Source organism: Drosophila mauritiana, chromosome 3R (assembly GCF_004382145.1).
Source record: "Drosophila mauritiana strain mau12 chromosome 3R, ASM438214v1, whole genome shotgun sequence".
Taxonomy (NCBI): Eukaryota; Metazoa; Arthropoda; class Insecta; order Diptera; family Drosophilidae; genus Drosophila; species Drosophila mauritiana.
The window spans coordinates 22,096,175-22,579,026 of record NC_046670.1 but is presented as its reverse complement, the minus strand read 5'-3'; the positions used below and the strand labels follow the sequence as shown (position 1 = coordinate 22,579,026).

Sequence of the window (482,852 nt, the reverse complement as noted above, 5' to 3'; positions counted from 1 at the left end):
TCTCGAAAAACAAAGGGTACCTCTATCTTTGTTCGCTCTCTGCGCCGAATCGCTTGATACTCTCCCAGAAAGGACCAAAGGTTTCCCGAGCAAGGCTTCTGGAATGTCGTAGAACAGGGGGATGTTATGTCATACAAGAAAAAGACTGTCTAAATAAGGATGCAGGCATTGATTTTTTTTTTAGGATATTTCTAGAATAATAAATAACATTTCTTTTAAATTTAAGAGACATATATTGATATGAAAGGTTCTGCCTAAAGGATATGCTTTACAACATTAAAAGTATATTTATGAAAGCGAATTCTTTGCTTATCCGCAAAGATCCAATAGATTATCCTAAGCATCGCCCATAGCTATCTCAACTTTGAATGCAAAAAAGATCCCCTAAAAGCCCGAAAAAGAAGTTTTAACTAAGACTTAAAACCCGAAAAATGTTGTCCGTCGAGTGAGGCCTTCTGCCAGCTAATGATCGCCCAGAGCAGGCTGGTAAAAGTTGCGAACCTTGGGCCCGGGGACAACTCCATTAGGGCGGCCCACATTCGGTGGCCAGTTGGGTTTTCTTTTGGTTGGCGAGCAGGTGCATCGGTGGCAAGAGCGCAACCGAGAGTCGCGAGGAAAGTTGCGGCGCGTGGCTAGAGATCGATGAAGAAACCAGAAGATGAAGACGAAGACCCGCGCTGCCCGCATATCGCGCATCAGGACAATCGCTGAGGCACGAGGCATGTCCGGACACATCTGGAGTGGCACCGAGTCTCATAGTCACACCTTGAGCAGAGCTGATCGCTTAGCTATTAAAAGAAAATACCAAGAAATTTATTACATTTCATTCAACCAGATCCTTTTCAGGCTTGATCAAAGAACTAAGAGCTATAAATCATTAAATGCCATTTAAGATCATTTGTAAGATCAAAAACATATTGAAACCAAAAAAGGATTTAAGCTTACTAACTTTTTATTCGTGTTGTATGTGTTGTATGTACTTACATAATAAGGACGGCTAATTTTTCAGCTTTTTTGCAGCGCAGCATAAAAAATTTAGCATAAATGAAAACTGAACTGAGATCGCCGATGGCCAGGGCATGATTAAACACATTAACAGACAACAGACGATGGCGATGGCAGGTGATGCCAAACAGAGACAGGTTGGCAAACTGACTGAGTGGCCAAATGACTGACTGTATGACTGGCTGACGCACTGAATGACTGACTGACTAATTGAAGGACCGACTAAGAGCGCGACTGAACGATCCCAATGGCAACTGTACACACAAACGGGCTCGAGTCGTTGGGGACTTTTAATGGGCTTAACCCGTGCCTGGAGGTCTCTTCTCTCCGCCGACTCCACCGCACTCCTTTGTTAATTACAAAGGATGCGCCACAGGACAACATCTGCCGAATGCCAATTGATTCCCCAGCCCCTGGCTTCTTAACCCTTTGTGAAATAAATGAGCCAGCTAAGTATAGTTATGAACATATATGTTTATAGTTACAATATGTACTTAATATCTAAAAGTACCAAAAAATATTATTGTTTATTAATACAACATCATAGGTTCCAAAAGTAGTGAATCATAAATTTTCAAGAGGTCAAAGTTTATTTGTTTAGAAACCCCTATCCTTAGTGGGTTAAGCTTTGGTTGTGTTCGGCGCAGCTGTACCACAGTTTCCAGATCCTTTTGATCCTTGCGGATCTCTCCTTCAGCTTCTTGTTCTACTTAGTCCCTTCCCACTTCTGCTCCTGTTTGCCTGAATTTTCCATTTCTATTGTCAGGACGAAGGTATCGCAGAACGCAGCCATCGAAGGCCAACTATCCAGCGGCGAAACTAGTTTGCCACCTTTTGAGTCTTTGAGAACCGGTAACGGTACAAAGGTGCTGCCCCTCCCACTTTCCTTTCGCCCATTTGCGAAGCCGTTGGAAATGATGTTTTGATATTTTCTTCGTTTTGGCCCCGAAATAAACCATACCAAATGGTCTAATCTCGCCCATTTTGACGAGTGCCTGCCAAAAGGGAAAATCGGGGACTCAGCCTTGGCATTTTCCCTCCCCATTACATTATCGTTTACAGGCCACCACCCCGATCAGGGGATATATGTATGTTCATGTGCCTGTTCCCGGCGATCCCCTCTTCGGTTTGCCCTCTGGCCCATTAAACAACCGTCGAACGGCTTTATTAATTCGCTGTAATTTGTTTATGTTTTCTAAGCAATTTGTTTTCCACATGCATGGCTGCCACAGTAGCACCCAAGGGGGAACAAGGGGTTAAGGTTAACTATTGGACACACGAAAACCATCGTTGCAACTTATCACCTAACGTTTTTGGATTGTTATTGTTGTCTATAGGACAACTAACTTAAGTCATGAGGTAAGCATATCCGAATAGATCATCTAACTAATACAAGTTAACTTAATAAGTTAAAGTCAGAGTAACAAGGAGCATTTCTTTAATATAACTAAAATAAATCACAAATACCGTGTTAGCTAAGTTGTTCGAAATAATTTATTCCAAACAATATACCACTTTATGGGCTATCGTTAATATAATTTGCATTTCATTTTATTTCCTGTGATTGTGAAATGTCCCTGGCAAACAGCGAAATGCGTAATTCAAAGTGTCAGGGAACATGGCCATAAATGTTGGTCCTCTTGTATGTTTTTAATAAAGTTATAAATCTGAAATCAAAACATAAATGTGACATTGATCTACAACTGCCGAAAGGGGCTGTGTGAACCAATTCTTGTTTCTCGCCAAAATCGGCGAACAGAAGGAGACTTTTTAGTAAATTTTTTTTTATTTTTTGGCAATCGTTTTCCACTGCGTTTCGTCCAGGGAGGCAGATAAACTTTATGACCACAAAAGAGCATCTAAAATAAAGCAAAGCAAATAAAATCGGACAAGAACAGCATGTGAACGATTGCAAATTACAAGCCCAAGCTCAATTCAGCTGGGAAGCATCTTTGCCTGCGTCTTCCGAAGACTGGAGACTGCAAAGTGCAGATACAGCCGAGTATCTGGGGATCAGGACCAGGCCATTTCGCTGCTGTTGTCTTGGCCATGTTTTGGGAACGGCAGCTGCTTCTTTCGGCTCTGTCGTCATTACCAAAAGGAAGCTAAAGACAAACGGATATGCGCTGCACATCAAGCAACTGCTTTTTGCTGCCCTGTTTTTTTTTTATTTCGTATTTTTTCGGTGGTTATTGCATTGCTTTTTGGGCTTTTTTGTATCTTGGGCGAAAAATAAATTGTGCGACAGGTGCGACAACGACAGCCGTCGAAGAAGAAGAAGAACGGGCTCAAACACAGAGATGCATCTTCGGGCCCGAAGAGAGTCTTTCACACTGCAAGAAGATTTTATACAATTTTCAAAACTGTATTCATTAAAAGGTATAAGTCTTGTCGTCGTGATAAATGTACTTAAATAAGGGGAAGAATCTTAAATTTTAGCTATTTGGTACTTTGAAAACAAAGGATACTTTCAAGATGCTCGACTTTTTGTAGCAGTGCACCGGAACGATCGTAGCCGCAGGAAGCTTTTTGTGTGGGAGCGAAGCTTTCGCATTGATTTCGTCTTTATGGGTCTGTTGTTTTTCGGCGTTTTTACAGCTGCAGCATCGATAATTGCCAACCCATCTTACATGGACCGAAAAGATGGTGATCAGGACGCAGGAATCAGCGGCAGCAGCTGTTACTTCCGCCCGAATGGATTGGAATGGACCGAGCCTGTAAGGGCTTCCACTTCACTTGGCGATCGGCGGCCAGATCCTTGGCGCATTCATCGATCCCTTTTCTAACGCTAATCCTGTAGACGAGCCGCAGACAGAGGATTTGGACTACCTGTACCTGTTTTGGTCCTCTGTTTGGTCCCGACTGTTTTCCAACTTCAGGCTTTCAGTCTGCATTTCGATCTTTATTTTGATCCGCTGCGGTGATCTACATGCATGAGCGAACCCACGATCCTCCTTCGTGGCCTATTGAATTAATGTGCGGCATTAGGCGGACCAACAGGTTTGGCCTAAGCCTTTTCGGCCTGCTCTTGGTAGACAGACATCCATGCATACGTTTGATCCTATGTGGTCTTGAGTTTTCTTGAGTGAAGATCGCGAGGCGCGCTCACGTAGCTAATAGTGTCCTAAATAACAGGTGTGGAGTGATCGGTTCCACTATGAGATCCTTGCACCGATTCCTGGTAGATCACGTAGCTAATTGATGAGGAATGAGTGCGAACGAAGATCTCGCCCAAATCCTCGGTACAGTTGTGTTCGGCGGTGCGGAGTGGTCGAATGGCAAGTAAACAGGGCCAATGGCAGATGTTTGCATATCGCCAAAAGATCGGTCAGCATTTCTTCTCCTCAGCCTCCTTTTCTTCTTGCTCAGATTTTGCATTTCGAAATGCAAACAGTAGAGGAAAGCAGAAATAAAAGCCGAAAGAAAAACAACATTTCGAGCACAATGGCAGGGCAAAGACAAAAGGACACTGGTCCTGCACATCCTGCCGTGATTTACGGTCCCAAAAATGATCGATCTCGAGCGGCAAACAAATTTGCTTGCGGCTTAGGCCCAAGAAAAGGACAATGGCAGCAGCATCAAATGGGATGGATCATCTCGTTACGTTGGAACCCCTCCTCTGTGGCAAATTGCATTTGCAGGATTCTTGCGCAACACCGAATTTCACGACTCATTTGAGCCAAGGTGAAAGTATTTTTGATCGATCTCTCGCAATTTGCAATCTTGTCCGTGCTCCGCAATGAAGTTGTTAGCGCGAATAACCCTCCTCGGGCAACTGGCCCATCCATCCGATCGATGGTGTGCAAATTTGGCATTATCACCCATATGGCTGCAAAGCGATCTAAGCGCACAATCTTCCAGTAGTGAGGCACTCGAGCATTAAATCTTGATGGATTTGCATTCTCAGCTGGGGGATAAGCCGCCAGATCAGCGGGAACATCAACTTAATAGCGGGATTTATTAGCAAGGCCACTAAACATAGGTTATTAAAAGGATTATAACATATAAGCCAGTGGATAATAAAACGTCTTTTAAGTATAGAAAATCTAAGTTACTAGTTTCACATACAGATTCGGTTACCAATGGCGATTAAGTAGCCCAACTGAGGCGTCAATGAACTTGACCCACGCCTGGAGGTGCAGCTATCCCCATCTCGCAGAGATCTCAGCCAATCTTCCACTGAACTCCAATGATCGCCGTTGTTTTACGAGTGCTGATTTATTTGTTTGCAGTGCGATCACCTCTGTTTGTTCAATACAAACAGATGCCAACTTAAACTCGTCGAAAAATGTAACAGAAATCGTATTTGCAGCGACTTGAAAGCAAATCAAAAGATCGAAAATCGAAATGGAACGCAAAGTTCAAGATCGCCGGAGTGGAGATCCTTTATTTCTTTATTTTATTTTTGCTCCCCTCAAGGGCGTCGCATGAGATGATCTGTCGAAATTTATGAGGATTTGCGTGTAAATTAAAATAATAATGAAAAGAAAATGCCGCCAATGAACTGGGCTTTTGTCTTTGGCGATTTAAAAGGCGAAAAAACTTCCGGTTTTTACAAAATTCGATCGTCGTAATTTGATATGTTTATGCGTTTCGGGCGATTCGCATAAACCTGGCGAAAATAAGAGACAACAGCTGCCGTGAGCTTTTCGAATGATCATCGCGATCATCTCGTCCTCGTCCCGCTTCCTTTCCATTATATGTATATTCCCATCCTTTATGGCCAGTTACAATCGCAGACAATTAAGCGGAAATGCGATCTGAGAAATGAGAAATGTTGCACTGCACCGGATTTGAATGTGAATGCAATCGGTGGTTCCAGAACGGAGGCATAATTATGCCCACAAAGGCGCAACCAACTGAGGCCTACCCAAATCAAAAACACAACAAGCCAACGAGGAAAAATGCAAAGAAAACAGAACGGGCATCAGGCAACAGGGATCAGGGACAAGGGCAAGGACATGAATAAGGACACGGATAAGGGCAGGGCCAAGGACAGAAACTGGGAAAATCCAGCGTGAGAATCCCTCGACGACGCAATTGAGCCAGGACTACGCAACAGACTTTTCTGGTATCCACCAGGAACGGCATCAGGAATGCACTGAGAAAAACTAAGCACTTAAAGTAAGGATCTTTAAGAGACCCGCGTTTTCCAAGTAAAATGTATAGAATAGTATCTACTTAAGTGATAAGATGCATGTATCGTAGGTCTCGGAATTTTCTTTTCTTATGCATACATCCTTTTTCTTTGTGTACCATCCTGCCACCGAACTACCCCATAGATGGAGATGCTGCCAGGGGGGAGGGTGGCGCAGCAGAGCCACCCCATTTCCGCCCTGCCAATGGCATTGTGCGTTGGGGTTGGGGTTGCATAAATTATACAAAACAATGCTAGCACACATGTATGTATGATTCATGCCAGGATCAAATCCCAATGCGTAGTTCGTTCGATTGCTTTTCAAACTAGGTTTTACGCGCTTTTAAGCGATTTTCGGTACAGTTTTTACAATCCTAGCAGTTGGTGAAGAGCTCATGTCTTCCATTCTACGCTGATGTGCTTTTACACTGCAAGAAAAATACATTGTTTTGCTAATAATGTAATGTAATGTCTTGCTTATATACATATATGGGTCTGCTTTAAGAAATTGTATTTAAAAATGTTTAAAAGTAAATAACCCTCTTCATTTGACACTTATATTTGACAGTTATGTTTGACATTTGACAGTTATGAACCAAAGAAACCAAATATAATTGCAGTGCATTTGTGCTTTTTTTCTAGTTCAAAATCAACCCCAAAATTTGGAGATCCAGGTTTCGCGATGGGTAAGTCGCAATAAATGTACCAAATTTGAACTTTGCCAACTTTTGGGGAAGGAGAAGCGAACGGAATGCGCAATTTAATATTTCCTATCCAGAGACAACAGAAGGACGAACCGAAGGATTATGCGCAGATAATTATGAATGGACGAAAGGAAGTTCGCAATTAAAATACCCTTAGATAATAAAATGTTACACAATGCTGTTTTGAAATTACAAATCAAATGGATTAATCCAACTTTAATATATTTACACTAGCAAAATACGAGTTTGAAACACAACACTCAACTCCTCTGCTCTGCAGGATACCATAATCCCGCCGAAATCAATCAAATTATTGGAAATAAGAAACTTTTTGACTTGAGAAATTTTCAAAAATTTCTTTCACATAACAATTTAATTTGATGCGGCTGAAAGAAAGGTATTTTCACAAAAGCACTCGTTAGGAAAGCAATTTTCACTTCATTTCGAAGGGTATTATGATACGCCTAGATTTCGGAATCTTTAATATTCGGGTGATCGCTTGTGTGAATTCTTTGGGGTTGGCGAGGCGTATTTTCGTACATCGAAGGACAACAATGGATACGGATAAGGGATCGTTTTGTGCGGCCCAAGGACAACGAGATCGAGTTCCAGTGCATGCCAGGACACGCCGGGGAAAGTGGAGAGGTACACAAAGGGCGGCGGAATTATGAAATAATAATCAAGTAGGGCATAATCATAATGCCGTAACCTTGATGCGAAGGTAAACAATAATTAAGCCAGGCTGCGGGGACCTTCTATACACAAAAAATAAATAACCAAAGAAGAAATAGGCTCGTCATAGGGGAATGGATAGGGTATCCTGCGCCGGGATCGCAATCACAAGCGCACACGTGTTGCTTCCACCCGGACAGAGCTAATCTGCTGACGCATTCAGGACGCCTCGTTCAGGTTCGGGATGGGACATTCGAAATTAAGGAATCCTGGCAGCTGCTCCGACCTCGTCCTCGTCTTCAGCTCCGTTTCCATCCGCGTCCGTCTTCTTGCCAGCAGCTGCAGATGCGATCGTTAAGCACACGTGCCAAGGTGAGTCAGCAGGATCTCCACCAGGATCCGAATCCGAACCGGCCAGAGGGATATGAAACAGGAGCGACAGAGCCCACATATATCTGAAAAGCTGTTATCCTGCAAGCCGCGTCCATTTTCGTAGATTAACCCTATAAAAGCTTAAGCTTTGTCCCCTATTATATTGCCAACTCCCAGGTAAATAAATATATCATACTAAAGATAATAAGTATTTATTCATAAAGAAGCAATGCTATATCATTTAGTCATCATATAGAACTTGAGATTATTGAATGGCATATTGGCTATTGGCTTGGGAACTATATTACCCGCCCTCCGTGTCCTCAATGGGTTAATTTGTAACCCATCCTCGGATGGCTGATTCCGAGGAGCAGCTGCTGCTGTTGCGTGAGGCGATCACGACACTTATCTGTTCGGCGGCTGTTTTGTTTTCGTGCCATCTTGCCACATTGCCACATTGCCAGGACAATTGGCAACCAGTTTGCGCCCTAAGCTTGCGAGTCCTTTGTCCTCGCAAGAAAGCTGCCAGGCAACCAGATCAGATCCCAAACCGACAACAACCGAACAACAGATGTTTTATTCTTATTCTCGCGTTAAGGAACGTGTTTCCAAACATGATTTATGGCTCGACTGCCTCGCGTTAGAGAGTGTACTGGAATCCTACCGAAATGGAAAGAGACGGGGCATCTTTGCAACGAAAGAGAGGGCCAATGCCACATCATTGTTCCCATTGACCAGCTGCCAGGGCGGCGTCTTGGGCTTCCACAGGGCCTCCGCCTCGAAAGACATAGAAAACAGCACAGAAGAACCGGTCCCAAGACCAAGATCCTATACTATACTATGCGATACGATCCCATCTTTGCAGCTTTGTGTCGTTTTTATGGCGTGTTATGATTTCGTATTACAATTAGCCGGCACAAAAGGCACACGGCTGCCTATTTCTGGGCTGTCAATTGTTTGCATTCTATAAAAACCAGGGGCCCCATAAATTCGCCGGCCATGGCAGCGCATTAAAACTGTCAAAATTGTGCAGTTAAGTAGACATTAGATTGGTTTCGAGTGCCAACGAACTGACTGACTGACTGACTGCTTCATTAGATGGGTTCCTGATGAGCCTTCGCTGAAAAGGTAACACTGACAAAATGTTCACCAAATAAGCAGCATTAACTTTTTGAAATATGCATGTATATCTTCTTAAAACATACAAGATGGGAAGGTTAGAAGACAGAAGAAACCTTCTTAAGGATTCTAATAGTATGTTGTACTATGCTAACTAGGTATACAGGGTATTTTCATATCAAGTAGATTTAGTGATTTTTTGCTGTGCATCCTGATCTCGATCAGTCTGGAATGGGACATGGAAACACACCTCCCGGCAGCACTTAAGACAAATAACTTAAACACCTATCGACAGGAGCCGGCAGTATTCACGATTGCTTCCGAGCTAGACGCATTTTCAATTAGTTTTAAATCACAACTAATTGAATTCATTCCGCAGCTCCAGTTCTGGTCCCTGGATGCGATCGCCATCTAGGCAATCTTATCTTAACAGTTATGATGTCCGTGTGGCGGCCGCCTGTTTTGGCATTCTTAGCCAAAATTTATTGACAAAATTTGCAACACAGATTGCGGGCTCGTGGGCGAAGGGAAGCCCCAACCAGGTGAGGCGCCGGAGGAGGAAGCTGCATGACCAGTAGCCCAGTAGGCAGAACCTGCCGCTGTCTAATGCTAAATGGCACTTAGCAAAAAGAGTATTAAGAATGAGATGCATGGAGCCTAAATTCTATTTGAAGTAGAATATAGAAAGTTGTTAAAAATATAAGATTTGTACAAAACATTTTCTGGTTTATTCTTTAAACTTAATGGAAAATATGGCTAAGGACAACTGATAGGTTGACTGCGTATGGGTCGAATTCTTATAATTTAAGCCCTAAGTGCACACATTTTTCTAAGTGCTTCGGATGGGCTAGGAGACCCACCTTCTGACAGAACCGCTGCCGGCATATGTGAAATCTATGGTCGTGATGCCTGGCTACAAAGTCATAATAAATGGAGCACAGTGCTCCACGTTGGCGGCGCATGCAAAAAAGATCGGGCAGATCGGGCGAAAGGCACCGATTGTCCGGAGATTGCTGGGACAAGTGGCGCTGCCTTAAAATCGCTGAACAGCAACGACTAAAAATGGGAATCAGGAAGCTTACTTCGAATCGACTTTCTTTTTCTTGTCGTTCCCTTTTTCTTTTTGAAAGTCAAACGGCTGCCGCCCAGTCGCCTGACATAAGGTGCTTGCTGCGTAACTGAAGATCGATAGATCGAAGACATATCGATAACAGTAGGGAAAATAATTATGGCAATTATGTATAGATATAAAGATTCTTATTTTTTGAGCTATGAATGTACGTCTATTAACTATAAAATTGTTTAAAAGCTGAAGATATGTTCTTAATATCCTTTGAGAGCAAATTAACAAGCAAATGTTAACAAGCATTTCTTTTTTTCAAATGGTACATTTTTCGCGGTTCACTTGTGGCTGCCAGTTGGCAACTCCTCAGTTCGCGAACAGCTGCCGTTGATAGTATAAAAACAAGTTGGCAGCTTCTAAGGCTCTGCTGGTTCGGAGCGTAAAAAATTAAAATCAATTAAATCCAATCAAAGCGCCCAATAGAAGCTAGATCTGCAGCTGTGGACAGCAGAGAGTCTTCCCGATAACGTCGCAGATAAGATAAGCGCGCCAAACCCCCCCACAGGTGATAAAAAGCTGTGAAGCGAGCGAACACTTACCGGTTAATCGATTAGTAGCCAATTGTTAATTGCAGTTCATTTGTTTATTTCTAGCAGCCGGCAGAATGTGGCGACAGCTCAGCGGAGTCGCACGAACAGGAAGCAGCCTAAGCCTCTGCAGGATGCGAGGATTCTCGGCACTGGTGCAGGACAAGGCCCTGGTGGATGGCGCCTGGGTGGATTCCAGCAATGCAAAGGCGACCTTCGAGGTGCGGAATCCTGCCAATGGTGCTGTCATCGGCAAAGTGCCCAACATGACGGTGGCGGATGCCCAGAAGGCCATAGACGCCGCCAAGCAGGCGTACGAGTCCAAGGAGTGGCGATCCCTGACCGCCAAGGATCGGTCCAACCTGCTCAAGGTGAGTGCCGGGATCACTCCTTATCAGGGGTTTAACAATCAGCACCTCTGATAAAGAAAAATACCATCATACATATAATATGATGGACTATAGAGTCCCAAAATTCTCAAGTTTTTCTTCTTAAAAGTAACTGACCTGAAGTTGGAAAGTTCGACTGTAGGTCATTGTCATAATTTCTCCCTCTGGTCTCCAACTTACCTCTGCTAATCTAATCTAATCTCGCTTTGCAGAAGTGGCACAAACTGATCGAGCAGCATTCGCAGGAGATAGCCGAGATAATGACGGCCGAGTCGGGCAAGCCGATCAACGAGTCCAAGGGGGAGGTGGCCTACGGAAACGCCTTCGTCGAATGGTTTGCGGAGGAGGCCCGTCGCATCTACGGCGAGATTGTGCCCAGTGCATCGCCCAATCGCGAGATCATTGTGATGAAGCAGCCCATCGGAGTGGCGGCTCTCATTACGCCCTGGAACTTCCCGATGGCCATGATCACAAGGAAAGCAGGAGCCGCCCTGGCTGCAGGATGTACGGTCGTAGTGAAGCCTTCAGAAGACACTCCTCTCACCGCCCTGGCTGTGGCCAAATTGGCAGTGGATGCTGGCATTCCAAAGGGTGTGATAAATGTGGTCACCACAAACAAGGCGGCTCCCATTGGCGATCTCTTCTGCAAGAGTCCCGATGTGAGGGGCATATCCTTCACGGGCTCCACTGAGGTGGGCAAACTGCTGTTCCGGAACTCTGCTGATGGCATCAAAAGGATTTGTCTCGAACTCGGCGGCAATGCTCCGTTCATTGTCTTCGATTCGGCGGACATTGAAAAAGCAGTGGATGGCGCCATGGCCTCGAAGTTCAGGAACTGTGGACAGACCTGCGTCTCCGCCAATAGATTCTTTGTCCAGGATGGCGTCTACGATAAGTTTGTTGGGCAGCTGAAAAAACGCGTGGAGGCTTTGAAGATCGGAGATGGTCAGGCCTGCGATGTGCAAATCGGACCACTGATCAACGAGATGCAGTTCAACAAAGTCAGTGGCTTTGTGGAGGACGCCAGGAGCAAGAAGGCGAACATTATCCTGGGTGGACAGCCGTTGCCCGACAAGGGATCCCTTTTCTACGCACCCACAATTGTCACAGATGTGCCGCCATCGGCGCAACTCTACTCGGAGGAGGTCTTCGGTCCAGTGGTTTCCATCATACGCTTCCGAGACGAAGAGGAAGCGGTGAAGAAGGCAAACGACACCAGGAGAGGTCTAGCCGGTTACTTCTACAGCGAGAATCTGCAGCAGGTGTTCCGGGTGGCCAAGCGACTGGAGGTTGGCATGGTCGGCGTCAACGAAGGCATCATCTCTGCAGCAGAGGCTCCGTTTGGCGGCGTCAAGGAGTCCGGTGTCGGACGGGAGGGTTCCAAACACGGCATCGACGACTATGTGGACATCAAGTACATTTGCATGGGCAACCTCAAGTACGACTGAAGTCCGATGGAGGGGTCCCTCCCACTGCTTTCATACGCTGTCTTCCACTAGAATGCGATTGGTTTATTGTTGTCTAATTGTAGAATAACACGCCGCTATTTTAATAAATGTGCACAAAGTCTACCTGAAGCAAATGGATAATTTCCCTTTTTTAAAATTGCCCGCCTCATCTTTTGATTAATTGGGACCTTTAAGCAATCGCCGTAAATTGACAAGAAACCGATCATAGAGACATCGATATCCGGGAGTAATCGGTTTTTCTCCATCTCTAGGCAGACTATCGCCATCCCCACAGCTGTGCGACAGAGACAGAGACAAAATTACAATGCCAAATGACAAAATTGTAAGTAAATTGTTGATAAAAAATTAAAAAGTGCATTTAGGGTGCAAACTAAGCGAATGGCTTGTTGGTGCAGTGTGTGTAGTGAAAGTGGTCAAGTGTTTCCCTCTATGTACCCACTAAAAAAGCCGGCAAACAATGTCGGTTTTCCAGTTCGCTGGCGTTTGTTGTTGTTGCCAAAATGTACGGAAAATATATTTAAAGTGCATTTCAGCCGGCAAAAGCGCAGCATATAATGCAAAATTCAGCCATTTGGAAGCACTCCCGAAAGTGCTCATCCACGGCAAGTCCCCTGAATCGCGGCCAAAAGTGCTGGCGGTGAAATTGAATGGATACCATGACTTGTAGATTTTCCACTGAAAGAGTGCAGTCTAGGCGGAAGGTGGACTGAGGGGAGTGCGCGGGAGTTTTGAGACCAAAAACCGATCCAAAACCCAAATAAATTATTAACAATTGTTGGCTGCAATCCGCTTGGGGAAATGCATTTGAGGACATGTCTGGCTAATTAAGCAATTTCTGGTTGAAAAAGGTGCTACACTCAGAGAAATGTCTCAACAAGTTTTATGTGTAAAAATCATTTTTGAAATTTATGTTTTTTAAAATTAGATAACTGCATTCACCAGTAAATAGCACAACTTTAAATTTTAAATAAAAATTTAATCTATTTTTTTATTTTGAAAGTGCATGCAGCTCTTGTCTTTCAAAGTACTGTTTTCTTTTTTTATTTAAATCTCATACAATAACAGATCAGAATTTACATATACGTACAGGCATTGGTTCTCTTTTTAACTATGCACTCATTTTGGCAACGAAATGCATTTGTTTTTAATTGCGATGCCAGCTAAATTTCCGCAGTCAAGTTTGCGCCTTCATGACGTACAGTTCAAAACACTAAGCAAAAAGCCCTACAGGCTTTGGTAGCTAATAGCTACACTTGACAACCCCCCTCACCCAATCTACCACCCACCACCGCCCACACAAGCGCCCACCCAACCGCCCACCACCCAGTGACCCGTCCAGAAAGTCCAGAAAATGGCCTGTGCACCACTGCTGCTCGAGCAATTCATCTACAAGAAGCGCAATTTCGCCTACGCCTTTGTGCGCCATCGTCTGTTTGTGTTATGCAAACAATCGGTTGGACCAGATATTGCCAAATTTACCTGTGCTAGTACTAATTAGAATCTGGTATTCATTTGTGTATTCCAGCTAATTCGCGTTCAGTCGGCGGAGGGCATCAAACGCATCGAGATCTCGCCCAAGTCGAATCTGAAGCATCTGTACGACAGCGTTCAGAATGCCCTGAAAGTGGATGGATTTGGTCTCTTCAAGGAGCGCAACTTTCTCACAGAGCTGCAGGCAAGTGGCTCCCAGCTGGTGGGGTCTTCCTTGAGGCATGGCGACATGGTATACTTAAAACAGATGGCTGGCACATCATCGCGCGTAAGTTGATCATATAGAGCAGAAAGATCCGGGACTAACCTGCATTTCTCACCCCTTCTCAGCGCACCAGCACCACTGTCCTGGACAGTCAGCCGTTCAAGACTAGCACCGTAAGCAATCCAAACAGCGCTCGGCCATCCTTCAATGTGGTCGAAGATGACGTGGACCAAGCTCTGAGCAAGGCTGATGGCACCATTAAGCGCGAACGTGATAGCAAGCTGTAGGCCTTGATTTCAATATAAAGTGTACAGTTAAACTGATCAACCTTTTTGTAGGTGCCACCATAATGCCAACGGACGTTGCGTGCACTGCTCCTCACTGGAGCCCTATGATGAGTCCTATCTGAAGGAGCACAATATCAAGCACTTGTCCTTCCACTCGTACATACGCAAGCAGACATCCGGCATGGATCAGGGCAAGTACTTTGTCTTCGACGACATCAACTGCCGCATCAAGCCGGGATGTCGCGAGCATCCACCATGGCCTAAGGGCATCTGCTCCAAGTGCCAGCCGTCGGCCATTACGCTGAATCGTCAGACATATCGCCACGTGGACAACGTCATGTTCGAGAACACCAAGATCGTGGAGCGCTTCCTCAACTACTGGCGCACCACAGGACACCAGCGCATGGGATATTTGTATGGGACGTACGAGCAGCACACTGATGTTCCTTTGGGCATCAGGGCCAAGGTGGCTGCCATTTATGAGCCACCACAAGAGTCTACCAGGGATTCGATCAACATCCAGCCGGATGAGTTCGCCGACGATGTGGATGCTGTGGCCAGTGCGCTGGGACTGAAGAAGGTTAGTTATAGACAGTACAAGAGTAGTGTTGCATTAGTATTGACTGTTGTGCCATTTATAGATTGGTTGGATTTTCACTGATCTCATCACGGAGGATGCGAGTATCGGCACTGTCAAACAGATCCGTGGCATCGAGTCGCACTTTATTACGGCCCAGGAGTGCATCACAGCCGGCGAGCTGCAGAATCGGCATCCAAATCCGTGTAAATATGCCTCCAATGGCGTCTTCGGCTCAAAGTTTGTGACCATTTGTGTAACAGGTAAGATTCACGATGATATTCTGTTTAACGAACTAGTACCAAATCATGTTTGAACATTTCAGGAGATAAAACCAAACAGGTGCACATGGAAGGCTATGCGGTTTCGGCTCAGTGCATGGCTCTGGTGCGAGATAATTGTCTGATACCCACTAAGGATGCGCCCGAGCTGGGCTACGTGCGTGAATCCACCGACAAGCAGTATGTTCCAGACGTTTTCTATAAGGTAAGTTACATATGTGGCGCCTTCCTCAATGAGCTGTAGAGTTCGAAGTTCGCAGGATGAGAAAGAGTCCCCCCAATACTAGTAAAATCAGTTATCGGGCAACCTTTATTGAATTACGTTCACACATTTACACAAACAACTTCCATATTTAGACATCAATTCGAATGGGATTTGGTTTTTCAGTTGTAGGATACATGCAAAGAAAATTTGGGTTTCAAGAGCAACGCCAATTCAATATTTGACATCTAGAGGCTTACATTATCTTGAATTACTTTGATTTATTTATGCAACTTCATTATTTTCCTTTATCCTTCTCGGTTTGTACTTCTCATCATTGCTCTGGGTTCTCCTTCAAAATTTCATTTTATTTTTCGTATACCTAGGACATTCATAACCGATGTTGTTATTCAATTGTTGAAATAACAACTTTCTGAGCAACTGCCAGCCAATCACAATTTTTCAGTTATTCCCCTTATTTATATATTTATTTTTATTTTGCCAAACTCTTTCGTTCTATCTAATGCTTAAATGTGATACGACTTTTTATTATTTTTTGAAAATATAAGATTTCGATTTGAGTTTTTACTTTTCGATTGAAGTTATACGTTTATATTGTTTACTTAGCATAATTTAAACTATAATGTGGCCATTTCCAATAGTTTAGTCTACAAATTTCGTAAAATTGAGTTCGATTTGTTCCTAAAGTGATTCTTTGCCTTCCTTTACATCGCTAAGGTCATATTATTACTTGATTCCCTTATTTTTATGGATGGCTATTCTTGGCGTTCAATTTTTCATCCATCACAAACATAGCCTTAGTTATGATCACATCAAATGCATATTTAGACACCGAAAATTATCTCGTTTATTTACTTATTGCTAATAGATTTATTTCGTATTAATTATTAACTGAATTGACCTTAATTACATGTCAGCTGTGTATTTGGATTTCACCTTACTCGTGGTTTAAAATTTTAAGTTTTTATTGTAACTAATTTACTATGTCCAGGTATCGTCGTAGCGCTTCAACGCACATTTAGTGCCGTTTTCCTTAGGCTAAACTTATTTAAATACTCAAGGTCTGTTACAATTTCCACCTTGTCCATGAATCTGAAATGTTTATAGATCATTGATAGTCTTTTTTTTATTTAAAATAGCATCCAAAACGTTTCTTTGAGTTGTAAATTGTTTATAAAAATTCTTTCTTTCTGTGTTAAAAAAATTGGCTTCTGTTGCTGACCTCAATTGTATGCGTTGCTAAAAATGTCGACTTTCAACTGTCTTACATTGATCGTTCCAAGTAGTGCGTTTATTATTACAAAATCATACCAAGATTTGCATTCCAAGAATAAAATAGATATTTGGTGGAGTTGTACATTCAAAGTGTGTGAGCTTTCGGTTTGATGTTGTTCGATAAGTAGGATTAGGTAATGGATCAGTCGGACTTATTATCGGCTTAAATGGTACTCCCCACAATTCCGGATGATGCTCCTAAGGGCCGGGCGACCCAAAGCATTGCCACTGGCCGCAATTCGGTCCACCAGCTCAATGCCCTGGACAATGAATCCAAAAATGGCGGTGAAGGATCGCATCTCGTTGAGCACCAGCCGGAATTGGCTGCCCACAAATCCACTCCTGTCCTGTCGCCGCTGTCCCCTGCGCATACCAACCGTTCCCCGATGTGCCGGCAATCCCGTTTCGTCTGGCAAAAAGTATCTGCTCTCGAAGGCCGAGTGCCCCCCGCGTCCGTTCTGCGACTCAAAGTCGCCGGTGATGATGCTCTCGCCTCCCCAGGCCTGAAATACGGTGCAGCCCCGATAGCCGTAGCCCCGTTCGTGCCGCACCAGCGCCCCAAAGTTGTCCGCCATCCGGGGAGCAGCATCAGATCGCACCTCAATTAGGACCCGCCCGGCCAGTTCTCCTGCTATTTCCATGTCCAGAAAGTAGATGGGGTAACAGTGAACGATGGGCTGGCGCACAATGCTTACCGATGAACTAGTACCGCCATCCTGCTGATAATGATCCTGGATTTGTTGACCCATTAGCTGCGGCTCCACCGAGTTGGCGAGGATCGCATCTGGCTGGTGAATTAGGTGGGTCAGCTGGTGCACTTGCTGCTGCTGCTGTTCCTGTTGCACTTGCTCCGGCTGCTGTTGCAGCTGGCGCACCAAATTTCGAAGTCCATATTCCATGTCCAGAGCAATATAATTGCTTTGGCTGTTTATACTGCTGCTGCTGTTCGGCGACGAGGAGGATTCGTGTGAACCATCATACGGAAGTTCACTGAGCGTTCGAAACTGCTGGTTTTCGATCTGCTGCACACAATCCAGAACCTCCACCTCCCGCAAGCTATTATTGAAATGCGGAGGCACCACAGCTCGTCGGGGTTGCGGCAGTAATTCTGGATTCGGTCTCAGATTTCTAAGGCTTGGAGTAATCATTTCGCGCTGCATCTCGCACCAGTAGGCGTACACACAGTAGTTGGTGAGGATGAGCGCCTGCGGTGGCTCCACATTGGCGGGAATAGCGCCGGGATGACGATTACTGCATAGCCATGCGATCCTGTTATTCAGAGTCTCAAAGTCCAGGACCTGCATCCCGTTCTCCTGGATTGCGGCTTGCATTCGACACTGAAAGTGCACTTGGTCCAATTGGCTCTCGTATCTGTGCCGCTGTGAGGCCAAGTGGGCGAGCACCTGCAGCATTTTTGTTCCCGTAAGTCTAACGGCTCGATGCAGATCCCGCTCAGCTAGTCGATGCCAACCCATCATCGAGGACGCAACCATGCTAGGATGGTGGTCCAGCATCTCACGCTTCACATGCAACTGAACGCGGTGGCACGCTTCGCACAGATCGAGTAGTAGATCCATTTCGCGGGTGGCCAACTCTTTGGCATGGACAGCCGTTCTCTTGATCTTCTCCATTTCGAAATTGAGCAGTTGGCGGATAAGGTCATGGTAATCAACCTTGCGCACCAGGACGTGGTGCTGATGAAATGGGACATCCGAGCAGGCGCGGCACAGCAGACGCTGGCAAGTGTGACACCACGTAGAGTTCGGCATGGCATGGATGAGACAGTGCTCCATACTGGTGGCCAGAAAGCTCTCCACGTTGATGTCTTCCACCCAGTTTTTCGACGGGCTGCTGGGTGCTTCTTCACTAGAAATTTCAATAGTGCTGTTCTTTTTGTACGAGAAATCCAACATGGCCCTGCCCAGAATCAAAGCTGGCAGCTCACGTAGCAGATACATGATGGCCACGGATTGCGGTAGCTGCTGGCCATGCAGCTGCGTGCGATATCCGCACAAATTGCAGATACACTCGGACGAGCTGTGGTCGGTGTTTCTCTGCACGCACTTCTTGCAGAAGCTGTGCTGGCAGACGAGCTCCTGGGGCAGAAGACCGGTGGCCAGGTCGTACGGGCGATGGCATTGACCGCAGCTCAGCAGCGATTTCAGCTCCTTTGGCACCTGGATGGACTCCATTTTTGTCAGTACTAAAAAGTATAAAATTTAAACAAAAATACGTAGGTGAAATTTACAAACTTATTAGGCCGTCGTACTCTGATTATGTTTTGTTGAACATTTTGAAAACGGAAAATCTGTTAAATCTATAAAGCTACAAATTAGGCAACCATAAGCAATTCCAGTTTAATTTGAGGTCTTGCACAAATCGCCAACAGATGTCTTCAACTTTGTTTGCACTTAACTTGAGCATCTTGAGCGCCATAAATAAATACGCAAACTAAACGTAATTGAAAAGTTCCTGTTTTGCCAAATAAATAAATAAGGCTTTTTCACCTACGTACACTCGTTAAAAGTTGAAAGAGACTTTAAATTTTTTGATTTGTATGTCTCATCATTGAGTCACATTTTCTTTCGGAATTTCCTACTTTGACTCTTGATTTTTAATCCGCAAAAAAACTTTGTAAATTTTCAAATTGTTTATACTTTGCTAATTGTGATTACCCTTCCGCTTATACCTTCCCTTCCGAACAAAAAAAAAAAAAATAAGAAATCAAAAGACTGGGGCCTAATTCTTTGCGCGACCCCTTGAGAAAGTTTTTGCCGTGTGGCAGCTATTGGGACTTTGTTCTAAGCTGTGTAATCAAACTTTGTTTGGCGTGGGACTTCCAACAGTAGAAACCCCAATTTAATAAGTAACAAGCGGTTCGGGGGTCACATCAATTTGGCCTTGGCAACACACAAAACTCTGGCCAGTTGCCAGAGGAAATGGCATCGCATTCGGACAAAGTGTTGACCAAAAGCCAAAACTTTGCTCTATTTATGTTGAATATGTTGGCTTGAACTGGGGCTAAACAAATTTAATTAATATTCCATAGAGGTAATTGCGACTGCTGCTTAGCCAGATTTTGAACAAATGAGTGCTTTTATTGGGTCAGTAAGGGAACTTTATTTTAGTCTGCATAAGCATTAAGCATATGTAAGAAGTGTGTGAAATATTACTTTAGCTACGTATCATATTTTATGAAAAATGTGAGCATATTAATATGGAGCGAGTACAAAATGTCAAATCACACGTTGAATTAAAGCCCACCTTTTTCTGTGCAATTTGTCCGGCTTACAAAACAAACAATAACCAACTGGCAAACATTTTTGAAAAATGAGTTCTGAAGTGACCTTCCGTGCTATTTTTTGTCCTCATTTTCCCTCATTGTGTTAGAATACACCTGCCCAAGGTGAAGGCTTCAAACGTTTAGGTTTCCTTGTCCAGCTGGAGTTCTATTTCATTCCGTGCCATTGGACGGCGAGGAACACGTTTCTGGCATTCCTTACGCTTATTTTGGTTTCTGTTTATTATTCACTCTTGGTTGTATGTTTGTCTTCCACTTTCACATTCGCCTGCCATTTACTTTCCCCCTTTCTCTCAAAATTATGCAAATTCCTTGAGCTGCCTGCCCCAGCAATTACAGCAGGAACTTCCTTATGCATTCACAAATAAAACATTGCCTACTTTTTGGGGTCGTCTGCCTTTTTTTCGCACTTTGCGCCAGCGAAGCGAATTTTGAACAGGAAAAATGAAATTCCTTGGCAGGCTTACGCACAAACTCATATTTATGTCTTGCTGGAGTGCTGTGTTTAGAATAAAAACGCACAAAATGAGCGCGAATTCGTTTCGGTAATTGTTTACTAGACGGGAAATTAAGTTGTCAATTTGGCGTAAAAATGGTTCGCACTGTATTCATGTGAATTGTTGATGTCGCAGTTGTGCGTTGCCTTCTTTGAACTGGGGAAAGTAGAGCCACTGGGAGCCACTGGGAGCCAGTGGAAGACAATGACAGATTTCAGTTGGCACCAAGTCCGCAATAAATTAACCCCGTCCCACGTCCGTCAGTATTATTCAGGCTTAGCTCACATTTAGCCACGTTTACACCCATCAAGCCGCAGTTGACACCTTGAATGAACTAATTAGGGCAACCGTGCGGCTGACAAATGTTGCTCCTGAATTCTATTTGCTGGGCTGAAGTCAGCAACCGCTGCAATTGTCCCTTTATTCTTTTCTTCATTTGTGTAAACGTGGCTTAATTGGATAACTTTTGCGCAAACCTATTAACTATCAAGGGTCAATGGTGGAAAATTGGACTAAATTGTTGATGAAGTGCAATTATATTGGGTATAAATGCTCAAAATTAATACAGGGGCTTAGAAAAGTTATTTATAATACTTCCGTGGGCGTCTGAACTTCATGTTTGTTAACTCTTTAGCTTTGAAACAAATCCAATTTATTTATTAAAATTGCCAGCCTGTGATCGCATACATTTTTAAAGAGGCCTCTTGAACAATTCGATGTGTTTCCGGGTTTTGCCTTGGGGATTTTTCTGAAATCGCCATTTGCCTGAGATTAAATATATGTACATACGTGGGAATACACTTATGTTTGCCACTTGTTGAAGCCTCTCGCGTAACACATGCAATTCCCCAACGAAATTAAAACTTTTCCACGGCAGATAAAGCACCTGGTTGATGTTTAATGCAACTGTAGCTACAGTTGGCTTAATGAATTCTCGGCGAGTTTAAACAACTGGCGGAGTGCCATTGAAATGGAAAAATGTTTCTTAGTCAAAGTTTGGCCCTTTGATGGTATTCCGGGAAAATCATTTGCAACGAATCATACATATGTGCAAAACGCACTGAATAACTGAGAATTTTCCATGGCCTATGCCTGTTCGTTTAATCAATTTCCACAACTGCGTCAGCGAATTCGGGCCAAGTATATTCGGCTTAAAATCATAAAAAGCGGCGAAGGCAAATCTGCGAATCGATAAGCAATTTGCGGCCTGGTTCGCCTCCGTTTGGCCCACGTCCTTCTCCTTGGTCTCATTGTCAGTGCCGCTGGGCGTTGGTCTGGCCCATTGGACGTTGGACATTGGACATTGTGCTGGCTTTTCGCTTTTATGCCGGGCAATAAAAATTTATTGCGTGCCTGTGTGTCACCTTCGATGTGCAGGCGGGTGGCAGGAGTAGGAGAATGGAGGACGAGCTCCTATTCCTGGACGGACTAAACCGCAAATTCCCCTTTGCTAATTGCCATAAGCGGACTAGGGCCTGGACGATAATTGGCTTCTCCACTTTAATGGCGGTGCAAACGTGCTGAGAATTTCCCAGCCATATGGTAAAGTGTGCAATTCATATTTTGCAGGCAAGTGGCAATAAGGGGCTGTCCGATTACTGGACTCTATTTAAATGACAGTCTTGCCTTGAAATCGTTTCCCATCGATTCAATGCCAACTTTTCACTTTCTTCATCTTCCTATCAATTCCTAATGCATTTTAACTTTAAGGGAGTTGAGTTACTTATCTCGCAGCACATTTCAAAGAAACCAATTATAATGATGTTAACAGCAAAAGTTGTAGAAAAACTAAAGAATGCGATAATCAACAGAGCAAGCAAATTGGTTTCCGGAAGTTCGTTTAAAGTGGAAAGGAAGGTACAGAAAGTTGGTATCTATCTCCTTCTTGGCTAGCAAAATATTAAATTAAATGTCTAGATTTATAGTAGATTTTCTTCAGTTTCCATACATATTACATACGAGTGTTGCGCGCATAGTTGACAAATAATTAACATATTTTGGGCGGAAATCGTCCTTTTTTGATTGATGGCCTTTGCCCCGCCGGCCAAAAAGCCTTTCTGGCCGACTTCAATCATGCAAATTAACCTTCAGCTTGTCAAATCATGTGCTAATCAAAGCAAAACTTTGATGGATGCGAAATGAAATGTGGCGAGTATCTGACAAATATGTGAGACTGAAGGACTGCTTCCGTTGAGATATGATAATGAATCTGCGGATTAAGGAAAACCGCAAAGGTCTGTGAGTAATCAAAGGCAACTTGGGGGCCATTTTTTACAAGCGAGTGATGAATATGCTTTCATATATTTGTTTTGAGAATAAATTTCAGACCCAAAATATGCAAATCTTACCATGAGAATTATGTTTTATTCCTTCAAACTTGCGCACATTACATGGATTTAATGTTACTTTGTTTCACTTAAAAATGCACAGGAACTTGAACGTTTTGACTTGTTATTGTAGTGCTTTTGGTTTGTATTTTCATCAACCATTCAATGTTTCTACCTTGAAAATGCATCAAAAAATATTTCATATCAGTTTCGATTTGTGGTTCGGTTGTTATTGTTGAGTCATTTGTACACTGGCACGTGATGCTACTCCTACTTTTGGGTGCACTTGCAGGAGGTGAAAGCTTTGAATATTTTACTCTCACTCTTGGGACTGATTTTCTTTTTGATATTTGCTGTCTGAAGTTTGGTCTTTTGCCCCACCAACCGTCTTTCCTCCCTATTCGCTTGCACTTCCTGTTGGGCTGCGTCCTCGTGCTGCTGCTGCTGCAGTTGCTGCTGCTGCTCCTGTTGCTGCTCCTCGTGCTGCTGCTGCTGTATCTGTTGCTGGTGCTGCTGCAGTAGCTGTTGCTGTTGCAGGCGCGACTTGAATGCTGCATTACTAAGCTGCCAACTGCTGGCGGAGGCTCTCAGCGGCGATGGCTTCGTGTGCTGCTGCTGGTAACTGGGCGCCGCACTGGCCAATCCCGCCGAGCTCTCGGCACTGTTGGACGAGAGTGTGGAGGAGGCTACCGCCGTCCAGAACATGGTGTGATAGCTGTCTAATGAGTCTACGCATCGAATGGGGCTGCTCCTTCAGGCCAGGCATGTTAGCCAACATGGGAAAAACTACATGGGTATATTCGGAACACAAATAACCGAGGATGAAACGCGTGCCGTTCGACTATCACCGCTACTCTTAGTTGGCCTCGTCCTGCCCCTTTCGCGATTTGTTGGCAAATGCAGCCTCGACTCGCCAGGATGTGGCTTTTATACCGCTGGGAGAGAGCTTGCAAAGCTCTCGATGTCCTGGCTGCGGTTCTCTCTCTTTTGGGCCCCTTCCAATGTCAATGTCAAGCTGTTTTTCCTCTCGTTTAGGTGTCTTTTCCTGCTCCACAGGGCATGCAAATATTTTTGCATACCATACTTTGTTACTTCTTACTACTCCAACATTGTTACACAAGCTTATAAATGGAAATGTGACCTATATACATGTGGTATTATATTTGGACAAGACAATTAAAGTCTTATCTTAGTAATAATATCGCAATTAGCTTGCGATATTGTTTTATATATTTTACGGGCATTTTAATTAAATTTCCACATATTGAGTGCAGTTTAAAGCACACAAGTCTTATGTGCCTTTTGTTATCCCTTCGCACAATAGATTCTATGTGATCAATTATTTTGTAATTGTTCGTATGACATCCTGCAAACAATCTGATGGCAAACTCCAGTGGCTTTGGCTTGCAGGTCGAGTAATTTGGCATTGTCTCAAAAAACCAATCCGATTTCAACCCACATTCAATTGTCCTGCCTTCGGGTTGTTAATTGGCAAAAGATTGACAAGCATGCCACTGCAGCATTTTGTCGAAAGAGGCACTTGGCTGTAACCCAACTTTAGCTGCAAACTTAATTTGCCACCGCTGACGCAAACGGAAGCGGAAATTCGTAATGCAACACATTTTGCTGCTTCGTTAAAGCAGCAGAAGGACCTCGTCCAACATCCTGCTCAACCTCTATTATGTACGTCCATTGATTTTGTTTGTCCAGTTTCTGCTCCATCAGATATTCCACCACTTGCAAACTGCGATAGGTGTGCGCTTTCTGGATACCGGAGCTAATTAACTTATGCATGTTCAGGATGTGTGAGCAATGTCATTCCAATTGGATGCACTGCTGCTGAGTGGGAATGAATTGTTGTCATGATGACGCCTCTACGCGTGAAACGCCCCCGTTCTCCCCTATTCGCCATCCCACGACATGCATAGTCAGTCAGCTTAATTGCGTTTGTCGCGGAACTAAAGCTATAAAGGCAATGGGGGCGTGGCACGTCCCGCGCCTCAACCTCAAAATCCGGCGGCCTTTTTTCGATTTCATCATCATTGCTCGCTACTAAAGAATTCCTTCATCATCCAAAAATAGACTGCAAAGGCGTAGAGATAATCACGCATGCATTTTGTTGAATTCGACATGCGGTTGCCAATTAAAATCGAAATAAACTCTCATAACTAACTAGCATAAACTATATAGACCTGTGACCTTTCAGAAGTCAGGGGAATCCCGGAACGAGTTTCCATTTTAACAGCATAGTTTCAGGGATGCAGTGGCTTTGCGAAAGCCATGCCGTCTCCTCTGGCGACCCTCTACTCTGCGTCCAAGACCAAAGACGAGCACCGTACTGCCGGCCTTGATGGTTGTGGGCAAGGTCATTGCCGAGCTAACAGGTTGCTCGCCAACAAGCTTTTATGCAGACAGAGAGAGAAAGAGAGAGAGGGAGAAATACAGAACAGAATGTGGGGTAAAAGGAGCAAAGAGCAAATCAGACGTCAGCAAACGTTTTTTGCCTTGCTTTGTGGCAAACATCTAATGTAGGTCACTGGGCCAAGTCTGACTGTGCTAATCTTGGTAAAACCACTTATAACCCGCCGTTCCCTCTGTATTTCTCGCCCCCTCCAGGAGAAGGATCAGTACGGCAACGAGGTGCAGCGGCTGGCTCGCCCCCTGCCCGTGGAGTATTTGCTGGTGGACGTGCCCGCATCCACACCGCTGCAACCCATTTACACCTTTACCGAGTACGACAAGCGCCAGCCATTCCCCATCGAGAACCGCTACATCGATGGCCACCTGCAGGATTTTAATGCACTCAGCTGCTATCTGTCCGCCTGGGGCGAGGAGGAGTTCCTGGAGGCCATCTCCGACTTCCACCTGCTGGTCTACCTTTACAAGATGGACATGCTGCCGCTGCGACAGCACATGGGTCCGCTGCTAGAGGCGGTGCGCACCAAGAACCCCAACCAGGCCGCCCAGTTCAAGGATGTGGATGTGTGGAAGCTGCTCGAGTCGCTTATCCAGGCCAGTTCCGGCGGCAGTGGGTGAGTAATCTTCCTACCACGAAACTTCATCTTACCGTGAAATGTTCCTAATTGCTGATTATTCCATTACAGTGGAACCACCAGCTATCCCAGTGGTGGAGCTTCGGCGAGTGCCGGAGCTTCTGGATCGGAGGCAATGGACCTGGACGCCAACACCTGGACGTGCAACCACTGCACCTTCATCAACCGCGGCGAGCTAACGTCCTGCGAGATCTGCTCGCTACCCAGATAAGAATCCCAGACACGAAAATTCCACAATTTGCAGCCTAGATGAACCATTCGAAATTCCGGTGTAAAACAAACTAAAGATTCAATCATACTTACTTATAGCAGCGACTGGAAAACATGGGTGTCCTGCGAACACACGTACACATGCACACTTAGAGGCGGTTCGTGCGAATGTCGCGCATTCTCTATATGTAATCCTTGTGTAAGAATTTTATAAAATAAAACGAAATGATGGAAGGAAAATTTAATTTATTTTTAAATAAATTTCAATTGTTGTGCACATGTTTCTATGATTTTAATTGTATGATATGTTGTCTCTGTTGGCTTGGTAAAGAATTTGTTGCATAAAAGTCGGTGGGTCGGTGGGTCAAATTCCATAATGGCATCACATTCCCTGGGAAAAAGTTAAACATTATTATTATGTGCAGAAAATCGGAATATTATGAAATGCGTATTTTTCGCAGGGGTTTTCATCATAATCTTTTTTGAATCGCGACACAATGACATACAAATTACCTATTTATGCAGCTAATGATACAAACTAACAAATTCTGCCACTTTCCTGCTGATTTGAACTTTTAAATTTTTATTCAAATTTTGCAATTTTGGTAAGGGGTAACATCATGATTTTTTGCGAAAAATGGCAAAAATTTAACATTATTAGCCTTGAATGCCATCCGATGGGGAATTTTATTACGAGTCCGACGAGGTATAACATTCTATGCTTAGATTATTTTTAAAATTTTTGTGAACAAAAAATTTATTGTTTTTAAGCAGAAAATTGAGATTTGCCAAAAATACGTATTTTTCGGAGGGGTTTTCATCATAACTTTCTTGAATCTCGACACAATGCCATAAAAATTACCTTTTTATGCAGCTAATGATACCAACTAACAAACCCTGCCACTTTCCTGCTGATTTGAAGTTATAAATTTTTTGGCGAATTTTGCATTTTTGGTAAGGGGTAACATCATGATTTTTTTCGAAAAATGGCAAAAATTTAACATTTCTATCCGAGAATGCCATCCGATGGAGAATTTTATTACGAGTCCAACGAGGTATGACATTCTACATTAAGATTATTTTTTCAATTTTTGTGAACAAAAAATTTATTGTTTTTAAGCAGAAAATTGAGATTTGCCAAAAATACGTATTTTTCGGAGGGGTTTTCATCATAACTTTCTTGAATCTCGACACAATGCCATAAAAATTACCTTTTTATGCAGCTAATGATACCAACTAACAAATCCTGTCACTTTTCTGCTGATTTGAACTTATACATTTTTTGGCGAATTTTCAATTTTGGTAAGGGTTTTTACGGTCATGATTTTTTACGAAAAAGTGCAAAAATTAAACATTTCTATCCGTGAATGCCATCCGATGGGGAATTTTATTACGAGTCCGACGAGGTATGACATTCTATGCTTAGATTATTTTTTAAATTTTTGTGAACAGAAAACTGATTGTTTTTAAGCAGAAAATTGAGAATGGGCTAAATTACTTATTTTTCGGAGGGGTTTTCATCATAACTTTCTTGAATCTCGACACAATGCCATAAAAATTACCTTTTTATGCAGCTAATGATACCAACTAACAAACCCTGCCACTTTCCTGCTGATTTGAAGTTATAAATTTTTTGGCGAATTTTGCAATTTTGGTAAGGGGTAACATCATGATTTTTTGCGAAAAATGGCAAAAATTAAACATTTCTATCCGTGAATGCCATCCAATGGGGAATTTTATTACGAGTCCGACGAGGTATGACATTCTATGCTTAGATTATTTTTTAAATTTTTGTGAACAGAAAACTGATTGTTTTTAAGCAGAAAATTGAGAATGGGCTAAATTACTTATTTTTCGGAGGGGTTTTCATCATAACTTTCTTGAATCTCGACACAATGCCATAAAAATTACCTTTTTATGCAGCTAATGATACCAACTAACAAACCCTGCCACTTTCCTGCTGATTTGAAGTTATAAATTTTTTGGCGAATTTTGCAATTTTGGTAAGGGGTAACATCATGATTTTTTGCGAAAAATCGCAAAAATTTAACATTTCTATCCGAGTATGCCATCCGATGCGGAATTTTATTACGAGTCCGTCGAGGTATGACATTCTATATTTAGATTATTTTTTCAATTTTTGTGAACAAAACGAGGTATAAAATTCAATAATTAGACGATCCTAACATTTTTGTGAACAAAAAACTGTATTCTTGGAGACATTCGAAAATTATGTCAATAGACTTCAGTGTCTTATTCTCGTTTGTATCAGAAACACAAATTCGGCAAACACCTTACAAAATTTAAAAAAAAATAAAAATTTAGTGTATTGGATTAGCCGATTTGATTAAAATGGCGCTTCGTCTTACGACCATTGCTCTTCTACACCGTGCTCCTTTATTAGTTGTGCCAAAGGTGAGGCTTAATCATAAGATCCTTTTTATATGGCAACTCATTCTTCTTAACAATCCGATTCGCAGTTAAAAGCAGCACCACCAACACGCACTCTATTGTTAAGAAGTAAGTAACGCGTTTGTGAAAATCCAAAACAGGATTGCTAATCTGAAAACCCATGTCCTTTTGCAGAGAATCTGGTACCGTTTTTAGATGATGATCCTTGTGTGTTCTCAAAGAAAGCCATCATGCATCATTGGGGGGTAAGTGAATACTATTAGCAAAGACTTACCACATTTGCCATAAACCTATAAACTGAATTCAAAAGTTGGGAATGGGTGTATATATAATGTTCTATGCTTTTAGTGCCTCTAACGGACTATTAGAGGAGTTCTTTGTAGGTTCTATAGAATATTCCAGTGGATAATGAGTGCCAAATGTATATAGAATTCATAATTTGTGTATTTGTTTGAAAAATATCGAAAAAAGTTCAATTTTACCATACTAACTACGCGCAAGATTCATAGATACAAAATTATAATGTTGTGTGTAGGGTGTGGAAAATGCACGGAAATTGAGCTGGTTGAAACTACAGAACAAATTATTTTATGTGAAACATTTATTGTGGTATATATGTATATAGTATATATATATATAATTAATTATATTAATACGCTGCAACATTTAAGATGAGTTTGGTTTGAGTTTCGTGTGGGTCAAACAGCAAATTTTTACGCAAATTCAAGTTTACACATTACCAACTGATGTCTGTCTTTTTGTGTGAATGAGTGTGCATGTATGTTCTATGGTCTAATCAAATCTATACTTTATCTATGAATACTTTATATAATATTTGACTTTCAATAATATATTTATACTGCATAAGAAGCGAAGGGCAACCAAGTTTGGAAACAGCAATTCGAAAACTTCTCGAAATCCGACTCGATGTTATTTTTATATAATTTTGTATTGCACAAACACTGGCAACGTAAAACATTAAATTTTTTTGAGATTAAATACTCTTCATATACTCTACTATTTTCTTTTCTTAAAACGACCAACACAACAACACAGTGTGCATCAGTGTATCTTTAAATTGGTTCATCTTTCAACTCAGCGCTTAGGGTTCTAATGTTAGCTTTTCGGGTCAAGATTGCGCTTAAGGTAGCACATCTTTAAAATACAAATATATATATATATATATATATGTATATATATTTATATGTATCTATTACTTGAGTTCGCCTCAACAGTAACACATCGGTATCAAAGTTATATATTTATGTATATATATTGCTTATATGTTGTCCTCGCTCCAACTAACTACCTACAATATCTGACTGTTAATTGTTGAATCATATGATTTACCTTCCGCTTAACCAACTTTTAGTTCACACAAATAGGGTATTGTCGCATATATATTTTCTTAAAAAGAGTTTTCTTAGCTTCTTGCTTGCTGTGCTCATTGGTTTCAATTCAGATGTTTTCGTTTATCAAAAACCATGCATTGCCTTCTGTGTGTCTAAGCCTAAAGTCTAAGATAAAGCAAAAAAGTTGAATCGAATGTAAGATACCACTTGTGTATGTACAACTTATAATGAAGGAAATCAAAAGCTGCCATTACTAAAAGCATCAATATTGTACACTAGAACTAAACTTAATTAGATATTAAATTAAATTAATAATAAATATAATAATAATAATAATAATATAATAATAATATTTATTAGAAAGCGGAAAAACTAGATGACTAATTCAAATTACTTTGAGCACCGGAGGTATTTAATAAAATCAAATTAAAGTTCAGAATCTACAAAGAATGGAGTAAATTGTATAATCAATATCGATATTGCTAAATATCAATTATTTACCATTACTTTTACGATTACGTGGTACCAAGTTCGAAACGGAGAGTACGTTTTACTAGTACATTTTACAAAGTCTAATATGACGGTGGTTTCTAAGTCAACTATGAACTAATTAGTACCATACGAATGTAGGAGTATTTATGTTTAATTACAGCTAATCTTACGCTAAACATTAACAATACAATATGTTGTACAAACATTTTTTTATTTTTCGTTTTTTGTGCATTGTACAAGAAAAAATTATTTCGTGCAAACTACTTTCAAATTACAGATATATGATACTTTTCCAGATGTTATTTTACTCATATGCCACATAGTTCAAATGAAGTACAAAGGTTCTATGTGTAAAATGTTTTTTTTTCACATTTCATTTATTCATTTCAATTCAATTCAAAAAGGGATTTATGCCAAGAAGTATTTCAATAGGAAAATTACACAAAGGGTTGTTCACATTACATTTTCGTCAGCAATTTGTTTGATTTTCGAATTTCTCGGTTTGGATTCTGGGGGTTTTTATAGGCTAAAAGAGTAAATACCGTTTACATGTCCTTTGTATATATCGAAAGAATTATATATGGTGTTTCAGTATATATGTTAGTGTCTAAACATCGCTACAAGTATAGAGCGAGAAGTAGAGCGACAGCAGTTACGTGTTACAGTTACAAGATACAGGTGTTGTATATAATATATCCGTTTCTTGTTACAGGCTAAACAAATAATAACCATTTCGGAAACAAATGTATACAAGGTTGGCTGTTATACTTTCTGAACTATGGATACGTTTCTCAGCCCAAGCCAAACTCAATTCAAAGGGTTTCATACTGGTTTGCTTATGGCCTAAAAGTTATATCGTTTATATATGTATATATATATTTATATGAAAACTTATGGCTAACCTTCGTGTTTACCAAATCGTTCAATATAATGCACTTGCTTATCGTTTATATAGTTTGTTTTTATCCTTTCTTGACCATAATTCCAATCTCTGGAGAAACAAATTTACAACAGTTAGTTAGAAGAGCTTTCCACCCGTCTGCGATTTTTTCTTATGAATAGGTCGAAACGATCTGTAGTTGGGGATCTTAAAAACCAAAAATGAAATCAAGGTTCTAAGCCATTTATTAATCAAATGGGCGATTTCGTTTAAAATTCCTCGTTGCAAAAATTGTACTGATTGATTACGTGTAACAAGTATAGCCAAAAGCTGAGCTCGGTCTGCCCAATGAAGTTGTTTGGAAATCATCGGGGGCTTTGGATTCAAACATAACCGAATTTTATTATCCCTAAAATTTCTGCCGTTGTCACTATTGGTGTAAGAACTTTTTCATGTCAATTAGTTGCTGGAAGACGAGTCTAAGTTATGTTTTCGTTTAGGAAAGTCTTAGCAAGGCTTTCTGCTAAAATTTCGTTAGCGAATTTACTCACCTCAGTATTGGAGTATTTACTTCACAATTTTTGTTATTGTATTTAGCGTTAATAAAAAACCACGTTTGTATCAATTGAACTTGGTGTTGAATTCGTTCGTTTCGATTTTCCTTTCTTTTCTTATCTTTTCAAAATACAGCTCAGTAGAATTGATATGTTACGAGCCAGTAGAAGTAATCATCCTTCCATGCTATATAAGAAAACATGTTCCTTTTTTAAATATATATGTATATATTTTTTGTTTTTTAGTATATTTGAATTTTACCTGCTTAACACTTAAATTAGTTTCGAATCTGACTTTTGTTGTCTTTGATCTTAGCATTTTGTTAAGCATTTGAAATGAGCAAAAGTAGCCATTCACTGTTTCTTAATAATATGTTATGCATTTAAATATAATTTTAGCAATTGATAAATATATATAGCTTGTTTGTCAAAGTATCTCTTGAATACTTGTACGCATTGCTTCGAAATTATGTAACACCTTGACTTAAGTTTAAGCTTAAATTAATGTTTTCTTAGAGCATTTTCAATGTGATTTATACGTTTTGTTGTTTTTATATTTCCCAGGATTAGTCATGGGAAATAATTGCTTTTAGATTTTATTGTGTACGTTCGATTTTTGGTTTGCATTTTCACTTAAACATTTATGGTTGGTTTTTCGCTTCGTACTTACCACCATTTTCATTTGTTTGTAAAGATTTAGTTTGTGCCTATGCACATCAATTGACTAGCTTGTTGAGAGTGTGTTGGTGTGTGTTTGGTTGTATTAGTGTCGGTGTTTTTTTTATTTTCATAGCGCTTGGTTGATAAGAAACAATATTGGAACGCCAAACAATAAGCAAGAAGCCAAAAAATGCCAGGTCTCGAAATAAAAATACTTTAAGTAAACTATTTAACTTTGGGTTACACTTTCGTTATGTTAGGATCTAATAACCTGATTTCTGAATTTTACTACAAATTTGGTCCTCATCAGTCACTCAAATCAACAATATTGGATGCACTCGTGCTCGGTTATCTAACACCATATCCAAAATGAAAACTACTTGCTTGCGCTGTTTTCAAGATTTCGTTGATCGTTTCAACATATTTTCTGGAGAATTCTTCAGCAAACCTCTTTTCGTAAATTCAGTTTGGTTTTCATGGGTAAATCTCGAAAACTTTTGGATCTGACACCATCAAAGTGATATGCGTTGTTTTGTAGCCTTCACAACAACAGTTGATGAAATGTTTACTTGTTTTTTTTTATTCCCTGGTTTTCTCTGGGTATACCAAAAATTCTACTCTAAGTATGCAATTTGACACATTTTGAGAGACGCCTCAATATACTCGTATAATTGATATATACATATAATATATAATTTTTTGTTTTGGTTTTACTAATTGAATATATCACGGTCTTGCTAAATATCATCGTTTATGTTCTATCTGTATATATGCATGTAAATATCTATAAAGTTTTCGCCACTATACATGTATGTAGTTCCGCGAGAGAACATGTTTCAAAGGCTATCTAATCCAACTATTTCAATTTCTAAAACGCTGCTCGATCCGAATCCAAATCCAAAAGGTTCCCTAGGATTGGTTTCCTTGTCGATTGCATAGTATAAGTACTTTTCTCAGTTTGTTAGGTAATTTGGTTTACGAATACTGACACTTGAATGTTGAAACACAGTTGATCTTATTGTCATATGATGTATGTGTGTATGATGTAGGTATGTAAGTAGTTAATGCTAATGTCTTCCTAATGGGGGACTTCAGGAATCTCGGCTGGGATTTCAACTGTGACAGATGATATGAGATTGCCGTTGTATATATAAAGGTTTTACTCAATTGACTACTGTACATGTTTCATCATGCGTTTTGTTTTATAAATGGGTGTATATATCTATTAAAAAGGTTTAATTAACTATGGTTATCTAAACATGTTGTATGTCAAAAAGTTGGTTGTAAACCTACAAGTAGAACGAAATGATAATGTCCAATTCGGAGTGTGTAATGTTGTTACTAAATTACAGCAAGTTCTTTTGTAGTTTTTGGCCCGATAAATAATGCTTGAAAACTATGTATATATTAAAACTCTTGGTGAGACTAACCACACGTAAACAAGTCAAAAATACAGATTATATTTTAAAATTCTATGGATGTTTAGGACTGGTCGATAATACGTTCATTTTTCCTTTAAAATTAAATTAATAATTCAATTCATATCAACCAGTCCTTCATTTTGAGCAAATTTGTTTGTATTAACATTGGTAACAAAAAAGTAGATATATGTATATGTATATATTTTATAGAGCTACGTATGTTCGATCTGTTTACTATATATCAAAATTAGCAAGCTACTACTTTGGGTATATATCTTTGGTACGAGAATGGGAAATAAAACATTTCATTGGATATAAGATATATCGAATTCAGACTGTTGAAACTGTTACGATTACAAATATCTAAGTAATTCGCCGACTTTTTGTCGCTCTGAATGAATATTGAAGCATACGGATAAGTAAACAAAATTCCAAAGGAACTACAATGAACATAGGCAACTATGGGAGCATTTTTTGACTTCTTGCTTAATCGGCTAATAGAAATAAATGGAAAATGCAGTAATCAAATATAAATATTTTTATTTGGTTTCTTTATAAATAATGTCAATAGAACAAAGTGTGTCTGTGTAGTCAACAAGAAAGGAATTCGTAAGATTCATCTTGGATTGGCAGGGTAAAATCAACCTTATGCTAAAAGCAATTGTTCTGAGATCGAGATCTGACAGACGAGTTACAAAAATTATAAATATTAATATGGATAAGTAAATGGCACCATAGCATGTCTGGAATGTGTTAGATTCTTAAGCGTAAACAATAAATAAATAAATTAGTTTCTGCAAATGGAGATGTGGGATTTGAGCCTCGACTTCGGCCCAGCAAATGTAAATGAATTTTGGTTAATATGCATTATCTTTGGTATAAGTACGAAACAATATTACATCATACTCACCCCCGAGTCGATATCGAAAATCTACAGGAATTATATTATAAACAATTTGCCACAATCGCACAATCGTTAACTTTTTGGTACTGGCAAATGCATCGAAATGTAATAAGTTCTACACATGGCTAAGAGGAGCAGATAACAGATAATAGAGAGAAAGACAGCACAGCACAACAACAGATACAATAGTGTGTGGATTACGAGATAAATCAAATCAAATCAAATAATACAGATAAATGTGGTCAAGTATATGTACAATCAAAGTAATCAAATCATAAGAAAACACAAATGTTTGCTCAACTCATGGCAAAGTTGTTTGTTGTTTTGTTCGTTGGTTTTTATTAAACACAAAAATTACTTCAAATGTTTCATTGTTTTCCATATAATGTGTGTGTGTGGGTGTATATAAACTAGATATTTACATACGCAAAATATTACTTTCCAAATGATAACTAGTAACTAAAATTAAACTTCAAGCATGCAAGCGATTCAAATGAGACAAATACATAACTATCCAGGAGCATCTGCCCCGGGTTTCTTCTTAATTCGCTCATTTTCTTGGTTTCAATGGGTGAAGTATTTGCCGAATGCAAAATCAAATGCAAATGCTACAGATAAGGGTAATTACAAAATAATATTAATAACTAAGATTGTGCCATTTAAAACAATAAGCTACAGTAAAGTTATGTTACCTGGTTCATGAGCTGTTTGGATGGTTATGCAAATGAAAGACTTGGTGATTCGGAAATGGGTCGAAGGATCTAAAATATTAGTAGTGCCCTAAGGACTCGTTCTCCGTTGAATATCTTAGGATCTATAAATGAAGCCGCTAGCCTTGAGAACTTTTCGTCACTCGAAAGTATAATAAGAATATGCAAATGCCAAAATGTTCAACAAATGGTTATTTAGTTACTTGCTACAAATGTTTGAGATTGAGTGCAGACTAAACTAGTTATAGAACTAAATCAAAAAAGAGTCGCACACATAAAACACAACGTTTTTATGGTTTGTTTGTTGTGGTATTTGTAATTGTTATATAATTAAGTACAAGAACAGATTGTGGTAGATAGAAGGTAGGAGGATATAGGAGTTTTCGTGTTGGTGAGTTGGTGATGTTCGTTAGTGATTGGTTAACTCTGTTGTTGTATTCTATGCTGGGTGAATTAAATTCGAACTCAACTAAATGTCTAAAATGATAGTCTAATTTAGGGTTTCATCGCTGATTTAAGCAATAATTAATAGTTCTTTGTCTTGAGCAAAACGTTTTCCTTCGCTGTTTCATTCAATTAATTAATACTGCCCTTGCAGGAGTTTCTCATTCATTTCAGCTGAGTTTAGGGCTCCAAAAAAAGAACAATTTTTCGATCTTTTTAATTAGTGAGCGCCATTCTTGGTTATACGAGCGTGAGTTAACTTATAAGATTCATTCCTTGCTCTTGCATTTTATAAATATGTATGTATATTTATATATACGTTTAGTTTTTATTTAGGTTTATTTTAATTTAGGTTTAATGGTTTTCTTTTATGCACTAAAAATTATATATTAACGGCTAAATTTAAACGCAATCACAATCGGTGGTTTTTTAATGTGTTTTCCTTCGTTCTTTTGCTTCTCTAACGCTCCGTAATTTTTGCTTTTTGGTTTTGAATTTTGTTTTTCCTTGATTTCGCTTTGCTTTGCTTCCGTTTTTGTTCTTGATTTCTCGCTTATATTGCTTATGATTTGTTATATATATATATTAGTTAGTATTTATCGAACTCGCCCGAGGGCGCCTTAAATATAATACTTAATTTGCCTTCCGTGTATCGGACTACTAACTTAGCCAAACTCAAAGGAAAACCAACTTCGTATGAGTGTTTGTGTGTGATTCTATGAATGTTAATGGATGGTGGGGGACATTGTGGGTTTCATATGGATCTATTACTAGGGCTGCTGTTCACATGTGGTAGTGGGTGTATGGGTGGTTGTGAATGGTGTATGCATTGTGAGAGTGTTTCATTCAAATTACCAAACAAAACCCGCGTCTTAGACGTACATGCCCATGCCGTACATGGTGCTCCAATCGACGCCCTGGAAGCTGGACATGTCCACGTTGGCCAGCGCATAGTTGGAGTAGGCAGCCGCCGGATTGGCAGCAGCGGCGGCGGCGGCAGCAGCGGCATTCAGGGGATTGCCGGCCATTAAGCCAGCTTGCTGAGCGGCAGCGGCCAGGCTGTGAGCTCCAGCAGCACCTGCCCCATTCGCGGCATTGGCCGCCAGGGCGGCAGCCGCTGCTGCCGAGTGAGCCTGCGAAGCGGGATTCGAGACAGCGTTGTGGTGGCTCTGCTGCTGCTGCTGGGCGGCGGCCACATGGGCATTGTGGGTCTGCTGCTGGTGATGATGCTGCTGCTGTTGCTGCTGCTGGTGATGATGGGCAGCGGCGGCCACGCTTTGCGCCTGATGAGCCTGCATCAAGGCGGCGTTGGCAGTGGCGGCGCTGGCGGGGATCGAGTAGGGTGCATATCTATAGTGGGGATTAATCAGATGTTAGTTCCGTCTAGATTATCTACCGCTTTTACTCACCTGACGCTGTGTAGCGCAGTCTGCGGATATGTGGTCAACAACTTGCCGAAGCCAGCCTGATTGGCAATCGAGGCTGCCGCAGCGGCGTTTTGTACTTGAAATGGGTTCTGTGATATGAGGGCGGCCTGCTGGGCGGCAGCGGCAGCTGCCGGGGATTGCAGTAGCTGTGTGGGATTTTGGAGCATGGCCAGTGGGTTCATGGTGGCCACGCCGGCACCACGGGCTCCAATTAGCTGGCCAGGAGCAGTTGGCAGCTGGACGCCCAGGGTGCCCAACATAATGCGCTTCTGAAGGAGCTGGGCAGCCGGGGTGACTGCTTCCTTTGGCTGTGCCTTCTTGCACTCGACCTTCTTGTTCTTGATGGTATGGAAGTGAATCTCACAGACACGATCGACCACATCCTCATTCTCAAAGGTGACAAATCCGAAGCCACGGTGGCGCTTCGTCTGCTGATCCATCAGCATAACCGTCTCCTCGACGGGCCCGAACTGGCTGAAGTATGCCTTGACCTCCTCGGCGGAAGTATCCTGCGAGACACCGCCCACGAAGATCTTCTTGGTCTTGTTGGCCTGGCGAGGTCGGTTCTTTGGGGTGGCATGCTTGGGATCGATCTTCTTGCCATCGAGTGTGTGAATGGGCACCTTGAGAACCTTCTCCACGGTGCAGGGTTCTTGGAATGTGATGAAACCAAATCCGCGACTGCGCTGTAGGTGTAAAGTTGAGGTTTGTGTTTTTGTGTGGATGGGAAAGATAAACAAATAGGGACGGATACATTAGTTATGTGAAGTAATTAGTTTCATAAGAGAGCTTCGGTTAGAGGAGACTAGGTCTAAGTTGCAAATGTTGTAGTTATATAACTAGGATTAATAATCGTAAAATGTCCTACGAAACGTTAGCAAAAGTCCAACAAAGTAAGAATCAATCAAGTCGATCGGAACTCGATCTTCCACAAGTATATAAAAATGATATATATAGATATATGTAAACACAGATACGGATACAGTTTATATGCATGTATGTAGATGGCTTTATTGACTGAATTGGGCGTGCCATTTTTACGCTTTTTGCTCATCAAATTTGCATCGTTTTCATTTTTTTGTTCTTTCGTGGAGTAAACACAAACAAGTTTTAATTAAAATCCAAACAACACAAAATATGTTTCAACTAAAAACTAAAATTCGTCTAAGGATACTTTTGCTGTGTTAACAGAATACCAATATTTATACGCAAGTAGATCGATCGTTATATGGTCATTTGCTAAACTGGAACATACATATATCATAGAAACATTACGAAATATATGCATTCAACGTGTTCTCCATACAGATGCGACACCCCTCTAGATCCAAGATATATATGTAGGTACGGGAGGCATAGATTATATATACACGATAACTGGAGGATACCAAAAACATTCGTTCACTTTGCTGTGAATGCGAACTCAAGGATACAAATGTGGCAATTACATATGGTGTATGTGATAGTAAGGCTTTAATAAATAGAGTAGTACGAGTAGTGCGTTTTAGAGCTATAATACAATTGTAGCAATTTTAAATCTACTTGGCACAATATTTGTTTAAAATACCATATTTACGTAAGCTATTAAATATTACTGCTAGTAGTTCTATTGTCAAATATAGCTATAAAACGCACTATTAGAAAAGTTGCGAATGCTTCAGATATGCGTTTTTAAGTGATTACACTTTCTTTCGATTGGTTTCCTTTCAAGTTAAGTTAAACCCCCTTTTACCATACAATTCGTTTTCATTGGTTAGTTTTGCTTAATAACTACTTAAGAGTTTTTACAAATAATGAGATTCGAATGTGTGACTTTTGTTGGCTTAGTCTAGTTAATTATTTCCGTACCGGTTACATATATTACAGTAATGGGGAATACAATTTTCTCTTAAGCCTAGGGCAAAGAAGAGTCAAATGACTCAAATACAATTTATTGTACATTATTCGAGATAGAAATATAGAGAAACTATGAGACTACCTACCTAAAGAGAAAAGTATATAGTTTCTAGTGTATGATTTAAACCTTTCGCATACGTTTCCTTTAAAAGACGAGCTCTTTTTATGGGCTGGGATTGGTGGGGAAACACAACTAGCTACTTACATATACGGGGCCTAGGATAATTCCTATGAGTTGAAATCTATAAAGTATGCCGATTTTTGGTAGATCTTCTAATGCGATTACAAAACAGGGTAAAAAAAAAAGAAAATTACAACGCAACACAACAGAAAAAACGTGTTTTCTTAACATATTTAAAAACTACTCAAATTAAAACATGGTTTACTTTGTGGTATGCGAAATAAAATTAAGAAGCATTAACTAAACACATATAAAAAAATGGCGCATAATGGTTATTTATAAGGACTAAAATTTACGGGGTCTCGTAATATGGTAATAAATACGCATGTATTGGGTAAATTATGCTAAGCTAGGGTTCTTATTTATGTTACACAATCAATTCAACAGTTGCCAAGGCGATTTTCGGATCCATATTACGCTAAAGTGGGAACATGGACATTTGGATAGTATTATTGGGGGTAAAGCACGCCTCTTTAGAATATAGTTTTAATTAAGTTCTAGATCTAACAAATGTGTGTAAGATATGGCAGGAAAACTCGTTAGTTTAATTTGCTTTTTTGAGGCTTGCTTGATATCAATGCGTGGAGTTATAAGTTCATTGAATACGTTTTTTGGTTTTTTGTTGGGTGAAAAACGCTAAAGTAAACCAAGTACACAATACGGAGTACGAGTACAAGAACGAGTACATTCAATTAGAGATACGAATACAGTTATGCAGCTGTTATTATTATTGCTCAGAGTTATACGATATACGAGAGTTACGAGGCGCCAGTGTTGAGTAAATCAAGTACGCTAAACGTTCTCTTTTTTATACAGTAGTTAAAGTACTTGGCGATTGCTCTTTTGGTTTTTGTTTATTTTGTTTTATTTTTTTATGAAATGTACCTAAGCCGTCGCTGGTTCGTCATCCTGTGGTTGCCATCGTGGTTGTGGTTACCTGGCCAGGTATCCGCTGCTTCCTTGATCGGCTTCCGGCCTTGTCCTTGACTCGAGATTCCTCACTTTTGGTCGTGGTTTTTTGTGTTCATTAAAATTATGTTATGTTTAGTAGTTGGTACATTTGGTTGACTACATATGACTAGCTATGTATATAATTGACTGATCCTAGTTGCTTATGGACTACAGTACCCCCGAGATCATCGCAAGGATCGTCTTCATAAGCGATCTGCGTACCGAAGACAGTTGGTAAACCAGTTTTCTTCTCGCTTCTGTTGTTTTTCTTCATTCTTTTGTTTGTTTCTTGTTTCTTGTGTACTCTTTTTTTTTGTTTTTTGAAGGGGGGACGGAACAAAGGTGTTTTGTGTGTGTATATCTTTCGGGGTCTCCTTAAGGGGCCAGGACACAACCCCGTTAGTCGATCGCCGCGAATATAACTGCCCTATCATGCAGTCGTAGCAGGCCGACTCATTCCGTAATTGCGCAATTGGCTCGGAAACAACCCCAGGTGCACATACAGCTATAGAATTTGTCCTGTGCCGCATTCATCCACAGCGAACCCTAGCTGCGGAGGTCGCAGGAACAGCTGCGCCGAGGGAACAGGACTCGGAACAATACGCCAGAGCCAGCAGCTGCTGTTTTATGGCCCGAAAGCGGCGCGCGCGCTCTTTTCCGCTGGGGAGCCAGCCACACATTGTATGTAGTCGAATTGAAAGAAGTATGTACATACATGTGTATATGTGCCCACTAAATACTATTACGTGTAGGATGTGTGCATAATGTTCGCTTATCAAGCGGACAAATTGCTCAAGGCATTAAGTCCATTTCCGTTGCAATAACTGCGTTTTCGAGGGAAAAACTCCTATCGATACGTATTGGTAATAATGTTCCAGTATATTGTCTTCTCTTAAAGGAAAGGTAATCTAAAAGGTGGTTTGGAAAGCCATTTGTCTTGTTATCAAGAGACGTACAAAAATATACTTATTTCCTAAACTCGAAAGTTCGAATCTAGTTGTTTTGGTAACATAAAAGAATGGCAATCCCCTATTGAAGTTCTTCAATAGAAGAACTCCTGATGGTAACTGAACTGTTGAGCCTCCAAATTCTGAGGAGAACGGTGGCCAATGTGGCCATCATGGCACATAAGAAAACTGATACAGCCTGCATACAAATTATGACAGGGAAATTGGTGCTCGAGTGCGTGTCTCAATAAACAGTTCTGAGTGGATCAACCCCGACAAGCTGATCTACATATTAAACCTGATTAAATTAAATTTGGGTTCGGTGGTCCCTCGTCCTCTTCCTTTTCCTCCTTCTTCGCCGCCTCCTTTCCGATTTTCTTACTCCGATTCTTTTGTTTTTGGCACGTAACGCCGAAAGAACTGTAATTCTAAACCTCGGCTGGAAGAAGAAGAGGATGCCAAAAGGGCGACAAAACCTGCAGTTCTGCAGCTGTGCAAAAGGTAAATCACAAAATGGTAGCTGTAAACCCGAAGGGCAGGGGGATTATGGAGGTACATCAGTGCGACAGATAGATAGATATACATAGTGGTGGTGAAAATGAAAATAGAGGATATTTCGGCTTACCTGGGTGACGGGATCCTTCATGATGAGCACATCGGTGACGGTGCCGAACATGTTGAAGTATTCCTTGAGCTTGTCGGACGACGTCTGCCAGCTGAGACCGCCGACAAAGAGTTTGCCGGGTGCCGGATCGGAGCCACTGCCTCCGCTCAGGCTGGGCGTGGATCTGCCGGAGGAGCCGCTCTTGTTGCTGCCCCCCATGGCCGCCTGACCGTTGTTCTGTCCCGCTCCGGCGGAGGCGTTTACATTCTCCTTGAGCAGCGCCAGTGCTGCCTGTTGGGCTGGTTCCTGTTTGGGCTGCTCCAGTCCGGGTGGCACCACCACCGCGTTCTGGTTCTGTTGCACCGCCTGCTGGGACTGCTGGGCGGCACTCTTCAAGACTGCCGCTGTGGTCAGGCCACCGCCGATGGCGGCCACACTATTATTGGCTATCGAGGCCACCAGCGCCTGGTGGAGATCGCGATTGTGGTGCGGATCAATCAAGCCCGCTGCTGCGGCGGCGGCTGCTGCGGCCGCGTTCTCCATGGGATTGCTGCGTGCGTAAAAGAAACTATCAGCGGTGAGCAGGTGATCCTCGCCAGAAGTGGGTGGCGGTGGCTGCTGGTGGTGCAGCACGGTGGCGCCTTCCTGAAGCGCGTGCATTTCCTGCTTTATCTGAATCTTGAAGGCTTTTTTCTCCGTTTATCAGAATTTGTATTTAGCTGTTTTCCTTTTGGTTTTCTCGTTTTTTTACTCTTGAATTGTTTGTGTTTGTATTTTTAAAGAAAAAATTGTGCAAAGGCAATTTTCGGACTGCCTTTCGTCTTTTTTTCGCCACTTGCTTTGACTACGGTTCCCTTTTTTCGGTTCTACTTTGTTGTTGCCAATGGCAATGATTTTCGTTTTCTGTGTCTTTTTTTTTTGCTGTTTAACAAGCTCGCGAGTTATTGCAAAGGTGCAAAGCCATAAATAAATGCCTAAAACGTTGACTCTAAAGTTATCCTATTTCGGTATGAATTTGCTCTTTATTAACTTGCGGTTGCGACTGCGCTCTTTGAAAACTGAAACTTAAATGTTGTGTTCGCTGCTCAGGCGCTGCGGACGTCAGGATTTCGGAAGCAGAGTGCGCAGAGAAATGAGAAAAAAGAGGGTTGCCAAGCAGCTGGCAAGTGACAGCTGATTCTTGCAGTTGCTCTGCGAAGTGTGCACGTTTGCCAACACTACAACTAGCTAACTAGCTCTAAAGCGCCAATTACTCCTTTTTCTCTACCATTTTAATAAATTTAGCTATTTTTCTAAGCCTACGTCCAAAAATAGTCAAAAAAAAAGAAATCCGTGGGAATGAGAGAGAGCCAATAAATAAGAGAGTGCAAAGTGATGTCGAGAATTGTAGCATCCACTTGAAAAGTGTTAAGATATTACAAATTTGAATGATTTACGATAGGGAAGACAAAGTACTTAAAAATCTATTCTTAACACCTGACATTAATATAATTTCTTGTTCATTATAAGCCATTATGCCTAATTATTCCCAGGCCACTATATCAAGCCCTAACCGCAAAAATACGATAATTATTATTAATTATTCTCATGGAAAATGGATACACAGCACATTTGCTAGTTTTCGTGTAAAATAATTTTTGCTAACGCATTTAGATGCGGTTAGGACTCGAAATGGTTGGTTTTCCAACGATCGCTTACGAAATATTGCGGGTATGGCTCAATATAGTGGTCTGCAAGGATATTTTAATATGTGAAATCCTGTGCAAGACTATTATTTGGGTTCCATTCCACAGGCGGTGCCCATTATTGCGATTTCATTGCTCTCGTTAACCGCCGAAGTGATAACCTGGTTAGTTGTCGCGTTAACCAGACATGATGTTTCCTACACTGCCAATTCGGCACACTACGAATGCCTCGAGACCCGCAGTAGTCTATATTACCCAGCGAAGTACCTCAAGGTGAGTCCAGTTCTTAACCCATTCGGAGCCACCTCAAACCATTCCTCCTAACAGTTCATGAGGTTCAATCAAAAGTGCGAGGTTCCGCAAGGTTTGATTCAAGCCTATCAAGGTGACACAGCCGGGCCATCATGTATGTAAAAGAATATGTAGCTAATTACCCTATTATTTGCATACCCCAAATTTGACCGCGTCCTGTCTTCCGCAGTTGATGATAAGAAAAAGAAGTAGTCTGAATATTCAATCCGATCTGGTGTAAGCTTACACCCTGGTTACTTGATATGGATTCATATCCGGAAGGAAATAAAAGCCCTGTGGCGACTTTAGGTAGGAGACCACAAAAATGCAATAGTCCAGTGAAAAGGAATTCTATGCTCTTCATGCAGGATCTTAATAGGTATTATGTTTGTACTATATATCGTTTTACAATCCAAATGAAACATCAATTGTCACAGGCGCCGTGGATCATCAACGACAAGGCTCAATGGATATCCAAGTTTCAGTTTTCTTTTCTTTGCAAATGGAGTTGACAACTGAATAAAAAACTAAAACAAAAAAGCTGTTTTTTTCTACACATTTCTTTTTAGTTTAATGACAATAAATGATGCAGCCCTAATGCGAAGTCACTCCTCTACTTTATCCGATAGGTCCTTCCGATTATTTTCATAACAGTCGTTGGAGGTATACTTAAGGTTGGCGCCATGATTCGCCTGGCATTGGTGAAGGACGATGTGTTCTTTACCAAGGATTCGGCGTACTATATGTACTTGGAGACGCGCAAAGGTCCCTGGTACAAGCAAATGAGTCGTAAGGTAAGTGACTCTATTAAAAGCCTACAATCGTCGATCTATAATTCCTACTTTCTTTTACTAAAGTGGGGTGGTCGGGATGAGTATGATATGCCACCAGGATTGTTATTGGCCAACCAGGGCGATGTTTCTGGTCCTTCATGTAAGTTCATAATCACAAGTTACGAAATGTATGTAATCTATCTTGGTCTCTAAGACAAAGGAAATTAACTAATTTATTAGCTTTTTATGGTGTACAAGTTTTTAGCGCTTCCCAGAAACTATTTTTTAAAAATGCGATAAAATGTTTTTGATTAAAAATACTATTTGGCCGGACCTTTGTTCGCTTTTCTCACTTGCCAATCGTGCAGTCTAGGAGGCGTTGAAAATAATGGTAATTACCACAATTTACGACAGATAAACCCAACTTAATGACAATTTTCCATTTGTTGCAGTTGACAATGCCGACGAGCATAAAAGTGACGAAGGTCCGGATTTCAAAATCATTGCAGGACACGCAGTGATCACAGGCGTAGCTTTGGGTTTGGCAACAATGTTGTAGGAAGTCGTAGGACGGAGCAGACTATCTCAGGATGGAGCTGTTCCATATTTATTGAAGGACTCATGTTTCAGTTTTACTATGATCTGTATTACACAGATGAAAAGGACGACGGCAAGAAAAAGGACAAATTCGCTTGGATTGGAGGAGGTGGTGCTGGTCAGATTAGCATTGAAACGATGTATTTTATAGACTTGACTCTACGTCTTCCCTCTGTTCGCTTGGCCTTGAGGTTTCGAATCCGCTGAGGACTTGCTACTAGACCGATGTAGTGAGTTCTTAGACAAGGTATTCCAACAGAGCCTTTGGAGTGCAGGATACGCGTCATTTAATCTGGCATAAAGGAGGTCGATCCTTGCTGTTTTTGTATTAATTGCGAAGAAACATACGTAAGTTATATCTAATTTGGTTAAATTCGTCATTTCATTTCATACTTTTGACAGCATTTTTCCAAGCAATTTTATAAGAGGCGCCACCAAGTGGCGAGTAGCAACTCCTTTCGTATGGAAAGTAAAGAGAGGTCCTCGATGTAAAATTTTCTACAGCTATGTAGAATGCAAATGGTGGATGTAAAATTGAGGCCTTTTTTCGCCACTCTCGGATTTGAACCAATTTTTACATCTTTAGCGCCCTAAATTCCCTTAGTTTATAAATTTGGCATTGATATTTTTACAATGAAGCAATACAATAAGGTTTCTATGAAATTAAATGCAATATCTTTTAATAAGCCGGAGGGCAAAAAACTGGGTAAAATACAGAACGTAAGTTATAAATAAAAGCAATTTGTGGACACAAAAATTGTCCTTCAGGCCAGCGATGACATACAGCAGGATGCTCGACGACAACCGGTTGTAACTAAGTAAAACAAAATAAATAACTCGCTTAAATGTGAATATGTTTTGATAATGCCCTTAGCAAATTGCTGTACCTTTTGTGTGGACATCCCCCCGAATGTCCTTTCCTCTCATTTTCCTTCCAGCTCATTTTCCATTGCGCCTGCGCCCGACGCCAAAAGCCCAAAAAAAAGGATAGTTCGGTTGCAAAGAAAAATCCCTAAATAAAAAAATTGTTCGCTGCTTGGGACAATTTTCAGTCTTAAATTGGGACCATGTTTTATTTTCCTCTTTTTTTTTTTGTGTGCCAAATGAAACGCATGTGTGTGCGTGTGGTGGGCAAATACAAGTCGTGGGTTGTTGCGTTATTGATTTTTGGCCCAGGAAGTGGGAAATAATGCCACAGGATATGAAATTTATTAAAATAGATTGCAAAATAATTCAATGATGATGTTGAAAGGCAAACTTTGACGGCAGGGGTTGGACTTTTGGGGTGGGTGGGCTTTTCTCCTGCACGTGTGTGTATTTGTGTGGCTTTTCCTCCGTCGGTTGTTGAACTTTCCGAAGCGACGTCGTCTGCAGGATTTTTTGCCGTGTGAAAGACGTCTGTCAATTTTATGGCTACTGACCCAGAAAAATGGAATGCTAAGGAAACCTTTTTGATGTGGCAGGGCGTCACAAATACAGCAAGGATTTGCTGAGCGCCGAAAGTCGTGCGGGAAAGCCCCGAATATGATGTTGGCGATGACATCAGCAGTCGTCGCCGCGATATGTAATTCGATTAGGCGCACTTAACATTCCCCCCTCCTCACATAGAGACCCCTCTACACTTCCCCTGCCGTGCCGCGCATTTTAATTGCGTCAAATAAACAGCAGGGAAGGTGCTTGGTCACGAGCCATCATCCAACTTTTTATGGCCTCCCTCGGACTGATGGCGCACACATTAAATTAAGCACTTGGAGGAGGTGACTTGATATATTTAGGGACGTTGTAGAGAGACGCAATACACTGGGGAAGCCAGCCAATCTTTAACTAGTTTGTCCAATAAGCACTAGAACTGAAAGTGATATATAAATAGAGCTAAGATGGGTTTAAATAAATCTGGTTTATCATGTCATCACTATGACATCTCTATGAAAATCTGCGTCTGTTGGTGAGTAAAATACTTAATTTATAACTAAGCATTCTACCAAATTAGCATAAAGGGAACACAACATCCACAATCATGCAATCTATTTCTCAATCGTCCTTTAGGACTCCCTAGCTCAAAGCAGCTTGTCAGGACAAAGTAATTTCTAATCCGCAACGGCCAACCGATGACAAACTGCAATCTGAAAACCGTGGTCGTCTGAGCGTTTTCCCCAGGGCCAAAAATTGCAATGCAATTTGCCGGATCCATTGCCAGGAACAACAATAACAATCGGATGAAAAAACATGAGAATGAACGAAAAACAAATTGCTCGGCTTTGCTCTTCAAAAACCGCCCAACCATTTCCCACTCTCTCACCTGTCGTTTGTCCTTTGCCCTGCATTTTCCACCCACACCCCCCACTCCCCACAAGTGCATCAAATTTATGTAGACACAAAACTGCAGTTCAGTGAAAAGCGTGAGAGAGCGAGCGGTATTTTCATTGAGAAAATGGCCACAAAATGAAAATGACGGCAACTCTTTTCGAGCTAAAAGCATATGGCGCAACTTTATTGTTTTTACATTTGATTTTTCCACAGCCATGGAAGAAGGGGCGAGCTGAGTGGCAGAGCTCGGGAAAATGAAAAGCACTTGCAACTGGGCAAAGTGCAGAGGGCCACGGAAAACGCCGCATAAGCTCGGCTCTGGGAAAAGTCTATATATCATATATGTGCGATTTACTGGGTGGGTGGCATTCGTTCATCGTTTCGGAGAACTGGAAGCAGCGAGCGCGTCAGCGACTGGAATGAAACCACCCTCGAATGTGTAGCGTCGACCAATACACCGAGCGAAAATGCCCAGCAGTAAGACGCATTTCCACCGGCGGCATATGCATAAATACCGCTGTGAGCAGCCGAAAAGAGATGGAGAGAGCCGAGTGAAAGGGACGGCTGGGAAGCAACCCCCTGAAATCGGGGGAGATATTTTGCAATTGGAATGCGCGCGCAACCCTCGGAAAGCCGACGAAAATCGAGACGATGGTGGCCGCTACCCTGGGCTGCCTTTCAGTCAACTTTGGGTTTCCGTACGTGCAATTTATCCCGGACCGATGACGGATCACACGTACCTCGAAAGCGGGCCACAAACTAACCCAAATCCCCGTTGGATAGTCCCCATCTACTGAGAACTAGACCCCCAATGTGTTTCAGCTAGTGAATAAAGTGCTGCGAAATAAATCACTCCAACTAACTAGGAGATCTGAAAACGATATATACATATATATACCATGAAATCGGACGCTTGCCATTGATATTGTCCTGTCACAGCAGTATTGTAACACTATATTATAGTTTACTGCTGGGTCGGGGCATTAACATTGTTGAGCGTCATTAGCAACGAGCGGCGGACAGGAAAACCTGAGAAAAACGCACCAAGCTTTATTTTCCGGCTTTGTGGAAAACACACACACACACATATGCACGCACGCAGGAGCTCGTCCATTGCGATTGTGTGTGTATATGAGCGACCGGAAAAATCAATTTTCCATTTTTAATTCAAAGCTCACACAGCAAAGGACACTCGCACACACACGCACACAACGCACGTGCATGTATATATGAAATGTACTTATATATACGTGTATGTGTGTGTATCGGGCCAAAAAGGGATAAGCAGGATGCTGCAAATTCTGCAGGACAAGCGAGAGGGACTGAGCGTGAGACAGGGACAGCAGCATCCAGAGAGAGAGAGATCTAAGAGAGAGATTCCGCATACAGGGATAAATCCCATTTTATGTAGACAAAAGCTGAGAAATTAATCAAAATGAGTTAAAAAATTACACACAATTATATTTAATAACCTTAAAAGTTTAGAGCTTGTTAGGACTTTTAGGGACTTCCGTCTACAAGAAATTTAGAATAGAAGGCCAAAAAGCAAGCATCGACCACTCCCTGATTTTTCGTGGGAGTTTCTGGGTGGGCTTAAGAAAGGCATTACAGGGGATGCAGAGGCGTAGCATCCGCTTTTTTCGCCCAAAAAATTGTTGCCAGCCCGAAAAGCCGGAAAAGTACAGAGAAATGCCCAAAAAGTTGCACCAGAATCAGCAGAGCAAAATTCGAGCATCCGAGCATCTTCATCAACAACCCCTAAATATAATCCCAATGCATTATCTGGGCAAAAGGGGCCTGCATAAGGATACCAAACCAAACAACAAAATCCAAAAGGATGACAAAGAACGATGATGAATTGGGAGATTGAGGGCAGGGCAGGGACAGCTGAAAAATGGCATTTAAATGCAGTTCGGTTCGAAAGGTCCTGGGGGGCACCTGGGAATCTCTCGCTAGGGGTGGCTCTCTCTCTTTCTCTCAAAAATCTCACGTTTCTGCAGTTTGCTGATGATGATGATGATGGCCTAGCTATATGGGATTTAATCCACCAAGAGGGGGGTGAGACTCGAAACTTGCCGGCGTGCTATGCACATGCTGTTGCTATTTCATCATTGCCGTTTTGGGCTTATGCCCCTGTCAGCGAGGATCAAAGCAGTTTTGGGCGTTTCTCGGCGTCTGTATGCGTGTGTATCTGTGTCCTGTGCCCTGTGTCCTTTGCCTAAATACTTCGAAATTGGCCAAGCGTTTGTTGTGCACATTCAATTGACAACGCTTAGCTGTGCTTGAGGTAGACAAACTGTTTCTACATGCGAAAAGGGTTCTCAAATCATCCTGTGCATCCTTGTGCCATGATTAAGGATTAAGGGTTGCTGCATTTAATATGCACCGACGGATGTGAAGTGCTTTCGTTTGAAGCGAAAATGTCACAGTGGACATGCAAGCCATGAGTTTGAATACTTATACATTTCACAGCATTTCGAAGGGATTATCTACATGTTGCATAATGGCTTCAGATTAAACATGTTTATTTTTATCCAAATAACCATAGTAATATAATGATTCTCATAGGAAGAGCACTTGATTAAGGACAATGTCATTTCACCTAAATAAACTTGTCAATGAGTTCATTTATTTTTAGTCATAAATCTTTTCCATGTTCTCTGACAAACTATATATTTAGAGAACCCTTCTTTAACCCTTTTAAATAATTAATTGCCAAAATAAAACAAAAAAGAAACGAGTTTCATACACAAAAAACAATAAACGGAATCTGGTGATAAAAGTGCGGAAATTACGTTGACCTAAAAATAAAATTGGCAACCAAGTTTGCCGGCATTGCCACCTAGACACACACATAGAAGGGTACAAGAGAAAAAGAGAGAGAAGGGTACAGAGAGAGAGACGGCTGGATACGCACTTGCACTCATGCACCTCAAAAAACATGAAAAGGTAAACGCTCAACTCACACAAACGCACATGACATCAAAAGACCCGGCGTAAATGGCAGTGGATTCGTCAGGGATAAGAAGGATATATATGTGGACAAGGGTCCTTGCGAGGATGGCTGTGCACGTAAATGCGTGGAAGAGCTGAAGAACTGAAGGGTTAAGGTAAGTGGTTCCCAGTAACCACCGACGACGCGTCCTCCACCCACAGCCATATGCAAATTGTCGGTGCTTTTGTGAGCTTATTAAGTGCTTGAAAGTGCATTACAAAAAATATACGCCCACACGCAGCGCAGAGGAGGGGATGCACGTTGGACGCGAGGAATGGGGGATCAAGGACCTGCAGCCGGAAAAATGCTTTCAAGTCAACCCACTCGGAAATGAGAACCCGGCGACGGCTGCTCCCTTTTCTCGCTCTCTTACGCCGAATGACAGCTTCGATATGAGCGGCTACATAGAGAGAAATTCAAGACAAAAAATAACTAAACTATTAACTAATAATATACGTATATTTGAAAAAAATTATGATTTACACCATAGAAGATATTTTAAATTTATGCCAACTAAGGGGTTTCCTTCCTTGAGCATAGCAAACACAATAGCTCCGCCCAACACACACATGTATTGCTTACAAAACTTGTCCCGCTTTGGGTGTAATTTGCTAATTAAAAGGTGTGACAAAAGTGGGGCCAGCGCCCCATAAAAAGTCTCAAATTACCGAAAGCATCCTTCAACAAGTAAGTGACAAGGACAGTTGGCCAGGAGTCATAGACCACAACCCAGATGCTTGCTCATTTGCATACAATATCGTCTCAGGTGAAACGGGGAGTCCTGCGTGAGGAGCGAGAGATGGGGGAAAGCGCCATTGAAGACGCCACTTGAGGTTGTCAGACAAGCCAGACATCGCTGGCAAGTGGCCACTTAGGCGTCTGAAGGACTCTGCAGAGCCGGAAATTCCTCTGGGCTCTCTGCTTCTCTCAGGGAAATTAACAAACAGGATGCTAGTACCTTCAACTGTTGAGTACTTCTATCATATACAAAAGGACCAATAATTGGCATTTCGGAGGAGAGCACTAGCTTAATTTAAAAGAAAAAATATTTAGTGCTTACAAAAATTTTTCGAAAAATAATAAGATTTGTTTAAAACTAACAGGAAATCCTATAGCTTTAAAAGTCTTGAAATAAGGACGTCTATAAAGCTTGTACAAAAGCACAAAACCTTTCGAGCTTATTCGAAAAGCTCTTTTCTGATGGGGAAGTTCACTTCAATTATGAATAACAGGAATCCAGGACACCTAACAAATCAAAGTCCATAAGCTTTTTGAAAAGCTTTTAGTAGAGCTGTGCTATCCATCGATGGATAAAGGATACAACTGTTAGCCTTAACAGATGCTGTGCAGAGTTGGTACTTTAGTTAACATTTGCATATTTAATTAAACTGAATAAATCAGAAATTTATTTTTAAATATTGTTAAGATCTTCAATTGTTAACTTTTGCGTCTCTGTCTTTTTAATACAGAATATCCAAATTATTTTTTTTTAAACATCATTGATTGGCATTTCTGCTCAAAAACTCTAATGATGAATTTAATTATACAAATTTTAATAGCCATTTTAATAGTTCACATTTTAATAAACAATTTGAAGAGGCACTTCCTTTGCTAGTCATCAAATTTGATGTCAAAAGCCTCACTCAGCCCTAACTGATGTAACAAATTCGTTTATGCCGCTCATTGTTTACCCACAACAGCAACAAAGCCACAAAGGACGTGCATGGGGAATATCAGGCTGAGTCAGCATCTTTGAGCCGACGCATCCTGCTTATGCTCGCAGGATGCAGTGCGACAAGTGCCATTTGAGAAAATGCTTCTTTTTTAGCGATGGGGCATACCCATCCGCCAGCATGAAGGGTGCACACTCGACTGGTAAATGCTGACACCAAAGACCGGCTCAAGTATTTTGCGGGCAAATAGTCCAGAGGACGGGACACTACACCCATCCACACATCCACACCCGGCATGTGCCCACATCCTTAACCAGTCTGAATATGCTCGTAATAAAAGTCACTCGAGTGACATTTTTGAGCTTGCGGCCATAAAGTAAAAGGCAAACAAAGCTCAGACTGCCGGAGTTCCTTTTCCAGTCGCTGTTTTTAATCGATTATTGTCGCGTTATTGTTTTTTATCCCCCATCTCTACGATGGCAAACAAATCCTGTCTGAGTGTCGCATTGCAACAACAATGGGCATGCTGCAAAAAATGCAAATGCAGAAGTCCCAGCACAAACGATTGTACATTGAACTTGTGCCGTATCATCATCATCTCTTCGGGGGCGGAAGTGATTTCACGGGGGGCGAATTGAAATGTCCTCGCATGCTCCGTGACATCATATTCAATATACTCGCACATAATCCCGATAAGAGCGGTGTCTGAGATATGGTTACCTTCGTTTATCTTTCCCTGCTCCTGAGGCTTTTATTTCTACCCTACATCACGCTGTTCTCGTTGTTTTCGTCACGTTTTGCGATCGGCGATAAACCCAATGGAAAACAGCTATGTCCTGCAGCAGGTCCTTCGTCGTCGTTCCTTATTTTCAGGCAAGAAATGCACGCGCCGGATGTCGTAAAAATGGCGACCGCCACTTCCGGTGGGCGGAATTCGCGGAAATATGTGAACTTACCTGGAAAGTAAACAAGAAGAAATGTGCAAATTTTCGATTAGTATGTTTATGCCGCAGGCTTAGGAAAATATTTTTTTTTGCGGGGAAAACACAATCACGAGATTGAGATACATAGTGGTTTAAATATAAAGAGAATGTTAAATCGAATCGTGGGTTGTTAATACATCAATGTTCTTTGTATTTAGCTCACTAGCGTTTCATAAAAGTTGGTAGCACGTGTTAAAACGATTTATTTTATTTTCAGTCAGTACGAAATGGTCTTTTAAATACTTTTGTTATTTCCGTCTGTAATAAACGAGTATTTGTGTTATTTAACCATACTTTCAGAAATATTTTAGGCCAGTATATTGACCTATCCCAAAAAAGATTGAACTCCCGTCATCGAGTGCTAAATGGTACAAAAACTTGGTCAGTGGCACAGATTCCTCCCTTACGCCCCCCCTTCCCATGTCCACTGACTACCAGAACTTTTGTTGACCCAACAGATTAGCAACTAATGGGAGGGCACTCTTCCAGTAATTCCCGTCAACTCAGGCATTAACAATTACCTCTCGTTAAGAGAAATCATCGAAGATGAGAGTGAGAAAAAGTGTGAAGTTCTGCATATTAATAAGCCGAAAAATGAAAATGGTCAAAATAAGCGTGGTAAATGGCTGGCTTTCGTTCAGTACAATTCAGTTCTGCATTACAGTTCGTCGAGGAAAGATCTGATTTTGAAAATATGGGAAACGTTGGACATTTGGCAGTCGTTTTGCAGGCAGGTGACTATCTTCATCTTCATGAACTGTTGGAGCATCAGTAATGTACACGGACAGAAAATATCAGAATCAAAAACTACTGGTTGTGTCACTTTTTTAAAAGTTTATGCAAAATATTTTTTAAGATTCTATTAAACAGTGCTGTGAAAATGTGGAAAATCATCAAAAACACCTATTTAAATATCAATGATTTCTGGTTTTTCTTTGTGTGCCTTACTCATTTGCGGATTGGTCTAGTTGCACAGTTTCGAGACTAATGCACTTTCATTTCGTTGACACCAGTTTGTTTGTGGCTCGCTGCAGCAAAGCTGAAAGCGTCTGATTACAGGCCTGGTTCTGAGGACTATAATGTCGCTGCAGACAACAATCAATTGCAGCAGGAGGAGAAGGTGATGACTATGGCGATGGCGATGACTCTGGCGAAGACGAATCCGAGCCCGAGACCCGCAGTGCAAGTAAAAGTGACAAATGAAGTGGAAAGTGCCCTCAGAATGGGAACAATGATGATGTGGATGAGAAATCGGGGCGGTGAGCGGTGGCAGACGAACTACTTTGACACACAAATGCCACTGCTGTCGTCTGGCCTAATGAGTCCCGGCCAGCTGCCAATATTGGATGATCAGCATGGGCGGCAGGAGCAGTTGGAGAGGCATTACTTGGCCCACGGGCCCAGTTCGGTTGAACAGCAATTACTCCGCCTGCAGCCGGACTACAAATTGCTGTACAGCGCCGAGCACCACACCTACTTCCACCTGCACACCCTGGTCCCGCAGGACAATGCCAACCGCCAGACAGGACCATCGAAATCCGAGAAGGCATTGCCACATCGCCGGCTATTCCAGCAGGTCGTGGGCAACACGCTGACCGCCGCCTTTGGTCTGAACGTGATGAACAAGGGGGACCAGGAACAGAACCGGCAGTTCACCAGCGAACCGGTGAATCTCTACGATGCCGCCTCGTTGCGACGGTCTCGCTTCAGTCCCTTCAATCCCACCAGGTGAGTGCAGCCGGATGAAAGCTACCCGACCATTATGTGCGAGTTTTGAGAGCCATTTCGATAGCCAATTACGGTTTTAAAAGCCCTACGGCCAATGGAAGCTTGGTTTACGGGATAAAAACGTATTAAGGTTGCACTGAAGAATTATATGATTGAGATATTTGATTAAAAATTCTAACTAATATCTTATACTTTTCAGAATCCTTATTCACGGCTGGTTGGGCAATGAAAATGCCAACATGTACAACGAGCTATTGCCAGCTTACTTTGATCTGAGAAATGGCAACTACAACATCTTCACCGTGGACTGGGGACGTGGAGCCATAGCGGACTATATAACGGCCAGCTATAGGGTCAAGCCGGTGGGTCAGGTTTTGGCCAAGTTCGTGGACTTCCTGCATCAGGAGGCGGGAATGCGTTTCGAGGATCTCCAGCTCGTCGGATTCAGCATGGGCGCACATGTGGCGGGACTGGCAGGCAAACATTTGCAGACCGGTCGCCTTCGGATGATCCGAGCTTTGGATCCGGCTCTACCCTTCTTCCGGTATGCCAAGCCAAAGGAGCGGCTGACCGCCGAGGATGCCGACTATGTGGAGGTGCTGCACACCAGTGTGGGCAGCTATGGATTTGATCGACCCGTGGGTCATGCGGATTTCTATGCCAACTGGGGCAGCCAGCAACCAGGTTGCTTTTGGCATGAATGCAGCCATTGGAGGGCATTTATGCTGTTCGCCGAGAGTCTGGCAAGGGATCAGGCAACGGGCTTCTTATCCCAGGGCTGTCCAGCTGCTGAATGGCAGCAGTTGACCCGATTCCAACGCTGCCCAAAGGACACCGGAGTTGTGCAGACCATGGGCGGGGATTTGGCCAACGTGTCGGCGGAGTTCTTGGCCCAAAGACAGGGTGTCTATTATTTCCAAACAAACGACCAGCCACCCTATGTTTTAGCACAAAACGCCAGCTCGAAAAGGGCGGCACACATACAAATAAATAGTGAAATGGCTGAGAGAACGTAATGAGCAAAATGCAAGTGCAGTTCGCGTTTTTATTTCTAATTAGTAAGTGCATGTGTACTATACACACTCACGTGTGTGTATTTGTGCTGTCCCATTTCTAAAAGCCGGCTGGCAAAATTAAAAAATGCTGCCATGTGTAAAATGCTTTTCATGCCAGTCGCAGGCAGTAAAAATAGCAAAAAAAGGGAGTAAAATTTATGAAAACATCCATGCAGGAAATAGAAGGAAGAACACAAAACCGAGTGTAGTTCAGTCTGGAAAATCAACTAGAAATATGTGCGCCAAAAAAAAAAAAAAATACGAACCGAAAAATCTTGTCTGCCAGACAGCTTGGAAAATTAAAAATTGCATTCCCTAAAACTTGTATTACACGTATTTTGTAACTACCACACATAATAAAATTTAACGAAAATATAGCAAATGTTGCGTTTTTTCACTGATAAAGCTGTATCTAAGTTAAGTTAGAAGTGATAAATAAAAAAGCCTCATAGAAAAGTTGCCCAACAACCCCAAGCCGAGTAAAAATGCTTGGAAAAACAAAGAAAAACTTCTCGTGAGTTCCCCATTAATGTTTCAGCCTGCATGCTGGCATTATAAATTCAAAACATTGGCTTAGCTGGCAAGTCAAGGCTTAAATGGCCAAGGTAACACGCTCCCACAAAATATATAGCACACTTTGGGGCATTGAGACCTTGGTTCTGGCCAAATTGTCGCACGGCTGCCGCTAATGTGATTTTTACGCATCATTTGAGTGAGCAGCAGTCCATTGGCCAAAGGGCACAAAAACGTAGAAAACTTGGCAGCTGCCGATGGATGCCATAGAAAATTACGAGAACAAATATTGGCAAAAGCAAGACAAATATGGCGCACAACATTCCCTTGGGTTGATAAAACGAATGCGAACCGCAAGAGTATTTATTTTGTACATTTTTGTAATATGTTAAGTGTATTTGTTTGCCAGGAAATTGCATATAAAATGTGCTCGCTGAAACTTCACTGTCTTTCTTCGACACAGAAAAGGCTATGAAAATATTTAAATAAATTGTTTAAAGCTGGCACAACTTCACAAATTGAAATATATGTGAAAACTTTGATGCATTTTCCAGGAGATTTCTTTCTTAACCGCATTTTTCCATTGTAAACGAAGTAAACATATTTTCAAACGATTTAACTGTACTAATTCTATACTTTCTTACCACAAAATAGTTTCTAAATAATTCATTTCAATTCAGATAGCACGGATTACTTTTAACTTAGTTGAGAATCTTTGCACTGAATTTAATATTTTCCCTTCCACTGGCTGCCCAAACCGAATTAGCAATCATTCGTTTAAACTTTATCTCTTTGGCAGCAGCACTAATAATTAAATTAGCTCGAGAGTAGCCAAGATATTCACTTTGAGACTGGAGAATTCAACTTTTTTCCTTGGTTAACTGCTCTTATTATTTCCTTGAGGGCAGACAAAAGAATCGAGTGCAAAACGAATCGAATAAAACCCGCCGACTGTTGCCAGTTGTGCACTGCAAAGCAAACTGAAAATGTTCTCAGCCAAATGGAAAAACTACAAAAAAAAAGACGGCAAAAAAGATGGCTAATTTGTGTCGCGTCTTCCAGCGAAGGGTTGCGAATCGGGGGGGAAGTGGTTGGATCGTGGGTGATTGGCGGTGGGGTGCTTGAGCAGGCGGAGGTTACTCTGGGAAGCCTATGAAATGTGGCCGCACTTGAGCCAAAGAGTTGACGCACAAACTGCAGCAACACTGAGCTGAAAACCCGAACGGAAAACTGAGCTGAGCGCTCAGACAATGCATTCCTAATTCCTGCCAGAGGGTGGGAAAAGGGGATGGGATTTGGGGTTGGGAGCCACGCCCACCAGTGCACAGAAAATAAAACTATATATATAAAAACTTATTGTATCTATAGTATGAATACAAACAATGTATGATGATTATCACACACATGCTTTACCATTTCATTTATATTGCAAATAATTTAATTTAAATTTTAAAATGTTTTCCGTGTAGTAACAGTTTTATGCTTGTTCCTTTTTTGGACTGGCAGCACATCAAACCGAACTGACTGCAGGTCCCCAAGAAGCAGTCATAAAGTGTCGCGTTCCGTGCTTCCGTTCCGCTTACCTCCCACTTACCTCCACCCATTTCCCCACCTGCCTGTTGGAGCTCACCCCTTAGCTTGCCTTGGCTTCCGGCGCACGCACCCAAACGGACGGATAAGTTTGCCAGCTGTTTGTCTCCGGCAGAAAGCGCATACTACTTTGCCCACAAGCAGCACTGCTCTCAGTAATAAGCAGGCGGATTAGCCGGGCTATTCATCTGCTCATCTCAGGGGGGTGTGGGAGTGAGCTAGGAGCTCCCGCGTCCTGGGAATCTGTCGTGTATTGGCAGCTTAGTACACAAAGCCACCGTCGGAACACTTGGGAAATCTCAAGTGTAGGCCTCTAATACGTCTGAGCCTAGTAATGCCCGCCATCCTCCAACTAAACTATTTAAATCACTTATTCTGCTTGGCATTGAACGCTCTCTTTAAGTAAAGTTGAAAAGTTTAAATACTCACAACCTTATATGCATAGCTCTTCTTCAAGTTATTAAATTGTGAACCATTTTTGTTATTGTTTTAACCCCAAGAGTTAACCTAGCAAAAACCAGCATTTGCTTTGTAACTCGCATCTGAAAAACTGCAAGTGAAACTAGGGAGAAACGTCCGGCTGAATGGGGCGCCACCAATGTTTGACAAGATTGTGGTAAAAAAAAGTGGAAAACCCCATGAAAATCCATGTGGGTGTGAAAAGATGCCCGACAACAGCAACAGCAGGTGGCCTTTAGTGGTGGAAAGGTGGGTGGGTGGAGCTCCGTTGTCAACACACACAGTTGGTGGTCCACTCGGCTAGGTGACCAACGGAACGTTTATTTAATTGAAAGGTCAGTCGGTAGGATACAGTTGCCTAAACCGTTTTGGGGTGGAGAACTCACAACGGCGAACGGAACAAAAGGTTGATTAAGGGCAAAATGAAGAGCACAATGGTAGGTGGAATAGGATTAGTTGCTGGAAAGGATTTCAATAGATGTGGAAATAGCTGAGCGCACTGAACTCAATGGTTTCAGATATGGCCAGCAGATGACAAAATACGTAGAAATGGTGTAAGCCAGCTAATGAAAATAGCTGCACTTATAAACTGGGTCAAAAAAAGGGGCTCATATCATAAATCTAAAAGCCCCTTTGAAAACAAGCTCTAACCACTTGGCGCCCAAATTGGGCTAACTATCAAATCAAAGTAGCTGGTAACAATTACATCACTTTGCAGACAATGCCGAAGGCAACAAGGACATTTGGATTTTCGTGGGGCCAGGACGCTGCACTTATATCCAAAACTCACTCAAGCAATTAGCTCAAAAGGTGAGGTTGAGGTCGATAGGTGGGGTGGGTTTTGGGTGTTTGTGACTCACAAAGCGGCGTCGTCAACTGAAGCCCTACGAAAAAGTTTCAGTTTTTGCGCAAACAAATTGGATTATTCGATTACGTGTTTGTACAAGCGCAGTGGAATAACGTTCACGGGGGTTGTTGGGGGAAGCCAAAGGGGCTGAGGTGCGGAAAACCAGGTGAGTTGCAGGTGGAAGGGGGCTGGGCACAAGGTGGGCTGAGGTTGGATTGTAAAGCGGCCAAGGGAACAAGTTTTTAAGGGCACCTTTGGGGTTCGGTTTCTTTTTTTTTTTTTTCAACGTAGGGGTTGCAGCTCTCTTGTTTGATTTTGATTTATTTGGCATTTGTTTGCCAATTGGCAAATGTTTGCCAGTCTATAGAGAGCAGAAATGTAATCTATTATGGATGGACTTCCTTTGCTGGCTGGAAAATCGAAATTTGTAATTGGATATATTATTGCAAAAACTTTTGAATCGATTTTTGAAGGTTTTAAAAGGGCAATACTAATTATTTCGATAACTGATGACAGATAAATTTAATAATACGTTTTATTATCAAAAATATTAGCAAAAACATCCGTTCTAACTGTCAGAACAATGGCAGATATCTATTTTTCCATACTGCATTGCTGCCCCACAAAGGGTGCCTAAAAATAAAGTCCAACCAACTGAGCGGCGCCCAAATTGAAAGTCAATATAGTGAACAGTTGGCAAACACCTCGTGCTGCCAGCAACTGAAATTTATTGTTACAAACTGGCTTAATTGCTGGCCAACTGGTGGAAGGGGCTTTTCAAATTCTGCCCAACTCTTTTCTAAGCTTTTATTGAACGTGGAACCTGGGTGAATTGAGTGTGTGTGGGATGTCTGGGCACTTTGATTGCTTGCTTTTAAAATGAATTTTATATAGTGGCTTTGGCCAGGTGTTTGACATTTGTGCAATATGTGGAGGACGGTGCTCTTATTTATTTTGCTTGTAATTTCTTGTTCGCCATTGAGCGGCCCGCAGCTGTCAGTGTGCCTGTCAGATGGTGCGTATGAGTGATTTTTAATTTAAATTTAAATCAAACAAAAGGCAAAAGGCGAAAGGCAGCGCGCAACTAACACACATCCTTGCTCTAATGAAACTCAAGGCAGCCCGCAGCTAAGAAGAACTCCAGAATCAACAAACTAGTGGCAAAATGGCGCAAAATGGGCGTCCGAGCAAAGTGTGAAGCACAAAAGTTTGGGCCACTGGGTGGCTGAGGAACAACATGTGCGAGTTATGTGCAATCGATAAGCTCGAGCGGAGCGTATTTTGCTGACGGCTGACAATTAACCCCTTACGTGCCAATTGGTAGCTAAATAAATTAACCCACACACACACACACACACAAACACAGGCGCATCGTTGCCAACAACAAAGTCAGCAAAAATCTTGGCATTTTAATTGGCCCTGCCGACGCCTTGAAGTTGGCCATAAAAAAGTTTACCAACAGTCAACTTCAAAGGCTTTAACGGAAACATAACCTTAATGCAAAGTGCCTTGAAAGTTGGGTAAACTTGAACAGTTCTGGAAAAGTAAGGTAATTAAATTGGGCCCATTGTTTACATTTTCCAGAGCACCCTTCTCATGCTTTTCCCGGTAATGAAAATTAATCAAGCATACGCCATGTGTGACATGGGTGAAGGGCTTTGAATGGTCAAGAGTAAGGAAACTTTTAAAATATCACAATTTAAATATTTATGGTTATTAAAGAAAATGTGTTAGTACTATTAAAAACGAATGTAAAAATATATAAGAACGAAAACTTCTGATATCCCAATAAAAGTATATAAATCGCTGCAGAAAAACCCACACAAAAGTCGGAAAAGTTACTTTACTTGCCATTAAGCTTGACAGTCAATTCAGGACACACTTACACTCACATATGCCAGACGTGCTCGCCTCTTTTCCTTTTGTGTTAAGCAAAGATCCTGGCTATCAGCCCACTGGATTTTCCGCCCATCGCCTGGCACAATACGGATTGAACGATTCTACATTATAATTCATTGAGCGAGCAACGCGATTTTTGGCATTCCTCAACTGAGCTACAATTCCCCGGAAAGTTGAGTAAAGTGATGTAAAAATGGAGGGAATGGCGGGAACCCCCATCACTTTTAACAATGACATTCGTTGACCCCACCATGCCCCCCATTTCCACCTGACCCCCCTCTGAGAGCAAACATTGTGCAAAATGTGCATATGCCAGAGGGCTGCTGTGAGTTTTCCCGAGCTCCACAAACTTTCCCCACCGCAATTTTTGTCGTTTGTTGGCATTTTACTTCCCCAGTCTCACTCACTGGCTTTCTCTGTCACTTTTTTATTTACTCTGATTTTTATACATGAGTTTGTATTTCATTTCGTGTCATACGCATACTACGGTAACGAACAAAGCACTTGGGGAAAAAATTAAGCAATTTAAAGCGGCAACGCTTTTCTTTATTGCTTGCAAAAAACATATGCGCGAAGTAAGCAAATAAACCCGTCGATTTACACTAATTGTTTGATTGTTTTCGCCATGAAATGGTAGTTTAATTGCTGGCACTTTAATCGTTGAAATATTTTAAATGTTCGATGCGTTTTTTAGCTTTCTTTCAGCTGATAAAATTGAGCGAGTTGGAAAAAAGTGTAGTAAGACTAGAAAAACTAACTTCTCAGCTGATAATTTAAGTAGAATTCATTAAAGCCACACATTTAAACATTAGAATAGTAATGGCCACTCGAATTTTAAACGAAGTTGGGCCCAACTTCAATGCTTCCACTTTCCCCGGGGGAGTTTGGCTAAACTTTTGTTTCGGTTTTTATTTTGTATGCCAATTATAAAGGACGGCCGAGCTGCCAAAGGCGAGAGTCAAGTTAAAGCGGGGTTTGGGATTTTTGGAAGCCACTCGGCGAAAGTTTGATTAAATTTGTATTTGAATTTTTGCTCGTAAAGGTTTGCTTTTAAAGTTTGCCCACAGCCCACATAATGAATCGATAATGAATTTAATCCGTGTGGGTGAAAGGATACATTATGGCAGTGAGTCAATCACAATGCAAGGATAATATGATCAGGACTTAAAGCCGCTGTGGCGGACCCTTTTCTTTCTACTATTATTAAATTATATATGGGCATAATTAAGCGTAAGTCCCACGGCTTACCCGGCATATAGAGAAGTGGCGTTCATCTCCGATACTGACCTGCAAAAGACAAAGAGCAGAGCGGGAAAGAAAACGTGATTATAGTACGGTCAATTATAAGTTTTCAGTTCATCGAGGGTCTAGTACGGGTAAAAGCTAAAGATAATGACGAAAAAACAGCAACACGAGCAACAACTTCAACTACGTTTAACTAGGAAATTAAGTTGTCTGTTTATTTATTTATTTTTTTTTTACTTTGCGAGTGAAAGCGAGTCCTGCAACAACAGCTTACGGGCTAAAGTCAATTTTTGCCGTAAATTGCATTTCCCTTCGAGGGTTAGACGATATCCCCGGGCCAAAGAAACAGGAGTGAGTGGAAAATCTGCACAGCTGATAGGTAAAGCGCAACAAAAGTGCGAAGCAAAAAGGACGAGTATAAAATGTAAAAGCGGAAGTTTAAGTTCTTCTTCCTTTTCAGCGACGGATAAAAGTTGATCAACATCAAGGGTCAGACGGCTGCCTGGCTGGTGTCCATCAAAAAACTCGGAGCGAAAGCTGCATAAAACCATATGAAATGCCAAGTTGAAGTGGTAGTTTTCACGGAAATATATCAATCAGTCAAGTCAACAAATGGGGGCAATTCATCAACAGGATGTGAATCGAATAATAAACATTACTTTGCTCAAAAATTTATCAAGAGAAACTTTACCGAACTAGCAAATGAATAATCACAACTTTCAATTGTGCCACTGGGTATAAACTTTATGAAAAGTACTTCGTAATTAGATAAATTAATTAGTCATACTCTAATTACTCGAATTAGATACCAAACTTTATACTTAAAGCTTTTCTCGTCGCCCAGATTTTCACGGCTAAGAGGTCACTAGTTTATGCTCCTATAAGGTTGTGAAATTGTGTTTGAGATAATCTCTGTACTCTGCTGTCCCTTTCCTTTTCTGCAAATCAATATCACACTTTGACACAAGTTTCATTAGAGAACATATTGATCCTGGGAAAGCAGAAGTTATCCTTCGGCCCGACGAGATGAACAAGAAGCTAAGGGGGCCAAGTGACGAGATGCACGTGCCAAAAGTCTCAAGTTTAGCTGTTGCTGTGGCTACTCACAAAAAATTCGCCCAAGGCGCTTGCAGGAAAAAAGGGCGGGCGGAAAATGGGCGAGGTGGTATGTGGAAAATTGAGGAAAAGCCGAGTGGGATGAGCAAAAAGATGACGACAGCTTGGGCTTGTCATGGTAAACGCGATGCGGGCGTTTGCTTGGCCTTTGGCAAAGTTTCTTATTGCATGCATGTGGTGCTGAAAAAACGGGAAAATGGGGAAAACTGGGTGGTGGCGAGAAATAGTGTTGCATATTTATGTGTGCACCGACCAACGGACTGTTTGAAGGCTTTTGTAATTAAAAAAAGCAAAATCTTCACCCCAACCAAGCACCTGGCCGTCTACAGTGGACATACAATAAGCTGAACTCCAAGCTGTTAATATTTTTATCAAAATTAAATCATTCTATTATAGCAAGAGGTTAAATCATTATCAATGATTTAAACTAAATAAAAATATTTATTTTATACTCATTTCAGTTTCTTGAATTCATACTCAAGACTTAGCTGGACTCTACTGTAAATCTTTTGCCTTTTATGTGGATGAGTTTCCATTTTGCAGCGGCGCTGGAAGGGGGCGGTGGGCGTGGGCTGAAGGATGGAAGAGTCGCAACGCTTAAGGATACTTGTGCAAGATTTATGATGTGTTAGTTTTTTTCGAGTGGAGTTCCTCGCCCAACATGCATATGCATATGCTCAAGCATGCAATTTCTGTTTCCCACTGTTTCACCCTCGGTTTTTTTTAGCCCCCACTCACTCACACGCTTTCCTCGCATTTGGCAAATGGCGCTCAATTTTTTAATGAGCGCGCCGGAAATGTGGAAAATGTCTGCGTGCCTGTGTGGGTAAGTATGTGAGTGTGTGCGTGTGTGTGTGTGTGTTCGGTTGTAAGCGTACGGGTGTCACTTTGATTTATGAACATCGGCCTGGCATCCGACAGATTTTGTCATTTTCAGCTGTCGCTCTTTGTGGTGGAAAGTGCGCTTTTAGCCGGGCGCAAAAGAAAATTATTTTTAATGGTCACATGAAGGCGTGAAGTGTCCTCCAACTCGTCCTGTTATTTTGGATATTGATACGTAAGCCCTTCGCCGCAGCACTTAAACTGTATTTACGCACATGCGTCCATTAATCAAACAATTTATCAAAACATGTCATTTGACGGCGCTCCGAGGAGTGTAATAATGTGCGAATACTCCTACTATTATCGCTCAACCTAACCGGAAGGAACCGACTTGTGGGCTCAGATTGCTGCCATCGTGTTGGGGCTGTCAATCATGATGGCGACAAGGATCGTTTATTGTCCTACTCCCCAAGGCCAATTATCGTTAGTCAGGGAAAAATATGTAATCAAATACATTGCAAAAAAGAAGTGCTTTCAATTCAAATAATATTATTGTTCAGTATGAATATATCCTTCAAGACTCTCAGACAGTTTTGCACATATAAGGAGCTGCACAACCGATGGGGCTAGAGTTTACCAGGATTCACCCAAGTCGGAAGGAGGTTAATAACAAGGCGTTCACACACGCAGGATGGGAAATGTGGAGAGATCTTTAGTGGGGCCACTCTTGTGTGCTCTCGCTTACAGCAGGATAATGCAAAGTTTGTGATAATGTTTGAACAAAAAGAGCACGCAAACAAGTCGAACGAAGGACTAGTCGCATAAAAGGATATGGCAGTGTAAGCAGGCATTTAACCTCTCACGAGTAGAGCCATCCATCAAAAGATTGGCTTTCACTCTATTGAGAGTGCGGCAAATATTTAAAGTGCACGTAAGTGTGTCAATTAGCTTAAGGGGCAATGGATCAAATGACTCACTAGCTTCACTGTTTGCTGTATTAACTTGGAATATATCAGAGCATTTATCACTTTAATTTGGATTTTTTAATTACATTTACAACCGTAAAAGATACACTTTATTTATCTTTAATTTGGAATGCTAAGCTGTGTTTTTTCAACCACGCATTTTTATGACATCTTAAGAACTGAGAACTTTTCGCTTTTAACCTAAACTTTGGCTTCATTTTCCTAAGAGTATTTGTGGAATGTTGCCAGTCTCTTCTCATTTCCCGCTTTCCTGGCTGCTTTTCAGTAAACCTTTTCCCGTCAGCTCCGCCGGATGATGCTTCGCATTTTCCTATTTTCCATCTCTCAGCATCCGTTTTGCATAGTGGGGGAAATTTAAAGCGCACTTCTTGGGTCTGCTCAAGAGTTTTCCTACATTTTGGCAATTCTTGTATCGCATTTGGCATGGCTAAGTGGGTGTGCGTGCTCCTTACTTATGCATGTGTGTCAAAGCCATGCAAAAAAATGAATAAAAAGTTGCGATGCCATACTTTTGGGATCGCACTCAGACACACTCCTTTTAAATCAGGATTCATTCGTTTTTACGGTCTCTCAGGTTTTTTTTTTTGGCTCCCTACTTCTTGTGCCAGCACGCCTGCTTCACATAATTGAATTTTTATGACCCGGGCGACAAGCCGAGGAACAAAGAGGTAAGAAAACGCCGGGAAAAAAGTATGAACAATAAACCGAACAGCCATAAAATAACCATAAATCCAAATTTTTGAAAGCGCCTAGGCCGCGTAGCACAATGTTTTTTTATTAGCTGCCATAATCGAAGTTCGGTGTGTTCGAGGCTCAAAGTTATCCATGTGTCGGCTTACTGCGACCAAACATGCGACATTTCCGATCCGCCATTGCAGCACAAATTGCAACTGCAATTGCAATTCGAGATTTCGATAGTTGCACACAGGAAGAAATGCCAGTATATCATGAATGAATATTTTATATTACTGAAATAAACATTTTTGAAAAAAATGGAAGTCGTATATAAAGGCTGTAACCAAATAAATTCCTTTTGAAGGAACTTTTATCAATGAAAGTATTACACAATTTTTCCTGTTTTTCTTGCGATTTTCGCTTGCTTTTTTTTCGTTACCAGAACTTTTACCGTCTAGCCCGAAAAAGGCATTTCCGGGCAATAAGAGAGCGGCGCGTTGCAATTTCCATTGCACAGCACACAGTGCAATGAACCGGAGACCCGGAGACAACAGTACGGCCAACTTTTTGAACATGGCGTGATTTGCGCCTAAAAGTATGCACCAAACTGCAAGAACAAAGCGGTCCGATAAGCAGGAAGACCAGACAGTCGGAGAGGATCGGAGGTAAAATGCTGGAAGGGTAATGGGCAGGGGACGCAGATGGTCGGAGGAGTACGGCCAGACAACGAGACAGATGCCCAACTGACAGCCGTTGGGAAAGAGGCTTTGTTTTGTCCAAAAATGCCCAACGAAATGTCTGGTTTATGTTTCAGATTGTTGCAGAAACAGCATTATGAATAGGCACAAATGCAAAAAAAAAACATAACTACAACATTTTAAATCATTATAAGTTTTAAGAATTTTTATATTTAAACTTAAACTGCACGTGCTAGCAAGCCTAGCAAAGTATCCTTTTATCTATTCCTTTAATTGCTCACAGTTTCTGCTTTTTCACAGCATCCTTCGTAATTTATGCTGCACCCCAACGCTGAGTTTCCGGTTTTAGTAAAAAATGTATTTTCATTTCTCTCAAAGTGGGAAAAATTTATCACGTTGAGTTTTTTGTAGCCTGTTGTTGCTTAATGTTCAAGTGGCGACTATCTCTTTCCCGCCAGCTTCCTGTCCCTTTTCCTCCCTGCGAAACATTTGCCAGTGTGTGCGTGTGCGAATATGTATGTGCATATTTGTCTGTTTTGTGCAGCTTGTTAAATATTTATCTGCCCTTTTTTTGGCTTCTCTAACACCAAGCAAGAGGGCAAAGGGAATGTCGAATTTTCCCAATTTTCATACTAGCAAAACATGTAAATTCGTTTTTTTTTAACGCGAATATATAATATATATATCTAGTGGGCTTGGCCTAAAATAAAAATGTTTTTAATTGTTCCCAACCCTGTTGCTATTTTGCCACTTTTGGTATGTTCACGCTATATATTACGTTTTGATGCGTTTTTTTAATTAGCTGCAATTAAAAATTTAAGTGGCCTTCTCAGACCCGCGAAAAAGCGCATGGTCAAGGAGCTTTAAGTGAGAGTTAAAGCCATGATAGACACATCTGCTGGTGTTTCAGTGAAATTTTATAACCTAATTAACTTGGAGGGCCGCCCGTGGTGAGCTTGTAACTTCTTCAATTTGGACAAAGAAATTTCCATTTCACCGGCGAACTGGAATGGGAGCTTGAAACTTTGGAAAGTTGTTCTCATTCGGACCCAGCTTCTCGCTGGACTCGGCTAATTGCACTTTCGAGTTTCCAATTATAGTAGGTTAAATATTTATTTAAAGCCAAATTGTGGAGTAAGCTGCAAATGTGAAACGTGGCCGGTGCTCCTCCCACAGAAAATGGAATAACGTGACTGGCTATTTGTGTAACCTGGCCAAGGATTGCGGTAGCTATACTCTCTACCATCGTCTATAGTGTTAAACAATGATGCGGGCGGATCGGGTGGTTTCTGGGGTTCGAATGCCTGGAACAAAAGTTTAATTGAATTTCCTTAACCTGGTCAACTGGGCTGACTGACGTCAAATGGTATATATGTATGTATCTATGTATTTGAGTTATATCGTGCTGAAATCGGGCTATACAAAAGACTGTTATCGCAACTTTAATTTAGGGTAGTTACAGCTCAAAATATTACGTGACAAATTAATATTAATTCATCCGTGAAGTTGAAGATGGCATTTTATGAAGTTTGCTGTTACAAAAGGATGCAAAAGTCAGTTAATATGGAAAGCACCGATCCGCTGCTCTTTTGCGGCATTAATGAAGATAAGTATAATCACATTAAGCGCAATCCTGCACATTACGTCCTCGATGTTAACGTTAAGTTAATTGAACCCATATTAGCTGCCCAGCCTATGCATAAAATTGCCCACAGCAAATGCAAATGGCAGCCTGCTTATAGCGTTTCCGTCAAATTACGCCGCCAATATGAAATGGTTATAGTTATCGTTTATCGTGCGTGTGCGCCTCTGGGTCATCGAATCTATCCGGCATGTCCTTGATCGCTCCACTCTGACCCACCCCGACTATCATCCGCCACCCAATACCGCCCACTTGCAACGTTGCCTGCATATTAAACGCTTGACTTGTGGATGCGCGTATCCGTATCTCGTATGTATGTATCTGGAGCTATGCATTTGTATCTGGCTGCGTGTTTTCTCGGTCCGTTTTTGCATCGCAAAATTTATTCATAGCTTCCGCTTTCTGACTCATTATCATTGACTTGCCATGGTTTCATGACTGTGTGTGGGCGTGCTTGACGTATCTGCAAGATACTCTTATAGCTTTAGCTATAGATTGTGGATTTTGGTGGTATAGTATGTATATATTTCATATTACATTTTTTTGAAAATCTTTTTCAAATCAAGGATTTTTGCTGAACTTTTTCACATTCATCCAACGTCACGTTGCCATTGATTTATCGATTGAAAAACGAATTAAATGCTTAAATCATGAAATTTGCTCATTCGTTATTGCGGAGCAGATTTATTTTGCAACTTGGGTCTGTTTGTCCACTTTCGAATAGATAAACGCATTTAAATTGCAAGGAAGTGCAAACTTTGCCACCGCTGCTAGTAGTTCATGGCTGCTGCCTCGAAAATTTATGTTGACAACGTGCTGGGCCACCACGTCACCACTGCACCACGGCATTACCCCACCCACCCAAATACCGCCCCATTTTCCCTCTATTTTCCACGACGCCCAGCTGTGAAAGTCGAATGAAATGACCAAGCCAAACCAGAAAGTGCCGTGCGCTTATTAATGGGTCATGTGTGCAGGGCAAAAGTTTTTCTTAGTCCCTTTAGACACTAGAAAATTAGTTCCATTATAAATAATATCATATATAAAATTTAGTTTTATATTTTCAAGCTCGAAAGTGGCTAGGTAAAATGTAAGTCAACCGTTACTTTTTCATATTAAAACATTTTTCTATAGCAATAAAATGATTTATTTGCTTCAGAAACTGAAAAACATCCATTTTGATTTTTGAGAATTGTTAAGTATTATATATTATTTAAAAAAGTTTATATGCATCTTAATTTTTTGAGTGTTCATAGAGCTGCATCGGGAGGAATCATAGGGCATGGAGCACCATAAAGTGGAAAGGGACGAGCATCCTATCTTTCACAACTTGGTCCGAAGAGCTTGCACTAAAAGTTTCACTGCTCTGTTGTGGAAAGTTTTTTTTTTTTTTTTTTTGGGTAGTAATCCCTTTGCACTCTCAGCCTCTTTCACATTCGCTCGCTATCCATTCTTCTGGTCGTAGTTCATTTTTGGTAATTTCCCGCCTTTGGCTAAAGCAAATTATGAGCTTCATTTGCATATTCGCATATCCAACAAAGGGCCGAAATTGAAAACGCGATTTGCACGAATTTACAATCCCAATTTACATAAGCCCTACCCGCGCTCCCTTTGTAAAAGGTGTTGCCGAATGCAAAAATCATCAGAGTAAGTACACACACACACAAGCACACACGAATCAAGGACAATTGTACAACGGTGCGTATTGTTGATTTGAATTCGAAATTCCATCGGCGAGTGGATCAAAAATGGAAAATGCCGATGTAATTCTAATGAAGACAGCCGTTGATGTTCCTGTCGATTCGCTGCAAACAATAAATTCTGTTTGCCATCGAAGGAGAGGAAATTAAGCCAATATTGCGTATACGCAATGTAGGAAATTAAGTGGTTTGACTTTGGCGAAGTTGAGTTTCAGAGGTACGGGTGTTTAAACAAGGACCAATCTCAGCTGTACAATAACTGTTCTTTATTTAGAGTTTTCATGGAATTTTCCGCGCAAGTGATAAAGTCAACAGAGTGGTAAATTCAGCCTCCGTCACAGTAATTCAATTCCGCGAAATCACCAATCCCGCGCAACTTGACCCAAAACGTAGTCAAGTGCAAACTGGCAATGCTGCAGAGAAGATTTTAGCCAACTGAGAAAAAAACCGCTCGGTCCCTGACGTAATTAAACCTTAGGTCCAGGCGGAAGTTGCTAAACAAAAAGAGGAGGATCTGACAAAAAATTTAGGATGCGTCGCTCTACCGTAACAATACACATCCTGTTGCAGGATGGCAACAGCTTCTCGCTGCTTGTTCGACTGGGAAATTAAAAGTACCACAGCAACACACAGTAACAGAGCTGAAAAACAAGCCAGAAAAAAAAAAAATGGGAAGCGAATCAGGTGAAAGGGCGACAATAATTGGAACAGTAGAACGAAGCCCTTCAAATGTTTTCGCATCTGTGCAATATCGCAGCAATGTGAGCTGCAACATGGCAGCAGCAACAACGCGGCAGCAACAACGATTGCAGCTGCTGCCGTGCCACAATAACCGACTCGCGATGGCGACAGCCGCAGAGCAATTTTAATTGATTGTGGTCTTGAATGGCGAAAGTGTGCTCCCAATCGAGCGGCCAAATTAAACGTCGAAATTGTGGTGTAAATAGCAGAAAATTTGGTTGGAAAGCCACCACCTACTTTGAATCCTAAAGCGTGCTTAAATTTCCTTTAATTTTAGTTTTGATTATGAGGCTAATAATAATATTTATTAATGCTGTTTCGAATTGATTTATTGAATTATTTTTTAAACATCGCTAGCAAGTAAAACAACAATTTAATCGATGGCAGTTACACAAAGTCGTGTCCAATTTCCATTTAATTAAGCCCGTAGTTTATGTAGCATACTTTTTCGCGCTGCGGTTGCAGTCGCAGCCAAAAAGGACACGAATGCCCACTGCCAGCTTCAATTTCTAAACATAAATTTCAGTGCAATTAATTTCCCGCAGCAGTTCTCATTGTTGTTGTTGCGTGTATAACGCCATTCTGTTTTTCCTTCTATTTGTGTGTTGAACAACTTTTTCCAGTGATGAAATTTTTAGCACCTTGCTTCACGATTTTCCGGCTTGTTTCGTATATCGCATTGCATATCGCGTATCGTTTGTCAGTTTTGGAATGTGGCAAATGTGCTGGACTCACGCATTCCGCCAACATTTTTGAAATCCCTATGCCACGCCCCCGCCTGCACTTTGAACAATTTTCCGGCGATTGTTATCGCAAGTCGTTTGTTAAAATTGCACCCGCACTACGCTAAAACACAATGGCTGAAATAATGCTTGCACAATTACATAGACAGACGGCTTAGTTTTCCCCGCTGCCATTTTCCATTTCATTTTTTTTTTCTGCTGCCCGCTGCGCTATTATAAATAACAAACTAGAAAATTGTTTATAATTACACATTAGCAGATAAAATATTGCATGTTGCCGATGTTGGCAGCCATTTGCAGTGAGCATGTATGTGTGTGTGTGTGACCAATTTGTTGGCCCGTCTTTCGAAACATGGTTCTGCCTTTTTTTCTGGCCGCCGGTAATTGTTTCAGTTCCTAGTCCACTCAATTTCTTTTTTATGATGTGTTATATGGCGCTAAAGTGTTGTCATTATCGTCGATTACGAATGCGATTATATAATAATCGCTTTGCTTTGCGCCCAGGAGGCGAAAACGACAAATTGCAGCCCTGAGGATTCAAAGAGTTTATCCTTGCATTGAAATGTTCACTTATGATTGAGAAATATGTGCAGTTAAGTTATGGCAATTAAATATTTCACAAACGGCAGATGATTCACTGCTGCCGAATGTTAAATACCTGCATGAATGATTTTCATGTGCAAATAATTGAAATGTGTACACTGTAAGTTTTAAGATGGAATGCACTTTTATTTTCATGATCAGGCATTTATGGAATGCAATATTTAAGCAGAATATTTTCTCTGCACATTGGAGACATTAAATGTTCCCTTTCTACCCATTTAATGTTTAGCAAATTGTGTAGCAAATTTATCCAAAATACAAACACGTCCATGTGTGTGTGGGGGCAATAAAATTATAACAAACAAGGACAAGAAAACAATATAATTGCAGACCAGAGCACAGCGGGCCCATTCAGGATCCCTCGGTTGGCGAAAGCAGCCAAATGCAACAGGATTATCCTTGGCAGCCAACTCTCTCGAACCCCAAAAACACCACAGGCCATTGTTTTGACCATAAATATGTTTCCGTAATATGTTTCTAATTGTGGCGTTCGACAAGAAACATGAGCTACCAGAGATTCTAGAGTAAGACGTAAATGCTTTGCTCCATCGCTTTAATAACATTTCATCACAATTATTTACTGTATAATATTTAACTGGTTAATGTACAAAATTATAATTACACATTTCTAGGGCTAAGTGTACAGCACATTTTACAAGTACTAAACAAACTAAAGTTTCTACGAGCTGACAGAAAGATAGATAATTTCATGAAATTATAACAACTTTAGCAGAATGCCATGTATACAATAAAAGCCAATTTAACAGATAATCACATGAAATACCAACTATAATATTTGCTAATTATAACGATTACAATTTGTTATTATTTTTAGACAATTAAATAGTTGTGGGTATTTAGCACATTTTTGTTTTTTTTTTTTTTTGGAAGAGCACACACCGAATGCAACAACAAACACAATTGAATTAGGCTTTGGGGTTTCATTGGGATTGATATGGGCAATTGCTGGGTATGGGTGGTTCGATCAGCTGGTTAGAGCTTACCTTGTGGCTGCTGTCAGGCAGGCAAACGCTTTAATGGGTGTCTGAAACCTGCAATGTAAAAGAAAACCGGAAAAGAAAAGAAGAAAAGTTCGCCACTGGTAAGCAAATGTTTCAAATCGATCTCGCTTAAGCTGCTCTCACATTATTTGGTATTTTTTATTTTCCTGGTTGGTTATTGAACACTGGTTATGGGTTTAGAGTTTGTTTGCTTTTCTGTTACTACGAATGGTTGCATCAAAACTAGGTATGTATATGGGAGTATAAACGAGTTGAAAACAGTAGTTGTAGTAATAGTAGTAGTTTGTTTTTTGATGGCCGACCACGTGTCAATTAAAATGCATGGGTCGTTATTTGGTGGTTTACTCAAGAGGGATGTGGGTCTGGTGTTTGTAAAATATTTACAAAATGCACAAAACGCTTTAATTGCCAGTCAGAGAAGCACGCAGATATTTATTTACATGGATTATCGCAAATACTTCTGCGACCTGTCAAGTGGATCATCATTGAATTTGATTCGATTAGGAGCTCATCGGGTTTCTGATTGCATATATAACATACGCATTCAATGTCCACTGTGACAGGTTGAGAAAAATATAAACAAATGCAACCTGAAAAGTGGTTTCATCTACGTTTCAAACTATAGGTAATTTACCGATGTCTATGATGTTCAATGCAATATTATTTCGTTTTTATAAATGCAAAAATTATTTCACTATCTTATTACACAATCCAAAACCATTTAATCGGGAGAGTTATGTACAGAACAACTGGGGACCATGTTAAAATGCATAAATGGAATAAAATACATACAATTAAATGCGCACGAAATTAATAAACCAATGTAAGCCACACTAACAACAAGGACAATGGGTGTTGAGGGGTATGGAGAGGTTTACACAGAAAATTCCGATGATGCCAACCAACTCGACTCGGATTTACGCAAAATTACCAACTTTGCTCGAATTATTTTTAATTATTAACGGTATGTTTTGGTTATTTATTTACGCTGCGACAGGAAAAATAATACATAAAATAAACAGCACACGACATAAATTACACAGCACTACGACACACCGGAAGATAAACAATAAATTAAAATACATCAACCAAAAATCATTTGTACACACATATGAATTGTTTATTATTTATTTGAAACTACGCTTTGCATGTTTGGGTGATAAAGTTTGGGAGCCGCGGGCGTTTGTGTAGTTTTTGCAAAAATCTAATTTGTATAATTGGAGCTGAGTCCTCTTAATCAATATATAAAATGGCATTATTTATTCATATAGTTCAACTCTATTTTGTTACTTTTACATATTAGCCCTTAAGCTTTTTTGCTGCTTATAAAGTCGTTTGTCTGAGTTTGTTTCTTGGAACCCTAGGGATTTTATTTGGTAACAGCAACGTTCCGACATTTTAAACTTTAAATTGAAATAAAGTATCCTTTAGCCCCTTTACTTCCCAGCGGGCTCTTCCTCCTTCACCTTTCTGTGTGTGTGTGTGCTGGCGTTTCTGTTTTCCGCCCACGAATCTAGGCCAAAATGCAAGTTTTGCTCCTCTAGATGTGACACCAAAATGTCAACAAGTCGACGAGGCGTGGAGGCTCGACTGAAAAGGCTAATGAGAGAACGCATCAGGCGGAATGGCCCGAGGGACGTACTCATTTGTAATTAAGAGCAGAGGCTTCCCTCACCCATATATACTATATAATATGTTGGATGGAAAAATATCCAGCGCTAAAATATATAGAGGGAAATGCAGATTTTTAGCCACTCCTAATTAAGCTTCTTTCGCCTGCCCATTCTAATTAAATACAATTCGGAGGCAAAGTTAAATGAATATTTGATAAGCCGCCAGAAGGCGAGATATTGTGTACACTGGCACCTAAAAGTCTACATCCAGTGTTCGCTTTGCCCCCAAATGGGGCATATTCAAAACAGACAGCGACAATCGGGCGGAAAGAATCTTTGGCAAATTGTCAAAACAACAGGAACGACAAGGAAAACATTTTTAATTTCCTGCTATAAATTGTATGCAAATGGAATAGATTTTCCACTGATAAAAACTTGCACACAAAATGCCACAAAATGCTGTTTTTCAATTTGGATTTTCAGATATGTTAATTTTTTTTTTGTAGGCGTGGTTGGATGGGGCTGATCGGGTTAAAATGGTTGTTAAAACTACTAAATGCGAACACAAAAATGAAGTAGTGAATCGATTACAACTTGGTAATGTGAAGAGAATTTGGTGGGTTAAGCTTACAGAGGTATATGCTAGTACATATGGATAGTATATAATTACGCAATTGGTGGATCTACATGGGTTAAGGCTTACACGCACACACAGACACTACGATGGTATCTACGACTATCCCTTAAACACGATGTTTTCGAGCTATTTGCCAGACGTCTAGCTTTGTTGCTTACCTGAAAGAAAGAAATTAAGTTAAATTAGTTAAAATATAGAGTGTTTAATGCTTAAATTAACTTAAAAGTCATATTCAAAACGCCTTTCTAGCCATATTTATTAACCTTTACGTTAGCACTGCTAAATCTAAGATATGCACTACCTTTTTTGCATATACCAACACTCTCTCAACATTTGCATATGAAGCACTCGCCCCACCCCGCAAATTGGCATTAAAAATGTACACGCAATCCTTTTAATCGATTTAAGCGGTAAGGTAGGGCAGGCAAAGTACTGCAAACCGGAGGCTCTGGGTTACCAGGTGCTTTATAAAAGGTTAGCTAAACGTTTTTGTCGGTTTGTGCATCAAATATGCATATGCAAGTAGCTGTATGTTGGGGGGCTTCCCCGAGATGTCGTGGTTAATTTCCCGGAGTTGCAACATTTTACTGTGGCAGGTGAACAAGTGACTTAATTGCCATGCTAAATTTACTCAAAACTTATTTCATTTACACGATTTATTACTTTTAGTTTAAGTAGCTAATCTAAGTAATAAGCAACTGTTTTAAGAATTGGATTATCATTATGCGATATATTTATGTCACACAGTAAAATACTTTCATATATAAATATCTTCCAATTAACAATGGCAGTTACCGCAATCTATTTAAGCCGTTTGGCATGCAGATTAAAACAAAAAGTTATCCCATTTTTTTTTGACCAACTTTTTTATGACACAAATCGGATTTAGTAGATTTTTGCGCACCGCATATGCGAGTTTGGGTATCCAGCATCTCACTCACATTCGTTTTGGCCCGTCGCTGAATTTGACAACTTTGGCTGGCCATATAAAAGCCGTTGCAAATGTCGCTCTATTACAATTTTTCGCTTTCAATTTTTGTGGCATGGCTCGCAGAGCTTAACTCATAAATCTGACACTCGGACAGGGAAAGAGCATGGCCCAAACAGATCTATAAAATTCGTCGATATATGACGAATTGTAACTGGCATGAGTTCCGCCCTCTCTTCACCCATTGCATTTTAATGACATTTTTTTATGTTTATTCTTCGTTAAACTACACCTCTCGGTCACCTTGGGGTTAAAATTCGAGGCGCAGCTCCACTGGAGGCTGGAAAAAAATTTGCATTTTAAATAATTCGCAGCCATCGGTCATATACAGTTTATAAATTATATAGTGTGTGTTTTTTTCCACTCTCGAAACGGAAACACATTTATAATTGCGCATAAAACCAAAGCCGTTTACAGAGCTTTTGGGCGTGGATGGGTGTTTCGCTTTTCCGCCTGACTTTAATGTTTTAATGATTCACTCACATCGAGCCCCGATATGCATACGTAATTTCCTGCTCGATTTTAACGCCAACTGAGGGACCGACCCGCGTCGACTGACTGTCCATTTTAATGGTGACATTTAATATGCGTTAATTATGCCATTTATGGCCCGTTTCGTTTGGCTTTCGAAGGCATATGCACTAAATGGTTTGTCGTTAAAAGGCCTCATCCATTTTTTATCACACGGCTACCCGAAGTTACACCCAAATCAAACGAAATTGTCTTCGACTGTTATTCATTCGTTTGCAATTTAGCTCAAAACATTTGAATAAACTTCGCTTGAGGAAGAGATTATGAAGTAAAAGTTTTTAGGTTGGCAGGGGGAATCCCTTTTCCACCAGGGCTTATGCAAATTGCTTGGCGCTTGTGACGTGTGTATCTCTTATTCAACTATGTCGTAAAAGAAGCCAAGCTCATAAAGATGAGAAATGTTGTGTCAATGGATCAAAGTGCTGTAATAACTTAGCCCTTAAAATCAAGTAAAAGTTTGAACTCTGATTAAGGATCTATAAAGTCCTTCTCTTATCCTACACAAATTACAAGAGCAATAGTGGCAGATAATCGAAGTCATGGTGGAAATTGAACATATCAGCCACACACAGAACATAAGACGACCCCTTGCACAAATAGGTATGGTATAGTCTACTTTTTGGGCAAAGCTCTCACGCTGTCGAAGCTCAGCAAATTTTTATCCAATGCTGAGATCTTACAAATACGAAAATAGTTTCATTTTCCCCAAGCATACACACAAATATTTTTATACACACTCATATATACGTATTTCGGGGGATAAGGGAACTGTGGGTCAGACGAAGCTTGGTTTTGGGGCGAAAAAAACCCAAAACGGAAACGGAGGGTGTTTGCCTGTGTGTATGTATCCGAGTATCTGTGTATCTGGGTATCCGTGTATCTGTGTGTTTGGGGCAGATATGCGAGGCGTTACGAATTGCCGCTGTGCTTTTCTGTTGTCGTTGCTCCCATTGCCATTATATTTGCGGCAGGAGAATAACTGAAACGGCAGTCCCAAGCACAAAAGTTGGCAACAACCGCAGGGGAAGTGCCGAAAACCAAATGTGAACTATAAGTAAAATAAAGCAAAAATCCAGCGGAATTCCCACGAACTGTTGATACTTTGTAGGATTTATATAAATATTTTTAGTGCGCATCAAGCTCATCGATTACGTTAAAATTGGTCTAGCACGGTTGATCATTATTAATTTCTGAAGAATAAATATTTTAATATTCTGAATGTACTCATACTACTAAACATATTCTATTCTCTTTTTCCCATTTATGTCTGTTGGGTAACCCATCAAAGAAAGGTTACATACACACGTATGTATGTGTGTTTTTGTCTCAACTTTCAGGACTAGACCCCTCATTAACCTTAACTACGAGGCATTTCTATATGCCACAAAATTCCTATCAAATGACAAACAGAGAACAGGCGCAAACTGTTCAGTGCCCGAAAGCACCGAAAAACGAAAACGAAAAGGGTTTTCCACACACATGGAAAGCGGGGCCGCATTTTGCTACACTGTAAATATAATATTTTATTGTGTAATAAATACAACAACAAAAACGACGCAAGAAACACACAAAAATACTAAGTAAAATGGCGCGCTACTTTGCCTTGGCCAAAAACGGATTCATAACATGAAATTGCTTTTCATGATGGGGTGAACACACAAAGAAAATCCGCAGCACATGAGTGCCAAAGGGGGGTTGTGTCTATGTTAATGGTTATATTTTTACTGCATCTACATTTCATAGCTATTACATTTCCTTTCCCTCTCAAAAGAAAAAAAAACGAAATTGGGTTTGCATCATTCCAACGCGTCATATTACAACAGAGGTCACGAAATTCTGCAAATGTGGATATGCGTGTTTCTATAAACAAAATATATTGCAAGTTGTTAGTTGCAGCCAACTTTGCTTATTAAATTTCTTTATTACAAAGTTTAGATTTGTTTTCAAATTGAAAAGCAGAACTTGTAAGACATGCAATCTGGTACTTGTACCGGAAATATTCAATTAAATGAAAATGCAGCAAAGCCTTATTTCTGCATATTATTGAAAATACTGGTTATGATTTACTGAAATTTTTTAAAAGTTGTTTTTCTAGTAACTATACCAAACAAACATAAAACACATCTAACCAAATATTTTTGTTTTGCAATGCCCTTGACTGCTGTCACATTCGTTTTGATCTGTAAACAAAACATGTGGGAAAATATATTTTCTATTTGCAAATATTTTGGTCAAGCATCGTCTAAATACTGGCAAATCTAAACTAAACAGGAAAGCCAAATAAATCGCAATATCCAGTAATAGATTTTTTAAACAGGATTTTATGAAAAACAGAAATACGAGCTGAATTACAAAACAAAAACTTCCCAAGCTAAAAATAGATAAAAAATATTCCTCCAATTAAAGTGCAAATCCAATTTTCTTGGCTCTTGTCGAGCGACTTTCATTTTCGTTGTAATCTGTAGCTGCATTATACGAATGACAGTGTTTATTTGTTTCGCATCGAGTTGACTGCACTGTGTCATGCGTTACGGTTGCTTTCATTATTGAGCAAGACAACGGGGCGAATGAGTAACGGCGATAAACACTGTTGCCTCGCTCAACTATGGGCAAACACTTTGCCCACTTAATTGACTATTTGCGGTGGTTTATGGCATCGCGCTCTCGCTTTAAACACTTTTAATTAATATTGTTACACACAACTGCACACCGATGCAGGGTGCTGTATGAAAAGTTTAATTGAAATTTAATTACACGTCGCATGTGTGAGGGAAATTGTATAGCATCTGCCACGACGAAACCCACTTCTTGCTTCTTGGGCCCCCAATCCGGATTCCCGATACCCGATTCCCATTGGGCGAAGGCGTCCATCCAGAGCATCGCCCATCGAACGTAAGCCAATTGAGCGTAAACAACAAATTGTTGATTTGTTTTGTTTGCCCCTTTCCGATTTGATTCGACTCAACTCGACTCGACTCTCGATTCAATTCGATCCGATGCGATACGGATTGTGTTGGTTTTTGGCCGTTGCCTCTTGAAATTGTATGCCATTATTTGGCTTTGCCACACGATTGATTGATTGATTTATATGAATGAAACAGACTCGCCGAGTGAAGACTAGATTGCCCTTTGATTGCCTTACTTTGCCATGGGCTTCGAATGCAAATTATAGATGCTGCGATAACTATAGTCCATAAATATTAAATATATATTGTTTTCACCCATTTAAACTCGAGCTCTTTTCCACGCACCTTTGTGACCTTCTTGTGTGCAAACATTTTTTATGTTAATACGCTTAGGTGAACAACACTCGCATCGCATCGCATCGCATCGCCTCACTGAACTCAACTTCAAACTTCAGCCAGTCTGCACACAAAATCGAGAGATGAGTCGAGGTGTGCGGAGTTGAACAAAAGGCTTCGCATTTAAACTTGTGATTTATGGAGCATAGTACCCTTGGGGCAAGCGAATGATCTCATATATCCATCGCAAACATTATGCGACCTATCATCTATGAAGTTCATTTCGAAATGTGTGTCTAATTCACATTTAGCATTTCGCAGAACTCAGCTAAACAACAGTGTGCATGATTTAATAGGTCTTTGTTTCTGAGAAACGCAATTGGTTGCAATTTGATGTCAGATGAGACACATCAAATGTGATTCATTTCGAGTAAATTATTTATTGCCACCTATAATGGAAATTAATTCTTTGGGTGCAACATTTAGAATTCCGCACTGATGATCCAAAACAGTAGCTTCAAATTACCCATGCTAATTGAATTTACTATTTAATGCGTACGAGATGGGTAATTTGTTTAATTTACTTATCTTATGCATTAACTTGCAGAAATGTGCCCCAAAATATCTCAGTCCTTCTGGCTAGAATACAGCATTAATTATCATGCATTATTTGTCTTCTGCTTGCAATCATTTTTCACTCCCCATCTCATTTGGGACTTCTTTTCCTTTCCTTGTTTTTTTTGAGGAAAGGAGAGTCGTGTAATTATGTGCCACTAAAGATGGCAACGAAGCAAATGGGGCCAGGCACATAAAGAATGAAATTAATATAAGGAAGCCACAGAGCCGAAGAAGAAGCAGGGCGAGTTAAAGGCAGTGACATACGAAAAAAAGGAATATATAAAGAATCTGGGGGAAATGCGACCAGAAGATGGAGCTCGCAAAGGAACTGGCTGTGGCCGATTCACCTTGAACTCGAAAAATGAACTTATCGAGACTGCTCTCCGTCGTGCTCCCCCCCAAAAAGGCCCCAACTCCAACTCCTTTTCCATTCTTTTTTTCAGTTCCGCCGTCTTACTCGCAGAGACTCCACTCGTTGGGGCGTTGGAGCGTTATAGCCGGGCGAGCGGAACGGGGGAGGAGCCTGAGGAGCAGGAACTGGTAACAGGTAACTGGTAAGGTAACCTGGTGCTCCACACCCGTACAATCGCATACACATGCCTTTGTGCGCCTCCCCGACTGACGGACGGACGTCGAATGGCAGCCAGTTCTGCCTTTTCAGCTGGCTTCCTTCCACTCGTTTGTGATACCCTTCTCGTGAAGGGTCCTCTCAGCTTCAGGGCGAGTTGGCAAAGTTCTTGAGAATATATATTCAAGGTAGCTTAGGAAAGTTAAACAGTGTGACCAGAATCGAAAAAATAGGAGGTGATTTTATCTTAAAAAGAACACTCTGTTAAGACATATAGATAAATCTATTTTAATGTTTGATTACTAAAAACAAAATAAATAGAAACTATACCGAATATCTTATTTTAAAAAATTTCTTGATTCTTTTAGTTTCTTTATTGTTGAAATTATTTTCAGAGTCTTTCAAGTTTCGGTCTGCACGACTTCCTTTGCAGTTTTTGTTAACATTTTTCAACTGGAAGTTTTGTGCGTGGTTCCTTCGGTTTTTTCGCCTCCACTTTTCCCTACCTAGCTGCTTCCTCTCGTCTTTTTTCGCTGCCTTTAACAGGTTTTCATTTAAAGTTGGCAAAAGCCACTTCTGCGGAAATTGTGTGTGCATGTGTGTGTGTGAGCCTTTAGATTTCACTTGTCAAGGTTAGTCCACTGAAAAAAAGGCGGCCAGGGGGCGGAGGCGACCCAGTTAACGGCCTTGGTTCCTTTTCAGAAAAGCTCTCATATTTGTGCCAGCGATTTCCGATTGACTTTATTTCACCTCGCAAGGTGAGAGCAAATTTTTAATTCAATTAACATTTATTCCACGCACCGAACTGCCATTGACTCGCCAATAATGAATAATGAAGCCGAAAAAAAAAACAATATATGTGTCTGTATATTGAAATAATATTTATTGTAGCAGGTTCCGCGAGGTGACGACATGTTAACAAGTTACCCAAGGGGAAAGTCTCCACAATGACAATTTAAATTTGCTTTTAAACGTTTTTATGGCTTCATCTGCACTTAATTGCAGTTTAATTCACCATAAAGCGATTGCCCAAAAGGGTTTCAGACAAATTGAAAACGTGCCAAGCATCCATAAGATGCGCTTCATGGCATTAAAAAAAAACCACAAAAATGTCATCCAGTCTGGCTCCTTGATCTATTCCCTGGATATCGAGCAGATGTTACTCCTGGGTTTTATTATTATTATTTTTTTTTTTTTTGCCAAAGTTTGTTGACCTGGATTAGGGGAAACGCATGCAAAATGAGTTTATTTGTTCAACTCAAAAAAATGCACGCAACTGCTGTTGCCTTTTGCACTTCGCTTTTTGAATATTTATTTGCGGAATTGGAGTATGAATAATATTTACGAGTTCATAATGAACGGCTTGAACCTGAAGTTCAACAGCCGAACGAGGCAAACTCAAACTGCAATCGCCGCCTGAATTCAAAAAGATGATAAATGGCGTTGACAGTATAGGTTTGCCTCTGCAATACCTGACTTGCCTTGAGTCGATGGAGCAAACTCAATCAAGGTTCTTGCAACGTGATTTACAGCTAAACAAAACCGAAAGCCAACAAGAGCAGTAATAATAATAATAACCATCATAGTCAATGTTGCTGGGGCAACTGCATGTTGTGAAGTTTTCGGTTCCCATCATCGCATATTTATGCCCACAAAAAATGCATTATTTATGAGCGAAAAATTGTAAGAAAAACGCCAGCACGTTTTGATCGATTGAAAATAAATATTCGAAGAACAAACAAGTGCAGCTTGAATAGAAAGACCATGCCCTTCTCTACAAGATTGTAATTATTTTCTGGGCAAAAAACAAAAGACAGAAATATATTAAACATTAGAAACCGAAAACTGCAGATCAATTTCTAGAGTATCAAAAATTTCGCTAGCGCAGCAAAAGAAAAACCCGTAAATATAGATTGCATAATGGCGAAAACACGATGATGATTGGCCATATAAGGCGGCTACTCCTCAAAACCTCTCCGCATTCAATTCATTTATACAGATATCAGATGTGCAACTGTGGCACGAATGAAAACGAGTGGTTCCGCCTTAAAGCAGACATTTTGCGATGTTTGCTGGCAAATCGTTTTTCGGCTTTTATGGAAATCCCATTGCACAATATGGAATATAGTATACCATACCATATCTGCCGTTTGTTATTGTGCAGCTGCGGCTAATAAACATTTGGCAACATATTAGCCGTGGCAATAAGTAGTCTTTGATTTGGTTTCTTTTTATTTTCTTTTTTTTTTGCATTTTATGCCGTTCTGTAACAACGGATAATAAAAGTGCTGGCCAATGGGTTTGGTTTGCTTTCAGCCTTTGTGTTGCTGTGTGCTGCTGAATGCTGATTTCTGCCTTGGCATTGTTTATTTTGCAATCATAATGCCGCAGAACAACAACCAAAGCCGCCCACTTCCCACCCAGCTACTTGTCTTGCGTACAATGGTATATGCATGTTTCAATTATGGCGCTCAGAAGCCAAAACACCCGCCAACCGATGAACAATAGACTTGGGGCGTGGGGCATGCTACATCTGCAGTGCAAATGGAAATTTATATACATACATCGAGATGGAAAGCACAAAAGGCGCTAGAAAAATGTTTTCCTAATGCATTTTCCACTTTTTTCTATTTATTTCATACACTTGCGCCCAAAAGAATAGCAAAATGGCAGCAGACTATGTTATATGTGCTTGTGCCAACAAACTAACCCCACATATTTCATTAAACTTAGTTTGAAAACAAAAGTTTAAAATTATTCAAGAAAATCTTTCGATAAATTTAACTTTACATATACTTTCTTTTTGCAAACCACTGTATATATATTTCAGCACTCTTGACATGGAAACAAGAACAAATGCGAATGCATTTGGCTGAAGATATTAATGTGTCTGCGCGAGTGTTGAAAAACAGCAATGACTTCACAAAGTATGTTATAAGAAATCGTTGCCCATCAAGCGAAAAATCGATTTCCAGCTCAATCGATGGGATTTACTTCCATCTTAAGCTGTTTTCGGCACACCTGGCCATGTCCACCCTCATATCCATTTACGCACGACCTACACAGAATGTCCGAAAGTAGGAAAGGGTCAGCCCATGCAAACGGAAGTCATTTATTTCGGCTCACGACATAACAATGAAATTGGCATAACAATTGTTTGGCCAAAGCGGGCGGAGTGAAAAGAAACCGAAGAAAGGCAAAGGAGCCGTTGCAGGAGCAACAAACTCGGCTAAAATCAGACATCATTATGTTGACGTGCACTAGAGAAAATATTTAGAAAGTTTAAAATATATTTATTAACATTATGTGACATCTTTTTTATAGATATAAGTATATGAACTCGTTTCACAACACTTTATTCGTTTTTAACTCATTTGAGTACCCTTTATTTCTGCCAGTACATTTACATTTATTTCTTTGGCTCACTTCCTGAGCTCCAGCTAGTTGTTATCTAATTTTGCTTAAAAGCCAAAGTCACTCAGAGCGGCCTGGTTTTCAGCATTCCCTTTTTTGTTTCCAGCTAAATATTTCCGACTGCTGCAACCGTCATTGTTTGGGCCACAAAAACATAATTGCAATGGGGTGGGGGGAGTGGAAACAGGATGGGTTGGGTCGAAATGAGTTTGGGCACAACAACTATTTCCAGTCATTAATTATGCAAATGTTTTTTAATATTGCTAAAAACCCGAAACAGTCAGAGCCAAAAGAACTGCAGACTGTCTATTTGTCTAATGGTTTTCCAGCAGTAATTTCGATATTGAGGCCATTCAAGGAAGCGACTTTCGGGATTTGATAAGATTAATAACACCAAAGCACTCAAAACATCAATTAGCCCACTTAATATCGATTAACTGGCATTCCTTTTGTTTTTGGTGGTACATTAACCTCTAAAGCCAGCGAATTCCGAAGCCAAAACAAAAGCGAAATCCGTAATATGATTCATGCGGACAATATTCGTAATATCTTTGAACAAACCGTGTCTTTGGTTTCATATTTATATGCATATATAATGAAATATGTTTTTTTTATTATTTCCCTTTTTTTGTTAATATTGTAATTTATTGCACTCGAAATGCGGGTTGAGGGGGAGTTATGCCCATTAATACAATTTTGGCCAAGTGAGCAAACCTGAAACTGAATGGTTCGAGTCACATCCGATTTTTTCTTTGACTTTTTATATAAACTTATTTTTGATTTACAAAGCATTGACAATGGCGAAAAAGACGACTTTGATGGCTCTGAACACGACGTCATTGTCGAATCATCATTGCCAGTTTTTTTACGAATCTTTTCGTTTGCAAAATATTTAAATTTGGCTTAACACGTTTTTTGTGGACTGCTGACAAGAGGAAATTAAGCGCATTGAATTTTAATTGGTGATTTCTTGATTTTGCAAAAAGAAAACATACAGAATGTGGGTGGAGTTAATAATAAAGTTTAAGAATATGTCTGGGTATAAAAAACAGCTTTCAAATGTCATTCCATAAAATAAAAACCATTAAAACGCAATAAAAAGTTTAAAACAATGTTGATTAAAGTTTACAACCATTATATCTATCCAACATACAAATAATCGCATTTTAAGCCATTTTCAGAGAAATTATTGCGTTCGACACACTTTTATGCAAGCCAAGATGAACTCTGAAAAGTGCATGAATGAATGGAGAGTTAAAAAAGCGATTTTCCTAGCTGTAAAACTGTTGGCACCATTTTCCTACCGTAATTTATGCAGCAAAGCGGGACTTCAATGCGGAAAACAAGAAAGTGCATTACCATTTGTAGAAAAAGTCGACAATAAATAACGTATTGCGTATATCTTATGACTTAATCTTAAAGACACCGTTTTATATAAAAAACTGTCCAGAAATGATAAATGGTGTGAACAAAACTTTGAGATGGGAAACTCTTGGCATTTATCAAAATGAACTCTCTTTGGACCCGATAGCTCAACTCAAACTTGTTGACCAAATACAAAAACGAATTATAACTAATAAGCGTGATTAATGCCATTGTTAGGCAAATCATCGGCCACAGGGCAGGCGAAGAAAAATATAGTTTTTATTCGATTTGCCTTCATTACGGGCTTTATGTATATTTTATCTTTCCACGGTTCGATATCGCATTGAGAAAATAAATATCATTGGCTACTTTATACGCCACAGAATGTGCAGACGAGTGAATGGAAAATAAATTTGAAAATTATGCAAATAAGCGCATTAATATTTGTGAGCCAGGCGTTTGTTTAATGCTGTCGCTTTTAGTTAATGATGATTCTCCTTTGGGATAAGCCAGCCCAAAACCAATTTAATAAGAAAGCCAAAATTGGCAAAAACTAAAGCTTGCTGAAAAGGAAAGTATTGAAATTTATAAGTTAAAAGTTGAGAAACACATGAACATTGTACATTTTTCATGAATTGGTTTTCAGCAAAAGTTCATTCAGTGAGAAAAATGAAAAATAACTTTGGCTGCATATGGCGTTGTCAATTAACCCAATTAACTTGATATATGCAAAGCATGCATATATAATTTGTTGTTCCAAAATGCCAACTCCATAACAACAATCAGAGCTGGCTCAAACTGAAATTACTTTAGGGTTTTTCTTCGACTTTTTGTTTTCCATCTCCCCAATCATTTGCATAAGATTATCATAAATTATGCTGTGATTTTGTTTATGACAGGTGCGCGTGTTTTGAACTTTGTTGCTACGATTTCGATTTTGATGATTCGGCCTCTGACAAATGTTTTTATTTGGTGTCTGATAGTTTACACTTCCCCGCCTAATTCGGCCTTTTCAGACATTGTGGTTTTGTGTTGGTGAGCCGCAAGATCTTGGATTGATTGAAAGATTACGCAAATGAATGTCAGGTTGCGAGATGATCTTGTTAGGTGTAATTGCCCTGGCCTTTGAAGTGTCATTAAACCGAAACTTGGTGGTAGAAAGTTGCCGTCAATCAAAACTAATTAACTTCGGGGCGGAAATGGGGCGGGAAAATCTATTTCCTAGCCGAATTGTAAACTGGTGGGGAGATGTCTAAATGTTGGTCGGTGGCAAATGGTTTTCGTTTCAGCTGTCGAAGTTGTCGTCAAAATATTTGAGTACGTCTTCTATTGACAGGGAGAGTTTAGGCTTCAAATGAATGACAATAGACTGCAATTTGTAGTAATAGTCGTAAAGCCATAAAGTAAAATGCACTGAATCTGTGCTTCTTGATATAATTTTTTAACAAATGGAAGGCAAAAACCAAGGCAGCTTTGGAACCCATTAAATCAGCTTTCAAGGCAGTTTACTTTCAGATCCAGAGCCATCTTTGACCCATAACTTTTTCAGGGCACCATCTCGGTTTCAGTCTCTCCGACGAGGATGATGAAAATGGGAATGATGTTGCTGCTGCTCCCTGGAGTATGTTTGGCATTCACTTTATTGCTTCCACTTCACTTTACCCGCACAGCCGCTTGACAACATTTTTCCACCCATCCTAAACTCACTTGGAAAAAAAAGAAGAAATCCAGGCTCTTGGCGGTACAAATATTTTATAGTTTTTTCCCTAGCTCAGTTGTGATGGAAGTTATGCGTGCCATAAGCGCCCCCGGCCCGCTCGGCAAGTTGCAACCGCGACAACGCACCATGCACCATGCACCATGCTCCATGCTTCATGCAACCTGCAACCGTTGACAAATGCATCCCCAGTGGGTGGAAAAGTCGGTGGCGAGTGGGTGGTGGCGCTGGAAGCCCGTTGGCAGTTGCGGTGGCTCTGACACCGTTGCAGCTTCACTGGTTTACTTTCCTTTTTTTTGGGTCAGAGATTGCAATATTTTTGTGTGTTTATTTGCCTTTGGCCGAGTCATTTTAATACAGGTGCTTGCCAGGGAAGTGTTGCCGCCCAGTTCAGTTGAACATTGTTCTGTTAAAAGCATAGATTATACAGTTATTTATTTCGGGAAACACCGATCATGGGAGGAAAGTGGGTGGCTTGGCGCCTGTGTGTGACGGTCAATTTGCTTCTAGCTGATTTATGCCACCTCAAGTGCGAGTCTTTGCCCATTTGCACTCTCAAATTTGTACTAACAAATTAAAATTCGTGCGTATTTTCAATATTTTTTCATAGTGAGGGCGGCAGAGGAGATGAAAAATTATTTTGCTCACACTTTTCCAAGATTTATCTCACTTGTCATTAGCCAAGAGGAAGGGGAAATCGAAGAAGCTTTGGTCGCTCGGTTAACCATGAAAATTGATTGCGACCAGCAGCTGTAGATGGCTCTTCCTCATTTTCCGCGTTTTTTTTTTCTTTTAGGTTTTTAATGCTTATTCCATTTTCCATTTTCATGTTTTGCCGGAAGCATTATGTGTATTAATATTTTTTTTTCCTTTGCGTTCAATAACGTTTTGCGTACATGCAGCTTAATATATCAAACGAAGAAAATACAAAAGCAGAAAAGTTGTTTTTTCCTTCGCTTCGCAGCAACAAAAGTGAGTTGATGTATGACACTCGGCTGCTTAAATTAGTTCATTGTTGTCCAAAAGCTGTCAACTGTCAGCTCCTCCACTTTTTTCCCTTCTCAGAACACGCATAGTGAAAATGTACTTATAAATAGCCATAGAGAATGTTTAAAAAGTCGAAAGACTTTAATGCCGATTGAGGATTTAATCTCTTCAAAGAACGCACTAAAATCAAGGTTCGTGGTTATGTCACTTCAATTTTTACAAATTCTTTAAAACACTTCTTGCCTTGCCCTTTAAATTTGGCAAGTAGCTCCAAGCGAATTCCCAGATTAATAGGCTAAAGGTCAAAGGAAAAAGATGGAGGCTAAATTAGTAATTGCATTTCTGCATTTTATCAATTAAGAGCTGTACAAAATGTTTCTTTCATACAATTATTCATAAGACCATAAGTGCTTTGAGTTAAAGATTTAAATGTGTTTGCGAACAAACAATTTAATGCACATTAAATACTTGATAAATGAAAGCAATGTTTGTCACAGGCATAGCAAAGCACTTCCTGAATTGAAAATGCGCCTTAATCACTTGTTTTCTTGATTGCAAAGATTGGTCGAGTTTATGAAAATAGCTTCCGCATAACGCCAACATTACGTGACCGCTCGAAAAATGCCAGTAATTAAAGTCGAGCATCTTGGGAGGCAAGCCAATTGAATGCAATCGAAATAAACAAATGGCATTGTGAGCAGAAAACTAGTGAAAAGTAAGGAAGAAATTCATATGAGGCTAGACACTCACTTCAATTTTCTTAGTGCTTATAACACTTCATGCTTTAAATCATCTAATTTTTAACTAAACAACATTAAATGATTAAGAAAGACATCGGAAGTAGAGCAAGTCCCCTAGCAATAAATCAAATTGTGTCGCATACAGATACCCTTCCTCCCCAATTAAAATGGGAAATTAATAGCAAATAAATGTGTTTTTGGGCTGAGCGCGGTCCCAATAAGAAAAGATTTTCCCAGCACTTTCCCCTCATTCGTGAATGCACTTTCAAGTGCACGAACTTATGGCCACTTGAATACTCAAAGAGTTCAAAATTGACACCGAGAGGGGTTCCCCGCACTCGAAATGAAACATGATAAACGACATTCACAGCAGCGCATATTTTTCAAGCCGAACGAGAATGGACGGCAAATTAATTTAAATGCGTTGAACAAATTGTTTTTGCTGGGCATTTCGTCTGAATTTGGTAACGATTTGTAGTAGCTGCGACGTCATTAACAGCCTTCGGAAATCACATTCCCAAATCGAATGGAATCCGCCTAGTGAAGACAGCGGCCCACACTTGCCACCAAAATCACAGACCCTCTATTTAGTCGGTCTGTGTGTTTGATTTCATTCGATTTGATTCGATTTCGTGCGGTTCGTTTGATTGAAAGTCTGTCAGTCAATTGGAAGGAAAGAAAATCTCAGCATCAGTCGCTAGAAGAGAAAAAAAAAATAGCCGGACAAATATTTAATTGCTCGCCAAGAAGTCAAAAAAATCATGCCCCTCTGGGGCGCAGAGGAAGCAGAAAAATTCAAAAATCGATATACATAAATCTAAGGCAAATAGCAAATATAAATAAGTTTTGAATATGCATGAGCTACTGGCCATATTTGGCCCATAAAAGCATGGCAACTGGTTTACCTTGGCTAAAACGTGGATTAGAGAAAACGGGAACCGAATTTGGTATCTGTTTCAATTTAAATGGTATTAAATTAATCCACACTTTTACTTTAACCTTTCATCAAATTCGGAATTCTGTGGGTCAAGGTTGTGTAGAAAATTAATCAAGAAGCATTTTGAAAGTTGATTGGAAAAATAGATTAATCTAGTTAAAATAAAATCACACCCTATAATTCGTATTATATTAAAACTCCTTAAAAACTTCTTATCATTTTTCCAGTTTATTTAAATTCCTAAATTCTTCATGGCTGTATTTAATTTATGTACTCATTCCAGTCAAACTCGATTCAAGATTTGATGAATTTAGATCGCTCACCTGAAAGAAATAAAAGTAGAAATGGCTTTATTAGTTAAACGCCCATTAAAACGCTATCAAAAATGCAAATAAAGTTATATAATAACAAAAAATAGTCTTAAAGGTGGAATACTGCTGATAATAGTTCATTAACTTGGTTTTTTTCTTGGTCAAAGCAAATTCAATTTATTCAAAATATTTTATTTCTATATAGATAAATTTGAACTTTTCAAAGCGATTCTCTATCAATAAAATCTGCCCTTGTTGAGCAAATATCTTAATTTCAATGTTTCGCCTTTCAGTTAACAACCAGTTCATCAAATTTCAGATCTGTGCTCTTAGATTAAAATTAAAGTGGCTTTGTTTTCGGGCATTCAAACTAGATTGCCCAACTCATCACTAGCCTCAATTTAATCCCAAACGGCAAACCAGTTAAATGAAAATTTAATACTATTTAGAAAAATAAGGGTTAGCTGGCCGAAACTCACGGCTCTAATTGCACATCAATAAATTGTACATTAATTTTCCTTTGTGGTATTTTCAATTAAAACGTCAACAGAGCAGCTCATTAATTACAAATTTATCGCTAATTTGGCCGTTTGTATAAAATATCTTTAACATAGGTTAACGTGTGTATGTATGTATATATGTATGTATGTATATATATATATATGTGTGTTTGTGCCAAACGATTGCGCAAATTCGCTCACATAACTCAGTGTCAATATTTATGTGAGGTTCAAACATGCGGTTCGCCTACACTCAGAACATAGCAATGGCACTTTAATTAATACATAAGGCTAGTGCTAGTTGTGGGCGTGACCGCTCTGAAAGAAAACGCTGAAGAACGTTCCTAGCCACTCAAAATCAATTAAAGATACATTAAAGATAAATATTTATAACCAGAGAACTGGGTTACGAAGTTGACGAACCACTTTTGGCATTGTTCAGCTTTTTGCTTTTGTCTTCGCACCGAGAACACATATAAAGGAACCTATTTTTCAAGAAATTGACTGAAGATTTAATACCCTGTTACCATAGTTATATTAAAATAAAAGCCTTAATAATTAAATAGTTTAGTTAAGAACAGATACTTAAATTTGCTGTATATTACTGATTTTAAACTTAAGTGAAGATCTCCATGATATGCATATCTACTTAAATGTAGCAGCATTATGTTTTATCCACAACAAGTTGATAAACTTTTCGCCTGCGCCATAAAAACTTTAGTGAGCAGGTATATAAATAATGCATAAACGAGACTAGACTCAATCGCTAATTTGACTTTTTGTGACGCAAAAAAAGAAGCTTATACAACAGCGGAATAAATTAAGCAATTTAGTTCGACGCTCAGATTTCAATGTTATTTAATTGAAATAACAAAATATTAATGACACTTAATCGAGAACGGATTAACATCTAGCGTTCGGACTCTTAACAGAGATACAATAGCACTTCATTCAGTCAAATTATGCGTATTTCAATTGTCCATTTCCCAGCTTCAAACAATTGCGATTCGAGTCGCTCAATAATTGGCATTTTATTGTTGAAACTATTCTTTTCCCGAAGCGTCGGTGAAATAAATGAGATAAAATGGATTTTCCCTTGCGACCGCATTTCAATTAAACTATCAAACTCAATCAACCGAATCAAAGTAGATTAAGTTTGCATTTATAGTTTCGACTCGATTGACAGTATTAAAAAAGTAATTTACTTAAAAGTCATCTAGTTGAAAAGAAATGACAGATTGGCATTCGGATTAGTTTCCGGTTTATCTGGTGTGAATTTTGAATTACAAATAAATTCGATTGTGGAGTTACATAAATTGTATCCTTTTAAAATGTAACATTGTGGCATTAGTTAATTCATTATATAAATAATATCTCTCTTCTTATCTTAATAGTCCCACGCACTATTATGCATTGCCTATAAATAGTTATAAACGTATCTCGTAATGCCTGTCTATTTTGCTACCAGTAACCTCACTAAAGTGATTGCATTATAGCCCCCTCAATAAAGATAAGCGCCCCAAAGGTGAGAGACAGTTGATTGACAAATAAAACTTCACACAAGGTGGCAGAAAACAATCCACACTTGGAGGTGTCGGTGATGGGCTTTAAATATTGAGTGCGTAAATAATAAATATTAATCATTAGAGCTCGCACTCATTGACTTTAATAATTGAATCGTGTCGACTTGAGTCCGGAATGGGCAAAGTAAAGCCCGGACCTGGCACGCAACTCAACTTTTTGTGGGCTTTAAAGCTGTCAAAAGTGGTGTCGGATACCTTATAATTTTCAAATTTATACTCGTTACCCTTTTCCACTGGCACACACACGCGTATTTTTGGCTAAATGGTTTGGTAATGTTCTAATTACGTGGGCGCGTGTCTGTTTTTTCCGTTTTATCGTGCCGCCGAATCAGTTGCTATTATTTATGGTACTGCCTAGGGTTCAGTTGGATGTCAGTTTTGGGACAGTTATTGTTGGGCATGACAATGGTTCATGTTCATATCGGGCATTAGTAGTTGGAACATGTTCTGTATTTGATTACCAGGTTGTGTGGGGCATTTATAATTGCTGTATGTTTTGGTACTTCACTCACTTTGGGTGATAAATGGTATACATATTGGGTGGAATGTTTTTTAACGATGGGTTACTCAACGAGATCAAAATAGAGGAAGTGAAAACAATATTCCAGGTAATTTTTTGCGTTACCTTCGTCACATAAACGTGATTTTTTGGGATTCTTCAACATTAGTAGGGCAGTTCTTTGAATTTAAACTGTGTCACTAAACTGGTTTAATTGCTATTTAAAAAAAACTACTTTTAAAATGGTTATAACCATTCATATATAAAAACTTAACGAGATACTTAAAAATCTTTAAAGGCTGAAATTCCGCTGTATTGTTTTGCCTAATAGCTTGCGATTTGTTCAACCCACTACCATTTCGTTTGTATCCGACAGATACATTATCCGACTCGGCAGCAAACAGCTCTCACGTGGCCAAATCCGCCGTCAAATGAAATGCGAGCCTTAAAGCGAAAAAAGGGGGGAAAATAGCACAAACCTCAGACTAAGTCTAGCAAATGTTCAATGACAATAGCACGCCATGTCACATATCATAAAAAAGTCGGGCCCAACTATTTCCATAAAAATAACAGACTGGGTGGAAAAAGGCACAGTGAAAAAACAAAAGTGAAATTTAATAGGCTGCCACAGTTTACACGCCACCAAAATGAGCTACTTTCGACTCGAATTACAAAACTAAGAGTGCAACATCTGCTGACGAGTGCTGAATTCCCCAAGCCATCCATCAAATGCGTGGCGAATGAATCCGAATTACAGGTTTCGTTGATAAATGTGCAAACAAACCGAATGCAAACTAAGATTTTCCACTCAATTGCCAGCCAAATGCCAAAGTGCCACGCCAAGCCTTGATTGCAGCATTCAAGCTTTTTGGCGGCTGCCAATCTGGACTCACAAAAAACTATCAAAGATAAACGAATACTTCAAACTGTCAACGCCGAAAGCGTGTCGAGTGCCATGGGAAATGAATGAATAAATAAATAAACTATGCTCCGTCCGAGCAGAAGATTATAATTGCTTATGAAAATATTTTTCTGCTTCAGCTGAATCCTCAGAAAATATTTTCCCTACTGCCTGCCCCTTGGCCAGCGGCTCGAATAACGCCGTCTCTGAAATTAGCATAACAAAGCTAACAAAAGTTGATTTATTAATTAGCTTCAAAGTCGCACACTTCTTGGCAAATTAAATTCAAATTAAAAGATACATCAAATGCTACAGAAGTAGAACAAACTGGCAGACAAACAATGATATCAATCAAGCTGAAATACATAAAAACAAAACTAAATAAACAACATTAACCAATGCTGAAGGCAAAATATCCAATTTTTTATGCGCAAGTTCAAATAAATAAAAATTAAAGGAAATGCCGACAAAATTGTTTTACACGCGGCCAAAGCACACAAAACATAAATTGTAAATAAAAAATACGTATAAAAAAACTAACAAGTTGTGTTGCACTAATTGATTGTTGAATTTTTGTTCAATTTCGGGTTGGCAAAGAAAAAAGCTACAAGCAAACCAATTAGTTGCTTTTATGGGGTCAAGGGTTAACATCGCCCACATACATACTTCTCCATTACAGCAAAGAGAAACAGTAGCCATTGAAATGTTTTCAAAACTATGTGGTCAATCAGGTGAAGTTAAATAAAAACCAGGTCAAACGAACATATTTTTTACGCAAACTTCATAAAACTGTACAACTCATTTGCAGTTCGTGTAAACTCATGAATGCTTAAAATCGATTACAAATACCTCGATTTTAATTAAAACACGTACGCATTGTTCTCATTTTGTTTAAACTTGAAGCTATCAAATTTCGTTATATATTTAACTAAACAGCTTGCATAAATTTGCATTAATTAACACGGCAAACTGTGTTGATCTTATCCAAATATTTACTTATCTCCATAAACCCTATTTGTTAGCAATTTATTGCAATTTAATAATGCACATATATCTCATAAAAATAAAGAAAACACAATTTGCATAAACAAATGCGAGACGAGCCGTTCGTCAAATAAAAAATGCCAAATTAAATCATATTAAACAAACCGACATGACGGAACCCATGTAAATATATGTATATGAAAATACGAAGAATTCTATAGGGGAATGGTAAGTGGGACTCAGATAAAGCCACCAAACTGAACAAAGTGTGTCAAAAAAAACAACCGACGGAATAAGAACAACAGTCGAATCCCCATAGAAGATAGGTGGATATGTCAGGATGATGGCGCCCCCTGAACTCCGCCCATTACGTGCCGACAGGGCAATAAATATTTATATATATGTATGTATATATATATATATATATATATATGTGGGCACATGTATATTCGTATATGAGGGTTTTTGAAAAGCCGTAAGGCATTGAAATTTAAATGCACAACGCATAGCTGCTAAAAGGAAAATGGATGGAGATATCGCAGTGGTATGGATTGAAAAACACATGAAAATGAGTGAGCACACGCAGGAAATGTTGCTACCGCCTGCCACCCCTTTTTTCCGCTCCACCCAAGCAGGAAAGGTAAGTCAACGCGGCGTATTAACAATGTAATTTAACCCAAGGGCAGCCATTTCCAGATATAAATGTTTCTCTTTTCCAAATGGCAAATGGCGAATGCAAATTGCGTACATTTTGTAAAATTTATGCCAACATTTGTATTTATTTTTAATTTTATAACCGAATCGATCAAGCGGATTGGTCGATGGCTCCCAAATGGGATTGCTTTCTGATCCTGAGATGTGGTGGCCCACATAATACCCCGCACGAATTATGTATCTTTATAGTACTAAGCCGTCTTGGGACCCGTACAAACACATAAGTTTTAATTATAAGCCTGCCAGGATGCATAAGAAATCCTGCTGGAAAAATAACAGAAACAAAACGAACGCGAAGGAAGATTGGCAGGCAGCTGAAGTCTTGGCTCAGGTAGCACTTGGCAAATCCCTCTAAGCACACCATAAGTACTACATAATACTCAATACATACAGGCATAAATATATATAGGCATTGGAAGAAAACAGATATTAATGTGGTCCAAAAACAAGGTATATGAAAAAACGAAGAGGTGTCAAATGTCCTGACAAAACTTCAATTTACAATTCTATTAAATACTTAAATTTAATATTTTCCCACCATATTTTTGCTAACCTTTTTGACAGTTACTCCCATTTTCTTTCAATTTATAGCGAAAATTTCCCCAAAGATTCGCTCCCAAGGATCAAAAAGGGACAGCTGACGTCAGAGCGGCAGACAAAACCCTCGCGGCTTAAGCAAAACTTTGTGTTTTGTTTGCTCGCCCAACCTGAAAGAAATAAAAACCCATAAAAAGAATGGATAAGCAATTCCGGGGATCAGAAATCTGAAAACTAGCAGAAGCCAAAAGACGAATCAACAAAAAGCTGAAACAAACTAAAAAAAGCAGCTGACAAACAACTGGAGTTCCACTTTACGACTTGTTATGATGCCTAAATATGGCCAACAACAGTGCCAGCAACTGTTACGTTGCGAAATTGCGTCGCCAATAAGTCTGGACACTTTCCCAGGCACTCGGATAGCTCCTCCTCATCCGAGTGGTCTGAAATTTATTTGGTTTCTGGCTTGTTCTTGCTGTTGGCCTTGTTGTCATCAAGTCTGAGCGCCTTGAAGTAGGCAAAGAAAAAGGTCCTTTCGAAACGGAAAACAAGTTCACCGGACAGGGGGAAATACACACGCACTTTATTCGGGTTAAGAAAACAGATTAATGAAAGTATGACTTTATTAAGCATGTAATCTAAACTAACTTAAAATTGACAAATGATTAAAAATAAATCAGAAATTAATTTTAAATAAATTTTGTTTGCTACGCCAACAAAAATGTTATGACGCATAAAATCTAGCAAAAAACAGCAAACATTGTTATGACAAGAGTCTAATTTCAACAAAACCGATGGGAATGGCGTGTTTCCCCAACGAAAAAGGACTGCGCGCAGTTTTTCCAGCACGAAAAAAAAAACGGAAAATCCCCCAAAAATCAACCCCCTAGCGACGATGCCGACGAAGACTACGACGCCACACGCAATCCCCCCACCAACTGGGAGTGCTCCGCCATCCCCAGTTGGGAGCCATCGCCAGCTCCACCGCCCATCCTTGTGCTGATTACCTTGGCGTTCGATGCCGACGCCGTAACAGTTGCCGCTTGGTATTTTCGTATTTTACGAGATTTACGGCGGCGGCGCTGCTCCCAAAATGTATGCTAGCTAATTTTTATTCAAATATACATATATATGAAAGTGCCGGAATGTGTGCTGGTGTGTGTGTGTGTATATCCTTCGCTTTTGGGAATATTTCGTGTGCGCAATAAAAATTAATGGGCTCGTCTGGCGCTTCTGTTATCCTTCCGTTTCGTTTCGGCTCGTTCTCTGCCGTTGACGTTGATTTTAGTTTCATTCCCCTGACTCCCTGACTTCAAATTGACTTTTATGACCAGCTCCTTGAGGTTTAAGTGCAGATAGATACGAATACATGGTTACCGATTTCCGAATGCTGAACGTTAATTGCTCTGGTTATGGCGATCCCTGGAGGTTTTGGCCAAATCACAGGACATGCAAACAGACAAAGCGAATTTCGGGTCTTTCGGTTTTCTGTGTTTTTCGAAATCAATCAATGCACCAGGGGCCTGGCTCCTGGAGCTCCAGGAAAGCCTTTTTGTGTGCCCGATTGACCATCAAATGGTTAACAAAGCCCTCGGGCAAGGACTTCTCCTCTGACCAAAAACCGAATATAGTTGAACCCTTTTCTTTTCGGTTTTTACGGCCACCTGAGCGTGGTGTGTAGGAAAGCATTTGAACCGGGTTATTATTGAATATTATCCGGTTGCCAACACAGGTTCGCCGCACGTGATACGGTTTTATGTGCCATAAGACATCTCCGCCATAAATTGTGGTTTGAGGTCGACTTCATATTTAGATTGCACATGCCTCTCCAGCAATGATATGGTTTTAGTTTACAAAGCCGTTGTAATGGGTAAAAGGGCTGGGTTTGTGAATATGATATTATATTTTAAGTATAGTATATTATTACATAATCTACACAAAACTGGATCATTTCTTAGTTAATAAACCGTGCGAAATCATTCAACTACAATTGGTCGGTTATACAATCAAAAAGCTTAATGCTTCCGAAATAGAGTATGTCGTAGTTGGCTAATAAAAATGCGTATTTATTTGACATATAAAAAGCTGCCATTGCCGCTTTCTAAGCCAAGTGCACACGGCAAACATTTTATGGCTTGTTTATTGTTTAGCAAAAGACCTTGGAGTGAGGCGGAGAAAAGGGGGTGGAAAGAAAAGCTCTGGAAAGGATCAGGCGACTTTTGTATTTATACGCATTTTCTATGCTAAACCAACATCCCCGTACTTATTTGTCGGCTTTTTATGCTTTTGTTGATTCTCTATATATATATATTTTTTTTTTATGTCAACGGAATTTGTTTATTGTTTATTTTTTGCCCTCACCCATAATCACATATGCTTGTTTTTTTTTGCCGGTTTCTAGGCAACCCCACTGGGCCAAGTCCTTGGAAGTGGAAATGGAAATCCTTTAAGTCGGACGTCAGCAAATGAAGCTAAAAACACGCCAGTCAGGCAAAAGTTTTGACCCGCCACTGCAGCGCAGATACGCGGAGTTGAAACTCATTAAAAAGAACTTAGACAAGGTCCAAGTGGAGAATAAAAAAATAAAATCCATTTAAAACCCACTCGCTGCAACAATAAAATATGGTTGCCAGCCAACTGAGGGCCTTGTAGGCGTGTTTCTTAGCGGGCCCGAAGTGCCTTAGGCCATCTAAACTGCGCCAAAAGCCACTCGAAGGCCCGACTTTGGGCCACTCGAGAGTTGCTGCTGTTTGCGGCTAACAAGTCCCACTGTAGTGGCCGCAAGATATGCTGCCAAGATATGTTTTTGGACCACGGCGTGGGAAACCATTCCAAACCACTGCACCACAAAACGATCGAAAAGCTCATGGAAATGTTAAAGGTAGCCAGAAATGGGTTGAACCAGCATTGATTTTAAAAATTTATACATGTAAAGCGTAAGTTTTAAGTTAGGAAGTATAGGTTCTACACATATCTAAATAATTTACGTTCAGGCCGAGAAACTTTTCACCACTGCAAGCTACTACTTAATCGAAATTATAAGCAAAAGTAACCTTTACATTCCCTTCCCTCCACTCATATTCAGCAAAACTTTATGTTTTATCCTGACAGCAACTTGGGCAAAGATTTTGTTTCAGTTTTAAAGCGTTTCTCATTACATGAATGGCAAAGAGCTAAAAGTTTACAAGATTTCAAGTGGTTGCCCCACCAAAAAAGGGGAAAAACTTGTCGCCGGTCAGGCAGATGTTCTATGTGAAAAATAATAAACTTGCTTGCTAATAAGAAAACTTCGAAGAGCAAAATCTTGCAGCAAACTTGCGAACAAAAGCAGCAGCCACAATTACATCAACCAATTTGAGATAGCGTACAAAAAAGTATTATCGATGCTGACAGTTCTGCAAATGGCTTAAAGCAAACTGACCTTTGTTAAGAGTGTCAACGCCCACACAATGCCACTCATTAGGGCTCTACTTCATTTGACTATCTACATATCCCGGAGACTACGTAAATATATGTTTGTTTTAGCCTCATTTTTTTTTGTCGACACTGTCTTATTTTTTGCTCCGTAGTTTCGGCTGCAATTACGCAGCTGGCAAATATTTAGGCAGACAGCAGCCAAAGCTGCTGACAGCTGATGGTCGCCGACGCCTTAATGTCTCCGCGGCAAACAGAAAGAAATAAATAAAAATAATAACTGAAAAATATCAGCCAGCTGACAAACAGTCGGAGGTGCAAACCCATCACGCTCCTCGGGCGATCATTAATGGCTGATAAAAGCGAAGAGACCCCCAGACCCGAACACAACCATATATCATTTAAAACGAGACAAGAAACCTTTTTGATATTTATGTTTGGGTTTGACAAAGTTAAATGTTGGGCATACAGTTGGCCATAACTCATTTGGAGAGGGTCAAGTAATGTAATGCAACGAATATATTAAAAAAGGTTATTATACTGACAAATATCCATAAGATGCATATAAATATGTAAGTGTTTATCTTGACTATTTACCCCAATTAACGTTTTACTATGCTAAATTTGGTTAACCCCTAAAGTAAATGAGTTCTCATATAAAGTACTGTAATTCCAAAAAATCGTAATTATAACTTAACACTTGAATAGCTTTAAATACATCCTATCTGTATGCACGCCAGCACAACACTGCGTATACGTAATGTGACCTTAATCGATAGTTCGCATTCGCTTTTGATTTATGTGAATTGCATACCTGCAAAGAGAGAGAAAGAAAAATGGTGGCATTAATTAAATGTTTCAAAGGGGTTTGAGTGTTTTCAAGAGTGCCACGCACTTTGCTAATTAACTAAATGCAGCTATCCTTATACAAGTCCATTACCCCAAAATAAACCTTTTTGGCCAATTCAGCTGCTCTCGTGCCCATTACGTCAAGCTGCCAAAATGCCAAAACTGTACACTTTGGAGAGTTTTGCAACATTCTTGGCCACCAATCCCAATGATATGCAAATGAAAATTGACCAATTGACCAGATGCCAGATGGCCAGCTCACCGCATTTCCATTTGGCTTGGTTTCGACATCAAAGATGCAAACTGCAGATGCGGCTACTTTGCACCGGCCTGCTGGACAGGATTAGGCCAAGTGTCCGAGCCTGAGTTGGCAAATCGTAATTGATTCGCTGCTCTCGAATCTGTCAAATCTGGGCTGTTTCGTCCTGCCTGCTCTTTTGCAGCCAGCTCGCTCTGGGACAATTCAATTAAGAATTTTGTGTCTCTGGCCCGCAAGTGTAATTAAATTTTTATATTTTTAAATGACCTGCCTAAGCGGCACTGGGGAGTGCTGCTCAAATAATTTTACGATGCCAACTCAACTCGAAAGATATTCTTTGCTCTGAATAATTAAAATGTGATCTCGTAACTTTAAGTCTTTGCATGCAACAAAACGTATTTAAAGCTATAAATATTTCATTTTTCATTACAGTACTAAGAAGAAAGAAAGATTAATTTGTAAATAAATTTGTGATATGTTACTGACTTATACTTATATCGCATAAATATATAAATGGCATTAATAACTATTTTTAAAACAATGTATAACCCGATTTATCTTGGAATGTAGTCCCTTTAAAGCTGAGATCTCGGAGAGCATTCAATTTTCGTTGGTTTATCCAAAATGCCATCCACATTTAAAAGCCCGCCTTACCCTTTTGTTCACCTGGGGGAATTTGCCAAGCAGGCGGGCCAGGTGGGCGGCTGATTGTTCGGCTGGGCGTGGCCGTGGCAGGACATTATGAAAAGACGTCACCTGCCTGGGGGACATTTTGCCTGATTGAGTTCCGTTCTCTCCATTCTGCGCTCCTTTCTCCGCCGGCTTTGAGAGGCTCTTTCTGATGGGGGCTTTGCATATTTAATTAAAATTGTAATTGATTTTGTGTTATGCACGAAATTGTGGGCCAAAATGCGTCTGTTTTTAATTTAATGCCAGCCAGCCCAATGTCCCAGTGTGCCTCATAATTTTTCAGCTAGCTGGCACAGAATTGAGCGCACTCTTATGCCCGCCATCGTTGTGGCTTTCCTAATTTGACTTTAGCTACAGAATTTCATGGCAATCTCAGGTGAGATTGGCCTCGTTGCGGTTGGCTAATGGTGGCCAAAAGGAAAACGGAAAAGGGGTGGAAAAATCGAGGGGTGTTATTACGTCAATGTTTTGCATATGGATGGAAAATGTATGTAATCGCTTGCCCTCTGCCGCTGGCTGCAGCTTAGACCGAATTTGATATTGATTTTGTCAGACTGTGAAATTTACTTTCATTCTCGGATATTACTCATCCGCCACCGAGGCCCACGCCACAAAACTCCTTTTTTTCCCGCAACAGCAGCCGAGGCTTTCGTTGGTGGAAATCAATTTTCATGTCGCCTGTCAAAAGCAGGTTTTCCTCTTTTGTGTTTTTGTTTGCGTGGGAAAAGTCGAGGGTTCGGAAATTCAAAGGTGTGTGTAAAAATAGCAGCCAAGTTGCTCTTTCTTTGGCCATTTTTTGGGTTTCATTTCTATCGCGTCACGATTTGTGAGTTTTCCACTCGAATCCATTTCGTTTATTAATAATTGAAAGAATAGATTTCGGACTACGCTGAGCTGACCTAGTGAGTAAGGCCCAAAAGAAACCCGAATCTAATTAGCTTCGCTATAAATTCTGTTAATTAAACCATTAAACCTTAATTACATATCATCTTCCAGCATCTAAACTCACAAATTAAACACGAAACAGCCAAAAATACGAATTCACATGACATGATTTGGGACACCATTGACCTTTCCCATAAAGTATGCAATGATGCATAAAAACAAATAGGTAAGAAAAGCAACTAAAATAAAATACAAGATAAATACTGCACAAACATATTTGTTTATATTTTACAAAACTAGAAAAGAAGCAACAATAGCAAAAATAACCACACACAAAAAGGCAAACATGGGTATTATCAACAGATTTGGGTTTGCGTTGTTCGCCATGATAAATTGAAAGCCGAAAAAGAGCAACCAACATGTTGATTTTCGGTTGATTTTTAGTACTTTTGGCAGAAAATTGTTTTTTACCGAAGGTTGACATTGTTTTTATATCAACACCGTGTGGCATTGCTTTTCTAAAATGGCTTATAAGTGCGGGTGTGCCAAATGCTTTTGTAAGTGGTTTTAAAAGAGGCTTAACCAGCAATCATGAAGGCTATCAGAGATACCACGAAATAATCCTTCACCTTTTATTAAATTAATGCTTGTCTAGAAAAGTGTTGAATAAATACATACATGCACAAAAGCAAATAAATTGTATTTTACTTAAAGGTTTTAAAAGCTTAAAACTGAGAGTAAAACATATCTTGCTCAACTTGATCATAATAAAAAGCAAACAGCTTGTGAAATTAAATTTCAATATGAATCACTGAAAGTAAAAACCAGAAACTCCAATCCCATATAAGTTTATTAAGCCATAAACAAATTCTTTCAACTCCCACACACACGAACCGAAAACGCCGAACATCAATGCATTTATTTTTTGCAGGAAATGAAAGTCACTTTATGTACGCACAGCGAAAAGAGCAACGATGTGAAATAATTTATTTAATGTGACATTATTTTTGCCACCAAATAAAGACAACGCCAAACGGCGGCCATAACAATAATAACAATAATAAACCGCCAACAGTTTCGGCCAGCTTCCATTTATATAACTCTGCGCGCAATTGGTCGTCGTTGTAATGCTTAGATTCGATCCGATATACCCTGGCATTTTTCATGATCCGAATGATTCAAGCGCAGGAAGAGATTTAGCCCCGGGCAGCGACCACATTTCAAGATCTCCGACTTAAAGCCGGGCCAAGAAACAATAACAACCAGGGCAGTTCGCTGCTCCACTCATTTAGTTTTAATTTTGCGCTCGTAAATCGAAATGAAAACGAAACGAAATGGAGAGCTCTGGCCTGCGAGCGGCTCAAACCGGTTGAGTCGTGGCCAACAGATCCAAAGAGTCAAGCCAACCCGGCCCAGGCCAACAACTCAACTGCTGCCAACCCACTACAGTGGTACTTCCCTAAGGCACACATTTCATTCTGTGTCGGTTTCAAGTTTTCTAAAATAATCAAACGATCTCTACACATATCTGTAATGTAAGTTCCCTATTTTCTTTAGATCCATGATTTTCTTTATATAAATATCTTAAACTATATAACATTTTAACAGGATCGTTTTCAAGATAATATATTTTTTAAAGGACTTTTTAGTTATGGCAACTATTATTTTATGAGCTCGAACATGTCGTTCAGCAAAGTAATAATTTAAAAGTATTACGAAACCACTAACAGAAAAGGAATAATAAAGAACAAATGAAGTTTGTTCAGCGGTTCAATATTTTTTCAAGGGTTTCCTATCAAAGAAAACTTTACTGTGGAAAAAATCTATAAAGCCTGAACCAGCGACCGGAGATACAGATAAAGATCAACTTCAACGTTGTGGCAGACAGCCAGCAACAACAACAACAATGGCAGCGGACACGTTTTGTGGCACAGCCGGTAAAACAAAAACAAAGCAAAAGTCTCAGCGGTAAAAAATACAAAAAAAAAAAAGAAAAAAAGAGGGAAAAAGTAGAAGTAGACTGGCAGCAAAAACTGAAACCAGAAACCTGAAATTGTAACGCAATCAATGCGAAAAGGGGGCGGCGCCACGCCCCCATCGCCCAGTCGTGCTGAAAATGAAAATCAACACAGCTGGCCGTCTGCAGATACACAGCAAAAAAAAAAGAGGTGTGCACAGTCATTAATAAAGATATTAACTTAAATAGCTGGCAATATTATTCAAAATGTTCCTTTCATTTTTAAGCGTGGTAATAATTAATAAGAATTTTTTTCTTGCCGTGCAGAGGCCTGCAAAATGGGGGCTATGAAGGGGCCCATGGGCTTGGTGTTCGGGGTCAGTTGGGGCCAGGCCAGCCAGTCGGTGGTTATAAGTTGCAGCGGTTTTTCGCTCATTTTATTTTACCCATTTTTCTGTGGCGTTTTGTTTTTTGTTAGATTACCACACGCAATCGGCGGATTACATTTTATTCACACTCCATGGCAGGGGGTGGAAAAAGTGTGAAGGGGTTGGTGAGATATGTGGGGAAAGGTGTGGAATGGGGATGCAACTGTCGATATGTCGGAAATTGTCAAAGCTCGTAAAAGCGACGAAGGCGACACGTAATTTTTGCTGCAAAACGATTTTTAGTACCTTCAACTAAGTGCAGTTTTATACAGGAGGTGGTATCAAGACTAAGCTTTGTGTATATCTTAAAGTTACTAAAAGATCAAATCATTTAACAACCTTTCGGCTTGAAATTTTCATAAATAATGGAACGTAATTCATGCAAGTTACCTGTATTTTTAATTACTTTATTATTAAGCCCTAAGGGCACTGCAATTATAATTAAATTCGTTGCGTTAGGCATTCCACTTTAATCGGTTTCTTGGGAATTTGTTGACTATAATTTGAGTAAAGAACTTGTTAATAGACAGCAAATTGTTTTTCGTCTTTTGTAAAAGCCCTGAAAAATATAAGAAATTCGCTTGCTTATGGTATGAATGCAATGAAAAATTTCAATGCTTATGGTTTTAGCAATTTAAATTTGCTATTTTGCTCTTACTATAAATGTGTTACTTTCCATAGAATTTTAAACTTTCAACATTATTTCATGACCTCATAAAAAGTCAGCTTCCCTGACCAACTTCAAAAGCGAACATTTCGTTGAAACACAATTTTCTGCCGCTTCAATTTGAAAACCCCACCTCACAAAAAAACAGAAAAAACGTATTAAAAGCCAACAGAAAATGGGATTTGACTTGGCGCAAGGAGCCACACCGAAAATATAAAAGCAAACAGCCCGGCATTGCCCACTTTTGGAGCGCCTTTGTCTACGTGTTTTCGAGTGCTCGTGTGTTTTTCACGCTAGGCCGACTTTTTTGGCAATTTTTCCAGCTCCCAGCCGCTTTGTTTTGCTTTTTCGTTTGCCATTTACCAATTTCTTTGTTTATGGCCGCAACACGTGTTTTCATTTCAATACACACGCAATGGGGCCGGGGAAAACCGGTGGGTGGAAATGGGCAAGTTTATGTCTATGTTAATGAAATGGTAATGGACCCTTTTTGCCCGCTGGGGGGCTCTCTTCCCAGGCTCCACATAATTAAAACTAAAGCCACCATGGCTTTCCAACTGGCCAACCATCGACCAGTCGAAGGTCGTTGACTGTTTACACTTGGAATTGTTTACAGATGCAAAAGGCGATCTCCACAACTCAGACTTCAGATCGTTCTCATGTCGCCACCAAAAGCCTATCGTCGTCGAGGCATCAAATGTTGATTACCACTGGGTAACATTATTCTCTTCCGCCGAAAAGACTTAACTGGTCGGAAATTAAATAAGCAAATAAAACTTGAGTGGAATATACGATTGCGATTGGAAAGGTTTTCTGTGCTCATAAGAAATCAGTTGATATGCCAGAGGAAATCGCAGTGTTGGATTCCTAGGATGCATTTCAGGGATACACAAAATTACTCTTCGAATCTAGTATTAATTGCAACCTATATTTTATTAGATTTCATCTCGTTACCAATTAGGAAAACAAGCAGCCTGCAGCCCGACCAAGTAATGCACTCAAGTCAATTGCGGCAAACTTTTCACTTTCACATGAAAAGCCTGAGCAACGGACATCAAAAACAAGTTATTCAGCAACTATCCCAACACGAGGCTGAAATTATGTGGCAATTATGTGAAAGTGATACCCATTGTTGGTTGCTGCTAGTAAAATACTTTGGGATAAGCAGTTTAATTGGCTTTAATCATGGCAGAGTGTAGGATATAAATTGCATTTTATAGATGCATCGATTCCCGTGCATCGAGTAGCGCAAGTAGCACTTAATATAAATTTCATCATATTGACCATTGCATTCCAGCACCTGCTGCAAAACATTCAAACGACTGCCAAAAGTCTGAATTGGACCCGAACTAATTGCATTTACCATTTGCCATTGCCTATTGACATCTTTTGGCCAGTTGTCAGTTGGCCATCGATTTCGTTCTCCTCGCGCCATTATACAAGTTCAATTTTGGCCACTATTCATGCCGTTTTGCCAATGGGCCGAGCATGCAAAATAATGTATTTCGCACTCGTTGGATGAGATGCCTGCAAGTCTCATAAATCCCAATCCGTTCAAGCGAAACGAATAAGATACAATCCGTAGAAAAGGAATACAAAATCACAATTCACCGATGCCAAGTAAGGCGCTCAGTCTGCGCTTGATTTTGCTATAGACCAAGTTCTTTGTTTTCGTTATTCTCGATTTTTTTTATCATTTTTTTTTTTTTTGTTTCTTCCACTTTTCAAGCGTGTGTTTCGATTCGAAGGGAAACTGAAAACTGGTTTTCACTGCTCCACTCTTTCTGCATTTTTCGATTTAACAGATCAGGGGAGGGCGGCGATTTGCTAAGCAGATATCTCCTATTTTTAAGCTCTTCGGTTTCTGAATCTGACACAGTTGAGTGGCGGCGATTGCATAATGGCCGAAAAGAAGATTTCAATTATGATTAGGCCATGGTTAAGTGACTCGATTGATTTCCCACGGAGCCGCAAAAAAGATTCGATTTTATGGCAAGTTCTTGATTATTCTCTGGTTTTGATGGATGTTCCGAGTGTCTTTTGATTGGCTTTCTATCATTTGTTACAGTCAACTTAATGATTTGGCACTAGAGAATATTGTTTAATTAAGGCTAAACCATTTGACAAATTTCCATAAATTAATTGAATTTCGAATGAGTAATACATATTTTTAATTCGTGTTACCTTATTTTAGCATAATTTAAATGGGTATTTCCACCGAAAATTTCCCACAGACATTTTCAATGTCAACTCGATTGAATTTACATAAAAACCCTGAAGAAAAAGCATTGCCCCATAAGATAAACATCTTCTTAGCGATAAGCAGACATCTCTGCACGTATTATTTTTCATAAACTGATGCCGGAAACTCAAAAAAAAACATATATATAAACAAAGCGCGAAAAAACACTAGCAGAAGCCCCGGGTTTTGTCACTTATTTATGCATCCGGTCGCCAGAGGAGTATATATACAAGAAAAACAAAAAAAAATAAGTAAGCATATGATGTATACCGGGTATGACATGATAATATGGCTGAGCTGCGATTTTCTCAGCATGAGCTGCACGAAAGTTTCGCGGAATGTCAAAGTTAAAGTGAATATTACAAAAAAAGTTTTACTGGAATTTTATTTGCGCTGCATATGATGAATATTTGCATATACTATGTGCGATCCAAGGATATCAGTGCAAGGATATTTGCTGCATGGAAATAGATAGATTCTCATGCCATTCGTTTCGTCTCATCCAAGCAACTTCTTCTTGACTTGTCGATTAAAACATTTTCCTGGTACTTTTCTCAGTACTTTGCAGACATAATTATCTGAGAATTCTCCCACAAAGACAGTCAGTCATCAACCGCAAAAAGGTGGAAAGCAAACGGAACATTTTCCAACTGTCATGCAAATCGGCACGACAAGCAGTTGGCCAAAAGTTGATCTATCCCACAGATACATTCCCATACTGACTTACACAGGATCCGGCATTTTTGTGGTGCTTTTGGGTATTGCATGTTTCACAATTTTACGGCTGTTTAGATACGCAAATTGTGCAAAAATTGTGCACAATGGCAAGTGGCTGACTTTCCGTTCCGTTCTTGTCTGGTCTGGTCTGGTCTGCATATTTGTTTGCCCAAGCGAAATTGAGCTCGTCTTTGATAGTCCCAATGGTATGAGAATGGACACCATCCTCGTTTGGGTTCGTGATATTTGATTACAAATTATCTATGAAATGGAGGAAAAATACTGCTCAATTCTTTGGTGGTTGGCTCGAGTTCATTGCATTTGACATGCCAAGCCAACTTATTTTTGTGGCAAAAAAAAAAAAAAATAAAAAAATATTAGGCCAACTTTTGGTTTGATAAATTCTATCTAAAATGTCTGCATTGTATTTTATTTTGTTGATTGATTTTGGGTTTTGGACAGAAATAAAATAAGTAGCAGTTCGATTTAAATATATGCTAGTCGCATATAGCATGCAATTTTCAGGAATAAAATACTTGCAGTACTTAAAATATATATACATATACCACTTAAAATTCATATCTTTAAGCTGCCTTGAACCAATCGAAACCTTTTCCATCCTTTTGATCCATTTTCAGCAGATATTTTTCATCCCCCGCAAATGGCGAATCCTAAATCCCAAGCCAACTGAATTGAGATTTATCATCATCAAAATAATTGCACACAGGCGGCGAGCATCAAAGAGTAGAGAAAAGATTTCAGGGCGCAGCAGCCTTGAAGCGATAGGTGTATACAGAGAAAAGGTTATTTACGAAAACTATATAAGCTCATGACAAAATAAATTGCCATAAAATTTGTGGCTATTGCAAAAACATTTTGCACAGCTTTTAGTGCGATCAACGCGAAAGCCAAAACAGAGATCCAAACAAAATGAAAGCGAAATATATATTCATACATAGTATTTCAGAAGGTGTAGGTGACAAATCGCATTGGCACCAATAAACTGTATAGAAATGGAAAACTATGTTGCCAAAAGCAACAAATTTGAAATTTAAATATGCATCATAAATAATGTTCAGCGATCGATAAAAGGGGGCGAAATAAATAGAATAGAAATCTAGTCATTCTTCGTGACAACCACAGAACGCTGGCATATCTTACATGATACAAAAAAAATAATAATAACAAATACACACACACCCCAATAACCGGTCTTGAAAATTGAGATATTTAAAGTGTAATTATAGGTTTTCTCCTGAGCGTCTAGAACCGAATCCCAGTGCAGTTCGAGTGCGCACACAAACGGGGTCAAAGTATTGCTGCAAATGCCTAACGAAGCACACCCAGATGCCATAATAATGCCCCCATCCCAACCCCTTCCATCACCATCATCCAACCCAGCCAGTCGCCTCCACAGACGTCTCAGAAATGCCAATCAATTGATTTCATTGTCTTCAATTTATAACCTATCGATAATATAAATTCCTTCAGTCAGCCAGAAAGCAGCAGTAGCAGCAGCCGTGACTTATGATAAATTCATATATCTACTATTCTACATATATATACACATATATATGTAGAAGTATATACAAATATGGGTACGTATCTGGGCAATATGCATATATAAACTTGAAATATATCTGTGCGCACTAATGTAACTGATAGATACGCATGCCAATAATCAGATACTGTCACAGCACATACATCAAACTCAGATATACTCGGTCATATCTGAACGATATGTATGTATGGTGTGTACGGTGTGTGTTGTGTGGTGTGTGCGCTTGCTCTTGACATTAATTATTTGGAATTGTTTTGTCACAGTCATTTGAATGGGTAGAAGGAAGTAGAGAAGCCACGGTTCCATGGGGAATAGTTTCTGATATTTCTGATACTTTAGTTTCGAATACATAAATAGCTAGTGCATAATATTTGCTTACAAAGAAGAAAGCAGTTAATTTTGGAATAAATGCCTTAATTAAGTGTACTTCACAACGCGGTAGCAAGAAACATTTTCCATTCAAGACGATAAACTTTTGTTACCGCCCCGGCAAAACTTCAGCCAAACTTGAGTTTTATCAGACAGATTTTTATGGCCGTTGCCCGGCTACTGGCAGCTAATTTTAAGTAATTGTTAGCCGTAACCTCTAACCAGGCTAACAATAAGCCAAGATCCACCAGCTGGGGGAAAGCACACGCCCCCACAAGAAAGAGAGGAGACGCCTTCGAGAGCCCAGAGCTTGGTCGCACTTTAATTGGCATATCAGGCCATGGGTAGCAAACAATTTTGTACTTTTTATAACCATTTTGTTAGGCCAACTTGCGGCCAGGCCAGACCAGGCCAGGCCAGCCAGTCAGCCAAGTCAGGCAGTCAGCTTTCTTGGGGCCCAACAATGAACTCCCCGAGCGAAAAATTTACAACAATTGTAGTTGGAGAGGTTAATGAACTAAATGCGCAATGGGCCAAACTTATTTACCAGCCAAACGGGCTACTACCAACTCGTCCAAAAATACAAAAGACCAAGCAAAAAATAGCCTCTAATGAGTCTCATTACCCGTTTCTTGAGAGTTTTATGCGGGGTTATATGGCCAGAAGATTGATAGAAAATCGGGGAGTAGCGGCGGAATTGATGGCTTTATTTACTTTGGCTTCGCAATTCAATTTGCTCGTTTATTTCTGTACTCTGCAGCATTCGCAATTGACACATTAATGGGAAAGTTTTATTGTCAGCTGGATAAAAACTGCAGGAATTTCACTGCCTCTTCGCCACAAATCAACATTATTAATTTTTACACTCGCCAAGTGTGAAAAAAAATTTACAACATTAACAAAACTATTTCATACATAAAAATTCTTGTTCAATTTGCTTTGGCACATCAGTAATAAAAAAAAAAAACAAAAATTGCAAATATCTTGTCGCTAAATTGCGTTATACAAATGCCTCACAAAACATTTAACAAATTGACAGCGACAAGCGGTCCGAAAAATGTTTTAAGATTGACCCAGTTGGAAACGAAATTATATCTTTCGGAGGGCGATTGGAAAAGGAAATTGATTCTAATTGATTATGAAAATGTAGGACAAGCCTTTGAGTTTAATTGCAATATGTTCTACTTTTTGCACTAATTAATGCAAGGTGAATTTAGGTGAGTCATGCTAGTTGATCTAAGGGATTGCAAATGTATCTGGCAAACGTTGAAATTAATCAATCTATTTTTGCTGAATGCGATTCAAAATGAAATCAGTTTGGTTTCCCGTTGCATTGCTGCATTTTTATGGCTTGGATGAGCATTTCGCATAATGTCGTATTTAAAACACTCACTTGATGTAAATTCATTTCGTTTTCACTTGGTGCCGCCTTTCTTCGCTCGGTGCTAGAAATCTTGAGAATTTCATGCTCCGAATTTTCTGAAATGTTCCATTTCAAAGGGAAAGGCGCCCTTCGTTTGTGCATAATTTAATCCGGCCCTGCACTTGAGAAAATGCAATTTTCCCCCATTCGTATGGCAAATAACAAACGAACGAGTTTTTCTCCGCATATATGTACATATTTACATGTTTGTACATACATATATTTACCCATATACATCCTGCATTACCACAAATGCATCGCTACTAAAAAAAAAAATCACCCACACGGGTATTTCAATAATTGTAATATTATGCTCTTCTAAAGTTAATCAGTCATGTGAAAAAATTGAGCCTTAAATTGTGACTATTCTGTTTTTGTGAAAATTTCAGTGTTAAAATCATCACTAGAAAACGTAGTGAATGCAACTGCAGGGCAGTACATACATATTTGTACGCATTTGTACATAAGCTGACTGCGTCTTGTACATACAACGAATTTACATATAAGCCTCTTGAAGCTGAATATGTACTTGCATGAAAGAAATTGAGTGAGGACTTGTGCTGCATAAGTCGAGAAATATATGTGCATTTACTGGGAAAAATTCTGAAGAAGTAAACACAAGAAATAAACAAATTGCCAAGCACCTAATGATATCATGCCACATAACGGTTGAGTAAAATCAAAATGTAGTTATACTAGATATGCAAAAGTAAAGATTTATTGGAATGTAAAAATAGTGGATGAAAGTTCACATATAACAGTTGTGTACTGCGTGGTGCGTAATCCGGTCATCAAATCACATGCAACTCATTAGGCATTAAACTGTTGATAACCAAAACAAATAATCTATCAAAATTCAAATTGAAATTGCAAATGTATTCGAATCTCTAATCTTGGGCAAAATATTTACGCGGCATTCGTTTCGAGTGCCTTCAACTTTCAAGTTGTGCGATGATGGCTTTTCAATTAAAGTGCATAAACACACGCAGTCTGAACCCGGGATTATTTCCCATCCTTCGGCGTGCAATTCGTGCAAATAATTGAAACACGCCCACAACGTGGAAAACCGAGATATCAGAGGGGTGCGGAAAATACTCAAAAGTTGCCGACTGCATAGGGGAAAATTCCATGCCGGCAGCTTGACAGTAAAAGCAAACTAGACAACTTTTACAATTTTATCTGCTGCGAGATAGAAAAAAACAATCTAGATAAAATCATGAGTGCATTCATTCATTCAGCACTATTCATTCGCAATTTTAAGTGGAATGCGAGCTGCGAGCAAATGCTTGCCACGTATATCATGTTGCATGCATGCAACTCAATCAAAAACAAATTTATCTAGGAATTTATACATCACTTTACAAATAAGTCAAGTTACATGAAGAACTACCAGCGAAATATTCACCAATATATAATACAATGTTTTCTTAATTGTTGTACATTTTTTCTCTGCAACCTAAATCGAGTTTATATGGCAGTGAAGTCAAGGAACTTTAAGCTGCTTTTTACCCGCACTTTTTTGTGCTGTCTATGTTTTCTTATTTCATTTCGGCTTGTCATGCCCAATCTAAATGAGAGATACATTTTCTGGCTGGTCAATTTGTTGCGGCCATTCAAAAAGCGAACATGTGAGAACAATTGAATCGAGACTTACAGTTATAACTGCCAACGCAGTGCGTGTGGGCAGATAAATTACGATGACCGGATAATGAGTTTGTTGGATACGTTTGTAGATACCCAGAAAAAATAGGAAACTAGCACACAAACTTGGTTTGCAAACCGACAAACTGTGGTGAAATTTATATTAAAATGTATCTGCTCCAGCATAGAGCTTGTTTCGTTTTAGAAGCATAGATTTTAAGAGCATAGATACTTAGATACAAAATCCAAAGTCTGTTTCAACTGCAAAACTGTTCGTAAATATAACAAGAAGATATTTTGCAAGGCCAGTGAAGAGACAAATGATATCCAAAAGAAACCCCGACGAGCAGTCGGATTGGAAAATTCCCGGCCAGAGAAACCCGCCAGATGTAATCAGCTTAAGTAAGTACCCAAAAGGAGAGCGCTTCGGATACGCAGTTAAATAAATCCAAGAAGTGGGTGGCTGGTGCCACTATCGTCAATGGTGGTGCTCCACTCGGTGGCACGGTGGTGCGGTGGTGCTACCTTAATAAGAACAGCCGTTGTAGCTGTCAGTCAAAACGCCCCGGCGCAAATCTCTCGGCGAAGTCTTATGAATATCACTCGGCGGCAGAGTAAAAACTTGGCAAAAGTGCGAGCGTACCAAATAAAACGAAACCAGCGAAGAAAAATGTATTTCAAATGCGCAAAACTAAAATAAATAAAAAAAATAAAAACCAAACAAATATAAGACCATGAGGAAAAGTGTCTTTCAGGCAACATCTTAATAATGCTGGGAAATCGAGGGAAGAAAGCGTGAAAGGGTTGCAGAGAGAGAGAGATAATACTGCTCACATGTCTTCTGCCCCAAAAGATTGGCATTTTTAATTTCTAATTCATGTGGCATTTCATTTTTACACGACGGAAAAAAGTGTGGCATTAAATTGTGATACCTCAAGCTGGGCACTTAACTAATTCTATTGAGTAGGCAGGAAGGTCACTTGCCGACCACGTATGCCAGCTTACTTCGAGATAAAGATACAAATTACAAGGGGGATTTCGAGGGGTTTGCCTCGATTAATATGCAAGCAGTGCAGCGAATAAAGTATATATAATTGCTGTCTGATTCTTATTTACCGGGCTGTCTGGTGCATAAAAAGCGAATGAAATGATCGACCTGGGCTTTGACTAATTACGGCGGAACTTGACAGTGGCTTAACTTCAATGACAGTTGAGAAATATTAAGTATACGTTAAGTTTTAACATTTATCCGTTTTTCAATTGTAGAGCCCACTGTGAGACCCTTAGATGTCTATAATTCACAGCCATTTGCGAAGCAAACTGTGCGTAAGAAGCCGAAAATAATTAAGTTAACAATTTGGCTAATTACGCCTGCACTAAATGCAGTTAAAACAACGCACAATTAAGCCGCCACAACGAGAAGACGAGAGCCAAGAATTTGTGCATTTTTCAATGCCTCATATTACAGTGGGCCCCGAATACGACGAAATCAATTTGCCTGCTCGAGCAAAATGAGCGGAGCATCTCGGATTCTAGTTTTCCCGGGTACGCTGTCATTTGTTTTTCCTGTCAGTGTGTCAAATCGAAAATGTGGCGACGATGTCTGTTTATTTAGCACGTTCTTTTGGCTTCTCGCTTCCCTCAGATTTCATCTGGTGCAAGTTCAGTCAGCCAGCCAAGTTCTTCTTTTATTTTTTTTCTTGCCACATTTTTTTTTTTCATTTTCATCATAGTACAAGTATTTATAAATGGAACTTGCCTTTCTTGTCATTTATTACTGTCACTTTAAATCCAATCAACGCTTTGTCTATGCTCTCTGAACATCGATGAGCGATTTTCGCTGACGTTTTTGTTTTTCTTTCGATTTTTGGCTCTAGTTTCCATTCTCTGTCAAGTGCCATGGGGATAATTTTAAATTTCATAATCTATTTTGGCATTGCTGCCGGTTGAAAATAGGTACACAATTGTTCTTCCAAGTAATTCAATATTGAAAAGTATTGCATAAGCTACAATATCGAAAACACTTAAAGAATGCATGATTTTGCTTGAATAATTTGAATAGTTTCCCCAAGCAAACGAAAAAAAATTGACACACGCCGAGCGAAATAATTATGAGATAATAAATAAAATGCTAATTGAAAAGCAAACACTGAGGAAGCGAAAATTAAAAACTTAAAATTCTTAATTGACTGGCGCCAGACGATCGTTTTTAATATCAAAAGTAAAGCAAGTTCCAGTGACGTTGACGAACTTGAATGTCGGCTTTAATTTTTATGCCAGTAAAGTGCGCTTTTGGCAGCAAGGCTCTTTTTAAAACCGTTTACTCTCACTTTTGTGCCACGAAATGGTTCATTAAAAACGTCACTTAGGGCAAAAACAGGGCATTAATAAAAAACGCCCAAGCCTACAATCATTTATTACCGGGCTCAGGAAAATTACGAAAAAAATACAAATTTACAAAACTTGACAGTGACTCATAATGGAAAAATATCGCGGACATTCGGGAGTGGAATGCAATTCATTAATTTTAATTTATTTGTGAAGGACTTGAAAGTAAGGACAATAAGTTCGCATAATGAGCCATAGGCTTAATAACTGTAACTAAGCTATTTATAATTTTTTCAGGTTTTTTAAAACTGTCCTGAAATAGTAATATGTAACACAGTACAGACGAAAATGTACGATTTTAACAATCCCAACGTAAATATTGCCCTCAATCTCGTATAATAAATGAATGCAATTTACGGACAGCAACTTAGTGAAATTATAGGTTGGAAAATTTACCCGCGTCGCAAACGGAGGCTGAGTGCCTGATGAAAAATTTAAAAACAAGCAAAGAGCAAAACAATTTTCATAAATATGCCACTGAGGCAAAAGTTGGGGAAAAACTGGGCGAAAAAAATAACGGAGAGTAAAAACCTCAAAGCGCATTAACGCCTTTAATGGCCTTGAGACGCGCAGAGTTCTTACTTTTCAGATGCACTTAGAAAAAATTGTAGTAGATTGTATCATTTTCTGGAAACTTACAATCTTTCACCAAAATATTGGAACAATTTAAAATATATCTTAATAATAATCCTAAGGGCTTTAAAAATATAACTGTTTTATATCCGTATTGTGGCGCCTATAAGTATACTACTTTTCAAGCTGACTTTAAGGACACCTGAATACATTTAAGTATGTATACAACCAATTTCGTCTAATCTCATATCTAAGATAAGTGACAAAGTAAATAACGCAGAAGTATTTCTCTTCCCAATTAGTTTTCACTGTAATATCTCAGGCTTTTCCGTCGTGGAAAGTGGAAAACTCACCTTAGATTTGGGACAGCCGCCGCTGCTGCCGCCGCCGCCTGCAGGGGCGGGGGCACGTTGTACGGAAAGGGCAACTTGGCCGCAACCGCCGGATTCTCGAACAGCATTCTCGCACTGTTTTGGGGGTGGTGCTGAGCCTGGTGGTGCTGAATCTGGAGGTGGGTGCTGCTGCCGCCGGGGGGGTTGATGGTGTTGTTGTTGGTGCTTATGTTGAGAGCGGAGTTTCCAAAGCAGTAAATTTTGCTGGTTTTTCGCTTATATCCCAAAGACACACGCTGAGAAAATCACTTTAGGTCGCACCAAATACTTTGTTTATCTCGGTTTTCTTGAGATTTATTTCTTTGCACTTTTCTGTTGACTTTTTGCAACTATTTTGTTAAATATTTCGTATTTTATAACCGCACTGAATTATTTTTGTTTTTCTTAGGTAATAGTCATTTTTTATACCACCAATATTAGATGGCAAGGTTTTAGATTTTCTAGAAAAAAAAATGAAGTATGATTGTTGTTATAACATGTTTTTTTTTTTATATACTAAGGATGTTATTTTATTAGTAAATGTATAAAGTTGAATTTTTTTTGTATGTTTACTGATTCATTAAGCTCGATTTTTGTCCTTAAGTTAAATGTATTTGTGAATGTTTGCGTTTTCAGTGTTTGAATCAATTTTTGAATCGCTTTTCCATTTCCCATAACATTGATTTTCATTATTATTTATTAATTTTTTCTCATTTTTTGCTTTCTGGGTTTTTCTTGGAATTTCTTTGTTTTTAGCTTTACGCTTTTACTTTCGCTGTTTGGCATTCGCTTTTGCTTTCTGCTTCTCGCCCCTTTCAATGCTGAATTCTGAATTCTCTTTTGCCATTGCCGGCTTTTTCGACACATACACACACGCCACTGCACACACACACACTAACACTCAAGCACTCACACACGTGCGTGCCGCTCTCGAAATTGTGATAAAATATTGTTGTTTTTGCCGTTGCGGTTTGATAATATTTCACACACGGCTTTTAATTAAAAACATTTGGGTCTTGGATCGCTTGCATAGTTTTTGTATAGTTCGCTGCCGGTTTTCGTATTAATTTTTCATAAAATAAATCGATTTGCTTGAACAAAAACACATGCACACGCATACAGAAACATAAATTCATGGCATAAAAACAAATTTCTGCGACGTCATTGAATTCGCCGCAAAAGAATATGCGAATATGTGAAAAAGAAATAAAAAAAACCAAAGAAGCGTCCCTCGACAAAAGAAACAAAAATGTCTTCGAGTTGAGTCACTTACACATACACACACACTAGTACGTAATACACACACTCACACCACTGGCTGGTGCAGATAAACGACGCGTGACGAAAATTACACGGGAAATGTTCGCAAAAATCCACGAAATTCGACAATCCGTCCGCTTCGAGCAAGGAATTTTTTTTAACTAACGGTGAAGGAACGGCTGCGAACTGTTTAAGGCGAGCTCAGCGAATTTCGCCGCTGCGCTGAAGCTCAGCCGCTCTCCCTCTCCGCTCACGCTCTCTCTCTCTCTCTCTGGAATTTGAGTCTCTCTTTGCAGGACGTGAATACTGAGCAGAAAAAGGAGCAACAAAAAAAGCTTGGATGCAACATGCGGCTGAGTCAGTTAATGACGTACCAACCTTTTTTCTCCCCCCTTTTGTGTGTCTTTTATCGCGCCTCTCCCTTCGTCAAGCTGGTACTCCCCCCATAATCATTTCCGATATGCAGTTCCATGCAGTTTCCCCAGACAATAGGCCTACAATATAGCCATATAGTCGCATATAGCCAGCAGCCTGAGTCGCCGAACGAGCGTCTTTATAGCCCGCTTTGTTCTCCCCCCAGTTTACAGTGGGCTCTGGAATAGTGGAACAGCATCAAGGATAACTCCACTATCTCTACTTCAAACGTGGGAATTTGAAAGGTGTTCTAAGCAACTTTGCAGATTTTCATAAAATACGTTATAAGAAATAACGTCGAAGTATAATTTAAAATAACAGATTTAAGAGCTTACTTGTAGCATGTATGTAACTAAATTCAGTATTTCCTAGTAATTGTTATTTACAGGCTCTAACTTACTGACATTAAAGTGTAAGGAACAGAAACTATTTTATTTATATTTCGAAAAAAATTCATGACTTATTTGTGAGCTGTCGTTTTAAACAATTTGCACTTTACTTTATTGGGAAAATCCTAAAATATATTTGTGGGTTACAAAATTGGAGCACTGACTGTACTTGACTTTCTGTGTTTATCTTATATTGTTTGCTCAGCTCGTATTTCTTTTAAAGCTCAGCTCGCAGCTGACGCATTTTGTTGATTTTGATTGCTTAAAGCTGAGAAACAAAGAGTAATTGTTTAATTCAGTTGAAGGGAAGGATTGCCAGCTATTTCGCTTTGATTTATGTGAAATTTACAAATCAAATTTATTTCGCTTGCAAAGTGTTCAGTAATCGTATCTGTTGTTTAAGCTTAATTAATTTAATTGTCACATATTCCATGGGATTTTGAACTGCACACAGGCTTTTTATTTCTTTTAAATAACGAAAATTTGTTAAATTTTAATAAAATATTTCATTATCGTTAGTTTCTAGAACTATTTCTGATTTTCTTGAAATGTTATGTCGCCTTTCAGCTCTTATCGTACACAAGTCGTTGAGAAATACACAAAACCAAGACGCAAAATTGTAGTTGTTGATAAAACTGAGCTAGTCACCGACAACAACCACAGTAAACATTAACCACAGCTTGTAGTTTGATAATGGATTTTTTTGCTTTAAAAATTCTGGGTTTTCTCCAGTGCACAAATGTTCACCAATCTCTAATCGAAATTTGATATACATTTATTTCATTTGAATTGAATGTTGTATCAATTTATTAGTAAAGCACTTATTTAATTACACGTGTTTTATTTAGTCAAATTACTGGGCTTTTTATCTTGAGCTGAGAGTTCATTGTTTTATTTTATTTATATACACATATCTTGAACTCGTCTTTTGTATGGTTTATCGGTCTCTTAGTCATAGCGAATTAAATTGCTTTATGTTGGGATTCATTAGTTAAACATATCATTAGTTAATAAACCATGAAAGTTGATATTAGATTTAATGATAAATTTTGTTTATAATCTTAATAGCCATGAAATACATATTTTATTTAGCCGCTCAAGTCATTGATTTGAATAAAGCTCGATGGGTTGTGCATGCATGTGTAGAGAGATTTCGAATCGTATTTTTAATTAATTTGCATGCACTCGCATCCGTTTTATGGATGCGGTTTGTTCATTTAGCTTAACAATTTAACACGTAATTTAATTCAGTCATGCAACATGTCAGAAACAGATTTTCTTATTATTTTCTAGGGGCGACAAATAGGAATTACTTTTAATGCGCGGCAAACAAAATTCGAGCTTTGTTTGTTTGTTTATTTTCCATTAGCCCACTTCGGTTTCGATTTCGATTTTGGGCCCAGTCCAGAATCAAGTTAAGACCTGGCTTTATCTGCATGCACAAACGGAAATCAACGACAAAACGACGACGACACGATGACAACGAATCCACGAATCGCTCCGCTTCGAATCAACTGGCTGTTGTAACGGTCGCAAGCAAACTGAATCCGAAAGATATGCCTGAACCGAACCGAAAGATAGAGATACAAGTACAAGCGGCCCCCGCGGAAAAGTTCTCTCGCCGCCTCTCGCTTTTTATACCTCTCCCTGTCTTCGTCGCTCTACCTCTCTCGGTTGTTTGTCGTTTGCGGCAAGCACAATAAAATAAAACAAGTGGTCGAGTTTTCCAACTTGAAGATACCCGGTTTTTAGATTCAATAAGTTTTAGATACACAAAGCATAACTTCCTAACGATGAATATAATTATAAAAATAATATAAGCTTTAGTAACTTATTTATAAAATATATAAAATAATATATAATTTAAAATAATACTCTACAAATGCAATATACTCTCGGAATTTTTGAAGTACAGGGTAATCCAAAAGGAGAGCGGAATCATTCTCTCTCTTGCGATGCGATGGCAACAACCACCCACAACATAAACGGTTCCCTCGCCCCACCACACCGCCAGCCGAGCAGCAAAAACAAACCTAAATGCTGCTCTCTCTCCCAAAAACTGAGAGAGCGGTGTTGTTTGCGGCGAAGTCGCTCAAAAAACGCCATTTGGGGAGACAGCAACAAATTTTTGGGCTCATACTGTTGTCCCGTTCGCACTCGAGCGCTCTCTTACTTCCGGTCTCGTATGTTGCGACGTAACGTTGTTGCTCTGGCTTTTTGCAGTGGGGAAATGGAAATGAGCATCATTTGGTATTTACTTGGTATTTTTCGGTACTTTCAAAATGTTGCTTAAGTAAGTGCAATAAAAAATTGTATTTAATTAACTTTGAATGAAAACTTATATACAACGCATGTAATATGGTAATTTTAATTTAACACACACTCTATTATTATTTTAGCAATTCTTATATGATTGTTAAACAACGACTTAATCCCAGTTTATACGTTATTTTATAGCATTTTTGTCGCCTGTTGCACCCACAGCAATTACCAAATGCCGGCACGCCCTCGCAAAATTCAAAATTTACACAAATTAATTTTTTGTTTGCAAAATCGCAGACTGGCACTCCCAAATCAGAAGAAAAAAAATCTAAATCAATAACTTCAGCGGCTTATTAGACGGCCTAAAAACATCAAAGGCCTACCCATTCCTAAGCAAGATTTCATGTAATTTGCTCCCCTTTTATTTTCTTTATAATTCACAACAAAACGCGCAACAAGCGCAACGAGTTTTCTGCAATCGAGCAGCTGACGGCGAAAAGAGTTTTTTTCTGTAATATATTTTCCCTTATTTTGTTTGGTCCATTTTTTCATGTTGGTTCCTTTTTTGTCGGGACACAAGAAACTTGTTTGCAGAGCTTCGGGCGATAAAGAAGGAGAAATATATAACAATAGCAACAGCAACAACAGTGACTGAGGCAGACAGGTCAAAGGAGCAGTTTTTGCCCCTGCCACGCCTCCTTTTCGTCTACATCTTAGCCGCCCACCGCCTGCCACGCCCCCGCCGAAGCAGCAATAAATTCTAGCAGAAAGCGTCTTCGATTAGTTCGGAAATGGCGAGAGAAGTGACTGAAACGAATAAAAAGAAAATGTTCTAAGAAAAAGTCGGCGTTCGTCTTCCCAGCCAAAAGATACCTATTATTTCATTATAAATGATTTTAAAAAAAGTTATTGAAATTTAAAATTAAAAACAAATATAAAAACTGAAATATTTTGGATCTCAATACCATACATTTTAGATTATTGACAGTTACCATTCTTTTCACCAGATGTAGATTGCCCAAATACCCTAAGATCCATCCAGGAATACAGGGTATTAACAAGACAAAATCTTTGACCAAGCCATTGATGGCAATATCTAGTCTGCAACTGATGTTCCCGGGGTTTATTACCGCTCAAAGGTAGAAATTTATAGCAAACTGCGCATTCAGCAAATTTGGGTCATAAAAGTAATTAGTGAAATCTGTTCCAGTACAGATTGGTATTGTGGGTGGATTTTAATTACCGGCCAGAAGTTCATGAAAGTGCCAAGAAGTTTCCCAGTCCCCCGCCATTGGCTAATTGATTTAGCTTCCATTTTATTGATCAGCAGAAAGGAGTGAAACCCTTGGCCGGCAGTAAAATCGAACACGTGGGGCCTTCTGGGGTTAAGGGCCAGAGGAGCAGGGTGTTAACCAGCAGCGGGCAACGTCGGTTATTGGCCTAATAATGAAGCAGCCATAAAATTAAACAGCGATTTCAGGGATTTAGGGCTCAATTGAAGAAATATGTGCAGCTTTTATGCAAGATTTATCAGTAATATATTGATGTATATAAGTTTTTAGGTAATTAATTATTTTACAAAAACCTATACTCATTGCTTAGCCATTAAATGTGCCTTTTTTAAATAATAGAATATTCCGTAATTTTATATAGTTATGAACACATTTTCTTCTTAAGTGCTTTGTCATACAAGGATCCCAACAATTTCATTAATGCTTACGCCAGCAAATTTCAGTGAGGACACTTTCTTCCTCATTCCTCGCCGAGATTAATGTCCTCGGTGAGCCCTTAAGTCCGATTTGAGTCGTTAAAACTACTGCCAGATGAAAATTTTATGACTCTGCCGTGGTCTTTGGTCCTATATGGTCCTTGGTGTCCTTGGTGTGCGTGGCATGTAGGCTTGTAGGTCTGCAAATCACAGTGCTGTTTATGCCCGTTGCTTGCGAATTGTGCACATAACAATTAGGCAGCTTAGGCTTCTCATGCTCCTTGCCACCGAGAAACTGAGACCCCGACTGCATGTATCCAATGCCATAAAAATATCAGGAACACATGTTGCCTGCCGCTGATTTTCTGCAGATTTAAGAGGGGGCAGTTGCCACATGATATGGGGGCGGACGGCATTATACGGAGGGGCAGGCGATACGCTGTCGTCTGCCAGGCATGCCACGTCTAGTTAATGAGCACGTTGCAGCCGTGGGAAAGAGGCGTACATGCAGGATTTTTGGAAATGGGTTGTTCGTTAGATGATTTCAGAGTGTTTCCGAAAATTTCTCTTTGCAATCCGATTACATTTGGAATTTTTTCCTCTCGAGAAAGATTAGCGGCATCGTGATCAAAAATTATAAGGAATGCATATACTTGATTTAATATTTCTTTGAATTCTTTCTAAATAAATTTTTAGTTTTTTAACTTTTATATCAAATGTAGAGCACTTAAAATGTCTTTCAAGCCACTTTCCGCCCGAAATGTAGCAGTACAAAAGTATCTTTTTCCCTACAGCCCCAAAGTATGCAACTTTTTTCATTGTCCTTTTATTCCCTGTCGCTTTGAAATTCATTTGCCATATGGGGAAAAGCCATGAAAAAGGAAGAAGTGCGAAAGTAGTTGGGGAACTTTGGCAAAGTGTGGGAGTTGACCTTAACAAGCGTAATATCATCAATCAGTGCACAAATTTGCATTTCATTTTAGCCTATTTCTGGCGGACATGGCTAACATACTTGCTGTCACCCCCTCCGAAGCTATCTATATCTATATCTGTATCTTGTCACCGATGTCCGCCTGGCGGTGACGCCGCATCAACGCGCTTCATCGGCCAGCGGACTGATATGTAAATCTCATAAATCATGCACACCTGTCGTCGATGGCAGCGACAGTTCAGCTCGGTTTTGCTCAGGTCACTCAGGACGACAAGGACATTGTCAGCAGACCAACGAAGGGTGGGCCAATTGTCCACCATGTCCAGTTTTTGCAGTGGTCAAGCCTTTCGAATGAGCAGATGCACCATAATTTAGGTGGTCTTCGTTATAAGAACTTAATCTACCTATATAAGTAGTGATTTAGTCATAAACAAATTGTGCACACATATATTCTACCAGATAGGGATTTAAAAAAACTCTGTTGTTTTTAGAAAATATATTACTTTAACAAAAGTATCGCCATAAGATTTATACAAACTTGAAATCGCGACAAATAGCTACACAGCCCCTAAGCTCCCATTCCCAAATCTTAAGTTGGCCATCGTAAAAGCGATTCTGGTCGGAACTCCCACTAATTGGTCGGCCACAACACCTGCTGCCGGCTGTTTTTAAGGTGGCCTTTTTTTAGCCGGGCTCTGAAGAGATGTTCAACTGGCAGTGGGTAAAAACCACAAATTTACATAAATATGCCACAAATCATAGAGCTGCGCCGTTACAGCAACTTGTGGTCCATGTGACAGTGTCTCTGGTTATTATGAATGCATAAAAAGCGCTCATAAGTTCATTTTTTTCAACCACACTTTCATTGCAATTAAAATACCGAAAATAAAAAGGGAACAGCTTAAAAATATATATACCTAGGCCATAAAAAATACCAAGGAAAATTTATGTGCTGCACATGCCACGCCTGAAACTAAAGGGTTTTCCTTAAATTTTGCATGATTTTTTTTTTGTGTTTTGCGGATTTTTGCGGTGCGAAACGCACGTTGCATAATAATAAAAGTTGGAGTGTGGCACTTTGGGACCTCATGCCACCGCCATCGTGGCAAACTGCTGCAATTGTTTGTCATTAGCAAATGTTGCCTTTTCCGGGGACTTTACGAGCTCATTCCCACACCCAAAATATCCTTGTAGGCCTTGTCCTACAGCAGACAAAATTTGTGACTGCGACAGTTTGTCCGGTTGCCCCATTGTCCTCCCACCATCCATTGAAATTTGATTCTGCCCCGAAACGAAGGTCTCCTCTCATTTTTAACGCATCATTTAGCCATTTTATGTAGGTGCAACATTGCAGCACAAAACACGACAAAACATAACCTCGGGCTGTTGCACGAATGAATGACTAAATGTGGGTGGATCCAAGTGAACAAAGCCGCAAAAAATCGCAAAACTACACGGAACACATGGAATCAGTAGAGCTCAGAAGCTATAAATTGAAATTATGAATATTCATAATATTTGCAAATATATGAAATTATATAAAAAAAAATAATATATTAGTAGTATTACCTTTAGTAATATAAAAGGTAGTTTAATCAAAAAAAAACCCTCTACAAATTTTGTTCACCTTAACTAACTTTCCATGGTCTCCGCTTGATGGAATTTCATTAAAAGTCCGTTTAACTTTTCACTTAAAACAATTTGTGAACAACACACATCAATTTGAGTGAACTCAAATCAGTTTGCCAAATAAAACCCCACCCCCAACACATCCATTTTCACACCCCCTTGGCCCAACCCCTTTAACGCCACCAGTTTTTTATTTGACAAAATAACGAACTCTGTGAATGAGCGTATACAACCACTGTATTTATTTTTTTGTCCTTTGGCGCCAAATTAATTTTAGTCGTCGGCGGGATAAGTACTTATTGCACCAGAGGCGACAAAATAAAAGGTACATGGTATGCAATGTCTATAAAGTAAGGCTCGCTTTTAATTTGTGCATTTTTTACACTTACTAAACTGTTCACATAATGAAATGGTAAATTACGGAAAGTTATGGACTCATTTTGGAGCTCCAATACGCGATGCGAATGGCGATGGAACTTGACTTTATGAGCACATAAAGTTCGCCTGTTGCCACATGAGACTTCGGTCTCATCTCATTAGGAAAACTTTTCCGAGGACCCAGTGAAACGTAAATAGATTTCAACTCAAATTGCATAGGCCTCAGTACAGCTGAGCATTATGGGATGGCATGGACTTTAATAAGAGAACAAAGGAAAACTGCCCTTGACTAGCAAATACTCTTTTATTAGTGGAATATAACCATATAGCTAAAAAATATATAAAATATTTGGGAAAGTTGGGAGATATATATATATATTTTGTTGTATAATATATCCCACTAAATAGCCTTTATTAAATGGAAAAAATAGCGAAAAATGCGAGGCAAGTATTTTTGGCAGCGATTATTTGTCGCTTGCTTATCAACGCACTTCCGCATCATTAAATAATTTTATCATTTGCATTATTTTCACTTTCCTAAGCACAGCAGATAATGTTGGCCATAATGATGAAGCTGCTGGGTGGTAGAAGGTTACAAAGTTCACTGGGAAAGTTGTGAGGGTTGGTTGTTCCCAGGCTGAATTAACTAATTTGTAATTTATGCGACACTTCTTGCGGTTAAGTTGATGAGCCATCTTTTTTTAATTAACTCAAGCAAAATGCTAAAAAATTTTGAGTTTGTCCAATTTGAAAACTTTTTGTTTTCGGTAGAAAAGAACTTGAGACATAACATTTAAATGTAGGCTTACATTTTAGTGCAGTTCTCAAGTCTTTTAAGATCCGAATCGGCGGCATATATCTTCCACAAAAGGACAGCAACTGAGTTGAGTTCACTTCAGCTACATTACAAACCCATTAAAGTTGCCCAGGGAACACGAAAAAAGTTTCTTATTATTATGGAAATGCAAATGCCAAAAGACATGAGAAGAGCATGGGACAAGCGATAATGAGGACAAACAGCAGTGGCAGCAGCAACAACTGCCACTTGCAGCTACAATGATAATGTTGCTGGCTGTTGATGACAACAACATCTAGCAACGCCAACAACAGCCAGCAACAAACGCCAAAGCAACTGCACTGAGAGAAAAACTCTTGACTTTCTTTGACTATAAAACACGAACAGAAAGTAGTAGTTTTGCTCCCAAAATACAATTATTACAATTATTATTATTATTATTTTTTTTACATTTTTACAAATACATAAGAGATAAATTATACTGATTTTTTCTTAGTGTAGCTGCAACCTCTACTAACAAACAGCGGAAATCAGCCAAAGAATGCGCGCCCCAGTGGAGCATTCCCCTGCCCCTTTTTTTCGTTTTTTCCCCAGCCCTTTGCACATTTTGAGTCCCTGGAAAAAAAGGAACAAAATCTAAACGGTGTCCTCCGTCTGCCAAACCCTCTTCTTTTTTTTTGCCAGCAAGGATATGCCTGCCGCTGCTCATTTTCGCTACTAAATAAGACAGGCCGCTGCGTCCTCGAACAATATTTTGACATTTTTTGCGATTTTTGCTTCACAATTTTTTGGCATTTTCGTGACACAACGCGAGGTCTTATTGAAACAAGGAACAAGGCGAACTCCTTAAACAAACTTATTATTTTAATGCATGCTGCAGATTAAAGAGCAGACCTAAGTACATGCCCTCGTACCTAAATATTATTATGTATTATTAAAAAAATTCATTACATAAATTAAATAAATAATATAAAAAGTTTGTTCGAAAGATTAATCCTTCCAGACAGCTGCTCACCTATAAAAGTAGAAAACAATCTGCAAAATGGCTTTTCGGTGCGGTTATATTTTTTGTGAAACCACTGAATGCTCGATTTAGCCGTGGAGAAGCGAAGGAAATCGCAGTCAAGTGAAAATGTCAGCCACTCAAAATGTGAGCGCCATTTCGCATATATAATAAATCAACGTAAACCGAAAAAAACACGAAATGAAGAAAGAAATGGAAGAGTGAAATAAGCTGAGCGGAGTTTATTTTAGGTTTAACGATTTGGAAATAACGCCACAAAACAGGACGACAAATTATTTGGGCATCATCTGCAGAACTTTCGCATGGCATTGGCAGATTGGCGAGGGTCTGAAAACTTATTAATTTTCACAAAGTCAGTCACACGCAAAGAGCACGCGCACACAACAACACACACACATACACAAAATTGTGAAAAACTGTGACGTTATGCACATGAGTGAGCAAATAGCAGCAACCACATCAGCAACCAAAATGCATAGCATACTTTGCTGGGCATTAAGTAGTTGAGATTTTGAAGGGATGCCCTATAGGGCTGAATGGCACCTTTTTGTGTCCAAAATTAATAACATCAAAACGGAGGGCGATATTTAGCTTCGGTTTTTACTCTGTTTTTATTGGGTTACACTAGGCCATATCTTATATGATACCAAAAATTGTGGGCGTGACACCGCCCCTTATATATTTTTTAGATGGTAACTCAGGAACGAAGGAAAATATTAAGAGTATTTTTTTTGTATTGGGTTACACTAGCCCATATCTTTTATGATACCAAAATCTAATTAAAATATTTAATTTAATATTTAATTTTGTTACCAAAATAAATATCTTTAAAATGCGTTCGGGACCAGTACGGTGTTTATATAATCTTACATAATGGCGTAATCAGATCTTAGTATTACGGACTTTTGAAAAATGGCTTTTTGGCCACAAAAAGGTACCATTCAGCCTATAGTGTGATGGCTGTGAAATGAAATGGTAACATGGTGAAAAAAGATATTAAAAATAGTACAAAGCAACAATAAATATTTGTACGTACTTATTTATTGGCTATTTTTGATTTACAAATATTTTTTAAAAATCATTTTTTTCTTATTAGCCCTCGAGCAGACGTTTATACTCGATCAGAATTTGCTCCTCCTGATCCAAGGGCAAGTTTAAGTAGTGGTTGCTGTTTTCGGCGAGGTTCTCGTTGAATCTCTTGAAGGCATTGTAAGACTCAATCTCCGACTTGGCCTCACTAAGAACAGTCTTGAGCATGTTCACCTTGCTGGTGGATAAGTCCACTTGTGAGGTGGTGCTATTTGCAGTTGCACTAGTTGAGCTCGAAGGTCCTTGAACGTCCAAAATCTTTGTCAGGGTTTCAATAACAGGAAGTAATTCCGATTCATTGGGGAAACTTTTCAATAGAAATTTCAGAGATTTTTGGAAACTGTTGCCCGTAGTTTCCAAAGCATCTCGAGCGGAAATTTCCGAAAATCCAAGGTGCTGAAGAGTGGTAAGTAGCGATTCGTCGACAGGAGGAATGGGGGGCAGACTGGCCCTAAGTTCATCTGAATGGCGCTGCAGTAGATCCAAACTGCGATCGAGATTATTTTTGGTCCTCTTCAAAGCCTCCACAACCAAACGCCTTTCGTAGCCCATTTCCATGAGCCTAATAATGCTGCGCGGATTAATCCAGTCTTGTCCCTGACCGGCAGAAATCATCTCTTGGTTGACTTTCCTCTCGGCAGCCGATTTCTGGCGCTCCTCACGGATTCTCTCGCTGCGTTCCTGGATAAATTGAATGGCCCTATCCACTTGACCCGCACAGGATCTCAAGGCCAACCTGGCATCCAATTCCTCATAGCCCATTTCAACGAGAGTGCTAAGCTCAGTGTCATTCATCTTGACCTCATTCAAGTCCATTGTCGCCACCTCCAGTTTTTCGTAGGCCTCATCCCGGCGATTTTGGTGAAAGAGGAGCACACCTTGGAGCAGGTGCAGTCTCATGATCAAAGCTCTTTCCGGGCTACTTGGACCCTTTATCGAGAACAATCGGATGAACTGCTCGCCGTAGCTCTTGACAAAGCCCCTCTCGCAGATATCCAAACGTCGCTGTGCATCTGGTAGTTGGGTGATGTTCTTCAGGCGCAGATAGCACCACACAATATCTAGATTGATTAAGGCATAGTTATCCACTCCTTCCAGGAGCTTCGAGTCACATTGGGAGAAGAGTTCATCGGCCTCGAGTAGGATAAGTAGAGCCTCATCGAAGTTCTCCTTACGCATGGCAACTCTGGCCACTTCGTACATGCTCAAGGCCATCAATAGGGATCGATTTTCCTCTCGTGGCAGGAAAATTGGGCGTCCATCCTGATCCTCCATTTCCATAAAGCGATCTGCATCCGCAACTATCTCCAAGTCCGCACGAATCCTTTGGATACGTTCGTGCAACTCCTGAACTCCATTAGTTCCACCCACAACCACCATGAGGTGCTGATTGGTTTTGAGCCCCTGCGAGGCCAGTGTCTTATGCCCATTGATGATGCGTCCTGCGGAGATGCACTTCACATGACTGGGATCATCGATATCCAGCTTCTTGGCCACCTCCGCTTGCAAATCCGAGCCCAGTCCACCCAGCGAACACTTGATCTCCAGCATCTGCACGGTGCCACCCGCGCTATCCACACACCGCACATTGAACGTGGCCAATCCGGTGTCATTGAACTCCTTGCGAGCCGCCAGCTTCCTCAAGGCACCATCCTGCAATTCGGTCAAGGCAATCCTGCAGTCCGACACGCTGATGCCCAGCTCGCCACTGATGTCCCTGGCCAGGCGGTCCATCTCCGACTCGATACTGCCCACCTCCTCGAAGTAGTACGGCTCCTCCCACAACTTGATATCACGCTCCCGCAGACGGGCTCGCAGCTTTATGAATATATTATTTATCTGGGACATGTTCCGTGCTGCCGTGCCCGAATCGAACTAAATAATTTCCAAATTTATGACGAACATTTTTGACTGCTCTTTCAGTGTTACCTTAAAATCTGTTTTTGCTAAATGCCAAAAAAGTATAAATTCAGAGACCTCGCCAAAAAGTAATTAGGATATACATGTCGTTAGTAAGATCCCTCTAATTGTAATTTATAATTAATAGCTACTTTTCCATATCAGTATTACAGGGTTCAAGAACCCCTTTCTAAATACCGATTGTATCGAAAGTATTAATTAACGAATCTTAATCGAATCGCTTCAGTTCGGCTCACAGTTGTAAATTGAAGTAATCTTATCTTAATGGAACGAAATCAAAATAATCAAAACACTATATTATTGTTCAGGAATTCAAATCTAATCTGCTGTAAACTTAAGGTTTTTATTTTTTTATAATATATTTACATAGACTCGATGCAGACATCAATGTTGGGCAGAAAAGAGTTGAAGGACGCCGTGACCTTATTGGTGGCATTTACGAAGCAGGAACTGGTATCAGCTGGCAATTTGGCAATCAGTTTTAAGGTCTTATTGATCTTTCGGGTCAGCTTCATGGATGCCTTGAACAATTTCCAGAAACATTTGGACGAGTTTTTGATGGTCGAACCCACGGATTTATCCGATTTACAAAGTTTCGAATGCAGATGTAAAATATCGTCGCAGATTTTGATAATCTGCTTAACGGAGTCCACAATCTTGGCCACATCCTTGGGAATGGCAGTGCCACAGGCATCAATAGCATCCACATAGCTGGTGCAGGAGCTCAGGATGTTTGTCACTTCCTTGATAATACAGTTGGTGCCTCGAACCGTTTTCAAAGCCTTGCGAAGGATTTTGCGGCAGGTTCTAATAAAGCCCTGTGCCTCCACATCCATGTAGTCAGTGTCATTGTCCAGTTCATCCAGCAACTGCTCCAGTTCCGATTCAAAGTCAAAATCATAGTCCAAGTTCTCGTCCAGCAGTTCTATGGAATTGGCCTGAAACAAAGAAATATTTAATATATATAAGGTAATTTTTTTAATTGGCAAATCTTACCCGAGTGGTCAGCAGACAGCTGGCCGAAACCAGAACCAGAAGGCAAACGGTGATGGCTTTCATTTTACTGTCCAATTAACAATATTTTCTGGGCCACTAGTGACGATCAGTTTATATACCCACGGTAAACTACGTCTTATCAGAAATTAATCGAATTGCCCACTCCAACTATCTAATACTTTTTTTATACGGTTAATCAAACTACCTACCTCAAAAGTACTTATATATATCTATCAATACGTATCAAGCCACTTAAGATACTTAATTTTCGATTTTCGATCGGTTAATTTTCATATTGCTCAACTGAAGTGTTTTAAATGAATACAAATCTGGAATGATTAATTAATTTTTCCATTTAAATGCAAACGAAATGTACGCTCGGAAAATGTCGAATATTTTTCCTGGCAATTATCACACAATATCCGTTGATGTCAGTGCGAAATCCACTTGGGCACCCTTAAGAATCGAGGCTCAGAACGAATTAAAAGCCATAAACCGCAGACAAAGAGGAAAAGAACCACAATTGAATGGTGGCTGCCACCAGATTCCGGGCACAATAGACGACAAAAAGGAAAAAATTTGTTGCCATTGTCAGCTTAACGCGCTCGGCTCACTTTGTCCGGGTTATAAATGGTAACGTGTGGTTAAGGGTTAATAACTCCCACTAGGGGTGTGTGGAAAATAAGACACTGCCACCAGGTCCAAGACATTTCCCAGATACAAAAGAAAGTTTCCGGCTACCCGCGACAACAACAAGTGCGGCTGCTAATGAAAAGTGTCGTAAAAGTCTGTAGTAATATCGTTTGTAAGGGTGTTCGGGTGGTCTGTCATTAGGTTAGCTGGGGTCTTTCCAATTTTCCCGGGATGGGGTGGCAATATCTCTCCGGGTGATAAAGTAGCTGACTGAGTTCTTTAGGGGTTTCATTTCGTGTCGATTGCGCATCCTTAATTTGTTTTTCCGGCGTAGCTTATTTGCTCGGAAAATGCGTTTGTTGAAGGAAGCATCTTTAATCCGCAGATGATTCATTTGAAAAATGGTAGCTGGTATAGTAAATAAAAAAGTAAGCGCGATAGTAGAAGAAAGCCTTAACTAGTTAGTCGTAATTTATTATTCTCAGAACCTCAGCCTTGCTCTTATAGAATTAGAACCGCCCGCCAGGAACTTCACATCCTTCCTTTCCGTTTTCCTGTTCGTGGCCGTCGTCTCCATCGCATCTGCACTTGGCATAAGTTAAATGTCGAGTAAATGTGGCTGACAACCATGATGATGCATCGTAGCCTGCATGCGGCACTTTTTAAGATCCTTGTCCTGTCCTTTTTGTGTCCTGTGTCCTGCGTCCTGAGTCCTGCGTCCTGGGCATGCAGCGTGTATGAAATCAATGACATGTTGTCGGCAAACTTTTCTCGGCACTAAGTGAGTTTTATCCCCCCCTCGGGGCATTAGACTAATATGAACTGATTTACCACCCCCGGCCAAGTTCCGACCAAAAAGTTGACAAGTGACAAGTCACATTGTTGTACATTAAATTAATGAAATCATTCCGCAAGTTTTACAGGTCATGGCCGTGCTCATTGCTCTTCTTCTTCGATTACGGGAAACTTGAAGTGTCTGTGCGGATCTGCGGCTCATAAATATTGAGCACATTATGTCAGGAGCAGGAGCAGGCAAAAAAAAAAAAAAAAAAAAAAAAAGCAACCGGGGGGCGGAAGGATGCGGGCCTGCAGTCAATTGTTGGTCATCAATCTTTTAAACAAATGCGGTTCAATGGCAGTGACAGCAGCCAAGAGGGTTGAAATGTAATGAAGAAAAGGGGGCGAAACACCGGTGCTGAAAAGCTGACAAAAGGCCAGCAGCCAGATAAAGATGAGTGGTAAAAATCGAGTGGAGCTCGACTGAAACATACACAATTTGTAAAAAAATTAAAATAAAAATGTTTTTAAGCGTTAAATAAAATTCTCCATGGTTCAGCTGGCGGATTACTGAACGAGGTCTCTGGAATTAAGTAAAATGTAATCTGTATAAAATTTTGTTATAAATTTTAAAAGTTTTGAAATGTTATTTCTGAAGTGGCAATTTACTATTGCTTTAATATTTCTACTTTGGTTGACACTCGACTTGGGAAATGCTGAGCATGTTGCAATTATTGGACATTTGAGGAAATCGGATATTCTTCTGCTCAATAAAAACATATTCGTTCCAGGCAGAAGAAGAGCCAAAGTCTCGCACAAGTTTCGTTATACACAAGAGGTTACCATAAGTAAATAGTAAATTTAACTTTTAATTAGCATGTTTTTTTTAGAGTGATCCGAGAGTTATTAGTGCCATTGTACTGACAAACTATGATAAATCCACGTTTGGAGCCGAGGGAAGTCTGCTCGAAGGTGGGCCAAATAATGTCTACTGCTCCATTCGATTGTCGGCAAGAAATAACCATAACATAAACTTTAATCTCAAAATTTATAGCAATAACAACATTTTAGAGTAAACACAAAAGTATCTTTCAACACTACTAAACAAAAAGTGTTGTTAATTTTAAAAGCATGCCCAAAAGTGTTGCTAACTTGATTAATGTTTGTATAATAAGCGATACTTTAGCCTTTACTAATTTTTCGATCGGTTTCTGAATAACCATGTTGCACATCATTATTATTGTGGCACTTGCAGTTGTGGTAGTGGTAAGTGTATTGTTTGTAAAGTAAAGTACAACCTTTGGGGGTTAAAAACAGGTGCCAAATTGATCCACAAGGAGCAAATTGTGGAGCCCAAAAAGTTTTTGCGCATCGTCACAAGAAAAGTGAACTTCAAGCCTCAGGTAACATTATGCAATAACTATTTAGGCAGTACCAAATATTAAGCGCAATTGTGATCACCGATAATAGTCAATCGAAGGGCGGAACAGCTTTTCTACTCAAAGGAGGACCACCTGCCAGATTTGCGATGATTGGTTTCCGATCCGATCGAAATCACGCTCTAAATTTCACACTGGAGATATATGCCTCTGATTTATGCGTTGCATGTAAAAATACAGGTTAATTTCCTAGAAAATTTATCAATAATTAGATTAAATATTTCTTACTGTGTACTTATTCCAAGCAAATTCCTGCAGCAGGACGAGTTCAGTGGAGGACAAACCCTCGTCTGGATTTGATGGCCATGGCGGCGACATATTACTTCCTTATTTGTGTGCCGCCCGTCGACCTTTCACCTTTCTCCGTCACGCTCCAAAAAGTGAAACATTAGGCGCAGAAATCGCATTGTGTGTGTGTGTGTGTGTGGCATAAGTGTGTGTGCGTGTGTTTCGCATTAAAACAATGACGAGGCGCAAACATTTTTAGCGCTGACAGCGAGCCAAACATCCGCCAGATAAAAATGCCCGCGAACAAGCACACAAATTTGATTGAATCAACGGCGGCGCATCGTCCTGTCCTGTACCGTCTATATCCCTCGTCCTGGCCATTGTTTCCCCCCGAACTGATGGTGTCCTGCCCTCTTGCTAGTCGTTCTGGGATGATAATGATAAGCGCATAAAACCATTAAGTGATTCCACTCAAATGAGCACGTTAGGAGGACTGCGTTGTTTGTTTGGACCGAATTATTCGCTTACTGGCTGATCTACCATCGCGTACACTTAGCAAAAATTATTGTGGAATATTCTAATTAATATTTTGAGTGTGTTTTATAAAAACGCACAATTGTACTAAGCTTGTAATTAAGGAATATTTTATTTAGATCACCTATAAGTCTATGCACACCAATGCTAAATTAAATGTATTCACTTGATTACATATGATAGATTTGGATTCACTGGATTCGCATCCACTAATTGAATAGCTCACAAAGGCAAAACCCTCGCTCTGAACCCACGGAAAGTGAATCTATCGAAAAAAAAACAGGATAATCGAGGTTTTTTCTTCTTCCAGCGCGAACAACACGACATGGGAGGTCGGAAAAATGGTGGGAGTGGTGGTCGTAACAGTAACGATGACAGCGATGTCCTTAAACCGCCGGTAAAGCGGAAGGGGACGGCGGGCAGAGGGTGGCCCAGGTGGATGGACACAGGAGCAGGGTAGCCAGGACTCGGAATTGGAAAGCACACGACGCCCCGTTCACGTTAAATGGCCAACAAGGTGACAATGCAGATATAATGCTCATAAGCAGCAGGCATAAAGCGACAAACGTGATGCCCACCAACGACCGTTATGCCGATGATTTCGCAGGACATTTCGCGATTGATAATGCTCACTTACTGGTGAAAAAAAAATACTTCGCTTATCGGTTGACTTTACGCACAATATAACAGACAGATGTCAGTGGATGTGCTGAATGATGTCGCGTAATGCGATTAAATGACAAATGAAGGACTTCGATGAAGGACTTCGATGAAGTGCTTCTATATTACCGAATAATAGAGAGTATAAGTTAATCAAAAATGGGCATTTGGTTCAATATGCTGCATTAAAAATTTGAAGCTGTGTACTAACAAATTGTGTGATCAATTTTATAAGTTAAAAACTCCACAATCAATAATATTTTTGATTTTATTCGAGTTGAGTTATATTTTATGCTGTTTTTTGTAATTTCCTAATGAAGTAACATAGAGTCATAAGTCCAAAGGCCACCCACATCTACAAACGAAACTTTGTGCGGCTGACATTAGTTAATTGTCAGCCGCTTCAGTTTGCAAACATGCATTTGGCCAAAAGCCAACAGGGCCAACAAAAAAAGGAGCACGCCGGCAGTGTGGAAATGCCATAAAACCAATAGTAGACTATCAGATACCCTTTATTCATCTCAGGGATACATTTTTCTTACCTAGTGAACGAGATATATGTATGTATTCGTAGTAAATACGATCGGAAACGCATCCTTTCAACTACAGGATACTTACTTTTCAACGAATCGAGTATACCCTTTATATCAGCGAGTAGAGGGTGTAAAAATAGTCAAATGGTTACAATTTAATTAAGTTCTTGGAAGGCAATTTGCGCCAACACTTAAAGTTGTTCCCTCGACTTGTTTTCATGGAGCTGCGTTGACTTTTTATGGGTCTATATGCTGTTGCACCTTCGGGCTGCAAGCAACCAGCCAGCGGGAAAGTCGGCTGCTAATTACGCAAATGTTTCAACTTTAAAACGGCGATGCCATTTCACGCGCCCTGCGTGTGAAATTTATAAATGTCAACTGCAGGAGCCACCCGCCATCACTTTGCACTTGGTTTTGTCTGTTTAACTTTTGTTCATAGCTGGCTGACTTTTGCTGATTGTGCAGAGGTTGCAAACTGGTGGTAAAATCCACTCGAACCAACATCTCTGTCCATTTTTTTTTCTTTTTCCTCCGCACTTGCAATTTGTTATATTTGCTAGTTTTAGAAATTAAAAAAAAAATCTCCTTATCCGGAAAAAAGCAAGTGAGTAGAGGGACTGAAGACATTATGCTCCATGCAAGTGCAACAGTGCGTATGCGTGATGCAAGAAAAGTACATTTATATGCATGGAACTTAAATTGCTGGTCCGCAGACATTTCCCTTTAAATTATTTTATACCATTTGCTAGCAATGTAGTTTTTTTAGCTAACCAACATTTTTACTATAATTTTATTATTAAATGGAATACAATTGCATTAAAGAGGTAAAAAAAATTAAAGTCGACTCGAGATCTTGCCAAAGTTTCCCAATTCAATTTGAAACGTCGGACATGTCAACAGACCGCTTTTCCAAGCAGTTATTTCCAAAGGAAAACACAACAGACTTAGATTTGCAAAAGAGTAAAGCCGACACACACACACACACACTAGCCAATATATAATACACGAGCACACATAAAATTGCATTACAAACACAAATACGGGTAGTACGCGTATAAAGCTCCGGAACACATTTGGCAGTTACTGTCAGTCAATCTCCATTAAGTCCATCCCCAACACCTTATTGAATTTTATTGTAAATTGGAAAGAAAAAAATTGCAGCGACTGCAAAAGGCCAAATGGGAGCTGGGAAAAACGAAAGGAACGTAGAGCAAAGATTTGAGAAAAAAAAGAAAAATGAAAATTGAAAAGAAAAATCAAATGACAGGAGTTCGAGAGCGTTGGGTAAGAAGTTTTCAATTAATTTGCATAAACGGCCAAACGATTATGTAATTTGTATTCGCCACATAAATTATCACGCAATGCAAATAGTTCGCAAATATGCAACCCCCCTGCACACAGAAAGGACTCAAATGGGTGGAGGTCCTGCGAGAAGGGTTCGGCTTATTAGAAGCGAATGAAACGGCCAACTATCAATAAATTACCAACTGGGGCGTGGTAACTCCAGTGTCGCAAAGCCACAAAAGGCGCTCGCATTAGAGTTGCAACTCAAATGAACTAGAGAAATAATAAAACCTGGCAATATTACTAATTTTACTTAACATATTTAGCGTTATATATTAACTATGTTTGTTATTTTAGCTTATAGAATTTGATTACTAATAAAAATATTTAAATATTTATATTTTTTAAATAAAAATTTAAATCATTTCAGACACATTCAAGTGGTTGCAAGCCAGATCTCGAGTATACATCCAACTAGCCATTAAAAGCTTCAAGAAACGAGTATGTTATATCCTATCCCGATTAGTTTATCAACCACGAACCGAACTAGCTCCTTTGGTGGCCTCAGCTCCATTCGTGATGCCCTTTGACAAATTTTTGGGGGCTCTGGCATTTCGGTTGGGTAGGTGCTTTGCCAGGGACCGCAAATTTTATGCACGTTATAAATCACGGCCAAACAACGACGACGACTGCAAAACTGTTCACATTAATTGTTGCAACGTCATTTTCGGGCCTATTGTGTTTTGGCCAGCACCACGCCCATCGCCGCCACCCAAGCCCAAACCCATCGCAGCCAAATCCCCAGCTCCAGCTCACATTCGGTGGAGCAGGCCAATAAAAGGCGCATTCTCTATGTGCTCCAGACGCCTTTGTGTCACGTGGCAATTTTCGCAAAAGGAATTCCAACAATGCAGACGTTTTCCCTACAGCAAATAATCATGGTGAAAAAAATAGAAAGTCCAACTACTTTATACTTTTTTTTTGTTATTGTGTTCGGCATAGGCAAATGTTACTTGCTGGGGTCCATAAAAAACTGCTGTTTAGTAGCTGGATTTGTGGATTTGTCAAAGGATCGGCGACGAAGCGCGGATACTGAAAATCTGCCACGTTTTTTCCTGCCCATATTCGTAATTTCACATTTGCGGCACAAAAGGCCAACGGATATAACTACCAGTTTTTGTCGACGACAAAGGAATGTCCGAATTTTTCTTCCGGCAATATAATATAAAAAAACACACATGAACTGAGGGGGGCCAGCAGGGCTCCAAAAAACAGCAAAAGGGCGTCGTTAATATTTCAAAAACAGAAACACAACCGAAACGAAATGAGAACACAACAAACAAATAGCAGCAGGAATTGGGGGATATAGTCTCGGAATACTTAGACAATTGCACGATGAGCCCACACTTGAGTTTTGGGGGCCATTCGGAATATTAAGGCATATTTGCCGCTTGGTCAGCGATTCCGGACGGAATGGTAAATGGTTAAGTGAGACAAAGCCAACAGACGAGACGGGGTAAAGGTCACCTTCGTGTGGCACTGAATTTATGGCCAGCAAGGACACCTTTGGATATTCCTTTCTGGCATACCCTCGGTAACTTCCAAGCTGCGGTCCAACCAGGTGTGCGGTTAGGTTTCGGTTAATCAAGGTTTTAGAATCATACTTTTATAAAGATTAAAAAATATTAGAAAATATCTATTTTGGATTAAAAACAAAGGCTGAATCTATTAGATCACAGAACATTCGCTTATATCTGACAGTGCGGTGCAAGCTTCTGATCAAAATGAAAATACCTTGTGGCAAGTAACATAGGAATGGGTGTTCAAGATTGGGGGCTGGATGCACATATTCCTCTCTTGCAACTCAGAGAAAATGATGCCCCAGTGTGAGTTGTGTGTGTGTGCGTGTGTGGGGACAAATTAATTGTTGACAGCGCGACATCTTCGAAGCCCCCAAGCCCCGAACTCCCTACAGGAAGTTTCGGGTTAAGTGTTTCCTGACACCGAATCCATTTATCACCGCCCGACGACAAGCAAAGTTCAAAGGTTCCACCAGAGCTACGAGGGTCTGACCATGAGGGTTCGAATTTGACAAGATTAAAGTTGCTTTTTTTATGCTCAAAAATCTATTTCATAATAAAAAAACAGATAATACGCTCATCGCAATGGAATTTCGCAATTGCTTCAAAACAATGAGTTGGGAAAGATGATTCAGGGATCTAATCTATTTCAAAACAGGAAACGCTCTTATCCGTTGAATATATTTATATTAAATTTATATATTTCACAAATCTGCCAGAGAATTCATTTTAGTCCATTAATTTTTCTCTCATTGTCACAGATAAGCTGCAAAAAAAAATTTCGCTCAGAATCATTTGGTTTTTCGCCCAGAATGCACGTATTGACGGCCGCTTCTATCGGGATCATTATCCTGCTGCTCCTTGGACATATTTCGGAAAACTTCGTCACTGGAAAACTGAACACCAATCAAAAAAGGGACACGGCTTATTCTGATTTAAACTTAAATTTTGGTTGGCACAATAATCCATTTTCAAAGAATATAGGTTGATGGAAATAGAGGTAAAGTATCTGTGATGTTTATAGTGTGTAAGATAACCGATTGAAGTTATTGAAATCAAAATCTTTACAAAATTCGGATTTGTCTTTCTTCTATGCTCAAAACTCTATTTTTCAAGTTTGCGTTCATAATAAAAAGACAGATAATACGCTCATCGCAATAAAATTTCGCAATTGCTTCAAAACAATGAGTTGGGGAAGATGATTCAGGGATATAATCCATTTTAAAACAAGAAACACTCATATCCGTTGAATATATTTATAATTTATATATTTCACAAATATGTTTGCCAGAGAATTCATTTTAGTCCATTAATTTTCTCTCATTGTCACAGATAAGCTGCAAAAATCAACTTCGCTCAGAATCATTTGGTTTTTCGCCCAGAATGCACGTATTGACTGCCGTTACAATCGGGATCATTATCCTGTTGCTCCTTGGACATATTTCGGAACAAGTTACCGTACCCCCATGGCAATTCAACCCTCAAACAGTAAACATTATCAAAGAAAATGGCACCCCTTATTCTGGTTTAACCTTCAATCCATTTGAAAAAAATATAGGTTATAGGAAATTGAGGTAAAGTATCTGTGATGTGTACAGTAATCGAAGTTATTGAAATCAAAATCGTTAGCAGGTTCCAGTTAGTGAAAGACTATTGGCATTAAACAGGAAGATAACATCGAGCGCAATTATTGGAGTTAAATAGACATCATCAAGTGTTAATGTCTGTTTAAATATTTATTAAACATCGTTTGTATAATGCTCAAAAAATATTAAATATTTATTATGTTACTTTTATCGTAAAACAAAATTAAATAAAATTAAATAAATAAATATTGGTCCCAAAGTAGTGGAGCAAAATTATATAACTTTAACTTAAACAGCGATAAGGAATATGTTGAAAATACAAAAGTCACACTTAAGCAGTTGGGTGTGTGTATGTTGAGATATGTTTAATATATGTATTTATTGAAAACAAGTGCAAATAAGTTATACGAAATACATATATAGTGACGTATTTGGGTGGTCCAAACCAGCCACTTCTATTATTTCAAAGAAAACAGTAATGCACTCTAGTAATTTTCCATAATGTATCCCAGCTGTGCAGCATTCGTTTATCTCTGGCAGCGCAGCCGTTCTTGTAAACATCATAAAGCCTGACCTAAGCAGATTTGACTGCCCTCTTTCAACACTTCCTAATCTTAAGAACCCAAGAGCGATGCTCTCCCGAAATACAAATATTGTTCAAATACTGAGGCTTCTCCTAAATCCAAGAGCGATGCTCTCCCGAAATACAAATATTGTTCAAATACTGAGGCTTCTCCTCAATCCAATTTGCATTCGATTTTTAGTCTTAAGCTGAGATCCAAAGAATAAGACGTGAAACTATTTCTCCTAAAACTATTTTTTATTTCTTGGCGTTGTCCTTAGTCAACTGACGGGACATTAGTTCGACTCTAAAATAAAACAACAATTTTACTGGCGCAGTCGGTAGGATACATTATGGAAAATTACTAGAGTGCATTACTGTTTTCTTTGAAATAATAGAAGTGGCTGGTTTGGACCACCCAAATACGTCACTATATATATGTATATGGCTCTCTTGAATTTTTGTTCAAGAGCAAGAGAGCGGATGCATACGGCGACAATAAAAAATATCGGAGTGTTGTGTCACCCTGGTGTTTTTGGTACGAGCAAAAAAACACCAGGGTGCCTGCTGCGCAATAACCAACACTAGAATATTCTAGTGTTTTTGCTTTATAAAAGCGGATTCAGATTTCATAAACAATCCGATTCAATTTCACAGAATCACTCAGTCAGAATGCACGCGACTGTCATTTCGGTTTTCGGGATAGTTTATCTGCTGTTCCTGTTCCTGGGACATCTTTCGGCCCAAATTACCGTGGGTTCAAGCACGTTCAATCCTGGTATGATCGATATCAATCCGGAAGCCGGCACAGAACATTCTTGGCATCCTAGTGGCAACTTTCGACGAGTCTGGATAGCAAGACAGCAAAAAAACAACCAAACTAGTTAGGTAATCACTTAAAATGAATGAACATTTTTCCATTTGTCGGTATATGGAAAGATCTTGGGAGGAGATGCTTCGTCTTATCGGAGAACAACAATTTTTATTATTATTATTATTTGTAATTTGTTTTCATTAAAGCAATTCATTTTTTTTTTTTCATTTTTGTTCAGATCAGATAACAAACCCAGACAATCCTACGATGGCCGCCCGCTGCACAATCGTCTCTTTGGGGAACCAGTTCCAAAGTCCACTTAGTCTTCACTCTCGATACCGTTATCTAGAAGCTGTAAAAAAACTAGGTTTAAAGTGCATTTACCAATCCTTTGAGATTGCATTTAAATATATGAGAATGAACGTAACGAGATATTTATACAGCTGTGTTCAAAAAAATAGCAGTGCGATGGAAACTAAGAAACACAAATGTATTTCTCCATGTCCCTTTTTGGAATCTACTTTTTATTCCACTTACAGCTGTGTTCAAAAAAATAGCAGTGCTTGGGACCTGCGAGTTTAAGTTAAAAAATTCCTATGATTTACAATTTTAATGGTCAAATTTTTTTTATAATATCGTTAGGTATTTAATTTCAAACAATTTAGCAAATGTTTCACTTTTATTTCTTCAATAGTTTCGAAAATATAGATAAAAACAACAAAAGAGGCAGAAATTCTGGTGTTCAATGAAATAGCAGTGCTATGAAAAAATAGTCACAAAATTCAATATGACTTAGAACTAACATAGTTTTTTTTTTTTATGTGTTAATTAGGGCCTAAAACTTGGTTGGATAGCCTTTGTTAGCCAGCACAGCCTTACACCCACGTGACATGGAGTCCACCAGGTCCTGCCAACGTTTGGGGGGAATTTTTGACTATGGATCCTGCACAACTTGCCAAATCTGAGCCTTAGACGTCGGGGAGTTTTTCGACACATATTGTTTAATGTCCCCCCACAGGTTTTCAATCTGGTTTAAATCGGAAGATGATGCTGGCCACTGCATTACATCTATTCTATTTCGGGTGAACCTATTCTTAGCCGATGAGCTTCTGCGTTTCGTATCATTATCCTGTTGGAATGTCTATTTTAAGGGTATATTATATTCAGAATATGACAGTAAGACATCCCTAAGTATATTTGCATATGCGTTTTGGTCTATAATACCATAAATCATATGTTATGGACTGATACCATTGTAAAAAAACAAACCCATACCATAATTTTCGGTCCACCATGGTTGAAAGTCATCAGTGGGTGTTTTGGGTGGTACTCCGTGTTTGGAGGTCATCAGATATACTGGAGTGAACCAGTTCCACCAAATAGAACTATTTTTGACCCATCAATCCAAAGGATATTACGCCATTTGGAGACTGGCCAGATTAGGTATGGTAGGTCTTACGGAAGCTTAACCTTGCCTTAATATGCCTAGGGCTAAGTAGGGGATCCTTTTGTGGACTCCTCTCACAAACATTTTGATTCAGTAGTCATCTCTGAATAGTAACGTCGCTTATTCCCAAGTTCAGCTCAGACTTTATGTCCCCAAAGGATGCAAAAGGATAGACTTTGCTGTAACAAACTATGCGCCGATCCTCTATATCTGTGGTTTTACGTATGGTACCACGGTTTTCGGGCTTCCGTTCATATTTAATGGCATTGGATACCATTTTGGCAGAACATTCAAGGGTTTTTTGAATGTCCTTATATGTTTTTCCTTCCTTTCTAAGCTTAAAAATTAACATTCTTTTCTCCTGGGAGCAGTGGTGTCCTCTACCCACTAAAATAAAATTTTTTGAATTTTTTTTAATTTATTGCCCTTTAAAATATACGAATTATCTTAACCAAACTCACTTTTTAGAAAATATTGATCATTTCGAGACTTTACGATGGACAAAACCAGAGACTGCTATTCTTATGAACAGCCTAAAAGTGGTGAATTTGCTCAAGAATGTAAATAAAAAAAGGATAACATGAAAAACTGACGGGATTTTCTTTTTTTCTATATCTATACATTCCATTTTACAAAAATAAGTGGAATAAAAAGTGGATTCCAAAAAGGGACATGGAGAAATACATTTGTGTTTCTTAGTTTCCATCGCACTGCTATTTTTTTGAACACAGCTGTATTTTTGTAAAATGGAATGTATAGATATAGAAAAAAAGAAAATCCCGTCAGTTTTTCATGTTATCCTTTTTTTATTTACATTCTTGAGCAAATTCACCACTTTTAGGCTGTTCATAAGAATAGCAGTCTCTGGTTTTGTCCATCGTAAAGTCTCGAAATGATCAATATTTTCTAAAAAGTGAGTTTGGTTAAGATAATTCGTATATTTTAAAGGGCAATAAATTAAAAAAAATTCAAAAAATTTTATTTTAGTGGGTAGAGGACACCACTGCTCCCAGGAGAAAAGAATGTTAATTTTTAAGCTTAGAAAGGAAGGAAAAACATATAAGGACATTCAAAAAACCCTTGAATGTTCTGCCAAAATGGTATCCAATGCCATTAAATATGAACGGAAGCCCGAAAACCGTGGTACCATACGTAAAACCACAGATATAGAGGATCGGCGCATAGTTTGTTACAGCAAAGTCTATCCTTTTGCATCCTTTGGGGACATAAAGTCTGAGCTGAACTTGGGAATAAGCGACGTTACTATTCAGAGATGACAACTGAATCAAAATGTTTGTGAGAGGAGTCCACAAAAGGATCCCCTACTTAGCCCTAGGCATATTAAGGCAAGGTTATGCTTCCGTAAGACCTACCTAATCTGGCCAGTCTCCAAATGGCGTAATATCCTTTGGATTGATGGGTCAAAAATAGTTCTATTTGGTGGAACTGGTTCACTCCAGTATATCTGATGACCTCCAAACACGGAGTACCACCCAAAACACCCACTGATGACTTTCAACCATGGTGGACCGAAAATTATGGTATGGGCTTGTTTTTTTACAATGGTATGAGTCCATAACATATGATTTATGGTATTATAGACCAAAACGCATATGCAAATATACTTAGTGATGTCTTACTGTCATATTCTGAATATAATATACCCTTAAAATAGACATTCCAACAGGATAATGATACGAAACGCAGAAGCTCATCGGCTAGGAATAGGTTCATCCGAAATAGAATAGATGTAATGCAGTGGCCAGCATCATCTTCCGATTTAAACCCGATTGAAAATCTGTGGGGGGACATTAAACAATATGTGTCGAAAAACTCCCCGACGTCTAAGGCTCAGATTTGGCAAGTTGTGCAGGATGCATAGTCAAAAATTCCCCCCAAACGTTGGCAGGACCTGGTGGACTCCATGTCACGTGGGTGTAAGGCTGTGCTGGCTAACAAAGGCTATCCAACCAAGTATTAGGCCCTAATTAACACATTAAAAAGAAAAACTAAGTTCGTTCTTTGTCAAGATGATTTTTTTTTAATATTTTTTCATAGCACTGCTATTTTAGTGAACACCTGAATTTCTACCTATTATGTTGTTTTAATCTATATTTTCGAAACTATTGAAGAAATAAAAGTGAAACATTTGCTAAATTGTTTGAAATTAAATACCTAACGATATTATAAAAAAAATTAGACCATTAAAATTGTAAATCATAGGAATTTTTTAACTTAAACTCGCAGGTCCCAAGCACTGCTATTTTTTTGAACACAGCTGTATGTGCAACAAGTTTGGGTTGTTAAAGCTACTCGATTCCAGTTTAAAATCAAGGTCAATGCACAACATATATAAATTACATATTTATATATAATTTACCATTTTAAATGAAACAATAATATGAAATGTAAGATGCCTTTTTGCTTTGAGTGCATTGTGTATATGTAAGGCGCCTTTAAAGTCGCGAGCCAACTGTTTGTTTACTGAGTCAGTTTCTCGGAGTCGCCATGATCACACGCATCGCCTTTTATATTCTCCCTGTCTTGGTTCTTTGGAGCCTGGTAGAGATTGAGGGTCTTCCTAGCGCAGGGGACGTGGAGCATTCCCGGAAGAACCAACTCCTCCAGGACGAACTGTTCATCAACTGCTGTCGCAGCCTCAGAAGGAGTGATCCCAGCGACAATTGCCAGTCTTGTGAGGAGCAATTCAGACCCATGGAACCAGTCACCGAGGCGTCGGGCGATGTGCCCAAAACACCACTGGGAGTTCCGTGTTCTCTGACCCATAGAGGATGCTATGCGGAACCAAATGGCTCCGGTGGCGGTAAAAAATAATCTTGAATCTAATTTTAACCATAACATATTTCGAATTGCGTCTTAATAAATATTTACTTCAATTTATACAAGGTCAATATTAAACAAAAATGAAATAAAGCACAAAAAATGTAGATTAATTACATTTGAATTCTATGTAATTCGAATTGTGTAGCGTAGATTTTTGGCGGCATAATTTGAATATATTTATGGATTAGGCAGCACTGTTCATTTCCAAAGAGCTGCCACATCAACGCACAGCTGATTTTTGTTATTGTTTGAAATGTGGCGAATTTTAATCAATTTCTTTTTAAAATTTGTTTCTAAAGCACACTCATAAAAATTGAGCTGATATTCACGGTATCCGTAAAACATGAAACAACGAAAGTTCATAAGCAATTTGATGTTAAGCACCCAAAAGTATGTAAGCAACCACAAATCATTAAACATTTATATAAGATAGCCAATTTATTTATTTCCTGTAATAAAGGCCACAAGCGACAGTCTTCAGCGTTACCCACACCCTAAGTTCTCTAACAATAAGTTGATCGATCAGACATCATAAACCTTCTAGTTCTTCAGCGGAAATGGAGGCACCCAGCCGCCAAAAGTGCGCTCCAGTTCCTCGGCAACCGCCAGGCAAAGGCGATCGTTGTTCGGATTGGCCACCACTTGGATGCCCAGCGGCATGCCCTTGGAGTCCAGACCCATAGGCACCTGGGTGGCCGGCAAGTGGAGCACATTGAAGAGGCTAAAGTACGCAAAGTCATTGAACTTGACCAGAGGATAGTAGTGGAATGGTGCTGTCCTGGGCGAACTGTGGTAGAACAGCACTCCATCGTCGCCGAGCAAGTCCTGGACGGACTTCCTGCACTTGGCCGTTGCTTCCCTCATCAGCTTCTCCTTTTCCTTGGGCAGCACACTGTCGATCAAACTATAAATGGCCGCCATGCTGTAGTCACTTTGCCCCAGGATCTTCTTGAAGAGCTCCACGAATGGATTGAGCTCGGCGCCATTGCCCAACAGCAGATTGAAGTTGGCCGGTTCCTGGGTCATCCAATAGCGCCACATCTTTCCGGTCAGCTTGGTATTGGGCAGGTCAGCGTGCCGCACGTCCTTTCCACTCACTCCCTCGAAATGTTTGCGAATCTTGTACATAACCCGTTCGGTTTCCCGGTTGATAGGATTGCACTGAGCCATGCCATTGGAGGACACATAAAAGTAGCGCAGCCGCTTCAGTTCCACCTTCTGATCCAGTTTTAGCTTGGCCTTCAGCGAGGGATCCACCAGAACCTGCATCATGGGCAGTAGATCCCGCGCGGAACGACTCATTGGACCGGCACATACCATCGTATCCTTTTCCTTGCCCGTTCTGAACGTACATCCGGCCATATTGACCGCACCGGAAGTGGGTTTGTGCCCGAAGATGCCGCAATTGAATGCCGGTATGCGTATGGAACCACCAATGTCTGTTCCCAAACCGAAACCAGTGCAGCAGGCGGCGATCAGAGCGGCTTCACCACCCGACGAACCGCCCACGGAACGCCGCAGATCGTAGGGATTGTTGGTGCAACCGATTAGCATGTTCCTGGACTCTATCCACTTGTTGACCTCCGGCACATTGCTGGTGGCGATGATAATGGCGCCACTTTCCTTCATCAGGCGCACGCATTCCGCATCCGTGGTCGAACGTTCCGATTTCCTTGCCAGCAGGCCCAGTGTGTGTAGCTTCCCAGCCACAGCGGTGCTGTCCTTGGTGGAGAAGGGTACGCCCAGGAAGGGCAGGCGACGCAGATCCTCATCGCTGTACTCCTTCTCGTCCAGCTTGCGATCGATTTCGCGTGCCTGGTCCAAGGCCTCCGGAAACGGGCCATCGACCACCGCATTGAGATCCCGATTAACGCTCTCGATTCGCTCACAGTAGGTCTTGACTATGTCGTAACTTCGCTGCCTGCGTTCCCGTATCTGTTGCGCCAACTCCACGGCGCTCTTCGTAATCGTCGTCTGCTGTTCCAGGCTCGGTGGACCCGGTACCCGCTTGTGCTCGCCCAGATACCAGCCCAGCACGAACTCCAGCAGGCGATCGCTCAGGATGTGGACCAGTGCCAGCAGGGCATCCAGTACGTGGCTCCAAAATGACATGATGACGCCGCTTGCAATTTCTGATGAGATTCGCACTTTGCGCAATGCATATGCAAACTGAAACCGAGCCAAAGACCACTGAGGTTGCGATAAACCCAAGACGTTGCCACCCGATATGGAAGAAAGCTGGCGCGGAGAGCTTTGCCTCAAACCAGTTTCAGTGGCTGGTACAGTGGGCAACGGGTAGGGTGGATTTTTTATCTAGCTTACGAAATGGGTTTGTGTAAATATCTGAAATATGAGTTTTCTTCAGCTTGTTTATATTGAAAATAAATAAACGGCACATTATCTTTATCCTTAAAATATTTAATATTATATTTTAAGCTATAAATATTACGAGCCTTAAGCCTTTTATACTAGAAACCAGAGCAGTTAATTTATAGATAAATATTAAATTCATTAAAAAAAACATAGTTACAACAATTTCATTAAATATATTAAAAAATAATTGTTACTTTTGCATCATACCAATATATAGTTTTAATAAAAAAAAAATTATTTTCTATTTCTGATCAAAAAACACAAACCGATAACAGTTTAATATCGGCGAGTGTATTTGCTGGAGTACCCCGCACATCAGCCCAACAAGCGCGCATGAACAGCTGTGCGCGGAGGCCCCCTAACGCGGCGGTCGCACCGTGCAGAGGTCGCCGCGCCTTCACCCAGCCGTCAAATCGCCGAATATCGATTCGCAGCTGCTGCAGATGTTTTTTGGTCAACAAAACAAAACAGCCGCCGCTGCGCCGCCGAGCAAGCAAATATACAAAAATACAAAAGTACGAAAATACCAAAATACGAGAAAGTCGGTCAGGGAGAACCGAAATAAGTCGCGAATCGTGAATTAAATGCGCTAAAATTGCGGCGGCCCAGTGCAGTGCGGAAAAAGAGGCATTCAACTTGCATCAAAAAACAGCTCATATTGGAAATATATATTGTTTTTTTGGAGACCAGTGTACGTAGACCGGCAACACGAATAGCGTATACCCTGCATAAGATCTCCGCGATAGGAAAAGCCGCCGTGGCTAATCAAAAGATTCGCTGTTATCTGCACAGTGAATCATTTTTTAATTGGCATTGCTCATAGCGAACGGCGGGCCTAGCTTGATAATTCGATAGTGTGTCACATACGTAACCTATTAGTCAGCATGCCCATGCTACCCCGCTGGCGTGTAAATAGAAAGTTAGCGAATTTAAAAGTGCATTTGCCCAGTTATTTGCCGTTTTTGCAGCACTTGCATTCGCTTACTTACAGTGAAAACCAAACAAAAAGCCCATTTACAAGCCGTGTAAAATTGCAATTACCGGTTAAAAGGCAAAACCAAGTGTTAAATGCTACCTGCAAAAATGGTGTAGTGTGCGTGTTTGTTTGTTTGTTTGGCTGGGAAACGGCACAACTGCACATTTTCCAACGCATTTCTTATTAATTCAAAGACACAGTTGCTAAGCACACATATGTACATATTTCTAGGTTTTGGCCGATTATTTTTCCTTGGCATTATCTTTGCCACTCGAATTTAGAGGGTGTGTGGTTTTATGGTTTAGCCAGTGCTTTCTCATACATTTTTATTATGCCCGGCCAGGTGTTTTTTCGGCTCACCTGATGAGTGACGTTATCAGCAGCACTGCGATCGTGTCGTGACACGAGTGTGCGTGTCTTTATTCGCGCAGTTTATCTTTGAGATAGGTCAGCAATCGTTGTAATCCCAAAAAAAATCAAGTGGAGCAAATGCAATTCAATTCTAACTTACTCTCAGCTGACATTTGCAACTGAATTAATTCAGAAGGCCAAAACAGCTATTAAATCTTTATAGCTCTTTTTTAACTTAACTTATCTGAGGGTAAATACGCGTTCACCTTTAACACGCAACATTCGCCACTCGCCGCTGATTGCCGTAACTGCTTATGAATCCGTCAGATAATCAACCTTTGGGATAGCAAGGCACACAGAAAAACTTAAAATATCCACACCAACGATCACTTGGAGCAATGAACCTATAATCCATCAGACACAAAACTCGATTTGCACTGCATATTTTAAAATTCAAACATAATTCTTATTCAAAAAATTGTAATTTATAAGTTAATTTAATTTTTAATAAGTTTATATATTTAAATGGCACATTTAACAAATTAAAAAAGTATTTTTTTTTTTGCTGTAACATTTCGTTGCACATATTTTCTCGCAGTGCCTGCGATATCTCAGCAAACAGCGAGTTTATGGCAGTGTGTTTGTGTGTCATGTCTGTTAAGTGGTGCCGCCTGCTTGACAGTTGATTCGTCAAATATTTTCAGTCAGCTACCTCCAGAGATTCTCATCGGACCGACGCACGTTGTTTTCCATTCCCACAGGTGAAGCGCAGCGCGATGGATAGAAATCCCGTGAGGCAGTCGTCATCTGGCGCCGGAGCAAGTGAATCCAGTGAACAGGAGGACCAGAAGACGCCCAGTGCGGCCGAGTATATGAGGAACTTCAAGAACATCATAGCGCCGGGCAACGAGGCCTCCATGACCAGGGAGTTCAATCCGCAGGTGGCATACGAATTCGAAAAGTATCTCAATCCGCAGAAGCTCAAGCAGCACGTCCTCAAAAGCGAGAAGCTGCGCTCCATTCTGGAGCACTATGCCCAGGAGTCGGGCACGCCGTTGAAACAGATGGAGCGCCAGGCCAGGGCGATCATTGATGAAATCGGCCTGGAGCGGAATATGGCCATCATTCGGTGGTGCGGCATTGCCATCACGGCGATCGGCAAGCGGATCTGCGACGGATTCTATGTCAATTCGGCCAGCATGGCCAATGTGCGCAAGGATATGGGCAAGTGCCCGGTGCTCTACCTGCCCAGTCATCGCAGCTACATGGACTTCATCCTGATGTCCTACATCTGCTACTACTACGACATCGAGATACCAGGAATAGCCGCCGGCATGGGTATGTATCGCAAAACCATAAAGATATTACAAATGTGGCGCAAAATGTGTTAAATACATTAAGCGGGCTTATATGTTCCGCTAATTTTACGCTACTTTTCAAATATGTTTGCCAAGTAATTAGCATGAATTAGCAATTGTGAGTGTCAACGGATTTGCTAATTTTTGTGCGCCGTTCCTAAAAAACAGTCGTTAAAATTCTTAATTGCCCAATAATATTAATTGTTGTTAACAAATTAAGTGCCTAATTGTGATGCCTACTTAACTTTTATAGATTTCCACTCCATGTTTGGCATGGGCACCATGTTGAGGAAAACAGGAGCGTTCTTCATGCGCCGCAGCTTCTCCAACGATGAGCTATACTGGGACATTTTCCGGGAGTACATGTACGCGCTGGTGGCCAACTATCACATCGGCGTGGAGTTCTTCATCGAGGGCACGCGCTCCAGAAATTTCAAAGCTCTGGTGCCCAAAATTGGACTCCTATCGATGGCTCTGTTGCCATATTTCACCGGCGAAGTGCCGGATGTGATGATTGTGCCAGTGAGTGTGGCCTACGAGCGCGTCCTGGAGGAGCAACTGTTCGTCTATGAGCTGCTGGGTGTGCCCAAGCCCAAGGAGTCGACAAAGGGCTTTTTCAAGGCGCTGAAAATCATCGACGAGCGATTTGGCAAGATGTTCCTCGACTTCGGAGAGCCCATCTCGGTCAAGGAGTTCTTCGGACACGACAGTGCGCAGCGAATGCAGCGGGCAGGCGTGGGTGGTCACTTGCAGAAGCTGAACCGCCAGGAGGTGGAACTAGTCAAACAGCTGGCCAATGAGATTATCTACCAGCAGCAGCGTCGCATTGTGATCTCCACGTTCAATCTGCTCAGCCTCTACTACGCCAGCCAGTTGTATGCCCAAAAGAGTGTCACTCTGGACGAGCTAGCACGGGGTGTTCTGCATCTGAAGCGAATCTTCGAGCAGCTGGGCGCCCATGTCAGCACGACTCCGAGCAGCATTAAAGCGGATGTAATTGATGCTGTGGAGATACACTCGAATATTTTACATTTCGCGACTGGCCGCCTGCAGTTTACGCCCATGGCAGCCAAGCAACTGGCGGAGCAGATCGATGTCAAGCGCCTGAAAGCCCATGCCCTGTGTCCACAGACCATGGCGGTGGCTGTGCCCATGCTGGCACTGCAGCTCTACATTAATCCCTGCATGTTCTGGCTGGCCAGACCCGCCTACCTGCTGCTGGCAGCGCTCAAGGAGCAGAGGAATCAGCAGAACCAATCGACGGACATCTCGTACGATGCCAGCTTGTGTGCCCTGCATGCGCACGTGACCACCATGGACGCGCTTTTCCAGCACGAGTTCATCATTGAATCGAATCGCGAGGCGGCTGAGTTTGAGACGCATCTGCAGCTGCTCCTGGACGAACGAGTTGTGGAGGTGGAGACCAGTGGCCGGATTAAGGTGCAGGACAATGAATGCTCGCATGTCATTCTGGCCGCACTGGCGCCATTCCTCTGCCTCTACTACCAACTGGTGGTCACGTTAAGAAAGGTGTGTAGCTAAGCATTTTGTGGATAAATCGGTATCTGAACTAAATTCCTTCTTGCAGATTCCTTTGGAGCTGGAGTTCAGTAACAAGGAGCTGCTCGTGCGTGTCCAGCAGCATGTGGAGCAGCTCCTGCAGCAGCCCGGAGCCTCCGCCTCTCATGTGCACCCATATTGCCTGGCCCTGGACAATCTGAACATTGCCATCTATGCTCTGATCCAGCGGGGCTACCTGGTGAAGAGCAGGGACTCGGGCCAGATGAAGATCGCGTCCACTCCGGGAAAGTGCCTGCGAGAACTGGAAACGCAGCTTCTCGAGTACTGTCAACTAATGCCATTTGCTCAATACTCGACGGCGGCCAACCAGCAGGCCCAGTTCCACATAGCCAAGTTATAACTGGCAAACGGAAAGAGGCCGGCGGGGGAGGCGACAAGGGAGAGGGACGCCGATTCGAGTACCGATACCCAGTCGGGTCCCAGACAGTGTAGTACAATTACCATTTCATTGCCCATGCAGTTCATCCAGTTTGTTGTCGGCCTGCTCAAGAATTGTCGCATCATCTGCATACTTTTCTTCATCGTGGTGGTGGCGCCGCTGTGGCAGCTGCTCCACTGGATCGTCGTATCCACCCACTCATTCACGTAGGTTTATGGGGTGTCTGGTTAGGATGGGTCGATTCTAATAGTATACCATTTATATTGGCATAATTTACATTCCCCATATTCCACCTGCTATTTAAGAGTTTTGGATAATGTACATAGCGATAGGCATTTGTTTAAAAGACAAAAGAACGCATCAAAATATAAAAAACAATTTTGTGACTAGCGAAATCGATCCATCCTTGAGTGTGAATGTATCCGAGTGCTTAGAGAATCTTAAAGCCTAACAACTGATATTTTATGTCCAGTTCGCCATGAAGCAAATGAAATTCAAAAATGTTGTTTAAACAAGCCGGTTAGTGTTAGATCCCATCGAAATATATATCCCATATATTTTTAGCCGAGGAATTCATAGAATGGTTGCCAATAAAAAACGCAACATTGAAAGCACATTCAATTTTTTAAACGAAAATAGTTTAGCACGATTTTTAAGTCACTTTTCACAGCTTAGTTGGGTAGTTTATATATAAATTGTCAATATAACTTCGCAGATCTTTACAATTCACAAGACATAAATGGGTTTTAAGTTTTAAATTTTTCCACTAGAGTGGTGAAAGCATTTTTGTTTAATTTTAAGTTATTTTAGTTTTAAGCTGGTGTTAAGTTTGTTTCAGTTTTTGTGTCTTAAGTTGTTTATGCTCATCAGCCCTGCATTATTTTTAAAAATTCCATTGTGCCAATAGAAAAGTCAGCACTACACAAAGAAAAATAAATGAAAAACTTGCCCTAGTTATATAAACAAAAACGGTTGATACGAAATCTGATCCCACAAGGGTTTAGTTGCGATTATTCCTAGACAAAAACCACAGCACAAAAATGTCAGAGAAGTGCAATACAAATATTACGTTAAAATATATTTTTAGAGATTGTTTCGTTTTAGTTTTCGATAGATACTTTTGTATTTGTATAGAATTTAAAACAAGAACAAAAAACCAGTCCTAACTACACCCGCTAATAAACCAACAAAAAACGAGAGCAATAATAAACAATTAGTCGGTGCCACTTGCGCCTCAGATATTTATCCATGGCACTTCAAACTCATCGGCAAAATTGTCGCTTGAACTGATCCAGTGTGCGTTGGCTGATGACCACGTGCATCATGAGACGTTCGGGATTCTCCGCATCCGCTGTCGTTTCCACCACAGCTGCGTTTTTGTACAGCCAGGCCATTTCTGGTCCGCCGCTGGGCACTCGCATCTGCAGTTTTCTTCGTCCGGTGGCGGTCAGTATCTGTTGCTCGATGTCATCTAGCAGGGGTTCCAGCCCAGTCTGTGCTCTAGCTGATATATGATGCACTGGGTCTGAAGACGACTGAGCCTCTTGGGAAACAAGATCACATTTGTTGTACACATTGATGATCGGCGGCAACTGACTGGCCGTTGAATCTCCGCCAGCCACGTTGAATGCCAAAGAACGAAGCGTGGCCTCCACATGGCTGCGTTGAGCAGCGTGACACGGGTGGGAAAGGTCCTGGACATGCACTATTACATCCTGTGAAGGAAAACGATTTTTATATATAAAACTTAAAGGCAGAAGATTTTTCCTAACCGCCAGCATGGCATCCTCCAATGTGGCCACAAAGCACTCGAACAATCCCGTTGGCAGATCGGACATAAAGCCCACCGTGTCCATGTAGATCACCTCCAGATTGCATGGCAAGCAACCAGCATGCGCAGTCACATCAAGCGTTGCGAACAACTGATTCCTTGGCTGCAGTGCATCCTCGACTGTGAGAGCTTTGATCAAGGAAGTCTTGCCGGCATTTGTATAACCCACAACTGCAACGATGGGATAATTTTGCTGTTTTCGTTTCTGGCGAAGCAACTGCCTCTGTCGCCGGACACGATCTAGTTCCGCTCGCAACTTTCGCTCCCTGCTGCGCAGAATCTCCTTCTGCAGATCGGTCAAGGCGTAGCCCTGACGACGCGTCTGTGTAACACTAGCATCCTTAGCCTGCGCCCATATGTAGGGAAGCTCAGCCATGGCTACCTACAAAATATGGTCAGTATTTAATTTATTCTAGTGCTTATTCAATGACTATAGTAACCTGCAGTTTTGCTTCGGCGCTGGTGGCATGCAATCTCAATATCTGTATAACAACGGAATAGCGATCCATTACTGGCAGGCGAAACTCCGCCTCCAGGAAACGTTTTTGGGCGAATGATAGTGTGCCCTTGCTGACAAACAGGCAAGTTAGATGCCGTTCCTGCCGCAATTCGGCGACCAGTTCCTTGAGTTCCACCAGCTTGCCGCTGCCGAAGAGTGTCTTCTTTTCGAGGCTTTCCAGGGGAACCTTTAGAGCCCTAGCCACCTGCCAGTTGGGCAGGGAGTGGATTAGAGCTGAGGCCTCCGCAAGTTGGTCCTCGGGCCGAACATCGACGGGTCCGCTCTGCCGTTTGGCTGCCCATTTTACATAGGGTTGGAGGATGAGCACCTGCTGGGAGCTGGCTATGTCACGGGTGATTCTCATGGCTCCTCCAGCCACCTCGTCGTAGGCCCTTAATTAAAACGTAGCTATTATTTCATAGTTTTCTTTGATTTGTGGACCTACCGATCATCCAAGAACCGCATATCCGCCAGATCGCTACTGGCTGTCCGCTCCAAGTCCTCATTCTCCTCACCTTGTTGACCTGCCTGTATTTGGGCTTCGTAGAAGCTCTTCCTATTGCGAATACCCTTAACTCCTTGATGTTGCGTGTACTTACAGCGTGCGGGAATCTCCAGAATCGGACAGATTCGCAGAGTCCTGGCACTGACCAATCGTGCAAATATTCGTAGAGCAGACATGACTAAAGCTAAATGGGATTTTGAAGGTGTTAAAAGGTTTCCTCTTTGAGCACGGAATGCTTGTCCTCAAAGGCCATCCACGCCGCTTGGCAGGCTTTGGTTCGTGTCGATGTGGTTTGGTAGGACACGCCGGTGGCCACCAGTGAGGAGATGAGTATGTTGTACTTGATTGGGTAGCGTATTTTTGATTGTACTATCTTCTGGGCGAAATAGGTGCCGGAAAAACCTGTAATTCTAGCAATTATTATGCAATTATCGAAAATCTAAAGCTAAGTACGCACTTAAACAAAATGTGGCGAGCCCCGTGAAAAGGGAGCGGGTCATGCAGTCCATGTAACCATCGAACCCGGGATGCTTCTCACGCTGCTGATCCTTCAATCGCTTAATATCGTTCATAATAAACGGCCGGTGAACTAATTAAGCTTTTATTTTCATTGGCCTTTAGCCGGTGCGCGGAATCAGCTGTTTGCCAGTGGTGGCAAAGCGATTACAAATAGTATCGATGGGGGAATATTTTATTTTATGTTTTAATAATATTACTGTTAAAGTTTGCAATAAATAGAATACGATTAAATAGAGTATTTTCTTTCTATATTTAGTTTTTATATAGGTAATATGATAGTGCGTATATTAAACAATTCGATTTCAACCGCCACGGCTCGTTACTATCGCATGAGTCGAGCCACCGATAACAGCTCGTCCGGTGGCCTGGCAACCCTAACGAATTTAGTATACCCAAGTTGCAATTGCGGCGTCTTCACGCTGAAAAATAACAATTAAAGGCTCGCGAAAAGGAGTAGATATCGAGTGGCAGGACGCGATGAAGTCACCACGCAGCCAGTAGCAGGTGAACATAGAACTAAAACAATTCGATCTAGTGTTCTTTTCGATGTGGAAACTGAAGTGTTGTCGGATAAATAATAAATTTAGCAGTAGTGTCCGAGCCACACACAAAAAAAGAGAGAGACAGACGCAGATTGCAAAAAAAAGGCGAAGAGAGCGAAAAGAGGAAGTGCGATAGGAGGAAAGAAGAAGAGAAAGCGAAGCGAAGAACGCGCGGCAAATGCTGACAATAAAAATATAATAACGAACGAAAAAAGAACATTACCTTTTGCAGGCTGCAAATAAAAAACCAGTAACGCAACAAAATCGCATTTCTTGCAGATCTTCGACGTGCTGGGCGGATAAACAGCCGGTTACCTATGGGAAAGAAAAACCCCAACGCCCGTCACACAGATGCCGCAACACCTTTGACCACAGAAGACTCCAACTGCTCATCCGTATCTCGGCGCGAATCCGCAACGGATTCCAAATCTGTATCCGAATCGGAGTCCTCGTCTCCAAGGTCGAACAACAAGCAGTCGCGAACGCATAAAAATGTTAAGGCATCCGGAAAGGCAACTGTCAGTAGCTCCAGTGATTCCGATCAGGCAGTAGCAAACAGCTCAGCCAACGAGGAGGAGAAGGAGCCCGTTTGCAAAATACGCATTGTGCCGCTGGAGAAACTGCTGGCCAGTCCCAAAACCAAGGAGCGACCTTCACGCGGCAGCCAACAAAAGAACATTACTATCAACGATTCCAGTGACGAAGAGCCGCTGAAAGCAAGTAAGCTCGTGTTGCCGCCTCGCAAAAGTCGCAACAAGAACGCTTCTATTATAGAACTCAGCGACAGCGAGGAAGGGGACGAAGAGGAGGAGTCATTACTGGTGGCCACTCCTTTGCCCAAAGAGGCACAGCAGACCAAGCCAGAGAAGAATAGTAGCAAGGCAAGCAAGGAATCGATCGAAAAGCTGCAGAAGGCGCAGAAAGAAGCTACCACATCATCCGCCAGGGCAATCAGAGGCGTCAACGGCACACGACGAGGATCCCTGTCCAGCGAAAGATCGTCCAGAGCCAGCTCCACTCGAGCAGCGTCACCGCCGAGGGCAAAACGCTGTGTCGTGCGCTTGAAGCGAGTCAGTCTGCCCAAAACAAAACCCGCCCAGAAGCCAAAAAAAATGAGTTCGGATTCAGAAGAGGCGGCCACCACCTCGAAGAAGAGTCGTCAGAGGCGCTCCAAAAGCGAAAGTGAGGCTGATTCAGACTATGAGGTACCAGCTGCAGAGGAGGAGGAGAGGAAGTCGTCCGGTGATGAGGAGGCGGCTAACAGCAGCGACAGCGAGGTGATGCCCCAAAGAAAGCGGCGTCGAAAGAAGAGCGAATCCGACAAGGGCTCCTCCGATTTTGAGCCCGAGGAGAAGCAGAAAAAGAAGGGTCGCAAGCGCATCAAGAAGACCTCCAGTGGCGAGAGCGATGCTGATGGCGATGATGACAAGCAGAAGAACAAGCGCAAGCACATACGCAAGATCATCAAGACGAAGGATCTGGATCTGACGACCAAGGAGGCGGCCAAAGAGGAGGATGACAGAAGGAAGCGTATCGAGGATCGTCAGAAGCTCTACAACCGCATCTTTGTGAAATCCGAGAGCGTCGAGATCAGTGAACTGGTGCTAGACTTTGACGAGGAGTCCAAAAAGGCCCTGTTGCAGGTGGACAAGGGACTGCTGAAGAAGCTGAAGCCCCATCAGGTGGCTGGCGTGAAGTTCATGTGGGACGCCTGCTTCGAGACGCTCAAGGAGAGCCAGGAGAAGCCCGGTTCCGGTTGCATTCTAGCCCATTGCATGGGTCTGGGCAAGACCCTGCAGGTTGTTACCTTGTCTCACACGCTGCTGGTCAACACGAGGCGAACCGGTGTGGAGCGCGTCCTGATCATCTCGCCACTCAGCACGGTCAACAACTGGGCTCGGGAGTTTACCAGCTGGATGAAGTTCGCCAACCGCAACGACATCGAGGTGTACGACATCTCGCGCTACAAGGACAAGCCCACGCGCATCTTTAAGCTCAACGAATGGTTTAACGAGGGCGGCGTCTGCATCCTCGGCTACGACATGTACCGCATTCTGGCCAACGAGAAGGCCAAGGGTCTGCGCAAGAAGCAGCGTGAGCAGCTGATGCAGGCCCTGGTTGATCCCGGCCCGGACCTGGTAGTCTGCGACGAGGGACATCTGCTCAAGAACGAGAAGACGTCCATCAGCAAGGCTGTCACCAGAATGCGCACCAAGCGTCGGATTGTCCTTACTGGTACACCACTTCAAAATAATCTCAGAGAATGTAAGTGTCGCGGGAAACCATAATAATAATACAACTTTTTGGCATAAATGGGCCACAAGAGGTTACTCTTATGAGTCAGTAGGGATTCTCCCCCAACAAACTTATCCGACATGCTATTAAATCGCTTTTTCCCTTTAGATTACTGCATGATCCAGTTTGTGAAGCCGAATCTGTTGGGTACCTACAAGGAGTACATGAACCGCTTCGTCAACCCGATCACCAATGGTCAGTACACCGACTCCACGGAACGGGATCTTCGCTTAATGAAGCACCGCTCACACATTCTGCACAAGCTGCTAGAGGGCTGCATCCAGCGTAGGGACTACTCGGTCCTGGCGCCTTATCTACCGCCAAAGCACGAGTACGTGGTCTACACGACGTTGTCGGAGCTGCAGCAGAAGCTTTATGGCTACTACATGACCACCCACCGGGAACAGAGCGGCGGTGATGTGGTCGGCAAGGGGGCCAGGCTGTTTCAGGACTTTCAGGATCTGCGGCGCATCTGGACGCATCCGATGAACCTGCGGGTTAACAGTGACAACGTGATTGCCAAACGGTTGCTCAGCAACGACGACTCCGACATGGAGGGCTTTATTTGCGACGAAACCGACGAGGATGAGGCTGCCTCCAACTCATCGGATAGCTGCGACACCTTCAAGTCGGACGCCAGTATGTCCGGACTGGCGGCCAGTTCGGGAAAGGTGAAAAAGCGCAAGACTCGTAATGGCAACGCTGGTGGCGGTGATAGCGATTCCGATCTGGAGATGCTGGGCGGATTGGGCGGAGGATCCAGTGCCCAGAAGGACGACCCTTCGGAGTGGTGGAAACCCTTTGTCGAAGAACGAGAATTGAACAATGTACACCATTCCCCAAAGCTACTCATCCTTTTGCGGCTACTGCAGCAGTGCGAGGCCATAGGCGACAAGCTGCTCGTGTTCTCACAGTCTCTGCAGTCCCTGGACGTCATTGAGCACTTTCTTTCACTGGTGGACAGCAACACCAAGAACTACGAGTTCGAAGGTAAAGTCGCCATAACATTTTGTTTTCATAGGAAGTTGTATAAATTTGCTTTTCCTTCGCAGGCGATGTGGGTGACTTCAAGGGCTGCTGGACGAGCGGAAAGGATTACTTCCGATTGGACGGCAGCTGCAGCGTGGAGCAGCGCGAGGCCATGTGCAAGCAGTTTAACAACGTAACCAACTTGCGCGCCCGCCTGTTTCTCATCTCCACACGGGCCGGTGGACTCGGCATCAATCTGGTGGCCGCCAACAGAGTGGTCATCTTCGATGTCTCCTGGAATCCCTCGCACGACACCCAGAGCATATTCCGAGTGTATCGCTTTGGCCAGATCAAGCCGTGCTATATTTATCGTCTGATTGCCATGGGCACCATGGAGCAGAAGGTGTACGAGCGCCAAGTGGCCAAGCAGGCTACGGCTAAGCGTGTGATCGACGAGCAGCAGATTTCACGGCACTACAATCAGACGGACCTTATGGAGCTGTACTCGTACGAGCTGAAACCCAGCAGCGAGCGTGAGATGCCTATTCTGCCCAAGGATCGTTTGTTTGCCGAGATTCTCACCGAGCACGAGAAACTGATCTTCAAGTACCACGAGCACGATTCACTGCTGGAACAGGAGGAGCACGAGAATCTGACGGAGGAGGAGCGCAAGTCGGCTTGGGCCGAGTACGAGGCGGAGAAGACGCGAACCGTGCAGGCGTCACAGTACATGAGCTACGATAGGAATGCCTTTGGCAACCAGGTGATGGGCCAGTTTGGCAATGCCTCCGGCAGCGTGACCTCCAACAAGATCTTCGGCTTCCGCTCGGATATACTGCTGCAGCTGCTGAACATGAAGATATCGAAGGATCATCAGGAGCTCAACCAGAACCAGGTCATTCAGTTGGTGCCTACCTATCTGCAGCAGCTGTACAATGAGATGAACAACGGCGATCCGACCATGTACAAGGATCTCCTCAACCTGCACTCAAATATTGTCCATCCCAGCGGGATGTACATGAATCCCCTGCTCTACGCCAACCAGAATCCCAACGCCGCTGGCTACAACCAGGGCACTGGCGGTGTTCCGCCAATGGCGGGCGGATCGGTGGCACATGGGCCACCGGCAGCACCTGCTCCGGGCTTTGAGCCGGATAAGGTATACGAGATCGACTAAAATACCCGAATCGAACCAATGCAGTGGTTACACTCTTTAATTTAATCGTAGGTAATTCGTCGACCTTGTCGATATTTCCTGTGGACTAAAGTTACAAATGTGGTTTATCCTATCTAATTACAATTACCAATTACCCATAACCGAGCGCATAAGATTATTTTTTCGTCAACTCAGTTAAGTTCGAAACGGTCCTAATTCATGTGTAGACTTACATTAGATACAAGTAAAAACAAAATATACAGCATATGATTTAAATACATATTTACACGATATAGATCACGGCTATATACAACAATTCTGCCTATCCGGCTAGGACGAGCAGAATTACAATTATTTAACACGCGACATAAAGATAACAAAAATAAATGGCACAGATATTATAATAAATGCGTAACGATATTTCTCCTCCAAAGTGAATGTTTTGCAGATATGGGAAGGATTAACTAAGAGTAAGAAACGAACCACAAGGCTTATAAGATCGTTCGTGATATAAAATCAAATCGGTTTATTTAACTAATCCATTTCTATACAAGATTACAAGCTAAAAGGAATGCATTCCCGGTTCATTTGGGTGGCATTTGTCTGCCCATCATGCGGAGCTGCTGCATCTGCTGTGCCTGCAGCATGTGCTGTGGACTGGGCTGCATGGGTCCGCCGGGCTGCATTGCACCCGGAGGCATTCCGGGCATCATTCCTGGTCGCGGCGGCGTACCGCCCATGGGCGGCATTCCGCCACCGGGACCTTGCAGCATTCCAGCGCCGATGGGCGGCGTGGGGCGACTGTGTACGCCCTGTTGGATGTCCGATAGGCAGGCCTTCCACTCCTCCAGACGATTGTAGTGCTTCTGCAGGAGCGCCTCCTTGCGCTGAATCTCGATGCTCAGGTCCTGATTCTCGTCCTTGATCAGCATGTAGGGCTTCAGCGTGGAGACGAGAAAGCGCTTCTGCAGGAAGAACGCCTCCATTTGGCGGGCCACGTCTATGAAGCGATTGGTGGTCTTCTGTACCTCCAGATCGATTTCCTCCTTGTTTGTCCCGGAATTCGGCTCCTGTTTGGTCAGCGTCAGCAGGCACGACTGGAAGGCCTCCTCGAACTCGTCCATCAGGTTACCGCCGCCGGACTCGTTGCTGGCCATGATTTCGTGAGCTTGGCTGTCAAATAAACAATTAAATACAAATAACTTCGCCGGTTCAGCGGGAACAACAAAAAAATCAGCAACACAATTTCGGCAGGGTTGCTACGTTTTGCAAAGTGCTATACTGACGACTTATCGATAATGAATTAGAAGACGATAAGCGCACATATATCGATATCTTTAGTCGCGGTTTGCATGCGGCTGTTTATGTAAACAAAAAGTTTAAATGACTTAAAATTGTCTACCAAGATGACTGCCCGCATGATCCAACGCGGCCTACACACTGCTCGCTCCTGTCTGTTTGCGAGAGCTCCTCGTCGCGCCAATCCTGGCCTGGGTTACCAGCTGGAACAGCTGCAGGAGCACCCGGCAAAGAGCAGCGAAGCTAGCGAAGATTACGCCGATCTGGAGTCGGATTTCATGGACGTGCAGAAGACCCATCGGCAGTACGAGAGGGAGCAGCAGCAGCACCGCGATCGCATCCGTCAGTTTATGATAAAGCACAAGTATTTCCGGGACGCTAAGCTACCCAATCTCTTGCTTCATGCCGAAAAGGAGCAGATGCGCCTGCTCCACGAGCGAGATCCCGAGGAATGGAGCGTTGAGCGATTGGCCGAAAGTTTTCCCGCCACTCCGGACATTGTGCAGAAAATTCTGCGGGCCAAGTGGCGGCCGAGAAGTGTGCAAAGGATACGCTCCCACGATGAAACCGTCATTAAAAATTGGCAGCTTTTAAGGACGGGAAAGGGTGACTTCAGTATCCCACCGGCTCTCCTGCAGCATCTGCAGAAATTCGCCGAGCGAAGGCGACAGGATCTGCGGGAGCTAAAAACCCAGGATTGGCCCACAAAATCACAACTACCCACTCCGCAAGGCAACGAATTCCGCAAGCTGCTGGGCAGCAGTAGCAAAATAACAGAGGAAATGCCTGCACCACAAATCCCATCCGGCTATGAAGCTCCACCCTCTGCTGCCGAAGATGAAACCTATTTGCTGGATAAAATCCGTAATAAAAAGAAGATGCGCCTGCAGGAGCTTAAGGAACTGCACCTCGTTGAGTCTGTGCCCACCGTGCCAGAGGAAATGAAGCGACCCATCGAGAATCCCAGTGGCACCGGATTCCTGCCCAGCTTCGTGCCCAAGTTTGCGAGCAGCGAGATCGTGATCAGTGCCGCGGATCAGCGCAAGTATGAAATAACCCAGGTGAAAACACGCATTGTTATTCCCCGGAAACTGCATCGCCAAGGAGCTACTTACCGGGTGGAGGATGCCTACTACGATGACGACGGTGAGCTGCTCTACAGAGTGCCTGGAATGACCAGAGCCAGTGGTGATAAGTAGCCAATGCCACTTTTAGGTAATATTTATTCAAAAAGAGCATTGTTTAAGTTGTAAACTTCGAAAATTGTTAATCACAAGCTTTGTCATCATTGTTTGTATAAAAATATATAAATCATTTGATACACAGATTCTTAGTTACTTCATGGTCAGCGGTTGAAGGCGGTGGCTATCAAATCACTGCCCGCCATTAGAGAGTCGGATGCCACGGTTATCTGGGCACCTGTTAGCTTTGCCACAAAATCGCAGGCGGCGATTTCCGCATAACTGGCTCCACCCACAATAAAAACAAAGAGATTCCTGAGACGCAAGGGGAACACATCCTGGTCTGCAACTCCGTTTACCTTCAGTTGACTGGCAAAGGCCTTGGGCGTGATTTTTCCGCTGTCCAGGTGAAGTTGCAGCCCTTCAATCATGCCCAGCTTCGAGGACAACTCCTCAGCACTATTGGTTTTCAGCAAAATGGAGCAGAGCTGCGCCACCAATGGTATGTAGGTGCCATTGAACACAAAACTGGGACAGGACTGCAAGCCACTAGCTTGGTTCCTGGAGGAGGAACCACCATCCTGACCATCTCCACTCGAAGTCAAAAGCTTTAGTCGGTTTGCATTGGCCTGGAACTCCGTTTGCTGGAACTTGGGCAGAGGTAGATTTGAAAGCAGTTTCGTTGGCGCCTTTTTCTCCACCACAAGTGGTGGCAACAAGGCCGCCTGCGACAACTGCTGGAACACACCCAACTCCTGGTGTCCAAACAGATTGCAATAGTTCCGCGCAAAGATCTGCAGCTCCTCGGACGCCACGCCAACGCAGTGATGCAAGAGGCACAGCAGTCGCAAGGTATTAAATCTCTGGCCATCTGTGGTCAACAGCTCGTCGATCTCGCTTAGCAATCGCTTTCTTGAATCATTGTTTAGTATGTCCTCCTCCAGCGTTTGCAGCTTCCTGAAGTTACCCATCATTTGGATCACAATCTCGCTGGCATTCAGATGCCTAAGGACTTTGCTTTTGAGCTCGGTTAGTTTGGGCAGCTTTCTGGCCACATAGTCGTGCATCTCGTCCAGCTGCATGTCATTGAGTTTCTGCAGTTCCAAGCCCAGGGCTTTTACTTGTGCGTGAATCAAACTGCTGACCTGTGCGAATCGCTTGTACCGATTATCGCCGTAGATCTCATCGGAGGTGGAGTTCAGACGAATGGAACATGGCTTGCTGGCTGAGTTCACGCCTGTCTTGGGTTTCTTTCCCTGGAGTAACTCCACACGCTGGCTGCTGATCTTGTTCTTGGAATTGTCTACCAGAATCTCGCCGGAACGTTGCTCGAAAACTTCCAAGAGAAGACCTGCATAGATGGCCGGAGTGAGCAAACTGGCGGGGTAATCCTTATCCCGATCGATAACCAGCCAGCCGCCATAGTCTGGAGGATTTGTGGGTGACGGAAGTTTGCCAAGAGTCTTCACCATCTGCATTAGCTGCGACGAGTGTTGGCCAAAGCTCAGAATCAAAGACGGTTGCCCGCAAATCATCTGAAGCAATCGCAAACTCTGAGCTACCGAAGGCAATGGAGATGTGTTTCTCTGGAGGTAGAGACACTTGTAGAGCTGAATAATAAGAATATCCAGTATAAAAGATTATTTTCGGAATGTTCTATGTACGTCTACTCACATTGGGCAGCTCCAAGCTGAGAACTCCCTGATCAAAGTAGATGAAGTCCCAGTTAAAGTGATGAAGTTGCACCAGTCCGTACAGACCAGCCTGTTCCAGCAGGGTTTGGAAATAGGAGTAGCAACTGGGCACACAGACTATGTGGTACATTTTCATGGAGATGTCCGGCATTTCCTCTGAGGCCACTGGTTGCAATTGCTTGAGTAGTGTCTGAAATGTGCCCAAAACACTGCGGATCATGTAGATGTGCACCTGATCGGCGGATCGGGGCAAAGATTGCGCCGCATCATGTTTGTAGATCCTTTGTATGCCCTTCAACCTGTTAAGGGGTATATATAAGTAGTATATATGTATAAAATATGTACTAAACACCTACTTCAGCCAGGAGGCAGTGACAACATGTTCCAGTGGCTTTATCAAGTCTGGCTCCAAAATTAACTCCTTCTTTCCAGGTATGCTACATAGTATGGAACAAAGCTGCAATTGAATTGCATGTGGTTAATCGTTTCACTCTTCCGACTCAATATTTTACCTTTTCTTGGGCCACCAACTGGAATCCCTGCAGCTTTTTGTCCAGCGTCAAATCCATTCTTCGCCGCACAACACAAACAGCTGATGCAGCAAGGTAGCAAAAAGTAAGGTGACGCACGAAACATAAAGTAAGGTTGTCACAAGGCAAATATATGCAGTTTTTAATATGTAAATGTTTTTTACAGTTCAATAAGCTGTATTACTAGTTATTCTATATAACTATAACTAATCAAATTCAATATTTTGAACATATCGTACGTTATACCACTGACGTCACAAAGTGTTGAGTTACTGTTAAAAGCATTAATTGTACAAAGTTTTAATTTCTGCCGATCCAAAACTTATTTTCAAAGTTCGAGCCATCCGACTTGTTAAAAAATAAATAATCTACTGCTCAGTTCGATTGCACACCTCCCACTCTTTTGCCACACTGTGCGCATGCTGGTCGCTGACGAACTATCGAACCGGTTCGCGATGCGCTCCCATCTCTAGTCGGGTATTTAAGCGCGTTTCGCTGAAAAAGTGGCAGTTTCGTTCCAAATTCCGAAGCGAGAGATTGTCGTGGGAGGTTGTTGCGCGCGCCCTGTTCGCATTTATGTGTTTTTATCGTGATTCCGTCAACCGAAATCATATGTTTTTAGCCAGGAGAGAGACGATTGCCAGAACAGCAGCAAAACGGGCGGAGTTCTGCGGTGGAAAATCGAAAATTAGCAAGCGCACGGCACACACTGTGATTGGGGCGAATTAAATGTGAATCAAAATATGGTTAGCCATTCGAAAAGCGTGTAATAAAATCGTGAAGAAAAACCAGAAAACAAATTTGTTATCGCTCTCTGTCTCTTTCTCTCTCCCATTCTCGCTGCGATTTGCTCTCCGTGTGTTTATGTCTCAGCTGTCCAAGTGTGTGTGCGGCCCGTGTGTGTGTGCGGGTGTGTGTGACGTATGTGCGTGCAAGTGTTTGTGATTTTATGTTGTTGTTTTGCCTGCTTTCGCGTGAAATTCAACAACAACAACAGCAGCGGCAGCAACAACAAGCAAAGCAACAGCCAACAACAAATTTAAATTGAGATTTTCCATATAATCCAAAGTTACAGGCGCCTAATTTGCAGTTATCAGGTGAGCTTCCACTTACTTTGTTTATAAATAATTTGGTTTTGGCGAATGTGGGTGAAACTGTGCGAAAATATCTGAAATATTTAATCTAACGACAAAAATAGCCGTGCGGTCTGGTTTGTTGTTCTTATTTTGGGCAATTGCAGCTTGTTGCATGTTCTCCTCTTCTCTTTTGTGCCGCAGATTCGTCTCTTTTTTACCGTACTCTCCTTTTCACTCTGTCCTGGTTGCAGTTTTACATTGCTGGCTTTGTCAATCATTATCTTTGTGTCTTCGTTTCGTTCTGTTTTTGTTTTAGTGGCTAACATTATTTTCTTATAGTCCGTGTGTGTGTCTTCTTCGCGTTTTCTTTGCGGTTCAATTGTTGTTGCGATACCGGTTTGAGCAGCTGTCTCGCTCGTTCACGCTGCACAGGTTGCCGTTTAGATTACTTTTAGTTTTTCTATTCTTTGCGCTCCCGTGCCTTCCAATCGCATCTTCTTCTTCGCGCTCATCTTCCTAATGTCCATTTCTTATTGTTGTTGTTCTTGTTGCCCCTCCCAATTATGCTTTATTTGTTTGTATTTCCCTCTCTCCCATTAAAAAAAATTAGTTTTTGCCATCGGTTTTATAATTTATTGGCCTTTCGATTTATTTAAAAGTTTAATTTTTGCCCAGACTGTTCAACTTTTGTTAATTGACTACAAGTTTTAAAAGGTTTTTAAGTAGTTTAGCTTAGAACAGGTTTTGCAAAAGTTTGTTTCGCTGGGCTAGTCACGTTAGAATGTTTCAACAAAATCTGATTTTTTTTAAATATATATTTTTTTTATAATTGAAAGCATAAATAATGTAAAATTTGCGTTCATATTACTTTATTTTTAAAAATGTAGATTTGTTGCCTAAAGTGCGAGAAATTTTAAAAATGAATCATCAATGCAGTAAGTTTTTTAGAACTAAACAAATCTGAAGAGATTTGTTTGTATTTCCCAGTATAAATTACCATAAAATACAAACAATAAGATTTCCTTGTGCTGAATTTAGTAGTACTGCTTAGTTTCACCGTTATATAATAGATATAAAAAAAAATCATTATCATCTAAAAGCTAGTTATGATTTTTTTTTGATAATACACTTCTATTCCGACTAATGCGACATTTTATTATTACTCACAAGAGTGGTTAATCCGTTAGTTGGTTTAAAAAAAATGTCGATTCCCGTTAATGGGAAATTCCGCTGAGTTTATCGAGGCCATCGGGGTTTCTCAATTCGATTTCCAGTCCGAGATGCGCTTCACTCGCTTACTAAAAACAATAATAAGCAGAAAGCAAAGCAAATCGAAATAATTCATTTGCATTTACATAGGTAAATAAACAACACCATCGCCCGAAGGTGATTCCAATCCCAATTCCAATCGCACCCCCATAAATTTCTCTTGCCCAAGTTCGACACTAATTAAAACCTGAAACAAATTACACATCTACGGGAGAAAAAACGAAACAAGAACTTGTGCAAACAGCAATGATTTTGAAAAAGAAAGCAGAGAGCATTTTTGCAACGTGCGTTGCTCTTGGATATTCTTTCTATTGTTATTCGTTAGCCCCCACCCCCCTCCAAATTTATCCAAAAAGATTCTCGTTTCGCTGTGTGGAGGCGTGTGAATTTTCGTCGGTTTGATGTCTGTTTTTGCTCTGCTCATTTCCACGCTCACACATCAAACCCAATTAGTATTGTTCTTCTGTTGGCGTATGGCAAATATTTCCATTTGTCTGTTTGTACACATATAAATTGCTTTGTATTAGCTTCGTTTCACTCCCTTTTTCGATCTCTGGTGTTTGGCGTAAGTCTGTTTCAAAATGTAATTATTCCCATACTTGGCGGTTCTATTTTTGGGCAGCAGTTTCGGTACGATTTGACACATGTGTTGGAAAAATGCGATTGAAGTTTATTTTCACATTTTTGAATATTTGTCAATACTGCGTCGCTTTTTAGCTGATTTGTGCGCTAGCTTGGTAACGAAATCCAACAAACGATTACTAACCATTTTATATGATTAGGTATTTATATTTTGAGTATTTCTTTTACAATATTTTTAGACCCAAAAAGTGACACATACACATAAGTATGTACATTTGTAGAAAGTGAGTGCTTTATTTTAGCACACTCATCAAAAAACCGCAAACAATCGCGGCGATTCGCACTCATGCGTTTCTTTACGTTAGGGTGACTCACTCGACTCACTCGAAGACAAGACAAGTAACAAAGAATTGTTCATTCTACGGCATTCTTCGCTCTACGGCTTTCATCATTTCTTTGGGGCGGACGCACTGAGCCATGTTTGTTTTTCTTGCGCCGAACCAGAATGGCGAAAGTGAACCCAACTCGAGTTGGAAGACACAATGGATATATGTTGGGGATGTAGAATCTGGGATGGATGACTTGCTCTGACGTACAGAAAGTGTGTGTGTGTGTCTTTGCTGGTGTGTTTGCCTGCCTTGAGCAAAGTATTTTGGCGCGTGTCCAAGTAGAAACAAAGAAAAGCAACGAAGGTGCGGCAGATATAGCAAATAAATCAGCATATCGTTACTTGGCCACTATATTCGTGGAACTGAGCCTATGAAATATACTTGAGAAGTATCTAAACGCTACAGATGAATTAATACATGCAAAACATTCTCTAGCACATTTGTATATTTTGGGAAAACGTATATTTTAATGGGGCAGATGTGTTTGAGAAACAAGTTTCAGAACAACTTTTATTTGTGCATAAAATTTCAATTTAAACTGATAGATGGCGATATATATTTGACTTTGGCTTGTGCCTATTCGCAATGCCCAAAATCAACTTTGCACTTATTTTTAGAATAATGTAAATACAAACAGTCGATAAGATAAACCACTTTGATCAGAGGTCATTGCAAAATATTCGACTTTGGCCGCTGGAAAATTTAATTGGAAATTCGGGGGAAAAATTTATGCAAAGCAGCTAGTCGGGCATTAGGTTAACTTGTTTCGACACGGCCAATTCATTTGGAGATCCTACCTGCCCACCATTTCATTTCACACCAGCGGCTTTCACAAGTCCGGGGTTTTCACATCCTCGTCTTAAGCGCGCTGCCTAGCCGAAAAATGACGGTACTCGAGCGCAGAAGAAAAATCATTTGGTTTGGTTTTTCTCGCCGGTCTGGATTGGCTTGGTCGTGCAATCTCCAGTTTAGTTCCCTCGAATTTTCTCACCTTTCTCAGCAATTTGAGCGCGAAGCAACGTGCCACGCATAGCTGAGAAGGCGGAAAAGCGTTTGACGCGACTCCGTCTCAGCGTTTTCCCACTTTCCCTTGATCTGCCTGCCACACGCCCCCACCGCCGTCCTTTGTTTATTCGGTTCAGTTTGAATTTCCCGCGATGTCGCCGGCCAAAAAAAAAAGAAGGAAAACAGAAACCCAACAAAAGCGGAACCAACTAGTTAAGTTAACTCTCTTAGAAACTGCCGACATACAAAGAAGACCAGAGATGTGGGAATTTTAAACCTCGCACCGTTCTCCGGACACAAAACTCCGGACAGAACGGACACCATACCACGGACTGACAGGAAATTTGAGCGTTTTTGGAGCTATTTAGTTTCAATCTTTAACAAAAAAGCATAATTATTAAGCTTCCTTATTACTGAAATCAAATTTCTAGATACTATAACAAAGAATCCCTAGTGTCAACACTATTTTCCAGAGTTTTTTTTGGTAAATGAACGAGTCGATGAAGACAAAAGGCTAAATTTGAGCAATTGAAACGAGCTGAACTCTTTATTTTGCACTTTGACTCAGCAGAAATTTCTTTTGTTTTTCGTTTGGCTAGTTCCTGGAGTAGACACCAAAAAAAAAGCTACAAAAACACTTGAAATCCACCGGATATTGCAAATGTTGCGTTCAATGGTCAGTCGTTAGCTTGTGCCTTCTTCTTGTGCAATTCTTTGTTGATTCTTTCTCTGATAATATTAGTTACGATTAGGATGGATTTATGTTTTCCACTTAACAGCTGAAAATAGAAAATATAGCAAAAAAAAAAAAATTTACTCGTATGATCCGAAAATACCAGTGTCTTCATTCGGGATAAAAACAAAAAACTCGAGAATCAAGAAAAACTATCGATGCATTCTGTGCAGTCAACCAAGTTGACATTTGCTAACAAAATACGCTGGAAAATATGAACAAGGAAAACTGTTTATATGTTTGTTTACCAACAGAACTAGTAGTGGCAACCCAACCCAACCCCCTTTCTCCGTCCACTTTCTTCAATGTCGAAGAAATGTTGCACACGAAAATATATTCAAAAAGCTTCTGCATTTTAACACATGATTTCATATGCAAATATGAACAATGCAAAGAATATAGGGAGAAGAAACGAGATGCTGAGACGAAAATTTATGGGAAATCACAAAATTTATGGCATTTCTTGGTGGCGGGAGAGAGCGGGACAGAGAATGGGGCAGAGAGAGGTGGATATATATCTGGGAAAACTCCGGGCCGAGTTGGCAAGAAGTTGATGTTGTCTAAGCTGTTTTCCCCGTTCATTTTCCGCTCTCTCGCTCGTTTTTCACTTACTTTTCTTGTTTGCCAAAGTTATACAATTTTTTGAGTGTATAAGTGTGTGTGTGTGTTTGTACTTTTTGGCACGTGACAATAAATTGTTGTTTGTTGTCTCCCACCGTGTATTTGTTGTTCGTTGTTCTTGCAAGAAAGCCAGCAGAAAAGTGTGTCATAAATGTCATAGTTAATATTTGCTGCTCTGTAAATTTTTTGGCACTTTTTGCCAACTCTGGAAGCTCACTGCTTTATAAATAAAAAGTACATCGCAGCGCTCTGTCAACCTTGACCCGGCAAAAAAAAAAAAAAAACAAAGGCGTTCGCGTCGAAGTGAGATGGGGATGTTCCATGCGAGGCGATATAAATTGCACAGCCAGCAAATTTATGGATTTAACTCAGTGCCCCAACCAATAACCCACAAAAGTTTCGGACGGGGTTACCCGTATTTTCAATTAGAGAAGCACTGCCAAAGACAGGAAATCAGAGCAAAAACAAAAAAAAATGGCAGTACTAATGAAACTTGACTTAAAATCGAGCGAACATTTGAAACCAAAAACCGAGACGAGGCAGAAAATGTAACTCACAAACTTAATATTATTTTTTAAACTAACTAGTTTTTATTTTACTCCTAAATTGATCTAATATGTGCCGTGAAAAACAATATTTATTTATAATTTAATAGAGCAATGGTTTAAAGTTTTTTGATTAAGCTGAAAAATTCATTTAACTGAAACTTTTCATAAATTTAAAATATCATTGTACTTCATTTTCGTTCTCTATTATTTATAGTGCAATTTTAGTACAGACTAAACTTCCATAAATAAAAATCGATTAAAAACTTGCCAAACCAAATTTGGCCATGAAACTTGTTTAATTTTTGAAATGCCGCATTTCGCACTTTGAAAGCAATGCCATGCTAAACTTGTAGATTTCTAATTTACTGAAGTACTTCAGAATTATTTTTTCCGGCTGCAATCATGCAATAAACTTAACCCTGAAACTTGTTGGCAACAATTTGCGTCGATAAAAACCACAAAGCTGAAATTCAATCGACATATTGGCGTGGCTTTCGGTTGCCTTGAACAAGCGGATTCAGAACGAACGAGCTGATAATACGCATTAATCTCTCACCTGGCGAGCACCTGAAGAGCAGCTAGAATCCACAAAACTATGAAAATGAAATGTGTTTGCCGGGCGGCGGAAAAGCGGGTGGAAAACTGTAAAATTGTTCACCTTGCAAGCTGGAAAATGCAGCAAAGCACTCACATAAAAAAGAAACAAAAAAATGTTGATTATTGTTTTTGTTTCTCCTGTTGCTTTTCCGATGGCTTTAGTTTTCTGATTGCAGCTCAGCTCAGTTCTTGTGCTCGTTGGCTGTATTTTATTGTTGGCTGGCTGCTCTTGGCCTAAAGTTGATTGCATGACATTGTTCTTAGCCAGCTCCCTTGTGTGTGTGTATGTTTTGTATTATTTTTTTCAGTGCGGTTTGTTTACATTTATTTTGTTGCTCACAATCAGAAGGCTTTGATGGAACCCACCGTCCGACCAAACCACTCACCATTTGCAATATTATCGAAAAACCACTTGAATCGACCACCTACCACCCTCTTTGTTTGCCGTTCAACTTTGATTTCTATTTCGTTTCGTTTCTTTTTTTTTGGTAGCTTTATTGTTAGGTCATTTTTTGGTTGAAAATACTTGAAGTGCATTTTCATTTCGTGTTGCAATTGATGAATGCCCGAGTAGTAAACTTGAAAAATGCCCATTTCGGTAGATTGTCGGCAGTTTCCAAGGAGCCAGATTTTTCCAACTCAGTCGGTTTTTCCTCACGTATTCAGGGGGTCGTTTGGGTGTAAACTTCTGGGAGCCGCGAGGCCTGATTGACAAGACAAATCGCTTTTTTTGGCGGCGTGGGCCGTTAAAAATAGTTGAAATATTGAATATAATTTGGGCCAGCGGAATATACATAGGAAATGGGAAACGGACTTGACACAGTAGTGATTGGCAGCCGCTTAACAGATGTTTTTCGCTCCGAAATTAGGTGATTTTGAATGTGTGGATGTCTGCGTTTTATTCGGGTTGGCATTTAAAAAAATTAACCTGTCAGTTGTAATTTAATAAATTAGACGTGTTTAACAACTCGTAATTTGAGTTACGCTTCATAAATTATTAGATGTGAATAAATAAATATTAACATTTATTTTCTGTGTAAGCTAGTATATAGTTTAAGCAAGTTATTTTCGAAAATGCATGCAGTAAATGTGCAACCTTCGTTGACTAATTAAAATCTTAAAAGACGTCAACAAAACCTAAATATTTCAACGCTAATTGGATTTTACGCCAAGAATGTTGAAGAATATAAACATTTTTATGTTGCGTCTTTGCATTTGGCACCCAATGGAGTGTCCATATTGCAGCAACCACTGAGATGCATTTTAACTACACTTTAATGCGGACATTGATAGGATCGTAAAAATCGAAGAGTGTTCGCAGCACATTGTGCGAATCGAAAGACGTACAAATGGGCCACATTATTGACAATAATGCGACAAGCCAGGACAAACATTTTCGAAAAGGCGTTTATAATAATAATAATCGTTATTATTCGCTGATGGAAGGCGATGAACATAAAGATGCCAGGAAATGAAATGAGGATATCATCATCGACGTCAGCACTCGACTTGCATTTTATGCTCAAATTATTATAAACGAAGTGGTTAAAGGAAGTCAAATTATGGAAAAAAAAACGCTTTTAAAAAAGAGTATCTTTTTGTTTAAGATACTTTCGAAGATACTCCTTTTTAACTTAAAGATACTGCTTTTTAATATGATTACTTCAATCTTTCATAGCAAAATTGTTCATTTTTAAATCGGAAAAAAAAAATATTTATTTTGCTGGACTGTTTAAAAATACATTAACCCTCTGGGCAAAGAACTTTTCGCAACTTTTCTGACATTTTGCCACGCCCCCGCCCACAGCGGTGTCAAAAGAGTTGTCAACTTCAACTCGGCAGACAGAGCACACGCTATTTTATAAATACACATGTATATAAACTATATGTATATACAACCGTTGGGTAAATCCTCTTTGCAGTTAAATGGCATCATTGTTGGCTTTTTGAGGCTGCCCTTTGACACTTTGTCGGCTCTCGTAATTATGATAAACAGTATGCACTCGATATGAAGTTCTTCAGTATACAAAAAATAAGTATATAAAAATATAAATTATTGGAAAAGACTTTCCGTTGGTAAGGTAACATGTCAAGTTATGTATTTCCAATAATAATTTAATAATTTAATAATTGTATTATTTTGTTAGTGTGCGAAAATGCTCGACTTAAACATTTCTACATAAGCTTTACTCATTGTTTCTTGAACATTATACATCACTTATATCGTTTTTGATGCTCCTGTTTTTAAAGCATTTCCTCTTTTCAGAAATTGCGTATGTCCGCTTTTAATGCGTAATTGTCGTGGCTTTTTCCGTTTTATTGAAGTGCCATTAATTTGTATGCATCATTATAATTAAGCATAATTACGATTAAAAAAAAGTCAGACAGCAATTTCAGACGATTCAAACTTGATGAGCATTTTCTTGGGCATCATGACATGACGAAAATGAAATGCAAGAGTTACCAAACCGAAAATGAACCGGTCCGTTGACCCTCGGTTTCATCTACTTAACTGAATGGAAAAATCACTCAGTTTTCCCGTTTGTTGCGCTTTGCTGACTAACATGGATTTTCACAGTTTTCGGTAGCTTTACCTTTAACCCCTTGCCATAATGAGAGTGACTTTCTGGTCAGCTGAGTGTTTGGATATTACCTTATCTTTCATTGAGCTTACCTCACCTTCGGCAATGACATAATGAGTTTTTTGGTTCAGTTTGTGTGTTGCTTTAATTTTATGATCATTTTCTGTTCTGTGTGTGTTTAAAAAAACATAATTTCGTTTGTTGAACTTCCTGTTTTTGGGGGGCTTCGTTCATGCATTGATTAAGCGGCCACGAACTTGGCTTTGGTGTTAAATAATGAGTTGAATTTGGGACTCCGAATTAAACTTTGTTGTACACCACATGTAAGGTTAATTGTTTTTAAAACGTAATGATGTTATTGAAATAAATTGTGCTCGCCTTATTTAAAAGCTATATTTATTCAAGCTGATTGTTTTATTTTCCCCCTGCTGGAAATTCGCGTACATCACAGCTCCTCCTTTAGTTTGCGTTATATTATACCAACTTCAGTTCGAAGTCACGTACACCAAATTTAAAAAAAAAAGAAGGAAGGCAACACAAATTGATTTTCGTGGCTGCTGTCTGTCGGCCAGCAAATAATCAAATCATACCAGCTAAATTCAACTCGGCCAAGAAGCATATATACATATGCCTACTACATATACATATGTATGCAAGTCATATAGCAAAAAATCAATCTTTCAGCGAAGAAGAACGCCCCGAAAATTGTGGTCATTAGTTTTTGGCAAAGGAATAAAATTGGAATTTTTGTGTATGGGGGGGCCAGCCCGAACGAAAAAGTTCATGACCAAAACGCCAGCGAACTACTTAGCCAAGTTGGCAGTGGCGGTTATTTTGGGGCCAGGGCTTTTGTTCAAACATCCAGAGCGCCACAATTCCGCTTGCTCTCGCGCCGACTTTTGATGCGCGGCATCAATCAGTTTGGCTCTCAACTACCCATTGTCTGAACTTGAAATCGACTTTTAAGCAGCCACAAAAGGCAGACAGGCCGGTCTGCAACAACAGCAACAAGAACAACAACAACAAACGACCGCAACATAAAAGCCTAATGATCTCGGCCAGCGATTGAGTTACATGCATCGAATCTCTGGCGATCTCTGGCTCCTCGGAGCCCCTTCGAAATCCCGATTGCCGATTGTTGGCTCTCCACCTCTCAACAGTTAATCACGAACTGGCCTAAAAGAATGCCGGATTAAGGCGGCGTCACTTATTTTTTTATTTTTTTCAAGGGGGCCACAGTGGAACCAGTTTTATGGAGCGCCGGCTTCAAAGTTGTCGATTGTTTGGCTTGTGGAAGTAGCTTCAAGCTAAAGGTACATGGATTTTATATTACAGGAATGATCATATTAAATTAAATTATTATCTTTATTTTATGTCGTAAAATAGTGAAGGTCTTTGTAAGCTATTGGTTTAATTATCAAAAATTAATTCAGAACATTATAGGATATATTTTTTAAATTTAATTGCTTAAGCAACTTGGGATGTTCTTGATCCTAGATTGTTCGCATCCTTTTCCTGTGTAATAACTTGTTTCCCAAAAATTACTTTATTAGCGGTTTGTTTCGGTTTATTTGCATTGTCTACCTCGTCGTAGAGCATCTGTAGTTTGTTTTTGTTGTTTAGCCACAGTAGAGCGTTCTTCTTGTTTTTGTAAATCAAGTTTTGCAGTTTTTAAGTCGGGGTCTGGCTTTTTGAAATGTTTGTTATTCCGCCAGCGCTGGGGAGCAACTCGTTTATGGCCAAAAGGGCGAAGGGTCTAAACGGCGGAGGAGTCCCTGCTGGATGAGCCCGGGCTCTGGATGATTGTGTCTGGGGCCGCTTTAACTTCTTCGCCTCGCGGGCTCTGGCTTTTGGCATATTTACTGTGCGGACTGCGAAGCGGCGAAAGCAACAGCAGCAGCAACAAGCAAAACGTGCAACGCCAAAATATGCAACTGCAACAAGATCTTGAGCTTGCAATGCTGCTGCAACATCGTCGTCATCCCGTCTAGCTTGGGTTATTTTCCTTGTTAGCTTCCTTGGCTCTGGTGGGTTTGACTTTTGGTCTCTCCGTTGGCCTGGCTATCTGCCAATTGTTTGGCAAATTAACAGCCCAAAAGGAGTTGCCCGCTTGCGAGCTAGTCGAGGTTGTTGCTGCATTGCTGCCGTTGCATTTGCTGTTGCTGTTGCAAGTGCCCCACTGGTTCTGCAGACTGGCAAGCTTCCTCTCCAAATGTTTGGCCAGAATAACATTTAAATATGCCTTTGTTTGGCCAAGTCTTTGGCCTTTCTTTCTCTGCCAAGTCCCCGCTTGCAGCCGTTTCTCGTATGATAATCTTCTCGCTTGTCCTCGTTTCATGTGCATTGCTTTATCTACTCTTACTTAAGGGGGATATGAGTAGCAAAATAAATTAGATTTACGGGGAAAAATTAAAAAAAATTAATTAAGCATTAACTACGAAATGTGTCTATTTCTACAATTGTGTTATTAATTTATAGGGTATTTGAACTTCGGCTTCGTTTGTTAGTTATGCTTGCATCGCCGACATTATCTGGCTTTTTGTAGCCATTGAATTTATTCATGCGTCTATATTTGGTTAAATTACATGTTCGCAAAACGCAAAAAGCCACAAGAAAAGCTACTTCGTCGAGATCGTATAATCCCTAAGTGCCCCCTTGCAACCTAATTAGAGGAGCGAGAGTGTGTGTGTGTGTGTGTGTGAGTTGGCTTTCTTTGCCGAGAAAAGTTTTTCTTGCATATCTGGGATACATAATTAGCCAACCAGTCAGTGCTTTTGCTGCGGTTTTTGCATTTGTTTTCGTTTCAGCAGCCTCATTTCTAAACTCTCTTTTACGCGACTGCTTTTTCTAATGCACTTTTCCACTCTATTTCATTGCAGGTGAGCTCATCATTTGCATCAAGAGATAAATTGCATCAGAATTGCAGCATTTGACGGTAAATATTTTAGGTCTTTGCTAGTTGAGCATTTGTGAGAGCTAGTTAGAGGATTAATTGGGATTATAAAGTAGTTTCCAAACTTATCACGAAAATTGCAGTTAAAGCTTACCAAGATGTTTTGCAATATGCAAATGAAATCTTATTAAAAAACAGGATTATAAAGTGCCGGAGGATGGATGCAAATGAGCTGTAAAATCGAGTTTTTACTGTGGGTATTATTATTTCAATGGGTTTACGACACTTATCGCAGTAAAATAGTTCAATTTAAGCGCTCCTTTCATTTGCCTCACATAAATAGCACACATTTTAATCATATGGAGCTGTTGCATTCCTTCCCCTTTTTCCGCACCAAAATTCTCGACTTGAAGTCATAAAACAAGACTCGAAAGCTATGGTCGCTGGTATAAATTACATAAATATAGAAGAGGAACGCCAACTGGCATTGCAAGTGCAACTGCCACCGCAACTTGCAGCGTCAACTGGGCCAAACTAAATGTCAGCAAGTTTAGCTCTTCTCGCCGAGCGTTTTTCTTTTATGACTCTGCCGTGTGCACTCGCATATCGGGCTATATATCTGCAATTGTACAGATAGCAGTCTACGTTTTATAGGCTAACTGCATTTCGCTCTGCGCCTTTGGCTGACTTCACCTTTTTACGCTCGATTCGGCCAAAGACCAAAAGATACAAAATTGGAAAAAATTGTACTAGCCGCTGGCAGGTGCAATGGTGCAAAGAAAAACGAAATATTATATATTTGAAAATAAAGTTTTAATAGAGAAATATAAAAACAATAAAATTAGTTCCCACAATTAAACATATTATGGATTTATTAGGTATTTAAGTTTTCTGTTTTCTTGATTAGTTTTTTTTTTGCACATAATAATTCTTACTCAACCAATCTAAACCGGAAGTCCGTTCGCAGTGAATGGCAATCGTTGGCCAGTTTGGCTGTGTTTTCTTCACTACACTTCTTGGCCGTTTTTGCAGCCGGCCAAAGTTTCGCAATTAAAATGCCATTGAAGTGTTTGAGTTCTGCCAGCCCTAAGCCGGTAATCAGTTAACGAGGAGACCCTTTCCTTTCCCTCTCCCTTTCCCTTGAGATTCTGACAACCGGAATCGGTTTGATGGATGCGTGCAGAAATCGTCGTCTGATTGGCCGCCACGCCCCTAATTGAACAGGTGTGTGCTCAGCGGATCTGATTCACTTAGACGATTAATTAATTCGCAACAACTGCTGTTGCACCTGGACTGGCTTTTTTTTTTTTTTGTCACAATCCCAAAGTGTTTTTGTGCCTCAATTTCAAATTAAATGAATTGCAATTGTCAAGCGGCGGACATCAATAAAAATTGCTCCATTTTCAGTTTCAGTTTCATTTTCATTCCAGTCCCCCATTTCCATTTCCATTTCCCATTCTCGTTGGCCGCTTTCCCATTGCCGTTTCCTTGGCGACTTCTGCGTGTGCGGTGTGTGAAAAATGTAACAATAATTGAAATTTAATAGCCACGCCGACAGCCCGCAACCAAATGTCGTCAGCAGCCAGCGGCAGGCAGCAAAAAACTGTTGTAAACCGCGTCGCAACGTCGTTCCCCCATCATCAGGACTTGGTTTCCTCCTCAGCATAAATGCATAAAGATCGCTGGTGAGGAGGGGAGCCCGGGGGACAAGGGGCGAAAAATCGCATTCACTTTTACTATTATATTCATAGGCGAGCAAAGTGGAGAAAAACATTCGAAAAAGTTCGGACTCGACGGTACCCTGTAGAAATAAATATTAAAAAGTTTAAAATTAACAAAATTAGACAACAACATTTAGAAACAACTTAATAGAATTTGAAACTTAAAATGTATATTTAAAATTTTTTTTAAACTTAAAATATTTTTTTTAATAAGTTTTTTATTGCAATTTTATATGGATATGTTTTGGAATAATATAATTCACCTAACTTATTACATTGATAAAATTTTAATACTTTATTAGTTTTAAGTAAACCGTTCACAAGCCCAAATGACCGTAAAAGAATATACCCCTCAAACACTGGGTATCGAAATGCATACGTTGCTGACGTTGTCGTCATCGCCGTTGGCGGTTCATAAAAAGGAGCTGAAATAAAAGTGGGTCAAAAACTGTAAATGATATTTGTTCTACTTGGTTTAAGATGTTGTTGGACAAACTCCCTGGCGTTGGCTCCCACTTTGCATCCCGCGATTTCGCTCACATATCGCATTATACTGGGAATGCATTTGGTAAAACGATTTGTTGGCCAAAGTTCATGGAAGCAGGCAACAGGAAAAGGGGACATTTGAACCATTAAAATGCTAAAATGATTCCCATAGCTGGCAGCGAGAATGAAGTGTAAAATTCAACACCAACCGAATCTCACACTCGACTGCCAGTGTCGTCACCGAATGATGTCGAAGTCGATGAACTTTGTTTGCTGTTGATGCGCAGATACAGATACAAATTCGAATACAGTGGCAGATTGAGATACGGAGGAAACGAAGCCTGAGAGAGCCGCAAATCTGTGAAGGGCGATAACGTTCACTGGTTGTCACTTGATCGTTTCGGGCACAGACTCCACTGGGAATTAGCATACATGCGCTAACTGGTGATCAGTTTCCAAGGTGCACAAAAAACCTGAACAGTGGCCCCAAAATACCGGAATTTCTATAGAATATTTACACGTTGGCTACCGAGAAAATTGCCGATAAATGACACAAATTAAAGCCATAAGAGTAAACAAATAAAGCAAGTTATTATAAAGATATGATTTATTTGGTGTCAACAAATAATCACCACATGAAAAAATATAAAGTGACAAAATTATACACAAGTTTTCATGAGAAGCTTGAATAAATAAACAAGATTATGAAAATATGTCTAGAAACTGGTTTTATTGGCCGGCCACTTTACCATTCCGAATAAATTTATTTGCGGTCTAACACAATCTTTTATTCTTATCAAAGACACTTTTTAATGGCGGCTTCTTTAAAATAATTTATCTAAATTTTTTAATAGCTTGGAGTGATTGTAAAAATTGGTTTTTATTCCTCTCAGAACCATAAGAACTTGCATATGAGAGAAAAATAAGCTTTTATCTTATTAAATTATTTTGCCGTGCCAATTATTGCTTCGAAAAATGGAAAAACGATACAAAATGTTCATCAAACGGAAAATTTGCCATCGAAAGTGCGAAAAGTAGAATTCAACTTTTTAAAGCAACGGAAAAGCTTCCGTCATAATTTGCCGGCATAAATTCAAAATTCAAAGTGAAGATTTCACAGAAAGCAGAAGCAAATAAAAACAAATTGGAATTTCCTGTTAGGGCCTTTGGCTCCTGGCCAAAATCATCATCATAATCATATTCATTAGGTTAATGATTATAACAGACATTAACATCATTATCAGTGGTTGTCTGGCATTTTCATATTGTGCGCAAAACCAAATAAAGTTAGAACTGAGAATTTGAATGGAGAGCCTAATTAGGGAGCACTACGTTGCCTTTGGCGGGTATTTTGGAACATCTGAATGGTTTGGATAACATTTAAAGGTGAAATAAATAAATTTATTATTTATTTATATTTATTTAAATGTATAGTGTGTTTACAAATTGTAAGCATAAAAGCTTTTTAATATGAAATCGAATATCAACTCTAAAGCTAAGAGAATATCAGTTTCATCATATCCTCAATTTATCCCATCTCGCCTCATCCCCAATGAAATCATTAGCTGGTCCACCTTAACCCCTTACCGCCGCAAGGCTTAGGCTCCTGCTAACTAATTCCTTTGTGGGTTGGGGACTTCCAAAAGGGGTCCACGGAGTGGGTCAGTCTGGTGCCCACGGGCATGTCTGTAAATCATATCAAAAGGGTTCGGGTTCACTTGCCGCTTAATTTATGTGGTTTCACATTGTTTGTTTTCCCGGTTATGTTTTTGTTTTTATTTTTTTTAACCGGAAGTTTTTCTTTGACTAAATTTAATTAATGAACTGATGAATTTTGTTGCATTCAACGATAAGCTTTTTAAGTTAAGCCCATGAGCGTTTTTTTCAACAGCTGACAGGAATAGTACTTCTTTAATTAATCAATTGAATTATTATACAAATTTATGGACAGTGAATAATGGGCTCTTCAATTCATTAATCGCATGTTTTCGTCTTCAATTTGCATAATTGATTAGAAATGCTACTTACTTCAGCATTTCTCAATGTTTAAATGTTTATTTGTGATTTCATCTCAGTTATGAGCAGTCTGATAAGTGTGTATATTTAGTAGACAACTAAGATGCCTTAATTATGAAAGAACGACAATAAACTCGGAAATAAGAAGGCATTTTGTATTTTGGAAAAGTACTCAGATAACAAAAAAACGCGGCCAACCACCAAATTTGTCTTCACTATTTCTCGGAAATGTTCCTGCCACCGCACCCTGTGCTCAAATTTCTAATTTTAATTAAAGGAACCTCGTTATCAGTATGCTGCATTAGGCGCACCGCGCCCCGTTTTCCCAAGAAAACCCATTAAATTTATGTTGAAATCCAATTAACTATCGATTTCTGATAAGAGTTTATGAAATGACACCGAAAGTTCATCAGCCTTCGCCGGGACTAATTTAGCAATAACGACGGTCCGCTGCAAATTAAGTAGTTTGATCATACAAAGTCAGTGGGGAGTATTTTGGAAAAGGGAAATCCCGCCGAGCAGCCACCCCTACGAAATTTACCCAAAATTTACCAGAAGGGACGATAACAGATGACCGGCGGTAAGGTGACAAAAACCGGGGGAAGTTACTCAAATAGTGGGCAGAGAGGGTGGGACGAATGAAACGCGCGTTGCTTTTGGACTCGGACAATACGTGCGAAAAATGTGGCGAAAAGAAAAGTGAGGAAAAACTGTGGACAGCTGGTTGACAACCGAAAGCAATTGTTCGTTCGTCCTGATGAAGAGGGTGCTGGCTGGCTGGTGTCCGTCTCCTTGCCATCGATGATGAGGAGCAGCGGCGAGTCAAGGTGGCGGAGAGGGGGCGGCACATACCCACATCACAGCACAACGTGACTGGAGAAGTTGCCGCCCGTGCACTGCGGTTCACTTGGCCAGATGTTTTTCCCTGCGGTTTTCCAACAGAACTATGGTCTATCCTCGAACTCTGTACTCTTAAACGTACGCGAAACCCCCGAAAGGACCGTGAAATCCCCGGCCTCAGCCGGATACACGCGCAGACAGAAAACGGATGTAATTAAGGATTTTGCGTGTGCCCATTGCAAAATTTTCCAAGTCTGTGTGTGGGTGTGGGTGTGTGTGTGAGTGTGGCTCGAGTTCCCCGGGGCGAGAGCATTTTCCACTAAAGAAGCACACTTCGAATAATCGTTTGCCATGTCCCTCTAACTCTCTGTCTCTCAGTGTTTGATTAGCCGCCATCACAAGAGTCGGTCTTAATTGCTTTTGTTCGGAGGGACAGGACTAGGGAGATGGAGATGGGCTTCTGATTTGCTTATCCTGGTAAATTACATGCATAGTTGCCTCCATCCATCGCAGGTAGAGCTAATTATGGAGCAGTAATGAGTTGTCTTCGCAAAAAGCAGTGCGAGCCACACGACTTAACTCCTTGACAAAAGCCTACGATGAACCCGAGTAGAGCGGGCTAAAACTAAATTAAAATTGCTAGCCCACAGACGAAACTCATTTCCTATGCGATCCCAAACTAACCCAAAGGAAAATCCTCGCCTAAATTAATTTCGCACATAAAACATGCCGAAACCCTAAGCATATTTTCCCTTTTATCCGGCTACGATGCCCATAAAGAATCACAAAATCAAGGCGAAACGAAACCAGAATTAATTTCCCAGTTTTGCAACCCATAAAAAAGGTTAGCCCTAAAATCCCGAAAATCCTTTGAGCGGATAGCTACGAAAATTTTCAATTTTTGTGCGAAACGACAGAAAATTGATATATGTATACGAGAGGAGAAAAGTAGGAACAACATGATGCCTATAAATATTATAAGAAATAAAACTAAATTCAGTGCTATCAATCATATCTGTTCGAAAACTTTTCGCACAGTAATTAGAGCACAATGTAATTTGAAATATAATGTAATTTCGACGAAATTCATTGACCACAATTTGGTTAAAATAACAAGCCGCAGGAACCCTCGGCAAAAAGCTAAAAAAAAGGGACAGATGACAAGAAGGTCTAATAAAATAAAAATCAACAACATGCACATCATAAAATAAATAAACTATGGAAAGGGGACTGCTCACCCGACGCGACTTGAATTTCTACGCAATTTAACTTTCTTATATAACAACGGCAAGGGGACTCTGTGCCAAAATTGGCATAATAAATGCGATAACAGCGACGGAGCATCAGCAAACCTAAGCGGACCGAAAGAAAAAAGTTTGGCTAACAAGCGCCTAACAAGTATATAAGTATGTACAATACACACACACATAAATATGAATGGATTCCCCAAGAAGTATATCTTTGATGACATATAGAGAGGAACTCCAGCGAATATATTGAACCAATAAAGGCCAAGATTTACTCTTCCTCTTCGTCGGCTGGCAATCTTTCAGCGGGTTCTTCTGGCCTTTACTCGTTGTGGCCGAAAACTCATTTATTTGGCCGTATGATAACAACAGCTGAAAAAAAGGAGCAGCAAACTGTCGGCAGCCATGACCAAGTCAAAATAATGCCGATTTGGCTATAGACGAGCTTGATACTTCTTAATACCAGTGATAGGTTCTATAATTTTCAACAACAATAATATTCTACAAAAACAGTTTCAAACATGCAGATCATAAAAGGAGCAGGCATAAAATGACTTTATATTTAATAGGTATACGATATTCGAGTCAGCTACTTAAATTATCAAGTTGCTCATTCCTACTTAATTTTGTTTTGGCATTTTTCTCAACATTTGGCACATCATATGGCACATAGTTAACGATTTTGTTGCTGCTTGTCGCCATTGTTATGGTCGCCAGCACATTTTATATGCATCGCATCGGTATAGAAATACAAATACATATATTGGCAGCCAAGTATGTACTGTAATCATGATTTTAAGCAGCTTTAATATTGTATGCCGCCCCACCAAGGGTGGTACCAACCGAGCCACAACCCCAAACAGTCTGGAAATGTTAAGAGGTTCGACATATAGGGGGTAGGAATATAAGAAGATATCCAGGGAGAAAGTGAAGAGGAGTGTCCAATGGGGTGAGAGAGTCAAGGGGCTTACAGGCATGAAATTTTTATTGTTATGTTGAAAGTTTTGCTTTTGGCATTGAGAAAAAAACAGCAAAAAAAAAAGAAGAAAACTTGGGCTCATGATGTTATTTTTGTGTTACTCGAGAAAGATGAACTGGTCAAACAGACGAGGGGAAAAAAAGTCGGAAAAAATAAAGCATATAGCTTCAAAAAATTGAACAATAATCTCCGACTTTTTTTCCAGCCACTTATCGTAATGTGCTGCATTTAATCTTTCGAATTGCGTGTCCTTAAGTTGCTGTGATTTTGATTCGCTTTCATTCGAGTCTGTTTTGTTTTGATTTCCTCTTTTATGCTCGTCAAAATGTGACAACAAATTGCCTTTTGACGTGCTTAATGAGCGGCATTTTCCCGGTTTACTTCCCGTGGCTCCCTTTCGTTTTTCCGGCTAAAGTTTTTACGAGAACATTTGGCTTCGTTATCGGATTTTTGCATGAAAATCGCTGGCGAAAATAGCCAAATAAAGTGACAGCATTCTGAAATGCTCGAGAAGATCAAAGTTATTTCGAGGAATTTAGGCATTTTCAGAGACCGGAAACGGAAGTGAAAAAATTTGATAATCAAGAGGCTTATAATTTTTGAAAAAATTAATATGCATAAAAAACTATATAACTTCAACTTCAAGTTAAACCATATAAAAGATGCTACAAAAAAGGGTTATACGTATATTTACATAACTTGTACCAATTTAAAAGCGATTTATTTTCAGTCAAGTTAGCAAGAACTTAAGTGACTTCCTTTTGAGTTCCCTTTTTTAGCACACCTGCGTGCGTTTTATTTACTAATGCTATATTTTGGTCACATCTTTGGCCTTTTAACAAGATTAAATATAATTCTAGCTCACCACCCCTCACCCCTCAATTTCCGCAGCGAACTTTCCTTTGATTGTGCGAAAAAGTGAGTTTTTAGGGCTTTCAATGAAAATGTACTTTCTTCCAACTGAACGCTTCGTTGAGCAGATCAGGTGCAATTGCAGTACAGTCAGTTGGTGCTCCACTTAGTTCGTTCATTTATTTATTTATGATTTATTACAAAATTCTCTCAGCGGCGACGTCATGTAAATGCCACAAAGTGCAAACAGCTAGATGGGTAAACAAGCGAAAACAGACAACACGAACTTATCGAAAATTCATTTCGTTCTCCTCTATCATTAATAATTATTCATTTGTTTTGGTCGCCACACTGGCGTTGGCCCAAAACGTAATTAAATGCCATCGCTTATCAAAAGCCAAATACAAACTGAACAAATGGTGGGGCAGCAGATACAGATACAGATAAGCGCCGTTTTGCGAGTGATGATCCGTAAGCCTTGACATTATTTCCGTGAACGTATTTGACCAATAAACATTTCTCATAAGTTGATTTCTATTCATCAAAATGTTGAATTCATTTTATTCAAGTCTTTGCCTCTTTCGTCGTATTTTTTTTTCTGTTTATTTAGCTCTGTTTGCGACCACCTGTTTGTTTGCTTTTTTATAATTTCTGTTGTCAGGGCGCCACAAACTTATTTTTTTTTTGGTTTTTCTTATTCGAAATTTTTTGTTTCGCATTGTTGTGTCAGTTTGTTGACAAACGATAAGAGGTCTAGATATTTTTTCAAGGGATTTAGGCAGAGCTCAACTCAAATAGAATATGCCTAGATTCACTATACTATATGTAAGTTTTTCCCATCTCTATCTTTTATAATGGCACTCCATTAAACACTCACCGTATTATTTCCACTAATTGAATGTAATGAAAAGTGTTTAAGCATTATTAAGTGGTCATTTCCTCTTTTTCTTCAATTTCCGCTCCCTTTCCCCAAAATCTTATTACGCAAAAATAAGTATTGATGATTGATGTGAAAAACTCATTAAAGCGAAATTCCTAATTTTGCTAATGGCCCGATCAATTAAACTTACATTCGCATATTGACGGAACACAATAAGCTAATTACCTGGCAATCATACAAATTGTGTTAAATAATTAGCAAAAATTGTGTACATGTGTATGCGTCTGTTTGCGTCCAAGGGAGATAAGATAACAATTGATTGGAAAATAAAAAAAGAGTGAGAAGGAAATTCATTTAGCAGCAAACAATGACTAAGAGTAAATAGAAACCAGGGAGTGGGCAGCCAGACACATAAAATAACATAAAAGTTGGCGTGACAGGAAAACACTCCAGGAATCACTCGAGACATGGTTCCTGTATGAGCAACCCCTTCAAGGTGAAATAGCCAGGATTAAATGCAGGGCCAACTTAATTAGAGTGGAAAAGCCTCGGGTGGAGTAAGAAAACTCTAGGAATGACAATGAATACATTCATAATGGCCAGGGAAAACCTCAAGTGGCAACAACACACGGACCTGGCCGCCACGTAAGGATCATTAATCAAATGTCCAGACAAGTGTAAAGTATGAAAGAAGCCCCCAGCCATCAACTGTTGGAAAATCTTGAAAATAAAATGAAGAGAGCTGCTCGAAGGCTATGCGGAAGTACAGTGGGTAATCGACAGGAAAACCTTCAGGGTGAAAAGGATAAATAATTAAAAAGGCTAACCTTTGATACAATAAAGTTGAATAATAAGATTAAGTGCAAGCTATTAGGTTTACCCTAAAGTATTTAAAGTTTTTGCTTTTTAAATTTCTTATGTTGATCTCTTTAACAAACTTGTTTTTTAATAACCCAATTTCTTTGTTCACTTTGTCAATGCCGCACTGTAAACTCCAATGCCTTTGGCTGGAGGAAACTGGTGAAGATGGCGCCTGGCGCTTCTGAACACGTACACTCCTGAAGAGCTTGCCCGGGCCGTAGGCCCAAGCAACGCGGCAGACGCCGCTCCCCTGGTGCCACCACAACTAACTGTCCTATTGCTTCCCCTGTGGAAAGTGCCACTTGAGGCACCTTTGGCTGTTGACAATAAACATTGCGATTTACCGACGACACCGAATAACGCAGAAAACACAGACAACGCACTTTGTCAACCTGCGCGCTGTGGAATATTATGGCTGGATGTTGGGTGTTATGGATGTTGGATGTTGGCGCAGCTAGAGGGCCAAAATGGGAGGGAAAATCTAATAAGCGGCTGTTGAAAACAATATTAAGCGTCTAGGGCGAGGGACCATTCTGCAGCTCTACTCCGTGGCGTTCTGAAAACAGGCGCAAACACACGCACTAGCAATCTAGAAATCCAGTCAGGGCCAGGAGGTTCAGAACCGCACCGCATTGTTGACACGGATGACATTTTAGTGTCCCAGGTGTGATTAATTCCCGTATTGTTTGTGGTCGCACGCAATTCTGTTTCGCACACTAGAAGAAACTAGTATTTTCTTGGAAGTTAGAGGGTATTCCCCTTACCACTTTATTTCATATATTGTTATAAAAAGAACAGAAAAAAAGGGTTTCCCACCAGTAAACCAATTAACTTAAATTGCACATTCAATTTATATTGATTTGTATTTTATTTTTTTAGTGTTGGTAATGTTATTTTCATTCCGCTTCTATGGTTTCCGAGATATAATCGCTTTCTGCACTAAATTATGTTGATAAATAGTAATAAAGTGCGATGAAAGCTTGAATTTCTTGCACATAATGCCAATGAATCTTACTATGGCAAATAACATGGTGGAATAATTTAATTTAATTTACATGAAACACGGACCCCTAAAAAACTAGTTTCTTACATTTTCATATAGAACACACGACCATTTTACTCCCTCATTGTATCGTTAAATATACGCTGATCACCGCTTGCAACCAACATATTTATACAAATCTCCCCTTGGTCAAAAGTTCAATTAAATGGTATTTTAAGCAGCGTTATTAGTTGTACTGCATGGCAGGCAATCATTATTTTGGCGCGTAATTACTAATTTCATGCAATTTTGCGAGAGAGTGGAATTGCAACCGAGAATCCCATGCACGTAATTCCCATGCCTACAAATTTCCGCTGCACTTGAACTGCACATTTATGCACACATTTATACGAAGATTAACTGTCGCTGTACTTTGTGAAAATGGAAAATAATTAAACTAGAAATTAGTAGAGCGTAACGCGGCTTGGCCCAAACTCAACGCAACTCAACTCAACTAAACTGGCTTTTGCACCTTTTTGTCCCGACTTTTCATTTATCTCGGCCCGCATTTCCATCATGGGTTGTGTGTGGGTGTAGTGTGTGGAAATGGGAGCAAGGTTGTTAGAGGTGTTGCCTTAATTAGATGGCCATGTTCCTCCTTTGTCTTTGGCAAAATTTTGTAGCTTGCGGTTTGCCCAGCTCGTCCCCTATTCACATTCATTATCTTTATCGCATTTCGCTTTAAAGTGCTGCAAATCCCCGGGGAACATCATAATGAATTGATTTCGAAGAAACTTTGACAACCTCATGAGCCGAAAGGATTAGCCTCATAAAAAACATTTATGTCCGAACTTTATTAGACCATGAAAACGCATTTGAGGCGCCATTAAGAATTGAATGCTGACAGCCTAAGTCGCTTTTGGGGTTTATTTTCAAGTGGTTTCGAGAGCGATTAAAATTTGCTGTTCTCCGCTAAGCGTTGTAGGTATTAGGTGTTAAACGTTTGAGAAAACATCTGTGCAATTTCCATTGGCCTGGGCAATAACAATTATGAGATTTTCATTAAAGAGAGACAGAAATAAATACCGAAATTTAATTTAATTTAAACCAAAGCAATGAAGATATGTACGGTATTTGGACTCATATTCATATAACCTGAAAAAGAACTTAATTAAAGCAAATTCAATTATTGATTTCTGCTTGTATATGTGCGTCCATTTTAATAACAATATTTGCAGTATTAGCAACATGTGCCGCTAATTGCCGTTTCCAGTGTTGCTGCCGGTTTTTATGATGTTGTCGCTAAATGTGCCATAGCATCATTCTACAAATGGTTACTGCCATATTGCTTTTGCTGTGCTATTGCTTTGCTTTTTCAATTGCTGTTGCTGGCACGTGTTGCTGCTACTGCTGCTGCCAGATGCGATTGCATGCGACATGCTTTCTGCTCGCCACGCGTTCTAATTTCCGAGCTGCGTCCGTCGCATTTAAGCTTATTGGGCCGCATTCATGGTTTTTGTTGCTGCACCCATTTTAATTGATTTTACCGTTCGGGAACACCTCTCAATCGGCCATCCGATTCGAATTGGGAATTGCAGTTAATGCCGCTGCAATAGGAACCTGATTAGTTGCCATCGTTTGACGCTGTTCCAGCCATGGCCTCTAAATTTGGCCAATTTCAGAGTAGTTGATTGGTTTTTGGGATTACCTTTGCATTACTTTCGCTTGTGAGTCTAAGTCCTTTGCTCACAGATTCAAATCCTTTAACTTTTAAGAGCACGAATTGAAATCTTTTCATACCACCAAAGGCAAACCGCAAATCATTAGGTTCTTGATTCGTGACCCCAACTTCTATGCCGAATTCCCTTTCCTTCAAAATAATTCAAGGCAAACAAAACTAAGTAAACACAACTCGGTTGACTTTCGATTATTTGCAATTAAATTAGGAAAACCTCTTTTTGTGCAAACATTTGCGCAGCAATTAAATATTATTTACTCACCATGCCATTCATTCTATTTACTTGCAGGTACGAGCGTTTCATTTTTGCCAGACGAATCTGACTAGCACTGCTTAAGCCGAACAATAGTTAACTACTGCCTGCCATTTGGGCAAATAAATAATAAAATTTTATATTTGACTTAAATTTAACTGGGAAGACAGCAACAAAAGACAGTGCTTGAATATGCAAACAAAAGTGTACAAAAATATTTCGCCCGCTTCGATATAAGTTTGTATGTGAATGGAAATGTGAATGCGAGTTGAATAAATAGCATTTGCTGTGTGTGCGCGAAGTGTGCTGGGTTGGGAAATATGCTTACACTCTGTGTATTTCGTATTTGACTTTTGATAGCCAGCCAATCGTCGCATTGTGAACTTGACACACAATCGAAAGCGCCACACTTGTTCATTATGAAATTGCAGCAGAATTTCTTACAAACACCCTTACGAAAAGGTATATTCACTTATGTATCTGTAGTAAGAAAATGAAACAGCTGGCTTGAATTGTGTTGCACAAAATTAGAAACTGTCAAAAACTGATTAATTCTGATTCAATGTAATTGACATATTGAGAATTTCCTCTGTAAGTGTATTCACAAATGTATTCACTTTGCGTCCAACTCCATTCCATTAACCCAATGTGCACTGGTCAAATTTCCAATTCAGAACGTGTGAAAAGGGTCCGTTGAGAATGCGGTGAATCAGCTGAGTTGAGCAGAGTTAGTTGATTTAGAGTCCAGCTGTTGGACACAAATGCGGAATGTTTTCTCGTTTGCATATCAAATGATGCAACAGATGTGTCATCGCAGGGAGTTGGACGGAATAAATGAAAAGCGAAAAGCACGTTTGATAAATACATGCTGATTGAGTGCACTTTAAAAGTGTTCTCTTGAAGCAATTTCAACCAGAGAGGGGTATTTAAACTAATTTGTTATAATTCAACCAACAAGTCAATCAGCCCACTAAATTGTGTTCTTCCCACGCAGTTCTGATACCAAATTATATGTGGAATACACCAGAGATTACATATTTATGACACCGCCTCGGGCTGCAAACAAAGCACACTTCACCCAAATCGATTATGAAGGTCTGGGATTTATGCGTTTTGAAAGTCTCAAGAATGAAGTGATTCCAACAGCTAAACGGTGGCTGGCTGCCTCTTGAAAGTCGAACAGCCTAACTAATTTCCATAACAAACACACAAAAGATATGTTTTGGTTGCTGGTCTCTCCGGAGGTGCTAAAAATATGTAGTTCAAGTCCGAAGAGTTGGACAATCTATTATGCATCAGCCATACACACTCGCCCATTTCTTGGTTGACAAAATTGAAAACAAATTTAAATGTTAATGTGTGCTCCCAATTTAATATATTCCACAATGCGACGCCGCCTTGGAGATTAATGAAAACCCATGCTGGTTCCCCAAGGAGCGCCTGTTTTGTTGTTTTGTTTGCGTTTTCCAGTCCGAAGGCGAGTGCTAAGCACTCGTGGCATTATACAGATATCTGACTTGCTGCATGCGATTTGCATATAATATTTCATATAAATATAAATTTCAAGTAGCTTCATGGCAGCTACACTCGTGACAGGAAAATTGATTACAAACGGAGTGCAGATAAAAAGATAATGAACTCATTTTAATACCACGTAATTTATTCATTTATTCAATAATTCATTTAAATTTATCTGATTTGGTTCACAAACGTAGAACAATAATATGCTTATAAAAATTTCAATTATAAGATCTTTAACTGTCAAAGTCAAAAGTAAAGCCCTTCATAGGAGTACTAACAATCCAGCAAAATGTTTTCAACTTCATGGTCAGATGTCAGATATGCAATATCAATTGACTGGCATCGTTTTTATGACCCACCACTGTATTTAATCGATGTTGTGTTCAATAAAACGCAGTGTGTGCATGTGTGGATGCACACTGTAAACAAATCAGCAGTTAGACTGCATCTTTCTGTGTGTAAAGGCATTTGTTTTTGTATTCTTTTTGGGTCATCCAACCAAAAAAAAGAGGTAAAATCAAATATAGTAGCACTGGCCCACGGCCAGCGCACAGGAGACCAGAAAGAGATGGCAGCTGGGAAGTTGAAAGAGATGGCTGTATGGGAACCCATTGAACTGTGCACCCAAGCGCCGGCATTGATGTGGAATTAATAAAGCATAGCCCCACGCTTAGAACAAACAAAAGGCAGGCAACTACAAGCGCACATATAGCAAACATGGCACAAAGGAGAGATTGTCGAATGGAGAAAGTGAAAAGAGTGAGAGAGAGACGGCAATAATTGCAGTTCGCGGCGCGACGGTTCAGCTGCAGTTTTGGTTCCGCCGCAGACAGCGCCTGAGCCTGGATGCTATAAAAGCGATTTATTAATGTCAGCCAGACAAGTGCCTGCTGGCGTCAGTGGGTGCGGAGCCGGAGCTCCGGGCGGCGGTGCGGATACGGAGCAGCGCATAGTAGCGGCAACTGCAGCCAGCACCACCAGACCCAGCTTCAGTATCAGCATCAGCTGCACCACTGCTGTGGTTACAGCCCCGCTCACAGTGACATTCATCACTTAAATTAGCCAGCGGGATGAGACTATGGGTCAGGAGTGTCTTTCAAGTATAGTCGTTTGTCTATCAATAAAAGTTAATCGTTAGGGCAATAAAAAATATTATGAAAGTTCATTTTATCCATTAACTGCTATAAAAAAGTTATTTATTTTTATAAGAAGTTGGGTAACTGCACACGCATTTAATTGATTACCTCCCTTTTATGGTAACTTGCCCCACTGTGCAATGCATCGAGCATGTTTGTAATAATGTTGCTAGTGATGAGCATCGGCTCATGTTGCTGCTGCTGCTGTTGATGTTGATGTTGATGTTGCTGTTGTGGCGGCGACGGCAGCTGCAGTTGCTTACCCCGTCTCCCTCGCCACCGCAGGCCGTCTCTTTCGCACTGCGTGTGTGGAAGTGCTGTGTGTTCGAGTCGTGGACAAAGTGATTCATTCATTCATTCGCCTGGCAACTGCTCGCTGGCAACATTAATGTTGATTACATGCCGACAGTATGTACATAGACTTGTCATTTGCACCATAAACGGCACCAAAGGCCCCAATTCACCTCTTCGACTTGCATATGCTACACACAGCAGCGATTCGGTTCGAAAATCTAGAATTTACTATCGAAGTTGTGAAAAAATCAAGCATTTTTTAAAATTGTTTAAAGTTTTAGCTGATTACTAACTTCTACCCATTTAACATAATTTTTTTTTTATAAAACTTGAAAGTTCTCTAAATTGGCTTGATTTTCTCTCAGTGTATCCAAGATACACAGACACAGCCAATTGTCAAGTTGTTTTAATTTGAATTTCTTTCTCGCTCCTCTTTTTTTTTTATTAAATTGTTGCATTGAGTGAGTTGCCGGATTTGGGGGAACTGGTAGTGGAATGCGGTAATTTCTTTCGTGCAATTATTTACTTAGCTCCCCCATCCGCTTGACACCCCTTCACAAATTTTGGGGTAGGTTCTACCCCTTTGGATCGTCTTGTAGGAGTTTTGTTTGTGTTATGTTTCGGTAATTACACTAATTATAATGGCAGCGTTATGGAAAGCAGTTGTGTGTCAATTGGGAACTTGATTTTACCCATTTCTGTGCGTTACGCTTGGTTAATCCTTTAGCAACGGCATCAAAGGCCGCCGAGATGTATCTCTCGGATACTTGAGAGTGCCTTTCAGCCGAGTTGAGTGCAATCGAAAAGTTTGCATCGCTTCAATTGCATAGTTTTGCGCCCCCAGCCCCTCCACTGGTATTAATTAACCAAAGCAGAACCAAGTTGATCCAGTTGCTGAGTGGCTAGTGGCGGCGCAATGCAGGTACTCCAGTGCTATTAACAGACCGAAAATAAAGTTTTAGCCAAAGTTGGGCTATGGCAAAATGCATTACCCAGCTCAAAGTTGAAGATGCATTCAATTCGCTGGTTAAATTTCACAACTTTCACTCGAAAAATATATTAGTTTTATTAAATTAGAAGAGCTGAAGAGCAGAACATACACGTAGTTTATGATCCTATGATTATGGTAATTTATTAATATCCTTAGTACATTTGCCATATTAATAATGGAAACAATAAGAAACATAAATCTTGCACCACAAACCCAAGGAACGAAATCACTGAAATGAAAAAACCATGATGTGGGTTAAACACAAGGAAAAACGAAATCAAATTAACAATGTTTTCGGGGACAAAGCCACAGAACGCATATTTCACGCCAAAACGGGTGAAACGACCCAAATTCTGCTGTTTAGTGTAACCGAAAAAGAAATCACGAAATTATGTGAAAAATGTGCAATTTCATGTTGAACCCGTTTGTTTTTTCCTTTTCGCCTAGTGGATTTAGCCCTTAAGCCCCCAGGATCCAATTCTCTGTGCTCCACTCGCCATTCTTTATACGCCTTTTTCGGGTTTCTGTTTCATATTTCTAGTCATACAGTTGAGTGAATTTGACAAATTATAAAATGGCCCACAACCCAAACCAAATCCAAAACCAAATCCGAATCCAAGGACTACAACGAAAACATCAAGGCGAATAACATGCAAGTTTTTGCCCATACATACATATTATGAAGGACATGTTATACAGTGTACACTAATGATTATTAATGTTCATAAGGATTTGGCCAAAAGTTCTCGTTTCGCATTTTCTTTGTTCGCCTCAAGGGTTTTTCCTTTTCCTCGTACGAGTTAAATTGCCTGAGAGATGAGCCCCCTGTTGCCCCTTTTTGTGTTTTCTCAACCGAAAAGTGCCATGTAATTGAATAGGAATTTTGAAATAGAAAAGGGTTTTGATTCGCTGGAAAAACAAAATATAAATAAAGTGAAAAGCGCAAAATATAAACAAACTGTATCCGATGGGGATACAATTTAGAAATTAAATTAATGCCGCCCCAAAAATACAATTTCCCTTTGCTGTTGGAAAATAATGCAAATAGGAAATGACTTTTTTTTCAATACAAATTACGCGCAACTGCACGCATAATTATTTGCTAATTAAATCACTTTCACAGTGTCGATTGCAGAACCGCAAAAACAATGCAATAAAAATTTGTTAAATTATACAGATAAACAAATATAATGTGTTTGCGCCACTATAGGATTAACCCGACTCATACACATTATGGAACAATTAAAAAGCCCACAAAATTTCACAATTAAGAATTCACAATTTTATGACGATCAATTTCTAATTGTCAACAGAGAATTGATAATTGCTGCACACTGAAAATCGACCCGAAATTAAATTATAAATGCAATTTGACTGGCTGACATTAAAATCCGCGTGTGAAGGCAAACGACAAATCTGATAGTCAAAATAATAATTTATGGCGCTTAAAAACGGAGTTGTAAATTAAAAAATCATGATAACAAAGTATTAATGAGAGCTTCTCACTGTTTAGGGTCTGAAGGTGAAGGTTATTAGGGAATGATAATTTGTTAAAAATTTGTACTTTGATTGAGGAAATAATTTGAAATGGTACAAAAACGCTTCTATAAACCCTAATATCAGATATTTAATTGGTTTTTCTTTTCAACTTGACAGAGAACTTAACTAGTTGCGCTTTTAAATTGATAAACTTTGGTCTGATGCCACTATGTCCTGTACAATTTCTGCACATCTCCCATCGAGGGGTGTAATTACTAACAAAATCAAGAAACTTTTCCTCTGCTTTTGGCCAGCTAATGATTGTTTGATAAGCTCTCCCCGGGCAACAGGGGATTGCAATGAAAGAATGGAGTGCTGCTCCAAGGAACAGAATGCGGCAGATTATATATATATGTAGGAGAAGGAAAATGGACTTGATGAAGGACCCTGAATGGCGGAGCAACGAGGCATAAATAAATAAAACAAAAAGCCGTGGAAAGTGCCGAACAAGTTGCACTTGTCGTCGACCATTGGCCATTGGCCATCCGTCTCATCCTTTTATCCTTGCGCGTTGCTAGTTTGCCATTATATATATACACCATTTTCTTTTTTTTTTTTTTGGGTTATCCTGCTGTGCAGATATGCAAGTTGCATGACAAAAGTTTCACAATTAAAACGGCAACAAGAGCTACATTTTAAAGAGAGACTTGTGGCTGCAACGTTAAATTTTATATGTACGTATGCGGGTCGAGTGAAATTCATAGCCAAAGTCTATTTTATAGCTGCAACACAAGTTTTTCCACCCATTCCGACTGCCCAGTGCCCTTTCCGGAAAAGTTTTCCATTTTTCTTGTTGGCTTTTTATATGTTTTTGTTTTACAGCCTTCTTTTTCATTTTCTGTTTTTTTTTTCGTTGTCTGTTGGCTAGCCGGAAGTTGTTAGCATGAAATCTGATTTGGGAAGGCAGCGACAGGGAATTTCTGGCTTTTTGGATTTTGTGCATTGTGTCGGCTTAGGGGACTCGGAAAGTTAAGGGCTGGCAGATAGTTGAATGAACTGTGAAAGGGTTAAGCATTAATATAGATTTGCTCGATGATTTGCTCAACAATAAGTTGGCCAACTTTATGATATCTAGATAAATGTGGTTTATTGCAAAAGTTTAAGTCAACATTTAAAAGTCGAATTTTATTTAATGTTGACATAAAACAGTAATTCCCGAACTATGAGTCATCACAAAACACACATTTGTAAATAACCCTTTTCTAAAGCTATTAAACTAGTTTTTATGGAATTCCAAAAGAACACTTATACTATTTCAATTCAACTTTTGACATCTTTTAAACTGCATCATAAGCATCAACATTTAGTGGTTTTGCCCACGAGACCCAAATATACAAAGTTATTAACACTTGGCACACACTTAACCCTTTGACTTCAGCATTGTAAAATCCTTGGAAATGCTTTTTAATGACCACAGGAACGTAACTTAACTTTCGTATATGTCGATTACACAAATTAGTAAAACGCAAAACACAACAAAGTCCGTTGGGGTAAAGGAGTTTGAAAGGGAGTTTTAATTAAAAGTTTTCCCTCTTGGGACTTCATAACTCTTTTCTCCTCCCCTTGTCAGCAGAATTCAAACTGCTCTCCCGAGTACGTAAAAATATTTTAAACAATATTACTATAATTTGGCCAATGGGAATTTGGGTTTTCGGAATGCCAAAAGATAAACATAACTTAAAGGAGCAATTTTAGGGACAAATTAAAATCATTATTTAAAAAGCGAAACTTAACTTTCTTGGAAAATTGACATTGAAATGTAGAAAAGTTAATTATAAATAGTAATAACCCAATACTTGTTTCATGCTTCAACAATTTGATTTATCCATTCCATATGACGTTAGTCTGTTAACGTAAACCGATTTTCATAGAGCTTTGCCACCTCAGTAGCCACAAATTAGAACTTAAATGAAATCGAAATGGTTTTGATGGAATCGCTATCCATGAAATATACGCACATAAATGCGGATGCAAATGCATAGATATGGATTTGGAATTTTAAGTCCTTTTTTCCAGGCCACAATAAAACTGGCCGCCATTTCGAAACTAATATGGAATGCAACAATTCAGTTGCCCAAAGCCCTGCCTTTGGGGGCGTGGCATTGATGGACTAAAAATTTCTCGGCTTATGATTTTTACATGTTGTAGTCTGAAGTGGAAATTGTGAGGGATTATACTCACTTTATTTTTACGTTCAAAAAGCGCAAAAAACGTTAAAATCAAATCAAATAAATCAATCAAAATATATATTTTCAATACTTTTCGATTTAGAATTGAATAGGTTTAGCTTTCAAAAAAAAAAAAAAAAAAAAAAAAAAAAAAAAAAAAAAAAAAAACTATGAATGCTAATAAGAACTTTTCTTTTATTTTAGTTTTCGTGTTCTGATTATTGACGCTATAAATGAGTAAACAAACTCATAAATAATAAGTATTTAAACACTACATATTCTTGAAATTCTTGGAAATTCAATTAATTAATTTTAAGGGTTTCGTTTTTCATGTGATTTAATTAGTAATTACACATGTCCGACAATTATTTGTAAGGCACGTTCTACTTGATTCTACTGTTCAGCCAATAAAAATGGATTGCTTTGTGTTGACCCACAAATAGAATAATAAGGCAATTACATGACGAGCCGGAACTTAGAGCAAAACAAATGCCAGAAAACTGCACAAATTGCATAATAAAATTAAATCCCAAGAAGAATTAAAAACAAAGTATGCTGTCAGTAAAAGCGCGAAAAAATCACAAAAAAAACTTCATTTCCATGCAAAAGTGCTCTAACTGAGTGGAAAGATTCAAATATTGAATGAAGAACTGTTCTATTTAATTTAAACTATACAAATGCGAAGTCTACAGGTCTCCATGTTTAAATCACTTACATTTATAACTGCGATAAGGACACACCGTAGGCGGGATCAGCACAATTATGTAAGCCAACACACAAACATTGCACATTTAGATAGAATTTGGTTGTTGCTGCTTCTGCCGGTTGTCAAGTCAATTGCGTAATTAACATTCGTAAGCAAGTTGCTGGCAATTTGGGTAAGGGCTCAAACTCCTCGAACCCCTGGCACTACTTAGCCTAATTGAAAATTTGGTCCGAAGCCAAACAGAAACAAGTAGCAGCCAAACTGTTTTGCCTTTCAATTGGCTGGCATCCCTGGCTGTATAGGGGAATCATAATTCTACAAGGGCTTACGTTGTTGCGTCCAGGTTACTTGACATTCGAATATGCTACTTATGTGGGTCCTCGATTTGGCCAGTTGGACAACAAAGCAACATCATCATCGTCTAAGACGTTGCACAGTTTCAATATGTGTTTAATGCCCTGCTGCAAGTGGAAGTGGGCCTAATGAGCATTCATAATACATGAAATGTTACATTCACAATTCATAGAGCATTGTATAAATTCATACTTACGTTGCCTCTAAATGAATAGATGGGAATTTTCTCAGCAATATGGAATAATTGCTTGTTAAAATTCAATTTGTCATTTTGTGACTGCTTATAACGCGTCTATTAGTTTAGATTATTTAAAATTACTTAACGCTCTACTTCTCTCTTTGCAGGTAAACCAAATTTAAGGGTAGACATCAATTATGAGAACTAAAGACCAATTTCCATTTTATTTTAATATGTGAGTACAAAAACTTGACATTCGATTGCGGACATTTTGTTTTCCATTTTGTTTGATAAAATCAAAAAACCAAAAAGGATAAAATCTTAGAAAAGTTATAAGTATGCTGCGACTGTATTTGTTGATAACAATTGATTGTTATTTGACTTTCCTAGAAATGCTGTTAATAAAAATAATATTTTATCAACATTTAATTCCCAAAAGGACGTCACTCGATTTGCCCTAGAGAGCACTTATATTATTTGTTAATTATTTTTATGGAGTTGAATTTGCAGTTGTAGCCAAATGTGTTGCTACAGTCACGCTCAAAAGTGCTTAGTGGCATCGTGATAATTTTTAGCCCAGCTCAACGACGCCCACTTAGTTTTCCCTGTGGTAATTACTAAAAAATCTAAACCGCACTTCGTGTTCGAGTGATTTTTTAGCAGGTATAAGGAGGGAAATGATAAACATTTCGATTAGCGTTCAATTGAGTGCACATAACTGTAGACGAACCAGCAAAACGGGCTACTGTCACAAGTGGGAAAACTGTTAATTGAATTGCCCTAGAAAATCGAAGCCTATCCAGGTTCATTAGGGAAGAAGTCGAGCATCGGTATTTGGGTAAACATCGTTTTCCATACAGCCATTACACCGAAAGAAATGTACGGAAGTACTATAAATATGAAACTTTAAGTGACATATTTTTAGACATCTATTTTTTTTCCAGTGTAATATTCCTTGGATGGAATTCGAATTTAGCTTTCAGATTGGTTTTCATTAGCACTCTGTAAATTCGTTGGGCAAAGCCCGTGAATCTGCGTAACTGTATCTCGTATCTTGTATCTGCTAATTGCTCCGATTACCGCATGCGCTGGCAAGTCAGTCAAAAGTTCAGTAAACTCATGCATGCCACAAGCGCAATTATATTATAATTTATTATATAATTTATAGTTTTCTGCATGTGGAGGCACTGATAGTACCGAATCCCTCGAGTCTTATCATTTCGACCTGTTCCACGTTAGCCCCTCAGCCTCTGGAAATCCCAAAAGCTAGCAGATAAGACATAGTATTTAAAATAATATATACATTTTTACCATTTTCAGCTGTTCTGTAGTTATAAAATACTGCATCTGTTTCGGCTTTTGTTTGCTCCGTAATTGCAATGCATTGTTTTCGTATTTTATAACCTGCTATTAGATGTAGATTTTAAATTTGAAAAAACATTTTTTTTTACATTTTTACACGAGCATTGCATTAATATCAGCCCCTCATCATCATTATAAGCCCGAAATTAATTATCAGTAATTATTTGAAATTCTGTGCTTATTCCAACCGCTCGCATTTCCCCTCGAAATCGCCGAGAGAATTTCCCCCGGCTAAGTGATAAGCCAAACACGTTCTCATGCGGTTCAGTTGTGTTTAGACCTTGTGCTTAGCCGGTTCAACTTTTAAGAGCGAGCGATAAGTTCAGTGCAATTGTTTGGGTATGTAAGCATTTTTTATTATCAGATTGTTTACAATTATTGTGAAATGATTTAGCAGTGCGTTAATACGTGAATAATTGCTATGCGGGCTGCAAGGGCTCTTTAAAAATGTTTACTTGCAAACAAACAAAGTGAATAAAATGTTTTCGCTGCCCAAAAGCCAATGAATCAAATAAATCAGAATAAGGCAAATAATATTGCGGAATTCCAAGAACTTAATTTTAAAACTATATATATTTTTCCTAAAATTTATTTATGGCCTTTGCCGACATTTTGATTCGCATAAAAATATTAAACTCATTTTAAAGCTGACACACTCAAGTGCAATACATTTATACTTTCGTCAACAAGCAATAAATCAAAGTTAATTCGATTAGCAGCCTTGAAGATGATCGCCCACTTGAGAGCCAAATAAATTCCGTAGCGTTTTGAGGCTACATAGCATTTATTAACTGTAGCTAAATCTTTAGCTTGATAATATCGTGTCATGGCAGAAAATCACTCAGCATTAAACAAAAAATTGGCTATAAATAAAGACGAGATGTGAACTTCCGCTTGAGACACGTGCCACTCGACATTCAATTGCAGAAATCTTCAAACCCATTTTCGAATACTCAAAGCCTGTTGCCAAGGTCAAGTTGGTGTTGTATATTTTTGGCAATTGAGATAGTTTTTGCTGTATATTTATATATAACTTCAATTTACATTCGATGCGCTTCAGAGAGATAGACAGACAAATAAACAGATAGACTCAAGACACCAATTAAGTGTCTCAAGAAGTGAACGGACCATGAAGCACTTTTCAATGTCAGCTCGCAGATAAAAATGTTCATAAACCTCCATCTTCAGCCATAACCAGCTCCACCGAAAGGTCAGCCAGTCAGAAGTCAGTTTGGGGGCTCACTCAATTGAATTGTGTAACTTGAAATGTTTAAGTATAATTAAAGCAGCTACAAGGCGGCGACCAGCGATGCCGAAGATTGAAGCTCCATCAGATCGCTTTTGAAGTTTGCATTTTGAGTGGAATGAGTGATGAGTGTGCGGAGTGGAGCCAGCTGCTCGTCAGTGAGCTTTGATCTCTTACTGGTCTGACTAATAACAGGCACTGCACTGAATTACACTCAAATGAAATAGTAAAAAAAGGGAACTAAAACTATCTTGTATAAACTGTATAATCTTAACCCCGCTGACGCATTTCTCGAAAAGTCTACAAGTTCTAAGGCATCAAAATTCCGCATTAATAAACATCACTTTAAACGAATTTCCATATGACCTGTTTTGCCTAGATTTTCACACATTTTTCCTAGTTTTTCCCCATTTTCTTCTTTTTTCTTGCCCTTCTTGTAAACGCCCTGCAAACGAGCATGTGAGACGGCAGCTTCTTCAACACTCTTGAGTTCCAAGTCCTGTTCAAGTTTTCCACAGCAGCATAATTTTCAATTGCTTTGGGGAAAGGCAGAGCCTTCGGTTCGGTTCAATTCGATTCGATTTTTTGCCCAATCCACCGCAAACTGTCAGGTGAGAAGGTGGGGTAAATGGGGAACAATTTCCATTGAAACGTATCCTGCACTGATTTTGCTGCACAAATGAGCAGACCTCGATGTGTCTGAGTTGTCATGTAGGATGGTTGGTTGTCAAATCGATGCCATGCAAAATTCCATTTTCGCAACGAAGGAGAAGGTGAAAAGCATTTCTACCTTTTCGGTTTTCGGTCAGAATATTTAATTAGGACAATTGACTTGACTCGGATTCCCATCCCCTTCATTTTGTGAGTCAAATTTTGATAAACTCGTTGATGTTTAATTGTTGGCAAATGGTTTTGAATACTAATTGAAGACGTCCTAGAAGTGAAAGAACTTCGTTTTTGACACAAAAGAATATCGATAGGTGTTTACATGTTGTCAAAGTCAATAGCATAGAATAAATAATCAAAACTTTAAAACATGCATGCTTTTTACTTATTTTGTTACATAGTTTAAAGGAGTTTTCCTACTTAATAGACGTTATAAAACAGAGCTCTTTACTCGAATGTTGTTATATACAAAACTTTTTTTAATGAAACCTTTTAATTATGGCAAATTTAAAGAAAACCCTGTATATCGCCGCAAAATAAATCATAATTGTGGTTAATTTTCTACCCACTTACAAACCAAAGGCACAGGCACAACACACAAGCCCTGTCACCCTCAAACGGGCAGAAAAAACCATTTCGCATAAAAGCCGCAAACAGATGAAACCAACAGGGAAAGCCAAAAATGAAAGCCAGAAATGGGAGGAGGAGGGCCAAAACCAGCCACAGATTCATTCCACAACAGGCAGGCATATGAAAAATAATGCGTGTCCTACCAATTTCATTGCAGTTTTCCAGACAGCCCTTAATCTGTGTCCTAAAAGTGCAGATAAAAATATACGTATTTATTTATATTTTAGATAAATTTTAGTTACATTTTAGATGCATTGTATCTGATGGCATTCATTTATATTTGTTAAATATAAATTCGGTTTTATTTTGAAATTTCTCGCAATATTTTAGTTTCGATAATTAATTGAATTTCTGAATAATATATTTTGCAGCAATTGAGTAAGAAGCTTAGGTGTGAGCATTGTTCTGTTTACCACGTAACAATAATTGTTTACTGTGTGACGCATTTGATGGACACAGGGCATTGCACAAAAATCTCATTCGGCATTGTAGACTCGACCAGAAACTGGGTTTTGTGACGGATTCCGGGCCAGTTGAAATTAGCATGCATGTGGATATGTGCGAGCGTAATTACCAAAGGCAACAGACACTCACTCACTTACTCACTCACACACTTGACAGACACCAACCACCCACCCAACCACCCATCCAACCACTGACATTTGACCCACCTAAATCAGTGCTGGCATTGCATTATCTTTTTGGGGCGTGGCGCCATCACTTGGCCTTAAATTGCCTTGCAGGCTTTCGGGCCAAAAGCTCAATCGCTTGTCAATCATATAATCATAACAAAAAGCGGGGCAAAAAATAAAAAATAAATAATACGAAAATTAAGATAAAAAAACAACAACCCGGGGCGAGTCGACTTAATTGTTTTTGCTTGTTTTGGCTTTTGTGGTTGTGCATTATTCATGAGAAGGAAGTGGAACAACCCTTTAATCCTCTTCACGGGGGAATTCGGTGGGTGCAATTTCCGACCCCCTTTCGCCTGTCAACTGCAGTCGGTTTAATGTTTAAGAATAATTCTCCACTTTTGTTGTCGCCCGGAATTAAGTGAATTGTCAATTTGCTTGTCAATTGCGCATTTACCCCTTGAGGTTGGTCTGGTGGTTTTGAATTGGCGGGCACCGCCGGCTTCGATGGGTCAGTGTCGGGGCGTAAGGATTGGCTTAAGGGTCGTTTACTTTCGGTTGAATTAGGTCAAAGTTGAGAGAACTTTTTACCGCATATTAGGGGTTGAATTTAAGGCTTAACAATAATGAGGCATAATCAAAATATTTCGAAGAATATTCAGTTTATTCAGAGCTGAGCTAGAAATTACTTAAATTTGTAAATTATTCGAATTGTATTGATTTCATTTGATAGGCGTCATGTTTCATAGCGTGCATTTAATTGGTTTTAATAATATATATATATACGAAACCCATGCTGCAATCTAATAACCCTTAAAATTATTTTCAACCGCAGACTGCAATTAGTTTGCACTTATATATGCATTATTATCTGCTGTCTCTCATCCAAAAATTCTCGAAAAAAGAAACACAATCAAACCGGTGAACGTAGACCGCAAAAATTCCAATTCGCATCCTGTGAACACTTTGCACTATAATCCGTTTAGCCCCGGTATTTGTTTATACAATGACATAGGTGAAAAATATAGGAAATATCCAGGCAAACTAAAGCCACACATACCGTCCAACCGCCTATGCCGATAACAAATCCCTGTCATATTTGCGTTAAGCGTGGAGGTCCTTGCTGACGGGAGTGAATCTAGTTGTTTGGGGCCAGTCCTTTGTCAAAATGCGGCTTAAAATATTTTGCGCAAATATTTTCATGACAGGTGCATGAAGCAAATACACCCACAAGCATGCAACCAGAACTGTATTAGTGTCAGGATTCGTGTGGGTATATATGCACATATATGTTTACCGATATACACTACCGCACATCCTGTTTTAGTTTCGTAAAATCCGTTAATGAAAGCCAGCTCAACCTAATGGAGATTTATTGTTTTTTGCACATTCTGCCATATAAACTGACTGTCACATTTATTAGATTACGTTACCTGTCTTCTCATGTCATCATTGTTGGGTTACTTTTCTGGGTTTTGCGTCCACGTTTTTTATCCGACAACATGTGCATGATGTTAATGCGCTAAGTGCAATGCGAAACAAGGGGAAAACCCAAATGATTTATGGCAAGCGGATCACGTGAGCCAAATTTTTGATAAAGGTAACCAAACTTATATTTTATATGGGATAAAGTTCACGAGTTGCTGTTTAGCTATTGATTTTTCTAGAAGGTGACTTAAGTAAATCTGTATTAACCAGGCTTGTTGTTAATTATCTGTGCAAACTAAGTGTAAATAAATGAGTGTTTGCAACTTACTAGCTACACTCCGAAATGTAATCACTCATGGGTGCGCATTACGTATTCAATTTACATTTCTCATTATTGATCGGAAAATCAGTGTAGACACAAGAAAGATGGAGTGTGCAAAGCCTTTCAAACTAATTAGTACAGCCAGCAATAAGCAGTAATTAAATCATATTCCAAAGACGGCAGCCAAACGCATCTCTACTTTTGCTTTAGTTTGTGCCTGTGTCATCTGCCTCTATCCTGTCATCCTTCGCTATCCTTTCTCTGTTTATTTAAGCCCATCGACAAGGACTTAACCACGCACAGAGACAGCTTCAACGATTTGCCTCTGACCTGCTGCAGGAAGAGCCAAATGAATGGATGGCTTCCACCAGGTGAAGAAAGTGGCGAAAGGGGCCGACCACTTGACACACATACACCTACACATACACCGACACACACTGATAAAGTTACACCAGCGGACAAGACGGCAAAGTCAACAATGCGCCAAAGTAGAAAAGAGGGTTTGGGGTTAATGGGTGCTCAGTGCTGTCAGCTTTAAGATAGCTATAAAACAAAGTCAAATGAAAAATATATAAATAACTAAGAATTTTAAAGGCTTTATAATTTATTTGATAAATATTCATGTGTCTTTTAGGATATACTACATTAGTTTTGTTGTAAAAGAGAATTATGTGCTAGTGTTTGCCTGAATGTCCTTTCTAGCTTTGTTTCTAAATTATTTGTTGCTTCCCTTTTTTTGTGGCCAACCCCATTGGCCAAAATGTTAAAATGGTATTTAGGAAAATATACTTAGTATGTACGTAATATTTTTGCATATTTTTTCGTTTTTAGTTATTTTGTTCAACTCGTAGAGCATGAAAAACTCTACCTAATACACTGACTTTAGTGACTTTTTTTTAAAGTAGATTTTCTTTGTAGCAAATGTTGTTGTTGTTGATGTTTGGCATTTAAATTCTAAGCGCCTGTCAGCTTATTGGGTGTGAAAAATCCGGCCAACGGAGCAGAGTTTCCCCCAGATATTGACAAAGGATGGCGAAAAGAGAGTGAAAACTGCAACTCTGGTATTTGATTTGCTTTTGGCTTTCGATTTCAGCTGTCACGTCTTGTCTCCGTGTGGACTTGACTTCCATCGACACCATTCCAATCTACATGAAAGAGCTGCAGTTCAGTTTATATCGATTGCAGTGGACTTTTTGAGTTTATTTTTTTTCCATGAACCTGTGCGTCATTTTTGGTTGGGTTGGTTTCACCTTTAAAGTTTTGTGCATTACCCCGAAACTTTTTCCCGCTCAGAAAGTTTTATGCAACCTGGCGATGAACAAGTAGAGAAGTAGGCAACATAATGTTCACATGAAATGATGTGCAAACCAGAGAACTGCAGCAAGACACTGGCACTCTAAGTGCACCCGCTAAACACTGGGTGTCCAGGCACCCGGGTGTATTTTGACACTCTACTTGCGGGAATAAAAAATATACGAGTGTTTAAACAGCAAATGTTAGCGTTCATTTCCAGCTAAATGTATCTGGCATATTACATTTTAAATAATCATTTCGAATCAGAATTTTCCCAATGCTCGACGTAGGGTACGAATGTATGCCTTTCCACAAGTAAAACTAATTGAGTCTGCCTTTTCTTTCCCCATCTCTCACTCCAATTGCCCACAGTTAATGCTCAAACTTTTTCTCATATACAAATTTCCTTTTCTGTATCATTTTCTAGTCTGAAGTCGGTGTGAAGTGCTATCCTGGACTTTTCGTTTTAGCCACCCCTTGGCCTCATCTAACGTAAGTCTTAATTTATGCTTAAGAGTGGCCCCATTTGGGCCAAAATGTCTGGGCTGAAATGAATGAATAACTTTTTAGTCAATGCCATCGAAAAGTTATTTGTTTAGGACAGACAGGCTGTGGCACTGGGGCGAAAAAGACGGCCCAAAAGAAAATCAAGAAAACAAAAGCCAAAACGATGACAAATGATAAATGATTTTATCACAGTCAAGTGCGAGTGCCTATGACAGGCTAAAAAAGAATGGAAGTATATTAAAACAAGAAAGAACTGTATAGTCAAGTTCCTCGACTATTGGATACCTGTTATCCCAGACACCACGGACATTACGGACACCGGATAATAGTTTAAATTTAAATTTACATTTTTGTAAACAGTGCTATGAGTTTGCAGCGACGTTATAAAAATGTGTAATTGTAAGAAAACAATTTAATTAAACAAAAATAATCCGAAGTGCCGGTATAAAACGAAGGAGTAGTAAAAGAAATATATATAAAAGGAAATAAAGTGAAAAAGGACAGTGGAAAATGTCAAAATATATTTTCTTGTTCTCGCCGCTGCCAAATTTCTACTCATTCAACATTGAAGGCAAATATTTGTAAAAAGACCATGAAGAAAAAAGCAAGAAAATTGTGGAGAATTAGATTTGTATTTTAAGCTTGCCGCAAGCAATGATGAACATTTTTGGCTTGCACAAATGCCTTGTTCAACTATCTTTGATGAGCTGCTACGATGGCTGTAGAGCAAAAATTATTTTTGTTATGCCACCAGAAAATGATGGCAAATGTAAACAAAGTTCCGGCAACGGAACAATAAGCGATGATACTTTGCATAATGAAATGGATTTTGAAATGGAATTGGGTACACAACAAATCCATTCAAAATAAATGTTGATTTAAAGTCACGAAATTTCTAAGAGTTTCTTTGAGCTCGGTCAATCTTGGTCAGAAATAAAATCATAGTGTGATCAACCTATTAAGGAACGCTTTTTTACGAAAAACGTAAATTGTATAACTCTGAAATCGATTGTTTGTTTCGTACTACCCTGCGTATGCGTAATATATGTGCTTGCGGCAGTTTTAAAAAGCATTAAACTAACATTACATAGCCCCAAGTACAGCGACTGAATTATGGCCAATGATTAGAAAGAAGGTTGCAAAAAAGTGTACAAAAATAAAAAGTAGGAAAGAGAAACCGGAAAATCCTAGCTCTTAGCCCGAAGTCATAAATTAGTTGTAACCGGAGAGCGAAAGGAATGGGCGAGGGGGGACTGTAACATAAAAACGTCTGCTTTTGCTATAATTGGCCACATATTTCGCCTGACCCGGCCCAAAACAAACCGAAAACCAAAGTCAGGTAACGTTAGTCCTGGCTTTTACCAGTGCCCGACAAACGGGGATTTGTTACCATTAACAAAGGGGAGGAGCGTGCGCGGCCCTTTTTGGGTTATGCATCCTGTAAACTAGTGCTCTGTTTTCGGCCATATCAATATATATTTTCCAGAGCATGGACATGCCAACGAGACCCAAACCAAAAATAGAATACAAGCAAATAAAATGGCTACAACTATCCCAGGTTGATGTTTGTTATGGAAATCCGGCCAGGATGGCTGAATGGTAATAATTTTGTAGATAGTTCCGTTGGGCTTCGCCTGTGAATGAAGATTTCGGGATATCACGTAAATGGAAATGAGCCCAAAAGAGATTTTCTGGATGGCGATGTGACCTGATGAATAAAGATGGCAGCGGTGGAAAACCTGTGATATTTCAGGCGGAAAAACTAGGGGAAATTCAATGTTTGTGTAAATATTAGAAATATGAGCCTTTCATTTTCCTTTTTAAAATTCTTTTGAAAATATTTTAATTAAAAATAAATGTTGAAAAGTCAACTTTATTTGTTATATTGCGTAATGCTCTTTTATAAATGTCTAGTGAAACACATTTGCCAACTGTGTTTTTCTTGTCCACAACTTCACGCTGAAAAAGCAAAAGTTATGGGAAAAGCAATCAAGGTATAACTTATTGGTTGCAATCCCATGCATAACCAAGTCAGCACTGAAACTCCTGCTGAAGCAATCAAAGAAAGGGCCTAGAGCAGATACAGTGAAAAAGTGACTGCAAGACACACAAATTGGCAAATGCCGATGAGTTTGTTGGTCCTGCAAAAGGACCTCGTAGCTGCAGAGAGCTGCCCCAACTAAAATGCCAATTCAATCGCCCGCAAAAGGAGACACACACACGAAAAACACATACAAATTGATGGAAGCAGTCGTCTAACGATCTCCAGCTTTTTTACCCCAATATCCGTCCTTCTCCATTTTCTTCAAAACATATTGGCAAATGTCATTCGGTAGTCGTTATAAAACAAACACAGACACACAAGTGCAGTTATAAAGACGCAGAGACGGCATACACAATGCTCTCTAGTATGCCATTCTAATAATATAAACTTTACATAAATGTTTTCCTTGCAAATAGAACCGAGCAGCGAAACAGAATGGCTTGAGTGGGTTGTCAGCAAGGGTGAGTGGGTGGTTATTTGGGGGAGCGGTTGGTCCTGTATGCGATTGCATGTGTGTGTGTGTGTTTGAGTGTGTTTGCACTGGACGCATCTGCTGAGCTGGCAATCGCATTGCAGTTTGTCAGGCGGCGAGACAGTCAGTCGACACAGTCAAAAAGGCTTTTTAGCTCAGAGATAGTTTTGCCATTTCCACGGTATCTACATGACAAAGGAAAGTATTAAAGACAAGCTAAAAAGGATTGGTTTTAAAATCATTATCAAGAAATAAAACCTAATGTTTTTAATAACTATTCGCCATTCTTCATAGAAACAAAGAAAATGGTAGTAAAATAAAGAATATCTTGTGTAGTTTGACAAAATATCTTTCATCTAAAACAACTTCGTAGATATTAAAAACCATCACCTAGTTTTATTTGTTATTTTTAACAAATCAATGAAATGGTAAAAGGTATCAATGCAAAATTCTGAATTTTCCTTTCCGAAAATTCGGCATAGGCAAATATTTGGTTCTATTTGCTTTCTGCTTGATGTGTCACACATGTCGTATGATTGATTTATATTACAAAGCTCACAGTCGAAATTTGTTTCAGTTTTGTGATTTGTGCCTGTGTCCTGTATCTATGCTTATTTCGGTTACCATTTATTTTTTGTTTAAAAAAAACATGGAACCACAAGTTTGTGACTTATCTTGCTGTCAGCTGTTGCGCTTTTTGTGGGTTCTTTTTGAAAAGTACCGAAATTGAATAATTAATCGGGATTGATTGGATGTTTGATTCGATGTGCAGGGATGTGCAGGCATTGAGAGCGGCCGAGCTCTGAAGTTAAGACCACACAATGCAAGTGTCCTTGTGATTGGCCCCCAACAGCCTTTCGCCCAACTAATTGAACAGGCTTGAGCTGCTGTCAGACACAGAGCACACACCCAGTCACATAAATAAACATGGCCCAAACAACTCGACCACACCTGACCAGTCCCGGCCAATCCTTTGCCTTCCGCTGCCACATCCACATCCTTGCAATCGCTTCATGTGGGTCATGCCGTATATTGACCACGAAATGGCAAACATTCCCGTGGTTATTTCATAGTTCAAATGTGTGTGGCTTGGGCAAATAAATAATATATAGTATTGTACTGGGACTCCTTCCATATAGATGTATGTATGTACATGTGTTGGACGTGGGGAATATGCGGTTTAAATGACAAACTAAATAAAATGAAATACAAAATGGCGCTTGGCCAAGTGAAGTCAATGATGCACGACCACATCTTCGAAAAAAAGTGTTGCAAAGGGTATATGTGCTAAAGGAATGAGTTGAATGCAAGTATCTTACGTCTGGATAATCTTTTTATGATTAAATATTTGCAGAAATATGAAAAAATAACATCAATATAAAGTTAGTTAGTGTATTTCAGTCAAGGTTTAGAATAATGAAAAAACCCCAAACACAACTTATACTTTTTTTTTTATTTTTTTTTAAAGAACTTTGAGTGCCTGCTACAAATTAAGGTTATTCGTGCTGGTTTTTTAGTGGTCAGCATTATTAGTTGGGTGTTGGTTTAAGGCGTCATAAAAGTCAAAGCAAAATATTTTTAAAAATGAAAATAGTAAAAAGTAGGTGAGATGGCTCAATTTATTTCACAAAATATAAAAAGCACATATCTCCAAAACGATTTATTTCCTTTGGTTACATAAATCGCAGTGTGAACCCCTTATTATCCCACAATCTGGGCATTACTTACACCCAACTTTTACTCTAATTGACCACGCCCTTTGCCATTTTTTGCTGTCAGTGGGTGGCGGTTTGTATTTAACTTCTCGGCTGAGTTATATTTCAACCATGCTTGAACTGCCCGGTTGATTTATGTCGTGTATGAAGTTGTGTTTTTATTGTTCGCCTTTATATATAGTAGCATTGGTATATATATTTTATTGCCAGAGGTAGGCGACGGCAGGTGGCGCCACCTAAAATGGAACATAAATCTACAGAGTTGAAAGGGTTATAAAAACGAAGCGGAAAGCAATTTGAGGAAAGATCGAGTTCATCTGGGGGGAAAAACTGCGTAATTTCTTTCCGTATGCAACTTAAACTGTTGTTCGAATAAAAAAGCATAATTCTGATAATAGTTGTGACTGGAAAGGGAAACCAATTAAATTTAAACCCGGCATGAATGGTGGATCACACGGTTTACTATATTGCAGCATACCGTGTGTGGAAAGTCCTATAAAAAGTGAGCACTTTTTCTATTTTTCTTCAATCAGTCCAATTGAGGAACAGATGTGTGAAATTGTCCCTATACAAGGATGGCGAAAAAATCGAGTAAATAAGACTGAAAGGTGGAAAAAATAAAGCAGAAAGTGCCGATGGCGCGAAAAATTCCTGTTCATTATTTATTTCATTTTTTCGCTGGGGGCTGGTTTTATTTATTTACCTGTGCATTGGTATTTATTTAGTTTTTCAATTCAATTGAATTTCCATTAACAAATTGCGCACTCTGCTCCTCGTCAGTTCCGCATCAACGTCACCGTCACCGCCATTGCCAAACGAAGTTTCCACATTTTTCTGCTTGTCCAATTTATGGTCAGGTTTTGTTTCCTCTTATTTATTCTGCCGTATGATACATATAATAAAGCTATAAAAGTAAATCAACACGATGTGAAATATCGTTGTGAGAGTGCAGTTGAATTTCAGATTTTTCCTCCGTCTAAATTATAAATTTAGAAAATAATTGAAAGCTCTTTGTCATGGTTGTATAACAAATTGATGTGAAATTAAGATAGATTTATTAGTGAGAAATTAAAACTTGCTGTCCCATGGGATATTTCATTATAACTAAATGTAGTCTTCGAAATAATTGATATATTTGAAATTTGCAATGTGATGAGTAAATATTTGCTCAGATTTCTACTAAACTTGGGCTGTTATGCTCCATTTTAGTTAGCTCCTAAGTGTTTGACACGTCTTTCATTTCGAAAATGAAATTCCATTAACAGCCAGGAAACCAAATTTCAACACTTTGTGGTGTGGCCAAAGTACTTCACTATCAGCCCTCAGATATCTGACACATACTTTGCCCCACCCCCGTCTGTAGTTCCAGACCCAACGAAACCACACCACATCCTCCCACTTTTGAGGACTCTTGAATTATAGATTGGCTTCATTACCCATCCAGCCTTGGCCTCATGACAAGCTGGGAAACATTGTGTTGAGTAGTGGGAATCTCCTGAGCCCAGTGGGGCGGACTCTTTGACATTCCCATTCGGGCCAGAAATCATCTTCGCTTCGTTCCATGGAGAGTGAAAATAAATTGCGTGCAACTTTCAAACCAATTAACCCACAAATTTTGCACTCAATTAGCTGTCCTCCTGCTTGGCGCATACATTACACAGTTGAAATAATTTATTTATTACCACGCCCTGACGTTTTATCAAGTTTTACTCGTGGCCAATGCACTTCCTCTTCTTCCGCCAATTAGCCTGGGCAAAAGCAAATTATTTTCCGCTCTGGCGGAGAAAAAATAATAAATAATTGAATAAGTTACTCATTAGTGTGCCGACTGGAAGTGACTTCTGCTGGTGGCTGCTTGGGGCAGCAAACAAAAGCGGGTGGAGGTGCAAAAGTAAATGAAAAAAAATGAAAGCAGGAAAATACTCACAATATCCTGTTAACTGTCTGCGTGGGTGTCTCTTATCTAACCTTAACATGCACATTTAGTTGCCTCATCCGCCTTTCCTACTTAACTTCCTTCACCACCCCATCCCTCCAAAACAACCAACTCTGGGTCTTCTAGTCTGTCTGTCTGTCTGTCTCGCTGCGTGAATTTGTCACCATTTTGCTGGCAACCTAAGTTGCACTAACTTGTCCCTGTCTCTTTGTATCTTTTTGCCCTGCCATGGGGTATTATAACTTTTTGTACAAAAGTAAGTAAGTAACCTCTTAAAAAGGTTATTACAATTAAAGTTTATAGTGTCTTACAATAAAGAGCCGCTGAAAATATATTCTTTTGATAGTTTCATAATGCTTCAAGTAGAAACTACTTATAGAGTGCCTGAAAAACCATCTACCTTTCTTGTGTTTCTCAGGTCCGATTTGTTCTCCTTTCTTTGTCCTCGTTTGCTCCGTCATTTATCAATCATAATGCTGAGTAGACTCATTACTGTTTTGCGCTTAGCACTTTGCCTTTGCCAGGCAACATAGCTGCTTTCCTTAGCCATTTCCCTTAATTTTTCGCTTAACATCTATCCATCTGCCTGCCCCCCTGCAGTTCCCTTGCCCACGCCTTTGCGTAATTGCGTTATGCCCTGATTTATGCTTATCTTTAGTCATATTTTTACATTTACCTTTATCACACCATCGTAGACGGTGCGCGGTAGAGGGGGTTGGGGGATGGAGCCTGCTTGGTTTAAACTGCAAAACGGAGGTTGACCTAATTTCATTGAACTTAATTTTTTCCGCTCATGTCTCTGTCAGCACGAAGCAGTCTGTATGAGGAATATATACAGGGTGCTTTTTAAGGTATAAACAATTTCTAAAGAGTATGACAGAACACCAATAACATATTATCTCTACCGCATTTAACATGCTTATTATATACTATTATCAGGATCTACACACATATCACATATAAAGTACACAAAAATAACAATATAAGATAGATTTTATACAACTAAAGACCATAATAGACACCTTACACTTAGCCTGAAACAATCATCATAAAACAGGCATTAGATAAACCTCAACGAGTCACATCTGTATCCTGTCTTCTACTCACGTTTTTGTGCGAGAACATTTTGCGAATGAAGAGATTTTTATCAATCAAAGTGACCATCAGGATGCTCATTTTTTTCCCGCCCAACTAAATGGGCTGTGTAAATTTCTCAAGATCTCGTTTTAATGCTGGAGCTGAAAAAAGAGTTTCCCATGCCCTGCACGTAATGAGGAAGTCACAGCGCAATTAATGTGGCTCATTATTCGTTTTGTTTTTGCCTCTCTGGCTCATTTCCGCTCTTATCAGTGGGGATACCATGGGAAATATATGCTCGCTAGGCGTGAGTAAAGGACATTAGATAAGAGTAGGAGTAGTTGAGTTAACATATAGGTTCGTCGCAAGTTGAATAAAAATACAATTAAGCCCTAAAACAAGTCTTCCCACTTTTTTTTCCCCTTTCTGATATCTATTTCAAAGACTGTTATTTGTTTTTGGATGCAGGTCTCAGCATTAATCTGCTGGAATTTAGCTGGAAATTTGTTTTGACCCAAACGATGTTCCTTTTTAGTTCCATTAAAGCGTGAACAAGCTAGGTAGAGCAGAGAATGCAATTGTAACTTACATAAACTTTTATGCTTCTTTTTATTTAAGCACATAAAATAAAACTTTGTAGTTCTTCAAGTGATTTTAAGACCAAGTGAATGTTTTTTCATCTCACTAAACCTACAAAAATCGTGTACATCTGTTCAATTTTTCAAAACCAGCCACTAAAATTTTGACTGCAGCTGTACGTGTGCAGCATGTTGTACACATGTGTGTGTGTGTGTGCAGGGTATTGCTGCATACGTGCCTGCAACACCTAAATACATCCAACAATGGCTTACAGTAGCGAAAGAGACAGGAAATGAGGATGAAAGAGCAGCACAGAGCGAGTCAGACAATGCACGAAGCTTAAATTGAAATTCTTTGTTTCTTTAAACGTCCCTGGCCCTGAGTATCCCCGAGTTTCTATAGCTAAATCTCCTGTCTGACTTGTGCGGCGTAACAAAAAGTTCTGCGCTGAGCCTTAAAGTATGCTCGGGATTTTTTATATTTAAATAGTTTTCCCCCTCATCACGAAGTTGGTTTGAGTGAATGTGCTGCAGACAAAACAGAAACTTGATGGGCATGTGAGCGTTTGTTTCCTCTGCTATGATGCTATGCAGAGGAATTAGAAATGTCGGAGGTAAAACAGAAAATGGAATTGCTGATGCACTTTTTCTGTTCTGTCAGTCTTTTTTTTATTAGAATTTTATGACTTTTTCTGAATATGAAAACATTTATTTTAAGGTATAAAAGCTAGCATATATTAAATAATACGAACTGTATTTAATAATAATCTTTTCCCAGTTTACTCAAGTTATGAAAGTGCAAGAATCCTACTGATTTTCATTAATTCTCCATAGCTGACAGCAACTGTCTGTCAATTGAAATTTGACTAGTGAAAATTGCACTCAACGCATACAAATTAAGTGACATGCCATGTTTTTGTAATTGGTGTTGTCATTGTCATTGAAATGCATTATTTTGCCATCGCCTGCATTTTAATGACCACATAGGTTTTTCCTGCACTCAAAAAACAATGACGGCACCCACTTTGATTGGCAGCTAACACGTCGGAGTATCTAACAAAAACGAATTGAAATTGCTTTGCATATGGTTAAAAATGCATTCAGCTTTGGTAATCATGCAGATTTCACATCGTGATGATCCATCCGACAGGAAAACAAAAACTTTTTAATTAAAAGGAATGGAGAGGCGGCCTCAAAGTTGAAAAAATGTTTTCAAAATTTGCATTTTGGATGGCATATAGTCAAAGGGTACCTGACACTTGTGTCGCTCGGCTGGAAAAACCCTTTCTCCCTCTCTTTCTGCTGCATATTAGTCTACTCACTCCGACAGTTTACAAACAAACACACACACACACACACACTGCTAGACATACTGCTGGCAATTCAATTAGATTCTAGAATCTAGGCAGAGTGCACGTCACATATACACACATTTTAATTAAATAAATTCAGTGTTTGCCCGATGCTTGGGCGCCATAAACATTTTGGCGAAGAAGCATGAAAATGAAAACATTTAACTGCCGGTTAGGTTAGTTTGTCCCTTGGGTGGAGGGGCGTATCCGGTATCCGGCTGTTGCTGCTCCGCTTGTGTTTGCATAAAAGCAAGAAAATTGCCCAGCCTGCAGTTTTCCCGAGACGAGAAAGCAGAAGAAGCTGAAAGAGCAACACATCGTTTTGCAAAACGTCAACAGATTTGCTTTTCAGCCTTCATGCAAGTTTTCCCTGCTCGCTACTCCACATAATCAAATTTAACCTGTCTGGCTGGAATGAAGGTGCTCCAAATGATGATGGTGTGGCTTTTGGAAAACTCATCCCACTGTAGTTGTCCGAATGCTGCAGTATTTAATTGAACTTCCTACTTCCTACTTGCACCCATGCATTCCGATCTGCAGAACATGCACATCGTAATGAACTGAACCAATTTGCATGTGCTATTCGGGTAATATGAAACCATGGTACAGCATAAATTTCCCCAGCCCTTGGGGTTAATACTCGGAGTTTGCTTGGGTATTTAGAAAACAATTTCCCTAGCAATGTGCATTTGCCTCAAGCATAATCAAGTTCCTCAGTTGCCAGAAGTATGCCAAAAAGTTGAAGCGAGGTACAACTTGCGGAGGCTACTTGATTTCACGATAATTCACTTCAAAATATTGCCATTTTATATTTCTCATTAAGTGTTCGCCGTATAGCATAATGGTTAAATAGCATTCGAATGCTCATCTAACTTTCTCCTAGAATTTTCGCACTTTACCCCATTCTCTTCCACCCAGATGACTGAATTCCAGTTCTCAAATATTTGCGAAACCCAACAACTTCAATATTTATCCTGCCATCCAGAAATGGCAACTAATTAAGCCATTTTTTATGGCCCACTCTATCGGTTAGCCAACTCAGTGCTGCAGCTGGTCAACACGCCATCATCCCAACTGTCTGAAACACCCAGAAGTCCACCGGAAAATCCACCCGCACCACCGCAGACTACAATGAACGCTAGAATGCGGGTTCGGGTCTTCATGTTATCCTGTGGCTTTCGGTTTCATAGTAAATTATTATTATTATTATTTTACGGGGTCGAGGGAGGAGTGCCAGTGCCAGCTGCAGTTTCAGTGTTGTGGTTGCGGACAGTGTTGAAATTAAACACTGTAAGCAGATTTCCTAAGCTCCTCCTTTTGCGAAGGAAATCAAGTTGCTGGCAAATGGTTTTGTGGCTTCGGTCTTTCGACAAAATTAGGCAACAGTAGATAATTATTTATATTTTGCAGCAAAGGAACTGAAACCCTGGCATAATTGCCCGTGGTTGAAGCGTCTAAATTTGTCAATGCTTTGGTCCAAACTTTTAGGAAATTCATGTGGCCTACAGGCCGAAATAGTGATGCTGTTCAGCACTTGCATTGCTGAAAATGATTCATTTGCATTAGTTTAAACTTCGTAGATTGGCTTTTTCGGCAAAATCCTGCTTAAACTTTTGGCTCATTTAAACTTTTGTTTCCACCTGTAGATCGTTTATAAAAATCCCGCCCGGTGCAAACAAAATAGTAATAACGCTTAGTGCTGGCCAAAGTTGAAGCAAATAAAATGCGAGAATCGCCTGGACTTCAGACCCAAAACGATGGTTTAGCCGACTTCCCTTAAATCCGAAAAAAAGAAACTTTGTTAAAGTCTTTAATTTAATGCTTGGTTACCTTTCCTTTTCTCCAGTTAGCTTTTTTTTTTGTTGTTAGGGCAACCAATCTCGAAATTGGTCGAGTGGCCCCACGGAACACTTGAGCAAAGGAACAAGTTTAAAGTGTGCTCACAGCACTGCCAAAATGAACGAAATTGAGACCCAACCGCTTACCTTTATTGTAAGGGATTTACGCCTGAAAGCATGTTATAAAACAATAACTAGAAGATTTATTGTGTGGGCTACCCGGCCGCCGTTGCTCCTGTTTTCATTAATATATGCCCAAAATGGTGGCTGCTCCTTTCATATTTTTCCGGAAGCAACTGTACCCTTGTGCATCCAAAATGTTTGCAGGGACCTCCTTAAACCGAATTTTCAGCACATTCCCTTACGCTTATGATTATTGTCAGTTAGTCGGGTGGCTAATTTGTATTTATAACTTAGCATCAAAAGATAAATATGGCCGTTTATCTGCGGCAATTGTTCTTGAGCCAAAATAAGTGGTGGAAAATTAAATGGCTTACTTTTTTAAGCAAGTAAGAAAACCTTTGCCAATACAGATATTTTTATAAGCGTTACTAGCACTGGTGGTAAAATAGCTTTTACCAACACTGAATGAATTCACTTTGCGCATATATATCTGTCTCTTAAATGATTATCCATATAAGGCAAAATGAGCAAAACCAACTGACTCCATACAGCTTAATTGAAGAGGTAGTAACTTTTCCGCAAGTCAACTTCGAGCTTAATCATCCGTGCTTACCATAAATGGGGGAGCTGCGTTCTATCAGCTAGACAAATCCCTGAGGCAAATATCATTTTAACAATGGCATTAAATGAATTTGCATAATTAGCTGCAGCTTAGTCAAGTGCTAGGACACCCCGCGACCAACTTCCATTTATCCACGCTTTTCGCTCCCCTTGTGGCCTTGGTTGGTCCTGTGGCTATGATGCATGTGTGACATTAGCTCAGATACGTTATGCCAAATGTGTTCACAGTGGGTGGGCCAAGACTTGGGGGAATCCCAGTAAAAGGGGATGCTTTAGTTGAATTGTGAGATTTATTTGGTCCAAGGGATCCACTTCAATGTGAAGGAAAAATAATTAAGCCCAAATGATTTGTGTGCTATCTATAATGCATAACTCGGCTTTGTTGCCAAGGATCGATTTTAGCAGTTTCCGATTATGTTTACAGCTAATTGCGCACTTTGCATCAATTGGGAATGCAATTAACCAGGAAAATCCATCTAAACCTGCATCTGAATTCATAATTCAAGCTTATGCGAATCAAGTGAACAACAATTTGCGAACTAATTAATTACGGAAAAGCAGCAAAACGCATGCAAATAGAATGCGCTTAAGATGAAATCGCCGGCGGCTAAGTGAGATTGCCATAAATCTCTCAATGGCTGTGGGGGAAGCGAAAGGACTTTGGACCAAGTTGGCCGAGTGAAAGTGAGATGTGAAAAGTTTAAAGGCCAAGTTAAGTCAACTCCTTGGCCAAGCATGTTTAGCAAAGTTCATTAAGCACTTAACAAACAGAGCGCACCAAGGGAACTTAATGTGCTTTGGCGTAATTCAACTAAACAAAGTACCAAAGTTCTTAGCCCAGTTTTCCGGGTTGGAGGGAAACGAGAAGGCCTGCTGCATAGATGAAAATCAAATGCGGTCATATCCCCACACACTCTCTCGCCGAAAAGGACACCCCCATACACGCACACACACACACTCTCACCTATGTGTGCACATTCCACCCATACATGCAGGCTGAATGTTTTGGTCATTCAGGAGCGTCCTGGCATTTTTGCATTTACCGTCATCGTCCTCCGTCAGTGGCTGTAAAACTGTGCCACAGGACAATGTTGTGGCTGCGGCGGGGGATCCCCTTAGTTTTCACACTAAAAAAAAATAATTTTAAAGATAATTATAGTGTTAATATTATTAGGATTTCGTAAAATATAAACTTAAAGGACATTGAGCAAACACTAGTTAGTACTGAAAAGCAAAATATTGCGGATTTTCAGATATTCTTTTATATGTAGTAATAGAAATATTTAAAAATACAATGATATCTTTGCTGGCTTACTGTATATGATTTAGATTCAATAAGTTTATTTGCGAGTGCACGAGTATGGCAGATTGTAGCCAGCGAGAAGGTTCAGGGGGCACAGTTTGTTCAAGCGAACATTGTTAGCCTGCGGCCAAAAGGCTTTCAAAGTTTTCGTGGTTTGGCTGCCAAAGGGTGGTAAAGGGTGGCCAGATGGGGCAAGGGGTAAGGGGTAAAGGGAGGCTGCGGAGGTTGCTCTGAATTATTGCCAAACATGGTGGGTGGGTTGGCCTGGTCCTGCAGAAAGGGCAACCAATCGGCCGATGGTATTTCGCCAAAGGATAAAAAAAAAGTTAATTGGCAAATGGCCAAATGAGTTCAAATTGAAGTTGGCTCAAAAGACAGGAAAAGCGGGTGAGCAAACTTAATTCATTCCAAATGGTTTCAGCTTGAATGTAAGAACTAGTTGAAACTGCTGAAACTTCTGAAGAGCCTGCACAAAGCCGTGCGTTCTTCAAAAGTTCGTTTTCGAAATTTTATTAAAATGTTTAAACAGTACTTACTAAATTTATGAATAGAGCAACCCAAATTGCAAATAAAAAAATCTATTTAAATACATCAGCAAAAATTTAACCGAAATATGGTACCAACATCAGCGTTTACATATAGAAAACCCCAAACCCGAAATTGTCATTGATAAATTTAGCCTGGCTGTCAACGCTGTTTTGTGGATTTCCCTGTTTGCTATTTTTAATATGCATCCCATTTGGATTTCCTTTACCCAGATACAGATACTCAGATACCTTTTGCCTACTTCTCTTTGTTACATTGAGCGACATATTTTACTGCTACGGTTTGCCCTCCTTTTTCTACCTTTTCATTCTGTTTTTTTCTCTGCCTTCTTGGCCATTACCATTAGCATAAAATGGCTGCTGTTTCGCTGTCCATTTTGGGTATCCTGCACTTGGAAAGCTTCTCTAATTACGCTCTTAAAACAAAAAAGTTAATGCATAAAAAATAGCTCGTTAAATGTTTCCCCCAGCAGCTCAATGACAACTTTCGGTCTTCGTTTTGTTATTGCTAAGCATTTTGCTCATGCAACAGACTAATAGCAAACGTATTCAAAAATCTTTAATAATTTGTATTTCTATTTCTTTGCAGATCCAATTAATTGAAATAGTACATTTGGTAAGTTTTGCAAGTCTGCTTCAATTGAATATGTATTTTTAATTTTTGCTATGGCTGTGTGCAAAAATATTTCTCTCAAAGATACAAATAACTAGATTGAGTTGGTATTTCTCACAAAGCTTTGGATTTAAATTCAAGTTTTACAAAGTATGAAAAAAAGCTTTTAAAGTGTGAATACAACTTGTTAAGAATTCAGCTGCTTCAACAAAATTCAGCAAATCGTTTGGCAAATGATTTGAACTTTTGCATCGTGCATTATGCTGACCTCAAAACTCATTAACTATGCCTTTTCGGGGGCGAATTCGAGCAATTTAGCGCCACAGAATATGCAATCCTTTTTGGCTCCTAATTGCTGGCATTTGGCATCCGAAAATTTGCCTGCCCAATGAAGCATGCCGCCCAAATCCCCATTCCACCTCGATTAAGCAAAAGATGAAGGAAAATGCAGCTGAAGCGCAGGAAGAAAATGTAATTTAAAACTTTGTGCGACGTTGGCGGGAAAATACTTTTCCGTTTGATTTCATTTTTTTTTTCAATGATTAAACGACATTAGGTGTGCTTATCTCAGCTCAAAATCAGCTGTACCCGCCAACCCGCATCTATGTGAAATGCTAAATTAGAGCGCCAACTTTTGATGCAACATTGGGTGGGATTGGGTGTTTGGCATTTGGGTTTGATTTGAACATTTACTCGCTTTGAAAATTGCATTCGGAAAATGCTTTTGGTTCGAAATTTCGAACCGTTTGCCTAATTAACTGCTCTTATTGATTCTGGACGTGGCTTGAACCACGCACACAAGCTGCCTAATTGGCATTTGGTTTGAACGATTTCGTAGCATACTTATGTGGGTCGCAACTATTTTTCTATCTTACCAACTTAATTTTATTAAATTTACTACTTTACTATATATTTTATTAACAAACAAATAATTATAAACCTATTTAAACACCTAAACACATAGTTAGACCGCAAAAAAAAGCTGCAACCAATTATTCATTCATATATGTGTATGTGGCCACAGCTTAATCACCATTTAGTTATGACTGTTTCGCCGTAAACAGGAAATCAAATTAACCACTCCTTGCCAAAGCACTCAATACTAATTTAATTAATGGGCGCCAATGTTATATCGGACCGTAACCCCTTCTCCAATTACGCTACCATCCAAACGTGGTGAACAAAACCGCACGAATATTGCTGATGAAAGCGTTGGTAAGTGGGCAAATGGCTCGATTGTCCAAGGTACCGGCCACTCAAATTCGTCCGGCTTCGGATATTGAGCCACCTAAACAATTGTCAATTAAATTTTGCTCCTGCAGCCAGCCGGGTGGTGGTAGTTATAAATGCCAAGACACGTTCGATGCGGTGGTGGAATTTTCAATCGGTTAACACCCCCAGCCCACGCGACACGACCTTCCCCCCACCGGAGGTCTGCAGACGCGTCCCTAATTTGCATTAAAAGGTGCGCCAGCTGGTTGCACCCCTTTTGGCCAACGGCAACTGGAAGCTGGCAAACCAACTGTTGCTCAACCAGTGGTAATCAGTGGCGAGGAGGGGGTTGTGGCACGCATAACAGGCATTCTGGCATTGCAACCCTTCAGCAGTTGTTGATTCAATTTTATAATTTTAACGCACAATTTCCCCAATAAATTTCCATTGTGGGGAGCCATGATTTGTGGGTAAATGCCTGTTGTCCGGGGAAATCATTTCGCAAATGGAATAAATTACTCATTGATCGGTGCTTGCAGCTAGAAAATAGTTTTTGGCAAAATGAATTTATTATATGACACGATTTCCAATTAACATGAACGGTCATAAAATTGGGTAATTAAAGATGTGCGGTAACCACTTTACCATTTATTCTTGTTATAATTATATATTTTTAAGTTGCCTTTGGCTAAAAGTTCCAAAGCCTCTACCTATGTAGATTTTCACATGTGGTTGCATCAAAAAAATATTTAGTCAAGTGTTCGATTCCGAATTGAATGGCAAAAATTGTGAGTCACTTGAGGTCTGAGCACAGTAACCATTGGAACCCTTGTTTTTTTTCCTTTTATTTGGATCAAAATTGAAATTTAATTTCCTAATTGAATGGTTTTGCCATGTGCTTGCTTCACCTCCCTCGCCCTCCACTGGCAATTCCAAATTAATTGAAAATTTATCGGTTGCATTTGCATATGCTACGTTCGCTCTCTCTGAAATTGACATTCCCAACATGCATTTGTGGACCTTTTAAATCCAAAGAATTGCTACGAATTGGTTTGCTTCTTTTTTCAGAGCATCTTGTGCTGAAGAAAAGAATGTTCTTTCTTCTAATCCCAAATATTCAAGATATATTGTACATGAAAGCAAAGCTAAAGTATCTAAATCATAATAAGCGGGCTTTTGAAAGGAATATTGGTTTGTAGAAAATGAATACAAAAGTAAAATGCACTTTTCAATCTATATAAAAATGTCTGAGGAACATTTAACTGAATGGCCCCTGCCTTTTAATTTCTGACTGCAGCTGCATATGCTGGTCTTAATGATACATTCGGCTTATGGGTGCTTCCTTTTTTTCTCCCCCTCCCCCTGCGCATTTAATTTGCCATTGACAACGTGAAAAACTTCACATGACATCGCTGAAATTTTTGCGTGGCTCTCACCCTGCCATTTCCTTCGCCGCTTCCATCAGCATTAAATGACTGCGGCGCTTAATTGAGATTGTCGGGGTTGTGGGTGTGTGGCTCGCTTATTAATTTATTTTTATGTTTAATAACAGGCGCTGGGCAGTGGCGCCATTGCACAGAGTGTGACGCAAAAAAAAAAGGGGAAAGGACTCGCACAAAAACAAGCAAAAAAATGCGGTTCGATAAAGCAGCAAGCCCCATAACAATGACTTTCTGAAGAGCAGGTTGTAAATTAATACACCAACAGCAAACCGAGCTGGCATGCGCCACCCACCAGGTCATCATTATCTATCGCGTTGTTTATCGTTGTTTATGTCCGGAGAGCCGAGTAATAGGTTCATAAATTTCACCCGTTTTCACGGAATAATTTCCAAATTGCGGCGTCGCAGGTTTCCTGTTTTAAATGCAAGGCGGCAATTAAAGCCCTTCGTCTGCAAAGAGCCACTTCTGTGTGGATTATGGATATCGTTAGCCCGCCTGGGTTCCCTCGCCTCATTTGGCGGTCGTTTAATTAATAGCAAGCTGATTAATTAGTGTTTGTGTGCGATATCCTTGCCCGCTGGGGAGGGGGGGTGGCAGTGGTGGGATCACTTCTGAGTTGCTGGGGAATGCATTTCCGGGCTTAAACTGCACGAAATTGCATTATTTGCATCTACTGCCATGTAAAAGCTTATACTGCCAATGCAAATTGCCATTAATTTCATTAGCTGATTGTCGTCATGGCATTTCCCTTTGTGGATTTTATAATTGCCCGAACCGCAACGAAACGATGGTGGAAAAATTGTAAAGGATGGGAACATGAACATGGACTAAGTGGAAATATGCATATGGTGCCGGCTAATAAATTAATTGGAGTGGGTGTGAAAATGGCGAAATTCTGTTTGTTTTGCGGTGGCAGACAAGTGCATATTCCCTTTGCACTTCCGCCCAATGATTGCTTTTAATTAAATAACGTTAGTTGTACACTTTACTGAGCAAGTTATAGAATAAAATAAATAAACAAGTTTTTGAAATCGATTAAAACTGGTTTACTACTTTAAAAATGTATTATTCATAACTTTGATATGTGGGATTATACAAAATAATTTATGGTTATGAATATTTCATTAACAAATTCATCAAATAAATTCAATTTGTTTCAAGCTCTTCAGAGACTGTTAAACTTTTGGCTTGCCTTACGTTTTTCTCGTTATTTTTCTTCCTTTTCTTATATCATTATCCTTCAGCAATCGCTTTGCTGCAATCGAAACTTTTCAGATTACCCTAGACCAAAGCAAAAGGAGCAAACAAATTTTTATATGGAATTATATTGCATTTTTATTACCTACCGCACATAAATTTTGTTTGTCACAGCAGCCGCCGGGCACGTAACATTTTAAAAAACAATTTTGTCTTGATACAATTTCTTGTATTATCACCGAAAATGTATGCAAACACACGAACTTGGCCAAAAGCAGGCGGCAGCGCAAAAGGAGACCGTTCAAAGGGGCGTATGGGCAATTTTATTTGCATGCGTGCGTTTCAACCGTTGCCCTGCGGCTCCTTATCACTTTATATACGAATGGGTGTGAGTGTGTGTGTGACGCTGAAGAGAGCCTCGATGGTGTGTGTAAGATATGGATTTGGTGGAAACGGGGACTCCCAGTCGCGCAGGCAATCAAATTCGTTGTTCCGGAACACGTATACGCCACCGTTAACACAAATGTAATGAAAAGAACGCAGAGTGTGTCACAAATGTGGTACATCAATTGATATGCTATTGGTTACATCACAAATAAATAAATTCAATTCCAAAACAGATTCACTTTAATTATAATATTAAAATTGCAATTTTGATTGAAATTCTCAATTAAAATAGCTAATATGAAAAGCTCTAAACATTGCGCATAATTTACATTCCTTAACATTTTTGCTTGCACATAAAATCCACAAACAGACAGGAACGTAAATAATGTCAGACCTTTTTTTTTTATCGGATATCAGCGTAAAATGGAGGGAAAACGGAAGTGAGTGTGTGTGCGTTTAAAATTATATACATATTATACAGCCTGGGGGAAAGTTGTTGTTTATTGTCTGAAAAGGTGGCGCCGCTTTAATGCGTTTTCATGCCTTATTTAAAATGATTTTCCGTTTACCACTCATGAAATTACTTTCATTTATTACTTTTCTTTATTTTTTCGTATATGAAATTCCATGTCGCAGGGAATTTCTCTATCTTCCCACCTGTTGCCAAGTTAAACCATTTTTAAGTCGACTTTATTAAATTTTCCGCAAAAGGCGATGTGGGAGACGTTAACCACAAAATTAAAACTCAATATGTGCGAAAGGGCGGAACATTCAATTAATGGACTGGAATGCCTCACACACACACAGAAACCAAGTTGAATTAGTGGCGAACGCCAAAAGACAAACATCAATGTGTGAGTGTGGTGAGCGACGGCGGGAGGGCGATAGGCGATGGTAGATGGGTGGAGTGAGCGAGATGGCCATGGCCAATTCCCAGGACTCAAAGGAAGCCAAAGCCCCAGAAAAACGCCCTCGAGGCTCTTGAAGACAAAAGCGTAAAAGGAAAAACTCCAACATCTCAAAAGGAAGGCGAGAGCTATAGGGAGTGGCAGGAAAAGCATGACAGCTCAGCATATTCTGAAATGGGTAGAGTCGTTAGGTTGATTCTTGGCAGGACTAAGAAATGGACACACACTAAAGAGCGATACATATGCAGATTCGGTGAAAATAATAGATATATACAGCATGAAACAAACTTTTACTTTACCTTATAAAATTTTTAAAAATGTTAAAGATATAAAAGATGCTAATATGTTTATATAAAGAACATTTTCATATTCTTAAAGTTCATGTGTACACATCTATGAACATTTCCATAATATAGTCCTTCAAGTGCACTGGTATTGCATAGGCAAACGATTAAGGATAAGACAATGCTGATATCACAGACAAATACAGTTGCTTCAATAGCCGGAGAGAGAAATCAATGTCAGTATGACGCCCTTTGATGTTGTGGGCGTGCCCGAGGCGAAAGTAAACTGAATCTTATGTGTAATTGAATGTGTGCCTGTGTTTGCTGCGGGTTTTCCACTAAGCTGCCTAAACCGCCCTCGACTGTGTCTCGGATTGTTTGGCATAAGTTTCTTACATCCCATTTCCGGCCCCGCCCCCCATCTCTTTATGCAAATGCGTTGGCACTTTATTGCTTTTATTTATGTAATTTGTAGCATCTTCTTGTCATTTACGAAGACAAACATTTGCATTTTCCAACTTAGTTCGAGTGGGAATTCCGCAAAATAGCAAAAAGTTTGCGCTTGGTTCTTAATGACATTTTGCGGGCAACTTAGAGAGATCTTCGGAATTCATTATTGCAGCCAGAAAGCCGCGGAAAGTATTTGGAATATTTTTAAGATGTCAATTTATTGACATTAAATGCAGTTGGATATATTTCCTGTTAATAGTATCAAGTATCTGAAGTACTAATATTTAAATCTACAAAAGAAGCTTTCTTCAGAATGCAATAGTAAGCCAATTAGACTCCACTTTTTTTATTTTCCACACACTGAAAATGTCTGCCACAAACATATTTATGCTAGTCAGCAAACTGTTTAAAATGGAGCAAAGGAAAACTGGGAAAAGGAAAACATACTGCTGGAAAGAAGAGGGCGAGACACTAAGAAAGAAACGGAAGAGAACAGATGGCAGTCAGACAAGAAGGCAGGCAGGACCTCCCTATGTTTTATTGTTATGGCGATGTGTGTTATCCTTTTTTGTCGCCAAGCCTTTTCCTCGTTCGTCTGGCTTCCAATCGAGTTGCGGATCCGGATTCTCAGACACAATCTGAAACAGAATCAACGCCAGAATCTGAAACTGAACCTGAGCCTCCGGCATCCTCACTCCAGAGGCATCAATCACATTTTTTCACGGACTTTTGGGGGCCCAGCACTTTTGTATTTCCACTTCATTTTTGTCGATTTCGTGGGCAATCAGGCGCAAATGCCCACGGTAAGCTTGATTCTACGGCGCGAGAACTTGGGTGAATCGCGTATTTATTAAGTTTATGAAAGGGCGTGAAATCAATTCCCAACCTCCGGTCATCATCATCATGACGTTGGCAATTTTGTAGTATTTTTCAGCCATTTTTTTGAGTAAAAGATCCCTCTGGCCATTTTTATTTCCTTCCCTTTCCATTGACAACATAACTTTCGACATTTGATGTTCTACTTATGCTTCATTGGAGACGTTTTAACCGCGCCTGTTCATATTGTAGAGTGCTATGAGTTCCTGGGAAATCAGAGTTCACTTAGACTCAAAAGTCTTGTGGTAATAAATGTCTCAATATTTAAACCAATATACTAGATTGATTTGTTTGGCGGATGTGTTATAAACAGTAGATATCCTGGAAGATAGACATTCCCATATAACATTACGAATTTCCATAAACTTCTTTTTTTCAATAAGCTTTCTAAGGCCATCACGTTTGCGTTGAAGTTTAAATTTAGAAAGTTTTTAAATTTAGCTTGATATATATTTCGTCTAATGATTCGTTTATAAACTTTATGTTGAAGCAAATTTACAACGTCGGAATGCTGAGTGAAAAGGTCCATTTGGTGGACGCGAAAATTTCCGCCACATTTGCCCCCATGATAAAGGAACATTTTGCCAACTGACCGAAGGCATTTAAAGTTTTCGTTTGCATTTTCCAGTTCTTTCCCTGCCTTTTTTTATGACTGTCACGACTTTTGCCAGGCTCATCTGGCTTGTCCATCAGAATGAAGACCGGAGGCAAAGCTGCGACTCTCATTAGTTGAACAACTGAATTTGCCAAAGGCCAACTTTTCGGAGATCGGGGGCGGTATACAGATATATATACGGATGGATACATGCCTTAGCATTTCAATCGATGAGGCTGAGGGGGAGAAGTTGTTCCTGCACCCGAACGCATACTAAAAAGGCCGCCAGCTGATGATGGGGAAAAAGATGATGGTGGAAAAAAATTAGAAAGGGAGAAAGTTGGGGAAAATTCAATTTTGTGCAAAAAAAAGTTGGTCGTTTCAGCAACGCAAGAAAATCTTTTAATTCAATCGGCGCCGCGTTGAGAACTCTAGACTTGTGTTAAGTTATTGACGTCTTGTTGTACTAGGCGTATACTTGATATTTCCCATAATTTTCATTTCACCATTTCGTTGTATTAGGCGTATACTTAACATTTTTCCGTATATTTTTTTTTCGGTCTTTTCTCATCTTTCTTGTTGGACCGGAAGACGCAGATTTGCCTGCCAGATGCAGCTGCTGCTGCTTCTGGCGAAACGGAAATGAGAAGTCATGGAGCATTTATCCAAGGATCTAACCGCCATGGAAACCCCTTTGCACCCCTCATCGCAGTGCTTTGGGTTCTACTTTATTTTATTATTACGTTTTTTGGGTCTGGGTCTGCTACTCACATTTGCATATCAATTTGTTCGCATTCGTTCGTGCTGCCTCCCACAATTTCGCCATTTTCCTTTCTCGGCCCGCCCCATTTCATTGCATACTTTTGGGAGTCACTACCGAAGTGCATTTCCCATTGTTGTGTTGGGGGAAATGGGAGTGAATGCTGCGCGTAATCAGGCAAAAATCTGTCTAGCTTTTAGTTTTGTTTTCGCTTGGGGAGTGTCCCTACGGTTTTCTTCGGCTTTGAAATCGGGATTTGGCATTGGGTTTCTTCGGTCCGCATTCTAATAATTTAGTGCCTTGTTTATTTGCCATTTGCTGCTATGTTTGCTTATCGCTTCTGACAAATGGCATCTGGTTAGAGGATTTCTGCTGCTTGGTTTTTATGGAGATTCTTGCGCTGAATGATTCTCATCTAAAATTTGTCTAGTATCTATGATGAATAAATCTTCAGGGACTTAGCTTGATTAAATGTGACTGTCGAGCCACGATTAATGTCGCCAAAGATTCTCGACAAATGTTGCTTGCCCATTTTCCCCTTATGTAAGTCTCAACTTATTTCGGAGCTTTTATTTTTAAATAAAAGTTCAAGGACTAATTTGTATTTTGAGTAGTTTTTTAATCAATTTGAGTGTCATGTTATGACCTCAATTCAGTGAAAAACTTCGTCGTTATATTACCAATTTACCAGTCCAAATTGTTACACAATATATATGATTGTCATCTAGAAGAAAAAAAAACCCGCTGGGAAATTCCGCAACTGCTAAATGGAAGCTGTCGTTTGTTTTGACATTTCGCTAATAACTGAAAATTAGTGTTTTTGCAGTCAGTGGAATTGCAGTTCGTAACAAAAAAAGTAGAGTACCAAAATGTGTTAAATGGAAAATGGTAGTTAAAAATGGGCACGTTTAAATGCAGGTAAATTAAGAGTCAACGCAAGCCAATTAAGGGAAAAAGGAATTGTGTAGCTAATTTAATTTTGAAATTGGTTTGTCCTTAAAAAACTGATTGTAATTCCTATATTTTCAGAACACATCTTTTTATAGCACATACTTTTTTGCAAGTGTCGAACTGACAGCGCTCTTTTTTTCATTTTGTGACTTAAACCGGAACAAAGCTGCATCAAAAAATTGTTTACTTGTGCAATTTAACCACTTATAGTGGGTTTTACCACTGGATATTTGCATATGCATGAGTAGGGATCCATGTAGTAGAAGTCCTTGGCTGCGAATCCCGCGTGGCTCGACAATATGGCGACACTAAGCTCTGCACTCGAGCAACACAATTGGCGCATTGAAAAGGAATTTGCGCGTTCGCGGTTTTTGCTGCATAAGCGTATAAAGGGAGGAAAAGGCGCAATCCAGCCGCTGATTATGAAGTATTGTGCCAATATTAAACTGAGCTAAGCCCCTTCGTAGCTTTAGACTTTGGTTGGTGCAACTGAGACCGATGAGGCAGGCGGCTGCTAACGAGCAATACCAGAATATATGGTCGACTTTCGGCACCCCCATTTGTCATGCAAATAACAAGGACAAAAACAAGCGAAAAAGTTTCGACCAACAACAAGATGTTGGAAATGGTTACTGTTGCAAACTTTCTAATTGTCTAAATTACATAGACACCGCACAAAACTACACCTACTATGACCTAATGAAATGGGCTGCTGGGACTGCTTTTGGCCGGGTTGGTATGGCCCACAGTGGGTGGCATAGTGCGGCGATGTCTGTTTGATGTTGCGGCCAGCGGTGGGCTTTGGCGCAGCTTTTCAGCTTTTCGCAGTTAATTTTTATTGGCTATGCGCGCTTCGTTTGCTTTGGCCAAGTCCTTGTTTGCTCTACGTTTGTTTAGCGTCATTTGGGGATTGCCTTTTGCTGATGTGGTCTATATTTTTAAATATTTCCTACAAATTCTCAAAATGTAAAGTTAATAATTTATGGGAATTTAAAGTGACTTCTTATAAATAATAATTTTTGGACAGTGTGCTTTCTTTAAATTTGGATTATAAGAAGAACCACTAAATTTGATTGTGGGCCTTACATGTGACCACTGTTAAAGCAAAAATGCTCCATATGAACTTGGGCAATTCACCCATTTGACTTTACCCAATTTCCATGAAATTCTCGTAATATAGAATCGTTTGTTTGGCAGGCACCGCAAACAAATGTTCTGCATATTTTTTGGAGCGTAAAAAAATTATTAGCGCATTGAGTGCCAATGCCAATGTGTGAGAAAGGCTGTGTATATCTGTATTGTGGGCCTGTCATTTGCCACTTTTGGCACATTTGTTGTGCGTGAATTGTGCTGTCTCACTCTTTGGCCTTTCGGCGATATCCCCCTCTCGCTTACCCTCCTACCGCATAGCATGCCATCTCCCCTGCGAGCACTTGGCATAATAATGAAAAATTAATCGGTAAAAATCCGCAGGAAAAGCATCCATCGCATACATTTCGGCGCCGGGCTTAATTGAAATGACGACAATCGGCAAACGGGCGCCATGCCGCCAAAAAAACAGCTATAAGTGAGAAAGAGAGGGGTGTCGGTAAAAGGAAAGAGAAAGAAAGTTGTTGGGCGGAAAGAGTAAGAGGGAGCCACCAGCATGAGCGAATAGACACGCATAAATTTTGCACAAACAGGCGAACAAGGTCCCTGAAAGTATGCAGCAAGCTGTGCATACTAATAACCTGCATTTCGGTGGTTGGCTCCGGATTTTTCGGTGGTGCCACCGAAACCATTACATTGCCTGCACCCCCCTTCCCCGCGGGTAACTGATGCCAGTGCCATCAGCACCACTAGGTCCCCAATTCCCGATTCACAATCCCTGATCCCCCATACCCAACCACCGTCACCAGACTCCATGCGGATTACACGCCGTTTTCTTGTTGCTTTTGCTGTTTGCGTTTTTGTGTTTGGCGGTCCTGCACAACTGCAGTTGGCATCAAAATTGCGCGCATATTAAGTTGTTGATTTGTTGATTTACACTTGGCCTCGCCGCTTTCCAACTCCACGAAAATCCCACAGAAATGCAACCACAAAAACGCCGATTTAGCCAGAGATGGATATCAGATGTGCAAAGAACTCCCTCAAAGCAGAAACAGGATTTTCAAATTGTTCTCATTAATTTCGGGGGTTTCAAAGGTTTTCTATTTTGGTTTTGTTCGTATGCCTGTCTGTATTTATGCTTTTACTAGTTGATTTACTGCCTATGAAACAATTTCATTATCATTGTCAACGCTAATGCAGTCCATCAAGGGATACAAGGCAACAAGAAGTGCACTTTGCCCACCTTAGCTTCTGTTTTTTTTTTTTGTTTTTGCCCCCTTTTTACCCGCAACGAGTCGCATCTTCATCAGCCATTGGATCATCTTCACCTCCTTTGACAATATCATCGTCATCGTAGTCGTCGGGCTGCTCACCTTTCTCGCTGTTGCATCACCCATCTGCATTTCCGCCATGAGCGTTGCAACTGTTACAAGAAATGGCTGCTGCCACATCCTGAATTAGAGCCCGACTTTTCTGGATGGCTTAATAGCCTTTTCCTGGGTACAAAGGGCTTCTTTTGCGACTTGTTGAGTGTAGGGGAAATATGAAATTTTCTAAATTCCGGTAGTGCAGCATAAGTTTGTGGCAGCTTGAAGTTTTGCTACCAGATCTTTTACACTATATAAAGTGAAGTTTTGCTACCAGATCTTTTACACTATATAAAGTGTTGAACGCAGTGAAAAACGTAGTTCTTTAGGCTGTTAGTATGAAATAATTAAGCCTTTTGTTCGTTTCCATATTAGAATAATTATATCCTACATTCATTAAGAGTATGCAAGCTTTCGTGCATTGAAATTGTTTAAGAAAAATAAGTCATAATTGTGCTTTATGTTAGATGAGCAGCAAAGTGATGTTGAAAATTCAGTTGAGTTGGGGGAGTCATTGAGTGGATGGAGGGCCGTCAGAAAGGGTCCTTTCTACTCCTTTTTTGTTTGTCCAAACCCTTCTACTGTCGGATTGCACTTCAGGTAGGTGCTGTTGTTGTTCGCTCTTGCCCTGAGGCGTCTTTTGTTTTGAATGAAATTTGTATGGACTTTTTTACATTCGCACACTTTTAGGAGCTCCTCTTTTCCGCCTCCCAGATGGTACTTACATTAAGCGTTATTCAGGGCCCGCTGAATGGAGTGCGCCCAGCCACGATTTGCACCTGGAGAGTTAATTTCGCAAATGCAACGACGAAGAAATGCAGGTGAAACAAAAGCCGGAGCAAAATCCCCTCCATCGCCATGACACATGTTGGTATTGGCGGCATTCTTGCCTGCGCTCCTTATTTTTCCCACTTTTCGCCATCCTTGGTCATTTATCTTACGCCTCGGCCGCTGCAAGTGACCATGCAAAATCAATTAATGCCGGCGAGGCACTCAAATTGCATTGCATACCGCAGGGTTTTTTCACCGGCTATTTCCCACCCAGCACACCCAGTTTCCAGGGCCTCACTTAATACGCATCGTTGTTTGCACATTAAGAAGCAATCCGATACTCAAGCCGACTCGAAATGGAAAATACCGCGAGGTGGAAATATATACATACATATATATTCGTACGCTTCACAAACAATGCGAAATAATTAAGAATTCGTTGGTCCGAAAAGCACACGATACCATTATCCTTTAAATCGAACGTTCGGGGATTTCATTACCGCATGGATGTCGGTATTAACATAACTTTAATTTTATTGTAGCTCAGGTAAATTTGTTCGCCAGAGAAATGATTGATTAACGCCTGCGATTTTATCGAAATGGTTGATTTTACATTCCATTTTCCGTTTGACTTTCAAATTAATGCGGGCTTATCTTTAAACACTTTTGAGAAGGAGAAGAACCTTTTAATATAATTCTTTAAAATTTCCCTTCAATTCTTCATATCCTTTGTATACCAACGAGTAATTTTTGATGCAACTGTACGTTTTCGACATTCCTTGACATCATAGGAAGCCCTCGAAAGTCCTGTTGATTTGGTCAAAACTAACATGACCTCGTTGCCTCTGCCAGGTTACCGATGGAAATTCTCACACCGTCATCTGTCAAAGCCATTTGGTTTGACATTCTTCGACTAACTTGGTACAGTCACCACATTCGGCATTCGTGCACTGTAGCAGGTGCAAATGGCAAATGGCGTTTCCATGCATTTAGCTGGCCGCAAAAACTCGTGCAACACCTTTTGTTTGGCGATCGTGTGCTAATACGCTGTGAAAAAATGGTTCACCTATGCGCACCCCCCATGTCTCCTTACCTGACACTTTGGCGTGGCTTTTTGTTTGGCATTTTGTTTGGCCGGGCTCTTTCCTTTCTAGCCTTCTTTTGGGCTTCAGCCGCTTTTCTGCGGGCGTTAACCGAGGCTGTTTGGTTGTTGACTTTGCGCTCCAGTTGCTGGTCGCGGAAAAAAAAGGATGCTGTGGGCTTGGGCTAAGGGGTTGAGTGGGCTGGTGGCCGGAGTAAAAGCCAAGCGAGTGTTAGAGAGTGCATATTTGCCTTTGTGGAACTATCATTAAACAAGTGAAGCCACCAGCAGAAACTGCGGGAAACTACTATACACCAGACACCACACAAGCAGCTCACCTCAATCCACCACACGAAACACATTAAAAGCGAGGCCAAAAGACAAATGCACCAACATAAACAAAGCAACAAAGGAGCCAGACTGCACTGAAACAAAAACTATTTCGAAATATTTAGCTTAATGATTACACAGCGTGGTCATCAAGGCGAATAAATCGGCATAGGCGCACATGTTGGTAACAAAATAGGGTTCAAAATAAATAGAATTTTTTCCTTTCTGTCAGTGTATATGCTGCTTTTTGACTTCACGACTGCAGTTTTGTAACCCTTTTAAGCTTCTAACTGCCGCTGCTTCAACTGCATCTCCATTTTTGCCACCGACGCCGCAGAAGCCTCTTTCTTGGCCTAATGTGCTTTGCTTCGGCTTCCCCCACAGCCGAGCAAGTCGGTATACTGGTATCCTGCTATCCATGATATCGCTGTAAGCCCTTTCAGTCCTGTTTTTGACACGGACATTTTGCATAGAACGGCGATCCAGAGGAACTACAACACTCGCAGTGCAGGAGCCACCACAAAGGATACCAAAGGAGCAGCCAAGTGTCGGTCTGTTTGCCCAAAAAATGCCTCGAGGATTGTTAAACCGATGCCTGGCATTGTCATCTCTCTATGATGTGCTCTTTTATTCTCTGGCGTCTGTTTTTCTTGTGGTTTAAGCAATTTAAGGATTTCTGTTGGGCATTTGAGTGATTTCTGATTGGACGCTTTTCATACGGAATACCCAAGTCGTGTTTGCTGAGTGAAAATAGATCAGTTTATGATGCGAAAACCATAGGGATGTTAGCAGGGCTTAGGTAAATGGCTTGAAATGCAAAAGAAAGGCAACAGAGTATGAAGAGTCGTTAGCTTCGGGATGAAAAAGTTGGAACCACAACAAAGCGAAGTATAATTGAAACATAAGAAAACATAATTTCCATAATTAAATTCTGCTTTAAGGGCCATATATTTACTTAAAATATAAGACACATCCGCTAGTAGTAGCTGCATCTGTTTTGTTTGCGAATTCATGAACTGAAAACGAACTAGTTTAAGCACTTTATTGGTTGTCAAGCGCTTTCGACCCAAAGGCCACTGCATGGGTCCTTCCTGCCACACTCTCCTTATAAAGAGAAACAACGCTTCAATTTGTCTCAAGTTGTCAGGTCGCGTTGTTGGTGTTGTTCCACCGTACACTTTCAACACATCGCTGCCACTTTTCGCGCCCTGCAACTTTCATCAGCCAGCTAGTGCTGCTCTTGTCGGTGACTTTGACACCGTTTTCCACTTTTCGTTAGCATGTGAGCGCGCCGAAGAAGCCAACCAGTCCCTTCTGCCACGCCTACGTTGACATGGCACTTATTTTCTTATTATTAAGTATACGCTTAGTGGGCCGACGAGGAGATGCCAAAGCTGCAGCTGCGGAAGTGCGCCAAGTAATGATTACTTTGTGTCTGCCACTGACAAATGCCGTCAGTCAAAGTCAAAGTTGGAGATGAAGGACGAAGGACGCGGGACGGAGGACGCAGGACGCAGGACGCTCCTAAGGAACAGGGTGCTGGGGATGATGGTGTCGACAACGACTCAATGCGGAAGGAAGTTCAAGCACAAAAGGTGCACAGTCAATGTAACGGAGTCCTTTGGCCTGTGCATTCATGTGCATCGGCTTTCGATGAGATCAGGGAGGTGGAGCAGTATGTTGACAGTCCATTTCAATGCCCAGAAAGTAAGCTGTAACACGGCAACGGGTAAAAATGCACATCTTCATTTTTGAAATTCTAATAAGAGTTTCACTTTTTCATACCCCGGAATTCATTGTTGCAATTCCGATAAGGGACTCGAGAAAATGGAAATAACTTTTTTACATCTTAAGTAAGTTTAACGGAAACAGATAACTCTTAAGATAAAGTGGTGAAATATATCTTGAAGTTAATTTTGATAAGATAAGTGAATGTGAAATTAGAAATAAAAGGGCGCCAAGCCGAAAGAACTTCGCTATCAGCTATGCGTCTGGAGTTAAAAATTTTGCAACATTTGGAGGTGCAAAAAATTATTATAACAGTGATAAATTCGATTTGGAATGCCAGCAACTAGGTTTAAAAGTATTGAGAGAGATCTTGTGCAGATAACGAAAAATCGTTTCGCTTTAGGCCACTGCCGATTCAAAGCCATCCCCTCACAAAATTCAATTTCCTATCCACTTAGCCAATGATTACCATGGCCCGAACACTGCACACCAACCGCTTCCGTCGCCATCCGTCAAATCCGTCCAAACAACACATCGCCATCGCCGTCTCCACTTCAGGGCTCCCCCCAAAAACGATCCATCTCCTTGTGCTTGGCATTTCCGCTGTCACTCGCTTTAATTACGCCCCCACTTCAGTCGACTTTCTGGCCGAGTGACTGGCCAAATCCAGAAATCCTCTATCAATAGATGAAATATGCCCGTCAATGCACTGGCCTCTGGCCATCATCAGTCATGGGCATATTTTGACAGTGGCATTAGTCGGAAGCTCCGAATCCTCCATCGGGTCTAGTTAGTCCGCGCTGATTCTCATTTGCAATCGAAACTTGTCCACGGGTGACAATCAATGTGATACTGGCTTTTGGCCAGCAGTTCCCCTTTAGGCCATAATCCATTCTGGACACTGGCCTCGCTCTGGGCTTCCTCACTAACGATGCAAAGTGGCAATCAATATTTCTTTTGTTGCCCTCCCCAATTAATGGCTGCTAAAAGTTCTTGTGAGCATATTTTCCCTTCTATACTTTACTTATACCCTCCTATTTGGACTTCTTGGAATAAGCCAAAAGTTTTATAGGGCCAACTGAAATTGGATGTGTCAGATGCAGGCATTTGTAAGCGTGATTAGAGCAAAAAAAATAACTTGGCTTGCAAACGTTTGGTAATTATTGGGTGATATGTTCATTTATTGTAATAAAACAGCTTATTCTTCCTATAGTGTTATGTAAATTTTGATTACAATGAGAAACCACTATTTTTGAGAATTTAAAATTACTTTTGTGACCTTTATCAATTATCATTTCGCTTAATATCAGCTGTCTGGCGGGTATCAAAGCACGAAGTGACAAAAAAAGAAACACAACCAAAATTTTATAGATAACAAGAAGTGTGTGCGGAAGCTGTGGTGAAAGCTATAAATAGCTTACAATTGTAAGTTGTACAGTAAATGAAAGATTTCACTTTCCGGTAGTATTTGATCAAACATACAAATAGATCTTCTTCTCTTCTTCTATGCAATTAATTTTCATATAATTTTAAAAAGTTGTCAATCAATCACGTTTACAAAAATAACCACTAAGTAATAAGATACATATAATTAACTGGAAAATACATATTTTTTTTTTTTTATTTATTTTCGCACGGGTCCCACGGCCACACCTCCCGCCCAACCGACCGAGGGGCGCTGCCGTGTATCGTACGGCTCGATTCGCGAGAAAATATAGACGCGATATAAAAAATAGAATAGGAACGAGGAAATGAATATAATGAGGAATAACTATGTTAAATATTAGTGTTAGTAGGATCTAATTATGTAATAGAAAAGATAAAATCGATTGTTTTAATAGCGGCAGAGAGTCAAGATTACAGATAATAGGATAAAGTCTATTATAGTCAGAACATAAAACTCTGTAAGGGTCATGCAACTCATAATTAGATCTACAATGATTTAAGATAAGGGGTATATAGTTTCTAGTGAATCTACTTGGAACCGAGAAGTTAAGCCGACTAATCAAGTCGGGACTCTCAACATCCCCACGAATAAGTTTACAAATAAAAACTGTTCCAAGCATAGTTCTACGGTTAGCTAGGGATGGTAAATTAATTAAAAGTAGTCTACTGGAATAAGGGGGTAATATATGGTTTGCATCCCAATTTAGGCGCCGCAAGGCAAAAAGTAAGAAGTTTTTTTGGACCGATTCAATGCGGTCCGAGTGGACTGCGTATTGTGGACTCCAAACAGGTGATCCGTACTCGAGAATCGGACGGACTAACGAAATAAATAAGGTCTTAGTCGAGTAAGGGTCATCAAATTCCTTAGACCACCTTTTTATAAAACCAAGCACACCCCTGGCCTTATTGACAATAGACGAAATATGGTCTAAAAATTTTAGTTTTGGGTCCAGAAGAACACCAAGATCATCAACTCGTGTTATTCTGTCCAGAGAGCACCCACTTAGAGTGTAAGTCGTGCGTATTGGGTTGGCACGACAAAAGGTCATAACTTTACACTTGGAGCCATTTAAGTTTAATATGTTATCACGGCACCATATTTGAAAACGGTCTAGATCGGATTGTAAGTCCAAATGGCAAGAAGTGTCCTTGTACTGGAGGCATAATTTAACATCGTCTGCGTACATAAGTACACGCGAATGTTTTATTATTGAGGGGAGGTCGTTAATGAATAATGTAAAAAGAAGCGGACCAAGATGGCTCCCTTGTGGGACACCGGATGTGACTCGGAGAATAGAAGATAACGAATTATTAAAGAGGACTTGTTGTGTCCTGCCATTCAGATAGCTTGAAATCCAATTTAGAAGATAAACAGGGAACCCTATAAGATCAAGTTTTTTTATTAGAAGGTAATGATTAACAGAGTCAAATGCTTTACTAAAATCAGTGTAGATGACATCTGTTTGAAGATTATTTTTGAAACCCTGTATTACAAAAGAAGTTAGCTCCAAGAGGTTAGTGGTTGTAGATCTGCGTTTCATAAAACCGTGTTGACACGGTGATATGATTGATCTACAAAGGTGCTGCAAATGAGGAGTGATAACATTTTCGAAAAGTTTTGGGATAGCCGACAATTTAGAGATTCCTCTGTAATTGCTTGCATCCAGTTTGCTACCTTTTTTATGAAGAGGAATCACAAAGGACTCCTTCCATATATGAGGGAATTGTGAAGATTCCAAAGATAAGGTAAACAGTTTCAGTAGAGGCTTGCACAAGGCTTCCGCACAGAATCTGAGCACACACCCAGGGATTCCATCGGGACCTGGCGAATAGACCGGTTTAACACGCTGAAGATCGTTAAGCAGTGAGCTTTCGTTTATAGTGGGGCAAAATATTAAATTCGACTTAGATACCGCATAAGAGTATGGCTGTTCGGAATGAGGTAAAGTTGAGTATGTTGTTTGAAAAAACTTGGCGAATAGATCGGCTATTGCCTGATCCGATGTAACCGTAGTGTTTTCAAAAAATAGCGAGGAAGGGTAAGAACTTGTTTTTCGCTTAGTGCTAACGAAATTATAAAACTGTTTCGGATCCTGTGCAAACTGGAACTTACAACGGTTTAAATAATTTTTGTAGCACTGAGCATTAAGCACGGTAAAGTTTAACCGAGCGCTTAAATATTTACAAAGGATGGACTGAGAACCGGTATTTTTAAATTTCATATAGAGTCTGGACTTTACATTTCTTAGGTGTGTCAATTCTTTATAAAACCAAGGAGGTTTAGAGGTTGACGGATAGTACATCGGAACACAAGAGTCAAAAAATGATTTAATTGCGGTATAAAACATATTAATCGCATCCGCCATTATGTTGCAGGAGTAAAGATCGGACCAATTAAAGCCAGCTATAAAATTGTTTAGCCTCCGAAAATTTGCCTTGCGAAAACAGGGAATTCGCTTTGTAGATTTCTCTGAATTTACTTTTAATACCGTACCTAAGTCGATTTCCACCTCGAAAGTAGGATGATATTGATCTTCAGGTTGAGTAAGAGGTACTACCCTGGACAGAAACACACTTTCAGGACTTGTTACAAAACATAGATCCAAAAGTCGACCAAGAGAATTTTGAATATAATTAACTTGCGACAGTGATAAGTCGAGCAAGCCGTCAATAAAGTCATGTTGTGCTAAAGGGAGAAGGATATTCGATTGTTTTTCTGGGGACCATATTGTGCCAGGTATATTAAAATCACCTAGAACTACCAATTGGTCCCTGTCAGAAAGTTTATTCAAGATGGACTGGATAGCGGACAGATGATTCTGATATTCCAGGAATTCAGAAGATGGCGGAATGTTTGATAACAAATTCGGCTTTCCATTTTTAGTTTTAATTTGTATTCGTTTAAAAATATTACTATACAAAATTGTACGATAAACATTGTATCTTAAAAATTTACTGGGTATAATATTTAAATTTGTAAATATACCAAAAAATAAATAAGACTGGAAAATACGAGAAATAAGCAAATAGAGAAGAACCTTGATGGTAAAAGCTTGTGTTGATTGTGATAACAGTGAATGTGATACAGATCTTGCTAATAATGCAGTCTTCGGAAAATTTCATTAACCAATTTGTTAATGAGAATTTGTGCGAATTGAAATTTTTTGGCAGTATAAATAGTGGGGCCATCAGCGCTAAATGGCCACAGTACCTTCTCAGTCTGAGGAACGTAAACTTGAACCAACTACAGACATGAGGAATATATACGGTAAACGGATCCACGAAGTATCCAAATGGTTCAGTAAAGCAGCCTTTTTTTGCTCCCACAGCTTTTGCTCTGCTGCTTATTGTAGTTTTTGCAAGCACCTCCAGTGGTGCCAGCGTTTCTGACCTTCTGTGTCGCAACAAAGCCAACGGCATTCGTGCTCTGGTACCCGGCAGTTGCTCCAGGTTCTATGAGTGCCAAAATGGTGTTGCCAAGGAATACACATGTCCCAAATTCTACGACTTCAAGATCCGCAGCTGTGTAACCTATAATCCTGGTTGCGTTGAGGGTGTTGTCGTTGAACACGTGGCCCAGCAATCCGTCCGTGACACTGCCCAACCATGTAATGGAGCGACAACCACCCCACCACCTTGCGTTACCACCACACCGCCTTGTACTAAGACCACAACGCAAACTCCTTGCTCAGGAATAATTACAACGACAACACCATCATCAACAACAACTTCTACTCCAACAACTACGCCAACCACGACTACAACCACAACCACTACTACAACCACTACAACTACAACAACTTGTACCCCAACAACTTCAACAACCACGACTACCACAACCACCACAACTACAACAACTTGTTCCCCAACAACTACGACAACCACGACTACCACAACCACCACAACCACCACAACCACCACAACCACCACAACCACCACGACTACAACCACAACCACTACAACTACTTGTACCCCAACCACTACGACTACAACCACAACGACTACAACCACAACGACTACAACCACAACGACTACAACCACCACAACTACAACTACTTGTACCCCAACAACTACGACAACCACGACTACCACAACCACCACCACTACTACAACCACCACAACGACTAAAACCACTACAACTACAACAACTTGTACCCCAACAACTACGACAACCACGACTACCACAACAACCACCACGACTACAACCACCACAACGACTACAACTACTACAACGACAACAACTTGTACCCCAACAACCACGACTACCACAACAACAACTACAACAACCACAACCACTACAACTACTTGTACCCCAACCACTACGACTACAACCACAACGACTACAACCACAACGACTACAACCACAACGACTACAACCACTACAACTACAACAACTTGTAGCCCAACAACTACGACAACCACAACGACTACAACCACTACAACGACAACAACCACGACTACCACAACCACAACTACAACAACCACTACAACTACTTGTACCCCAACCACTACGACTACAACCACAACGACTACAACCACAACGACTACAACCACAACGACTACAGCCACCACAACTACAACTACTTGTACCCCAACTACTACGACAACCACGACTACCACAACCACCACCACTACTACAACCACCACAACGACTACTACCACTACAACTACAACAACTTGTACCCCAACAACTACGACAACCACGACTACCACAACCACCACCACGACTACAACCACCACAACGACTACAACCACTACAACAACAACAACTTGTACCCCAACAACCACGACTACCACAACCACCACCACGACTACGACCACAACAACGACTACAACCACTACAACGACAACAACTTGTACCCCAACAACCACGACTACCACAACAACAACTACAACAACCACTACAACTACTTGTACCCCAACCACTACGACTACAACCACAACGACTACAACTACAACAACTTGTAGCCCAACAACTACGACAACTACAACGACTACAACCACAACGACTACAACCACAACGACTACAACTACAACAACTTGTAGCCCAACAACTACGACAACCACAACGACTACAACCACTACTACTACAACAACTTGTACACCAACAACCACAACTACAACAACCACAACCACTACAACAACTTGTACCCCAACAACTACGACAACCACAACGACTACAACCACTACAACGACAACAACTTGTACCACAACAACTACAACAACCACAACCACTACAACAACTTGTACCCCAACAACTACGACAACCACAACGACTACAACCACTACAACGACAACAACTTGTACCACAACAACTACAACAACCACAACCACTACAACAACTTGTAGCCCAACAACTACGACAACCACAACGACTACAACCACTACAACGACAACAACTTGTACCACAACAACTACGACAACCACAACCTGTACGCCAACAACTACGAGCACAACAACTTGTACCACCACAACAACATGTACCCCAAAAACGATCTCGACCACTACATGCCCAGAAACCGCTCCGACAACCACCGCTTGTCCTGACGTGACAACAACTGTTTGCCCCACTGCATCAAAGGCCGTGGCTGCCACCCAATCGAAGCGTAATCCCGTCCGCCGAAACCCCGTCAACCGCCTGCTCTGGGAAGTAGCCGAATGGGCCGGTCTGTCGTCCTCTAGTTCGGAGGCTCAGCTTAAGGTTTCGTGCTTGGGCAAACCTGACGGATTCCTGATGGCATCTCCCGAACGGTGCAACGACTACTATATCTGTCGTCGCCAGCGCGCCCTCAAGGTCAGCTGTGGTGATAGGTACTTCAACGGACTGAAGGGAATCTGCGATCTCCCCGAAAATACCAGCTGTGTTCAGTCTTAAGTAGAAACTCCGCTGTTGAGACCAACATCATTTTGAAAATGTAACACGAAATTATGGATCGAAACCTTAATTAATTATAAATATTAATTATATAATTATGCAAAGGCTTATAAAAGGCAATTGAAAAAATTATTTAAATGTTGTTTTCTTGGGCGTAAAACTACAATTCGGGACTTTTCGAAATTGTCTTAATTCGAAACCTAGCCACAACCCGTTATGGTAGCCTTTCCTTGTTATAAGTTTGATTAAAAACCTTTTCATAAGTTGTGATTCAACAAAATTAACTAAAAATAATTAACTTAGAAACCTTGTTATATTGATATTTTTAATTGCAGCATCTTAGCCGCACGTTGAGCCCCTCACAGCCAGTATCCCGAGCAACGCGCACAAAAACTATTGGAAAAATCCTAACCCACAATGAAAAACGACGTCGTGCGATGGAGCAGGCAGCCAACTAGCAACACCACCAACAGCAGCAGCAGCAGTAGAAGCGATAGCAACAGCAGTAGCACTCACAAGCACAGAAGCAAATGCAACAAATTAAATGCTCGACAATTAGGGTCACATGCTGCCAGAAGTTGTCAGCAAAGATCCTCTGCGGCAACAGCACTAGAAGATGAACAACAAACAATCATTGAATGTGATATAGGAAATTTCAATTTCGATTGCAATTTATTCAAAACTAGTTTTTTAACGCAACACAAACAGAAACTTAGTGGCAAGAGCAGCAGCAAAAGCAAGAGCAACAGAAGTAGACCCCTGGCGAAAACGAAAGCGGTGTTGCTGTTAGCTCTGCAATTTAGTGCCGTAGTTTTTTTATGTAATATTAATGTCGGTTTCGTGGCCGGAAGTGTGGCAACGGCGGCATCATCGGTAGGCGGCTCATCGCCGGCAGCTCCATCATCTGCGCCCTCATCCCCGCCCACAGTTGCTTCACCACCGCCGCCGCCACCTTCGTCGCCACTCAAAGTGGATCCAAATGGTCAGTCGCCAGTGCTGCCGCCCTACGTTCTCGATTATGAGACGGGGGGCAGGGCCAAGCTAACGCCAAACAATGGCAAATTCGGCCAGTCGAGCAGTTCCGGTAGCAATAACAACCACATCGTCGGACACTATACCCACACCTGGGCGGTGCACATACCGAACGGCGATAATGGCATGGCCGATGCGGTTGCCAAGGATCACGGATTCGTCAATTTGGGCAAGGTAAGAATCATTTAAATCGCATATAACTCTCAATGGTGTTACTTTGTACACAATAGAGAATAAATAAGATAATCCAAACCAGGTCTCATTTTAATCAGCCGCTTCATTTGTCAAAGGAGTTCTGGCCAAACACCTAAAGCAATACCCAGTGAGACTCGTTAGCCAGTTTAGCATATGATTAGAACGCTCAAATGTGAGACTATTAAAAGTTTGTGCCGCCAGAGAGAAGTTTTTCGTTATGGAAAGAAGCACTTGGCATATCAGTTGATATGGTGCAGCACTGCTGGACAAAGTTTCTACTGCTGAAATCTGTGCTTTCTCCCTTTTGCATTCTGTGCACCCGTGCTTTCCAGCTTAGCTTGCTTCCCCGTCAGTCACTGGGAAAACATCGAGGATGGGGTGGTGATGGTATGGGGGGAAATGTGGGTTTGAAATGCGGGCACAGGTGTTGCCACCGGACAAGTTTAATCTGAAAGCATTTCGACCATGTACTTTCAACTGCTACTTTGATACACACACCTCCGGCTTCTCCGATTTCCACACTCCACTACTTGCCGGCACAGACGCGATCCCGCTAAGTGACTGTCAAGTAATCCTGGCAATGGGAATGGCCAGCACAAATGGAGCTCAAATCGCCTTGTAATGGCATCGTTTGCGATAAAACAAGGCAGTTGGTGGATAGATGTTGGTGCGGGAGTATAAGTGCCTCTAAGTATGGATTTACAGTTGCTTGCTGTAAACTGCACAGGCAAAAATCATTCTTCTTATTTAGGGAGTCTTATAATTCATTATGACACAATGGAAATATTAACCAAAGATTTGGTTAATGAGTAATTCCCAAACATTCGTTCTAAATGTTGGCGTTCATATTTGATTGGATTCTTTTTTTTTAAGTCGGAGAGGTGAGCCATGTGGTTTTTTCTGAATTAATTGTATTCATCGCTCTCTTTTTTATAAGTGTATAGCACAAGCATCGGGAACATCTACCATCGGTTGGGGCATTTGAAAGTAAAATGCATGCCAAACAGTTATTTTTGCGGCTGCCAAGGGTTAAGTCCTGCTCCCGCTGTTTGAGCCCCAAATGGATCCCGGCTTTTGTGTTTTCAATTGAGGAACAGAGACCGACACGCAGGTGGCCGACGTAAAAAGAGTCCGTGCCACGAAAAGCTCAACTGTGGCGATTTCCATTGTACGACTCCCTTTGGCAGATCGAACGAAAGACCGGGAGAAATCGGGGATTGGGCGGATGGCGACTTAAGTAGCATCCGCCATCGGGTCGGTGGAAATTAGTATCACTCACAATGGCGCCCGTACTCTTTCGACCATCGCCTTAATTGGCAGAAACAAAAAGCGGAAAATTCAATTTATGAAGGCGGGCACACAAAACTTTTGTTAGCACTCCCAACTAGCTGAAACGGACGATCCCGAAAGTCTCCGTTCCGGCGAAATGCGGCAGATGGCCGGCCAGCTGGACTGGGGGCTCCGCGAAAGTTAATTGAAAATTAATTTTAAATGGCATTGTTAAAATGAATCCAACTTAAGGCCAACCTGAATGCGAACAGACACCGCCGAGTCTCTGCAAATGAAATGTGCCGTTTTGCATAATTAGATGACGCCCGAAACGGCTGTAAAACTGTAATGAGATGAGCGCCAAGCGGAAGTGGAAATGAATTCTAGACATTCTGCCTTACTTACCTTTATTAATTGCCAACTTGATTGCTGGGAAATGAAAAATGAATAAGTAGTTTGGCAAAGGATCTGCTCTTGGGAGGGAAATGGCAACATCAATTAAAACGGCTTCTATTGGGCGTAGTAGAGAAACTTCCAACTGTATTATAACAATAATCTTATGTTGCTGGGCAACTGCACTTTGTGAACAAACAATCTTGAGCTGATTCCCATTACATCATTCTGTATTGGCATTTTTGAGACCCTGAATTGGTTCATATATCAAACGCATAACGCGCCAAGTGAAATTGTTGGTCGCACTTCCCACCTATACAATTGAAATGAAATGCCTTGGTAACCCTTCAACCTGAACCTTGTTACGCTTTGGTTCATCCAACACGAACTTTCAACCCCACGAACTTTCGGTCCGCCTCCAAACATTTGAAACATAACTCGTCGAGAGTGTTGCCAAACATTTCGCACTTGTTCGTGTTGCTTGCTGCTTTTGCTTTCTGTTTCTCGTGTTGTAATTTTTTGTGGGGGCGTGCCAGCTAGCGTTATAAACTAAAAACTAAATTCGCAGCACAAACAAGTTACAAGTGCCAAACAGCAGTAGTAGCAGCAGCAGCAGCAGCAACCTAGAGCAAAAACAATTAATAAAACCATAAAGATGAAGTAGTGGGACGCGAGACTTTTTGCCATTTGCTGTAACAATTCTGGCTGTTGCGATGCGATTTCAAATTGCAGCTTCCAGGGTCGTGATGTTTGTTTTCCTGAAGGAGGAGCTACCGAATGCGGGGCACATCAACAAATTCGGTGTGTCAGAAGTTTTAATGAAAACGATGCTCTATATATATATATATACATTCATATACCTCTCTTGTTTCAGCCAGTTCCTTGGCTTTCGCCCATCAAGTTTTCAGCGCAGAAAACTTTTTGGCACCGAAATTATGATGATAAAATAGAGAAATAAAGTTTTCTGGACAACGAGAGTTGGTCGGAGATATTCGGAGACAAGAATGGTAGGAAATTGCAAAGGAATGCTCATTAAGTGCACTTCTAATTTCGTTCTTCTGTTCGCTAAGCAGCACGGAATTTCATGTAGATAAATACGGGAAAGTACAAATTAAAAAATTTGCATAAAAAGCTGCAGTCTCATTTTACCGCTTTGATATATTTGAATTAGGTTTCACACTTTCTGGGATTGAATTGCATTTTTGATGAGGGACCGCTTCAAAAACCTTTACCCAAACATTTAGGAAATTCGTGGAATTTATATAAAATGAACCCTGATAAGAACGAGTCCTGCATGTTGGTCCTTTAACTTCCTTTTCCAGCTGTTTGTCTTTGCTTATCTGACTTTAGTCTTCCGGTCCCGCCCTTTTTTCTCCATTTCTCCCGCCATTGTTCTTCTTTTCTATAGCGTCATTTACATAACACTCACTCTTTGTCCGTCTGCTGCAGTCCTTTGGAATCCTTGGTCCTTCTTAAGCTCCTATTGTCTGTCTTTCTGGACTGGCGCTGATAAATGTTATCCCTCGGCCTTGGCCACTCATCAATTTAATAGGAAAGCAAGAGCCGCCAAAAGCTTCAGCCGAAATTATTTGCCTTTTTGGACTGATTTTTGCTTTTTTTTAATTAATTTGCCCCTTTCTTGAGCCAGCCGGGTCAATTGAATTATTGATCGACCGTCCGATTGATTGATTTTGTGGCTGCCCCTGGCACACGATTGCATCGCACGCTTATTGCATTCGCGTAATTAAAATCACTGCCAGTCTGTCGTCCTTTGAGGACATTCGTTTTCCACCTGGAAGCCATATTACCCTTAATACTCCACTGTGGGCCATTCAAGATAAAGGTCAACGGCTTTTTAATAAGGGTCCGCCGGGCATCAGAATCCGGGTTCAAAGAAGCTGCCAGGGGCGTACCTTCGCAACCTTAAGCCAAACAGGAGATTGTCCTTTTTATCATTATATTCTTTTTTGTCTCAAGGGAAACGTCATCATGGAAAAGTAAACTTTTCAATAAGGCTTAATTGGTTAACAATTTGACAAGTTGTCAGGCACAAAGGTGACACATTCGGGTCTAAGCTCTTTTTAAGATGCAGCCCCAACAAAAAGGGCACATTTTATTAATTAGTTCTTAGAAATGTGTACAATTTAACAACCTTTGCTTTTATTTTCTCCAAAATTGAAACAAGAAGCTAACAACTCATTTCATCTAAACTTAATAGCCTAGAGGAAATTCTTATACTATGACCAACATTTTACAATTTAAACCATACAGGGTTAAGTAGTTTGAGCAGCACTGGATCAACCTTAACCCCAGCTGACAAATTTTTGAAATATATTTTTGCACTTTAGCATGTCGCAAAGTTTGCCAACCAAAGTTAAATATTGTAGGTGTTCCTGTGACTGTGTGTTGTCTGTGTACACATTTGTACTTATGTCTGTGTGCTGGCGTGTCCTTTGTTCGGATTTCGCGTGGCTGCAAGGCGGATATCGTTGATAAATTTTAAGTCAAAAACTCGGAAAATATTTATGACTTAACTTTTGTTTAGTAACAAAGCAACACGCCAGCACTCGTATCTAGGATTGCGCCCTGTGTCCCTTGGCAGGATTTCACAATTGTCACAGAACTTGGATCCCTATGCAAATAGCAAAAAAAAAAAACGGGGACGGGGGATATGCCTTCAGCTTGTTTTTGAGAACTTGTACAACTTTAATCACATGACATGGGAAATACCAGAAGTTTACATAATTTTCTGCTTTTTCGCCATTGATCCTTGGAACTTGGGGAAACTTTTTGGTACAATTTGCCTGCAGCAGACAGCGGCAGGGATATCGAAACGCAGTGCTGTTCCTAATTGAATATGTAAAACCGAAATGCGATTGAGTGTGAAATGAGTGAGCCAACCGACTGCCAATCGAAGTAACTGCCTCTATTGCTCGTACATCCTCGCAAAGTTTCTGCAACGCAATTGAACAGACAACTTTTGGGGCAGCATATTTTATTCCACTTCTCGCTTTTTTTTCCCCCATGCGTCGAGTAAAATTAAGTTTACTACTTTTGTGCCGCAAATGAATCAATGATTGAAATAGTGTGGAATGAGCGTGTGTGTGTGAAAACTTTTTGTGCATTTGCCAATACTGCAGAATAAGTTCAAATGAAGCTAATAAATATTTCGCAATTCGTTGCAAACTTTTACGCCGAAAATTTGCATCGGGGCCGATTCAATTGGCCTGAAAATTGGGCCAAGGAATTTAGCTCCTGCCATTGTTGGTTCTTTTTCTTCTTCGACACTCTTCTTTTCATTGGCAGTTCAGTGCTTCACTTGTCTAGCAGACAGACACCAACAAAAGTGACGACTTTAAGGACCTCAATCAAGTTGGCCATGCTCCTTTTGATGACCAATCCGTAATTTCCCAATCCTGTAGCAGTAGGAATAAAATTTAACAACCACCTGACCTGCCACAATGTTCAGTGGTTGGCCGATGAGCAACTTTGTGCGTAATGGTGATGAAGCTGATGTTTATGCTTAACGACAGGTAGTTAAATTAATTAGGTAAATTTATGGGACAGACGCGTGGGAGCTTTTCAGAAAACAGATCTTAAAATGGAGATAATTTTTCACTTTTAACTAATTGAAAAGTATGTTCTTACCTAGCCCGTCACAAAAAATAAACAGATAGCGTTTTTATCGTGCGCCATAGATAACATTTTTCAACGAATTTGCCAATTTTGCATCTATTTTTTTTTTGACACTTATCAGCTCTCTCAAGTATGGGGCTTTCCATCAAAATATTCCTTATCCTTTGGCTATGCACGGACTGCATAAATATTATAGATATTCTCTCCATCAAAAGTTCAATCATCTGCTCCATCATCAAGTTTGAAGGGAGCACTTCACTTGACTGAGCTGAACTGACCCGCCTCAAAAGGAAAGTTTACTCTTTCGCACTTCATCCTCCATCCATTGCAAATGATTCTCGCATATTTTAATGCATATTTTGGGTCGTCCTTTGCGTTTTTCCCATTCTATGTTGGTATTAACAAGAAATCGCTAGCAAAACATGAATAACGAGACGAAGACGTTGGAAAACCTTGCGTAAAAGTTTTCCCAACCTCGACCGCTGCTGTTGTTGTTAACGCCCAATCGCGTCGTGTTTGCTTAGCTTATCTTTTTGGGCTGTCGACGGTTTTTGTTCTCGCAGCTCCTGAGGAAAAGCTGGTTGAAAATGTGAAAATAAAAATATTTGTAAATAGGCATCCTTCGGAGCGGAGACAGGCCAAAGTAAACGGGCGTTTTTAGCCTCGGCTTTGCCACTCCTCTAACTCCGAAAATGCTTTCAGCATGGGGTGTGCCATTCTTTTTGGCATCTTCAGTATCTGCCATCCATTGTCGTTTATATGCAGGCTGAAAAATCATTAGAGAGTCGCGTTTTCCCTTTGTCCGGTTGTGGATCTCTTTTCTTTTTTTTCTTTTTTTCGCCGTCTGGACACGCCCTGGCTTTTGGCGATGATCTCCTCCCTTTTGCTGTACGGCCATTGGCGTTTGGGCCTCAGTCGAGTGGAAAATTGCTAATGGCCAAGCGGGACCCTAAGCAATACAAAAAAAAATTGAAAAGAAGAATAAAAAACCAAACTGTGACTCCTTGCAAATGGCCGCTGTGATTTTAATTAAAAGTCCTGGGGGAAGTAACAGTCACAGGGGACAATCGACGTTGGCCAAAAGTCAAAGTTGACTTGATTTTAGGGTCCTTTTAATTGCCCTCGAAAACGGGCAATGAAAAATGCGAAAATAAAACGAGACTCGTAAATTTATACATTGCTCAATCAAGTGTAACGATTGTATTGCAAGTGCAAAAGGGAGAGTGTAGCCAAGTGGCGTGGGTGGAAAAGTTGGGGAAAATCACGGTAAATATTTCCGCAGCATAAATATTGAAATTTTCCCGGTCGGTATATTGAATTTTTAGCCCTCATCCCACACAGAGAGCTTGGTCAAATAAATCGTTAACAATTGCAGGTCATGGGGTGATGGTGGATTGGAATCAAATCAACACTTTCCGCTTGATTAGGCCAATATGGAAATTTGATATTTGACCGATGTCAGTTCGGGGCCAATTAGAAAATATTGCTCAAATATCTGGAAAGCTTTTGTTTTAATTTGTTTTATCATGTTTTAAGCCCATCGGGATTTGCATAGAACAATATACGTTTGTCCTATCGCCACACTATGCGTATACTTTATGTGAAATCACTAATACGCCTAGTGGTCGCGTGGAAATTAACTACGTGTTTTTTTCTTTTCTAAGATTAAAGCGGTAGTTAATAAAGCGGAAAATGCCATTAGAAAGCACAGATGAATTACGTTTTCCTCTGTGTGTTTAATTAATGCTTACCCCCTTCCCATGTCGCAATAAATTATTGATCGCCTTCTTGACCTGACCCACCTATCCTATTCACTTCCCCCCCTCCTCTCCACTTGGCCCGCATCCCAAATGACAATTTGAGTTATTAGTGCCACATTCATATATCACGATTGTGTCTGTGGGAATAGATTGGCATTTTAATTGCCACCGACACATTCAAGTGCCATTTAACATTGATCCCAGCTAAATGGTTTCATGATTTAGATGGATTCTTATGGAAGTCTATTGTAAAACTGCAATACAAACTAGCACAAGGCCATGTCACTATATTTTTGGCTTGCAGTAAATCTTGCTTGTCTGTATTTCCCTTTTTTTTTGTTGGCACTGACAGGACCCAAAATTAAATATGAAAACTTTGAATTTACGTTTCGTTGTCATTGATCCGGAATTGATGGCTTCCGTTCGCATTTTTAATTAACTTGACGACGCCACTTGCAAGTTGACACACTGGCTATAAAACTGGCAACGATTATTCCTTTGTGCCATCCAAAAAATTACCAAGCCATTCCCCTCCCCTCTGTCGACCAACGAACTGTGTCCTCGTTGTGATTTGGCATGCATTCAAAAAGTTTTACACGATACAAAAGCATTTTGTTCTGCCTGCCAACTGACATTGAAAAAAGACGCATATAACGAATGGCAATCAACGCTGCAATTATGTAAGTGTATGTGTTTGTGCTGGGACATCATGTATGTGTGTGTGTGTGTGTGTGTGTTGATTGTGTGTATGTGGGCTGTCGCCTGTATATTGAACTTGCATGCTGACCTTAGCCTGCTTTTCAGCCACATTTCAGTTGCTTAGTCATTTTGGTACTAGAAGTACAGGATGCACATGCTTAAAAAAAATGAAATACTATATAATATATATATTTACAAAAAAAAAAACATTTCATATATGCTTCTAATATAAGCTCCTAAAAAGATTACCAAATTGGTGGTTTATCATGCTACTTCAGTTCAACTTACAAAGGTTCTACTGTAGCTGGAAAATACTGCCGGGCAAATGTGTTGCATACTTTTAGGCAGCCACCGCACATTCAATCCCCTCCATGAATCCCCACCATTTCACCGCCTCCACTTCCGTCGACCGATGCAGCCCTCGTTCATGGCCACATCAGCATGGGCTTGAGCCTTAGCTCTGGCCATAGCTTTTGGTATAGCTTCACCATCGGCAGCGGCTTCAAAGTCGCGTTCAACGTCAAGTGGCCCACTCGGCATTCCACTTGAAGCGTAATGAAAGCATTTTTGCCACTAACACATGTGAAGAGGCTGTTGGCCAGAGAGGGAAAGGGATACGTTGAGTGAATGAGGCAGAAATGCAGATATAGAGAGAGACAGACACTAGCACTTGCTTAGCATTAGTGTGTGCGACATCAGATTGACACTTGTCAGAATCATTTCTGTCTACACCACAGCAAATTGTGGCCCAAAGGCGACGAAAAAGCACAGAAAATTAGCCAAAGGAGCAAAATAAGAGAAAATTACCCTGCCCTTTCTTCTCTTTTCGTGCTGGCCCAACTCGATTACAGCAAGTTCGAGATCTGTAATTCCATTAAGATTTCTGTCTCATTGCACAGCGGTGTCAAGTTCATTTGTTTCCACAGACTCGGCAGGTTGTGTGCCACCTGGCTGCCCAAGAACAATAAAACACATTAACACCTATTAGAGCGCTGTGTGGGGGTGAGATTGGGGCGAAAGGGGAGTGAAAGGGTGGGTCCTGGCCATTGTGCAAATGGGAGCATAAATAAAAGCGATTGTCTGCCAAGTTATGAATAATAATGACAACAACAATGAAGCGACGGCGAGAGAACAGGAAAGCCAGGCTAAACTGATTTAACTACGCACAGATGTGGTCATCAGAATAGGTTTTTTTAATTAAGCAATTAACTAGCTCTTAAGACATTATATCATGACTTTAATTTTCTTAAGTTTAGATAGTTTGAATGGCTATAATTGCTAGTATTGCACATCACCCCACTATCTTGACCTGCACTGTACATGTACATGAGTGTGTGGAATGGTAATTAAGGATTTGGCCTTTGCCAAGGCAGTCCGGTTAAAATGCCCTGCCGCTTTGGGCCATTTTTATGGTCATTGTGCAATGGAATGGAAGGACTAAAGAGAAAAAAATAGAATCGTGCCGAGACAAAACCACACCTGGCTTTGTACCTGGCTCTGAGTCGGGGGAATAGCAAACAGGACATGGCCACAGATAAGGCCAAGTCCAGTATGTATGTGTGTATGTGTGTGTGTGCTTACAAATCTCTGCGCTAATTAAAAGTCATTAGAGTGTGGTATAATTGCATCTAAATGAAATGGCCGGGGAAAGCCGTTTTCCCTCACAGTTTAACCCTCAGATAAATCTGTTGGAACTTTTAGTTGATCCAAGGCGATAGTACAACCTTATCTAATTGTGTTTTCTCTCTTATTTTTCAGGTAAGCAACCAGTGAAACATGAAAGGGAATTGCCAAAAAAAAAGGTGTAAGTAAAAAACTGTCGGACTGTAGCAATTTGAATGCAATGCTGACTAATGAACACGGACGTAAAGTTCAAAAAGGACATTTTGTTGGCACATGAATATTTTACGAGCCAGTTTCATTAGCACTTAAGCCGCTCGAGTTGTGACCTGTGTCTCCGCGCTGCGGTTGCCATAAAATATTAATCTGTTCGAGCCGCATTACAGATGCAAATGCAAAGCGAATGAATAAATAATAGTCGAGTGTGCGAATTATTAGAGGGAATTCGGCGCACTAAGTGTTGGCCCGAAAGTTGAAAGTTGCCGGCGTAAGCTCGATCGAATGCGCTGTTCTGTTCGCTTCTTCATAAATTTCTGGCTCATGAAATATGCAAGTGCCAAGCTGGCATGAAAATGGCGGAGCTTCCGCTGCAGCCGCTCATCCTGTCCCGCCCAGAGAGTCCTGCCTTATCCTATTATCTCTGGCCAAGTACTTTTTTAAAATCTACTTTCAGCAGGAGCCCTCTGTCCTGTTCGTTTCTGTTCTGTACTATGCTCTCTGTTCACTGTCGTCCTCCTGCTGTTTTGTTTAAATTGTCAGTTTGCACGCAAAACGGCGCACTTCCGGCCAGCGTTCATTTCGCTGACTTGGCCTGCAAATTACAGCCAACTTTTGTTGCCGGCATTTCCACGCATTTCCCTTGGCTATTTAGTTTCGCTAAAAATATCTATGAATTCATAGCAAATATTTTGCAGCAATTTTTTAATAAACTTGCGTTGTTGGCGCGCTGATTTGATGATGTTGGATGATTGAAATACTTGCTTATTTTAGATTTTTCCCACGCCCTTCTCCTACTATGGAATTTTATTGACTGCTTTTTGATCGCGTCAAGTTTATATTAGTTTTTACGAAAGACGAATATTGAAACACGATGATTTTATGAGTGTTGTGTATGCTGATTGGACAATAACAATTGGCTGCAAAAAAATGCACTAATTGCTTTCACTTGCTGACTTTTACTTGCTAAAAAACAGAAATTATTTTTTAAAGTCAACCATTTTTAATAAGAGTATAAATATAATTGGCTTTGATAGGGGAATCCGATCTTTTTTTTGTAATTAAGTAATTTAACTTTTTAATTCAAAAATGTCCGGTTATAATGTTACATATAAACCACGTGTATTCCGATTTATGGTCCGCATTAAAGTCTTATACATTTGGCCACATTTCTTCTGCCACTGGGACACGCAATGGCCCCCACAACACTTTATTATTTACTGCCATAATCATTTTAATGGCAAAAAGCCAAGCAACGGTTATAACGACCGCAGCAGGATAATCATATTTATTAACATTTTAACTTAATCAGCTTGGTGTCTTTTGATGTATGCGCAATGGGGAGGAAAATATGACTTCGGGAAGGCATCCTAATCAGTCAGGTGTTGTCAGGCTCCCAAGTAGCAAACAAACATTTTAATTCAAATTTTATTCAGCTTCCACTCAGTTAAGTGCAATATTTCCACCCAAACATGTGTTGGCAATTTTCTTTTTCCCTTCTCAACCGCCACAATCTTGTTTGTCATGCCGTCTTGACATTAGCTTTGTCTGGGGTTTTCTTTGAAATTTACAGATAAGAAAGTTTGTCAAACGTTATGAGAATTTTTCAGGGAACGAAAATGAAGCTTTCTGCGAAGGCATCCATCATTTTGTGGCCCTCAGTAAACTGCAGCTGTTGTTAGTGAGACAAACACTAAACGTATAAAACATTTTCATTTAATTGAAACAAATGCGTGCGGCGTATCAATTGAAGCAAATGTGTTGGTTTTTGGGATAGGACAACTAGAGAGCAATAAAAACTAAATGTCAGTGTGGGTTGTTGGGTGGTGTTCCTGGCATAATTTGCCAAATGAGCAACAGAGATGGCAATCGCTTCAGGTGGCGACACGTCGATGGGGCCACAAAAAAAAGCGAAATACAAATAACAGAAAACGAGCGGGGTGAGCGTATAAAAAACGCTCCATATTCCACCCCTAGGTTTCGGTGCCAAGTGATATTAAAATCCATGTAAATTACACACAATCATCGTCGTGCTTACGTCTGCATGTGTGCTGGCGTGCCATAAACTGACACCAAACACGAGCATTCCGCCAGACCTTTTATGGTCTGACCGCAACACCAGCGTTTGACACACTCGTTACAATAGATACGTAGATATCATATATATCATATACTGCAGATAATGCCAGCGACGTGCTCTCCGGAGTACAAGTGTACCGGCCACATGGATACTACACACTGTAATCAGAGATAAGAGGATGCCGTAATGGAGCATAAAGTAAAACCGAATGGCATACATGCGATTAGACCACACGCACCATCATAGATACACATAATCGCAGACTACATCCTGTGGAACTCTTACTATTGCTTATATCGCCTAAAATATAAATCCTTTAAAGGGAAATTGCCTCTAATTAAAAAACGTTTGTATTTTTCAAAATAGAGTATCATTTATTTATATTTCTGTTTATCTTTAGCTTTGATAACCACCGGAAAATGGCTGGTTGTACTGGGGCTTGCTATTAAAGTTATTATTGCTGCTACCCGCTTGGGTGTACCAAATGCTCTGAGGTTTCTGAGCTGAAATAACGCCAGACTCACCGGCAGGACCTCGGGGACCCCGTGGACCTGGTGGTCCTGCAGGTCCCCGCTGCCCTGGTGGACCGGGTGGGCCCGGCGGGCCAGGAGGACCGGGCACAGGAATCGGAATGTATGCAGTGGGTGGATGAGGCTCTTCCTTCTCAGTAGCGGTGGATTCGCCGGCCAGATTCGATGGCAGCAGATTCAGACTAGGCCAATTGAAACCCGATTGTCCTTGAACATTGAAACCCAATTGGACGCGGGGCACCACGACATATGAAAGGCCATTTCCTTGATTCGGGCTAATGGCATTCTTGTTTGATATTAATTGAGGGCCATAGGCCACGGGAAAGGCGGCCACTTGTGGAACCACATACTTCACATTCTGATCATTAACCATGGGAATGGCATTCGAGTAGAGGTAATCTGGAACTTTGCGACTGTCCTTATCCGGTTCGGTGTCCGCCACTTCCTCCCTGATTTGTGGTTCATGGAAGGTGGACTCCTGGTCATCGGATCGTGCCATGGCATCGCCGGGGGAATAAATGAGAATTTGTGGACCACTCGGTTCCTCGACATCTATATCCAAGCTACTACGGCCCGATCCAAATACTCGCCGCAGGTTGGGAATACGCGCTTGACTGCCAAAAACCAGGCCCAAGATCACTAAAAAGTAAAGGATAAGCATAGGATTTTCTTAGTCTGGAAAAAATTTGAGGAGTTCTTCTTTTCTTACCCAATATTTGCACTCTGCGATTCATTTTGATGAACTGTTGATTCTTCGATTTTCGCTGCCTCTTTTATACCCGAGTCTTTGACTAAGATAAGATCTGCAGAAAGATTCTCGGTAATGGGCAAGTTCAGTCAACTTGTCGGCATCTCGGTGGTAATCAATTTTAACTGCCCATTTTAACTGGGTCAACGTGCTAAACTGGTTCGCTTAATCTGGGGATCTTCGCCATTGAGTCATTGGGTGCGGTTTGGCACAGCGAACTCTAATAGAAGGGCAGACCAGAACTCTTTGTGGTTTTGATATATTACAATTACTCTTTAACGTGCTGGTTTTTAGGGTAACTTTTTATAAAGAAAGAAATATATGCTTATAAGTTGACCAGTTTTTATTTTATGAAATATATTAGACAGAGAGAAGAACTCTTAGAAGACACATAATACTAGAACTTTTAACCAATAGTTGTGGAATTCAAGATAATTATTCAACCCTTGATGCATTCCCACTCGTTTTTGTTTGTTTTCCATTTCCTACTTTAAAAAACATTCATTTTCATCAGTCAGATGTGGGTAGCCCAGATACAGAGACCTGCTTTAAAACCCAAATAATGGAATGCAATAAAACAAGAGTGCAGAAAAGCGTACGAGTAATGTGTATATATAGATATATATATATATATATATATATGTAATGAAATGGAATGTCGCCCGAGAACGAAATTGAAAGTTCAGCATGAAACATTTTTGGAATAGAAACCTGGCAGGGGTTTAATTGAATTAAATCAAAAACAACTGCCATGCGACCCCTTCGGCGTTGCTATGTTTCTGCTTAGCTGGCTGCGCAGATCGGATTGAATTGAAGCACCCGCATCCGCATTTGGGGTCGCTTGGAACATCTGAATTCGGATTTCAGATTTTAGATCTGCGGATAGTTGGATCGAATGGTCAAAGTAGTTGAGCCAGTTGCGCCGTGGCAAGCGCTTCGTTGGCGGCTCCCGAGCGAAAGGATCGCCACTCGGGGGTCCTGAGAAATCGGTTTCGCGTAATCCGTATACTATGGCGGTACTCTGGTGGTTGCTCTCGCTGCAGGTGGTGCTGATCTTACCGCCCAGCTACCACCTGGCCACGCCCTCCTCCGGGAGCGGTCAGTTGCGTCGTCTTTGGCTGCAGGATCATTGCAGTGCGGGAATTTGCACGAATGTCGTGATAGGTCGCAGTGATTACGTGATCCTATCGCAGGCCCCTATTGGGGGCACCACCATGCTCACCTTTCTGAACTCGACCATTTCCAAGATACCGCATTTGTTGTTCGACACCTTTCCGGATCTGCAGGTTCTGCGCATGGAAAACTGTTCGTTGGAAACGTTCGAGAAACCGCAGTTCGAAGGTGCCAGCAATCTGATGAGCTTGTTCTTGGGACACAATCGCTTGAAGGATATACCTAAGAATATATTCTTGGGCGCAGACAATTTGGCCACATTGCATCTGCAAGGAAATCAGTTGAAACAGCTGGGAAATCATAGTTTCCATGCCTTGAAAGAAGTGAAGGAACTTTCGCTGGCGGAAAATCAACTGGAGCAAATTTCTCTTGGAGTTTTTAGCGGCATGAGGAAACTAATGGACCTAAATCTGGCTGGCAATCGATTGGATGCCCTACCAAGAGGCGTCTTCGATCGGAATTTGAACCTTACCAAACTAAATCTGGCCAGAAACCGATTCACCGCCTTCGAATCGGAACTGTTGAAGCTGCAGCCGGTATTCACACAGTTGGATATTTCTGGAAATATCTTCCAGGAGTTAACACTCAACTTTACCGTGCTGGATGTGGCTATAGCTCATAGTTGCGATTTGAGGAGGTTGACCGTTTATGGAGTAATCCATGAACTTGATTTGCACAACAACTCGCTGAGGGAAATGCCACACATTCCACTGGCCGCCAATGTGAGCAGTCTGGATTTGTCGCACAATCCATTTGGAAACCTACAGGGTAATCCGTTGCGTAGATTCACATCGCTGTTGCGGTTGAATCTTTCCGCCACCGGTGCCCACGAGCTGCCAGAGGGATTGTTCAAGAAACAGAGCCATCTGCAAATGCTGGATATATCAGGAAACTCCATATACTCGTTGAAGATCACAATCTTCGACAGTTTGAAGGCGCTGCAGTATTTCTACTTTCAGCAGAACAACTGGAACTGCGATTTCCTGCAACTTCTAATGAGTTCGTTTGTGAAACGCAAGGACATTTCCTTCATGGAGGATATAACAGCACCCGAATTGGTGGACGATTATGTGGATGGCATTGCCTGTTGGTATGAGAGCGACAAGCAGTCCAAGAAGTGTGAGTCTGGTGGCTCGGATGCTGCCATGGAACTCTCGGTGGTGCGAAATGAGATCAAGACATTCACTGAGTTGGTGGAGAAGAAGTTCGTCAAGGTCTATCGCATGTTGGAGGAGCTGAAGATGAAGCTATAGTCGGAATTGGATTAAATTCCTTCCCATATTATTCAAATCATATTTAATCCCCTTATTTAATCAACTATTTAATCAAATATCAAGCAATGTTAATCGTATTTTAAGGAATTTGACACACAAAAGCAACATATTGATATTTTAAGACAAATTACTAGAACCAATAAAGCACTTTTTGGAACTCTAGGGAAAACTAAGTGTTTGACTTCTTATGAGTTTTTTATCAGTGCAATGGACTCAGAAAGTTTAACTACATTAAATCATATTATTTAATTAACTTTAGTCTCTTCAAAAGACTATTAAAATTTATTGCCATCTAATATTTCATAATCACTTCGCCAGAAACATTTTCTGCTGCACATATTTAAAATTCTTTTGTGCATAAACGTGAAAACAGTTTATCAGGCGATAAATCGCAGACTTCACAGACAGCTCAAACCTCGCATTTAAAAAATCGCTAACGCTCAATATAATGCCATAAATATTTTATGCAAAACACGAGCGGGCCAGAAAAAAATATTTATGGCATAAACACAATTTTTTTATAAAATGAAACTTATCGGCGTAATCGCGCACAGAGGAGACAGACACACTTAAAAACCGACAAAACTTAATTAAATGCAGGCGCACAGAAATATCCACAAATAAACACACGCGAATGGAATTTTTTATGCGGTCTGGCAACGTCAACGGAACATTGCAATGATAAAAATAAATGCATTTCGTAAACGTTTTTTCATTTCGGTATATTTATAAGTGTGCGCTGTGGCACTGAGGCAAATAAACAAAAGCAGTCGCACGTGGAAATATCATTAAAATATGGCTTACAGTTGATTGGGCTTAAAAATATAAAACGATGGTTTTCCCAATGCCAAATATAAATAATTTCGGGTATATTTTTGTGGATACAACTGTTGGTCGCACTTTTGGCTAACAATGCTAACCCGATAGCGCTGGGTTTATGATGATTTATAGATGGCGTAACCTTAACGTTATCGAACCTATTCCGATTCGTGACCGGAAGAGCGAAATTCCAATAAGCATCATTTGCATTTTCAATGCTTTCCGCCTGCCATTTTCTTTTTTGGCCCATTCGCAGAGATAGCTTCTATGCAAAAATGCTGGGAAAGATGAAAGACGGAATAAAGTATGCATCACATCTTAAAGCCAGCGCCATTAAGACACACTCGCATCATCCTATCTCCCTCTATTGTGCGGCACTTCCTCTTGCCCTCTCTGTCGCTCTTGGAATCTTACTACGCCTGTAAGCAACTTCCGTTTCCGTTATCCGAGGCGCCATTTGTTCTGCCATTGTTGCCATTGAAGCTGCTGCTGTTGCTGCCTTTCATCTTGCCCCTGGATTCCTGTACTGTAGCTGTGCACTGAAAGAAATGTTCATTGATATAATATTCATAAAGAAACATATTAAAGGATTCTAAAAGTCAGAACTTTAAATAAAAAGTATTGGAACTGTTGCTTTTATAAACCATAAATCTAATTTTTCTCTGTGTAACAACGTTAACGCACTAACTATGTGCAACATATGCAGTACACTCTTAATAGTCCTCCACTTCGGTTCGCCTGACTTTGTCCTGTCTTGGGCTCAAATGCTTTTTGGCCAAGTTTATGAAATTGTTGTTGGCAGCTTGTTGCTAATGTTGTTGCTGTTCCAATGCCGCAACTCATTAAGAAAACAAAAGCAAAGTACGAAAGTTGCTCGTTACCTAAGCGCCTCCACCAGCGGCTTACCACTTTGTTGTAATTAAGTTGACTTTATTACCCAACAATGTTGTACAAATGCATTTAGCCTTAGTTTTTAGTGCTTTCGAGGTTACCCGCTGTAACCTTAATCGAACTTTTGAGCCCGGAATATTCATTATTTTATGGTGCAATTTTCTTATTTCCTTTATTGCAAGGTGGCCAGCTGTCGAAGAAAAGTTTTCGTCCAAACTTTGGTTAATGGGTCAAGGTTTCTGGAGGCGGCGAGCAAATCAAATGGGCGGAGCGATTTCCTACCGAATTTCCTGTCCATCATTCCTGTGTATCATTTTCCACTCTGCCCATATAGTATGTGCTCTTTTTTCGCCCACCTCATTTACTTAATTTCCTGGCTATGCTCACGTACCTTCACTCAAATTCCCTTTACGTGCCACAAGTGAAATGCGTGCTTATTTGATTTGCGCAAGTGGCTGCCTCAAACAAAAAAAAAAAAAAATGAGGAGATAAACATACGTGTGCTCTAGGGACTCGTTATATTTGCATGCTCCACTCTCAATTTAATTTCACCAGCTTTATTTCGTATTATAAGCCAACAAATCATTCAATTGCTTATTTGCCATTAGCCATAAACAATGCACACGCTCCACTGCAATTATGTGCGCAATTAGGCGTTGAGGCTAATTTTTATCAAATTTTTTGCTGTCCGCTCGCGAAAAACACACATATTTATTTGCTGGGAGAGATGGCCGGCAGCAGGCTCATAAATAAAGCTTAATGGCAAAAACAGTTGGTCAGCCTCCTGGCGGCAAGAAGTGGGGTATTGTGCTGTTGGGGGTGGCATTAAATTAAAAATGCGGAGGAGCGAAAGGAGGGAGCGAAAAATATGTTGCCTACTTTTGTGGGCTGTGCATAATTGGGCAGCATGAATAATATACGGAGCGAGCGGTTGGCAGTGTGTGTGGGTGTGTGTGTGTGTGTGTGTGTGTGTGTGTGTATGGGTAAGTTGCTAGTTTGGCAAACGAGGCGTATGCACAACATGCGTTTGCATAAATTCACGCTTAATTAGCTCTCGCTTCCTCACGCCTCGCTCTCTCACTCACACGGCCAACAAATCAGGCGGCCAAGCAAGTTGTAACGCTTCTAATTAGCGGTTGCCAAACGGGCTTAAATTTATTTTAATAGAATATGTTCAAGCTTTAGCTTTAGCTGCTAAATCTGCTGGTCCAGCTGCAATAAATTTTTAGAAATCGGATTATTGAAATTGCCATAGAACATGCACAACAAAACCGAAATGGTTTTAATATTTTTTCATTTAATCATTGCCAAAAACATTTATTTGCCAGCCTGAGCTATGCTCCTTTCCGAAATGAAAGAAACCGAAATATAATCCCAGCCAAATTCAATTTCATTTGCCATCCATTGTTCGTGCGTTGTTTGCGTTTTGCTACCATTATTAACTGCCTTTTTGGCGCAATTAAGCTGCCACGCCCCCTTCTCCAGCACACCTGGCCGGCAAGGCGTACGTGTCTTTGGCGCAGTTACGTTTAATTTGCAGCAGTTGTTGCGGGAGGTGCGGGGGATGGCAGGAGTTGCAGGAAAAGCGGCAGGAAGGCTGGCGCAACAGGAACAGAAGCGGAAAGTTGGCAAGTATTTGACTGCTAATGCACGCACGTTTTATCCTCGCCGGAGCACCGAGTGGTTTCCTGTTTGTGTGTGTGTACACCCGTTGTGTTTTACAACTTTTAACCAAATTGTTTAACTAAGTAGTAAAAGCGCATAAAAGCACGTAAGACAAATGTACACAAAACGGCGAAAAGAAACATAAATTCAGGAAGAAAGTAGTTAAAATGAGTTGATACAAAGAGGCAAAGTTTTCGCAGTGAATTAAAATTGGTTTGTAAAGGCAAAACATTTTCTCTTTAATTTATGTTAAGAAAAATATTGGTTACAAGTTCTTTGGTTCGTTAATTAGTTAATTTAATTGCAGCCACTTGATTTTAACGCGTTGTCAGCATCAGTGAATCTTTTTTCAATTGATAAATCATGAGCGTGTTTAGGAGGAGTGTTCGATGCTTCCGTTGAGCACAAAGTTCCAATTGAATGATTCAAACAAATAAACCCAGTAATTGAGTACTAAACAAGGTACGAAGGGACGCCAAGAGAAATGACATGAATTCTGGAATCCCAACCAGCTATTTGAATCTCCATTTACCAATGCATTTAGTTTCCCCCGGTCGAACAAGTGCATTTTGCCATGGCCATGGCCAACTTCCGAGGAGCATTTGTCATTGCAAATTGAATTCAGCAAAAGAGGAGACGGAGCTAACATGACAAATCATTTGCTTATTATTCCCAGGTCGCTACAGCCGTCTAAAGAGGAAAATGTTATGCATCTGACAAGGAAATAGCTGGGATAGCCCAGGGAAAACAGAGGAAAAATCAGGAGAAGGGAAAGAGATTAGATAATGGTTCGGTTCTGTTCGGTTTGGATTTCAGATTTAGCAGCAACTTTGCTTAAAGCCACGTAACATGATATTGGCAGTTGACCAAGAGGTGGCTTTTTAGGTGGCTCTGCGGTGCTGCTCGCCGCTCTCAGTTGCCAGTACATGCATTCCACTTCAGTGGACAATGTGCCACCTCCACCAGCACCTCAACCACCGTCTCCATTTCCATCTCCGCCACACCCACACCCACCATCCATCCATCCGTCCATTGCATTGAGCGTTACTCGCATGGAATGCGCAGCTGCACAATTTATAGGATATCTGTAGGAGGCCAACTTAACTGGGTGTTAAGGGGTGTAAAAGGGGTCCGGCCCGATAACAAGCTTACTCTCGCTGGCTACTCCCCCGCCACTCTTCGCTTCTGTTCTCCTTCGATTGCGTATAAAATCTTATAAATTGCAAATTGAATTTAACGATAAACATCGTTGGGGGCAGCCAGAGGCAGCAGAACAGCAGAGAACTGCATTGGGCATATTGGAAGGACGACTCGGTACCGGAATCGGTTCATTGTTGGCTCACTTACCCCACTTGTTCGACTGCTGGGATGGACATGCAATTGATCCTGATTCGGATTGTCTTGTGCCGTTTGTGCAGATACACAAAGCACTTAGGATAATGCAGGATTGGCCATCGACTTGATTTCGATTGATATTAACCCTTTATTGGGGCAACAATCTACATATCTAGTTAGCTTAACAATTGATTTTGACATAGTGCATAATTTAAGCAGTCCCTAAAATACCCAATAATTCTTTTAAAACAACTCACTAATTCATGGTTTTCTTCTCATTTTAGGTAAGCTTAACCTCAATCGAAAGAATTTAAGTTCTTAAACACACGTAAGAAACGGACAACTATATATTTTCCATTCAATCATCATCTGTCTGCCAGACTTCATCATCTGAGCCCGTGTCTAGACTCTCTTAACTCATTTGCCACTGAAAGTGTGGTGCGTGGATTCCCCAGCTACGCATTATGTGTTCAACTTTTACAGCTCCCACATGAAACTTCCTCTTTTTGCTTCCTCTGCCCACTCTGTCGCTTCCACTTTGCAATTATGTAGCCGGAAACACAGCTCACAGCCCAAACCCCACAAAACTTGCTTCATAATTTATAAGTCAGTCGAAAAAATACAAGAACACAACACAAAGGTCCAAAGACCAGACAGCGTGGCGACGACAATGACGACGGCAAACGATTTCCAACAGCTGGAAAAAAGGGGTAACAGCTAGAGTAAAACGAGGATCACGAGAGGGGAAAACTAAACTAAGGACTTGTTGATACCTTAGGGCACACATTTTGATAATAAAATTAATATATGTTTCAGCTATTTAACAGGAAACACGTGGTATACATACTATTTAAGAAGAAAAGTAGTTGTACATATACGCATGCCTGCATTTTTTATTCAAAATATTGCAATGAACATTAGGCTAAATTATATAATTAAATTATATGAAATATTTTTGCAATTTAATTAAAAACATTGCCGAAAATACTTTATTTTACCCTTTAGCTACATGTTTAAGGGAAAAACGCTTTCTGGCTGCGAAAAGCCAAAAACTAACTGCCTTTTGTTTGACTCCAATGCGCCATGTGTCCTTTACGGTTAGGAGTTTGTTGCTCTGTGCCCGCCTGAGTGTGTGTGTGTGTGTCTGCCTGAGTGTGTAACGATCTGTCGGTGTGTGCGTGACTCCTGCTCTCGTCCTCTCGGTTTTTGTCTCAGTGCACGCTCTACGATTTAACCTTTTTTTCTCCCCCTTGGCAATATTGTTGCTGGCCATTTTCTTGTTCCCGTTGCGATAGCTGTTGTTATTGTTACGACGATTGTTGTTGTCGTGCGGGCATAAATAATTCAGCACACAGAAAGACGCACATAGCCACACAGACAGAGGAAGTTTTGGACACCGATACAGTTGGCCTTTCATTGTTGCTTCTGGCTTTTTTCATGCCTACTTTTATGGCGCTTTTGTTAAACAAAAGAAAAGGGCAATTGTTGACAGTGAAGGAAGTCGGTTAAGTGATTTGTAGACTGCTTCGATTTTTGCCTTTTATTCAGATTCATGTTTTTAATCACTGCAATCAACTTTCATCTTCAACCAGCATTTTAAAACTCTGTAGAACACTACCAACACTTTAAATCTGGTCTTAAACAAACAACAGAGCAACTTTCAATCTCTTCTTAACTAAGTATCTTAAATTTGTTATGTACATGAAAACATGTTTTTTGATTCTTGGAAACTCTTTAAGCTGCTTGTGCATTTTTTCTGAGATATGCAAAAAAAAGAAAGAAAATTCATTTTCACATTTTTGAAATACTTGGTGAAATTCATCCGAAGTTGCTCAACCAACTTGGCTGCCACATAAATTTTCGCCATATGATTTATGCACTCTAACATGGGAGCACCTTCCCCTTCGCCAAACCTCTTGTTCTACACAGCAATTATTTGGAAGGCAGTTTTTGGCACTCGCACACTCAGACCACCACCACCCACACATGCTTGCCTAAGCGATTTCTCAATTTGCATATGTTTCACACACACGCCAGCACGCTGAAGGACTCTCTCGCTCTCTCGTGGGATCCTTGAGTTGGCCAGGCTGTGGCAGTCAATTTGTTAAATAAATTGAATTATGTTACAGTTTCGCCATATTTTTTTGTTCTTTTGGGTTTTGGGTCTCGTGTTTCGGCCCTCGAGTTGACCTTTTTTGGGAGCTCTAATAGAATTACATATGCGACAAGTTTGACGACCAAACTCGAAACGATATCTCCTGGGCATCATGGGGCTGCTGTAAGTTTATAACTAATTAAAGAGCTACCAATGGTTAATTTCTACTTTCATTTCAAACCCGTCAACCGGAAACAAATAAATAAAAGAGCAGAGGCAACAGAATGCGGAAATTCTTATCGTTCAAATAATTCATTTAGCAAGAAAAAATAATTTTGGAAAAACATAAAAACGGAAACTGCGGGACGACCCAAAATAAATAACCAGAGATATTAAAATTCGGGCAAACCATTTTTGTGTGGAAGCGCTTTTCCTTCGTAAGCCAACACATGCAGAGCATAATTAATAATGAGAGCGTAGTAGCAACGCGAAGCAGAAAGCGGAAATCCAATTAACATTTTTTCGGTTACTTCCGTTTCCTGTCCAAATTTAATTCTGGGAATTTCGCCAAACACAACAGAGTAACAAAATTAATTAAATTGTATTTTTTCCTGCGGCACAACGTGTGGTATACTTAATGGGCCTTCGTGCAACTCATTTCCCTAGGATTTTAGTGCCATAGGTAGATCGTAAAAATCTATCCCATTCTCTCGCTCAGCGACAAAGCCAATTGACAAAGTTTGTGTCGTCTTCTATTTTTTATTACCACTTCAGGACGATTAACGCTTCATGGGCCGCTTACAGTAAGGTTTGACTAATTAGATTTGTGAGCGAGTATATAGTATATATTTTCTTATATGTGCGTAGTCAAGTGGCCTTCCATTTTCTGGGTACCCAGTTGTGTTCATAAAATGTAAGCATAATAAACCCTTATTTGATCTTTGCGTCCCTTCAGTTTGGCTGACTTTGGGGAAAGTGAAGGCATCGCTAATGGAAATTTATGTAGTAAAAAGGAAGAGACTGTGGAAGTCCTTGCTAGTCGCATAGTTAGAAGTTGGCTAGGCAAGGCGGTAAATGTTGGACAGTTGAGTTAACTTGGCCTATTCGTAAGTTACTTAATTAGCATCAGGTGGAAATGCCTGGTACCTGCCTAATTAGTATTTTTATGGAAAACATTATACTGACAGTTCCATTAAGAGCATGTTCCAAAAAACTGTCAGAATACAAATTGAACTGAACTCAAAAATATTTTTTTACTCGTGTTATCTTTAAAAATGTTGAACAATGCAAAGATTCGGCTTGATACAACATTGATGCAGAAACAAAACAATATTTGTTCTCTTGAGAGCGGTCTTCATTCACTTATAATACCAGGCAAAGCTAGCTACACAATTCCGCTTGATATGTTTGCCTTTCATCGAATACACCATGAATTCAACCAGACCCCCCCAAAAAAAAATATCCGATGAAAAAATACACCACAGACCGGAACAGAAAAGAGGGAGCAGGATTGTTAAAACCGCTGCTGAAAAGCGACTTTCAATTAATATACAGTCCAGGGGGAGGGAAAAATTCGCAGACATTTTCCCGCTCTCACATTCCGCCGCTTTTGGCGGCTCAATTCGGTGAACCTTAACGGGCAATAACGAGCAAAAGCCACAGGGCCAACACGCACTTGGATATGGTCGTGCACTACAAGAAAAGTTTTGAAAAATATGAAAAAAATGCTTAATTTGTGTAAAGGAAAAATCCTGTTAGGAAATTTAATAATGTTAGAATTGTTAGTTTTTTTCAAGTGCATAGTTCCCATTCTAAAGTTTTTGCTTCTCTTTGTTTAATACCCAGCAGACATTTTTAAAAACACAATCCACGAAGAATGTAAAAATACTTTGTCTCGCCCTCACACGCACTCTTGACCCGTGGGACTCGTAAATTGTGCAATTTCTTCATTGTTGCTAATTTATATGACACGTCCGAGAGCCGGCGAGCATTAAATAGAGAGAGGGGCCAGTTGAGGGGGCGATTGGGCCAGGACGAGAAGAGAGTTCGGCAGGACGAGCGCTAATTTAAGGCAAATAATGCGTTGCAGGCGTCAGCCGTCGGGCCAAAATGGTTTCATGGCCAAAAGTCAGTCGGAGCGGGAAGAACGAAACAGGAAAAATACAAGTGTGAGTGGTTGGGCGAAAAAAGTAGAAAAGCCCAACAGGAAAAAAAAGAAAGCCGAGCAAACAAAAGGAAATAAACCGAAGCACGTAACTTTTGGTTAACCAAATGGAATATGACGGCTTTGGTAGCTCTGACCCACTCAGAGCACATCCTGCGCGGGACGAGGAGTGTGGGGGCAGTGAGGATACATCCTTATCCCCAGACACAGAGACAGACCCTCGACCTGCCCCATCCACCACCATCCCTGCCCCAGCAAACCCCACTGGCCTTTTGTGTTAGTTCAAATTACCTGAAAGTCCTTTTGGGCTTTTGAGTTGCTACACCCCAGCTGCATGGCCAAATGGAATGCGCAGGATGAGCCAAGTAGACCACTGCAATTTGCTGATTTTTGCCAGGAATATGAGATTCATACATATAGATGGTCTTAAATGGAATTAAAGATATCAAGGTGGTGCTATAATTGGCTTTGTTTCTTTAACAAATAATACCGCACTCGGAATTAAAAATTTAGTTGCACTACCGCAATTAAAGGGAATATTTGTGCACTTGACACTCTGTTTTCAGTTAATGGCAAAATGTTGTACAATTTCGTAGCATGGCCAACTAGGAGATAAATATACATTTTAGGCAATGTTTTGATGTCCTATTAAATTACAGCTTTTAATTGGGAATTGTAGTTTTGTAATTTCGCAATTTCGACGCAACATAAAAATGTGCAAAAAGGTAATCAAGTTTCATAAGCCAACTTAATTATCTAACAGCTGGTGCGAGTCGCTTAACCGCAATTATCCTGACCACTGAAACGCAGCCACGTATGAGAAACTAATTACTAAGTAGGAGCATCTAATAACTTTATGGCATTCGCTGGCTACTCACTTTTTCCAAGTCAGTTGGTCGGACAATCCGCTTAGGTCCAGTGAAATTTAGTGTGAATTAAGACATTTTTTATGCTGCTTGTGTGTCTGATAAGAGGCAGCTAAAAAAAAGAAAAGAAAACCTAAAACTCATTTGGCCATTACATCCGGTGGGTGCATCGCTCCTGCTAATCCTTGCCCAACTTTGTTGCATTATTTCAAGCCGAGTTTGGAAACAAAACGTTGTGGAAATAGCCAAGTTTTTTGCAGCCAGCTAGATGGATTTAGGGGGATGTGGGTAGAAGAAGGCTGCTGGCACATTGTATGCGAAATATATTTTGCATGGGCCCCATTTCTGCTCTTTCACAGCCGAAAGTTGAAAGAATATTTAGTGCCTGGCTATAAACTGAACAATTTGCTGTCAAATTATGCCTTTGAAAGGAACAAGTTGGGCATGGCTGCGTTGGCAGGAGGTACAAAGTGTCGTAAAAAGCGCATGAAACTGTGGCAAACACTTGAGGCAGCACACAGGAGCTCCCCAGAAAGTATGCAACATTTTCGGGCGTTTTTATGGCTGACAAAGGAAACTGCTGAGCGAGCAATGGGGTGGGGGGAGTGGGGAAGGGGGTGGTAGAAGACAGGCGGAAATAAGATGAAAACTGGACACCATGTTGCAAGCTATTTATTGAACAACAGAGAGGCGGGCAGGGGGCAGGGCACAAATGCATCCGAAGAGGGGCGGAGATGCACTTAACATGTGTGAAAAATGCGTTCAAGGCGAAAGCAACCAGAGAAGCTAGCTCGACCAGGTATTAGTGTGTGTGCTCCTTATTCAGCCTTTGCACTGAAAGAAATTTTACGTTTTATGACTATAAACCTAACATCATAATAGAACAGCTTGTTTAATGAATTTAAGTTTAAACACTAGCAGTTTTTTTTAACATGTTGGTTAATTAAGGACCAAGGAAACAGTTTAAATGATACGACCATAAAATTTGGTTCAGTGCACTTTCTTGCCTCCTTGTTTTACCGCAACAATGCGTTTATGTGTACGTTCAGGGTATTTCGGTTCTGTTGTGTTTCCTCGGGCTTCGTTCGCCTGGCAAATTGCCATAAAAAAATGTTTTCAAGCGCCACAAAATATGCAACACTCACTCTGCACATGCACATGCACTTGAGAATGTGTGTGTTGCCATTCCATGTGTGTGTGTGTGCCCCATAAACTATGTTAAAATGTTGCGCATTGCATTTTCTTCGCGAATGGAACTTTTCGGTTTTGAATTAAACAACGCACGTATTTCACACCTGCCAAGCAGCAGCGTCATTCGCTCAGGTGAGGCGATATGATGGAAATGTGGAAGGCTGGATCAAACGCATTTGCCTTGGGGGCTGGCAAAACGCGTTTATCCATATGAGTGACTGACAATCGGGAATGCCAGAGTGATAAATGAGCGATAATTTGGCGTTGCGAGAAATGCGGGCAATGAATTTAAAATGAAAAACTTTAATCTTAACTGAAATTCAACCCAATTGTGCAATTGGCTATTTAATGATTTAAGATTTGAACTGTTTAACAGTTGCGTGCTGTGTTTACCAAACACTTCAAACTGGAAGTTTTCAAGCGCCGCGTCTTCAGGCTATTAACTGCCATCCAGCAAATTGAAATCCTTGTTAACACACACAAACGCACATGTTGAATTCACCTAACTGCAGCAGTGCTTGTGGGGATTTATTTCCAGTTTTTGTTGCCTCCGATGGAATGGAGTGAAGTGAAGTGCTATGAAATTGAAGCAAGGAACACAAGTCCCTGCACCCAACGCCTGCATTTTTCCTCCTGTTTTGCCCCGCATCTGGTTTTTCCACTTTTCACCCAACACACGCACAACTTTCACTGATTGTTTAGACTGCCAACGCGTCGCCTCTAACTATGCAACAAATTGTTGATGCAGTTGGTAGAAAGGGGTAGGAATCCCATCCGGGTTTACTCACTTTTTTGGCACTTGACTTGACAGTTCACCCCTGCACTTTCCTGTTCACCTTATGCAGCTTTACTTGTGTTTTAGTTTCGCAACTAGGGCTGCTGCTGCATCGAGGGCAAAACACTGGGGAGATGGGCCCATGAAGTGGGCGGTTGGCTGAGGAGTTTGTTTAGAGAGCAACCGCCGAAACCGAAAGCCGTTAACTCGAAGAGACTGCGATGGTGTTGACAATGTTTTAAGTGCTTGTGTGGCAGCCTCGCTCGATTTTTTCTTCATTAAGTTCGCCCCTCTTCGCCCAGGCTTACCACACTCACTTGGTCTATCTATTTTCCAGACATTTGGAGCCCTCTTCTTCCTAAGTTTTCCACATTGCTGCGCCGCGTCTGTGCTTATTTACGCAAACATAAATTTCCGGCTTGATACCGGAAAACTTTGCTCATCTTTCATATTCTCCAATTTTTTCCGCATTCTCAGCTATTCAAGAAGTTTGCTTTTAGCTCAGTTTTATTTCCGTTTATTTTAACTGTGTTATTTTCGAGGCAGATTTTCGTCTAGACGATAGAAGAGATAAGTGTGTAAAATACTGGCAATAAAGGGTATTATTTGCACTTAAAAGAAATATATACTTTACATCCAAATATTTGGAAATTACTTTTCTCCATCATTAGCAATATTAACTCCTATCTTCATATTGCACTTGTTCTGTGGTCAAAGTTTTTGTACACCCTTATGATTTTGTTTCAGTGTAATGCTCACATAGCTCGTATGCAATGTACAGAGTGTGACTTACCCACTTTTTTGGCTACATACCTACAACCTAAACCTTTCTTTTGTTGCATCAGTATCTGATTTTTGCTGTTGTTTAAAAGGACCAGCAACGAAGGACATCCGGCAGGATTATGATAGTGGGGGTGGTCTTTGTTTGGCCAAAATTTAATTAGTGTCTAAAAAGTAATGTATCTGGATAAGCCGTGCATTGTATTTTACCTATAAATTGTGATGTCTCACTCCATAAATACTCTCATATTCCCTTAAAAGCATAGAATAGACAAAATTATGGTTCCCCAATGGGTTCATAAGGGAAAAGTAAACATTTTCACTAGCTCGCATTTCTCCATTAGAAGAAGGCCACCCCCTGCAGAGAAAATTGATATCCATACCTCACCACCGCCGTACAAAAAATAAAATAGAAAAGAAAAACAATTTTCAACATTTTTCCTTGGCGTTGCATTATTGGAAACAGTTCCACCACGACTGCAGAAACTACCCCGAAATATGAAAACTGAAACAAAGATGCGAAGCACCTCAACAAATTTTGATTAATGCATTTCAAAAATAATAGTACCCCCCAGCCTTCGCCACCCATCCATTTTCATCTCCCAGCTGCCAATTTGCAATTTGTTTCGCATTTGCACTTTGATGGTTTCATTTTATGGTACCCGGGGTGTGCCACCGATGATTTGCAATATGCCACAGACTCGGTGGCGAATAAAAGGGGAGTGCAATTGCTGAAATTTGTTACGCAGTTACTTGCGATTTCTGGCAGAAAAAAGTTTTTCAATCATGACACGAGATTGAATCAGGCATTTTCATTTTCTACGACTACAAAACTCTTTAACGCTTTGCAGCATATTTTCTTTCGATCTGCATCCGCATCCCTCATTTTTCCCATCATTAATTGTTCCTTTGTTGGCAAAGTTTTTGGCTTTTCCTTCACTAACAATTACATTCTTTGCCATGCATAAGTTTAAAGTAATTTAACTTCTGACGAGCTTTTCCCTTTCACTGAAACAAGTTGAAAAAAAGAAAAGAACGCGAACTTGGCGAACTCTTTTCTTTGTTCTTTTGGCTCTTAAGCGTTTTAAAATTGCAGGCCAACTAAAAAAAAGAAAAATTGAAAAGTTCGGTGAAGTGTGAATTGATTTTCAAGAAATGGGTTTTTAAGCAAAAGGAAAAATGATTAAATATATATAAACTCTCCTCTATAAAGATAGTGTAATATTTTCAAAGTAGGCTAAAAACTTTCCGCTCATAAAATTCTTAAAAAATTAATTAAGTTCTTGTACTTATGGCTAAAACAAATTGCTTTGTACTCTCGTTTTGGACCACTTGGCGGGCTCTTAAGAGCGAAACTTATCATCCCTCTTTGCCTCCGAAAAACCCCTTAAAACCCCATTAGCCATCGTAGAGACGCGCAGAAAGCACAGAATTCCCATGGGCGGCAATTGAAGTTGAGAAAACATCAGAGCCAAAAGCCCACTCAGACCGAAGTGCCGAGTGGGGGAGTCGAGTGGATACCTCAGATCTGAACATGCGTTATGCCATATAAATATGGGGGACCTATGACCTGCATTGACACGTGCTGGCATCCCAGCCAACCCACTCCGCATTGTGTATTTATGATTATTGTTATTGCGCCGGTGTGTGTTGGCAATACATATACGTATATATTATTCGCCACCCGGAATTACCGCCCCACCACCCACTTTGTTCCCCTTTTTTGCGCACCTGATGTTGTTTTTCCTGCTGTCGAAGTCAATTTGTGTCACGGCCCCATCGAAGGCGGCTACGAAAATAGTTTAAGTCGGAAGCGGGGAAAATCCAAGAAAAACCAGGAAAAAAGAGTGGGAAAAATAATAGGCAAGTACGAGAGAGTAGAACATTAAAATAATAATAACTTAGCCCAGAATGCTAATCTTAGTTCATAGGAACTTTGTTATAACTCCGTACGAAGTTTGAGGCATCCCAATGCTAGTAAGAGATATCATTTTTCTTGTGGGAATTATATGGTAAATTTCTCAACTGGCATTCGAGTTGTTTATTCTGCACTCTTGTTCTTTCATTTGCACACTTTGGTGTGCCTCGTTCATTGCCAGGCATTTCTGGCTTCAAGGCGCAATAATAGCTCACATCTGCCCCGATTCCTCCTGTAAATTTGCCACCAAGGAGCCCAGAAGTCATGTGGAGGACGAGCTTTTGAGGTATTTTCGAGCATTTCTCGAATATGTTTCCCATATTGCATAGCTCCGTTTTGTGGTGTGGTCAGGGGTATAGATTGCGTTCCTTTTGAGCGCCTTTAATGAGAGCAAACTGCAGGAAAAAGCGATGCGAAACCAATTACCAGGCTACGAATTCAAGACAAAAACCCCATGGAATCGGCATTCAGGAGTAGGAGCCGAAACCTAATTTCAATCAATTTGGCCTAACAAGCGACAGATTGCCAACCTAACGAATCAATTTGATTTCCCAAAGAGACAAAAGAACTCGATGTCGTCGTACGGCAAACGGCAACAAATTCCGCATTTCATTACAAAACTAAAAGGCTGCGCAAGGATACGGGCACCAAAGGATTAAGGGGGCAGCTTCCTAAATGCTCGGCATTGGAGTTCCTCCGATTCGGGACTCGAAAATAAAGCAGCAGTGGCAAGTGGCATCATTACTCAAGCAAATGGGAGCATCATCAGTCGATGGCCGGCGAAGTTCCACCCAGACAACAAGTGCAATCAATTTTCAACAAAGGGCGATGCGATGCAATGCAATGCAACTACATCCATTTACCCCCTCCCCCTTTATTTTCCCACCCAACTACCCTTAATCCATTCGCTCATCTGCATACAACTGCCTTGTGCCACAAATGCTGATGCTGCCACTTGAAATGCAAAAATATTTGGAAATTCCCCGATTGCATTTGGGGCGCACTGCCTCGACTCCATGCGAACAACAGAAGCAGATATCTTGATGGAGCTGTGAATGGAATCCGAGTGCGGTTAATGAGCCACTGCTGAGTCTCAAAAATGAAACCCCTAAACAGAAAGAAGCCGGTGGTGCATTATACCCTTTCAATGGGCCTTAGTCTGGTTCACTAATCCAAGTGCTGGAATCCTGGCTTGTGGTTTTTGGTTCGAACAACTCGATAATTTCATAGTTTAAGTGCATAGCTCAGCAGGTTGAGCATACACACTCATTAAGTGGATTTCAATCGCTGAATCTATCAAAAAGATGTTGTAGTTGGTGCCTTTTCTGTAGAACAAGTAATAAAGTAACAGATTGTAATTATAACATTTTTTTTTACCATTTTTGGTCAGAAGCGCGACCCAAAAAGGCGCAAATGAAACCCGTTCCTCTTTACTCTCCTTCGAAAGCCAATAAATTTCGTTTGCTGTGCGCCGACTGTTTGCCAAAGGACATGCAGGTTTATCCAAGACTGCGAATGACCAAAGGCCCCCCTTTTTTTATTAAACAGCCAGCTCACGTCGCTCCCCCATCCGCCAATGCAAATGAGAAGGCCTTTTATTTGTCCTTGCTCCTTGGCCAAACAAGGTATCCGCTTTAAAACTGAAACTCTTTTTCGGATCAGTGCAGCGGCCTTGGAAGTGATTCGTCAAATTCCGCACTGCCATATATAACGAAAAAACATTTTTGGGGAAAAAAAACACCGAAAGGATGTCGTTTGTTTACAGCACTGCCAGCTGAGCTTGCCCTCGTGTTTTGTTCAACAACTTTTCAAGCGAAGTGGCCCCTCGGTGGCCATCCATCTGGAGAGATGCGTCTTTTATTGGACATCGGTTGGGCAATCGGATTTAAGGGCTGCGATGAACGATTTAATCCACCTTTCAGCACTTAACAGCTGCAATGAATAGTAATGCCTGGTTGTTGTCAATTCAATTTGAATATTAATTTTCACCTGCGCAAGCGGTAAATAGCAAAGTGATTCGATCCCATTGGAGACTACTGAATGGCATCAATTAAAATAAAACACACTTTTCACCACTGGGTGCTGTTCTGGCAATGTCATTAATATTCCGCAGCCAGGCTATGCCGCAAATTTTTTAAAACCAAAATGATTTTTATATTTTCAATTAATTTCGAAAAATAATTCGAGGTACGAAGAGGCTTACCTATGAAAATGCATACAATTAAATCGCCGCATTAATTTGAGAAAGGTTTCATATGCAACTGAATCGTTAATCATGGATATGATTAATCAAATAAATTGCATTTCGTATGCAGTGACTGCTAAAACTTAAAGTGCACAGTTTAACAATAATTACTATGAATTATAGATACACGAAATATATTTGATATGAAGGGTATTTTAAATTTGCATTGACAGCTTGAGTACGATTTTGAAACCCAAAACTGTCTCATCATTTGCAATCGAATATTCTGTCATCTCCATTAAGACATCTGTAGTTTGAGGCTATGCTCAAAGATTCTACAAAGGGTAAGACTCCTGGATCAACCCCCGTAAGATACAGATTTGCGAAAAGATATGTATTGCTCCCCCAATTGCCATAAAAACCCAGAAATTGTGAGGGCAAGTTCATGCCAGGAATTTACAACAGCTGATCTCCTGCTTTATTCAATTTTTTCCTTTGCCACCCTGACGGCCAGATTCGGTTTTGTATCTTACATTTAGCTACCCACAGGGGACAGTTTCGGCAGTCCGAAGGGTTGGCTGGCCCACCTGATTGGAAGTGCAAAAATAAGAGAAAAAACCAGCGAGGGAAACCATGTCATAGTATATAGTAGTAACAATCTCTCCCATGGAAACAATTATGTATTTTCGGGGTCCACGAGATTGCCGAACGGGGGTAGATTTTCCTTGGCCAGCCCTTGGGGTATCACCTTGTGGAAAGCTGGCATATGCGAGGCGTGGGAGTAGATTCGACTTTTTGTTTATCCACCCATAAGTGTAGCCCGTAGCTACTACCCATTTCAGTCTTAATGCATGGAAGATCATAATGAGGTTTGACCTATGGATAAAATGGTTTCGCCACTCCAAACAAGGCAAATACACAGAGAGGCAAAAAAAAAACCCATAAACATGGCTTGTAAAGTGCGTGCAGCCTGACCCGCAATTGTTTGTCGCAAATTGTCGCCATTTTCTATAAATATTTTAACAAAAGGCTGGGCTGGCAAGGAAAACTTACAGCCGCCACCCGGAAAAACATATACGTTTTTATGGCATCGTTGTGCTGATGAGGGAAACAAAAGCCAGCCAGGTATCCAATGTACATATGCAAATGGCAACGTTGGTGCCCAAATGATTGGCAAACAACTCGACATGGTTGTGGGATTTCAGACGAGAGTGTTTTGTACCGAAAACCAGGTATGCACTCAAGAACCGAACATAAAAGGTCTATAAAACGATTCTATTTGTTATAGCCACTTTTTTGGGCCAAATATTGCTGTTAAAATCTGTTGTTGAATTTGCAAAAAAAACTTAAACAAGTTCAATCACAAAAGGTGCCCCTCTTTGATTACCTGTATTGTTTTAACTCCACCTTTTTTAATATTACTTATTAAATTTTCCTTTTAATAACACATGCCGAGGGCGTGCAAGAAGATTTACGTAATGGACAATGAGTGCACATACTACATATATGCATCGCGTTGGAAAAAAAAGCCCACAATAAAATGGTTAAGTCCCCATTTTTTCTGGGAATGATGTTTAACCTTTTCGGAGGGGGATGGCCTGCAGGGAGGTCTTCTGCCCCCACTAACAGCCCACACCCATCAACATCCACCCACCGACAACCGCCTACTCTCGCTGCTTTTGACATCTTTCACAGCTCCTGTGTGACAGTTTACAGCTCTCGTAGTTTGTACCTCAGCCCATGAGCTTGGGGCACCATACCCTGCACCTGTCATCGCTTTTAACACTGTGTAATATTTTCCAGCATGCAAGCGGGGAAATCGCACATCCCCAGCTTGCACACTTCCGACTTCCTTGGTCCGCCCACTTAATTGAAAATCCAAACTGCATTTCCTTCTTGACGCGATGGGGCGGTGGATTGGTGGTCTGGGTGGTTTGTTGGCGGGTGACTGCTTGTGTGCGAGCTAAATTAATTAGTAGCTAATGAAACGGGGCACATATTTATACAGGGCTGCTTCCTGTCTGGCTGTCACCAGGTGCTGTTCCTGTTCCACTTCCTGCTCCCGATTCTGGCATTCCATCGATGACCCCAGGCCTCCACTGGCGACGACGGAAAATTAACCATTTTCAATGGCAATTGAACACATTGCGGTTATTGTGCTCTTTAAGTACAGTGAGGAGAAAGACATGGTGAAATTGTTAAGTATTATTTAGCTGTTTCTCTTTATCATAACATTTTTCTCAGTGTACGTATTAATTTAAAACCACACTTAGCTCACATTGCTGCCAATGGCTAAGCCAATATCCTTGGTCCTCCTACGCTCGCCTTTTTTCTTCGCTCGGAACAGCCATTTATCAGGGAGTTCCCCGAGGTGGCCTGCACCAGCGAGCTAGTTGATTAATTAAATTGTTGACAATTTTAAAAGCTGCCATGGAGTGGGCATTATTCACAGCTTAACATATCCCTCTTTGGCTCTAAACGATTTGTTGCTGGCAATGTTTGCCATGGTTTTATTGCCTCTTCTGTGTTATCGTCTGCTGTGTTGTTGCAGACAATCCACTAGAAAATTAGTTTCTTGCGGTTAAGATCGCTTAACTTGGCCAATGTGATTTACTACAATAAATGTATTTGGTATATTGAAGGTTGGAAATATTCTTTGAGATTATTTATTTATTTAAATCCATTCCATCATTCGCAAACTCACGAACTTATCCAATATCCTCATTTGCCTAATATAATATTTATTTATGGCTCCTGAAAGTAGTATCCTGCTCAGAGTCCTTGATTAAAGCGTGGGCAGATTGACTTTCATAAGTCACTTTTAATTGAAACCGCATCAAAACAATTAAAACTAAGCCAATTGCCAGTCTAGCCCTAGGAGCACTCAAAAAACTGATCCTATGTATATGTATATCCTTTTTTTTTGGCGCAAAAATGTAGATAACCAGTAGACTGCGTGTTTGTGAGCGTGTGCGAGGTATTAACTTAACTTTTCCACCAAACTCAATTAAAATGTTAGACAAAATTGCATATGCACAAGAGCAGGCAGCAAGTAAACAAATCCAAGTGTACATATGTGTGCGAATGTGTGTGTGCCGCATAAATTAATAAACTTGATAGTGGGCGCACGAGCTGGGGGCGTGGCACCACTCGTCGGACATAAAAACTAAACGAGCTTTGAGCGCTGGGCGACACGTACGCAGAGAGTAGCAGCAATTAAAATTTTAGTAGTCGCCCAGCCGTGCCAACAGGGGGTTAAGGGTGGCGAGTAGTTGGGGGTTAAGGGTGGGCACTAGTTGGGGCTTGGGGTGTCCGTCTGCTGCTGTCGGCGCATATGTATGCCTCGCCTATCATCCTGTGCCATTCAACAGCTCCAATTTTTCAACAAACAATTTTTCAACAGACATGGGGAAAGTCTGCCAACATCCTTGATTCTGCTTCTATGTAGCTTAAAGCTTGGCTATTTCAAAGTAAGCTGCCCAAATTTATAGATATGGCTTTTAGTCCTATTTTATTATTTACATCAATTTTATATCTGGCATTAAATATAAAGAGGTTTTTAATACATGAGCGAAACTTTTAACCATACCATATAAAATGAAATGTGGAACGTGTTTGCAAGGTGGTGGAGGGTGAGAAAGTGGCAACCGGAAGGAGAACGCCACTTCCGCTGTTTGCCAAATCGACGGCGACATCCTGCTGTGGGCTTAAATAAATTGTGTTGGTACCAAACTTAGTGATGGTTTTGGCATGGCCCTTAATGATGTATGAGTAAGTTTTGGTTGGATGTAGGTTCCTTGAAATTCGCTTACAATTAGGACCAACACTTATTTACACAGCTATGACATATGTGCCTGGCCAAACCTCAGTTAGGCGACAAGAATGGCGGCAGGAATGTATCACATTCACCTCCCAAATTGGTCGAGTTCCTGTGGCTGGCCAAAACAATGTGGCCGAACTTTATGGCCCAGTAGGTACCATAACTAATTCTGTCAACGCTTCTGCACAACTAATTGTAATTGTAATTGCAAAATAGTTTGACTCACAGTCGGCTTCGTGTGCAGCCTTTACCATAAATTGCAATTTGCCAAAGAATTTAGCACAATGAAATTCAATTAACAACAAAGCACACACATACACACACACAGCTTTCAAAACTGCGGCAAAATGCCTGCTACTATTTTATCTCACTTGCACAGGAACCGAGAGAAAGAGGGATGGCAGATAGCGCGGGAAAGGGACGCAGGAGCTTATGTCATGCGTCACTAAATCAGAACAATTTTGCACAAATTTCCAAAATAATAAAAGCCCATTTTAATTACACTCATGCTCTGGACAGAAATTGTGTGTGTGCTCTAAATTTGTACACTTGCCGAAATAAATTGTTTTCCATAATGATAAATCAGTGGGATTTTTCAATAAAAAATTAATAATTTATATTTTATGTATAGTTTTATTTATTAGAATTAAGGTTTGAAATTTGTTGGTCAAAAAATGTTTCTATAAATTAGATACTTTCTCCGAGTGTTATTTAAATTACATGCTGCATAAATAGGCTTCCGTTTTATTTAGGTTTCGGGCATTTGACGTTCATACACAAAATGGGGTCTATAATAAATGTAATTGAAGTTACCAAACCCTGACTAACGGTCGATTTCGCCAAAAACGATGTCCAGCGATCCAATAATGGCCACAACATCGGCCAGAAGGTGTGCGGGTGCCATTTTGGCCATGAGGGCTAGATGAGCATAGGAAGCTGGACGAATCTTGCAGCGATAGGGACGCGAGGAACCATCGGAGATGAGGAATGCTCCGAATTCCCCCTTGGGCGATTCAACGGCACAGTACGTTTGTCCCGGAGGCACACGGAATCCCTGCGAGAAGTGCTTGAAATGGTGGATCAGATCCTCCATGCCCTCCTTCATCTTGCTTCGCTGTGGAGGGCAGATCTTCAGATCATCCACCTTGATCTCACCCGGTGGCATGGAGTCGATGCACTGCTTGATGATATTCACCGACTCGCGCATTTCACGCATGCGCACCAAGTAGCGATCGTAGCAGTCTCCATTCGATCCCACAACCACGTCAAAATCAATCTCATCGTAGGCATCGTATGGCTGTTGCTTACGCAAGTCCCACTTTACTCCAGTGGCCCTCAAAACGGGTCCAGTGCATCCATAATTCAAGGCATCGTGTGCGGATATAACGCCAATGCCAATATTACGCATACGCCAGATGCGATTGTCGGTCACGACGTCCTCCACCTCATCCAATCGTTCGTTGAATAGATTGATAAACTGATAAAGATCGTGGAGAAACCCTAGAGGTATATCACTGGCCACGCCCCCCGGTCGAATGTAGGCGGCATGCAGGCGAGCTCCCGAAGCGCGTTCCGAAAACTCATACAACTTCTCACGTTCCTCGAACAACCAAAAGAGTGGAGTTATGGCTCCACAGTCCAGTACCGACGAACCAATGGCCATTGTGTGATTCGTGAGCCTCATTATCTCCGAAAACATGGTGCGTATGTACTTGGCCCGACGTGGAACCTCCACATTCAGCAACTTCTCCACCGCCAGGCAGTAGGCCAACTCGTTGGCCATGCAGGACACATAGTCCAGGCGATCGAAATAGGGCAGTGCTTGAGTGTATGTCTTGTACTCGATTAGTTTCTCGGTTCCGCGATGCAGTAGTCCAATGTGCGGATCGGCATTCAGCACCGTTTCGTTGTCCAACTCGAGGATCATACGGAGTACTCCGTGTGCCGCCGGATGGGCGGGTCCAAAGTTTATGAGCTTGGTGCGAAAAGTACGATCAACGGGAGGAATCTGTTTTCCCTTATAATTGGGACGCTTTTTCCACTCGTCACCCTCGGGATACCTTACAATATACGGATGTTTATTCATGAACTCGGGATCTGGATACCAGTAGTGTGTATCATAAGGCTCGTATGGCGGGCCTGGAGGATACAGTTCATCCCAGCTGGGGTCACATTCCTTAACTTTTGGCTCTTCGGGGCAATCTTAAAAATGCTCCTTATAATGAGTATACCAGAGTTTTGGGAATCAACGTAGCTTACCTTCCTTGTTCGATGAAAACACGCGACGGTTGAATAGTTTTCCGAAATCCGGTCTCTTGAAGGTGGACTTTAAGCCCTCCACGGTCAAAAACTTCTCACTGAGCCGGTTCTTGTACGCCTGGAAGCGTCTAATTTCGTTGGGTGTGAAGAGCTTGTCGGCCAGCTTGCGAATCCCTTGCGTTCCGCCAGACATGATTACCGGAGTATCAAAAAAATATTAGTTCTATACTAACTCCTTTGAAAAATTAAAAATTTAAACAAATGTTTCTACCCTTAGCTTACTGAGATGTTAAGAGCAACGACTGCTGTCTCCAGTTTATTATTAGATTTAAATGTTATTTTGTAAACTGCCTATTAATCCATTAAACCATCATTCTTTGCAGATCTTCGATGATCACTATCACTTCGCACATCACAAGGTCTCGAAGCGGTCGCTCTCCCCCGCCACGCATCACCAGACTCGCCTGGATGACGACGATCGCGTCCACTGGGCGAAGCAGCAGCGGGCCAAGTCGCGATCCAAGCGGGACTTTATCCGCATGCGACCCTCAAGGACCTCCTCGCGAGCCATGTCGATGGTGGACGCCATGTCCTTTAACGACTCCAAGTGGCCGCAGATGTGGTATCTGGTAAGTGATCGAAAATGCAAACAAACTCAATACCATTCTTAGAAAATACAATGATCATATCAATTTTTTGTTGTTTCAAGAGCACAAGCATAAGTATTAAGATATAATATTTAAACAAATATTCTTTTATACCTACAAGTTGTTATAACGTTACATTATTCTCAGAATCGTGGTGGTGGTCTGGACATGAATGTGATACCCGCCTGGAAGATGGGCATTACCGGCAAGGGCGTGGTGGTGACAATTCTGGACGATGGTCTGGAATCCGATCATCCGGACATACAGGATAACTACGTAAGTAGTGAGATTAGCTTGTCATGAAACCCATACTAATTCAGCATATGATAATCTAAACAGGATCCCAAAGCCTCGTATGATGTGAATAGCCACGACGACGATCCGATGCCGCATTACGATATGACGGACTCGAACCGCCATGGAACTCGCTGTGCCGGCGAGGTGGCAGCCACTGCCAACAATTCGTTCTGCGCGGTGGGTATTGCCTACGGCGCCAGTGTGGGCGGAGTCAGGATGCTGGACGGAGACGTCACGGATGCCGTTGAGGCACGGTCGCTGTCGCTGAATCCGCAGCACATTGACATATACAGTGCCTCCTGGGGACCCGATGACGATGGCAAGACGGTGGACGGACCCGGGGAGCTGGCATCGCGCGCTTTCATCGAGGGCACAACTAAGGGACGCGGCGGCAAGGGCAGCATCTTCATCTGGGCATCGGGCAATGGTGGGCGGGAGCAGGATAACTGCAACTGCGACGGCTACACGAACTCCATCTGGACGCTGTCCATCTCCAGTGCCACGGAGGAGGGCCATGTGCCCTGGTACTCGGAGAAGTGCAGCTCCACGCTGGCCACCACCTACAGCAGCGGCGGGCAGGGCGAGAAGCAGGTGGTCACCACGGACCTGCACCACTCGTGCACTGTCTCCCACACGGGCACCTCGGCGTCGGCCCCGCTCGCCGCTGGCATAGCCGCCCTGGTGCTGCAGTCCAATCAGAACCTCACCTGGCGCGATCTGCAGCACATTGTTGTGCGCACCGCCAAGCCGGCGAACCTCAAAGACCCCAGCTGGTCACGCAACGGGGTGGGGCGGCGGGTGAGCCACTCCTTTGGCTACGGATTGATGGACGCCGCCGAGATGGTGCGCGTGGCCCGCAACTGGAAGGCGGTGCCGGAGCAGCAGCGGTGCGAGATCAACGCCCCCCATGTCGACAAGTAGGAGAAGCAAATAGATTGACCCCTTCGTTGTGGTACTAATTTAAATTCTTTACCTTCCAGGGTCATTCCACCTCGTACCCACATCACCCTGCAACTGACGGTTAACCACTGTCGATCGGTCAATTACCTGGAGCACGTCCAGGCCAAGATTACGCTTACGTCGCAGAGACGAGGAGACATTCAGCTCTATTTAAGGTCTCCCGCAAACACCAGTGTCACGCTCCTAACGCCTAGGTAAGTGGGGCAGATAGTAACCACCGAACTCCTGCTAAATCCCTCCTTCAACAGGATACATGACAACTCTCGTTCCGGATTCAACCAGTGGCCCTTCATGTCTGTGCACACCTGGGGAGAGTCGCCGCAAGGAAACTGGCAGCTGGAGATCCACAACGAGGGTCGCTATATGGGTAAGTCTGAAAACTTTTTCCAAGATACCAAACATTGTGCCGTCAGATAGATGCTTTAAACCTGTACCGTTTTACATGCTGCGCTTTTGTGGATCTCACCCACTAAACACCCCATGAACCCACCCATTAACCCACCGGCTTGTAGGCCATGCTCTGCTCAGGGAATGGTCGCTGATCTTTTATGGCACCACTCAGAGCATCGGTCCCAACGATCCGATCTCGGTGCCCAAGCCAAGTGGTTCGGAGGCAACCACCCCGAATAGCAGCAGCACCACCAGCAATCTGCATCAAGCCTATTCACCCCAGTATCCCCGCATTCCACCCAATAACTTTGGTAGCTCACCCTCTGGCGGTTCCAAGTTGCCCCTGGGCAAAGTGCCTCCACCCAATAAATCCAGCTATGTGACCAACAATCCGTTGCTGAACTCCGCACCACCCAAACAGGGTTACCAACAGATTTCGGCCACCTACGGCGTGATTTTGGGCAAAACCAATGGAAAGTCTAACAATAACAGCAAGGAGAAGACCAACAACAAGGGAAACAAGGGCAATAATGGTAACAAGGGAAAATCAGGCGGATCGGGCGGTAACCGCAAGGAGCAAACCACCCAGAGCTCCATCATTCAGACAAGCACCAGCAAGAATAAGTACTACCGCATCTCGCAGCAACAGCAGCAAAAGAACAACAAGCAGGACAGGAATGGAGTGCAGACACAAAGACCCAAGGCAAACTCCGGCGAGAAATCCTATGACGAAAAGAGTCGCAAGGTGGTGGGTGAGATCACCACGAATTCCGGCAACGGATCCATCAAAGCAGCCAAGCAGGTGAAGGAGAGTACCACTTCCTCGTCGAGTTCACGGATACCCAAGCTATTCGAGCGCTACGAGAAGATCCAGGCCATTTTTCCCGAACTAGAACCCTACGAAAACAGTTCTCCCAAAGGAAAACCCAAGCAGGCCAAGCAGGGAAAACAATTCGAGGTGGATCTGTTCAAGCCCACCAATGGTGGAAATAGTCGCCAGGGCAATACGAAGAAGTCACCATCGGTGCCGCCGCCCTCGCAAACGATGGCTACCCTCTCCATTTTGCCCATATTACCCGCCGGCGGTAGTAGCTTCCTGCCCGATCAGAAGATTCTCAAGAAACAGCAACTGCTGATGGCCGCCGCCGGAGTCATGGCTCCCGCTCAGGTGGAGGTGGAAATGGAGGAGATTCCCGCGACTCCGGATTACGAGGCCCGGAAAGACCACCGAAAGGAGGTCAACGGACCAAATGGTAGCCAATCAATTTTCGGAACCACATCTTTTGCTTTTTAGTTTCAAATAAAAGCATTATTTGTAGTATTTTCACTACGCCACCTTTATCATTTATTAGTATCAATTAATACTTGTTGAATAGATTTCTATGGAACTATCATTCCGTGTCAAAAGTACCAATATTTTGCTTTCTATTTTATGATTTTCGACCCGTGGCCGTCAATGAAAGTTTGACAGCCAATGAGTGGCACTTTCTTGTTACTTTCATCAATCAAAGTGCAACTTTAAAATGTTTTTTTTTTTCGGTTTGTTGGCCATTGGGCTGACGTTGCCATGGCTGCTGTCAGTGGAGCAAGTTTTCATTTTTATCCTTTTTGCCGGATTGTGATGAAAGTTGCGATTAGCTTTCGGCACTTGATCTGCGCCATATATAGTACGTATTTCGTTCATATGGTAGATTTATTGGCCCTTCACTTGACTTGTTTGCCCGCCTGCAATCTGCAATATATCATACATTTTATAACATTTTGCGTTTGTCGTTCGCTGTTGATTTTGTATAGATGTTTCGATTTTATTTGGATTATTGAGCCCTTGGCTAGTCAGCAATAACTAAAAGCATTTGATTTCTCTACTCTGCGTTGCAGCACAAATCACACAATGGGATATGATATTCTACGGCACCGAAACGCCCGCCCAACCCGAGGACGTGGCCAATCCCAGCCAGTCGAACCAGTTCAATCTGTACGGCAACGATATGGCCCACAACGACGTCGAATACGATTCTACCGGCCAGTGGAGGAATATGCAGCAGGTGAGTTCCGCATCCATTGTCTACCTGTGAAAATCCCCCAAGTGCATGAATAGCTTAATCGCCACATCGATTTTGAATACAGTGAATGTTTGCATACTAGAAGAAATAACAAGGCAAGGATTTCTATTTTAATATATTGCTTATAGCTTTATTAATAAATTTAGATAAACGTATAGGTTTTAATTGGATATTACATAATTTTAAAGAGTAATATATATAAGTGCATATATGCTTTCAGTCCAGCCTTGCGAACCTTTACTGTATTCATACGCCCCGTTGCCCTTCGAGTTCTGTTTATTTCTTGGTCTTGCAGTGCCTTGTAGATGCTTTCTCTGGGAGCGAGGAGATAGGTAGTGATCCGAACCCGCATCAGAATCGCGGCACAATGCTGCGTGCTTGCATGTGGCTAGCTTGATAAAACCTTCAGTCAGTCATTCAGTCGGGACAGTTGGACAATCGCAGTGGCTTGCAAACTGTGCTGCCTTGCAGGACTCTGGTCCTTTGGCAGGTAGCCTGTTTCTCTCGAGTTTGCTCGAGTTCCAGTTTGTTTATTTTGATTTTTCTACCCCCAGCCCAGCATGCCTTTTGTTGTTAATGTACGAAGTTCCCCAGCACGCGCCAATGCACAGGAGCCAAAGTATGCAAAGTACTCGCCCAATAGCGCTCATAAATTTGCAAATACTTAGGCATACACTGTCAGCAGCTATCTTTGGGCCTGTTTGCTGCACTCCTCCTGCCTCCAGCCACCTCCACCTCCCCCCTAACCAAGTCACCATCCGCCAGCATCTTAATTCCACTTTTGGCAGCCGTTTTTAAGCCTCGTTTTTGGCGGTGGGCCAAGAGGCAGTGCCTCTGTCAGGGACACCAGGGCAAGGGTGGGCACAGCGATAAACTAGCGCCAGCAATTATTAGAAAACCCCTATGTATAAAATCCCTTTAACTACAGCTGACCAAACCTCACAATTAAGAACGCATAACCTTCTTTTCGATGGTAGTATATGTATATAATATGTATATTTTGTATGTATCATTGCTCTGGCATTTTTCTCCGTGTGCGGAATCAGCATTTTTCTAAACTTTGCCTACGTTTGGCCAGCCCATGGCAGCCCGGGCTTTATTCAAGTGCACTTTTGCCCCGGGCAGGCAGCAATTTTTAACCTTTTGGCACCTATTGTGCTTTAAAAGCGTTGCTGCTTTCCGCCACTGCCACTGGCCGGGCAGCAAGGGATGTGCGGTAATAAAGGCGAGTGCAGTGACCTTAGTTTTTTGCTCCTCACCGCTCGGGCTGGCTGGCAAAAAACTTTTTGCATAACAAACACTTTTCCACGCCGATGAAGGGGGCCCTCCCTCTCCACGCCTTTGGAAGTCCCTCGTCCCTACCATTTTCCTGCGCCAAACTAGCACGCGACGTCATTGCATGTGAACTTAGATAGACTTGGACAGACCTTTTTCGGATGGGGCAGCTATAAATAAGGCCAGACGGAGCCACATACATAAGTGCTTAAAATGCCAGACAGAGCGGCAACATGCAATGAACTACAACAACTGGAATTCGAATCGGAGGGGCCAAACTTTCAGACACTTCTGACTGGCCAAATAAAACCAAAGGCACCGACTTTCGACTTTAAACTTTAAACACAGCAGTAATGGCCATAAATGTACTTCAATCCTCGACTTTTATGCACTTTTGATGGCACTAATTTTGTGAATTTCTTACCTCTTTTCAAACTAATCTACTGTTTAATAATAAATCGTATTAGATTTATACTTGCTTTAAATTTGATTTAATCCAGATATAACCACAACTGTCATATGGATCTGTGTTAAGCTGGATTACCCTTATCCTTGCAATCCTATTTGTTATTTATAGTTATTTTCGAATGGTAACCTAAGCCTTTTAGGTCCTTAAAGAACTGAGAGTAATCTTTTTAAAAAGGACTAACTACGACTAAAGGTATCCTAACCGCTTGTACCATTAGGCCCCGACTTATCTATACTATGTATCTTTTAGAATATAATTCCCTATCTTAACCCAGCAATATCCTTTTCCTTTCCAGGTGGGCGAGGTGGGCATGACCCGAGATCACAGCAACACCGCCGCGTGCCTTAAGTGGAGCGATCGCAAGTGCTTAGGTTTGTCCTTACTCTTTTTTATGATCATGCAAGTCTTCTTTCTAAACTTTAAACATGCCAACGACAACAACAACAAGAACAAGAACAACATTATCAAATGCATTAGATAATTTAGTAACAAATGACGGTAAAAAAAGAAAAGAAAATTGGCAACAGCAAAGAAACAAAATTGAACTGTGTAAAGAACGAAAAACCGAAATGAGATGAAAAGCGAACAAAGAATTTCCATTTAAAAATTTGATGGCAACAGTGCGAAAAAAAATACAAGTAAAAATAAACAAAAATACAAGTAATTTAGAGTAGGCGAGCTGAGGAGAAGGAATCACTACAAGTCCAAAAAAATATACATACTATAAATTTTGTAGTTAAATTTAAATGTAAGCCTAGTTGTACACAACGACACAAGCAACACACACACGCACACGTATTAGGGGGCGTGGCAGGGCAAAAACCAAGGTTGTTTTCCATTGGGTATCCTTTACTTTTTGTTTGTCGAGAAATGGGACGCACAAAGCAAACTTTTGTATTATTTTAGTCGAAATGCAATTTAACGCAACTATATACAAACGTATCCTAAAATATATATATATTATTATACACATTATGTTTAAGAGTTTAGTTGAAATTTATTTGTACGATTCGTTTTTATTGTTTTCGTTTAGTCTGTTTGTGTTTGTTTTAAGCCTGTTTAGTTTGATTTGTTTTTCCCATGTTTTTTTTCCAAATGCCTGCTTCCCATGTACACAGGAAAAAAATAAGATCACTTTTGATCACTCAAACTTCTTAATGTCAAGTCAAATTGTTCATGTCATTCTAATCCTTTTACTTATACAAATTTACATTGTTTTGTTATAATTATTAATAGCAGGTTTTAACAAATCTATCGAATTGATCTTTAAAAATTTGCATATATTTTCCTGTGTAACAATCTGTATGTATATATATGTGTACATGTAAACTAAATGCATTATTTCAGATATTGCCAAGCCAGCCAAGTAGTCGCGCTACAGTTTGAAAGGCACTGTACGCAAGCTTAAGCTTTTTAATTATATTTTTTGCCTATAATTTGAGTTCCCTTCTTGACTTTTGATTTTGTATAAGAAATATTGTTTAATGCCATGCAGCCAAACGAAAGGAATGTTCAACAGACACAACAACAACCACTGCAGTTTAGAGTTCATAGTAAAAGACTGTTTCTTAAAATTAAAACTTAATCTTGGACAGTGGTAAATGATTAAAATGGGTCGACGGAGTGAAAGGATGCGAAAAATGAAAACCAAATCTAAGTAATTAATGGAAATATTTCTAGAGTTAAGGCGCTAAACAAAGCAAACCACTTTTGTATCAAAAATAAACGAAAAGAAATGGTCATGAACATAAACGTGACCAAGTAAATAATATATCCTAAGGTGTAGGGGTGAAGCATAGCGTAATAATTGAAAAGTAGGCAGCAACCACTAAACAATTAAATCGTATTTACATTAAACAATTTATAAAAAGTTCCTGCAGTTTTCAACAAAGTTTCAACATAAATCTAAAGCGTGAAACACACATAATTATTGCAAATTAACACTGAATTGCCGGTTTATTTTGTCCACAATGCAAAGAAACACATACAAAACATATCTTTGTTAAAAAAATTGTTGCTTACTTAAATCATTATTATTAAACACAAATCAAAAGCAAATTGAGTGCAATAATTATTATTAAATCTTTAAATCTGCATTAAGCAGCAGCTAAAACTTAAAAGGGTTTTCGTTTCTTATCAAACCGACAAACAAAAACATATCGTTTTATATTTGTTTGATTTCGGAACTAAGTACAAACTATTAGTTTACTTAACAAATTCTATACAAAATTACTTATCTCCTTTGTGATTTATATTTCTATTTTATTGGTTTTGACTTAGAGAAATGATCCGATATCTATGCATTTTCGTTGTATGAATAATCATATCGTAACTGCACAATAAACAATACAAATATAAATGTTAATTTAATAAACAAGTTAATAGCGATGTAACGAACAAGAGGTGGAGTATCTTTTTGTTGTTGTTGTAATTACCAAACACACACACACACCCACATACACTTAGCCAGAGCATAAGATATAAACAAACTAAAGCTAACATTTCTCTATCTGCATTGACAAGCAATCGAAAATAGTTGAATTAACCCCCAATTCCTCAGTATACACGAATAATATGCTATACGCACTAGCAGCGAACCGAAATGCCGAAAATATTAACCAAGCCAATATACACAACACAAAAACTTACAAGTATTTGCCGAAAACTTCGGCAAGTGCCCACATAAATTATGTTGAACAAATTTCCAAGTGAGTTTGGTTAGGAACACAACAAAATTCTGCTCCGTTTCCAAGTATTCTGTTGTTCTTAAACGCACACGCAGTTTTGGTACTTATTTAACTTCGAGAGCCAGAATACACAGGAAACTAAACTCTGAAGCATATTTACTCTAACAACTAATTAGAGAGAAAGCCAAATTAATATGTAAGCTTATACTAAACAACAAAAATTTGAAAAGATAAAAACGAACAAAAACTAAAAAAAAAAACGAAAAAAAAAGTAAACAAAAACTGGTACTAGGGCATGGGGTAGAAACTAGAATTAAAACGTATTAACTTTAAAGCCACGAAATTGTAAAATAACATTGGAACAAAAACAGTAAATTAATGCTTGCAATTAGTGAGAGGAAGCGAAATAAAATTAAACTTTTTTAAATGTAAAGAAAGCGAAACTGAAATTAAACACTTAAATTTAGTGACACAACCTCGTAGGGATGGTGGAAATTGAGAATGACGCAATTCGAAGCTCAATACAATTTTTTATGTATGTTTGTGTATATATCTATCTATATAATATCTATATGAGTAATAAATAAATGCATTGACAACGTAAAAACCAAAACTCCTTGAAGCCAATTTATTTCCAACAAAAAACTCAAAGCCGCAAGCGAAACATGCTCAAAAAATTAATTATACATATATGATGAAAGGAGCGCTCACAATTTACCATTGAGGTTTTCAGATTGCAGACAAGGTGAGTGTGGCTTCATCCTAAGTATTGTTTTGTTCTACTTTTTGGTTTAAACGGACAGTTTAACTACTCCCCACTGCTGTGTGACATTAACCACTTTCTAATTCGTTTAATTCGTTACGTTGCCTTTTTAACACAATAGAAACCTACATTTTCATGCCCATAATTGGTGTTTTTTCCTGGTGGAGGTAAAGCAAATATGCCTACACTTGCCATCTTCAATCGCACACTGGCTTCTATGATTTTTCCTATTTATTTTTTGAGCATGTTTTTCCTGCTGAGCTTGCTTTAAACAAAACCCTCACATTTTTGGTTGCAAACGGTTGTGTTTCAGTTAAGAGTTTGTTTGAAAAATATAAAAAATATATAATACAAAACTAATGAATGTGAACCTGACATAAACCAATATAATTCATATTAAAACACTACAGTATTAGTAGTAATAGTTTGCAGTAGCGGATTTAAAAATAGCCAATAATTATAAAACAGATTACCCATTTAATCGCTTGTGTGTTTTCATTGCGTTTTATTCCAATCTCAACACGCACAAACATTGCTCAATTTTATTTCGTTTGAGTTTCTCACTAAGCTTTTGTAACAACTTTCTAACCAACTATTTTCCAAACTTTCCTTTTCGCAAAATCTGTCGCTGAGGTAAATCGCTTCCTTGCCACTTTGGATTATAAGTAAATATTTAACTTCAACCTTCTCTAAATTTCCACAGAGTGCAATGACTCCGCCTATATGTTCGAGGACCAGTGCTACGATATCTGCCCGGTGCACACATATCCATTGGACAAGTTTAAAGCGGAGGAGGATGAGCAGGATGACGAGGTGACGAGGGGTCCTGTTAATCCCTACAGCAGCTCCCCCACGGATCATTCCTCGTTGATGTCCAACAGCTTGGATGACAAGCAGGATCCTCTGCAGGCGGAGGATCGACGTCGTCGTACTCCACTCACCCAGCTGGTGGAGGTGCCTTCTCGGGTCTGTGCCGCCTGCGATCGGAGCTGCTTGGAGTGCTACGGTGCCCTGGCCTCCCAGTGCAGCACCTGCTCCCCGGGCAGCCAGCTGCGTAAGATCCTGAACGAGACCTTCTGCTATGCCTATGTGGTGCGTAGCACGGGAATGGCCAGTGTGGTGGACATATCAAAAATGGACGATAGGGATACCCAGCAATATATGACTGGCACAACTGTGCTCCTTCTGGTTTCGGTGATTTTCACCCTGATGGGCGTAGCAGTGGCCGGTGGCATCGTGTATCACCGAAGGGCAATGGCTCGATCCAACGAACTCTACTCCCGAGTTTCCCTAATCCCCGGTGACGAAAGTGACTCTGGCGAGGACGAACTGTTCACGGCCCACTTTCCAGCGAGAAAGAGTGGTGTTAATATATATCACGACGAAGAGCCAAGCAAAAAGATCTTTGGGGAAGAAGAGATCAGCCACTTGGAACCCTAAATAATCAAAACAAGTTATTAGTTAGGTCATGTATTTAGCCATCCTCATAACCACCAGACAAACGCATTTTTGGTCTATATTTTGTTACATTCGACGGCATTACAGCTCCTTTATTTCAAGCCAAAATAGATTAAAGTATTAAAAGTAAAAGAAAAAAAATTCAAAACTAATTAGTTGTAATATTTATGCCTTAATAAAATGATTTTAACTTAGCTAAAAATGTTTAATCACTTAATGAAATACAGGTGAGTCACTATAATATGATCACGCCTTCATTATTTAACGACTACTGCTCGAAACTTCTTGAAGAGGTATAGTTCAATGATTTAGCGATATAACACTTCAGGAAATGCTCAAAATGTTCATGTAATGATAAGAAACTGTTGCATTTGATATCAGGATTTTTCAGATTGCTTCTGAAGTCGTCCTTGACTTTTAGAAGTCACTTGTTGAGATAGGCTTATATAGTTTTTATTGATGACTGTGTATGTAGGTGAACTGCAATCTCAGCGGTGACAACAATCAATTAGCTAATGGAAAATAAAGGAATTCAGGTGGGACCCCGCTTATCAGACAGGTTATCACGGAGCTGTCTGAAGTGTTCTCCCCAGGTGAGAATTGTGTTGACATCGCTCAAGAGTTTTATTTGTATAATACGCTGACCGAAGCCCCAACGAAGTTCCATCGATTTTCTTATCGCGACTATATTAGGTAGATCAGCCAGTGCATGACCGGCAGTCGTGTTTTGAGAAAGGCACGAAAATGAGGTTTATTTTACTATCCCTGCTGCTGGCATCCTGCTGCCTCTGGGAGGCGGTTCACACTTGTGCCAGCATCGAGCAGCGCTACAAGTTCCCCAACAGCAATGTCTACGTGCGACTTAGGAGAGGTGATAAGTTGCAGTATGAGCTGATGAAGGGCGAGAAGTCCCTGCAGACGGTGACCTTCGACAACTTTGACAGCAGCGCCAATCTGGTGGAGACTAGCAGTGGAAGCTACCAGCTCACCGATGGCCAATCCACCGTGGAGTTCACCCTGGTCAGAAGCGGAGTGGTTGCGGGCACTGGCAGCGAGATAACCCATGTGAAAGTATCCCGAGATCAGGTGCTGCAAGGCAGCCAACCTAGGGATTGTTTCCCCTTGAAGACCGGATCGACGCACTGGTTCAGTGGTCCGGAGAAGAAGCAACATTACTGGCCTGTGGAGCGACAGAGGCATAGTAACTATTCTTACCTGCCAAAGGAGCTGGACAACTTTGGTGTGGGTGAGCGATATTGGTTGAACGGCGACGGAGTCTTTTTGTATGTGGAGAGCAACACTCCGCTGTTTATTGATCAGAATAGTGCTGCCTATCCTGACCAGCTGTGTCTGAGTGCCATCAGTGCTCTGCCCTATGATCCCCGAGTGACCTCCGCCAAATTCGTTTACCACGTAGCTGTGGGCAAGGATGCCAAGGCAGCCCACAGGTATGCCGTTAAAACGTTCCTCGGCCAACCCACAGGCTATCCCGATGAGCGAATGGTCATGCATCCTGTGTGGTCCACTTGGGCTCTCTACAAGGCCGAGGTATCCGACGATGTGGTTCGTGACTTCGCCAAGCAGATCCTGGATAATGGGTTCAACAACAGCCAGCTGGAAATCGACGACGATTGGGAGGATTGCTATGGAGCCATGACCTTCAGGAAGAACAAGTTCCCCGATAGCAAGACCCTGACTGATGACCTCAAGGCCTTGGGTTTCCGTGTGACCCTGTGGATTCATCCATTCATTAACAACAATTGCACAGCCATTTACGATGAAGCTAAGTCTAAGGGTTACCTCGTTCTCGATCACGAGGGAAGCTCCGACACGCAATGGTGGAACAGCAAGCCTAAGGATGCAGCCATTCTGGACTTTACCAAAACTGAGGTTCAGGAGTGGTTCAGCAAGCGTTTGAAGCGTCTGCAGGATGAGGATGGCATTGATAGCTTCAAGTTTGATGCCGGAGAGACCAGTTGGCTACCCAGTGATCCAGTGCTCCAAGCCAGCAATTCCATGGTGACTCCACTGCAGGCGGTGGGAGACTACGTGCGTACTGTAGCGGCATTCGGAGACATGGTAGAGGTTCGATCAGCCCAGAACACTCAAGATCAGCCAATCTTCGTGCGTATCGTGGACAAGGACTCCGAATGGGGATGGAACAACGGACTGCTCACACTGATCTCTTCGATGCTGCAAATGAACCTCAACGGTTATCCTTTCGTCCTTCCCGATATGATTGGTGGTAATGGCTACTACGAAAAGCCACCAACCAAGGAGCTTTTCCTCCGTTGGCTGCAGGCCAACGTCTTTATGCCCGCCCTGCAGTTCTCCTTCGTTCCGTGGAACTTTGACGACGAGGCCATCGCGATCAGCAAGAACTTCACCGCCCTCCACGCCACCTACACGCCTTACATCATGAAGCTCTTTAAGCGGGCTGTGGATTCTGGTGAACCTGTGAATGTTCCCCTCTGGTGGATCGCCCCCACTGATGAGGTGGCGCAGTCTATCTATGATGGTAATCCTTTCACTTAACGTGAAGTTTTAGCTGCTATAACTTGTTTGTACCTCGCAGAGTTCCTTTTGGGCGAAGACATCATCGCTGCTCCCGTTGTGGTCGAGGGCGCCACCAAGCGAGACATTTACCTGCCGGAGGGCGAGTGGAAGGATGGCAACAGCGACCAGGTGTACACTGGACCCACCTGGGTGATGGACTACGCCGCTCCCTTGGACACCCTTCCCTACTTTTTGCGCGTGGGATTCACGCTGGAGTAGAGCGGAAACCAGTTTTTATTTCTAAACCTTCTAGCGTGTATATTTAAAAAACATAAAACGAACAAACTTAATAAAGTTAAATAATTAAAACAATGTTGACACAGATAATTTGGTAAAATCGAATGGATCGTATCTTCAAATCTTATGAGCCGCCATTTGCTTTCTGTTTGGAGGCGCAAAGTCACCCGATCCGGACAGCGAGTTGAGGGTATATCTTGGAGACATGCCATTCTGGCGAAACTGTCCGTACTCCCGCTCGAATTCCACAGCATCCTTGGTCAGGATCTTTCGCAGGTCAATGGGTCTGCAAACGAAATGGACTTACGTAAGTTAAATTAAAGGTTGTAGTAAAAAAGCAGAAACTTACTTGTTATGCTCCCTTTCCAAGCTCCTTTCGTACATGGCCAGTTTGAGGGCGTGCACCCGTTTGGCCGATCTGCGCCAACGCTTCCTAAAGTGTTCCTTTTCGCGGGCCAGATTATTATACCGGTAATGTTGCGATCTTAGTTCCTCGAGTACTTCCTTGAGGTCTCCTTCGTCGGAGCCCTGTGCCTTGAGATCCCCAATCTGTTGTTCCATGGCCGCGATGCGCACCTTCAGTTCCGTTTTTTCGCTGTACAGCTGAAGGTTCTCCTGACGCAACTCTCTACTCCGATTCTCGAAAAGCTTAACCTGCTCCTCCATTTCCGATTTCAGCAGGGCTATGTGCTCTTCGAGTTCTGTAAACTTCGCCTCATAGTCAACTTCAGATACATTAGGTTTTTTGCTTTTAAAGGTCTCATCCAGATTCGTCTCCTCCTTGTGCAGATGATGTAATCTGGCCTCTTGGCTTTCCATCTGCTCCAACTGTTTGATGTAATGCATCTCTTTGCGTGCCAGCTCCTGCTCAAAGAGGTCTATTTGCTGCCTCCGCCAGGACTTGATTTTCTGTCCTATTGAGTCAATAGTACTTGAAGGCTGTTCCATGGTAAAATCCTCCTCAGAGGTTCTTAACTTTCGGGATTCGCCTTTTTTCGTTTTCGGATATTCCTCAACTGTTGGATTATCACACGCAGGCTTGGCCTTTTTTTTAATAATTTTTTTAGCCTGAATAGAAACAACTTCATCGGCTGGTCTTCTAATATCGGTGTCTTCGTTGTTTTCCAGAACAACCGATGATTTCTTCCTGATTATTTTCTTTTTGACGGGCTTTACTGCTTCCGCTTCTAAAGTTTCGTAGTCTTGAGGGACAGTATCATTCGTAACCAAAGTCTTCTTAAGCTTCTTCTTTTTCAAGACTTGAACATTCGTCTGTACATCAGGATCTATTAACTCTTTGCATTTTACATTACCCTCCGTCTTGGAGATACTTTTTTGGGAACTGGTGTACTCAACGTGGATCAACTGCTGGTCTCCTGACGTAGCCCTCTTCTTTTTTTTTACACGATCTACTTGAGGCTGATCCGCTATAGGATTTGCATTATCGATCCCTCGAGATTCCGACTGCGAAGAAGGTTCCTCGAAGGGTGTAAGCTCCGCCTGGTATACCTGATCATCGTGTATCGGTTTTTTTTTATTTTTTCTAACACAATCTGTCTTAGAACGAGCAGATCTTAGATTACCCTTAGACATACTAATATATTCTTCGGACCTGACTTCAACCAAAAGATCGTCCTTTGATAAAGAGCTCATTTTTTTCTTTTCACGATCTCGTTTGGGATTGACAAGAGTGACCCGCTGTTCTGTTTCTGTGTAAACAATTTCAGCAGGTCTTAAATTGCCTTCCGACAGAGAGATATACTCTTCAGAGCTCGCCAAATCGTTCAGGTTTATCGGATTTTCACCTATCATTGTCATAGGATCCCTTTCAGGCTGACGGAAAGTGACTTCCTCCTCAAAGGAGGTTTCATGATCGATTCTTTTGCCCTTATCCTCTTCGGGTTTTTTAACTTTCCTTTTTGGTTTGCAAGCTTTTGCCTGACCGAGCGCCACCTGATCCTCGTAGAGGACCTTGTCGAGCTCAGCGGGGCAAGTCTCCTGAAGAAACTTTTCCGTTTCAACCAAGGCTTGAGTCTGCACTTTATTAACCTCCACCCATCGGGCCCGAAGGTTTAGATCGCCTTTAGAGGGGTTAGGTCTTCCTTTTTCCACAGTACTGGTGGATGAATCTTCAAAGTTATCCAATTCATCAGATATAACTATTTTTGATTTAGATTTCCGTTTCTTTTGGATACTAAATAAACTTATGTCTGTCTCTAAATCAGTGTCCATGGGCTCTGGTGGTTTCAAAGTTTTGGAAGCTCTTGGTTTTTTGCCTAACTTTTCCTTGGAGGAACTCTGTTTTTCAGGAAGAGCATGATCGTATCTTAAGTCCTTTTTATTCTCTTCGTGGCTGTCCTTCTGTAAGCCTCTTATTTCCGATTGATTAGTTAAAATAGGCAGATGTTCCTGGATTCGTGGCACATTATTTAGTTCACTTTGGTGAACCGGCTTAGATTTTCTTGAAGATTTTGGTGAGACCTCATTAATTGTTTCTAGATGGTTTTTTTCCCCTTGCAATTCCAGGTCTGCCTTTTTGTGTTTTCTTACTTTGAGCTCCGTTCGCACTAAGGTCTCGCTTTGACCTGCTTTTATCCTTTCCAACTCAATTATCTTCTCTAGTCTTTTTTCCTCCAGCTCGAACAAGTCTAAAGAAGTGAGTTCATCAACATTCTCGAGATTCTCCACAGAGTTTCTGGTATTTCTTGAAGATGTAGTTGTTAAATGATTGTTTAAGGATTCCCTGATTGATTTCTTTGATTCCTCGATTGAATTCGGTGACTTTCTTTGTGGAGATGTATTGTGTTTTGACTTTTTGGCATTAGATTTCATTTCGATTTCTTCTGTTTCTGAATCATCCAATTGTTTCATTGCATTAGATTTAATTTCAGCTGTCTCTTCAATTTCAGTCAAATTCAAACTCGAACGAACTACCGAGGCGCAAAACGTCTCTCCCAAATACTGCTCATCCTCGCTATCCAAGTTAACCTCTTCACTGTTCAGCCGTGTGAATTTCTTCCTCCTGTTCTGAGACTGTCGCAAATGCGACGGTCCATCCGAGTCGTGGGCTTCTTCGGGAGGTAAAGATCGATAGGATCCATCCGAGGCTGACAACTCAGCACCTACATTCAGACTTTCCAAGGATGCGTTATTTTGTGAGTGCAAGGTCACTTCGGGGTCCTTGCGACCCTTTGGCTCATCTCGAATGACGCCGCTGGCAATCGAAGGTGTTCGTTCGGGCTCCTCCTGCTCCTGCCGTGAAAATATCGTCTTCAGATCCACACTAAAAGTGTACTCCATTAGTGGCGGCTTGGGTTCCCTACCGCTGTCCGTCCGGCCAAATCGGTTAAAGGAGAAGGAGCCGTTGGCGGTGTACTTTCGGTTGTCGGAGAAGAAGTCATCCGTAGGTAGTAGATTAGTGAAGTCCATGCGGTAATGCGCTATAAAGTAAATTTCATAATGTATTGTATTAAAAATCTGTAAAAAGGCCAACCTCACCTATAGCCGTTCCATTCATGTACATGTTAATGGGCAGATAGAAGATGCGCTGAAAATAGAGCCTCATGCTGCGCAAGGATGTCTTGAAACGCAGTCCAAGGACATCGTTGAGAGTGTAGGTGTCGGATTCGTTTAACTTTAACTCGATGTTGGTTACATTGCCCACGAAGTCGAACACCAGGATCACGGAGCTAGGTGGTTTGCCCTGGTTAAGCGACTTCACCAGCCCGGTCACGTTCCTCAGCTCCTTCAGCTGCAGCACCACCTCGATAATGTCACAGTCGACCAGCGGATCATTGCCCACCTGCAGCAGGCCCAGTTGCACCAACGATTGTACATAGACGTTGGCCTGGCATAATCAGAAAAATACGATTAGTTGTGTGGCACTGATATTCCCAAATCCACCTTCTTACCTGCGACTGGAGCATGCTGGCAGTTATCGAGTGTCCGGGCGACTGCATCGGTGGTGTGGGTGGTGCTTTGACCTAATGCAATATACATTAATATACGCTATGCACCACTTTCTCAGCCACTTACTTCGGTAAACTGCATGAAGTTTTCAAAGTCCTTGGTGTGGAGGATGGACTTCTTGATAATGGTAAGCATGAGCAGCACCTCTGGCTTGTGGGAGCGGAACTCACTGCTGGTGCAGATGAGCTTGTGCCAGAACTTCTTCAAGTGCGGACTATTGTGGCTGCCCACCGTGCCGAGCACTGGCAGTCCTCGGACAGGCAGGAGCAGCGTACCAATGGTCTTTCGTTCCGCTCCGCCGCCACGACAGGCATAAAAGGTCATTTTGACGGGACGGTGATCGGTTTTGAGCCGCTTAATCCCAGCCAGGTCACACTCCCAGATGCAGTTGCTGTTAAAGATGATGGTCTCCTCCGACTGGGTGCCCTCCACTTCAAAGTCCACACTGTTCAGAGCGGCGTTCATCACTATCTGCTGACGATCAGTGGCATCGCGTCCAATGAAGTTTATCGCTGGACAGAGAGTAAGCTATTAGCTTTAGGAATGCCAGGTACAATATAATAACCCACCCTCGACCACGTGGAGCAGCACGCAATAGACCTGGTCGGAATCCTTGGAGCTGACACTTCCGTTTCGGCCCCCGCTGCGGCCACCGCTTCGGCCACCGCTGGCTGTCATCGAACGAGGTGCCTTAAATGGCTTGACCATCTTTGTGTATGGGTATCAAATGTTGATTTGGAGAGTGTTAAACTTTCAAAGCAAAATTTTAACGTGGATCCTCGTAAGCTAGTGCATCGAGTTCCGCTGCGATCCTCCTGTTCCGTAGTTACCTCTGCTTTTATATAGTTTTGTATGTGACTGCTTACCCACTCTGAACGGAGAGGCAAAAGCCACTTCGATTGGTATCCAAGGTTACGCCTGGCGATTACTATCGAGTGTGTGGAAAGCAGGTGGAACTGGCGCACTCAAAACAACCCCCGAGGAGTTTAAACGATCGGGGTGGCTAGAGGGATCATTAATTTTTGATCATTTTATCAATTATCGTTTATTTGTAACCCTTGTAATTTTATTTTTATCTTTACATTAACGAAATAAATGTATATGGTTAAAAACCCAATGAAAAGTATAATGTATATATTAATACCGTGCTGTCTTATTTTACCGCTGACGATAACCGAACTTAACAAAATAGGTAGTTCTGTTGCCTGTTTCATAGGGTAAACTGCTCTAGAACCGTGCGCCTTGTTGGCTCAACCGATTCCTGTCCCTCCTCGTAATGGCTCTGCTGCATGCGATGGTTCTTTAAAGCAGTGCCCTGGATAAAGCGCTCTCCACAGACGCCACATTGGTATGGACGCTCGCCAGTGTGCCGCCGGATGTGCAGGGTTAGGTCGTTGGATTGCGTGAAGCTCTTCTCACAGTAGGTGCACTTGTAGGGCCGCTCCCCGCTGTGGATTCTCATGTGCTGCTGCAGTTTATACGAGCGGGCGAATCCCTTCTGGCACACTGTGCATACATGTGGACGTTCGCCGGTGTGCGTACGTCGGTGGCACTGGAGATCAGAGGATCGTGGGAAGGCCATAGTGCAGTACTCGCACTTGAAGGGCTTCTCACCGGTATGACGACGCATGTGGATGATTAAGTTGGAGGAAGAACTGACCGCCTTGCCGCAGAAAGCACACAGGAACCGCTTTGGTTCCTTAGGTGATATGGGTCTATTCGGAGTCTTCGCTGTATTCGGTTTGCAGTCGGGCCCATGGAACTTTTTTAAGTGAGCCGTCAGCCGATCTTTCCGGTTGTATTTCCTTGTACAAAGTCCACACTGAAAGACCTGGCCTTCAGCTTTTGGCTCGTCACCTGACGCTTCTTTTGACTCATCCAGCTCCTGATCTTCTGTTTTTACATGTTGCAAATCCATGTGTAGCAAAAGGTTTGATTCCCACATAAACTTGTATCCGCAGCGTGTGCATTTGAACTGCTTTTCCCGGTTTTCGCACTGAGTTCTTTTGTGGTGCGATATAATTTCCGGGCAGACGCTCTTGAAAATGCAACTATCACAGCCGTCGGAGATCTTCTCCATCCGGTGCATAGCCTGCTGGTGCTGATATAGCTCGAATTTCCGTAAACATCTTAGTTGGCACATATTGCACGTATAAGAGGAAGGCGCTCCTGGTGGTTTGATGTGTGTCCTAGAGTCTTCATCATCAGTCTCAGAATCATACAAATCCATCTCGAAACCCATTTGGTTAGTAATTGAGTAGTTTTGAAGTGAGGAGTAGTCGTGGTGACTACCGGCGGGCATAGTTTCCAGATGAAGTCGCAAAGCGGCGATAGTGGGAAAGCTTACGTTGCACACTCGGCATTCCACCTTTTTTCGGCCTCCAGGATTCACATATGAGTCCAGTATGGCCTCAGCATAAGGCAACTGGCTAACACTTATCCCGTGACGAGCGATATGCTGTAAAAGATTGGCCCTACGATAAAAGCGGCGTGCGCACCAACGGCATCGGAAGATGTTTGATTCCTGACCGTGCATTAGTGTATGGCGCGTGAGATCCTTTTGCATCCTAAAACTGCGATTGCACTTTTCGCACTGCAGATCGCCGTCTGCTTTAGGCGAATCATCCTGTATTGAAAGTTCATCTACCATATGGAATACTTCCATATGGAGCTTCAGATTCTCCCGCCAGCGGAAACGAAGCGGACACTTTCGGCACTGAAAGAGTTTTTGCGGATTGTGGCAAAGGGTTCTGGAGTGGTGATCGAGCAAAGATTCATTGACAAATCTTGTCTGGCAGTTGGAACATACGAGGACTGCCTCCTCCGACTTGTGCTCCTCCAGTTGGTGGGCATACAGCTGATGCTTCCTCTTCACAACCGTCGTACAGAGGTTGCATGGATAGTTTAAAGATGACTGATTCTCCTCCTGCTCGGACTCAGTATCAGTTTCGCTGCTTTCTAGATTCAGCTCCAGGCCGGCCTCGTTTGTGATAGAAATAAAGCGGTCTAAGTCGAATTCCCTTTGCACATCAGCCATTATCATTTCGGCCAGTTCATCTTTTTCTAGGGTATTTTCCAGATCTGGGTAAAAAGCTTTTGAGGCACTCGGAATATCTCTGTCTTCGGTAAAATTCAGTTCGTATTGATGAGAACTCAAGTGAGACCTTAGATCACTGATCTTTGAGTGGCGTGAAAGGCAGATCATGCACTGAATCAGCTTGCAACCATGAGGACGACTTAGCCGGGCCAGAATCATTTCCTGGTTAACGTCAGGTACGACAGGCTGATTATTTATGTAGTCTGAATTTCCAGCGTGCACTTTAAGGTGGGACTTTAGGCCATCCTTGCGGTGGAACCTACGATGGCAATGGGGACAGTCGAACTGGGCAGCAGACTGAGGTTGATGCAGGCGTTTGTGCCGATTGAGATCCTTGTGCCAAATGAATACCTACAAAGTAAAGTGTCAGGATTATTATTGCTAATTAAAAAATATCGTTTACCTTTTCGCACTGGTCGCACTTCAACTTTGTGGGCTGTTCCTCTCCATCTTTCGTTTTGTTATGGTAAGTCTTCTGGTGTTTCTCATAGTTCGACTCCCATATGAACCGGATATTACATACTCGGCAGTGAAATCGGGAGTGTTTCTTTTCGCAACGGTGCCTACGATGTTGTTGAAGGAGGGCTTTGCTTACGAAGCCAGATCCACAGTACTCGCAGCGGCAGGGAAGCTCAGTCACCCCATCAGAATGTAAGCTTATTTGGTGCTGCATCAGGATCATCAGTGAATTCGAAGTTTCTCCACACAAAAGACAGACGTGCGATGTTTTAGATGTCTCCTCGTCGCTCAACTCTGTTTCAGATTCAAAAAGATCAAGCTCCTGCCCACTTTCGGTACTGGCGTTATAGTAGCGATCAAAGTCCTGAACCTCAAAATCCTCAGCTATACGAACAGCGAGATCTGAGATACTGCAATTCAATCCGTCAGGATAAAACGACCGAAAGAACAAAGAATTGTACTCCGGACTAATGCCATTTAAGTCATGTTGATGTGTGATTAAGTGAAGGCGAAGTTGCGATAAGCTAGATAGCGAGGTATCGCACAGACAGCACAATATTTGGTTGGCAATCGTTTTCTCCTCGCGGTGCGAGCACGCGTGTCTTTGGAGGTTTTCCGGCCACATAAACCTCCCGGAACATTTACGGCAGCGATATCTTCGGATTTTGCTCTGGCAATGCGTGTTTAAATGTTTGTTGTACATCGTTAGGCACAGGAAACCAACTTTACAGGAACTGCATCTCTCCCAAGGCAGCGTTGTAGCAGATTGGGAGTGATCCTCTAGGGTGTGTTTCATCAGGCGATGTTTGCGATTAAAAGACATATTGCACACGAAGCAATGATATTTAGACTCTTTGCTGTCACACTCTTCGTCGGAATCGCTGAGTCCCAGCTCGTATCCGTGGAAATTCACTACACAGGCATACTTCTCCAAATTGCCTTCTGCTATGTCAACGCAAATCTGTTGCTTAATATTGTCCAAGTCACATGGCAAGCCAGGAAAATGCTCCCTTACCACGTCACTATCCGTTCTCAAGTTGACTAAGGTTTCTGCATCTGCGTGACCCCATAGATGAGATCTAAGCTCCTCCATTCGCTGGCAGCTCAACCCGCATAGCTTGCACTCGATTCTTTTCAACCTGCCTGAGCTATAGAGGCGCTCAGCAAAACGCCACTCTTTCCCGAGCTGGAGAGCCTTCCATTTGGCCTCTCGCTTCTTGTGGCATCGGAGATGGAATATGTACTTGTCCTTGCGCAGAAATCCCTTGCCACAGGTATCGCACACGTATGAAGCGTTCTCGAAGTGGATCCTGGCGTGGCGCTGCATGTCGCGGTACCAGGAGAATGTTTTTTCGCAAACCTCACATGCGTGCCGGCCATCCGTGGTCATCGCCTGGCTTTTCGCTGGACCAGGTGGGCGTCCTCGACGGCGCTTCACCGGCGTTGGTTCAGATGGCTTACATCTAGGAAGGACAACAAAATTAGGGCTTAGAATGATATTATATTAGACTTACTCCTCGTTTTCGCTTTCAACTGGCTGCTTTACTTTTCGGGAGCTTCGACGTAGATGATACGACTTCTTTTCCACTTGATCTCTTTAAGGAAATTAATGTTATATTGAAAAGGCGTTAAGTTTGAAGTACACTTACTCATCACTTTCCGGACCAGAACAAAATTCCCGTTCGCTGCCACTCTCCGGTTGCCACTTGAGTTCCAAAGCCCTCGTTTCGGTGTCGTCCACTTCCACTTCGGACTTGTTGCCGCCATCATCGAGGTCTACTTCCGTTTTTATGTTCTGCTCTGCGGGAATATCTATGGGCATTTCGTCTAGACATTCCCTTAACCGAGCCAGCAGCTCTCCATTGACTTTTCTGGCCTGTTGCACAAAGGCGTAGGCACTTTCCATTCGTGTCCAGCACTCGGTGCATAGATGTTGCGGCAGGTTATCATCGGTGCTCTCCAGCTGGGTTTAAGGATCAGGATTTTTACAAGGTTAAGAAGGTATGTCCTAAGACCAAGTTGTGTTAACAAACTCACATCGATTTGCGTCAATTCCCGGAGCACCGCATAGTAGCTTTTGGAGGCGTCTCTGTCCAAGCATGTGGACAAGGGCAGCAATTGGCTGTTCTGCACCGCACAGGTGCGGCACATATCCGACGGAAGCATTTTTTCCGTGGTGAGCTCGCTTAGCTCATGATTTTCAACCAGGATGTTTATGAAAATCACTGAAAAACAAATTAAACTTATAAATGCAACAAGAGCCCTTTTGAGTGTGACCGTTGTTTGTGCGAACAGCTGTTTCACAATGCCATCCGCGTTTTTCAGCACTACTCACTCAGCTGTTTTTTTCAGTTGGCAAAACAGACACTTTTTGCTATTTAACTTGGTGCCAAAAAAGTTAAATAAATGCGTTAGGAGATGACCAGGACGTGCAGAGTATGTGGCTGCGACGACGGACGCTACTGGATTGAAACGCCCGTGGAGAAGTACGCGGAGAAGACCTTCGTCCAGCTGCTGGTCGAGATAACGCGAATCGAGGTGGGTGAATTGTCCTTTTGTCATTCAATTGGAGCCCTCATCTATATTAATTTACTTTAAATGATATTAAAAGGTGGTCATGGCGCAAGCTGAGAAGTTCCCACAGTGGCTGTGCAAAGCGTGTGCCGATAAGCTGGAGAGCACCTACGAATTTGTGCTGCAGGCACGTCAAACACACGAGCTGTGGCTGCAGAAAATCGGGGATTCTTTGAATGGGGATGACGAAATGGAGGGCACTAGGGCCTTGGAGTGCCTGCGTGAGACACCCATCCATCTGTTCGAAATAGAGGGCGTGACCATCAAGACGGAGGAACTGGCTTCAACGCAAAAGGCGCCCAAGGTAGATCCTTTAGTGCGCCCGCGCATTGTCAAACGGAGTATTGTACACTTTAGCGATTCAGATGAAGACCTGGATGATGTGCCGCTGCGCCAACGTAAGATAGCAGCCTCGGTCTGCGGCTCTGACAAGGCGAAGCAAAATGTTTGCGAGCTGTGCAACAAGGTCTTCAGATATGTCACCAATCTATATCGTCACAAGCAGAGGGACCACGGCATTCTGGGCAAGAACGGAGAAGAGTATGATACAACTTTATGCTAGCTAGATAGCCATCTAAAAGTTTTCTATTTTTAGTTATGAAGAAGACTATTACAAGTGCGATCTGTGCGATAAAACCTACAAGTACGTGATGGCGCTGGTTAAGCACAAACACAAAGAGCACGGATCCAGTCTCCTGCCCACCAAGTCCGGGCGAAAGATGCCCGGAAGGCCGCCAACTTTGCCCGAGGATGCCAATCCATACAGTCCAGCATCCACCTCTGAAACATCCACTCATCGAAGCAGAACCAACAACGACACCCTGGTACACAGCATCATCAAGACAGTGGAGTAAGATTAATGTCATTATTCATTATGCGGGTGCCAAAAATATCCAATCGATTGCATAGTGAAGTCCGAGACGGAAATCTTTTGTATCGCAAAATGTGTCCAAAAATTACCTTCTTCCCGCTTGATTGCTAGTCCATTTACTTAATTGGTATTTGTACTATTCTTTGTTGCAGACTCTCAGATGAGGATGGCCACAGTGGTGAAGATAGCTACTACAATTGCGATCAGTGTAGTAAATCCTATAAGTACATAGTCAGCTTGATCAAGCACAAGCACAAAGAGCACCTAGACAAGCAGTCGGATGACGAGGACGATCGGCCTCTGGCCTCCACATCCGCCTCGGCAAATGCACCAGCTGCGAAGCCGTCTAGGATCAACCGAAGAGTCGACGGGTTCGACTTTCATCGCAGCGAGCCTAATGGAGCCAAGGAAATCAAGTGCATGATATGCTTGCGACGGTTTACAAAACTGCGAGAGCTTAGGAATCATCTGCAGAACCATCCCACTGATTTCGACTTTGAGGCGCATGGGGAGCCTATCGAGCGCATTGCGGAAGGATTTTTCAAGACAGCCGTTGAGTCCACGGCAGAGGGCTTAAAGCGGCGAATCTTTAGAGATCTCAGAATGGGCGTCTATGGACGATACTACTCCATCACAAATCAAGCGCGTTATGAAATGACCCTAGATAGTTCGGATACGGACAGTGATGGCGATGGCGACGACGATGTCGTCATCCGACGAAGTTACTCCTGCGAACTGTGCGACTCTCCGGAGGCTAGGTGGCCGCGCAAGTACCTGCTACACCAGCACCATCAGAAGGAGCACACCTGGCTAGACGCCCCTCATGTCTGCCAGCGCTGCGACTCGCGGTTCCTCAATATCCAGCTTCTCGAGCACCACACCAGCCAGTTGTGCCAAAACACTTTGAAGCGCTTTATGTGCGACAAGTGCCCTCAGCGATTCTTTTGGCGTCGCAATCTGCGCGCACATCTTGTCGAGCACAAGAGCAAGGTGAGGACATCCCGATCTACTGTGATAAATTTAAATAATTAGATAATTTTAATTAATTTTAGTTTGTTCTTTATTATTAAATTTAAATTATAATGTTCCATCTAAAGCCTATGAGTTTATGACTTAATTTATCTGATTAAACGCTTTTGGAATTGTTTAAACCAAACTTTTTTTACTTTTCTTACAGCAAGAATCTTATCCATGTGACCAGTGCTCTCGTAGCTTTCAAGACAAGAGCGCCGTGACCAAACATAAGCTAATGATGCATCGGGATAGTAACATGCAGCTCCTTCCCTGCCGCTGGTGCACCCGTACCTTCTACCGTCCTGCCCTGCTGTACAAACACTTACAAAGACACGGATTCACTGGTCAGGACCTACCGCTGGCTGAAACCTTGCTAGCGGATGCCTCAAAGCCGGCGGGCCCCAAAAGCGTCCAGTGCAAGATTTGTGACATCCAGTTTGTCAGCGTGGCGGACCTACGAAGGCACATATCTATGCAGGGCCACAGCGATCAACCCTCGGCGTACATGATTAGCACAGCAACTGGCTTTGAGCTACTGCTGGATGACACAGACGACAGTGATGAGGAAACATCGGGCAGGACGTACTCTTGCGACCTTTGTGTTCTGAACTTTCGACGGCGACGAGAGATGAGTGAGCACCAGTACTCCCTCCACAGCTTTGACAAACTGCCACATAACTGCGAGCACTGCATTTTTAAGACGGTGGATAAGGTAATTTTCATATTAATTGCATTTCGGAGTAGGTGTTTAATTTGATTGCCTGAATCTCTTCTCAGAACATGCTGCATCAGCATCTGCGCACGCAGTGTATGAACACCGAAAAGAAGTTTGTCTGCATGCGTTGCGGCTACAAGTTCATGTGGGAGGAGAACTTGGCCCAGCACCTTGCCACCCAGCATTCCAAGCAACCCGCCGTTCCAGAACAGCAGCCACCGCTGAGGAGAAAGAGGCGCTTCCGCTACCAGTGCCCCCATTGCTGGCGTTCCTTTGTCGTTCAGCCCAGCCTGGATAAGCACATTCGGGACATGCATGTGGCCAAGAAAAATCCAGGAAAAAAGTATCTCTGCTCGCTGTGCGGCCTGGAGTCGCTGACCCCCAACAAGCTGAACATCCATATGCGGCGCCACATGGGCGAGAAGCCCTTCAAGTGTGATCTCTGCGACATGCGCTTCACGGTCCACTACGAGTTGAAGGTGCACCGCCGGAAGCACACTGGCGAGCGACCCTACCAATGCACCTTTTGCGCCAAAGACTTCGCACGACCAGACAAACTGAGGCGGCACGTCTTCATGCACAACGTCAAGTCGTAGAGTCATGATTTTGAGACTAACCTAATAAAGGGCCATTTGTAGATTGATTTTATTAATATATAATACTTTTAACTACGAATTTTCTATTCATCAGCCAAAAATTTTAATATAATGTAAATAGGTTTTGTTAATTCAACTAATCAAACACCTAAATGCCAAATTCTACATTTAATTGAGTTTGGTGCAGCCTACGCTGAAATTACTTTATAAAAGATTTATCAATAATTTAAAAATAAAAAAACCGTCCGAATAACAGTTTTTTACACTAACTTATAGAAATAATACAAATTAATAAAAAAAAACCTGTATGAGGTGTGAACCAAAAACCATCTTCTTAGCCAGATGATAAGAAATTCGAGTTCCAAATGCAATTCCCTCTCTTAAAAGTTCAGTATCTATTAAACAGAGTATGATGTCACGGAATTTAAGAGAACACAATATATCGAGCTTTTATTCAGCGACGTATTTTGTGGTCCAGTAACTACTTGGAAGGCAATAATATCGGACGTTAGCGCATCTAAACAAAGCTAAAATGACTGACCAACCAACTCCAAAGTGGGTGACCAAGGAGCTTTTCAGCAGCTTGTTGGAACAGAGTAACCCGAATTTCAAGGCGATCGTTAAATTTGTTCCAACATCGGCGATTAGCAAAGGGGAAAACTATTTGACGATCGTGCTGCGCATACAAATTGAAATGCAGCTGAAAGGTGAGCTAGAACGACAAAAATATCTGGTCAAATATTTAATGATAACATTCAGATAACAGCATAGAAGATGTCAGCTACATACTGAAGATTCCTTTGGTGCCGGAAGGTGAGAAGAACGACTTCCACGAGATGTTCGATGCCGAGTTGGACATGTACGATCACCTGATACCAGAATTGGAGGATCTCTATACGGAAAACACTTCCATCTCACCGAAATTCAAGCCTGTGCATCTGAAGTTTCCAGGAGAGCCGGTAAAAAGCGACTACATTCTGTTGGAGGATCTGCGGAAGAGGGGATATAGGAATGCCGACAGAACCCAGGGATTGGAGCAGTTTGAAGTGGAGGCGGTCCTCAAGAAGTTGGCCCAGTGGCATGCAGCTTCTGCAAAAAGAGTAGTCGAGCTGGGGGAATACGAGAAGGATATCCGGGAGAGTTACTTTACTACTGAGCACCAGAAATTACTCGATGAATTCAACATTAATTTTTGTATGCCCTTCCTGGAGTGTATGCAGCAATATAATCTGGAGCCAGGACAGCTCGTCCTCATAGTGAGACTATTTTATATTCATTTATATACATTGTAATAATTTTTATGCAGAGCGACTATACATCTCAACTGACGGATCTGAACATTGAGTTTGGTAAGAACGATCCTCTGGAGTTATGTGTGTTAAACCACGGAGATTTTTGGTGCAATAACTTTATGTTCAAGTATAAGAACGCCTCAGAGGTGGAGGACGTTTGCTTTGTTGACTTCCAGCTCCCAAAATATGGTAAGCTAAAAGAAAACTCCAAAAGATGTCATTTTACCATAATAATAATACCTATTACCAGGCACACCCGCCCAAGATCTACTGTGCATGTTGATGACCTCCCCTAAGTTTTCGATCAAGCTGGAAATGTTTGACTATTTCATAGAGTATTATCACCAGCAGCTAGTCGAACACCTCACCATGCTCAATTACAATCGGAATGCACCCACACTATCCCAGTTTCACGCCCACCTACACCGATATAGTCTCTGGGGTAAGATCGTTGTCAGAAGCTTCTTTCAGAGGAATTTTAAGCTGAAACCTCACCCACTTGTTTGTAGCTTTCATATGCGCCCAGCGAATGCTTCCCATAGTTCTGCTCCCACCCGATGTTGGTTCACATATAGGCAATATAATGGGTAACTCGGAGGAGGCGATAGCGTTCAAGCGGAAGATGTTCCTGTTGCCGGCTTACGTGGATCAGATAAAAGTCATATTGCCATGGCTCATTAACCGGGGTTACATAAGATAGACGGTGTATGCAATGATAAACAAGTTTCCAGAGAACGAATAGTGTAATAATAATATTGTATTCAATTAATACAAACAAATTGTTCACAAAATATCTCAAAATGCTAATCACTTTAAAGTGTTAGTATATAAGCTTATACGAGAGCTTTTTATTAATAAATGTGCATAGTTTTACAAATAATTATTTTCAATTTGTATGCAGGCTCAATTTGAAGAATTACAGTGAAATCGCTCGTCGTGAAATAAACAAAGGCAAGCGACGCTCTTTCAGCTGCCGAAATATTTAGAATGCTAGTAACGGAGCTTTTGAGAGAAGATCGAGAGAAATCGGCCGTGCACTACGAAATTAGAAAGCTCCACAGATATATAGAGTCTAATACTCGGTTTTCATCAGTCTACACAAGACCGTCATACTGGACGTATACGTGTTCTGTTCGATTTCAAAATAGTAATCCCGATTATCTACTATGGCGTCTGGCAAAATACCCGATTGGGTCACCGCTGAACTGTTTGAAGATGTTCTCAAATCGAGTGTGGACGGGTATTCGAAAGTGCGAAATTTTAAAGCGGAAATGGGATCTGCGGCAGGTGACAACTACGCCACCATTATGTTGCGAGTTAACATCGAAGTGGAGCTGCAGGGTGAGTTGGGACGTGGACTGGGTGGGAGCTCTGTTGACCTCGAATTCCTGCCTTCCAGATGGCACCACCAAAGAGGTGTCATACATGGTCAAGCTGCCACATCAGATGGAAATCTACAAGGAAATGATGAAGCACACCAACATCTTCGAAATCGAACGCACCATGTACAATCTGGTGGTTCCCGAGATGGAGGCTCTTTATAAGGCAGCCGGTGTGAAGGTCACGTTTGGAGCCCAGAGCTATGAGCTAAAGAATGCCCAGACCGAGTACATAGCTCTGGAGGACCTGTGCATCAAAGGATTTAAGAACGCCAATCGCCTCGAGGGTCTCGACCAAGCGCACACGGAGCGGGTTCTCCGGAAGTTGGCGCAGTGGCATGCTGCAACGGCCGTAAGGGTGGCCACCAAGGGGCAGTATCCGGAAATCGTGCTGAGGGGATTCTTCAAGGAGGAAAACAGGCCGATGATGAACGATATGATGAACGGCATGGGACAGGTTTTTGTCAAATGCTGTAGCACCTACGAAGGTAACGAGGCGTATATAGAACAAGTCGTAAGTTTTATACCGAAGTTTGTTATAAAAATGTATTTTTACTTTATTATATCAACTTTATTATATCATATCTCACTAGAAAGCTCTTAAGTCCGTGATGATAGACGAGTTATTTAAGATGTGCGTAGTCGATCCCACGGAGTTCAACGCCCTGAACCACGGCGATTCGTGGTCCAATAACATAATGTTCCAGTACGATGAGTCTGGCAAAATCAAGGAGGTGTATATGGTTGACTTTCAGGTCTCGAAGTACGGCACTGTTGCTCAGGACTTGCTCTACTTCCTGATTTCTTCCACAAGGCTGGAGGACAAGCTAAGCAAATTCGATTACTACATTAAGGTGTACCATGATAACCTGGTGGAGCATTTGAAAATCCTTAAATATTCCAAGCCATTGCCAAGCCTGCGAGATATCCATAAGTCTCTGTACAAATACGGAACTTTTGGTAAGAATAACTAAGAACAACTGTAGAATGTATTTAATACTTGTATCCATAATTCTTCAGCATACTCTGTGGCCACAGGTGTAATGGCAGCCGTTCTCGTAGATCCAACGGAGAACGCCAATTTTGAGAACTTTGTTGGCGATACCGCCGAGGGAGTGGACTTCCAGATGAAAATGTACAATAATCCCCGCTATCGGAAGCACATGCAGGCGATCCTGCCCTGGCTGCTCAATCGCGGTGCCCTGGACATAAATTAGGAAATTATTGATTCCATCATAGGACAACACACTCCGACTTAGGTTAAAAAAAAACACTTTATACAACTAACTGAGCTTGGTGCAGCCTACGCATAAAGTATTGTAAATGTATTAAAATAAGGAAATAAAAGTTTTTTAAAAACATTAAACTGCTTTTAAAATGTGTATTGAAGAGCTTATCTTAAAAGCAGTAATTGTTAACAGGCATACGTGATTACTGATATATTTCTGCGATAAGATCTATTTGTACCGAGCGGGAGCGGGAATTTGGTCAATCGTGGATACAGGGATCTTTTGTGATATGATTTTAGCTCTGCCTCTGAAAGATGTGTCACTGACTAGACCAGTTATACTGCTCATCGCCCCGGAACATTGTTATATTAGTGTAATATAGTTTGAGCGATGTACACATATGTATTATGTTTAATTTACTCAAAACGACAAAACGTGAAATAGACAAAAACTTGCTCGATAGATAATTAATTAAAGTTTACTCAGAAAAGCTTGTACGGGAGGCAGTGAAAAGCTCACATGTTCTATAAAATGAATTAGGAAAGCTCCCCCAACGATATAAAACTATTGATCCTCCCTGCCTGGCCTCAGTCCACTAACTGTAGAACAACGGGGCGTATACGTATTTTCTACTTCTGAGAACAAAGCAACTATTATCTACAATGGCGGCCAGTAAAATTCCCGATTGGTTAACTGCTGAAATATTTGAAGATTTGCTCAAGGCAAATGTGAACGGATACTCAAAGGTCAAGAACTTTAAGGCGGACATTGGATCTGCTGCAGGTGAAAATTATGCCACCATTATGGTTCGTGTCAAAATCGAAGTTGAGCTGCAAGGTAAGTTACTGCGGTTTGTTTACAAGAAAACTCTCTCATTTGCAAACCTTAGATGGCAAATCGAAATCGGTATCCTACATGGTTAAGTTGCCCCACCAACTGGAGGTTATTCGGGAGATGATGAAACGAACCAACATCTTCGAAATCGAGCGTACCATGTATAACGAGGTTGTTCCTGAACTAGAGGACCTTTACAAAGCAGTGGGATTGGACATCACTTTCGGCGCCAAAAGCTATGATCTCAAGAATGCTAAGACAGAGTACGTGGCCCTGGAGGATTTGGGACTGAAAGGGTTCAAGAATGCCAACCGCCTCGAAGGACTGGATCAAACGCACACGGAGCGAGTTCTGCGAAAGCTATCCCAATGGCATGCAGCATCCGCCGTGCGAGTGGCCACCAAAGGACCCTATCCCAAAATCCTACTTAGAGGCATGTTTAAGGAGGAAAGCAAGCCCGTTATGTCTGAAATGTTGAATGGAATGGGCGCGAATTTCGTTAAAAGCTGCGCCACCTACGAAGGTCACGAGGCTTATTTGGACAAAGTCGTAAGTAGTAAATACTTCAAACGCCCCATTAGTCGCGTAAAATATTTAATTGTTCCTTCCTATATCAGAAAGCGTTGCAGCCTGTTACTATAGATAAGCTTTTTGAGTTCGCCAAGGTCGAGCCAACGGAGTTCAACGTTCTGAACCACGGCGATTCGTGGTCGAACAACATAATGTTCCAGTATGATGCCTTCGGAAAGATCAAGGAGGTGTATTTGGTCGACTACCAGCTGCCCAAATACGGAACCGTGGCACAGGATCTGCTCTACTTCTTGCTCTCATCCACAAAGCTGGAGGATAAACTGGCCAAATTCGATTATTATATTAAGATTTATCACGATAATCTGGTTGAGCACCTGAAGATTCTGAAATACTCGAAACCCATTCCTACTCTGCGAGATATTCATTTGGCACTTTTCAAATATGGCTACTTCGGTATGGAATCTTATGGGTCCTTTTGGGAAATAGATAATAATTATATTACATTCCCCAGGCTACTCGGTCGCTACTGGTGTAATGTCCGCTGTTCTCTTGGATCCCACGGACAGTGCCAGTTTGGAGAACTTCATGGGTGGCAATGACTTCCAGATGCAGCTCTACAACAGTCCCCGTTACCGCAAACACATCCAAGCCGTCATGCCCTGGCTGTTGAATCGTGGCGCCTTGGAGCTCTAGAGCCGCCAACACAGTGATTTCAATTTTTCACAATAAACAATCGAAATTGAGTCAGAACAATGTGGGGCACTATGATAGTGCTATCAGTATCTGTGCGCGATAATGGCAATGAGTATAAATAAACTTAGAACTTTTAACGATAAAGGACTTCAATCATTTGACCAAACTCATCATGAATTTGGCATTTTGGGAGGGAATGTGGTTATGATAATGGGAACCAATGTTTAAAATTAACTTAATGACTAAGTCATTCAAGCCAAGCCATGCAATAGCTCAATTATTATCAGATCTAGAGATACTACACAAAATATGAGAACTAGACTTCCACTAAGAAGTTCATTGCCATTCAGTTGGTAAAATGTATACTGGGTAGTACAATACACCATATATGGTCACAACAAACCAGCGTAGCAAAACATAACTTAAAAAACCGGCTTTATAAGCTTTTGTGGCTATAACTTCTTAGTACTTAGGGAACACCTTTTTGGGCATCAACAAATAAGCGTATCAAAACAAAACAAAATGAAGATAACCGCCTCATTATAACAGAAAAGCTATCTGCAAAGTTCGGAAGAGCAAACTACACAACCATATGCCATATAAGGCATGCGAACAGGGTAGCAAAACAAAACTTAAATAAAAGCTATAGAGCGTACCTCTTTAAATTGTTCTATCTACTTACGTACATACAGCTGCGGTTAAAATAATAGCACTACTGCAGGTGGAAAGTTGATTTCCTAAAAAAAGGTATTGAATGTTTATTTTTTTTAAAGTCTGATTGCATGAATAATAAGTACCATATGTTGTCTCTCTAAGCAAGAAATTTTGACTCTCTCAATGTAACGGTTCTTTTTGTTTTTGGGCACTTTCTGCAAAAGGGCGCTAAATGAGGCGGTAACAAAAATAGCACTGACCACGTTTTTGCTGAATAAAATTAATAGGAGTGATTGCTTTGGGTTTTTTTTCGACATATTTTGAAAAAAGGAGTTGCATTAAAGGTTTTAATTGAATTTTTTTCAAAAGAAGACCAAAAATTCTCTAGTTATGGGTCGGGGAAAGCATTCTACCGTCGAAAAAAGGAATTTGATTAAAAACATGATCTCTGAAGGTAAAACCTACGCTAAAATGGGACGGTTTGTTGGTTTTTCAAACAAAATGATCCGCAACGCACTTCTGTTTGTCGAAAATAACGAAAAACGTGGAAGAAAGCCCTCTATGTCCAACGTGGAGATCAAGCGCTTGGTTCGGCAAAGCAAGAAGGAGCCTTTTAAGCCGGCGACGGAACTGAAGAAGGAGCTCCAGATAGCTGCAAGCGTGGAAACAGTTCGCAAACACTTAAGACAAAACAACCTTAATGTGTGCAGTCCCAGAAAAGTCCCGCTTCTGACTGCGAAGCATGTGGCAAAGCGAATTTTATATGCCAAGATACGCAAGGACTGGCCTGTGGAGAAGGGGCGCCACATTTTGTGGTCAGATGAGAGCAAAATTGTTTTTTTTTGGTGGGAAAGGCTCTCGGTCTTATGTTCGGCGTCCACCCTGAGCTGAATATAATCCTCGCTTCACCTTTAAGACGGTAAAGCACGGGGGATCACACATCATGGTATGGGCGTGCTTTTCATACTATGGAGTAGATCCGATTCATATGATTCAAGGCATCATGGATCGGCACATTTACACAGATATCCTGGAAAATGTGATGGCGCTATATGCCGAGGATGAAATGCCGTTTTTTTGGACATTTCAACAGGATAACGACCCAAAACACACGAGCAAGAGAGCTCGAAAGTGGTTTGAGCAGAAATCGATCCGAGTAATTAAATGGCCTGCTCAGTCACCCGACTTGAATCCAATCGAAAAACTTTGTGCGGACGTGAAAAAAAGGTTTCTGAAGCCAAACCCAACAATAACGAGGAACATTGGATTCATGGGAGATCGAGGATCAAGGATTCATGGAGCAAAATTCCTCAACAACGGTACCAGGACTTGGTGGACTCCATGCCAAGAGGATGCGCAGCTGTCATTGCCTACAATGGTCACGCAACCAAATATTAAGATTCTTTAAACATAGTTCTTAAGATATAATCCATTTGTTGAACTCCTATTTTATTTTTTTATTTAGTTTTAGCAAAATACGAGAAACAGTGCTATTTTTGTTACCGCCTAAATTTGGAGGTTTTTTTTTGTTTTACCAATTATTTTTAAAATATCCATTAGATCTGTTACCAATTTTATTATTTCGATTGAAAATCATTGTAGTATTTAAGATTAGTTAAAAAAATTATGAAAAAATGTCAGAAAATAGAGAAACGATGGGGCAAACACAAAATGTGCTTATGGTGCTATTATTGTTACCGCAACTGTATATTACTTGATTTTATGGCGTACTACACAGGGTAATAAGTTTGCAAGTTGTAGTTTTTATATCACCAAGCTTTTTTACAATTAACTATTATGAGTTTGCCCGAGTATGACACCCAATTCGTACTATTTGTCGTTGATTATCGCATCGGAACACGGATGGATTGCGGAACTCGCCGTTCGCACTTCCACTAGCTAAGTAATGGGTATCAGATAGTCAACGAAATCGACAAATGCGGTATCTCATGTTCTTAATATAACCTTTAATTTGTTTTCGAAAATTTTTAGAATATTTTTTAATTTTGTAATGTCACGCTCAAAACGACTTTATGGCATGGTTTACGCAAACTTATACGTACGTGGATAAACTTGCAATGTCATATTCTAATTAAAGCTGTCTGTGGCGATTGAGATAAGGTTTATCTCGCCCATCTTATATCAATGCCAAACCTATTTAATGAAGAGACTTGCATAGCAAGTGCTCAGTTGCTGCGATCAAGTCTAGTAGAACAATTAAAAATGCCACCCCAGACAAAGGATGAAAATGTTTGCGAGCGAGAGGTTCCGATTCCGGGCTGGGTGAAACCAGAAGCCTTTGAGGACCTGCTCAAGGATAATGTCAAGGATTATAAGAAGACCAAGGCCTTAAGGGCCAAAGCAGGAGTAGCTCCTGGCGAGAACTATGCCACTATAATGCTGAGACTGGAACTGGATGTGGAAACGAAGGGTAAGTTAAATTTGTTTAAAAAAAAACGAAAAATAATGCCAAAGGATCTATATTTTAGACAAATCGGAAGTAACGAAAGCATTCATGCTAAAAACTCCACACGACACTGACGCATATCGCAAGCTTCTTCAAGAAACGAACATTTTCGATGTGGAGCGCGGAATGTATGTGGTAGTGGTTCCCGAGCTGGAGCAAATGTACCGGGATGTGGGCTTGGAGGTAAAGTTTGGGGCTGAGGCCTACGAAATAAAGGTGAGCGAGCACTATGTTCTACTGGAGGATCTCAGGCCTCGAGGATTCAAAAACGTAGATCGCCTGCAGGGCTTGGACCAGGCTCACACCGAAAGTGTCCTGAGAAAGTTCGCCCAATGGCATGCGGCTTCTGCAGTTCGCGTGGACCGCAAGGGCCCCTACGAAAACAAGTATACCAATGGTTTTTTCAAATCGGAAGAAATCATGAACTTTTTCTGCGATCGCAGCGCTAAAATTTTGCTAAATAATATCGATCAGTACGAAGGACACGCAGCTTACATAAAGGATTTGGTAAGTTAATTTGTATTTCTTTATAGGTGCGTTTCTAATCTCAACATTTCCCTGCTACAGCAAAGTGTTTCAGAAAAGTTATTCGATATATTTAATGATATTAAGGAACCGAAAGCCGACGAGTTCAATGCCCTCAACCATGGCGATGGTTGGTCTAACAACATTATGTTCCAGTACAACGACAAAAACGAGATATCGAATACATATTTTGTTGATCTTCAATTGCCCAAGTGGGGATCAGTTGCGCAGGATTTGTACTATTTCTTGATTTCATCGACCAGCCTGGACATTAAAACGGAGAAATTCGACTATTTCGTTTGGTTCTACCACTCGGAGTTGGTGAAACACCTCAAACTTCTAAACTATTCAAAGAAACCGCCAACTTTAAGAAGCATTCGCAATGATCTTAACAAGTACAGTGGATGGGGTAAGTTAGGGTAGTTAACTATTATTAAATCTTATAAATATAATCTTATTGTAGCCTTCATTTGCTCTATATCCGTAATGGGAGTCGTTCTGCTGGACCCCACAGATGAAGCTGATTTCGATAAATTCATATCGAAGGATCATTCCAACTTTACGAATTCCATCTACACCAATCCCAGATACCGCAAGCATATGGAAGTTGTCTTACCTTGGCTGCAGCATCGAGGGGCCCTGGAGTAAAATATCAAATGGTCTCTTAAAATCTCTTAAAAACTTAGAAATAAATTATACGATACAATACATTGATGTTGAATTTCGGATTATAATAAATAAGGTGATGTTGGAATAATCTTTCCAAATACTTGATTCAATCCCAACGCAATCCTTGTGGTAACATCATCTGAATCTGAACACTTTAATGATATTTTGGATTAAGTTATACTATATTGCGCCAATATCGCTGAAACTGCGAAGTCACTATGATAATCTACTCTTTGGGGTGGGGGATTGTTTTAAAATTTCCGGACGCACCTTTCGAGCACAGTCACTTCTCTCAAACTAAATTAATATAAAACAGTTGACTGCTTGTTGGGTAAGAGGTAATGCTTATCGCTCACATAAGATTAATTTCTCCCTAGAGTATTTAAGAGATTCGCTGAGTGCTCTAAGCTCGCAGTAAGTGCGCTGATCTCGAACAGATTGTTACAAAATGCCTCCCCAGACAAAGGATGAGGATGTTAGCCAAAAACAGGTCGCCATTCCCGATTGGGTTAAGCCAAAAGTCTTTGAGGAGCTGCTTAAAAGGATTGTCAAGGATTACAGAGCAACAAAATCCATGAGGGCAAGTGCAGGAGTCGCTGCTGGCGAGAACTATGCCACCGTAATGCTTAGAATTGAACTGGATGTTGAAAAAGAAGGTTCATATAATTTTATTCCATAGAACTAGTAAATGAGGGTGAAATAATCTTTAAAATATTGTAAACTTTCCAGATAACACTCAAACCACTAAGGCATTTATGCTCAAGACTCCCCATCAGTCAGAGCAGTATCGTAAAATAATCGAGAAGACAGATATCTTCGATGTGGAGCGAGGAATGTATGTGGAAGTAGTGCCCGAACTGGAGCAACTGTATCGCGATGTGGGATTGGAGGTCAAGTTTGGAGCTGAACTCTACGAAATGGAGGCCAGCGACTACTACGTCCTGCTGGAGGATCTCCGGCCACGTGGTTTCGGGAACATAGATCGCCTCGAAGGCATGGACCAGGCTCACACCGAAAGTGTCCTCAAGAAATTTGCCCAGTGGCATGCGGCCTCTGCCGTTAGAGTGGAAACAAAGGGTCCTTATCAGGAGAAGTACACACAGGGATTTTTAAAGAACGAGGAAATCATAGATGCCTTTATTAATCGGAGTATGAAAGTTTTTCTGGATAACGTCCATCTGTGCAAGGGTTTCGAGACTTATCTTAATGATCTGGTGGGTAACTTATCTTTTGATATCCTTATCTTCAAATCTTATATCTTATCATTAATTGCAGCGCATTGCCTCCGGCAAGACATTCGAAATTGTGGAGAAACTAAACAATCCGAGTCCTGATGAATTTATTGCGTTAAACCATGGCGATGGTTGGGCCAACAACATTATGTTCCAGTACAATAAGAAAGGCGAGATACAGGATACGTACTTTGTCGATCTGCAGGTCCCCAAGTGGGGATCAGTGACCCAGGATCTGTACTACTTCCTTTTGTCTTCTACAAGCTTGGACATAAAAACATCAAAGTTTGATTACTTCATCTGGTTTTACCACTCCGAATTGGTAAAGCATCTCAAACTGCTTGGATATTCGAAAACTCTTCCCACTTTAAGAAGTATTCACGACGCTCTCAACAAATACAGTGGATGGTGTAAGTTTTCAATCGTTGCCCAATCATTAGTTCAGATTTTAAAAAATGAAAAATTTTTAGCGTTCATCTGCGCCTCAACCATATTGGCATATGTACTCCTGGATCCTGTAGACGGAGCCGATTTTGATAGAGTTCTTGGTGATGACGACTGCAGTTTTAAAAAATCGTTATACATTAATCCCAGATTTCGCAAACATATGGAGGTTCTATTGCCATGGCTTCAGCATCGAGGAGCTATGGAATAGACACTTAGAATGCACAATATTATATTGTTTATATATATTAAAAGTATGTAGGGTGTATAACGAAAAAATGAAACTAAAGTTTGCTATACAGTAACGTGTTGTGCAATATCTAATAAAGACCTAACTAGTGATTAGCAAGCGTTGTGGTCAATAATAAAAAAACTTTTTCCCGGAGTCTACATATACGAAAATATAACTTTAACTAAAGGTTTGAGCAATTTTTTTTGTATATGGTCGTACAATTATATTAATTATCTTTTACACTTTTGTATATGACAGACAAGCCTCTAAATGGGTATAAATCTATTTGTGTATGCGATACATACCCCCAAGTTTGTTTTGGTCTGTATGTATGTATTCCTCGCGAGACTTTGAAAACAAGTTGTTTTGAGAACTCTCCATAACCGGCACTCTCTTTGTTTTCCAAAAAGCTTTTGGAGCTTTCGGATTGGCATTTGTTTTGGTAGCAAACAAAGATACAAAGGGAAAAAGTTTTGCTCCCACGTTTGTTCGGCACCAGCCGGCAAATAAACTTTTATTTTGCTCAGAATGACGGAGGAGACAGGAACAGTGCCTATGCCCACCTGGCTGAAAGCAGATCTTTTTGAAGAATTGCTGAGTACGCGTTACGGCGGCAATTATGCCGGAATCAAGAGCTTCAAGCCGGAAGCCGGTCTCAAGCCGGGAGAAAACTACTCTACAATTATGCTGCGCCTCAAGTTTGAAGTTGAACTGAAGGGTGAGTGTGAGTCACAGATGCGGCGAACAATGGAAAGTCAAGCAGACATATTCATCATCAGATCACACCATCGAAAATGTGAGCTATATGCTGAAGACTCCACATGATTTCGAGATGTACCGCGAGATTCTGAAGAAGAACAACATGTTTGCCGTGGAGAGGGATGTGTTCATTCAGGTGGTTCCCGAGCTGGAACAGATGTACAAGGATGTGGGCTTGGAGGTCAAGTTTGGGGCCAAGGCTTATGAAATCGACGCGCCCGATGATTACGTACTTCTGCAAGATCTGGGTCCTTTGGGTTTCAGGAACGTCGATCGCCTGGAGGGTCTAGACATGGTTCACACCAAGAGTGTTCTGAAGAAGATGGCCCAGTGGCATGCGGTCTCGGCCACCAGGATCCATCTGAAGGGTCCGTACGCCCAGAACTACTTGCAACCCACCTACGCCGATACCATGAAGGAGAACATCGAACAGGTGGCTGAAACTTTGGGCAAGTATTTCCTCAAGTGCCTGCCACTCTACGAGGGTTACGAGGAGTACAGCGAGGCGGTTGTAAGTTTGTTAAGCTGTATGCACCAATTGTTTGCACGGGTAATCGCAAAATAATCTATCTGTGCAGCACCAGATGCAACCCAAAATCGTCGACCTTATGTATGCCATGAACACGCCCGATCCGCAGGACTTCAATGCTCTGAATCACGGAGATTGCTGGACCAACAACATCATGTTTAAGTACGAGGACGAGTCCCCCGAACCGATCGAGACCTATTTCGTGGATCTCCAACTGCCCAAGGTCACGAGCGTGGCATATGATCTTATCTATTTCCTCCTGGGCTCGACGAAATTCGAAATCCAATTGAGTCAGTTCGATTACTTTATCAAGTACTACCACGATCAGCTGGTCGAGCACTTGAGATTGCTGAACTACCCCGAAGCGAAGACCCCCACGTTGAGGTTCCTCCACACTCAGCTATTGAAATATGGACGAGTTGGTAGGTGCAAAGCTCACTCTGCAAAGCTGTAGATAACCAAGTTCTGATTTCTTTTCCAATCGTAGGGTATCACATTGCCTTCATTCTCTGCCCACCAGTGCTGCTCGATCGGACTGAAGACGCAAATCTGACCGACTTCGTCACCGAGACGGATAATGGAGATGGTCTCAAGATGGCAATGTACTCCAATGCCCGATATAAGAAGCACGTTAGCGCCATCCTGAAATGGTTAAACAATCGAGGGGCCTTCCAGTGCTAGTTCACAGCACTTCTTTGATTCAGATTTTTATACATAAATATATAAAGTATAATACTTATTGCTAAAGTGATTCCTAATGCTCTCTGGGAAAAAAAATTTGTAACAACATACCATATAAAATGTTCTGCTTGTAATAAAATACTAATACATGACTTAAAAATAAAATATTTTTGTAACTGATCAACCATTATTCAGTGAAGGCAGATGGTATTTAACATGGCTTTGGTCTAAACCAGGGCTAAAAATAAAACAAAACTTAAGTGCCCCAATAAACCACAATTAAAGATAATCAAAAGGCCGTATGGTGCCCATATAGACCAGCATTTTGTAGGATTACTAATATTCTAATAATTGTTTATTGAGTGCGTGGTGCTTGTGCGGAAACCGAAGGTGAACTGTCTATCTACCCATCACATGTCACGCCCGCAAACAGCAATTAATGAGGAATCACGAAATAATTAGAGCGAATGGCGAGCACAAAGAGGAACTCGGGTGCCCGATCCCGATAAGGAAGTCGAATCAGGAGCGGGAACAAGAAACCGTTTTCGTTATCAATCAAACAATTGACGGTGTTTGCGTCTCTATATCATATATCACACACCTCTCGCTCTGGCACGCTATCGCGCACCCACTCTCGCCACTGCCAATTGCCACTCTTTTGCCGGTTTTGGCGAACTGAATTACAAAATAAACTTCAATCGAATGCATGCGATAAGGAATTTCTTGGCCCATACCCAAATCGGGGCAATACCGCTGTTCCCGAGCACAACGACTCGTATTTCCCATTCGACAGTTGGCCGGATTGCAGTCGATCTATCAGTACGCTCCGTTTACCAATTAAGGAAAAAGGTTTGCTACCGCTGTGTGTGTTTTCGCAGTGGGCCATTCCCCGAATCTAGGGATCCAACCCGCCAGTTTTGACCAACCCCCAATAGTGCTATAAAAACATCTAGTATTCAGACTTTTCTGGTGTTGGAAAGAGCGACTAAGAGTGAAATTAGCTTATAAGCAAAGAAAGTGCATTGGAAATTGTTCAAAAATCAATACTAGCATTTTAGTTCGATTAGGTAGGATTCCCCAAATAGTGTTTCGTAATGCACTCTAAACTCATAGCAGGTGTTTCATTCGGTGGCATGTGACCTGATTTACGATTTTTGCTCATTAATTTGCGATAATTCTGATAATTGCCTAATCAATAAAAGCCCCACAAAAGTTCGGTAATTACCCGTATTGGAATGACCACAAATCGCCAAATCACGTTTCTCCAACTACTTTGATAAATTATCTTCAAAATGATGCATTTCCCACGCAATTCTTAGTAATACAAGTTTTCTAGTCTTGTGCACTTAAAAAAATATAAAAACATCAGGTAGTGCAGCAACTCTTCTCAAGTATCGAAGAAAAAACACTTGAGAGGGGCATTAGCAGTTTTAAGTATTAGCTTGAGTCATACGCTAACTGACTTTTTTAAGTGTGAAATAAAAGTAGTGCCACATATTGAGGTAATAATGACTTTTGCAGAGATAACATCATGGAAAAGCATTCAAAAGTTATTGCACTTAACGTTCTTTCACAATTTTTATTTTACTGTACCAATTAGTGTCCGTTATGATAATTTTCCGCCAACGCATTAGACCTCAATTTGTCGGCCCATTTGATATAATTCTCTAAAAATACACAAATCTTGAGACGTTCTTTATTGAATGGGCTGGGCCAAAAGCAGAACGCATTTTATTATTCAAATATTCCGCGCCTTTGGCAGAAACGGAAGAGTGGCGCCACCTATGCTTGATGTTGTCGAACAATCTGTTAGCCATGCTAACAGTGAAGTTGAAGCATTTGATTCGTTGTTATCAGCACGCCACTAATGCTATTTTGGATTCATTTTATGGCAGATTCATCATGTCTGAGGCCACCAATGGACATAGTGAGGTGCCAGCCAATAATCTTCCATCTTGGCTGTCGAAAATCACTCTGGAGAAGGCTGTTCAGGCCCAGATCGGAGACTTTGAGAAGATCATCTCGATAAGCCCACAAAAGGGCAGCAGCGATGGCGATAACTATTCTACACAGTTCCTTCGTTTGCTGGTGGAAGTGGAGCTGATTGGTAAGTGCGGATCTATAAAATAGATAATCCTCTAGATAAATAAATAATAATATAAATAAATATTGTTCGCAGACCACAGCACTAAGGATCTTTCCTTCGTTCTGAAGGCGCAGAACAGCAACGAAATGATGGCCGCCATCCTGGCCAGGTTGAAGCTCTTCCAAAAAGAGGAACAGATGTACCATAGCATTCTGCCCAAATTCGAGAAGCTCTACGCGGATGCCGGCAAACCCATTCAGTTCGCCCCCAAGGCCTTCAAGTTGGATCGTGATCTCGGAGTGGACTACATTCTGCTGGAGGACCTGCATCGCAAGAACTTCAAGAACGCCAATCGCCTGACCGGTCTGGATCTCGATCACATGCACAAGGTTCTAGAGAAACTGGCCGCCTTCCATGCGGCATCCGCCTGCTACGTGGAGCATCACGGTCTCTTTGGCGAGGAGTTCACCGTGGGCGTTTTCAGCGAGGCCAATCGCCAGCTTCTTCAGGAGTTCAATGCATCTGGTGCATTTCTGGCTCAGCTCAAGAAGTGGAAGAATGCGCAGAAAATTTATGAGAAGCTGGTGGGTAACTGGTGTACCAATGAGTTTAAAGGTGATCCGGCTATAAATCTGTTTCATTTAGGCTGACAGCGATGACTACTTGGTGGATCGTCTGCTGCAGGATCAGCAATACAATAGCAGAGAATTCAACGTGCTCAACCACGGAGACTGCTGGGCCAATAATGTGATGTACCAACATGATGCATTTGGAGCTATTAAGGAGACCCTTTTCGTTGACTTTCAAGTGGGAAAATACGGAAGTCCGGTAGGTTCCTTAGATAAAGGTTCAATCCGAATATAAATAATCTTAACTTTCTATCTGCAGGCCAATGATCTGTACTACTTGATATTGTCATCGGCTGCTCCAGAGCTGAAGACTGCCAAGTTTGACGACTTGGTGCGCTACTATTTTGATAATCTTATTGAGAATCTGAAGCTTCTGCAATACCACCGACCGTTGCCCAAGTTGAAGAACCTGCATGCTTCCCTTTTCCGCAACGGATTGGCTGGTGAGTAATCCAGTCCAGTATCGACATTACGATATCACATTTATAATGCTTTATCGACAGCTTATATGGTGGTCTCCAAGGTGTTGCCCGTCGTCATGCTGGACAAGACAGCCGATGCTAATCTGGAAAGCTATATAAGTGACGAGTCCAAAATGAAGAACGCCATGTTCACCAACCCGAAATACGTCCAGGTGATGACGGAGGTGCTGCCATGGTTGGACAACCGCGGCCTGCTCGACTGGAAGTGATTATCGTCCCAAGTATTGTGGAGTAATGAAGGATTCGTACTTTAATAATGACTTTTTAATTGTGTCATCTACAAATTGCGTTTAAAGTCAAATAAAAAGATAATTATGTTCTAAAGGCCCGTTGACTGACATTTAAAAATAGAATTGATACATCATGCTAGTATAAAAACTTGAGTTTTAAACTTGGTTAATATTGCAATAATGAATTAATCTTTTAGGCTCTTTTCATAGAAATTTCAATCAATAGTTACACTTCCAAACAAAATTGTTTTGTATATTAAAATAGCAATGAAAGTACCGAAAATTCCCGATTGGGTTTCCTCTCTGTCCTTGAACCAGGCCGTCCAATCCGTCCTGGAAGATGGGGTGATTACGTCCGTCATGCCAAGCGTTCATCTTATCCAGTTTCGCAACTGCACTGTGCTCCTGCCAATCCAGGTGAAAGTCCAACTACCGGACTACACGATGAAGAAATTGTTCTTTCTACTGAAGGCACAACATGGCAGCGACATTCAAGCCATGGTGATGAACCAGTTGAAGATGTTCCAACGGGAACATCAGGTTTACCACAATGTCCTGCCCAAGCTCGAGGAACTCTACAGAGAGGTGGGCAAGAAGGTGTCCTTTGGTCCGAGGGCCTTTAGGCTGGACTACAGCATCGGTGTCCAGTACGTCCTGCTGGAGGATCTCAAGTCCAAGGCCTACAAAAACGTTGAACGGCAGGCTGGCTTCAACAAATTGTGCCTGAAGCAGGTGCTCAAGAAACTGGCCCAGTTCCATGCCGCCTCCGCCGTGTGTGTGGAAAAGCATGGCCCGTTTAGCAATCTTCTGGTCAACGGAGTCTACACAAAGGCCAACGAATCTGTGCTCCAGGAGCTGAACGATCCGGAGATCTTCCTTTCTCAGTTGCGTCGCTGGCGTTTGGGCGATCATTTCCACAAACGGTTCGTGGAAAAGGAGAAGGACCTCGTCGATGGGCTGTTAAAGCTCCATTCACCCGACTCCAATGAATTTAATGTCCTGAATCATAGCGACTGCTGGGTGAACAACGTTATGTTCAAGTTTGATGACTCCGGCCATGTGGAGGACACCGCCCTGCTCGATTACCAGTTGGTCAAATATGGATCTCCTGTAGGTTTTCTGGTTTCTAAGCCTCCGCGTAAAAGTCATCTTCAATCGTTTACCTTTTTCAGGTCATTGATTTGTACTACACCATCTTGTCGTCCGCTGAAAAGGACATTAAACTAGCTCAGTTTGACAATATGGTTCAGTACTACTTCTACCATTTGCTGGATAACCTCAAAGCTCTTCATTTCCGAGGCAGTCTACCGCAGTTGCAGCATATTCGAGATGCCCTAAACAAGAACGGACTGGCTGGTGGGTATTAGATATTAACTAAATTAAATATAATCGGTGAATGGATTTCAGCCTATGTGGTGGTCACTCGAGCCCTGCCCATAACCATGATGAATCAGTTCGAGGACGAGGTAAACGAACGATATGCCTCCAAAATGAAGTGCGCCATGTTCACCAGCCGGAAATACATCCAGGCGATGAAGGATATCCTGCCCTGGATGGAGGAGCGCTCCCTGCTGAATTAGGCATGAATTAATGTTTCGCATGATGAAATCTCAACCATTTAATGAATGAAGGAGTTATTCATAGACTGCCAATTGATTCAGGTACAATGTTAATAAACTTGATTAGGCGCCTTATCAATTTTGTTTGGGTTGATTTCAGCTTTAAATGCCAGTCATGTTGGTACGCCTTTTTAACACATTATTTCGTGTGTTTCGCATGGGCTCACGCCTGCTCTTAATAAAGGCGTAATCGCAAACTAACTTTAATTGAGCTTCAATCTAAATTGATAATATTCGATATCAGGCCACCACGAGCGCGAGCCAATGACACACATCCCGAAATCGGACAATCCTCAATTATTTCGATTCGGGATGACGAAGCTGGTTCAATTAACGAATTTCAGCTGGTCAATAGACCACAATGCATTTGTATAAGTATTGAAACACGAGTAGTGACAATGAAGTGAACAATTTGTGTGGAATTTAAATGAATTTGTTGGAGAACAATTAAGTTCTATGTCAACATTACTTTTACAGATATAACGAGAGATGTATCTACAAAATTTCAACAACACGTTGTTTCATCAATTGCAGTATTCAAACTTATCGATTGTTTAGATCAGCGAGTTTGGTTAATTGTTTTTTCCAATATAGCTTCCTGTAATTGCTAGCCCATCAATTTATGAAATACAGTGTGGTCACAATTTATTCAAAACTCAGTAAGGAATAATTCCGTTGCATTCTGGAAAAAACGTAATCTTCATATGCCAAAAATTAGGACTTTGGTTGGATATGTATGATAATATGTGACAAACAAACTTCAAAGAACATAGTTCTTATGGATTATTTTGTGATTACCGATAATTTACATACGTAGTGATAAGATATCTCAGAAATTTAGACGCTAGAATTCCTCAAACAAATTCGAACCTTACCAATACCATTCAAAATGCATTTGTGCAGGTCAATGATGATTTCTTTCAGGACTTTGGTTATCCAAAAATATGGGAACCCATTACTTGGCTTTATTGTAACCTTTGTTCTGCATCATATCTAGTATATCGGTGCTATGGGTACGCCTAAACAAAAACCCGTTTACGCTATCAGTTCGGCCCAAACACAGATACGTGTGCACACACACTAGTGCACTTGCCATGGGCGACTATTAGTATAAAAGTATGCGAACCGGACGGAGAATTCAGTATTTGCTTGTCGTTAGAAATCGTCGGACACAAAAGCAGCGTTTTCTCCGAGCGGGAATTTAAATTGGAATTAGAAATCCGCAAAGTCGGTCAGTAATAAATAACAATTGTATCAAATGTGATGGGCAGTTCGCAGCTATTCATATGAGGCGGAAACAATCTTTGCCTTGCTGCTTTACTAGTACTAAAATTATATAAATAATAAATTACGGGAATTTGATAAGTGCATTTTCGAAAAAAAATAGCAGACTGAAATACTAAATAAATTGTGCAAACCAGAAATGCAAAAGTTTTGGACTTTGAACACACTTACATCTGATGCTTTTGCTTTCGTTAACTGTTATTAAACTGAATGGGAATTACAATGTAACTCTTCTAATTGCTTTGATCTTGAACCGCTGTTCGTTTCCGCCGCGAAAGTCAATTAATTGATCTACCGTTTTCAGTATCAGCATCAAAATGTCGCCAAACAACAGCGCGGAAAAGCCCGTTAATCCCAACGAGCACCTGCACATACCGAAGTGGGTAAATGAGGACTACTTCCAGCCGATCATCGAGAAGGATGTGGAAAACTTTGACAAGATCATTAACCTTGTGCCCATTGCGGCCACTGCGCCCGGCGAGAACTACACATCCATTATGATCCGCGTCATTGTGGACATACTGCTGAAGGGTCAGTAGCTTAACAAGGATGATTTTCCAGACTTATTCAAGCTTACTCCATTTTTCAGATGGCAGCGAGCAGAAGGTGTCGTACATTTTGAAGACAATGCTGGAGGCGGACAGTGGAGCGGATGTGGTCAATGGCATGGGACTGTTCCCCAAGGAGCGAAAAATGTACGAGGTGCACATCCCGCAGTTCGTAAAGCTTTACAAGGAGGCTGGCGTGGAGATCGAGTTGGCGCCCAAGTGCCTTCATGTCGAGGCCACCGCCGAATTGATTACCATGGTCTTCGAGGATCTGAGCCGGCAGAATTTCAAGAACTTCGATCGACTAAAAGGATTCGATCTGCCGCACATGCGCCAAGTGCTCCGGAAACTGGCCGAACTGCATGCTGCATCCGTGGTGGCCAAGGAAATAAATGGTCCCTACGATACCATGTACCTGATATCCATGTACAACGAGCAGAGTCGGGACCTCTTTGAGTCTCTGGGTAAGATGCGACAGGAGCAGTACCTCAAGGCCATGCGCAACTGGGATCTCGAGAATGCCGAAAGCTACATCGCCCGGATGTGGGACCCCTTGGAGGTGTTCGAGGAAGCACTGCAAATCAACCAGGTGGACGAGAATGAGTTCAATGTGCTGAACCACGGCGACTGTTGGTCCAACAACATCATGTTCAACTACAAGGATAACGGCGAGATCGATAGAACCATATTCGTTGACCTGCAGATTGGCAAGTGGGGCACTCCGGCCCAAGACCTTTGGTACCTGATCACAACATCGGCATCGCTGGATATCAAGGTCAAGGAATTCGATCACTTTATTCAGATCTATCACCAGCGCCTGGCCGAATGCCTCAAGCTACTGAACTACTCGAAACCCATTCCCACACTCAGGGATCTGCACATCATGATGCTGAAGTACGGATTCTGGGGTTAGTATAATTTAGGATTTATATTTTGAATAAGCTGGAATGAATATTTCAATTGGTAGGACCTCTCACCTCGATGGGCGTGATGGTGGCCACACTTATGCCCACGGACAAGGATGCCAATATAAAAATGATGCTGACCCCAGGACCCGAGGCCGATGCCCTACGATACAGGACCTTCATCAATCCCTACTATGCCAAAGCTATGAAGGTGCTTCTACCGTTCTTCGATAACAAGGGACTTTTGAAGTCGAATTAGCTTTAATCCCGGATTCCAATTGTGGTGTAGCCAATTTGCTGTGATATCATATATCATAGGCGCAAGCAATAAATAAGAATTTTATTTAATTTACACATACTTCGTTTGGTTTCACTATTAAGTCGCTTCGCTTAGACTTAGCCCAGTAACAAAACCCCAAACAAAACGTTGAAATGGGCCCAAATGACGTCGTCTTCAAACTTTGGCTTGGTATGAAAAATCTTTAAATCTTTCTGCGAGCTTGTGAGCTTCAGATTTATCAACTAGTGACGTATGTGCCAACAGCAAAATAAACAGGTGTTCATTCGCTTCTGCACTTCAATGATTATCAATCAATTAACAAAAATAGGCACTGGCGATAACTAATTATTACTTGATAATAAGTTAGCTAAAGAATTTGAATCGACCTTAGACTTTTCTGTAATCGTGTTTTTAATCTATTGGCTTCTTCCAACCAAAAACCGCACTTGTTTGCCACACTCGATAAAATCGTAATTCTATTTAATCAGCCGGAAACATTCTATAAAATAATTGCACACCCAGCCGTTGGCATTGATGGCAAAAACTGAGTCACAATGGGGTTTTAATTGACCGAGGCATTCTATATATGTAATTAGGAACACGCAAATAGTTCCCATTCATTGGGCCTCCAGATGAGCAGCCATAGGGAGATGCAAATTAGCGATTCAAATGAGGCAAACATTTAAATTGTTTGTTTTTCTAATTTTAGCTTGGGTTGACATGTGTTTTTGCAAAAACGTGCTTAGCATAGTGAAGAAAATGATTGATAGAATTGATATTAATTATGAATCTGTTGAGTAAGAAAGTTGGAAGATGGTGAAAGTGCTGGGCTTAACTTAGGATTGATTTATTAAACCTTACTGGAAATTATAGCTAATATTTTTCGAAAACTTTTATTCTTGGAGTAAGCCCAACTGATCCAATCGAGCCAGCAATATTGTGACTTCTTTAATGTAACCTTCAGAAAAAGAGCATTTCCTTCGCTTTTCCTCATTTTGAAGCAGATCGCCAAAGTCAACGGACTTATCCCTCAATGCCCACATCAGCGGTAGGAAGGTGCTAATGAGGAAGAACTCTGTTGGGAAAATATTTAAATTAGATTAGATTAAGATTAAATTACACTTAGATAAAACTGCTAACTCACCATAGTACTTGTGCTGATGCAGGCGCTGCCAAAGACCTGATTGTGTTGGCATTACCCCTTTATAGCCGATCTTCTTTAGAACATCCTGCAGAACGGAGAAGTAATAGTTGATGAGTTCATCCCAGTTCTTCCATCGGTGCTCCGGCTCCAAAAGCATGTAAATCGAATAGACCAGATCGAATGTCAAGGGAAAGAGATTGCTGATTTGAAAGTCCAGCAGCATGCAGTCCTCGAAGGATCCAGTATCCTTATACTTGAACATAATGTTTCGAAGGTGTAGGTCTCCGTGGCAAAGTACCCAGTACTCGCCTATTTTCTGGCTCCTTCGAATGTCCTTCCACTCTTCAACAAGTCGCTCTAGGAAGTCGCCCTTGATGCTTTCGAAGTACGGCTTGTACTTATTCAGCTCCGGCTCCTTAGCCAAAAGTTCAACGAAGAATTCCATTCCAGTTCTCATAAAGGGATCATTCAGGAGATGTGGCATCTCAAACAGTCCGTGGGTGTACGACTCTAGGAACTCCGGTTGCTGATAAAAATTCATATTAGAAGAAGATTAACAATTACCTTTAACAGCTTACCTCATTCTGCACTTTCAAGCTGGCTGCATGCCACTTGGCCAGTTTAAAGTAGACGCTGCGTATCTCATCTAAGGTGGCGTCCCGATCCCGTAGCACAATGTAACCCATCTCGACCAGATCCTCAAAGATCAGTACCTGATGCGGCTCCAAACTGTGGTATATGCAATTCACATACAGCTTGGTGTGATCGCCGACCTCTCGAAGGATCCTCTCAAACTCGGGCAGCACCTTTGTGTACAATCCCATCTCCGTTTCGAATATGGGAGATCCTCCGAGCATATCCTTTTTGTGTCCCTCTGCCTCTGGCATTGTCTTGATGATCAGCGACTTCTGGAACTCCCCCTTCCGGTTGGTATACTTCACCCTTGCCCGGAACATGATGCTGGCATAGTGATCTCCCTTCGCACTCGCCGGGGAGAAGGTCAAATCGAGAACCTTGACCACGGGCTCCAGCTCATGGCCTTCCAAAACGCGGGCTATGAACTCGGAGTTGAGCCACTCAGGTGGCACCAATTCGTCATCGTTAAACTGGTTGTTTTCGGGGTTCCCGGACATATTATTTACTAACTTCTATTGCGATGTCCAAAGAAGAGCGAACTGAAGAAAGCTCCATTTCACTGGCACCTAAATTGAATTTCAGAGAGAATTTTGTTTTCGAATGGAATTGTAGTAGTGTGGGATTTATAAAGCTTTTACGCAGAGATAATGAAGTGCTTTTCGGTTTGTTTTGAAATTTGTGCACACAACTCTCTCATTTCGTGTAACTCAAGAGAAGAGAAAAACGTGATTTTTCGAGCGATATCAAAACAATAGCCTTTATTTATTAAATACATATAATATTTTATTTATTAAATACATAATGTATTTAATATTATTAAATACATATAATGCAACGCTCATTTAAGCAGGGTATCAGCTCTAGTTTTTGGTTTATATTTAAAAACCATATTGCAAGTTCTTTGATTAATACTGTTCCTATAAAACCACGTTTTCTAATTATTGTTTTATAAGTTCTCAAAATATCCAGATCTTTCAAATCGGGCCAGTATTGATTTACACTCTTCAATAAAATCCTGTAATTTATCATCAGTTTCTTCGTTAGTCGCGCTTGCAAGGCTAAGACCTGCCGACATGGGCAAGTAGGTGCTGAGAAATAGGAACTCTGCAATCAAAATGTATATTATTAAAAATCCAATTGATAAACAGATATAAACCCACCATAATCTTTAAGGCGATTCATTTCCTTCCAGAACGCAAGAGGATCGGGCAATTCGCCCTGGTAGCCAATCTTTCTGAGGGTTTCCCGCAGAACTGAGAAGTAGTAGTTTAGTAAGGTCTCGATTTCCCCAATCCGCTGTTCTCGGCTCATTAGCATATAAATGGAATACATCAGGTCCACGGCAAGAGGAGCAACATAGCAGCCTTGGTAGTCAAGCAGCATGCAATCCTCGAAGCCTCCGGATTTCTTGTTATGTTTAACCATTATGTTCCGTGTGTGGTAGTCCCCATGGCAGAGAACGTAATAACCGGGTTGTGGGTTGGTTTGGTACTCCTTCATGATATCGCGCAGTCGTTCTATGAAATGGACTTCTATCTTTTCAAAGTGCGGCTTGTATCTGTCCAACCCAGGAGTGCGGCCCAAGAAATCCTTAAAGGGACCCATGCCTGAGCTCATATAGGGAATATCAACTAGACATATGCCATCTTTGAATTCGTTAAAGAATTCTGGTCGCTAAATAAGAAATAATTTGTTTTACAGTTCTAATATATGATATTTTTCCGATTTTGGCTTACCTCGTTAATAATCTTCATGCTAAGTGCGTGAAATTTGGCCAACTTTGAGTAGGCACCACAGATCTCCTCATGCGTGAGCACACGATTTCGCACCATAGCATAATCCAGCTCGCCAAGATCCTCAAAGATCATAACTTGATGCGGTTCCAGACTATAATATATACATTCTGCGTAAAGCCTGGATGTATCATTGTTTTCTCGCAGTATTCTCGCAAACTCTGGCAGGACCTTACTATACATGCCTATTTCAGTTTTAAAGAGAGCTGAACCGGCAAACATTTCCAAAACCGTCTTAATAATGAGAGACTTGGAGAAGGATCCCTTATGGGTTGTATATTCTACTCGAACACGAATTATAACACTGGCATAGTTATCTCCTTTGGCACTTCCTGGAGTAAATTCCAATTTGGTAACCTTGAGGTCCGGTTCTTTTTCGTGTGATTTCAGAACATCTGTAACAAACTGCTCATGTAACCATTCTGGGACACTCAGCTGATCAGCTAAGCTATCTTCAGCCATTTTCTAGTCAGCAAGGGACAGTTACTAATACTTATATTAACCGGTTCAGGTAATTTCGTATAAATTTTATATAATAATGCGTATGGCTACTGAGAAGCGTGATGACTAAACGCCCGATGGAAACTGAAAACATTCACGCTCGCTTGGCTCTTCTGTTTATTTTTTCATTGAGCTTTTAAGCTTTTTGAAACTCACTGAAATTCACAGATGGCCTTGTTGACTATTGTTTTAACGACGAAAAGCTTGCAAATTATTTATATATTTAAATGGGCAATTTTATTACAAGTCGTCAAAATATCCCGATTTCTGGAATCTGGCCAATATTGATTTGGTTTCATCTATAAAGTCCTCTAGCTGATACAGTGTTTTCCGGGTTTTTTCCTTGTGCATCATATCACCTAAATCCAACTTATGGGTTCGCAAGCCAATCGAAACTGGCAAGAATGTGCTCAGCAGTAGAAACTCTGGAAGTAATAGAATATCATTAATAGGTGCTTTAGGCCGAAGACGATTTCAAATTACCGTAATATCTATGGCGTTTCATTTCCGCCCAAAATCCTTGTGGCGTCGGCATTGATCCTTGGTAGCCAATATTCTTGAGAGTCTCTAGCAGGATGGATAGATAGTAGTTCAGCAAAGTTTCCAGCTCCTCCCTTCGCTGTTCCGGCCCCATCAACATGTAAATGGAGTACATAAGATCAACGGCCATTGGAGCCACATTACAGGCCTGATAATCCAGCAGCATGCAGTCCTCGAAGCATCCTGTTTCCTTATTGTGCTTGAACATCATGTTGCGGGAATGGAAGTCTGCGTGGCAGAGAACGTTGTATCCTGGCTGGGGATTGTTTCGATACTCCTGCATAGTCTCCCGCAATCGGTCCTTAAAGTGCAGACTTATCTTCTTAAAATGCGGCTGATATTTACTGAGTTCAGGATAACATCCCAACATTTCTATAAAGGGATCCATGCCTCCGGTTATAATGGAACTGTCCATCAGCCCGGGCATTTCACACAGTCCGTTTTTAAATTCCTTCAAATACTCAGGTTGCTGAAAATAGACAGTATAATATAATAAATTTGAAATGTGCATTATTATAGTTTGTTTGCTGCTTACCTCGTGAATAAACTTCATACTGATTGCATGGATCTTGGCCAACTTGGAGTAGGCACTGCAGATTTCTTCCCGTGTGAGGAAACGATCACGCACAACTGCATATCCCATCTCGACGAGATCGTCGAAAATGATAATCTGATGTGGCTGTAGACTGTGGTAGATGCATTCCACATACAGCTTGGCTGGATCCTTTGCTCTTCGCAGAATCCTCTCCCACTCGGGCAGGACCTTAGTGTACATTCCGATCTCAGTGGTGAATAGTGGGGAATCTTTAAACATATCCTTTTTGACACCCTCCTCCACGATCATCGTTTTTATGATAAGCGACTTGGTGAAGTTACCCTTCTGGGCCGTATATTCCACCTTAGCGCGAAACATAATGCTGGCATAGTGATCGCCCTTGGCACTGGCCGGAGTGAAACTCAAGTTGGTGACCTTCAGATTCGAATCCTTTTCGTAACCACTCAACACCCGAGTCATGAACTGAACGTTCAGCCACTCCGGAGGAGTCAACTCGTCGTCATTGAAACTTTCCTCAGTCATATTGACGCACCTTTGGGTATACAGAGGTGGTCAAAAGTATTTACACAACGAGCTTTTTTTTCAATTGTCAACTAATTGAAAAAAAAGCTCGTTGTGTAAATACTTTTGACCACCTCTGTATTTCTATTACTGTTTTCAAACTGTTAGTGAGAGAGCCCTATATACGTGTGTATCCGATTTGTTAGAGCTTTTTGTGTTAATGTAATGAACGATTCCCTGGCGAAATCGTTATCAGTTTGAATTCGGCTCTCAAGTTACCTCAAGTTACCAAATGCCCCCCCGGTAACCAAATTCGTAAGTTTGCTCTGTTTGTTTGGAGCTTTGAAGCTTTTCAAGATAACCATAAGTAAGAAACATGTTTAGCATACTCTTATAATAAGCTTCACAAACCATTTCAAAATGTCTTTAAATAATTTAGCAATGTTTGAGACTAACTGACTGCATACGGATCAGGGGGAGATCACTTTTAGTTTATGTTCAATGATTACATTTTTAAACATAAATGAAGGATTTATAAAGTAGGCTTTTTAGTGAGGATACAATCATATCACAAGGCCATGGCCCTTTCGAGCTGAGAAGATCCTGTATGAGCATAATCCTCGGATAACAACTTGAGTACTACTTAAATAGACTCTGAAGTTATGGCCTGTCTACTTCCAGTTTACAGTAACCATCAAAACTAATCTCGCAACTCACAAGTGACGTCTTAAACAATATAAAACTTCACGATGACTAGCTGGTATACGAAAAAAAAGCAAGAAAATAATTACTGTCGCAAACTATTTTTGTATGCCTATAATAATGAGTTTGCAAAAAAGATGGCTGAGTATTAATTATACAAGCACGCGTGTTACAAATTATTTTACTACAATCGGTGCCGCAAAAACAAACAAACTATCTATATGTATACGGTTGTTGTTAAATAATTAGAGCAACAAATACTTTTTTTGTGTCGGAAAACTCATTAATCGGCTGGCTATCAACAAACCATGTGTCAATAGATTGTCAAGGCCTTATAAATTTTGTTAACCGTGCCAATTTTTAAAATATATGAAAGAAAGAAAACATTTAAAAAATAATAAAATAAAAATAAAATTTAAATATGTACAAAAATTTAAAAATTGATACGACTGTGTCTATTGAAGTGGCTATGACAATCAATAGGATTCACATAGGTAATACCAATTTCGTATTGCCCCACAACACGAAATGGGCTTAATGATAAGGGAATGTTAGAGAGACCCGATTTAAAGCTCTACTGGAAGAGTCTACAGTTTCAGTTCCCAACTAGCAGTTGGCGGAAGAGGTTGTGCTCGCCAAATAAAAAAGACAGTATCATTATGACCGACAACGATGATATCGTAAACCCCAATGAACACCTGATCATTCCCGATTGGATCAATGAAAAGTATTTCGAGAGTGTACTGGCCAAGGACGAACCAGATCATGTCAAGGTCTTGAAGTTCACGGTAGTGGCGGCGATTCCGCCTGGCGAGAATTTCACTTCGACCATGCTAAGGGTTTATATCAAACTGGAAATGAAAGGTGAGTTGGCGAAAAGCGTTCGCCAATTAGCATGTATGGTAAGCTGGCGTAAGAAACTGGAAACATAATTTGACCCATACTTTGCAGATGGTAGCGTCAAGACCAAAACATATATCTTCAAGACGATGCTGCCCGAGGAGCGAGGAGGGAGCGATATCAACGAGTTTGGCCTCTTCCCCAAGGAAGCCATGATGTACAAGACGTACCTTCCCGCATTCGAGGCCCTCTACAAGGATGTCGGTTGGGACATTCAGTTGGCGCCCAAGTGCCTGCACACCGAGGAGCGGGAGGGTGACATCCATTTCATCTTCGAGGACCTGTGCGTTAAGAGGTATACGAACATGGATCGCACGAAAGGCCTGGACATGGAGCACATGACCAAGTGCCTGCAAAAGCTGGCGGAGTTTCATGCGGCCAGTGCGGTTTACGAGGAGCTGCATGGTCCCTATCCCAGCGAGTTCAGTGAGGGATTCGTTAAGAGGGATGTAAAAAAATTTCACGTCGAAGGGTTCCAGCTGAAGGAGAAGGCCTACAAGAAGGCAATGCTCTCGTGGGGTTTGAAGGACGCCGATAAATATATAAAGGCATTTGTAAGTTGAAGATAATCAAAATTCCAGGGTCTGCTGCAACTAACAACTATATATTTCTTTTAGCCCACTGTTGAGCAATATTGGGCCCAATGCCTTAGTACTTTGGAATTGAATCCCGATGAATTCCATGTACTAAACCACGGCGACTTTTGGTCAAGCAATCTGATGAGCAGCTATCTGCCGGACGGAACTCTCGAGAAGCTGATACTAATCGACTTCCAGATTGTCATGTGGGGCAGTCCGGCCATGGACCTGCTTTTCTTTCTCACCCTCTCGCCCACCAACGATTTGCGCATCAAGGAGTTCGAGCATTTTGTAAGGATATACTGGGAACGTCTGGTCGAGTGCTTGAAGGTCTTGAAGCTGAAAAAGCCGCTGCCAAAACTTCGTGATCTTCAAAACTCCATGAACAACAAAAACCACTCCTTTTACGGTACGTTTCTAATGCAATCATTTTTGTTATAGATTCCTACAACATGTAATTGCAATTCTTCTGCAGCTTTCTTCAGCATCCTGAATCACCTGCCCATTATTCTCTTCCCCACCGACAAGGACAGCAACATACACAACATGTCCGCTCAAACGGAGGAAGGAGAAAAGTATAGATTACGTTTGCTCTCAAATCCCGCCTTTGGAAACGTTATGAAGGATCTGTACCCCTACTTGTATAACCGCGGGATTCTCAACTTTGAGGACTACGATGTGTGATTTATTGCCCGGCAATAAAATAATAGGAAGTATAACGAAATCTCGTTTATCTGGGGGTATCGCATAAGTGTGCAGCTTATCATTATAAATTGACGGTCATCTAGGTAATCGTTGGTTACCTCTGATAAAAAATTATCTCCGGAGACGATAACATTTTGTGATAAGTTCAACATAATGTCGTTACGAATTTGAATCAGTTGTAATCATGTCGCGTTCCATGAAGATCGAAAATCCCAACGAAAGTCTCGTTGCTCCCAAATGGTTGAATAAGTCAAGGTTTGAGTCCTTAATCGCGAAGGATGAGCCTGATTGCACTAAGATAGACCAGTTGACCACTGTGGCCGCTGTGCCGCCAGGTGGTAATTTTGCATCAGTCATGCTGCGAGCTTACTTGGATATAGTAATGAAAGGTAGGCTGATAGAGATCCTATTTATAAGAACCATGTGGTAAATCCAACTTCGCCCAGATGGAACTCAGAAAAGAAAGTCGTATGTGGTCAAGACTATGCTGGACTCGGATAAAGGTGGCAAGGCGGTGAATGAAATGAGGTACTTCCACAAGGAGCAGCAGATGTACTCCACCTATTTGCCGCAGTTTGAGAAAATCTATCGTGAGGCAGGACATCCCGTGCAGCTGATGCCGAAATGCCTAGAAGTCGGAGAGATAGATGGAAATATATATTTTATTTTTGAGGATCTTTCGACTCGAAATTTCGTGGCTGCAGATCGAACGAAAGGAGTCAATATGGAGCACATGCGACTCTCACTTCGAAAATTGGCCGAGCTGCATGCCGCCAGTGTGATATACAGGGAGAGGTATGGACCATATCACGCTGATTTTGATAATGGATTTGCCAGAAAGGACAAAATCGAGCATAGTATGAAAAGATTCGAAGTAAAAGCTCCAGAATACAAGGCAGCCATGAAAAAATGGGGAATAGATGAGTGCTACCTTAAGAATTTCGTAAGTCTCCAAGTGAAATCATGAATAGCACATTAATAATAACTTTAATTACAGCCCACTGCTGAGCAGTACGGCAAGCTCTGTTTGGAGTCCCTCAATGTAGATCCCCTGGACTTTAATGTCCTCACACATGGGGACTTTTCTCCATCCAACATTCTCTTCAAGTACGATAAAAATGGAGCACCAAGTGAGGCACTTATACTGGACTTTCAAATTTGCAAATGGGCCAGTCCGACACAGGATGTGCTTATGCTGATAATCCTTTCGGCGGAAAAGGATTTGGGCTATAGCGAATTCGATAATTTTGTGAGAATCTACTGGGAATATCTCACCGACTGCTTGAGAGTCTTGAAGTACGAGAAGCCGCTTCCGCAACTGAGGGAACTGCAATCTGCTATCTACAAGAAAAACAACACTTTCTCTGGTAACAAACCATTATACATATTTTATTTTCGTATCTTATACTGAAATACATCTCTTCTTCTCAGCATTCTTTGCCGTGATGAATCATTTGCCGGGGTTTTTGTTGCCAGTTTGCAAGGAAAATAACCTGCATACTTTTAATTTAGAGGACGAAGTGGGCAAGAGTTTCCGTACCAAGGTGTACACCAATCCCATCTTTGTGGAAGTCGTCAAGGAGCTGTATCCCATTTGCTGCAACCGCGGACTCTTCAACTTCGAAGACTTCGAGTGATCGCCAGTTTATGCATCTGCCAGTGAAGCTTTCATTCGAACCTATTAAGCAAATTGTGTGCGAATATTGATTCTGGATTTATCAAGTTTTCCACGGCGAATGTCGGGGCCGCAACGCAATTGAAGGTCGGGGACCATGAAATAGTTTTCCAACTAGTACGCCTGTAAATAGAAATATGATTCCAAAAAATATTATCTTTCAACAATTAACGCATTGCATTACTTGTTTTAGTATATTCATATGTACATACATATGTGCATATTTTAATCTTGAACAAAAATGTTTGTCTACTTATCACGTACTCACCGTATCTACATCAAAATGCTGATAAAAGCTATTAAGCGATAGTCTAGTAAAATAATCTAGTCTTGAAGAGATAATAATTAATTTCTCAAGGTAACATCAAAAATAATTGTAAATATTATTAATAATTATTTGCTTACAGCTTTCAAACCAAAATCAAAAATTTTTTCAAAATATTCTTTTGGCGGTTTTACCGCTCTCTGAATTTCCAAATTGTTTGAGTTCACATTTACATACATACGTACTCATGAGTGCACCTACATATGTACGTATGTTAGGTTATCAGGTATTCCCATCACCACACTTCTACCACCACCGTTGATAAGCCCGGCGCCCAGTGCACCCAGTGCCTGGCTACTGGGAGAATGGGAAAGCTCTGGCAATTATCACCCACTGCCTCCACGGGAGAGTCTTTGGGCCAACGTGCACGGCGGACGATGCTCAGTGTCCGTACTGATGACGAACCAGTTAGACGGGCAGTTGGCATTGCTTTTGGGGCGTTGATAAGTGCGCACCTCAAGTCACCCACCTCGACGAATGGTTGTTGTTGCTGTGCGTGCAGTGAAATAAAAATAACATCGCGGGTCTGAAATAAGAAAAACACTCTCGATAAGGCAAGGCAACGCAAAACAGTTGCGCCGCACACTTCGGACGGGCACAACGCAAATTCACAGCCAATCCGATTCGAGCCAATCGCCGCAGTGAGCTCACTCCGGCGGAATCCCAGCGCCATGCCCGATAACAGCAATAAATTTAGCGCCTCCAGCGATGTCCGCATTCCGGCCTGGATCAATGAGGCCTACTTCAAGCGACTGCTCAAGCGGGAGTTTCGGGAGTTCCGGCGCATCCTCAACCTCTCGATCATCCCAGCCACGCCGCCCGGAGAAACCTACACATCGCTGCTGATGCGCATCGTCATCGACATCGAGTTGAAAGGTGAGAAGAAAAGGGCGCAGTTCGGTACACAATCGTTAAGATCCATTACGCATACGCACTGTTGCCGGCCTCATATTTTTTTAAATCAGAAAAACCATAGACAAATTAAGAAAAGTAATTCCTATTTAGTAATTAAACCAAATTTTATTCAAATCAACTTGAATGCATTCTATATATAATACTATTTATATAAAACAATACAACAACTATTCGATCACTCTACAGATGGATTCTCACAGCAAAAGTCGTACATAGTAAAGACCATGCTGGACGACGCCCAGGGAAATGGTGGATTCGTGAACACACTCAACATCTTTCCAAAGGAGAAGATGATGTACGAAACGATTATACCTAATTTGGAACAGCTCTACGAGGAAGCTGGGCTGAGTGTAAAGTTTGCACCAAAGTGCCACCATGCGGAGGATGTCAAAGGAAGGATCTGCCTGGTTCAGGAGGATTTGCAAACGAAAAAGTACCGAAATATAAATCGCCTCAAGGGCTTCGACATGGCCCACATGCATCGAGTGCTGGAAAAGCTGGCGGAATTCCATGCCGCAAGTGCCGTTTGGCGTCAGCGAAAAGGACCATTTCCCGATGATTTTCAGAGGATTTACCTACCCGCCAACTACCAGAAATCGAAATCGTATCAGGCGAGGCTCCAGAGCTATAAAACTGCAATAGCCAGTTGGGGTCTGGCCGATCACGAACAGTATGTGAGTCGCATTGTAAGTAAAACAATCTAATAAATATCTTGACATTCAATAACATTGATTTGATGATGTATTTAAGCCCACGGCCGACCAATTTGTGCAATCTTACGCCCGCTGCTTTAACAACAATCCGCAGGAGTTTAAAGTTCTAAATCACGGTGATTTTTGGTCCAGCAACATAATGCTAAGCTATACTCAAACTGGTGATATCAACCAGGTGCGTTTCGTGGACTTTCAACTGTGCAAGTGGGGTAGTCCGGCTCAGGATCTTTGGGAACTCATCATATGTTCGGCACGGCATAGTATACGAATACAATACTTTGACTACTTCATCAGGATATACCACACACACCTAGTGCGCTGCCTAAAGATCCTGAAATACGGCGGACGAATGCCAATGCTAAGGGAGCTGCATATGAGCATGATCAAGTATGGATTTTGGGGTAATAATTTCTCACTTGAGAATCACAAAATATAAATGATATAAAACTCTTTTATCAGGTTACTTTACCACCTTCACGCACCTTGTGTTCATTCTGCTGCCGCCGGATACGGAAGCTAGCTTGGTGAAGCTCACGCAGCCGGGAGAGGAAGGAGATCGCTTCCGGTCCAAGGTGTACACAAATCCACTGTACGTCCGCTCTGCGCTCAGCATATTCCCCTTTCTAATTAGGCGTGGTATTCTAGATTTTTGAAGCTGTTCAAGTCATTAACTATTAAATCCGAAATTAAGTATATGAACTTTTATTAAAGACTAAAAATGTAATTATGCATGTAGATTTATATATATATTTTTTACATACTTAATCTCGTTTGGACTGTAACTTCTTTTACATCATAAATAAAGATGTTTTTAACTATTAAAAAAATTAATGAATAAAGCATAATACAAAACTTTTTTTTTATACATATAATTATCTGAATTTGATATCTTAAAGAAAATGTGCTAATGCATTTAAGGAAATCCTCTAAATGGCATAGAATATGTATATATCTTCTGAGGAGTGGTCTCTTAACCTATAGAATAAATACATTAGATAAATGCCAAGTCAGGAAAGCTTATCACAACAGTTGCCTGTTTTCAGATCACGTTTTATTTGTTCCACACGGGAAAACAGTAAAACATCACTAACAAGAACGTTAAATATAAATTTATCTCTGTTTTTCCCACTTAAGGCTATTGACAAAAATGATTTTTTTTTGTTGTTATCAGGCACAAGTTCCACACTTCTCAATAAACCGGTTTCAGTGTCGCCATAGATTCCACATGTATAAATAATATTATGTATACATAAATCAGCTGATAAGCCAGCGAAAGCTAACAACAGAGAGAGCTTTACAGAAGCTTTATCTTTCTCCCAGCCCGTCACATGTTCTGCCCCACATTCTTGATTCGATAGCCCTCAGCGTAAGTTGCTGCTCAGCTCTCTGTTATTTATTCGGTGCGGTCAGGTGACTTGGAAAAAAAGAAGAAAACACAATGGGAACCGGCAGCAAGAACTACCAGGCCCCGGAATGGCTCACCGCCGAATTCCTGCAGGATGTGCTTAAGGAACACTTCAAGGAGGAGCAGCTGGCGGTCACCGAGTTGATAGTGAAGAGCGCCCAAGTGGGCGACCAGGCGGCGGGGTTTGCCAGCGAAATGCATCGGGCCAGTTTCAATCTACAGAGGGGCACTGCACCCAAAGGCAAGTTTTCAGTGATTGTAAAAGACCATCCCAAGGGACAAACAGGTGCGGTGGCTCACAGGAGTAAGCTCTTCAAGCGTGAGATTCTGGCTTACAAGGAGGTGCTTCCACGTATTCAAGCCCTGCTCCAATCCATTGGAGATCAAACGAAAATTGCACCTACGTGCTACTACACAACGGAATCGCCGGAGCCATTCCTGATTCTGGAGGACATGCAGCTGTCCGGCTTCGAGAACTTCGAACGCGGTCGGCTGCTGAATCTGGACTACGTACTGCCCACCATCGAGAAGGTCGCCAAGCTTCACGCCTGCAGCGCCCTCATCGCCCAGCAGAGTCCCGAGGTGCTGGAGTTCTTCGACGAGGCGCCCATTTCAAGGAATCCGGACCGCCGTGACTTCCTCACCTTCTTCCCCGTCAACATTCGCTGCGTGGCCGAGGAAGTGGCTCACTGGAAGGGCTACGAGGAGATCACCGAGAAGATGTTCAAGCTGGCCGAGAATGTTCTGCAAAGAGCGCTGACCATGTTCGAGAGCACTGGCAAGGATTTCCGCGTGTTCAACCTAACTGATCTGTGGATCAACAATCTCTTGTTCCACATCAACAACGAGACCAAAGAGCCAGACGATGTGGTCACGGTATGTCATTTATATAAGAGAATCCATTTGAAATCCACGTTAATTTATCTCTTCGTTTACCAGTTGGACTTTCAGTTGGCCTATGTGGGATCCCCAACCATTGATCTCAATTACTTCCTCTACGGATCGTTGAACGAGAATGTTCGTAAGGTCCACTATAAGTATATCGTGAGGGAATACCAGAGAGTGCTTCAGCAGACCTTGGAGAAGCTAAACTACCAGGGACACATTCCAACTCTTAAGGAAATCCACATCGAGTTGATCAAGACCAGTCTTATGGGTAATGATTATCATCATCATTTATCTATATGGATTTTAATAATGACTTTACCATTTTAGGTGTCATTGGCGCCACTTGCCTGACTCCACTGATCTTCAGGGAAGGAGCTGGCTTCGAGAACCTCGAAGATCTGAACTCGCGCACTGAGAGCGGTGATCGTTTCCGCCGGGAAAATGTTGAAAACCCCAAGTATCGCGCTTTCCTCCAGCGAACTATTAAAGAATTCGAGCTATCTGGATTCTTGGATGAATAAGTGACAAAGGGCTAAAGAAGATTGCGTTCCATTCGATCAAAAGTATTCGGGCTTCCACATAGAGTAAGCTTTCCAGACAAATATTCCATGAGTATTTTTACACCCAAATTAAAGAAAAAGAAATAATGAAATTTGATTATACGTTTTGTTATTTGATTTAAAGCAAAAAGAAATCCTAAAAAACGACATGGTACATGGTTCATAAGGGACATCAATTTGTTATTACATATAGTTGCAATTAATTAGCTATACAATATATACAAATTTTGAACTGATAGGTTTAAAAATTCAAAGATCGTTAAAGTATCCTATTTCTTCATACTTAGCCAACAGCTTTTTGACATCTTGAACATAAGGGTCATAGAGGTAAGATTTTTGTCTGATTTCCGGATCTTGAATTAACTCATTTATTTTAAACGTTTTCGCTTTAACGGCCACCATCATTGGCAAGAAAGTGGTTAAAAGAAAGAAGTCTGTAAAAATAATTAAATGGTTAGTCTTCTTGAAACTATGTGATAAATAAAATAGGTACTTACCATAAAACTTGTGTCGGTGAATTTGCTTCCAGAGACCATCATTGGTCGGCATCTTGCCCTTGTAGCCCACTTTTTTTAACGTGTCCTCCAAAACCGAGAAATAAAAGTTAATAAGATCCTTTCCGAGATCCCATCGCTGCTCCGGCTCCATGAGCATGTACACAGAATAACTCAAATCGATTGTAATGGGACACAGGTTACAGATTTGGAAATCAACAAACATGACCTCCTCATTTTCCTTGAACATCAAATTTCGGGCATGAAAATCTCCGTGACACATCACGTAGTATCCGTCGGATTGAAAGCTCTTGCGATATTCCTGCATTACGTCACCCATGCGCTGCATGTAGTTATCTTTTATTTTCTCAAAGTGTGGCTTGTACTTTGTAAGTTCAGGAATCTGGTCCATCATTTTCAAAAAGTTTTCCATTCCAGTAGTAACCATTGGATCCGACATAATGGTAGGCATTTCCATTAGGCCATACTTGAAGTCTTTCAAGATTTCAGGTTGCTCATCCAAGACTTTCATGCTAACAGCGTGCCATTTGGCCAGTTTGGAGAAAACATTTTTGTATTCGTTCAGCTTCATTGGACGATCTCGGATCACGAAGTATCCCTGTGGCACCAAATCCTCGAATATTAACACCTGCCGCGGCTCCAGACTGTGGTAGACGCAGGGCACAAATAGCTTTGTATCGTCCCCTGCCTCCCGGAGAATTCTCTCAAACTCGGGCAGAGCCGTAGTGTAGGCTTTAATCTCGGTGGAGAATAAATGTGAGTCGCTGAGCATATCCTTCTTGTGTCCTTCTTGTTCCGGCATCGTCTTAATGATTAGCGGCTTACAGAACTTTCCCTTCGAAGTGGTGTACTCAGCAGTAGTACGGAACATCACGCTTGCGTAGTGATCTCCCTGGGCACTCGCCGGTGTAATTTTAAGATCGGTTACCTGCAGATCCGGACACTTTTCGTAGGTTCTCAGAACGTCAGTAATGAACTGGGCATTCAGCCATGCAGGAGCCTCCAGCTCATCGGCATTGAATTGCTCGGTATCTGCGTTATCTGGCATTTTTAGTTCGCGCTCTCAACAATCAACAACTATTCGGAATACTGTGTGATCTGGTTATACTTAACCCCCCTATGTGGCCACTCATTATAAAGGCTGGCTAAGTGAGCTTTCGAAAGCGGCTTGAAGCTTTTAAAACGAAACTTTTCGATTTTGTGTGAAATACGTCTACCCATTTATCTTATCAATATGCATTGAAATCTGTTCTACAGGATAAATACCAATTGATCAATAGCAACTTACAAATAAAAAAGATATTTATTCTGGTTTATGCCAATACATTTAGGACAGGAGTAACCGGTATAAAACGATAAAAATGTTTAATGTTGGTTCAGCATAACGGACTTTCAAGTGTTCGAAGACGGATTAAATTTAATTTTGCACGATTAACACAATCGTGATATACAGAGGTGGTCAAAAGTATTTACACAACGAGCTTTTTTTTCAATTAGTTGACAATTGAAAAAAAAGCTCGTTGTGTAAATACTTTTGACCACCTCTGTATATCCCCTACCGTAATTCTTATGGCCACGGATATGCTCATAGATTCCTGCCAGGGAATCTTCCTGAAGCCATTTTTCAGTTTGAAGTCAGAGTAAATTAGGCCAATGTTGTATAATCACTTATAATCACTATTGCCACAAGGACTTCTGTTTCCTTGTTTTATTCTTTAACATCGTGTTGGGAACATGATTAGGATAATGACTATTTTGATGACTGCCAACTTTAAGTTTAAAATTTAACAGCCCTTTCAGTTATAACAATCCATCATGATGTGAAGTCATGATGATGTCAGCATAATTAATAAAACAAATTCCAACATTTTATTTAGGAAATTCGGTTTCTGATGAAAAAATAGATAATATTCTTAAAATTAAACATACTATATTACAGTGAATCTTACCTCATTGATGACTTTCATGCTGGCTGCATGCCATTTGGCCAACTTGTCAAAAGCTAATTTCAAATCTCCCAGAGAGGGAGGACTATTGCGAATGACGGAATAGTGTGGGATCTGGTTATACTGAGCCCCACTAGGTGGTCGGTCGCTTATTATAAAGCTTGGTTGAGTGAGCTTTCGAAAGCGTTTTGAAGCTTATTTAAGACAAATTTTCTAATTTATGTGAAATACACCTACACATTTATCTTATCAATATGCATCAAAATCTGTTGTACACGATAAATACCTATTGATCAATAATGCTTAGCAATAAAGCAGATACAATAAAGACGACAGGCAAGAGGAAGAATGTATACACTATATAGAATCGGAAACACTTCTACATGTTATATACATTTCCACAAATCTGGTATACCCTATTTACTCTACGAGTAACAGGTACCTCAATTTTTGAGAACACACCAGGTGTGTGTTACTACTACTTATCGCAAATGTGCCAGTAATACACAGAACAATAATTGTTGCTCAGTAAGCATGACTGTCACGTGTGTGAGAGCGACAACTATTTACGCTCAAAACTTTCAACTCCAATTAAAAGTTTCTGTAGCTGTTTGATAATAATGACAATGTCTTTATTTAACTATAAAAAATCGGATTAAAGATCTTTAAAATATCCCAGTTCTTCGAATTTAGGCAACAGCATCTTGACATCCGCAAGGTATTCATCCAGAAAGTAAGCCTTTTGTTTTATTTGCGGATCCAAAAATAAATCTACCATTTTAAAGGTATTCGTTTTCATGGCAGCCACCAGGGGCAGCAAGCTAGTCATCAGGAAGAATTCTATAACGAAGTAACAAGGAATAAGCATACGAGTCAACAGCTTTGTTTGTATTTTAGTTCCTTACCATAATCCTTATGGCCATGGATATGCTCCCAGATTCCTGTCTGGGTTGGCATTTCACCTTTGAAGCCTATTTTTTTCAGAGTCTCCACCAGAACAGAGAAATAATAATCGATATATTCCTTTCCAAGATCCCAACGATCCTCTGTATCCATTAGCATGAATATGGAGTAAATTAGGTCAATGGTAATGGGGCAAACATTACTGATCTGGAAATCCACCAGCATTACGTCCTCGAAAGACCCTGTTTCCTTGCTATACCTAAACATCATGTTGCGCCCATGAAAATCCCCGTGACACAGCACGTAGTACCTATTTGGCTTCGGATTAGTGCGGTATTCTTCCATGACTACACTCATCCGCTGAATGTAGTTATCCTTTATTTTTTCGAAATACGGCTTATATTTCGTGAGTTCCGGTACCTTGTCTAGCATTTCCAAAAAGCAGGGTACACCAGTGGTCACCATGGGATCGTTCAGAAAGGCGGGCATGCCCCACATACCATACTTAAATTCCTTAAGGAAGTCAGGTTTCTGCAAAAGGAAACGGCTCGCAAAGTTGTCTTTTATTTCGTGAATGGTGCCATAGCTTACCTCATATAAAACTTTCATGCTGGCTGCATGCCACTTTGCCAACTTGAAGTAGGCATTCTTAAGTTCCTCTTTGTTGACAAAGCGATCTCGGATGACAGTGTACCCCTGTGGCACCAGATCCTCGAATACCATCACCTGATGAGGCTCCAAGCTGTGATAGATGCAAGGCACATAGAGCTTGGTAGTATCCCCTGCCTCCCGGAGGATTCTCTCGAGCTCTGGAAGAGCTTTGCTGTACATTAGGATCTCCGTTTTGAAGATCGGCGAATTTGACAGCATATCCTTTTTGTGACCTTCCTGTTCCGGCATTGTTTTAACTATCAGTGCCTTGGAGAAATTCCCCTTGGCGGTGGAGTACTGGGAAACAGCTCGGAACATGATGCTGGCATAATGATCTCCCTGCAGAGTCGCAGGACTAATTTTCAAATCAGTTACATGCAATTCAGGATCCTTTTCATAAGCTCTTAGAGCGCCCTCGATAAACTCCGCATTTAGCCAAGCTGGGGGATCCACCTCATCCGCATTAAATTGTGTTGAATCTACGTTTTCCGTCATACTACCACCAGCTTTGCAAGCTTTAACTAAACTGACTACTGATCGTTTGAGTTTTCGGGAGCGTAATTGAGGGTAATTATAGATAACAATTTGCAAAAGCTTTTTTTGTCTTTGTACGGAGCAAATGTATTTTGAGTAGGAGAGACAAGTTAATATGCGGAAGCTTCATCGGGGTAATCATAACAGTATTGTTCTTGAAATATCTGAATCTTAAAAATAATAAGACAACTGAGCGTTTATAAATAACTATAGACGATAATTTAACTAATAAAAAGAAATACATTAATTAACAATTGTCTACAAACAAATGGTACTTTCACAGAAATGTAAAGCAAAAATGAAACTATTGTTTTCGGTTCCCCTTTCTTTCACAATTTATACCAAAATTGCGTAAGTTGCCTATTGAATTGACTCTTAAGGACCACTTTACAATAAGTACTTCAAAACTATCACAGATAGTGATAAGTTTCGTGCAAACATCGGAATCAAATCCAAGTTAAATATTGATTAAATATCAAAGCCGAAAAATATTCATTGATCAGGTCCTCTCCCATTTCCCAGCGCTGTTCCGGCTCCATCAGCATATATACGGAGTATGTCAAGTCCTCTGTAATGGGGCACAGATTGTGGGCATTTCGAATATGCCATACTGAAATTCCTTCAGGAAGTATGGTTGCTAACGGAAAAGAAGAATTTAAAAAGATATTTGTCATGTAACCAATGAATCGTACCTCATTGATGACTTTCATGCTGACTGCATGCCACTTGGCCAGCTTGTTAAAGGCCAATTTCAAATCCCCCAGTGAGGGCGGACTATCGCGGATGACGGTGTACCCCTGCGGAACCAGATCCTCGAATATCATCACTTGCCGCGGCTTCAAGCTGTGATAAATGCACGGCACAAATAGTTTGGTATTGTCCCCTGCTTCTCGGAGGATCCTTTCACTCTGAAAGGGCATGGCAGTACATTCCGATTTCCGTTTCGAATAAATGCGATTCGGACAGCATGTCCTTTTTATGTCCTTCCTGCTCCGGCATTGTTTTGATGATCAGTGGCTTGGAGAACTTTCCATTCGAAGTTGTGTACTCCACTTTGGTGCGGAACATAACGCTGGCATAGTGATCTCCCTGGGCAGTGGCGGGTGATACCTGCAGATCGGTTACTTTAAGATCCGGGATTTGCTCGTACTCTCTCAGAATTTCACCGATAAACTGAGCATTTAGCCAAGCTGGCGCCTGAAGTTCGTCCGCATTATATTCAATATGTTTGCCTTCCATTTTAAAAATTGTGTTGGGTTTTATTAGAAGCAGTAGTATAACCGTTTCGAGAGCTGTGCAAACTACCAATAAAATAAGTCTGTCAAGTGACGATCATTTATAAGAAAACCTGAGGAGCTAATTATTAAGGTATATTTTAACATATTTCAATTGCTCGTCAAACTGCTTAATCTTATCATTCCTTCCAATAAACTTTGCAAAACATTGTGTAGGCATTCAACTAGGGGGGGTAGGGGTCACAAAAGTTGAGGTGATAACCAAAGAGGTTGTATCCTTGCTGGAAAAAGCATTTCCGTTTCCTGTTTTAGTAATAATCTTTTATTGAAATAAATGTACCCTTCGTAAGTACCTTCATATGTATTTAAACCGAAAAACAAAATAATAGAATAAAAAAATTAAGGAAACATACTATTTATGTATTTAGATCAGAGCTATAGACATTTAAAGTAACCAAGTTGCTCGAATTTCGGCAATAGTGTGGAAACATCTTTTACATATGTATCCAAAAAGTAGGTTTTCTGGCGCGTTTCCGGATCCTGTATAAGGTCGTTCATTTTGAAACTATTCGATTTGATGGCCAAAATCAAGGGCAGAAAAGTGCTCAGCAAAAAGAAATCTAAAAGTAAATTAAATTATTATTATAGCATTATTATAGTCTTTCACAATTCATTTTTTGATGACTTACCATAATACTTGTTCCGATGGATTTGCTCCCAGAGTTTCGCTTGGGTTGGCAGTTCACCTTTGTATCCAATGCTCTTGAGGGTGGCTACCAAAACTGTTAAATAGTGATTAATCAAGTCCTTTCCCATTTCCCTGCGTTGTTCCGCCTCCATCAGCATATATATGGAATATGTAAGATCAATTGTGATGGGACAAAGGTTGCTAATCTGGAAATCCACCAGCATGGTATCCTCGTGGCCTCCCGTCTCCTTGTTGTTCTTGAACATCATATTGCGAAGATGGAAGTCACCATGACAGAGGACATAGAAGGCATCACTCCTTCGATTTTCACGGTATTCCTGCATCACAGATTGTACTCGTTGCATGTACTTATCCTTTATCTTTTCGAAATGAGGCTTATACTTTCTAAGCTCTGGTAATCTGTCCAGCATTTCAATAAAGCTCTGCATGCCAGTTGTAATGAAAGGGTCATTCTTTACAGTGGGCATATCGAAAAGGCCATACTTAAACTCCTTTAGGAAGTCAGGTTGCTGTTGCAATCAAAAACATATTAGGAATATAGAACTCCCATAAATACCTAAATTAAACCTACCTCCTTAATGAATTTCATGCTAATTGCATGACATTTGGCCAGTTTGGCAAAGGCTGTTTTGAGTTCCTCCTGAGCAACCGGACGGTCTCGAATGACATAATACCCCTGGGGCACCAGGTCCTCAAATATCATCACCTTTCGCGGCTCCAGGCTGTGGTAAATGCAGGGCACAAATAGCTTTGTATCGTCCCCTGATTCGCGCAGAATTCTCTGGAATTCCGGAAGAACCTGGCAGTACATTCCGATCTCGGTTTCGAACAGATGTGATTCGCTGAGCATATCCTTCTTGTGTCCTTCCTGCTCGGGCATCGTCTTGATGATTAGTGCCCTACTGAACTTTCCCTTCGCGGTGGTACACTCCGCAGTTGTTCGGAACATAACGCTGGCATAGTGATCTCCCTGGGCACTCGCCGGCGTGATTTTAAGATCGACAACTTTCAGTTCCGGCGCATCTTCGTACGCGATCAGAATCTCCTCTATAAATTGAGGATTCAGCCAAGCCGGTGCCTCCAGTTCGTCGTCATTGAATTGTTCCGCATCTACCTTGTCAGTCATTTTGCTCGCTGTTGCACAATCTAGTAGATAAGTGCCACGACTATTCTGAGTGGCGTTGAAGTTTATTATGGAAAACCCGATCACGGGCTTGTGCCATTTTAAGCAAAATGCTTGAGCTTTCAAAATGTTTTGCTCAAGCTTTGCGTATACACCACCACCCACTGTTCGATAATCAGGTGCAACTTATAAGGTGGGGCTGATCCAATGTCAAGGAATAAATATCAAAAGTTATCAATTAGTATTCTTTTATAAGCAATTGCACCTAAACCGGTATCTTTCATTAGAGATCTTTACTTCGTCTCTTCATTTCACTAAGCACTTAGTAAAAAAATCAAACCAAATTAAAGTTCTGTAAGCAGTACGTATACTTAATGAATCTTTTTGATTACTATAGTTTCTACTGATTAGATCGCTGTCGGAATGACCCATCCAATGAAGTGACGAAAGGTAAACAATACGCTTGATATGATATACGGTTATTTGTATTACAAGTGGTATATAGAATGTGCTTTAGATTACTTTACTAAAATATCTTAACTTAATACATATACAATTGTTCTATTTTCTTTGGATACATTTTGTCTAACTAATACTACATAACACAGGTATATTGTGAAGCTTTCTTACTGGTCGGCATCAAGAAGACCCTCTGCCTCGAAATCGGGCAGAAGTTCCCGCAAGATCCTTTGAGCAATCGGATTCCTATAGCAGGCATCCTTGAAATTCATGGCCCGCTGGTTGGTCTCCATCAGGGCATTAAAATCGGCATCTGCGGTTTCCACATTGCGCTGAACTGGAAACACCGAAATGGATGTGTGGGCAGCTGGAAATCAGGAGAGGAATTTGCTAATTAGCAACAGAGGGTTTAAACTGGTTACATTTTAACTCACCGTAGAATTTCTTCTGCTGCAATTGCTGGTGGAACTGATGCAAGCTTGGAATTGTAGATCGGTACTGCAGTTTTTTCAATGTATCAGCGAAATGGCTGAAGTAGTAGGCAATCAGCTGCTCCTGATGGTTCTGATGAAGATCGAACTCTAGCGAGGAGTTCATGAAGTAAAACAGATCAAGTGCCGGCGATCCCCAGGCCGTGTATTGGAAATCAATAATAACCACGTCAATTGGCTCCCCGGTCTGCTTGTCGTACTTAACGAGCACATTATTGGTCCAAAGATCTCCGTGGGCCAGGACATTAATGTGCCCGGGACTAATGTCGAAGATTCTTTTGCCCAGTTCCATGTAGATGGGCACCAGAGCCTTTAACTTCTCCGCGTACTTTTCGTATCCTGGCCACTGAGCCACACGGCGAGTGGCCGCCTGGAGCATGCCCACAAATGCTGGTTCGTAGTTATCGGTGTAGCGGTTGAAGAACCCCCGATCGTAGCTCTCGAGGATGTGGTTCTCGCGTTCGTTTAGGACTGCCGAAGTGGCATGCATCTTGGCCAGCTTACGGAGCACAATTCGAGCTAGTTTCTGGTCCAATCCGACCAAACGATCCGGCATTACGAAGCCACGAGCATTAAGATCTTCGAAAATCAGCGCCGAGTTATCTATGTCCACCGCCATGGTTTCGGCAAAGATCTGCTCCGCATCGCCGATCTCCCGGAGGAGGGCCTTCTGCTTGGGCAGGACCTGCTCGTAGATGATCATCTCCCGATTGAAGATGTCGTACGGCTTCATAGCATTCTGGGCGAACTCATTCCCCTCAAAAGTCGACTTTACAATGTAGTGACCCAGTTGGGAGCTACCATCGCTCCGAGTGAACTGCGCCTTCACACGAGTGAGGACTCCACCGTAGTTTTCACCCTTGCCCAAGGCAGGATTCACCTTGACCCAGTTGATCCTGATGTGTTGGTCGTTGTAGTATTTGCGCAAGGCATCCTGGAGATAGCTCTCGGTTAGCCATTCAGGAGCATCCAGGAAAACCGAAGTTTCTTCTGGCACAAGAGACTCGGGAACGGTGAGCTTGGGAATGGCATCAAGGGCACCAATCAGATCCGAAACCGACATATTGAAAGTGATCTTTAACTGTAAGACTTGTGAATGAGATTGTGCCTAAAACTCAGAGCACCTGCGCTTTTATGGCAAAATTTCAGACGCTGTAAACTGTTCCCACAGCTCCTAGATATGAAACCGTATATATCCGAGGGCCCTCCGTCACAACTGTGATTAATATAACCATAAAATCCCAGATTTTGTAGCTGTGAACGTATGCACACAACGGGCGTACCGAACGAACAGATTACACTTTTTATTGGACACCCCACCCCCAGAACCCATTTGGGAATCCGTCCCGTGCCTCCAGTCCGGCAATCTGAATACCCAGATTCATCTCTCGCGCCGTGGCTACCGCCTAATTGTGAATTGTTTGAGTTTGCCAAAGGCAAGCCAGTTAATCTTTATAGCACCTGCTGTGGGTTTAGGGATGCAGCAGTGTGTGCCTTCTAGCAATTAACCTGGCTCGCAAATGCTAAACGATTCCCAGCTATATCATTCCAAAAGCGAGTGATTTGTTTGAATGCTAACGTCAAACGCTGGGAGAAATCTTAGGGATATACGCAAAAAAGGTACTATATCTAAGTGATAGGCTGGCATTCATAATCTCTTAAAAAAGTTTAATACACTCAGGGCTTAAGGGACATACATTCTTATTATATCTATACTGTCTATTCAAATCATTACTTTTATCTATTATTTCCAATCATACCTTATCATAAGAACATATTCAAAATGAAAAGGTTTAAATATTTAACATTCTGTCTGTAAAATCAGTTTATATATGCATTTCCCACAAGTAACTTATTAAACATTATTACAGTCTGCTTATCTTAATTTAGCTTGATAAACTTTGTTGGCCTTATACTGACTGATAAACTTCGTTTACTTTGTCTAGGTACATATAAGTGAGTTTGTAAACTATTTCTCAATGGTTTATAGCTTCCTTAAGAAAATTCGTTTATTACTTAAATGAGCCGAAAATTTAAAGCATAAGAGCTTTAAACAAAAATGTACATTTTTTTAAATGTTTATTTCAAACCACGCTTTTTAAAATTGTAACACTTCTTTAATCAGGCGTGTACTAAAATATTCGGTATGTAAATGTGACAATTTGCTTCGCTCGTCTGGACAAATAGTTACTAAGTGAGTCTGGACATATAGTAAGAGGAATTAGTAGTTGAATCCACAATGTAAGACGTAAGCTCTGCGATAAATATCATCTAATGTAGAACGTGTGGAAATGGCCCATTAAAATGTCTTACATAAGTCAATGAATTCTGTCGATTGCTAAATTATGAAGATGAATGGGCTTACGTGCGATAAGGCGAGCGCAAAAATTAAAACGGAATAAAAAGATGACCCCTAATCTCTTGAGTTTCTTTGCCTCAAGCCTCAAGTGAAGTGGGAACTTTCCTGGGATTTGGAGTATCTTAATGATGCGAACGCGGGCGTCTGTTCCCCGTACATAAATCCTGAGATACTATATCTTCACCAGGCGCAGTGTTGAGCAATGGCACGATTCTTGGCACACGATACACATATTTGAGACCTGTTGCCAAACGGAGGTAATCCCCAAGGCAAACATCCCAGGCTTGTTTGTCCATAAAAGCCCAGAGCGTCAACCAAAGTCAGATGAAGTGGGATGCAGATAGGAGCAGTGTCAAATACACTTGGAGAAAAAAATTAAAATACGTGGAGACAAAGCTTACACTTCATCATAGTAATTAAGCACAAGCCATCAACCTCCAAAGATATATTGATGTTTAAAGTGTGCTAAAGATATGTTTATTATTTGAAGCGTATAATTTTGAAAGAAGAATTTCTTCAAGTGCAGCACAAGATCACACACATGGGCTAAGTAAAGTGCACCGTGACAAGTGTGCGTCATTTGGGGGTACTATATAAGCAGTCAGTCTAAGGTCGGTCATCACGGTTCAGTCGGAAAAATTGAAGCAACTACACGAGATGGCAGCGGCACCCGAGTGGCTTACCCACGACTACATCGAGCATGCACTTCGCTGCCACTACAAGGATGAAGGACTAACCATAACTCAGCTGCAGATTAATCCCGCCCTGGGTCCTGGTGAAAACTACGGCGGAGTTCTGACCCGTGCTCGAGTGGAGTTCACACTGTCCAACCAGGAGAAAAATGTGCAGAACCTGATTGTAAAGACGGAAATCGATGATGATGAGCTGACCCAGGAACTGATGGCCCCATATGACATTTACAACCGCGAGATGACCATCTACCAGGAAGTGCTGCCCAAATGCAGGGAGCTGCTTAATGAAATCGGAGATACTGAAAGAATATTTCCCACTGCCATCTATGTGGATCGCGAGCGTATGGCCATTATCTTCGAAGATCTTTCCGTGGTGGGTTACGTCATGGCCGATCGAGTGCGTCGCCTTAACGAAGAGCACACCCACCTCATCCTGCGCAAGTTGGCCAAATTCCATGCCGCCACAGCGGTCTTAAACGAGCGGCAAAATGGATGCCTCGAAAGCTACGATCGTGGTTTCTTTAATCGCTATACAAACGCCTACAGTGGCTACTTTGTGGGTGGTCTGCTGGCCGCAGCTCGCTGGATGAGCAAGGTGCCCACGTTGGCCCACTACGGAGAGAAGCTATTCGCTTTGGCTCCACACTACATGGACATCGGTAGGGAGTGCTTTGCACCCACTCCGGGTCAAGTAAATGTTCTGGCCCATGGCGATGTGTGGACCAACAATGTGATGTTCAAGTACGATCCGAGTACGGGACGACCCGTCGACGTGCTGCTCATTGACTTCCAGTACTCCTTCTGGGGTTCCCCATGCATCGATCTCCATCACCTGTTCAATACTTCTCTGAAGGAGCCACTGCGTAGAGATCAGCAGAATGGGCTCTTCCAGTTCTACCACAAGATATTCACTGAGACGTTGGAAAAGCTTAACTATCGTCAAAATCAGATTCCCAGCTTGCATCAATTTAAGCTGGAGGTGGAGCAAAAGAGATTCTTTGGTAGGTGCTATATTTAATAACAAAATTTAATTACTTTTTTAATAATTGTATATTCTTTATAGCTTTGCATTCTACGGTAGTGGTGCAGCCAGTTATGATCAGCCAGGATCCCACGGATGCCTGTTTCAATGCCTTGATGAACGACGATGAGCGTGGCATTCGGTTTAAGAACCGATTATATAACAATCCTACAGTTCAACAAAATTTACATTCCCTGGTTCCCTTCTTCGATAGAAAGGGACTGCTGGAAGTTAAAAAGACCTGTTAAGAGATAATTAGGATATATTTTATTGGGCTTCCACGTTTTATGTCTATAAGGTTTAATAATAATAAACAATCTCATTTTAAATTAAATGTTTATCTCTATTATGGGATGTTTGACTTGTTCATGGGACTGGTGCAATACGGTTGGGACATTTTTGATCTGAGACATAAAATGGCCAACATGTCGTATAAGTTATTTTTAAAACATTGAGATAAGATAAACAATTGTGTACTCATAACTAGGTCTTAATAATTTTTGGTACAAAGCAAAAATAAAACAAATAGTGGATCGTGCCTAAAAAAATTAAAGATAATTTTTTAAATAAGTATTGACACACAATTTATGATTTTTAATAAAAAGAAAACGGATATGTACATATATGCGTACCTAATAAGTTTCTCAAGTTGAGAGGTATGTTACAGAATACATTCAGGAATACAGAGAAGGTATTCGCCCAAAAGTAGGCAGTACCACATTCGGCATTCCTTGTGAAAATAAACAGATCATAAATCCTCGATCTTCAATATACATTCTGTTGGTAGATAAAGGAAGACTCGACATATATACAAATGTACATTCAAGATTGTTATCGGCTACACCTGAAAGTATGCAGGGGAAATCTTATCTCCTCTACCCATTATCTTGGCACTTGATAACTTGTTTATTGGGCTATTCTGTTGTGAAAATCCTTGTGAAATTCGAAGATTCCGACTGATTATTATAAATACGTAGAATATTTACTACCAGGAAATAAAAAACGAAACTATTTTAGGTCTGTAAATAGCTTAACTATCCGGCTCAACTATGCAAATGGTTGGACGGCAGATGTATTTATGGGCTGTGAAGTAGATTAGTTTGACGCGAGCACGAGAGCAATCTTTTAACGCCACGTCAGCACCATTCGGCATGAATTACGCCGGGCACACTTACATCATATATAGGAACGTGCAGCGATTTGCGAGATGTGGGGGTGTTATCTCACCCTGTCAAGTGTCGCGCTCCGAGCTCTGCTCCTACCTAGTCAGCTTTAGATACTCACGAATCTCTGGCGTATGAATCGAAATCCACGGGCAGCAGCTACGTAATTGTCTAAGCCGGCTTGCTTTACGGCTACCATAATGTGGGATCTGTTGTCGGCGAGATTGCGTCTTTCGGCTGCCTATAAATGGGGCCTTCGACTGGACCAAGCGATCCAGAACACGAGTCGAGCATCATCATGGTGGAGCAGGGCAAGGAAGACGCTACCGAATTTCATCCGGCGCCAGTGTGGCTAGATGAACCCTACTTGGAGCGCCTGCTCCGGGATCTGAAGAATGATCCGGGACTGAGGATCACCGATTTGTTTATCAAACCCGCCACTGCCAAGGGTGACAATTATGCCAGTGTGATGACACGTGTGCGGATTTTGTTTTTGAAAAGTGGCGCCAAAAACCCCGAGACTGAATACTATATTGTGAAGACCACCTATGAGAATGATGCCTTTGCGTCTGGAATATTCTCCCAGTACCAGGTCAGCACCACGGAAATGCGTATGTACGAGAAGATCCTGCCCCAGTTGAGTTCGCTCATCGAGAAGACTCGCCAGCCGGAAAAGGTCTTCGCCAAGACGTTGCATGTGGACTACGAGCACGAGGCCATCATCTTTGAGGACCTAGCGGTGACGAAATATGTCCTGGCCGATCGTCTGGTTGGTTTCGACCTGGAGCACACCCGCTTGGGACTCCGAAAGCTGGCGAAGATGCATGCGGCCGCTGCTGTTCTGAACGAACGTCAGCCCGGATTGCTGACCAAGTTCGATCACGGCATCTTCAATCGCCACACCCAGGCCTTTGCGCCCTTCTTTGTGAATACGGTGGGCGTGGCGGCTGACTTTGCCAGGGAGTGTCCCGAATTGGGTGAGCGGTATGCAAACAAATTGAAGAAGCTGCAGGAGCGTGTAATGGAGTACTCCACAAGAGTTTACGATCCCCAACCGGGAGATTTTAACACATTGGTGCACGGTGACTACTGGGTGAACAATGTGATGTTGCGCTACGGCGAGAATAAGGAGCCACTGGACATGACCCTCATCGACTTCCAGTTCTGCAGTTGGTCCTCGCCAGCGGTGGATCTGCACTACTTCTTCAACACATCGGTGCAGTATGATATTCGCTACGAACAGCAGGATGCCCTGTTTCAGTATTATCACACGGTGCTTGTGGAAACGCTCAAGGATCTCAATTTTGGTGGCTACATTCCCACATTGAGGCAGTTCGTCCTGCAGCTCGAAAGGGGCAGATTCTTTGGTGAGTCCCATTTTGATTGAGTTTCAAAAACCCATTATGATTGTTTATATTATTGTGTCTAACAGCTGTCACAGTCGCTCTGGTCTGCCAGGCCATATTGACCAATGACCAAAACGCCGATGCCGACTTTCATGCTATGATGAAGGATGACGAACGGGGACGCAACTTCCGGAAGGTATTGTACACCAATAAGAGGTTGCAGGACAATCTCAAACGAGAGCTGCCACGTTTCGATCGGATTGGTCTACTTGACATAATTGACTGAATGGAAGCCATTATAAACTTTTTGATTACAAATAAAAAAATGTAATTTTGTAGTGGAAACGGTATGAAAAGCAGCTTATTGTACAACAAGTTGAGTATGGTAAAAAATAAGATTAAAAATAGTACACACAATGGGTCTATTGTAAAAGTTTGTATTCATAAAACTATATGAAATGTGACGTTTTAAAGCAAAAGATAAGCAGGCCAACGGTGCGTATGAGTTATAAATGCGGCGCAGCATTTTACTTAAAAGTTTTTTCCTCAGTTGTACACCTTGACTTGTTAAGTACATATACTTGTATTTATTTGTTGTATGTATATATTAGTTTCTTTTATTAGCTAAAACATCTGCGGTTTATCTTTTGGCGTATCGCGATTGTTTCTATTTCACCACGATTCAAGGGCTTGTAATTGTTATCTTCTGAGATTTTTACTATTGTGTGCACCTTTTGTTTGTCAAGAGTTTAGCACTATCTTGCCGAAATAAACTCGAAAGCGCTATTATCAGTCATGAACACTGTATTTCATATAAAAAGGTCAGTTATGGCCGAATTACATGCATAAAGTGCAATTAAGCGTGTTGATAAGTGTTTTCCCAGGAAATTAATAGCAACGACGTAGTTCGGCCAATACGTACTAGTACTTAAACTTTTATTTATTTTAACTATTTACACATGTTCAAGATTATCATTATATGTCATCCAGCAATCCAAACTGATCCAGAAAAGGCAGTGTTACACTCAATTTTTTTTTTATGTTTTCCGATTCATAAACGGAGTTCTTGAAGCGCATTCCACTCTCGGAACTGGATAGAACCTGCTCAATAGAAGCATCCTCCTTGCCCTCGTACTGCATGACGGGCTCAAAAATCAGGGAACAGAATACGGCTGCAAATAAAATAATTAAAAACTATTTGAAAAGAGAGTTAAGTAGTGTACCCACCATAGAATCCTCTCGAGCGGAACTGCAGTTGGAAGTCGAACAAACTGGGTATCCGACCAGCATATTTTAACTTCCTTAGGGCCTCCGTCAGCCTATAGTAATAAAACTGAACCAATTCTGTTTGATGTTCCAAGCGAAGATTATCCTGCAACGAGGTGGAGAAGAAGTAGTGAAGATCAATGGCCGGCGAGTTCCACACGCTGAACTGAAAGTCGATGAAGATGGCATTCGTGGGATGCTCTTTTGCATCATACTGGAACATAAAGTTGGTGGTCCAAAGATCTCCATGGGCCAGAGTTAAAAAGTCGCCAGGACTACTTGTTGTCGATCTTTCGCCATAGTCCATCAAACGTTCCACAAGCCTGTCGATCTTGGTCTTGTACCGCTGACCCAACTCCTCATCCGTAGCAAGGGAGCGGGACAGAGCCTCCAGAAGATTGGTCATGATTGGGGCGTATGCCCGGGTGTGTTTGTTGAAAAAGCCACGATCATAGTTCTTTTCGAAGATACCCGGCTGCCGCTCGGCGAGCACTGATGAAGCTGCATGAAAGAGGGCTAGTTTCTCCAGTACCAGGTGGGTGTGTTCTAGGTCCAACTTCTTCCGTCGGCAAGCAACCTTGTAGTGATCCAGTGACATGTCCTCAAAAATGATCGAGTCCCTCTCCCGGTCCACATTCATGGTTGCCGCAAAGAGCTTCCTGGGGTCCTTGAGCTCCTTCCTGACCATATCCGACAGCTGGGGCAGGATGTGCTCGTATATATCCATCTCACGGGTGTAGACACCATAGTGGATGAGCACATCGCCGGCTGGATCCCGGTCAGCGAATGTGGTCTTGACCAGGAATGTGGTGGACTGTTTCCCTTTCGATGCCTTAGTCGTGTACTCCACATTGATGCGGGTCATCACGCTGCCGTAGTTTCCTCCATTGGCCACGGCTGGCTTTGTATCCAAGGTCGCCAGCTTCAGTGAGCTATCCTTGAAGTAGGTGCGCAACTTATCCTGCACATATTCCGAGGTGAGCCAAACTGGTGCTGGGTGAACTTTGTGGGTTGATTTCTCGGTCATGATGCTATCCGTAACTCAGGGCTTTCGCTTCTGCGACATTGCGGGCGCAGTCCGGCCACTTTTATAGCCAAGTGTAGTATATATGATAAGTTTAGTGCAAGTATCTCGTGGCAACTAGCTTCGTCATGGTCAAACAACACTTGAACAATTTCGAGTCTAGTCGAACGCTCACGTTTTTTGCAATGCACTTTTTATTAAGTATTCCTGGTAACCCAAATTTCGCAACTTATCGGTACATATATATATATTATATATATATATTCGATTCATCGAAACCATTAATAATTAATTCATTTTGTTTTACATTTTTCAAGGAAGTGAAATACAGCTTAAGATTTTTTATTATCTGTTATCGAATATCGTAAAGGGGAAGTGAATTAATTTAGTGGGTTGTCTTGATAGTTATTCCAAGAATTCCTCCTTATCGTCGTCTGCAGCTAATTTCAAAGTCAATATCAACAAAAGCAATTAGAAAACTTTATAATACGGATTTTGTCCCGTTTTCATGGTTTTTACACATTTACAAATACCTACAATTAGCACCTGAGAATTGTCATTCATAAGTGCATACACAATTAATAAAAGTTAGCAATAGCAGGTGAAGTAATCGAAATTACTTTGTATTTAAATACAAATACATACATTTTAATATATAAATTTATTTAAGCCAGTATAAAACGCAGCTTCTGCTCCACATAGTCGCGAGTGAGCCAGGCGGCACCACTTGTGTGTTTCTATTGTTTTCCTGGGACATGATACTGACCGAATCGCGGGTTGATCGACACTGCGGATTTTTCATCGGTGGGGTTTATTTATTATTCAAGTCTTATCTATCATTCTATCTGACTTATCTGACATTCCTGTTATCTTTCAATTCAACCATTTGAATTAGTTATTAGAAATCGTCATTGAGCTTATTACATATCAATTTGATGCCAGCGAGCTACTAGATATTTCTAAACAATGAATTGCTAAAAATAACGAAACTATTTTTAAGCTCAATTTCTCGGTAGATAGCAGCTGACAATTTGATTAATTGACTTTAACTGATAAGGAGCATTTATTTATTGGGTGGAGCATTTTCTTACATTTCGTCTAGTAAGCCCAGTTGATCAAGGAACGGCAGAGTCAGTTGCAACTTCTTTAGGTTCTCCTCCGTCTGATACAGTGCATCCCTTATTCGCACTCCCTTCTCATCGCTGGTCATGAACTGCTCAATTGACGGCTCCTCCTTACCATTGTAGACCATGATGGGCTCAAAAATCAACGACGCAAACACAGCTGAGTATAATAATGAATTAAATATTGTACAAAATTTTATATTTACTGCGGAAACTCACCATAAAAACCTTTGGCCCGAAACTGTTGTTGGAACTCAAATAAACTGGGAACGTTACCCGAATATTTAACCCTTCCTAGAGCCTCCACTAGCTTATTGAAGTAGAACTGGACCAGCTCGGTCTGACGCTCCAGACGAATATTTTCGTGGATCGAGGTTGAGAAAAAGTAGTGCAGATCGATGGCCGGAGAATTCCAAACGCTGAACTGGAAATCAATGAAGATGGCATTAACTGGATGACCTTCGTCATCGTACTGGAACATGAAATTGGTTGTCCAAATATCTCCATGGGCCAGAGTCACAAAATCGACGGGAGCGACAGATACCGATCTCTCGCCGTAGTCCATTACATTATCAATTAACTTGTCGATCTTCGCCTGGTATCGCTCCTTTAGATCCGGACTCAACTCGAGGGCGCGCGACAAGGCTTGAAGGATATTTTTCATGATTGGCTCGTAGCCTCGTATATGTTTGTTAAAGAATCCACGGTCGTAGTTCTTTTCAAAGATTCCGGGTTGCCGCTGAGCCAGCGCTGCCCCCGCTGCATGGAAGTCCGCCAGTTTCTCGAGAACCAGATAGGTGTGCTCCAGATCCAGTTTCTTCACCCTGCACGCAACCTTATATCTCTCCAGCGAAAGGTCCTCGAACATAATCGTGTCCCGCTCACGATCTACACCCACAGTAGCTGCAAACAACTTCCGAGAATCGTGGAGCTCATTCTTCACTATATCCGCCAATCGGGGCAGTATCTGCTCGTACATGTCGATCTCCCTGGTGTAGATGCCATAGTTAATGAGCAAATGGGCCGCCGGGTCTTTGTCGGCGAAGGTCGTCTTAAGCAGAAAGGTTACGGACTGGTTATCCTTTGAATCCTTCGTAGTGTACTCCACATTGATGCGGGTCATTACGCTGGCGTAGTTCTCTCCATTCGCTATTGCCGGCTTGATCGTCAGTTTCTTCAGATTCAGGGTGTCATTCTTAAAGTAAACTCTTAACTTTTTCTCCACGTACTCCTCAGTCAGCCAAGCTGGCGCCTTGTGGGTCGTTTTCTCCGGCATAATGTGGAAATTCTACTAGCTTTTGTCAAAGGTGCATGGCTTTTATACACGAGATGCTCATGATTAGATGAGATGACACTGGGCGTATCTCATGAGTCGTAAGCTCCTTTATTGCTGGCAATTGAAAAGATAGGCGACAGCACATTTGAGTAAATTTATTAAGATAGGGCTTTGCTCTGTGTGAATGATCATAGAAAAGCGTCTGTTGTTCAGCTAGGCTAACTAGCTAGACTAACTTATAAGTAAAAAATAAAACTTCACATATCGTCTAGCAGCCCCTGCTGATCCAGAAACGGCAGAGTGAGTACCATTTTTTCTCGGATGTGGTCAGCATGATACACAGAATCTCTGAATCGGACTCCACTGGCGGCAGTGGACAATCCTTGAGCAATGGACGCTTCCTCAGTTCCGGTGTAAAGCATGCAGGGCTCGGAAATCAGCGAGCAGAAAACAGCTAAAAGAATTTCATTAATTAATATTTATTTTTACTATAACTTGCATACACTTACAATAGAAAGATCTAGCCCTAAACTGCAGTTGAAATTCAAATAAACTCGGAATACGACGCGAATACTGTAGCTTCTTCAGGGATTCCACCAGCCGGTAGTAATAAAACTGAACCAACTCAGGCTGATGTTTCCAGCGAAGATGGTCCTGGATCGAAGTAGAAAAGAAGTAGTGCAGATCGATGGCCGGAGAGCTCCACACACTGAACTGAAAATCAATTAGGACGGCATTGATGGGATGACGCTGTTCGTCGTACTGAAACATCACATTTGTTGTCCAAAGATCCCCATGGGCTAGAGTTAGGAAATCTCCTGGATTGGTCGACGTCGATCGATCGCCGTAATCCATTATAGTATCCACTAGCCGGTCTATCTTTCTCTGATAACGATTTTTTAGATCCAAATTCAGCTCTAGGGAGCGAGATAGAGCCTGTAGTAGGTTCCTAAAGATTGGCTGAAAGCCTCGAAAATGTTTGTTAAAGAATCCTCGATCGTAGTTTTTCTCAAAGATTCCTGGCTTTCGCTCGGCAAGAACTGCCGCAGCTGCATGGAATTCAGCCAGTTTCTCCAGGACCAGATGTGTGTGCTCCAAATCCAGTTTTTTTAGACGGCAAGCGACTTTGTAATCCTCCAACGTCAGGTCCTCAAAAATGATTGAGTCACGCTCGCGATCCACATCGACGGTAGCAGCAAACATCTTCCGGGAATCCTCGAGCTCACCCCTCACCATTCTGGCCAGGTGGGGCAGAATCTGTTGGTACATGTCCATTTCTCTGATGGAAACCCCGTAGCCGGCCAGTATATTGGCTGCCGGATCCTTGGAGGCAAAGGTTGTTTTCAATAGGAAAGTAGCGCTCTGAGTGTCCTTTGAATCCTTTGTGGTATACTTCAGATTAATGCGGGTCATTACACTCGCGTAGTTGTCCCCTTTGGCTGTCGCCGGCTGAGTCTCTATTTTCTTCAACTGTAGAGAGTTGTCTTCAAAATATCTGCATAACTTATACTCCACATATTCCTTTAGGAGCCATTCAGGATCGGTATGGGTATTTTTTTCAGACATTATGGATCAGAACGTTAGCGCTATAGTTTGAGCAGTGAAGACAGTTTGCGATAATTTCCCCAGTTTTATCATCTTAATTACGACTAACTACACTAATCCCTCTGGCTAAGGGCCCCCAATAAAATCGTAAAGTGCATTTTATTCAGAGTCCTAAGCTTACTTATGTAACGTAATCGTTTGTTTTTTACATATCATCCAGCAATCCCCACCGATCAAGATACGGAAGTGTATGGTGAAGCTTTAGCCTGACGGACTGCTGCTGAAACACATCGTCTTTGAATCTCATACCACCTTTGCCCTCCGAAATGATGTGGTCCAGGGAAACCTTCTCTTTTCCATCATACACCATAAAGGGTTCAAAAATTAAAGAAGCAAACACAGCTGTAAAACAGAGTAGATTTGAATGGGATCTTAAATATATATAATGGCAATCTACACACCATAGAAAGCTCTAGCTCGGAACTGTTGTTGAAATTCGAACAAAGTCGGAATGCAGCCGGCATACTTCACATTTTTCAGTGCATCCTCTAGTTTGTAGTAGTAGAACTGAACCAGCTCTGGTTGATTGTTTAGGCGGAGCTCGTCATGGATGGAAGTGGAGAAGAAGTAGTGAAGATCGAGGGCTGGTGAGTTCCATACGCTGAACTGGAAATCGATGAAGGCAGCATTGATGGGATGAACCTTTGCATCGTACTGGAACATAATATTAGTGGTCCACAGATCTCCGTGATTGAGGGTCAGAAAATCGCCAGGATTATTGGTGGTCGACCGCTCACCGTAGACCATTATGCGATCAACAAGTCGGTCAATCTTCGCCTGGTATCGTTGACGCAGTTGCTCATCTAAGTTAAGGGAACGGGACAGGGTCTTAAGTAAATTCTTCATAATCGGCTCGTAGCCCCGGGTATGCCTGTTATAGAATCCACGATCATAGTTATCCTTAAAGATGCCAAGTTCTCTCTCGGCCAGAGCTGCTCCAGCGGCATGAAAGTTGGCCAGCTTTTCCAGCACGAGATGTGTGTGTGCCAGATCCAATTTTTGTAGCCTGCAGGCCACTTTGTAATGCTCTAACGCGAGGTCCTCAATAATAATAGAGTCCGTATCCTTGTCGACGTATACAGTGCCGGCAGATATTCGCCGAGGATCTTGGATCTCCCTCTTCACCAGATTCGCTATCTTGGGCAGAATCCGCTGGTACATGTCCATCTCGCGAGTGTAAATGCCGTATCTGATGAAAACATGGGAAACTGGATTCCTTTCGGCGAAGATGGTCTTTATCAGGAATTTGGTGGCCTGTTTTTCCTCCGATTCTTCCGTGGTGTACTCCACACTGATGCGAGTCATCATGCTGGCATAGTTTTCTCCTTTGAGAAGGGCATGCTTAATATCCAATTTCTCCAGCTTCAAGGAATCCGATTTGAAGTAGCCCCGCAGCTTATCCTGGACATAGGCCTCGGTGAGGCAAAGCGGTTTCGGATGAGACTTCTCCTTATGCATTTTGCGATCTGAACTGTTACTCGAACAACCCGTTTGTGTAATCATTTCGTTAGAGATTAGCTTTTATATGTTGAACAGCTGTGTTTATTTACCTAGGGATTACACTAGATAAGTCTAGTCTTGCGTATAAAAACTGGGTAATTGGGAAAAGTCCGGATGATGACAAAATTACCTAGTTAGAACACAATTTGCGATGTTTTGATGAAATGTTTTAATTTTAAATATACATATCACTATTTTTATTTAATAGATTAACATGATCTAGAAGTCCCAGCCAGCATATTCCTTAACCACATCCTTGTTCTCCTTGCGATGACGATGCACAGCACTAGCCTCTCCCTTGGCCACACACTTCTTTCGCTGCTCCCGCTTTTCCTTAATGTCCATGTTCCGTCGTATCCTGTCGGTAATCACAGACGGAGCTATTGTGCTGGTTGTGGTCGAATAGGAGCGTTGACTTCTCGCATCATTTAGCATTTGCTCGACCATTTTGAGACGATACATGCGCGAGTTAGGATCCAGGCCAACTAGCTCGGGAACTTCATCCGTATCTAAATCATTGGAACTGATGGACTTGACGTCTTCTTCAACGGTATTTCCTGCCGGAGTTCCAGCTTCGAATGGAATAACGTCTGGAGTTTTAACCGGTAGGGCAATGTCCAACTTTTTGGGCATTGTTTGATCGGGAACTTCCGGACCTACGCTGAGATTACCCAGATATTGCGTACACGATTCAATGTACCGACGCACTGCGTCATCCGACTTCTGAGTGGGCTTGGCTTCGCTATAAATGACCTCGTTCTCCACCTGGCGTCGGCACTCATCAATCTCTACAGCTGCTGCGGTTACCAAGGTGGGAGGCTCTTCCTCCTCTTCCAAATCCTCTCCCTCATCCTCCTCATCTGCTTGCTCCACCATGCCGTACTCCTCAAGAAGATCCTGCTCCATCTCCTTAGTAAAGCCATAGCCTGTGCAGTGTACCTCGGCATCCAAATCATCCTCACGCACCAGGTCGCTGAACTTGGGGTAGTCTTCGCTTTCGTAACCAAATTTGCGACGGAACATTTCACGCACGCAGTTAACATCGCGTTCGAAGAAACTAAAAAATATTTTTCTATTAATGCTTGAATGCTATAAAAACTGAGAAAGCTTACAATTCTGCATTTTCATGAGAGGTGGACATCATCTGAGGGAAATCAATCAGTATGGGCTTGCCGGCGTCTGTCACCATTAAATTAAACTCATTAAAATCGCCATGAATAACTCCAGAATTTCCCAGACGCACAATTAGGTTCATAAGATCATCGTAAACTTGTGGAGCGTCTAGAAGTTCGTGAACTTGGGTCCTATAAAAATTATATTTAAAAATATGAATAATGATAAAAGTAACTAGCTTACATGGGCCAGCCCTGGACGAGGTCCATTAAGACGCAGTGGCGGTTGAAATCGATGGGTTTTGGCACTGGAAATCCACGATCATAGAGTGCCGACATGTAGGCAAACTCGCGGGTGGCCGAGATGCGAGATAAGTACAACCAGGAGGCCTTGTGCCGGCGACCGTGGTAGTCTCTTTTGGCTTTCACATTCCTGAAACAAGTTCGACCCAATCGGTGTAGTTTGAGGCAAATTGGAGTGCCCTCCTCATCAGCCACCACGTAGATGTTGGACTCCTTGCCAATTCCAATCTGGTTGCCAAAGGAACTGACCGATCCGCGCAGTGTGAGAGACTTCAGAGCCAGGTAGTCGTAGCCCGTGTTTGTCAAGCGGTAGCCATCATCTGTAGGCCAATAATTATTAATGACTAAAATTACTTAAATCTGCAGCCATACATACATTTCTTTCCCCGTTCGTAGGCCAACAGCTTGTGCTTGCACAGCTCCTTGAGCAGCTTGTGGACTCCACCCGACTTCAGATTCGCAATGGCAGCAGCTAGGGGACCGGGAACCAGCTCGTGGTTCTTCATGCCCATCTCGATGGCGGTGAGGACGCGGAAGTCCTCCTTAGTGAGATATCGCAGCACTGTCACGTTTAATTTACCCATTTTCGTTCTATTTTGGCAGTTTAACAACGCATTTAGCAATGTTTTCGTTTCACACGTGCAGGCACGATAGGTAGGGAGAAATCGATATGCATCGATTGTAGCAGAAGTATCGCTTATAATTTTATCATTTTCCAACTACCGAACACTGTAATGCAACTGGTGTTTTACATCCCGGTCCCGAACGGTCACACTGACCTGCACATCGTCATCAGGAAGAGACAAAAACGGGGAAATGGCTGGAGATGATCTGATTGCGAAATTCCAGGTGCTCGGCATGAGCGAGCAAAAGGCGAAGGAAACTTTGAAGAATGCCAACGTGACAAAGAATCTCCAGCTGGCGCTGGCGGCGGCGGGAGGCGCCACCCTATCCGACGGCACTGGTATGCTGATCTACCACATGGCTACCAAGCTGAAGCCGCAGACTGCGGACCATCTGCCTCTTCTGGTGCGCTACATAGTGGAGCACAAGCTGGACAACACTCAGCGCGTTGATGCCGCCCTGGAGTACCTGCTCAAATGCGGTCAGAGCCTTAATGCCAACATAGATGTGCAGGCGCTTGAGAAGGAGTGCGGCGTTGGAGTGGTGGTCACTCCGGAGCAAATCGAGCGCACTGTGCAGGCCAAGATCAAGGCCAGCTACAAGGAGGCCTTGTTGGAGCAACGCTACCATTTTAACTCATTCAAAATCCTGCAGGATGTCCGGGGAGACCTGAAGTGGGCGGATGCCAAGTCCGTGAAGGCGGCCATCGATGTGGAGATCTTCGATCTGTTGGGTCCTAAAACAGAAGCAGACTTAAAACCTCCGACAAAAGCAAACGATAAGCCGAAGGCTGCAAAACCGAAAGCTGAAGTAACTCCTGCCGCTCAAACGGCTGAAGCTGCATCTGATGGAGCCACCACCATTTCGGAACTCATGAAAACCAAGGTACACTTCCATGCTCCCGGCGAGAACTTCAAGGCAGATGGCTACGTGGTCACCGAGCACACGGAGCGGCTACTGAAGGAGCACCTGGCGAGGACTGGAGGCAAAGTGCACACGCGATTCCCGCCAGAGCCGAATGGGATCCTGCACATCGGCCACGCAAAGGCTATTAACATTAACTTTGGATACGCGGCTGCCCACGATGGAGTCTGTTACTTGCGCTACGACGACACCAATCCCGAGAAGGAGGAGGAGAAGTTCTTTTTGGCCATTAAGGAGATGGTGGAATGGCTGGGCTACAAACCTTTCAAGATCACCTACTCCTCGGACAACTTTCAGCAGCTGTACGAGTGGGCTGTTGTGCTGATTAAGAAAGGATTGGCCTACGTGTGTCACCAGAAGGCGGAGGAACTGAAGGGCTTCAATCCGAAGCCCAGTCCTTGGAGGGAGCGTCCCATTGAGGAGTCACTGCGTTTGTTTGAAGACATGAAGCGTGGGAAGATCGACGAGGGAGCGGCCACACTGCGCATGAAGGTCACCTTAGAGGAGGGCAAGATGGACCCTGTGGCGTATCGCATTAAGTTTATCTCTCACCACCGTACGGGCTCTGACTGGTGCATTTACCCCACTTACGATTACACTCATTGCCTTTGCGACTCTCTCGAGGATATCACCCACTCACTGTGCACCAAGGAGTTCCAGTCGAGACGATCTTCCTACTACTGGCTGTGCAACGCTCTGGGTATCTACTGCCCGGTGCAGTGGGAGTACGGCAGACTAAACATGAACTACGCACTTGTGTCAAAACGCAAGATTGCAAAGCTGATCACGGAGCAGATTGTCCACGACTGGGACGATCCCAGGCTGTTTACTCTGACGGCTCTGAGACGTAGAGGCTTCCCAGCAGAGGCCATCAACAACTTCTGCGCCCAGATGGGCGTAACGGGTGCCCAGATCGCCGTCGACCCCGCCATGTTGGAAGCAGCCGTGCGGGATGTGCTTAATGTTACAGCTCCCCGTCGGTTGGTTGTCCTGGAACCTCTCAAAGTTACCATAAAGAACTTCCCTCATGACGCGCCCGTGCAGCTAGAAGTGCCTGATTTCCCGCAGAACCCGCAGCAAGGGACTCATAAGATCACCCTAGACAAGGTGATCTATATTGAGCAGGGAGACTTCAAGTTGGAGCCCGAAAAGGGATACCGTCGTCTGGCACCTAAGCAATCTGTGGGTCTCCGACACGCGGGTCTCGTAATCAGCGTGGATGAGATAGTAAAGGATCCGGCGACTGGACAGGTGGTGGAACTCATCTGCACCAGCCAACCTGCCGAGCAGGCCGAGAAGCCAAAGGCTTTTGTCCAGTGGGTATCGCAGCCGATACAGCTGGAAGTGCGTCTGTACGAGCAGCTCTTCAAGCACAAGAATCCCGAGGATCCCAACGAGGTTCCCGGCGGCTTCCTAAGCGACATCAGTGAGCAGTCCATATCGGTAGTGGTGGCATTCGCGGATCGGGCCCTAAACCAGGCCAAGGTCTACAACAAGTTCCAGTTCGAGAGGATTGGCTTCTTCTCCGTAGATCCAGATACCAGCGCGAACCACCTAGTGTTCAACCGCACCGTGGGATTGAAGGAGGATGCGGGCAAGAAGTGATTAGCGCACGATTTCGGGAACCCACAAATGAAAAGAGACACAAAGTAGCACATTAAAATTCGATTTATAAAATCAACGTTCATTTCTTTCCCTCCACCATGATGATGTGGTAGCCAAACTTGGTCTTGATCGGGGGATCTGTGTACACGGGATTGTTAACAGTGGAGATGGGCAACGCGAAGGCGGCGTCCTGGAATGGACCCACCATCGCTCCTCGGATCTGCCATCCGAGATCGCCGCCTTGTCGCGCCTTGTCCTCGCTGTAAGCAGCCGCTACCTCGGGGAACTTTTGGCCCGCCTTCAGCTTCTCCATCGCCTCGGTGATCTTGCCCTGCTTCTCGCACAAGATGTGACGAACCTTCACGGCATTGCCTCCCTTTTTCTCCTTACCGGCAGCTGCAGGTGGCAAAATTAATTAGAGGGGTAGGATTCTTGCGTTAGTCGTGAGCACTTACACTTGTCTTCGGCGGCTGGCTTTTTGCCCCCTTTCCCTGCTTCCTTTCCACCCTTCGCGTCCTTTTTTGGTGGCATTTTCCTTAAATGTTTCTAAATGGCAAATTACAAACAAGTAAACAGTTCGGTTGGAGCAGACACATGGGGTCAGTGCTGCGCGGTAGGATCTAACCTTTTTTATCAAACCTCTTTATTTCAAGATGTAGTGAATATTTTTGTTGTTAATACATATGGGTAGCCATTGCAAATTTTAATTATTATGAAAACCAAACTGTATAAATTGAAACTAAAATGTTTGAAGAACAAAATATTTGTTTTGCCGCTTATAGCCACATTCGCATCTCTAGTGTGCATCGAAAGCTATCGATAGAAATCCAGTCCCACCTGTTTGCGTCAACGGTCACACTTCGATGCACTTTCTAATCAGAAACTTTGCGGTGCAGATAAACCAGCATAACAGATTAGAGAATCCGGGAATTATCGCACCCTCTTGAAATTGTCACCATGGAACTGAGCTGGGAGATGGTGCTCTGCGTGGGCATTGCGGTGCTGGTTCACGTTCTAGTCTACCTGTTCGTCATGGCCAAGAAACCGAGGAGCATTGTGGGTCGTCATGTGGTGGTCACCGGCGGCTCCAAGGGAATCGGACTCTGTCTGGCGGTAGAGTGCGCCATGAAGGGCGCCAATGTGACGGTGATAGCGCGCGACGAGAAAATGCTGAGTGAGTAATGTTCTGCCGAGGAAACCCCACCCAAAATACTCTTATCTTTGATAAACGATCTTTTTTGCAGGCGGAGCAGTGGCTTTGATGGAAGTGATTCGCCAGCGGCCAGATCAAAAGTTCCAGTACAGAAGTCTGGACATTGGCGGCGATTATGACCAGGTGGCCAAAGTGCTTGGCGAGATCGAAGATAACTTCGGCCCCATTTACACCTTAATCAACTGTGCCGGAATGGCCATTTGCGGTGTGTTCGAGGAGGTCTCAGTCCAGGATGTCCACAAGCTGATGAACGTAAACTTCTTTGGAACCTATAACTGCACACGTTATGTCCTGCCCAAAATGAAGAAAGCGGGTGACGGCATTATTGTAATCACTGCCTCGCAGGCGGCTATGTTTGGCATCTATGGATACGGTCCTTACTCAGCCACCAAGTACGCCCTGAGAGCGATGGCGGAAACAATTGCAATGGAGTCTCGGGAGCACGGGGTCAGTGTCACTTTGGCCATGCCCTGCGATACGAATACACCCGGATTCGAGGAGGAGGAGAAGTCCAAGCCCAGGGAAACCAAAATAATCTCTGGTGGAGGAGGTCTCATAGAGCCGGAAGTTATGGCGAAAGCTATACTCAAGGATGCCCTGGTGAGTCTGTTATCCATAGTTGATATTCACGCTATCTAACTAGAGTACTTTTTCATTTTTGTAGAAGGGCAAGTTCACCTCAACTGTTGGAGCAGAAAGCTGGCTGATCACCACTTTGGGTGGAGCATTGCTTCCTTGGGATGGTTTCTTTACCAATCTTCTGCACGCCATTGTTTTGGGACCGCTGCGACTAGTTAGCTACGCCCTGCACAAGTACTTCAATAGTGTTATACGCAAATGCGCTCGAGAGGATAAGGCCAAGGCCGCATCGGAAGTGGAGTCCAAGTGAAATCTCTCTTGTCTTGCTGCCTTAAAGTATTCCCAAGTGCCCATGATTAAATCACATTTTTATGATAAATCAAAATGTTCGTTTGTATTCAAATATTACGATTCCCGTATTATTAATCATTTTTATATATATTTGTATGTGCATTTTAACTTTTTATTATTGCCGTGCTAGAGTCTTAACTATTTGTATCGTGTTTTCTAGACTAGATGACGTGTGCTCGATTTGTTGGTGTGTGCTTCATTTAAATAAAAACAAAATGTATTCACTCTTCAGAGAATGAGTCGTTTTTAAATTACCACTTAGTGATTGTGCTAATCGCCAAAGCAATTTCACGCATTGGCCTAATCAAAATTGGTTTTGTATCTTAAAATCGAACAGCAAACTACATGTAGAACACGGTGGCAGCGATTAGATAAACACAAAAACCACGCCACGAAAGCCATCACCCTTTTTCCAAATGGTTCAAAATGAAACGATAAATTATTTGGTTTTCTTTTGTCTTTCTTTATTCATAAGACGCACCCAGTGTACACTTCCTATAGTTTCAGTTTTCAATTCGCCTTTTTTTTAACATTTTGTATAGTTAAGGCTAACAAAAATTGTATAATCATAATGCAAAATATATATATATATATGTTTGTATATATATTTAGGCATATTTTTATAGCATCTAAGCATGATAATCAAAAATAATTGGATTCAAATACAGTAAGTCTACTTTTTGGATAGAAGAGTTATTAAATTATCGTTAGGTTTAGGATGAATAACTAAATTAGAGCTGATCTGCAGTATTTCGGTATCGTTTGGGATTTACAATAGATTGAAAGCGTTGTAAATAAATATAAATTTAAACAAGCAGTTAGATTAAACAATAAACAAGGTATTTTGCACAAGACGCCGTACGACAACTCAACAGTGAAACGAAAAATGCTACACAAACCGAAAAGGAAAATCATATTATAAGCTTGGTTCTGGTTGATGTTATGCTGCTGGTTCCCTGTCCGGGCTGCTTTCGGTAGCTTTCTCTAGTAGTCCTCAATGGCAATGATCTGCGGTGGTTTGATGGACGATGCTGTTGGCGACCCCACATCCTTGGTCGCTGCGCTGTCGCTAGTTGGTAATGGTGGCGTTGCAGCTGCAGAAGAGGCGTTTGAAGGATCACCCGTTCCCGCTGCCGTCGCCCGCGTGTCTGACGTCTGTGCGGCTAATTGTCACTTTGAGTTGCCCGCCACGGAGCCGGGTCCGGAACCCGCCAGGTCGTTGACCCGCTGGTAGCGCGGCTTATTGCGGGTAAACGGCAAGTACTTGTACTTGATCATATGCTTGATCTGGCGCTTCATCGTGATGCAGAAGAGCGTGATGAAGTACATAACCAGGATGGGCCAGAACACCGGCACGTTGAAGAAATCGAAGAACGTACATATCAGACCGATGAGCGTGCTTTTCGCCACCGACAGCCAGAACTTGAACTCCGGCAGGCGGCGAATGAATGGCCGGAACTCTTCGTTGCTGCGCGTTGGCAGATTGGGTCCCTCGTCCTCGTCGTCCTGCGAATACGGATCGAACTCCGGGTCGATCTTGGGCGTTAAAAAAGCGATAAACAGGTTCAAGTGGTAAATGCCAAGCGCATAGCACACGATGTACCAGCCTTGATAGATGAAGATGCGCAGCACAAAGAGCAGGAGCAGAAAGCCGGCGAACACCCAGCGCATTCGTGTGTGCGGTGTGCTACGGTCTAAGGTGGATTGGTAGGTCTGTGGAAGCAAAGGATGCGGGTTAGTTCCCGGCAAGTACGGGCATTCCACAATCACTTACCTGTGAGAGGCGCTGAAAGAACTTCTTAACCCCGCCGCCGCCGGCAGCACTGCTGTCCTCGTTCATCATGGTCGTCGTCGGTAGTCTCTCATTAATCTCCGGCCCTGGACTTTTATTGTTGACTTTGACGCTATCGTCGTTCTCGCTGCACACGTGTATCGATTCGGGATTTGGGTAATTTTCCGGGACGGGGACAGGGGCTGCCGGAAAGGGGCTAACAAAACACGAAATGGGCCAACTGGCAAACTAGGCGCGCTTCAATCGCTAATTATTCTCTAATTCATATTCTGCACCGCCCGTCGTCGCCTTCTTCTTCTTCCTTCTTGTTGTAGGGCTGGTTCGACTGTCAGTTTACTGAGATTGCTATTTGCAGAGCCTGCTTGCCAGTATTCGATATTCGTGAAGTTCTGACCACAGTGTAGTGCGTTTTTATGCTGTAACTAATTTAATTACACTAGAGATTTGTCGGCAATTTATTGTTCTTTTTTCACACAGAGTTCACCACGTCATTATGCTCTCTCAGTGGCAGGGCTGTCAAACTATCGGCTGGGGATGGAAATATCGGGAGTTAGGCGATTATCGCGAAAGGTAATTGTTTGTTTTAGATTTTTAATGTTCTTAGTTAATCCGCTGTCAATATTTTAAAAATAAGTAAAGGTACATTTAATTTATAAAAACTTCGCCAGTTTCCTTGGTTGTACTTCCGAATTTGTCTCCTCTCTAATATATCGATTGCTTTATCGGATTTAATAGTCAAATTTATTTAAAATATTGTATTAATGTTTATCGAAATTTTATTAGGAAAATGTGAAATAGCCATTGTCGCTACTGTTTTGGATGAATATTCTAACACAATCCTAGACATGCTACATATATTTAGATCCGGTTTGCTTATGAGCTCGCCTGCTCCTCCAGCGCGTCGTCATTCTTGTCCTCCTCATCACCTTGTAAGGCCTTTGCTCGTTCTATGCACGAATTGACCGTGTTGAGGAACTCTTCGGCGATCTCCTCCTTGGCGAATCGACAGGCAAGGCGTTCCAGGACGCCCTCGGTGTCCACTTTACCCTCTGCGTCCACCGCGTAGTTGTAGCCGGCCCACAGGAAGCTCTTCTTCTGATCTATCATGTAATCCATTTGCAGGGAGGCGGAGATATTCATGTTAAGAATCAGCTTGTGGATCTGCTCCTGCCGCATGATCAGTCGGAATGTCTGCAGCTCCGGGTGCTCCAGCACCTTTATCTCACCGACACCTTTATTTTTTATTATGTATTTATAAACTTTTAGTGATTAAAAAAGCGACTATTACTAAAGCTTACCTCGCTCCTTCCATTGTTTCGATTCGGCGTCATAGCGATAAAGCTTCGCCCGCTCGCCATACAGCTTAGTCTCGTTCTCCTCTCCCGTGGTGACAACTATCTCATCCGGCAGCTCAACAATGGCATCATAGTGCGGATCGTAGTTGTCATCAGTGGTGGCGTCGCCTTCATCATCGCAGTCTTCTTTGGCTTGCGGCGAAGATTGGAAGTTTTTGAAAGCGTTCTGATGCGTGAGGTTATAAAAGCCGCCCCCGGCGGACTTGTTGAATCCCACGACACTGCCCTGGCTATTGGCCGACAGGTTGGCAAAGTCATTGCCAGTCTTGTTCGCTAAATCAGCAAAAGTGCCGCCCGGATTGCTTGCCAAATCGGCAAACGTACTGCCTGTCTTGTTGGCCAAATCGGCAAACGTGCTGGTAGTCTCCGGCACCACTTCCTTCTTGTCCTTGCCTCCCGCTTCAAGATCAGTGGTTTTATTCGAGGTAATGTCCTCTTGTTTTTCATTTTTTACGGCTGCTTGTTTGGCCACGTCTGTAAATGAGACGGTTGGCTTTTGTCCAAAAGCGGGTGCACTGCCAAACACGAAGTCTCTAGCAGGTGACTGGGTTTCAGTTTTGGGCATTCCAAAGATGTTGGACCCGCCAAAAATAGATTTCGGTGCTTCCTTGCCATCTGATTTTTGCAAATTAACCTTGAGACCTCCAAAGGGATTGGCGTCTCCGAACACTGGTGTGGCCTTTCCACCGAAGGCCAACTTCGGTGCTTCTTGGGTCGCTGGTGATTGGGAATCCGCTTTAGTGCCTCCAAAGGCAAACTCTGATGAATCTTTCTTCTGTTGCTCAGCCGCTTTATTTCCACCTCCGAAAACGAACTTGACAGAATCGTCAGTCGATTTTTCGTTTGACAAGCCGCTACAGAATATAGATCCCAGAACGTTTCCTTGTCCTTCGCCTGATGCTAGTTTTTGAAGATTAGCCAATGGGCTGGCATCCTTTCCAGGCTCCGATTTTTCTGAAGTGAACATAACAAGCGGTAAGATCCTTTCATCTAGAGATCAACGTCGATTTATACATACCCGTGCTACCGAAAATGAATGCCGAACTAGGCGTTTTGCTTGCCTCAGAAGACGAAGAGGTACTTTTGCTCAGCGAACTGCCTTTGAACAATATGGTGGCAGGTGTTTGGTAATCGTTAGGCTTGGCCAATGGCTGGGGGAGTGTCAGTAGGGGAAGGGTCATGGGAAGTGGAGGGATTACTTCGTGTGTGGTTGGCCTTACAGAAGAGGGTTTGCCAACAACAAGTACATCCGGTTCGCCTCCTCTGCTCTTAGCCGCCCCATCATTTTCTTGGGACGGTTCATTTGGTGTACTTATTGTTTTAGTCGCTTCCGTCGATTGGGAAGCGGAGCCGACTATTGAATATGGGATATCTTCTATCGCCTTTGCGGTTCCATTAAGGGCATTTTTGATCGCTTTGTTAAATCCTTGTGCCACCTCCTTGTTTTTGAAACGCAAAGTAAATCGCTCAAGGACACTCTCACCCTCGCTAAAATCGTATACAGCAAACATCCACGACGTCTCAGTCTTTTCCCTGTACACCACATTCTCGTTGAGCACATGGTTAAGACAGATCTTGAACACCTGCTCTCGACGCATGACCACGCGCAGCTTTTTGGTCTGCCTATGGCGCAGGATCTTCACATCCCCCAAGCCGCGCTCCTTCCAATCGGCCCCGTCTAGGCGGTACAACTTGGCCTTATGCACATACAATAGCTCCTCGTCCTCCTCACCTGTTTTCACATCGATCTGAAATACACATTTGTTAAATAACAAAACAAATATGGTTTTTTGGCATTAAATAATTGTACCTTATCGGGCAATGGGATTACTGGTGAAAAGTATGTGTTGTTCTCCTCCTCCTCCACCTCGTGCGAATCGTTATCTTCATCCTCCTTAGCTGCTGGACTCTTTGGCTGCTGGTGGTCGGGCTTGGAGGTCATGGAGAAGCTGAAGCTGCTGGATCCAATTGAGGTAGTCGGAGCAACAGCTGCGGGCATTGCAGGAGCCGCGAACTTGAAGGTTGCGCCATCGGCAGTCTGATCTTTGTTACTAGCCGCTGCGGCTCCGAAACCAAAGCTAAACTTGGAGGTAGCTGGCAGATTAAGTCCCGATCCTAGTGAGTTCTCCTTCTTTGGTACCGTGTCGTCCTTGGGCGCTTCACAGGCGCTGCAGTAAAGAGACTTTCCGGGATTGCTCACATAGCATGCGCTACATGACCAACTACCGACTGCAGGTTTGAAGGCGTCCCCGAACCCAGAAGTCATTGAAGCCTTTCCAAAGCCAAGGGCTGCCGTTTGAACAGGCGCAACTGACGTAGGTGCCGAAACCGAGGCTGTCACAACCGCTGCTGCTGGCTTCTCCTTTGACTGCGTGGCGCCACCGAAACTAAATCCACCTGTGGCGGGAAGAGCTGCTGAGGGGGCAAAGCCAAACGAAAACTTGTTTGAGGAGCTAGTGGTAAGATTTAACGCGTTCCCTTGGTCCAACCCCGATTGCTTGGGGGGAACAGTGGCATCTTTGGGCTCCTGACAGGCCAGGCAGTAGAGCTGATCCTGGCCATTGCTGGTATAGCAGGCTTGGCAGTTCCAACTGCCTGCCTTAGGCTTAAAGGCGTCTCCAAAGCCCTTTATTGGCTTCTCCTTTTCTCCAGCGGCAGAAGAGACCTCCTTTTTAGGTTCCTTTCCAATACTTTGTTGAGCCTTTTGCACAGCCTCGAAGAATTGCTGACAAACGTCTTGCGTCTTAAATCGCACAGCGAGCAATGCGGTGGTTAACTCCTCATCGGAATAATCCTGAGCACCCCATGTGACGGCCGCCTTACAGTTCGTTGCATAAGTGAACTTGGTCTCGGGCAACAGTCGCTGATTGCAGCACAGCTTATGGACCTGCTCGCGCCTCATAAGCAGGCGAACCTTGTTGGGATCAGTGCGATCCCGAAGGAGCTTCATATTACCAAGACCGCGCTCCTTCCACTCATTCGCTTCCTTATCCCAACGCAGAAGCTTGGCACGATGCTCGAAGAGCACATCCTCATTCTCTTCGCCGGTGACCACTTCCACTATATCGGGCAGAGCAATAACAGGCACGAACTGAGCCGTGGGCACATACTCCTCCTCAGCATCCGAGGAGTTTGACTTGTTTAATTGTGGCTCCTGCTGAGGCGTCTCGCCTTGAACTGTATTGTCCTTGATTAAAGCCGTGGTAAAGAGGGTAGTGTTGTTGCCGCTGCCCACCGCAGAAGCGGTACCAAAGGAAAGGTTTCCGAACGGAGAGGCGGTGGAAGTTCCAAATCCTGATGTTCCATTCGGCGTGAAGCTAAAGCTGGCAAATGGTGTGGCAGAGGATGGCGCAGATTTTGCAGGAGCAGCACTGACCCCTGACAAGGTTCCAAACAGTGACTTAGCTGCTGTTGCTGGTGGGTCCGGTATAGGCTGAGTTTTCGTTTGCTCCTGAGGCTTACTGGTTAGCGAATTGGCTGCGGGGGTGCTTGTTACAAAGTTCTTGGATAAACTAAATGACGCTGGAGCAGTCGCAGTTGATCCTTTCTCGCTCTTTGGAAGTTCCGCTGTGTTTACCGTCGGTTTCACGGTTTCCTTCGACTTGGCGGCCTCGCTTGCGTCTGTAAAAGCCACCCTGAACTCTTCAGCCAACTCCCCTGTTTTGAAACGCACCAGGAATCTCTCCAATGTAACTTGCTCATCCGCAAAGTCATTTGCCGCCCACAGAAGGGATTTCTTATCCTTGTCCTGGCTAGAAACATTTATCGTAATGTCTGCAGTGATTGTGTGATTAGCACACACTTTGTGAGTTTGATCACGACGCATCAAGACTCGAGAAACGCCGGTGGTTTTGTCGCATAAAATTTTGATCACCCCTGTACCGCGCTCCTTCCACTCCTTGTCAACATATCGAAAGAGTTTGGCTCGGCTGGTAAACTTGATGTCCTCGCCCTCCTCGCCGGTTCGAACCACCACTTCATCGGGCAGTGGGATAATGGGCTTGAAATCGGGACGAGGATCGTAATCATCTGCTGAAGTATCTTGTGGCAGAGTTTTGTTGAGATCAGTTTGATCACTTTGGTTTTGCTCAGCTTCCTCCTGTTCCTTTTGTTTTTCGGCTGCTGCTTTAGCCACCTGTGTCTTGAACGAAAAAGGACTTTCAGAGGACTTACTGCCAAAGTTAAAGCTGAACGATCCTACTGCTGACACCGATGGCTGCGCCGGTTGTGCCGGCTGTTCCGGTGCCTGAACCAAACTTGGCTTGATATGCTGTGCTGGGATGGTCACACTTAAAGTGGGCTGGACACTGGCAGTCGTGGGTTTCGGCAACGGATCTGAACTGGTTATGACCACATTGGCTGGCGGCTCCTTTTCCACGGGCTGATTGTTCAACGCACGGTTGAACAAAGACGGCACACTAACAGGGACGGGTGCAGGTGGCTGTGCAGGAACAGAAGGAGCCACTTGAGGTATATGAACAGGAGGCGGAGCAGCAGTTGTTGCCGCTGGATTCACAGTTGCAGCACTTGGTGGAGCAGGAGCAGTACTAGGTACTGGCACCGTTGGAACAGTTAATGGTTTCGACTGCGGAACTTGAATGGGCGAAGCTCCAAAGACCGGCGTTGTCGTATTGAAGAATCCTGGAGTTGGCAGTGCAACCACAGGCTTAGACTCAAGAATATTCAAGGGAGCTGGAGGCGCTGCTGGCTGAGCGGGAGGAGGTATCAGACTTGGCGGAGGCTGGGTAAAGTTGCCCATGGCGTCAATGTAAGGTGCTACCGAAGGCACGGTCGGCGGGGGAAACATACTGGGCAAGCCAAAGTTTGGATTTCGAGGACCTACGTAAAATTAAACATTAGTAATTCATTCAAATCAAATTTAAAACGTGTGCTTACCAAACATATTGGGGGGTGGAATTGATCCTGGAGCTGGAGGAGTCCGCAAGAACTGCGCTTGGGCTTGAGCCTGAGCTTGAGCAGCGTAGTAATTGTACATCTGGTTTTGGTTAAACATGGGACTTCCGTATGGTCCCTGCAGAAAGCGCTCTTGGGCGGATGGCGTGTTTGGCACCCCGTTGTAGAAGCCACAAGCATATGGATTTGGAACGACTGGGTGGACTGCACCTTGGTTGTTGCTCTGCTGCTGCTGATGTTGTTGCTGCTGATGCTCAGCTAGTGCATCCTCAATTATGAAGAGGTCGTCCAGACCTAAGGCAGCCGCGGGATCAACGTCCCGTGTAGGCGTTTCTCGACTGCTGATCTTGATCTTCTTAAGCAAATCCTCCAGCCCAGTTAACTTCTCAGTAAGAACTTTGATATCCTGTCGCATGGCTTCCATTCCCACACTCACATCGTCCTTGAGCACACACAGTGACTTGTTGATCTGCTTCACAGCCTGCTCCATCTCCTGATTCGGTTGTGCAACAACAATGGGAGTGACTGGGGTGACTTCTATATGACGACGTGATCGATTGGCAGGGAAGGCTGCATGGGAATAGAAGTCATCTTCCGCATCCTCGTAGGCGGATGAATTGTTATGCACATCCGGACTACCGAAGCTATTATCGATACCCCGACTATTGCGGTCCTGTTGATGTCTATGCATGGCCGCTATGAGTGGGTGCTTATCATCATTTTTGATTAACTTTTGCGTTTTCTGCAGAAATTCACGTCTCCGCTCAGAGTAACGATCTCGGGCAGTTCGAGGCAGCTTGGAAGATTCCTCAAGATGATGACACGCCTCCGATTGCAAAAAGTAGGCCATGGGCAGATTAAGTCCCCGGACCTCGTCCAAAAACTGCTCATACTCTCCTATCCTAAACATTTTCTCGCTAAAATAGGTGACGGCTTCCTCAGCCAACGACTGAAGATCTTGCCATGCTGCCGTTGAGCCGGCGGATCCGTACTTAAAGACGCGGACATAGGATTCCATCTGCTGAGTGTGCTGGTGGCGTAAAATTGAAAATCCTTGCCTGTACAGGGTATCGATACGTGTTTCTAGAGAAGAACGATCCGATCGGGAATTCAAAATCTTTCCCAACTGAAAAATGATGATGGCATCTGCTTTGGGGCCATTCACGCCGCGCACCGCTTCCAATCCATGTTGTAGTTGAGCTCGTTGCTCGACGCGATTACCTTCAGTGATAAGCTGGTTTGAGTTAAGTCGCACCACCAGATCCCACCAGTTACTTTGCTCCGGTGCGCTTAGTTGACCCACCAGATTGGCAAATGGCATCATATGCGGCCGGGCGGCAGCATTTCGATTTCCCAAATTGGAGGAGTCATACACTTCACGCTGGATTTGCAATTTCCGTCTGGTCTGAATGGTTGTGGCATAGAGGTAGAGGTCCACATCTACCTGGCTGATTGAATCTTGCCCACAGTAGTTTAGATTCTGCTTAACATCCCGTTGGAAACCCTCATAAAAGACCACGCGTTGCGCATCTCCAAGTTTGTTCGGGTCGGTGCCCAGCGCCAGGTAGACATGTTGGGCTAAGGAGTGTGGCGGCAGCACCAACGCTTGCAGTTCGTAGTCCTCGATATGCGCCAGATTGGGCCACTCAAAAAGAGGCAGCTGCAGACGCTGGTTCCGCACCAGATGCGAAGACGTATCCTTTAGTTTGTGTTCGGCGTGGGTAAAGAGCTGTTGGTAAAGTTGACTCCGCCAGCTCTTGTCCAAGCATTGTTGATGAGCGCTGGCCAACAGCTCTTCAGAGTCGCTAAATAATCCAGGCATAGAGTTTCCCGAATTTTTATTCTCATCAAAGTCGGCATTTTCCCTATCGTTTTTAATTTCCATTTGTGACCGGTCCAAGCAGCCCAAAATGGTTCGTCCAAGCTGGGCACATCGAAAAGAGCCCTGCGGGCGCCACATCTGTATCAACTGCTTCTGTTCCGCGTCGCAGTGCTTTATCCATTGTTTGGTACTCAAATCTTCGATCGGTCGCACCTGGTAACCAAGCAGCATAAGTGGCAATGCGGAGCGAAGCGTGCTCATCCATTTGTTTTTATTTGTCAGCACCTCACGTTTGAAAATCAGTGTCACCGCGTGAAGCAGAAGCTGGCCGGTAAAGTGGTCAACACAGGCCTGGTGGAGATCCCGCTGCGGATCGTCGCCTGACCTCTCTATCGAAGTGCTAAACTTGAATAGATATTGGTCAAGTCTAAACAACTGCTTGCTGCTGTCTGCCAGTCCACTGCCCTCCAGGCTTAGCTGCACGAGACGATCGAGAGTGTGCAAGGCGAAGTGCCAAAATCGCCAGTTCTTCTTCACATCCTTGGCCACTTCTATCTTGAAAAGGACCATCCAGATCTGCTCGTACCATTCGGTCGACTGGCTCGTGCAGTTTTTGGACTCCAGTTCCGTTTTGAGAGCATAGTTGAAGGCCTGGTCTATTTTCATTTTTTCAACATAGCTGCGCAGCAGTTGTATGCGTATATTAACATCCTGGGGACGTGCCTGCAGTTCCTTGTACATAAGAATCTCGAGGGTATTGTGCTCGCCGTCTTCGCGACTGCTCTCATCCCCGCCGTTACTATCCACGAGATTTACACGCATTCGCAGATTGAAGACTTGCTTGTTGCCGCTTAAATCAAGGCTATTTGCCTGATCCAACCAGTACCTGGCGCCCTCCGTGTTTGATGCGTTGTTCTCCTTCAACAGAAGTTCGCAGGCGTCAATGACAACCTCTGACTGACGCGGATCCATTTGAATGGAACGTTGGTAATGCTGCAGTGCCTCTGTCACATTGGGCGGGTTCAGCCTACTGTAGCAAGTGCCAATCATGTTATGGCCTACTGCGTCGTCCCTCACCCGGAGATAGCCGTTCAAATACTCGATGGCTTTTGGGTATTCCTGCACTTTCATGTACATTCGAGCTACAGCCAAGCCTTTGATATCGCGCTACAATATAAATTTTATTGATTAGTTCGTTTGATAATTGTTCACTTATACCTGGATTTGAATAACTTTATAAGATTTGACTTATTGCGTGCTTAAACTTTATTATTTAGAAAGAGCTACGTTAGACCGCCAAAAATAATTGAAATCCACAATGGAAACTCGAATTATTTTTGGCGGTCTAACATATTCAGCGCTCACTGTAGCAGATTGATATGATAGACATAACCTCAAATATCTAATTTGATTTACAAAGAGAAGGGGAAAGCCATGCAGCTGCGAGAAAAGCGTTGTATTTGGCAGGTATACGAAATTCAGCAGTCGAAAGAAAAGCGCGCAATTTCCTATTCAATCACAAAAAACGACGGCCAAGTGACGCCGACTCACACACACAAGCCCATGCAGACGCCGCACGCACACAAAGGTGCGCTTTCAATGGCGGCGCCTGAAGATTTCGCAATGATTTCCTTTTTGGAAATTCCGATGCACACTTTGGCTGTTTATTTACCTCTCGTCCCGGCTGAAGTTTTCCCAACATTTTGTGGACGTGTGCGTCCACTTCTTTTCGCGTTGTAAACATATCTGTACTCTTTTAAACACGTCCAATTCGCAGTGGACGAGAACTCGCAAAAATGTGCTTCGCGTTAGATTCTTCTTCACTCGTCATCCGATCGACGCGGAATCCTCGAACGGTTAAGTGCCCCGTCCGGAAAATCACGCAGATTCGGATGGGCAATTCCAGTCGCAACAAACTGCACTCGTTTGCGGTGCAGATTAGAACGTAAATATCACTAAATTCCAATTAAAACTTAAGCTGAACAGCACGGAAACCAATAAAATATGTGCAAACTTAGTGCTGGAACAAAAAACGATGACTACGCGTTGACATCGATGGGCGCCAATATATCGCGTCACCGATGTTTTTACAGCAACTATCAATTGCTACGATTTTTTATCGAACTAACAAATAATTAGAATGGATTTAAATAACAAATTAAAGACTGTCGAAGAATAATATAAAACCCATGATAGTTTAACGAAATAATGTAATATAAATATAGAAATAGTGTATTCCTATAAATATTTTTTTATATTCATATTCTTTTGTTTATTATTCATAGAATTTTATATAAATTACTTCATTTGCACTTTCCAGAAGAGGAGTTTCCTATCGGAGACCGCACTAATGTACGGCAATCGCTGGTGCCAGGCCATTCCACCATAGGATTTCAGGGAGGCCTCCAGCAGAGGAACGGTCGACTTGGCCGCGAACACCTTGAGAGTCAGCCCCATGACCATGGCGATGACCATCTCGGAGCTGCCTGGAGCGAAGCGTACCACTCGGCCGCAATCCTCGTGGACCTGCTTGACGTCCGCGGGCACATAGGGTCGGTTCAGGTCCCAGGTGACCACATCCCCGCCGGCCAGCGAGGTGATGAAGAGCCTGTTGCTGTGGGCCCAGTCTGCCGACATCAGGGGGAATTTGGGCGACTCCACGGAGATGACTGTCTGCTTGAGCGTCACATTGTATAGATGAATGATGCCTGCAAGGAGTTTCCTTAGTTACACCGTGGGCTAAACACTGATAGTAGCAAGCACACCCTTCTTTTCCGCCACAAGAACCTTGTTGGGATCCTCGGGGTGACTCTTGACGGACATTCCAGCGGAGGACAGGCCAAAGGTTATGACATTCTCCCCGGCGCCTGTCGTCGTCCAGAATCTGCAGGTGAAGTCATCGCTAACGGATGCCAGCAGTTCGCCCTCGCAAACCCAGGACACATCGTTGACGTAGTCCCCATGCCCGCGGAGCACCTGGAGAGTGGTGAACTGGCCCAGATCGGTGCGGTATAGTTTGAGCTGGCTGCCGTTAGCCGCGCACAAAGTTACATTGTTGGGCGTGCAGTTGAGCGAAGTGTCCGGCGAGAAGGCCAGTGCGCTCACGCTCCGCGGTTCCTTTTCGCCCAGGTCCATGTCCTGCAGGTGTGTGTACCCGAACTCGCCGCTCTCCTCCTGCGGATTAAGATTTAACCATTCAAAATCATTCAACCTTCACTGGTCTTATGCTTGGAAACCCACCGGCAGTCCAACGAGCAGCAGACTCAAGTGCTTCCTGAAGGCCACTGCGATTAGGTTGTAGGCAAAGTCATTGGTGCATATATCGTAGCAGTAGATGGCTTCATTAAGCGGGATGCTGTGGTCGGGCTCGGTGACAGATCGCATCTTTTTATATATATTGTTTGTTATTCACGGGATAAATAAATGCAACAATTAGCCGGCGCCAAAAAAATGTTTATTTTAGTATGACCAAAAATCAGTGGATGAATTTTCCAAGATCTTACGCTTTTGAAAAGCAGAATATACAAAGAAATGTTATATATTCGATATTATGTTTAATGCTTACATTATTGTGCCTCAAGTTTTAATAAAAATGGCTAGTCTTATATATAAACTTAACAATATTTAAATGAAGAGTTCAAGTGAGCGAACTTTTTAATAATAAAAATCGTATTAATGCCTAGTATCGAAGCGTTTGTTTTTTATAAAATTTGTTGTTCCTATTATACGAATAAAAACAGGAATAAATTTTGAAGGCGAACAGCACACACTCCAGTATTGGAAAGCGTGCGCAGCAGAGTTGCCATCGCTCAGCTGTTCAGCATTATTTAGTGCATTCTCGGGCAAGTTAAGTTGGCTGCGATTTACCCCACTTCCTTTTCCGTGTTAGCTGTGAAAGAAAAAACATGCCGGTGGGTTCCGAATTGCGTTAAAATTGAATTTAAACACAGAAAACTCAACCGAATGATAACCAAAAGCGGGCGCTAATCACCGCCAAAGTGTCCAGTGTGAATGGAGCGAGGGTGGGCCGATAATAAGGGCCCGGAAAGGCCGTAAAACAAATGTCTGGCCCGCTTCCTTTGAATGTGTGCGATACAAGCCACGCATGGCGTGCGCCAGTGAAATTGCAAACAGTTGTGAAATGGCCAAATGAAACTGAATGGAATCTTGTTACTTACACAAGGAACTGATTGCACTGCCATGTGAAATCGACGGATATCCTTGCACATAACCTAGAACACGCATTGGCGAATTTATGTTGTTGTTGCCTGGAGTCTGTGCTCTGCATTTGTTGATACACCGAGAGAAAATGTGCCAATTGGCTGGCTTAAAATCGTCAAGTAGCCTGATAACATTGTATTCGGTTCTTTTGTTATCTATTTCTCAAATGAATTGTCTTGATGATCAAAGTAGCTCTGATTTAAATTGGTAGAAAGCCACTTCTTAGTTAATTATTAAAGAATTGGTGTTCCAATTGGATGAAAGTTGGACCAACACATTTGGCGCCAAAGAAATTTCGACTTATAACTAAGATTTCAAAAGGCTTGGCTTGAAGTAATCCATCGCACTGGGCCGTAATCATATAGTATATGTACATGAAATAAATGTATACTAATTTTCAAACTATTTTCGCCTTGCAGCTAGCAAAAGATCTTCTGCACCCTCTGCCCGCCGAGGAGAAGCGCAAGCACAAGCTGAAGCGCCTGGTCCAGCACCCTAACTCGTACTTCATGGACGTGAAGTGCCCCGGCTGCTACAGGATCACCACCGTCTTCAGCCACGCCCAGGGCGTCGTGGTCTGCGCCGGATGCGCAACCATTCTGTGCCAGCCGACTGGTGGACGCGCCAAGCTGACAGAAGGTATGCTCCAAACGCTCACTGTCCAATGTTCCTTCGCAATTAACTAAAACCATGTCTTTCTTGCAGGCTGCTCCTTCCGCAGGAAGCCACAGTAAAATGGGACTCGCGATGAACCACAAATTATTAATTTTTTAATAAAAACTCTAAAACGTAAAGAAACCACAGAACCCATACGAGAGAAAGCTTGTAATTCAATTGCTGCGGTCCTTTGGTTCATTGTGCTTTGTGAATTAAAGAATTAACGATGTTGTGGTCGGCTAAGTGAAAAAAAAACAGCTCTTGTCGTATTTGTTTATAGAAAGTGGATAATTGCCAACAGGATAGATAGTGGAACTCAATCGCTGGGGTTCCCCGATAGCAACCGCCCATAATGGAAGCTCTTGTGTTTGCAAATACCCTTTGTGCGGCAAAACTTCAGGAATTTTTCACTAGTTATGCTTAGATCTAACGATTGATTGACTTCACAACAATAAAGAATGTTTCATAGGCTCTAAATAGAGACTTTGTGAGGCTTCTAAAGATTGGGCATTCAGCATTTTATCAAGAAATTTGTACCAGGCCTACAAACCCATTAGAATGAATCGGTTATTTGGATCTCATATTTGACTTGTTTGACTTATCTTGATTTGGATGAGCGTCCAAATTTTGTTGTAACTGCACCCAGTCTGGAACAAAATGAATCAATGAATCGTCAAATAGTTGAAGCTGGGAAGCTAAATTTTTATTAACATATATTTATAATTAAAAAAATGCAAATAGTCACGTTGTTGTTTAATTAGTCAGTATACGAACCAACAAATGTAAAATGTATACTGGTTTGTGTCGGCGCTAAGCATGTCACATGAACGGAGATGCCAGATTTTTGGCAGTGGGGATGCCAACTTCATTCTAAAGATGCGCGCAAATTCAGAAGCTTATCGTCGTCAGAATTACAAAATCAAATTGAAAATGAAAATGGGTTATTGCTACTTCATTATTTTTGCCAAGATATATGATAATTGAAGCAAAATGCGAAAAATCCCAAATTGTTAAATAATGCTTTAGCTTGCTTTATACAAAACCACTAGATAATTAAAAATAGGTGGCCTAAATTGTTGCAAGTTGTTATATAATTAAGTCATGCAATTTGATTTGATTGTGATCCACCACATCAGTGCGTGTAATTGGAGTTAAAAATGTAAAGTTCGTAGGGGATTGTTGAATCGCATTTCAAATTTCTGTAAATACGCCCGGTTCAATGACCTTTTGAGGTGACCATAAATTGAAAACTTCTTTGTGTGATCGATATGTTATCGATACAACAAAGCGTCTGGACGCGATCATTCTTCCTCTTTCTGAATTCGCAGACAGCGTGGCGTCAGGCATTTCAAACGGTAAAAAGAACCAGGCGAAAAATAAAGTTTTAAAAGGCAAAAATCGAGTGATTTGTGTGATTTAACTTGGGAATAATGCTTAATGCACGTGACGTGGGTCCTAAGGACAACGAGGACCAGCAGTTGGACCACAATTTCAAGCTGATGGAGGAGCATTTGGCCTCCATGGTGATAGGCAATGAAAATGAAGATCCAATTCAAGCCACTTGTCAGCACGAGGATTCGAACGAAGATGGTGCCACCTGCACATCGGGTGTTTTATTTGAAATCCAGGAGAACTTCGGTAGACTCCGGCTATGTGACGTGGCAGCACCACTCCTCGAATTCCACGGTTTGGATTGCTTGCAACAGCTTCAGAAGCGATCGCGCCAGCTTGCATTCGAAGGTTCTCCGGCCAAGAAGTCGCGATCCGGAGACGCAGACTTTTTGTTGGTCACCGGGCCAAAGCAGAAGCAACTGCAGAAGGAAAATGTGTGGAACCGACAGTGTAAAGACTCTGCGTCCGCGGAGCAGCCTACAACTATTGAGAAACTGCGTATGATTGGTATTCACGGCGATTGGTGAGTCTTCTGGAGTATATCCCATATATACGTAATAAACAGCTCCTTTTGTTAACAATAGCTTGGAGCACAACGCCACGCTTCGTTTGATGAATCTGTTCAGATCCCTGCATGATCACCTGACCGCCGATTTGGGCTTCTCGCGCCAAAACTCAATGCCCTCGGACTATCTGTTCGATTTGCCGGTCAAGAGCATGATGCCAAAGAGCATAAATGTGCGCTACCAACTGCAGGTGCTGTGCACCAAAGTAGAGCGCTTCCTTGTCCAGCAGCGCCGCACCTTGGAGGCGAATCGCCACTTCGATTTCGAGAAGTATGACGAGTGTGACAAGTTGCTTAAGGGTTCCGCATCCTATTTGGAGAACTTCAAACTGCTTCTAAAGCCCGAAATGCGCAATCGAAACGGAAACTCGGGGAGCAATGCGGACAAGTGTAAGCTGTAGATTTTCAAGCAACCATTCAGTTATTCCTGCAACGATTTTATTCTTTACAGTCCATGCTCAGCGCATGGAGAGATTGCTGATTGGTCTGCGCGATTGGATCAAGGCTGCGCATCTCAGTGTGCACGTGTTTAACTGGGAAATGGATCTGGAGCACCGCTACTCGGGGGCCATGACCGAAAGCCACAAGTCGTTGACCGAGCGGGCGATCCTTTTGTCTGGTGCCGAGCTAAAGGCGGCCAATGTGCGTGATATCAGTTTTGAGGAGCTGTTGATCGCCAAGAGATTTGACTTGGAAGGTCCGATCTGTTGTGCCCAGGAGCAGCATGAGTTCCTTACCGCTCTGATCGCCAATCCAGAGACCTATTTCCCACCCAGTGTTGTCGCCATTTGCGGGCCACAGACGCTTGGCGGAGTGAATATGCAGGAGCAGTCAGCGTCGGAGGCGGAGTTTGAGGAGATCGAGGAAGTGCCATCATCGCCGCCTCGTCACACCATACGTGTACCTCGCTTCAGAAGCTAAACTAATGCTGTGGACACAGAGAAAAAAAATGACAGCAAATGGGCAATTTAAAAAAGCTACTCTCATGGTAAGCTATATTTTCTATTATGTAAGATAAATTTGTCCATTAATGCGGACTCCATATTTGTATTCGTGAATATAATCAAAAGCTTTTTAAAAATATTTGTCAAATCGATCAAAACCAAATTGATTTATTATCCCTGTTTTAAGATTGAAAACAAATTTATGTAAGTTTAAATGTGTTCACATTTATTTGGCAAAGCTACAAATGAGTTTGCTTTTCTCTTTTATAAATCTATATTTTACTTCAACTTTAGTAATAAGAATTATTTAGTGCCTGAATTTATTTTGCAACTACTTTTTATTTGTATGAGGAACTTACCAGTATTTCCTATTTGCTTTGCATTTGTATTTTGAAAGTCAAATAAATATTTACGACTTGTGCTTCGACTAATTGAAGTGTTTGTACTAAAGTCTTAGACTACAAAGAGCTGTTCCAGTGGCAGTTTGCCGAATATCCTGTCCAGCACCGACTTGGCTATCAGTCCGAAGGCCTCGCCAATGCCCGGCTTCAGTTCATTGAAGATGTCCTTCCAGTTCTCGTTGATGAGCGCGTGCATGTTCTCGCTCAGATCCTTCTGGCCGTTGAACAGATTCTCCAGATGGTAGGTCACATGGGAGGGATCCAGCTCAACCTTGATGTCCACCACCTCGGCGTAGGTTTGATGATCGCCCTTGGAGACGCGCTTGAATTTGATCAGTGCACGTACCTTTGTTCTAGCTGTGGATTCGAGAAACACATTAAAGATTTTAGATTTCAGAGCAGTGGGGGGCATATCTTACTGAGGCGGATGTCGGCATTGCCCTTTCCGGTGATGGGCAGAATGAGTATTCTTCCGTCCACCGAGTAGGGTCCTCTGACTCCTATTTCTGGAACATCCATGACCAGCTCGATGGAGCGGCTGAGATCATTTGTGAATCCGCTAAAAACGAAACAGAAAAATATAGTAAGCACAGAGATCATGGAATGAAATGAGGATCCACTCACCTCACTCGCTTTGCAACTCCCTGATGTAGACCCAAGATGTCCATCTCGTGGAAGCTGAGATCGATGTTGACCGGACTGTGCGGATTGCGTCCGATTTTGAACTTCTTGACGTGCAGCGGATCGAGGGGGATCAAGCCCAGCTCCTTGATGCCGCTCTTGGCGAAGTTCCTCAGCACGAAGTTCACTCCGTTCTCCAGGCACTGCTCGTCCATGATGGCGCACCTCTCGATGCCTGAGGCTGTAAATTGGATTGAGAAGTATACGTAAGCATTATACATATATTACGGAAAGGGGTGTGTGCAACTCACGTAAATCGGAGGCGTGTCCGTAGGTGGACGCACATCCGAGCAGCAGGACGAGGGCGAGTGTTAGCTCCATAATTGCTGGCGGCGAACGCAATCCGGTACTGATCCATTAGCCGCGGACGTTGCCACTTATATAGTCACTTTCGTCAATTGAAATGTATCATGTTTTTGTTGCCGTAAACCGCTTTTGCGTTTCAGCCGCACAGAATTTGACTTTAGACCGTTGGCAGTTGAGTCAGTTAAATGGATTATAAACCAAAACCGGCAGGCTGCCTGTCCGGCAAAGTGGCTGGTTATAGCCGGCGAATTTATTTTACGATTCCCTTTAATGAACTCCCATTTTGAACTTGAACCCGTTGGGCCCACCAGTCCCACCAGCCAGCCATCGACCCCGTCCATCATCCCATCGCTCCTAATCGCGTTTTGGGTGCAATTTGCTCGATGTATGCAAATTGGATCGGCCTTCCCCAAAACGCACATTAATTCCCGTTTCACCATCTAATTAATGGCTAAGTAAACAAAGATGGTTTATCAAGCTTTTTTAATGTAACTGCCTTTTCCAGATACAGATATTCCCTGCCTTTCGGAATCTCAGCGCGCGAATAACACATACTTTTAGGCGGCTCTTTATCTTTTGGATCAACCTGATCTATTAAGTTCCACGCACTGTAACCTAATTAATAATGGCTCATAGTTTTAAATGGATCTATGATTTTATGGGGTTTTACAGAATTCCTTGAATCACTTATAAATAATTTACAATGTGTTACCTATATATAACTTTTATTGCCACACAACACTTACAGATTATTAAGCTTGGATGGTTTAATAGTAGTTACTTGTGTTCTCACTTTCGAACGCGAATCACGATCTCCATTAAACCGAATGATGATTGCTAGCCTCAAAACTTAGATCTGTCAGTACGCTAACAACTTGATCTAGTATCTTTATGTGGACTATGCCCACTTTGAAGAGTTGACTCATGATTCATCGGCGAAAAACTTGGCATACGGCAGTTTGGAGAACACACCTTTGACGACGCCCAGGTAAAGTTTGCCAAAGGATCGGTCGATTGCTTTGGCCGTCTCTTTGTAAATGGCCTCCGAGTTTTCGTTGAGGAAGACGTTCATGTTGTCGCCCAGCGCCTTGTCCCCATTGAAGAGATTACTGAAATGGTAGTGGCTGGACTCCGGCTTCATCGTTATTGTCAGATCGGTAACGTCCAGGTAGGTCTCCCCATTCTTCACCAGCGGCTTGCCCGAGAAGCTGACGATTGCCCTGACGTTAACTGGACAGGATTCTTAGTTCCTCGAAGCCTAGGAACTCCATTTGCATAGCTCACCCATAGTCATGTTGCTCTGGCCAGTTCCGCTGATCGGTAGAATCAGTACCTTGCCCTGGATGTTATATGGTCCAACGAGTGAGAAGGTTTTCGCGACAATTTTCACTTCGTGCTTGGCGGTGAGATCCCTTCCGAAACCCCTGCAAAGATCAAGGCAAGTTTCATCACATCCTTCACATCCAAACAAGGTGTTGTTCCTGCACCCACTTCACTTTCACGATCCTTTGGTCCTTGATCCCATACAGCAGATTGTCGGTGAAGGTTAGCGTTATGCCCACGGGACTGGAGCTCTCACCCTGGCTAATAACCATTCGGTCCACCTTCAACGGATCCAGCTGCATCAGGTTCAGACCGGGATCCCCCTCCGCCGAGTTTTCGCTGAACAGGGTGTTGCACAGCTTCATGATGCATTCGCCATCGCCGTACTTACAAGGTTTTGGATCGTCGGCTGTGAGGAACACAAAGGATTATCTAGGTTTCCCGGATTATAACTTCATTGGAAAGGCCTTGTTTTAAAGGACTTTTTCTTACGGAATTTGGCTTCCACCGAGACCAAAAGGCACAAAACCACTGCGAAAGCAATTGCGAACATGCTAACACGTCTATAACTTTAAGTTACTGAATACGAACGGGATTTTCACCTAGTATTTATAGTGGTCCACTAAGTGCAACTCAAATAACGTCTAATGGCAACCTTTGATATTGCTTTTATCTGTGGCGTAACCGTCTGTCTGTTAATTCTAGAGCACGTTTCAGAATCATCAACTAATAACGAAAAGCAACTGAATCATCTGATTGTATTAGGTAAGAAAGCTTTGTTATAATTTTAATAGAAGCCTTAGTTTATCACCTCAGTTAGCTCAGTTAGCAATTCAGACAGCAAGTAGTCCATCTAGCAAATCTTCTTATTCACTTTAAATCTTCATCAATCAGTTACATCGAAAATCCGCTCAATGAATTGAAGTATCAGACAGATTATGTCCAATTAAAAGACGCGGTATTAAGTTCTCCCTTAACAAAGTTAACTGGCAAGTGTGCAACTTACAAAAGGGCCAGTTCCAAATATAGCCGAATTAAGATGCGAAAACAACGCAGTCATCGTGACCACCAGTTCTTTAGTTAGCTTTAGTTCTTCGGAAGCGAAGTGAAGGGCAGTGGAGGAGTAGCGGTGGTGGAGTAGCTCGGAACAGGTCCTAGACTTTGGGTTCACTTAATGACCAAGTGTCCCGCTTTAAAGTCCAGCCCCCGTGGAGAACAAAAGCAACTTGTTTCGCTCGGAATCGCTGCAGTTGATTGCTCGCTCGTGGAAGATTTTCACTGACCCAAGGCCAACTGGGTGTCCGATTGCCTGGGATCGGGATGGCAGCTATACCGTTGGCTACCCTTGATCTTGGCCAGTGAAACGGCAATGAGTTCGCACTGTTGTGTTCAGATTAATAGCACTCCCTTTTAATAAGTTCTTGATTGTTAGCCAAATAGATTATAGTCATATATACTAAGCCTAGTGCACTTTGGGGTAAATTAGTTGCATAGGATATAGGATCCATCTTACCACAAAGTATTTGCTCATAATATTAAAGGAGTGTATTTGAATATGTCCCAACGCTTAGATGTTTTAATACTTTTAGCGTCTTTATAACTACACTTCTATCCACAAGTATAGTCACTTTAGCAATAATGCCTTTGTCATGCAAATTCCGAATCAATCGTTCAATCACGTGAGCTGCCTGTTGATTGCTGATTGCTGGCCAAAAAATGGAAAAAAAAGTGTATGCGACACTTGTGCGGAAATAGTGAGATCCACGCTTTAGCTAACAATGGCCCCCCGCAGAAGCAGAACCAGTTTTTTTCGAATGTTTTTGTTTATTCTACAAGTTAAAGCTTAGCTTAGCAGATACGATGATGATGTGTCAATGGCCGGAATGCAACGCCCCATGTGTGTGAGAATAGCTTGGATAGGTGAGGAAATACTCGTACACTTAGCCTAAAGCCTAAAGCCTAAAGCCCTAGAGCGCCTGATGGCGACTAGGACGACTAGTGCTCAGTTCTCGAGGAACAGATCCTCGTAGGCGAACCGCTTGAAGAGCTGCGAGAGGACGCTCTTCATGATCTCGGCGATGGCCACGTGAATGGAGGGATGCAGCTCGTTCCACACCTCCGTCCAGTTGTCGTTGAGGAACTGATTCAGATTGGTGCCCAATGCCTGGTCGCCATTGAAGAGGTTCTCCAGCCGAATGTTCATCCTGTGGGAACGCAGATATGTTAGTAATGAGTCAGCTAAAATCCGAACTGCACCCACTTTTGTGGCTCCACCAGCACCTTGAGCTTATCCACGCTCAGGTAGGTGCGTCCATTGCGCTGCTGTGTGCCCGGCTTGAACTTCACCGAGAACTTGGGATTGTGCAGCACGATCTCGGCATCGCCATCGCCGCGAATCGGAAGGATCAGGATGCGTCCATCCGCCACGTACTTGCCTTTCAGCACGATCTTGGGAAAGGATCCGTACATCTCAAACTTGCTGGTTGCAGGATCAGCGCCAAAGCCACTGGAAAATATGGGTGTGATGGATAAGTGTAATCAACTTAATATATCTTATTCTGTACACTAACTATTCTGTACACTAATTCTGTACTAACTACACTAATTAACGAACGTGTGGTAGCAACTTTATCACTTTTGCTTAAGAAGGGAATCACTTTTCATTTCACTTGATACTTACACAGCTCTATCGAACTTCACGCTGGACAGGCCCTCCACATTCACGTCCTTGAAGTTGAGCTTGAGATTGAGGGAGCCAGTGCGTCCGTCGGAGATGTCGAAGCGCTTGATCAGGAAGGGCTCCACCTGGGGGAATCCAGCGGACGGGTAGCCGGTCCTCGCGTGCTGTCGGATCAGCATGTGCGACACGTTGATGATGCAGCTGGTGTCGCCCATGTGGCAGCGCGGCAGTTCGGGAGCTGCAAGGATAAGCCGTCGATTAGCCTGAAGCTCTGGGATTGTTGGCCAAAGGACTCACGGAAGTTGGAGGCACCGCTGGCCAGGCAGCAGAAGAGGGCCACGCAGCCCAGCTGGATCAGCATCATTCTGGATATGGATCTAGTTGGGTACGAAATTCAATCGCCACGAAATTCAACCGCTCGACGATTTGGCGAATGCCCGACCAGGTTCAATGGCAAACTGTAAATCGGCTCTGGACAGACGGCGGCATTTATAAAATTTCTGATCGGCCAGAACGGTGGAGCGGCTACAAATGTGGCCAACAACAACCAGTACACTTCATAGTTTATTCATTCCTGACTTGTCGCGTCTTGGCCCTTGTTGTTGTGGTAGCTGTTGTTGTCTGCCTGATTGCTGGCTATTTTTATTTTTATTTTTGTATTTATTCGTATGTGTATATTTTTTCGCTTCGTGTTATGGATTCTCCTCATCATCATAGACATCGCGATCATTATTAATATCATTATCACAGTCTTTATCTTTATCGCAGCTAGCCCTAGCCAGAATTGGCAGCAGCATTATTATTAATTAATATTATTAGCATGTGCCTTCTGTGCTGCAACAAATAACAATAAACAATAACAATGGCAGCGCGCAGAAAAGGCAGCGAAAAATCAAAAGTGATTCCATCACTTTTAGTGCTCAATCCAGTCAGTTTTCAAGCAAATCCCCCATATATTTCCACTTCTCCTGCAATGCAATATATATGTATATAATTTGCACTATATTTCGGCATCTTGTGTACTTTTTATAGATTCAAACTCCGTGAAATGGAATCCGCGCTTTGTTCGCACTTTTAATGAAGTGCAAATATCAATTCGTACTTATTGGCTTATGTATATTATTCATCCCATATTTGCTTTGAGATCAGCACTTGGAATTGGGAGCCAACCTCTGGGGGAATTCCTAAGTGTGCTAAATGGACAGGCAGTCTGCACGGGAATGATAACGAATATGTCATGGTTAAGGATCCTCGATCCTCACTACTACAGTATTTTAAATATATTTTTAAGGGAGAATGCATCCCAAGGCTCCCAACTATGAAATTTCCGTTCTGGCCGAACGAAGATAAATCTTTTTGTGGCCAACACAACTCAATTCCGACCATAAACCAATTAGACATCGTCGGGCATTTTGGACGACAGCAAACAGGTTCCAACGGCATCGATAATGGATGGATCGACGGATAAAAGTTGCCCGGCGAGGTGGCTTCACTTTCAAAACTATTGGACAGGCGACGTTCGGAACGGGCCGAGTGAATTTAATTTGGCAAATTCTAGTTAAAGACTCCTGGCGTTCGTCATCGGCAATTAGCATATACTACATATACACATATGTATATTTGGTGTGCGATTGGCATGAAACCGGCATTCTGTTTATTTACCCATCCAATTGGCGCCAGGTGAGTCCACATATTTCACTTTTGTCCACTTTGATGTGTTTGCGCAGTCAATTCCTAGACGCTGTCGTAGACATCGAGATTACAACCGATTTTCGGGGGCGCCCGGGAATGGGAGATATGGTAATATATGCAAACACGCTTCTATTTTATTACGTCGGGGTGCCCTGCGAATAATTTGGCGTTTCAGTTTTGAGTTGGTTGATTCATCTGGGCGTAAACATGATTTGGTTTTTTTATGTAAACTCAGTAAATACGTTTAGTTTATAACTAGTTTTGCTGCTTTGTAACGAAGTGGAAAGCTTATGAATGACGGTTACTTTTCAATTTTAAGGAATTCACGATGAGTTTGGGAATTTTTGGTGGCGTTCTGGTTTAATGTGGATCGTTCTGAATGGCATTAACTTTTTCTGGTTCTCAAATATTAATTTCAAAGTGGAAATTTCTAGCAATGCTTGTTTTTCAAAACAAACAAAGGTTTATAAATATTAATATTTACGTTCGTTAGTTATAAAAAGTAATTTGTTAGTGAATTTATGTTTGAAAACACTTATAGTTCAAGATTATTCGGGACTATGATCAATAGAAAATCAACAATATATTTATAAATAAACTGTATAGATTATAACTTAATTTTTGTTTTATTTCTTTATATTAAAATTGACATGTGTTCAACAGCGCAATCTATTAAATATAGTTCACAATTTTAGATTTGAATATATGTTAATGTCAATAACGAATTTCTTGATTGCAAATATTTTCAAATTTGAAATTGAATCGTAACCGCCATCGACTGGTTCCGAATCACTGGTTCCCCACGGAACTTATCGTCACACGTGGTAATATCAATGCAGCTGCCTACGGGCACACTATTAACCACATCCACATCAGAAGTCTGAAGTTTGATTTAAAAACTCTCACGAAACTTATTTAAAACCAGGTGAAATAGATTCTACATACATTCTGGAGGAGAGGCAAGCTGAAGCAGTATGAGTGGCAAGCAGGTGGTCGTCTTTCTGGGCAGTGTCCTGATCCTGGGATGCCTGCAAGTGGCAGCGGCCACGGAAACGGATAACAAAACCAGCGATTTCGTGGCCACAGACGAATGGCAGACGATTGCGGAAGGTAAATAGCTAGCCGGGCTAACTCTTGGATGACGTGTACTAAGTGAGCACTCTCTATTTCCAGGTCAAGCTATTCCCAGGGGTCTGCACGTGCGCATCAACCTACAAACGGGGCTCAAGGAAGCCAAACTCTTGGACGAAAGCGAACGTGGCACGTCGCTGCAGAGTCAACCGGATGATCAGAATGCTCGGGAAGCTCGCGATGACAACGAACCCCTGGCTCTGGACTACAAGCCGGACATTATCGAGGAGTCCATACGTCGGGTCAAGGAGCAGAAGAAGAGCTATGCCGAGCTACGCAAAGCGTACAAAGAGTTCCAAAAGAACTTTCGCACGGACGGAGAGCTGATCGTCCAGTTGATCGACCAGTTCCGAAACTTCAGCAGGACGCCGCTGGAGTCGGAGATGCGCTCCAAGCTGGACTGCCTGGAGAATCTGGAGTATTTGCTCCATCAGATAGACAATGCCCTGATGTTCGTTGATAATGGGGGATTGGATGATGTCCTACTACCCATTGTTGTGAACGATACCAATCCATCCCTGAGGGTGTCGGCCATGCGTGTGTTGGGCTCGCTGGCGAGCAACAATCCCAAGGCCCAGATCAAGGTGTTCGAGAAGAACTTCGGTTCTCATCTCGCTCAGATTCTGACCAGTTCCGGAAATGTTGGTGAGATCTCCGCCGCGTTGCACGCCTTTGGAGCCCTGTTGCGGAAATTTCCGCTAGCCCAGCAGCGAGTGCTTTCCACCTCGGGTACACAGGCTCTGATCAAGGTGCTCCAGAGTCCGGATGTGGAGCTGCGTAGCAAGGCGAAGGTAGTGACCCTCATAAGCGACCTGGTGCTGGAGAAGCGGTCAGTGCTGGAGGCCAGCAAAGATGATCCCGAAGCCTCATCCACAATGGCGCAATATGTGCTCTTAGACTTCGAGTCCTGGCTGAAAACGCCGGGCTACTGCGCGGCGCTGGACACTGTGCTGACCAAGGATTTCCTGCTCCTCCTGGATCAACCGGAGGTGGTGGAACAGTTTGCCACCGCATTGGAGACCACTGAGGATATGTGCACCAGCACGTGGTCGCAAAGTTCCGGTCTCAGGCATGCCCTGTTAACCGTACGCAATCGGTATGCCAACAGCACGGACGAGTACCGACTGGAGGTGTCCCAGATCCTGGCCAAACTGTGCGAGAGATTGTTCAACAAGCCCAAGCACACCGAACTGTAATCCTAGCCAATTTACCATGTTAATTATGTTAGTTTCATTTAATTGAAAGCTGAGTTGGAATGAAATTCACAGCCAAACCATAGAATACGATAGCTAAGATGCCAAGTACTTGTGATGCAAAAATAATGCTCTTTGTCATTAACTTAGGATAGCAATCAAAACTTTGACTTTCCTATGAAGATTTCTCAACCAGACTGGAGAATAGTCATACCAAACTAGGAGCCCATCTACAGGATTTTCGTTATTAAATACAGTCTCTTAATTAAGATTATTTTTAGGTTGATTTTTTTTAATAGGCAGACGCTTGACCATCGAGCAGACCAAAATAATTATGTTGTTCCACGTCATTAAACTAGGAAATCTTTTCTTTTTCTATGTTACAGAATGGATCCCCAAACAGATTATGTTCTGAATCCTTAAAGCCTTAAGTTCTTGTTTATTGTAGCTACAATAATAAAGCAATGACCTAATGTTTAATTTTAAAATGTTCAGTGGCATATTCTTAAGATGTTGTGCTAAATCATGAAAGGAAATGTATTTTCAATCAAGAAATCGCATTAGGAGATTGGAGATTCCACCCCTACAGAACTACAGTCCCATTTCCAGCGATAAGGCGAGCATAATCGACCGGGCCATAAAGTAAGTCAAAAGCGTCGGAAGGAAAGCAAAAACGCCGAGGAAAGCATGTCCCAAAAAACCACTCGAAGTTTGAATGTAAGCCAAAGGAAGCCACAAGAACAAGGAAAACCTGGCACGGAACTGTACAGGAGGAGAAAGGACATCGGAGCAGGAGAGTGCAATTATGTGCCGGCGAAGTTGGAGTCGAAGTCCAGCGCGGGAATTACAGCAATTAGCGGCAGTCACATGCAAATGCAATGTCACTGGGGCTGAGTCACGAAGGTGGATGGTCGGATAGTTGGACAGGTGGAGTGGTGAAGGTGGAGCAGCGCCTGAAACGGAGCCGGCTAGGACGCCGCCTTGGTTCCCATGGCTACTCTACGCAATGTAAACAGAGAAAAGGGGTTGCAAAGCCGGCTCAGCGGAGCACAACGCAGAGAGGCAGGAGAGGATTCCTGCCCTGGAATCCGAATCCACTCATCAATTCCAATTCCAGCTGGGGCGCGTGCGCAGTGGCGGCGAGCTGTTGTTGTTGTCATGGCACTGCCCCGCCCCACCGCCGCGCCGCTTCCCCCTGCTTCTTGCCGCTTTCCAGCCGAAACGCTTACGCTTGACGAGTGATGTGGAAACATTTTCGACACAAGCGAAAGAGAGGCTTCCACCGTTTATCCACAGCAGCGGTCAGAATAATAGGAGCTTGACTGGGACAGCCTGCTTCCCTATCTGCAATTGCAGTTGCACTTAATATTTTCATTTAGAACAAATTCGCTCTTTTTGAAATTCTGGGCTGTGGTTTCAGTTTGTATACAATAATTTAAAAGTTTTTTTTTTAAGATTCCTTGCGACTGTTTTAAAAGTTAAGTGAACAAAAAGTTCAATTTTTGCATCTTTAACAAGTGTCTGCGATATCAAAATGCTTAAATGTAGCAAAAATGGCAGATCTGAAGGTTTCCCATTTTGAAGCTTTCTTCCGAAGGTTTCTTCTAAAAGCGTATGAAAGATCACTATTTTTGTGACCCCGACTGTCGCATGTGTGCATACATGTTGATAGTGAGCGCACACCGGCTTCACAGGCTGTTGCTGCTTCTTTTATTGCCGTCGGTTGTTAGGGGGCGCGACTTTGGCTACATTATGGAAGGAAAATCAGTTTGTGTTTGGATCGCGAGGCGAGGAGCTCGTTCAGCGCTGCGGAGTACTAACTGAAAGCGTTTCGGCCAACTTTGTTCTTTGTCCGTTGCAATCGCGGTCATAACAATGAAATAACCAACATTTAGTGCAACTGGAAGATAAAGCCCGAAAGGATTAAGTGCGTGTTTGCAAAACATAAAGTACAGTGAAGCATATATGCAGTTCGAAGTATGAAAATCATGAGTCATGTGAAAAAGGGTTTGCATTTTAAAGAAAGTAACAGGAAACGCAGTTAAATATACTGAGCAGCTCAGTTGGTGATTAGTTTTTTTAAACCTTTGACTAGCTAAGCTAGAGTTGTTCATATTACTTTTGTATTAAATGAAGTACTTTCCTTTTCATCTTATTTTATTAGCCCAACTTGAAGTTATTACCGGAATACATAAATTGTCCCCAATTAAATCTCCCATATGCCGTAAATCAGTTAACAGTGTATCCGAATGAAAAGCCCCTGGGGAAAACAAGTTCGTAGTTTGCGCCACAGGCGAATATCGGAAAATGTAACCGTTTTTACACAGGTGAATGACTTTTTTGTGCGCTTCCGCGGGCTTCCGGTCAAAAAAGCGTTTTCATTTTCGCCATCGGCCAACGGCCAGCTATGCGATTTGTATGCAAATGTTTGTCTGTCCCCCAAACCTCCGGATTCAGCCATCAAACGATGCAGCACGCCTCCCACTCCCCACACTGTCCTCCCTCATCCTCAAAACACCCGCCCACCAGCTGTGGTATGCCATAAATCCTGGCCAGGAGGGGGAAGCTCCTTTGGCCCGTGTAAACGGGCGTTTCGAATTCTTCCACTGGCTCAAAAATACCGGAACCAAGGAAACAACAACAAAAACATTGCCACCGTGTTCAGTGGCTGCTGTTGTCTATATACTCTTTAAGTCCATGAGGGTATAACAGACTGATCTGCGTACCTATTTCATATGGATGAACTTGATCTACATATCAGTCTGGGTAGATAGGATATAATAAAGATTTCAATGTTGCTAAAGTTCGGATAGCTGCAAGGTGTCATAGAAAGAGTATTCCTTGCTTCGGTTTGCAAAAGAATCCTCCCCTTTTCGCTTGTGTTATTCTTGTTGTTCCTGGCGGAATAGAATGCCGCCAATTCCGTTGGTGACAACAATGTGGCAACCAAGCCAGCGACCCCACTCCCGCCATCCAACTCCAAACGCGCAACTTGGAGGTGACATGTGTGCGACATTTGCCCCACAACCAGAAGACAATGGGTCAAAGGAGGGGCGGTGGGGTAGGAGGGCGTTTATGCTAAAGATGAAGAACAACTTTCAGTTGCTAGAAGGTTGGGCGGTGGGGAGTGCTAATGTTCCAGTTGCTTTGGTTTCTGTGCCAGAGTGTTTTGTCTATCTAATAATCTTGTAATAATCTAGAAGACTCCAATTGCCCCCGTGAAGCCCCCAGCATTATCCATTTCAAATTGCCATTTTGCCAATTACAGGGCTAAACAAAGGAAAAGTTGCACATAAATTCAATTCGTTTATGGCACATCGCAGATAGACGCAGAGTTATTGCTTAAATATAAAAAACCTGCCGGTTAAACAAGAGCATTACAAATGGAGTATGGAAAGTGCTAAAGAACATCAAGTGAAGTGACTGAGCTAAATCTTATTTTCATGATTTGTGTGGAAGTGTTATGTGGCTCTGAAAAGCTGAGGAACTATCAACTAACCTAATTGCTAATATAATATCGTTGTACAAAATGCGGATAAATCAACAATGGATATACTATGCGATCTTGGCTCTCTGCTGGTTTAATAAAGGTGAGTCCTTTAAACGTATTTATGGGGTAGCTATAGCTATTAAATCGGAATGTTGGAATGTTTGGTAACTCCGGATCCAAGTGTCGTCTTTGATAATCGAAAACAAACAAAGCAATTAACCGCATGTAACCCTCGAAAAGTAAAAACTGAAAAATAGTGAAATTCCTAGCGAGACTCGATAAACCAAAGAGGAAAGTCGGCGGCGAAGAAAACAAACGGAGACGTCAACGTCGTTCTGGTCCAACGATTTATGACGGATAAAAGTTTTTACCTGACTTACTGGGGTTTTGCCCACCCCCAAATGCCCAAGTCCACAAGCTCCATGCCCCCCATCGCAATCCCGACCCATGGGGCAGCTGTCAAAGGGTTTTACCTTTTCTGGATATGGATACGCAGGCCGATTGTGGTCATGAAGTTGCTCCAGTTTCGAGTTCCATTCAGTGCATTAATCTCGGTTCATTACGTTGTCATACTCGAGTGGTATCGTTACTCCACTTGGGGCATAGAACACATGTGTGTCTTAATGGCTCTGTCACAGTTCAAGTTCTTCCTTAACGGGTTTGCCATATAGCTGGCATAGCTTGACCTGTGCCACAAAGATTGATTGCGAAATACTTATGTCGATGCTTACGATGTTTAACCAGACAGAACTCGCATCTGGCGAGGAGCCACAAGTTGCCGTTTGGAATACCAAAAATAAAAGCCCTATACCTATATGACTATAGTGTATACCTTTGGCCAAAGTCAGTGGCCCAGACCGAGGAGTTTGTCGTTTCGTTGGCGTTTTCATGAAAATCACCAAGCTGAACGGACACTTTTTCTCTTTTTGGGCTTTCATGCTGTTGTTTTATCAAAAGCAACCAAAACAAACCGAATGAAAATTTGTTTTCTGAACTTTTTGATTGTTGAAACTTTTCTCCAACTCCACCACATCCATATGCACATTCACGTAGTTTTGGCCAAATTTGTTCAGCCGCCAACTCACTTTCATTTGTCTTACACTCACCCACTTGGCAAAAAATAAAAATAAAAGTAGAACTTATGTAATCTTTAGGTGGGTATTTGGTTCGCTATTTATCTCCACTCCATTTGGGTAAAGCTTCGCGGATTTACGCTTCAGATATTTGCGGCTTATGGATGAGTTTTGGAATCCAGTGACTCTAATTAGTCTTGGTTTTTAAATAAAGCGGATTGCATACATGCATTCGTTACTAATTAGTAGGAAAGTTGGGTAATTTCTGTGCGGGATGGATTCCAGTGCGTAGTCCCGATTTCAGATTACGATTATAAAACTTTCCATTTTCTGCAGAAAGTAGTGCATGTACACATACGTGAGCTATCAGCACACATCTGAGAGATTTTGTAATAAATCCGCAGCAATTAGACTAATTTTCAAAACACTTTTAACTGTCGAAGAAAGTCCGCGAGCGCAGATCTTCATTACCATATGCATTGCCCAATGTCACAACAATTAACCTACAACGAAGATCTTGAAGACACAGCTAGAAGATTTCACTCTGCCTCATCGCAGATGTATCTGTATCTCGCATGGAAATGAAATCCCGCCGGAGATGACGGGCGACCCCCAGCCAGGGTCATTCTAAGTCGTTTGTAAACCGACAACCGTTTACCAGAACAAAATTAAAAGAAGAAACAAACTGAAATTATACTGTTAGCACATAATAAGAACTTGTTTTTGAGGTGGTCAAGGAATTGGAGGTATAAACCGGAACATTTCAGGGGAGATACTTGCAAGAGTTTATAATTGCACTGCCCAAAAAATAAGGTGTTATGTCATGCTCCCATGGGAGTTAAGTAATTGGTCATAGCTTGGAAGCATTACATCCACATAAATATGTCATTTAAGATATCAAGTTGTGTAGTTAGGAAAATAGACTTTCTTCTAGTTTTCTCCAAATAAACTTGTAGCAATTTGCATCCGAGGAGCGCAAGTGTTTGCATCCATTTGCATGACCATCCCAAGTTTACCCATTGCACACTAACACAATTAGATATCAGAGCTTGTCCGGAAACGCAAATCGGCTGCGAAGCGGCCAGAGAGCTGTTCCATGTGGCCAGTTACCCACATGGATATCCACTGGGACCCACGGTGGTTGGTCTTCGCCTTTGCAGCGCGGGCCCAAAATTGCAGCACTCGAAATGAAAGAAAACGGAAGCTTAGTAGAGCGTATCCGAGGTACGAGCAAACATGTCTGGCGATTCGGACAGGTGGCTCACTGGAACACAAACACTGGACCGTCCGGTCCATCAATGTGGTGGCTTCCTCTGCCTGTCGCTGCAATTTACTCTTAATTCGCAATTATCAGGACGGACCGAAAGTAAGCCTGAAAGGGAGAGAGTCCAATTTGTAGTCCGATACTCGAACATGGTGTTCTTTTTTAGGTCAGCGACACTGGTTGATACTTTACTAACATATACAATTTTCCTCACTTTGTAGCTACTTTGGGCGCCATTCTGGACTCACGTTGTTACCTGGAGGGCGGAGGTTCCGCGGAAAGTTTTCTTGCCACCGAGGATCTGGCGGTGGGCTCCATAATCGGCAAGCTGCGGATCAATGGGGATGCCAATGCCGAAACAGGCGACATCAATCTTTCATTGAGGGAAAAGAATGCGCCAGTTGAGATTCATCCCGGCACCAAGGAGCTAGCCCTGTCAGTGGAACTGGACAAGGAGGGCGTGAGAGGTCCTTCGTCCATCTACGTGAATGTGATCTGCATACGACGGCATTCAACGGATCCGGTAAGAACTTTATACCTCTGATATATACTAATGGTCTTTCCTTGAGTGAAGCCCCAAGAAGCTAGGGTGCTTAGGAATTAGTTAGTGCTACCATAATGGGAAACCATATAGCCAGCATGTCGAATTAAACTAACGAAAGTGGTGGCTAAGAACTTGCCGATCAGGCTAACGCCGCAATTAATCAGTCGTCCTGGTCGTTGACCCACATCGTGCACATTTCCTTGGAGCTCTTCCTGTCGGCCACTTCGGAACCGCATTCCGCACCTGCGAAGGACCCGTTCGTGCAATTCAATGGGCAACCAATTAACCTATATACAGCAAGTGGCCACCTTCTTGAACCCATGCCTCCTCCTCCGCCCCCACCTCCACCTCCACCTCCTTCAGGTAGTGCGTGTTCCCTTGAGCTAGCTAAGCTTTGTTAAATTTAGGTAAACACGGTTCCCGGCGTTGCGGCTATTCGAGGCACTCTATAAACAATTGAAAACTTGCCAGACACAACGCCCATTTCAATTTTAGAATCAACAAAGCGCTAGTTCCTACTTCAACAGCAACGACTGCTGCAAGTCCATTTAAACGCGAAGGAGCCATCGAAGGTGGAATCAAGATCTGAAATAGATTGACAATGCATTCATTTCTAAGGAATATCCGTTGGAGCTATTATTTGTCATCATAGTAAACACCTTTTGCCACTCAAACGATCATCTCAAGATCGCAGACTTGGGTCTAGTCACCACTGGTTTCCTGGTCCTACAGGACAACGGGAACGCTTCTGGCAGCCAACCCCTTTGGCGCCTGCGGTTAGCCCCAACTTCGTGGCCATAAATTAGCCATTAAGGCTTCCGTTTGCGGGTAGAAATCTAGCTGGGTGGTTGAAGGTAGCGGGGATGTCCTGGTTTGGGGAGCGAGGTCCGCTAAACATGCAAATGTATGCAGGACATTCGGCGGCGTGGTTGGGCTTTGAACTCCTGCGAGGTCAGTGACCAGCATACGTGTGCTAAAAAGAAGGTGTTTGTCTTGAAGTGCACACACTCGAAAATGGGTTGTTCTACACAGGCAGAAAAGGGGTATAAGTTCGTTAAAATGTCGAGTAATATACAAAATAACAAAGTAATAGCTAAATTGCATAGTATAAGTAGTCAGTTATGGTTTTGAATTTTTTTTTTGAGTGTATACCTTCCTTGCTCAATTTCCACCTCAATCAATTTCTCCACAGAGCTTCGTCATTCCCGTGAACGTGCGAGTAACTGATGTGAATGACAATGCCCCCCAGTGGATCGGAACGCCCTACACTCTAACCCTTTCGGAGGTGACCGTTCCGGGCACTAGAATCCTGCAGGGCGCCCGTGCCGAGGATGCCGACCAACCGGGTCCCTTCTCTACGGTGGAGTACCAGGTGCTGCCAGGACCGTACTCGGAGTATGTGCAGTTCCTCAATCCTCTGGAAGGTACGCTGGTGCTCAAGAAAGCGCTTGACTACGAGCAACTGCAGAATTTTACTGTGAAGCTGAGGGCTCAGGATCAGGGCACACCGCCACGTCACTCGGACACGCTGCTGCGGGTGGTCATCACGGATGCGGATGACCAGAACCCAAAATTCCAGCGAGAGTCCTACAGCGCTGAGATACCAGCGGATGGTAGGCCAGGAGAGCTTCGCATGCGGCCGGAGCCACTGAAGGCGGTGGATCAGGACGAGGGTATATGTGCGCCCATTCAGTACACGATAGTCCAGTCGCAGGATGCCAAGTACTTCCGCATCCATCCACACAATGGAGCAATTAGCCTGCTGACACCCATCGGATATGCGGATGTAGCGAATGGAGCAACGTTGGTGGTGAAGGCCACGCAAATTGACAATCCAGATCGTTATGCCTTGACCACTGTCCAGTTGACGCGACCTGGGAGTCACAGTGATTTAAGCACTCTGGCCTTTGTCCAAAAGCGATTCGTTATGCGCATTCGCGAGGATACGGCCGTTGGAAATCGGATTCTAGCACTGCCCACCAATAAGCCCGGCAAACACCTCAAGTACGTCATTCCCGATCCCGTGAATTCGCAGTTCTTTAGCGTAGGATCGCTGGGAGAACTTGTGCTAGCCAAGCCACTCGACTACGAGAAGATGACCAAGCACGAGTTCCAGGTCCTAGCCACCGATGGCATGACTAACAGCACCGCGGAACTTACCCTGGAGGTGATTGACGTGAATGACTGGGAACCTCGGTTCCGGGAAACCCACTACGAGTTTATGGTGCCCAAAAGCGTAAGTCTTTGAAAAGTCTTATCTTACTTCTTAATCTTACCTTCAACATTCCTCACCTCCAGCAGTCCCTGCAATCCCGCGCGGATTCCTTCGAGGGCGTGCTCATCGGCAAGGTGGAGGCTGCTGATGGGGATCGCAATGACAAACTGGAACTCTCGCTTCGTGGTCAGCACGCCGGACTGTTCGAAATTGATTCCACTGGAAACATCTACATGCGGCCGGAGCAGTTACAGAGTCTCAACGAGTCCACGGTCCATCTGATAGCCATCGCCACGGACACGGGCGTACCACCCAGGAGCACTTCCGTACCTGTCAGTGTCACCATGGAAGGTCTGACGCTGGCTCGATCCGGATGGAACAGCAACATGTTGGGCATGTTCGGCATGATAATGGGTCTCTTTCTGATGATCATAGTGGCACTAAGCTGCTACATAGTGCGATCGAAGAAGCAAGGCAAGAGTGCATCCAGCGGATTGGGACTCGGTCGGAATCGGGTGCACAGCCAGGCGCACAGCAGCGTGTCGTCTGCCAATCTGGTTACCCACGAAAAGCTGGCGGGGAATGGCAACGGCAACGGAGCCAGTGTAACGAGCGGCGGAGTCTCCGTGCTGCACATGAAGCACGGCGGTAACATCACCATGGCCAATCCGATGAACAATGGCTTGCATCACGTGGCCAGTGGAGCCAGTAGTAGCATGGCCCTCGGTAGTTCCGCCGCCCTGATGGAGCGGGAACGAGAGAGGGAGCGGGACCGGGAGCGCCAGCGGGAGAGCTATGCGGCCACAGTGCGCAGTAAGTGAAAGTCAATCATTATCGTTGCCAAGGGTGCCAGTCAACAACTTAGTTCATCCAACTTCAAAATTAATAACGTACAAAAACAAGAAATTAATAAGATTTGCATCTTTGATCCTTTCCAACATTCCGTTCCCCCATTCTCACCCGAAACATTCACTATTAAAAGTCTTCTTGCCAGGCATAGTTTCGCGCGCCTCCGCCAATGGCCAGCTCTTCGAGGAGGATGAGATCGAGCACGACTCCCTGCAAACGGAGAACAACAACCGAAAAGTGGCTGCCACGGGAGTGGCAAGCGGTGGGGTCACCACCATCAGTACCACACCCGCCAATGCGGGCTCCAATCTTCTATCCGCCACCGATGCCATGGGTTCCTCCGAGAACAACTTGACGGTCTACTTCTAGAGCGCAGAAGGGGAGCCAGCTACCCACGGAGAGCTTGTAAATATCGCTGCTAAGTCAGTTTAGGATTAGGTTTAGGCCCCACACACGTGTATGTACATTGAGTAGACCAAATATAGCATTGTAAACAGACCCAGCACCAGATCTAGGCTAAGTCCAAGCGATTTCCATTGTAAAGTTTTGCTTCCCAGATTGTAAACGGATCCGTCCAATAAAGTTTTCGACTATTCAAGCATGTTGGCCCCTTCCATGCAAACAGTTTACCTTACGAATCTCGTTGTTTATATTCTTGACGCTTATGTTCTACTTCGATTCTGGTGATCTTCACAACTTTGGCATGGACAAAACGAAAATAACTAGAATTAAAAACGCTTCACTGACATAGAACAGATATAAGGATATTACAAATTCAATGCTGGGTACGAAAGATTATTTGAAATACAGATAGAGGCTCTCAGGGGTGTAAAGATACTTGGAAATCACTATAAATTCAATATGAATTGAAGCTATAGTTTCTTAAGCATATTTGCTTGGAATTATTTTAAGATTAATGCGTTTTTTGTTTCAAAAGAATAAGAGAGCCAACCCATATGCTAAGGATACATTGGAGTTTTTGTGGCATGACTCCAGACTCCTTCTATCTGGGCCTGCCTTTACCTGCCATTTCGTTTCGTCTTTCTCTTGAGCAGATTAAAGTCTCCGTACTGAATGTGATTGTCGGTCAGGAATGGCACATAGAAGGCACGTAACACCTTGTGCGACTTCTCCGGAATGAGGAAGGGCAGGCTTTTCATCACAGACCAGTCTTTGGATCGCTTCGAATAGTTGGGTTCCAGAGCCGTATACTTGCCTTCATCAAAGTCGACGAGGAAATCGCAACGGTCGTAGTCAAAGTACATGTGCTCATTTTCCTGGTTGAGATCGTTAAAATACGGTTGCACTACCTTAGTAGCATTTTGGCCTTCGTCATAGTACGCGGGCAGCATGCCTCGGAATTCGGATTTCAAAAAACGCAGCCGGAAGTTTTTGGCGGGAAAGAAGAAGCTGCCCGGATATCGATGCCAATCTTTGCCAATGCACACGTTGTATATCACATCCGGGTCGTACTGCGGTGTCGCCTTAAACTGGTTCAGTTCCAACATCAAATCCATCGGAGCATGGTAGTTCCTGTACAGGGCAAACACCCTGGAAAGTCCCAACAATGTGCTGGTCACCATTACCAGGATGGCAATGAACATGCTGTGGTCCAGATAATGAACTCCCGCCTTAATTTTGAAGATCACCGATTTCATGCGGAAGAATATGCGCTGATATACATCCACAGTGATGGCTCCACAAAGCGAGATTAAGGGATATATGGGAAACAAAAAGCGCTCTTCCTTGTGCGGTTGGGCAAAGAAGACGAGAAGCCACAGGTACAGGGGAGCCAGCGATATGTAGTGGGGGAAATTCAACGTCGACTTTGATTTGGCTGGCACAATCAAATAGTCCATGACCAGCATTATGGGTAGTTGAAGGGCCAGGAGCTATAAGGGAAAAAGTTTTCATAAATTTAAAAAAATAATATATACAATAGCTTACCCAAATAATATTAAAGTTAAGGAAACCATTGATAATGTAGTAACTGAGTGGTTCCGTGCCAAATATGTTTGGTCCGTGGCTGGTGAACACATTGTACCAAACTATATTTAAAGGCGCAAATGTCAGTTTGCCAAAGTAGCTGGTATCAATGGCAATCATGGGAATGGCAACCGTTGCGCCCGATATCAGTGTCCACTGAACAAAGGTCTTCCAATCCCGCTGCCTTAGAAGCATCTCCAGCACCAGCGGAATGCCAATAAGCGCAGCAAATGGCCAACCAAGCAAAGCGGATATTGCTGTCAGGAATATGGCAAAACAGTAATTTTGTTGCCACCAGGCGGCCAGGGCAGCACAGCCAAAGTACATGGAAAAGGAGGATGGCAGTAGAGCGGTGCTGGACACAAACATGCCCACACTGAAGAGCTGGAATATCAGCCACAGACGACCGATGTGAATTCCAAACTCTTGACAAATGGACCTAAATAAAGTTTAGTTAGTTTTGAACAGGATTTAATACCAATGACATGCTTACTTGTACATATATCGCTCCATTACGGCACAACCGAAACCCAACATACATCGCACCATGTAGAAGATGAGTATGGGACTGGGATTGAACAGCTTTTGGTAAAAGTATCCGGGTACGCCCTGTAGCAATAGGTATGTGTATGATCGGAGTCCAAACTGGGGGCTGTACTCCCACGTCTGGAGTCCGTGGCCATTGATGATGTAGTGCAGCGGCTCCCAGTAGTTGAACGTCTCGTCGCAGTCGGCTATGTACGCCCAAATGGCGCTGCACAACCGGGCACTTACGAAGGTCTTGAAGGCGGTCTGAACACTGGGCATTATTGGGTTCGGAAGCCCCTTCTCTTGGGCTCCACTTGTAGGTTGGTTGCTGCGGGTGAGAAGTAACCGCGTTTAGTGGGAATCAGGATACGCAGACCAATACTTACCGCTTTTTAGCATCCTTATCCTTCTTTTTGCCGGCCGGTGCGGCTTCCTTGGCCTTGTTGTTCCCATTTAGGCCCGGTCTTTTTGGCGGCTTTTTTGAGAGAATCTGATTGTCCGCCTTGTTGGCTATGTAGCGAGCGCGCGCAGCCGGCGGCGCCATAATCCGGACTTTCTGGGAAAATTGCCGGCGGAAAAGTTGCGAAGTATTGTATATTATCAATATTATGTGGCGCAGGTTATCGATTGCATCAAAGTTATCGTGAGAACCTGGATTTCAGTTGAGGTATTCTTGTTCACTAGTTATGTGCCCTACACATCAACTCAAATTTGTTATCGATATATGAGCTGACGTGACTATTGTAACGGCTTTTTGAACTGGAAGTGATGTCACCATTTTAATTTAAAAAGACAACCGTTTAAATATTGAAGTAAAAATTTAATAAAAAACATTAAGAAGAAAAATATACAAATACAAAAATGAACAATTCATTAAGCTGAGTTCCGAATTGGTAGGTAATGAACGATAACAATGCAAACTGAAATAAAAGAATATTGAGTTAGTTAAAATTCATCCATTGGTCGAATTACTTACCAATTAGCGTGCACGTAAACATGGCAAAAGTGGTGTTGCAATAAGGCTGCAGCATAACTCCCATCAAGTTCGTAGCTGCAATGATCCCAAGTCTTCCCAGTGACATGCAGAAGCTGACTGCCTTGGATCTGATCGGAAAAGTGAATAATTAATTCAACTTTAATAAAAAAAATAGATAATTTACCTCAAATGTGTAGGAACCAAATCAACAATGGCGCCAATCATAATTGAAATCGAAAGCCCAGGCAAAAGAATGTAAAGGCAGAAGAGAACAAGGACTCCTGTTGGACTTTCCATAAAATGTAAAAGGACTCCACTTAATGTCGCAACTGCCAGAGCAGCTAAAAGTACGTTTTTACGGCCCAAAGGATTAAGTATTAGTCCTTGAATCGAAAATCCAATCAAAAATGCGAAACCTACAACGAGGTTGTCTATATAGGTTTTGCTACTAATAGGATCGGTGCAATCCTAAAATGATAATTAAGTATTAGAATTGGTTACCTAATTTTAGAATATGTTCATAATTACCAAAGTTTCTGTAACATTAACGTGTTCTACAGGTACGCTGAGAATTTCGCAAACTGTTGAAGAGTTATTTTCGGCACCTGATGACCGATTAACAATTTCGGGAAACCAAAGCTGCATGCCGTTTGAACTATAAAAAAATTATTTATAATCCTAAGGACTTATTATAGTCTATCGCCATTAGGGATTACCTGAAAAACATTCCAAATAATGCCAAATTGCAAAGAATAAAATTAAATCCATGTGGCTTGTGGAAAAGTGGTATGGTGGCCCTGCAAATTTTGGATAATATACCACATCCTTGGCTTTCGGCCAACAAGTTTTCGCCCACTGGATCCTCGGACTTCAGGGTAAATTCATCGCAGTTCAGAACTTGATGTATGGATTTTCCCCTGTTAAATTTACTGATCCAAGCCACAGCTTCAATGGCTTCTTTGTTCTTTTCTTGCGAAAGCAGGAGCTTGGGGCTTTCAGGATAATAGAGTAATATCAAGCCGCCAATAAATCCTGGCAGCAGACTAACTAGCAACAGCAAACGCCATGGCCTAAACACAAAATCTCCAATGCTGATGGCCCAGTTCGATGAGAGTACCAACCAAGCAGTTGCTGTAATTTCAAATAATTTAGTTAATAAATCTATTATATCCGTGAGCAATAATGCATACCTGGAACATATATGGCCGTAACACTAACAAACATAGTCGAATAGTTAATCGCCACGGCGCGATGTCGTGGTATATTGAATTCACTCAGATATGCATAGAGTGCTGCTGACACCGCGCCAACACTGTATTCATATGACAATCGAATGTGAGAATTCATTCCAGCATGGTAGAGTCAAAGATTTTTGCAATAAATTACGTTTTAGCGCTCGTACTCACCTAATTCCAACGAGAAGGTTTATAATATTAAATAGCCAGACGCTGGTAACGAACATCAAAATGAACTGCAGGGCATTGCTGGCGAAATTACCATAGAGCAGGACCTTTCGACGATAGGAAGATACCTGTGCACACCACACGAATTTCCATTGTGATCGCCGTGTATACCAACCCACTCACATAACAACTGACCTGTAACACTAGCCGCCATCATCACGCCCTTCTCGGCCTGTGTGGTTTCAAACTCGCACTGCGAGGCGATCACAATGATGCTCATGGCTTGTTGGGCTGCAACGGATGTGATGGTCAGCAGTCCGCTGACGAGCAGGAGCAGCCACTGCGTCTTGCCATAGCCTGTTTTTTTTTTTTTGTTTTTTTGGCCAAAACCCAGTTAAAAGCAGCAGATCAAAATACGTCATCCGAGTTAGTTACCTATCTTCTCCAGCACCATGTCGTAGTCCCACACATTGGGCCCGAGGGTATTGCTCTCCAGTGAGCTGTGCATGTTGACATACCTGAGATAACTGGCGACTGGTCAGTAAGTTAGTGCAACACTTGCTTTTAAGCATTGTATTCTAAGAACCCCCCTGTAGAACAAATGAGCGACATGTGAACCGCAAACCAGTTTTGAGATTAAGGCATTTGAATTTGATTCAAATTAAACATTTTGCTGAGAGATCTCAGGCACATCAATGAATTCGATCTTATATGCAAGCTGGTTGAGAATGTGTGTATGATGCCAGTGGGGGTAGTTGTCTCATCTTGCTATCTAAGCATAAAAACACTCATTAAAATTGCATAAATCAGTTACTGTACAGAAGGTTTTAAAATTCGTTGGACATTTTAGATATAAAATGGAAAAGTTAAGAATATATATATATGTATACTCTCTCAGCACAACAAAACCTGAGCGAATTTGCATTGTAAAATTTGGTTTGGATTTTGGCCCGGTTTTGTAGAGGGAGTGTCAGTCTCTTTTTTATTGTTTTTCTTAGAGAACAAGGTCATAGAATAAATTGGCTAAATAGCCTAAAGAATTGTAGCAACTAATTTAAGTTTAGGCAATATAAGATGGTGACCATACTTACTTTACTATTTTATATGCCGGGCTAATAGGCTCAGTAAAAATATTGTTTTTCTTAAACATTCTAATTTATTTTTGCGCTTAAATTAAACTTAGCTACTTAAACTATAATGGCATATCTTAAATAGGCAACAGCAACGTCAGACTTGCACATACTGGAAAGGGAAATGGAAATCTTTAGCTATATATGTACATTTATTAAGTAATAGGCTTCTTACCCAGCACAAATCCAGAGAAGACCCCGAAAGTAAGAGAGCAATAGGATTCCAGGAGCACTCCGATGATGTTACTACCAAAAACACTTCCCGTGCGACCCAACATCAGGCAAATGCACACCGCTTTTCCGCGCAGGTGGGTGGGCACCAGATCGACGACTGCTCCACTCAGAATGGAGACACAAAGTCCGGGCAGTACCAGATACAAGCAGAAGCAAACCACTATAGCCACCTCGTCCTTTATAAAAATCAATGCAATTGCACAAGCTCCAGCTAGCGTTAATCCAATTGAAATGGAGGCCTTGCGACCGATCGTGTTTATAACGAGACCCATCAAGATATAGCCAACGATTAGGGCCGATCCATAGGTGATGGTGTCTATATAGCTCTTGGTGTTTATGTGGTCGTCGCAGATCTGCAATGTGAATTCAAGAGGAAATATATGACCTACTTATGAGCTTATAAGTTTACTTACCTTATTGGTTGCATTCGCTTGCATTTGATCTATTGACGCATCAATAACTTGACAAACAGTCATTGAGTCGTCCGCCGTATTTGAGCCCAATCGATTTTGAATTTCTGGATACCAGAGACCCATGCCCGAAGAACTATTTTTGAAAGTTAAATCTTATCATTGAAAGCCAACTGCAATTTGCGTGATTATCACTCACCTGAAAAATAGACCACACATAATCGTACAGCTGATCACGAAGTTCAGCAAGTGAGGTCTTCTTAGCAGCGGCATGGTTTCCTTCCACATTTTCTTGATTGTGGTAAACCTTAAAGTTAGTTAAATTGTTAGTTTTTCAACTCACTATTTGATTAGCAATAAAAACTCACGCTGACTTGGATATGAGCAGTATATTTTCTCCATTCGCGTTATCTTCCGTTTTCAGTTTATGAACCTTGAATTCGTGCAAGTGTTTGCCCGAATTCGTCACTGCAATCCAATCGACTGCCGCAAAAGCCTCTTCAGTTTTGTGCAAGGACATTAGGATCTTGGGACTCTCGGGAAGAGACCATAACATCAATGTACCCACAACACCAGGCAGCAGGTAGCAAATGGTCAGCAGTCTCCAAGGACGCAATGAGAAGTCATCGGTTACACTGACACTCCAGTCCATCGAAAGTATTAGCCAGGCGGTAGCTACAAGGATCAATTTCTAGTCTTTAAAGTAATCAGGTTACATACTGAAGTTATTACCTGGAACATAGACGGTGGACACTCCCACGAAGAGACTGGCGTAATTAATGGCAATTGGACGATGACGGGGAGTGAAGAATTCCCCAAGATACGCATAGGTTGTTGATGATGCTCCCGCAATGCTATTTAAGTTAGATTGATAATATTGTTAGAGTGAGATACATGTGTTCGATGGTTAGCAGATAACGTAGTTAATTAACGGAATTGGAGTTCTATTCTAAAGTTTTTGCTTTATACTAGCGAAAGGTCTTTGAGTTAAGGTCAATTATATCCACTTTGCATCCATATATCTAGTGCAATGTAATACCCCTAGTATTTGCGTTAGTTCTAAATCACTATAAAAACACGTGGTTCGTTGTAAATTCTAATAAAGTACTTACAAAAATCCAACACCGAAACGAATGAACACATAAAGCCAGTAGTTCGGTATGACGGTGGAGCATAAGGATAAGAAATTCCCGGCGATCGTCGTATAGATCAGCACTGGTCTGCGACCTATAGTGTCACTCAGGTAACCCCAAAAGTAGGATGAACAGAATATGCCTGTAGAATAGTTAAAGGCCACGTGAAATATGCCACTATGGAAACGTGAAAGATAAGGTTTTACTAATGCTAATTAAAAGTACTTACCGATAAAACTGGCCGCACTCATGACCGCCTTATCCATTGAGTTCATCTCGAAATCGCACTGGGATACTATGGTAATATAGGACATGCCCATGGTCTCGTTTATGACCATCATCAGGAGAAGTCCTGCGGCAAAAAGGACGATCCATTGCACCCGCCCGAATCCTGGGATGCATGTAATTAAAAACGAAATTTTATAAGGATTCACAAGGCTTCCAGGACATTTGCACTACCAATAATTTGAAGCACATCCTCGTATTCGTGACCAGCACTGGTACTCCCAGCCGATTTTGGCTTCGATTCAACGTCTTGTTGGCCCGATTCCGAACTCATAGTGATCGCCTGGATTGACTTTCGAGATATCTGGCATTCCCGAACCTGCGACAAACTAAAACTGACGGAATGTCCAAGTTGAAGTGGGTATAAAAGCAGTGGCAGTGTGGCAGCAGCCAAGAGGTTGGGTTATCAGACGGCACAATAAAGATAAATGAGGGTCTAGATGATATTCTGTTTGTCTATAAAATGTGTATCACTCATATACTACGACTGGGAATCTTGGGCAAAAAGAAGATCGCACCCCTTCCTCGCCCACCGGAACTGTCTCGTTTATTCCGTTTTTTCAATTCATTAGAGCAAATAATACAAAGGTTCGTTTCATTCTGCACCACGTTCTGTCACATATTCGCGTGTCTTAACACTCTGCAACATATGTTTAAATATATATTAATAATTGAAACCAATAGTATCTTTATTTGGGCTTATAAAAATCTATAATATAGAACACTATGTTATCTAGCCTTACAAAATTAATTTATTACTAAAAAATAGTGTGCAAGGTATCTAAAAAATTTCCGTAAGACCCCCGAGGTAAACACTTATTTGCTAGAGAGTGATACCATTGGGGCAATAATTGTGGCTAAATACAATTAAGTGCAGTAGTTACAGTTCTTTCACAAAAAATATTATGTTTAATTGTTTACCCCTTCATGTTTACGATCATTAAAAGTGTGAAAACGGAACGCCACTTGGGGATTACCGCCATAAATCCCTTCACACATGGCGACATATATGTTCGCTTGTGGGGAAGACGACACCTTGAAGCGACCCCATGACATCCACATAGAAGTAGTGGATGATTTTACATTTGCATACTAGTGAAAAATGAATCATTTCAAAGTTGGATATGATATGAATGAAATATCTATATAATATGGATATGGAAATCTACAGGTGGAGGATATACCTATTATATGGCAAGGGTATTAAAGGCTTTGTACAACTCTTTACATTGTCGTTAGATCGAAAGACAAAGTATTCAGCCTTAAAATATTTTTATAAATATTAATATTAAATAATCCGTTAAACATATTGAACACATATATTATTTCGATTTAAATCATTACATTGAGTTATAGAAAAGATATAATTTAAAAAAACAACAAAAAATCTTGATTTAATTTAAAATTTAATAAAATAACAAGTTCGCTTTAACGGGCGTTCCCGGTTGCGTGTATCGATAAGAGTACGTGGAAATATCGCCCGGTGCCTATCGATATGTTGTTGACACGTCCAGCTTAGTTTATTTACAATTTGGGCAAAATCAGTGCATTTGCAATTTATGGCTGATTTTCAAGAACAGCTGCGACAGTATCGCGCTCAGAAAAGGAGGAAGGAAACGGTGGACAACTTCAAGGACAAGCTACGAAGATTCTGGATGTTGGGAACCGGGGCTAACAAAGATACCACAATAGAGGTACAACAGGTAAGACGAAAACCAAACATATGTGTGTGTTTTATTTATTTTGATGTACATGCTTCATTTAGCCGCCTACTATGTTCGAAGCTATCTCGGAAAACTCACACGATGAGGCTGTGACCTCCAGTGAAAGTGAATTGGTGCCGGAGGAGCAGCCCACCAGATCGACAGACCATCACCACAAGGAAAACAACTGCCTAAAGTATACCCTCTGGACTGTCTATCTGCTGTTCTGGATAACTCTCTACGTGATTGCCATAAAGCTTAGCTTCGGATTGGTCTTCCTCATGTTTTCCGCGCTCTTTGGTATCTACTTCAACACCCGGACGGAACCAAAGAAACGGAACGAGATGAGTGCCTACAGCGTTTTTAACAAGAATTGCGAGAGTATAGATGGCACCTTGAAGGCCGAGCAGTTCGAAAGGGAAATCCGCTATGGATCGGGAAGTGTACGATAGTCATACGAGTATGTCATTAAATAATATATCCAATGTAGTCTAGACAATTTTATTAGTAACTAGTATCTTATGCAGCTCTTTGGCTGTTAAAGTATACTTTATTATGTGTTATTGGCAACTATCATTTTCTATAGATTTTTATTAAACATGACATGTTGATCTTACCTTTTGTTAATCATACAAATGTAGCCTCAATAATACTACAGTATAATGTTCTAAGGTCTGTATCTTTTTATTGGTAAAGTATAAATCTATCAATTCTGTTTGAACGATTTTTACAACGAAACAAAAATGTAAGTTTCGGGTTTTGCTCAACAACTGCCACAATTTTCATCAATAAATTGATTAATTAAAATAAGTGCAGACAATATTTAGATAAGGTCCTATTTATTAGCTAATCTTACAGTCTGCGATGTACCTCACAACAGGTATTTATGTACACTTTAAGTTATTGGATACACATTCCCATGCGTGCTTTTCATTAAATTTAGTAAGGCTGTTGAAATATTTTCTATAGAGTTTATGTTTGTAGACCTTAGTGCATAGATTTGTATGGCAAAGGATAGGAAAACCAACATCATAACGATTAAGTAACTATATCCGCCTATTTATCCGTGCATTCTTTAGTGAACATTCAGTGCTTCATTGATCAATTCCAGGATCTCTTCAGTTTACCAACTACATCTATGAGTATTGCTATGTACAAACTAAAGAATGGATTATTCTACTGTACTACTAGATGGGGTCCTGTAACGTTCTTGTTCGCCGGGGGAGCGAGGAAAAGCTTTGGAGTAACCTATTTCCAGCCACGAAGTCACCAGGCTCACATGTGAAACTCCTGATCCTGAGCCAGCAGGAGCTCCCTGGAATGGGAACAGTACTCCGCGTGCTAGCACTTCGGCAGGAAGGACTTTCTGGAGGGCAGCAGGCACAGGATGCTCAACGCCATCACCATGTGCCAGATGGAGTGGACGATGTGGTAGTTTTGCTTGGTCTGCAGAAAGGCATAGCACACCAGACCGGCGACCACGAGAGTCAGTCCAAAGGGCAGCCACACCGATAGGTATCTCCGTGAAGGGAACAGCTTGCGAGACTTGGCACATCGGAGGCCCCAGCTGGTCGAGATCAGGCAGATCCCCGTCAGAGCTGGGGCCAGGAACACCCATAAACTCTGCTTATTCAGCTCCGTACCAAAGGCCAGCAGAATGGCTCCAAACATGTGCAGTAGTGAGACGAGCTCCGTCCGGACATGGGCCATGGCCACCAGGGTCACCCAGATGCTCAGCAGGCCGCAGTAGAAGTCGCAGAACTGCAGCACACCGATCTTCACCAGACAGAAGCTGTACTCATCCTCGCCAGCGTCGCAGGCGTGATAGAAGATCGAGAAGAACATGGCGAAGAAGTAGATGACGCCCTCGGTGTAGTAGCGCCTCTTGACCGCCATGTAGATGCTCGGGAAGAATAGCAGGTTGCTTAGTGTAAGCAGCAGAGTGGCCAACAGGATGGACATGTTGGTGGGCACCTGCGAATCCTCCGTGCAATCCCAACCACGATAGCCCTTCGAGCAGACGCACGTGGAGAAGACGAATCCGCCGGACATGTAATGATAGCACCTTCCAAATCGTCCACATCTTCCGGCCACACACGGACTGGAGGACACCGAAAAGACCACCGAAGTGTTGCAATTCTCCACCGCCACATGCTGCTCCATTGCCGCCTTGTGGTGTTCCACGAAGAGCCGTGTCATCTGCTTGAAATTGGTACTGCACTTGTCGTCCATGATGCACTCCTTCACCTTGAGAGTTTCGGTTTCGTTCATCGCCTCCAGGCAATCGGGAGACTTCAAGCAGCTGGTGTAGCGGGGAACGGATTCAGCACAGTCACACGGGGAACGCATGTCAGCCAACATGTCCTGGTGCTTGCTGATGAACTCCTTGACGCTCTCCATGATGGACACCCGTGCGGTTCCGGATCCGAGGCAGAACAGCCCCATGGTCACATACCTGCGAATAGTAAAGGTGTATAGTATTAAGTTATGATGTGAAGTCTTCCGAACTCACCATCGACCACTCTCGGGGAATGGCACGTGGACCAGACCCATGCTCTCCGTGTTGTTAACAATAATGGAGGCCTGCTTTAGCCGCTGTCCGTAGCGGCACTTGTCCGGATACTCCGGCTCTCCTGGTTCACCCAACTGCATGCAGACCACAATCTGCATGCTCTGATTGCTGGTTGCCGAGACGGCGGGCCCCACCTCCTCCTTGGGATCCCCGATCAGTCGCTCCGCCAGGATGCCGCCCAAATCTGGCGGCTGTGTGGGCAGACTCATCTTCAGGCTAGCGCGGTGCGCCTCCTTCATGGAAAGGGCAAAGGTAAGGGTGCCTCCGATATCGGCAACCTCGCCCAGATCAAAGGCGAATCCCGAATGGGTTTTGGCCGTAAGATTGAGGGTTTCGGGCACCGTTCCGTTTACATCCGGCCGTAGATCATAGTCAAACATGAAGAATTCGCGGTACGTTTGTCGCAACAGCGAGTAAAAGTTCATTTGACGGAACTTGGTGGGCTCCCAAGGATTTGCACTGGAACTGTTGGTGCTGTTCTGCACGGTCTTGGACTTCTGCACGGCATTATCTGAGTCCTCGGTAATGTAATCAATTTGCAGGACATACGATAAACTATGATTTGTATGGCTATTGTTGGCCTGAGAAGGCATTTCCGGTTCATCCGCCTCGTTGACGAAGGTCAATAGGGCATAGTGCCACGAATTGGGCTGCACGCCAAACGGAATCGAGATTTCCGTCGTCTGGTTTGGCCGGATGATGGTGCCGTGGCCATGATTGTGATCCGTACCGCCCAGTGGATATCCATTGGCCCGCACATGGAAGCCCACCGGCGGACACTCGTCGCACACTTGGTTGAACATTATCCGCGCCGTAGCATTGCCTATATCGTCTGGCACATAGAATCTGTATATGATTTCATTGTTTGTGGTCGGCGTGCTGTTGTGGTTTTCCGTAGTATTTGGAAACTGAGAAGCTCGGCTGGATTTGCCCTCCGCAAGGGACTTGGATGCAACTTTCTGTTTCTGCTGCTTGGGCGGAATGGACCGCAGCGGCCTGGAGGTGTTTAGCGCATCCTTGGTTATATTGGCTCCATTCAGTTCGGGCAGAACATGACTTGTTAGGTTGTCCTCGTGCTCCTGGCCATTATTTATGATTATCGGACGGAATCGGGAAACGGACATCTCGGCGGACAGCAGAGTGTCACATGAGGCAGCGAGTCCTGCAAACGGAAATTAAATTCATAAATATGCATGGGTCTAAACACAATGCCGAAATCATCACAATCGGATTTTTGCATATTCAAAAGGCTTTTTATCTCTGGGGTAACAAAGTCAATTTTTAAAAATATTCAAAAGCCCAAATAAAATATATCACAATGGAAGGACTGCTGCAGTGTCAATTAAATAGTTGAAGGTAATCAATAGTTTAGCTGAAATAGAGGTAAAAGTCTGTGAATTGATTGGGTAAATACCTTGTTGTTCAATGCGGTCGTTATTGGGATCTGACCAACTCACAAACGCCACCGCAAACCAGTTGCCTATATGGGGTCCTTCAATGGTAATACGCTGCTGCTGCTCATCGGATAGAAACTGTAGGTCATATACCTTAAATCTGAAATATATTAAATTGAGTTCGTTAATTTGGCGGAGAGTGTATACAATATTATATACCTCTGATCCTTGGTAAAGAAGTTCTTGGGAAAGGTTATGTTCTCTGGACTTATCACTGGATAACTGCTCGCCTTCAGATGCAGCGTGACATCCTTGGGCTTACACTTGCGTTCTAACAAATTAGTAGTACTAAGTTTAAAGTTACTCTACCTTTTGTATTTGCAATACTCACGAAAGGCACTTTTGGGATCCTCGAACGCCTTGAATGTGAAGTAGGCAGTTCGCGAATCGGGTGGAACATCAAAATGCAGGATGGACACATCCTTGTACGATGTGTATTTGAGCAGCGAGTTCGAGGGCAGTCGGACAACCAGTTCCTGATCCTCCGGCAATTTGAGTTCCTCGATCGGCACATACTTTGTGTACTCATCCGAGGGATTTTGCAGTACAGGCACACTTGAGTCCACAATGAGACGGTGGTCGATTAGTAGTAACATGAAGACCACCAGGGGACTGAAGTTGAAACGATGTGTGAGTATTTGAATCATTGTGTCTCTACAAGTAATGGTTGCTCCTGGAATGAAAACAATTGGCATTAATTAGTTGAGTATTACGCTGAAAAAGTGCACATTTACTTTAAGTATGATTTAAAGAGCATCCCGCTCAAACTTTCATACCAGTAATTTGTTTTTATTTCGCGTGCCATTTCCAGGAGCAAGTTGGCTCAACTAGAATGGGCCACATAGAGGCCATGGTTTTGTGCCCACGGACAAACCCAAACGCTGCGGACATGGATAACATATAATGCTGGGCCTACGGATGAGCATAAATGTACATATTCCCATGCCCGAAACTTTCTGGCACAAGTACAGACATAAAGCCTTTTTGTTAGCTTGTGCAAGTAAATTGCACCGTTGCAAAAATGCCAAATTCCGGCCCGTTTGTGTGGCGCGGCCAAAACCAATGTGGATTCGGTGCTATGGAGAACTTGTCCGGCAAAAGCCGAAAATAAAAAACTGCACTCGATGCGGTGACGCTGGGCCTGAACTGTGCATTGTTGGCTAACACCTACTATAATTTATGGCCGACTTGTAGCCCCCAAGCACCAAGAGAGCTATCTCGACTAGACTGCAGACTATCCGTGGGCTTACCTCATGCCCACCGAAATATATAGATACTCGACCACCACATAATCTGTCACATAAAAAGGCATATTGACCAAAAGTGAGCACAATTATTTATCAGCTTGATTTAAACATACCTGTTGCAGTTCTACATGCAATTTGTTTACACTCAACAAGCTAAATATTAGGGCCGAATTCTATATTGTTTATGAGCTATATGCCATCTATATTATACATCGCTTTGAGCGAGCTTTTAATTAGTCAACGTATGTGTTTTCTGAATGAGAGTCGCGAAGCAACTGACGCATGCTGTTTTGGTTCGTAGAATTCGTGCTTGACCTAAGATCTTATCAGTGCCACTCAATTCTCTTATCGAATTGTTGTGGAAACATGTTCTTATCAGTTTAGCTTTGAGCTCATTCAGTGTGTCAAAACAATAGGCTTTTCACTCAAATATTTATTGGGCACTGTAGAATGTGAATTATTGATGCGTAAACGATGCAAAAATGTTTCTCAAGCTTAAAACACTTGCTTTTGCTGATAATACATATCTGCTTACTTATTCATCAAGCTCAGTGTGAGATATACATATCAAACACATTATGTTCGACCGAGAAATGACATCCCACTTTGCCGGTCGCCAATAGACTGAAAGCATAAGCTCAGCTCACCTGTTTTTTTTTTGGTTATACCTTTCGTAGATTGCTGGTTTTGAAGATGGCCAAGATCTTTGAATGTGTCTTAAGAGAGGTTTTACCCTTTTTTCGCGGGGAAAATCCGCGTGACGCATTCGAGTTTACAATGCACATTTGGGCAAGCAAATAACTATACTGGCAGTTAGGTAAATAAGCTGTCGCGGAAAAGCTTTGTTGACCTGTTTTGGAACTTCCGCGGCGTTTCCATTGACGACGCTGCTACTGCAATCGACCATATGTGTATCCACCAGATATCGGATGGTCGCAAAACAGATAAGCGCTTTGATTAATGAATGGGTCTCGGAGCACTAAGCTTTATTGTTCCGGGGAAATGGGGAAAATCCCAAGGCGAAGGGTGATGAGCTCGTGGTGAGTGCTTACAAACAGAAACATATGATTAAACCTGGTATTTACAATATTTACATGAGAATGTTGGGCAATATGTAAGTTAAAGCCTTTACGGCTTTAAAATTATTATTTATTCTTATCTATGGCCGATTGTGAGTCTAATTTGTATTCAAGTACACAATAATCTGCACCAACTACTGATAACTCAATTAATAATAATGCTCCGATCCACAAACATAATTCCAAGCAAGAGAGAGAGAGAGAGAGAGAGCAAAGAGAGGCTCTGAGCAAATGCGATCCACAAGAGAGCAAGTTCAAGTTCGTTTCTTGTGGCGGCTAAACAAGTTTTTCGTTTTTGAGAGCGCGAGTGATTGGTTATTTTGTGGAGAGGTCTTTAGGATTGGGGCTGGGTTCCATAGCTTCAGTTGTCAGTCCGCCGAGTGGTTAAACGCATCGCCGATCAAGTCCCGCCGATCTGGGATCGCCCCATACGCAACCCGTGAAAGTTTGTGGATACCAGTTTCAGTGGCTTTGTGTACAATCTATATATGTGAAATTCAACGAAAATCCCACCCTAAAATAAAAGTAATAATGGCTGCAAATGAAAATCAAATTTAAAATATATATTATGTGCGAATGGGTGACTCACCGTTACCAAAAAAACAGCCGTGTGAATTTGATAATTAGCATATTGGAATGGCCTCTTTTGTTGGCCCCAAGTGGATATTTATATAATTAAATGATGAGCTTTTATTTTGTCGTCTTTTTATGGAGTGCAAACACACCTCAACTCGGGGTTTTCTTCAGTTTCTAAACTTCCTTTTAAATTTTTTGAATACACAAAGCATTCCCAAGCCGCTCTCTTTCGCCCCAATCTATCTGTCTTTTTTCGTGCGATCTTAAACTATGTGAGAGTGTGCACAGTTGCGGACAAATATCTAAAGTCATACATGAAATGTAAAAATAATTAAAGACGATCTTCATATAATTTGATCTTCATATAATCACTTTTAGATGAGTAAATATCTAGAATTTTTATAAATACTCCATTAAGGATATAGTTTAACGTGACCCAAGTTATGTACCCAATTATTTGAATGTAGTTGACTCTCCTGGAGATTTTTAAACTATTTTCCTTTATCAGCGTTGAGTGGCCTGTCGTTGCTATTGCTTTGCCCGCTGCTGTTTGTACATACATTGGGGTTGTGCTCGGTTGCCCAGTTTGTTTTGCTATTGCGCCATGCACCCGATGCCGTATACGTCAAAAAGAGAAATCGCCGACCCGCTTCATGACGCGCAGCGTCTTAAGTTATATTTTCTTTTAGTTGGGCGTGATGTCTGCCCTTCACTTAAATATTTCAACAATCATATATTGTATGCTGGATCATTGCAACCAGTTGGCAGTGGCTATGGCATGCAATATTTCCGGGCTAAAACAAACGCCTGTTTCCTCTTTGTTAATTTAATAAAACCCATTTCTACGGTGGAATCTGCAGAATGCGGACGACACAAACTCCCACGCTTTGATATGTTTTTTTTTGTTTTCGATTTTTTTGGACACGTTGCGCAGCAGCTTTTACCATAATTAAAATTTCATCACCTTGTCTCAGTCCTCGGACATCTGGCAGGCTGCCTTTTAGGCGGTTGATTGCGCAATGGTTTATCACCATCACAACCACGAAAGTCGGATAATACACTGCAGAAAACAATTAACTTCCTGGCGGAGAAGAAGCCTGCTGCTGACCATCATTGTGGTCACAGCCACAGTGGTTTCATTGATTTCACAAGAAGGTAAGTGTTATTAAGTGAATATTCTATAGGGCCTGCTTACAACTGTAATTAAGCATACCCATTATGTTAACAGTAGCACTCTTAACACGTCCACCTAGATTATCTGTCAGATTGGCTATATGAGGGTATCGGGTCAATAGTCTCCGCCTATCGCGATGTCGCAACACGTTAATGACCACAATATTGATGCGTAATTGGCGCCCGAAACAATGCGAATCGCTCTTGAAGTCCCACAATGGTCCAATTGTCCCTGTGGGCGAGAAAAACAAATGGATTTGAGCTCCAGTACATTCAGCCTTGACCGTGAATGCTCCACCAGCTTGCTGGGCGACATTTTAGCGAAGGCGTTTAATACCCGGTGTTTGAACTCTTAATTCGACTAATGGGCCAGGAAATAGATTGAATTTTACTTATATTTTTAATAAAAACCAATCAATTGGGCATAGAAATCAGAGTTCAACCACTTATTTGCAAATGTTTTCGGTGCACAAAAATATAAATATTGGAAACAGTTTTTCGCAATTCAATATTTCTTTTATTAGTTTCGCAATCGATTGTATATTTTCGTGGAAAATAACCATCAAAGCAAATCAAGTTTTAAAAATTTAATTAAAATTTGGATTCTTTTTTCACAAGTAGCCAATAATAATAATATAATAACAATTTTTATCCAATCAATTATGTTTATTAGAATAAATTGAATCGATTGGAATCATTAGAAATGAAGACCGTTTGAACTTAAGTCTTCTAAATTTTCTCGTTTCCTGGTAATAAATCTTTGGAAATATATCTTATTTAAAATTATTAATATAACTGTCGAGCTGAAACTCACGCACACAACTCATCAGCATATTGTGCAACATTTAGCCGAAACGGAACATTTCTGCGAGCATCGTAATAAATGGCAGTCGTGTATATCTGGATGCGGATGGGCTTACACGCGGACAGAGTTAAATCCGTCGAGACAGTGTTCCAAGACCTCAGACCTGTTTGGCCACGCAATCCGCAGTGCAAAAACATGCTGCTCACTTAAGCGGCGCCGTCAGACACGCTGTTGGCCAAAATAAAAAAAAAAGACTCTCCTTTAGCCGTTCTCCGGGTTACACACGCACACATATAGCCATATAGCCGTATAGCCATATATCACGTATACGTATTCGTTACATGTGTGCGCATTTGTATCTGAAGGTCGAGCGCCAGCAGAAGAGATACAAGTGCAAACAACTCAACCGGTTATCACGTCACGTCGCTTAGGTCCATTGAATGATGCTTATGGCTGACTTATGTAGCGCCAAGAAATCAACTGAATATGCGAATATTTCACGGACATTCTCGGTGGACAATGAACCGATTGATATTCGCTAGAAAAACTGCCACCACAAATTTTCCCCCAGATGTTGCAATCTGGCCCTCACCCAAAAGGGGGTAGCCTTTGTCTGCACTTGGCTCGCGTTCAAAGCGATTCCCAAGTGGGAGACATCCGGGTCAATAGCTGGCACTCGCAGTATCCGAATGAACTTGGCTGCCAACTGTTGGCCCATGGAAATGCGAGTAAAGTCGCTGCCTTAACCAATTAATCGCTGTGTCGTCATCGGTTTCGACGACGGCTTTGAATGGATTTAATAGGTGCTTGCTGTGGGATTACAAAACAAGTTAATCGCTTCACATGCACACTCTGCTTTTAAATGCTATAACGTTTCTAGGAAGGGGTTTTCTAGGGAAAATTATAGTTTTTTTTAAATATATTTTCATCTAAATGTTTTTATATTAAAGGGGATAGTTAGGAAGTTAAACATGTGCTCTACGAACTACGTTATTACTTTTGAGTCAGAATCGAGGTGATCTCTAAGTTTTTATGCAAACAAAGTGTGGGATCCTGTTGTTATATTAAAATAAAACTCTTTATAAAACCGGTACTGTAACATCAGAGAATCTGACTTTTGTACAATAACCTGTTGTTCATGAACATGCTATAAAACGGCATATTATTAATTTTTCATGTAAATTTTCAGCCGAGGCCCACAATCAGAATGCACCACCGATTCTATATGTTCGCGAACGCAACTGGCGTATTTCGGAGACCGAGAAAGTTGGCCAGATAATCGATAGAGTGCGGGCGGAGGATCCGGATGGCGATGATCTGATATTTGGCATAGAACCGCGGTTCAGTCTGCCTGGTGGTGAAAACGATGCTAGTCCTCCGGAGAAGATTCCCTTTCAAATTGATCGAGAAACGGGAGTGGTAACTCTCAACGAAAGTTTAGCGGGAAGGGTAAGTCAAATGCATTTATATATTTGTGGAATACCATATTCAATTTGATTCCTTATAGGCTGGTCAGAATTTTCTCATCTATATAACTGTCACCGATGGCTCCTATACGGCAAAGAATGAGGTTTTCATCAATATCTTGGGCGAGCGGGAAAATAGCTCCGGCTATCGACCGCAGACATCAATTTCGAACGTGGTGCACAATATATCGCAATTCCTCCCACGTTTCGACCAGCTGCCCGGTGTTCAATCCATCCGGAATGGGCTGCCAAACAGCCGACCAGGCGGTTGGTATCCACCGGTGCCCCAGAACAATATATTCGGTCCGCCGCCATTCGGTAACAACTACCCACCGCCCCCGCCGAATATTCCCGGCGTGCGGGGGGAGCAGAGTGGAGAAGAGGAGCAGCCGGATGAGGAGGTGACACCCACAACACCCGTCAGAACCAGCTCCACCACGCCGAAGAGTCGCACCAAACTGACGCCGATAACTGCCAATAATTCAACGAGGGTCGAATCCGCAATCCCCGCGGAGACAACGACACCGAGTGGCGGCCACCATTATAATAGCACCAGTCCCATCACCATTTTCTCCCTCAAGTCCGGCACAATTCCGATTGTGGTCACCGTGGGCGGATTCTTTGCCGCCATCGCCGTGCTCCTGGCGTACTTGTGCCGCCGACGCCTCTGCGCCATCAGCAGGACCCTCAAGAAGACCAAGGAGAAGGAGGAGCTGGCCAAGAAGTCCAACCAGAGCCAGCTGAGCAGCACGCTGACCGACGACAGCCGCAACTCGATGGTCATGCAGCAGTGGCAAGGACCTGTGGCCTTCGCCAATCGCTATGTTCCCTGGGAGCGGGATCAGCAGATGGGCATTGTGAGTGGAACGCAAGCAATATTAACTAACTAATTTCAGCCACTAAAATGCGGTGACTTAGGTAGGGTATCTCCTGCTGAATGCCCTTTGGGGTTTTGGTAGCAATTTAATTATTAATAGGTAACCAAAGAATTATTCAAAAGAAGTATGACAGGGTGCTAATAGATTTAGGTCAGACCTTACAAAGCTCTACAGCTCTTTACAAAGCTCTACAGTGAAGTAAAACAAAAAGTGCAGACGTTTTTTATCTTACAAAGTAAAGAGTGCGAGTCCTGGCAACACAATCTAAAATTCATATTTCACAGAAGGTCCATTTGAAATGATTGCATAAAATTAGTGGGCGATGCAGGAGAGCTTATGCAAATATCGATTGAGTTCTACCCGTTCTGGGAGTGATTGGGGCTTAGGGCACGGAGTCCCTAATCGACAGCTACTCCAGCGCAGATTTCAACCTCAGTTGGCTCACTCAACGCCTCCTCCGCAGAAGAGTGGCTCTCGTCCTTCGGTCCCTTGCTCCCTTGGTCCTTAGGTCCTTTGGCCCTGTCACCCACAGTATCCACGCAGGCAGGCAGTGTAATTGACAGGAAAAAGTAGCTGAATGCAGCTGCATGTTGGCTTGGAGCCCTTCGAGTCTGCTGGGAACATCCTTTCATTCGATTCCCATTTATTGACAGCGAATGCCAAAACTTCAGCAGGCTCTCGCGTCATCAGCAAAAAACTGAACCGCGCGTAAAAATTTTGACATTTTGTGGTGCTGACAGCTGGGCTTTATTTTGAAATTTTGAAATTTCAGCATTTTGCTATAACAATGGAATTTTGCACCCATATAGTTATTTATTGCATTTTTTGGCTAAGTTTCTAAAGTTAGTCCTGTCATGTTAATTGCAAAAGCTATGATGTCACTATAGATTCTAAAGTTCCGCTCTGATTTTATGAAACTCAAATGTCAATCAAAGTTTAACCTAGATTTTATGCCGTCACCACGGTTAACGTGACAACCAGTGGGGGATCACAACTAATCAAAGTGTTTTTTCTTGTTTTTCTGAATCCTGTACGCGACACAAATGTCAACATCGCTGGCATTTCCGCTCACCTGGACATTGGACATTGCACAACTGCCATCGATGTTGTCGCTCAAAGGCAACGTCCCAGTTATCAACAGGTGTCACCAATGGCGGGGTATCCTCCGCCGGAGTGCCCAGTCCCGGGACAGGTGAGCCGGGTTCCAACTTGGGCCCGGGCTGCGTGACAGGTGGAGCAGGAAGTTCCGGCGCACCGGAAAACGCTTTTGCCGGCGAGGCCAACTGCGACCGCTGGGAATTCCCCAGGTACCGATTGAAGTTCTTCAATATCTTGGGCGAAGGAGCCTTCGGGCAAGTTTGGCGCTGCGAGGCCACCAACATAAATGGTAAGTTTGAGTGGGAAACAAACCAAATAAGTTAAGATAACTATGAAATCTAAGCCGCAATGCAACAATTCATATCCCTTGGTATAGATTAGGGTCATAATTCATTCCTAAATCGATTTTGATTTAATGTATTAGTTTAGCTTGAAAAAGGTATTAAAGAGGTGTACACCTCGTTTAAATTCCCATTAAAGGCAGGTCTTTCGTTTCACGAGATCCATAATTTCAACAGAGTAATTTCATCAATTTCGCTGTGATGCCGAAAGGAATTTAAAATGGAGCAGATTGTGCATTCAATCAGCGGAGTTCCACAAAACGACTGGCTCATGCAATCCGGCAGTTGTTGGCCCAAATTCAAGTGCTCAGGTGCTGCAAAATTGTGCATGTAGTAGTGGGTGGATGTCCACCACCCACTCGATATACCACATTCCAGAGCTCCACACTGAGCCCTTTTTTATGAGCACGTATGTAGAATGGTCTGCAAAACGAAAGGCAAGTGATTTCTGGATTTCTATAAAGGCAGACAAATAGCCCAGGTTCCTATGCGAATGCAAAGTAATGGTAAACTTTAAATATTAAATAGGTAACGAGTGTATGATTTTAAGAATTTAAACAAGATACAACCGACTAAGGATAATTATCTATCTGCAGGAAACGAGGGCATTACAACCGTGGCTGTGAAGACGCTCAAGGAAAGCGCCACCGAAGTGGATCGCAAGGACCTCTTATCCGAACTGGAGGTGAGTTGGATGGCTAATCGCATAATTCAGCATTTACAATTTCCTAAATCAACCGTAAAGGGTATGCAAAACACCGACAAAATCGTTACAACATCCCCAGTTGGCTCGATTTCTCGGCTGCCTTTTCCTCTGTCACTTTTCATTCAATTGGTCGCCGTCGCCTTTTCCGCCCAAGAAGCAAAAAAAAGGAGGAGGAAAATATCCTGACAGACTCGCTAACTCGACGACTGAGTACTGAAAACTGAGAACTGAGAACTGAAAACTGGGAGGACTGTCGGGGCAAATCTTGCGAGTTGGTTTTTCTGGTTAGATGAAAAAGTTTTGTAAATTGAAAATTAACGATGCTGAAAAGTTTCGAAAGAATTCCTTTCCTGCTGCCCCGCTGCTGCCCCAGACATTTCCCCTCGAGTTCGGATTTAATGTTTGCCTTTTTAATGAAAACGCAGAGGAGTCCACTTATGTGTCTCACTCCAGAAAGTTTCCAAATGTTTCACTACCTGCTGCCAAGTTTGCAATTGCAGCTGTATTTAGGTAAATTCTGGAATATAATTTGGCTAAGTGGTTCAGTGTTTGGCCAAATTCTAAGAATATCCACCTTGTTTATGCTCGACTTGACCACTGATTTTCTGGCCACGTTTCGAGTAGTCACTGTAAAGTTCCATCTCTCTGGTTATTGTCAAAAAGTCCTCCATTCAAGAGTTTTCTAATTTAAAGTTTGCCGATGCCTTTCTCCACTTTACTTTGCCTGTCATTTAGTTATTGTCCTTGTTGTTAGCTAATTAGCTTTGTTGGGCACTGTAATCTGGTTAAAATGCTTTTTACTGAATTAAATTCAAAGCCCAGTACGGCAAATGCAATTCGGCCATGGTCACGATGTGGGTTAAATGCCAATTCGAATATTGTCTGCCTTATTGCATATTGCATATTCATGCTCGCCAAAAATACTGCGACAAAATGATTAATTTATGCCCTTGTAAGTAGCCCGGTGTCAGGCGTGCATATTTAATGAGCTGGATCCTTGTGGGCTTACATATGCGAGCACTCCGAAAAATCCTTAAAATCCAGTCAGCTGGATTGCTGGCTTAAAAGAAAAATGTGCCTTGTCAACATATATCAGCATTTCGGGGCTCAAACGCCTTTCAGTTGTGTAAATCCAAATGCGCTGAGCTGCACAATTGCCCGCAATCAGTGGGCTAAAATATTTTCATTTCGAATGGCGGCGAATCAATAAATTTGATTGTAGTGGTCGGAGCGGAGGTCCTTTGTTCCGGGCGCATTTATGGTCCTTTAATGGCATCAACACTCTCAGCCATTTGCATACTTGTGCCAGGCAATCAAAGGAGTGTTGTCATGGCAATTATTCGCCACTATCTCATATAGATATATTCGTATCTGAACTTCACAATACGCGTGGTAAGCCAAGAGTAGGGCCGCAATGATAGCGACACAAGAACTGGGGCCACTTTCCGTATCGATTAGCATTTACATACTATACTTGGGTGCATTATTATTACCTCTGGTCTCGCCGGTTTGGAAAAGTCGATGGCTAGCTAATGAGTTCAGCATTTGGGGGCACCAAGGAGCATTAATTCAACGCGCACACAAACACGCACCGCACTCATTTCGGGCGAAACTATTTTGACAGCAGTTGCGGGCTGTAAACACGGAGGAAACTCCCGCAGCCTTGCAAAAAGACGACAAAAAAGTCCTTTGCCGGATACCAAACACAATCCGAACTGTGCGCTCCGGCGCCTTGAAACAAACTGATTCCTGTTGCTGTTCCTGCCAGCAACAAAATAATGAAGAGAAAAAGAAAAAATAGAAACAAAAAGAACCACAGCATCCTCTCGCCTGGAGGACCACCATACCACACGTACTCGTATCTCTCTGAATCCGAGACTGAGCATCTCGCAGGACCTTCAATCCGCTCGTCCTGCGCAGTGCAACTTTCGGAGTTCGAGACCTTTTGCGGCCTGGCCTTGCCCCTTGCAATCTGACTCTGACTCTGTGACTCCGTGACTCTGAATCTGAATCTGACTCTGAACAGGAATCTGAGGAGGAATCTGATGCCATAGAGCCACTCTAGGGTTGCCGTCGTGTGGGTCGCGTCCTTCATCATTAAAGTCGCATTTGGTTCTCGTCCTGGTTTTGGTCCTGCAACGGCAGCCTTCTGCGGCGGCAGTTTATCATGTTCTGCGGATTACCCCAGAAACGAGAATAATTGCACTTTAATTTTAGAACAATGAAAAATTATGAATGGCCCTCGGCTAGGCTGCAGACTCATTCCTCAAGTTGCCTCCGCATTTGGCCATTGTGAAGGCGCTAGAGACCTGGAAAATTACCGGGCTTTATTGTTTTTTTTTTCTTCGCGCGGCGGCCTTAGTTGTTCAAAGTTTGAATTTGAATTGGAGGGCAGACGGCTGGTTATTAACTGAAATGAATGACGGCTACTTGGGAAATCTGATAGCCCAATAAATCAGCAGGAAAGTGGCTTAATAAAACACTTATTAATAGGCCTTCTGCCTCGTTAGTAAAACAAACAGCTTGATTGTGACATTTATAAGCAATTTGTTGTTAATTTTGTCGTAGGTAATGAAATCTCTGGAGCCACACATCAATGTTGTTCATTTGCTGGGCTGCTGCACGGACAAGGATCCCACATTTGTGATTCTGGAGTACGTGAATCGGGGAAAACTGCAAACGTACCTACGCAGCTCACGCGCCGAAAGGTAGGCAATATTCTATTAACTTTTACAAATATTAAAAACAAATTAATATGATTTACTTATTTATAGGCACTATGGAAACACTCATGGGAAGTCAAATGTACTAACGTCCTGCGACCTAACATCCTTTATGTATCAAGTAGCTAAGGGCATGGACTACCTAACATCGCGAGGAGTAAGTTGACTTGGAAAATCTAAGTACTATCTTATTGATATATATGCCATTCCCTATCCAGATTATCCATCGTGACTTGGCTGCTCGGAATATTCTCATAACCGATGATCACACTTGCAAGGTTGCGGACTTTGGCTTCGCAAGAGATGTAATCACCTCGAAGATTTATGAAAGAAAAAGCGAGGGCAAGCTGCCCATCAGGTAATAATTATTTCAATAAATCATTATAAGCAAAAGTTCTTAAGCAAAGCCTTGATTTTTCAGATGGATGGCTACAGAGTCGCTATATGATAATATATTCTCCGTAAAGTCGGATATCTGGAGCTTCGGCATACTGATGTGGGAAATTGTGACGCTGGGATCGACGCCTTATCCTGGCATATCAGCAGCAGATGTGATGCGAAAGGTATGCACAAATCAGAAATTTATTGTATATATGGAATAAATATTATTTATATTGTTTAGGTAAGGGATGGGTATCGTCTGGAGAAGCCCGAGCACTGTCGTCGGGAGCTGTACAACATCATGTACTACTGCTGGTCCCACGATCCCCAGGAGCGTCCTCTATTCGCGGAAATAATCCAGATGCTCGACAAGCTGCTGCACACGGAAATGGATTATATCGAACTCGAGCGGTTCCCCGATCACAACTACTATAATATCGTTAGTCTCAGTGGTGAAAAGTTGTAGTAGGGTGGCCCCCAATGCACTGAACCCGAACCCCAAGAGCTTTATTACCTCCAAACGACTTTGGGACATCTGCTTCCAGTAAGTTGATACTCTTACTTGAATTTGCATACAGAGTGAAGGTTTACACTGCCATTACGAGTCGCACTGCAAGTAAATGTAAGCGAAACTGTATCTTTTGGATATCCGACACGTGGAAATGCCAAAGTTTTTGAGCTTCGGATGGGGGATATACTCCAATGCAAAGGCCGTTGTAATTCCTCTTAAACTCTAAGTTGATTGCATTGTTTGCGTTCACGTTTTATTTATTTGACTTGTATTATGTACTTAATTTATCGACCGTGTATAGAGTTATACTATATGTAATTTATATTATTGTTAAACCGAAAAAAAACCATAAATATACACCTAAAAGCGCCATTCTTTTCGCATCCTTAAACTTCCTTCCATATCCTTAAACATACATCAACCTAAGCCGAATTCGTTGACGCATAGTTATTTAGAGACTTATTGGCATGGCAAACTTCGCAGCTCCGGCGAACTGAGTACGTGCATAAATGATGCCGATGGCGTCAAAAGCTGACGAAGCTGATACCTAAAAGACTGACTACGTGACGTGCATCCAGAAATTTAGCATACTCGCATTAAACGTATCGATTTCTGCTCACTGCGGCAACGAACCATTTTTATATGGCAGCCACCATATAATGGGTTTCAAATCGCATCTATTTGAATCTTTAGTTATTAGTCAGCATAAAATGCAACAGGTTGGCATTGCATCAGAAACACATTAAAGGCTCTATTTGGGTCGACATTTAAGCACTTTAAAGTGGCTTGCAAAATACGCAAACTGGGAGTGGAAAGGAGTAGTTCATTTGGGTGCGATTCTATTTTTATTACCGAGGTGCAGCAACAGCAACAGACTAATTGTGGGTTAAACTGAGCACGGCTTTTATATGTTCCAAGAATCCGTGGCACAATACGGCGCATGGCCCGCTCTTCTGGAGCACGTGCCTGTGTTGTTGGATCGGAGCAGGAGCAGCAAGCTATTGTGGCACCATATGTCCGCCTATTATGGAAATATTTGTTGTCATGCTGCCAGAGAGGAGTAGCAATTAAAGGAGCTAGTCAGCTGTTTATATAATCGTGCGATCAATATACTGCACACTTTGCATTTAAATGTATTACTATACAAATGCGTTTATAAATAAATACACAGCCTAGCTGTAAGCCAGTGTTTTGTCATTAACGTGTTTGCCAAATGATTTCAAATATTTAAAATGAGAATATTTACCAGCTCCGTTGAACAAAGCTCTTTGTGCGGAGAGGACATGCGCAGGTGTGTTTATACCAAAAGCTTGAAGGACTCCGAATTCCCTAACATATAAGACACCAACTAGCCAAGTTCAAATATCCAACAGTTATAAACCATTTCATTTCAAGTCTTAACTTCTTGTTCACTTTATTTATAATTTTCATGTTGAAAAAAAATACGAAAGTTACATGCTATGCTATGTTAATAAATACTCAAACAATCGTTTGATTTAAAGCGCGTTTCTGGCATTATAAACTACTCTAGCCTAAAGACAAGTCCAATGCCAGCATATGAACCTCTATTGCACAGCCCTCCATTGCGGATAGTCTAGGGATTTAGATGTAGTCATCATTGTCGGAGCCGTGCAATTTGGTTTCCTCGCTCTCCCGCTCCCACTCGTTCATCTTGGCCTGCATAATGAGGTCCTGAAAGGATCCGTACTCAGTGTTCTGGCGCGTCTTGGCCGTTAGACCCACATCTCCCTCGTCGTCGTAGAAGTTATCGGATTCGTAATCAGTATCCCTGGCCATGTCCAGATCGGGATAATCGTGCTCCTCGGCGTTGCGGGGAATTCCGTGCTTCAGATAGAATGAGTTCAGCAGGCTCTCGATCTTCCACGATGGCATATCGGAAACCATCTTGACGGCGATCTTCCGGCGCGGCCTTTTCAGGGTCTTGTGTGGCCTGTCGGCCAGTTCAAAGTTCAGCGAGGTCTTCAGCATGCGCTTGGATGCCGTCAGCTTCTTGAGGATGGATCTGTAGAGTCCCATGAACTGATCGGGTTGTGGCTTGGCCTTTGGCAGTGCCTTTGGGTTCTCCAGAATGAAGCGATTGAGCAGCTCCTTAGTGCCTTGTTGATCCTTTTGCGATTTTAGCAGTTCAACTGGAGGGGAAAAAATGGCAAAGTTAGTGAAGAGTTCAAAAGTAGCTTTAATCTAAGTCACAACCCACCTTTTTCTTGGCTTAGTCCGAGTGTGTTCTTGAAGACGCCCCAATCGTCCTTTGGCCCAGTCTTGGCAGGATTCTTCTCCGCGCTCTTGATGTAGAGAGCCAGGCAGCTTTGCTGGATGGCCGCCAGCAAAATCAGAATGATAGCTTTTCCCAACTGCATCTTCAGATCGATGTGCTTCGTTCGGTGGCTGTGGCGAATGTGATGTCCTGTGCTCCTGCCATGCTATCCTTATATACCTCGATCCTTTCGGACTGATCCGCATCCGCGTTAATTGACATAACCGCACATCAGCGTTGCGTGGCTGCGATAATCAGACAAAGGCTGCAAAGGCGCTTGACACTCGAGACATCCGGGGCGCCTGCGCCTGCGCAAGGACCACTTTTGGCCAAGGAGTCAGCCCAGGACGACATGTGCTTGATTGAACCTCCGCCGCGCAGCGCCTGCCTTTGTTTTTCTAGGGAACACTTAGCGCGAGCCGCGGCAATTAAACGGCAAACTGAGCGCACACAAAAATTAGTGCTTACGCATCTTGCCTCAGACGGCGGCCAGGTAGCCCGCGTCCAGTCCCGAGTCCTGGCCACAGGACCAAGCTGGACGAGGCAGGGCGAGGCGACACCCAACGACAGGCGACTAGCGGCCAATGTGGGAATCAAAGTGCGTAATTGAGTCGCTTAAAAGCGCCAAATGGTTTCATGAATGTACCGCTCTCACCAGGCTCACCAGGTAGACGCTCGCCTTTCAAATGCGAAAGGAAGTACAAATAAATCCTAGCGCCAGCCATAAACGGATCAACTGCGCCGATCTCAATCCGCTGGTCTCCGCTCCTGCTCCTCGACAAGTTCTGCGCTCGCTAATTATTCCTGAATGCGGGTTTTATTGATGCAATATAAATAATGCAAATGCAATTTGCGGTGCATGCAGCCAAGGGGGTGGTCCCTAAAAAATGTGCCATCTAAGCCATTGCCACTGTCGCTGCCACTGCAGCTGCGGAAGACCAGCCTCGAGTGCCCGACGACGGGTAATTATGTAATATGCATAATGACAATAAATAAAGTAAGTCGAAATATATATAGGTAGCCAGGGGAAGGATTCTATTGAATAGACTGCGGTGATTATGTTGCATGTGGAACTATATTGCAACCCTCTTATTTAAATTAAAAACATATATGTATTAAGTCCTTTTTTAACATTTATTTTATTTATTAAGTTGTCTATATGTATGTATGTATGTAATCAATTTACCAAGTATATATAGGAAAGTTTTGTTCCGTCTGCTATATTATATATTCCGCCATATTCCGTGCTATATTACAAATATAATTTTGATACATTCCACCAAAATTTATAGAAAAAAGCTAAAGTGAAAATGACTAGCGAAATAAATAAAAATTGATTAGTTCTATATTTTTCATGTGACTTCATGTTTAAAATATAGCTAAGCCTGAATTAATATCCAAGGATAAAAAACAGTAGGTAATCGTTCAATTCCATTACCTACTACGTTAAAAATATGAATGTCAATTTTAAAAATATTCTCTTCATGGCATGAAGTTTACTGCGACTGAAGGTGATGCCCATATGCTATTCAAAACATGTTTACTCTATTTTAAAAATGTTCGTTACAAAATGTCATTTGGATAAAATAGTTAATCTACTTATATTTTACATGTAGACACTTAACCGAGAAAAAAGCAGTAATAACTCATGTTCAAAGCAGGGTAAAGAAGTTTAAATCCAATGCCAAAGCAGTAAATAAGCAGTTACAAAGCAATACAACGGTTATTTAGCCCAGACGCAACCCATGTACATGAAGTAAAGTAAGGTAAAGCAAAGTTTTCAACCGGAAGAAGGAAATGTTAATTCTTATACGAATTTTTCAAGCGAAACCCACACAAAACTAATTAGAATTACGAAAGTTTTTTTTTTTAGCAAATTATGTATATTTTCTTTGCTACAATGAACAGTCTAGCACAACACAACACATATTTCAATTTCTGTCACATCTAGCCGTTAAAAAATATATTTTTCTACAAACACCGTAGTTATAGAAACGAAGTTTCTTGTTTATTATTTTGAAGAGCCGGCAATCGTAACCACGCCAAAATGCCGAAAGTACTGTTTCAGAAGTACAAGAAGGTGGTGAGCAACATCGACCCGAGTCGCTATAGCGCCAAGTTCAAGGAAATCGACGAGCAGAGGCGCTCGCAGGGTTCGGAATCGGATTTTCCAGAAGAAATGGAGGGCGAGTTCGAGGCGGAAATGGAGGAAATGGGGTCTAGTGAATTTAGCTTATCCGAAGGAGAACCCTCGCTCAATATCGGAAAGATCGATTTATCCTTTCCCGAAACAGTCGAGGAGTTCGAAAACAGTCCCCAGTGCTATCCTCCCTCGTACTATACCCTCTCGCCCAAGGAGCGCTTGCTCCTGCTGTACGCCGAGAATTTCCGGAAGCAATTGGTTCTCAGCTACCCAAAGAGACGAGCGATGGTCTTGGCCCTGCCCAACGAATGCAAAGTACAGGTGAAGTCAGCACCATCTGCCCCTTTTGCTGGCCAGCGTTTTGATAAATTGCCCCTCTTAACCAACTTACAGAAATTCGTTTGCACCACCATCAGGCCAACGGCGTTTATTTACACGCAACTCATATCAAGTGTCGAGGAAATTGCCAAGTTTGTCGCCGATTTCATTCAGTATGAGCCACTGCAGGATCCGATGAATTTGGTAAGTTTATTATGCCCAAGTTGAGCCAATCATATATACATTCTTCTTGGGTTCCGAGCTCATGTAGTAATATATTTTAAAGTTTATGGGTTCTAAAATGGCCAATAATTTGACCAAGACAATTTATGCTTGTAAATATGTTACAAGTATTAATGATTGCCTTTGGATTATGATAAAAATACTTATTGATTGTTCCCATAAAAGTATATATAGTATATATTACCCACTCCAACACAACAGCTTTAAATAAAGACGACAACAGTTCTAAGAGTTTCATAAAAATTATCTAATTATTTTTTATTGAACATGTATTTAAAATTACATTTAAATTTGTAAATGTTTTTATTTAAATATCGCATTAATTCCGAATTAAGAAAATTCTTTTGAGCACATTTCCATAGTTAGTAATATACGAAATTTAAAAACGTTTGATATCAAATGCATGCCATTCGCGCCAACACACCTTGCAGTTCGAAAAGTTTGTTTTCGTAACAAAAACTAAGGGCTATAACATTTTTCTAGAATGCATTGGGTGAAAAAACAAACTAACAAAACAGAGTCGGTTGTCTTTCCGTTCAAAAAGAAATGCATAATAGCTACAAATAGAGTTTCTCGATATATACACGTTAACCGTACGATTAATTAATAATATGCAATGCAATGGAGTGGATTCGAATTGAATTGATAGAGACTGAAAGTATGCTCGATAGGTTTCACAGCTAGGAGATAAATTCAGTGGAGTCCTCCGGATGCGTGCAACCATGTGGTCTAACTGCTGGAGCTCAGTTCGTCGTACTGCTGGTACTCGCCCGTGATCTGGCAGTCGTCGGGGTCATCGTCGAGGTCACAATGTACAAATTCGTAGGGAGGGAAGAACAGGGAGCTGAGTAGGGTGGCCGACGATCGGTAGACGGCCGGCGCATAGACGTGGCACCTCGTCGAGGCCTCGGCGGCATCCGCATCTGCATCTGCATCCAGGACACCGGGTCCTGGCTCTGCAGCGTGCAGTGCGCCGTTTGGGCTATCCTCTATCTCTGTATCCGTGGCTGGCTCCGTGGGCGCCAACTTTGGCTTTTCCTATTTGCGACGGCGACTCTTGCCCCGCCCACTGCCCTCCTCCTCCGCGGCGTGCTCCTCGCTGTCCTCCGGCTGGCTCCGCAAAGCGGATTTCTCGATCATCGGTGTCTCGTTTCCCGACTTGATGGCGGCTATCAGGAAACGGAGCTGCATCAGCTGCACGGCCGTCACGCGGGGATTGCTGCAGTTCTCGAGCCACTGCAGGAACTTCTCGCCATGCCGGATGGCCTCGATGTCCTCGTCCGCCGTGCAGTCCAGATACTTGGCCTTCTCCTCCTCGTCCGTTTTGTTGGAGTTATTATTGTTATTGTTATTGCTGGCGCTCACATCGTTGTTGTTCGTATGCGGATTGCTGGTGTCCTGGAAGCTGCCCTCCGATTCGGAGGATCCCTGTTCCGGCATCAACGGACCAGTGGCGTCCATTCCGCCCATCTTGAAGAGCATATTGTCTAGGATCTTCTTGCATTCACTTGTAGGATTTGGAGTCTCTGGAGTTTTGGTCTTCGCCTTTGGTTCGGGGCTCCTGCTGCCTGATGAATGGGCAATGGGACTCTGCGAAGGGGTCATCACTTTGCCGGCAGCTGAGAGATCCTCCGGTTTCCCGGACGCCTCCGTCTCCACTTCGCCATCGAGATCGGGCTCGGTGGCCTCGTCAGCCTCGGGATTCTGTTCGTTGGAGGACAAACTTCTCACCGACGGCGTCTCAGTCTCTTTCGTGAGATGGGAGTACAGTATGTTCGAGGGATCTCCCATGGATCCCCCCTCTGCAGCCGTGGTGGCCACCTGCTGCTGCAGTTGGTTGGCTTGCAGGGCGGCCAATGTGGCGGCATTGGGATTCAGGGTATGCAGACTGGCCCCGAACGCCTTGCACCAGTTGTACCACGCCGCGTTCTTCTCGTCCAGACTGCCCGACGGTGTGGACGAGGGTGTCAGCGGAGCCGAGGGTATCGGCGGAGTCTGGGCCAGCTGACTCATGTGCTGTGGCGTGGAAGATCTGATGGGGGGACTGGTCACGCCCATGGGAATTGTGGGCGGATAAAGGGGATTCAGGCCCAACATGGTCTGCTGCGACTTGAGCCAGTAGAGCAAGGGATCCTCGGCCAGGTTGGAGAGCGTCATGGGTCCGCCCATTTGCGATGGAGCAATCGAAGGACTGGGACTCTTGATGTCGCCTCCCTTGCCCTCGTTCTTGATGCTCAGATTGAGGCTGCCCTGGCCCTCCCCCGGCTTCTGTTTGGCCCAGTTCTTCACCGACAATCCCTGCGCCGACCTATCTCCACTATCGCTCCTGGGACTCTGCACCTGCAGCGGCGTTTGGCCACTGGGCTTCGGGGTCCTCAGGTTACCAGCGCCCGCTGGGAAACTGTTTAGGCCCGACATGGCCGCCAGACCGGGATTCAGCTGGGCCAGCAAGTTGAGGTTTGTGGTCAGCTCGTTGAAACTGATCGCCAGCGGGGACTGTGATATGCCCGTGAGACCCGAAAGGTGCGTCAAGCTAGAGAGCGGACTAATTGCATTTAAGGAGGGATCGGCGGCGGGTCGGTTGATATCGGCACCAAACACTTTGGCCTTGACCCCGCCATTAAAGGCCGCATAGTCCACGGGCAGCCCATTGTACCCAAGATCGGCCAGATTCTTGTTTGTACTGTAGTCCAGGCCATTCAGAGGGGATCGCTTGAAGGCCAGCTCATCGAACTTCAGTTTGTTGGAGAAGTTCAGGGGCAGGGCGCCATCCAAACGCTGGCGTTTCTCCGGCGGACCCAGAAGGCCTCCGCCGCCTGCTCCACCACCTCCTCCTCCTCCATCCATCTTATCGCCCAGGGCGTCGGCGCAGAGGTTATCCGAGGCGGACTGGCGGGACATGAAGCGCAGCTTGTCCTCGTTCTTGCACCAGCCGCGCAACGTGGACTCGGGCACGCCGATGTCCCTGGCCACCGAGGCCTTGGACTCGCCATCGTGGATCCTCTGGATGGCATGGATCTTGTCACGGGGCGTCAGGCTCCGCAAGGGACGCTTGCCCTTCGTGCCCATGCGGATGTTCATGTGGGGGTAGCTGGAAATATCCAACTTCAGGCCGTTGTCGAACAGCTTGGCGTCTGCAAGAAAGAAGAACAAGCGTTTCTTAATTAATTACCGTGACACACTTGGCATATCGCACATCGCACGGCGGACCGATGCGTTCCCATTCGCCAGCGGTGTAGCACATAGCGATATATATGTACTCGGCCGAATGGCGAATGCCGTGTGCGCGCGTCCATGTACTTTCCAGGGGCAGGGGGTTGGGGCTTAAAAACGGTCGGTAGGAGGGGGTGGGGGCGGTCTGTCATGGGGTGTCAGGATGTGCCACAATGTACCAGGATGTGTCAGGATGTTCAAGGGGTGGCGGCTGGTGTTTCGCATGTTCGCACGGTGCTCCAATAAAATCGCCGCGCGCTTTAAAATTTTACAGACAACTCGCGGTGTAAATAAACCGCACAGCCGGGCGTATGCGCTATATTGCGTATACGTGTAGGTGGTCCCATCGTATCTACATATATACGTACATAGCTACACAGTCAGGATGACAAAATCTCTCTCTACGCTCTTGCAGGCAAATGAGCTGCGTCACGCCCCTTGCCGCTTTTTCGCTCGGCGCACGAAGGATGCCAAATTTGCAAAAAGGACTCGAAAGTGTGCCTGTGTGTGTGTATGTTCGTTAGTTCGACACTGTGTGCGAGTGTGCGAGAGTGTGTGTGTGTGTGTACACGGGGAGACAATGGAATATGCTAATTGGTGCGTTGCCTTCGCGCCGCGACGCGCCTGCTCCAAAATGCAGCGCGCAACGCGAGCTACGAATAAGCAACAAGAACAAGCCATTCGTCGGCCGAACTTTCCCGAGTCCGCAAATTTATAACTTGTTTACCTGTCTCGGGCCACTTGGCGCTGCAGCGCAGAACATCCCCCAACTTGAGATACTATGCGATACTGTTGTGGGCATGGATGTGGATGTGGATGTGGATGTGGATGTGAATGTGAATGTGGATGTGGATCCATGCCAATGCCAAGCACGCCTGTTGCGCCTTCCTGTCCTACCCAACCTGTCAGCCTTGCTGCCTTGCTGCTTTCCTTCTTCTAGATCTGAAATGTTGCCAAAGGCAACGGCAGGTGCAGCAGAATCAGCCGCAGCGGCAGCAGCGTCTTTTGGGCCAGCTCTCAAGTCTTTTTTGGCCTGGCCAAAAGTCGAAGGCAGGCAGAAAACAGAAACCTGAGCGAGCAACAATATGCTCCGCCTCCATCTCTCCAGAAAGTGAGGCATGCAAAAGAGCTCGCCCCATGGTGCAATTTTAAAATGAAAAACACGTTTTGCGCATGACTGACACATGATTTCTTTCCCTGCATATATATGTACGGATATATTTGTATATATACATATATATCTATATATATATGTGTGGCATTCAAATATACTGGCAGCCCAAGTTGGTGTGCGTGCCTTCGCAGAGCGAAGTTCTCAAAGGAAGAGAAACTTTCGAGAACTAAGAGAGCGCAGATGACCAAACTGGAGGAGTCTTTCGTTTGGCCATCCATCGCAATGCTGTTTACAAAACGCACATCGCTCCTTGGCTGGCTTTCAAGCCACTTGGAATGGAGTTTACACGTTGCCAGCTATTAATTTGAGACTCCTGCTGGAATCACTGGACTTATCTCCTTCGCTTGCTTGTTTAAGCAGACTGGAGCTTATGATTTGGAATAAGCAGTTGGCAAGGACCAAAAGGGATAAGGTGCATCGTTTTGCCAAATATTTAATCTGTATGGTATTGTTATAGGATATGCTAGGAAGCTTTATATTATTTGATTTGTATGAAAAGAAAACTTAAATGGGAAAAGTGGTACTAGATTCCGGTATTTGAATTTAAGCTACGTGTTTAGTTAAGTGTATGCAAATCAAATGTATTTATCTACAAAGTAGGTAATCTAAGTCTATTATTATGATTATATAATTAATGAGCTACGTTGGTAATCACTGCTAATAGTTATGCGTTTGTCACCTGGTTGAGTATGCGGTTTAATGCATACCAATCTAGTTGAAGCCTCCACTTCTCGCCTCCCCCCACTTGACACCCAACCCACAAACATAGACACTCCGGGGGCTGTTCATAACCAATAGAGCAGCAAATAACTGTGTCGACGGTGGTGCATGTGATTCTGCCCCACTACCGAGCACCTAAACAGCAAACAGCAAACACCTAACACCATACGCCATGCACCATACACCTAACTCCATTCAACTAACACCACCCACAGATCCGGAGCTGCGGAGATCCCGAGAAGCAGCGACCTGCCAACAACCTGCACCCAAACACATATCGAATAAAACTTTTACAGCTGTATAAAAATTACAAGGTCTTTGGCCATTCAGCAGCGGAGTCGAATGGGCAATGGGCAATGGGAAATGGCAAATGGGAATGGGTGGGGCTGAGATGGGGTGGAAGGAAAAGAATTTTTACTTTCGCTTTCTGCAGTGGGTCCGTCCTTGTCCTAGCCGGCTCGCCATTAAACTTTTCACGAACCGAACTGGGACAGTGAGAAGTGTGTAAAAAATCTAGTAACAACAGAAAAAGATGAAAGAAATAAATATAAAAGAATTACACCAAGTTTGTCAGTGTGTGTGTGTGAGTGAGTGAGTGTGTGGAGGGGGCCTGTCTGTGTCTGGTGTTGCTGCTGTGCACACATGCACACTCACTTACACACACCTAGCCAGGACAGGACATATGTATGCCGGAATGGCCATACCCGTCAGTATGTCTGTAATGGCCAACCGTCTGGCCATTTCATCGTACACGTGAGTGTGCGTGTGTGTGTGTGTGGGCTAAGAGCTTCTGATTTTCCTATATACAATTATAATTTTATTGTATTTACTATTTTTTCGTTTCTTTGGCTTCGTATTGAACTCACTCACAGACACAGAGGGGCAATGCATGTGGCAATGTGGCAAGGACACCAAGGAGGGTCAAATGGGATGGGTCGGGATGGGCGGGGGGCAAGCGACGGGGGGCAGGAGAGTCTGGCAAATGGAGGTCAACGACTGAAACTAGTACTAATATGTGCAAGCGTTTGATAGCTCCATTCGTTTGTGCTAATGCAGAAAGAAATAAAACACAAAAACGGGGCAACACATAAAAATAAGAATATCGTAGATAAAAGAAAAAGTTGCTCTGGACCAAACCCAATCGTGTGTTAGTGTGTGTGTGTCTGGGATGTCTGGGATGCTTCCCTCACCGCAGTTATGTGTGTGCAAATAAACCATGTGTCTGCTGTAATGTTGGACCTGTTGGCACCAATGATCTATGTGGCTTTAAGCACTATTGCACCTTTTTATTGTGTGTTTTGGTTTATGATTAGCCCGATTAATGTTGTGTCGGCATTTCGCAGTGGAACGAGATGATTAATTGTCGGGGGAATCGCAATGAACTTTATGAAATTGTCTAACTATTGTCTCATATATGGGCAAAGCAATTTTTAATAAGGAATCGATTTTTGGCAAACAGTTAAAATATAAATAGATAGATATACGAATTTATCTCCTTTTAAAAGGATTGTATTTAATTAGAAGAATTTAATATACAAATTTAAGTCCTTTGATGACTTTCCTAGATTTGAAATATCGGTGATGTTATAAATGAAGTTGTTTCGCAACACTAAAATATTAATGATGTACGATTGTACGAGAAAAATATAATTAAAAAAAAAACAAAAATATATAAAAATATTGATAAATATTGATAAATAATCTTATTGATTTTTAACAAATTTTTGAAACAAGGTGAGATTTAATGATGGGATAGATTTTCATGTTATCAAATAGTGACACAGATCCTGACCATCCGGAACCCTTTTTTAAAACATTTATAGTTAAGTCAAATATCTTTTTACCATAAAAACGATCAAAAAGTTTTGCATGCATATTGGGCAATAAAACCGGTTTCCTGTGTATGTTAATATGACAATTCAATATAAAATTGATTGATTGAGGAAATCTAAACATTTTAATTATACAACTTTTTAGTTAAATAACATTTACAAGTGTTTACAAGCTATGTAACATATTAAGAGTTTATTTATTTCATAGATTAAAAAATCTAATCAATCAAATTAAGAATCAAAAAAGTTTTATTTTTTATTATACATGTAAGCAATAGCTAACGTAATGATGGGAAGTTGTAGAAAATATTTCTGAAATATCCAATAACTATCACTCCTGAATATTTTTATAAATGCGACGTTTTATAAATACTATAAACAGCTAACTATTATAAATAATATTAAAAAAAAAAACATTTTCGAAAAAACATTGTCTGCTCTTTTGTATATATGTTGTTTGCAATCTATGTTGCAGTGAAAGGTTTTTGATTAAGATGTTTTTTAAGAGATCTACTAAGATTTTTAGTTATTAAGTTATAAAATTTTAAAAAATAACTATTTAAATACAGAATACTTCACATACAGAACTTCACTTTTATTGAGGTCAAGATGGTGATGTGTAAAAATACAAATTTCGTTTATGTTGTGTTGAAAGGTAAACAATAACTCTTCAAAACTAATATATCAAGTTCGGTTTCCAATTTAAATTAAATAATTTTTGACCATATTTATAATTTTTCTGGTCTCACCTATTCAAATTTTGCAAGTTGAGCTTAAAACACTCGGTTAACTTTTATTTATTGATGCATTACTCAATTCACCGATTTAGTCAAATACTAACCTTTTAGTTAACTTCCGGGGGCGAAAAGTGATCGGTGCCTTCTTCCAGCGAAGGCGGGAGAAATTCGTTGATAGCGCAGCTATTTGCAGCACTTAAGTTATTCTTATCTCGACCGGCGATGCTTTTAATTCACTTTACTTATAGTTCACATGGATTTTAATTTATTGTTTTCAGTTAATGTTGTTGTGTTCACTTGCAAGGATAACATCACTCGGTCAATCACAATCGAACACTGTGCTCGCGATGCGGCGTGATGTTTACCGCTGCTGTGGCGTGCGAAATTCAGCGGCAGGACATGCGGTGCGACCTCTCTCTCGCGCTCGTCGAAGGATATTGTGATATTGTGACGCTGCGTCGCTGTGACGTGGATGTGCGAACCTGAGCGGCTAGCGTGCGGCGACAAACTACCGCGGCGGACTTGAGTGAATTTTGATTTTAGCGCGGCGAATTTCCGCACGGCGACGACGGCGGCGACGTCACGGGAAATTTAAAGTCGCACGTCCACGAAATGCGGCGTTTCGTTCTCACTCACACATACATATGTGTCCTGCAGTGGTGGTTGTGTGCTGGTCAGTCGTTCTGCCTTGGTATTAGTAGTTTTGTAGTTGTCGTTTTTGTTTCTTTCACGTGTGCGTGAGTCGCTCTCTCTCGCTCCCTCTCTCGGACTCTCTTTCGCCCGCTCTCTTTCGCTCTCACTGTTGCGAATTTCGCGGCCTTTTTCGGTGACAGCCAAATGTATAATGATTAATAACGGTCAAGACGGCGGCGAAGAAGAAGTCCTCTCGCTTTGGCTGCCCCGTTCGCAATATTCGCATTTTGGCATTTTCGCATTTTGGCCGGCCCAACCACAGGCCAGTGTCCACTCACACACACACACATCGAGCACACATACTAACGCAGCACATCCTCCCACACACGTGCGGACACACAGCTGTGTGCAACGAAGACGACGCAATACTCGTGCTAGGCTTTTTGAGATTGAGAGACGCACATCCTTTTCGGCCTCCTTTCTTGCGCACAGAGAGAAAAATCGTGTTCCTGACACCTTAGTAAAGAAAATGTTTTTAAATTCGTTAAAAAAAGCGAAATTTCGTATGATAATTTATACATTTTTTATCACTTAGTTATGATTATAATTATGAAATCGAAACTTAAAAAACAATAAATGAAAATATGATATTGATTGAAAAGATCGTCAGTTTTTGAAAGTATATAGTTTATATATCCTCGTATTATGTATTAGTTTTATGTGAAATCTAGATTTTTTCCAGTGTAAGACTGTGTGCAACCTCAGGAGGAATTTGCTTGCGCTTAGCTAAGCCATTTTCTGCTTCCTTAAACGCTGGGCAACAACTATCAAACGAGCAAAGGATCTGCGAGAAGAACGTGAAAAACCTAGCCGAAATCCCTGTCTAATTTTCGCAGTAGGGGGTGCGCCTTTTATCGTCACTGATAATTCTGTTAGTTTTCCCGCTGTCATGTGCTGCAGTTGTTGCTGTTGTGATTGCGGCCAGTTTTCCTCGCTTTGTTTTGATACATGCCTTCATCGCAGATTACGTGCGCTCGCCTCTCTTTCGCGCCCGTTTCGCAAAGAGCCAAGCCAAATGAGAACCAAACAGCCTCTTCCTTAAGAGAGAGAGAGGGAGCGAGCTAGTGAGAGAGCAGCTTTCGTCCTCGTCTTCGGCTTTTTGCCGCCCGAACCGAACGAAGTTTTGGCGGCAGGCGGTGGAGACCACACGGGGAAACCCCCCTTGGGAAACCCACATTCTTGAAAGCAAGGCGAATCCGTCCCACAGAGTCGCTTCTTGGCTCTTTTCGTCGCTCTTTTCGCTGGAGCGTGACCGGCGATCGCCGAAGGAACCGGAATTCTCGAACGGACAATCGATCGCAAAGATATGGGCATAGTGGTTGTTTCTCCATCGACTTTTGCAGGCAAATTGCTGCGGTTTAGAAATGTCAGATGGCGAAATAATTGAACTCAAATTGTGGGACAAGAAACTATTTAGCTGCAAATATCAGGTGATAGCAAGCTTCAGAATATGTACTTCCCATATTTAGCTACCAAAAAAGATATAATTATAGTGTATATAGTTAAACACAAGGTAGGCAGGACAATAACTTATGTTTTCCATTATAGTGTCGACCCATTCTTAATATACTTAGTGCACAACATATTCAATGCTTGGTATACACTATGTTAAACATCTTACGCATTAATATGTTTAAGTTTCTTGTAATATTAATTACCGAGCTGATAACTTGTAGGTAGAAATGGAAAACCATGTTAGATAGATTGTTGATATCCCAAGCAAGTGTCAAGTCAAAGTGTATTTTGATTAGTTGTGCGAGAGAAGAAAAACCTGACAAGTATTTGCACCATCGTGGGATAGCCCCGAGATTACGATCTTATATAATGCGTGTGTACACATAGGCATTTGAGGTCGTAGACTTAGTAGTTGCCATGCAAAACATTTGCGCAGAGCACACACACATTCGCACATACATAGCTCCCTATTTCCCTATTGTATCTGGCCAACGAAGGCGGCCACTGACCATAATAACAACAACGGCAACGAAAAAGACAGCAGCAGTGTCGCCAGAGTTGCTAGTTGCTGCCTTTCGGGAAATCGCTAAGAAAGGTTTTTGAATCCATGTCCGAAACGCACAAGCACAATCACACGTACACGCACAGGCACACGCACACGCACACGGAAACACAGGCCCAAGGATATAGTGTAGTCGTACATATAAGTAGAGGCGTATACACAACAAGGAGCAACAATAACGCAGGACTACGGAATACGGACAGCGGACAACGGACGGCGGACTACGGACGACCACGAGTACAGATGGCCGGCATGGGGCCGCATTGGCAAGAAACATATCCTTGCCACTAAAAAGCCAAGCAGCCTGCCCGGGTCGCTTCATTTCGTCACACATACACACACGCATACAGGCTCACTCACTGGACACACACTGGAGCAGTTTGGCAACACGCTACCCACACAGACGCACATTCTTCTTAGCATCCGCAGGCACATCAGCATCTTTAGCGTAAATTTTGCTGCTGCGAAAATTTAGAGTTGTTGCTTTATGCCAATGTGCGTGCTAGAGTGTGTGTGTGTGTATGCTAGTGTGTGTTTTTGGGTATATATACTTCAGATTTTCATCGGCCAACCTAAAACCCCCCGCCCTCTTAGCCAGCGGAGCCCAACCCGACCGATTGTCCATTGTCCATTGTGTCCACCAAGGCAACATTTTCCATTTTCGTTCGTCCTCTCTTTGGCCGCCGGACTTTCTCTCATATCTGCAGCTCCTTGCCAGCCGCCTTCGTCCTAGCCACCAAGCCACCAAAACCGCCCAACCGCCCACCTCACCACCCCTTCAGTTGGTCAAAACCCCCCTTTTCGGATGTGTGTGTGTGTGTCCGTGTCCGAGTGTGTGTGTGTGCTGGATGCCTTAATGTCGCTGCGTGTGTGTGTACAATTACGAATTCGTCGTCCTCGACTAAACTCAATTCACTTTCTCCCTAACTCTGGCAAACCCGCGTCGTTGTCACCGTCGTCCTGCGATGTCCTTTCACCCAACCCGACTCACCTCCCAGAATCCCCCTCCATCCCTGAATCAACCCAACCCCTCATGTCACACCTCCGGATGGCGAAGGAAATTTTCGCGTGAATTGAAAGATGAAGGCGCACTGGGCTGGACGCTGGTCACCCCCGATGGTTGGTTATATGTACACGCATAGGTCCTTGCTGATTTCCGTTCGAACGTGTGGCTATGTGTGTGTGTGTGTGTTTCGGTGTGTCGGTGTGTGTACATATGCTAGAAGACGTGTGCGCTTGATTTTCAGCACCCATCTACCAACACCCACCCGCCCTGGGAATCTGCATCCTCTCACATTGTCTTTGTATAACTGTTCCTAAAACAAAATTTTCAGTTTTGCCTTCGAAAAGATAAATGTGTGTACACGAGTTTTCTATGTATGCTTTTTCGTGCTTGTGTGTGCGTTTCTCCCGGCTACATGTACTCGTACACTGGGGTCTACTCAAAATATATCCCTAGATGCGTACTTTACTTGCACCTTGCCTTAAACTCGATTTGTCCCTGCCCATTTCAATCAAGTCATCGATCATTTATTTCTATTTCGATCACCATCAATTGGGTTTGGGAATTCAATTCGATACCAGTTTGGATCACAACTGACATTGATGGTTACGAAAGATTAACAAAAATATGAATCACCTGGAATAGAAATTTATCGAGTTTTTCAAAATATCGAAGAAAAATATTATTTCTCAGAATTGTAAGTTAAAGTAGATAAATAATTTAGTCCTTTGGGGTAGATACAGTTTGTAAAAAGTTGTTGCCTAATAATAATATAATAGTACATATTAAAAATAAACGGTATTATTAGATTAAATCTTTATATTTAAATATATGCTTTACAAGACCATACATCATGTTTGTCAAATCATAAATTTAAGAAATAAAATTAGGAAAATAAGTACTTGAATATACATATTGTGTGCGAAACTATTTGAAGATGAGGTTCCTTTCACATACACCTGATTTCATGTACTGCAGATATATTTGCGATGGTCAAGTCGAGCCGAGCATCGTCGCCTGGAGACAGTCTAATCCGTTGTCCGCAATTGTGCTGACCTGGGCGGTCCTGCAAGATGCCCATGCTGGCAGTTCTTTCCTACCTAACCCGGAGCGAAACACCCTGCCTCCTTGGCCATTATCTGCAGTTTTGTCTAAGCTAAGGCGATTTGAGCAGACAAAACCGCAGCTCTCGCAAGTTGTTTGGACCCAGTGCGTCCTTTCGTCCTGCGTGCCCTTCCTATCCTTCAAATGAGCTCGCCATGCACTCGTGGTATTCTATTTTGTGTGCTGCTGCCATAGCTGCTGCTTCTATGTTCCTATGATTTGCATATTCGAGCTCGTAGCTCCTTTGTTTTAATGCACCCCCACCCCTTTGGTCCTGAGTCCCGGCTCCTTTGTCAGCAGCATTTACCTGGCTAAGTGTGTGTGCGACTGTGTGTGCGCGAGTGTGTGTGACACTGGTCTTTGGCCAGGATGCCGCGTAAGAAGAAAGCAAACGGCCAGGCTGGAATTTGTCCTTCCAATCTAAGCCAAATGCTGGCCGTCGTCCGCTGGACGCCTTGGACTCCTTTGCTTTTCCAGCAAGCAAGCAGGGAAATTGAAACAATTGAAGAGGTAGCCATGGATGGCAGCCCGGCATCCCGGCAGCCCAGCAGTCCGGCATCCTGGCAGTCAGGACAACCAGACGCAGCATTTTCGACCATCAACTACTGGCCACTTACGGACTCGCCTCCACCGCATCGCATCGGCAAATGTCCTGCTGCGGAAGCCAGAGCGAGAGGGACAGCGAGCTTGAGGATGCAGCTGGCTAGCCAGTGCGAGTGAGATGTCCTTTTTGGCCAGAGCTCTAGCAACGGCAGACGAATCCTTTTCAAAATTAAACTATATGCAGCAAGTGGAAGAGCAAGGCAAGAAATGCACACACACACACATATTCACTTCTATGCTACAACCGCCCAGTTTTCGTATCCTGGTCCGAGAATCAGTCGAGTGCGAGCCACATGCAAATAGCGCAGACACATGCACTTTTTCTCGTATCCTTGGTCCGTCCGCATCTTATGTATTCGGCAGAGCTTTGTTAAGATATTCTTTGCACCTAAGATGGAGGACGTTAGATACGGGCGGCAGCTAGCCAGCCCGGCGCTTATATACAGGTTCAATCAGTTGCTAATTGCTATAGGTCCGAAAACAGTCATGTGCACTGCACCCACACACTCGCCGCTATTTGTTTATACTCATATGCCAGGATATATAAATGAGTGTGCACACATACACACATATGCTTATGCGGCGAAAATATGTAAGTGCAAAGCTGCACACTCAAGTGTTCAAACAGCGCGCCAGATTAGTTATAACCACATAGCTCAAGATGCCATAAAGTCGATTTTTTGGTACGAACTGATGGATACTTTCCGTAAAATCCATCTATATGGCTTATATGGCTTATAGGGCTCGGAAAACCTGATCATAATACTTGACCTTTATATGCCAAGCGCTCGAATTCGATTTCATTCTTGACACTCTTACGAAAATAATCACACAATTTGTTTGGCACAGTTTTTTCTCCTTTCTTGTCTGCATTCTTTTTCTTGTTTTAAACAAAAAAGGGTTCGCCGGAGTACGAGAAAAAGTTTGTCTGACTTTTTGCCTTTTTTCTTCTCCTTTGTATGTTACAAAAAGTAATTATTTTCATTTTATTTTTATGTGCCAGTCTAGCCAGTTAACTTTTACTCGTATCAATTGCAAGGGGATAAATGGGTGCTTTAAAAATCCATTATGTTATATGAGAAAGTGGAAGTATTTAAAACTTAATAAGCGATACTACATTAAGCCTAAAACTGCACCTTAAATGTTTTCGATCTTATAAGAGTCATATAACCTTTGATAGGACCCGGAAAATAGTTCTCCTAAGAGATCCTTTGAGAAGGGTAATGTAGAAATGAAGGCTGGGCAAACAATCAATTCATACAGCCGTGTAAACTGGCACTTCCTAGCCGCGCATATCCATTCATATGAACTCACACCACCACTTCAGAAAAGGCTTTCTTTTGCGCCTTTTTTCAAACGTGTTCGACGTTTCCCGCACTGCAGATGCAGTGAGGAGTACTCGACTTCCAGATACCCGAGCTGAAAATAGTCAATAAATATTAGAAACAATCCTTTATCCCTATACAACAATATATCTGAAATATACAACTTAAAAATTATTTTTTCTTATCCTTTATGAATTACGGGCATGCCCTCTGTAAAACCAATAAGCCCCATGGCATAAGTGACACAGGGTATAGACGCCACAATGCGGTTAAATGATGGCGATATGCGCTGACGCTGTAAACTCAAGAGTGATGTCCTTTGCCATTCACTCACAGTCGCTAAGAAAAACGAGAGACCGCAAACGCAAAAGGATGCGACGGCGTCGAAAAGCGATAAAACGCGATTTTATGCACGTGTTGAGTGGCTGCCAAAATGGGCAGGTTCCATATCCTGGCGAGGCTGCAAGTGTGCTAGATTACTCTCACGGAATCTATTATAAAAACGTATATTAGTAATCGTTTTCGAATAATACTGAATAATACAGAACTCATTTAGCTGATAAGAAACGTGGAGGGTTAGCGAAGCTTCCAAAAATGGGTAAAAAAAAATAAACAAATGGACATTGCATTAACCAAAGTCTGGACAACAGATGTCTGGGGTTTGGTGGTCCCCTGACAATATGAGTTCGGAAATGGAGGCGTAACATTCCGGGTGAAGTGCAGATGTCACTAAAATTCGCTGACAGTCCAATGAATCGATATGATATCTAGGCCACAATGATTATGGCATAAAATGCGAACTTTCTTCCGGAAATGAGAACTGCCCTTTGATCTCGTAATATTCCGTTTGTTCCCGACTTTCCAAGCATGCATTCATCATTCGATTCAATACCGATTTTTTTGGTGCGAAGTGAGCGGGCCAGGACGGGCCATTCCAAGTCGCTTGGCGAAACCAAATACGATGGGATACAGCGCGATGTTCCCTTCCTCGAGGGGATGAAATCGCTGTCGCTTCCGGTTGAGTGCACAGAGTCGCGGAGTTGCAGCGCTGTAGAATAGCGTGTCGTGTTGCTTGGTCAGTTTGCAATTGCGAACCTTGTCGTCTTTCGACTTCAGTGACAAAAAGCAGCACTGTCGTTGTTTTAGCGAAAATAAGTGGTTAGGGTATGATGGCTGTAACTGCGAAGAGGGAATACCCTTTAATCTGGTGTAATATGTGGAAATTTATAAAATTATGAATATGTTCTAATAATACAAGGACCAAAAAATAATCCTTAAATAGTTGTACTGTTTTCTTACACCTTTGAGGAACATACTGTTGGCATCATTGCATACTGCTGAGTACCAAATAAAATTGTTAAGGAACAAATGGCCATCATCGATTCGACACCAAGCGGAATAGCAGCTGAAAAAAGGAAACAACAATGCGGCAAGACATCTTCCAGATACTCGTCGTTCGCCATTTCCCCCGCTGACTATGCGCATATCGATTTCCTTCGGCTCGAGAGCAATTCACTCGAGATCGGGCCAAGTGCCACCGGCAAAAACCCAACGAAAAAGGTGGCCCCAAACTGCGAACTGAAATCCCTATCTCATTTCCCTGGCTCGGCGACTCGGCACGGTTGCAACCCTTTGACAAAGAAAAGCGTCTCCCTGACGGAAAACTGGCAGCGGGTCTTCGCGTCCAGACTTCGCAGGCAGGAGGCAGGACTTGGCCATATATGGTCAGACGGGCGAGCGAACCGATGACGTGGGCTTGCATGCCGCCCCCCACCAGCTTCCGGACCTTTCAGCCCCGCGGCTGCTGTTTACCATGCCACGCTCGGTTTAAGTCGCAGAACATCCGCAACCACCGCTGACCCACCCATCTTCGGCCACCCATCTCTTGCCACCCACCACGTCCCACCGCCAAAGGTGCTCCGGCAATGGCCAACAGCCTTCGTGGCTACAATAAACTAGACGCCAATTTCGCTGTCGCTGACACGGCCATTGCCGCGGCCATTGAGCGTCGACCATCTACACATCTACACGGAGAACAATAAAGAGTGCTTTCTTACGAGCGCATAATATGCCATATTCAAAGGGTTGCGAACTGAAGAAACTCCTCGAATTTTAATACCCCTTTCTTTAACAAGGATATATGCCTGTGTTATCAGTATGTGATGTATGTGTTTATTGAGAATATCCTTTACCACCTTTACATATGAGTCCATGATTTCTAGCTGTGCAGCATCTAGCCTCCACCGTCGACCATTGTCGACTACAGGACTCGTCGGGTCCACTTACTCGCCTTGCCCGCGACGGCGTGGCGTATTCCTTTGCTCAAAAGCAGACCAAAACCAAACCAAACACACATCGACTTTGTGTCCGAGTCCTCGCATCAGTGTCCGTATCTGTCTGGATTCGCGACCCCCGTCACATCACTCGAGTCCGTGGTCCGCAGTCCGCAGTCCCCAGTCCGGAGTTCCGAGTTCCAGTCCCGATGGCCGCGACCTCATCCCACTTTGGTTCTTAGCGACGTCGTCTGTCCGTCGCATTTATCCTCGCTGTGGGCAACGCCATGTGACTTGGATCGAATCTGTGATTGTAAGTTGTGCGCCGTCGTTAGGTTGCCGCATTGGCAGTCGGTGGGTGCCACTCCAGGACATCCACATCCACATTCTCCACATGCACCCTCCTCTGCCATATCCACTCCATCACTCGGCTGGCCTCTGTCCACCGGCTGTACACGGGGTCTGTATCCCAAAGACAACGCCGGAGTTTAAAACCATCATCGTCGTATACACACTCGCTTGGCTCAGACAGCGCGATATTGAATAAGAATGCCTCCCGATGGCAGGACTCAAATTTAATGTACGGCTGCTCATATGTGGAGGGCTATTGATTAGGAAAAAATGCTTGGATGTATTCCATTAAATATTAGGTACAATGAAAATGTTTCCATACTGAATATGATGAAATTTTCGAGCTTTTCAAGGTATGGGCCACTTTCAAAACTGGGCTAATGCCGCGTGTCCCATATTAATAAATCCTGTGTGTGTAATTCCTTCGAGGATATGAGTGAAACTATGATGGGATTTTAGCGTAAGCCGACCGCAGAACAAAACCTCCATTAAGCGCCAGCTGAAAGGCACCGACTTTGACTGACTGACTGTTCGGGGGAATCAAATGTCTTAATTTCGCGTGTTTATATCTTAATCTTGGCCGTTTTTAAGAGCGTCTATTGGCCGGGACTTTTATGTGCCCGGGGTCCCGGGTCGCGGAAGCGGGAAGTCGGGCAAATAATAAAACCCCAGCGTGGTGAATGGGGGGAATGGCGCCATAGACATCCACGTACATCCAGGGGCGCAATATCAACGAAGACGCGCAAATAGTGAGCGGATTTTGGACGGGATGGGAGATGGAATGGGTTGGGTTTGGCTTGGCTTGGGCAACATTGGGCGGTGAAATGGGTCCGGATGATGGTGGGTGTGGTGCTGTGGTGGTATTGCGCGTATTATGGCGACACTAGCGGCGCCGTGTGTCCTTTTGTCCCCAGGACAATAACACTTCCGTGCAGTACATTATCATAAAGGGGTTAAGTCGCTGATTTTCATCGTGTGTGCTCATTTAAAAACTTACACACGCTGCTGGCCCGCAAAAGGCCCGGCTTGGGATTTCCTGGAGGAGGCGCACTACCCGAGTCCTGGCTGACGTCTTATGGCCATCAGGCAGGACGCGCAAGGACTCGACGCCTCGGCCGAAGGAATCGCGCTGAATTTCACCGCTTTGTTTCAGCGCTCTTGTGGAAAAGATGGCAGCGGCTCATTATGCATCCCGATAAGCGATGTGCCTCCCCAGCGAGTCCTTCGCCCCCAGGTTAGTCTAACGAGGACGACGACGGGCTGGTGTGGGCGGTACGTATGGTGCCGAGGCATGAGGCATCTTTCTGGTGGGTGGGGGATGCTTGCTGCATTGTGTCAACGAGGGAAGGCCGCCAGTGTGTGCGTGTGTGCTTGTCCGTGTGTGTGTGTGTGTTAGTCCGCCTGACAACCCCGTCTTGAGCCCTCGTCGGCCGCATTGTTTTCAGTTGTGACCCGCGAGCGGTGGCAGTGGCAGCCATTCAGCAGGGTGGCAACTGAAAGTGATTCTGTCTCGGCAGACTCTGTTACTTGCCACCCTTTTTCGCAATTTTTCGCCGCTTTTGGCGCAGTTTTTTCCGCTTTTTTTTTCGTACTTCTTCCTTCAGATGGACGTTGTCGTTTCATACCCCGTAGTCTTGGTGCAGTGGGGTATATCAGCGCAGCGGAATGATAACTTAATAGGCTTGTGGGGCCTTCAGAAATCAAAGAACCATTTTAGATAGATTAACAACATATGAACCAAATTTAGTAACTAGTTTAAGTGACTAGTGGAGTATGGAGTAATTCAGGAAGGCGTTAAGATCATCATCACTGCAAGAGGTATCTCCTGGTCGATCATCTCATGCCATTATCCCTTTCGCCGACTGTAATTTGAGCTAGGGCCCCTGTTCGAGCAACCGGGCGCCCGTTGCTCCATTCTCGCTGTGCATTCGTCCCTTTGTTTTCGTCATGTTCGCTCCTCCATTGTTGCGACTGCTCTACCAGGCCCGATCCTAATTTAACACGTTCGAATAACCTTGAAGCGTTTCTTATTACGCGCGACCGCAGTGATAGCGGCTCTGCAACGCGCTTCCATGGCCAGGCAGTCCAGGGTAGCCTTGGTGGCCGGGGAATCTGGGGAAGAAGGAACGTGGAGTGGGCAGGAGAACCCTGGACGAAGAGGAGAAGGAGGAGGAGGACTCAATCGGCTGGCCAGGTAATGCCGTTTGCATCGAATTCAATTAGACGCCGCTGACTGACTGGTTTGCTGACTAATCGATTCGAAAGAGCGTGAGCGAGAGTGTTTGACCTCGAACAGTGCGACTTCGTTCGGTTCGCCCCGCTGATAGCTGATGACTCCGGGCCTCATTGTGATTCTTATGGCTTCACACGGCGATTTTGCATTTTAATGGCCTTCTTCGAAGCGACGGGGCGTATCTGCGCAGGGTGGAAAGGTGCAGGACCCTCCACACGACTAGAATCCTGTTTAGCTCCTGGGTTGCACGGAACTTTCCCGCGAAAAAGTGTTGGCTAGCCTATGCGGTTTTAGGGAAGCGTAGAGCTCATGATGTGATATCTTTCAGATACTATTACTATCTTAGCATATATCAATGTCATATCATATCAATATGCTACCATCACATGCATACCTAGTCTCAGATCCTGCTGAAAGATCTTGGCTTATACCGGCAAATCCTATCCCAAAGCCGAAACTAGAGCTGTGCGTATTTGAATTGCCCGACGCAGCCGCCGCTGCAATGGCAATTGCAATCTCGGAGTGCGTATGTGTCAACGACTGGTGTGGCAGGAGGAACCCGGAACCCCAGGCCCACAATAATTGCCAGCGTTTCCCGCGTTAATGGCCGCTTCGCTACGCTTCACAGATTCGGACGCACATGCACAGAATTCCTGGCAACGGCGGGATTGTCTCCTAAGTCTTCGCGGAACAGCAAAGAAGATGAATGGCACGGGGTCACGCAGCCACCTACGGGGCAGTCGCAGATGTGCAGGTAAACAACAATCGGGACAAAGGATCGCCCGAAGGCGGATTAAATGGGAGTGGGTCTCACTACCTCGATGCCGAGCTGCAATGAAAACAGACCGCTGATTGTTTTGGGCAACTGAATGACATCCGAAAATCGGGGGAAAAAAACACATCGAAATGAACGGGCATGAGTACACACTATATGGTTAATACCCCCTTTAGAAAACATCCAAGAAGTTACAGTTTCCTGGTGGGTTTTAAACGATTCTTAAGAATTCGCATGAGCAATACGAAAATAAATACATACTAGCACTATCAGATTAAGATAAAACAGATACTTTTAACATATGGACGGCCTCTTGGAATAGTAAAGTTGTTTTACTTTCAGTAGTATAGTTCAACATTAAACTTTAAAGATACCCGATCAACAGGTTCATTTCCCAAATATGTGGTCTTCTCATCCACAATGCAAAGCGGATATAACTTTTCCAAGGTTGTAAAACATAGCCTATGCGATCTTGACTCCTGCTGTTTTTACAGGGTCATATATATACATATAAATTTTCCTCGGGCAGGTAAACGCTGCTTGCTAAAGGTAATCGAAGATTTCCTTTTTGTCTCGTGCTGCGCAATAGTTTGTGCCAAATTTCGTGGAAACTGGCATGCTGTTTCCTCAGCCCCGGTCTATATACATTCCTCTACATATTTATATGCAGCTAATAAACTCTTGTATTGCAATTGCATATTGGCTTCCAATGACTTTTATCGGGGGATGATTTGAAGATATTGCATTCTTAAGCTAATGAGAGGAAATCATATGCTGGCAAAGTCCTTTGATTAGTATTTTTAGCACATGTAAATATTTTTAAAAATTATTCATTAAAGGAATAAATAAATGTGTCTTGTACTAAGATAGGATATTTCTGAAGAAGTCTTCATTTAATCGATCAAAAGTAGTCTTCCCTTATAGACAAAATGTATGAGCTTATTTACCAAAGATTTGTCATACTTGTTTCTTTTTTAATCCCTCAGCCAAATCGCCTGATTTCGCCGGAAACCTTGTTGCGCAGGCGGAAGGGCAACTCCTATGAGATGGCCACTCTGCTGGCCAGCATGCTGATTGGAGCTGGTCACCCAGCGCTGGTGGTTTCCGGCGTGGCCCGTGAGGAGACGATTCTCAACGACCAACTGGCCGTTTCGTATCCGTATCCAATCGTAGAGGTGGAGGCCGAGGAGGTGAAGCCAAAGGTTGAGAAGCCGGGCCAGAAGTATAAGCTGCGCGGATTACCCGATTTGAAGAGTCATCTCGAAGAGGATATGGCCGAGGTGCACAGGCAAAAGGAGGCAGAGGAAAAACGGATTCAGGACGAAATTATTCGGAAGCAAATGGAGGTGAGGATAAACATGCACTTGCGCATATGTAGCGTGGATTAACGTACTGGCTAATCCCGAACAGGATCTTGAGCTGCTGGCCGTGGATCGGTATCATTATCGACGCAGTCATGCCTGGGTCGTGATCATAAACAATGCACCCTGGAGTGTCAAGCCCAAGACTACCTACACAGATGTCAATGGGGACGTGGTGGAGGCTCCACCCACGGCCATTTTCATAGAGCCCTCGACAGGATTCATCTGCGAGACGGGCTGCAAGCAGTACATTCTCGTGGATAGCATCTGGAATGAGTACAACTACTATGTGTGCAAGCAGAAGCACCAGAGGGTGAGTGAACTGCGTTGGGACCTCCGGGATACCAAGGACTGGGAGCACATGCTTCCAGGTGAGCCGCCCGAGATGCGCATCTACAAAATGGCCTCGGATGAGAATGTTGCCGATGAGGAGCGCGACATAAGCGAGGAGAAGCACCTGGACTGCATTGGCTCCTGGGTGGAGCGTCTGCACATCGGACTGGCCGACTTCGAGCAACGGTTCCCCAGCTCCGAGAAGAAGATCCAATACAGGGGAGCCATCCACGAGCGATTCTCGCCCTATTCCCAGCGCGATGGCAAGGTGATGCAGCTAACCATTTTCAATAACGATGAGTGCACCATTCCCAAGGTCAGATATGAGTACTACGAGAATCGATCTGACCTCATGCGCCATGTGAAGTACACATATGCCACCGATCAGTTTGAGGAGATATTCAACAAAGGGCGGAACGACAGTCTGAAGTGTGGGTAAACATAAATTGAACCGGAAATAAATATATTAATCTTGAATACTTTTTTAGCCATCGAATATTTCTCGGATCCCTCGCAGCAGCGAAAAGTGCATTTTTATTCGGCTTCCAGAATCGATTCCTTGGAACTGATGGTGGTTGAGCCAGGCTCGCTAGTTCTGCACTACAAGGATCGCAGTGACAAGTGCTGGTATAAGGAATTCGAATTCACTCCAGCTGGAAACGTTCTCAAAGTGAGTGCACATTTATTATTTTATTTGACAATTAATTTGGCCAACTTCCAAATCCAACAGAAAGTCACTGAGAAATTTCTCAAAGCCAATGCTAATGATGTGTGCGCAAATGATATTGCAACACGCACGTTTCTCTTTCAACAAAATAAAATTGTTCTGAAATTTCATTACACATTTGGGGCACTCACCGCTACAGTAGTGGAATTTACAAAGCCACCAAGACCGGATTATGGCAAAGAGCTCATATACGACGAGAAACTTACGAAAATATACAAGGCAAGTGACTGGATAATTTAAATATTATTATTTTGGCTTCACACAGGTATTCCTAAATCTCCTCCAGGCAAATCCCCTAGATCCAACGCGCACTAATCTCGAACTCTACCGATTGTTGTGCGAGCAACTGCAGTATGAGGACCATTTGAGGAAGAATTTCGAAAAAATCTTCGAGGATATAAACAACGTATTCGATTTGCGTAAGTCCGAAAAGGCTGAGCCCAAACTTAAATTCAGCATATTTGATCCACTTCGCAATGGAGCAGCCAGAGCCATAAGGATGAGACAGGTAAATGGCGCACTTAATCTTGAAGAATAGATTTTTAATATGTATATTATAAAGTTTGAGGAGGAGGAGGAACTGAAAAAGGAAATAGCCAGCAAGCCCGCCGATTTCTTGGCCCCATATCTGGTGCCCTATAAGCACCAGGAGGAACTTACTCCCGAGCAATCTCAAAATGCCTATAACGCCTGTCTAAACGATCTGAAGTCGCGATTTGTGAGCCTGCTCAACAACTTGCAACGTCACTATGAAGATGTAAGTCTCAATATTTATGCATATTTATGCTTGTATGCATAATTGAAATTTTTAAATAATAGTTAACCTCCGAGTCGAAGTCGCTCAATCGATTCCTCAACAAATTCGAAAACCAGTTCAATAACTACGATTACAAGAGGTTGGTGCAACAATCGAAGGATCTGGAACTTAATAAGCGAATGGTGCAACAGCGTCTGACCCTGACTCATGAAGAGTCCCAGAAGAAATACGAAGTGGTCAAGAACTCCCTGCTCAAGGATCCACGGCTCAATTTCAAAAAGGACGACGCAGCGGGAAGAGCCTCGGAGACATCGAAATAATAAAGTTGATTGTAAATAAAACAGAAAACATTCATTATACCATCGTGATCAAGATATGCTGCCATCGTATTGAATATTCATAAATTTAACGAATACTTTGCTCGTGAATCTTGATGGCAATTATCCACTTTGAAATGACCGATTGCCAAGTAAATGGAATTCAATTGAACAAGCGACTTGCAGATTAAATCAAAATCAAAGGTCGGCCTTTAAGATGCAGATAGTGAATTGCTGAGATTCTCATCCGCCGGTGGTTAAGTGGATTCTAAAATGCGAATGTCGATTTCATGGCCTAGAATCATTGCCGCCGCGCGAACAACGTCGCTAAGGGCGGTTGGGTGGTATGAGTGCTGTGAGTGGTATGAGTGAGTGGTTTGGGTGCTGTTCGGGCGACTTGGACTTGGTTGGGAAGGGGGTGCGGTGCTGGCGACGGCGAGGAAAATTCGTTTCAAAAAGTGACCGTTTGAAAATTGGACAAAGTGGCTGATGCTGCTGCCGTGTACGGACCCGCGCCCAAGGCACACACACACACATTCACAGTGAAATATCCTGGAAAACACACACTCGCTTGTGCCTGTGTGTGTGCGAATGTCTGAGCTGGGCGGCTGTCCATTTAGCGCGATACCCACACCCCTGAAAAGCGCTCACACAATCGTTCACGACCCACGCACACACACACACAGCACACACACACAACGAACTCATATGATGTCCGTGACCCCCACCCGCTAAACCATCGGCCATCGCCACCCCTCGTCCTGATGGGACGGCGAAATTGGGTTCGTCCCTTGAAAGAATCGTCCTAAGATGAAAGTGCTGTCCCTTGTCCGCCTACCGTACGTTAGCTTCGCTGAAAATTTGCTCGTGGCATGAACACATGTGGCGTAATTTCGTCGCAGATTTTTGTTCGCTAACTGGACAAGAAGATTTCGTGCACTGCGCAAAACGGGTTGGCACTTGACCAAGAAAATCTATGATGCGCTTGACTTTCGAATGGGAGAAGTAGCCTAAGCTGATATAAAAGCCTCTGGAAATAGAAGCATTGCACATATAATATAATATATATGATAATATGATATGATATGCATAAATTATATAATAATTATAATAATTGATATTATATTATTATAATTATTTTATAAACATTAAACAATGATATATCAGTTATTCCTAATCGTATGATTACTACTCGACTTTCTTATAAGACTTAGAACACTGTTTAAACTGACTACAGGAAGGTGTCCCACTTTTCGCTCAGTGTCCTTTTTGGACTTCCGAGTCGCGGGACCCCGTAATAGCGGATAGTCAATGTTTTGCGCCAAGGCGTGGGCCGTGGGCCGTGTTGTCGTTCCCCGCGGTGGTGGGACTTCCTTTTCGTCCTTTCGCCGAAACCCCCCCCCACTGTCACCCCCCTCGCATTCACATCGTGAGCATCCCATCCGTGGTTGCCTCGGACTTGGGCAGTGACCGGCTGGGCATAAGTACAGTTGTGTAAATACACTAGCGACCAACGCCGCGGCCCAAGAATTTGTATTTTATCAGCATCATTCACATCGCGTAGTCAAGGACTCCCAATATTTACGCGAAGTACACACATACAAGCACGTGTGCGCGTGTGTGTTCGTGTGTGTGTTAGACGGTGTGTCTGTGTGTGTAAGTGGGTTCTTGCCGAAGCAAACAGGACATGTGATGGGAGGACGATGGTGGTGGTGGGGGCAACGCGAGGGTTTTGCACACGGGTTGTCGACTCTGTCCGTGTGTGAGTGTACCTCCACGCGAAAAAAATAAGACATGGGATTGGAAATTACAAAATCAATAGATTTTCGATTCCAGTTATTAAAGGTGTGTTGTAAATGCTCAAGATCTTAAGGGGTGATTATGAAAAATCATTTTGTTCATAATACCAATTACCATTTTAAATAATGCTTAGCTGTTAAAAATTAAAATAAAAAATTTAAACTTTTTAAACTCCTCTCTAGCATCAGTGCCTACAGATTTTCAAGTGATACACCATCAACCTTTGTTATCAGCACTAATTTCCAAATTATTTGTTAGCTATGCTTTAATTTCGATTTAAAATTTTTAAAAATCCCCCAACTTTTCTGCATGTGTGCGCGAGGATACACGTTTGCGCGACGGGCGGAGTGGTGGGGGTGGTGCGATCCTTTCATTTTATTCCTAAATGTCCTTCCTTCAATATTTCAAACGTGCTTCGTGACGCGTCCGTTTTGCAAAGGCCGGGGCGACTTGCAAGTGGGCCTTCGCCTTTTGTCGCGCTCCGTTCTTCAGCTTGTTGTTATTGTTCGCCGCTGACATGTTGCTGCTGCGCCGCGGTGAATTGAACGGCGGACTGGGAGTGGGCGGAATGGGACATGGGTGGACGGACATACGGACAAACGGACGGATGGACGGATGGACGGACGGAGGGTCGAGTGGGTGGGTTTTGGGTTGGCGGGCAGACGCGCCGAGGGGGAAAAACTTTTATCTCGGCGCATTTATTTTTCTATTCCACTTATAATATATGCCAGAAACAGGATACACACCCACATGGGCATATATTGGATATTTATTTTGTATTCGAACGCCCGGCGACGGACAGCGAACGTGTCAGCATCAGCAGCAGGAGCAGGAGCAGGAGCGGGAGTAGAATCGGCGGCATCGCCGGGTCGCCGGACGGTTAAGTGGGGTAGCCCGTTATAGGACTTGTAGGACTGGACCAGGACTCATGGGGGAGCATGTAATGTGAGTGAGTGTGTGTGTGCATGCATGGGTGTGTGTGTGTGTGAGTTTGGGCCTTCGCCCGGACAAAGCGACGGACGCTGAAAAATGGCGTGAATTCACTTGGGTGATTTGCGCGACGTCCTGCACGATACACACATTTAAGGATGATGGAAAAATGCTCCTTCACCTTTTCATTTTCTGCGCTTAGAAGTTCGTCTTGGCATATAGCAAACAAAAAGAAAAAAATAACGCAAAAAGCAAAAAGGTCCTGTGGGTGGGGGCAGGCAGGCGGCTTGTGACCACATGACAAAGATTCTAGCCAGATGCTGGGCTTATATTTGCGTGATTCTCTGCACTCTAATGTATTTTAATATATGGAATTTAATATCAATTAAAATTGGTATTCACTCTTTGCAAGTTTGTAAGTTAAATTCAATCAAAAGAAGTGCTATTTATTGAAAAAGTAAGTGGTCTGTGTCAGCCTAAATGGTTACAATAGGGAATAAAAATGCTCTGCTTAGATTTGGTCCATTTTAGCCAACATTTAAACAGTCATAATACTTTACTATTTTTTTCAATGGTATAATATCAGTATCTTACTGATATATAAAGTAAATAAAAGTTTATTTGCCTTATTGTCTCTTTCCTTTATCACTAATAATAATAATTAAATTTAATCTTGCAAGGTACTTACACTTGTATCATATGCAAGATGTTTATTCTAATCCCTGGCAGTTGGTTAAGAGCCGTTTAGGAAAGCTGCCGCAATCCATGTATCACTTCATGGTCAAGACTTTATGGGACCATCAAAAGGAAGTGCGTTACATTCGGAAGCGGTCAGTAGTCCTATGATACGGCCGTGATAAACCGCTGAAAAGCGGAGAAAGTACACCTGCCGTGGCTGATTGTTATGGCCAGAGCCATTTCCATCAAGTGCTAATATAGCGACGTGCCCGTTGACGCCTCTTCCGCGTTCAGAGCCCAGTTTATGACTCTAATTGCCCCCAACTTGGCCAAGTTGATACTGGTAACTGCTTATCTGTGCCCAGTTGATATGTTGATGACGTGTTTACTGCAGCATAAAGTCCCTTTTACGACCCATTTTATTTATATCCAAGCTCTGGTCATGAGCCTGTCCTGGCGCCAATAAATTTTTATTAGCCATCATGTGGCCGCTCTTGTTCCTTGAGACTCCGAGCAAACTGATTCCGATGTTTTATTGCCCATATTGTGGCCATTCGCATGTAATTCGCGTTTTATTTCCCACACACACACATCCACACACACACACACGGTGGGCGTGTGAGGAAATTAGTTTTCAATTAGGTTTCGCTTATTTACTTGAGATAAACGAGCAGCGCACTTTTCAGCTGAGCTAATTTACCCTTCGAAGGTCAAATGTGGAGCTGCATATATGTGCCACATAATGCATTTCGATGCGCTCTAATTGAGGGATTAGTTAGCCTGATTATCGGGTTCATTAAACTTTCACCAGACAATGGGCCGGCTATAATGCACTTAGCCCAGCAGGTGCGCCCAGTCTAGTACATAATGTACTAGCATCATTATTGTGCAACCATGTACAAGAACGCTCTGGGTTTCAGGTGCCGACTGCATTGACATTGACTTTCATCTCATTATAATGGCAACAAATGTTTATTTATGATTGTACTTGCCGACACACATGAGTGCATGGCGTGTGTGTGTGTATGTGTGTGTTAATAGAGCAAATTCCAGTCAAACTGCTCCCGGCATTGGGTTAAACAACTTGTTTTCCTAATTTAATGATAATGAGCTATTTATGGCTGGACATGTGGATACTTCGGCATCGCTGTGTGGGTGCCCAGCTACTTATGGGGCTTTCAGGGAAAGTGTTCTGCTCCCCAGTGGAGTCATGTGTCTGAGGCATCTGAATGCGAAGGTGTTTCTGCATTCTGCACGGGAATGTAAGCCAACTGCAGGCTGCATTATTTATAATATATATCGGTTAAGTGCCAATTGGCATTAATTGTTTCGTAGGCCCTCATTTGTCAGTCATCAATTAGGCAAAATGTGTTGTTAATAAGGAAACTTCTTCTATCTTTATTCAATGTGAATAAAAACTACATTCTAGTGTATTTAACCAAAAAGTATTATTGCTTTAACTTGTTATTTGCTTGATAAAATATAAGTTACATTGATACGTAATCACAACTTAATACCATTTTAACTTTCCCCATTCGAATGTCTAAATAAAGAGGCATATTTGCTTAAAAGCGCACTTTATTTTAATTTATTGATCTATTTTACGCCATTAAATGCTTTAGGGTAAATATATGGATTGTATATAATTGGTAGTTAAGTTATTTTATCTGTCTTAAAGCCATCTATAACGTATGTCGATTTTAATGGCTGTGTCTTATTAACAACACAATTTAATCTCTGATATTGTAGTTTCTATTACGATTAAAGTAAGTAGTTAAGGAGTTACCTCTTAAGACTTTATTAAGATTAAGTTCTCTGTGATGAAATGCAATATAGCCACAACCACAGGGATAAGGCAAACATGATGGAAATTTGCCTAATGACAGTCACTAAGGTATTAATTATTTAGCTCGGAATTATCGGTAGCGCATATCTGGGAAAAAGGCGAGATGCCAATTGGCAAACAAACGCAGATATGTATGCTCGTCCTTTGCTTTTCCTCCAGCCTTTCGAGTATTTATGTCTTCGTGCACCGCAGTACAATATACGCAGCATGCATTTATGCAAATGCATATCGCACTCACACACGCACACACATGCAGACTCATACGCTCATGTAATTGCAGGCACGCGCAATTTCTTCAACTTACGCACACGTGTGCATGTGTGCGTGTGTGAGTTTCTGGCAAATGAAAGTTATATACTCGCATAATATGCATATTCCAGAGGAGGCATGCACTAGTGTGCGTTCTCGTTCTAATTCTAATGTCCAGCATTTGAAAGTCTTCAGGATGCGGATGCGGATGCTGCTTCTTCTTCTGCTGCTGCTGATGCCAATGCGAATGCGAACACGAACGGACACACGCACCTATATATGTGTGTGTTTGTGTGCACACATACAACTGTGCGTCGGCTGTGGAGTCGAGGCGATTCGAGTCCTGGCGTGGTCGTCAGATGGCTAGGATGCAGTCTTGATACATGAGCGGCCATCCAGTCGGGCATCCGTTCAGGCGCAAAATCTGATGTGGCTGCTCCTACGTTGTCCTTATTGCAGCAGCTCCTCCACTACTCCACTTCTGCGCTTTCCTCCTCCTCGATGCCCTCGTATCCTTTCGCATCCTTTCGCATCCATTCCTTGCCTTGCGAGCCACGCTCGAAACTTTCTGCCCAGGAAGAAGTAAGCATGTGCATATACCGCATACATACACGTATATATCGCAGCTAGGTAGGTCTGCTTTGCATCATTGGCCGTCCACCTCCACTTCCACGTCCACGTCCACATCCACGGATGACCAGCAGTAACCGAAATGTACGATAAGATTTGGCACAGTGGTTCTGGACTACATTGGTAGTTAGAGTCAGCTAAATTCGGGCTCTTTAGAAGCTAAAACCAAAGTCCTTTTATCAAACTTACACCTAATGAATTAGCAACTTGGTTATATTTGTATAAATTATGGAGTATAGAAAAATAACGATAAATATGAACCAACTCACTTATTAAATGTCTTATTCTAATAATTACATAACACTCCTAAATAACACTTAGTGTTTGCTTTAATTATTTATTAATGACTTAGTAAATAGCGAAAGCAATCTAATTTTGATAGCAATGACCTAGTTATTTCTATAATACGAGTAGATAAAAGTATATCGAGTTACCTTTATAAATGAAGAATAAAAAGATGTATAAACTGGCTTATGACTTAATATTAAGCAGTAATTAACGTACTTAAACCCTTAAAAATTATTTTGTTAAAAAGGCAATGGCTCCGCATATTTAGTCTTTGAAGGATATATACCAATCCGTGAGATGGCAACTGGCACTTCGTAATTTTATTATCTATTCTCGAGCGGAGTTTTAGCAGTTCGCTCCTTGGACGACTGTATATACCGGCCAGCTGTATATGCAAATGCCAGTTCCCGAGCCTCAAGTGTCCGAATGGGAGTCCAGTCCTCCTTCAAGTCCCAACCCCCAATCCGCTGGAGAAGCCAGTGGAGATGGCGACTCCCCACAGTACGGCAACGGTCTTGGTCAATTGCGACGTCGGCGGCATTCGTGAAATAGCCAACTTTCGTACATACTGCGATGGTGAATTTTTGCTGCTGCTCCTCCTGATACGTCTCCATCTCCATCTCCGACTCCAGCTCCATCTACATCTACATCTACAGCTCCGTCTCCGTCTTTCATCGCTAGCTCTTTCGCTCTGCAGAGATGCACATGTGTGTTTGTGTATTAATTTGCCCACCCACCATGGCTATATGCAAGCTGGATACGGCCAAGCTGGCCATGGCAACTTGAAAAGTCGAATTTTCGCCATCTCGTTCGGACGTCTCGCGCAGCTACCTCAGCCAACAGAGTTTGCCTTTGCTGTTGCTGTTGCTTTTGCTGCTCCTGCTGCTGCTGCTTCCACTTGGACTTCGGCTTTAGCATCAGGATCCCAACACCAGCATCAGCATGAGCCTCAACCTCAATTTTAGTCCTGGCGATGACGATGGCGACGCAGCAAAACGTGACCTAGCCCGGTTAGAACGTAGCCCCCATATAGACTCCATCGCCAGTGGACCAGAGAAAATCTCCACCCCCTAAAACGGCCCTAACCACTGCTGCACAGCTTCACCGCCTCCTTACCCCTTTTCGGAACCAGCCTCCTTGCTGGCCGGACACGGAGCCATCATCCTCATCAGCTTTGGCCGCCGATGTAGCAAGCAATCGCAAGCCGTATGCAAACAATATTTTACATAGCTACTGTCTGGAGGTTCTTGCTGCCCGACTTCGTTGGCCTTCCTTCGTGCCGAGGCCTTCTTGCTCCTTGCATCCCGATCCCGATGGCCGCTCGATGTCCGAGCAATCGCACTCACACACACACACGAACAGAGGCACTGAGAAAAATAACTATATTTAAGGTTATACCAACATATACTTAAAATTGAACTTTAATCCAATATATATCTTAATATAACTTATAGACTAGTGTATTAACATATTCCCACATATTCCCATATATTACGTAAGACAACCAAATATCCTGATAGATTCGCTCACATTTTTCTAGGTGTAAGGATATGGGGGATACGGATGCGAAGGGCCCACGGAGTGCTACGTATGCTGCGATGTTTGTGTTTGTGTAAATGTCCGCATCTAAATTCGCATATACAGCAGCGGTCAACTATGGAAATTATCGATCGACTTGTTTTTGGTGTCAGGTGGTCGGGCGATGGATGCGGTGGCAAGTGGCAAGGAAGCAAAGGCAGCAAAGCAGCAAGGCAGCATGATGGACACGCGGCTGGACGGGAGTTTGGGAAATGCGAGACGGGAGATCCTGGGAGGTCCTGTGTGCCAACGAACTGGATTTCGGGGGCGGCCGATATGCCAAGGCGAACATGGGCGCAGCGCGTAGATTGAGATGGCAGTGGCCAAGTGGCAGGAGTGGCAGGAGTGCGATGGCTGGAAGGAGCTTGTCACATCCTCGGCCCGGTTGCCCAGAAGTTGCCTGCGAATTACCACTGCTTGTTCGTCGTGGTAGTTGTAGTTGTAGAACTGCCCCCCTTCTAGCTGCTTGTGCAACGGACACTGGGCCTCCAGGACAACGGACACTGGACACTGGACATTGGAGAACGGCGACGGCGACGGCGAACGGCCAACGACAACGACAACGCCAACGACATCGTAGTCGGCCCAACGACTAGGAGATGACGATGGCCAAAGGAATGGGTGAATGCTCTGCATTTGCGAAGCATTCAGCGGAAATATTCATCCTAGCTCGTCTTTTCAGCCAAGGACCCCACATCCTTTCACCCCGTTCTCGACTCGATTCGACTGGACTCGACTCACACAGGCACACACATCAAAAGGTTGTTGGTTGGGTAGCAGCAACAGCAGCAGCAGCAGCAGCCATGTCCTTTTGGACCGGCCGCGGCCAACTCGAATGGCTGGAATTCATCGAAGGCGAAGGGAGCTGCGAGGGCACGGAGGCCAGAAATTGCTTATGCGACATCCACATCCACATCCCTGCTATCGCCTGCAGTATTAGTTATGGCAGAGCAGCAAAGGCAAAGACTGAAGAAGAAGGCTGTCCAGACGCATGGCATCGCATGGAAATGGTCGCTGCCAGGTCCGTTGGATCGCTGGGGTCCCTTGAGCCAAGTCCGCAAGTCCGAGAACTGAAATATGTATTCCGAAGTGTGTGTATGTGTTTATTTAAATGGGGTTTCGACTGGACAAGTGTGGGGACGGAGTTCTCCTTCAGCATCTAGGTGGGGCGGGGGGATTAGCAAATGTTCGTTAGTTGCTGCGGTGGTTGCCCAGCCACGTTGAGTTGATAGTCGCTTTTTCCGACAACTTGATCTGGACATGTTCTCAAGTTGGGAAACACAACCGCGTCGCCTCTGCTCCTCTCCATTCCGCCGGAATCTCGGCACTGCGGCGGTCTTTTGAAGGTGGCGTTGCAGCCGGGGCCGTATCCTGATCAGCGAACCATTAACTTGACCGTCAGATGTTGATGGACCACCTCTTTTTCCATTTATTTCTGCTATTTTCAGCAAGGACGCGAGAACTCACTCGGTTTTTATTGAATTGCGCCCTGCGTTTTGCAATCCGTATTTGTGTATCAACCGATTCGCTAAACCGAGTCCAGGTGCTACCAACTTAAGGTCCACTGGGCACACAATTGAGTTTCAGACTCGACCATTAAATGGAATTTAGCCACTTCTATATGGCGAAGGGAGGAAAGGAAACTGAAACGAAACATATCAGCATTAACCTATACATCCACTCAATATGTTTAAACTTTCTCAACCCTTTTCTTCATTTTTCCCCTTAAACCTTCAATAAACGCACACAGCCCTTTTTCATTTCTTTCCCACAACTAGAAAACCCATACAAATCCTTTAAAAAGTGACCTTCTGACTGAGTTGATTGTTTTATTCTAATGCCATAAATGTGCATAAGCGATATCCTTGCTGGTGGGCTAGGTCAGTTCAGGGAGTTGGTTATCAGTCGGTCAAAGGACCTGCCTGCCTGGTTTTTAAAGCCAAAAGCAACAGATATCTGTTTGTATTCACCCATTCAGATTTTTATTCATGAACTTTTATTATTTCTGCTCGCTCATGAGCTTACTTCTGTTCCGTTCTGCCGGGGAATCCCCATCGCTGCTGCTGCTCCTGGTTGCGGGGAAAGCGGAAAAGGGATGGCTAGATAGAGGGAAGGACTCTGTGGTGCTAAAGCTTTTTTATGCTTCTCTGTATGTATTTTATTTTTTTATCCGTTTCCCTACTGCTGCTCGCTATGTCAACGTTGCAAGTGCTGATGCGGTCCTTTTTATTTTGTGCCCCACTCAAAGTTACAACTTAACTGTTATTTTATTACAACATTTAATAAAAATCAACAAGTGCATGAGTCGGCGAGAAAGGAGTTGGTCCTTCGAGCCGAGGACTCCAGGACTCCTCTGCTGCTCCTCTTCCTTTCGTTGCTCTCCTTTTTTTTTCTTCCTCACTCGTCTTGCCAGCGCGATGCTATGTATGCCCTGCACTTGCCCGAACAAATGGAGCGTGATTTTGTGGCTCCATGAGGTTTATATTAAGTGTCGGTATTAAAATAAAAATGCTTGTTATTTGTCTTGGCTTTTATTTAGTCGCCGTTCCCGTTCCCGTTGCCGTTGCCCTTCGTTTTTTATCGCTCCTCCTGCAAACAGATATCGCCGACGTGGAGCGTGAAGGAATACTATACTATACTATACTGTAATATACGCAGATTGGAGCCCAGCAGATTGGAGCCACGGTAGCGCCAGCGGCAATTCAACCGTGGGCTAATTACCCGACGGCCTCAGGAAGCGACAAAGTATCGGGTTTCGATTAAGGCCAGCATGTCTCTAAAACAGTTCGCTTAATTTGGCGCCGCTGACCGTAACGGTATTGTCTCCATCCTGCGATGCGAGTCCTGTTTGCTGGCTGCCTCGCATTCGCTGAACGGGGCCCAGTATTTAATTACGCCGATGCCAACAGCGTCGCACCTGGATCATCTCATCTTAGGATGGGCGAAATCAGTGGCGAAAATCCACGGGAGCAATCGGCGGCAAGGTCTTATGAGATAAACTAACCACCTTGGTAATGAAAAATTAAAAAAAAATGAGGCATCTTCTGCTGAAGGAATTTTCATAATAAAACCATTAAACTCTAACAAAAAGTTAACTTAAAAAACTGAAATAAAACGTAGAGAAATTCTTAATTCTAAATAGTTTATGTTTTGTAATTAAACAAAAAATAGAACTTTCAACAAAGGTACAAATACACTTGCCTTAAATTAAGCATGCTTTGCTAGCAAATTAACCCATAACTAAACTCTTAACAAAGCAAACAAAATCATGTCGCAAACATTATTCTGCAATTTACGAAGCAATTTTGGATATTTGCTCTTTGTCAATTCACCTTTTTACTTCAAAGGGCAAAAAAAAGTGGTTAAGCAAACAATATTATTGTAAACATTCATTTTATTTATATTCACAGCCTTTGAAAAGAAATTAAGCTAGAAGAAAAGATTATTGCATTAAATTTTTGATTTTAATAAAGATATTTCAACGGAAACAAAGCCAATTTCGATA

The 482,852-nt window shown here is 42.0% G+C and overlaps 75 protein-coding genes, 1 long non-coding RNA gene and 2 pseudogenes across 102 annotated transcripts; 38 read left to right on the top strand and 40 right to left on the bottom strand.

The window, feature by feature from the left end:
• The first annotated feature begins 10,468 nt into the window (after window positions 1–10,468).
• Window positions 10,469–12,630, top strand: LOC117142312 (succinate-semialdehyde dehydrogenase [NADP(+)] GabD). 3 transcript variants are annotated; one of them, XM_033306212.1, is made up of 3 exons: window positions 10,469–10,637; window positions 10,729–11,030; window positions 11,261–12,630. In XM_033306212.1, exons 2-3 carry the CDS (start codon window positions 10,737–10,739, stop codon window positions 12,494–12,496), a joined length of 1,530 nt encoding a protein of 509 aa, XP_033162103.1. In that variant the 5' UTR covers window positions 10,469–10,637; window positions 10,729–10,736; the 3' UTR covers window positions 12,497–12,630. The 3 variants fall into 3 exon arrangements, with proteins under 3 accessions (XP_033162103.1, XP_033162104.1, XP_033162102.1); XM_033306213.1 differs by having other exon boundaries at window positions 10,726–11,030; XM_033306211.1 differs by having other exon boundaries at window positions 10,707–11,030.
• A 114-nt stretch (window positions 12,631–12,744) lies between these two features.
• On the top strand, window positions 12,745–26,505 carry LOC117142308 (nuclear protein localization protein 4 homolog). 2 transcript variants are annotated; one of them, XM_033306201.1, is made up of 8 exons: window positions 12,745–12,839; window positions 14,043–14,276; window positions 14,339–14,496; window positions 14,552–15,080; window positions 15,142–15,340; window positions 15,403–15,563; window positions 25,598–26,013; window positions 26,086–26,505. In XM_033306201.1, the coding sequence occupies exons 1-8, from the start codon at window positions 12,822–12,824 to the stop codon at window positions 26,243–26,245; spliced, it is 1,875 nt and encodes a 624-aa protein (XP_033162092.1). In that variant the 5' UTR covers window positions 12,745–12,821; the 3' UTR covers window positions 26,246–26,505. The 2 variants fall into 2 exon arrangements, with proteins under 2 accessions (XP_033162092.1, XP_033162091.1); XM_033306200.1 differs by lacking the exon at window positions 12,745–12,839 and adding an exon at window positions 13,718–13,970.
• LOC117142307 lies at window positions 16,774–23,627 on the bottom strand. 2 transcript variants are annotated; one of them, XM_033306198.1, is made up of 2 exons: window positions 23,367–23,627; window positions 16,774–19,059 (listed from the first exon to the last, which is right to left on the bottom strand). In XM_033306198.1, exons 1-2 carry the CDS (start codon window positions 23,536–23,538, stop codon window positions 17,012–17,014), a joined length of 2,220 nt encoding a protein of 739 aa, XP_033162089.1. In that variant the 5' UTR covers window positions 23,539–23,627; the 3' UTR covers window positions 16,774–17,011. The 2 variants fall into 2 exon arrangements, with proteins under 2 accessions (XP_033162089.1, XP_033162090.1); XM_033306199.1 differs by lacking the exon at window positions 23,367–23,627 and adding an exon at window positions 23,003–23,073.
• A 2,050-nt stretch (window positions 26,506–28,555) lies between the features above and the next one.
• LOC117142313 lies at window positions 28,556–46,093 on the top strand. Of its 4 annotated transcripts, none has more exons than XM_033306218.1 (7): window positions 28,556–28,659; window positions 28,725–28,764; window positions 28,831–28,901; window positions 44,685–44,849; window positions 44,913–44,988; window positions 45,484–45,773; window positions 45,828–46,093. In XM_033306218.1, exons 1-6 carry the CDS (start codon window positions 28,597–28,599, stop codon window positions 45,630–45,632), a joined length of 564 nt encoding a protein of 187 aa, XP_033162109.1. In that variant the 5' UTR covers window positions 28,556–28,596; the 3' UTR covers window positions 45,633–45,773; window positions 45,828–46,093. The 4 variants fall into 4 exon arrangements, with proteins under 4 accessions (XP_033162109.1, XP_033162105.1, XP_033162107.1 ...); XM_033306214.1 differs by having other exon boundaries at window positions 45,281–45,773; XM_033306216.1 differs by lacking the exons at window positions 45,484–45,773; window positions 45,828–46,093 and adding exons at window positions 45,197–45,219; window positions 45,281–45,372.
• LOC117142309 (poly(U)-binding-splicing factor PUF60-B) lies at window positions 32,561–120,881 on the bottom strand. Of its 7 annotated transcripts, none has more exons than XM_033306202.1 (7): window positions 120,664–120,881; window positions 117,270–117,748; window positions 73,450–73,497; window positions 62,723–62,761; window positions 42,101–42,629; window positions 37,483–38,186; window positions 32,561–37,423 (listed from the first exon to the last, which is right to left on the bottom strand). In XM_033306202.1, exons 2-7 carry the CDS (start codon window positions 117,374–117,376, stop codon window positions 36,946–36,948), a joined length of 1,905 nt encoding a protein of 634 aa, XP_033162093.1. In that variant the 5' UTR covers window positions 117,377–117,748; window positions 120,664–120,881; the 3' UTR covers window positions 32,561–36,945. The 7 variants fall into 7 exon arrangements, with proteins under 7 accessions (XP_033162093.1, XP_033162095.1, XP_033162094.1 ...); XM_033306204.1 differs by having other exon boundaries at window positions 120,773–120,881; XM_033306203.1 differs by lacking the exon at window positions 120,664–120,881 and adding an exon at window positions 118,561–118,697.
• Window positions 53,817–56,646, top strand: LOC117142311 (vitellogenin-3). Its single transcript, XM_033306210.1, has 3 exons — window positions 53,817–54,117; window positions 54,397–55,111; window positions 55,311–56,646. Exons 1-3 carry the CDS (start codon window positions 54,006–54,008, stop codon window positions 56,125–56,127), a joined length of 1,644 nt encoding a protein of 547 aa, XP_033162101.1. The 5' UTR covers window positions 53,817–54,005; the 3' UTR covers window positions 56,128–56,646.
• Window positions 120,882–129,113: 8,232 nt separating the features above from the next.
• Window positions 129,114–131,096, bottom strand: LOC117145670 (NEDD8 ultimate buster 1). Its single transcript, XM_033311403.1, has one exon. It carries the CDS (start codon window positions 131,013–131,015, stop codon window positions 129,171–129,173), a length of 1,845 nt encoding a protein of 614 aa, XP_033167294.1. The 5' UTR covers window positions 131,016–131,096; the 3' UTR covers window positions 129,114–129,170.
• Window positions 131,097–131,411: 315 nt separating this feature from the next.
• On the bottom strand, window positions 131,412–132,185 carry LOC117144137. Its single transcript, XM_033309163.1, has 2 exons — window positions 132,084–132,185; window positions 131,412–132,025 (listed from the first exon to the last, which is right to left on the bottom strand). The coding sequence occupies exons 1-2, from the start codon at window positions 132,144–132,146 to the stop codon at window positions 131,450–131,452; spliced, it is 639 nt and encodes a 212-aa protein (XP_033165054.1). The 5' UTR covers window positions 132,147–132,185; the 3' UTR covers window positions 131,412–131,449.
• A 1,624-nt stretch (window positions 132,186–133,809) lies between these two features.
• Window positions 133,810–134,528, bottom strand: LOC117145669 (annotated as a pseudogene).
• A 6,005-nt stretch (window positions 134,529–140,533) lies between these two features.
• LOC117143441 lies at window positions 140,534–141,538 on the top strand. 2 transcript variants are annotated; one of them, XR_004459614.1, is made up of 3 exons: window positions 140,534–140,751; window positions 141,084–141,325; window positions 141,381–141,538. It is a non-coding gene; the product is annotated as an uncharacterized LOC117143441 (long non-coding RNA). The 2 variants fall into 2 exon arrangements; XR_004459613.1 differs by having other exon boundaries at window positions 140,535–140,751; window positions 141,384–141,533.
• A 979-nt stretch (window positions 141,539–142,517) lies between these two features.
• On the top strand, window positions 142,518–143,140 carry LOC117143902. Its single transcript, XM_033308809.1, has 2 exons — window positions 142,518–142,787; window positions 142,952–143,140. Exon 1 carries the CDS (start codon window positions 142,572–142,574, stop codon window positions 142,785–142,787), a length of 216 nt encoding a protein of 71 aa, XP_033164700.1. The 5' UTR covers window positions 142,518–142,571; the 3' UTR covers window positions 142,952–143,140.
• A 4,276-nt stretch (window positions 143,141–147,416) lies between these two features.
• LOC117144369 (fatty-acid amide hydrolase 2) lies at window positions 147,417–149,227 on the bottom strand. The gene has a single exon (XM_033309492.1). The coding sequence runs from the start codon at window positions 149,114–149,116 to the stop codon at window positions 147,545–147,547; it is 1,572 nt and encodes a 523-aa protein (XP_033165383.1). The 5' UTR covers window positions 149,117–149,227; the 3' UTR covers window positions 147,417–147,544.
• Window positions 149,228–149,772: 545 nt separating this feature from the next.
• LOC117143260 (dihydroxyacetone phosphate acyltransferase) lies at window positions 149,773–155,263 on the top strand. The gene is made up of 4 exons (XM_033307831.1): window positions 149,773–149,892; window positions 151,466–152,042; window positions 152,316–153,592; window positions 153,651–155,263. The coding sequence occupies exons 1-4, from the start codon at window positions 149,821–149,823 to the stop codon at window positions 153,981–153,983; spliced, it is 2,259 nt and encodes a 752-aa protein (XP_033163722.1). The 5' UTR covers window positions 149,773–149,820; the 3' UTR covers window positions 153,984–155,263.
• LOC117143261 (putative GTP-binding protein 6) lies at window positions 155,086–157,054 on the bottom strand. Its single transcript, XM_033307832.1, has 4 exons — window positions 156,798–157,054; window positions 156,294–156,744; window positions 155,795–156,235; window positions 155,086–155,737 (listed from the first exon to the last, which is right to left on the bottom strand). Exons 1-4 carry the CDS (start codon window positions 157,031–157,033, stop codon window positions 155,285–155,287), a joined length of 1,581 nt encoding a protein of 526 aa, XP_033163723.1. The 5' UTR covers window positions 157,034–157,054; the 3' UTR covers window positions 155,086–155,284.
• On the bottom strand, window positions 157,037–157,514 carry LOC117143263 (transmembrane protein 141). The gene is made up of 2 exons (XM_033307833.1): window positions 157,315–157,514; window positions 157,037–157,259 (listed from the first exon to the last, which is right to left on the bottom strand). Exons 1-2 carry the CDS (start codon window positions 157,427–157,429, stop codon window positions 157,063–157,065), a joined length of 312 nt encoding a protein of 103 aa, XP_033163724.1. The 5' UTR covers window positions 157,430–157,514; the 3' UTR covers window positions 157,037–157,062.
• Window positions 157,515–157,760: 246 nt separating this feature from the next.
• Window positions 157,761–162,746, top strand: LOC117142838 (transcriptional regulator ATRX homolog). Its single transcript, XM_033307071.1, has 4 exons — window positions 157,761–157,880; window positions 158,198–160,183; window positions 160,322–161,203; window positions 161,266–162,746. Exons 2-4 carry the CDS (start codon window positions 158,236–158,238, stop codon window positions 162,357–162,359), a joined length of 3,924 nt encoding a protein of 1,307 aa, XP_033162962.1. The 5' UTR covers window positions 157,761–157,880; window positions 158,198–158,235; the 3' UTR covers window positions 162,360–162,746.
• Window positions 162,747–162,829: 83 nt separating this feature from the next.
• Window positions 162,830–163,607, bottom strand: LOC117142839 (mediator of RNA polymerase II transcription subunit 28). Its single transcript, XM_033307072.1, has one exon. The coding sequence runs from the start codon at window positions 163,493–163,495 to the stop codon at window positions 162,923–162,925; it is 573 nt and encodes a 190-aa protein (XP_033162963.1). The 5' UTR covers window positions 163,496–163,607; the 3' UTR covers window positions 162,830–162,922.
• Window positions 163,608–163,679: 72 nt separating this feature from the next.
• LOC117144322 lies at window positions 163,680–164,863 on the top strand. Its single transcript, XM_033309434.1, has one exon. The coding sequence runs from the start codon at window positions 163,745–163,747 to the stop codon at window positions 164,834–164,836; it is 1,092 nt and encodes a 363-aa protein (XP_033165325.1). The 5' UTR covers window positions 163,680–163,744; the 3' UTR covers window positions 164,837–164,863.
• Window positions 164,841–167,128, bottom strand: LOC117144321 (vacuolar protein sorting-associated protein 33B). The gene is made up of 4 exons (XM_033309433.1): window positions 167,025–167,128; window positions 166,869–166,969; window positions 166,493–166,811; window positions 164,841–166,428 (listed from the first exon to the last, which is right to left on the bottom strand). Exons 1-4 carry the CDS (start codon window positions 167,079–167,081, stop codon window positions 164,983–164,985), a joined length of 1,923 nt encoding a protein of 640 aa, XP_033165324.1. The 5' UTR covers window positions 167,082–167,128; the 3' UTR covers window positions 164,841–164,982.
• A 415-nt stretch (window positions 167,129–167,543) lies between these two features.
• Window positions 167,544–296,694, top strand: LOC117145707 (furin-like protease 1). 3 transcript variants are annotated; one of them, XM_033311453.1, is made up of 13 exons: window positions 167,544–168,139; window positions 209,086–209,150; window positions 223,359–223,385; window positions 246,467–247,337; window positions 285,903–286,148; window positions 286,314–286,442; window positions 286,506–287,380; window positions 287,444–287,617; window positions 287,672–287,790; window positions 287,936–289,066; window positions 289,692–289,858; window positions 291,916–291,991; window positions 295,774–296,694. In XM_033311453.1, the coding sequence occupies exons 4-13, from the start codon at window positions 246,549–246,551 to the stop codon at window positions 296,508–296,510; spliced, it is 4,443 nt and encodes a 1,480-aa protein (XP_033167344.1). In that variant the 5' UTR covers window positions 167,544–168,139; window positions 209,086–209,150; window positions 223,359–223,385; window positions 246,467–246,548; the 3' UTR covers window positions 296,511–296,694. The 3 variants fall into 3 exon arrangements, with proteins under 3 accessions (XP_033167344.1, XP_033167342.1, XP_033167343.1); XM_033311451.1 differs by lacking the exon at window positions 287,936–289,066 and having other exon boundaries at window positions 295,774–296,691; XM_033311452.1 differs by lacking the exons at window positions 209,086–209,150; window positions 287,936–289,066 and having other exon boundaries at window positions 295,774–296,691.
• On the top strand, window positions 243,467–246,263 carry LOC117145709 (mucin-2). The gene is made up of 2 exons (XM_033311454.1): window positions 243,467–243,524; window positions 243,586–246,263. The coding sequence occupies exons 1-2, from the start codon at window positions 243,509–243,511 to the stop codon at window positions 246,129–246,131; spliced, it is 2,562 nt and encodes an 853-aa protein (XP_033167345.1). The 5' UTR covers window positions 243,467–243,508; the 3' UTR covers window positions 246,132–246,263.
• On the bottom strand, window positions 259,428–260,295 carry LOC117145712 (collagen alpha-2(XI) chain). Its single transcript, XM_033311458.1, has 2 exons — window positions 260,271–260,295; window positions 259,428–260,200 (listed from the first exon to the last, which is right to left on the bottom strand). The coding sequence occupies exons 1-2, from the start codon at window positions 260,293–260,295 to the stop codon at window positions 259,428–259,430; spliced, it is 798 nt and encodes a 265-aa protein (XP_033167349.1).
• Window positions 261,210–262,919, top strand: LOC117145711 (carboxypeptidase N subunit 2). The gene has a single exon (XM_033311457.1). It carries the CDS (start codon window positions 261,320–261,322, stop codon window positions 262,733–262,735), a length of 1,416 nt encoding a protein of 471 aa, XP_033167348.1. The 5' UTR covers window positions 261,210–261,319; the 3' UTR covers window positions 262,736–262,919.
• LOC117145710 (NADH-quinone oxidoreductase subunit D) lies at window positions 283,958–285,818 on the bottom strand. The gene is made up of 2 exons (XM_033311455.1): window positions 285,520–285,818; window positions 283,958–285,462 (listed from the first exon to the last, which is right to left on the bottom strand). Exons 1-2 carry the CDS (start codon window positions 285,710–285,712, stop codon window positions 284,084–284,086), a joined length of 1,572 nt encoding a protein of 523 aa, XP_033167346.1. The 5' UTR covers window positions 285,713–285,818; the 3' UTR covers window positions 283,958–284,083.
• A 549-nt stretch (window positions 296,695–297,243) lies between the features above and the next one.
• Window positions 297,244–299,396, top strand: LOC117142848 (myogenesis-regulating glycosidase). The gene is made up of 2 exons (XM_033307082.1): window positions 297,244–299,046; window positions 299,104–299,396. Exons 1-2 carry the CDS (start codon window positions 297,273–297,275, stop codon window positions 299,301–299,303), a joined length of 1,974 nt encoding a protein of 657 aa, XP_033162973.1. The 5' UTR covers window positions 297,244–297,272; the 3' UTR covers window positions 299,304–299,396.
• LOC117142846 (kinesin-like protein KIF15) lies at window positions 299,335–304,181 on the bottom strand. The gene is made up of 6 exons (XM_033307079.1): window positions 303,860–304,181; window positions 303,357–303,802; window positions 303,233–303,304; window positions 302,820–303,168; window positions 299,671–302,761; window positions 299,335–299,607 (listed from the first exon to the last, which is right to left on the bottom strand). Exons 1-6 carry the CDS (start codon window positions 303,996–303,998, stop codon window positions 299,439–299,441), a joined length of 4,266 nt encoding a protein of 1,421 aa, XP_033162970.1. The 5' UTR covers window positions 303,999–304,181; the 3' UTR covers window positions 299,335–299,438.
• Window positions 304,182–304,326: 145 nt separating this feature from the next.
• On the bottom strand, window positions 304,327–309,128 carry LOC117142847 (zinc finger protein Xfin). Its single transcript, XM_033307080.1, has 5 exons — window positions 308,884–309,128; window positions 308,496–308,809; window positions 308,361–308,441; window positions 306,791–308,309; window positions 304,327–306,738 (listed from the first exon to the last, which is right to left on the bottom strand). The coding sequence occupies exons 1-5, from the start codon at window positions 309,010–309,012 to the stop codon at window positions 304,501–304,503; spliced, it is 4,281 nt and encodes a 1,426-aa protein (XP_033162971.1). The 5' UTR covers window positions 309,013–309,128; the 3' UTR covers window positions 304,327–304,500.
• A 65-nt stretch (window positions 309,129–309,193) lies between these two features.
• Window positions 309,194–312,838, top strand: LOC117144674 (zinc finger protein 420). The gene is made up of 6 exons (XM_033309995.1): window positions 309,194–309,384; window positions 309,458–309,960; window positions 310,016–310,270; window positions 310,444–311,281; window positions 311,469–312,017; window positions 312,083–312,838. The coding sequence occupies exons 1-6, from the start codon at window positions 309,265–309,267 to the stop codon at window positions 312,614–312,616; spliced, it is 2,799 nt and encodes a 932-aa protein (XP_033165886.1). The 5' UTR covers window positions 309,194–309,264; the 3' UTR covers window positions 312,617–312,838.
• Window positions 312,839–313,085: 247 nt separating this feature from the next.
• On the top strand, window positions 313,086–314,777 carry LOC117145499. 2 transcript variants are annotated; one of them, XM_033311179.1, is made up of 5 exons: window positions 313,086–313,323; window positions 313,376–313,872; window positions 313,923–314,097; window positions 314,159–314,350; window positions 314,418–314,777. In XM_033311179.1, the coding sequence occupies exons 1-5, from the start codon at window positions 313,149–313,151 to the stop codon at window positions 314,606–314,608; spliced, it is 1,230 nt and encodes a 409-aa protein (XP_033167070.1). In that variant the 5' UTR covers window positions 313,086–313,148; the 3' UTR covers window positions 314,609–314,777. The 2 variants fall into 2 exon arrangements, with proteins under 2 accessions (XP_033167070.1, XP_033167071.1); XM_033311180.1 differs by having other exon boundaries at window positions 313,239–313,323; window positions 313,383–313,872.
• Window positions 314,778–314,996: 219 nt separating this feature from the next.
• On the top strand, window positions 314,997–316,648 carry LOC117145465. The gene is made up of 4 exons (XM_033311136.1): window positions 314,997–315,249; window positions 315,308–315,801; window positions 315,881–316,247; window positions 316,308–316,648. The coding sequence occupies exons 1-4, from the start codon at window positions 315,075–315,077 to the stop codon at window positions 316,502–316,504; spliced, it is 1,233 nt and encodes a 410-aa protein (XP_033167027.1). The 5' UTR covers window positions 314,997–315,074; the 3' UTR covers window positions 316,505–316,648.
• A 469-nt stretch (window positions 316,649–317,117) lies between these two features.
• On the top strand, window positions 317,118–318,717 carry LOC117143451. Its single transcript, XM_033308160.1, has 4 exons — window positions 317,118–317,353; window positions 317,406–317,899; window positions 317,968–318,334; window positions 318,393–318,717. Exons 1-4 carry the CDS (start codon window positions 317,179–317,181, stop codon window positions 318,572–318,574), a joined length of 1,218 nt encoding a protein of 405 aa, XP_033164051.1. The 5' UTR covers window positions 317,118–317,178; the 3' UTR covers window positions 318,575–318,717.
• Window positions 318,718–321,429: 2,712 nt separating this feature from the next.
• LOC117143590 lies at window positions 321,430–322,994 on the top strand. The gene is made up of 4 exons (XM_033308338.1): window positions 321,430–321,659; window positions 321,718–322,202; window positions 322,263–322,629; window positions 322,684–322,994. Exons 1-4 carry the CDS (start codon window positions 321,452–321,454, stop codon window positions 322,866–322,868), a joined length of 1,245 nt encoding a protein of 414 aa, XP_033164229.1. The 5' UTR covers window positions 321,430–321,451; the 3' UTR covers window positions 322,869–322,994.
• Window positions 322,995–323,316: 322 nt separating this feature from the next.
• LOC117143652 lies at window positions 323,317–324,907 on the top strand. The gene is made up of 4 exons (XM_033308431.1): window positions 323,317–323,545; window positions 323,619–324,103; window positions 324,165–324,531; window positions 324,592–324,907. The coding sequence occupies exons 1-4, from the start codon at window positions 323,338–323,340 to the stop codon at window positions 324,774–324,776; spliced, it is 1,245 nt and encodes a 414-aa protein (XP_033164322.1). The 5' UTR covers window positions 323,317–323,337; the 3' UTR covers window positions 324,777–324,907.
• Window positions 324,908–325,244: 337 nt separating this feature from the next.
• Window positions 325,245–326,931, top strand: LOC117145163. Its single transcript, XM_033310708.1, has 4 exons — window positions 325,245–325,515; window positions 325,577–326,067; window positions 326,135–326,507; window positions 326,573–326,931. Exons 1-4 carry the CDS (start codon window positions 325,326–325,328, stop codon window positions 326,764–326,766), a joined length of 1,248 nt encoding a protein of 415 aa, XP_033166599.1. The 5' UTR covers window positions 325,245–325,325; the 3' UTR covers window positions 326,767–326,931.
• Window positions 326,932–327,553: 622 nt separating this feature from the next.
• Window positions 327,554–330,264, top strand: LOC117143901. 2 transcript variants are annotated; one of them, XM_033308807.1, is made up of 6 exons: window positions 327,554–327,615; window positions 328,662–328,873; window positions 328,946–329,436; window positions 329,498–329,680; window positions 329,741–329,924; window positions 329,985–330,264. In XM_033308807.1, the coding sequence occupies exons 2-6, from the start codon at window positions 328,669–328,671 to the stop codon at window positions 330,170–330,172; spliced, it is 1,251 nt and encodes a 416-aa protein (XP_033164698.1). In that variant the 5' UTR covers window positions 327,554–327,615; window positions 328,662–328,668; the 3' UTR covers window positions 330,173–330,264. The 2 variants fall into 2 exon arrangements, with proteins under 2 accessions (XP_033164698.1, XP_033164699.1); XM_033308808.1 differs by having other exon boundaries at window positions 327,569–327,585.
• Window positions 330,265–330,405: 141 nt separating this feature from the next.
• LOC117145323 lies at window positions 330,406–331,887 on the top strand. Its single transcript, XM_033310920.1, has 3 exons — window positions 330,406–331,303; window positions 331,366–331,549; window positions 331,601–331,887. The coding sequence occupies exons 1-3, from the start codon at window positions 330,461–330,463 to the stop codon at window positions 331,771–331,773; spliced, it is 1,200 nt and encodes a 399-aa protein (XP_033166811.1). The 5' UTR covers window positions 330,406–330,460; the 3' UTR covers window positions 331,774–331,887.
• Window positions 331,778–334,901, top strand: LOC117145322. 2 transcript variants are annotated; one of them, XM_033310919.1, is made up of 4 exons: window positions 331,778–331,854; window positions 333,401–333,627; window positions 333,686–334,552; window positions 334,612–334,901. In XM_033310919.1, exons 2-4 carry the CDS (start codon window positions 333,414–333,416, stop codon window positions 334,806–334,808), a joined length of 1,278 nt encoding a protein of 425 aa, XP_033166810.1. In that variant the 5' UTR covers window positions 331,778–331,854; window positions 333,401–333,413; the 3' UTR covers window positions 334,809–334,901. The 2 variants fall into 2 exon arrangements, with proteins under 2 accessions (XP_033166810.1, XP_033166809.1); XM_033310918.1 differs by lacking the exon at window positions 331,778–331,854 and adding an exon at window positions 332,967–333,043.
• Window positions 334,902–335,555: 654 nt separating this feature from the next.
• LOC117145103 lies at window positions 335,556–337,332 on the bottom strand. Its single transcript, XM_033310623.1, has 3 exons — window positions 336,552–337,332; window positions 335,974–336,499; window positions 335,556–335,904 (listed from the first exon to the last, which is right to left on the bottom strand). Exons 1-3 carry the CDS (start codon window positions 337,104–337,106, stop codon window positions 335,723–335,725), a joined length of 1,263 nt encoding a protein of 420 aa, XP_033166514.1. The 5' UTR covers window positions 337,107–337,332; the 3' UTR covers window positions 335,556–335,722.
• Window positions 337,333–337,389: 57 nt separating this feature from the next.
• LOC117145105 lies at window positions 337,390–338,992 on the bottom strand. The gene is made up of 3 exons (XM_033310624.1): window positions 338,346–338,992; window positions 337,770–338,283; window positions 337,390–337,713 (listed from the first exon to the last, which is right to left on the bottom strand). The coding sequence occupies exons 1-3, from the start codon at window positions 338,862–338,864 to the stop codon at window positions 337,556–337,558; spliced, it is 1,191 nt and encodes a 396-aa protein (XP_033166515.1). The 5' UTR covers window positions 338,865–338,992; the 3' UTR covers window positions 337,390–337,555.
• A 151-nt stretch (window positions 338,993–339,143) lies between these two features.
• LOC117144174 lies at window positions 339,144–340,521 on the bottom strand. Its single transcript, XM_033309219.1, has 3 exons — window positions 339,979–340,521; window positions 339,387–339,912; window positions 339,144–339,328 (listed from the first exon to the last, which is right to left on the bottom strand). The coding sequence occupies exons 1-3, from the start codon at window positions 340,519–340,521 to the stop codon at window positions 339,144–339,146; spliced, it is 1,254 nt and encodes a 417-aa protein (XP_033165110.1).
• Window positions 340,522–341,818: 1,297 nt separating this feature from the next.
• On the top strand, window positions 341,819–343,388 carry LOC117143546. 2 transcript variants are annotated; one of them, XM_033308285.1, is made up of 4 exons: window positions 341,819–342,066; window positions 342,154–342,656; window positions 342,720–343,089; window positions 343,156–343,388. In XM_033308285.1, the coding sequence occupies exons 1-4, from the start codon at window positions 341,862–341,864 to the stop codon at window positions 343,362–343,364; spliced, it is 1,287 nt and encodes a 428-aa protein (XP_033164176.1). In that variant the 5' UTR covers window positions 341,819–341,861; the 3' UTR covers window positions 343,365–343,388. The 2 variants fall into 2 exon arrangements, with proteins under 2 accessions (XP_033164176.1, XP_033164177.1); XM_033308286.1 differs by lacking the exon at window positions 341,819–342,066 and adding an exon at window positions 342,083–342,104.
• Window positions 343,389–343,581: 193 nt separating this feature from the next.
• LOC117143957 lies at window positions 343,582–345,383 on the top strand. The gene is made up of 4 exons (XM_033308892.1): window positions 343,582–343,774; window positions 343,832–344,328; window positions 344,383–344,752; window positions 344,817–345,383. The coding sequence occupies exons 1-4, from the start codon at window positions 343,582–343,584 to the stop codon at window positions 345,020–345,022; spliced, it is 1,266 nt and encodes a 421-aa protein (XP_033164783.1). The 3' UTR covers window positions 345,023–345,383.
• Window positions 345,384–345,727: 344 nt separating this feature from the next.
• LOC117145509 lies at window positions 345,728–347,783 on the top strand. 2 transcript variants are annotated; one of them, XM_033311198.1, is made up of 4 exons: window positions 345,728–346,261; window positions 346,487–346,986; window positions 347,051–347,129; window positions 347,189–347,328. In XM_033311198.1, the coding sequence occupies exons 1-4, from the start codon at window positions 346,057–346,059 to the stop codon at window positions 347,224–347,226; spliced, it is 822 nt and encodes a 273-aa protein (XP_033167089.1). In that variant the 5' UTR covers window positions 345,728–346,056; the 3' UTR covers window positions 347,227–347,328. The 2 variants fall into 2 exon arrangements, with proteins under 2 accessions (XP_033167089.1, XP_033167088.1); XM_033311197.1 differs by adding an exon at window positions 347,473–347,783 and having other exon boundaries at window positions 345,738–346,261; window positions 347,051–347,414.
• Window positions 347,784–348,354: 571 nt separating this feature from the next.
• On the top strand, window positions 348,355–349,958 carry LOC117144929. Its single transcript, XM_033310382.1, has 3 exons — window positions 348,355–349,294; window positions 349,358–349,574; window positions 349,634–349,958. The coding sequence occupies exons 1-3, from the start codon at window positions 348,452–348,454 to the stop codon at window positions 349,825–349,827; spliced, it is 1,254 nt and encodes a 417-aa protein (XP_033166273.1). The 5' UTR covers window positions 348,355–348,451; the 3' UTR covers window positions 349,828–349,958.
• Window positions 349,959–350,001: 43 nt separating this feature from the next.
• On the bottom strand, window positions 350,002–351,494 carry LOC117144930. The gene is made up of 2 exons (XM_033310383.1): window positions 350,364–351,494; window positions 350,002–350,300 (listed from the first exon to the last, which is right to left on the bottom strand). The coding sequence occupies exons 1-2, from the start codon at window positions 351,427–351,429 to the stop codon at window positions 350,116–350,118; spliced, it is 1,251 nt and encodes a 416-aa protein (XP_033166274.1). The 5' UTR covers window positions 351,430–351,494; the 3' UTR covers window positions 350,002–350,115.
• Window positions 351,495–352,942: 1,448 nt separating this feature from the next.
• Window positions 352,943–354,405, bottom strand: LOC117143589. The gene is made up of 3 exons (XM_033308337.1): window positions 353,822–354,405; window positions 353,233–353,761; window positions 352,943–353,167 (listed from the first exon to the last, which is right to left on the bottom strand). The coding sequence occupies exons 1-3, from the start codon at window positions 354,374–354,376 to the stop codon at window positions 352,983–352,985; spliced, it is 1,269 nt and encodes a 422-aa protein (XP_033164228.1). The 5' UTR covers window positions 354,377–354,405; the 3' UTR covers window positions 352,943–352,982.
• Window positions 354,406–354,861: 456 nt separating this feature from the next.
• LOC117145667 lies at window positions 354,862–355,654 on the bottom strand (annotated as a pseudogene).
• A 395-nt stretch (window positions 355,655–356,049) lies between these two features.
• On the bottom strand, window positions 356,050–357,526 carry LOC117143749. The gene is made up of 3 exons (XM_033308562.1): window positions 356,931–357,526; window positions 356,340–356,868; window positions 356,050–356,270 (listed from the first exon to the last, which is right to left on the bottom strand). The coding sequence occupies exons 1-3, from the start codon at window positions 357,483–357,485 to the stop codon at window positions 356,086–356,088; spliced, it is 1,269 nt and encodes a 422-aa protein (XP_033164453.1). The 5' UTR covers window positions 357,486–357,526; the 3' UTR covers window positions 356,050–356,085.
• Window positions 357,527–357,945: 419 nt separating this feature from the next.
• Window positions 357,946–359,521, bottom strand: LOC117145611. Its single transcript, XM_033311326.1, has 2 exons — window positions 358,376–359,521; window positions 357,946–358,308 (listed from the first exon to the last, which is right to left on the bottom strand). The coding sequence occupies exons 1-2, from the start codon at window positions 359,493–359,495 to the stop codon at window positions 358,109–358,111; spliced, it is 1,320 nt and encodes a 439-aa protein (XP_033167217.1). The 5' UTR covers window positions 359,496–359,521; the 3' UTR covers window positions 357,946–358,108.
• Window positions 359,522–361,406: 1,885 nt separating this feature from the next.
• On the top strand, window positions 361,407–362,838 carry LOC117145639. Its single transcript, XM_033311359.1, has 2 exons — window positions 361,407–362,484; window positions 362,547–362,838. The coding sequence occupies exons 1-2, from the start codon at window positions 361,449–361,451 to the stop codon at window positions 362,750–362,752; spliced, it is 1,242 nt and encodes a 413-aa protein (XP_033167250.1). The 5' UTR covers window positions 361,407–361,448; the 3' UTR covers window positions 362,753–362,838.
• A 1,115-nt stretch (window positions 362,839–363,953) lies between these two features.
• LOC117143463 lies at window positions 363,954–365,501 on the top strand. The gene is made up of 2 exons (XM_033308174.1): window positions 363,954–365,034; window positions 365,100–365,501. The coding sequence occupies exons 1-2, from the start codon at window positions 363,966–363,968 to the stop codon at window positions 365,297–365,299; spliced, it is 1,269 nt and encodes a 422-aa protein (XP_033164065.1). The 5' UTR covers window positions 363,954–363,965; the 3' UTR covers window positions 365,300–365,501.
• A 418-nt stretch (window positions 365,502–365,919) lies between these two features.
• LOC117145156 lies at window positions 365,920–367,349 on the bottom strand. Its single transcript, XM_033310698.1, has 2 exons — window positions 366,241–367,349; window positions 365,920–366,185 (listed from the first exon to the last, which is right to left on the bottom strand). The coding sequence occupies exons 1-2, from the start codon at window positions 367,304–367,306 to the stop codon at window positions 365,989–365,991; spliced, it is 1,263 nt and encodes a 420-aa protein (XP_033166589.1). The 5' UTR covers window positions 367,307–367,349; the 3' UTR covers window positions 365,920–365,988.
• A 280-nt stretch (window positions 367,350–367,629) lies between these two features.
• On the bottom strand, window positions 367,630–369,704 carry LOC117145157. The gene is made up of 2 exons (XM_033310699.1): window positions 368,647–369,704; window positions 367,630–368,587 (listed from the first exon to the last, which is right to left on the bottom strand). The coding sequence occupies exons 1-2, from the start codon at window positions 369,701–369,703 to the stop codon at window positions 368,391–368,393; spliced, it is 1,254 nt and encodes a 417-aa protein (XP_033166590.1). The 5' UTR covers window position 369,704; the 3' UTR covers window positions 367,630–368,390.
• A 138-nt stretch (window positions 369,705–369,842) lies between these two features.
• LOC117145290 lies at window positions 369,843–371,292 on the bottom strand. Its single transcript, XM_033310881.1, has 2 exons — window positions 370,213–371,292; window positions 369,843–370,157 (listed from the first exon to the last, which is right to left on the bottom strand). The coding sequence occupies exons 1-2, from the start codon at window positions 371,267–371,269 to the stop codon at window positions 369,961–369,963; spliced, it is 1,254 nt and encodes a 417-aa protein (XP_033166772.1). The 5' UTR covers window positions 371,270–371,292; the 3' UTR covers window positions 369,843–369,960.
• A 146-nt stretch (window positions 371,293–371,438) lies between these two features.
• On the bottom strand, window positions 371,439–372,790 carry LOC117145291. Its single transcript, XM_033310882.1, has 2 exons — window positions 371,710–372,790; window positions 371,439–371,650 (listed from the first exon to the last, which is right to left on the bottom strand). The coding sequence occupies exons 1-2, from the start codon at window positions 372,764–372,766 to the stop codon at window positions 371,454–371,456; spliced, it is 1,254 nt and encodes a 417-aa protein (XP_033166773.1). The 5' UTR covers window positions 372,767–372,790; the 3' UTR covers window positions 371,439–371,453.
• Window positions 372,791–372,953: 163 nt separating this feature from the next.
• LOC117142986 (serine/threonine-protein kinase RIO2) lies at window positions 372,954–374,893 on the bottom strand. Its single transcript, XM_033307338.1, has 4 exons — window positions 374,600–374,893; window positions 374,165–374,543; window positions 373,921–374,112; window positions 372,954–373,865 (listed from the first exon to the last, which is right to left on the bottom strand). The coding sequence occupies exons 1-4, from the start codon at window positions 374,805–374,807 to the stop codon at window positions 373,028–373,030; spliced, it is 1,617 nt and encodes a 538-aa protein (XP_033163229.1). The 5' UTR covers window positions 374,808–374,893; the 3' UTR covers window positions 372,954–373,027.
• Window positions 374,894–374,982: 89 nt separating this feature from the next.
• Window positions 374,983–377,452, top strand: LOC117142985 (probable glutamine--tRNA ligase). Its single transcript, XM_033307337.1, has one exon. The coding sequence runs from the start codon at window positions 375,040–375,042 to the stop codon at window positions 377,374–377,376; it is 2,337 nt and encodes a 778-aa protein (XP_033163228.1). The 5' UTR covers window positions 374,983–375,039; the 3' UTR covers window positions 377,377–377,452.
• LOC117142989 (peptidyl-prolyl cis-trans isomerase NIMA-interacting 4) lies at window positions 377,422–377,976 on the bottom strand. The gene is made up of 2 exons (XM_033307341.1): window positions 377,832–377,976; window positions 377,422–377,772 (listed from the first exon to the last, which is right to left on the bottom strand). The coding sequence occupies exons 1-2, from the start codon at window positions 377,905–377,907 to the stop codon at window positions 377,456–377,458; spliced, it is 393 nt and encodes a 130-aa protein (XP_033163232.1). The 5' UTR covers window positions 377,908–377,976; the 3' UTR covers window positions 377,422–377,455.
• A 254-nt stretch (window positions 377,977–378,230) lies between these two features.
• LOC117142987 (3-ketodihydrosphingosine reductase) lies at window positions 378,231–379,609 on the top strand. Its single transcript, XM_033307339.1, has 3 exons — window positions 378,231–378,550; window positions 378,621–379,189; window positions 379,254–379,609. Exons 1-3 carry the CDS (start codon window positions 378,334–378,336, stop codon window positions 379,476–379,478), a joined length of 1,011 nt encoding a protein of 336 aa, XP_033163230.1. The 5' UTR covers window positions 378,231–378,333; the 3' UTR covers window positions 379,479–379,609.
• Window positions 379,610–379,961: 352 nt separating this feature from the next.
• On the bottom strand, window positions 379,962–381,843 carry LOC117142988 (protein RER1). Its single transcript, XM_033307340.1, has 2 exons — window positions 381,294–381,843; window positions 379,962–381,232 (listed from the first exon to the last, which is right to left on the bottom strand). The coding sequence occupies exons 1-2, from the start codon at window positions 381,360–381,362 to the stop codon at window positions 380,690–380,692; spliced, it is 612 nt and encodes a 203-aa protein (XP_033163231.1). The 5' UTR covers window positions 381,363–381,843; the 3' UTR covers window positions 379,962–380,689.
• Window positions 381,844–382,064: 221 nt separating this feature from the next.
• Window positions 382,065–391,435, bottom strand: LOC117142984 (E3 SUMO-protein ligase RanBP2). The gene is made up of 6 exons (XM_033307336.1): window positions 391,075–391,435; window positions 387,563–390,569; window positions 384,477–387,505; window positions 383,685–384,414; window positions 382,610–383,620; window positions 382,065–382,543 (listed from the first exon to the last, which is right to left on the bottom strand). The coding sequence occupies exons 1-6, from the start codon at window positions 391,144–391,146 to the stop codon at window positions 382,185–382,187; spliced, it is 8,208 nt and encodes a 2,735-aa protein (XP_033163227.1). The 5' UTR covers window positions 391,147–391,435; the 3' UTR covers window positions 382,065–382,184.
• A 212-nt stretch (window positions 391,436–391,647) lies between these two features.
• On the bottom strand, window positions 391,648–393,063 carry LOC117144252 (nucleoporin Nup37). Of its 2 annotated transcripts, XM_033309331.1 has the most exons (4): window positions 392,968–393,063; window positions 392,643–392,786; window positions 392,168–392,576; window positions 391,648–392,110 (listed from the first exon to the last, which is right to left on the bottom strand). In XM_033309331.1, the coding sequence occupies exons 2-4, from the start codon at window positions 392,784–392,786 to the stop codon at window positions 391,701–391,703; spliced, it is 963 nt and encodes a 320-aa protein (XP_033165222.1). In that variant the 5' UTR covers window positions 392,968–393,063; the 3' UTR covers window positions 391,648–391,700. The 2 variants fall into 2 exon arrangements, with proteins under 2 accessions (XP_033165222.1, XP_033165221.1); XM_033309330.1 differs by lacking the exon at window positions 392,968–393,063 and having other exon boundaries at window positions 392,643–392,881.
• Window positions 393,064–393,217: 154 nt separating this feature from the next.
• Window positions 393,218–394,757, top strand: LOC117144253 (40S ribosomal protein S27). The gene is made up of 3 exons (XM_033309332.1): window positions 393,218–393,313; window positions 394,043–394,262; window positions 394,329–394,757. The coding sequence occupies exons 1-3, from the start codon at window positions 393,308–393,310 to the stop codon at window positions 394,355–394,357; spliced, it is 255 nt and encodes an 84-aa protein (XP_033165223.1). The 5' UTR covers window positions 393,218–393,307; the 3' UTR covers window positions 394,358–394,757.
• An 832-nt stretch (window positions 394,758–395,589) lies between these two features.
• On the top strand, window positions 395,590–397,330 carry LOC117145900 (protein bag-of-marbles). Its single transcript, XM_033311751.1, has 3 exons — window positions 395,590–396,195; window positions 396,257–396,627; window positions 396,689–397,330. Exons 1-3 carry the CDS (start codon window positions 395,711–395,713, stop codon window positions 397,156–397,158), a joined length of 1,326 nt encoding a protein of 441 aa, XP_033167642.1. The 5' UTR covers window positions 395,590–395,710; the 3' UTR covers window positions 397,159–397,330.
• Window positions 397,331–397,456: 126 nt separating this feature from the next.
• On the bottom strand, window positions 397,457–398,619 carry LOC117145904 (protein takeout). The gene is made up of 4 exons (XM_033311754.1): window positions 398,515–398,619; window positions 398,207–398,444; window positions 398,002–398,141; window positions 397,457–397,939 (listed from the first exon to the last, which is right to left on the bottom strand). The coding sequence occupies exons 1-4, from the start codon at window positions 398,582–398,584 to the stop codon at window positions 397,635–397,637; spliced, it is 753 nt and encodes a 250-aa protein (XP_033167645.1). The 5' UTR covers window positions 398,585–398,619; the 3' UTR covers window positions 397,457–397,634.
• Window positions 398,620–399,048: 429 nt separating this feature from the next.
• Window positions 399,049–400,843, bottom strand: LOC117145905 (protein takeout). 2 transcript variants are annotated; one of them, XM_033311757.1, is made up of 4 exons: window positions 400,704–400,843; window positions 400,061–400,301; window positions 399,854–399,993; window positions 399,049–399,799 (listed from the first exon to the last, which is right to left on the bottom strand). In XM_033311757.1, exons 2-4 carry the CDS (start codon window positions 400,255–400,257, stop codon window positions 399,492–399,494), a joined length of 645 nt encoding a protein of 214 aa, XP_033167648.1. In that variant the 5' UTR covers window positions 400,258–400,301; window positions 400,704–400,843; the 3' UTR covers window positions 399,049–399,491. The 2 variants fall into 2 exon arrangements, with proteins under 2 accessions (XP_033167648.1, XP_033167646.1); XM_033311755.1 differs by lacking the exon at window positions 400,704–400,843 and adding an exon at window positions 400,385–400,600.
• Window positions 400,844–401,696: 853 nt separating this feature from the next.
• Window positions 401,697–403,048, bottom strand: LOC117145903 (protein takeout). Its single transcript, XM_033311753.1, has 4 exons — window positions 402,870–403,048; window positions 402,573–402,810; window positions 402,153–402,398; window positions 401,697–402,096 (listed from the first exon to the last, which is right to left on the bottom strand). The coding sequence occupies exons 1-4, from the start codon at window positions 402,934–402,936 to the stop codon at window positions 401,895–401,897; spliced, it is 753 nt and encodes a 250-aa protein (XP_033167644.1). The 5' UTR covers window positions 402,937–403,048; the 3' UTR covers window positions 401,697–401,894.
• A 2,059-nt stretch (window positions 403,049–405,107) lies between these two features.
• Window positions 405,108–406,862, top strand: LOC117145901 (nucleotide exchange factor Sil1). Its single transcript, XM_033311752.1, has 2 exons — window positions 405,108–405,374; window positions 405,438–406,862. The coding sequence occupies exons 1-2, from the start codon at window positions 405,239–405,241 to the stop codon at window positions 406,589–406,591; spliced, it is 1,290 nt and encodes a 429-aa protein (XP_033167643.1). The 5' UTR covers window positions 405,108–405,238; the 3' UTR covers window positions 406,592–406,862.
• A 1,484-nt stretch (window positions 406,863–408,346) lies between these two features.
• On the top strand, window positions 408,347–416,661 carry LOC117145906 (protocadherin-23). Its single transcript, XM_033311758.1, has 6 exons — window positions 408,347–408,565; window positions 409,857–410,178; window positions 412,637–412,938; window positions 414,152–415,195; window positions 415,258–415,987; window positions 416,169–416,661. The coding sequence occupies exons 2-6, from the start codon at window positions 410,118–410,120 to the stop codon at window positions 416,390–416,392; spliced, it is 2,361 nt and encodes a 786-aa protein (XP_033167649.1). The 5' UTR covers window positions 408,347–408,565; window positions 409,857–410,117; the 3' UTR covers window positions 416,393–416,661.
• On the bottom strand, window positions 416,655–419,081 carry LOC117145899 (alpha-1,2-mannosyltransferase ALG9). The gene is made up of 4 exons (XM_033311750.1): window positions 418,924–419,081; window positions 418,503–418,865; window positions 417,971–418,448; window positions 416,655–417,915 (listed from the first exon to the last, which is right to left on the bottom strand). Exons 1-4 carry the CDS (start codon window positions 419,079–419,081, stop codon window positions 417,043–417,045), a joined length of 1,872 nt encoding a protein of 623 aa, XP_033167641.1. The 3' UTR covers window positions 416,655–417,042.
• Window positions 419,082–419,336: 255 nt separating this feature from the next.
• LOC117145531 (synaptic vesicle glycoprotein 2B) lies at window positions 419,337–421,462 on the bottom strand. Of its 2 annotated transcripts, none has more exons than XM_033311226.1 (9): window positions 421,352–421,462; window positions 421,092–421,273; window positions 420,920–421,044; window positions 420,704–420,825; window positions 420,230–420,644; window positions 420,042–420,168; window positions 419,698–419,981; window positions 419,514–419,641; window positions 419,337–419,457 (listed from the first exon to the last, which is right to left on the bottom strand). In XM_033311226.1, exons 1-9 carry the CDS (start codon window positions 421,422–421,424, stop codon window positions 419,411–419,413), a joined length of 1,503 nt encoding a protein of 500 aa, XP_033167117.1. In that variant the 5' UTR covers window positions 421,425–421,462; the 3' UTR covers window positions 419,337–419,410. The 2 variants fall into 2 exon arrangements, with proteins under 2 accessions (XP_033167117.1, XP_033167116.1); XM_033311225.1 differs by having other exon boundaries at window positions 421,112–421,273.
• Window positions 421,463–421,979: 517 nt separating this feature from the next.
• LOC117145572 (synaptic vesicle glycoprotein 2B) lies at window positions 421,980–424,382 on the bottom strand. Its single transcript, XM_033311277.1, has 9 exons — window positions 424,283–424,382; window positions 424,053–424,214; window positions 423,803–423,965; window positions 423,423–423,544; window positions 423,059–423,365; window positions 422,890–422,997; window positions 422,694–422,826; window positions 422,222–422,633; window positions 421,980–422,158 (listed from the first exon to the last, which is right to left on the bottom strand). Exons 1-9 carry the CDS (start codon window positions 424,380–424,382, stop codon window positions 422,124–422,126), a joined length of 1,542 nt encoding a protein of 513 aa, XP_033167168.1. The 3' UTR covers window positions 421,980–422,123.
• Window positions 424,383–425,593: 1,211 nt separating this feature from the next.
• LOC117142978 (SAYSvFN domain-containing protein 1) lies at window positions 425,594–426,438 on the top strand. Its single transcript, XM_033307330.1, has 2 exons — window positions 425,594–425,811; window positions 425,874–426,438. Exons 1-2 carry the CDS (start codon window positions 425,668–425,670, stop codon window positions 426,261–426,263), a joined length of 534 nt encoding a protein of 177 aa, XP_033163221.1. The 5' UTR covers window positions 425,594–425,667; the 3' UTR covers window positions 426,264–426,438.
• A 53-nt stretch (window positions 426,439–426,491) lies between these two features.
• Window positions 426,492–440,791, bottom strand: LOC117142976. Of its 2 annotated transcripts, none has more exons than XM_033307326.1 (6): window positions 440,700–440,791; window positions 430,169–430,510; window positions 429,997–430,108; window positions 429,798–429,937; window positions 428,324–429,545; window positions 426,492–428,266 (listed from the first exon to the last, which is right to left on the bottom strand). In XM_033307326.1, the coding sequence occupies exons 1-6, from the start codon at window positions 440,749–440,751 to the stop codon at window positions 427,153–427,155; spliced, it is 2,982 nt and encodes a 993-aa protein (XP_033163217.1). In that variant the 5' UTR covers window positions 440,752–440,791; the 3' UTR covers window positions 426,492–427,152. The 2 variants fall into 2 exon arrangements, with proteins under 2 accessions (XP_033163217.1, XP_033163218.1); XM_033307327.1 differs by lacking the exon at window positions 440,700–440,791 and adding an exon at window positions 431,198–432,447.
• Window positions 432,532–443,193, top strand: LOC117142977 (tyrosine kinase receptor Cad96Ca). Of its 2 annotated transcripts, XM_033307328.1 has the most exons (11): window positions 432,532–432,688; window positions 433,714–433,894; window positions 435,907–436,166; window positions 436,225–437,040; window positions 438,181–438,448; window positions 439,097–439,185; window positions 441,775–441,914; window positions 441,981–442,086; window positions 442,148–442,287; window positions 442,351–442,492; window positions 442,552–442,776. In XM_033307328.1, the coding sequence occupies exons 2-11, from the start codon at window positions 433,759–433,761 to the stop codon at window positions 442,774–442,776; spliced, it is 2,322 nt and encodes a 773-aa protein (XP_033163219.1). In that variant the 5' UTR covers window positions 432,532–432,688; window positions 433,714–433,758. The 2 variants fall into 2 exon arrangements, with proteins under 2 accessions (XP_033163219.1, XP_033163220.1); XM_033307329.1 differs by lacking the exon at window positions 432,532–432,688 and having other exon boundaries at window positions 433,759–433,894; window positions 442,552–443,193.
• Window positions 443,194–444,252: 1,059 nt separating this feature from the next.
• Window positions 444,253–445,261, bottom strand: LOC117143826. Its single transcript, XM_033308672.1, has 2 exons — window positions 445,040–445,261; window positions 444,253–444,971 (listed from the first exon to the last, which is right to left on the bottom strand). Exons 1-2 carry the CDS (start codon window positions 445,197–445,199, stop codon window positions 444,424–444,426), a joined length of 708 nt encoding a protein of 235 aa, XP_033164563.1. The 5' UTR covers window positions 445,200–445,261; the 3' UTR covers window positions 444,253–444,423.
• Window positions 445,262–447,034: 1,773 nt separating this feature from the next.
• LOC117143717 (coiled-coil domain-containing protein lobo) lies at window positions 447,035–471,396 on the top strand. The gene is made up of 9 exons (XM_033308515.1): window positions 447,035–447,560; window positions 447,633–447,761; window positions 468,840–469,199; window positions 469,264–469,978; window positions 470,036–470,217; window positions 470,278–470,493; window positions 470,561–470,782; window positions 470,837–471,031; window positions 471,094–471,396. The coding sequence occupies exons 1-9, from the start codon at window positions 447,144–447,146 to the stop codon at window positions 471,349–471,351; spliced, it is 2,694 nt and encodes an 897-aa protein (XP_033164406.1). The 5' UTR covers window positions 447,035–447,143; the 3' UTR covers window positions 471,352–471,396.
• On the bottom strand, window positions 448,330–456,400 carry LOC117143718 (protein distal antenna). The gene is made up of 2 exons (XM_033308516.1): window positions 455,581–456,400; window positions 448,330–450,934 (listed from the first exon to the last, which is right to left on the bottom strand). Exon 2 carries the CDS (start codon window positions 450,879–450,881, stop codon window positions 448,839–448,841), a length of 2,043 nt encoding a protein of 680 aa, XP_033164407.1. The 5' UTR covers window positions 450,882–450,934; window positions 455,581–456,400; the 3' UTR covers window positions 448,330–448,838.
• Window positions 471,397–482,852: the final 11,456 nt, after the last annotated feature.

Bases quoted from the DNA above. Each gene is read 5' to 3' on its own strand.
- LOC117142312 (XM_033306212.1), top strand. From the start codon at position 10,737: ATGTGGCGACAGCTCAGCGGAGTCGCACGAACAGGAAGCAGCCTAAGC. The intron at 11,031-11,260 runs GTGAGTGCCGGG...CTCGCTTTGCAG, and splicing joins ATCGGTCCAACCTGCTCAAG to AAGTGGCACAAACTGATCGA.
- LOC117142308 (XM_033306200.1), top strand. From the start codon at position 13,869: ATGGCCTGTGCACCACTGCTGCTCGAGCAATTCATCTACAAGAAGCGC. The intron at 14,497-14,551 runs GTAGGCCTTGAT...ACCTTTTTGTAG, and splicing joins CGCGAACGTGATAGCAAGCT to GTGCCACCATAATGCCAACG. The intron at 15,341-15,402 runs GTAAGATTCACG...TGAACATTTCAG, and splicing joins TGTGACCATTTGTGTAACAG to GAGATAAAACCAAACAGGTG.
- LOC117142307 (XM_033306198.1), bottom strand. From the start codon at position 23,538: ATGCAGCATTCAAGTCGCGCCTGCAACAGCAACAGCTACTGCAGCAGC. The intron at 19,060-23,366 runs GTTGGTGGGGCA...TATACTTTTTAG, and splicing joins GCGAATAGGGAGGAAAGACG to TACTGACAAAAATGGAGTCC.
- LOC117142313 (XM_033306218.1), top strand. From the start codon at position 28,597: ATGGCGCTTCGTCTTACGACCATTGCTCTTCTACACCGTGCTCCTTTA. The intron at 28,660-28,724 runs GTGAGGCTTAAT...TCCGATTCGCAG, and splicing joins CTTTATTAGTTGTGCCAAAG to TTAAAAGCAGCACCACCAAC. The intron at 28,902-44,684 runs GTAAGTGAATAC...TTTATCCGATAG, and splicing joins CCATCATGCATCATTGGGGG to GTCCTTCCGATTATTTTCAT.
- LOC117142311 (XM_033306210.1), top strand. From the start codon at position 54,006: ATGGCTGGCTTTCGTTCAGTACAATTCAGTTCTGCATTACAGTTCGTC. The intron at 54,118-54,396 runs GTGACTATCTTC...CGTTGACACCAG, and splicing joins GGCAGTCGTTTTGCAGGCAG to TTTGTTTGTGGCTCGCTGCA. The intron at 55,112-55,310 runs GTGAGTGCAGCC...TATACTTTTCAG, and splicing joins AGTCCCTTCAATCCCACCAG to AATCCTTATTCACGGCTGGT.
- LOC117142309 (XM_033306202.1), bottom strand. From the start codon at position 117,376: ATGCTGTTCGAGAATCCGGCGGTTGCGGCCAAGTTGCCCTTTCCGTAC. The intron at 73,498-117,269 runs GTGAGTTTTCCA...TTTACATTGCAG, and splicing joins GCGGCTGTCCCAAATCTAAG to GTTTCAGACACCCATTAAAG. The intron at 62,762-73,449 runs GTAAGCTCTAAC...TGTCTTTTGCAG, and splicing joins TGCCTGACAGCAGCCACAAG to GTCAGTATCGGAGATGAACG.
- LOC117145670 (XM_033311403.1), bottom strand. From the start codon at position 131,015: ATGTCCCAGATAAATAATATATTCATAAAGCTGCGAGCCCGTCTGCGG.
- LOC117144137 (XM_033309163.1), bottom strand. From the start codon at position 132,146: ATGAAAGCCATCACCGTTTGCCTTCTGGTTCTGGTTTCGGCCAGCTGT. The intron at 132,026-132,083 runs GTAAGATTTGCC...TCTTTGTTTCAG, and splicing joins GCTGTCTGCTGACCACTCGG to GCCAATTCCATAGAACTGCT.
- LOC117143902 (XM_033308809.1), top strand. From the start codon at position 142,572: ATGCACGCGACTGTCATTTCGGTTTTCGGGATAGTTTATCTGCTGTTC.
- LOC117144369 (XM_033309492.1), bottom strand. From the start codon at position 149,116: ATGTCATTTTGGAGCCACGTACTGGATGCCCTGCTGGCACTGGTCCAC.
- LOC117143260 (XM_033307831.1), top strand. From the start codon at position 149,821: ATGTTTTTTGGTCAACAAAACAAAACAGCCGCCGCTGCGCCGCCGAGC. The intron at 152,043-152,315 runs GTATGTATCGCA...TAACTTTTATAG, and splicing joins AGGAATAGCCGCCGGCATGG to ATTTCCACTCCATGTTTGGC. The intron at 153,593-153,650 runs GTGTGTAGCTAA...TCCTTCTTGCAG, and splicing joins TGGTGGTCACGTTAAGAAAG to ATTCCTTTGGAGCTGGAGTT.
- LOC117143261 (XM_033307832.1), bottom strand. From the start codon at position 157,033: ATGTCTGCTCTACGAATATTTGCACGATTGGTCAGTGCCAGGACTCTG. The intron at 156,236-156,293 runs GTTACTATAGTC...CATATTTTGTAG, and splicing joins GCGCCGAAGCAAAACTGCAG to GTAGCCATGGCTGAGCTTCC. The intron at 155,738-155,794 runs GTTAGGAAAAAT...TTTCCTTCACAG, and splicing joins TGGAGGATGCCATGCTGGCG to GATGTAATAGTGCATGTCCA.
- LOC117143263 (XM_033307833.1), bottom strand. From the start codon at position 157,429: ATGAACGATATTAAGCGATTGAAGGATCAGCAGCGTGAGAAGCATCCC. The intron at 157,260-157,314 runs GTGCGTACTTAG...CTAGAATTACAG, and splicing joins GCTCGCCACATTTTGTTTAA to GTTTTTCCGGCACCTATTTC.
- LOC117142838 (XM_033307071.1), top strand. From the start codon at position 158,236: ATGGGAAAGAAAAACCCCAACGCCCGTCACACAGATGCCGCAACACCT. The intron at 160,184-160,321 runs GTAAGTGTCGCG...TTTTCCCTTTAG, and splicing joins TCAAAATAATCTCAGAGAAT to ATTACTGCATGATCCAGTTT. The intron at 161,204-161,265 runs GTAAAGTCGCCA...TTTCCTTCGCAG, and splicing joins CAAGAACTACGAGTTCGAAG to GCGATGTGGGTGACTTCAAG.
- LOC117142839 (XM_033307072.1), bottom strand. From the start codon at position 163,495: ATGGCCAGCAACGAGTCCGGCGGCGGTAACCTGATGGACGAGTTCGAG.
- LOC117144322 (XM_033309434.1), top strand. From the start codon at position 163,745: ATGACTGCCCGCATGATCCAACGCGGCCTACACACTGCTCGCTCCTGT.
- LOC117144321 (XM_033309433.1), bottom strand. From the start codon at position 167,081: ATGGATTTGACGCTGGACAAAAAGCTGCAGGGATTCCAGTTGGTGGCC. The intron at 166,812-166,868 runs GTAGGTGTTTAG...ACCCCTTAACAG, and splicing joins GTCACTGCCTCCTGGCTGAA to GTTGAAGGGCATACAAAGGA. The intron at 166,429-166,492 runs GTGAGTAGACGT...CTTATTATTCAG, and splicing joins TCAGCTTGGAGCTGCCCAAT to CTCTACAAGTGTCTCTACCT.
- LOC117145707 (XM_033311453.1), top strand. From the start codon at position 246,549: ATGAAAAACGACGTCGTGCGATGGAGCAGGCAGCCAACTAGCAACACC. The intron at 289,859-291,915 runs GTGAGTTCCGCA...TTTCCTTTCCAG, and splicing joins AGTGGAGGAATATGCAGCAG to GTGGGCGAGGTGGGCATGAC. The intron at 291,992-295,773 runs GTTTGTCCTTAC...AAATTTCCACAG, and splicing joins GAGCGATCGCAAGTGCTTAG to AGTGCAATGACTCCGCCTAT.
- LOC117145712 (XM_033311458.1), bottom strand. From the start codon at position 260,295: ATGAATCGCAGAGTGCAAATATTGG. The intron at 260,201-260,270 runs GTAAGAAAAGAA...TTTACTTTTTAG, and splicing joins TCGCAGAGTGCAAATATTGG to TGATCTTGGGCCTGGTTTTT.
- LOC117145711 (XM_033311457.1), top strand. From the start codon at position 261,320: ATGGCGGTACTCTGGTGGTTGCTCTCGCTGCAGGTGGTGCTGATCTTA.
- LOC117145710 (XM_033311455.1), bottom strand. From the start codon at position 285,712: ATGTCTGGCGGAACGCAAGGGATTCGCAAGCTGGCCGACAAGCTCTTC. The intron at 285,463-285,519 runs GTAAGCTACGTT...AGCATTTTTAAG, and splicing joins GTTTTCATCGAACAAGGAAG to ATTGCCCCGAAGAGCCAAAA.
- LOC117142848 (XM_033307082.1), top strand. From the start codon at position 297,273: ATGAGGTTTATTTTACTATCCCTGCTGCTGGCATCCTGCTGCCTCTGG. The intron at 299,047-299,103 runs GTAATCCTTTCA...TGTACCTCGCAG, and splicing joins GGCGCAGTCTATCTATGATG to AGTTCCTTTTGGGCGAAGAC.
- LOC117142846 (XM_033307079.1), bottom strand. From the start codon at position 303,998: ATGGTCAAGCCATTTAAGGCACCTCGTTCGATGACAGCCAGCGGTGGC. The intron at 303,169-303,232 runs GTAAGAAGGTGG...TGATTATGCCAG, and splicing joins CCAGCATGCTCCAGTCGCAG to GCCAACGTCTATGTACAATC. The intron at 299,608-299,670 runs GTAAGTTTCTGC...TTTCGTTTGCAG, and splicing joins TTGGAAAGGGAGCATAACAA to ACCCATTGACCTGCGAAAGA.
- LOC117142847 (XM_033307080.1), bottom strand. From the start codon at position 309,012: ATGCTTCCGTCGGATATGTGCCGCACCTGTGCGGTGCAGAACAGCCAA. The intron at 308,442-308,495 runs GTAAGTGTACTT...ATTTCCTTAAAG, and splicing joins TCTGGTCCGGAAAGTGATGA to AGATCAAGTGGAAAAGAAGT. The intron at 306,739-306,790 runs GTAAACGATATT...TTTACTTTGTAG, and splicing joins AGTGCGACCAGTGCGAAAAG to GTATTCATTTGGCACAAGGA.
- LOC117144674 (XM_033309995.1), top strand. From the start codon at position 309,265: ATGACCAGGACGTGCAGAGTATGTGGCTGCGACGACGGACGCTACTGG. The intron at 310,271-310,443 runs GTAAGATTAATG...TCTTTGTTGCAG, and splicing joins AGCATCATCAAGACAGTGGA to ACTCTCAGATGAGGATGGCC. The intron at 311,282-311,468 runs GTGAGGACATCC...CTTTTCTTACAG, and splicing joins TTGTCGAGCACAAGAGCAAG to CAAGAATCTTATCCATGTGA.
- LOC117145499 (XM_033311179.1), top strand. From the start codon at position 313,149: ATGACTGACCAACCAACTCCAAAGTGGGTGACCAAGGAGCTTTTCAGC. The intron at 313,324-313,375 runs GTGAGCTAGAAC...GATAACATTCAG, and splicing joins AATTGAAATGCAGCTGAAAG to ATAACAGCATAGAAGATGTC. The intron at 314,351-314,417 runs GTAAGATCGTTG...ACTTGTTTGTAG, and splicing joins ACACCGATATAGTCTCTGGG to CTTTCATATGCGCCCAGCGA.
- LOC117145465 (XM_033311136.1), top strand. From the start codon at position 315,075: ATGGCGTCTGGCAAAATACCCGATTGGGTCACCGCTGAACTGTTTGAA. The intron at 315,250-315,307 runs GTGAGTTGGGAC...CCTGCCTTCCAG, and splicing joins CATCGAAGTGGAGCTGCAGG to ATGGCACCACCAAAGAGGTG. The intron at 315,802-315,880 runs GTAAGTTTTATA...ATATCTCACTAG, and splicing joins AGGCGTATATAGAACAAGTC to AAAGCTCTTAAGTCCGTGAT.
- LOC117143451 (XM_033308160.1), top strand. From the start codon at position 317,179: ATGGCGGCCAGTAAAATTCCCGATTGGTTAACTGCTGAAATATTTGAA. The intron at 317,354-317,405 runs GTAAGTTACTGC...TGCAAACCTTAG, and splicing joins AATCGAAGTTGAGCTGCAAG to ATGGCAAATCGAAATCGGTA. The intron at 318,335-318,392 runs GTATGGAATCTT...TACATTCCCCAG, and splicing joins TTTCAAATATGGCTACTTCG to GCTACTCGGTCGCTACTGGT.
- LOC117143590 (XM_033308338.1), top strand. From the start codon at position 321,452: ATGCCACCCCAGACAAAGGATGAAAATGTTTGCGAGCGAGAGGTTCCG. The intron at 321,660-321,717 runs GTAAGTTAAATT...TCTATATTTTAG, and splicing joins ACTGGATGTGGAAACGAAGG to ACAAATCGGAAGTAACGAAA. The intron at 322,630-322,683 runs GTAAGTTAGGGT...ATCTTATTGTAG, and splicing joins TAACAAGTACAGTGGATGGG to CCTTCATTTGCTCTATATCC.
- LOC117143652 (XM_033308431.1), top strand. From the start codon at position 323,338: ATGCCTCCCCAGACAAAGGATGAGGATGTTAGCCAAAAACAGGTCGCC. The intron at 323,546-323,618 runs GTTCATATAATT...TAAACTTTCCAG, and splicing joins ACTGGATGTTGAAAAAGAAG to ATAACACTCAAACCACTAAG. The intron at 324,532-324,591 runs GTAAGTTTTCAA...AAAAATTTTTAG, and splicing joins CAACAAATACAGTGGATGGT to CGTTCATCTGCGCCTCAACC.
- LOC117145163 (XM_033310708.1), top strand. From the start codon at position 325,326: ATGACGGAGGAGACAGGAACAGTGCCTATGCCCACCTGGCTGAAAGCA. The intron at 326,068-326,134 runs GTAAGTTTGTTA...CTATCTGTGCAG, and splicing joins AGGAGTACAGCGAGGCGGTT to CACCAGATGCAACCCAAAAT. The intron at 326,508-326,572 runs GTAGGTGCAAAG...TTCCAATCGTAG, and splicing joins ATTGAAATATGGACGAGTTG to GGTATCACATTGCCTTCATT.
- LOC117143901 (XM_033308807.1), top strand. From the start codon at position 328,669: ATGTCTGAGGCCACCAATGGACATAGTGAGGTGCCAGCCAATAATCTT. The intron at 329,681-329,740 runs GTAGGTTCCTTA...TTCTATCTGCAG, and splicing joins TGGGAAAATACGGAAGTCCG to GCCAATGATCTGTACTACTT. The intron at 329,925-329,984 runs GTGAGTAATCCA...CTTTATCGACAG, and splicing joins TTTCCGCAACGGATTGGCTG to CTTATATGGTGGTCTCCAAG.
- LOC117145323 (XM_033310920.1), top strand. From the start codon at position 330,461: ATGAAAGTACCGAAAATTCCCGATTGGGTTTCCTCTCTGTCCTTGAAC. The intron at 331,304-331,365 runs GTAGGTTTTCTG...TACCTTTTTCAG, and splicing joins TGGTCAAATATGGATCTCCT to GTCATTGATTTGTACTACAC. The intron at 331,550-331,600 runs GTGGGTATTAGA...AATGGATTTCAG, and splicing joins AAACAAGAACGGACTGGCTG to CCTATGTGGTGGTCACTCGA.
- LOC117145322 (XM_033310919.1), top strand. From the start codon at position 333,414: ATGTCGCCAAACAACAGCGCGGAAAAGCCCGTTAATCCCAACGAGCAC. The intron at 333,628-333,685 runs GTCAGTAGCTTA...TCCATTTTTCAG, and splicing joins TGTGGACATACTGCTGAAGG to ATGGCAGCGAGCAGAAGGTG. The intron at 334,553-334,611 runs GTTAGTATAATT...TTCAATTGGTAG, and splicing joins GCTGAAGTACGGATTCTGGG to GACCTCTCACCTCGATGGGC.
- LOC117145103 (XM_033310623.1), bottom strand. From the start codon at position 337,106: ATGTCCGGGAACCCCGAAAACAACCAGTTTAACGATGACGAATTGGTG. The intron at 336,500-336,551 runs GTAAGCTGTTAA...AATTTTTATCAG, and splicing joins GCTTGAAAGTGCAGAATGAG to CAACCGGAGTTCCTAGAGTC. The intron at 335,905-335,973 runs GTGAGTTAGCAG...TTTTCCCAACAG, and splicing joins GCATCAGCACAAGTACTATG to AGTTCTTCCTCATTAGCACC.
- LOC117145105 (XM_033310624.1), bottom strand. From the start codon at position 338,864: ATGGCTGAAGATAGCTTAGCTGATCAGCTGAGTGTCCCAGAATGGTTA. The intron at 338,284-338,345 runs GTAAGCCAAAAT...TTTCTTATTTAG, and splicing joins GCATGAAGATTATTAACGAG to CGACCAGAATTCTTTAACGA. The intron at 337,714-337,769 runs GTGGGTTTATAT...TTTTGATTGCAG, and splicing joins GAATCGCCTTAAAGATTATG to AGTTCCTATTTCTCAGCACC.
- LOC117144174 (XM_033309219.1), bottom strand. From the start codon at position 340,521: ATGACTGAGGAAAGTTTCAATGACGACGAGTTGACTCCTCCGGAGTGG. The intron at 339,913-339,978 runs GTAAGCAGCAAA...GTCTATTTTCAG, and splicing joins GTATGAAGTTTATTCACGAG to CAACCTGAGTATTTGAAGGA. The intron at 339,329-339,386 runs GTAATTTGAAAT...TATTACTTCCAG, and splicing joins GAAACGCCATAGATATTACG to AGTTTCTACTGCTGAGCACA.
- LOC117143546 (XM_033308285.1), top strand. From the start codon at position 341,862: ATGACCGACAACGATGATATCGTAAACCCCAATGAACACCTGATCATT. The intron at 342,657-342,719 runs GTAAGTTGAAGA...TATTTCTTTTAG, and splicing joins ATAAATATATAAAGGCATTT to CCCACTGTTGAGCAATATTG. The intron at 343,090-343,155 runs GTACGTTTCTAA...ATTCTTCTGCAG, and splicing joins CAAAAACCACTCCTTTTACG to CTTTCTTCAGCATCCTGAAT.
- LOC117143957 (XM_033308892.1), top strand. From the start codon at position 343,582: ATGAAGATCGAAAATCCCAACGAAAGTCTCGTTGCTCCCAAATGGTTG. The intron at 343,775-343,831 runs GTAGGCTGATAG...AACTTCGCCCAG, and splicing joins CTTGGATATAGTAATGAAAG to ATGGAACTCAGAAAAGAAAG. The intron at 344,753-344,816 runs GTAACAAACCAT...TCTTCTTCTCAG, and splicing joins GAAAAACAACACTTTCTCTG to CATTCTTTGCCGTGATGAAT.
- LOC117145509 (XM_033311197.1), top strand. From the start codon at position 346,057: ATGCCCGATAACAGCAATAAATTTAGCGCCTCCAGCGATGTCCGCATT. The intron at 346,262-346,486 runs GTGAGAAGAAAA...ATCACTCTACAG, and splicing joins CATCGACATCGAGTTGAAAG to ATGGATTCTCACAGCAAAAG. The intron at 347,415-347,472 runs GTAATAATTTCT...CTCTTTTATCAG, and splicing joins GATCAAGTATGGATTTTGGG to GTTACTTTACCACCTTCACG.
- LOC117144929 (XM_033310382.1), top strand. From the start codon at position 348,452: ATGGGAACCGGCAGCAAGAACTACCAGGCCCCGGAATGGCTCACCGCC. The intron at 349,295-349,357 runs GTATGTCATTTA...TTCGTTTACCAG, and splicing joins AGCCAGACGATGTGGTCACG to TTGGACTTTCAGTTGGCCTA. The intron at 349,575-349,633 runs GTAATGATTATC...TTACCATTTTAG, and splicing joins GATCAAGACCAGTCTTATGG to GTGTCATTGGCGCCACTTGC.
- LOC117144930 (XM_033310383.1), bottom strand. From the start codon at position 351,429: ATGCCAGATAACGCAGATACCGAGCAATTCAATGCCGATGAGCTGGAG. The intron at 350,301-350,363 runs GTAAGTACCTAT...TTATTTTTACAG, and splicing joins TCACCGACACAAGTTTTATG to ACTTCTTTCTTTTAACCACT.
- LOC117143589 (XM_033308337.1), bottom strand. From the start codon at position 354,376: ATGACGGAAAACGTAGATTCAACACAATTTAATGCGGATGAGGTGGAT. The intron at 353,762-353,821 runs GTAAGCTATGGC...TTCCTTTTGCAG, and splicing joins GCATGAAAGTTTTATATGAG to AAACCTGACTTCCTTAAGGA. The intron at 353,168-353,232 runs GTAAGGAACTAA...ACTTCGTTATAG, and splicing joins CCATGGCCATAAGGATTATG to AATTCTTCCTGATGACTAGC.
- LOC117143749 (XM_033308562.1), bottom strand. From the start codon at position 357,485: ATGACTGACAAGGTAGATGCGGAACAATTCAATGACGACGAACTGGAG. The intron at 356,869-356,930 runs GTAGGTTTAATT...TGATTGCAACAG, and splicing joins GCATGAAATTCATTAAGGAG to CAACCTGACTTCCTAAAGGA. The intron at 356,271-356,339 runs GTAAGTCATCAA...ATTTACTTTTAG, and splicing joins CCATCGGAACAAGTATTATG to ATTTCTTTTTGCTGAGCACT.
- LOC117145611 (XM_033311326.1), bottom strand. From the start codon at position 359,495: ATGTCGGTTTCGGATCTGATTGGTGCCCTTGATGCCATTCCCAAGCTC. The intron at 358,309-358,375 runs GTGAGTTAAAAT...CCTGATTTCCAG, and splicing joins GCAGCAGAAGAAATTCTACG to CTGCCCACACATCCATTTCG.
- LOC117145639 (XM_033311359.1), top strand. From the start codon at position 361,449: ATGGCAGCGGCACCCGAGTGGCTTACCCACGACTACATCGAGCATGCA. The intron at 362,485-362,546 runs GTAGGTGCTATA...TATTCTTTATAG, and splicing joins GGAGCAAAAGAGATTCTTTG to CTTTGCATTCTACGGTAGTG.
- LOC117143463 (XM_033308174.1), top strand. From the start codon at position 363,966: ATGGTGGAGCAGGGCAAGGAAGACGCTACCGAATTTCATCCGGCGCCA. The intron at 365,035-365,099 runs GTGAGTCCCATT...TGTGTCTAACAG, and splicing joins CGAAAGGGGCAGATTCTTTG to CTGTCACAGTCGCTCTGGTC.
- LOC117145156 (XM_033310698.1), bottom strand. From the start codon at position 367,306: ATGACCGAGAAATCAACCCACAAAGTTCACCCAGCACCAGTTTGGCTC. The intron at 366,186-366,240 runs GTGGGTACACTA...TTTTATTTGCAG, and splicing joins CCGCTCGAGAGGATTCTATG to CCGTATTCTGTTCCCTGATT.
- LOC117145157 (XM_033310699.1), bottom strand. From the start codon at position 369,703: ATGCCGGAGAAAACGACCCACAAGGCGCCAGCTTGGCTGACTGAGGAG. The intron at 368,588-368,646 runs GTGAGTTTCCGC...TATTATACTCAG, and splicing joins TCGGGCCAAAGGTTTTTATG to CTGTGTTTGCGTCGTTGATT.
- LOC117145290 (XM_033310881.1), bottom strand. From the start codon at position 371,269: ATGTCTGAAAAAAATACCCATACCGATCCTGAATGGCTCCTAAAGGAA. The intron at 370,158-370,212 runs GTAAGTGTATGC...AAATTCTTTTAG, and splicing joins TAGGGCTAGATCTTTCTATT to CTGTTTTCTGCTCGCTGATT.
- LOC117145291 (XM_033310882.1), bottom strand. From the start codon at position 372,766: ATGCATAAGGAGAAGTCTCATCCGAAACCGCTTTGCCTCACCGAGGCC. The intron at 371,651-371,709 runs GTGTGTAGATTG...TCTGTTTTACAG, and splicing joins CCGAGCTAGAGCTTTCTATG to CTGTGTTTGCTTCTTTAATT.
- LOC117142986 (XM_033307338.1), bottom strand. From the start codon at position 374,807: ATGGGTAAATTAAACGTGACAGTGCTGCGATATCTCACTAAGGAGGAC. The intron at 374,544-374,599 runs GTATGTATGGCT...ATTGGCCTACAG, and splicing joins CTACGAACGGGGAAAGAAAT to ATGATGGCTACCGCTTGACA. The intron at 374,113-374,164 runs GTAAGCTAGTTA...TAATTTTTATAG, and splicing joins CTCGTCCAGGGCTGGCCCAT to GACCCAAGTTCACGAACTTC.
- LOC117142985 (XM_033307337.1), top strand. From the start codon at position 375,040: ATGGCTGGAGATGATCTGATTGCGAAATTCCAGGTGCTCGGCATGAGC.
- LOC117142989 (XM_033307341.1), bottom strand. From the start codon at position 377,907: ATGCCACCAAAAAAGGACGCGAAGGGTGGAAAGGAAGCAGGGAAAGGG. The intron at 377,773-377,831 runs GTAAGTGCTCAC...TGCCACCTGCAG, and splicing joins GCCAGCCGCCGAAGACAAGT to CTGCCGGTAAGGAGAAAAAG.
- LOC117142987 (XM_033307339.1), top strand. From the start codon at position 378,334: ATGGAACTGAGCTGGGAGATGGTGCTCTGCGTGGGCATTGCGGTGCTG. The intron at 378,551-378,620 runs GTGAGTAATGTT...TCTTTTTTGCAG, and splicing joins GCGCGACGAGAAAATGCTGA to GCGGAGCAGTGGCTTTGATG. The intron at 379,190-379,253 runs GTGAGTCTGTTA...TCATTTTTGTAG, and splicing joins CTATACTCAAGGATGCCCTG to AAGGGCAAGTTCACCTCAAC.
- LOC117142988 (XM_033307340.1), bottom strand. From the start codon at position 381,362: ATGATGAACGAGGACAGCAGTGCTGCCGGCGGCGGCGGGGTTAAGAAG. The intron at 381,233-381,293 runs GTAAGTGATTGT...TTGCTTCCACAG, and splicing joins TCTTTCAGCGCCTCTCACAG to ACCTACCAATCCACCTTAGA.
- LOC117142984 (XM_033307336.1), bottom strand. From the start codon at position 391,146: ATGTTTACAACGCGAAAAGAAGTGGACGCACACGTCCACAAAATGTTG. The intron at 384,415-384,476 runs GTACAATTATTT...TGTGTATTTCAG, and splicing joins TAATCCCATTGCCCGATAAG to ATCGATGTGAAAACAGGTGA. The intron at 383,621-383,684 runs GTATGTATAAAT...TGTTCACTTCAG, and splicing joins ATTCATTTTCGGTAGCACGG to AAAAATCGGAGCCTGGAAAG.
- LOC117144252 (XM_033309331.1), bottom strand. From the start codon at position 392,786: ATGCGATCTGTCACCGAGCCCGACCACAGCATCCCGCTTAATGAAGCC. The intron at 392,577-392,642 runs GTGGGTTTCCAA...CTTAATCCGCAG, and splicing joins TGCTGCTCGTTGGACTGCCG to GAGGAGAGCGGCGAGTTCGG. The intron at 392,111-392,167 runs GTGTGCTTGCTA...AACTCCTTGCAG, and splicing joins TCTTGTGGCGGAAAAGAAGG to GCATCATTCATCTATACAAT.
- LOC117144253 (XM_033309332.1), top strand. The intron at 394,263-394,328 runs GTATGCTCCAAA...TCTTTCTTGCAG, and splicing joins ACGCGCCAAGCTGACAGAAG to GCTGCTCCTTCCGCAGGAAG.
- LOC117145900 (XM_033311751.1), top strand. From the start codon at position 395,711: ATGCTTAATGCACGTGACGTGGGTCCTAAGGACAACGAGGACCAGCAG. The intron at 396,196-396,256 runs GTGAGTCTTCTG...TGTTAACAATAG, and splicing joins ATTGGTATTCACGGCGATTG to CTTGGAGCACAACGCCACGC. The intron at 396,628-396,688 runs GTAAGCTGTAGA...TATTCTTTACAG, and splicing joins GGGGAGCAATGCGGACAAGT to TCCATGCTCAGCGCATGGAG.
- LOC117145904 (XM_033311754.1), bottom strand. From the start codon at position 398,584: ATGGAGCTAACACTCGCCCTCGTCCTGCTGCTCGGATGTGCGTCCACC. The intron at 398,445-398,514 runs GTGAGTTGCACA...TCCAATTTACAG, and splicing joins CGGACACGCCTCCGATTTAC to CCTCAGGCATCGAGAGGTGC. The intron at 397,940-398,001 runs GTAAGATATGCC...TCGAATCCACAG, and splicing joins CAATGCCGACATCCGCCTCA to CTAGAACAAAGGTACGTGCA.
- LOC117145905 (XM_033311755.1), bottom strand. From the start codon at position 400,445: ATGTTCGCAATTGCTTTCGCAGTGGTTTTGTGCCTTTTGGTCTCGGTG. The intron at 400,302-400,384 runs GTAAGAAAAAGT...TGTTCCTCACAG, and splicing joins CTCGGTGGAAGCCAAATTCC to CCGACGATCCAAAACCTTGT. The intron at 399,800-399,853 runs GTGAGCTATGCA...AATCCTGTCCAG, and splicing joins CCAGAGCAACATGACTATGG to TTAACGTCAGGGCAATCGTC.
- LOC117145903 (XM_033311753.1), bottom strand. From the start codon at position 402,936: ATGATGCTGATCCAGCTGGGCTGCGTGGCCCTCTTCTGCTGCCTGGCC. The intron at 402,811-402,869 runs GTGAGTCCTTTG...TTATCCTTGCAG, and splicing joins CAGCGGTGCCTCCAACTTCC to CTCCCGAACTGCCGCGCTGC. The intron at 402,399-402,572 runs GTAAGTATCAAG...CATATTTTCCAG, and splicing joins GTGAAGTTCGATAGAGCTGT to TGGCTTTGGCGCTGATCCTG.
- LOC117145901 (XM_033311752.1), top strand. From the start codon at position 405,239: ATGAGTGGCAAGCAGGTGGTCGTCTTTCTGGGCAGTGTCCTGATCCTG. The intron at 405,375-405,437 runs GTAAATAGCTAG...CTCTATTTCCAG, and splicing joins ATGGCAGACGATTGCGGAAG to GTCAAGCTATTCCCAGGGGT.
- LOC117145906 (XM_033311758.1), top strand. From the start codon at position 410,118: ATGCGGATAAATCAACAATGGATATACTATGCGATCTTGGCTCTCTGC. The intron at 412,939-414,151 runs GTAAGAACTTTA...ATTTCTCCACAG, and splicing joins GACGGCATTCAACGGATCCG to AGCTTCGTCATTCCCGTGAA. The intron at 415,196-415,257 runs GTAAGTCTTTGA...CCTCACCTCCAG, and splicing joins AGTTTATGGTGCCCAAAAGC to CAGTCCCTGCAATCCCGCGC.
- LOC117145899 (XM_033311750.1), bottom strand. From the start codon at position 419,081: ATGGCGCCGCCGGCTGCGCGCGCTCGCTACATAGCCAACAAGGCGGAC. The intron at 418,866-418,923 runs GTAAGTATTGGT...TCTCACCCGCAG, and splicing joins GATAAGGATGCTAAAAAGCG to CAACCAACCTACAAGTGGAG. The intron at 418,449-418,502 runs GTAAGCATGTCA...AACTTTATTTAG, and splicing joins ATGGAGCGATATATGTACAA to GTCCATTTGTCAAGAGTTTG.
- LOC117145531 (XM_033311226.1), bottom strand. From the start codon at position 421,424: ATGCACAGCTCACTGGAGAGCAATACCCTCGGGCCCAATGTGTGGGAC. The intron at 419,982-420,041 runs GTAATTATGAAC...TTATCATTTTAG, and splicing joins TTAATGTTACAGAAACTTTG to GATTGCACCGATCCTATTAG. The intron at 419,642-419,697 runs GTAAATTATCTA...TTTTCCGATCAG, and splicing joins TTGGTTCCTACACATTTGAG to ATCCAAGGCAGTCAGCTTCT.
- LOC117145572 (XM_033311277.1), bottom strand. From the start codon at position 424,382: ATGAGTTCGGAATCGGGCCAACAAGACGTTGAATCGAAGCCAAAATCG. The intron at 422,634-422,693 runs GTAAGTAAACTT...TTCACATTGCAG, and splicing joins AAGCGAATGCAACCAATAAG to ATCTGCGACGACCACATAAA. The intron at 422,159-422,221 runs GTAAGAAGCCTA...TTCCCTTTCCAG, and splicing joins CTTCTCTGGATTTGTGCTGG to TATGTGCAAGTCTGACGTTG.
- LOC117142978 (XM_033307330.1), top strand. From the start codon at position 425,668: ATGGCTGATTTTCAAGAACAGCTGCGACAGTATCGCGCTCAGAAAAGG. The intron at 425,812-425,873 runs GTAAGACGAAAA...TGCTTCATTTAG, and splicing joins CCACAATAGAGGTACAACAG to CCGCCTACTATGTTCGAAGC.
- LOC117142977 (XM_033307329.1), top strand. From the start codon at position 433,759: ATGGTTTATCACCATCACAACCACGAAAGTCGGATAATACACTGCAGA. The intron at 439,186-441,774 runs GTGAGTTGGATG...ATTTTGTCGTAG, and splicing joins ACCTCTTATCCGAACTGGAG to GTAATGAAATCTCTGGAGCC. The intron at 442,493-442,551 runs GTATGCACAAAT...TATATTGTTTAG, and splicing joins CAGCAGATGTGATGCGAAAG to GTAAGGGATGGGTATCGTCT.
- LOC117142976 (XM_033307326.1), bottom strand. From the start codon at position 440,751: ATGCTGAACTCATTAGCTAGCCATCGACTTTTCCAAACCGGCGAGACC. The intron at 429,938-429,996 runs GTATATAATATT...AATATATTTCAG, and splicing joins TTCTTTACCAAGGATCAGAG to ATTTAAGGTATATGACCTAC. The intron at 428,267-428,323 runs GTGAGTTCGGAA...TACTATTCGCAG, and splicing joins TTCCCCGAGAGTGGTCGATG to GTATGTGACCATGGGGCTGT.
- LOC117143826 (XM_033308672.1), bottom strand. From the start codon at position 445,199: ATGCAGTTGGGAAAAGCTATCATTCTGATTTTGCTGGCGGCCATCCAG. The intron at 444,972-445,039 runs GTGGGTTGTGAC...TTTCCCCTCCAG, and splicing joins CGGACTAAGCCAAGAAAAAG to TTGAACTGCTAAAATCGCAA.
- LOC117143717 (XM_033308515.1), top strand. From the start codon at position 447,144: ATGCCGAAAGTACTGTTTCAGAAGTACAAGAAGGTGGTGAGCAACATC. The intron at 469,200-469,263 runs GTGAGGATAAAC...AATCCCGAACAG, and splicing joins TTATTCGGAAGCAAATGGAG to GATCTTGAGCTGCTGGCCGT. The intron at 470,783-470,836 runs GTAAATGGCGCA...TATATTATAAAG, and splicing joins GAGCCATAAGGATGAGACAG to TTTGAGGAGGAGGAGGAACT.
- LOC117143718 (XM_033308516.1), bottom strand. From the start codon at position 450,881: ATGAACATCCGCATGGGCACGAAGGGCAAGCGTCCCTTGCGGAGCCTG.